Source organism: Gavia stellata, chromosome 3, assembly GCF_030936135.1.
Source record: "Gavia stellata isolate bGavSte3 chromosome 3, bGavSte3.hap2, whole genome shotgun sequence".
Classification (NCBI taxonomy): Eukaryota; Metazoa; Chordata; class Aves; order Gaviiformes; family Gaviidae; genus Gavia; species Gavia stellata.
Genome location: NC_082596.1, coordinates 94,755,848 through 95,280,946, shown reverse-complemented (window position 1 = coordinate 95,280,946; position 525,099 = coordinate 94,755,848). Strand labels below are relative to the sequence as shown.

The window sequence follows — 525,099 nt, the reverse complement described above, 5'->3', positions numbered from 1 at the left end:
CCAGAGGAATGGGAAGTAGTGGAGATCACCTGTTAGGCAGAGATGGATGAGGAAAACAGCAAAAATTCAGCTGACCTCATTAACTGAACTCCTGCAAAGCACAATCAAGGAAAAGGCTGGAGTTTCATGAACTCTTTCAGCTGGTGGTGTCTCAGCTCCCTTTTTTCCAGATACCTGGATCATCCCTGCCTCCACGTTGTCCCCTCCCTTGTGTTGGCACAAAAAAATTCTGTGCAGCCCTGCAGTGAAACAGATCAGGAACCGACACAAGCTAAGACTAACCCAGCCCAAAAAATAGTTGGCTCTAACTCAGGTCAGTTCCCCAGCCACAAGCAAAGGGAGGGGTAGCACAGGGACAGGACCAAATGATAAGTGGAAGGAAGGACTACTTCTTCTGGTGGCAGCGACAGCTTCTGCCTGCTCAAGTTGTGCATGCATCTACAGCCTAAGAGCAGAGGCTCTTGGGGTCAATGCTCAAGCCTGAATCAGCTACCAATGATGTTGGCGCAGTGTTGGATTGCTCTTCCTATACCCCGTGTTCAAGTGTCTCCAAAAGGTACCTAATTTGAACAGCTCTGGGCAAAACAGAAGACCAGAAGTCAGAAAACAGGAATTCCCCAAATGTCTTCATTAGCATCATGCTGTCAGCACCTAGCTTCTGACAGGGAAGGCAGAAGATAGTCCCACAGGGATAGTTCTGACCACGTGTGGAAACCTTGGGCTCTTGCTAACTTGCTTTCCAGTGTAGTCTAAATAGAATGGGTTTCTGAAGCCTTTATATGCTGAAATAATATTCAAGCATTATCTGAAAGTATTATTATTTGTTGTAAATACTTCTGATGCCTCCAAAATGCATGTCTCGCCGTTACAGTCCTGTGATGGTGAAGTATGAGATTTTGGACAAGCTGCCAGGTATTGGGGCAGTAAGGCCATATTCCTGAGAAAGCTATATTGACAAAACAAGTCAAAGCAAAGAAAAATGCTAACTGATGTTATATCCAGCCCTACTAAAGAGGAAGATAAGAAGGAATATAACTCTACTTATAGAAACCCACTGTGAGATGAAAAGTGGATTTATTTAAAAAAAAATATAAAAAGCACGGTAAAGAAATGCCTCTTCACAAGGCACAGAAAAATCTAACTATGATCTCAAAGCAAACTTTACAAAAATTCTTGATGCAACAAGAGTTCATGATATGTTAGGGAAGTTTGAAAGTGAAAGAGAAGGAAGAAAAGGCTTTCCATCTGCAAAAATGCTAATGACTATACCTACCAAACCATAGATAACAGGAATTATGAAAAAATCCAGAACGAAACTTGTAATTTTGGTAGCACAGTGTACTTTGTGCAACTCTGTACCTTTCTAAAAGAAAGGGCTGTTGGTTTTCTGGTTAATAAATAATAAATCTAACCATTTTGCCAAAGCCTGTAAATAAAGAGTCGGTTCCAAAAGTCAGCACATTATGAGAAACAGCCTCAGTGCATAGACTCTTTAGGCAACCACTCAAAAAAGTAAATACAGCATGCGATTTATCTGATCTGGATGAATGTGGAAAAGAAATCTAACAAACCTGGATTGAATTAAGACATTCCACTAGTATAACTTTCCTCCAACAAGCCCATGAGTTAAAGAAGGATAAAGGAGACCTTGTGTACTCAGAGATGAAAATCTTCTAGTTACAGAAGAGACAGCGCCCTAATAAAGTAGTCCTGCTCCTGTCTCCCTGTCTCCTCTAATAGGAGGTAATTTTGAGCTGGATTGATATAAGCTGAGCACTGTGGAGCCTGTCTTGTAGGCCCTGACCCAGGGCAGGAGACAGTCCCCCGGCCACTCAGCCATCGCTGCTCTTCCTCGCTCTCGGCCACCCGCCTAACCTCATCCCCAGCCCGGGCTGCCGCCGTGTAGCTGTGCGCTCAGCAACCGTTCCTGTGCCACTCAGGGAAACCTACGGGTCTGAACCAAAGACCCAAGCTCTTCCTACCCCGTGCATGGAGAGAAACAGGCACCCAAGATTACGAGCTGGCCCTCCACCCTCAAAAAAACCCCCAAAATGAGCAGGAAGCTTCAGAGAGGTCCTTACTCCAGCGCTTCACAGCAGGTTACTTACGGAGCAGAAGTTGAAATCTTCTCTCCTTGTTTGCCCACAGCAAGGGATATTAGAGGCCTGGGTTGAAATTTGTCTTCCGCCCACTTTGGAAAATGGGTTTGAACATATATCTCTGTCCTAGGAGAGTGCGTGGGCTGCGGGCCCCCTCCGATGGAGCGGTTCCACTGCCAGCCAGACCACCGTCAGAGCGACTCCTCAGCAAATGATTTCAAGTGATCAATCCAGAGACCTGGATTGCAGCCCTTGCGCCAGTGAAGAACACTGGAGAGAAACCCAGAAGATGAGATTGAAACAGATTCCTATCAGAATGCCCTGGGACTGCCTCTCACCCAAAATTTCCCTAAATAACTTGTTCTTTAAAAAGAAAACCTTGAAGGTAAAAATACAGAACAACGACCAAAACATGTGTTACCAGTATTATGTACCTGATCTTAATAACCGTTTGAAGACGGTTCTTCTCCTGCAGTTAAGAGCGTGTGACATTCATGGATAGCTGTCCCACAGACTTCTGCGTGCTCCAGAGGCCAGGAGCCGAGGCGAAGCAAACCCCTCTGGGTGCAGGGTCTCTTCACAAACAGTCATTTAGGCTTCATTAGTACAAGGGGATTGTTTGGTCTTTTGGAAGGCAATCGGTTCAGTTATACAAAGGCTGAAGGAACTTTAAAGATCTGACTAGTAGACTTGAGAGGGTTAGATGGCTTGAGAGCAGCTTTATTTTAGGTTGCTTTGTGTTTTAAACAGCACTTGATCAAGATGAACGAGGTTTCAATTGATTGCTGTGTGAGGACACAGTGCAGGAGGCTACTATGGACGTTAACGCTTTATGTAAAGTCGGACTGAATTGACGAAAGGGATCGGAACTGGCCATAGAGGAAGAGACCCCCTGTCTCTTCTTCCTCCTGGGGAAACCCCTTGCACTGGGCCACGGTCTCAGAGGTTGTGAACTGCGAGGTGTGCTGTAATCCCACAAAAGGAAAGGCAGAAAGTTGCAACAGAAGGACCAACAGTCTCGCAAGCAGCCGATTCCCTAATCCTGCAATACACAGACACTTACTTAAAGTCGCCTTGTGATAACTAGCCTGCATAAGGTCAAGTGTCTGTTTCTGTTGTTCCATGATAGGGGTGTAGCACCCTTCCGCCTCCTCAAGCAGATAGTCAGACTTGACGTTCCTCGCTAAAATCCTCCCTAAAGCAGAACTATGCTGACATACAGAATTTATAATGCATGCATGGTTTTTGTTGCATTTTCCTAAGTGTCATTTGCTGCAAATCAAAATTGTGTGTTTACCAACGTATGTAGGTAGAGAAGTATAGAAATGGAAGACATTAACAAGTTTAGAGATATATACAGGAGGTTTTTTAACATAAATACATGACTACATGCAAAGAATTGAGATTCTTACGGACTATCAACAGACTGTGATGACCTTGCCAACAGTTAAAAAAATAATAAATCATTAACCCTGAAAAATAAACTCATAGGAACCAAGCAATCATTTCTCCACCACAAAGTTCTTTTGATAACTAGGATTAATGGATGCTACACAGGTCTAATGAGGAGATGCTACCGAAAGATGTTGTGTTACTGCATGCCCTCGCTCTCGTTAGGTGGTCTACTGCTTTCCCTGAAACCACTGAAATAGGAGGGATGGCTCGTCAGTAAAAAAGGTTGTGCCCATGTCTAATGCTTTTTTTACGGCAAAGTGACATTTCAAGGTTGATGCCTTTTAAAAATTAAGGGATGATAGTCCTGTAAATGTTTCCAGAAACAGTAACCAGTAACTAGACCACATGCTGCTCATAGGAGTCATGTCACTCCTAAATTCTCAGATAGCCTTCTTAGTAGAAATTACAGAATAAGGAAGTCAGTTTAGTTTGTTTAGTTTCATTTCTCTGTTTTTTAAAATTTGGTCTCCATCCTAGAAAATATCATTATAATCCCTGTAAATTATATAAGTGTAAATGTGTTTAATAAATTTGCCCAGGTTTTAGGCATTTACTTCAGAAGGGTTCATTTTTTTTTAGTTGGTTAGTTGGATGTTTGGTTTTAACTCTGAGTTCCAACTAAGAGGAAAAATGGTCTAATGACATAAACGGTGTTCAAAGGTTGTGGAATCCTATTAGATTATTTCCAGTCATGTCCCAAAGACCTAGCTGCCTGCACAAAAGCAGAATCTGCTATTACTTTACTGCAGCTCCATCATGCTTATTCTCAAATTGCTCTCCAGAAGGGTTGCCTATACATCATTCTCTGGGAGGGCAGGCATGCCTATACCTAAGGTTGTCCATCATTTCTCATTCTGAGACCCAGTTTTTCAATCATCTGTTGCCTTCTAAAAGCTAAATCATTTGGTCTGAAAATTCACAAAGATGATGGCCTCAGCCTGACATTTTTGGCCAGAACTATTAAACTACTTGAGAAACAAGGCAAAGGAACACCAGCTGTCTTTAAAAAAACTGGCAGGCTTTTCTTTGCAGCAAAGCCTTGCAATGTGGTCAAGGATAGCTCCAATACAATTTTTCTGAAAAGGAATTTTTTCTGAAAAGGAATTTTTTCTGAAAAGTGAAGCATACTAAACAGCACAGCTTGCAATTGTTTAGCAGAGGTTCACTAATGCTTAGTAGCTGCTTCAGAAGATGTCGTCCTAAGATGGCAATCATGGGTGGAGGGAACAAGGCAAAAAGTAGGATCACAACCCAGACTGGGAAATGAGCAGACTTTGGCTTTTTCAGGTATCTGCCTGGAAGAATCCCATCGGAGATTGTCCTGGAGAGGAGGACACCAGAAGATCTGTTGCTTTTCAGATATGACCTCCTCCACACTAAAGACTGGTCCATCCCAATGAGCTGGAAATCAAGCAAAAGCAGCAAGAGGCTGGCATAGATGAACAAGGAGCTCCTGACAAAACTCAGATGTAAGAAGGAAGCATGTGAGAAGTAGAAGCAGGGACAAGTGACTCAGCAAGAATATGGAGATGCTGTCCAAGCATGCAAGGCTGGGGTTAGGAAAGCCAAAGCCCGCCTGAAGTTGAATCTGGAGAGGGATGTGAAAGGCAAGAAGAGCTTCTCTAGGTACATCAACAGCAAAAGGAAGATGAGGGAAAATGTGTGCCTCCTGCTGAAGGGGGAAAGGGACTTGGTGACAAAGGAGATGAAAAAGGCTGAGGTACTGAATGCCTTCCTTGCCTCAGTCTTTACTGGTAAGATTTGCCTTCAGGAACCTCAGGTTCCCGAGAGACCAGTGGGAAGGTCTAGAGAAAGGAGGATTTACTTAAGATAGAGGAGGATCAAGCTGGGGAACATTTAAACAAACTGGACGTACACAAGTCCATGGGACCTGACGGGATGTACCCACGAGTGCTGAGGGAGCTGGCCAACGTCAGTGTGAGGCCACTCTTGATAATCTGTGAAAGGTCATGGCAACTGGGAGAGGTTCCTGATGACTAGAAGAAAGCAAACGTCAATCCCGTCTTCAAGAAGGGCAAGAAGGAGAATTGGGGAACTACAGATGTGTCAGCCTCACCTCAGTCCCTAAGAAGGTGATGGAACAAATTATCCTGGAAACCATTTCCAAGCACATGAAGGACAGGAAGGTGATTGGGAGTAGTCAGCTTGGATTTATGGAGACAAAGATATACTTGACCAACCTGATAGCCTTCTACAGTGAGATTGACTGGTTCAGCGGAGGAGGGGAGAGCAGTGGATGATGTTTATCTTGACTTCAGTAAGGCTTTTGGCAGTGTCTCCTGTAACATCCTCATAGGCAAATGGATAAAGTGTGGGCTATGTTAAGTGGACAGTGAAGTGGATTGAAAACTGGCTGAACTGTGAGGCCCAGAGGGTTCTCAGCAGCAGCACAAAGTCCAGCTGGAGGCCAGTCATTAGTGGTGTCGGGTAGGGGTCAATACTGGGGCCCACAGTGTTTAACATCTTCTTTAATGACCTGGATGATGGGATGTCACACTTTCAGTGACAGCAGGAAGCACGTGTCCCACCACTCTCAGTACCCCCTCCAGATGCCCGTTTGCTCTCATGAAAGTTGTGTTCCAGATACGTGATCACGAGCACATAATCCCATCCCTCCCTTCTCAACTCTTCCTTGGATGCTTGCGAAGTCAAGCTCCAAAATTTAAGAAATTGAGTTTTTAAAGGTTAATAATTAGGAAAGTGGGGTTTTGTACAATCTCAATTCTGCCCCTTGCATGTATGCATAAGGATGCAGTCTTCTGTTACCCAAACATTATTTCTGCACAGTTCTTTATTCAGTATGAAGGATGGGCAGGTCTCATGTAGTAAGTAGCTACTCAGTATTTCCTGTCCTCATAATTCTTCCATATGTAGGGCTATACATTTATTTACTGTCCATTACTATTCAAAGCTTTCTTAGAGACAGGTTTTTAACTCAGGAACTTTTTTGCTTCTTCATTTCTACATCATCCAGAATCTTCTTCATGGGAGAAGTCACATTAGAATCCAGGTCTCCGGGGCAGCTTTTAACCATTTTAACATCAAGGCAAAGCTTAATCCCTGTTGTTGCTTCCACTGCCTGCAACGAAAGTCAGAATCCCAAAGAAAGCAATCCTTATTACAGAGGTCCATCCGTTTTCAGAACAAACGCAGCCTTTTCCCTAAATGACACTGTGGGGGTAAAATTGCATATCATCATACGAATGAAGACCATACTCACAAGGATAGTAGTATAGTACCATAGTACCATACTCACAAGGAAAGAGAAATCACAGCTGCACATCAGTCTTAGTTGTAGTATCTCCTAAGCTTTGAGTTCTGCAGGGTATTTTCTCTGCAGTAGATACCTGGACGATGACATCCCAGTAGGCAGCAATTTGGTTTTTATAGACCAACAGAGGCTCTTGGGCCTGCAATTAGCTTCCTTTACATAGCTCCCTGTACCCTTCTTATGCATGTTTTACTTTCCACTTTCTTTAGGTTCCTTCCATTAGCTTTAGCAAGTGAATTACATGTTTAACAGGTCCCGCTGCAAACTGAAATCTCTGCCACAGAATTGTGTTTAAAGAAAAGAAAATGCACCTCATCTCCCACAGGGTTTTCTGCACAAGTCAGTTTATGGACAGCAAAGTTGCTTTCCAGATGAACCCCATGCTTTTCTTCGAAGTTTCTCCACCAGCCCCACCGCAGTCACAGCCCAACTCCACTTCCAGAAGACAGGAACATGGGACCTTCCCATTCAGACGATATGGGCCGCGTCTCCTGGCCATCCCATTCGGCTGGTGCGCAGTTCTGGGACTAGCTTTTTTACATCTGGTTACAGGGAAACGCTACCTGGCGGAGTTTCTTCTTCTGCTGGGGTAAGGATTTATTTTCTATTCTTTTTCTTAAGTAAAAATAAATGTTGTCTTTCCGGGTTTATCGCAGTTGAGTTAAAGTGTCCTTCTGAGCGTAACAGGGTTTTGCTTGTTTCTTGAAAACTTTTAACCTTTCTTACACATTCAGCCAGACCCTTTTCCTTCACAATGAAAAACAACACACAAAGAAACAATATAGGATTTAACTGTTAATAGATTAGCTTTCCTTTATTTCAACCACTTGACTTATGCCCTTTACAGGGTAACGAGCTGCTAGAAACTTAGAGAATGAAAGAACCGATAGATGAAAGTGAATTCTGAAGTGTACCGTGCCTTAGCCTGGGCACTGCCTCTTTTGCTCCCTCTGTTTGACTGTGGTTTATTTCTACTCTGGGGATCCTGGCTATTTCTACTATACCTACATGGCTCTTTTTATACTTTAGACTTTCTCTTTTCTTTCTCTTTAAAGGTCTGCTCTAAGGTCGCTATTTTTGCTGTTGTCACTTTGCTATGATTGTACCTTGTTTCTTTATTGCTTTTCTTTCCTTATGATGTAACATCATGGCCCATGTTTCTTCTCTTCATCTTGCAGGATCCTTGATGATTTCCTTCCCCCCCCCCCCCCCTTTTTTTTTTATACCGGTGTCTCTATCCACATTGTTACCCAGATGCCTTTTTTCCTCTCCTGTCTTTCCTGAAGAGCCCCCATTACTCCTTTCACAGCTGCCCACGGTTACCATTCTTTCCTGTTATTTCTATTCCCTTTCCTCTAGGATATGCAACAGCAACGTAGTGTTACCATTTCCACACATGGAAAAAAATGTTTTGAACTCTAAGCAAGCTTACTGCCCGCACATTTCTTTATATCTGGACTTTTCCCTCCCCTTTCACGTGCTGTCCTCAGTCCTCAGCTTCTGCCCTGCTTTGGCCCTCAGATGTGTCCCAGTAACCGTCTCCTCGGAGCCGAGGCAGCGAGTCCCGGCGTAGGACGGCCTCGCATGATGGGTGGTTAGCTGAAGATGGCAGAGACCATGGCAGAGGAAAACCATAAAAGACGCTCCAGAAGAAGACTGAAGATGATCTCTGCAGTAGGGAGAGATTTGTGTTTCTCCCCTGCTTCTGCTGAGGATACGCCTCACCCGGCCAGCGAGGTGCTGCCATACCTGCCGTGGCCAAGGTACGCGGAGAACAGCTCTCAGCTGCTTCGCGCCGTGCACGGGCACGAAGTTGGACATTGCTGGCTGACTCCTTGAGGGTGGTCCGCAGTAGCAGAACTGCAGATTTAGATAAAATTTTGAACAATGCTAAGGTTCTGCAGAAGAATATGAAATTTTTCAACCAAGCCCCCCTCCTGCCTGGGCTGGAAGGACCGTAACGAAGCCTTGGAAAGGCTTTTGGACTTGGAAAGGTCCTGGATGCCCAGCGGAAGCTTGCATCAGCCCTAAAAGAAGTCTTCCTCATCTATTAAAAAACCTTCAGTATCCCTGGGTAGGCTGCTGCAGGGTTTCCGCACTTCAACATCTATCGATCCCCAATTATCTAGATTAAATCTAATATTGCTTAAAAAGTCCATTACCTTCCCTACAGAGGAAGAGCAATCTCTTTGTGACCTTTTGTGTATCGGATCACCATGCCATGCCCTCCTCCCCTGCTTTTCACCCCACCAAAAAAAAAGCCAACCTTTCTAGTAGGACACATTTTTCTGACCAGGTTTTATTCTTCTTGTTTTCCTCTGGATTCTCTCCAGGCTGCATCTTCCCTAACGTGTCCCAGAATTGTACGCAGTAGCTTAATCAAGGCCTCTCCAGTGCCAAACGGAGCAGAATTTCCTCCTTTGATGGAAAACGTGCCCGGAATGGAAGATGCCCTCATTTTACGTGCAACAGCATCACGCCGTAGGCATCCGCTCTGTTTGAGCTGGGGTCAGGCTGGGGGGAACTATCAGCGGGGTTGCAGACTTGACGGAGCGACTCGTTCGTGTACCTGGTAGCGTTGGAAGGGGGGAACATTACCGAGGGAAAGGACCTTCATCCGCCCGACTCAGCAGCGTCAGCCTGGACGCGCAGCCTGCGGCACGACTGCCGGAGCACCCGTGGCGGGGCGTGAGGGAGGGGAAACGCAACACGGGGAACCCGGGCATGGCTTGGGGGTGCTGGGCAGGGTGGGTTTAGTAAGTTAAGGGGGCCTTTAAGTTTAGGGGGTATTTAATGAGCGAAGATGGTGCCCAGAAAGTGGAAACAGCTGGCGGACGTGGTCCCACTGTTTTACTTCTTGGAGGCAATCCCGATCGTTCGGGGATGCTTTGGTGGGCGCTGTCTTTTGGTGGAAAGAACCAAGCGAAAGGCTCAGCCAGGCTGCTTTCACCATCTGGAAGCGCGAAGACGACGGAAGGCGCTTCTCCAGCTGCCGCAGCCTGAAACCCCGCCTCGGGCCGCCTGCAGACCGCTCCCCTGAAACCTCCACCTGCGCAAGCCGCCGCCTTTCCGGGCAAGCCAGGCCGAGAACCGGGGTGACCCCTTCCGAGCGGCAGCGGGGCCGGCGGGAACCCGGCCCGGCGGAACGGGGCGGCCAGCCGCGCGCCGCACGCACCTCCCAGCCCCTCCGGAGCGGCGGCGGCGGCGCGGCTTCCTCAGGCCGGGCGGGCGGGCGGGCGGGCGCCTTCCCGGGGCTGCAAACCGGCACCCCCCGCCCCGGGCCGGCCCGCGGGCAGGCGGCGGGCCCTGGCCGGCCGCGCCGAGGGGCGGGGCGGGGCGGGGCCGGGGTGGCCCCTCCGGCGGGCACGTTGCGGCAGGCGCCGCCGCAGCTGTCACTGTCAGGGAGCCGGCGAACCGGGATCCCGGCTCCTCGGAGGGGGAATCCCCCAGCCTCGCCCCCGCAGCCAATCGGCGGGCGGCATGCAAATGACGGCCGCGCCGGGCCAGTGGGAAGGGAGAGGGGCGGGGAGGCGGCGCCCCGTTGGACGGCGGGCAGGGCGGCGGGGGCCAATGAGGCGGCGAGGCGGGCGGGGCGCGCCCCGGGGGCGGGGCCATGCAAATTTGGTTTGAAAAGAGGGCGGGAAATCCGAGTTTCGCGGGAGGCCCTTGGCGCGTAACCCGTCTCCTTTCCCTTCATTCATTGTCAGCAGCCGCCGCTTCCTGGAGCCATTTTCCAGCCGGCCCCACACAGCGGGAGCGGCCCCGCTCCATCCGCCGCATCTGCCCGCCCCGCCGCCTCCGTCCCCCCCCGGCGCCCCGCATCCTGCAGCCGGGGCCCCCCCGGCACCCGCAGCCCCCAGTATTTTGCGCGGGGCCTCGGCATCGAGGAGGAAAGGAGCTGGGAAGGCCGGGGGGGGAGGGACGGGGGGAGGAGGAGGAGGAGACGCGGCTGCGGGGACAGACCCGGAGGGAAGGATGAGAAGGGGACTCCAGCCGCCGGCCCCGGCAGCGCCGCCGCCCGCGCCGTCCACGGACTCCAGAGCAGCCCCCGCCGGCTTCCCGGCCCGCTTTGCCGCCGGCACCTTCATCCAGATCCGCAGCACCGGCGCGGCGGCGGGGGCGCCCTGTGTTGTCGCCGCCGCCGCCGCTTCCCAGGCTCCCGGTGCCTTTGCCCCGGCGGCGGATGGGGGCCAGCCCGCTGGCAGCTCGCTGTACTGCACCCCCCACGGACCCGCCGGCAGGACGGCGCTGCTGCAGCCCGCTCTCGGCGGAGGCGGAGGCCGCCCCCCGGTAATTTTTTTTTTCCCCCGTCCCCGCGGGAGGGTGAAGGGGACGGTGGGGGGTCAGCGCCAGGCAGGCCCTCTCCCCGCCGCCGTCCGGGGGCGGGCGGGGGGGGGGGGGACGGGCAGGAAAGGCGGAGGCAGCGCTTTGTTGCAATAAACTTTCCTGCCTCCTTCCCACCCCCCGCTGCCGGGTCTTATTTAAAAGGAAAAAAAAAAAAAAAGGAAAAAAAAAAAAAAACCCAAAACCACGGGGGGGGGTGGAAAATCCCCCGCCACGTCCCGCCGCACGGACGCAAAGAGCGAGCAGCCGGCGGCGGGGAAGGGCCCCGCTCCCCCCCGGGGCGGGGGGCCGGGCCGGGCCGTGCCCCGCCGGTGTCTCCGCTTCACCCCCGGAGCCGCCGGTGACGTCTGGCACACGTGCGCGGAGGCCGCGGCTGTGACTGGGAGCCGGGGCGGGCGGGGAGGGGGACGCCGCTTCCTCCTCCTCCTCCTCCTCCTCCTCCTCCCTCTGGCCTGGGACAGCCCGACCGCCGGCCGGTCGCCCCCGGCCCCCGCCGCTCTCGGAAATGCCCCTGCAGCAGGTCAGTGACTCGCGGGGTGCTGGCGCGCACCGACACCCCCCTCCCTCCCGCCTTTAAAATATCCACCCCCCTTAACATTTCCGCCTGCCCCCCCAAAATATCCTTGCCCCCCCCCCCCCCCCCCCCCCGTGGGTTTTTCTTTGTCCTCGCTGTTTTCGGGTGCGTGTTTGGCCCTCGTGGGCTCCACCGAGTGGGGGAGCGGGGGAGGGCGCGGGGCATCCCTGTCCGGGGGGGGGGGGGGGGGGGTCGTGGAAGCCGGCGGGGCTCACCTCCGGTGAGCCCCGCCGGCTTCCACGACCCCCCCCCCCCCCCCCCCCCGGTGGCGTGGGATGGCTTAAACCCCCACCGCTTCCCCCCCCCGCCCCGGCGCACCCCTGCACGGGCAAAAGGGGTTTTAACCGCCCCCCCCCCCCCCACCCCGCATCCAGCCGGGGCTGGCCCAGGTAAGGGATGCTGCTGTTAATCCTGAACTAAGTTTTGCAAGAGCTCGGGAGCAGCTGGGAGACAGTGGGGATGGCAGGAGCTGCTTTTCACGTGGGGTTTTTGCAGGTGTGGAAGTTTCAAGGCTGGTTAAATCCCATCCAAAGCTTCCCCCACCCCCCACCCCTAAATAAGCCTCTTCACTGTAAAAGAGATTTTTCAGTGCCCCTGGTCTTCAGCATATCCTAACGGCGATCGGTGTCAAGCAGGCTGGTTCAAGCTGCTTTGTAAATATTTGGTTGTCCCTATGCGAAGGTTTGCCTCCTAGAAGGTGGTGGGAAGCGGATACAAAGAGGAGCGTACCTAACGGGATGATTCTGGGAGAATCATCGTACAGGTGGGAGGGATGTCGGTGTAATAGGGGACTCCTAAAATTTCTCCTTAATGGGTGCTACAAGACCATTAAATATGAATTTAGTGCGTTTTTTTTTTTTCTTGGTATAGTGTTCACCTCTCTAATGGGGAAAAACCCCCGGCCATGGAACTCTAGGAAGGCTTCTTCCCCCCTAAAGGTTTGGAAGCAGGAAGGCAATTTAGTCTCCGCCTGCAAAAAAAGTCCCCACGCAAGTTGTGGGTTTGTTGTACACTCTCAGCCCCCACGTTTACTTTGGGGAGAGAGGTGGGATGGGGGAGGAAGAGAGCGGTCAGGCCGACGGTATCTATCGGCTTGGGCGGGCACCCTCCCAGGGCGATAAGCCATCCGTGGCATGTGCCAGGGAAGGGGCTGCGCATCCCGCTCTGCCCTGACGGCCGTCCTCACGTGCGTGCCCCTCTTGGAGCCGCGCCGGTTTGCTGCAGGCCCGGCTTTCGGGATGTCAGGCCCGGTGCTCTGCCTTGTCTTTCTGCTCCGCAAACCGCTTGGCGGGGAGACGATCCAGCCCTTTTCGCGGTTCTCCGGCTCCCGCCTCGTTTTCCCCAAAACTCGCGGAGGATTTTCGGGGACTGGGAGGTGAGGGTGTTTTCCCAGTTGGCTCCCAGCTGAGCTGTTTTGCGAAACTGGTATCGGAGACTGGTAAGAGGGGCGAGAAAATGCTGGCTAGTTGAGGCAGTGAGCTCCGGCGAGCAGCACCGATACAAATTTAGCGCTTGATTAGTTGAGTTGCAAGTAGTGCATGGAGACCGAGACACCCCCAGCTGAAAACAAGGCCCTGCTATGCAAAAGACTGCAGGGATAAGTCTAAAATTTGGCCGGCACACCTGCACTGGTTAGGGTTATGAAAATACTCTATCTTTGCAGATGTAACTGCCCTGGCAAGCCACCCATCGCTTCCAAATATAAACGATGGTATGACTGGAAAAGAGTCAGTAGAAGCAGTATAGTTCAGGCTGTTCAGGGAGGTGTTTGACTATACCAGCAAATGAAAAAGTTTCTTTTGCCGAAGAAAGCTGCTTCCCCCCGGGAATTCGTTGGTTACTTTATCTAGGGTTGTGTCAGCGTAACCGTGCTGGAAAAGCCTTGGAAGGTGGCCTAGTCCGGAACAAGAGGCAGCTCGAACCCCGGAGAGATGGGAGTTTGCGCACTCCTCCGTCTCCTGAGCAGGTCTCTCGATACTGGCCAAAACCCCTTCCTCGCCCTGTCGCGACGGCTCCTGCGGCTGCGGGCTGCTAACAGGGCTCGCGTGAGCTCCGGGAGGCTGTGACCCGGGCTGCCCGCCCTGTCAACTTGAGGAGCTCTTTCACCATTCCTCTGGAGTTAATAGAAAGCCTTAGCGGGCAGATCCGAACCCCTGCCATGGCTTAAGCGCCCGCGGTAATGAAGAATTAACCCTTGCCAAAGCAACCATCAGCATGCGCTCCTGGGGAAAGCCTGAGCCTCCGGAGATGGGGTCAGTGCCGCTGCAAGGGACGGGTGGTCCCGTGTCTTCTCCGGTGGGCTGGTGCCGCTTCCCTTCTTCCCTCCTGGAAGCTCAGGCTTCCCAGGATGGAAAATGAACCCTGACCAAAGTAAATAAAGGTTTTCCGCCAGGCAGGCAGGTTGAACCAGCTAATGGAAGGCCCGGTAAGTCCTAGGGACCACCAAGGGAAGGCGGTGGCCGGGGAGAAGGCACAGGGGTGGTGACACTGTGCCGTTTTGGTGGCAGCGAGCTTGCGAATCATCTCGGCTCATGAAAACGTGGGAGAAATTAGTGGTTGGCGGGGTACCCCGAAAGCATTCTCGCTGGTGTTGGCTTCTCGCTTGGTGTGAGAAAGTCACTACCCTTTGCAAATCCCAGTACTTCAAAAGGGGGCTGCTGTAAGAACAAGCTGCTCAAAATGTTTCTAATTCAAACAGTGGAGAATTTCTTACTGTCTTTGGGTTATAAAGATAAGCCTTTAAGAAGAGGGCCATTTTCTTAGCCATGAGAAAATGCTTAAATGGAGACACCACCCACATGTTAAGTCCTTTTTAAAAGGGGCTAAATCCTCTTAACAAGAATATCTTTAGAGAACTCCTGTGGCCTTTAGATGACATGAGCTGCGGAGAGGCCGGTTCGGCATACTTCAGAAGGGGGTGGGAGGATTTCCATTGCCAAACTGAATGCTTAGCACCTCTCTCATTTTTCTGGTAGTTTAGAAAGCACCTCTTCCTCCCTCCTTCTCAGCAAGGCGCAGCTGGAAGGGGGGGGGAAAAATGGGGTAAGGCCCAGTCTTTCTCCTAGGTGTTAGGTAAAGGAGCAGGCCAAACAGGACACAAATACTGAGCAAGGGTTTAAGGTGTGGGAGAAGAACCTGTAAGTCGCATAAAAGAAGTGGGTAGTTAGAAGCTTTTCTTTATTTTGCAGCAATAGAGTTTTGTCTGTGGAGAAGACATAGGCGTTTTCATATTCGGAGCTGTCTTCGTATTTCTTTGCCTCATAGTTTGCGTTAATGGGAGTGAATGCTAGCGTGCGTCTGGGGTCTTTGCTTTTTGAAGAGCGTTTAAGGGAGTTTCTTTGGTTTAAGCCCACCTCTTCCAGCGACAGACCGCTGCTGAGCCCAAGGAGGTGGTAGCACATGTCCTTTGGCACAGCTGTCTGAGGAGAGTTCGAGGAGGTGTAAATCCGGATTGCCCTAACCGTGCCAACAAGCATCTAGCGGAAAGCAGGCACCCTAATAAAAACGTACGGGAGTAGCCCGTAGCTTGCTGGGGGTGGCTTTGCTGTCCTCGCGCAGAGTCCAGCTGTGCTGGCGTGGCTCCGTCTGCACCAGAGCTACTGACGTTCGATAGGTTTCTTTCCCCACGATGATAAGGGCTTCTGGCAGCTTTCCATGAGCAGCTGAGCCACTCAAAGGCTTTGCTGTTGCTGGAAGGAGTAGGCTTGCTTCTCCCTCACCGTCTCCTCTGTAGCACCTCCTTCACCCTACCCCTGGCCTGGCGGTGCTCTGCCCCACCTCTGCGCTTCGGGAGCATCCAGCTGTGCCGGTGGGTTGGTTTTCCGCTGCTGTAACAAGGTAAAATAGTTGGGTCTGATGAGCAGTTGGGTCTGATGAGCAGTTGGGTCAGGCAGGTGTTGGGCGTCCGAGGCCCAAGATGGGATGAGTGAGATGAAGGAAGGAGATGGGAGCTTTCCCCTGCAGTGGTGTTGAGGTGTGGAATCGGCTCACCGAGCCTCCATTTTCAGACGTTAGTCTTGCCTGTTCTCACCATGAAGGTACCTGCCTTGTGCCACCGGCCTGCTTGCCAAAGGCTGGATATGGGTCACGTTAGGGACAGTTTATTCTTCTGTAGAGGCTGCTTCAGCTGATCGAGCAATTAAAGGCATTTGCTTTCCCCACATTTTATCCCAGGTACGTTGGTGCTGCTCTATTGATTTTTACAGTCTGCTCATTTGTGAGTATGTGCAAGCATTTAAAAGAAAAATATCTTTAAACTTAGGAACCTCTGTATTTTGCAAGATGAAAGGTTCTCCTACTACTTCTCTGACTATGACTGGCAAACGTTTGAGGAAGGAACACGAGAAGAGGGCTTGCGCAGGACAGCCCTTCCACTTGCTTCAAGAGAGCGCTTCCTTGGTCAGGGGTTACAAGGAGTTTTACAGCTACCAACGGCCTGTGATTTTTGTCTAATCCGTCTTTGAATCTAGTTGTGGCTCTGACCTTGCGTAGCAACAAGTTATCTTGTATGGAAGAAAAAATAATTTTGTTTCTGCCTTTTTTTTGCCTTTTTGAACTTGCTGCCTATAGTGTCATTGGGTGATCCTAGATACTGCGGTAGCGGAAATGATTTCCTCATATGTTTCTCAGCATGGTTTTTGACACATTATCTTCTGTCCTCGGTTGTCTTCTCCAAGCTGAAGAGCGATAGACCATTTAATTTCTCCTGAAATGAAAGCCATTAGTATTAAAATAGAAGTGTCCTTTTATAAAAGAATCACAGGCTTCTTGAAAACAAACATGTCTATTAGTTGTGAGTTTTTACTTGCCGAGCTTTTGGGGATCGGTGGCTTCAAAAGATGTTTTGAAGAACGTGGCGGACCCACTTTGCAGGCCGAGCAGCAGCCGCAGACCCTCTCAGAGCCAGCTTCTTTCACAAGGTCTCAACCTGGCCCTGGGTGGGAAGCAGGAGGTGTGGAGCGGAGGGGCCGAGGGTGCCCGACGACTTGGGAAGGGCTCCTTACAAAGCCTGGGTTGCACAAAGGCAAATGAAGTAGCGCCGTTCCTCTTGGGACCCCCCCCTCCCGTGCGGGGCCCGTAGGTCTGGCGTGGCTGCGGGAGGGGAGTTCAGCCCACCCCTCCTGTCCGGAGTGTCGAGAGGGGACTGGGGTGAGAAATAAAAGATGTGAGCTTTTCGTTGTGACGTCAAGTGTGACACCTTTCCCACCTTCCGGCTTCGCTTCCGAAGGTGCGTGCTGGGCTGATGGCCGTGGCTCTGGTGGCGGGGTCGGTGCCAGTGCGGAGGGGCGAGAGGGCGGCTCAGGCTTTAATCCTGGCTCGTGGAGGAGCTGCCCGCTAAGGATGGCTTGGAGACCTTGACTTCGGTTCAGCCGGGCTTCTTGCACCAACGGCGGTAACGTAGATCCAGCCGTGCCCAGAGCAGGCTTCAGCAGATGGAAAGCTCTTCTTAGTGTAACTAAATCCCTGGGTTTTACCGTTTCTGCAAAAAATCTCGCTTACAGCTGGCGGCATTGAGCGTGTATGTATGGTGGCAACTCTCCTCCTTGCAAATGACTAAGTTGGACTTCAGGCTTTTGTTTTGGCTGGCAGAGCTAATCACTTCCTGCATTGTTTTTCGAGATAATCACTTCCTGCGTTATTTTTCGAGAGCAGAATGGTGTTCGCTGCTGCGGAGGGGAGAAACTCCCTCCACGTGTCCGGGGCAGCGAGGCTGCCTGTGCCTCCAGGACGGGGCTGTTGCAGTGCTTGGGGTGCTGCCGAAGAAGGATTTGGACTCTGTTTCAATTCCAGTTCTGTCTTCTGTTTGAAGACAGACTTGGCAGAATTGCCCAATTTATCACATCTTTAAAAGGGAACTATTTCACTTCTGTTTTCCTCAAGTAAGTTGGTCCAAAACCACACTTGGAAGTGCTATCCCTGGCATGGGTGTCTCCTGAAGTACGATGCTGTCTGCTTGGATGGTGCTGCTATTTGCTGGATCCCGTAGCGTTCCAAACGCCTTGTGGGCTCATCGTGAGCTGTGGTAAATATTTCTGTCTGCAAGCCCTGTACAGGGAGAAGACAAGAGTTTGACTAGACGTTGATGACACCGGAGCGTGCTGAAAATGGCCTCTGCTATGGGGTAGGAGCATTCTACTTCATGCGTTTTAGCCTTCCGTTTAGACATACGTGAATACACCACAAATGTGTTGGTCGTTGTTTGCAAACGGAACTTGCCTCAGGTTAATGGCATGTGTTGGGTCTCTCCTGTCCTACTTATGAACGTGAACGGTTGTTGACCTGTTGTAGTGTGAAGACTTAACGCTCTAGCTCTGTTGCCACTGCACGTGCATGCCCTGCAGCTTTCGGGTTTTGTGCCAAAGACTTTCTCCTCTTTACAATGCTGTTCTGGTTTTGTTTCGGGTTTTTTTTGGTTGTTGTACAGCTGTTGGTTCAAAGGTTGTTGCACATTGCATAACTTTCTGCTAGAAAGCGGGGTGGGGGAAGAAACTCATTGGCAAACTTCCTTCCGTGTTAATGAAGGTGACATTAAAAGTCTCTGGTTTAGGGCTCAATGGTGGCTGTCACCATGCAGTGCAAGAGTCGAGTTCTTGTATATCGTGTCAGGCTTATTGACCCACTGTACTAGTTCTTTCTAAATATGACTTTCTCTTAATTTTGGTTCTACCCGCTAGTTACAAAATCATACTAAAATTGTAGTGCAGTAACAGATAGAACTTTTTTTCTGCAAGTCACTGAATCTGCACTGTAGGATTTCATGATTTTTTTACACATTTCAAAGTACAGATGTAATTTTAGTGAAACACTTCTCCGTAGAGCGAGTGTACTATGCTCTCTATAAAACTTAGCTTTCAAATTTGCCTTGCCTGTTGTTCAGCAGCAAACTGGCGCGTAGACTTGCGTCCCTCCTACCTAGACTCCCATTTAAGAGGTGTCATCTGGCAAACTTCAGGTCTGGAAGTCAAAAAAGTAACCTCTTGGCCCGGCATTCATATTGGTGCGGTCCGTTGATGTTGACAGTAGGCTTCTGGCTTTTTGGGTGCTTCACACCACAGTGTAAGCAGATAAGTATGTAAAAATATAAAATGATGTGCAGAAAGGGTCTCATCTTGTACCATACATGGAATGGCGGTTCCCGGGTATCGGGTTGTCTACGGTGTGCTGGAAAAGACATGCTTTAAGGAGCAGGTCTGAAGGGTTTGCTGCGTTCTCTGACTGCTTCTGTAATGGAAACTGGGTTCTCCTTCACCCTCTGCTTGGGCTTTTTTGACGTCTGCTGGTTTTAAGGTCATTTTTCCAACCAGAGACGCTAGAAATGGAATTATATGGAATTACAATGTCTTGAGTGGTGCTAGTAACTTAATAGTGCCTTCAGTACTTGCTTTCTTGTGCTGCGAACTCTGGAATTAAATGGCAATTACCATGTATATATGCTGGTGTTATTTTGCCTTGCCAGCGTCGTGTTTTTAGACAGCGTTGGTCCCACACATTGACAGTCAGTTTTTTGTCCCCGTACAGTAAGCTAGTTCACACTTTGTCTAATGTCTTCGCATAGCGGGAATTGATGTTGGTTACAGCTCTCACAGAAGGCTTTTGTGTGGCGATATCTGAAAGCTGTCTTGTTGGAGCTTTTTATCAAGGCTATTGCAGTGAGGCCATTATCCCCGCTCATGGCGAACGTAGATATTTGTAGAAATTTTTATAATATTGCTTAGTAAGTGGCACGCTGGTAAAGAGCGACAATGCTGGAGTGGTACAGAAATAATACCCGAGGTGGCAGCCGTGCCGCGGCGGGGTCTTATCTGTCCTCGCAGACCGGAGACGGGGTGGGAAGGGAACCCCGCGCGGGGCAGACGGAGGGTGGTGATCAGGGCTATCGCAAGCACGAATAATCCTGGCCGTCGGCTCAGCAGAATAAAGTTTTATTTTTCATGGTAAGGCTTTTATCGAGCGGCTCCAAGTAACCCAGATCCAAATTGCTGTATAATTGTTCTGCACCTCATTGGGTTTTTTTGATGGCTGCGCAGTATCTGTAGCCTAAAAATGCCTCTTGGGAGTTATGTAAAACTGCGAGTCGGGTGAGAGGAAGCCGAAACGTCACAACTCTTGTAGTACTCTTTTTAAGCGCAAACCTCTTGAGCTGGTAGAAAAGCAACTTACTACTTGAGGTGGGGGCAGGGAGGGCTTTAAAAATTATAATAGCATTTTCACCGGCTGCTTTGTCTTGACAGTGGGTATTTCACTGCGTTTATTCTTTTTTTTTTTTCCCCCTCAGGAACTGGGGGTTAGAAAAAGCTCTTTTTGTAAAAGACAACGTCCTGAAAGCATAAGCAAGTTGCTCATTTTCTTTCTCTGGTTCTTAATCACAAGAGCTGCTGTGATGATTTTTCCCACCTCAAATTAGCAGTTTATTTATAACATGCTAATGTTCTGTATGCCCGTCGGTATTACTGTTCTGTCGTGCTAAGCTGAGAATTGTTCTCTCGAAAGCTGACACGTCGAAGATGACATAAATGAACATGGGAAACTGCGTATGATAGAGAAAAATTCAGGTGGCTGTTGGTATGACTTTGGTTCACGCTTCTAGCTATAAAGTCACTTCGATTTCCTTTCTGATTTCACTGGCTAGTCACATTTTTGTTGCTTATTTGTTACTTTAAAAAAAAAAAAGCCAACTGTTGCCTTTTGGCATCCTCGCTACCCTTTCATTCCTGTTGGCAGACTTCTCTGTGATAGTCTTCTGTGCGTTGCCACCAGCTGCCGCCTTGGATTGCGGGCAGGGGAGCGAGGAGCTTCGGGGGGTATTCCCCCTTCTCGGGACCTTCGCAACAACCGTGAGCCTTGCGAGGGTCCTGCCCGAAGGCTCTTCCAGATCTAGAGGTCAGCAGCATCCCTCCCATTGGTCTTCAGCTGCTCTACGGAAAGGCCGGGGAGCATTCCCAGTCCAGATTGTGCAAAACGAAGTGTCTTGCGCACGGAGAAGGAAATGGCGAAATAAAAACGCATCCTGTAGGTCGCTGCACTTGGGGCAGCGTGCTTTGTAGGTGTTTGAGAAAGGTGGTAAAGAAAAGTGCAAAGTCATTTGGAGACCTCCAACGTGGTTGGCCCGTGACCCCTTCTCTGAGGATGCTGTTGCTGGCCTTGGGGCGCCGAGGTCCTTCCCTTTTCTCGTCTTGGTAACATCATGCTTCTGCGGAATACGTGGGAAGTGAATGCAACAGTAGTGAACAGGTTGCGTGCTCTTGGCTAGATATTAAGCTTAGGTACAGCCTTCTGTGGACAGAAGTAAGTTAATACTTACAAAGCTTTTTTTGTCGTTTTCTTTAGTGGGGAGCGGGGTGAAAACCCACTTTGCTGTGAAGGGGAATGTGTCAGGAATTCCAGAGACTGACGTATTTAATCAAAAAAAAAAAGAGAGAGAAAAGAAAAGCCAGCTCGTAGGCAGGCAAATTCCCCTTATTCAGAGAAAGCCATATGTTCAGGATACTATCCTTAGTGTGATTTATTTGCTTCAGAATTAGGAAGGAGGTTTGCTAGGAAAAGTACGATGCATTCAATTCTCTCACCCTCTTAAAGAATTTTACAAGGGTGACTACCGTCTCCCTCTCTCCTTCTTTCCCAGTCGTGGAGAATAATCAATTTAGCAATAAGTCACAGCAAGCAAAAATGTGGTTGTTCTCATCTGCAATGCAGAGACTAAGATGGTCTCTTTCTTTACGGCCAAAATCAGGTGTTTCTGCCTCAAAGTGAATCAGGAGTTATTGAATCATTCTGTGTTTTGGAAGAAAGGATCTGAATTTCAGCCTTTTTGTTTTCCCCTGCAGATTTGCCTCGTTTTTTGTTTTCCTGCCTACCCTCTCGCTCTTTCAATGGCCTTAATGCCATTTTGAACACATTCCCCTACGCCCTCCAAGGAGGGAAGCAGCACCAGCTGTACCAGGCAGGCGTTCTAGCTGTTGCCAGTACTTCAAGTGAAGTGGAGAAATGTGGCTTTCCCAGCCGTTTGAAGAGCTCGGTTGCCTGAGCGTGTGAAGAGCAGCCCCCAAACTCTGCTCAACTGGCAACAGAGAAGGGAGGAATCTCCTTAAGACCTTGCAGGGAGAAAACTCTAGGCATCTGTGAGCTGCTGTAGTACATCTAGCTAAAAATATCAGATACTTTGGCTTGCCTATTGACTTGTTCGATGGCAATGCCTTGTTAAAATGGAAAAAGCCCCCATGTCTGGAATGGTTTTAAGCGTCTTGAACTTTGCATAATAGTGCAATGACACAAGAGGAACGGCATCAAGATTCCAGCAAATGTACTTGCCCACCAGGACAGCCCTGGCTCTTTTCACTGGTCGTGCAAGCGTGGCATGCCTGGAAGATTAGGGACAGCTTGCCTGCCAGTCACTGTAGTGGTCCGTGAGGGCTTGCTTTCCTCCTGGAAAACCACTGTCAGATATTTTGTCTAGCTTCAGCCCAGACCCTTTGGTTAATGTTGCGCAAATCGTACAGAAATGTATCGTTCCTTCTGCTGCAAAGTAATGCTGGACACCTTCTACACGTATGTCGCCTCTCCCTGAATGCCAGAGATGATGCTTTTTGTCGTCTTTGTTGCTCTGCCTCTTGTTTGAGTGCCGTGGCATGACTGCATGGGCCGTGGGGCGTGAGCCCTGGCACGCAGCAGGCGCGATGGTCTTACCAGCTAGAACCTTCAATTAAGAGTATCTTGAATTAAGAGTGTGGGAAGGTACACGGTCCGCTCTTCTCCGAGCAAAAATGTGGCGTATAACTTCGATGTATTCGCCTGAATGGAGGCAGGCATGCAGGTCAGGCCTGATGCAGCAGCACGCTTACATGGGGGAGATCTTTATGCACGTGTCTCTGCAGTCCATCTGTTCGTGCATCTGCACCCTGCGCATGTAAGACTGGAATTTTTTGGATAGTAACATGGATCAGGGCCACGACTAGTTGCTTCCTTGTTCTTGTGTGTAACTGCACAGAGTGAAGCACTTCAGCTTTCACTTAGCTTCCTATTGCTTTCAGAGGCGGAGTTGAAACTTTGAATTTCTTAGGTCCGCTTTGACTACCACCACATGGTTGTGGTGTCCTGATACGATTTTTCTCTTCAGAAAAATGCTCCAAAACCCAGCATGCGTCACCGTCCACTTTGCAATGCGCTGATTCTTTTTTCAAGACAAATTTAGGACCTCCTCTTCATGTGAGGAGCTGCATTTACCAGCAGATGCTTGGAGTACCTGTGAATTTGTGGAGATTGTGGCTTCTTCAGACTTGCTTTCTGAGGGGACGAGTTGCTAGACCTGCTACCGGATCAGCCACCTGCATCCAGCATCTTGGCTATGGCTGAGATTGGACTATTGGTCTCGGTGACGTGAGCTTCAAGTTGCAAAAGAACTGATGAAGGCTTCTAGTTGCCAGAAAGACGGGACGTATACAGCCTTGGGGCTTGTGAGGGCTGAGCAGGAGCCCTCCTCGGGAGCAGTGGAATGAGGTCTGCGCTGGCGATCCTGAGGAGCTGGGCTTCGGAACCTCCGGTTTAACTAGCTCCTTGCATCTCCCCGACACGGTGGAATCGCGTCAGTCCCTTCACTAAGCGTTTGTATCCAGACTACCAATTTCAACAAAGGGATATTTTTTTAATTTTTTATTTTTAAGTTCGGTATTAAGATCTTTAAGAAGGCAGGCCAGCGAGGTGATTTGGGCAAGAACCTTTTCCAGTCGCAATATGGAATTTTTTCACCTTAACAGGCGAAGGCGGCCGTTTGAGCACACGCCAGTACGCCTTTCCAGAGCCGCGATACGGCTGAACCACAGTGGAAATCTGGAACCATAACGACACTGCTTATAGGAAGTTTAACTCCCTGCGTTTAACCACAAATGTGGTTAATTTTAGGAGAGGCAATAACAGAGAGGAAGAAAGGTGGTAGTATTTGATTAGCCTTGCTCTCCCTGTTTTCTGCAGTCTGTCTGATGGAGGCAGCGCCAGCTGTGAGAGCAGAGCGGTAATATTGCTGACTGGTTCTGGTTTCTTCCTCATTACACTTTGAAGATGCTCTTTTGGGATAGATATAACCAGACTTGCTTTCAGCATATTAAATTCAGTAGTCACGTGCTATTATTCAACAGTTGTGCTGCTTAGTAAACTATTCACTATAACTGAAGACAGTAACATATAGAAGAGGATTAAATACCATGTCAGGTTCCTTTGGATGGTCACCAGCTTCATGCAGGGACTGAAGCACGAAGTAATCCAGTCATGACAGGTATCGGCAGTGGGTGAGCGAGGGACGAAGGTCTTCCTGTTGCTCCTCACCATCGTGCCCCAAACCGATGTTTTAGCTCTGTTTGGTTCAGCAGCATGGGAATGGTGGTTTGTCTTGGAAACCAAAATATCATCCTGCTTCCTATCTTCACGTTCTTGGAAATGAAATGTAATCCTCTCATAGGGTAATCTTAATTGCCTGCTGGGGTAGGAAGGAAAAGATGAATTTGGGATGGGCTCTGTGCTACAAGGAGCGCTTCTTGTGATGGAGGGGATTTCCTGGAACCATCCTGGGAGACACTTTGGGGATGTGGTTGCACAGTTGGCTTAAGGTGATCCAAGTTGGTGCCACCACAAACGGGGTCATGCTGCCCGTGGTCCCCGTGTTGGTGCCCGGGCTCCTACCACCCTGTGCTCGGCCAGACCGGGGACCCGCTCCAGCGGAAAGCTAACGCTGGGCGAGCGACTCGTTTTCAGCCCGGCTGGGGCGAAGGTGGCCGGCGGGGGCTGCCCCCTTGGCAATGGGGTGCCGAGGTGCACCCTCGGCTGCAAATGCCCCGCAGTCTCCCCACACGTGGGACGCCTGGCTTGGTGCGGCAGCAGACCGAGAGCCTTGCTCCTCGCGCGACCTTAGCATCTCCTAGAAGCGGGTGGAGTTGCGCGTAATGAAAACCGAACAGATGGCTCTGTAAAGAAATAGGCAGCTTTTGTGCTGTTAGTGCTTAGGTTACCGAGCGCGTACAGCTGCCGGTGCCTTACCGGCAGTGCCCAAGGGCTGGAGGGAACTCACATGCTCTCCCCACCTCTGGCTTCCAGCTCCGAAAGGCTTGGGGGCAGTTTAGGGGTTTTATGTGCACACGGAGGGGAAAACATGGCTGAAAACGTTCTCAATTCGCAGAGGAAATCCACAGTTGCTTAAACTGAGAATCTGTGTTTTCTCAGCGCTGTGTTTGTGCCGAGCCTCCTACGCTCGGCTTCCAGTCCCTGACCAAGGCTCCCAGGCTACGTGTCATTTAATTACAGTCTGACGGCTGGCATTGAAGTAGGTGAAGATATAAATGTAATTTGTGCCTAGAAGTTATGTGTGTAGAGTGAGCTTGTAATACCGGAGGCCTTCTCCGAAATCATCGCCATCAGGAAATACCTCCTGAGGAAAGACTGGCTGCGCTGCTTTGACAGGTACAGTCGCTCTGAGCAGGGCTTTAACGTGACGTGTTAAAAACGTGTTCAAAAATTTAACGCACTCAAAAAACGTGTGGACGTGGCACTGCGGGACGTGGCTTAGTGGGCATGGTGGTGTTGGGTTGATGGTTGCACTTGATGATCTTATGGGTCTTTTCCAACCTTAGTGATTCTGTGACTGAGTTTTAACAGATGAAAATAAAGGTGTCGCGGTCTTGTGCGAGATGTTACAGAATCTCTGGAGAGAGCAATTGGGATGGCTTTTACTGCCGATAGCTGCAGCCACAGCCGAGGGGCTTATCTTGCGTGGGTTATGGACGTGGGAAGGCTCCTAGGGCTTCTGGTCAGAGGAGGGGTAATGAATGCTGGTCATACGGAAAGTTCATCAAGGAGGGTTGAGTTTCATGGCTGCGCTCACAGCAAAGTCTCCTTTCCGCCCCTCCAGTGGAGAGGTGAAGCCAGCCCGCGTGGCGGCGAGAGCACCCGGGGCCCTGCTCATTCCACGCCGCTGCAGATTTCGGCTCTTGTGACCAAAATACGACGCTGAATTTCGGGTTCAGCTTAAAAAGAGGTATATCGTTGTGGTTGTAAAGGAAACCTCCATGTACAAACTCAACTAGTGCGGTACTAAGTAACTAACTCTGGGGACAGCCTGTAACTAATAGGGCTGCAAAGTAAGAGTTATCATTTTAATCTGTTGCCTGATTTTGAACACAACTATTTCCTTATTGATTACTTCAGCAAAAAACGTCGGATGTGTTTATCTCACAATCCTTCCACACATTGCCCGCTGCCAGAAGCCTCAGCTCTCCCCACAGCAGCTGCCAAAATTTCCATCTTTCTCCCGATACTTTCTTTAGCACCGTTGTGCATTGAAACATTTGCAGGACAGTAAAATGTGAAAGCTCTGTAGCATTCCTATTTATTTTGGAATTCAATTTTTTACATAAGGAATGCTGTAACTCTGCCATATTTACTTTCTTGTATTTAATTCAATAAAACATATTTACCTGAAGCGGACACAAAATTTCCAGTTTGCTGTGGAAAGCATAAGGCCACGCTGCAGAACTTGTTCCAAGTTAGCGGAGAGCGTGTGAGGGCTTCTTGCCAGCGCAAAGCGTGGGAGGGAGGTCGGGAGTAAGAAGAGTCTCACTGCTATCATCAACAGGCGCCTGTTGAAAGGGTAGAAGTTATGGATGTCAAGGCAAGATGACAGGTTTCTGGGTTTTTTGAGTTTTATACTTCCAAGACAAACCAATGACTGGCAAAGCAGGTTTCTTCCAAGACTGTCTTTAAAGTGCCTTTGCTTCACCTTGGGTAAGAACCCGCAACCTCAGACAGTGTAATGTAGTTGAGTTCTCGTGGGTCATGTGGCTTTACAGTTTGATATAGTTCGGAATTAGGGTTGGGAAAACAATTAGTGTAGAAAATAAGGATTTTCTTGAGAATCTACCACACTCTAGGCTTTTTAGCAACCTAGGAAGCCTACGGGCTGGTGGGGCTTCCTCTTGGCTGCCCTGAGTTGTCTTATCCTTCCTTCTGCAGCTAAGAGAATAAGGCTGTCCTTCTTCCTCCCCGCATACCGTTGTGAAAGGCCATCATACACAGGCTATTTTTGATCCTATTCCTGTCCCTAATTATATGTAGCTTTTATAAATCTGCCTGGGTGGAAAGATCCCATGTACTTTGGAAGGGCTCATTTGATCTGAATATGAGGATGTCTCATGTCCAGTTGTGAACCTTGCTATTTTAGTTTGCCCTACCTACAGCTTTTACTAAAACAAGAGGAAAAGGGTGACAAGGAGAGACTGAAAAGCGTGTGTGTGAGGGGATGATGACTCATAAGTGGGACTGCGTTTGAAAATGGAAAGGATCAAGGTGTACTGATCGTAAGAGAGAAAGTTACGGGTTTTGTGAGAAGGCATGATTAAATCTTGTGGTCATGTATCTTCTAAACAGATTAAGGTGCATTTGTGGAAGAACCCATGAGCCTGAATTGAGTAGATAATTTTGGAGAGAAGAAATCTATTTAAAGAAAGGAATTTTTAGTGCAGCCTTTAATTGGTGATATTTTAGTGCTAGATTCCACTGGAAGACTTCTCCAGGCTTCTGGAAAATCCCATTTAGCTGTCCATTGCCTACGGGATGGTTCCAATAACTGCACGGTTATACAGCAAGGCAGGTAGCAGAACAGGAAAGAGGGGAAAGGCAGCCGTGCCAGAAGCCAAATGGGCTTTCCCTGAACTTTAGGCTGTAATGAATAGAAATTCAAGCTCATGAATAGACACCTGAGTTTCTGCTTTCATCCTAGGTGTCGTCTCTTTTACCTCTCTGCTAATGTTCTGCTCTTCCAGTCTTGTTCTGGCAGCCGTAAAACTTCCCTAAAACTTGGGATTTAGTCTTGAAATAACCCTTTCTGCAGAGTTTAAGTAGTGTGCAATTATAAGGATGGAGTTCTTCTGTATACAGCACTGCAAAAAGTACTTGTGGTGTTTCCTAAAACGTTTACCAGCCGTATCTTCTTCCCACCTTCATCCTTCTCCTTTTCCTGCCTTTTCTCCCCCCAACCAAAAGCTAAAAGATAACAAAGATGTAGTTGTCCGACATGTGAATGAGGCTGGCAGAAAAGACGTTTAATTTTGTAAAGCATTTTGATTAAAAAAAAAAAAATTGGCTAAGTGACAGGAAGAGGGTCCTTTTGGTTGGTTCCAGGGAGTATGTGCAGTAATCCCAGCACTATGGAGCGCTTTCATCATTGTCCCAGAAGTAAACAAAAAAACTGTTACTGATAGTAATTGCTAGCGGAATAGTAAGCGATAATGGAACTCTCACAACTTGCTCTGTAGGCACGTTCAAACACACTGCGTCTTTAATACAGCCAAAGGCCAAGTTGTATGCCAGAGAACAGGGAACGCGAGCTATGCCTTATGAAAGAGGGCCTGTATCCTGGAAAGCGGCACTTCTGCGAAGCCTGTAGTGGCCAAGCAACCACACACCAGCTTCCAGCCCGACGCCAAGGAGCAATGGCACTGAGGCTTGCATCCTGGCATGGACAAAAAAAGGAATGGGAGAGGGGATCCTTTTGCCTCGGTGAACAGTTTTGGTGCAGCTGATACTTAAAATAACATAGACAATTCAGTGCTTGTAAAGGGAAAATGTTGAAAATGGAAAATGACGTTAAATAGGGCAGCAAAAATTATTCGAGGTCTGAAGGAAATGCCCCACAGCGCAACTTCCTTAAACAATATTTTGCTTATGAAATGAATATTAAGGGATGACTTGACTGACGTACAAGATACAGAATTTGGGGGGGGTGGTTGATATAGCTGGTGGTTGCGCTGCCGTCCAGAGGGACCTTGGTGGGCAGGAGGAATGGGCTGACAGGAACCTCATGGAGTTCAGCAAAGGGAAGTGTGAAGCCCTGCACCTGGGGAGGAATAAATCCAGGCACCAGGATGGGCTGGGGCCAACCTGCTGGAAAGTAGCTCTGCAGAAGAAGCCCTGGGGGTCCTGGTGGACATCAAGTTGACCGTGAGTCAGCAACACACTCATGGCGAAGACCACCGATGTCCTCCTGGGCTGCATTAGGCATTGCATTACCAGCAGGTCAAAGGAGATGATCCTTCCCCTCTGCTCAGCCCCGGTGAGATGCATCTGGCGTGTTGGGTCCAGTTCTGGGCTCCCCCGTACAAGAGAGACACGGACGTAGCAGGTCCAGTGAAGGGCCATGAAGGTGGTTAAGGCCTCGGAGCATCTGATACACAAGGAGAGGCTGAGAGAGCTGGGGCTGTTGAGCCTGGAGGAGAGAAGGTGTATAAACACCTGATGGGAGGGCGTGAAGAAGATGGAGCCAGGCTCTTCTCGGTGGTGGCCAGTGACAGGACAAAAGGCAATGGGCACAAATTGAAAGGCAAGAAATCCCATTTAAGCATAAGATTTTACAGGGGGATGATCAAACGCTGGAATAGGTCTCTCAGGTTGTGGAGTCTCCATCATTGGAGATATTAAAAACCCAACTGGACACAGCCCTGAGCATCCTGCTCTAGTTGCCCCCGCTTTGAGCAGTGAGGGGTGGACTAGATGATCTCCAGAGGTCCTTTCCCACCTCAGCCACTCTGTGAGATGATTCTGGTGTTAAAGGATTTCTTAAATTGTTGAATTTGAGCACATCAAGAACTTACTACTGAAAGCTGAAGCAATGCAAACTCAAAGTGGAAATTAGACTTTTTTTTCCTTTTATGTGGGGGGGGGAATAATCATGAGATATACATTCAATTTTTGACAGAATGAATGTTTTGCTCTGTAATTTCTCTGCAGAGTTATGCTGTGTAATTTCAGCTCTGAACAGCCTTGAAGTTAGCAAGTCCATCTGCCTGCTTTCTGGTGGGTGGGAGCAACCGTGTTATGGTCCTTCCTGACAGCTCCTTGCTCGCTTAACCTTCCCATAACAGAGATTCTGAAATTGCACGGCAATGTCTTCTGATCCTTGGCTACAAGATAATTTAATGTTACTAGTTACATAACAACTAGGGGAAATGCAGTGGTCTGTGATATGTAGGAGGTCAAATTAGCAAGTCGGATTCTTTTCTTTGATCAAAGGCTGGGTTAGAGAGAAAATGTGAATTTATTGCATTTCAAAATGTGGGACTCAAAAAGGTAGTATTCATTTTTCTGGAGAAGTCATCTCAAGGTATTTAGGGAATACATAGTAAATAAGACAAAGTGGAATGGACAGATTGTGTCTGAAGTGGGTCAATTTGGACATAGAGTCAAGTCCTTGCTTGACTCTATGACCTGAGATGTTCTGCTTCACCAGAGCCAAAAGGGATACTTTTTTGGAATACACTTCATAATATGAGAAAGAACAGCAACTTTCTCTTCTTTTCCCCTAGAAATTTAGTCTCTGTGATGACACATCTGTTTTGGATATTGTCTTGTAAATTAGGCTATCACATCAGCTTTTTAGATTGCCCCATCCATGCCATGACAGAATTTACCTAGATGTGAAAAAGAAAACTATTTAGTCTACCAAGGCTTGTTCACTTTTTTCATGAACCTTTGTTTGTTGTCTTGTTTTGTTTTCATTCCCTCTCTGTCACTGGGAATAAGTAAATCTTGCCGTTTGAACCAAATAATTTATCTTCATTTTGCCAGCGCTCCCAGGTTGTTCTGCTCCTTGGTGTGGCTGATGGAGTGATAAAATACTGCCGAGGGAGGGTGTGCATCACAGTGAAAGCTCGGTGGATTAGTTGTTCTTTGTGACATTACAGAGAATTTAAAACATTAAGAACATGGCTATCTTTGTGCCGTTTCAGCCGCGTAAGCTGTCTGCTGCCAAACCCGCTGGTGAAATAAGAGTATATGCAATAGCTGCCTACCTTGACGTGGGGAGGGAGGAAATCATCGGTCCTTAGAGTTCAGCAGCCCAGGCTAGGTGAAAGTCGAATTCAGTTTGTGGTCAAAGAAATGTGCTGTGAAGAAACCTTCTGATGGCAGTACCGGCTCCTGAGCCAGGGTGAAGGGGGCTGTCAGCCACACCCGGGCTCTCTAGGTTCCTGCTGCCCGTGATGCTCTACCTCTTTCTCTTCTTACATGCTTTTATCTGTTTCTGTGACTTGTGCTGATTTGGAGCCTCCTTTCCGACTGCTTCTAGGAATAGTTGCTTTTGGATATGTAAACCGTTTCCTGTTTCTTGGGCACTTGTTATTTATTTTTGTTACTCTGAGGTTTGGTATGTGGAGGAGGTTATTGTGTTAACTTCTTCAAGGTTACTTAAGGGTTGGGGTTTTTTATGCGATACTAGTAATTTCATTTTCAAAACTGTATCTAATTAACTTCTTGCGAATGATAAATTGATCTCTCCATGCAAAGTCGGCATTATAGTTACTTGTAGGTGCAAATATAACTTCTCTGGGTTAATTGGTTGGGACTTCCTTGAAGTAAACTAAAAAAACCCCCAGTTTACATAACTTACAGAAGTGTCCTGCCTTAAGGTAAATGCTGAGGACCCTATGTTATTTCTCATTGCCTGGCTCGGTAAGTGCAAAGCGTTGCATCTCATCTGGGTCTGGTTGTCTCCTGAAAGTTTTTTGTCAACTTTCACAATCTCCTTTGGAATCCATCTAATATTTTTATCACTGTGAATGGATTCAAAGTACATTTATTACTTTGGGGGGATCCGACTGTAAGTTTTTTGTCAACTTTCACAATCTCCTTTGGAATCCATCTAATATTTTTATCACTGTGAATGGATTCAAAGTACATTTATTACTTTGGGGGAATCCGACTGTATGTTTTTATACTTGTATAGAACTCGGTTAAGGAAGTACTTCAAAATAAAAGGTTTTACTACTTTAGATCTGACTTCTCATAACTAATTGCATTAGTTGAACGAGTAGTTAGATGGAACAACCATCACGCCTCAGGCAGTGAATTAAAAATACGGAGTCAAGATTGGTGTTGACCTTTTTAAGAAAGGATTCTCCTCCTTTGGGGGCGTGAATATCCAACACTAACATTCATGTGCACCTGAGTATTTAAAACTTAACTGCCTTTGAGTTTGTAGCTCTATGCTGTAGTTTCTGAAGTGTTTGCATGTGGCTCCTCTTTGTCATTAATTTTTGAAAGAACGTGCGAGTTGGTTCCCTGTGAATCGCCTGTCGGTAGGTAAAGCGATGCCGTCCCTTGGCACCGCGCTGGTGTAACTCGGTACGGGTATTTTGCGTGGAGCGCGGGAAGGTTTGGGGTGCCGGGGTGGGAAATCTCGAACCGCAGACCTGTGCAGACAAGAAAACTTGCACTCCAGAAACTTCATTGGTGTAATTCCACAGAAGCCGTCCTGTCTTGTAGGTGTCCTGCATCCAAGGAAAACAAAGCTCGAGATGCTGTGGCTTAGGCTGGCGATTTAGCGAGAAAACTTTGTGATGCAAGCCCAGTCTTGTATCATTGCGGTGCACCTACACCGGGATAGCACTGGCGTGGCTTTGCGAGTGCTCCTCCTTCTCCTCCCTTTTCACTTTGTACATATCAAATCTTATTAATTCCATCTTCCTAGAGAGTTTTACGACTACATCCTACACGTTCTGTAAGTAAGGAGTAACTCTCCTCCCGATTCCTGTGTTGATCTATATGGCCACTATACTGCTACTTTAGCCTTTAACCTCTGTATCTGATACTTTATGGCATTTACTGGAATTTCCTCCAAGGAAGTTCATCCTATCCTATTCTCCAGCTCCCTTAATGTCCTTCCTCCCCTCTCCCAGGGCTCTTTTGTTTAGTAGACAATTTGGCAGACAACTGACAGTGTTTCAAAGTTTGTCTTTTTTAAGTAGCTGTGCTAATTTCCACACATAGAGTGGAAGCCGCTCAGTGGAACTAATCCAGTTGCAATCTTATTTTGAAGTTAATGACTTTTAAAGGAGTACTTTTAAAAATAATCCTTCAACACAGAAGACAAAATAATCTCTAGGATATATGATTCTGTGATATTTTGAGACTGACTGCTTTGCGATGGTTTTTCTTTAGGACCAACCTCAAAATGATAGGGAAGATTTATTTCCCTGGGTCCAGTTCAGTTTTAGCCTCACCAGTCAGGAGGCTGAAAGTCTCCGGAAGGGCTGAAGCATCGCAGGAAGCTCTGCCGCCACGCAGAGAGGCGGCACGCTATCGCGCACCGTCTGAATTGAAACTATCGTGTTCTTATTTGGCTGGCTTCGGTCTCGGTGGGTACCGTTAGTAGTGGACCTGTGTGGGTGTAATTGTTAGATGTATATGTGGTACAAAGAAATTGCACCAAGAAGTCTCTGACGCGGCCAGTCTGTCGTCGCGTCCTGCCCCCCCCCCCCTTGCCATCAGTTTGAAAGTTCCGCGTCAGGCCCGTTTTATGACAGTCTTGTTTGGTTTTTTTTTTCAAAGGATGTCTGTGGTGAGAAATTACTGATGTGAACTGCAACTGAAAACCCCCGAGCTTTGCTCTGGAGGCAGCAGCCTTGCTGAAGCGGTATCTTTGGGCACGGGGGTAGGCGACGGCCGGCAGCTTTGCCATCGGTTTGTAGGACCAGGCTGGTGCTAAAGCCCGCTGGTGGCCCTGGCCATGCTCGCTGGGGAGGGAAACTGTCCTGCTGCACCCAGCCACCCCAAAAACCTGCAGTCAGGATTCCCCCCCCAGATGCTGGTTGGTCTGTCTGTGCGTCTGCGTGCGAGTCTTGGCTGTTTGTCAGTGTGGTGCCTGGAAGTTGTGTCTCCAGAGCTTCCACCTTGCTCCTGGCAGCTCGGCCCCCCGCAGCCGTCAGGATGAGGGAGTAGCTGTTACGTGGAGCCGTTTCCAGGACTGCTCAGAGACACGCGTGCTCCTCACCTTGGGCGGTTCAGCAGTTGAGACGAAAACTGGGTGCAGTTTCCTGAAAATAACTTTTCGTATTTCAACATGAAGCGGTAGCTGGAGCCTTCAGGCTTAGTACAGTGCAAAGCCATTGCGTCCAGCAAGAAGTAATTGTTTCATATTTGGTGGAAAAAATTGCAATAGAAAGATCTCAGATGATTCATTTCCTATGCAGCATAGGTGTAATTCTGTTGGTTTGAGGCCCGAAACGTGGCTTACTCTTTGGTTTATTTCTTGCACAACCGTTGTAATGTCCTTCCCCTTCTAGCGCAAAGAAAACACGACGTACTGCACCAGTGCAGGAGAAGGAGATAAGCCGTGCGTTTTAGCAGCGGCCGCTCTACTGAGCGCGAGCCTGATGGGGCGTAGGCTGATCCCACGGCATCCGAGTGGACCGATGAGCAGAAAATGGGTTGTCCGCTCACCCCACTGCCCGAGTTACGCTGGCGGTGGTGACTGAGATACTCTGACCTCCTGGTAGGTCAGCCCTCCACGAGATACCAGGATGAACATCAAAGGGAATTAATACCTTGAGATAATAATCCTCCTTCAGAAAAAATGACCTGCTGTAGGTCTAGGAAGAAACCACCGCTTTTCATGGCTACGTTTCGCTGCTTTCTTGGGTTTGGTTCAGGTCATAGCGTTTCATCTAAAAGCGGTTGCAACTGTTCTTCTCTTCAGACAGGACCGAGATGCTGAGCGTATCTGAAAGCTAATGTATTCCTTTCAGTGGGCGTTAAAAATGGCATGGTGTGGTGTTCTGCAGTAACGACTGGGAGGCACTCATGACACATGTGTTACTTCTTACTTACTGGCCTATTCAACTTGAGAAGGGAAAGCCATCGCTAGGTTCCTCCGGCTTGGCTCAAGAACCTGCTGCTGAAACTTGGCCACCCACATTTTAACTTTTTTGAGCTAAATATAAGTCTTACGGTTTGATATTTAAGCGCTCACGGTTCACGGCTTCCTTGACACACCCGATACTTCTGAGGGAATTGTGAAAATGGAAAATCGATGCAAATAGGATGGGCCTTGAAAGAAATTTCACCAGAGTAACACTGTCAGCCTTCAGCTCTCAGGGTCAAATGCCCTGAGGTCAAATGAGGAGGGGCTGCAGATGATCAGGACATAGTTTAATTTGATAATTGTGAGGTGCCTCTTACTGAATGATAAACCTGATTAAGACATACAAAGGGGATTTTCTTTTAATATCCTTCTACATTAAAAACAAGCTATTCGACTGTAGCTGAATGAATCATTTCAATATAGGAGCTAGAGAAGAATTTCCCTCACTCAAAACTGATAAGCTGATACCTGATAAGCTGAAAAATAAGCTGATAGTTTAGGACACACAAATTGGTATCGTGGAAAGGATTTTTTGTCTCCTTTTGACTACAGTTGCCATTTTCTGAGAAGAAAATTTGGGGCTTTTGTGTTGGAGTAGGTTGGCCAGGATGATTTCTCTAAGCTCTGTTTTCATATGCTTTAAAATGCTTCTTTAAATGTTACTTTAAATACCGGCTGCTTGTCACTCAACTAATAATCCTGACTAACGAGTAGTGATATTTCAGACTCCTGTTCTTCTCTTTGTTCGTTCTACAATTTATTCAATTTTCAAGGCACTGGTTTTTGTGTATCTTTTAATATGCTTTTATCTCAGTCTAATGAACGAGCTATGTGTAAAACTTAATTTTGAGGTCGTGTTTTCGTTCAAGTGCCATATCTGGTCTTGTTCCTCTGTAGGGTAGTAGGGGAATGCATACTTTTGACAGAGAAATAATGTTTTTGGGAAGAGTTGAGAGTTGACTTTTAGAAACCCCCCTTTGAAGAACATACTTCGTTTATTGTCTTTTACATGCAAATAGTTTAATTCCCAGCTATTTCTTCATCTTCCTGTTCTTTTCTTAAAACCCCTTGTTATGGTTTTATACTGTCAGAATTAACTATTTAAAACCAAGGGTAGCGTGGTACAAATTACTGGTGTCTGTGTGTAGACCACTGGGATAAATATTTCTCCCTGGAAAACTGAAATCTCTCTCCCTTCCAGCAGTTTGGGCTGCAAATTTAGCTCCTCATTGCTCAACAGAAATAGGTACGAAATGAGGAGTTGTCCCGAGGAGTCCGAAGGCAGCAACTCTGATAGTCCTCTTGCATCTTTTTGCTCGTGAGCTGACGGGCAGAGCTCAGCCCCATCCCTGCCGAGAGCGCCTCTGCTTTCCTCTCCCCGGTTTTTGGTCTCTCCTGGTGCTAGTAGCGTTTGCCGTGCCCGCAGCTGGGTACAGCCCTCTCGGGGCTCTCCACGTACCCGAGTTCGTTCATTTGAGCACGTCCCAAAGGCGCAGCCTCTTCTTCATTCAGCGGAGACATTTCCCTAGCATATGAATATTTCTGTGCATTCACCCCAAGGTGTCTTTTTTTTTCTTCGCTTCTTTTGTATTCCTCCCTCGTCAAGCTCCAGCTTAATTTACCCCTTCATGTACGGTGTTTGCTTTCTTCTCTGCAGCTCCTGACCTCCAGAACAGCTTTCTAGAGTTCCTGCCTCAGAACCTCGGCTTTTAAATTGTATTTTTAAGCGACTGCTTAATTTTGAAAACATGGAGGAAAGCCCATGGAGAGTGTGTGGGGATTGTTAAAAGCATCTGTGCTACGGCTTCCTCGCTGCGGTCAAAATTTATCTGTGCTCTCTGGATAGGCTCGCATCCCCTCCCCAGAAATATCAGTGTTGTGGCGACATACAGAAAAGCTGCTGTTTTATCTGCCCCTAGCAATTGTAATATCTTCAAGAGACTACGCCAGGCTCAGTCATCTGCCCTCGCTTAACTCGCCCAACTTTGTCCTCGCTCCAAGACACCGACGCGGAGCACTGAGACGCATGTCTCTGGCTTGCTGCTTGGTTCACCGTCCGTTATCGCTTAATACGCGCAATTTATTCCTTGCTATGCTTGGTCATCTACAATCTCCCGATTTTCCCTGCTCAGTCAACCCTAAACGGGAGTTGCTTTCCAACTCCTCGCGCCGTTTTTTTTGGCGTAAGTTATTTAATCTTCTGTCCCTGTATCAGCAGACTTTGTCCCGGTTTACCGTCGCTCTCGTTCCAAGTTCAACTTTTGTCCCTTTGTATTTAAATCAGACGGCTGCTGCTCTGACACCCCCTGAACGCCCGCTCGGGGAGTGGGGGGCTTAGATGCGTCTCATCCCGGACGGGACCTCCCGGGAGATGGCACGTGCATAGCCAGGGCAGGCCTAAGAGCCGTGGCGCTTGCAGTTGGAATTTGGCTGTTAATGTTTGTATTAAAAATGTACCAGCTGTGCTTTTCCAAGTGTTCTTACATTTGGGATTTTGAGGGAACAGAAAGGCACGTGCCGGACTCGGATCATCCTTCTGCCAAACTTTTCGTGCCTGCTAAAGCACAATGGGTGCAGCAGTATTTCAGACAAAGGGTTTTCAGAAGGTGGCACAGGTAATGGAATTTTTCTTAGTTCTGTCTCTTGCAAACGGTGCAACCGTCTTGTGTCCAGTAATAAAGCTGAGGGAGACATGTAGCAGGAAAAATTTCAAAAGCACGTAGTTTGGCAAAGCTATGCTCCGTGGTTTTATCATTGGAAAGAATTAGAAGACATTTTCCTGCTTCTGCCCTCAAAGTTAGAAATAGAAGCCTCATAGAAGGCAAGGCTTTGGTTTGACACGGCGCAATCTTCAAAAACCGAGGCTGGCTGTCCCCCACCGTGGCGCTTCCCTCTCCGCTATTGACAAAACCCCATGCGGGCTGTTGCCTAATGCGTGCCACTCTGCTGCCTGGTATGCTCGTACGAGGTAACGCTCCGACTTTTTTTTTCCTTCTCTCTTTAATTGGTGCCAGCTTCTTTCCCCAAGAACCGAAGTTGGTTGCTACGTGACACAAAAGCGAAGCCACTCGAATGCCAAGCTGATGCCCCAAGGGGGATGGAGGGTGTCCCGCTGCTGCTGCTTGCGACCCCTCAGTGCAGATAACTCGCCTAGCAAGGACTAACCCGGCAGAGAACGCCTCGCTTCTGTCTTGGAGGACAGGTTTCTGCTGGTTGTGACCCCTTGAGCCAGCTCCCTGCGGGGTCAGGCGCTGCCCGCACCTGGAGAGCCGGGGTAGCTCGGGGATGGAGGGAGGATGCGGGAGAAGAGGTGGTGGCAGCAGCTGTGGGGTAGCTGTGTGGTCACAAGAGCCCATTAAGAGGGATGGGCTTAATTTCCTGATTGTACCTTTTCCACCCCTTTTTTCAATTCATGATAAACTACGTTTACTCCTTTCCTAGTCTTCTCTGAGCATTCCTGCCTCCAACTTCTTCTTAAAAGTTAATACCTGAGACTGAGCGTTGTAAAGTGAATTTTATCAGGTCCTGCCTACTTGAAAATACTTAGCTTATCCTAGTAGGTTCTATTTTCCTATAGACACAAGTGTTCTTATGAAGACATTCTTGTGGGTTTGCCTCTGATGTTAATTGTGGTAGCTACCTGGCTTTTGTGTTTTTTGTTTTGTGTTTGTTTTTTTTTTTTAAAAAGGGCTTGAAGCTAAAAGAGCATAACTACATAGGAGTCGAGGTGCCCCCTGTTTTTAGCGGTCTGCACTGCATGGTGGGTCTATAGTTGTATCTAGATCAGCAGTTGCTTGTAGTATTGAAAGAGAAAATGAACTCAAAAGAGTTGGTGCCAAACATTTTAGGTCTCCACCAAGGGGTTAGGGAGGTGTCTGGTCCGGATCAATAGGATGCTTTCCTGTTACTTTTATGGCTCTTGCTGGAGGTATGGATTTGTGGCTTCACTGTCTCATTGCCCCACGTGCTTTAGGATCCTTTCACGATCCCCCTGAGGAACCTGACTTCCAGTTATTGCGCTCAAGTTTCATGTCACAGAGTTCTTAGTCCCTACGCTTCCTATCTTTCCCTATTGTTGGGACGCTTAGTGCTGGTGTCCTTTGGCTTGCTAGTTCTTAGCAGGTCCCACGTACCGTGTCAGAGATTCTGCATGCTATGCTTGATCAAACAATGTAAGTGAAGACAATACAAAATTCGTACAAATACTGCAAATAATTAATATAGTCCTGTAGCAGAAATAAGTTATGCAAATCAAGATTTTTTTTGAAAAGGGTTACCGATTCTGCTTATTGCTGAACGCAGATCTTGAGACATCTCAATGGAAGTCTGATATCAGAAAGCACTATGAACAATGTTGGAGTTGGGAGAGAGAAACTGAGTCAGCCAGGATGTCTAGTGCAAAGAAAAAGGCACTAGAAAATCTTTGGTCTGTAAGTTGGGGAAGAAGAAATTGAGAGAATATGCCACTTCAATCCTGCATCTTGTTATGAAGTTTGTAAAACAGGAAGGGGAAGAAGGCACTTGCTGAGTGACGTGTAACATCTGGCCAGAAATTAAACATCCCCCGGGGTTTGCTGAAATCGCCTCTCGGTAACTTCACCAAGCTCTTTTAAACTCTTCTAAAATATTTTGCCCTGTATCTTTCAGGTTTTCTGTATGCTTCGTGCCCTACAAAATAACTATCCCGTAGCGCTGTCTCTGCCGTGTGGTATTTTTGCAGAAGCCGATCGCTAGTCCGGCGCTGCCCGTAGCTACAGTGTGCTGGCGAGAGCGGGTTGTTTGTAACAGCCCGACGCACTCGGACGGGCTTGGGCTGCTGCGCGCAGTTGAAAGGTGCTGTTTGTCTTCTCTCGCTACCAAACCTGATTATTTGAAGTTCACAGGAGAAAGTTGTAAGTGTTTAACCACAAAAGCAGGGGCGAAATACCGTTGGGTCGTGTCTTGCAAACAAGTTGAGACAAAAAGTGTTGATGTGTAGTCCAAACCGGAGTTTCTCCTCTGATGGAGAGAGCCGCTACAAATCTCTGGATTTTAAGTCTTTAGCATTTCCCCTCCTTCTCACACCTGGTTTTGAGATTCTCTTTTATCTTTAATTGTATCCCTTTGGCCTAGTCTTCCCACGCCCTGGATTGTTCCCTTTTCACCCCTCGTTCCTTTGCTCTTGCAGTGCTCAGGGTGGAAAAACACTTACTTAAAAAAAGTGTGAAATGTATTTCTCCCTCTGGAATAGCTGTAATCGTAATTTAATCCAATTACATTGGCTAAACATATTAGCTGGACGCTTTTGTTAACAGCCGACCTTTTTAAAATCTGTGTCCTCGGATGGCGGAGCCGATGCCTCGGGGAGCGGAGCAGAGGTGTTGTGTGCCGTGAGAAGCTGCCACCCATGGGCTGCCCGGTGCCGGTTAGAAGGATGCAGCTAGTTCGGTTTTGCTCTGTTGCCAAGGAATTAGCGCCTTGCCCCTTCGCACAAAATATAGAGAAGAGTGGCTTGAGCACTCTGCACATGCTGTTACACCGAGGGCTTGCACGCGTTTCATGTGCTTTAACTCGCCTTTTAATAAGTTTGAGGTTTGCAAACGGAGTCCAGTACAAAGATGTTAGCGAGCTATCAATAAATAACGCATATAAATTAATTTATTTAGAGCCTCTCTTGGTCACAGACCCTAAGTAAAACACACAAGCTAAATCCACAATATGGAAATATCTGTCTACAACTCCATAGCGGAACGTTTTATTTTATCTTGGCTCACTGAGGAGCAGAATATGATCCAACCCTTTGGGGCAAGTCTAAAGAGCAAGCAAATAAAATACTCTGAATTATTCTACCTAATTGAATAAACGACGTTCTTCAGAAACAGTTATTTGGCTAAACTTCATTAGATGTAAAACTTCTTATTCTTCTTTTTCCTGTGTCTTCCCAGGTAATGTCCTTCCTATTGTTAGGATAACAAGTATCCCCAGGTTTAGTTTCGGTAACCTGAGTAGCACGGCAGGGTATAGAATTGTTTCCAAAGATAGTAGATTGTGTTTCTGTCTAGGAACAAAATTCATATCGGTGGGGGTTTTGGTTGCAGTTTGTGTGTTGCACAGTTTAACAGTGTCATTCATGATTTCTATTATTCAAGGTGTACACAGCTTTCCATTGAGCTGAATGCAACATTTAGCTGATTTTCAGGCATCATCTTTCTGATACTACTTTTGCTCCACCTTGCTTTTATGTAGGCAGCTTTAGTGCAAACGTGCTAGTTAATGTGAAATAAATGTAGTGGTTGTGCTTTCAATGAGGACAAAAGTTCTTGACAAGCAGAGGAGAACAGTTGTCCAATGCTGCTCTTGATGTCACATCTCGTATGTCGTTGATGGAAAGCTTACAGTAGTGGAAGTTACTCGTCCTCTCAAAGCCATCCTTTCAAGTTACATTTTTCCTTCCCCTTGCACTTATACTACCTGTGCACAGACTTCAATGGATGTAAGGAGTTTTTCATAAGAAATGTAGATTTGTGGGTGCATACCTGTGTGCTTGAGCGTTTGTCTTTGGTTTTCTTAACTGAAATGTTCTCAACTCAAGTGGAGGTAGACATTTTTCGTATGTATTTGAAAAGGTCCAGACTGGACTGAAGTGGGTCATACAACTGTCACTCAGCTTTTCAAATTAAAAAAATTGCTAAATTTCCCAAACAAAACCATCAACCTAACCTCTGAGAGTGAAACGTTGAAGCCCACCTTTGGATTCCCATAAATATTCAGATTCCCTTGTGATGGATACGGGGTATGAACCTGTACTGACACAGAACCTTGCTGCGAAAAGTTCACTGCTGTCTGCCTTGCCTGTAACCCCAATATTGTGTTTGATAAAGCGAAATACACTTCTTAACAACCCATCAATTAAAAAAAAAATACTGTTTTTTTTTTAACAGGCAAAACGAAGGCTGGAGCTAGGAGAAAGTGGCCACCAGTATCTGGCTGAAGGACTAAAGACTCCAAAGGGGAAAGGAAGAGCTGCGACAAGAAGTCCAGATAGTCCAAAAAGTAAGGGAACTGGTAACACGCTGTATGGCACAGTTTTTCATTTTACTAGCTTGAGATCAGAGTGAACCAGCACGACAGGCTGCGTTACCTAGCTGGAGACGCGTGTTTATTACTGTCCTCGCCCGGATGTGCGTGCAACATCCTCGCCCCCGCAGCCAGCAGCACGCAACGGGTTTGCGGCGCGCGTCGATCGGTGGGCGCAGAGCCGCTGAGAGGCCGCGGAGGCTCCTGGCTGCCAGGTCTGTCCCTCCGCCCGCCGGGCAGCCTGCGGCCTCGCCGGCCAGGGCCGCCTCTTCAGCCAAGGACACGAAGGGGGGATGTTTAGGAGAGGTAGATGCTGAGGAATGAAGATACTGCGACGGGCTCAAACGCACAGTTATTAGGCAGGGCTAATGGGGCCAGCCGCATCCTTCCTCGCTGGAGTTACAGCAGCTGATGGGCCGGGCTTCTTCCCCCAGGCAGGGATTTGCAAAGGGCGGTAGCTGTGCCCCGGCAGCGTTGCTTTTTGTGAGCTGCCTTCTCTCCCTGCGGTACGACTAGATTATTACTGCCGCTGCGGAGTTGCTGCAAGTATTCATTTTTGCCCGTCTGCGTTGCCTCGGGCGGTGGGTTTCTTGCAACGGGCGCTGGGGGTATAGCCTTGCCATCTTGTCTGGGGGATTTCACAGGAGAGTTAGGCTTGCAGAGGGAGGGGAATGGGGAAAGAGGAGGACTGGGGCAGCAGTGGTAGTGATGGGAGAGAGCAAGAGGTGCGGAGGGGTACTTGTCCCTCCTCACCAGTCCAAGTCTTGTTTCTGCTGAGGCAGATGGGAAAAGTGAAATTAGCTGAAGATACGAACTTAATGCGGACAAGTTAAACAAGCACAGTTGTTTTCGTTAAACTAAACTTCATTAAGCTAAATGAAGTCCGTTTTAAATCGAAGTGCGTTCTCACAGGCATTAAGTACCATAGGATGCTGCTGCAGTGTTGCTAAGACCGTACAGAGAACCTCCTTGCATGACCAGGAGCACGTCCCCTTTTAGCTGGGGGTCAAGTAGCCTCTTGCCCTTCTCAGTCTGATCCTCTTATTCTTTTCCAAACTCCAAATTAAAACAAACAAACAAAAATCACCCTGGTCTAAATTCAGAAGGTCGCCTAATTGATAGGAATTTCCCTCCATTTCCCCATGCAGACAAGCCCTGAAGCTACCAAAGAATCAGATACAGCAGGTTCTCTTTGCAAACGGGCAATGAATTGGTTTTCACTGAAAAGCCATCATATCCTTCAAAATGTTTCAGGGTAGCCTAAAGGTTCGCTTTCGGGTAGGATTTCAGTTTCGACTGACTTCTGCAACCAAGTGGGGGACCTGAACCTTAAGCACATGAAAATGACCACCAGATCAGCCCAAGATCCATCCTGCATAATACTTGAAGCGAATGAAAGGTTTGAGATGTACCAGCCCAGCAGACTTCTAATCATGGCTGGCTCATTTCCCTTGACACAAAGTCCTCAAACATTTAGAATTAGAAATTATTCTGATCTCCGTATTTAAACTCGTAAAAGCTCATCTATTGCTACATTTGTGCGTGAAAACAGCGAGTTGTCTAGTAAGATCCAAGCCGTTTGCTGACTTCTCATTTAAAAGAAGTGGATACTCTTGTCCAGTTTGAGCATTGTTTGGTTATGGAGAAACGATGATTACAAATTGTGTCTTGAGTCAATCTCCTCTAATTCACTTGAGTTTTCTGTACGCCGTGCCGTGGAGTCTGGCGCTGATGGAATCTGTCATTGTGTTCACCCACTGAAGTACACCTAAGTCCTGCTTAATTGCATGTGAAACACTTATCTTACAAGAGGGGAAAATCAAACCCTGATGAAAGCTGGCTATCAGCCTGATGAAGGAGAGTCATAGGGGAATTTTTGGTATTGCTGCCAGGATAAATAGATACTAAAAATACTCTTAAGAATTCACATAGTGAAAACCTAAGTAGAATATTGCTATATGTATCCATCAGACTAATGGAAATATTTGCATTTAAAAAAATGTATGTATTTGCTCATGTACCTGTGACTTTTGGAAAAGTACATCTTGAAATACAAATAAATACCCAGTGGTAAGTTGTGTCTTAATGCAGAGGTTTGAGAGATTTCTTTAGTAAAAATGAAAGAAATATCTGTAATATGTATCCTTTCATTTCTGGATGCTGCTTTCGGAACCAAAATGAGAAAACTGATTTATCTGTTTTGGTTTTTTTCTCTTCTTGCCAAGCTCCAAAATCTCCTTCAGAAAAGACTCGGTATGATACATCACTTGGCCTTCTAACAAAGAAGTTCATTCAGTTGCTGAGCCAATCTCCTGATGGGGTCTTAGATTTGAACAGAGCTGCAGAGGTCCTCAAGGTGCAAAAAAGGAGGATTTACGATATCACCAATGTATTGGAAGGCATCCATCTCATTAAGAAAAAATCCAAAAACAACATTCAATGGATGTGAGTATTCATTATCCTTTTCCGTTCCTGCTGGCTGATTTCACTGTCACAGAGCGGCAGTATTTTTCTTCTCCCACCTTCCATTCTCACACTTTGCTCCAAGCAATCATCCAAAACGCCTTCTATCAGGATAAAGCTTTCTTTTTCTGTTAGACAGGTTTTCAGTGTATAAATAGCATTTGTCAGGGAAACTAGAAACCAGCATTTTGTCTGAATACTGGATTAAGTCATTTGCTTTTGCAAGCAGAGTAGGTTCTAGGTACACATCTCTACCTACTGCCATTCTCGGCCTTTTTCAGGGTGTGGTTAGAGGAGAGGCGAGTTAGGAGCAAGATTTTGGAAGAGCTTAGAAATATTCGGCTTTTCCATCTTGATGGTAGTTCCAAAATGTGTTGGCGTGATAAAAAGATGCTTTTTCTGGGAAGCGTAGTTGATGTTGACTCCCCATGGGCAGGTTTCGGGAGAAGGAGCCGAGGACTTGATCTGCACTGTAAAAGGCTGTCTCTTCCCTTTGCCGTAGCACAGGGTCAGGTTTTACAAATGCTGAAAGGGCGTCTTCCCCCTCTGTATCCGTAGGGGCTGCAGTCTGTCGGAGGACGGTGGCATGCTGGCACAGCGTCAGGGTCTCACGAAGGAGGTGACCGAACTGACTCAGGAAGAGAAGAAACTGGATGAGCTGATCCAAAGCTGCACCCTGGACCTCAAGCTGCTAACAGAGGACTCGGAGAATCAGAGATATCCTTTTTCTCGAAACCTCAGAGGTGGTCAGTCTCCTTGCTGTGCTCTGTAACACAAAGAGGATTCGTCTAAGTAATGTGACATGAAGCATCAGAAATTTCCAGAAGTTGGATAATGGGTTTTAATGTAGTTCTAGATAAAAGTTACTTAAGCCACTTGCACCTGTAATCCTTCTGGAATGTAAAAAAAAACAAAGGAGAAGGTGGTGTATGAAAGAGCCCATTTACATCCATGGTCACATAGAGCAGAACCAAGAATTTAGCTGATTAATGAGTGACAACATCCAAACCCTGTGCTCTTTCGATTCTTTTGAGCCCAGAGCAAAACCCCATTTTTATGTGTGCAGAAATTATAAAGGCATGCAAAGTCTTTGCTAAGGTAATGAAGACTTGTGTGTGTGTGTACTCCTTAATATTTTTTTATTTTTACATTAAATTGCCACGTATATAAATTCCAGACACAGAGAAGAAAATAAAGTTGGGAGTCAGTTTAGTCTGAAACTTACAACAAATTTTTAGATTCCTCTGGTTAGAGAATCTGTAGTGGAATATCATAGATAAAGGTTTTATGAGCTCTCAAAATGTCTATTTCAGACTTAATTATTTAATGGAATAGCAATGTTCAGTTGCGTAAGGTTCATAAGGTTTCTGGTGTTTTGGCTGCTAATACCCCTTGTGAGTAACCAATTCTCATTTTCACTAGACTTCCCACCTGCTGGCAACAGAAGAGAGCATTTTATTAAATGCTGATGTGAAAACTTTTATTACTTCTAATAGTCAGTAGTTTTTAAAGAGCATCTAATAAGGTGGACTTATTCTCTGTTTTGAAGGATAGGAAATAACTACAGGAGCATCAGTAAAAAGTAATGTGAATGATGTAAATATTGTCTTTTGGTTGTGCTTGCATCTCAAAATGCATATGAAAGCAAGACCACCGAGTGGCGTAGGGAGTAGGGTCAGCACTGCCTTCATCCATGAAGAGATTTAAGCAAAGCAAAACCGAGCATTACACTTCTCTGTTTTTCTAGCGCTGTTTGTGGTGGTAGAGCTCCCTGCTCTGCAGTTGATGGCTCTCTTGGGGATGGGCGAGGAGGGATCAGCATTAGCAGCGTCTTGGCCTCGTGCTTTTGGATGTAGGAGGGCGTATTCCCCAAATCCTTCTGTGACTAAGGTTACTGATAATACTAGTGGTTATTGAGGAAGGAATGTGGATGTGTGACACCTGGGGACGAATCTGAGTGCATCCCAGTACGGTCTTTCACTCGCCTCACTGAGGTCTGACGTGAGGTGACCTGCTGAAGACTCAGGGAGCTGGGAAGCCTCTTCCTTTGCTCCATCTCTGAAGGCGAAGTTTCTGCTTTTGAAAATGTTTTTCTTTTCCCTTGTGATTAGGTAGTGCCAAAACAGCGTTTGTGCCCTGGCTGTGTGCTTCCTCCTCCTCAGTAGAATCAGACAGTAACTGATCGCTACCTTGAGTGTTTTGGGATATGCCCAGCTTTGAGCTACAGCAATGAAGATTGTCGTTCTATTTGAAAAACATGCAACCCTTTCCGTTGTTCATACAGTGGCAGCCACTGTTGCTGTAATTTGTACTCTGCCTTTGCAAACCGTATTAAACCTTACTAAAGGAGTGGTAGAAGCCTCGATAAAAGCCATTTGCCTGAGAGCTGACCTGTCGTTTTGCCCCCTGACCTGTTGCGTTGCATTTGGTCCAAGTCAGGTGTGAGAGGCTTGCCAATGGGATGCCCATCTACAAGAAGGGCCGGAAGGAGGATCCGGGGAGCTACAGGCCTGTCAGCCTGACCTCGGTGCCGGGGAAGGTTATGGAGAGGTTCATCTTGAGGGCGCTCACAGGGTGCGTGCAGGACAACCCAGGGATCAGGCCCAGCCAGCACGGGTTCATGAAAGGCAGGTCCTGCTTGACCAACCTGATCTCCTTCTATGACCAGGTGACCCGCCTGGTGGATGAGGGGAAGGCTGTGGGTGTTGTCTACCTGGACTTCAGCAAAGCCTTTGACACTGTCTGCCACAGTATTCTCCTGGAGAAGCTGGTGGCCCGTGGTTTAGACAGGTACACTCTTCGCTGGGTAAAAAACTGGCTGGATGGCCGAGCCCAGAGAGTTGTGGTGAATGGGGTGAAATCCAGCTGGCGGCCGGTCACAAGCGGAGTCCCCCAGGGCTCAGTTTTGGGGCCGGTCTTGTTTAATATATTTATCAATCATCTGGACAAGGAGATCGAGTGCCCCCTCAGCAAGTTTGCAGACGACACCAAGTTGGGCGGGAGTGTCGATCTGCTGGAGGGCAGGAAGGCTCTGCAGAGGGATCTGGACAGGCTGGATGGATGGGCCGAGGCCAATTGTATGAGGTTCAACAAGGCCAAGTGCTGGGTCCTGCACTTGGGTCACAACAACCCCAGGCAACGCTGCAGGCTTGGGGATGAGTGGCTGGAAAGCTGCCCCGCAGAAAAGGACCTGGGGGTGTTGGTCGACAGCCGGCTGAAGATGAGCCAGCAGTGTGCCCAGGTGGCCAAGAAGGCCAACGGCATCCTGGCCTGTATCAGAAACAGTGTGGGCAGCAGGAGTAGGGAGGTGATCGTGCCCCTGTACTCGGCACTGGTGAGGCCGCACCTCGAATACTGTGTTCAGTTTTGGGCCCCTCACTACAAGAAGGACATTGAGGTGCTGGAGCGTGTCCAGGGAAGGGCGACGAAGCTGGTGAGGGGTCTGGAGCTCAAGTCTGATGAGGAGCGGCTGAGGGAGCTGGGGTTGTTCAGTCTGGAGAAGAGGAGGCTGAGGGGAGACCTCATCGCTCTCTACAACTACCTCAAAGGAGGTTGTGGTGAGGTGGGTGGTGGTCTCTTCTCCCAAGTGACTAGCGACAGGATAAGAAGAAACGGCCTCAAGTTGTGCCAGGGGAGGTTCAGGCTGGATATTAGGAAAAAATTCTTTCCTGAGAGAGTGGTGAGACACTGGAAGAGGCTGCCCAGAGAGGTGGGGGAGTCACCGTCACTGGAGGTGTTCAAGGAACGTGTGGACGTGGCACTGCGGGACATGGTTTAATGGGCATGGTAGGGTTGGGTTGATGGTTGGGCTTGATGATCTTACAGGTCTTTTCCAACCTTAGTGATTCTGTGAGATGTATTGGTGTTTTGAGCTTGGGCAGTTTGTCTTACTGTATGGTAACAGCAGACATTTACCAAAATGGTTCACATTTACACCCCCCGAAGGTATAATAATAAATTAGGCTCTTTATTTCTATGGCATAAATACTGTTGTAGATACCTCACGGATGACGAAACCAAAGAGCTGGAAGTGCTTGCCTGTGATCACGGCTGTTTCACAGTTTGCGACCAAAAGCTCTGTGACACCTTGGTTACACAGGTCAGGAAGTGAGGCAGCACCGTGCCAAAACCCACCAAAACGCTCACGTTGGTTTGGACAAATTCATGTTGAACAGCAGAATGTTCACGTTTATTCTGTGCTTATGCGGAAATCAACTTTCTGCACTGTCAAGGTGTTAAAAGTAGTTGTTTAAGTAGTTTTTTGAAATAATTTCATAGAATATAAATGAATAAATAAATATCTGAATATATAAATGTTTACCGAAAAAGCCTCAAATGAAAATTGACATTATCACTTTATCGATGACTTCAAAAATATATTGTGTATGCGCATCTGTAAATTCCTTTACATTTTTTCTGTGATTTCCAGTTCTCTGCCATTTCATAGCAGGTGTGTAAAAAAAAAAAAAAAAAAAAAAAAAAAAAAAAAAGAGAGAGAGAGAAAAAAAAATTGTGCTTCGCACAGTCTGCGAGTAATTGCGGGTTGTTGAGCTTTAGCTTATGTAGCTTTACGCGTGTAAAGGAGAAGAGAGAGGGCTCGGCACGAAGAGTCCCCTTTGTCACTTGGTAGTGGCCCCAGCTGTTAGATCAAAGGGAAATTCTCACACTGTTTCACTGCAATCACAACCAGTGTAGAGAACAGAAAACTTAGGGCTGAAAGCAACATAGCCATGAGAAAATGGAAAAATGATTGAAAGAATTATGCCTCTTCTAATAGTCTGAATGCATTATAAACTGGGTTGGAAAATTCCTTAACAGTGATTACATTAGCTTATGTGACGTATCAAGATATTCGAAAAATTAGTGGCCTTAAAGACCAAACTGTTATAGTTGTGAAAGCTCCTCCAGAAACAAGACTTGAAGTGCCTGACCCAGTGGAGGTAAGGAGAACCTGGCTTTTCCTGCCAGGTTATAGATCATTTTCCTATAGATGGAGCAAGTGTGTTGAGTCTTACTGTGGTAACTGATGCCCAGGTTGGATTATAACTGGCATACAGTCCTATATTTCTCTCTCTTATAAACTTTGGAAGTGTTTTTTTTAAAAACAGGAAGGGGAATCTTTAAAAAGTGTTTTACACAAAGCAATCATTATTTGTTCCTTTTCTCAATTCCACTGTTCCTTCAGAGTAATCCACGCTATTTACAGGTTATTCTCTTTTGCCATACTTTATGTACAGAGCAGCTCTTCCTTGACAGTTGAAATTTCCTGTTTGTAACCATGTAAAACCTTTCTCTTAGGAGATTCAGCTTTTCTTTTTTTTTAGCTTTGTGTAGTTTTCGTTATAAAATTCATGGCTAACTCAATGCCTTAAGCATCTTGATGACTCATATTATTGATATCCTAATTTATTGAGACATATGTTTTCATGTAGGATTTTCTTTTCTGAAGTGTTAGTTATTGTAGAAACGTGTGTTTTACTCCTAGAATCCATTGTTTCCCTTCCTTCTTCCATCATCATCTTTGCTTCGTTGACACTGATTTTACACGTCTGTGTAAAACGTTGTACATTCTGCTAGCGCACTTTTTGTTTGCTATCGTGAAGTCTGTAGGGGATGGAGATTTCCTTTCCTATTGTATTATAAGTATGTCTGTTTCTGAAGCTGTCTGTGTTCATCCCAAGTGGCAAGCGGCAGGAAAAGAGGAAATGGCCACAAGTTGCGCCAAGGGAGGTTTAGACTGGATATTAGGAAAAATGTCTTTGCTGAGAGAGCGGTGAAGCACTGGCAGAGGCTGCCCAGGGAGGTGGTGGAGTCACCATCCCTGGAGGTGTTCAAGGAACGTGTGGACGTGGCACTGTGGGACATAGTTTAGTGGGCATGGTGGGGTTGGGTTGATGGTTGGACTTGATGATCTTACAGGTCTTTTCCAACCTTAGTGATTCTGTGATCTGTGTCCCTCTTCTGTTGCCCCTTGCTACTCAAGCCACAGTCTCTCTCTCTCTGAGTGCCAGCTTTTGTATGTGTGATGTCTGGCTCTCGTTCTTTCATCCTCATTCTGTTTCTTTTCCTTACCTTAGGTAGACGTCTAGGGTAGCTTAGCTGCTTCTCCCTTCCCTTAGCTGATGTCACAGTTGCAGAGAAAAATGCTTCAGGTGGCTTTTCTTTGAAGATACCCTCAGGGAGTAGCTTTACTTTTCTTCATTCCTCTCATGGTTTATGAACCACATGGTTCAGCTGCTCCTGGGATTTTATCTCTTGGTGGCAAAAGTGCGCTGCTTTACAATTCCCGGTTGTTATGACAGACCCGAGTACGTTGTGCAAAGGTGAATAATTTGCACGAGCCACTGCTTTAGAGATTCAAAAATGTACGTAATTTCTTCTCTCAGGGAGCAGTTAGACATAGGGCTAAACCCCAGAAAGCCCTGTGCTGCATTCATACCTCTGTGTTACTCCTGCATCCCTACCGCCGGGCTGGTTCCACCACACCCGGGGCCGGCTGCTGCCGGGCGGGCAGGACCAGACTCTGGATTCCCTGTTGCTTCTTTCCCTAAGATTATTCTCTACTTGCTTAGTCCTGTTATGGTGTCCATCCTTTTTTGCCCTGCCGTTGTCCTTCATTTCCCCTTTGAACCTAGGTGCAGGTTTCAGAAGAATAAATCATTTCGCTGCAGTGAGGAAGGGATGTCTTTTACCCGTATCCATAAATATATACTGTTATCGTTGCTTGCTTTCCTGTTTCTTTCCCCTAGGCATTACGCTTTGATTTTTGAATTCAGTGAAAACAGGCGGGTAGAGGGAGACGCACACAATCATTAAAAGTAGCGCCTAGACCTCCCTTATCCCCTATACCCAACTTACTCATTTAACTTTCTGCTTCAGGCAGTAGAAGTCCTATTTCTTTCTCTCATTTGCAGTTACATCTCAGTGTCTTTTTTTGCATACCTCAGTCACTCAACAGTACCTTCCCCAACTCCTGCTCTTCCCATCTCCTTTTTTCTAATTATCTATAGTGTTGCCCTAAGTACTCTTAACTGTTTTCTTTGCCCGCGGGTATCCCTGTTCAGTTGTTGCTCTCTGTATTTGTAAATGCTGTCTCCTATGCTGCGTAACTGTCAGAACGCAAATAACACGAGGAACTTTTTGTCGAAGGGCACAATAAAATGTATTTGAAAGAAGTCTGCAAAGAGGTATATAATGCCCGTACTCCTGCTTTTTGAAACTATTAATGTAATACAGCCGGAGCGGGTTTATTTTTAACTGGAGTCGTTCATGATTTTCTTTCATAACACCACGAGAAACTTTGCAGATTTTCTGTCTGTCTATATGTGTCATCTTCTTGTATTGCATCAGTGTGTGAAAGTTAAGAAAAGGTAATTTCTTGAGATGAATTAGGAGTTCTTGTTATTCAGAAACACCATCAAAAGTAGAGGTGCTGCCTTGAGGGGGCAGAAAGACTTATATAAACAAGTTTGGGTGAAGAAGATGACATCTTTTTTCTTCTTCTGTTATTTGGAAAAACTTCCCTGATAAACAGGGGAACTTACATACAGCTATTTGAGTTCAGTGGGAATTAGTGCTGAAGGTTTTTGGGTGAGCGAGAAGGATGTTTTGGCATTCTTATAAAGCAGAAACCTTTACACAAATACATCCAATAATGTTATGAATAGTAACAAAACCTGTGACTTGCATCCCATAGTCCCGTTACATCAGTGCGCTCCAGGTTATTATGGTTGCAAGAAAATGTTAGGAGTTCAATCCTTTATACCTCTCTGGTTATGATACAACACATAAAATGATGGGCTGCTGTGGTGTCTGCGCTACAGATGGGGGAAAACATTTTATGTTCTCTCCAGTCTACAAGAGCCACCAGCCAAGCCTTTCACATCTTCAAAAAAATCCAGGGGGGATTTCAGGTTCTTTTGATTAGTAAACAATGTGTTCCACCACTCGCACCCCAACAAGAATTTACTCGGTGTCGTCAATGTTCTGTCGTGTTCACTGGTGTAACACCTTACTGACGTGTGTTTTGTTAGCAGAGTGCATTGATACATTTATCTAGTACTCAAGGACCTATTGAAGTTTACCTGTGCCCAGAGGAGAACGATGCCCTCAGTCCAATGAAAGCCTATAGTCAGGACCACAACGGAAATATTTCCAAAACCATTTCCAAAGGTAAAAATATTTCTTTGTGATACTAACGGCCTTCCTTTGTGCTCTTATTGAAGATTTCATTTTAAACTTCAGATATCCAGCTCTGATTTTTTGGCTTTATTTTTCTAGGAAGCGAAAAGCTAAGGTATCTATTTTCCACTGTGCCTGTCTGATTGATATAGGGGGAAATATGTTTAAACAACTGATGCAGAAGAGAAATAAGTTTCATATTTGCATATCAGATGGAACTATGGGAACTAAGTTTGTGCAATATTGAAGAAACAAACAGTTTTATTCCTTTTGCATTTTCAAGATGGGAGCAGCAAAGATTCGCCTCAACGCCAGAGGCAGAAATCCCTGTGTATGGGTACAGGCAGCTACGCAGTGTCACTGATGACGTCTGTTGCCCAGACAGTTTTCACTTTCGCCATGAGTTCCGCCAAAAAATGGGCATCTCTCACTACACTTGATTTGTTTTTTTTTTTTCCCCAGTAGTTGTTTAAGCCTTGTAAAATAATTTTTTAGTAGAAAAAGTCAGTGGTGATAGCAACATGCGTATTTTTGAGCAGCCCTTTGTAACATATCAAAAACAAGCTAGAAATTATATGGAGGCCATTTTTTGTTGAAATGATCCTTTATGAAGGGCCCTTTACGCAGTGGTTACTTTGTTTGATCAGTGTGTACTATTTCTAATGAGATTAAACATGTCATCTTTATTTTTTTCTCTCCCTCCCCTTCTAGAAGTGGCTTCTGCTAACTCAGGACAAGGTGACTGCTCAGTAAATATGGCAACAATCTCTCCGTTGGCTTCTCCAGCCAACCTTCTCCAGCAGACCGAGGACCAAATTCCCTCAAACTTTGAAGGACCGTTTGTGAATTTGCTGCCTCCTCTGCTTCAGGAAGATTATTTGCTGAGCCTTGGGGATGAAGAAGGCATCAGTGACCTCTTTGATGCTTACGATTTAGAGAAGCTTCCTTCATTGGTGGATGAATTTATATACAGCTGATTGTCTTAAATGCTGTCCATATCTAAATCGTGGTTTTAACGGAATGAACAAACCTGCCATCATTCCGAGTTGTCCCTTACTTACTATAAAATAGCATTATTAAATAAACTAGGCTCTCGAACAGTGCTGATCTTTTAATTAAATACTCCCTAAAATACTATAAAGAACAAGTGAAGGCTTTTACAGCAAGGCCTTCTCCTTGCCCCCGAGCTCCAGCGCCTTCTGAGTCAGCAAGCGCAAGCAGGCGACCGTAAATGTTTTGTCTTCACACTCCCCCAGTCTCTGCTTGCCGTGACAAGGGGGCTTACGGAGAAGGGCTCAATGAACTGGTTTAGTCCTAAATAACAATTTTATAATAGTATTTCAGGTCGTGCCTTCTGCAGAGAATGCATGTCTCTTGAGTGTCACAACATGGATTGTACCTGCAGTGAACGTAAATATGAAGTAATGCAAAAGCGTGAAATGGGATTCTTCAGCTACTTGTGGGAATGTTTAAATTGCTGTCATAATGCTCATTTTGAGCTGTGTATATGTCTCATTATGAGGTCAAATACTTATGTCCTTAAAAGCTTTTAATAAAAAAATACACTGTAAATGTAGTGTATATTGCAGATATTGAAAAGTATAAAGTTCTGCCACTTCTCGTAGTAATCACAGATTTTTAAAAATGCTTGTGTGTGTGTGTGAAAGTAGATTTTGTTGGTTGTTTTTTTTAAACTAGAACGAAGATGCACAGTTCAATTTTACTGCCCCCGGTGTGCATTAGAACTGGTACATAAATTTTTGTGGTACTAAGTGGGGCTTTGTGTTAAGTGCCTACTAGAGATGCACTGTGGGTTTTTCCCTCTATGGAAAACACTTATGCCAAGCTTTGTTTGTTCAATAGATCATATTTATCTCAGTGGGTTAGCTTCCTCTGCTTACAGCTTTTTATAATTCTCTTCGCCAGCAAAATGGAACTAATTTTTTTCCAAAGTATGTAACTGTAAGTACCACATCAACTGAATTGCATTTATTTTTTGAAGATCTTTGGTAGTATAGTATAGTACCAATATTTATTTTTTGAACGTGAGAGGAATTCTAAGAAGTCTTAAATAATTTTTTTTTTTTGCGTGTAAAATACGTTGCCATGTTCTGGGCTAAATTAATGTAATGTTGATTAGATGATGCCCATATAATCCTTTTGTTTGCATTACTGTTCTGCTTATCTGACACACTCAGAAAATTAGTACTATTTGTACTGTAGTAGAATATTATGTATGCAGGTTTTCTGGTACCATTGAGTTGCTGCTATGAAAGCTCACACATGAAAAGGCAAGAAGTCCCAGTACTAGTAAGAAAACTGTATGACTGTGTGAGTTTTGGAATATAACAAATGTATAAAGGGCAACACATAAAGAACTGTTAAACAGTGTTAAGTGTGTGTTTATATGTACAAATGTGTGCATAGATCATTCAGCAGTTGTATTTAAGTTGATATATGTTCTCAACTCACACTTTAGTTATCTAGCAGTTTTGTACAATAGAATTAATTTGTAAACACTGCCAGAATATTTTCTAGCTGGTTTGTAATTTTTTAAGAGTTTTTTTAGATGTGGATCTGTAAATAAAATTGTAGTATTTAAAGTTTTTGTCTTGTGGAAGAGGAAAGTTAAAAGTTGTGTGAGCATGAAGATTTGCGAGACAAAGGGGCACTTCTGCGGGGGAAGAGAAAATGAAGACTTAACGCAGACCATCTTTTTTTGTACAAATTAAACCCTTGCCCCAATGTGCGTGGGCAAAATACTAATCTAATTTAGCTTTGCATTGTATGCTAGTTTAAAAAAAAACCCTCTGTAAAATACTGTAAAAAAACCCAAAACAACCAAAAATCAACAAAAAAAAAAGCTTTTATGGTGAGTTTTGTAAATAGATTTATTAAAGGATGACCTGTTCTCTAGCTGTGATCTTACCACTTCAAATGGATGTAATTTGAATAAATTTTGTATGGTAATGAATCAATAAAAAGGATTTTTTAAAGAGTTTAGATTTGTATACAGCTATTTATTCTTACTCTTGGTGCCTATCATGCTGCTTCTTGGAACCTAGCTGTTACTATTTTCATTATTAGTGCTCACGCTCATTTGACACCAGATATGTTTCAGTCCCTTTTTTTTTTATTACGCTATCAAGAAGTTCAGCATTTTTTTTAAGCCAGAGTGAAACAAGAATAAAAGACACATGTAAAGAGACATAGTAGGAGATCCAGAGGTTGGGATAACACGGGTTTATTTTTATTTATCCTCCCACATGAATTACGAACAGACTTCTTGCAAACTTCATAGAAATTGGGTTATTCTAGGATTAAATGACATGAAAGCAATTGTTGAGGATCTCTTTAACCTTCCTACTGATAATTCTCCAGAAGTCTCCTAACAGTAGCCTTGAAAAGGAGGTCTGGTTACTTGAGTCGTCTCCAGCAGTCTCTTGCACCAGACATGCATTTACAAACTTGTACTCCCTTTCTGGTCTTGGTGCTGCCACCCTTCTAGGTGCATGGCCATCAATTAGTGAAAGAAAAAAAAAAACTATCAGGATAATAAAATCTTAGTAATATGGTTGTTTGCTTAAATGTTACGCTTCTGAGCAAGTTGTATGTGTCTTGCATCTTCTGGGCACACAAGGAGAAGGCTACTATTTCAGCTCTTTATGCATCTGTCCCTACTCTGACTTCTGCACCCAGCAGTACCGAAAGGAAGGTTAGAGAAGATCCTCTGTTCTTCTACATTTCCAAGAAATAGTAATGGAGGGCTAGAGGACTGTGCTCTCCCTTTGAAGCAGAGATGGCAATAAATGTCCTCTTTCTGTCCTGTCATAGCTCCCCAGCCTGTTTGCAGTTTCTCCGTTCCACGGCTGCCATGAGCAGTTTTTTATTTGCCCCTAGAATCTGCTACTGATTGCCACTTCTGTCATTTTCTCTCCGCTTTCTGTATCTGCTTTGTAAACTTGGGATGTGCTGAGTTGCAGCAGGAAAAAAACAGCCCATTAAAATACTTAGTTCTGCTCCCCTGAGCTAGCGCAGTGTACCTCAACATTATTCAGCGTACAAATATTAGTTTCAGGGAGGCTTTATTGGGGCCCGTATGTGCTGTATTCCTTGGCTGCCAACAGATGGAAACAAATTCTGAGAAATCTGGCAAAACTGGCCTGAATGATAGGCAACTACATGCTCCTTTACACATAGGAGAGGAGTTTAAAAAAAAGGAAAAAAAAAGGGGGGGGTGTGTTCCTGCCCTTGAACCTACAGTGAGAACTCGTCCACCTACAAATGACAGACACCATCACTTTCTATTCTTTTTTGACTTATACCTGAAAGAGTCAGTTACACCACTGTCTTGATGCAGACATGGACATTTTTGTTGTAGAAGGAAAGTATGAAAGATATGTAAGGTACTTTTTCTGGCATGAGACATTGCTACATGTTCAGAAACACCAAATTTAGCAGTATACGCCGATTTTTTTTCTGTGTGTCATGCAGTTAATGCACAATGCCATTGGTGTTCCTGGAGCCAACAATTCTCAAGGCTAAGTGAACCAAGAGCTGCTATAGCAAAGTCATGGAGTGGTAGTAACTAAAGCATAAACAAATGGAATTCATCTCCCCTTTTTCCTTTTCTTGCTGAGGCAAAATCTGCCTGGATATTGCTCTACAGCTGAGCAAAGATCAACAGAATGCTTTGCCTTTGTTCCATTCAGAAGTTTCTTTACCCACTTTTTTCTTTCTAAAACTTGACAGGGAGAAAGTGGCATATCTAACAGAAAAAAACGGGTTGCTATGAATTCTGAAGGGCGCTGAATGTTGTTGACAAACGACCAGCCAAACCCTCCTAAATTGCAGGAATAGATGAAGGAATCCAGTTTCTTCTATCTTGGAATTAGGACTCTCCTAAGAGGAATCTTAGGACTCCCCATTTTTTTCCTGCATGCCTTCCCAGTTACTTTTCCACCCAGAACTGCATGTTAGTTATCAGAGAATAAGGTTGTCATGTAAAAATTGAGCCCTCACTTCCCTGGCTGTTTCCCTTCCCTAAGGATGTTAGTTGAGATGCTCTAAACCAACTAAGGATGTTCTCTTCTTCTAACCATGAGCTAAAACTGAGGTTCATATTTTATTTTCCTAGTATTTTTTGTATTTTCCAACTACCTACTTCTGCAAAACCTGGAATGACTTAAGACAGTGTCTTTGAGTCTACCACTCCTCTTCAGCAGGAAGTATGGTATGCCGGCAACTTGGAAAGGATGTATTCTAAAGCTCTTCTTTGGACATTCAAGGAACTGGAGCATGTATATTGCCTGTCTATAGAAGGCCAGTACTGGAACTTGTATTGCCAGCCGCTGTCTCTTAAAGAGCAGTTTTCCCAGGTGAGTATAGATAAGCTTTCTTCCTGCGGTTGAGAGATGGTAGGGAATCATCTGCTTCCCTTGCTACCTGCTGCACTACCAGCAGTCTGTGTGCAGCTTGATTTGTTACGAATATGCTACAAAGCAATTCAGATTTGTGAGCTTCAAAAGCACTTAAAGGGTGTCTTCCACGTTGTGGCTACATCCTAGGACTGAATAGGACTGTACTGGTACAAGGGCTGCTTGATATTATGAATTCTTGGCAGCGGGACAAAGCGAGGACTCTGCCGGATCATGCTGAAACTGATCAGCACGGCCTATTTATGTCACTAGGTATGGGACTCACGGGTTATTCCTGCCTGGGAGCTGCTCTTGGAGCTCCCTGCCTCCCTTTAACGAGTGGTGTTCTGTCAGTCTTGGCCATCTGGAGTTTTTTGGATATGTCTAGCAGGCTATCTGTGCTTTGCTTTTTTGAGTCAACCATAAAACAGCACTGATGTCTGCCCAGTTTTGTTTAACCAGAGCGGTAACACTTGGCTAGTCGAGATAACTGTGGGGTAGTGCAGTGCAGTGCTCCCAGAACAGAGAAGTTTAATTCAAGGACTGCATGTGAAATACTTAGAAAACTGAATACAGGAAACTGAAAGGAAGAAGGAAGAGAATCGCTAACCTTATCCGGAAGCAGTTAAAATACTGATTGCTAATATGTATCTCGTTACTGACATACTAAGGACTACTTACACTGTACTATGAAGGATGTCTAAAATAGATCAATGCGACTACTGATTTTAAGATGTTTTCCTCCATTTTCTTCTGGGCTAAAAATGCTGCAAAAGTAACGAATTACACATCACTCACTCTCACTGAGAGTACCTCTGGAAAGTACTTGTGTGCTTAAACAAAGACCAATCACAAAGGCAAATGTATCTTAAGCTGTAACGACGACTCTGTCATGAGGCCAGGGTGATATTAATAGTGCTCAGTCCTGCGTAGAATGATTTGTTCTTAAAGATTGATTTAAATTAAGTGCTTGTTACTTTCTGTCCCAGTTTTTCCTCTTCAAATCTGTTACTTTGTTCTCATTGCTATCCCTTTTTTTGCCTGTGAACACTGTCAGGTAAGTGTGACATAAAGTAAGACCCAGTTTTTAAGAAAAAGGAGAGGGAGGGGAAGTGATATCCCAGGTAGAAGTTGCCAAGTTTTATCTGCTAGAAGACCAATAGGCCTAGTATGGAATACGCTCAAGGCGTTCATTCACTTTCCCTCCAGTTTGAGGGAGACTATAATCTGCTATCTGGAGAATAAAATAATGATGCCAAAGGCTCCTTCTAAAGAGAGAAACTTCATGTTTGAAATGCAATTACAAGAAATGGTGATTTTTACACCCCAAAGCAGGCTACCCCAAAATAAAATAAATATGTTAAAGATGCAGTATCAATAGCCTTTTTAGGTTAACTGTGTATATTAAAAAAAAAGCAATAGTATTATGCTTGCCCTCTGTAACATGCTGATCAAGAAGGAAACTATGTTTAACAATCCGTCTGCTTAGAGGCCTAGCTTTTCCCATCCACACCCAGACTAATGTCTTCCTAAGTATTATTCAGAAAAGTTGCTGCTAGCCCTATATTGGTGGGAAACAATGCCAGAAACTTTAGCGATCTAATATTAAATATTTTGACCGACATCTTCCAAACTGACTGAACAGAAAAGCTGCTACTAGCATTGTATTTTCAGGAAATGAATGATTAAAAAACATTCAAAGTGTTGTGGGCATGGCAGGCATAAATAGCCCATCATTACGTGGACCAGAAACTTCAGAATCCAAGTGTTTTAACTGGATACGTATTGCTGGACCTAGTTTTCGATCAAAACAGAGGTGAGTCTCCAAGGATTCGGAGAAACGAAGCGCGGAGGACGCGTGGCCTTGGCGCTCGGCAGATGCCCCGGCGCCGGTTATTTGCGCTGCAAATCCAGCCACGGCGCAGCGCTGGAGGAAATCCCTTTTCCAGCTCTGGAGGAAATCCCATTTCCAACTCCACGACTTCACCTGCAGCCTGCCCAGATCCGACGTTCCCAGCACGACAAGGGCAGCAGCCTGGCAGCTCGGCGCCGCGCCGATCCCAGCTCCCGGGGCCTCAGGGCCGCGCTTCCGGAGCGCGGCCTCCGGACGCGACCCGAGCGCTGCAGCCGGAGCAGCGGGGCCCTTCCCAGGGGCGCTGACGGACCGGCGGGCCGCCCTCTTGTTTCTGAGGGCGGCGAGGACGGGGAGCCCGCGGCTCTCTTCAACCGCCGCCGGCCGAAGAGACGACCCCGGCCGGCCTCCCTCACGGCGCCAGGCCGCGGCCGCCCCGGCCCGTTACGGCTTCCAGGGGATGAGGGCAGGGCCGCGCCCCGCTGCCCCCCATCTTTTCCCGGAGCGGAGCGAGCGAGGCCGCTCCCCGTTTCTCCCCACCTCCCCGCTGAGGGCCGGGGCAGCCCGGCGCCGCGGCCGCGGGAGCAGCCGTTAGGGCTCCTACGGCCCTAGCGCCCGCCGCCCCCCGCCCCGCTCCGGCCAGGCCTCAGCTCTGCTCTTCCCCCACGTACGGCACTCCACCGCCGAGAGGAGCGGGAGCGCCGGCCCGGCTGACAAACACCTCGGCGTTCTCGCAGCGGGACCGGCAGGCCCGCGGTGCCGCCCCGCCCCGCCCCGCCCCGCCGGGCGGCGCCGCCACGCTCTCTCTCGCGAGGCTGCGCCGCAGAGCGCGGCGGACCATTTTGGCCGCTGCCGGCCGCCGTCCTGGCGCTGCTGCGCGCGCGGGGATTGAGGCGGGGCGCGGCGGCGGCGATGGCGGAGCCCAGCTGAGGCCGTGCGGGGCCTGGCGGAGGTGAGCGCCGGGGCTCGCCGTTGAGGTCCCGTTCCACCCCCCCCGCCCCCTTCGCCTGCCCGGTTGTGGGGGTGACGGCCGAGTGCCCCCTGCCCGGCTCTGCCGGTGTCCCGCCTGCGCGGTGCTCCCGTCCCCTGCGGGGCCTCCCCTGGGCTGCGCGTTAAAGGCGGGAGGGGGGGTGGCCCCTTCGGCGGGAGCCTCCAGAGGTTGTGGCGGCCGGGTGGCTGCCCGGGGGTCGGGTGCCGTCAGCGGGATGTAAGGCCGGTGTGGGGCGGGGGCCGAGCCCAGGCGGGCTCCGGGGCGGCCGTGCTCCAGGCCGAGTCAGGCGGCGGCCCGGCTGCGCGCCAGGCTGCTGCTCGCCCGCGGGCACGGAGCAAGCTTGCCCTGGGGCCCTGAGGTGAGCCAGGCTGGGCCGTGGGTCTCTCTCATTTTGTGTTAACGCTGCGGTTTTCTTCTGCTCTGTGTAAGCCTGGCGATAAAAGCCCGGGGCTTTACCGGAGACACCTGTTGGTAAATAGAGGAAAGAGCAGTCCCTCTTCCACCTGGGTGGAAGTTTTCTCTGTGGAAAGAAGTATTCTCTTGGTATGAGCAAGGACATCAAGGAGGGGTGGTCGAAATAGACTGGGGCAAGGGAGGTTTTCTTTGTGTCAAGACGTTAAAGACACTTTCATTGCTTTTTATTTACTAACATTGTTTTTTTTAAGGAGAAACATAAAGTTCTATAGGTACAACTTGACAGTATAAGAAGAATACGTTAACTTTTAATTTTATTATTGCCTCTCATTTCAGTCAATCTGTTAGAATAGCTGCAGGAATCTATGTTTATTTATTTGCTTGTGAAGAAGAGATTTCATGGGTGCATGTGGAACTAGTGCAGATATCAAGTAATCTCTTCTAAAAAAACTTTACTGTGTTTGTAAAGAAACAAAAAAGTTGTGAATGTCTTTAGCTAACATTTACTGTTAATCTCTTTCCCTTCTTTCATTCAAAATTTTAAACTCCTGACTGAAGACAGAAATCTGGAGGAGGTCTGAAAGAACTTAAATACATCAGACTTTGACAAAGACGACTCTATAAAAGAAGGACAAAAAGATTAGTGCCTCTACTTAGGGAAGGACAGGGAAGATGTGGCTACTGTTCCACCTTGTCAGCTAGTCAGCACGTGTACCCAGTCTTAACGAGGTCAAACTGAGCAAGAAACACCTTTCTGCAAAGGAGGGATGAATGCATGTTAGACAATAAGGTGAACTCATGGTTCTCTGTCCACTAGTTCTGCTTGTTCCTGCCATGTCTTTTTTCTTTTTTTCCCCAGGATTATTATCCAAGAGGATTTAGACCTTGCTTAGAAAGGTATGACTTTAATTTTGGCTATATTCTTTCTTTTGTGGGCCACTGAAATAAACTAAGCTTATTTGTTTTGCCAGCTGCTCCATTATATCAGGTATTTTTCTGGAAGAGAGAAAAAACAGCAAATCAAAACCTTTTTTTCCTTCCCTGTATTGAGTTGATAACTTTACCTATTTGTACATACTGTTAATGGTATAAAGTAGTGTAAGAGATGTCGTCTCCCCCCTCCCAATATTCTTTATTACTAGACTTTTCACAGCTTTTTATTTTTGTTCATCCTTTGTGGCATTTTCAGAGATCCTGGGATTTTTGATCTAGAAGAATGCTAAATGCTTATATATCTTTGTCAGATGCATCCTCTTGGTGACATCATTATATTCCTTTTTAAGTTAAATGTTATAAAAGTTATATGAAGTTTTGTTTGGAAGTATATTTTGCAAGATTGACTGAAGAACTCACACTGGGGAAAATGCACAGGTGTTTAACTTATGTTCTTGAGTAATTCAATTGAGTACAAAATACTTTCAGGTGTTGCCAGTAGCCTGAAATTTATGTTCCCGAAAACTGGTTGTAAAGAAATTAAAGCCTTGTTTCTTTTGTTCTTCACTGTCAGTTAGGAAAGTGCTGTGTTTTCCCTGTAAACTCTGTGAAATGCCCTTGTGTGATTTCCTTAGTAAACTGTTGGGACATGTACAAAATCAAGTTTCCAATGGTAAATCAGACATTATTCTGATTAAGAATTACACACAGCACAGTGTGAGGCGTGTAATTACTGCATAGCTTTTTTTTATAGGCTCCTTTACTAAATAACTTTTTTTCCTTTCCTGAAAACTGATCTGGATCTTGAGATCTGCTGGGAGCTATATATGCATATACATTTACTTTCTTGTGGAAAATATAAATAGATTTTAATGATTTTCTAGTGTATTATATGAGCCAGATAATACTTAGCTATTTTATGTTAGCTAGGTGTAGTTGTTTAACATCTTTTAAGAGGAATTTTTATTTTGCTATCCTAATGAATGAAGTAATTCAAATGAAAGTCTTGTGGGATCAGGAATTCTAGGAATGGTTTGGTTTCTTTTCAAAAGGACTATGAAGTCATATTGAAATACTGTGCACCTGTTATCAGCACACAAATAAGAGCCAGAACAACCTCTGAAGGAGGCACTTGAACGCTGTATCTTTCATTCTTCTGTGATATGGGTGGAAGCGTATCTATCACATACCATGAACTCATTATTCCATTATGAAGCCTGACATGGTTAAGAATACTTGTGTCTTGGATATGTCATGTCAGAGGAGCTGCAGGGTTTTTGAATTAGAAGATGACGAAGTGCAGATTATTAAAAAAAAAAAAATTCTATATGGTTTGTGGCTTTCTCCCTGCCTGTGTTTGAGATATCAGGGGAAGAGGGCATCAGGAAATATCTCTGGATAGTTGATTGTTTCCATGTGCTCACCTTCCCTCATATGTATGATATATCGCAGGTTTATGTAGAAATACATCTGACTTTTTTATGAGAACATATGCAGTAGATTCTAGACCTTGGCTTTGTATTCAAATACTTGCTAATATCAGTCTTCTCTAATGCTTCTTGAAGATGCCTGCTGCCTGTGAATCAGTGCTTGAAGATATTGAAGATATTGTGTCAGCAGAAGATTTGAAGCCCCATGATCGGCAGTTTGTAAGAAAGAATGTTTTTCCAAAAGTGCGAAAGCGCAATTCACAAAAAAATACTCAGGTAGACGATGATCCCCCAAGTGACAGGTAAATTATTCCATCAACCCTGTCTTGTTGCTTTGCTCATATCTTGTGGGGATAATAGAAATAAGGTGGAAGTTATCAATATCTCATAATGTAAAATTTGAATACAAGATAAAAATGAATAAAATAGTGTTTATAAAATGTAGTGATAATGAATAATTAATCCTGAGCAAATTTCTTGTCCTAGACAAACTTTCTGTAGAAATCAGTTATGACTGAGTGTCGTGTTAAAGGGCAAGGCAATTTGGCAGAAAATAAACCCCCTTGCGTTCCAGCTTGTCCTCAGATATCAGAGGGGCTGGGGGCGGCTAGGCTTAGATTCTGAGTGATGCCCAATTTTTCTGTGTTACAAGTCCGGTCGCGTTCAATGTATTGAACTCTCACGATTACGGATACACTCGTAACACCATCAGGATGTTACAAGCCCGGTCGCGTTCAATGTATTGAACTCTCACGATTACGGATACACTCGTAACACTGCACACTTTCAGTCTAGTCGCGTTCCATGAACTAGCACGGCCACACTTAAGGGATTTGGTGGCGTTCAATGAGAACTCTCACGGCTAGATTAGTGAATAGTGCAGTTTATTGAAGCAACAGATACACAAGTTCTTTTGGATTGCTGGTGATAAAATTACTGCTTGCAAAGCATGTGCAGATACCAAGAATGTGAGTAATATAGCCTGGCTACAAACGCGTTAAGTTATAAAGCAACTCTATAGAGATTTCTAGGTTTCCCGGGGAAGCACTTGGTATAACCAAGTGTTCGGATCTTACCCAAAGGCGTCCCTGTGGGGGGGAAGAGAGGCTCAGCCCGTCGACTGATCCCAGGTGTCAAAGGTGGTCTGCAATGGTATCTTCCCTGGCATCCTTCCTCTCCTAAGCCATTTTTATATTATTTGTCCTTACAGGTGGAGCTTGAGTGACTCTAGTCATACATACCTCTATTGTAATGGGTGTAAAAGTTTCTCGTTTACTTTTAAAGGTATAGACTAAGAAAAATTCAGAGCGCAAGCTCAGTGAGGGGTGGTCGCACCTTGGAGGTGGGTAGCTTTGGGATGGAGGTGTGTTTTCTGGTATTATAATGAGATTATAATGAGCAAAGTTCACCCAAAGGATAGTATTTTGTCAAAAAATGACAGACTGTTGGCTCAGGGTGGTAAATATGCAGCTCAGGGTAGTAAATATGCAGCTTGTCAGTTCCATAGTACCTTCCAGTTCCCGTCTTATCACAGAGCCTGGCCGCAGTGTCTTCACTCCGCTCCACCCTCCGTGTAGTTTCTCTTAGAGTCAGCGCACCAAGCTCCCCTGGTGTTGCCAACATCTAAGGTTGCCTAGGGAACTTCTGTGGGATGGATTCCTTGCATATTCGCCACACTCCACCCCGAAGACCTCTTCAACGCTGTACCTTCAATATAAATTTAATTCCTAAATTACCTCCAGCAATTATTCCACACTGAGACATTGATTAATGGAGTAATCAGACTGGAAAAATGGTTCCTGTTACTTAAGCTTTTATGTGTAAAACAGTTCTGAAAAATTGTCTGCTTCACCTTAGTTACCTAAATAGAAGCTGAGCTCTTCAAAATGCAGTCCTGGAGTAGCCTTTTGACATCTGGAATGAGAAATAAGAATACTATTCTGAGAACACGAAATATTTGATGCTGGAAGGGATCTCTGGAGGTCATCTTCTCCAAACCTCTTGCTGAAGCACGGCCACCTACATCCAGTTGGCCAGGACTGTGCCTAGATAGCTTTTTAATATCTCTAAAGAGGGAGATTCCACCACCTCACTGGGCAACCTGTGCCAGTGCTCAGTCACCCTCACAGTCAAAAAGTGTTTCCTGATGTTCAGAGGGACCCTCCTGTGTTTCAGTTTGTGCCCGTTGCCTCTTGGCCTGTCACTGGGCACTGCTGAAAAGAGCCTATGTCTGTCCTCTTTGGACCCTCCTTTCAGGTATGTAATATACATTGGTGAGCTTCCCCCGAGCCTTTCTCATGCAGGCTGAACAGTGCCAGCTCTCTCAGCCTCTCCTCTTAGGAGAGGTGCTCCAGTCCCTTAACCATCTTCATGGCCCTTTGTTGGACTGTCTCCAGTATGTCCATCTCTCTCTTGTGGGTGCATCCCATCAGGGCCCAGTGACTTACTTCAGCAAACTGGACATAGGTATTCCCTGACCTGACCCCCTTCCACCAAGGGTACATCTTCCTTGCCTCAGTCTTTCCACCTGGTTTCTGGAACCTGGGATTTCCAAAGGCTGTACTTTTTGTTTGTACATCCTGCAAGTGATATAGTGAGACTTCTTTTGAACTTACTGTTTTATTTCAGTGGAAATAGTATGCAATAACTATGGAACGTATCTTTGTGTTTTTCCTTCTTGTGATTCCCATAAGAGCAGAATCAACTTTCTGCTGCAGTGGAATTGATCAAAGTATAAATGAACTCAGTTATTGATTCTAGTTTCTACTGCATTTCTGAGATCTCGGTTTTGGTTGGTGCCACCCCCTGTTTTCCCCCCAGCCTTAATGTCAAGCTGGTGGATGAAATTTCCCTGCATTATAAAGATGGAAATAAAGTATGTCTGGAACGTGCAGGAAATTCAATTTTGTTTTCTCATTAGTGTTCAAAAGAGATTTTATAAGCATAACAATCCACCTTTATGTGAAGCCCCATTCTGCCAGGAGTGTGTGTACAGCTGAACTGGTGGCCTATAGATACTTGACACTAGCACTCCATTCTCCTAAGTATTCAGGAGAATACTATATGTTATTCAACAGGCTGTATTTTAGTGTTTTTGACCCAAGAATGCACATTGAATGTATGTTGTTTAGACAGTAGGAACACTAAATACATTGTACATGTGCAACACGTGTTGCACATGTCTAACGATCATTAATATGCCATCAACAAATTTTTGTTTTTAGCTAGGGGAAGTATCTTTAAAAAAAGAAGCGTGGGGGAGAAAAAAATAAAGATGTGGGCAGGGCAAAGGATCGTGTTGCAGGATGTCTGTTGTTCCTGTACTGGCATCTTTAGCTCATTGGCACCGTTATCGCAGGAGTTTCAGTGAGAGCTTCTTGCAGAATTTTTTGTTCGTTCTTAAACCATTGTCTGTGCCAACTCCATGGTGCACATCTGCCATGCTGCTTCTGTAGCCCAGAAAGGTTGGGATATGAGCTTTCAGATGTTAGTGTGGCTGGTGGCAGGCTTAAGAATTTATAAAGATGCCTTGTATGGAGGGAACTACAGTCGATGGGTGCCATAATATCAAAAGGCTGCAGTATAGCTTTAACTGTTTGCTGGTGGCCTACTTTCAGTGCAGTCACTTGAAGGTCCCTTGTTAAATGATAATATTCAGAAAGTTAGTTGTTTGTTTTGTTTTTTAAAATACAACTGCAGCGTACTGAATCTCTTCTTATCCTACAGCTCTTGTACATTCTCCATTCTAAAACTCTTTTCTTGCCAGTTGTGGTGGATTGACCCTGGCCAACAACTGAGCAGCCACCCAGCCACTTGCTCACCCCTCCTCTCAGTAGGCTGAGGGAGCTACCTGGAAGAGCAAAAGTGAGAAAACTTGTGGGTTGAGGTAAAGGCAGTTTAAGTGAAGGAAAGAGTAAGGAAAAACTTCTAGTGATGCAAAAGCAATTGCTCACCACCTCCCACAAGCAGACTGATGCCCAATCAGTCTCAGGACAATGGTTAGTTTGGGAAGACCAAACCACCAGTCTTTATTGCTGAGCATGATGTCATCTGGTATGGATTATCCTTTTGGTCAATTTGGGTCAGCTATTCTGTCCGTGTTCCCTCCCAGCCTCTTGTCCATCTTCAGCCTGCTTGTGGTGGGGTGGAGCACGGTGGGAAGCAGAAGGTTTTGATGCTGTGCAAGCACTGTTCAACGATAGCTAAAACACAGTTGTGTTATCAACACTGTTTCAGTCATAAATACAAAACACAGCATCATATGGGTTGCTGTGGAGAAAGTTAACTCTATCCCAGCCAGATCTATTACCCACTACACTAAAATCACATAATTATAACGTTTTTCCCTACCTGTTTCGGAGTTGTTACTGTTTGTGTTGCTTATTTTATATTTGAAGAATTACAATTAATTGAGTCTGTTCAGTGGGCTTGAAGGGGAAGCTTGTTCATCTTTTAACCTCTTCATTAATTTTTATTTAACAGCATTATTCCTGGTGCTCAGAAAATCTGGATTCGTACATGGGGATGTTCTCACAATAATTCAGATGGTGAATATATGGCTGGACAGCTGGCTGCATATGGATATAAAATTACAGGTAACAATATTGGACAAGTCGCATAATTCAGTTTTTTTGGGGTGAATGTTCAGAGCTGTCAAGCTGTTGTTGAATGTTTTTAGTCTTAATTACACTTTTTTAAAACCCCCCTTTGATCTCTTTCTGATTTGAAGGTGAGGAGGTAAAGTGTTTTCCTGGCATTAAGGAGAATGATTACAAGATGAGTGCTTTCAGAATGGTTAGGTTTTCCTGACAGGGCAGCCATCTGATAGATGTCATGCAGTGCCTTTTGTGGGTATTTTGCTTGCTAAACTTAATTGAAAAGTTTTCGTAAGAGTGGAAGGGAAAGATACTAATTCTTGGGCAGAATCTAGCTGGTTGTCTGATTGTAACTGGTGGAACCCAAGTGAGAGAGAGAGAGGAAGGAAAAGTGTTGTCACTTAGTGATGAGTGTGTTTGCTGCTGGAGCAGAGGTGAACTACTCCGTGTGAATGTTCCTTTGTTTTGGGAGGGATGATCAGTATGATGGAGGTGGGATGATATAGGATTGTATCTTGTACATTTGAAAGGGCTGAAGGTGGTATTTTTCCTTTCCTTCCAAATGCTTTAAAACACGCCCTGTCATCTTGTTCCACCTCCCCAACCCTAAACAAAAACCTCAAACCTGTGGTTGTGCTGGCCACGTTTCATCTCCTTAATGAAAAATGTGTTGAAAGAAGAGCTTGTAGAAAGCTGAAAACACAGATTGATGTTGTGTTTCAATGGAGAACTATTATCTGAATGATTACGTGTAACTTAGGATTAGTCAAAATAAAAATTTAAATTTTATTAATTCAAGTTTTAGTCTGTCTCACATTTAAACTTGCATCCTGCTTGTACTGAAAGACTGCAAGGTTGTGTTTCCTGACATTTTGCTAGAAGTATTTTATTCCTGATTTCACAAAATGCTTGTTTCTCTTCTTGAATGTCTCATGATGTCATTAAACAGTTGCAGCTCATTTTCCTTTTTCGCAGTTGATCTTTCTGTATTTATCTAAGTAGAAACTAGATACTGAATTATTCAAGTGCTGAAGTATTTTAGGGAGCCCAGGTTATTCTTTACCAAGTAGCGCAACTCTGGAGTGGGTATGCTCTTTTCACAGACAAGTGGAGTGCTGGTCCAAAAAGCCTTATTTGTGACAGCTGTTTTTGTAAGACTACAAAGGACTGATCAGTTTTGCCTTGTTACGGCTTTCTTAAATTTAACTTCTTTTTATCTTAATTTCTCTAATGCATAGTGTTCCAGAAGCTACTTTGGGCTTGTCAAGATTTGGACAGCTGTCCTGTGCTTTTTGGAACTTTATTGGGAGACATGTAGGAAAGATGGAGTGCAGCGAAGGAAGGAACTACCTAAAATTTTTGATACCTTCTCTTTTTAGAAAAATTAAGTGTTCATAACTTGAGACTAGAAATAAGTCTACATCTAGAATCTGAGAACTAAAAACTGAATAAAAATTGCCGTAGCTGGGACGGGAATTACCTACAGAGGAATTTTGGGAACTGTGTATGAAATTGATTGCTGGTTTCTGGTCATTATTAAATCGATGTCTTGATTTAGTTTGTGTGTGTGTATATGCATATATTAAATCAAACAAACAAAAACACCCCAATGCTGGGGTGGTAGGCAGAAATTACCCAGTGTGGTTTCTTCTTTGTGAAAGTAGGTAACTTCTTTTTAAGCTGATACATTTAAGGACCTCTGGAAATCTCATTTTTGTTCAACAGAACAAACATATTGGCTACAAATTCTGGCTAAAGTAAATTTTTACAAATCCATCTATTGAATGTTCTTCTCTATAGGCTGATAATGAAGCTGGAACTGAGTGCAAGTATGATAGCTGTACGTGAGAATATGAGGTGGTGAAGAGGGCAACTGCCTTTCTGCTCAATATAGTGATGTTTCTGGCCACAAGTGCATATGAAAGTGCTCTATTCCTGCTTGGATTGCTGATAATGTCTCTCAGGGTTTCACACGGGGACTGATCTATGTAATGGACTTGGAAGACAGGATGTAATGTACCTTCAGCAAGTTTGTGGACTATGCCAAACTGGGGGAAGTGGTTGATAGGCTAGAAACCAGTGCTGTGGTTCAGAGGGACCTTAAAAGACTAGAAAAAGGGCTAACGGAAACCATATGACAAAGGCAAATGCAAAATCCTAGCATTGGCATAGCCCCAGCTAGTGGTAAAGGTGGGGGTGGGCAGCCTGACTAGAAAGCAACTTTGCAGAAAAAGATTTTGGGATTCAGGTAGACAAGAATTGAACATGAGTCAGCAATGTACTCTTGTAGCAAAAAAAAAAAAGGCAAACTGCATCCTGGGCTGTGCTAGCAAAAGTGTAGCCAGCAGGTCTGGGAAAGTGATCGTTCAGCTCTAGTGGTACTTGTGAGACAGCGTTTGGAGTGCTGTGTCCAGTGAGCCAGCTTGCGCCCAGTTTTGGGCTCCCCAAAACGAGAGAGGTTGATGTAGTGGAGCGAGTCCAACGGAGGGCCACCAAGATGGTTTGGGAGCACGCGATGTATGAGGAGAGACTGGGAAGACTGGGTTTCTTCATCCTTAAGAAGAGAAAGCTCATGGAAGATCCTAGTTGCAGATAGCAATACTCAGTAGGAAGGTACAGAGAAAATTGAGTCAATCGCTTGTCAAAGGTGTGCAGTGAAACAAAAGACAACAGAGTCTTGCTCTTGACAAAGTGTCAGTTAAGATTTTTAGCATCCAGTGCATAACTTATTGCTCATGCTTTCCACCTTTCCATAGAGGAAATGCCAATATAGAAAGTTTCCCAACATTTCTCGAGTATCTCTCGTCAATCCCTTTTTAAGAAAACATGTTATTTTTTTTACAGTAAGTCATCTGGGAAATTCAGACAGAATGTCAAGAAGGGATTTAATCTCTTTTGTACTATACAGTGAAGTAGTTACTCAGTAATAGTAAGTATTGCTTACATAATCCAAATTTCAAACATTTCTTGAAATTAACATTGTTTGCACTATTGTTTGCAAGAGCTATATTCTAAATCAATGCCTCTCTCTGTTGCTAGAATTTGTTAGTTTAATGTAAAACTGTTATAAACTTGAGGAAAAGATAGAAATATTCACTAAGGTGAAAGATTGTCTGTTGTCACAGCATCTTGGACAGCTATTACCGAAATAAAAGTATTTTGATTAGCCTGTTTCCTATATGTTCCTAAGCTTTTGAGTCAACAACACTTATTGAAGAGATGCTGGAATGAAGTTCTGGTTCTAATAAATAAAATGTGACCTTTACTTGCAGTTACTGCTTCATTACAAGGGAAATGGTCAAGCACTGTTTCTAGTGTCTTCTATCTAGTTGCAAGATTGAAGAAAAAAAGAAGGTAGAAAAGATGCATCGGATAGACTTTTATTGCTAACTAGAAGTTGTAACAATGCAACCTGCCTTGTAAGTTGACTTAGCTGAAAGTGAACATAGGTCTAATGTCTTCTAATTATAGAAATAAATTTTTATGACTTGTTGCAAAAATCTTATTCTAATATTATTCCTCATCCCTGTTTATTGCACGGATTTTCTACCCTGTTCTTGATTTGAACTCTGTTCAAGAGATGCGGAAGTCTTCTTTCTTCTCTTTTTTTCCTTGCCTTTCACCTGCTTGAAAAATGTTGTTTCTGTACAAGAACCCTTTGTTGCTTTCAAGAGTGGCTATATCCAAAGGTGAAAACTGAGGGCTGTGCTACAGTTTTTCACAGCAAAGACTACCTCTGTTTGGGGGGAGAGAGCAGTGTGAATCGGCAATATACAGATCGTGCGGTAACGGCAATGGGGATTAAAAGTCAGGAACTGCATCAGCTTAAAAAAGGCAAAGGGAAACCAGCAGAAGAGCTGAACCTATTTTTGTATCTGCTTTTACAGTGTGAAGGTAGGCAGTGTTCTAAACAAATCTTGCATACCATCCTGTGGGAACACAAAGCTCCTTTGTTAGTCTGAGCCATGCAGAAATGTGTGGACCAGCTGCTATCAGCGTAGGGCTGTACCATGGTACTTGTTCATGTTCTGAAAACAATATAGCTGATGGTGGCTTTACTGGTTCTAAAACTGGATTTAGTTTCTTGGCAGCATGACTCGCTGTATAGTTTAGATATGCCTGCAGACCTGCTAGAGTGCTCCCTTTCAGATACACCCTGGAGGAAGAAACTCATGGTACAGACAAGTAATGCCTCCTGTGAAAAAGAGGAAGCAGGTGAGCTGGGAGCTCTCAAATACCGTGAGCCAGATGTTTGTTTGGGAAGGGAATTCAGTATGTGTGCCACTTAACAGTACGTTCTCTCCAAAAAATGGAACCAAACATGTATAGTCAGGCATAGAAGGAATTGACTTGTGAAGTGGGTAGTCATATCAGCTTTTATTGGCATCTGTAGGTTTCTGGTTCTGTGGAATGAATGGGTTTTGGCCCAACCTTCTTGAATGTATTTTGATGGATCAAGCAGTTAAGTATGCTTGTTTTTTTTGTGATAACTGCTAATTTGGCTTGAGGCTGTTCATGTCATTTCTTCAGTCATTGTAAAACGTGCTGGGGAGGTGAAGACATCGCTAATGACTGTTCGTTCTTGCGGCATTTGTAACTTTTCCTTTTATGAAGAGGAAGCAAAACCTGTTATTAAACATTCAGCAAAGCTAAACCAGTAACAGCTTATCTGCACTATGCTTTTTTTTTCTTTAGAAATAAATGTTAGCATGGAACTTTCTCTTCCTATAGCATGAGATTCCAGAAGCAAAAAGGGGTGGAGTTGTTTTGTTGCTAATTCAGTGGGCTTAGCTTTGATTTAGCCCGTAGAAACTAGGTTATATTATAGACCCTTAGCTTTACTTGTGCAATTTTAGACTAGTCTTTGTTCAAGCATCCTTTTTACTGTCTTGCACCATTTTTCTGCAACTTTGTTGGATGGAAAGATGCTGTATTTTTCATGGGTTCCTTCCTGTGCCTCTTAAAGAGCTCACTCTGTTACTGTGATTATAGTATTTGTTGGCAGGACTTCTATCAGTGAGATTTGCCAATTCCTATTGAAGCTTAATGTTTATAGTCCATGTTATATGTCTTACAACTCTGAAATGCACTGTGCAGAGAATTTATGTATTTCTCTAAAGCAAATCTCAAATAATATTCTGAAATACTGTTAAAGTTCTCTGTTCTTTAATGCCTCTTCTACTTGTTGATTTTCTAAACACTTGTCAGTTTTGCGTACTGGTGGATATAGCTGAGATATCCTTAAGACTTTCCATCTGCTCAAACAGCAAATTTGAGTAGAAGACAGAAGGAAAAAGACAAGGAAGAGCAAATGCTCTGATCTGCTTAAGACCTCATGTTGAAAGGAAGACGATGTAAAAGGAAACATACTTAGTCTGCTGTTGAAAAAGCAGATGAGGTGCTACAAACTAATGTAGACTTTGATGTTCAAAGGCATTGCCTAGTGTTCATTGGTGCATAAACCATGCTTTCTTAGACTTTGGCCATCCCCATACAGCAAAGCGTGCTGCAGCATCCATTTTATTCATCCAAGTGGAAAATAAAGAAGATGACTAAGAGTGTACAGGTATTGACTCATGGTTTGTGAATCACAATTCAGAATCTGGTGTTTTAAGTGTTGTTTAAAAGAACTTTTCTACTGCACAATAAAATTTCAATAATTTTAGATTTTTATTTTGTTGTCCTAAAGTAGAGGTCTCTTAAACAGTTTACTGTATTCTATACATTTGTTAACTTAAATAAGCTCTCTGCAGCCTGTGTAGTGGTTGATGAAGTGTTTTGACTAAGGTTTCTGCTGGTTTCTGGTGTATGCTTTTAGTTGCCCAGAATTAGTAGTTGATCTTTCCATTTTTTTCTCTTTCCACCCTGCTGATAATGCTTCTCTGTTGCTTCGTAAGTATCATGCAAAACAAACGGTAGTGATTACCATGTAATTTTGGGGTGCTATGACCCATCTGCAGTGAGGTATTTGTAGTGTTCTTTTTTAAGCTAAAAGACAAATCTCTAGCCTTATCAGTCAGAGAATCCAAGTTTAGTCTTTGCTTTTGGTTGTGATTGCAGTGCCAATTTAGAAAAAAAGATACTTTACAGCCTTTTTTGGGGGGGGAGGGCGGGGAGGTTTAAATACACAAAATAACCCAAACTACTTTTCTGGTGATGAGAGGTGTTTCTGTTTTCTCTGACAACACTGCAGTCATGAAACTGGCGTTCGCTGTGAACCAGCTGAGCAATGGAGAAAAGTGAACTGAGGTATAAATGCTGTGCTGTTTTGTACCCTTGCTGAAGAATTCCCCCATTGCCTATCACTTGCAGAATCACAGTCCTGTATGATTTTTGCATTGCTTGATAACCTTACACACCTGCATAACTACTACTGCAACAGATTTAATTTTCAGATTCAAACTGATTGATAATCTGGACATAAAGCTTTTGGTTGTTTATACTGAGAGAGGCAGTAAAGTAACTATTTTTGTACTTGCTGTTAAAGTGAGGTAATTGTCTTAACAGTTCCAGTGATACGGTCTCCTGCTTTCAGAAGGTCTAAGTTGCTGCTTGTCACAAGTTTGCTTTGTGTTTTGGTTCTTGGTGCTCTGGCCTGAAAACCCTGCTGTGTCATGTGCAGTTAGTATGTGAATGCTTGGGATGTGGGTGTGGTGGGTTTTGTTATGTTTAGTTATGTTTAGTTCTTTTACTGCTGCTGAAATAATTGTTACAGTCGGACATACCAAGAACCATCTTCCAAGGAGCTATAAGAGCTCTTGTCATTTGCTTAGAATCTGAAACTTTTGTGGTGAGATGGTTAAGAGGATGAGGAGAGGGGGTGAAATGGTACATAAAAGAAAAATGAAAGGTGATATTCATGGTATGGATCAGATGGTATTGCATGAACGTAGATGATCAAGATTTAGAATCAGAGAATCATTTAGGTTGGAAAAGACCTTTAAGATGATCAAATCCAACTGTAAACCTAACACTGCCAAGTCCACCACTAAGCCATGTCCCTAAGCGCCTTATCCACACATCTTTTAAATACCTCCAGGGATGGTGACTCAACCACCTCCCTGGGCAGCCTGTTCCAGTGTTTGACAACCCTTTCCGTGAAGAAATTTTTCCTAATATCCAGTCTAAACCTCCCCTGGCGCAACTTGAGGCCATTCCCTCTAGTCCTGTCGCTAGTCACTTGGGAGAAGAGACAACACCCACCTCTCTGCAACCTCCTTTGAGGTAGTTGTAGAGAGTGATAAGGTCTCCCCTCAGTCTCCTCTTCTCCAGACTGAACAACCCCAGTTCTATCAATCACTTCCCTACTCCTGCTGGCCACACTCTTTCGGATAGAGGCCAGGATGGCGTTGGCCTTCTTGGCCACCTGGGCACACTGCTGGCTCATATTCAGCTGGCTGTCGATTAACACCCCCAGGTCCTTTTCCACTGGGCAGCTTTCTGGCCACTCAAGCAGATCAACACTCTTCTCCAAGCCTGTAGCGTTGCTTGGGGTTGTTGTGATCCAAGTGCAGGACCCGGCACTTGGCCTTGTTGAACCTCATACAGTTGGCCTTGGCTCATTGATCCAGCCTGTCCAGATCCCTCCAGCAGATCAACACTCCCGCCCAGCTTGGTGTCGTCTGCAAACTTGCTGAGGGTGCACTCGATCCCCTTGCCCAGATCATTGTTAAAGATATTAAACAGAACTGGCCCCAATATTGAGCCCTGAGGAACACCACTTGTGACCGGCCGCCAACTGGATTTAACTCCATTCACTACAACCCTTTGGGCCCGGCCATCCTGACAGTTTTTTACCCAGCAAAGCGTACGCACGTCCAAGCCATGAGCAGCCAGTTTCTCCAGGAGAATGCTGCGGAAACAGTGTCAAAGGCTTTACTAAAGTCTAGGTAGACTATATCCACAGCCTTTCCCTCATCCACTAAGCGGGTCACCTTGTTGTAGAAGAAGGTCAGGTTAGTCAGGCAGGACCTGCCTTTCAGAAGCCCACGTTGATTGGGCCTGATCGTCTGGTTGTTCTGTACATACCGCGTGATGGCACTCAAGACTATCTGCTCCATAACCTTACCTGGCACCGAGGTCAGGCTGTCAGTCCTGTAGTTCCCCGGATCCTCCTTCTGGCCCTTCTTGAAGATGGGCGTCACATATGCTAACCTCCAGTCTGCTGGGACCTCCCAGCTTAGCCAGGACTGCTGGTAGATGATGGAAAGTGGCTTGGTGAGCACTTCCGCCAGCTCCTTCAGTAACCTTGGGTGGATCCCATCTGGTCCCATAGACTTGTGGGTGTCTAAGTGGTGTAGCAGGTTGCTAACCATTTCCCCTTGGATTGTGGGGACTTTATGGTGTTCCCCATCTTCCAGCTCAGGGAGTTGCGTACTTAGAGAATAACTGGTCTTACTGTTAAAAACTGAGGCAAGGAAGGCATAAAGTACCTCAGCCTTTTCCTCATCCTTTGTCACTATGTTTCCCACTGCATCCAGTAAAGGATGAAGGGTCTCCTTAGCCCTCCTTTTGTTGCTAATGTATTTATGGAAACATTTTTTGTTGTCTTTTATGGCAGTAGCCACGTTAAGTTCTAGTTGGGCTTTGGCTTTTCTAATTTCCTCCCTGCATAACCTCACGACATCCTTGTAGTCCTGAGTTGCCTGCCTCTTCTTCCAAAGGTCATAAACTCTTTTTTTTTTTTTTTTTCCCCTGAGTTCCAGCCAAAACTCTCTGTTCAGCCAGGCTGGTCGTTTTCCCTCCTGGCTCGTCTTCGGGCACATGGCAGCGGCTTGCTCCTGCTCCTTTAAGGTTTCCTTCTTGAAGAATGTCCAGCCTTCCTGGACTCCTTTGCCTTTCAGGACTGCCTCCCAGGGGACTCGTCCATCAGGCTCCTAAACAGGCTGAAGTCAGCCCTCTGGAACTCCAAGGTAGCAGTTCTGCTGAACCCCCTCCTTACTTCTCCGAGAATCAAAAACTGTATCATTTCATGATCACTGTGCCCAAGACGGCCTCCCACCGTTGCATCCCCCACAAGTCCTTCTCTGTTCACAAACAACAGGTCCAACAGGCGCCTTTTCTAGTTGGCTCCCTCACCGGCTGTGTCAGGAAGTTATCTGGACTGCTTCCTCTCTGCTGTATTTCCAGCAGACATCTGGTCAGTTGAAGTCCCCCAGGAGAACAAGGGCTAGTGATTGTGAGACTTCTCCCAGCTGCTTATAGAATATTTTGTCTGCCTCTTCATCCTGGTTGGGTGGTCTATAACAGCCTCCCACTGTGATATCTGCCTTGTTGGCCTTCCCCCTGACTCTCTCCCACAGACACTCAACCCTATCATCACTGTTGTTAACCTCTGGACAATCAAAACACTCCCTGACATAGAGGGCTACCCCACCGCCTTTCCCTCATTGCCTGTCCCTTCTGAAGAGTTTGTAGCCATTCAGTGCAGCGCTCCAGTTGTGTGAGTTGTCCCACCATGTTTCCATGATGGCCACTATGTCATAGTTTTACTGCTGGACAATGGCTTCCAGCTCCTCCTGCTTGTTGCCCATGCTGCATGCGTTGATGGAGATGCACTTTAGTTGGGCTGTTGATCCTGCCGCCTTTTTGGGAGGAGAAGTCCTAATTCCTAGATGAGGGACCTCAGGTGTTCCCTGGTTTCTAGCATATCAGCAACCCCTATGTCTTTGCTGCTGTGTGGGTCCCCATCCTGTACCTCCTCTGAGACAGTGGTCCAAAGGTCCTTGCCAGTGCACTGCCCCTCAAACACTGGCGTGCCACCCCCAGGCTTATCTTCAGCGAGCCTTGTTGTATCCCTTTCCCCCTTCAAACCTAGTTTAAAGCTCTTTCAGTAAGCCCTGCTAACTCCTGTGCCAGGAAAGCACTTCTTTGGTTCACGGTTCTTTGGGAGGAATACAGGTATTCCCAGTGCAGGCTGGAGTGTCTTGTAAGGCAATGAGTGGGATGATGGGTCTGGATATTGTTGGGGTGCTTTCTTGCAGTGTTGAGTTAATACAACATCATGCCGTGACTCATCTGCAGCAGTGCATGTTCCCCAGGTCTCTGTAAACCAACGTATAATTGTGGTTTTGGCAGCTGTGTATTACGGCATTACTGCTCCTGTGTTCCCTGTAAAACTTCCTAGCACGTGTGGCGAGAGTTCTATTACTTATCACCTCTGACTTCTAGCACAGTGCAAGATACACGACCGCTTTGCGGTGAGTTTTTCCTACCTCAGCTTCCTCAGCATCAACTTCTTGCCTCCCATTAGGCAACTTTCTGTTAAGTGGAGTATCTAGCTTTGAGGATGTTCTGTCCTGTAATGGAGACAACTCCTCGAATTCTCAAACTGGGGAATGTTTCCCCTGTTTATGGGGGAGCTAGGAAGAACTACTAGTGTGTGTTTTCCCCTCGTAACAGCTTCCTATATCACTGCCGTTAGAACTTGATCTGACAAGTGTGTACTGTTTTCTTTATCCTGCTTAAAATCACCTGTTTTACAGTCCATCTAAATTGATTTGATTTCTTTGTTCTCTTTTAGTGTTTTTCTTTCACAGTCACAGAACTGGCAACTGAAAGTTGGGAGCAGGCCTGAGAGCCTAAATAAATCCTACATGCACAGCATCTTCAGAGACACCTGTGGAGAGATTACATAGGTAAATTTAAGCATGCGTATGTGTTTAGGGTTAATTCTAGTGGCAAAGCAACTGGCTGCATGCTCTAGTGGTTGTGCAATAGGGTTTCGTTCTGGCAATGCTGAACTTTGTGTAATCCAGACGAATGAGTTTGAAAAGGATTGAACCATGAAAGGTAAATTTCAACTTCTGGTAACATGCATCCTCATATCCGGAATGTCTCCCTGTAGTAGATGGTTAAGCAATCAGTAAAGGAAGCATGAGTAGCAGTGATGAAGTCAGTTCAACATAGACATACAGGTGATGTGGAGCTTTGCAGGGTACTCTACTGAGACATTATTTTCATGTATCTCATGGTTCTTTGTGCTGCAAGTAATAATTTATGGAAAGTTTATAAAAGCTAGTGGGAGAACAGACCAGATCTTTGTAACCTGAAGATATTTTTGACCATATACTCTCAGAGGTAGGAGCAAGATCATACTTTGATCAGAGCATTTTCAGGAGCACCTGGGAAAGACTTGCTTGTTAGCCTGGGTGATTGGGAGTGGTGGAGGAGGGTTAATGTTTACTGCAGGCTTTCGCTATGATTTGGTTGCAATTTCATTTGCTAGGAAAGCTGAAACTTAGCTGTGAGTTCCTTGGTTTTTGAGAAATTGCTGATTAGGACGAAGTTCCCTAAACTTGCCGTGGTCAGCCTTTGCTGTGCAACTTTGCATTAAGATCCTTTTAATATATTTTGGGAATGCTTTTTTGACAGTCGCAGTGTGGGTGCCTGTGCACGTGTGAGCTGCTCTTGCTTTATGTTACCTTACTGAGGCAAGGCAAGCCTAAGTGAGCTAGTGTCTGGCTTGTTGCTGACAAGAATTTGGAATGTAGCACAACTGATCTTGAACTGTGCTGTGCCTCCAAATACAGAGCGTTAGCCTCTGTCATCCTCTCTCTGTCAGGCCTGAGGGTGTGTTAAGAGACAAGACCGCCCCGTGATTATGGAGGCTGGCTGGACACAGTAGAAATTCACTGAAGAGATAAGAGGCACAAATTGGTTTTGGTGTTTTTCCTCATTGATTGGAGCAAATAAAGTACTTGTTTTTTTTTTTTTTTTTCCCTGCGTAACAGAGCTGAGTGTAATTTCTGTTTCCTCCTTCATGGCCAACATGGGTTATGTTCATATAAGCCTGATGTGTGTTTCTGTGGCTCCCAGGTGTGAAAACAGGTCCTGTCACTGAGCAAAGAAGTAAAACCGCATGTAGGTATCTTTCATCTCTCCCAGAGTCTCGTCCCATCCTTGGAGTGTATTGGTTGCTGTCTTAGATCGTCCGTGCTTTTCATTTATGCCTTTCTCCTCTTTTTTTTATGACAGATCATTGCGTCCTCCCCAGGGCTGGGTGGCACGAGCCAGTTCAGAGCTCCCCTTCTGATTTCTTTCTGTCGGAACGCTTTACAGTGACGGCAGCCGCACACACAAAAACGCCGGGGTCGGGCGATGTACGCAGTAGTTCAGCCTCGGCGCTCTTCCCGCTGCCGGCGCCCCTCGGCGCTCTTCCCGCTGCCGGCGCCCCTCGGCCGCAGCCGCGGTGAAGCCCTGGGCTGCGGCCGGCGCTGTCTCGGTAGCGCCAGCAGGTGGCAGCATCGGCTCAGCAGCGCCGCCCGGGGCTGCTGCTGGCGGTCCCGAGGGCGCCGCCCCGCGGCCCCGCTGAGCCCCCGCGCTGATGGCGTCCGGGGCGCTGGGTTCCTCCTCAGGTTTGACGTGCAGCCGTGGGCATGCAATTAAATCGGCTTTAATGTAAATTATTTGCTGTCATTTTGGTCTTGTGTCCGTTTAGTTGGCAGCTTTGCTATGGAGTATTAGGAGGGTCAATGTTTCGTACTTCTGTTTTGCCTCAGAGTTGCCACTTTTTAAGCTTAAGTTAGGTTTTGTGTTGGACTCATTAGTTCCCCTTCCAAAGAGTCTGCGTTACAGGTTTGGGATTCATCAAGTATAATTGCTAAATTCACCTTTTTGAGGAACTGTTCCATTTGGAGGCCCCTTTCTGCTCCATGTTTGTTGGTCTGGGGAGGTTGGTTTAATTTATGTAAAGACTTCTGTTTGAAACGTGAATTGAGGACTTTGCTTGTAACGATCAACGCGACCCCCTGCTTATTTTCATTAAGGGAAGATTTTAATTTTTTGTTTTAGTAATAATCTTATGTACACTGTCTTAGAGTGTGTATTACACTAAGACACTGAAACTTTTAGGCACTGCTGAACAAATGCTCTCTGTTGAAATGCGGGACTACAGCATAAGTAAAACCATGAGTTTGGCTAAGAGTGTAAAGGCAGATAGCATTCAGGTTGGATGTTATTAGTTAATTACATTACAGCTTATTAAAGCTAGCATTTCAGATAGATAGGTGATAACTATTGTCATCAGTGCAGTGCTCTCCTAAGTTTCCAAAATTAGGTGTTTCATTTGTTCAAGCAAACTCTAAGCAATGTACAGGATCTGACTTCACGTGTTTTTTGAGGGGAAAGTGCCACTTTCTGTGAATTAATATCCTAAGTTGAATGTGGTTGAAGCATAGCGACATACTTAGCTTGTGAATTTTGTATGGTTAACTTGGGGTTTGCGCAAATACTTTTTTTTTGTTTGCCATTGGTGAGCACCTATCATTTTCCTGAGCTTATCTTCAGGAACTTCTGGGTTGTATAAATTTTTCATTTTTTTTTCAGCTAAATATTTTTTTAAATTCACTTTTATAAAATCTTTTCTTGTCAGTGATGTTTAAAATAGTGGAGATGAGCAAGTTGTCAAAGGGCAGTCTGTCCCTTGTACGTTTTGGGAGCAGTAGAGCTGTGTCTGAGTTTGCAGGGCAGGAGCTCAGTGTTAGTGGAATAGCATTGTGCCGCAGTCTGAAGCAAAGCTGGCGCACACTCCCATGCTATTTGTATCGTCCTGGTGGCTAATATGGAATAACCATTGGATCTTCGGTCCTTCTGCTCTTATCTGTGGCATTGCTACATTCAAAAGCCTACTTTGAAATTAAGCAAGTTAGGCACATGCTCTTAATGTTTCACAGAAACTGAGGAATTATTTGGTCTCAGCAACGCTCTAGACAGAGATACCTTTCACCATAAGGGAAGTAATAAGCTGCTCTGCGTCTCAGAGGTGCAGAGAAATGGCTTTACTGCATTATAAAACTGTGTTTTAGAATGTTTCATATTGTTGTAACCTATTTTGGCAGTTCTGAGGAAATTTCAACCTCGTCCTAGCCAGTTGCTGTGATTTTTGTGCTCACTTCAAGCACTTGTGGAAAGTAGGATAGACGCTGTGACCAAGCAGCCTAGCACCCATGGGGTCCTTAAGCTGACTTAGCTGGTGCAGTCTTTACAAGTCATGCTTAGCTGGGGTACGATGTGTCTGCAGAAATACAGATCCCTGAAGCTTGTGTGCACTTCTGTGAACCTTGTAGCATTTGTGTGCTACCAGTTGGAGTTAACACGTTAAGTGTCAGGGCTGAGGAACAGACTTCATCTGTTGAAGCAGAAGACATTAGCATTTGTCTTGTGTGTCAAATCCCTGGCTTTGGAATTTGCTTACAGAAAGAAACTCAGCAGAAAAGCAGAAACTTTGTCTTGGATGACTATAAATAGCCTTTGAGTTAATCGTGCCAAAACTGAATTGCTGTTGATTGGTACAAGACGCTGGTGTATAGAGAAGTGAGTTTTTTGGCTTGCAATTTAATAGAAGACAGATCACTTGGCTGCTGATTTTATTAGGCATTTTGGACCCTCAGCTTTTGTTGGCCAGGCTTTAAGGGTAAAAGTGTGCTTGTTTGTAATTGATTCCCTAAGTGACAGTTGACTTTTGAAATTCTGTTGTTTGTTTATGGGTTGGCATTTTTCTGTTTGTCTTTATCATGCTTTGAAAAATTCACTTACCATTGGTAAATGTTAATCTTCCTTTGTGAATGTAAAGATGTAGACTGTCAGGTGATGGTAAATTTCAGCATCCAGTCTTTGTTTAACTAGAAGTTTGAGTCTTACGATTGGTAGTGATGAAAGGAGAATATCAACTGAATATGCTTTAGGAGTCTACTAAGTAGAAAACAAAAAATTAAGAAATTTAAGTCTGAGACAGTCATGTTGATGTATTCTCAACGGTTCCAAATATTCTTTGTAACATCATAGTATAATTGGAAAAACCCTAACAGAATTTTTTGTTAAAGCAGAAAAATGTCATTGTTTTTTTTTTTAAACAAAACAGAAAAATGCAAACCAAAACAAAAAACCCTGAACCCGGGAAACTTTTGGGAGGCAAGAGGAGTTTCTCCACAAACTATTTTTCTGTGACAATTGTTTTTTTGTTTTTTTTTTTTTTTTTTAAAAAAGGCTTGTTGGAAAACTAATGTTTTTTCTGAATTGTTTTTGGGTCTATCCACGATTTTCCAAATACAAACACAGCGGAGCAGGCAAACCACCATTTTCTTCTGTAGGTGGCTGGCAGATCATTTACAGCTGTAGCTTTTCGGTGGTGTCGGTGGTTCCTCACTTACTGAGGCAGAAATACTTTAAATGGAGGGGACTGTGAGCTTCGCCTCTGCTCTTCAGTGAGCTGGGGAGAAATTCTCATGGTTTAACAGTGCTTTGGTGTGATGCTGCTCACCTCCTGACAGGCAGTCAGGCACTGGGTATGGGGAGAGGAGTTCATTTCTGGGGTGTAAACTGATGCAGAGGAAGACTGGGAGAGGAATTTTAAGATTGTTTTCCCTGACCACTTGTAGGAACTAGGTTGTAAGTCTTCTCCTTAGACCGCTGCAGTCTGTCATAGATCATAGGCCAAAAGGCACCTGCCTGGTTGAGCTTTCCTCCCCAGGGCTGGGCTGTTCACTGACATTTGTTTTAGCTGGTTGTCGAAAGCCTCCAATGATGGAGAATTCGTAACCCCTTTTGGGTGATTAACTACCTTTCTGGTTGACAAGTGTTTCCGAATGTGTAACCTAAATCTTTTAGCATGGTTCAAGCCTATAGCTGCTTGTGTTTTCTTTATTGGGTATGGAAAACATCTGATTCTTCTCTTCTTCATAGCAACCTTTAACATATTGGAATGCTGTTACCACTTCTCCCCATAGGCGTCTTGTGTCTAGGCTAAATAGACCTAATTCCTAAAAGCTGCTCTCATAGGTCATGTCCTCTAGATCTCTGACCTTTTGTGTTCCTCTCCTCTGGACATTATCCGGTTTATTTGCATCAATCTTCAAGTGCATTAGCCTGTTTATCTAGCATGTACAATTCTGATAAATGAGGGCTCTGGAGCACAAGCCTTATGCGGAGTGACTGAGGGAGCTGGGGTTGTTCAGTCTGGAGAAGAGGAGGCTGAGGGGAGACCTCATCGCTCTCCACAACTACCTGAAAGGGGGTTGTGGTGAGGTGGGTGTTGGTCTCTTCTCCCAAGTGACAAGCGACAGGACAAGAGGGAATGGCCTCAAGTTGCACCAGGGGAGGTTTAGGCTGGATATTAGGAAAAATCTCTTTCCTGAGAGAGTGGTGAAGTATTGGAACACACTGCCCAGGGAGGTGGTGGGGTCATCATCCCTGGAGGTAGGTGTTCAAGGAACGTGTGGACGTGGCACTGTGGGACATGGTTTAGTGGGCATGGTGGTGTTGGTTGATGGTTGGGCTTGATGATCTTACAGGTCTTTTCCAACCTTAATGATTTTGTGATTCTGTACTAGGTGGGTTTTTGATGCTTTATTCAAAATATGGTTTATGAAGCCTTCAAACTTAGGTCCTAGGACAGCTGAAATCTAGATCAAAGTCTGTTAGAGAATAACTCTGTCATAATTGACGTATTTTTTTAAAGTAAAATGGGAAATACTGAAATACACTTAACGTAGAAAAATATTTATGGGAGATGGTTTTAGAATAAAACTGTTTAAGATGGGAAAGTTGAAGTCTTGTATACTATCCTGAACAGAATACCTTGCTTCTCTGCATCCATTTTTAATGTATCTGAACTCAATGCTACTAATTCATAGAGCTTCACAGTTTTTAAGGATTTGCTTTTGTGGCTCATTTAGGGACACTGCTGTTGTTCACGATGGCAGTGTTCTAGCTTCTTTTAATAATATAAACTCTGAATTACTAAGCCAAAGATTGACATCACACTTCTGTTGTTTGCCTTTATTTTTTTTCTGCTGTAATTTCAAGAACACTCTGGCACCATTTGTTTTATTTTTCAGCCACTTTAGTCTAAAATCAGATTAGTTCCTTGGTTTGATTTACTGCGAAGTTGGACAAATCTGTGGAAGTATCTATGCATATGTATTAAGACATTGCAAAAGGAAAAGGGCAGAGCATTAATAGGACTGAGTGCTCAAGAGATGGCTCATCTTTCATTTCGCACTAGGGCTTACTTACGCTGAGTTAAAGTATGTGCTTGTGAAACTAGAGCTTTAGACTTGGAACACTTCAGTGTTTTGTGCAGTGATTGATTTCTGCAGGTATTTTGTGCAACTTGATCTGGTAAAGAATCCTTTTCTTTTCTCCTCAGTATGTTAGAAAACTTAAATTTATTGGTGTGTCTAACTTCAGCTGTTTCAACAGTTTTAGAGTCGTGACAAGCAGAGAAATCTTGGCCATTTAAATTTGGTGAAGAAAAAACTTCAGAGAAACATTAGATCAAAATTTAGTTTTGGTATCAGACTTGCAGTAAGAGTTATGCAGGGCTCCATTATAATAGGAGTTCTGTATTGCTTACTTACCTTCCCCAGACCACTTTTAGAAAGCTTTTTTTCAGAAGTAATAAGCTATCAAAGAAAGGTGTTTTAAACACCATCTCCCCCTCTTTTAAGAGGCCAGAGTTTAGGTCAACAGGAAGAGAATTGTAGCAGTTGGTGTAGGTTCAACCTGTGAAGTTTCAACTTTAGGTTATAGCAGTTGGATGGGTCACTTCACTGGATTCTTTGAATTTACTTACATCAGTAAGGACTTTACAAACTATTTAATGTGTCAGTATCGCAGTAACTGCTGTACTGTAAGTCACTGCTAGATGGCACTGTTTAACTGTGCTTTCACCAAAATTATTATTGAAACCTATTTTTGAGAACAGTTTAAATTAACATTTAGGTTAAAAATGGCATTTTATTGAATTTTATTTTCAATTTAGTCACTTAATTGATCCCACTACAAGTGATCTCTTGGCTCAGGGACTTATTTTGCATTGTTTGAAAGGACTCAAAGGTTCAGAGGCAGCCCTAGCAAGCGAGGTAAAATTTTCCTGCGTTTCCCACACAATTATTAATAATGCAGGAGTGTTGCATACATTAGGCTTGTGTAAATATCCTAGAAGATTATTCAGAAAAAATGAGATCCATTGTCAGGTTGAATATGGTCACAAAGGAAATGAAACAGTGATTAGTATGAAAGTCTTTTTGAGACTAGAGGGATTTATATGATTTTTCTTAATTGAACTTCGTCCATGTATGTTCATGCTAGTTACACGAACACTGTATTCTCAGAATCTTAGCTAGGAGAGCTTGACATTGTTTTAACTTTTTTCTCTCTGTAAAATTGTGTTTTTGGCTTCAGAGTGACTGTGCCGTATTACTGTAAGCTTAGTAGTTGTTCATTCATGGAGAAGATCATCTCCAAATGAAGCTGATGGGTGTGGTAGTAAGGCACTTGCAGTGTGATGCAGCTGGGGTTTTCTGTGGCCAGTCAGGATGGTGTGAGGTTTTTTCATACTGATCAGCCTTAGCAAGTGGTTCTCACAGCACGGGAAGTACTATATGCTAAGCAGTCCATTTCCCTTACTGTAATGGTTAAAAATGCTTTAGAAATATTGACAAGGCAGATTTTCATGGTTCTCAGGTTTGTACATCAGCAAAGTTTGAAGATGTGGATTCTTCCAACAAAAGAAGAAAGCTTGCTGCAGCTTGTGCTATGTGTCATTAAAAAACCCCAAATTCCAAAGGGTCTGTGAAGTTCAAAAATGGCATTTGTTACCAGACTGCATGTTTTCTGTGTGCATGTGTGATTTTTTTTTTTTGCATCGTTAAGTGTATTTTAATTGTTTTTTTGGGAAGGGGGAACAGATGTAGTTGCTGAATGCTGTAGTTGTCTCTTATTGTAATGGTTATGTGGATTTATTTAATCATTAGGGTATATTCCTTATTTACTTCCTGAGATCTTGCGGGTTACTGTCTTTGTTCACACCTGTACTAGCGTATCAGTGACTATTTGCATTGTGTGTATACAACATTTCTAGTTTGACTCACATTCCTGGCACAATTTGAATTCACGTGATGAATTTGTACTTGGTGTTCCAGGTGTGCTACCTAGCACACACTAAAGAGAAAATGGAAGATTTGGCATAACACTTGATCCTTTTAAAAAACGAACAAATGAAAAATACTAGCAGATATTGGCACAGGGACTTTTCTTCTAGGAAGATTCTGAGGAAATATTGAGCAGTTACTTTTGCTTTCTTTAGCTGCAAAACTTTATTAAAACCAATTTTTTCACTGCGTTTTTGGGGAAACCTCATTCGTATTGAAGAAGTGTTCTTATAAAGACTGTATACCAGAAGGCAAGAGGAGGTGGTTCCTAGCCATATATAATTTTCCAGACATTGAAATCATGGCGATCTGAATTAGGTTGTTACGTGAGGCTGGATGGCAAAAGTAAGATGTTTGTATCTGGGAACAATGAAAAAGCTAAGATCTGTTGTCTTAGGTGAAAGTTTCCTCAGTTTAGAAAAAATGCATAACTGTAGTGTATATGCCCATAGCTGCTGATCCCTGATCATGACGCAGCAATTCTAAAGTAGTTAAGTTCCAGTTTAAAATGTGAAAGAACTAGTTTAATACAACTTTTTCTTATTTTGCAGGTTTTCACAGCTTTTGGTTTGAAGCAGTAGGGCAGCTTCTAGGATGAATTAGTAACATGTAGTTGGTTCAAGTTGAGATCTTTCCTGCTGTATCTCAATTAATTTGGTTCTGCAAGAAAATCGTTTAATAATGAAAATAATGTTCTTGCATGAACTGATTTATAGGTACTTATTCCTTCGGGACAACAACCTGTTGAAGGACCATTATTATTTTTTTTTTTTCTAGAGACCTGTGCCCAAATTGTGATTCAGGAAGGTATTTGTAATTTAAGGTGTCTGCCTTTCTCATCCTTACTGTTTATGGACACTCAAAGAAAATACAAACTGGAAGCATTTTTCTAAGCTTCAGTAAAAAAAATATTGAAAACTCATGTGGACTAAGGTTGAGTTTGTTGTTTTTGTGAGATCCAAGACACAGAAATGCCTGTTAATCGGCAGCTCGACCCTGTAAAACTTCATTTTAAGCCTTCATAGATGTATTTTTTCCTTTTCATTAATACAGTCTAGCTTTTTGTAAAAGCAATTCCATTCCCGTTAACACCTCCTTCAGGTACCAGGAACTAAATCAAGAATACACTTCGATGTATATAGAAAGTGTGGAACTAGTTAACATCTTGCTAACATCAAGGAGTGTGTGACTTAGAAACAAACTGTGTGGTATTTGATACCAAGTTGTACCCAATTATGTTAGACACATCTCAGTATTGAAAACACATGTGCCATCTATGTTGCAAAGCATATTCTCAATAAACTGATTCCTAAAATGGAAGATTTAAAGCCTGATGAATGAGGGGGATTTAAGATGTGTTTTAGATATCTGAGTAGCTCCATTTTTCTATATGCTAAAACGTAATTTTTTAATCTCTACTGGGTCTACTGATTTTTGGCATCACTTTCTCTAGCATTGTTTCACAAATGTTTTCATAGTTGTCCCTTGAAAATAGAATAGTGTCTTTCAAAGTGTCATTCTGGAATAAACAATGAAGAGACTTTCTTGGCAAAAAAAAAACCCCAATCAAACAACTGTTAAAATGGGACTTTCCGTCCTTGTTTAAAGATATGTTTCAGCTGCTACATCAAATCGACGATAAGCAAAGGACTACCTAGGGAATACTGAAATACCTATTAAAATAGGTGTTCAAAAAGTGGTTTTACCATACATGTTTAGATATCTAGTTTAGATTCCTAAGTTAAGTCTAATTAGCTAAGTGAAAAGTGTTGCTTTCCTGAAGCACACCCTGGAGGTAAGGAGTTCAGTAGTGTTGGCTTTTTTCCTTTGATTATACAGGGAGTTCTGCTCCTAACTCAGGCCCCTGAGAGAGATGCATAGTCATTGTATGAATACCTTCATTCTTTCCACCCTAGTTATTAACGCAGTAAGACCATGTCTTTTTTAACCTTATCTTCCCTCAAATTGCATAAATCCCTTCAATGTTTAGTCAGCCTTACAGTTCTTCAGGGTTTTTGTGTGTATAGGGAAGCATGTGAAGTGCGTTAATAAGTGACAATGGAAAGTCACGTGGTCAGGCTAACAATATAATTTGAAGTTCAGTTGAACTTTCAAGTTTTGTATTTCTTGTTAGTTGAGATTGTATTTGTTGGGAGGGCTCAGGATTTTATTTCAAGTTCAGTGCTTCTACAATGTACTTAGCTAACCATGAATTAGTTGATAAAAATGGTCCTTGTTCCAGTTCTGTTTTAGCAAATGTAATTGCTATGCCTTTCTGACACGCCTTGTGTGATAATTTTATCTTTGGATCCATAGAGCACCATTAAAGCAGAGAAGCAGGTACACGGTTCTTTGGCACATGATATAAAATTTGTTGCTTCAGAGCTGTCCATGCTTCTGATAATAGATAGTAACTACTTACTGGACTGTCTTGCCAGCTGCTCTTAAAATAATGTCTTTATCTGGAAAGATACAGATTTGGTCCAGTTCTGTAATAATATTTATACACTGAGTGGTATCCTATATTGTAAAAAAACAAACCAAACCAAACAAACCCCACAAAACAAAAATCAAACCAAAAAACCGAGCAGCCAAAAAAACCCCACCAAAAGTTGCAAGAAATGCTTGGCGGGTGGACACCAATCTCATTTCCTGTGATGCTGTGTGATGGAGCTGTGAACATGTTTGTTTGCTAAACCAGTGCTCTGTTTCGCTGAATGCAATCCAGGATGTTAAAAGTCACGAACGCTTTCTTTTTGTGTCTTGTGAAAAGAATATTCCTATTAAAATTTTTCCCTAATAGGATGAATTTTAAATATTCTTAATGATGTCCCCGTAGGTTAGGAGGTACATTGATAGGATGGTTTAGTACTGTAAATGAATACAAAAAGATAAATGTGCTGTTTTGTAACAAAAGTTCAATGCTACATGTGTTAATAACCATTATATTTAAATTTTCTTACTGTTTTGCAATGGGTGTTTCTCAATAGGAACCAAAATGATTTAAAATAGAAGTGCATGATAAGATCATACGTTACTAGGAGAAAGATGCAAGTCAAATACACTTAGATATGTTTTTAGCTTTGCAGTAGACAAACTAACATTGTAAGTATCAGAGCTGGTTTACTTAAAATGAAGTATAATGGTACAGTGCCACACATAAGAAAAACAAGATAGTGTACCCAAGGAAGCAAAATGCTCCTTTACTTCTGTTTACACTTGCAAAGACTTGTTTCTCTGTGTGCTGAAAACTTCACAGGCATCTAAAGATGAATGGCTATTGTAGGAGAAGCTTAAACTCAGGTGTCATTTATCATTACTTATAATGTTTGAATTGATAATTCTAAAGCAGCAGCTGTTACCAAGGTGCCATCCAATATTGTTTGGCTATCATGTGCAATTCAAACTTGTACCACGTATGCACAGGAGGCTCATTAAATATAATAAATGTAATATTTTTTATATTTGTCCTTGGCTAGAATGTGCATCAGTTTGATCTGATCTCACTGGCCAGAAAAGGGGTGAAAGAGGTCTAAGGGTGTCTGCTCTGGCTGGTTTTCAAGAGAGAAGGGATGAGGCCACACTTGAAATTTCCTTTCATGGGGCATCAGCATGAGTGCAGGGAAACAGGTGGTTTCTGAAACATGGAGAGAGAATGTTTTTGGAGGTATCATTGTCTTTATGCTCCCTGTGGGAAAGTTTAGTGCCTCAATGGGAATAATAATGCAATAAGAAGATTCTGTTCTTGCTACCAGGAATAGAATAGTTCTTCACTTTATTCCCTGTCTCTTTCAAATCTTAAGAAGAAAAAGGACCTATTTGTCCTGAGTTAAAAGACGGGTATCACTGTTTTCTTGGAATGTATTTAATGCAACTATCGGTTGTGCTTGAGGAACAAAATTCAGTCACTGCTGAAGAGTGTGGTTTGAATGTTCCATGTTGGGGTTCTTGAGTATTTCCCTATCCAAATCACTTGCTGTGGTTGCCATAAAGCTCAAGCTTTTGCTTGCAGTCAGCCTGGTGGTCACATCATTATCTCATTCAGCAGCAGGAATGAGGTACTAGGAATGAGGCTAGTAGGCGGACTGTGCGTGTTGTGCGGTGTTACAGACAGCTAATGCTGTCTGCTTCGTAAGAATAACTGAAGCACTTTTTGCATTGTAAAATGTCAGGTTATTTCTGGGCTCCAGTCTAGTATGTATTGACTGCAAATGTGTGGTCGAAAGTGTAATATAAAAATGTTAAGTTAAAAAAGCCCTAACCACAGAGAAGTTCATGTTTACCCTAAAACTGAGACTGAATCAGTATCTTATCAGGTAATCTGGGCTGAGGCTGGCTTGACTTTGTTTACACTGTTCTCAGATGTATCACGTATGAAAGGCACTCAGTTTCTGAAGTGACCAGAGACAAACATCTAATAGGCAATGAGCTTAGCTTAACTTTTTTCATTACTTTGATATCTAAATGTGAGATTATTTTGAAGAAGTGTTTTGGTACCTTTCTTAGTATCTAACCCTAGGTAGTGAATTCGTTAGTGGGCTGCCTTGAAAAATCTGTTGGTAGGATGAGAAGGTAGAAGTTGTTCAGAAAGGGACATCATTGGTGGTTTACGTGAGGGGCAGTTCTGTTTTCTTCAGACTCGAGTAAAGGTGGTCGAAGTACTTAGGTTGCAGTGATGTTTCTGTATGGGAGCTGTTCAGAATAGATAGCCCATTGTGAACTTTTTAATACAGATTTTAATTAGCGTGCTACTCCTACCACCTGCTGAAAGTAGAGTTGAAATGTCCTCTGACCTGAAATGAATGCACATGTTCGGTATTAATAGTGCATGTCTGGATCCAGACAGCAATCTTTCATTTTGACATGCACATCGTCAAAGTAAATTAATGTTTAAAATCTGCATGCTTGAAGTTCAGCCAGAGTGTGCATCCATAATTATCTCCAGACTAGTTTAAATAGAAATGCATAGTGCTTATTTTATTATTTACAGTATGCACAGGTAAAATTTGCGATATTAGTGGATAAGTTAATTATGTAGACTTGTTTTCCTCCTACTTGTGAACAGTATTTATTAAAAGCCTTTAAAACATTTCAGTTACGGGGTTCAGATTCTGCATGGTTCAATGTGCACTGTGTTTTTTCACGTACCCTGAACAATTGATTTCAATTTTGTATTTTCTAGTTGAGTATATACATGCAGTTAGTCTTAGAAATTACTATTTTGTTACAGGAAGGCCTAAGTCATTGTAAATTTTGTGGTCAGCCAAAAGACTGCTCTTCTATCTCAGAAGAAGTGTTTTCCAGTGAACAGCACCATGACCTTTCAGGGATTTGATTCTGACCACAATACCCCCTCCCTTAATTTAAGCTATGTATTCTTAAGGCTCCCAGAAGATAATTAGTCTAAATACTGCCATTCAGCCCGACCCTCTTCACACTATAGCAAAATGATTTAAACTTGTATCTTTAAAATGGAGCATAGTCCTAAAGACAGCTGCAGCTCTAACAGCACAAACATTTTCATACTCGTTTGATTGTAAGTCAAGTAAAGTTCAAGCATTGAAGTACTGCTCAGTCAGGACAAAGAGCTTTAAAATGTTGCAATACTGAGGTTCATACATGCGTCTGCAGTAATGACAATTATTGGCAAGAAAGCTAAGTGATAAATACTTTTGGTACACTGCTGTGTCGATTACTTTTTGTAGTAACAGGATAATGGAAAATCTTCCCAGTGCTTCTTTTCTTTTTATTTGTTAAACAATTAATAAATAACCCTGATGCTTAAAGCAGGTTATGTTCACTGATTATAAGACTGAAAAGCCTACTGGTACATCATCTAGCTTATTTCTCATGTTGAGACTACGATGAACCTAGGCCCAAAGCTGTTACCTGTAGAGCTGTGTTCAGCTCTAAGTAGTTCAGATGAGCGGACAGTGTTTTTAAATCTGAAACTTATCGAGGACATAAATTTGTAAAAATCAAACAGACAAAAAACCACCACCCCATCCCTGCAAAAACCACCCCAATCTGTATAGAATTGTAAATGAGTGTAAAAATGTTTGTGTTGGTGTAACTGCATGTGGATTCTGTTTGAATCTGAAAGAGGGGTCATCCTGATACTGGTTTTTTTTGGTAAGTGTCATCTTAATAGATTCACCGAAGAAATGTAAACACTGATAACCTGCAATAAGTGAGCTCTGAATGGGGAATTTTGCTGCTGACCAGTGAAGAATCTTTTTTTTTTCTTTTGAATTCATGATTGATGACTGCTGGCTAAACAAAGAATGAGCAAATAGATTTTCTCGTACTACTTAATCTTTCCTTCATTAGGTAACTTTCTAGCTTGAATGCAAGTTTTACTGTCTAATCGTAGAATTTCTTGACTATGGAGATTTATTATTAAATGATCTGTTCCAGTCTTTTACTGTGTCCTATCTATAGTGTTTTGGGGATTCATCTGATACCTTCTTTCCAGAAGGATTCAGCCGTGGCGAATCTTACAGCGCTTTCTTGTTTTGTGGTTGATTGTGACTCTGTTTTTAACCTATCTGCAGGGGAGAAAGAGGTTCCTCACTTTTTCTCTTGTCTTACCTGCCTCTAGAAAGAAATAAATACTGCTTTGTCTCCCTGATTTTACAGCAGGGGATGCGTATGTGTGATTGCAGAGCCAAGTATTTTTCGAGTAATGTCCTTTTCATTGTATTATGGTTTGAAGTACTTCTTTTTTAACTATGTAATTTTTAGGTCTTCAGGTGACAAGCTAGCTGCATTTCTAATCTGCTGACCCTCTTGGTTGTCAGGAGTTTCTTACGATCTTTTTTGCTATGTTATTTGTGCAAGTAAAATAAAAAAACCAGACAGGGATCAGGCTTTTTGTATGAGTACTTCCATTATGCTGTCTCATGTTCTTCTGTCTGTAGCTACATCTTAAGTTATCAGACAGTCTTTTTCTATGGGATTTTTGTTGTAACAAAAAAATACCAGAATCACAGTATGAAAATGTGACTCAAGGGAGGAGAACACTGCATGTATCTGGAGTAATAGTACTCAAGGTTTTAACTATTTCTCATCTCAGGTAATTCAAGTCTTCAGCTTAATTTGGCATAAATCAGCAGAAATTACTGTTTCTAAACCACCTTTTGTGCCTACTTCTCCTCTGCCCCCCCAACCCCCAGTGTAAAACAAACATCACAATTAAACAGAAATTTTTCTTCTGTGTGACAACTTCAATGAAGAGAAAAATATTTAAGGTGTGAAGTGTTATACAGAATGTTTTATGACTCTTAAATTCAGTACAGCTATCTTCTGTGCAGCTTTTCCTTCCTGTTCCTTTTAAGCATCAGATAGTGATCATCACAAATATGTCACTATCAGTGTCTGCCTACAGAGTGGATTTCTGTGTGCAATAATAACTCGGGGTTCTCTTCAGCAAATGTTACTGGGCCTTTTGCTCTGGTCTGACAGGCCTGACCTACATTTCAGAAAGCCCTCTGGGTCTGTCTGGTTCGTTACCCTCTACTTGCAGATGCTTCTTCATAGATGGTGAGTTGAGATGCTTTTGCCAACCTAGAGGTTTTTTTGCAACACTTTGATATAGTGGTTTTGCAAATTCACGCTCTCCAGTAGTGAGAGCCTGACTTGCTTAATAGAATTTATGTGGAGCTTAGGTTTAAGCATCTTCCTGTCTTGTCGGTATTGCTATTGGAAGCATTTTGGTTTTTGTGTTGCTGAGCTTCAGTTTGCTCTGGGTCGTTAGATGACAATAAATGTATTTTTACATATGAAATGTCCAGTCTCTATTCTGAATTCTGCTCGAGAATCTGTTTTCAGTAAACTGTTTGAAGTGGTTTTGAATATAATTTAAAGGTATTTCACAAACCAGTGGGGGTGTATTTTTAATAGAAAATGAGACCGCCCCATATTTTCTCCTTTAGTAGTAGGAGGCTCGTTGCTGTAACTGGCAAAACTTTCAAAGGTAGTTATGATCTTTAAATTAATCAATACTGCTTGTGTTTGAAATGCTAATCCAACAGACTGTATGGTTTGTACAATTATTAATACTCTTTGTCTGTGTTGCTTAGTAGTTAAGAGGTTAAGCAGTTCACAGGGGGGGGAACGGGGGGACCAAAAGCAGTTTGCATTTTGTCAATTTTCAACTTCAGATATCAGTAAATCATTGCAGCAGCCTTCCTTATCAGTTGTTTGCACAAAAAAAAGTGGAAGGGGGGAGTGGAGAAAACCTGTTCGAGTTGTGTCTGAGGGGACCATCTGCTGTGGTTCCCAGTGTTGTCAGTGTGATAAGGGATAAGCTGTGTAAACAGAGGTACCACAAAAAAAGGCAGGCCCTGTTCAGGGAGGCATATACGATTTGGATTTGGGTTGATAACGGCCTTAGAAAGTCAGAGGACTTAAAGTAAAAGTCTGTCAAGCAGGGGAGCGATGTATTTAATCTGAAACTCCAGATGTAGCTTATTAGCATGAGTTTGCCTTTGGACTAACTTCTGTAGCTTGCTTCTGATTTATTGGAATTTCTACAAACAGAAAATATGCATGAGTTGCAGTGGATTTATGTAATACTGACACTTTTTTCATGTTTTAGAAACCCTCACTAGCTGTTTCGATTAGTGCTTAATCAGCAAAATTAGATAAAGATTTGAAGAATGACTGGCGTTGATATTAAATGTTTGATTTTTGGGAGGAAATAGCCAGGTGGTCACTTGGCAGAGTAAGTGGGCCCATATGAACAGAAATGGGCAGAGAAAATTGGTGACTATTCCCCTGGCCACAGGTGTCCCTAGCAGATCTTGATTTGACACATCTATCTCAGTGCTTTGGAAGAATGTGAAAGGGAACAGACTGCCTCTGGAAGTAGGGAGGGGGTTCCGGGGCCGCTGGTTAGGCACACATTGGGTGCTCATTACAGCAGGGTGGGGTGCGGGTGTGTCTTGCTGGCTGCCAGTCCACCAGCAGTATTGCTAGAGCATGCTGCGTGCACGAAGGAAGCTTTGATCTGTTTGGTCCAAGACATCTGTTACTAAAGCCCCTATAAGCAGCTAATTCCAGTTTAAATTTCTGTATTGGGGTCACTGATGTGTCTGGTTTTATGGTGACTGAAGTACTGGAAGATGGGGAGGAGGGTTGCATTAAAAATAAAGTTCAACTTTTCACCAGACAGTTTCTGGCTACTTACGATAATGGTTTAGGGGGAAATATATGCACAACTCAGAATTTTTTTTAGTTAATGTTGTGACACTTTTACTACTAAGATTCCTGCAGCCATCTATAACAGTTAGTAGGGGTGAACTCTTCGGGAAGATAGCGCGTAGAATAACATTCTGAGGGGAAAAAGAGTGTGACAAGCTGCCTGCCACTCATCCAGGACTGTCTCCCCTTCCATCACACAAACTCTCCTCTCCATCGACAAAATGATGATTTCTTTCAGTCAGTGATGATGTGTGAAACTGAAGAGGTGCCAATACCTTCACCTAGCTAACTGCTGGAATGGGATGTGCCACGTTTGGGAGACGTAGCGAGGGTGGATGTTGGCCAGCGGGTACGTGGTATTACTCCTTTGGGGAGGAATAGTTGCTCTGAACTGTTACCCTCTGTGAGGCGGTCAGTGTCTGGAGTTTGGGGTGCAGAAGTTTGGAACGGGCTGGAAGCCGGGATCTGTGTGTGGGAAGAGAAAGTGGAGGTAGGGGCTCTCAAGCCATTATGGAAAAGAAGGGAAATGTCAAATAAAAAAAAGTTTGAACATGGCTGACCTATAGCTCAGTTTACTTTCTGGTGACTATATAAGATGTGACTATTGCTTATTAGTGAGCCAGTAACAGTATAAATGTAATATTTTCCTAACTTTGGGATCTGGCAGCAGGTTTATAATAGCCCTGTTGAAGACATATGTGCTGCCTTCTCTGATGAATGCTCACAGACCTTTCTGTGCTGCGCTTGACTGATGTCCTTGCTGCACGTGTGAGTAAATATTGTCAGTATATGATAAGATTTGCATGTAACTCTTTGTGGTGCACAGTGACAGGACAAGAGGCAATGGGCACAAGTTGAAATACAAGAAATTCCATTTAAATGCAAGAAAAGATTTTTTTTTTATAGTGAGGTTGATCAAGTGCTGTAACATGTCTGTTGAGGTGTGAAGTCTCCATCCTTGAAGACATTCAAAACCCAACTGGCCACAGGCCCAAGCAACCTGCTCTGGTTGCCTCTGCTTTGAGGATGGGGGTTGGACTAGACGATCTCCACAGGTCCCATCCCACCTGAGCTGCTCTGTGATTCTATAAAACTGTAAGCTTCGGAAGCTATTCTCGATAAGGTGGAAGATGTTGGGGAGGGGGAAAAAAAGACTTTTTTCTTATTATATGAAGTCAGCTGAGTCGCTGGCTGTTATTCTTCTGGGTAGCTTCTTGCCAAAATTGTCTTTGGTGTTTCTGTCTACGTTGTTTTTCTGCCCTCTGGTTACTAGGGTTTGACAAGGTGTCTTTACTTCTCTTGTGGAGGAGGGGGGAAGGTTTTCTTGCACTTGTGGGAAGTGGGGGAAGGCAGAGGAGAATTTCACATCACTTGCCTTTGTCCAGTGGAAAGTGTTTTCTAACTCATTTTTAGTTAGTTCTTCAAAGGTGAGTTCTGTACTAACCTAGTGCTACTGTCTTTATCACTTTTTTAAATGAAACTGGCCAAGTTGCAGTAAGAGTAAGGGGAAATGTAATTCTGTTACCGTTTCCTATAATGAAAACTATGATCAAAACTTTAAAAATGAGATACCGGTTGGAAGAGCTGCTTCAGTTTTCGGGCTCAGATATTGATTATGTGTGAAATATTATTGATGGATGCGAAAGAACTCAAAGCGAGCATAAAATGCTTCTTCAAAATAAACTTGCAAGACTTTCTCTCTATTATACCAATTGATGTTTCTTTTACACTGTTTTCAGTTTGTGAAGATTTTTTCCTCTTTTCCTGAAAGCCTTTTTCCTTCTCGGTACGGGGATCTTTACTTTTTATTGTCAGGGCTTAGTTATGCTTTTATCGATTCTCATCTTGGTGGAACATTATACTTTGCAGGAAGAGTTTCATATGTAAGGTTCTCAACACAGGACTTTGACTGAAATTAATGGGATGCTTGCTGGCTGGTAGAAGTTGCTGGCTTTTCTTGGATGTTGCAAGAAGATAAAAAGAGCTTCTCTTTGTTGTAGAGGATGTGTAGGAAATAGCTCACTGCTGGTCTTATACCTGTAAAAAGAGTAAGGTTAGATCAGATGCAGCAAATGTGACCCAGAGAATCTAAGCAGGTATCTCTTTGTCATCTGAACAAGAAGAATTATGTGGATGTATTTCTACATTTTGCTTAAAATGCTGATTTAGCATATTTTCTTCCTTGTCAGCAAACATCTGGTAGGCTACAAATAACCCACCCTCCGTAGGATATAAAAAATACAAATGCTTTAAATTATTGAGATTGTGCTTAAGTACATGTAAATACTTATGAATAAATTGGTGATTTAATTAACGATGTTTCAATAATTTGTAAACAATTAGATTGAGTGATAGAAAGCATTTGCAAGCTGAATTAACTGTGGAGTTATTTTACAGGTTATGCCTGTGTCATCTCCTGCATGTGTTTCTTAACGCTTTCTTTTGCTATAATTTCATCTTCACTTAGTATTTCCTTGTTATTTACTTGAAATTCCATGCATTACAAAACAATGGATTCTGTTTCATATAGATATGAGAACAATATTTCAAATCTGCCCTTCTCCCCGCTCTGCTATATTAAAACATTAAGTGCTGGAGGGAAATATTGTGGGTCAGATGCAGATTTTTTTTAATCTGATCTGCTATGGACTCTTAAGCTTTTGTAGTGGGTTTGAAAGTCTGTTTACCTGCAATAGCATATGTTAGATGCTTGTTTCTTCTTGAACACATCTGTCCTGATTATGTTGTATTCTTTCTATGTTTTGAAACAAAATATTGGAAGCTAACGCATTAGCCAAAACTTGCACTCAAACTTTTGTCTGCTTTTTCTCACTCGAAGCAATGAAGTTAACCTTTCGAGGTGTTATTTAAGGTGTTGGAGGCCTTTAAATAGTTTCAATGTTGAGTTCAGCTTTCTGTTTGCTCGTTGCCAGAGTTTCTGCAGTTGTTCTGAGATTCGCTGCTTCAACTATTAAAACAAAATCTGAAGATTGTGGTTTTTCTTTTACAGTTGATTACTTTCTATTGAAAGTAACTTCCAAATGAATGGTATCTGTCAACCTACTGTGTATCTGGAATATTCTGAAAATGTAAGTTGTCTTAAAGATGAATCATGTGTGTGGGGAAAGACAACGTGTCCTTGTCTGACCTGACCGGTGGGAGAGGGGTATGAATAGAGGGGAATGCGGTCTGATGGAGAAGAAATCTTTAGGATGGCTCCTTTTTTTAATATTCTTTGCCCTTTTGTTTGTGCTGACTTTAAAAATTGGTGTTTGAAAGATATCACAAAATGTTATTCATTGGCTTCTTTAGTAATACAGACTAAAGAAGCCTTTCTAGATAGAAAGAACAATTCTAAGAGCGTAATGATTATCAAACTGAAAAGTCCTCCTATCTTGAATTTTGATCTGTTTCCCAGTTGGTTTAGGTTACTCAATTACTGTATGCAGACACAAGTAGCATACTGAGAGCTTTGGCAATAGTGGAACAGAAGTGATCAATGAGTGAGAACGTGCAGTCATAGACTTCCCTTCACCGCTCTTCCAAATGACGGCCTTCTGATTTCTGCTGGTGGTGGCTTGAAAGGAGGAGGCGATTGGCACACAGATCCTTTCTTTGTGGTAGCACAGCTCCGGTTTTCAGGACAAATGCACAGAGCGGTGTGGACTGCTGGAGCCCGGGAGTTATGCGGACTAGTTGCGTGTTGCTGCGGTGCAGCAGCAGCGTCGGGGGCCAGGCGGCTCGCAGCCACCCCGCAGTGCTGGGGCTGGGCACCGGCGACGGGGAGATTGCTTGGGTGTTAGCTGGTGCTGCGCTTCACAGCACCCTGGCCTTACGGGCAACCTGTTGGTGTGTAGCAGCCCCCGAGAAGCTAGGAAGCAGTGCTTATTTTTAAACATTGGCCCTGTAACTTCAGCCTTCTTAGAAGACCAAATATCTGGCAGATCTATTTTTGTTCTAGAATATAGGTCTCTGCTTCTGTGTTCTGTGAGGTGGATAGATCGACAGGGCACAAAGTCCCATGACCTTGATTAAAACACACAGAAGCAGTTTTGCTATTCCTTTTAAGGCTCAAAGTAGCTTTTCCCATTTGCTTGTTTAACTTATAAAATATAGAAGAGCTTTGGAATGCATTGCTGGAGTATCTGGAAAACCGTTTGTCTAATCTTTGTCTTAATTAAATAGCAGTACAGAGAATGTGATTAATCCTTTATCCACAGTCTACCACAATGGGCGGTTTCAGAGAACAAAATTTTGCCATGTTTGACTAGAAATTTCATTTTCTGTGTCAAAAAAAAATGGGGAAGGAGGATTCTTCTTTTTAAATATTTCCTGTTTCTGCAGGAATGGGAGGGTGAGTTTGGTAACCGTTGCTCATAGTTGAAAACAGAGGGCAGCTCTAGACTGGTTGTCAGTTTGAGCAGACTATTTGCGGGAGCCTTCCGTGGGAGATAGCAGGGGCAGTGGCATGTATCTGAATCGGGGAATAGGAGGAAGGAGGGGGGAAGAAGGTGACAGTGAGTAGGGAATGGAAGAGCATTGCCTTTAAGGGGGGCGGTACAGGCTGCTTTCACCTGACAAAAGCTGCTGGATGGGAGAAGGAAGGAGGAACAGCACACTTGGGGTGGGAGGGAGGTCTAAGAGAATTGCACAACATGGATCTTGTCTTTTTTTTGCTGCCACAGTTGAACCACTTCTTTCAGGTACATATGATTTAACGGAAAGGTAAAGTAATGTTGTTATATGAATATACTTACCCATTTGAAGCCAAAAGAAAGTACTTTCTCATTTTGTAGACTGTTAAAGGTGTATACACTATTTATAGTTGGTGATACATACTGAACAGCTGTAGTTTTGTCATCTGAGGAGAGAGCTTCTGCTGGAATAGATACTTCAGGTAATTGTGCTACCATGGTGCAGGATCTGGTGTCAGTTTTATGTAACTTGGAGTGCCGCAGTGCTGCCAGCATCACCAGCTCTTGCACCAGCACAGTTCTGCTGGTGCACAAGAACTTCACCTAAACTGTGAGCTGCTGTTTCAGAATGTACTACTTTTTAAAAAGTGTGGCATAAATAATTTGTTCACGTTTTGAATGATACAGGATTTTAGCAGTAATGACAGCATTGTGGTCTAGATCCTTCATTTCATGCCATATGTCACACTTGTAATTTAATTCTGAAAAGTGCCTGCATAATGATTAAAAGTGCTTTAAGTATTTGACAGCACATCATCAGTGGGGGAGAAGTCAGTTACTGTCTGTGTGAATCCCTTTCTAGCCCTTTTGACTAGATTATTCAGCACCTTGTTTTAAAGACAGATGACATGCAAGTGTCTTCTGAAAGTCAATTGTATAACTTGAAATTAGAAAGCAGTATGTAAGTATTAACAATAGTACCAGACAGAATATTGTAATGCATGATACAGCGTAAAAGCCTTGTGCCTTCTGCATGCTCACCTTACCGCAGGGCCTTTGCAGTATCGCAACTCCATGTTTAATATCCATCAGACACATCCAGTCTCGCCATCTCTAATCCCTGTAGCCTTAGCTGAGCTCCTCAGGCCAATGCTCAAAAAGCTCAGTGAGGTTTTTGAACATTCACTTGGACTATTCCAAGCTTACCAGCCATGCTGGGAGGGCAGAGGTGGTGAATGGAGTCAAATCCAGTTGGCGGCCGGTCACTAGCGGAGTCCCCCACGGCTCAGTTTTGGGACCGGTCTTGTTTAATATCTTTATCGATGATCTGGATGAGGGGATTGAGTCCCCCCTCAGCAAGTTTGCAGACGACACCAAGTTGGGAGGGAGTGTCGATCTGCTGGAGGGTAGGAAGGCTCTGCAGAGGGATCTGGACAGGCTGGATGGATGGGCCGAGGCCAATTGTATGAGGTTCAACAAGGCCAAGTGCCGGGTCCTGCACTTGGGTCACAACAACCCCAGGCAACGCTGCAGGCTTGGGGATGAGTGGCTGGAAAGCTGTCCTGCAGAAAAGGACCTGGGGGTGTTGGTCGACAGCCGGCTGAAGATGAGCCGGCAGTGTGCCCAGGTGGCCAAGAAGGCCAATGGCATCCTGGTCTGTATCAGAAAGAGTGTGGGCAGCAGGAGCAGGGAGGTGATCGTGCCCCTGTACTCGGCACTGGTGAGGCCGCACCTCGAATGCTGTGTTCAGTTTTGGGCCCCTCACTGCAAGAAGGACATTGAGGTGCTGGAGCGTGTCCAGAGAAGGGCGACGAAGCTGGTGAAGGGTCTGGAGCACAAGTCTTGTGAGGAGTGGCTGAGGGAGCTGGGGTTGTTCAGTCTGGAGCAGAGGAGGCTGAGGGGAGACCTCATCGCTCTCTACAACTACCTGAAAGGGGGTTGTGGTGAGGTGGGTGTTGGTCTCTTCTCCCAAGTGACGAGTGACAGGATAAGAAGAAACGGCCTCAAGTTGTGCCAGGGGAGGTTTAGGCTGGATATTAGGAAAAATGTCTTTCCTGAGAGAGTGGTGAAGTATTGGAAGAGGCTGCCCAGGGAGGTGGTGGAGTCACCATCACTGGAGGTGTTCAAGGAGCGTGTGGACGTGGCACTGTGGGACATGATTTAGTGGGCATGGTGGGGTTGGGTTGATGGTTGGGCTTGATGGTCTTACAGGTCTTTTCCAACCTTAGTGATTCTGTGATTTCTGTAAATGTGGTCTTCCTTCTTTTGTCTCTCTGAATGCTAACTAAAAGGGAGGAGGGGAGAAAAAAATCTTGCAGTGATCTAATAGTGGGATTTCATTTGATCATGAAGCTGTGGATTGCGTAGAGCTAAGCTTGCAGGGACCTATTTAAGCATTTTTTCTCAAAGATAAGGTGTACACACATCTTGCACACTTTTGTTTCTAACTCTTGAAGACCTTTGCCTCAAGTTTTTTTTCTGAATAGTATGAGTTCAGATTTAAAACAAACAAACAAGAAAAATCCAAACAGAAAACCCACCCAAACACCCACTGTTACTGGAAACTGTGCTGGTAGAGAAGGCTGGGATTTGAGATCTTCCTGGAACTGGCAGTTTTAGCAGGAGCTAAGTACTGTTGCTTAGGAGGGGAGACTTGTTTTGGAGTTTGTACTTGTGTCTTATATATAATATATGACAAGAGTTTTCCAAAATTGCACAATTTTTATCAATTATGCACCAAACCTTAGATTATGCCACGGGATTTGCTTCTTTCCAGTTAATGCCTTAGGCAGCTTAGTGGGGAGTCTTTCTTTAGCAATGCCATGCAAAGGAATAAATGGATTTTTTTTATAGATGTATAATAAATTAACTTCCTTATTTGAAAACTACTGTTACTTGAATAACAAAGCAGTACTATTTTGGAGAGTTTGTTTTTATCGCATGTTGTTTGAACTTTGCTTTTGAATAGCTAAATAATGAATGGCTCTAAAAATCAGATGACTATTGCTATGAAAATTTCAGTCTTGTAGTTTCCAGTTCTGAAAGCATTTGCTATTTGAGTTGTGTACATTTTGAACACATTTTCTAAGGATTAATCAAATAAAATGTAATACACTATTGAAAATCTGGTTTGCTAATGCACTAACAATTCAGGAAAAAATCGTATCTCTAGTTTTTTGGTTGTGTCAAACTACCAAAGTTATTAATGACTGAAGAAATTCTGCCTATCCCCTGAATTTTTAAAGCAAGTGTTTATTGGGTTTTTTGAGATGTACACATCTTTGGGTTTTTCTATGGCTAGATGGGTTTTCTGTGTTTATGTTGAGTAAAAGGACAGAGGTTTTAATTGCTGAATAGCCAATATCCTCAGTAATTCTGAATGTCAACTGCTTACCTTACAAATCTTACTGTGTGATGCTGTCTGTCAAGAGGTTGGTGCAAAACGATTTATATTGCTGTATTAAATCATTTCAATTCTAGAATAATTCATTTTGTGTAACTTTAAAAAAAATTCCACTCTTTATGCTATTGTAAGTGGATGCTTCTTTGTTTGCTATTATTCAGCAAATTTTTGTTATTAAACAGAACTCTTGTTTATCTGCAGGAGTTCTCCTGCAAGGTATCCTGAGCACAAGAGAGTTTCACTTGATTTGTTTTCTTCTGGATTAATGAGCCCTTAGGTAACAGGGTAAAATATGTCTTCTCTTCGTAGTTATGGCATCCAAATATAAAGTAGTAATAACAAGAGAATTGTTGGCCCCCCTGCCTGCCATCTGTGATAGCCAGCTGCTGGATCGCAGGGCTTGGTATCGGAGGAAAGGCAAGCGTCTGACTTGTTTTGAGATGAAAAGCTGGCGTTGGGAACTCTGCTCTCCAGGAGCACGCGGCCTGCCTCGGTGTACTTCCGTGGGGCAGGTATCGTCTAATTTAACGTACAGGAGGTGAGGAGTGAAATACGTGGCGTTTGCACTGACCTGCAGAGGAGGGGTAGGCTGCCCAAGGAGGGGACGCTGGGAGGGAATAGCACTTTCCATCTCTATCCCCTTGGTTCTAGGCTTCAGAAGCAGGTAAGTGGCTGTCACTCGTGCACATGTAAAGGCTTTTCCACGGGTGTTTGTAGAACTCATGGGTGGCGTGCGGAGACCAGCACTGGAATTCTCGCTTCTTTGGGCAAGGTGGTCCAACGTTGGTCTTCAGGACCGTCCACCTGCCCTGCCGCCTTGCCGGAGCGGAGCTGCTCTGTTCCTGCCAGAGCTCTCTGCTGTGTCGGTGTGTGACCAGCGAGTAAGAGCACTGAAACAGTCATCCACCAAAGGTGGCTTCGAAGTCATCATCTTACTTCTCGCCGTGTGGAGTAAAAAGAAAGGAGATAGCGGGGGGGGGGGGGGGGGGGAATCACATGTGATCCATTGGCTTTTTGTGAAGATTGGGATCTCCTGCTGAGGTGCAGTAATAAATAGTTGGAGGCAGTAATATCTCAATTTACTCTAGATAAATTCTCAAGAGAGTTGAAAGTCTAGGTGTTGGGTGTTTTTTTTTTTTAAACAACTGTTATTGTTGATGGATGGTTTCCTTAGTACATTCAGACAGAAGTTGCATAGGCAACGTGTCGGGGCTTGCTTCAAAGACAGTTATGGGATTGTTGGGGAGGCATAGAGAGAGGAGAGGCAGGAGGAGCGCGCTGAAGAGGAGCGTTCGCTTCATGCTGATCAAGAGTCTGAGAATGCTTAGTTTTGTGTGGAATGTGTTTGTTTTGAAAGACGGTGAAAGAAAAAGAGCAAAGCCTTCTCTTTAAAAATAATAATAAAAAAATCAGGTTTATCAGTATGGTGTGTAGTCACTTGCATTTATAATTTGATGGTATTTTGTTGTTTTGTTAGTGCATGTGGCTTGCTCATGGTGAGAAATGACAAAGTCTTTTGTGGCACTTTTGTGGTCCTATGAATGCTCCCTTTTTTAATTTAAAGGGGTCCCTATTATTAAAGTGGTCGTATGAGCAGTTTTCTGAGTTACTGGACAGACACAGCTAATGAAGGGAGCTGTGAAAATGAAGCGGTTTGCCTTAGAGAATGATCACTGAGAGAATGCTCAAAAATGAGGGTTTCACCTCATATTATGACTTGTTCTACAATTGTGTTGCTACTGTTGCGGCAGGCAACTAAGGTAAAACCACAGAAAGCTAACGTGTAAAATACAACGCTTTTGTATGTGCTGTAAACTCTGAAATTCATTGTTGAGAAGAAGTTAAAGCTCTTCATAATGTTGAATGTTTGCAAGTTCTACGCAAACATCTGTTTTATACTGTACTACTTTTTCTTTCTTTATTCAACACTTGGGCGTTGGACTACAATTTTTGGCTTTTGTATTCCTAAAGCAAATAACCGTGTCTGAAATACAGTAGACTTGTATTGCCACTGCCCGATCCCAAAGCCTGCTAGAGAAGGAGATTTGCAGATCTCTCTCACTGCATTCTTTGTACCTGTACCTATACCTCTTTGAATGAAAATACTATTAAGTAAAATTTAAGGTAGTGAATCTGCTAAGTGTAGTCTGTGGTATCGAAGTGATTTCAAACTGACGCGTTGTCTAGTGTAGAGAAACGGGACTGTGCTATGTAGCACGAAACCCTTAATGTCGTGTGTAGCTTCTAAACTTATTTTTAAAAATAAGTTGTTAATGGCAAACAAGACTGTTGATACTTTTTGGTGCGCCAAAAGCTTAAGGAATGAAAGATGGTGACAAAGCCTGGGTAGGTTCTCTTCCTAGAACTGCTCAGGTGAAGGGAGGAGGAATCGGAGGCTTTTCCATGCGTACTTCTGAGTGGCTGCCTTTGGCTTCCATCCAAAATACAGATTTACATAAATCACAGATGAAAAGGTAGTATTAATCACTTGGTAAACAAAAATAGTTAGCAATGATTCTTAATGCTTGAAAATGTGAAAATTAAGAATCTGCAAAAGTCTGTGTTAAAGTTGCGCAGCTATTTAAGTGTGTAAAGAAGTACATTTTGTGGTTAGCAAAGAAGAATTTTGGTATAGAGGTTATAACTTCCTTTGAGATTGAAGTTTAAAGCAGGCTATTGTCTTACTACAGTCAGAAGTTAGAGTTAAAAGTTTGATTTTAAGTTGTGCTTCTCCACTACAGTAAAAGAGAAAGCAAGTAGCTTTACGTAACTGTGCTTAACCTTGAATCCCTGCTGTCTTACCTTTCAAACCAAGCTGATGCTCAAAGCTGCTTCAAAGCAGCAGAGCTATCCTAAAGATAACATTAAATGTTTGCAAGCATTGAAGCGGTAACATGTTTCATGGCTAGTGTTGTTGGAAGACTGTAATGGTTAAGATTTTGCTACTGTTTCTGTGGTGGCATAAACTTCAGCATGTTACTTTATACTATTTTGTCAGAAGCTACTGTTAACAATTAAAGTTGTTTAAAGAAAAACTATTTAATTTTTAGCATTTTTTGTTCTGATTGAAATGTTCCGTTACCTCAAATGATACAGCTTGGTTGGAAGAGAAATGCAGGCTTTGGTCAAAGGAGGAAAATATCCGTTCTTCTTCAATGAAGTGTTAATTCAAGTTTTTAATGTGCTTTGGGGCATTTTTCAGCTTTATCAAGCTGCTAGTCCCAAATCAATAGAAATTAAGATTGGAGTGGGAGATAGTGAGGTGCATAGTTCCAGTTAGGAATGATGTAAAAAAATTAATTTTTACTTCAAAATAAAATAGTAACTTGAAACATTTCCACTGACATTTAGTGAGAATTTTTAAAACATTTTGTATTGATTATAACATAAAAGGGGGGAAACAGTTCTATTTAGAAACCATTGAAAGTATAGTTCGTAGCACTGCAAGGATCTTTTTCACTTCTTTGTGAAGTCATATTGAATGAAATTCTAAGTGTTTCAGTTGCTGTATTTTTTTTCAAATGGAAGACAGATTTTCTGTTGAGCTTCAGTATTGATGTGTTTGAAATATGTTAGTACTGAATTTGAAACAATTTGAAACTTAGGTAGATTTTTTTTTAAGTAAAGGGAAATTAAACTTACGGTACCATGAGGTAAACAATTTGCTAGTGCAGACCTGATAGAAATTAATTTGAATGGCTTATCCTGCCAGCTGGTCGACGAGGTGGTTCTTGTACTCAAAGGTCTAGACTTCTGTGCTTTAATGACTCACTGTTGGAAACTGAGCTATAGCAACGTGCCTGCGCGGTTGCCTGCAGCAAACGTATTTAAAACACCGGCTTGAGCTGTAGTGGCACACCAGCTAGGGAACGCGTCCGCGCTGCCTGTTGACGTACGGCTTTATGGCCAATCATCTACTTTTGTCTATCAGTTGTTCTTTGTAAATAGCATTGAAGGTGAGATGATGGCACCTTGAGGAGTACATCGGTTATCGTGGGAGAGGGCGTATAGTGAGTTTGAAAAGTTTCAAGTGCGGGTTTGAGATTGCCTTTTGACATTAAGTTGCAACAGATGTTGGATTTATTCCAAATCCGTAATAAGAGGTGGGGGTTATAGTTTCCACTTGGCAAGTTACCAGCCTAAAGAAAAAGGCTTCTATTCATGCTGTTATAATGGAAACTATTCTCTTTACCTTTGTCTTCCACAAATGCAGCTCTTTTAGCGGATAAAAATATCTCCTCATATTCATAGATTTCAGTCTCCTGGTTATTCATAGCTATACTGATTTCTTGCAGTTTCAGAGGTCTTGGGCAATACAGGCAGATTTATACAACAGTGAGAAAGCCTCCTTTGAGGCTTGGCTGATTTTTTTTTTTTCTTGTGAAGTAAAAGGAGCTGAAGTGAAGAGAAACCTGGTAGTGGACTTAGCGAGTCATTTGTCCTTTAAGCAGGAGTATAAACTTCATCTTGCAGCATCACCTGCTATACTTGGCCACAGGACGGCAGCTCTCATGCCTGCGTTACGACTTCGGGGCTGCTTGGTTTGTGCGGTGAGGCCAGGTTACTGGAATGTTAAGAAGAGCAAGATACGCTATTCTTTCTGGCAACTTCATTGACAGCAATAGTTTTTAATTCTGTCTGTCTATTTTTATTTTTCAGAGGCAAGCCCTCCGAGGGCTAAACTAGGCTTGCTTGGTGTGCCAGGATTTTTGTGAGGATGTTGTTGCCTCCTCAGTAGGTAATGTAGCAGTGGCTGATGGAGATGTAGATCTTGTATTATGATGCGAATAGCAGGCAGAGATGTAGATGTTCTTCAAGCATGTTTTCCTTTATACATCTCCTGCCTTTCTCAAGCCAGAAAAGTATTCAGATATTCAGTGAGGTGTAGGTGGCTCTAAGGGTATATTGAAAATTTTTGTTTATTTTGGATGGCACTATTTAGCTTTTCTATTGAGACGTGACCAAATTTTATCTGACTGGTGTGAAGGCTGGTAGGGTATTGATCTCTGGGCCTATTGGGTATCAAAAGTAAAGAATAAAGGAAGTTCAAAACTTTGTTAGTAAATGACTTAAACTTACTTTGAGTGGAGGTTGGGACTCAATGCTGTCTAAGCTTTGTACTCCTCAGTAGGAGAAATGGAAAAAAAAACCAACCAAACCAAACCCAAAAAATCCAATCAACAAAACAGAAAAACAAACCCCAAACACAAAATATTCAAGCATACATCAAGTGTGTTCATGATAAAGTAAGGAAAACTTTACTGGTATTCTTTCTTAGTTGATACTAAATAGTAGGTATGCAGACAAACAAAGGTATGTGCATATAGCATCCTGAAAACAAATTAAATTTGCTCATTTCTGTTTTGGAACAGCATGCGTTAGCAGGAAGGAGATCATTAAAGATGAGATACAGTTCTGAATTATAGCCTTCTAACAATAGCAGTTAAGCAAAATTCAGTGAAGAACGACACAGAAAGCAGAAGAGCCTTTGAACCATTAGTTGCAGGACAGTTAAGTATCAGGTTTTATTTCAGGCTTTGCAAAAGTGCACTGGACTGTAGAGGCTGATATTGGCCTCAGCACTGAAACTTCACAGTGCTGTAGTTGATACTAGTTTTCGTGATCTTTACACTGGTGACTAAAAGTAGGTCATCGTTTTAAAAACAACGATACACTTGCAGCCTACGTTATTTATAACTGCATCATGCTGCCTGCATCACACATCTTGGCAAAACGGTAGTCAGTAATGACAGGTATCTCATGTCATGGAAGAAGACAAATGTGAAGTGAATTTGAAATGTGTAAGAAACCCTTCATAGAAAATGCGTGACTTCAGTATTAATCTGTAAAAACTGGTCTAAATGATTCATATACAAATCTTTTGGATTTTTATGTTTTCATCACTTCACAAATTTTAAGCTTTATTCAGTCTGGTTTGTTCTAATAGATGTTAAACATAGATGCTCTCACTTTCTGACTTTCTAATAACACTGGAAGGCAATTGCATTATTCCTCTCAAGCAGGAGATGAAAATAGGGCACAGCAAGTTTAAGGAAAGAATTAGTAAAATCAAAGTCTGTAATTCAAACTCTATTTTTTTTCCCCCTACTGAAAGCTAGTTAAAAGAAGTCCACCACGATTGAAGTCCACCATTTCTTAGTCACAGGGTGATTATTCCTCTTTTGGTAAGAATATGTTACTGTGTGTTGAGTTGCACCAAACACTTCTGCTTCAGTATAGTTCTGTCCTTCTTTTCCAATATTGACTGAACAAGTCTCAGTTATAAATTTGTAATTGCTTAAAAAAGAAACAGTTTTTTTATGTTTGTTAACATATGGGGACTCTGATACTAAATGACTAATGAAAAATTATAAACAGATTTAATTTATCTAAAAAATCATGGCATTTGAGAAAATTATTCATTCTCTGATATTTGGGTAACTGCAATGCTACCTGATGCCACAGTAAGCCTACTAATTGGATGCTTACATGGAATTTTAGTAATACTTTTTTTTTTCTTGCACTGTCTTCTCCTGATGTACTTCTTGCACTGTGTACTCAAGTTGCATTGCTTACAAGGACTTTAGGAGGTGATGTTACATGTGCTTCATTTTGAGAAAAATGATGTATTCCATGAAAACAGTCTAACAAACCTCTCAATTCCAGCATCAGTATGCTCTCATGGAGGAAGCATCCCTTCTGAGTGTTTCAGTTTGACCCAGCCCATGCAAACTTCCGTTCATATGCAAACAATCTGTGTGTTATATAAATATGACCTCCTTTATTGTTGTTTGATGTTTCTCAAAGCATTTTTTAAGAATTTGCCTAATCGCTTGACTCACTCAGTATTTTGTATTGTCAGGAGTGCAGATGATATGAAAAATATTACAATGTGCAGAGAACACAGAAAGGTAGTGTGACAGGCAGTGTTCCCAGGTTAAAATCTTTCATAGATATTTGCATGCGTTTTGAATATTGAATATTCCCAGGTTAAAATCTTTCACAGGTATTTGCATGGATTTTGCATAGTGGAGCATTCATGTGCTTATTAGCCCCACACTATACTTGCAGTTAAGAAATTTGCATATGATTTGCTTTCTGTTCAGTGGAATAAGCTTTACACAGAATTCAGTGTATTAACTCCTTTTATGCATGACCTATTACTGGGTGAAAGGCACTCGAAAAAAAACCTGGTCCTACTTAGCATTTTGTAACAAACGCAAGATTTAAAAGGGGAACACGAGTATGAAGTGTTTCTGTCAATAGGACCTTTTCAGTAACACAGGCATGTGCTGGGTGGCATGTTTCCAGTTTTAATGTCATTTGTACCCTACAAAGGACTTAAATTTGAAGCTTATTCTTCATAGCAGATGCAGAAAAAGAGGTATAGGGGATAGACTGTTTTGTTGTGGGTTTTGTGGCTCCCCCCCCCCCCCCCTTTGGTTCTTTCATTCGTTGCAGAAGCACTGATTTGTTGCCGCTTTCCTGCTTGATAGCATGAGCTGTCGATTTGTTGTGTCCTGACAGTAAATTGCCATTTGTGTTCAGAGTATTTCCTAGTATATTAATTTTGCCTTCTTTCTGAAGCATAATCAATACTCATTGTTCTTTCAGATCTGCAGGCTGGAATTGAGATTACTCAAATCCTTGAAAAGTTAACAAAATCATACACTTTTTCAAAGACTAGAGGAAAAGAATTGTACTCAAAGCCTGACTGTCAGTAGCCACTAACAAATTTTACTGTGAGGTGCTCTGTAGTTCCACAGCACGTGTGTAGAAATCCCACCTCCATGTGTCAAAGTAATCCAACCATGTGTGTATGACTGGTTACCTTTTTGAACTGGAATTGCTTTCAGTAAATTTTAAGTTGTGGCAACTTTATTATTTTGGTAATTCCAAGTATGCTTGCTAAACAGTAACTAATTTGCCTATTAGCATATTCATGTATGACAATCAACTTTTTTTTAACATTTTCATAGGTCCTAATGCCCTCACCTGCATCTTCTTGGCACTGGAAAGTAATTTCCACTACTTTGGCTGCTTGTCTTTTTACCATGATCAGAGCGGGTCAACGCAAGGGTGCTATGCAAAGATAAAATTGATTGTAATTTCAGAAAGCAGAAATTGCAATACCCCCCTGCCCTGAATTATTTATGAAATAAAATTGGCACCCTGCTAGTTTTATGCCGCCACTGAGTATCAAATGTCTCTTCAGCACTGCCTAATAGATTTCTTAATCTGTAAAATAGGAGAGTAAAAAACTGATCTAAGGTAGAAGTATTCAGTGGTCTAAGAAATGCAGAACATCTGATTTGCACTCCAAGATGTGTTTGAATATGGATAGCAGCAGACCAGTGCTAAGGAAAAAGCACCTGCAGACCTTCCTCCTTCATCCTTGACTTGGAGATGGTCCCAGCTGTGTCACTTGTTGTTGTTGCATTTCGGTCCCTAAATACCGCGTAGTGCAGGCTGCGACGCCGGCGTGAGCAGCCGCCGTTGTGTTCCCTGGCGTGCCTCAGCTGGGCCAGCGCAGATGTGCTGCGCGGAGCAGTTTGTACTGAAATAGCTTATCTTTTTGCCTGGTGCATTGTTTTTTTTTTTTTTTTAATCCCAGGTCAGTTATTTGGCTAATTCTGTAGCCTCAAACAGTTGTATCGTTCCAGTGAGAGGATCGTATGAGAAAGAGAGGAAAGCTGCTAAAGCTTGGACTGCCGCTAAAGGGAAGCTTTGTAAAGCTGTGCTGTAAGTCTGTTCCCTGTGTTAATTAGCTAGAACTTGTGTCTGTGTGCCAGAACTGGCCTGCGGCTGCACTACCAGGACAGGACTGAAGAACTTCTGTAATGAATGAAATTGCTGGTTTTTCAGGATGATTTACGGCTGTTGGTGATGGCTTCACGTTTCTGTAGCTTAACACATTGCACTAGGCAGAACAATAAGCTGTGTTTGTAAGCCTGAGTTTTGCCTGCGGTTTGCATATTTTGTCTTTGAAAGCATACTTGGAGTTCACAAGACTAAGTTCAAAGAAAGTACCTTCTATTTTTTCACAGGCTGATCTTGAAATATTATGAATTTATTTTCCCTATTTAGGTGATTAACAGGAAAAAATAACTTTCATTGCATTGGTTGATGTCAACGCTGTATGAACATCAGAAATTCAAAGCAGATCTGATTATGCAGGGGGAAGTATATGATGTAGTCTGTTGGTGTACCTTGAAGGGAAAATGCGTTTTGAAACTTAATACAAAACAGATAAATATGCATTATCTCCACAAAATACTCTTTAACTTCTGTATCTAAAAGTCATTGTTAATGATTTCAGAATTAAGTTTTGTATCTGTAGTTAAAATGCTTTGGGAATAAATCTGAAATTTAACTGCTGAGATTTAAGAATTACTTTTGTACAGATTGACAGTCATTTTTAGTGATTGGGTAGCAGTGTTTCTGGTCACATGAAGACAGTATGTATAAAAGACGTTACTTGAAAGGGATATTTGAAAATGTTTCATTGTCTTAATTGTACTAAAAATAATAGTAACAGTGAATGAGAAAGCTGACCAAAAAATCATCAAAGCCTTTTTTTGTTCCGTTTCTACTGATTTCCTCAACTGACTGCTGTTAGTAACTGTGGCCAGGCTGCTTTGCTTTCTGTTCTGTGAGCACGGGAGAAGTGCTGTACCCCAAAGAGCTGGATTCTACGCATCTGGTGGAATTACCTGTTTAGTTTGGAACAGTTACATTTGCACAGTATCTTTAAATAAAGACAGATTGAATGGTGTCAGAGAAGGCAAAATTTGACAACAGTAGGATTAGCATAAACACAAAACTCTCTCTTATACTGTCGGTATTCTTTGGGATAGACCTTGGTTTAAATTTCTTCTCCTCAGATGCCTGTACACTTTGTGTTTTAAAGCCTCAGGACATCACAGCTGTATTCAGGTAGTGTTTTGGGGCTGGTTCATGCTTCCTTATGTATGTTGTCGTCTTGGCATTCTTGAATTCATTCTACAGTGGTGCAAAGCGTCAACCGAAAATGATGGATAAGGACCCAGTTCCAGTCTTCCCCATACACTTTCTTGTCTGAATACTGTCCTAGGAATTAAAAATTGTTGTCTCACCTTTTAGAAAATGTGGAAGGCTTTCTTTTTTTATCCTCTTGCACTGTGTAAAATTTTAAATCTGCTGGAAGAGAAGCTGAGCAGGGTTTTTGAGATAATCACATAGGTGACTTCATCTTCACTGCATAGACCAAACATGTATTGTTTATTTTAGTATTACAGCTCATCTCTCTTGCAGAGTGAAAAAGATACAAATAATCATCTCCCGTTTCCTGCTGTGGCTGAACATGGCTTTGAGCATTACAAACACCTCAGTCTACTTAAGAGTATCTGGTTTTTGGCTGCCAGCTCTGGCGCAAGAGCAGGGACAACTTAAGTTGCGTTTGTAGCTGGTTTTGTTTTAAAATATTGGGTTGTCTGGGATCTGTTTTACAAACAACTTGGACATCCAGACTGTGGGAAGAGGGGTAACAGTGCCCTTGAAGGCTGTCTCAGTATAAGTTATCTGTGTGAGTCAGAGCCCTATGATTGAGATTACTTTTTTCCGTGGTGTTTAGGATCTGCTCCTTGAGACTATGTAGCTGTTCCATTTTTCATTATAGGTATGTGATTGCAACTATCTTTTAATCAGTACTATAGCTTTTAAGGCTTGTTTTAGATTGTAGAGATGTAACTGAGAGCATTATTTAAGTATTGCTTTAACCAGTCATGCTTATAACCCTCTAATGTGTAGGTAATGACCTTCATTTCAAAATGGATAGCTGCTTATGTAGATTTTAAGGTATGGTTGAGGTTAGCACAACTTCATCTATGGTCAAATGAGTTTCTGCAACTTCAGTGTTTTACTGTTGGCTAATGCTGTAGTTGCACGTTGATGTTCTGATGGTAGCAGGGTATGTACTTGTGTCTCTCCCTCCTTTTCTGCTTGAGTTTATCATCTTGTTGTTTGGGCCACCTCATCTCTTTCTACATCTGCTTTCTAACTGGGATCTGCGACATGGTGTTCATGGAAAATTGAATGTCTCTAACAGCCTAAGCCAATCTCAGTTTGGCAAACAGTTGTCCCACATTCCCCCAGCTGCAAGCTACCTGCCTGCACTACTGCACTGATCCCTGAGCCTGCCCAGTTTACCAAGTGGCATTATGATCACCTGGGGCAGGAATGGTGGTTGTTGCTAGGAAGGAGGGCTTGCCTCGGGTGGAAAAGGATAGGGTTAGGGAATACTCAGACAAACTGGAAATAATCTATGGGCCCTGATGGGATGCACCCACGAGCGCTGAGGGAGCTGGCTGATGTCATTGTCGGGCCACTCTCAATCATCTTCAAAAGACTGTGGCAATTGGGAGAGGGCCTGTTGACTGGAGGAAAGCAAATGTCACGCCAACCTTCAAGATGGGCTAGAAGGAGGACCCGGGGAACTACAGGCCAGTCAGCCTCACCTTGATCCATGGGAAGGTGGTGGAGCAGCTAATCCTGGAAACCATTTTCAGGCACATGAAGGACAAAAAGGTGACTGGGAGTAGTCAGCATGGCTTCACCAAGGGAAAAGTCATACTTGAGCAACCTGATAACTTTCTGCAATTAAATGACTGGCTTGATACATGAGGGGAGAGCAGTTGATATCGTCTGCCTGGACTTCAGTAAGGCTTTCGACACTCCTCATAGAGAAGCTGATGAAGTATGGGCTAAATATGCAGACGGTGAAGTGGTTTTAAAACTGGCAGAATGGCTGTGCAGAGGACCTTGGGGTCCTTTGCTGCAGTGCACCCTTGCAGCAAAGAAGGCTAATGGTATCCTGGGCTGCATTAGACAAAGTGTTGTCAGCAGGTTGAGGGAGGTGAACCTTCCCCTCTGCTCAGCACTGGTGATGCCACACCTGGAGTACTGTGTCCAGTTCTGGGCTCCCCAGTGCAAGAGAGACATGGGCATACTGGAGAGAGTCTAATGGAGGACCACAAAGATGGTTAAGGGACTGGAGCATCTCTCCTATGAGGAGAGGCTGAGAGAGCTGGCACTGTTCAGCCTGGAGAAGAGAAGGCTCGGCGGAATCTCATCAGTGTGTATTAAATACCTGAAGGGAGGGAGCAAAGAGGATGGAGCCAGGTTCTTTTCAGTGGTGCCTGGTGACAGGACCAGGGGCAACGGGCACAAACTGGAACAAGGGAGGGTCCCTCTGACCATCAGGGAACACTTACTGTGAGCATGACCGAGCGCTGGCACAGGTTGCCAGGGGGGTTGTGGAGTCTCCATCCCTGGCTGTATTCAAAAGCCGTCTGGAGACGGTCCTGGGCAGCTGGCTCTAGGTGGCCCTGCCTGAGCGAGGGGGTTGGACCAGATGACCTCCAAAGGTCCCTGCCAACCTCAACCCTCTGATTTTTAGCCACGGGGGGGAAGCTCTTGTGCTGCTGCTTCTATCCATTGCTTCATAACATGAAATTCAGATTGGAGGATGTGTTTATGTTGTATCAAAGTAACCACCTTAAACCAGTCCAAGTATTGGGTGGTAAAGGAGCTCCCAGTGAGTTCTCCGATGGTGTGGCTAGCCTTTTCAAGCATCTGAAGTAGTTGGTTTAATGGTAGTTCAGAGGCCTGTACAGCCCTGTATTTATAGTCTTACCTAAAGTAATACAAGATCTGGTCAGGTTCATTGCGAGCTCTGGTCATACTTGTCGTGAAAGCAATTTTCTCTGAATCTTTTAGCAGTGTATTATAATAAAGTGAAAACAGTTCTGCAAAACACGTTGAAAATGTCCTGCAGCAGATACGTTCTACAGCAGAAGTTAAATATTATTTGTTTCAGCAAAACTTCCCATTTTACCTTTTCCTTTCAAGTCTTAGCACTGATCAGTATTTTTTGTTAGGTTCCCCCATTACTGCAAACTTACTTTTGGTTCTCTTCTGTATTGATGTTTTAAGTATGGTTTAAAAACCTACATGTTTTCATCAGCTGATTTGAAGCATGCATTTTGCAGTCCCTGTGCTATTTTGGAGCTGTTTGCGCTACAGCAGCACTTAGCAGCCAGTGACAATCTTTTGGTTTCCTATACTGATCAGTTTTTCCCTGATGTACAGCTCTTTAAGCCCTTAGATGTTCTCACTGTGGCGGAACGCTGTCATGTCTGGGTAAAATGGTGATGTTTCTAACGGGGTGCACGTGGAAGCATTTGTGTATTTTTCCCGCAAAAAACTTAGTCAGCAGGGAGGCTCTTATCCAACGACCAAGTGTTTTGATGTCTTGTCGGTGTGCTAGGCCTATCCTGGGATCTTTGAGTGTCTAAACCAGGAATGCGCTATCTGTTTATGATTTCTGTGGGACGGAAAAAAAGAAGATTGATGAAGAATATTTATCTAGCAAAAGGCAACTTGAGTTTTAGTATTCAATGCAGTTTTGGTCTGAATCTAAGAGTTTACCTTTTCTCAGTTTGCTGTAGAGTTGGTATGCACTTACGTGACACAAACTCGGTATACGTGACTTAGAAATCTTTTCATTTCAACCCAAGGATATGGTTCTTGTCTTAACATCCATCAGCGCTCCTGTGTGTTGGGGGCAGAAAGGCAAGTACTTGTTTTGGGATTCAAGAACCTGTTTATGTTGTCAGAAGCAATATCCAGTTGAATTGTAATGTGTTACACGGCCTATGGGTTCTTGACTTCCATGACATAATATTCCATGATGTATTATAACCTGATGTAATGTCAGATATTTGGGGGCCAGGAGACAGATTATCTGGAGCAAATACCAACCTGTTCTTGACATTTGTGAGCTGGTTTGTTAATCAACTGAACTGCATACTCATAGCTCAGCGAATCTCTAGCATATTAAATACTCATTTCAAATGACAGAAAAGCAGTGAGAATAGGAGTAAGGTTTTAACATCATGTCTGAGACAATTTATTGTCTTCAGGTAATAGTAGCTAAATACTGGTTTTAATCTAATCGTATTCTGTACATTTTTAAAGGCTGCTGTATCTTTTTAGGATGCTTTCTGACTTGGTGAATGATCTCACTTGTGTTCACCCCCACCAGATTGAACTACTACTTTTGCGAGGAGTCTTGGTGGCTCTTCCTATTTTTATTTTGGTTCCAAGGTGGTTAATCATCTTTGAAGTGCTAACAGTAGATTTGGAAAATACACCCCATAGAAGTCTTTATAATCTGTACAACATTTATGGGTAAGGCTGATATTGTTTTACTAGATAATCAAGTGTAGTTGAAGAAATAGATGTGCTTTTGGATACACAGATGTGAGCTCTGAAAAAGAAAGAGCTGACCTCAAAGGTAAATACAGGTTGAGAACTGCTGCTCAGTCACCTATCCCTGAAGAAAAAGGACAGCTGGTACTTACGGTGTGGACAGTGCTAAGGATGCTAAAATGGTTATCTTTGGGGGAAGGAGAGAAACTTTAGCTTGTTTCTCATAGATGATGATTTGATGTTCTCGTATGGAGTGAAAGGCACGGTGGCTGACTTTTCTGTGGGGTGTGTGGTGGCTGATCTGGCTTCCAGAGCTGAGGAGTTGTCTCACCTGCGTGATTACAAGGTATAGTGGGGTGGTTTGGCTTTTCTGGGATGTGCAAGGATACTCTGTTAGGTAGGCATGGCTGGCTCTGTTTTAAATGTCTGCAAATATTGCTGGATGCTAGGTAGCTCAGGGTGCTGACAAAATAAAGTTTTAGGGCTTTTTGGAAGAGTCTGCCAGTCCGTAGGGTTGCTAAGAGTCCTTAGTTCTTGAAGATTTGTCAGAAACCTGCTTCCTGCAAATTCTGTACTACTTTTGAGTCTGTTTTTAGTAATCTATATCTTGCCATTCCTCCATGTAATATTCCCCCTAATAAGGTACTTTTTATATTTGTGAAACGCATATGCTTTATATGAGTTTGTGTTTACTCAATTTCTTGAGAGGTCTGGGGGGCAAAGAATTAGTTTCCCATTTGCTTGCAGATCTTTCTGTACCTCTTACTGTACCCTCAACGGCAGGACTGTTTTTGCAAATGCAGGTCTGTTTATTCCTTAGGTCAAATTCACTGCCGGTCTTGTATAATTTAAACACTACCACTTTCAATTTTTCATCATTAGTTCTTAACCACTGCGAGAATGCATTTCTTGCAAGACTCCTCTAGCCGCTCATGTATTTGTAGTGTAGCTCTGCAAAGCATTGATGGTAGCGCTTTGTGTTGTGAGGCTGGGAACAGAAACTTGACACTGCATGTTTGGATTCACTTTGAGCAAAACCAGTGTATCGAAAAATAGAAGATGCATGTATTTGCAGTCTTTTTACACGATTATTTAATGCGTCGGAAAAGAATATAAAACAAGCTGAAGACGCCACTCTGGCTGATGACGGTCTCTGCTGTGGCAATAAAAGGATAAAAAATAAGGAAGGATTTAAGGACTTCCTCTAGAATTTTTCTTTTAAATGCAGAGGCAGTTTCTTTGAGGGGAATTAAAAAAAAACAACAAACCCAAAAAAACCCCCCAAAAACCCAAACCAAAACAATCTTACAGCTCATATTGGAATTTACCTCTAGACTGACATATGTTGATTATTTGTACTTATATTAATTAAATATTTTTTCCACATATGGGCAATAAATATCAAATAATTGCTGGCTAGCATTACTTCTGCTAGTGAAATGCCTTTAATATTTTCATGCATGGTAAAAAGACTTTGGATGTGCAGTTACCAAATAAATAGGGAAACAAAAGCAACTGGAAGACTTCAGTACCATATTATTTGCAGTGTATTATTAAAATAAAGTAGGAAACATTCATGAATATTGACTTTTTAAAGGAATGATACACACTGGTTTTGCACCTGCTTGAAAGAAGCATAATAATTTTTCCTGTTTGAGGTAGTCATACTAATAGAGTATATCAAATTTGCTTCTCTAGTACAATAGAGACCACTTAAATGCCTATGTTCAAACTGAAATCTTCCTGTGAAACCGAGGGTGTGAGGTACAGAATATCTGTATTTGACAGAGATCTTACGGGTTTCAGTTTCCTAACAAATGCTCAGCTCTTCATACTTTGCGGAAGACTCTCCTGTGTGTCAGTGGAAGGGGAATGTTATGCTTGACTTTTACTTGCTTTAGTAAATGGATTTAATCGCTTAAATTCTACCACTTAACTATCTATTTCACTAATCATGTGTTTCAAATGGATCGCTCAGTTAGCAGACCTGTTTGTATATTCTAGTGGCACCTTTTCTACTCATTAATTTTGTACAGGTTTTATTTTGGATAGAAATATGTTGAAAGAAGTGTACCCTTCTGTAGTTTTATTATGTGCTTCCTAAACATGGTCTTAAGCTGAGTTGTCTTCCTTCCTAATCTCAAACAGGGGCCCTGTGAAAATTCAGAAGCTGCCGGTGTCATCTCTGATGTATTTTTGACACACAGCTACTGCCCAAACTTAATTTAAATCTGCAGCCTGAGTGTAACTATGAAAGACCTGTACCTTTTTACTAAAAATGCCTTAACTTTTTTTGGATAGTTAAAGCCTTGCAAGAATTTCTTGACATTATGGCCTGCCTGAAAGAACAGAGGCCTTCAATAAACTTCCTCAAACAGCTAAATCTTTTGATTAGCCATTAAGTGTCTGGAAATAATGTTTGAAAATGCAGCAGAAGCACATCTGTAGCAACTACTGATAGGACCCCCAAAAATGTGCTATGTCAGAAAGTGAAAGTGAGTCAGCTCTTTATTTTATGACACCGAGTAAGGCTCTCCCTTTAATGTTAATTTTTATTTTTAAGGAAAAAAGTTAAGTATCTATTATACTGTAAAAAGAGAGTGGGGAACAGAAAGAGAGACAGTCACTCAAGGGTCACTCAAGGGTCACTCAAGGGTCTAATAATTTATTTGTCATAAGTGCTGAATACTGCTTTTGAAAGTAAGCGTAACGCTGGATCTCAAGTTCCTCAGCAAAAATTGAGTATCTTACAAGAATCTTGATTCTGTTAGGAGCTGCAAACATTGGATTTTAAGTTGTTTTTTTACAGTGTTCAAAAAACTGGCTTCTTCAATCTATCTGCTGTAGAATGATCTTGTTTCTACTTTAGAACATGGGCTGACTTGTGAGTAATTAATGTGCTTTCGGGCAGGACATTTTTCAGGAAATTATGCCTGTTACCTTGAGTGTTTGCTTTGGTCTGAGGATTTAATTGTGCTTGATGTGTGTAAGTAATCACATTTGTTGGGGAGTTTGGACTGTGTGTGCAGTTCAAAATCAAATACAGCAGCTGTAGCAATTATTTTGATGGTCCTGCACTGATTGTGAATTTAAGGATGATACAGAATGTGACAAAGATACATGGCTCAGCATGAGGAATACCAATAAAATTCAGTTCACTTTAAACCGAAACATAGCAAATCACAGCATTTGTAGTGCTATCAAAATTGACCTGCTGTAGACCATTCCCTGTTTGTAAGAAAGGTAAAAGAAAAAGCCTATTTGGTTTGGACCCAGCTGGGGCAAAAGCAGCATTTTCAATTGTTTGGGGTTTTTTCCTCGCAGGTAAAGTGGATGTTAAGGCAACATCGTTGTTCAGAAAACAGCACTATGAGGTGATTCTGAAATAAGGGTTTACACGGGACTGGCAGCTGCAGTGCAAAATGGGGGCTTGCTTTCACTGTCCAGACAGGGCTCCCCAGCCTCCCTGTCGGCGGCCAGGCTGTGTGGATGGTCCCAGGCTCTGCCTTTACCTCCTGTCTCGGGATACGGGCTGGGCAGAGAGCCAGCGGGATGGAGGGGCCAGAAGCACTGAAGTCACCCCATCCGGGGCAATCTCAGAGCTGCAAACGTTTGGGGCTTATCTCAGGGCTTCCAAGATCTAAGTCTCGGACACAGAGCTTGGGCTAGAAGTTCTCCAAGTCTGCTGACGCTCTGGGGGCTGGAAGTGGGTTTTCTTGCCGAGAGGTGCGGGGAGCACTGGCAGGGTTGGGTTCCTGTGGGGTTGTGGACCCTGAAAGCACTTGGGTTGCAGGCGAGGGACCTGAGAAAGGAGCTTCGGAGTGGCAAGTACAGGAGCCTCTGCGGTGAAGTGGATGCTTTCTCAGTTTTACAGCTAGTGAGCTTTGGCAAAATCTATCTGTTCAAAGCCACTTCCAACATTGTGTGTTAAGTGCCAGGTGATTAATGGAAAATACATTGCATGTGTTTGCAAGGCCCAGTGATGATTAATAGCTACTAAAAGCCTGTAACAAAGTGCTGTGGTGACTATTTTATGAATACACTATTAACATAAGTTTGAATACAGATCTTCTGTGTTTTTTTCTTTTTGGTGGAAACTAGGGAATTTCAAACAAACTTTACTCTTTTTTGGTGATAAAAGGTCTGTTATCTTTAACAAGAAACACTGACAGATTTTATCCAGGATGTAACAAATGCTGTGCCTTTCAAACAGGAAAGAGTACTGTTGGAAATTGTCCACTGTGATTTTTATTTCCTGAATTTTCTCTGCCAGTCTGTATACTGCTTTTTTTCCCTCTCCATTTTACAGTTGCCTCTTCCCCAGTACTGATAAACGTATATACCCTCTCTCCCCATCATGGCATCAGTTTTAAGTGTGGAGGTCAGTGCTTACACTGTTTGTTCAGTTTGTGAAATAAATTATCCAAAGCGACTCTAAACATCTATTGATGGAAGACTGTGGTTAACATTTTAAAGTACCATCAGCCACTTCTTTCTGTGTGGGTATTAGTCACTTGTCCATACACTGCACTTAGCTCACTCTGGCATCTGCGATTCCTCAGCCGGGAGAGGAGGAGCGTTCTCTTAACTGTCTCTATCTGAAGGCATCACAGCGTTTCCCAGAGTACTTGCTGCCAGATGAAATGCTATGGTAGTTGTAAAGGTTTTTCACATAACGGTATTTTTATGAATCTGAGTTAAATCAAAATAAAGGATGTTGTGAGGTTTCTCATCTCTGGTGTTTGGAAGGCGTTTAATTTTAAATTTTGTTTACATCAAAGATGTACTTTTTTAATTCGCTGCACTTACCTTTTAAAAGAAAGTAACACCACAGCCATTTTTCACACAGTTAGAAGGGAGTGGCTGCTGGATATTTGAAGTACTTGCAACTTTGCAGTAATTTATTTTCAGTAAGAGAAGGGCCATTGGAGCAGTAGGCAGGTGCCATATATATTGCCTTACGTACTAAACATTAAAAAGGAACTTAGCTGCATAGAGCTTATGTATATATGAAGCTTAACTTCAATCCACATTGCAGCCTTGGTGGCTAAATACCTATGTTGGCAGAGCTTTAAAGAGATGCTAGCAGCGAGCTGGTGTGACTTGAGGAAGCAGACAGGTGAAAATGTGAACTTAACATTATTGTCCTATGGTGACTTTGTTTTCCTCGTTTTATAAGTAGAACAGTAGTAAACACTTTCATCTGAGTTTAATTTTAGTTGAAAGAGCTTAGAGCAGGACCTTGACTTAAATGCAAGTGGTTAAGCGCTATGTGGTGGTTAACTTTAGCGTGGAGGAACCTGAAATGGTAGATGAGACGCTTTCAAAGATGAAACGATCTGCTCTGCCTGCTTTTGCAGGAGAACTTGATGGTTCCACGTTGTTTGTAACTGGGACTCTCCGATGCGCGATCCGTGCTGTGCTGATAGGCTGAATTCCCAGCTGTATTTCAATTTAGAAAGATCCTGACTGCTAAACTATGCTGATGACCCTAAAGCTGAGTCAATACCTGTATTTCTCTATCTTGCTGGACATGTCCTGACAAGGTGTCACTCACAGATGATTTTTTTTTTTCTCCTTACTTAGAGAGGTCTGTTAATCCACTTGTAGGTTGTACTGTTTTCTTAGGGTTATTGTTTCAAGGCTGGTTGAAATAAATAAAGACTAGTTACAAACCAATACCGTGTAACTTCATGAATTGAAGGCAGATAGTCTAGGCTTTCCATGTAGTCACGGACCTCCTGGTGTCCTCTGTTGCCACTGTACCGCTTCCCTTTATATCTAGCAATGTTTTATTCATTTCGATTAGGCCTTGCTTATCTGAAATCTTGAAAAGACAGAAGGTGTGGAAACAGAAACAGCTTATGTCTTCTACTGGAAGTGGTCATTAATCTTTAGCAAAGGGTGGTTAGGACCATAGGCGTTTTTAACTTCATATATTAAAAGTATAAAAAAAAAGTTGTTTGCTTTTGGTTTTTGGCTTTTTTTTTTCTTTTTTGGTTTAAGGTTTACCACTAGGGTTCACCAAAAGCTTTCTAAAAATTAATGTCCGTATCAAGCAGTTGAGTGGGTAATGTGCCAGTGGGGTGGGTTGTGCGACACGTAGGAACTTGATATGCTATTTTTAAAATTCATCTTTGAAAGCAAAGAAAAAGTAAATTAGAGAACATGTGCTAAATGAAAACAGCTGTAAAGACAGTGAAGTCATAAGATACAAACATACAAAGGAAGATAGTGATCATGAGAGATAACAGATTAAACTTCAGCCATCAACATGGTAAAAGAGGAATTTGCATAAAGATCCCTCTCACAATAGAAAATGTAAAATAAATTGTGGATAACTACAGGCCTTGAAGTCTTAAAATCAGAAAGTGAAGTATCTTCAATCTGTTGAAAGGAGAAAGGTGAAAATGGCTTCTGAAGTATCTTGGCTATTTTGAGCTGTGTGGTGAAATGTAGGTTTTCTGTTGTTACTCCTTACCTCGCCTTCAAAGTGGGAAAGACAAAGGTAAACCCAGCCAAAAGACAGGCACTCCCAGTGTGGAGCCTACGGCAGGGGAGGAGGAGACAACCCAAAAAACTTTGACTCCTTATGTCATTGTCCTAGGGAGCTCTTCCAGCAGACAGATCTCCTGCCTTTTCCTTGGAGGGAGTGGAGAACTGGCAGACAGTACTGTGCGCTCTGAAAGTGTGGCTCACTCTGCTGTGATACATCAACGTCGCTTCTTGTGACAGTGCTTGAAATCTTGAGATGCTGCTTCCAAATAAGATGAGAAAATGGATCCTCACGCACCCCCACCTTCTCTTATTTGTTGAAATGATCTTCTTTTTATTTTTGGGAGCTGCTGCTCCATCAAATAATACATGCATGCTGCCTCAAACTAGTGTTTGACTGGTTTGTGCTTGATGGAATTGGACCACTCTGTGGCCATAAAAGCCGCAATTTGCTGTGCAAAACTGGCATACTTGAACTTTTGGCACCTGTAAATGCTGTTGAAAGTTTCCAAATAGGCTAGTCTTATTGTATGCAACCTTGTTAGTATTGGAAGAATATCTTCTGTTTGGGTTTTTTGTACAAATGACAGGAACCTAACAAAACTGGCTTTCTCACAAGAATATTAATTAACCCCCGAACCAAGACTGGGAAGAGACAGGATAAGAGGAATCATGTCGGACGCTGTAGTGGCTAGCTCTGTATTGGTACAGAAAAACTCAACCTCTTTAAGGGACTGCTTTGAGTGACCGGTGTCTTGTTTTACTTCTGCCCTCACCTGTTCATTTAGTTAGATGCTGTTAGATACTTCTGTTGCACGGGCGAGTAAAGTGTTGGAGAAACAGTCTGAGTGGCTAGCGAGACTGTAGAGGGGCACGTAACTGCTGTAGCAGCTGCCTGAGCTGGTGTGTCTGTTCGGTATGAGTCCAGGCATGGGGAAAGGGCAGGCGGGGCTGGGATGCATGTTCGCACATCTGCCTGCGCTCGGTCTTTGTTTTTCTTTCCCAGTGCATCTTTGCTCTTCTCTTCTCCCGTGAACAGACTTCCTTACTATTCTGGATAAACGAGTGGAGAAGTAGAACTGCTACTTTGTCCTATGGGTTTGTAGACAAAGCATAATTGAAACCTGTTGGTGGGATTTTGTGAAGAAGCTTGCACTGCCGATCGCTGCACTGCATCTATCGGTTGTGTGTGTAAAGAATGAACTTTAATTTCTGCAGTGCTCAGCCTGGAGCTTTCACAAGCACTAAATTCTGCTGATAATCTGAACTGGGGATGATGGCTGGGAATTAACCACAGCAAAGGCTTATCTGGCTGCTGGGTATGGTACCTTAAGCCTGTATCTCCTGCTTTTCAGAAAACTGATAAAGTAGCAAATAGATGAGGTGTGAAGGTAGTTCTGAGAAAGTCAATAAATAGCCGGAAGCTACAATTTAATAAGTGTTTAGACATATCTGGCTCAAATAGCTTATATATTTTAACTCTTTTAAAAATGATAGATGGAACCTAAATCCGTATTCCCTGTGGCATTAGGTATCAGGAGAAATAAGTAGAAGCAAGGCGTTTGAAATCAATAAATTGCTTCTAGGTACAACTTAATGCAGACAGAATTTAGAGAAAAAAAGATTGTGAAACAGATACAGGAATAAATTTAGCTTTAATTTGCAGACTATAGCAAAACCCTAATCCTGGCTCTTGTGAAAACGAATGGAGATTAGGAAGTTATGGAAGTGAGGAAGTTCAGTGCCATGGGCCGACTTGTACAGAATAGGTACACTGAAAAAGTAAGAAATCTGTCAAGTAAAGCTGCTCACCAGATTAACATTATGCATTTATGGTATCATTTAAGGCATTTAATTACTGAAGATCTGTTTTATATGACACTTGAAATGAAGCAAAGATGCTTCCTCATTTGCTTGGGAATTCTGCTGTACTTGAGAATCTTCTGCTTCACTGCTTTGAGCTTCCTTTTGCTGGACATACTTGTGGCTTGCAGGGGCTGGAAGTGTGAGAGGCTTCACCAAGTAGGTAATACAAGTAATGCCATTGCATTTTATAGAGGTTTCTGTCTTCTGTGCCTAGCCCAGTGGGTTGTCACCTGGGTGGGTGATAGGACTGAAGCAACCCTCAGTTTGTATTTTCTTCTTTCTCCCCCCCAGACATAGTGAGGGAGAGCCGTTAGCATTTCATTAGCTCTGCAGATTTCATTAGCTCTGCATTTGTTTAAGTGAGGCTTGTCAGAGTGTTACACCTAAGGGAGATTAAAATGATCTTCCTGGGGCAGGTTCCAGTCAATCTTTCTTGATTTTTTTTTTGGAATATTTATTACTGTTTACAGCAGATTCGGATGGAATCATATGACGTGTACAGAAAACCATAAAATTTTCATTTTTCATTCACCTGTGGCTTTACTGTCAGCATATAAAATTAGATGCTTATTCCCAACTACAGTGTTTTTGTGTACCTTAAAAAACATCACAGTATGTGATATTTCCAAATAAATAGTTTGGACAACATTTCTGACTTGCATTTGTGTCTTGCAGGTCTCAACATCATCAGTTTCACTTAAATTTTACCAGTTGTTTAGAAACTCTGATCTCGAAAACACAGTAAAAGTGATTAAGAGGATTTGATTAAGTAAGCTTTCTTCTGAGACTATAGATAAAGCAAGTGGAGATTTCTAAAGCGTTGTAGTAAAACTGAGAAGGCAGTTGTTTTTCAGTGAGCCCCGTGAAAGCTAGATATTCTTCTGGAGCTTACACATCAGCTGTCATCCTTCTCAAGGCAGTAGTTAGAATTCAGCAGATGCTCTAAGACAGTCAGTAACACATCTGGAAGAGTTGGACTTGAGCACTCGTGGGGAATTAGTAGAACTATTGTAATCTGGTGGTGGTTTGGGTTTTTGAGGTTTTTTGTTTGGTTGGGTTTTTTTACCTTATCCCATAGAAAATATTCAATTTAATCTGCTGTTCGGTGTTTTCTGTTGACTTGCTATGCTACCCAGATTCCTGAAGGGCTGGTTTTTGGGGGTGCTTTAAAAGTTGTTGTCAAAAAGTTATTGGATATCACTGATTTGGCCTGCAAATGACGTGGACTGAAATAACTTGTGCTTATGAATCTAGGCAATGGCTTTCTGTTTAGGAACAGGCCTGAAGTCAGGGACAACTTGGCTAAGATCTTGGCTTATTTGCATAGACATCCTGTGTGGCTTGATTAGGTTATAGAAACTCTGAAACTACTTGTCTACATTTATAAGATGAAAAGAAATTGGTGTAGGGCTGGGTGCATATTTAATATGTGGGTGTTGAAGGTAAATCAGTTAATATTTGCGATGTGTTTTGAAACTTCAGTTGCACGGTATTGTGCAAGACTTCTTTTGTTGATGGTTGACTTCGGACTGTTAGTGACTAAGATAGAAGCAATCAGTCTGTGTTTGCTAATTTGAATAACTTGTGTTTTGCGTATGAAGCTGTATGTAGGGAGTACAAAGAGACAAAAAAGCACTGAATCATACTGCGTGTGCTATTTCTGGAAGATCAAGCAGGCTTAAGACTTAGAGGAGGACAAGTTTCTGGGATATTGCCAAATTCGGTCGACAAAACAAGTTCTACCCACGTTAATCATCAGAATGAGTCGTTGGAGTTATTTGTATGTTGCTGTAGTGTAGCCTGGCTAAAACAGGCTCCTTGACCTTGTTTCTAATGCCGTGGGACTTTCCCTGCAAGACTGATAAATCGCTCATTAGTACTCTTCATATTAAAATTATAAACACTGATCATTAAGTCTTCAGTGAAGTGAAAGGAGCAGTTGACTCTCGGACTGCATCGAGATTACGCTTGTGCTCAAGAGCAGGGTGGAATGCCCACCTCAGAGCACCGTGCTGTGGCATCTGCATCTGCTGCTGCCCAGGATCGTTTGGGTGCCTTAATATTAGGTGGTACTGTGCTGAACAGACCTTGGCTACCCTTAGGCTTTTTGCCAACACACCTCTTGGCCAGCAATGAGATTTCTCCTCTCTTGTTTTAAGGTCTGGTTTTGTTCAAGGAATAGTTGTGTGATCCACTTTTCTCAAAGTAGTGAAGTCTTTATTTTGAAGGAATGAGCTAAAATTCAGGCTGCCTTTTCCACCTTTGGCATATAACACCATGTGCAGAGAGACCTTTGACTATTTGTATCAACAAAGAGCCATGAGAAAAAGGTAGCCCATAAGCTGATGTCGTGTTGGAAGAAGCTTTGCTTAGAACGTGGTCACGGATCTATACTTGCAAATGGGGTACCTTTCCTTTAAGATGTCTATCTGGGAGCTGTTTGACAAGACAAATAGAATGTAGAGTAAAATCCAGCACAAATTCAAATGTTTATGGCGCACAGCACTGTACCTGGAATTGAAGACAGACGTAACTGAACTATGTATTTTGTTCTGATCAACAAAGATAACAAGCAGATAAGATGTGGAAATGATCAGTCCCTTTCTTGATTGGAAGAAGTATGAGATGTTCAGTGGCTGCAGGTGTGGTGGTAGTGGTGGGCTTGGGAAAGTTAACACTCAAATAGGGAAAAAATTGAAAGGAAATTATTGAAATGCCTTATGGGTACTGCATTTTTAGAATGTAATTACCTGCTGCTCTTCAAAAAAGGAACACTTCTAGGTTTAGCCTTTTTAAACCTAAACTTCAATTATCCTTAGATGCCTTAGCGCATGGAAAATTTAGTGACTTAGAGAAGGTGAACAACATGGCAAAGTAACGGTCAATTCCAGTTGTCTGTGCTGGGTAAACAGGCAGAAAAATCAGCTGGACATTGCAGAAGGAGTTGAAATGAAAGTTATAATCTAATTGGACTCTTGACGTTGTTACAGGGTAAATCTTTTAAAGTATGCTTAATTCTCCTGCTCACGACTTTGTGCAGCTTAGGTGTCGCTAAGGGTGGACGGGCTGAAGCTTTCCTACCCAGCTCTGTGTCTCTGGGGGCTGCAGTGCAGACCCTGGGCTGCTCCAAGCAGGAGTACACCTGGAGTAGCCTGTAAGTCTGACATAAGTCTGTAGAAAGTGGGAGAAAAAGGTTGCTTACTCCAAGGATCATCTAGGACCCAGGCTGCAGCCTGTGCTGTGGCTAGAGCAGAGATGGAAGGTATTCATAGAGAATGGATTACTCCCTTCAAAATCCCAATGCAAATAAGAGTATGTGCTACTGATGGTCACAGAGTAGAAGGGGAATGTAAAGTTTATCATAGTTGATGTTTTGAAGCAAAATTTGGTTTTTTCATGTGCCTTTTCTGTGCTATGTCCTGTGTTCAGTACACCTGTGCCAGGCCTGAAGGATTCTGTTAATGTGCATGCTCTGAAATACAGTTTATATTGTCTACACCATTTATAAATACATTAATGTTAGTTCAAGCATTCAGCTACTGTATTTTTTCAAGTTCTAGTTAAAAGATATCTTCCAAGTAACCTCAAAGTTGCCCTTCAGTGACAGCAGCAGACTCCGTGGGATGTTCTGCTGGCCTTGGCTGACTCCAGCCACAACCGCACTGTATTTTAGAGTTTCTTGTTTGGAGGGAGCGATAAGGCAAGGTTCCTGGCCACGAACAGATTGAACAGGACACCAGCTCGTAGTTCAGTAGTTTGTCCCAGGAGCTGCACGCTACCACCTAAACAGCTGAAAGGAGAGAGGTGTGTTAGAGTACGCTTCTTATTTGGGAATGGGCTTTCAGAGGTGACTGGAAATAGGACAGTACGTTTTTAGAAACGTCACAGACAGACCTGGAAGTACGCGTGAGTAAATAAAATGGAGTTATTTGCCTATCATACTGAAATGAAGAGAGGCAGGGATTTAACAGGTAGTATTTTGAATCCAGTACATAGTTTATTATTGGGTTTTATTTTTTTCCCCCTCCCCTTAGCTGAACTAGCTAGATCTTATGTGTTCAAACATGCCCAGTTCCTACTCATTTGATGTCTTCAGTGGACAGTACCTGTGCACCTCTGTTTCGGTGCTGGACAGAGAGAAATGTCCTTTGACAGCGGACACAGCATCCTGATCTGGAAGGCTCTATAAAACTTGTCTGTAGCCCAGCAGTAGCTGCTGTTGAGATGTCTACCCCCTCAAGGATGAATATACTAAAAATACTCAATTTCTTAAAAACAGGGGAAGACATAAAAACTCCTTGTGCAATTAGCTCAGCAATGGAAATGTTAATGGAGAATAAAATAGCAATTTTGTATATTTGCAGTTCAAATTAGGGAAAGAGGCATGATGGGAGAATTATTTTTTTAATGAAGACCTGTCCGCATTACCTGATTTGATAAGCAGTCTGTCTTTCCTTGTGGGGCTTTAAATAACATATTCGCAGGGTGAACCAAGTTGTTGTATTTTCATTAATTGTGCATGAAGTAATTTGTTATGACCAGAGTATCTCAGAAATTCCATGAGAAAACAGAAATCATGTTGCAATCAAGTTGACCCTTTTATATTTTACATCCTAAGACTGCTGATAAGAGACGAGTGGGACTGTTTTGAAAGACATTTGCAATCTGTAAAGTTAATACTTTCAGCATGCATTTGAGTGTTTTGTGTCATTGGTAAATGCACGGTGGGTCTTGGGAGGTGGGAACTGATAATGTGGCTCTGAGGTTTCAAACAAATGCCATCTGGAAGTTCATGATAACTTGTGGTTTTGATTTGTAGTTGCTGTTGAGGGAGCAGACAAAGGGAAGGTGCTTGTTTGTTCGGAATCTTTTCTGTAAGACATGTTATATGAAAGTTGATAATTAACTACATTTGATACCAAATATTGAGAACTACTAAATGATAACTAAGTATTTTGTGTGCCAAGGAAAGGTCTGGAAAGCAAAAAGCACAAAGAAAAGCTTTCTCTTGTTGTTCTTAACCTTAGTGTGTATTTTTCTTCTGCCAGGCAAAGCCTATTGTCTAGAAACAAATAACTGAACTTAATGTCCCCAGAGGAAGATGTACCTTCCTTCTGCACTGATGACTCACGGCATTTCTGAACTACTATTTATGAAAGAGGTTCTTTCCCAATACTTGCTGAGGTCCCTCAATGCTCAGGGGCCCAAGAAATCATTAAATTAACCAGCACCTAATTTCAGTAACCCAGGGCTAAGAGTGGGTTTCTGTGACACAGGGATGGTGAAAGAAAATAAGAGGTTTGGTAACTTTGTTCCAGTCAGGATGCTGGGTGACTTCTGTAACTGGCTGCGAGATGTCCTCATGCTTAGATTTTTGTGTCTTTTGGGGGGAGATGATTCACGTGGAGTCTAGTTGTGAGCACATGCTCCAGATACATAACTTGGGTGTTACTGGGTCTGGCTCCGGAGCATAAAATGCCAAGCAGGGGATCGAGGGAAGGGGGGAAGAGCTGTTTTGGAAGTGAGAACGCAAGGGACAAAGCGTTAATGGGGAGGCCTATAAGTGGGAACAGAGGCTAGAATACAGCACATGAAAACAGAGAAACTGGAGGTATATCTGTTGTGCAAGAGAGAAGTAAAGGAAAATCAAAAGGGGTGAGAAGGAAGACTCGCGGAGAACTTAAGAGCAGGATGAGAAGAGCTGGAGGAGAAGGCCGTGGGAGAGCCTTCTCTGATTATAGAGAAAGATCTTCCTTCAGATTGAAGTTACACCGGTTGATGTACAGGATTTAAAAGGATGTCATACAGATTGAGTCACGTTTTTTGAGCAAGCAGCACTGAGCAAATCTGGTAGCGGTCTCAGCGCAGAGAGGAGTGATGTGCTGAAGAAAGTAAAGAAGGGCCATTCTTTTAGGGCTTCACTATCTGTGTTTCTTCTGCTTTAGTACTTTGTGTGTGTTTTGATTTTTCAAGGAGATGTGGTTTGGGGGGGGGGACTGGAAGAAAACAAAGTTTTGGAAAAAGAATTGAAAGAAAAAGACTTAAGTTAAAACACCAGGGCAAATCCAAGTCAATTGTTTAATTTTCAACTGATAGTATTACTACAGTCTTCTGCTGATTTATGATTTCTAAAATGATAACAAACCCAAAAATGCTAGTTAGAAAAGAATTGTAAATATTGTTTTCCTCTGTAGGTATACTGATGTTTCAGACTCTTGCCATTTTATCCTCTTAGTATTGCATAATGCAGCCAATTCATGTTTTCCAGAGCTTCCCAATTAAGTTAAGTGTTCAGAAGTTTCCATGACCTTTAGGTTTCTTTGTACTCTATGTTGTTTTGCAGAGAGTATGATAGACTTTGTGGTTTACTTCCAGTGTAGCCTTTCTTTTATGGAAAAGATGTCACAATGCAAAAAGGCCATGGTTTTGAGTTGTGTTTTTGAGCATTTAGTACAATGCTGATTTGACATAACTTTTTTCTAAAAATGTCTGAACATACAGGAAACTGTTTAAGTAGCTTGTCAAAAAATGGTCAGCATCAAAATATCAGCATTCAGAAGGTATTATTAGGCTGAATATATGGAAAAAAACAAGTTGAAGAAAGAACCACCCCTTGGAGAAGTTTGTTGCAGGATATAGAAAAGGGCACCTATATCTCATATTCACTGCCGTAATTGATGTTCACTGTGCTTATGGTTCTTGCTTCAGTTTTGCCTGTCACAGTATGTATGGCTTGCTGGAAAACCTTCTGTAAAGGTTAGATTGTCCTCTTCAGTCAGATCTGTGAGAGTACCCAAACACAAACCTCTGTTCTTGACTGAAACTTTGGAGGTTTCTCCAAAACCTCATGGTCTAATGGAGGTTTCTGAGGACGATGGGCATCAACCTGCTGAATGAATGAATCCCAGCTTCACTCTGACCTTACAAGGTGGAGGCTGGAGCTGGAAAAGGTGGCAGCTGGAGACCTTCCAAGGAAGGGTGCGTGGGCTGCCTTTAGTAGGCACAGCGCTAGATTCGTATGCTGTTTACCATCCAGACAGCTGCCTTCTGGGGTATAAACAGAGAAACCTCAGGTCCATCTGCCCGTGTAGGCATGTCTTTAGAAGCCCGAGCTTACTTGTCAGAGCTATTCTATTCTTCCTTTGTGCACACACTGAACACTAGCAACTACTCATGTCAGAACACTGATGAATATATATAGGTGTATATATACATATAACCAGTCCCTCCAATACCCCTGCCCCAAATAAAGGACCTTTACCCCCAGTGCTGCTTAATATTTAGTAATTATGAAGCCTCAAGATCTTGTTTGTACATGCCGACGTTGATCTGGTGTTTTGGCCCATGTTCGTTTCGGCATGTCCATCAAGGCCTTGTGTTCAGTGTCAGTGCATCAAAAGTTCTGAAAGCAAAACGTGACCACTGACAGGTTGCCCCCACAATGTTGTGAACGTGCGTATTTTCCTGCAACCTGATACAAAAATGCCCTGTTGGTAAATAATATTTTTTGAAACTGATGTTTGCTTAAGAAAATACAGTAGATCATGGTGAATCTACACCAATGTGTGTAATTCTGTTACATACGAACAGTGCAGTAAAGAGCTAAGAAAATTCAGCTATCATTTTGAAGAGTTGGAGTATGAACTCTTACTAATGAATACATATAACTTCTAAGTGTGTGTGTACTTATGTATATACGTAATCAAAACTTGGATGTAAATATAGCTGTGTGAAAGAGAATAAGAGTTAATAAGAAAAAAGATTAAAAAATAAATACAGAAATAGAACAACTAAAAATGATAAAATAATACTGTTGCTGTAAGGCGAGGACAAGCCCCTGCTATGCTTCTGTTTTTCTTAACTGATTTTTAGATATATACATTAATGAGACTTCTTTTCCCAAAACTGCTCAGCAGATTCTTTTCTGCAGAAGCCTTTATTCTGCACCCTCTGTTCTGCAGAGGGTGAAACCTGTGAAGGAATGAATTTGAATGTATTTGGGAGATGGTTTTTTTATGTGTAAAATATGTGCAATTGTTGCAGTTGTCCCTCAGACTCCCAGTCAAGGAGCTAATACATTAATAGCCTGGTATCTAAATTGCTGTATGAAATGATTCCTGTTGGGTTAGTGTGTAAGGTCTTTCTAAACTTAAATGTGTTAATTTTTCCAATGCTGTTCTAAAGAAAGGAATTTTATTTTAGTTTTAGGGGACAAGTATTGTCACAGGGAGGCTATCTCTTCCTTTACATGTGGAGACCATGGTAGAAGGAGGCACTGAAATGAAGCCCAGAACTGGTGTTCTCTGCATTAAGGCATCTCTCCTCTGAATAAGATATCTCTTGAAAATTGTTGTGCTCTGCAGTAATCACAGAATCACTAAGGTTGGAAAAGACCTGTAAGACCATCAAGTCCAACCATCAACCCAACCCCACCATGCCCATTAAACCGTGTCCCACAGTGCCACGTCCACACGTTCCTTGAACACCTCCAGTGATGGTGACTCCACCACCTCCCTGGGCAGCCTGTTCCAGTGCTTCACCACTCTCTCAGCAAAGAAACTTTTCCTAATATCCAGCCTAAACCTCCCCTGGTGCAACTTGAGGCCATTCCCTCTTGTCCTGTCGCTTGTCACTTGGGAGAAGAGACCAACACCCACCTCACCACAACCCCCTTTCAGGTAGTTGTAGAGAGCGATGAGGTCTCCCCTCAGCCTCCTCTTCTCCAGGCTAAACAACCCCAGCTCCCTCAGCCGCTCCTCATCAGACTTGTGCTCCAGACCCCTCACCAGCTTCGTCGCCCTTCTCTGGACACGCTCCAGCACCTCAATGTCCTTCTTGGAGTGAGGGGCCCAAAACTGAACACAGCATTCGAGGTGCGGCCTCACCAGTGCCGAGTACAGGGGCACGATCACCTCCCTGCTCCTGCTGCCCACACCATTTCTGATACAGGCCAGGATGGCGTTGGCCTTCTTGGCCACCTGGGCACACTGCTGGCTCATCTTCAGCCGGCTGTCGACCAACACCCCCAGGTCCTTTTCTGCAGGGGAGCTTTCCAGCCACTCGTCCCCAAGCCTGTAGCATTGCCTGGGGTTGTTGTGACCCAAGTGCAGGACCCGGCACTTGGCCTTGTTGAACCTCATACAATTGGCCTCGGCCCATCGATCCAGCCTGTCCAGATCCCTCTGCAGAGCCTTCCTGCCCTCCAGCAGATCAAACGCTCCTGTCCAACTTGGTGTCGTCTGCAGACTTGCTGAGGGGGGACTCAATCCCCTCATCCAGATCTTCGATAAAGATATCAAACAAGACCGGCCCCAAAACTGAGCCCTGGGGGACTCCGCTAGTGACCAGCCGCCAACTCGATATCTCTCCATTCACCACGACTCTCTGGGCTCGGCCGTCCAGCCAGTTTTTTACCCAGCGAAGAGTGCACCTGCCTGAGCCAGGAGCCGCCAGCTTCTCCAGGAGAATACTGTGGGAGACGGTGTCAAAGGCTTTGCTGAAGTCCAGGCAGACAACATCAACAGCCTTTCCCTTATCCCCTAGGCGGGTCACCTGGTCATAGAAGGAGATCAGGCTGGTGAAGCAGGACCTGCCTTTCATGAACCCGTGCTGGCTGGGCCTGATCCCTGGGTTGTCCTGCACGTGCCCTGTGAGCGCCCTCAAGATGAACCTCTCCATAATCTTTCCCAGCACCGAGGTCAGGCTGACAGCCCTGTAGTTCCCCAGATAGATGGGCGTCACGTTGGCAATCCTCCAGTCATCCGGGACCTCCCCTGTTAACCAGGACTGTTGATAAATGATGGAGAGCGGCTTGGCAAGCTCCTCCGCCAGCTCCCTCAGCACCCTTGGGTGGATGCCATCAGGCCCCATAGACTTGTGAGTGTCCAGGTGGCATAGCAGGTCGTTAACTGCTTCCTCCTGGATCATGGGGAGCCTATTTTGCTCTCCATCCCTGTCATCCAGCTCAGGGAGCTGAATACCCTGAGGATACCTGGTCTGGCTGTTAAAGACTGAGGCAAAGAAGGCATTAAGTACCTCATCCTTCGTGACAATGTTCCCTCCCGCATCCAGTAAAGGATGGAGATTCTTCTTGGCTCTCTTTTTGTTGTTAATGTATTTATAGAAGCATTTTTTGTTATCCCTTACAACTGTGGCCAGGTTGAGCTCTAGCTGGGCTTTTGCCTTTCCAAATCCCTCTCTGCATGAGACCTAACGAGATCCTTGTACTCTTCTTCAGTTGCCTGCCCCTTCTTCTAAAGGTGATAAACTCTTCTTTTTTCCCTGAGTCCCAGCAAAAGCTCCTTGTTCAGCCAGGCCGGTCGTCTTCCCCACCGGCTCTTCTTACAGCACATGGGGACTGCCTGCTCCTGCACCTTTAATATTTCCTTCTTGAAGAACGTCCAGCCTTCCTGGGCCCCTTTGCCCTTCAGGACCGTCTCCCAAGGGACCCTCTCAACCAGTGTCCTGAACAGGGCAAAGTCTGCCCTCCAGAATTCCATTGTAGTGGTTTTGCAGACCCCCCTCCTTACTTGGCCAAGAATTGAGGACTCTATCATTTCATGGTCGCTAAGCCCAAGATGTCCTCCGACCTTCACTTCTCCCACCAGACCCTCTCTGTTTGTGAACAGCAGGACTGCTACTGAAACTCTTTATCTGTTAAAGCTATTCCCAGCCTCCTGTCTGACTTGCAGTGTTGGCCTCGTGTTATTTAGCCCCCCACGATTCTCACATGGGTGTGTTAGGGGTGGGGAGCTGAATTTATAAACATGTTATGCTGCTGAAAAAAGTAAGAAATACAAACATTTGGCAGGTTATTGAAAAACTGTTGTGAAAATGTGTTTTCATACTTGGTGAATTTGACAAGGCCAAGAGTTCACCCTTTTTCTGATTTTGCTTTCACCTTTGCTTTTCTGTACATCGTTCCTAATCAATTTATTACCTATAGTTATCTTTCTAACAGTAATAGTCTGTTCATTAGTCTGAAAACGTCGTTTTCATTCAGCCTGGGTTGGAGGAGAGATTGGAGGAGAGATTCTTTGGCTCGTTCCGTTTTTGTTTTGACTTCTGTATAGACTAAAATTGAACTTGGTCCTTTTTCCCAACCTGTCGAGACAGGGTCAGATCTTGGTACATTCGCTTTATGTTTAAAATAGCTAAAGGTCTGAATGTTATTTTTGATGACTCCTTTGTAGCCTTTCCCTGTCATAGGAGAGGCCAGTGTTTGATCCAAGTTAATGGTGTAATCTCTGTCAACAAAGATCAGAAAGCTTCTGAATGTTTTCTCTCATTTAACATAAGTATGTCCTTTGGTTGCTATTTTATGTTACTTTCATTTTACCTGTTTCCTAGGTTAAGTGACTCATAGTTAATTGTAAAGGATCATTTCTTTGGAGAAAATGGCAGTAAGTCAGAAGGAAAGATTTTTCACTTTTAGCATTTGGAGTCATGTGTATGGGGGAAAAGGATATTCATGTCTGCGTGGATACATTCATGATGAGTGCATATGTAAACATGCTTAAACCTTTGCAAGCTTTCTTCTGCTTTAGCAGGATGTCAATTCAAATAAGGCATTCTAAAAATGACGTTTTGGTTCTATTCATTGTTCATTGGCTTATGTTATTTAAAGATACCTCAGTCAATACTTCTTTATAGTACATCCTGATTATTGTAGCAAGAGAGATGCAAATTTTCTTACCCAACCTGATACAAGCCATTCTGATGAATGCTAGAGCACTTGAATATTTGAGGTGGATTATCTTCATTCTTTTATTTGAAAAAAGAAGCTCTAACTTCACAAGAAAAATAACTATGCTAGTTATTCTGTACTATAGGTCATGTTTCTGCAGATAATTCTGGGATTCAGTTCTGTTAATGCATTTAGATATCAATAGTTTTTGAACATACAGAAAGGTTTGGTTCTTGAAGAAAATTACATGCTTGCTTGAATGGAGGCAGATATTTGTTGCATGAGTATCTTTTGTCTGAAAATTGCTGAACTATAATTATACCATAACTAAGTTATAATCTAAACTAGAAATATGTGTGTTTCTGTCCAAATTAGCTACATTGACTTTTCTCTTTAGTAGAGATTCATGTTTTATAAATTCTGATTTGTCTCTTTTGTAGTTCTAATTCACTGTGGAGCTGAAGCAGGGATTTTGTTTTGTTAGTGAAACCTGCTTTTGTTGACCACTTAAATTAAAAAGCACCTTTATGCATTTTGGTGATCTTTTTGCCTTTGTATAGGCCAGATCTTGCCGGGGAGTGTGCATTTTTGGGAGTAGCGACCATTTTTCTTAACTTTGTTTTCCATGATGTGCAACCTAGTGGCATCTCATCTAGTAAATGAGATAACTGTTCATTCTTCCTTTGCAAAAAAAAAAGTACAACGGAAATGCACGTCTGTTTGTTGGTTTTTTTGGTGTGTTTTTCTAAAACACAAAACAACAAACAAACAAACAACCTCTTCCAAGAATGTAATTGTTTTAAATGTTGAATGTAAAGTCATTTTGCAAATAGTCCACTTACTGATAATGGCAATGTTTGCTTTTTTTTATATGATATAAAGTAGGAGTTGACAGGTTGGGTAATTCTTAACACAGATTTCTATCTTTCTGTCTTCTAGACAACTCTGCTGAAGCAGATTTATGGTTGCTGAACAGTTGTACAGTAAAAAATCCCGCTGAGGACCACTTCAGAAACTCAATCAAGTAAGTTGTTTCCATAAAAGTATACTTACTTGTCAATGAATATTGCATGTTTTCATTTTAAAAGCTTCATATTTTCAATCACGAAGTAATTTTATGTTTTAGAGCAAGAAGTGTGCTGAGTTTAAGCGTTACAGTGGTGAATTCTCTAGAATGGATTTGCAACGTGCAGTGTATTCTTTTTTTAATTAGCTGTAACTTGCAAGTGATTATCAACACACTTATTTAGGAGAACTGCTGACCTATTTAGATAGGGGCTTCTGTATCACTTTTCAATACAATGTTGTAATATTCTTCTAAAGAGTTGAATATTTGTGTTTTCAAAAGTGTGAATTGTTAGGCTGTTTCTTTTTTCTTCTGCTTAAATATTACATAATCAGGACCTTCTAATTAAAAGGGTATCAGGTACATACTTAAAACTATTTCACTATGCATTTTCTTGAAAGGTAATATAATAGATGTCTATAATAGTCTTGTGAAGAATGTGTTTTATTTCTCTGTAACATTTTGATGTTGAAAAATACGACATGGTAGTGACTTCTGCCGCTGACTTCTGCAGAAGTATAGTTGTGATGAGAGTGACTGGAAAACGTGTAGACTTACAGCTATGCAGAGGTACACATTGCCTAGTATAAATAAATATTGTGGTATGTTGTAGATTTTACCTTTAGTAAACAAGTGTGGCTATTTATGCAGTCATTTGCTTAGTGTGGTGCACTGCGGATGGACTGTTTGTTGAAATCCATTTTGGTTAGAAAAACGTAGTTCTTGGTAAGCAGTTGGCATGCTTAGGAAGGTAGAGAGGAGAGGGAAGCTGGATATAAACTATCTGCTTGCAGTGCTGGAGTTACCGACAGCGGCCCGGGGCCCTAATCTGGAACAGAAACCCTTTGCTGCAGAAGGTGGCACAGCAGGAGCTTCTTCCACCCCTCCGAGGGCTTTGCTTCTGACTGCTGGTGTTGCGCTTGGTGTTGAGACTGGCTTTTTGGCTGCTTTTTTACTGTTGTCAAAAAAAAAAAAAAGCTATTCCCAGAATACTTCCAGTTAGTGTGTGTTGGCCAACAGAACCTGATGACAAGATCTTTTCCAGTTCAGTTGTGGCCATCTTTCTATTTTACTAATCCTATGCCAGAATTGATGTGGTATGGTGTGTGTCCTTTAACCAGCAGAACAGAGTTGGTTAAGAAAGAGGGTCTAACTAAAAGCAAATGACCAAAAATATTTCTTTGAACTTCATGTTTCTTTTGCTGCTCTATTAATGAGCCTGATGTTATTTGTAGCCTGGGTTTATTTCTCTCTTTCCTTACTTCTCCCTATACTCTTTCTGTTCTGACATGCGGATACTCTGGTTGGTCTCCATTTCTTCTCTTTGCCGAGAGTCACTCCTTTCCTGTAGCATGCATCATTTGTTCTCTACTCCCAGATCCTGGCAGTTCCTAATTATGGAGAAGGACAATGTTTGTTGTTGTTTCTGACCATTTTTTACAATGTTCATTAGACATGGGGGAGAGCACTGGAACGTGAGACTTGGAACTGAAAGATTGAACATCTTCCATCTCGGAAAAGAGCAACTACTACTGTATTTGGGTTTTACAACAGTGAGGAAAGCTTGTATCTCTAAAGAACACCACTTCTCCCACATACATCTTAATTTGTTACAGCAACAAACCCGATGTATGAAGTTTGGGTGATACAAAACTAACTGCCATTATATCCTAGCCTGTTGGTAGCTGTGGAGATCTTTGGTTTTTTGTCAGTTGAATAAGAAATGAAACATTTAGTTTGTGGATTGTCAAAGCAAATATACTTTGAGTAGAAAAGTTAATACTCAGCACAGTAAGATTCTTCTTTCAAATTAAAAAAATTCCAGGCTGGAAGTGTTATCTAGCATTATGAATGTCATGTTGGAGAAGTATTTCATTTTTGTTTATTCTCTGCCCTCTGCAGTGGTTTCTGCGACATAACTTTCCTTGCATGTATGACTTTAAAATGCACTGATTCAAACCAGTAGTAGTGTGTTCACGCTGGTGGTTGAAGAACGACTGTCTGAGAAGCTGATCCCTCACTAATACCGTGTGCCAAAGGGTGTTGCAGCACCCAGCAAGTCCTGTACGTTCAACCTTTTTTGATCTGATGTTCCTTTAAAAACGAAACCACTCCCAAACTCTCTGAACCTCTACACTGGATGTGCAGATGCGTATATAGCTGATACAAGCCAACTGACAGTATAATCTCTGTGCCTTTTTGTATCGCTCTTAATAGTAGTCTGCTGCTTTTCAGTGTCAATAAAGTTGAAGCTGCTGAGCTGGGGCGATGATATCGAGGGCAAAGAGTTGCTTAAAGACCATTAGCTTATGGACAGGAATTGAGAGGTTTTCCTGTGCAGATTTTATTCTCAGTTGGTTAATCATAAAATAAGATTAAAGGTAGAGGTAGGCAATAGTAATAAAGAATTCCCAGTGTAATTAAGTAGGTGGAGTTTAAAAAAATAGTAATTAGTCTCCTTCAAAAAAAAGAAGGTTAATTAAAGGAAAAGTAGGAAATAAAGAGGATACACTAAAGCAGATAGTCTTCATAAACTTGCTTGATGGAAGTTAAGATGACTGTGTAAAGCAAACAGCTAGGCAAGGAAAAAGAATCCCTTGAGCAAATCAAAAGAAGCAAAAGAAGGAAGAAACTAACATTAAGAAGTGAAGCAAAGAACACTACAGGGCAGCAGTCCCCATTTGGTATAAGGGGGCTCAGTTATGTTGCGGTAACTCTGTTCTTCTGTTTCAATACTTTGCTAAGTATCACAGAATATACATTATCCCCAGCCCCAGCATCCCGGGATTCACAAGTGCATGTAACCCCGTGGCTGACAGCACTTGCGAGGAAAAGATTTGCCAGTAGCTGCCTGTGGCAGGATCATATCTTAGGACAGGAGGAGCAGGAGGTGGTCTGTTGTTTAAATGGCTCCAATTTGCAGCTGTTATGAAATGAGAACATGTGCTTCTTGGAGGGGGGAAGCAACAGCATGGAGTACAGGGGGAAGCGGGAGAGGAGGGCACAGGAGCTACTGTGGGTGTATGGTGTTCCTTGTGCAGTGGATAAGCAGCCACTTATCGCCTGGTATATGTAGAGAGGAATGAATTGTGTCCCTTTGTCTATCCCTATGATGTAACAGCGTAGCATAGCTGGAACTACCTTGTGCAGTGGATAAGCAGCCACTTATTGCGTGGTGTATGTAGAGAGGAATGAATTATGTCCTTTTGTCTATCCCTATGATGTAACAGTGTAGTATAGCTGGAGCTACCTGCACAGAGTCACGGAATGGCTGAGGTTTTCGGGGACCTCTGGAGATGCTCGTTCAACCCTGCTCAGGGCAGGGAGCTGGAGCAGGTGGCAGAGGACTGCGTGGGGGCCCGTTCTGAGTGTCTTCAAGAGACTCCACAAATGTTCTGGGCAACCTGTTGCAGTGTTTGGCCATCCTTACATTAAAAAAAGGGTTGTCTTAGGTTTAAACTTCATATCTTGTATTTCAGTTTGTTTGTTTACCTTTTGTCAGGCCGCTGGGCACCACTGTGGAGCGTCGGGCTCTGTCAACCCCTCTCTCTCCCATCCCCGTCCCCATCAGGTGTTTATGCACATCGATGGGCTTCCCCAGCCCCTTCTCCTCTCCAGGCTGAACAGTCCCAGCTCTCTCAGCCTCTGCTTGTACGTCAGATGCTCCAAACCTTTGATTACCTTGGTGGCCCTTCCCTGGACCCCTTCTAGTTTGTCCCTGTCTCACCTCTACTGGGGAGCCCAGAACTGCACCCAGTGCTCCAGATGTGGCTCTCGCCAGGGCTGAGCAGAGGGGAAGGATCACCTCCCTCCATCTGCTAGTGATGCAATGCCTGATGCAGCCCGGGAGGTTGTTGGTGGTCTTTGCCGCAAGGGCTCATCGCTGGCTCGTGGTCCTGGTGTCCCCCAGGACCCCCAGGGCCTTTCCTGCCATGCTGCTTTCCAGCTGGCCAGCCCCAGCCTGGCCTGCTGCATGGGGCTGGTCCTCCCCAGGGGCAGGACTTGGCACTAGCCATTTCTTGAACTTCACGAGGCTTACACATTACATTAGTTTAAGAAAAACTCATTTTCATTAAAATAAACGCTGTAAAGAAAATAATTCATTTGGGTTAACTCAGTGTTCATTGCGAGTGATCTACTTGTCCTTGTAAAGATGCGACTGTTCTTGGGTAGGCTTTTAGAAATACGTTCCTGCAATGAATTTCTCTTCTGAAAGAAAAAGAAGCGCTTTTGTTCTGTCAAGGGCTTGTCTTTCAGTTGGTGAGGGATATACCTATTGTGCTTTAGTAAAGTAGTTGCTGAGCATTCCTGGGAATTGGCAGCTTTTGGAAAGATCCAGGAGTGTTGAATCCCTCTAATCAGTTTTTTCTAGCGGTATTAAACTCTTGCTAAAGTGGTGGGTTCCCTTGGCAGGGAAAGCATGCCATGGAAAATACCTCTCTACGCTGGCCTGTTTTTACAGTCTTAAGTACCTGTGAATGGCTGCGATCCCAGATAGGGTGTTAGTTTATTCGTCCTGGATCTTGTGCTTCTTAATTGGCCTGTGTACACTGATTTAAGCAGAGGCATTTTTCAATTTGAAGTTAGAGTTCAGAAAACCCTGACAAACCTAAACCACAGCCATTAGTATCTTTGCTATACTATTTATACAGAAAGTGCCCACAAAACCACATTGTTCAAGGTCTCGTGTTGAACAGAACGACTGTGATGTTTTTAAAGCCTGTAATGACACATACCTCAAATACAGTTTTGTGGAATCAAGTGCCTTGAGGGGGGCTGGATTCGAGGACCTTCACCTTACCTGGTGGGAGTTTTTGTCTGCTCCACAACTGGTTCTGTCAGTGCTCGTTTTTTTTATCTGATAGCTCAGTTAATCAGAAGTTAAAGGTATTTTATGGAATGGGATATGTTTTTCCTTTCACATTATTTCTTTTAATAGTGGCAGATTTTTTCTTTCTCCAGTTACCAGTCTAATTGAATATAGCAAGATTCCTTTGGGGAATGCATTCCTGCACCAAAGGCAGCAAAGTGCTTGGGATACTTCCTTGAGGGAGTTTGCCCTTGTAGGACAGCTGTGCCTTGAAAACTCCTCACCCTGCCCTGTGAGCAGAGCTGGCTTTACCCTTGAGATGGGCAGAGCTAGGGTATGACTCTGTTTTGAAGTCCTGTAGGATAGTATGTAATAACATTAAATTGACTTAAAAAACATCTTAAATATTTGCTTATAACATTTTGTGAAGTTGACTTTATTTTGCCTTAGAATTTAGAATGAAATAATTTTTAAAGGTAGCCTACAATCTCTATTTAAAAGGCAATCGCATCTTGGTTTTTGCTGATAATGTTTCAAAATGCTATCTTTGCTCTGGATCTGGTCATCTGTCAGTGTGACCAACTTATATAAAGTTAAGTGCATATGTATATAGGTGTTTTATAAACAGTGTAAATAATAAAGAACAAGGAAGATATCATTAGTATCCTTCCAGAGAGATGTCACTGTATTTATTTGTGGGGATGTTGGGTAGTTCTGTGATGGTTTGTTTCAGTGTCTCTCCTCAGTCTGTTTTTATTTTTTTTTTCCCCAGTGGCAGAAGGTTGTCAGCTAACATTTTTCTGCTATCTTTTATTTTATTCAAAAGTAGCTTTCTTAAAACTTAGCTGTTAGCAGTAGCAAGAAAAAGCATTTAGTAAGTAAGTTGCTAACCTTAACTTCTGTAAACCACAGTAAATCTGTTAAGGCTGTTTTGATGAAGAGAATTAAGCATAAGAGCATGTTCTATAGGAGCTCGCTTCCTTTAAAATAAAGTTACTTTGCTCTTTGGTCTCATGTTTCATTGATTTCTGTGTGCTCTGATACTCCTTCTTGACTGTTACACCTCAGACACGTAATCCACTTTTCCTAATGACCTCTGAAAGTTCAGAGGCTGTTGTGTGTTTCTAGCTGGCTGTCTTCCCCCTCTCCTGAGTGCTGTTTTAAGTCACTCGTGTGTTCAGGGACTCTGGCTTTTCCTGAGCGGTTCTCTTGCAGGTTCCAGCGTTATGGATAGGATTCTGGGGTCTCTCATATCGAAATACCCAGAATGATGTCATTTGAGAAGTAGGATGTGGTTATGCTGTTGACGTGTTCATGGCTTGTCTTGTGGTATGGTGTAAGTTTGACCGCTACCATCATCTTTGTTACTATATATAATTAATACATAACACTAACACATATTCTCTTACGTATATGTTGCTGCATTCACTTTAAGGCACGCTCCAGTGTGTATTCGACCCTTTTCCTTCTGATAGCTATGAGTTGTGACGGAAATGTGAGGGCTTTTAGCACTGAAGTAGCACTGTGTGGCTTCCACTTCTGTCCTCCTTCAGTTTTTGCCAATTCATGAATAAACGCTATGTGTGGGATCTCACTTTTATGCTAGAAGGAGCATCAAAACCTGCAGGATTTGTTGGAATGGTAGTTTAACAGACTTTGATCTTAGACCATGCAAATTGTTTAAGGCTCTCGGGTCCAAGTGGACTAAGTTGAAGAGTAAAAGGCATGACTGCTTCGGGATGCTACAGAATTTCTGTTCACCGAATGTAATTGTGTTGATGTTAAGTACAGAAGGAGGTTATTCTTTAAGAAATACAAAAGCTTGTTCAGAGATAAGAACAACTTCTGCTGCTTGCTGTCTTTGCAACTGACAGTAACCCTGGAAGAAGGTTTTTTGTTTCTTTGTTAATGTTAGCGAACGTAATTTATATGATGCATTTTGCAAATTGAGCAAAACCAAAAATTGTGCAATGAATCAGAGCAGTGTTACCACTTTCTTTAAAACATCGTTAAGCCTTTTGCTTTTACTAATACATTTCCAGTGTAAAAGTAGACCGTGATTTACACTTGTTTATACTGTTCATACAGTAAGGTTTAAGCTGTGAAGTACCTCCGGAAGCTGAAACATAAGTATTTCAAAGCTCTTGATTTTATAGCTTCTGTTAGCGTAGGAAGATCACTTTCACTGTGTTTGAGATGAGCGTCATAGCCTTGCTGTTTATTGCATTTTACAGAAATAGTATGTTGCCGTGATTTTCAGAGTTTGTGTCGGAGTACGCAAGGTAACAGGGCAGGACTGAGAACTGTAGCTAGGAGTACTGCTATTTTCCACTGCTCTTGTGTTGAAGAAATCCAGGGAAGAGCTGGATTCTCTGAAGTAAAAATGCCTGCGTAACAAGGTTCATTGGGTGGGAGGAAACTTGGCACTTGAGTTTCTTAAGAGCAGTTGCCAATAATGCTCCTTCTTGCTCAGACCCTCTACATTAGTCCAGATAACATTGACAAAAATCTTATCATTTTGCCACGATGAAAGGCTCACATGCTCACAGATGGAGGAAACACTTGTATTCAAGATATACGCTATATTCACTGTGCAAGAGAAACACCTTCCCCAGATAACAGGAGTTAACGTAGTTCTGAATGGAGGCTGTAAATCTATTAACCAGCATTTTAAATCGCAGTTCTTTTCTAAGAACAACCGGGGAGGCTTAGATGACTGTTGCACTCTGGCTTCATCAAAGCCTCTTTTGGGATGGATTTATGCAAAATGCTTACATTTTTACAGTCATGGGAGATCTGTAAAGATCTCAGCAGTCACACCCCATTAACCAAAACTAGTTTTAAAGTTAGTTTTGTAGTGTAACATAGCTTATTCTGTTTAATAAAGGAATAAATATTTTTTTTCTTTAGAAACCACTCTAATCTTTGATATAAAGAGTACAAATTAACTAGTTGAAAACACTTAATACTGGTGTTTGGTGGATGATTTTTTTTGAGGTTCAGCAATTTCTGGCCAAAATTTCCTAGAAGGGTTTTCTACTTCAGCATTTGAGATTTCGTTTTTCGTATAGCTAAGCTCATGTGTATTACAAAACACTTCAGTGAATTTTATTTTTCTGTTCATTTTACTAGTTAACGTTTCTCAGCTTGAGCAATACCAGTTCCACTGTTATATAGTTGGTTAAGCTTTACCATGGAGCATAGCGTTGTGCTCTCTGGCTTCCAAATGCTGCAGAAGGATTTTACGTGCTTAGAAGAAAAACTTTATTGAACTGGAAGTCTTCATTTAAAAACTTACCAATCTGGTAAGTTTGTTTTTCTTTTTAAACTTACTGAATATTGTCATCCATGCTTTTATTGTCTTAGGTTGAGGGAAGTCATAGCTGTTGGTGAAGGATTGTGTGATTTAAACGATGTTTGTTTGTGGAAGGTTTTTTGCTGCTTTTGAGAGCATTCCTTTTCTTGCACCCATCTCCACTGTAAAAGAGAATGTTAAAAGCTGCTTGACATGTTATAAAATGCAGAGAAAAAGCAGACTGTATAGAACTGAGTGTTTTCCACTGTATAGCGTTTAGAAGATAAAAGGATTATGGACTGCTTGTGATTCCATGTGTTACATGGCCACATTTTGCAGAGATTTTCAAAAGCCTAGGTTATAAACTTGCGTGCACTTTAGTTTAATATTTAATAAGATAAAAAGAAAAAAAGGTCCAGGAACAGGGCCTGTTAAAATCAACCTTTAAACACTATTCTGGAAATCTTTTTGATTTTGATATGAACACATTTGGGACTGCTTTAACTACTCCATGATACTGATGCTTTGAGAGGTTAGATAGCACAGTGGTTTTAGTTCTACAGTGCTTATTAAGCCTCGGATGCTTTAGGGGGCTAATTAGCTTTTAGCTGCTCTTCAAGCCTTGAGCCAGGTCATTAGCGACTGATGTATATTTGATTGCCATTTTAAAGAAGAAAATATTACCAGGACATGAGAGGCCAACTCTGTTTCATGACTTCGTATATTTATATTTGAACTTTTTGATTGGGCTGTAGTTACAGGTTCCCAGCTGTGTAGGCTCCTGGAGCACTGGTGTGTTACAAACAGTGTTTACAGACATTGAAAATCAGTTAAGTTCATTGCTAAACATACAAGTTATACTTTTCTTTGCAAACAAATGCAAATTTATTACACTCAGTGATACAGGTAAACAAGGAGGGCTTCTAATTTGGAAAGTACAGCTCCCCTGGTAGTTTATAGAGTAACACTTCCGCCTTTCTCCTCATCAACCAAAATGGGGATACAGCTATACTCGGTCTTTTTTCAGCATTTTAGAACGAGAACTTGCATGCACGTATAACCATCTGAAACCTGTTTTAAGAAAATGAGCAACGCTAAAAAAGGGATCTAATTCTCTTTAGACTGCACTGCTGCTGTTATCTTCAGTTGAAAGACAAAACAGTTGTTCTTCCCTCTCCTCTCAGACTTGGTCAAATTGCATAATTTTAGGAAACCTCTCCAACCAAACATGTAATAAAATTAGCAAAAGTTAAATGTCGGGTTTTCTTGGTGTTTCTCATGCTGTTCTGCCATATGCTTGCTTCGGGGATGTGATGTTCCTGTTGGGCTCTTAGTGCTGGCTGCCCCCTCTTTGCCCAGACCAGGGTCAGATGCAAGAGAAATCACAGAATCACTAAGGTTGGAAAAGACCTGTAAGATCATCAAGTCCAACCATCAACCCAACCCCACCATGCCCATTAAACCATGTCCCACAGTGCCATGTCCACACGTTCCTGGAACACCTCCAGTGATGGTGACTCTACCACCTCCCTGGGCAGCCTCTGCCAATGCTTCACCACTCTCTCAGGAAAGAAATTTTTCCAGCCTGAACGTCCTCTGGTGCAACTTGAGGCCATTTCCTCTTGTCCTGTCGCTAGTCACTTGGGAGAAGAGACCAACACCCACCTCTCTGCAACCTCCTTTCAGGTAGTTGTAGAGTGTGATAAGGTCTCCCCTCAGCCTCCTCTTCTCCAGACTGAACAACCCCAGCTCCCTCAGCCGCTCCTCATCAGACTTGTGCTCCAGACCCCTCACCAGCTTTGTTGCCCTTCTCTGGACACGCTCCAGCACCTCAATGTCCTTCTTGGAGTGAATGACCTTCTTGTAGAAAATGATCAGGAAGATGAAGGCACTCTTTTGGGTTAGAAGTTTCAGGTTTGTTTTGTTATTTAATCAAAGGCTTTAAAGAAGAGGATGGGAGAAATTTGGACAAAGCTATGGTTAGTCTCTCATTATGGGCATTTGCATGAAAAGCGTGTTAAAACCTATTTTAAAATGTCTCTCCTGTTTTAGCAGGACGAAGGCAATGATTTCTCTTCGCCAAAGGAGGCCTCATTCTGAACAGACTAGTGCTAAATTTCTAACGTGTTGGTTAAAGTTCCGCCCTCGATTAAACTCACACTTCAGATTAGCACGTTAACCTCTAGTTTGTTCTTACCAGTCAGAGCATTTTCGGTTTGTTTGCGGTTCGAAAAATAGGCTACTAAATAAAGATTTAAAAAACTAGTTTGGGTTATGGTGAGGAAAAGAATAAAATGCACCTCGGCCTGTATGAATGTGAGGATGTGAATGGTGGAGTGGATTTAGAGTATTAACAGTTTGTAATTCAGCGTGGCTGCAGGTGGAAAAGGCTGCGACTGAATTTGCTGAAGCGAAGAGCTGAGGACGATGCGTTAAGAGCTGGTGGCTCACGTGGTGGTGGGGTAGCGGAGGACTACTGGAAATGGAAGCAGCCTGAGCTCTTGTAGCATGCTTTTTTGACTTGAAACGGAAGGCTTGGCCTACTTTCTTTTCCTTGGAAAAATACCTGTGACTTATCCAAGCAGACTGTGACCAGTAGTGGACTATTTTAGCCAAAATTTCTGGGTTGCGATTAATTTCTTGCTGCCTCTGCCCCTGGACGTTCATCTCCCTTCTGTTGGCGGATGTCTTTTTTCTTTCTCATGGGAGGTAACTGAATTAATTGCTCCAGCGCTAAAAAGTACGTGAGAGACTAAGACATTTTAGATTTGCCACAAATATGTAATAGCTTAACTGAGAGAAGACATAATGTTAATTGAGGTCCATGGAATCGGTGTGGGACAGAATCAGGACAGAGCTCTGATTGGTTTGGTTTGGTTTGCCTGCATACAGAAAGCACAGTCGTAAGAGGTGAAGGCGGCTTTGGCATGCTTTGGGGTTTTTTTCTTGCTTTTCTGAGCGTGTATCTAGTAGATCAGAATATTTTCAACAAGCTGCTGAAGAAGAGAACAGCAAATTGATTCTGCTTCCCTTTTAAAAGGCCTTGCTGGAACCAAAATTCCTGATTTTTTTACTTCTCAATGGGACAGGTGGTGTGCTAAGTTGAAAACAAAACTTTCCACACTAAGTGATCACTGCTGTTTTAGAAGTTTCATTAGGAAAGTTCTAGTAGGAAGTGGGGATTGAGAGTTCTCTCTAAGATGGGGGAAACCAGAGATATTTTGCCCACATGTATATAAAAAAAAAGTATGTGATGAATATTGGAGTGATAAAAGGGTATGGTTCAGTAATATGAAGAGGAGCACTTCTCAGCTGGTTTTAAGATGGGTTATATGAGCTTTAAAGAATCAGTGTTTTGCATATTACATGACCCCCTAGGTTAACAGGCAGTTTGTTTTACCGTTTCAGGGCAGATGAATTGAACAGAAAAGGTTAATGCCTTGAGTGCTGGAAGCAGGTGGTTGATAGCTTTGAATAGTTATCTGATTAACTGCATGTTGGCTGTGGTCCTCGCAGGCCTGACTTTTCCTAGGGAGGGAGCGTAGGAAAGCATGCAGAAACTTGCTGTAGCAGGATTAATGCGGAAGTCAACATGAGCTAAACTTGTCCTTACTGACAAGTGTGGTTTTTATTTGTTTTTGGTTCAAAAGACCATCTACTAATACTTAACGTGTGTTTGTCCTAAACCGGAGAACGCTTGCTTGTCTGGGTGAGCTTGAGTGGAAAAAGCATCCTCTCTCATACTTCTGAAAGGGTGGTTAGACGCCAGCTCAGGAAGGGCAAAAATAATGCTGGGGATTTTTCTGTTTCAGCTGTATTCAACAAAGCTCTCGCTTTTTACACTGCGTTTTGTTGTAATTTGTGTCTCTTTGTCTAATGCACATCTGTAAAGACTATGATGGTATACTGCGATTTTATTTTGGTATATTTAGTCAAGGCAAGTTGGGATATTGCCAACGCAATGCAGCAGTTCACATTTGGCATTAAATACATCAGTTGCTATCTCGACCCTCGGTGCACCATTCTTGTGAGGGACGTGAACATGGACAACTATTTCTTTTGAATTAACTTTTCAGCCCACATTTCCTCTTAGTTGTAAACTTTTTTAACCTCCATGAAGAAACAGCAGAAGCACAGACCAACAGCAAGAAACAGTTGACCACAGAATTGTTTCACTCCAAGTATGTGTTTGAATTTGAAACTTTCCTAAGAGATAATGTTTGATAACTGCTTTTAACAGGATAAAGAATCAACTTTTTTCATGTATTGGTCTTACAGCTCACAGCCCAATGGAAACTGATCCTCGTTAGTGCCTCCAGCTACCAAATAACACAAATACTAACCAACAAACTGTATACACATTTGCTCCAAGTAGGAAAAAGTCTATTGTTTTTCTTGAGTGTATTGTAGTTTATTAGCACGATCTCCAGGGAAATTTAGTAGTGAAGATGCAGAGGCTCATTTTTTACAAAAGGACAATGTTAAAGAAAATTGTCTAAAATATAGCAAAACTCATTGTAAAAGCAATTTGTGAATACCTCTTATCTTAGTGGGTAGCATGGATTTTTCTCATAAAAAAACCTAATACGCCTGCAGTTTTTATTTTGTCTTTCCCTGTGCTTATTTTATGAAAACAATACCCTTAAAGTAGCCCATTTCTGTAGTAGACTTCTAGTTTCTATGCATTTACCTTATATCAATTGTCAAATAAGAAATTTTTCTCTGTGGAGCTGTCGATTGATACTTGTAACTCCAAAAAATGAAGGAGAGTCAGAAATGTTATTTAGAGTCAGAAAGGATGCAACCATGGGTGTATCCTAAGTACAATGAAAACTTCTTTCACATCATTTCAGAAGATAAATAACATGTTTAACTTGAATCCGGAATCCAGGTTGTGTAACGTCTTATACAAGGAAAGCAGCAGAGAATGGTGTTTTTACTTCAGATTGTCCTTCGAGTCAGATGCTGCCACTTTGAGATTTAATATCTGGATTGAAATTATTCTTTCGGAGATTTCTTCTTTTTGTGTTTTATTTCTTGCTATTAGTAGGAGGTCTCTTGTTTAGCCGGTAACGGACACATTTGCTAGCTTAGTTGTACCAACTGTGTTGAACTGAACCAGCAAAGACATTTTGTACAGGAAGCTCTTTCAAGACAAAGACCATAAAATCTAAGGATTTGTGAAATGCAAATTGAAATTGCTGAACTTTTAAAAGAGAAGTGGAAGCTATGGTTATTCTGTTTCTATATGTATGAGAGTTACCTGGCTTCTTTCAGTCCTGTTGCATGTAATTGCATTTGTGGCCTGTGGATTTGACTGTGTGCATGCATGTAACACACCTATACTCAAACATTCTAGAAAACAGGTTAAGTATGTGCTTTTGCACAGGCTTTGTTTTGACCTTCCCTCTATGGTTCAGCAGAGTTGCTTCTGATTTAGTCCTGAAGTAATATAAATCCAACATACGGTAAACCTGGGGCTTTGGAATGTGATAACTTTGTAGGATTCACTATGTATTGGGATGCTGAAATTTATCTTTTGAAACGTGGCTAAATGCAGTCTCAGTTTGGATGGCATAAAATGATGTGGGCTGAGGTGGATGGAGGGGCTGAGGGGAAAAATCAACATCATTTCTAAATGGCTTTGCAATGGGAAAAGAATTTCTAGTATTTACTGTGGAACTACTGTGCAGTTGTGAAGGTAGCAGCTTCCCAACATAACTCAGATACAGATCTCTGAGGACGGAGAGGACTAGAAGATGACACTGCTAGTGGTCCTGGCCTATTGTAGACATTAAGAAAGAAACCTCCAAATTGGTCTGTCTTTTCTCCAATGATGTTAATGTGTCTCATTTCTTTTATAATGTAGAAATTGAAATGACAGCTCAATTCTTACTGGCTTTATTCCTTTGTTCTACTAACTGACGTGCTTATGAGGAAGGGAATTATTTGCTTCATATTTGAAATACATTGGTTTTCAGTGTTAATGGCATCATATGAATTAAATACAGTGTTAAAATAGCTCTTGAGCAACATGTTTTTTAAGTCAACAGTTCATAGTTTTTACAGCAAGTAGTGCATGCTCTTCAGTTTGTGGTTTCCATTTCTGTTTCACAGAAGATACCAGTTCAGCATGTTTGTTGCAAAATTTTTAAGTTAAGCTCTTGTGAAATGCTACTCAACACTTTATGATTATTGGAGGAAGGACATTTAATTAAAATAAGCCAGGTAGTGTGCACTCTGTCATTCTTTATTGATGCCGTGGTTGAGATGCAGCGTGCCTTGTTTGAATTTCTTCTAACTATTGCTCAGAAACCACATGCTAAGATGACATTGTCATATTCCAAGAAAATTATCAGGGAGTATGTTTTAATTGAGGAGATGGGCTGTAACTGACTTTCTCTATCACCCTCAGTTATATCACTTACATAATGAGGTTTCCGGCTGGAATCCATTGCTTGGTGCACTATTTCCACGTGAAGAGAGGAAAAGCGATCGAGTTGCCCCCTTTCTCTTCTCTTTCCCCTGTTCCCTGCTGGAAGTGTCCTGGTGACACAGCTGCTGCCAGCTGCCCCCGCTGCCAGCCATGTGGCCTTCTGTCCTTGCTCGGTGGCTTTGGGAGCAAATGGCGGGTGGCAGGGTAGAGGGTGCAGCTTTATTTTGTCTTCTCAAAACGTGCTTCAGGTAGCTTTAGTTGTGGCTGATGCTATGTGTCCCTTTCCTGTCTTTATGTTCCCCGATACAGACAAGTTGTTGAAGTAATGCAGCTTTGGTGCTCTTCTGTTAACCTTTGCCGCCTGTCCTGAGGATTGGGGGTATCCAGATGTTTCAAATAGAATTAGGAAATCATTACAGCAGTGTGTGAGGGTTTTGTTTACTTCTCCAGTGCTGATTTGTAATGCTTTTCTCTGTATTTTTCCTTGGTTTCTAATTCTAATACGTTTACAATAGGGAGTTAGACAACCCTTTTCAATGTGACAATTCTTTTCCTACTTTGCCTGACTTGAATGATAATGAGAAGCTTCTAGTACATTTTAATGAGGTTACCTTTGTCTCAGCATTGAGACCTGAAGTTGCACAATAGGATGTTTTGTTACTGACCCACAGTAAATTTGCAAATTTGTTTTGTTTTTTTTTTTCTTTGGTTGGCCTTATTTTTTTAATAAGGAAACTTACCTTTGTAATGATGTGGACACACTGAGCATTGACCCAGCTGTCCTTATTCAACTGCACAGGGACTCATTTTCCATTTTCTCTGCGAGAATAGGCAGCGCTTACTTGTTTTTCCTTTTAAAAACCCTGTTCGTTCACTTTGCACTGTGGGAATATGTGTGCTGCCTTTAGATGTTAAAACGCTCAACTTATCCATGGACTGGAACCTGTATGTGTAAGAATTGTAGACTTATGCTTACAGAAGGAAAAATATATGTTGATATGTGAATGCACACGGAAGAGGGGCATGGCTAGTCAATATTGCAAGCCACTCTGTTAGAGTTGTGGCACGTTTCTCTCGCTGTTTGCTTGTAAGAGATAGGAGAGATTGCTTCTGAATTGGAATGTGAAACCCAAGTTGAGGATATTTGTGGAACCTCTCATTACATGAGTAATTCCACTTCATCTTTGGCTAATACACTGGACCCTCCACAGGAATTAATGATGCAGTATTGTAGCAATAGTGCAGCAACACTTAATGAAAGACCTTATGGGGAAAGTGATTATATTTTGAAAAAACTCAGTTACATAGCTGCATACTCACAAGCAATAAGACGTCTCCATGTGTTGTGTCCAGCAAGCAGGTGTCGTGACATATGTGTTGCAGTGGTAGTATTCATGGGATGACAAGAAGAACATGTCCTTCATTCTTAGGTCAGCTTTTGATGTGCCTTTTGTATTCTGTACAGTACCTACCAGGTTAGGAGCTTTGGTTTTTCTCTTTCCTGTGCCAAGCGTACAAGTGTTAGGGTTTGCCCAGTCTACTTCTGTCTACTTATCTGGTGTCTCTTAAAGCTTCACCGATTCTCACCATCTTCTGCCATCATCTGTTTGGGGCTTGATTTGTTTTGTTTCAGTTGAGTGTAGACTGTACTGTATTCTAGGCTGCCACTTGTTTTCCTAAGGTGGTGTCCTGAGAAGCTGCTTACAGAGGTGCTGTAGTCTGGATCACCCGCTAATCCATGTGCTGTCAACATGTGCATTTTTGTGTCCCTCCATATGCTGTCCCTTCTGATGCTTCCGCACCTGTGCAGCCCCGTTCCTTCGCTAATCATACCAGTCCTAACATTCTTACTACAAAGCTCAACAACAGACTGCAATGAAAAGGTACTTGGCTAAGAATGGGTGTGTTTTAACACTATTAATTGAGTTTTCCATTATCACATTTGAAACTTGTGTGTTTAATTCTTTTAAATATGCATTTTGTGAAATAAATAGACGTTTTGTATAACATAGGCTGCTGCTGAGGTGGAAAAAATTCACCAAACAGAAATCAATTAATTCACTGCAGTTACCTAGTCAGGACCCTTGTTATTTGTGCAATATATCAGTTTTTGAAATCTGCTGTGATTGATGCAATTGAGGCGAGATAAGAGAGTTTTCTTGCAGCTGAGTTGGAACTGATGGAAGGCATGTCTCCTGCAAATCACCCTGCTCCGATCAGAGCTCTGCACATCGCTTGCAACTTTTTGAAGAGTCAGTAGGTTACATTCTGTCTTCCCTGTCATCCTGCTTACCTTTAATGACAGGCTATGCTACTGCTGTGAGATGAATTTCAGAATAACAATCTGGTATTTTTTCATTCTTTTCCAAAATGTCAACAAGCAAAACTTGTTATTTTTGTTTGGGAGTAATGAGTAATGCCTTCAATCAAATTGTGTTAGGTTTGCCTCTGAGGCATGTGTTGTTAAATTTCATTTTCCATCTTCTCCATGTAACACTTAAAAACCCAGGGAAAAGAAGGAAATTTCAGCTTTATTTTTGTTGCAATTAAGGAGTTTAGTTGTCTGTTTTTACTTGAAATATTGCGTCTGCTGAAGACTGCCATAGCCTCAACATGAAAGGTACCTCTGGGACTTCTTTGAGGGTCCTGTGCTGATCTGGGGTCACTAGGTCCTGTCTCCTCTCCTGTTTAGGCATGGTTTTAAGCATCTATCCTAACTATTTTCCTCAGCTCTGGTTCAGATCAACATCAACAGAGCTATTTTCCAGGGTGTCCCTACAGGTGGGGGGAAAAAGAAGTATTACTAAGTGGAGTTGGTGAACATCAGTTACAGCAGCGGTGAAGATGAGCGTGCTTGTGTTTGTACATTACAGTACCTGCTCAAGAACTCTGAGACAGCTATGGAAATAAAGCAGCTATCTTCAGTTAAAACAGCTCTCCGTGCCCACGGATGAACAGCTCCACTTCTGCTCCTGGACCTCTGATGAGCTGTTGTACAAGGCCATGCTCTCTGTCATCCTGTGTAACCCGTCCTTGTGATTGAAAGGAGAGCTGAGAACGTATGAGGTTCAGACAGCTGTACTTAGATGCTACGCATGATTAAATACCCTGACATAATTTCTAATACCTTGTTTCCTAGGATTCCCAAGGCTTTACAAGATGAATACCTGGGTATTAGGAAGACTTACGTTAAATCTGGATTGTAGGGAATTTATATCATAGATGGAAACCAAGAGAATACTCAAAAATAGCATAGGGTCATTGCTGTGTGTAAACGAAGTGCTTTAATTGAATTCTTGAAACTGTTTAAATGTTTCTTTAAAATTAACTTAAAACAAACATGGTTGTTTATAGTTTTTGATAGTTGGTATAACTATGTTAAATTATTTTGTTTATAGATATTAGCATCCGTGCAGGTTGATAAGTTAAATAAGTACAACTGGAATATACAAGTTGGGATCTTTATCAGTCATTCCTAAGGTCTCTTGTCTGTTTTCCTTATCTGAGTGAGTTCTGTTCCTAGCAGTCCCCCATAGCCACGCAACAGCGAACACAAATAGTCCCTCTTCATCATGATCTACATCAGCCACCTATAGTACAATTCTAGGTAATACTGGACTTTCTGGGTTAGCCAAATTCCTTGTTGCTGTTGCATGTGTAGAAAATGATAGATCTTCATGTAGTTCGAGCAGCCTCGTTTATTCACTGCTTTACTCTGCACATAATTACGGGCTGGTTGTGATGATCTGTGCATTTGTAATGTCCATAGCTGTCTGCAGAGACATAGAGCATTTAGCAGTTGAGGGGGGGGGGGAAAACAACCAAAAAAACCAAACAACAAACCAACCACTCCTTCTTCTGGAACTGTAATATGGCAATCAAAATAAATGCTGCTACATCAAGTACTGGAGCTTTGTATATTACTTAAAATGTTATATATGTATATGAGATATATTAAGGTTCCTGATTATGAGCTAGCTTTATACCACTTGAGGATGTTGTTAAATGTCTCTCTGAGAGCAAAATTTTACTTTGTTTGTCAAAAGTGGTATCATCGGGAAGGATTAAGGAATTAAATTCTTAAGCGAAGTGGTTGTGCCTGTCCCCCGATCCTCCTTCCCGATGGATATGGAGCGAGCTTTATTCTGGGGGAGTTATGCGATTGTATCTTTGACTGTAGCCAGCATGAAACATAATGTATTATCTTGAACGTAGTCTTCCCCTACTGTAATGAGTCATTAGTGAAGAGACAATTAAAGTACCTTCCCGGTGTGCCTTCCAGACTTACCTCGGTTTTTAAGGCCACCAGGTACTGGGGTGATAAGAGCCACAGCAGTAAGAAACATGGGTAGCTTTGTCAGTGGTTACGATTATCACTTTGTTATGGCAATTTCCAGAGGAAGTCATGCGTGAGTCATAAATTACAGGTTAGTTTAATACTCAAAATATTTTCCCATAAACATATGCACAGTTTCTGTCATTAGGGGTTACTACGTTCGGAGACATCATAAAATTTGCATCCTTACTTAAATCTCAATAGAGAATATATGCAAAATATGGAGGGGAGGGAATACTGATAAGGTGTATACAAAGTCCACTGGAAAGTACTACAACCATGCCCTAATGCTGAATCGAAGTTGTTACTCTGTGTTGATCTAATCTTTGATATTACTAATGTTTGAAAACCACTAATGAAACTTCTTGGCATTGAAGTGCCTCCATCCTCTTTGCTCGCTTATGAAAAGGAATCCCGGATAGCTTACAGATGTTTTGTAGTAAAACCTGGAAGGAGGACATTGAAAAATTCCTATTCAGTCATTTCTAGAGGGGCCTGCTAAGTTTGATACAAGCTTAGTTCCTGGTGTAAAGTGATCTCAGGGCGTAAATCGCTGATGTATTTAATGACTTCATTTCCAGAGTTTGGAACTTCACTCTGATCTCAAGGTAAAATTTTCTCAGAAGGAGCACACTCAACAAACCGGCTGCTCCTTAACTCATAAGTTCCCGTGGCTGTTAGTCATTCAGAAACACTGGCAAAACTGATCTCAAACTGTCTTGTCAGATTAGAAGCAGAAATTATTTCTGGTTTGTGGAAGGGGAAGCAAGCACCCTGGTTTATCAGTGTTTAGCTCGTGCCAAGGGGATAGATGTCAAGTGATCCCGGGAACAGATTTGTGTGGGAAATGTCAGGTCTCTGTCTGCAATGTTCTGCACTGATGTGGGGTTATTTTATGTAAAAAGCAACTATGGAACATGTATTTTAAAAGAAATACTAAGGACGTTGCGATAGTACCCTCTGTGGCACTAATTATTTAGGAAAGTATTAGGTTTTCTTTCAGAGCTCACATCGTTCGCTCCCCCTTGTTAGAGGTTGCACAATTTTTTACCGAATTTTTCATGTGCGGTGGGCTTGGAGGACAGACTTTTGCTTTACACGGAATATGGTAAATCTGTAAACCTCTATGCAGTTCTTTGAGGATCAATTTCTTCATTCAAACATGATGGATATCAAAGTAAGAACTGATTCCTACTCTTGATGTATTGGTAAAAGATATTTTTTATTTAAGTGCGTGATCATAAATGTTTCTAACTGGGAGCAGGTGATTTGTCCTGTAACTGTTCCCATAAAATGTGTTCAGAGGCAATTTTTTATCAGTAAATGATCTCTAGCTAAATACTTAACAGATTTAAAAAAAACCAAGTGTGGACAAACATTTTAATAAAAATGTTTCTTTTCTATTTGTATTTCGTGCCTTCTGCTATGTCATAGGAGAGCTATTTAAACAATATAAAAGCCAGCATGTAAAAATACAGAAAAACAGGAGAGTGAATTTGAAATAGGAATGTTAATGGATGCTTTGTTAGATACAGAATGACTGAGGGGGAGAGAAAAAACCCAAACCGAAGTAACTGTGGTTTATTCTGAAGTGTTTTACTGTAACAGCGCCATTTTGCCTGGAGTCTGTTGAACTGATGGCTTCAGTCAAATTACCTTAGTCCCTAGCACATCAAAAACATCTCTGATGGCTTAAGATGTCACTGCTTCTATGCTAGATGTTATTGCACCTACAGCAGAATTAGCAGAAGAAAAATCTGTATTAAATTTTCTTAAAGTTTTCTTTAGTTCCTTCAAGTGATTCTTCAGTCTTCCACAAAACCCAATAAAGTAAAGGGAACGGGAAGTTTGTAGGGTGAAGTACTAAGGTAATTTTGTAGGCTTCATAACTTGAGTTCTGCCTGTTTTATAACTTCAAAGGTAATGTTTTGGTCAGTAAACATCTCTGCCCAGCCTTCACACGACGTCGGTGACAGTTCCTTTCTCTCGTGGCTGCAGGTTTGCAACTATAAAGAGAATTACTGAATTGGCAAAATTAAGCACTCCAAAGTGAAGGTCAAAATGAAGAACAGCCTCTTTCTTTGGCTTATGACAATCCTTATTAAAAGACTACATGCTGGTGTTTGCAGAAGGGTACTGCCGTATTCAGTGCTGTGACACAATTTCCATTGCACGTTCTGAGGTGCTATTTACTGCTATCTAATACTTCAAAACCTGCAAACTCTTCTCGGAGGGCAGGATTTTTAATTTCCTTATGGCTTTTCTGTGCTTCCCATCACTTTAATGTGCAAGTGCTTTACGCAAATGTTTTAACTTCTTTTCACAATATTCTTTGTGGTCAGAGCTTCATGGTATTCCTTTTTTCTTCATGTATGGAGACTTAGCGAGTGGGAACAGGTTCAAATGTATCCCTGAGCTTGGTCATCCAACATGTGGCTCCCAAAGGTTTGAAGCTTCTGAACCTTCAGCTGTAGCTGTGACCTTCCATACCCAGTACCTGTTGGTGGTAGCTGCTTCTGCAAGTCAGACAGGCACCACCAATGTAGGGTGTTTCCAAAGAAATACAGGTACAATTTAGAAGCATGAATGAATTCTGGAGCAGAAACATCCTTCAAAAGTGAGTTGTAGGTGGGTTTGTGGTTTTGGGGTTTGTTGTTGTTGGGGATTTTTTTTGAGGGTAGTCAGGTATCTTCACTAGGAGACTATGTTTTCTCTTTCTGGAGTCCACTAAATCGTGTAATATCCAGCTTTTTCCATGACTGTTGGAAAGGTTGGAGAAATGACGGTTGCCCTCCTTACACGAACAGGGGAAAGCCATCCCATCCAACACTGGATGAGACGGGCGTCCTGGGGAAATGTGTGAGCCCGTATAATTGTGCTAGAAGTGCACTGAGAACAGATGGAGGAGGAGGTACTGACGTGTAGGGGCAACCTCACCTCTGGCATTTTTACATTTTGAGTGTTTGCCTTCACAACCTAAACAATATGTTCTGACCACAGTTTTGTGTGCATCGTTTTCTAGGTTAGAAAACAAACCAGCAGCAATTTGTTACATGACACCGCACTGTGCATCACCGTAACCTCTTTCCCAGGCTGCTAAGCCAGGTGCTATTTCCCCCGAAGCCCTTCTCTGGTTCACCTCTACTCTGCATTTATGTTGTGCAATTCATCTGTTGCTTGAACAGTCTTGATCCACCGAAAGCAGAGGAAGCAGAGGCTCCCTGCTCTCTCTTTGGGTAGTTGGGATGGAACGTGTGGACGTGGCACTGTGGGACATGGTTTAGTGGGCATGGTGGGGTTGGGGTGATGGTTGGACTTGATGGTCTTACAGGTCTTTTCCAACCTTATGATTCTGTGCTCAGTGCAGTCAGGCTCTGAAGGACGTGGTAAAAATCAGTGCCTTCTGCCGAGCTAATGCACCTGCAGCTTTTCAGAGGCCTGTAAGTTGGCCAGATCTGAGCCTTTTTTCATTGTGTTGGGAGAAAGCACATCTGTCATGAAAACCTATTCTGTTTTCTATCTTGAAATTTGGCTATTAAAAAAAGTCATCCTAACTTTTTAAAAATCTTTGGCAAAACGCTGCGTATCATTGTACTGGATCTCCAGTCTTACTGTTGGAAGAGAGATTGGTTTCTGGAGAGTTAAGATTCCATGCCGAAGTTTCCAGAACTAATTAGATACTTTGGAAATTTCAGCTTGCTGGACGGGGAGGGGTTTTGAGCTGAAAAAGAAGGTGTTGGCCAACTGTTAGAATAGACTTTTTGCAAGCAATCCAAGAAGTGCAGCAGCTGAGTAGTACCTGACTTTAGTTTGGCAATCCTAAAATTCTTTTCAAATGACAACTAATAAAACAATTGTATTTTCTACAAGGAAAAACGTTGAAGTACATAGCACTGCGTGTTGAGTGATTTTGATACAGGAAAACAAAACAAAACTAGTCTTAAATGATTCAGGCTCAGAAAAAATGACCTTGAAGGGGTAAATGACAGAAATCTTCCGTGACTGGTTTGCTGATGGTTGGTGTAGGCTTATGTAGCGCGGTGAGCTCCGAGCTCATTTAGGCGGATTGCAGGAGGTGTGCCCGGGAGCGAGAAGCGGTTGGGTATGAAGCCTGTGTTGCTCTGCCCGGTACCGGCTTTCAGTGCAGGTAAGGCCAAGAGGTGCGGAGATGTCGGAGTCCCTCTGGCCACCTCTCCTGCCCCTGGCCTCGGCCCCAGCGAGCTGCCAACCCTGCTGCTGGGCAGCTGGTGGAGGGAGGTAATCAGGGTTGTAGGTTTTCCTGCAGATGGAGGTAGTTACCAGATACGCTTTGTTTACCAAATGTTAATGGTTTCTTAAGGAAATAACTCTGTGCCTTCTGGAGCAGAGTTTCATAACTGAGTGGAATAGTTAAAGCTCAACAGATTGTGTTTTTAACTGCTGTCTCAGTTACGACTAATTAATAGGCCAGCCGGCTCACATTGCTTAGGAACAGCTACAGCCACAGTGACTTGAAGTGCACCTGCAGAGCTATTTTTCGTGGTCCTTGTAGATTATAGAATGGTTAAAGAAAGCATGATGAGTTCTAGTTTTACCCTGGCTGTTTTAAACCAGTATGTTATTTTAAGGTTGAAATGGAGAAACGCTTCCAATGTCATTGCTGCCACTTTGCAAACGGAACTGACAGGTACGGCTCAGGTTTTCATCAGAAAAATTAACTACTACTTGATGCACTTATCTCAGTAGTTTTAAGGACAACATTTAATATGTTTTGGTCTTTTTCTGCTTCAGTTGCACGTCGGTGTGGAAGGCTCACTGAGCTCGAACAAAGAAAGAAAATCTGTATCACCTTTCACGAGTTAAAGTTTAAACAGTGAGGGCTAACTATCTACAGAGCAGGAGAAAAAAAGGAGTTTTCTTAGCTTTGCACCTGTCAAGTGCTGCAAATAATTGCCGTTCTAAAGCAAAAACCCAAAACACAAGCTGTACAGCAGCTGCCAAGCCCAGCGTGTCGGGTATGTGCAGGTACCCGGGCCGAGCGGGTTGAGGAAGACGGAGCTTTTGCTGTGCAAAGTTGCGATGTGTTTCGTCATGTGGAAACCACAGGATACAGGTGTGGTGTTTGCACTGGAGGGAATAGCCGAAGCAGTCACGAGGGGGGTTTGCGCTCAGGCGGGAGGTAGCGAAAGCCTTGCTGTAACTTGAGTTGAATATGGCTCAAAGGGTTTTTCCAACCGTCTCAGCTGGTCTTGTAACAGGCAGTCAGTCTCTCCCGGCACGGACCCTCCCTCAGTTATGTCTCCAGGTCAGAGGTGTAGGCTCCCTCCACAGTAATGAGCCATGTTAGGAAAATTATACCTGTTTTCTCTACTCTCATGTAACAGGAATGAGCGAACAATGCAGTAACATTTTTTTGTAGACATGAGTTGGCCCCCTTGTTTTGCTGAAATTAATAAGCCACGTGGTGCTTCATATTACTAGAAATCCATTATTGAGCACTTCAGAATTGAACAGAAAGATATGCGGATGCTGGAATTTGAATGCTGCTCATGGTTTAGCTCAGCCCTAATTGATAAGGTTTTTAAGGAAAGAAAGTTTTTTGTGATTTCCAGAAGTTTCTGTGTCAGCTGGAGAACCGAAAATTGCAGTAACCCATTAGTATTGAAAGAAAATCGAAAACTTAAAATGATAGGACTGGTAGTAATTTTACATCTGGTGGGACTGAGCTGAATTACCCTCAGAAGTCCTTGGTTAAGGCATGTGTTTGCAGCAGCTTAAGCTTTATCCTGATAATTCATTTTGATATTAAGCTTCTTGTGTAACTCATTTTATATTTCCTTGGTCAATACAGTTAATTTTAGGATGCTTGTATTTTTCATTATTTAAAGTAACACAAAAGTGAAATTGTCTAATAGATCTGTTGTACTTGCTCGTAGTAAACTGCACCAAGGTTTAGTATGGAAGGAAGCTGTTAGTCCCCCTGCCTCCACTACGGCTTGCTTCTTTCTATGGAAAATTACACTATTTTGGTAAGTAATGAAACAGGATCTGTTCAGGTGGTCTGAGAACACCTGGACCCGTAAAGTGGAGTGGCCCAATAGCTATTGGTTCTCCATGTGGAGTTTCTTACTCTGTATCTTGGAAAGCCTGGCTTCCAGGATGGACAAAAAGAGGAAAATGTGGGTTTTGGCTGTTGAGACAGGACATGAGGAAAAGGGCAGCTGTGCTCTCTAAAGGATTTTTATCTGTAAATGACCCAAGTATAGGTGATTTGGGAACAAGGCGAATGTTCAAGACTGTGAAATCACCAGAATTCTACCTAGGTGCCTGGCTGTGGGTTTGTCTGGTAAGCTTCCTGGGGCGTCTTCCTTGGAGTAGTTTGTCTTTTGAAGCTAGCTTAAGTTTTAAAAATGAGGATACTGATAGAATTACGTGAGACCTTGAGAAAGAAATCTGTACTTATATACTTCATTGCATTTTGTATAATCGGTGTCTAACAAATATTAATGAAATCAGAATAAAGGAATTAGGAGAACAAAGGTCCCAGAGGAAGTCAGTGGCAGAGCTAGGAGATTGACCTCGCAAGTAGAGTCCCACTGCAATGCTTAATCCAGCAGCATTAAGGGGTTTTTTTAACTCTTCTGTATGCCAGAGCTTGCAGCTGAATTCAGTCATGTTTTTAAGACTCTGAATTGTCTTGTTCTTATTTTAAAAGAAAAAACAAAAGCATGGGAGAAATTTGTCTTTGCTAACCTGTGTTGAAGGATCTTGTATTTGCTTCTTGCTAAGAAAAAGCCACTGTCTTTTTACTGCGGGTTGCTTGGCTAGTATTCCTTATCATGTTAACCTTATGCATCTTGTTGAACTGGTAGTTAAACTGGTACACAAGCTGTATGCAGACATATCTACAAGAGCAAAGAAACTTGTGCTGTTGCTGGTCTGTGCAATCGCGTGCCCCTGTGGCTGCTGGCTCTTACCTCCTCTGTTTCTTCTTGCTGGTTTAAGTCAGTTTGCTGTCTTTTCTTCACACAGTGATCCCTATAAGATGGGATGCTGTCTTTCAGTACATTCATGCAACTCAGGGACAGTAGAGTCCCGCTCTGCGTTGCTGCTGTTGCTCGGTGTCTCAATGCAGTAAAGTGAAGTGTGAAGCCACATCACTCTTAATCTCCTTATCATCCTTGGTTGACTTTTGTTATTGTTATGTTAGAGCACTGAAGCATGGGTCAAAATTGTACCCCTTCTCCATAGATTTAGTATTTCAGTGTTAAGCAGTTTATCTAGGTCTATGACCATACTTTCAGTTAGAGATGGGTGAAGCTTTTTTTCTCCTCGGTCCTTATTGTAGTACCACATGGTGCGTGAGCACTATTCCTGTGTTACGGTAGTAACAGGGCAGCCTTGCCTGTATACTGACACTCTCACTGCACCAACCCGCAATTTTTGGTTATACAGATAATAAATATCAGTTGTAATTATTACTTTGGAATTTATCATATTGAACACTTCATGTCTGTCTGTTTGCTACTTGTTTTTTACACAGAGAATTTAACATAATACTCAGCTAGTCTTAGTCTTTCATACTTGTAACAGTGTAGAACCTTCCACCTCTGTGTGCTTAGGCAAAGATATACTACATACTGTAAATCTTCGTTTGCTAGTTTTTTGATTAATAGTGACAGCCCTGTCACTCTTAAGTGTTTCTTTGAAGGTGCATAGTCATAATGCATGTATCAGTGGGGCTTCTTGGGTGTTGATGCTACTCAACATTTTTTCATTGATGTGGATGATGGGATGAGGAACATTCTTATCAGGTTTGCAGATGACACCAAAGAGAGGAGAGTGTTTGATGGCACAGCAGCCTGTGATTAGGTGGGACCTCAGCAAGCTGGAAGAATGGGCCAACAGAACCTCATGAGGTTCAGTGAAGACACGTCTACCTTGAATAGAACAGCTCCATCTAACAGTGTGGGCTGGGAACTGATTGTCCAGGAAGCAGCTTTGTATGTTGGATTTCATTTGTTTGTGGGTTTTTTTTAAAGAAAATAAACCTGGTGGACACCAGGTTGAGTCAGCAGTGTGCCCTTGCAACAATAAAGGCCAGTGGCTCGGCTACGCTAACAAGAGCGTAGCCAGCAAACTGGTGGAAGTGATTATTCTTGCTTACCTTTTGGGAGAGTGGAGCTGGAAAACTGTGCCCAGTTTTGGACTCCTGAAGAGAAAATGGATATTAACAAGCTGGAGGGAATCTATCAAATGGCTGCTGGGATGACTGGGAGGCTGGAGGTGAGATCTCATTGCTGTCTTCAACTGCCTGATTTGTAGCTGCAGAGAAAATAGAACCCAAATTTTCTCAGAGGAGCGCAGTGATAGGACAGGAGGCAGTGCTCTGTTAGCAAGACCTTGGTGTAGTAATGGGAACAACGGGAGTCATGATTTTATTCTAATTCTGACCGGTTAGAAAGAAAAAACTGTTCATGGCGAGAGGGGATAAGTAGCAGAAACAGGTTGCCCGGAGAGGCTGGTATCTGACTTTGGGGAGTCTCCATCCTCGGATATGCTCAAAACTCAACTGGACAACTTTGGGTTTCATTATTGAACTTTGGAGTTAGCCCAGCTTTGAGCAGGGGTTGGAACTAGATGGGAAGTTAAGGGGGACTCTGGAGATCCTGTCTGACTGGAGTTTTTCTATGGTTCTGTATAGCTACCTTGTTGATGAAAGGTTTTTGAAGGCATCTTTTCATATGACTGTATTAACCTGTCTTATGCCAAGGCGTATAGAACAAAAACTTGTTTTTTGAAGCCAGGAGACTGTGCCAGCCCAGCGCTGGAGTGTGTGTATGTGTATGTCATTTCAAGCGATTTTTTTGGAGCAGAGCTTAGTTGACTGTGAACAGGAGAGGAGTTTTTTGTTTTCTTTCGGCTTCTCTAATGTCAACGAGCAGAGCCAGCAAGAGCTGGTTTGGAAAACAATGCTCTTACAAATAGAAATGCTCTCAGTGACAAACTACTTGTTTGCTCACACAGCTAGTCTGGAGCACTGCTGTTCCCTTGTTTGGTTTTTTCCAAAAGTCCAGATATTTGTAAATGCTGTCTTTTCCTTTTCTTAAGAAAAGAGGTAGCACGATAGAAGCGTATGCACTTCAAATGCTCTCATTATTGAGTAAGGCCAGAGTGCCTTGTTTATAATGTTGGCTAGGAGGCATGATGATAAAATTGAGAAAAGTTAAACAAACAAACAAAAAAGGATCAGTAAACAAGATAACTGTTGACTGTTTACAGACATTTTCTTCCTAAAAGTACAATCTCTAAAATGAGCTTACTTAATCCTTCAAGCGGGAATTTCAGAGAATAATTTGTCAATTCGCTCTTCTGAGATTTTTGCATCCTCAAGGTTTAAGTGCTTTCCATCCCAGTTTCAGGAAGAGACAGCAGTAGCTCTAACGGAGGCAGCTGAACTAGATGATCACTGTAGGTCCTTTCCAGCTGAACTATTCTAAAACACTCAATACATCTTTAACCCTTTTAGCCCTTTAGAAGCTTGCTTCTGCCTCTATGCCTAGAGAATTTGTTTCCTTAAATGTTAACAGGTATGAAAGCTCTTAGTGCAGGAAGGTGGTGGGTTTTATGATATCCATTCCGTTCTCTTTTCTGAGTCAAGGATTGTGCCATCCTTTCTTTCGGCATTGTCTCAAGGGAAGCTCCTGTGTGTCTGGAATATAATCAGCTATTGGTATTGAGTCCTTTGTTGTAGACTGATGTCAAAGTAGGGGCTTGCTCAAGAACAACTTTGATTTTTTTATGTCTGTTCCTGCTCCATTTTTTGGTACTTAAAAATAAGGCTTAAAAGGAAAAAAAATGGTGTGTATTTGTGTATCCAGCCCTCCAGGACAGGTGGCTGATCTGATCTGACAGGCACTTGATGATTGAAACACCGTGAGTGACTGACAAGCTTGACCTGAGGCTGAAAACTGAAAGCTGGCCTCCCACCTCTGTTTCCTTGTGAGCACCATCAGAGTGCAGCTGTGCCCCAGACAGCACTTTGGAGCCAGCACGTATGTAATTAGCTATACGTATGCCCATCCGAGAGGTGCAGGGCCACGAGTCACTCGGCAAGGGGAGAGAACATCTGAGACAGTCCCTTGCTTTTTTTTCCTGTCTGGACTAAGTATTGTTGGAGGTACCACCATATTTCTCACTTATTTCCCCTCTATTTTTGTGCATGAAAATGCTTTGCTATAATGGCTCTGAGCATTTGTACAACCTATTAAAGCATGTCTACAGAATACAGTTAAAAAATGACTCTTCAAAATAAAATAAAGCTATTTGTGTGCACCTGAAGCTACAATTTAGGCAAGCAGTTTTAAGCCCTGTGTCTTGTAAGCAAGTGTCCTCCTGTTTTTTGTCGAACTAGTGCATGCTGAGCCTTACAGCTGCCAGTGATAAAAGGCAACGTTGGGCTGAATCTGCACAGGTGTGCAAACACAATGTTTGCTTACTCTGTTTGCTGCAATCTGAATCCTTCACTCCTCCAAGTATTTGTTTTCCCTGGAAAACTACATTGTAGTGTAACGTGTGTAACACCATGTTAAATATCGTGTAATAGGTAGGCTGGCTGATGACTGTGAGAAAGAGAGGTGGGTTTTTTTGGCCAGGAGGACTAACTAGCTAAAAAACTGCAAGACCACCCCACCTCCATATAGAACTGACAAAACCTATGTTGAATAAACGCTAGTGCGTATGCTGTTTCCACCGGAATTTTGTGTTGCTATCATTACCTTGACTAGTGGCCTTGGGGAAAAATGACCCTTGCTACGGCTTAAGAAATGCAAGAATTGCGTCGTTGAATTGCGTCGTTGAGGTTGGATAAGTGCTACCGGCTGGCCCTGGCCAGTGTGTACGTACGTACATTGTGGTTAAGCGTTACTGTTAGCTTCACAGAGGTGGTGCTGTTCTGTTTTTCATCAAGTATGTGAAAGCAGCGAAATTAGAATGAGCCAGTTACTACTGGTAGGCGTGAGCATCTGTCTGTCTCCTTCCTCCTACTACCTCAGCGTTACAAGGGTGGGCCCTGACATGTCACGAAGGCGGTGCGTCCTCAAAGCACCTTCCTTTCGTCGGTCTTGGGTCCTCCTTGCCTGACTCTTAGACTGAGGGTTGTGGGGGAAAGACTAGGTCTTCTCCAGGGTCATAGTTAGGACTGCAGAAATACGGCCTTTTTGTTCCCACAGTCCTCTTCCAACCCTTGTTTTGTAGACTCTATTATACAATTTCTCCCAGTCACCAGAAAGTTACTGTGTAAGTAGCAATCCTAGATGTACCCATGCAACATGGAGATACTAAGCTCTTGACAACAAAAAACAACTGGGTGTTCACTGGTTTGGTTTTTTCTTTTTTTCTTCTTGAAGAAAGATAAGTGCTATTTGAGTTGCAATAAGTACAATCTTTTTTGGACTTGGCTTGTGTATCTGATCAGAGGAGTGTGGCAGTGTCTTAATGTAACAAACATTTTATAATGTTCAATTTTATTATATTGCACCGTTAAAAATGCTGTAGCATGGGTCTGGATACCGAAACTAGGATACAAATTTCTTATTAAAATAACAATTGACGTGTATATAAGTATTTTGTCTGGAACAGGTGAGGAATTGAAGAATATAATCTGTTTTACTACAGTGATTCATTATTTCAACAGTACTCTTCATACATTTCTATTTATTAAATATCAAGTAGATTATCCTGAGCTGATGCCTCTTCTGTTGAGATAGGTAGCTACTACAGTAAGAGGAATGGAAATTAATAGTATCACAAGAGGAAAGCAGCAGATAAAAGACATCAAAACCAATGCAAAATGCTGGTATCAGTGTTCTTTTTCTGATGCCATGTAATTTTACATATTCTTGGTGCTTCTGCATGTGAAACAAGTTTTGTCTGGTCTCAGATTAATACATTTATTTTAGGAAAAAAAACCAACAAAACCTTAATGTATTTTTCGGGGTGTAAAAAGACTTCAAGCTTCTGCCTCTGGTTTTCTGTCCTTTAGCCCTTTCTGCTAGGTAGTAAACTTTTTAGTTCATGGCCTTTTCACTTCTGCAAGTGGTGATGCCTTTTATTTAAAAATAAATAAATAAGGAAAAAAAAAAATCAAGAAAACAAAGCCCCAGACTAGACAGTACCTTGTAACTGAGGGTGGAGATTATTTTTAGGCATATCTGACTTTTGTCACATCAGTTCAGCAGTGTCATATCACTAAAAATATTACAAGCATGCTGTTAACCTTTGCAAAATAGATCCAAAACGCTATTTTGGATTTCAAAATAATATTAATAATAATAAAGCCAGCATGAGACTGGAAGATGTTTTTCCCGAGTCCCTGTCTGAGAACTCCTGGAGGGAGAAGGGGGGGGACGTGGAAGTGTTGCTGTGCCTGGGGTTGCCTCTGCGCTGTCCCCGTCCCCCTGGAATGACCTGGTGGGGAGTATTACAGTATGCATTTCAGGTGCAGGTCTACTGGAATTAAACTACCAGTGAGAAATGCATTGAAGTAATGGAGTATTTAGTGCTTCTTTTTCTTGTTAGTTCTCTCTTTCTGTTTATTAAGACTAGCATAATTGTAATGACTGAATGTTTTTCTGCACTTCAGGTGAACCAAGTGATCTTCCTTTAAGGTGCACAGCAAAGTGTGTAAGCCAAAAAATCCCTTTCCGATTTAAGATTAAAAGTAGCTGATCACAGTTGCTTTGAATGCAGACAGATGGGACAACGAGCAAGTAAAAGTAATTAGAAAAATACTGCATTTTAACATATGAGGCATAAGGTTGCACGTTGTAGCTTTTCTCTAGAACCACTGCTTCCCAGGTTTCTCGTCCGAAACGGCAAGTGTTGGATTTCCCCCCCAGAGCCCGATATCGGCTCCTGCTGTCAAGTCAGCCTGAGCAGCGGACGGGGAGCGGGCAGCCGGGCTCCTGCGGGCTGGGGCCCTGGCTCAGGGAGCAGCTCTCGGAGCTTCCCGGGTTAGTTGCTGTTGTTACATAAAAAAAAAAGTAACTGAAAGACGGTCTGACTAGCAATGGTTCCATGTCCGTTTGTCATAAAATGTTTGAGCCATCTGTTGCTAGAAAAACTACCCCAGTCTACCACCTGGTGTTTTACTGAGCCCAGGGATTTATTCCAGATAAGCACTGGTTTACTTAATAAATATTGAAAGGGAAAAAATGGAGAACGAGGGGAAGAAGATGCGATAGTTTTTCTCTGGTTTATTGAGTGCTGAATAATACCATTTGGATCATTGTCTCCTTCCGTGGTTCATATGTCACTAAACCCCATTTTCTTTCCATTTTGAAAACGGAGGATGAAGAGTCACATTAACCGCTACAACGCTACACGGGGATTGGTATAAAGTTCTGAGCAGCGTGTGATTTAATTTGGAGTTGTGGATGGCCACCTGCTGTACTTTTGTTCTTGTGGCAATCTGGCAAGTGGCTGGGCTGTTCTGGTGGGCTTCTGTCGGGTGCGTTAGGAACCGTCCGGGAGCGCTGCAGGCTGCCTGGGCTGGCACAGGCTGGCGGAGAGCTCCTCCAGTGCAAAAAAACCCCAAACTCCTAAGGTGGTTTGGGTTTTTTTCAGGGATTCACTGCCTTACTGTCACACACAGGTAGATTATAACTCCATCATAGGCTAACTTACTTCCTTTTGCTAATCTTTGAACTAAAAAGGCCCGCACTACTCTCGGGTAAGGGAATTCCCAGGGAATGGCCAGCACCAGCCACTTGTGCCCTCTGGAAGGGTATCGCTGGGGGCCTGGGGAGGTGCAGGGGTGGTCGGCTTCTGTTTCCAGGTGTTGGGAGTGGGCTCAGCTCAGGGCAAGGCATGTCTCTTGACATGGGGTATGGTTTGGTGTTTTTGGTTGGTGGGTTTTTTTTGTTTGTTTGTTTTTTTGGGATTGTTGGGGTTTTTTTGATATTTTTATGATATGTCCTTCAGAGAAAGCAGGTAACACTGGGTTCTCCATCAAGTCATTTGGATAAAAAAACCCCCAGCCTAGATCTGGCAGCTGGAGTGTGCCGTTGTAACCCTCAGCTTCCTCCTCCTTTATTCTTCCACAGGCAAGTTTTGGTGTCCCCAGTAATGTGGGAAATGAATATGGGAATTATTTAAAAGTTAATAGGTTTGTCATTTTCTTTACCATTACATTCTGTTTTTTTCTTCTAATTGGATTGGGTTTTTTGAGGCTGAGTTCTGCTTAGAAAGCCAAAGGATGAGTGGGAAGAAGCACCTGATTGTGTGATTTGCTGAAAACTTTATCATAAAGCACTAGATGTAGAATAGGTTTTTTGTAGTGTGTTATGTTTAAATTTATATAAGAATGGGGAAAGCGTTTACTGCAAAATAAGCACCGAAGGAAAAGGATACACACCTGAAATCCTCCCATTGCAGTAAATAACAATCAGCTTCAACCTAATGTTTTGGTTTTGAAATGCATTGGCAGTATTTTTTAGCTTGTATTCAGATCCTGATAATTTGAAATGAGTCGTCTTCATGTAGTTGTCTTTTAGGCTACAGAAACAATGTGTTTTTTGGCTATGGAGGCTAATATTTTCCTAGGAAATGCAGTCAGAAACAATGGGGAAGACAGTACAATACGTACTACTACTGCCGTTTGAAAACTTATTCGTGCTTGCCTGTTGTAATTTTTAAAAGTGCATTATTGATAGGTTCCTGTAATTTTAAAAGCAGCAGCAAACTAGTGTTTTGTGGTGGTTTTTTTTTTTTGGTAGGAGTTCTTGCTTACAGGGGCTAAAATTAGATACTTTTAAAAAAAAATTAAAATCATGTGTTGAGCAACTATCAAAAATGCATTCCTGTGTCAGCTTGTTAACTGACAAATGCTGGCCCCTGTATTCTTGTTTCCAACATTATTTGACACATCCTGGAATCTGCTTAACTTGAGTTGGTTCTGTCTGCACCGAACTGGTAGGCACTTAAGTAGCTTTCAGCTCTAGTGTGGATATGGATTGTATAAACAAATAATGTTTTAGGCTTGCATAGGATGTCAAGGCGTTTCATAAATTGCCCGTTAGAAGATTGGAAGTATCACATTTGTTGGTTAGATCAGATTTTGCCCCTTGCCTGTGTTCCTGCCGTGTACCCCGTTTCCCACCTTTGGGAAGCAGTGGGTGAAATAAGTGGCAGTGAGAATGGGCTTTTGACACTTGAGTGCCGGCGGCGTTACGGCTATTTCTGCGGTAGAAATACTCTACCTTGAATTATAACAGCTCATCGGCTACTAACTAAATCACTCTGTAGGGCCGTCTTCTGTAACACAAGGCGGTGTAGCCAGCGGTACCTCAGCTTGTTTCAAAAGGAGTTGACTTACCAACTGGAAGTGGTCAGCTGCAGCAAAATCCTGCCCTGCTTCTCAAGGTAATTTAGCGTATGTGGAGCTTATTGATGGTATGGCCAGGCTGCTTCCAGTACCTGCTGTACCCCTTCAAAGCTAGGTCACCTTCCTTTTTATAACCGGTCTGAGAGCGTGGCTGCTGCAGCCCCCGTGTTTTGAAGAATGATGAGTTTCACACTAGGAACTTGAGTGCACTAAAAGCAGCTGAATATTGTTGTGGAGATAAATCCTAACTGAACCCCGTTTCTCACAGCTTGAACTCATCAGTTTTCCTTAAAATGAAAACAGAACATGTTCAAACAAGAAAAAAGTGTTTGTGGTAGTAGGTTTGGTTTGTAAACCATGAGTATGGTTAGGTGCAGTAGAAGCATAGTATGGGTAAGATACTAAAATTCTAAGACATAGGCAGCTAACATTTCTGTTGGCAGAAAAATTGATAATTTTCTTAAACTACTCGTTGAAAAAAAAGGCCTTTGTACTAAGGATTATTTAAGTTGGAGAAATCTGTCAAATGCCCTTGAAGTGCCCTGGGGTGGATATGGAATAATGTGCTTTACTTTGACTACAAGTACTTGATAACACAAAACTTACTAGCAATTTGATAACACAGACCTATGCCTCGGTTCTCTAGTGCTGAACTGTAACTCTAGTTCAAAAATATCTAGGTGATTACTTTGAGGAAAAAGAAGTAATTGGGGAAACTCTTCCTTTTGACTGATACTGACATCTTGGAAATGCTTGAGTGAAGTTAAATCCACACTGCAGTTAAATCCACCGTCTTCACTGGAGCAGTGTATGTGTGAAGTCTTTGTTTGATACCTGCTCAGCGTTTTTCAGGGCAATTCACCATTGAGAGTCCATGGTCAATTTATCTCAACCACCCTGGGAAGAGTACAAGCAATGCGGCTGGGCTCAGCTAAACTGTTTTGACCTGTAAACATTGTTAATAAGCTTCATGGAGTTGTTGCCATGCGTGGACTTGGGAAGGAGAGCGTGCCCATCTCTTTTCTGGGTGCCTCTCTCGGTTTTTCCCCAGGTAGTTGGGAGTTTTCCGTCTCGGACCTATTGAGCTTGGGTCTGGCCTTGGGGGTATGAGTTTGCCAGCTGGCTGGAGCTGGACAATTAACAACTCCTCCTTCGCGCTCTGAAGCGTTTTTGGTATTTTCTCTGGAAAAGAGAATGTCTCTGACACTTTGTTATTTCCTAAAAGGTTTCTTTGATTTGACCTTGTAAAGTTAAATCAGTCATGGGAGGCAGGTAAAATGAAGTCCAAGTTATTTAAACCCAAACTTACTCCCTCTTAAATGCAAAGCGTTTCGTTCACCCCCCACACCGTATCGGAACTGGCGTATTGAGGGAGATTGGTTTACTCATCACTTCGAGTGTTTGCCAGTCGTCTTTCTGAGACGGAGGCTTTGTGCAACGCTCGGGCAGTGAAAGTCTGAATGTGGTTCGTTTTGTGTTAGGCAGCTTTTTGGCTCCGGTGGCTCCAATGTTGTAACACACTTAAAGGGAAAGCTTTGTCCACTGAACTGGAAAAAGTTGTAGCCAGCCTGTCTCTTGTTTCCCGCCATGTGAGGCCGCCTAGATTTTGACAACAGGATGATGGTCTGGATTTTGGAACAGGTTTTGGTTTTACTGCTTGAGTGACTTTGAACAAGTCACTCTTTACTTTTTGGGGTCATAAAATTGCGATAAAGAAGGATATCCACCTTGTGGGTATGAGGTTAGAGAAATGGTTCTTGGGCAAAAGAAAGGATTTGTGATCCTTGGATGAAAGCTGATATGTAAAATGCAAAGTAGCATTATTCTGAGCCTTTTTTTTTTTTACAAGATTATTCTAGCATGCAATGGGATAGTCAGCTCCAGCATATCATGACATGCTGAAACATCTGTCTGCTATGTATGCTTACCAAGCTAGCTTCCATGCGTGCGTGGTGATATTGAAGTAGAGCCTTCTGGTAGGGGTCTTAGTGAGCCAGAAGGGTATCGGGTTATTCCCAGATATCGTGACTTGTCAAGGGATGTTTCAAGAGATGTTTTTTATTTGTTTTTAACAAGGAATGTACTAACTCTAATTGTGCAGCACTTAACTCTCTTACAAACAGTGAAATTCATTAAACTTAACAGCATGCTGTAGGTAGTTGAGAAGATAGTTATAGCCACTTGCTTGGGAACAGCGCAAATAGCCTTCAGAAGGGTGGGCTTTTCAGGCACTGACTTGATTATATTTCCACTTGCCTCTGGCAGAGTTTCTAGCAGATTTATCTTTTTTTATTATCATGCCAGAAAACAGCCTTTGAAATATGCAATTTTATGTTAGCTTAGCAGTTTCCCCATCTGTCCCACTGTTTGAATTTGAATTCATTAACTCTTCCAAAATAAAAAGTTCATAGCCTCTGTTAGTATGCCTGTATTCTCTAATGCTGAACTATCAAACTGGGCAGAGAAAGTCAAGATTACTAGTTTGTTTTTTTATATCAAGATTATCTATGTGTATTCTCTGTGTGTAGATAAGCCTGGTGAAAGTTGCAGCTACAATGATGACTCTGCATCAAAACTTTGACTACGAACAATTATACCAATTTTAAATTGTTAGGATTACTGTGCTTTTTTCCTCACTAAGAGTAATAACACTTAGCAGATTGCAGACTTCGTCTGAAGCTCTAGCTAGAACTTGTGGATAAGAAGGCCAAATCCTTTTTGAACTGATTTTAAGATTTCAGCTGGGCTGGCACTGCAGTGTGTAAATGCAAATGCATCCCGAAGATGACCCACGTGTACGTAGCTGGAGATGCGAGCTGACTATTGATCTGTTGGTCACCCTTCCATTTTGCAAGCCAGAATTGCTTATGGTCAAGAAATGCATTCTTTCCTGTTCCACCTATGCCCTCCCTCCCTCTCCTCGTGTAGTTTGCTCGGTGGGTCTTCTCCTATTTACTTGCTCAGCTGACCTCCGGGAAATGAAGACAGAAGATCATGCTTTATGGAAGTAATCTAAAAGACCTCTTTTTCTGCCATCTGCTTGCTCCTTAATGATAACCCACAAACTGTAGAAATGCAGCTCTCTAGAGGCCAGCTTTTCAAATCTGCAAGATGACATTTAAGCACTTACAGATTCCCGATTAGGCACAGGTTTTCATGATGGTGGGGAGTAACCATGCTCTTCACCTGAATTTTTTTTGCTATGGGTCTGTTTTCAGGCAACACAAATAATGAACATGATCCATTTGAAACCAGTCACTGCTGGGTATGACTCTCAGCAGCTGGCCCCACTGCAAATTTCAGTTTTGCATATGCAGTGGTGTGTTGACTTAATACAATGGGGATCATAGCTTCTCTTGTTTTTAATTGCCTACCTACTACAAATTATAATTATCAATTTTGGTGACTTTAGAGTGGGAGCAGGCAAATGCATGACAGAGAGAGGTTAGCAACTGGATAAAAATTCTGCATTTCTCTAAGTTAAAAACAAACAAAAGCCTGTCTGCTGATGGGGTCAAAGGGAAATAACTCCGGCCACCCTTTCTTTGAGTTTCGACAACTTACTGTTCCCCCTTCGGCAGAATTCCTCATTAGGCATCTGTTCATAGTCTCTACTTGTTTGTATTTTGCTCTGGGCCTCATGGTTTTCTTGGAGCGGAGTGCCGACAGCAATAGCTCAGGGGCTGGGCAGGGCCGGCTCTGGTGCAGAAAGGCAACCCCCAGCACAAAGCGCACCAAGAGATTTTGTTGTCTTGTTATCGGACACGGGACTAAATATATTTTTTCTGTTGAACAGCAGAAAGCACTTACACTGCACTGTTCTTTTGGTTGGCAAAAGATAGCCCAGGTAGAGAAAGTCAGAAAGCTGGAGTGAAGGAAAAGAAGTAGTAAGGCGGGAGGATCTGGGCTTTTAGGCAGTGTGCTCTATGGGAAAGAGTCATGAATTGCAGGAATGAAGGACACGCTGCTTTTGGTTGCCTTGCTGTACGTGCGGCATTAGAATAGGAATAGCATTGGGCAGTGCCTTTGTATTTATTCAGTAGTCAGAGGAAAAATACATTTAGAGAAACTGATAACTTGCACAGTGTGCTTATACTTTGAGAGAAACAAATACGTAGTAATTTAATTGTTCTGTAAGATACTGTTTGCAATCATTGCAGGCCTTAATATTCTTTTTCTAGCAGCACTGCTTTTATGTAGCAAACAAAATTTCTGTAAAATATTAGTGCCTTAACCAATACATGAGAAGTCCTACCCTGTTAACCTTAGTTCATGAGAATTGTCTCTTATCACATGCTTTTGTTCTTTTTCTTAGTTTGATACATAACTTGGAAAAACGCTATCTGTTGATTGAAGTTACTTGCAGTATTAAAACAGTGCTAAGTAATTGCTGACAGATCCAGACCAGATAACCACTTAGTGCAAACACAAGCATCCTAAATGAAAATGTTTTAAATCAAGCTGAGGGCATGTAATACACAATTCTGAAATAGCATGGACATGGTCTTAAAAATCTTTTTGATGGCAATTGCAATTCTGCATACTGTAATCTTAAAAAATGTGAAGTCTTCTATACTGGTTGAACTGTGAAATTTAGAGCACTTATTACTCTGAGTCGCATGTATGTGTTCTGAGAACTATGTCAGGTTTGGGGGCTTATTTACATACGGTTATCACCCAGCAGTCTAAATGAATGCGTGAGATAGAGCCTGGCTTTGTTGCTTTGCACTGAGGATCACTGCCCTGCTCTCCAGGAAATGTTGTTATGCAACTTCTTGCATTTTTAACTTATTTTACGTTACTAAGTGCCACAGTGATAATAAATCAACAATAATCCATTGCATACCTATGCTGAGTTTTGTAGTGTTTTAATATATGTCTGTAGATAGTTTTGTGTACCGCTGTTGAAATACGATGAGTTGTTTCCTCCAATATTTCACCTGAGATGGAGAAGACACGTGATCTTTCTGCTTGTGTGTTTTTAAGACAGCATAGCAACTGCTTGTTCTGGCTTTTGGTGTTAAGCTGAAAGTTTATGATGATACTCTGTATGGGGGGAAAATAGCTTCAAGTCCTTTTGGGAGAGCGTTTAGGAAGTCGGTGTGTACAGCATTGTAGTTGAGATGTCTTGAGTCATCCCAGATAGTCAGCCTGGCGGGAATGGGTCCCAGTGGCACTTGTGAAACTTGAAGGCAGGATGGCAGCTCTCGTAGGCATTGGCAAATCACTAACCGTTTCCTCTAATCTCTTACCCCCCCCACACCTTGCCTTCCTGGCCGTCCTTCTTTACATCCCTTCTGCTCTACCCGTTCCCGTATCACCTGCTGCTTCCGCCTCATACTGGCTCTCCCCCATGCCCTCTCTTTTCCCTTTCTTGGCCTGGCACACCTGAGGGCTGGTGGTGGCTGGCAGGCCAACCTCCTGTCGACATACTCTTAGATGTATTTATTATTATTTTTTTGAAATTATGCTCCCTTCCTCATCCACCTCCAAAAAAAACCATCTCGGGAACATACAACGCACAAGAAGCTTGGTCTGAATGGACAACCCAGAGGACTGAAGTTCCCTTGTTAAGTATCTTCCTCTTTGTACCTGGCGCGCTAACAGCAAAGGTAGGTTCGATGAGCCTCCTGGCTCTGCAAAGCGATTCAGAATTAAAACTGTAAAATGGTGAACTTGCAGCAAAAGTGTCTGAACTAGTCTTTACAGCGTTCTTTGGAAGTGTTCGTGCAGTCTCCGCTGCTGGGAATGGGGATCAAAGAGAAACGACAACCCAGAATGAGTGACTTGAAGTGCTAAAGTCTTTTTAAATATGCATTTTTCATGAAAAATGGTTGAATGAGAGGTCCCCTCTGAGTTTAAGCTTTCATTTCATAAATGAAGTAGACTTTTACTAATAGTTACATCATCTTTATTGAAGTCAGCATAACAAATACCTTTATGAGTAAAAATGAGAATGCTTGAGATGGTCTTTCATCCAACTACCAGCAGGTATTTCTGTGTGCTGCAATGATGTGTTTTGTTTGTTTTATATCTGTAATCCTTGATTAATTTAGAGCAGCAACTTCTTTGGATGGAAGATGGGGGTGTTTTTGTGCCTTCCCCCTTTTCTTCCTTCAGTGTAGAAGTGGGTGAAATGTTTCAAGGGTTGGAATGGATATCGTATGTGTTAACAGAGAACGCTGTTAACTTAAGTAGATTAAAGGATCCACAGTAAAGACTTTTGGTATAATAATTCTACCTTCACTGCCCCTTCACCCCGCTTTAGTCTCTGTCTAGACATATGCCGCCGTAAGAAGTGGATAATAAGTAACCAGATAGGTATGATGAGATTTAGTATTTCAAAAAGCACTTGAAAATTTAAGTGTAAGATACTACAGATTACCTAAACATACTCTGTTGCTGCTGGAAAAGGAGTGTTTTAATGGTTTTACTATTTGGTTGACTGCTCCCCCCTCCTCTCCAGTTCTAGGATGTTGGGGGTATAAAATACACAGTTACGGAAGGTGATTGGGAGCTATGCTAGCTTTATCCCTGTAGACAGATAGATTCTGTACACAGAATTGCAAAGGCCTTCATTTGTATTGCTTGCTTACTGAGGGTTTTTTGTTTGTCTGTCCTTTCTGAAGCTACTGATGAGTATTGAAGACCCTGATTTAAGGGGAAGGGGAATATGTGAGAAGAAACACAAGTCAAATAAAGTAGGTGCCGTTAATTAGTAGAAGAAGAGTTCAAGGTCTAATAAGATAATAAATCAGATCATAGCATACTCAACATAGGAACGTACTAAACATGCAAATGTAAACTGACATGACCTCTTACTTTGTTTCACCAGTTGAGATTGATCTCAGAATTTTTTCCCTGAGGCTTACTAATGTATATATGTGTGTATAATATATAATGTATGCTGTTAAGAGAGGCTATCTGAGGGATAACTCTTCGTTTCATTTTCACATGACACTTCACAAAGTACTCTTCTACTCATGTATCAAGTTTACTCTTGGTTTATCTGTAGTCATAGAATCATGGGACGGTTTGGGTTGGAAGGGACCTTGAAGATCATCTAGTTCCAACCCCCCTGCCATGGGCAGGGACACCTTCCACTAGACCAGGTTGCTCAAAGCCCCGTCCAAGCTGGCCTCGAACACTCCCAGGGAGGGGGCATCCACAACTTCTCTGGGCAACGAGTCTAAGAAAAGGGTTCCCAGCTCACACTAGGTTTCACATGTAAACACTTCCAGGTCTGTGCTGGTACACAGCATTCCAGAAGCTGTCCACCCTGCGGCCAAGGTAGGGGATTGCCTCCCTCCACGTTACTATTGTAAATTGCCAAACCGTTTAACACGGACGGATCCACCTTGTTGTGAAGTAAAAAAATTCTGAGCTGGCTTACGTGAATTCTTCAGCTGAGACCTCGAAAGCAAATTGACATAAATTTAGTTTCTACAACATGCTAGTGTATCGCAGGTCTTAGGGAAAAACCACAAATGCTGAAAATTTGCATTCGGAATAATAAAACAATTGACCGTTGGTTGTTTAAAAGGTCTTTCTGACAAACTAGAAATTCTTATTTCAATTCTGCTCTATGTCTTGCAGTATTGCTCAGGTAGCATAATGTACTTTTTCAAAATTAGATAATGTGTTTGTGTGAAGAAGTTACTTTCCCCCCCTCACTTTCACTGTTAACACTTATGAAAATACCTGTGCAAATAGAAAGTGCTGCAAAAGGAAGATTTCCAGTATCTGCTACTTCTATAACTGAAATTTTACATATGCCATGAATTCTTCTTCAGAGTGATAGTATCTCCATGCTTCCTTAGATTTCTCAGAGCTCAGTTTAATTCTTACTTAGTGAGCAACACCTGTTAGCGAATATCTGTTGTTTTGGTACTTAGGAGCTTTTGTTTTGAGAATGATGTCTTCTAATAGCAGAGTTCAAGATTAAATGTTGACCTTCATAACCACAGTTCAAAATCATCTGATGTCCGTCATGAGTCTTTAGCTTATTCAGCACATTCAATTTATTGTAAATACTGCTTTGGTAGAAATGAGGCCAGATTTTCCAGAGGCTCACATGCAGAAGAGTTATGTTTCTGTGTTTTATGTGAACTGGCTTTCCAGCTTTAACATCTCCTGCTTGAGATAGGTTCACTCTATCAGAAATTTTTGTGGAAGTAACGGTGTCTGAAATCCTGCATCGATAAGCCCAGGTTTCTGAGAGGACTAGTGTGAGCTAATAATGTTCAGAAAGGTGATGGTTGGTAATTGCCCTCCTCCGTTGAGTCTTTAGAAATACTGAATCATAAATGTTTTGTGGGCCATTCGAATACATTAAATTGTTAATTGAAACTGTCATTTCGGATACTAGAAGTAACAAAAAGCACAACTTTTTCTATTGGGGCTTACTGCCTGTGATAATCTCAAGTTTTGTGCATTTTTTTTTTTTAAAGCAGGTCATTGGAAACTTTGCTGCTTCTAGTTGCTGCAGGTGGTGCTTAAAAATTCGTGATACCATACAGTGGTGTCTGTTTCTTGTGAAATGGTATAGTGTCCTCGGAATATTTTTGAAGCAGTGCTTGGAAGGAGCTGGGAATATTTAGCCAGAAATCTTCTCAGGCACAGACTTTTTAAGGCAAAAATCAGATTTTTCTTGCAAAGCAAATGACTTGTTAAATAGCTGGAAAACAGCAACTGAACTATCAGTCTGTAATTCCATTAGTTTTGTTCTTTACCAAGAACGCTTTTTTTTTTAAACCTTGGACAAACAGTAGTTTCCCCGAGTCACTCAGTGCAAGTGTTACGGCTACAGAAGAGAGAGGGTTTTTCTTCTGTCTTCAAGTAAAGCCATGATCTGTGATGATTTTATGAGATTTCTTAAATTCAGACCATACGATCTTATTTTGACGTAGTTCTTTTACTGAATTTGGTCAGACCCTGTCTATTTTCATGCTGTTGCAGCAAACGGTGGTGATTTTCAGTGCAAGCGGGAAGCTCTCCTTCCCTCCCGCTATCAGTGGCGAGGCGTCCTTGCCGAGAGTAACTTCTACTTCACTCTTCCAGGAAGCCTGCTTGTAAACAGAGATGTATCTTACTCCCCCTCCATTGATTAGCTTTTACTGGGAATGCAAACAAACTGGTTTTGCTATTTTTATACGCGACAGATGGGCAACTTCTGCTGGAGCGAGATTGATTTGACAAATGGCAGTTCAGGGTAACAAGGTGCCTTCCTACGCAACTATTTGTCCCTCTGACCTGTTGGGACTGTTCGTCTGGTTTCCGAACTGAACAGTGTTTTTCGGGAAAACTTTAAACATCACGTTTAAGTGCATCTATATTTTTACCGTAAACATTGTTCTACCCCAAACGAGATGATATTTATTTTTGAACTGACTGTGTCGGGTAAAGAGGAAATCAAAAACTGATTTCAAACTGATAGTTTGATAAGGATTAGTGACTGTATATAGCTGATTCTCCGCAGTGGGGATTATCTCAGCGGATAATGTGTTTACGATTCAGAAAGAACTAAAGAAACAGGCAAAATTATCTGAGAAGAAAAATTGAGACTAAGCTGAGGCTTGTGTGGGAACAGTTCCTTAGCTAGTCCACAATTCTGTAATTGAGAAGGATGGGGAATGTGGAATAAAGGTCTAATTAGGTGATGTTAAGGCACCTTTTGTTAGATATATGTAGGAAATGGGGGAAGAAAGTGGAAAATAGTACAAAATGAGGGTTACATAATCTAGATACTTGGCAAAGAGAAGCTAATGTTATTGAGGGAATATCTATGATGGGGAGCCCTAAGAATAAGGGGAAGGCTATGTACATTAGAACTAAAAAGAGAGATCCTACCAATTTTGCAGTGGCATTAAGGATTTACTAAGGATATTTATATGCTTTGTACAAATACATATAGGATATAATAAATATACATGCTTAGTATATCCTATACGTATTTGTACAAAGCATATAAATCTGCTAGCTTTTTAAAATGCAATAGGCTGTGGTAATAACTGATAGATGTTAAATTTTAACAAATCTTGGAATGCTGCTTAAACTCCATCAGACCAGGAGAATGCTAATATTGGGTTAATACTAAAAGAAACAATAACAACAACAAAGTGTGATGCTCCAGCCTGTTGACTGAATCAGAAACTCCTTTTGTCCTAGAGAGAACTGTATGTTAGGCAGAAGATAGGAGAGCGTAATTTATAGTCCATAGAGGGAACTGTTGTTGATAGTCACGGAAAAAGCATCCGGTGTTTCTTGGGCTTGTCCAGAACTGCCAGTCTGGTATTTATGCTCTTTCTGAAATATTGGCCCATGGTTGTGTGGCAGGTGAAGTGCTGCATTTCTAGGAGGAAGGATACGTATAGCTGGGGAGTCCTGAGAGCAACAGGAAGGAGAATGTAGGCTTCCAAACAGCTCCAGAGCGCTTTCTGTGGTACGATTAGGAATTGAAGCGTGTGTTGTATGGATTAGATAAAATGTGGAAGAAGATGGCTGAATAGATACCAGCTATAGTCCGTAGCCTCAATGTTGGTTTCTCTAAATTAATGCTATATGACTTCCTTTTGTAGTAACATACAGCAAATACTGTTGTGGGGAAACTGTTGGCATCCTGAACAGTTTCTTTTCAAGTTATGTATCCCTTTTATTATGTCCAGCTTTGCAGAAAGAAAATTCATAATAAAATCAAAATATTTTTGGTTATATTGGTCAATATTAAATCCAATAAATGTGTTGCAAATTATCTAATATCGGGATGTGGAATACCAATAGGGAATAGTTTGTAACATATTAGTTAAACTGTGTAGTAAGTTCAAAATGTGGAGAGTATTGTTGCCCATTTTGATGTCAAGGTCAAATACACACGGTTTAGAATACAGAACATGAAATGAAGGAGTTGGATCTTTAAAATTTATAACTTTTGAGAGTTATGTGCAAACTCTCAAATTATTCATGTACTCTTAGAGCTTGAGCTGTGCTATTGAATATTATAACTCATTGTGAACACCATACATGCTCTGGTTTTGTGCTTTAAAATTGATAAAGCTAATGTATGAATAGTAAAATATTTATCTGCTTCTGGGTTACTTTTTAAAGCAAAAGTTGTTAGAGGCACAGTTTGAGATAAGTTTGCTGCAGCAAATAATTCTTTTCTATTTTTGTGTTTTCTAATTTTGTATCTGTATTATTGACACTGTGATTTTCTGATAGGAAAGATATTTCAAACTGGGTGGAAACACAGTTTATTCATCTCAGTGTGATTTTTAGATACAATTATTTCCATAGAGAGGGAAATAATTTAGAAAATAAGTATAACGGTACAATATCTGTTTAAGCTAACCTTGCTTTACACGTAGGGTCTTGTCTGAGCCTGCCTAATTCCCAGCAGAGGGAAGATGCTCTTGCATATAACATCTGATAGCTTTTTCAGAAAGTGGCGAATACTGGCAGAAATTGTAGAGTAAGTGGGTATTCCGTAAATTGATATATATTGTGAACGGAGGCGGAAAGTAAGGGTAACTTTTGGTACGCTCATGGGAGTAGGGAGGGAGAATGTAGCTTTAACAACATTTTAAGGAGAGTGCATTGGGAGTGAAGGCTCCCAACTCTTCTGAAGGTCATCAGAGTAGATCTGGCCTTCACTTGACCCATGATCAGGGTGCAGAACAGGGTAAGAGCTTTAATTTAAAAAAAAAAAAGGGCAAGTGAGTAGTGCAGCACTGTTTAGCTCTCTGGAAAGGGATTATTAAAACCGGGTTAGTAACCAAAGATGTTTGCCTCTTAGTGTTTTATACTGTTAAATCTAAGATGCCTTAAAAAAAATATTCCATCAGGTTGAGCTGCTGGTAACAGCGATGCAGAACTTACCTTTTTACTTGTGTAATTTTGTAGTATATTTTGAAATAAGTATGCACGTAACATATTTAAGTACATGCTTACTGTCCCTTACTGAAGAATTTCACCTGCCCTCTGCTGATATAGGCAGGTCTATATCCTACAGATACAGAGTTTTCTATCATCTTAAATAAGGTTAACACAGGCTTTGCTCCCCTGCGTGCTAGAGAAACCTGGGGCGTGTTGTCTGATAGCAAGAGAGGTGGAAAGTCAATGAACGGGGCTCAGACTTTGAAAGGAGCTTCAGGGAGCGGGGTGCTCCATTTCCCAGTTGGAGCTTTATTTAAGAGAAAAGTTCTGACTCCCTCTGGCACCTGTTTAAAAACAAACTTCTTTGTTTCCCCTGCTTGATGGCGGGGGAAGATCTTCCTCTGTGTAACCTGTTCAGAATAAAGGCTCAATCACTGTAAGAATTGCCTAGTTAACACTTTGAATCTTTGCGTATAGGCTATGGTAGGAAAAAATCATGATGTTTATTAATGAAGTAGTATTTCAAAGAAAACGTATCATATGCTTAGTGCAATCAGAGTCTGAAAAGCGTACTCGAGTTGCTATGGAAATTTGGAAGAAAAACAGGAGAACTCTTCCAGAGCGGATTTCAGAGGGCTAAGTTGTGCAGTTAGCACTTCTCCCATCCTCTCAAATCCTGCAGTGTTTGAGAACTGTGGAACAGAATTTCTTTGAAACTCCTGGTAGGAGCAGATGGATTTCTTTTCCGAAGTTTCGTAACAGGATGATAATTTCCACTGAGATTCAGTAGAGTTCTGAGCTGCATTAAGTGGGCTTAATGCAGAGCATTGCATTATTTAGTATCGTTTCCTGGTGTGAGGGGTCTTGAAGTCTGCGGAGATGTATATTATATTAAAAATAGAAACAAATTAAAAATATGAAGTGTTGCATAGGAAATGCTGTTTGAGCAGTTAATATTGTTTAGAGGTATTTAAAGGTTGATGATATTATTATTAACTGTTTATATGTTACAGAGAAACTTGAATTTTACAACTTTTGCGTGAATTTACTATGTGTCTGAAGTCCAGGGAGAGAGCTTTAACACTGAGAGCATTAATAAGGGCACGAATCTGTCGTACAAAGAAAGTTGGGGAGCTCCAGGAATGTGCAGCCAGAGGCTGCCTCCTTTTGCTGTACGGACCTGTGGGTGATCGCCCGTCAGAAACGGGACTGAGAAAAAGGTTAGAGATGGTTACAGAAAATTTATCTGTAAAGCACCTAGCTCATTTTGCATAGGACTTGCAAAATAATGTTTAAAAACTATTCATTACTTTCATGATAGATTATTATATCCGAAATAGCATACTGCAGTGAGGCCTTTCTCCTGATGTTCCTAATAACTGGGATGGGAGCGAAACCTGTGAAAACCTGGTAAAATGTTATGTGTGGTTTACTGTGCTCAAATAGTTACTGCTGCTGATTATATGCTGCAAACTTAGTACTGTGTGGTATTAGAGCCTGCTTGTTCTTCAAAAATAGGATATTCCTTCTGTGTATATGTACCGGTAAAGAGGTGCTATGAAGATGGTGGAATTAATCTATGAAGATGGTGGAATTAATCTGTGAGAATTAAAGTTTATGGGAAATTTGGAAGGAAAAAGAGAAAGGAAATAGAGCTTTGGGAGTAAAGTTGTCGTCATGTGCATACATTGATGTTCAAGCCACATTGGATTGCTGCTTGTTAGAAATGTTTAGTGTTAAGACAGAGGAGCTAATGTTTATTGTTTGCATCCTTTAAATTGTTCTGATATTTCAGATATGCGTGTGACCTAAAACTTTCATGAGCCTGTGCATTTATTATTATCCCTATGAAATGCCTGGCAGCGTATTAAACTTGTAGAATATTAACTATTGTGAAGACTACTAGAATGATATCTTAGTTATTTTAGGAAACATTCTTAGGCAAGCTACTATGCTTAGAGAAATTACCCCTTTCAGCTCTGACAGAAGTTACAATTTTTAGCTCTTTAAATAATACATTTTGAACTAGATTTGGATGACTAAACTGGTATTAATTTCTCAGAGCTATTTCTAGGGCTTGTCTCGTTCTCGTCCTTCTCAGCACCGCCGCACAAATGTTTTCCCAACCAGACACATCAAAAAGCCTAAACCAGAATGGAAGCAAGTGTGCTGCATAAATTCTTAGTGACGAGCAGATGTAGCTACTCTGATCAGTCCCGCTTCACAGTGGGAGTGCACTAAAGCCATCTTGCACTGCTTGATGCACTTTTGAGCCTCCTCCTTTCTAATAGCATCTTCTCCTTCCCGTGCTTAAGCATCAGTGACAACAGCTGAGTGGAGAATTTTTCCAGCAGCATAGAGGCAATAGCAAAGTGCAGTCGTCGTTCAAGTCACTCGGGACCTTCATTTTTGTTTTATTTTTGGTGATGTGATTAAAAATGCCTGAGTAGAAAAAGACAAAATTGTATTTCTTCTCTTCAGAAGTAGGATTAGCTTCTTAAATAATCGTCATACACTTTTGAATCTGTACGTGTAGCCACAGACTCAAAGCTTCAATCTCTTAAGAAAATAAAATAATAATATCTCTTCAGTTTGTGTCGTAGCGTGTGGTGCAAAGCTCTTCTAAAGCATCAAGTTAAAGCACTGTAGGAGTCTGTTGCTTTAAGGAACTGTGAATTTGTGTGAGTGTAGAAGCACTAAGATGTTCTACCACCACAGAAACCAAATTTTTTTGTCCAACAAATGCGTATGTCAAATTGTAGTCCATGGAGAATTGTTTGGATCTTTACTGTTCTTTTAACTGTGGTATAAAACAATGAGAAATTAAAGATATTGATGAAGAGCTAGTTAACATAGATTCATAATCCATTGAGATAAGGCTGTTGGCTAGGTAGCCTGTTGCAAAGACTGTGAGATGTATGGTGGGGACCAAGAAACATGAACCAACACTCGTGAGTCGCTCTCAGTTGTGACTAAGGCAAACGTGACCAGGAGATTGAGGAAAGGCACTTATTCCGCTATACTTGGTGGGGCTTCACCTGGATTACTGTGTTTTGGGTGTGTTGGAGGCAGTTGAGAGATGCAAGGAGACTGGAGCAGGTCCATTGGAGGACTACTACAATGGTCAGGCTGTCATGAGTCCAGCAAATAGGAGGTTAGTGGATAATCTAATAGTAGTTTGTACTTGAAAGGCAACTGCAAATATTATGGAACCAAGCTCTTCTTGATCAGACCAGAAGACGTAACAAGCAACAGCAAGTTTTCTGGCCTTGGCTGGGTAACGATGTTGTCAGTAGTCCACTTGTGAGCGGGAGGTTAGGCTAGATGACCTCTAGAAGTCCTTTCCAACCTATGTTTCCTTGATTATATAAAAATGAGGTTAAAAAGAGAGGGTAAGAGAACAGTGTAGTGTAGTCTGTTACTTCTATTGCTATTCAGATACTGTCATCATGAATAGGAATTAAATAAAACAGTCCTTATCTCTTTAGCTTAGGAGGAGCTTATTGGGCTTTACTAGAGGAGTTTAATGAATTAAAACAAAAAGAGAGTTAAAGGTTAATAAAAATGTGATACAGTGCAATTTGAACAGGATGAAGGTTCTAGTATTTAGGAGCTAAACCTCCTTTTTTGTTGCTGCTCTGTTCTTTGCCACTTGTTTCTGTTTCATCACGCCATGCTATAGTCCTTACCTATTGCAGAATTCTGGGCAAAAACGAGGCACAGTGTGGCCGCTCACATAGCGTTCCATAAGGGAAAAATTACAGGCAGCTTACTGTTCTGAAAAACTGAATTTTATTCCCTTTTCTTTGTTGGATAGCTTCTGACAATCTGCTATGCACATGCGATGAAAACTTATCTTTAGTGGCTCTCGAAGATTTCTGCTTTTTGCTTTCATGTGGTAGTTGTAGCTACCTAATTTTGAGTAACAAAAAGCCTTGATGGTCAGAATTTTGGCTGCCTTTCAGGTCTTTGGCTTTTCTTCCTCAGCTGCCCTGATGGTGTCCAAGAGAAACGGAGTTGGTTCTTAGCTCCTTTGTTATCCTCGACTTCTTTTTATCAGAATGTCCCGTGTCAGACACAGCATAGAAACCTTCAGGGGTTTTCTTCTGATGACTCAGCAGAACAATATTGTGGGTACCACATACTGCTCTGTGTGTTTAGTCCGTGTAAATTCTACCACCTTTTTTTTTTTGGATCTTCACCTTCCTTACCTTATGGAAAAAATTTCCTGGTGTGTTATGCTTACCAAAAAAAAAAGAAATAAAGAAGAAAAGTACTCACAATAGCTTCTAGAACAGTAACCTCTCATGATGATCCTTTTTTAATTTTGTAGGTAGTCTGTTTCTGCAAAGCATACTACACCTTTGGGGGAAGAAAATCAGATTATTTAATTTTCATTCAACACTAATTTCATTTTTTAGCCATTGTATCAACAAGGTTTTATGTTACAGCTGTTGGCCATGCACGCATGTAACTTGAAGCCTGCCTGGACTTTGAACCTGAGAGGAAGTGTAGTATTTCACAAACTAATTAGAATAATAGTATGCCCTAAACTGCACTTCTTTTATGCTTGAAGAGATCAATAGAACTAAGAGTGGGAAGACTGGGAAGGCAAAGTAGAATAAATGGTCAGTGAACAAAACATAAAGGAGAGAGATGCCACAAATACTACAATAGAATATTAGAGTTCCTAGAGGAATATGTGTAGAAAGAACAGAGGAATAGAGTGAGTGTCAAGCGGGTTATATAAAAGTTCACTGTAATGATTTTGATTTCCATTTCTTTAATCTGTCGTAAGTTTAATGTCTCTTTCCAAGTGAATTTATAGGAGATATCCTTTCACTGGTTTTGAGACAAGTATATTAAACAGTCCATGTATATATACAAAACTAAATTCAGAATAGGATTAAATTTTCAAGTTTGAAAGGGGAGAATGAAGTCTTTTTTTTTTTTTTTGAAGTAGTAGAAAGAATGCAAAAATGCTTGCACTTGAAGGAGGAAGGCAGTGCTAGAAGGCAAAGAGAAGGGACAAAATTGATGCTGTAAGTTTGGAACTATTTTGGCTGCTTCTGAAAACTCTCTCACTGCTGTGATTTCCTTAGATCCTTGCTGAAGAAAGGCTAGTGTGAAAGTGGAGATGTAGAAAGATAGTGAAATATTTAGAACCTTACTACAACCTGTGATGTACGTAGTAAAGGACATAAAGCTTCAAGGATATGCAGAAACTGGCAATCCTTTTTTTAAAGGTAATTCCAGCTTTTGCCACCTGCAGCACTTCCCTGGTGGCGTGGCTACCAGCAGCCGCTGCTTTTGCAAGGCTGAATCAGCAGAACTTCAATGTATCTGGTACTCCTTGCCTCCAAGAAGTTCAGAGTTGAACTTACTCGTGCTGTCAGCAGAAAGCCAAAGATCAGAAGTGAAAGGAGGGGGGAAGAAAAGGCACCCAGTGCTGGGGATGGCCGAAGTGGTGTGAGGTTTGCTGGTATACACTTTGAGCCTCGTGTATGTAGTTTAAAGTAGTAGTAATAGCAAAAGAATTAATAATTTCTCTTTTCTTCAATCCCACAAATAGATAAACAAAATATTAATTATGGAAAACATTGTCATCTTGGGTATTATTTTTGTGATACACTTCAACTTGCAGGTATTACCAGAAGACCAATCAGCGTGGTGAGCTCAACCGTAAATCTGCGTTGGTCACAAATGGAGATGTACTCTAGCTTACGAGTGTCTTAATAGATGCTTGGTGTTTAGTATTTGCCTTGAACAGAGTTCAGGGAACGAGATGGGTTTTTTGCAGATGTTACTGAAGTATGTTAAAGGTTTTGAATGGAGAATCAGTACTAAAGGGCCCACTACAGGAAGACACCTTTATCTAAGACAGTATTAGGCATTTGCCTAATTGTGGCCTTAAGTAACTTAACTTCAGTGGGTAGGTAAGAATCTAGAGACTTGTGAATATTTAATTTGAAGAATGGAGTATGTTTACTTTTAATAGTTGTCTACATGCATTGATCAAGATAGCCTAGAAAAATTTCAGTCAGCAGTGATATTTTTTTGTTTCATTGTTTCCTGGGAGGAGTATAGGGACACTGCCTGGTTATGTAGGGATGGGGTCAGGAGGTCCAAGGCGTGCCTGGAGCTGAACTTGGCAAGGGACGCAGAAAATGATAATAAGGGCTTCTACAGGTATGTCAGCCGGAAAAGGAAGGTCAAAGAAAGCGTACCTCCCTGATGAACATGTCTGGCAAACTGCTAACAATGGACGGAGAAGGCTGAGGTACTCAACAGCTTTTGCCTCAGTCTTCACTGACAACCTCTCTTCTCACACCTCATGAGTGGATGGACTGCAAGACAAGGACTGGGGGAGCAAAGTCTTTCCCACTGTAAGAGAAGATCAGGTTCGAGACCGCCTGAGGAACCTCAACATACATAAGTCTATGGGACCTGACAAGATGCATCCCAGAGTCCTGAGGGAATGGGCTGATGTAGTTGCCGAGCCACTCTCCATGCTGTTTGAAAAGTCATGGCAGTCAGGTGAAGTCCCTGGTGACTGGAAAAAGGGAAACATTGCACCCATTTTTAAAAAGGGTAGAAAGGAGGACCCTGGGAACTACTGACCTGTCAGCCTCACATCTGTGCCTGGGAAGATCATGGAACAGATCCTCCTAGAAGCTATGCTAACCACGCATGGAGGAAAGGGAGGTGATTTGACACAGCCAGCATGGCTTCACCAAGGGCAAGTCCTGCATGACCAATGTAGTGGCCTTTTATGATGGAGTGACTACATCAGTGGACAAGGGAAGAGCTACAGATGTCATCTGTCTGGACTTCTGTAAGTCCTTTGACACGGTCCCCCACAACATCCTTCTCTCTAAATTGGAGAGATATGGATTTGATGGATGGACTGAGGAGTTGGTTGGATGGTCACATCCAGAGGGTAGTGGTCAACGGCTCAATGTCTGGATGGAGATCAGTGACCAGTGGTGTCCCTCAGGGGTCCAATTTGGGACCAGTAATGTTTGAGATCTTCATCAATGCAATGGACAGTGGGATTGAGTGCACCCTCAGCAAGTTTGCAGATGACACCAAGCTGAGTGGTGTGGTTGACACACCTGAGTGATGGGGTGCCATCCAGAGGGACCTGGACAAGCTTGAGAAGTGGGTCCATGTGAACCTCATGAGGTTTAGCAAGGCCAAGTGCAAGGTCCTGCACCTGGATCGGGGCAACCCCGGTATCAATACAGGTTGGGGATGAAGGGATTGAGAACAGCCCTGCCGAGAAGGACTTGGGGGTACTGGTGGATGACAAACGGGACATGAGCCAGCAGTGTGCGCTCACAGCCCAGAAAGCCAACCGTATCCTGGGCTGCATCAAAAGCAGTGTGGCCAGCAGGTCGAAGGAGGTGATCCTCCCCTTCTACTCTGCTCTGGTGAGACCCCGTGTGCAGTCCTGTGTCCAGCTCTGGGGTCCTCAGCAGAGGGAAGACATGGGCATGTTGGAGCGGATCCAGAGGAGGCCACAAAAATGATCAGAGGGCTGGAACTCCTCTTCTATGAGGAAAGGCTGAGAGAGTTGGGGTTGTTCAGCTTGGAGAAGAGAAGGCTCTGGGGAGACCTTATTGCGGCCTTTCAGTACTTAAAGGGGGCTTATAGGAAAGATGGGGAGAGACTTTTTAATAGGGCCTGTTGCTATAGAACAAGGGGTAATGGTTTTAAACTAAAGGAGGGTACATTCAGACTAGATGTAAGGGAGAAATTTTTTACAGTGAGGGTGGTGAAACACTGGCACAGGTTGCCCAGAGAGGTGGTAGATGCCCCATCCCTGGAAACATTCCAGGTCAGGTTGGATGGGGCCCTGAGCGACCTGATCTAGTTGAAGATGTCCCTGCTCACTGCAGGGGGGTTGGACTAGATGACCTTTAAAGGCCCCTTCCAACCCAAACTATTGATGCTGTGATTGTCAGAAAACAGTGAAGGAGCTCAGGAACATAGCAGTGCATCGTACTGGTAATGTGCTTAAAACCAAAACTCATAAACCCCAAAGTTTGTAGAGTGGCAAAGGCCATTTTATCCGAAGAAGAATGGTAGGAGCCTAAACAGTTGCAAAATATTGCAGGAATAAATTATTTCTCAACGTTTTAACAAATATCTTCTACAAACCATAAATGTCACTTGTGTTAGCTGGTGAAGGTTTGATGGAGTCTAGTCCTGGCCGACTGTACTGTTCACTTGAGTAGAGGTGGAGGGAGGTTTGAACTGGCGAGTGGGTGTGTTGGCGCTTGGTCTGATACCCCCTTTGCAGATCGCCAGGTCCCAGGCTGTTTAACAGTCTTAAGAGGACAAACTCTGTTGCTAACAGAGGGATGTAGCAAAATCTATATGCCTTACTTTGTGTTTATATCACTGATACTACCCGTGGGGGAGCATCCCAAGCTTCTAACTTGATGCATAGGAAACTCTTTTCCTGGGCTCCTTCATACTAGGCGGAGAGAAAATCTTTTGCAGAATGAGCTGAAGCACCTTAGTTTTCCTTCCACTCAGAAATATTCTTTGGAAGGATGTTTCTCTTGACTACAGAGGTAATTGTTTTTCTTTCCCTGAATATCTTTAATTAACCTGCCATTCCTAGGCATAACTTCCCATGTAGTTAGTGTACTCTATCCATTACAAAGCCCACTGGTCGGGGAGAATCTCTTGTTAGGTTGTTTTCGTACACTGAAGGGAAAAAAAAAAAAAGTGATAGAAATAGGAACAAATTTTGGAGCTAGCACCTACATCAGAGAGCTTTCTAGATGAAATCTCTTGAACTTGGTCTCTTAAGGCACTAGACTGTGCACTCCAAATAAAGTAAGAAAGTTTGATTCAAGTGAGATTAGGATGAAAAACACAACGCCCAAAGCCTCTATCCCATTCCTGCTTAAAAAAATTCAAACCTATTCTTCCCCAGGTCAGCAAGCAGGTCTAGAATTGAGTTAGGGGAAAAGCTTGCCCAAGAGTGCTTATCGTTTGGATGGAAGGGTTTTAATTTCAATAGCAGTAGCCCAAAAGCTGTGGCATCTGATCAGGAGTTTATGTCCTGGTTAAGAATACAGAGTCAGGAGCAGGGCAAACTCCTCCTGGTTTGAAATTTTCTACTCAATTTCTAGTATTTTCTGTTGTATGGCGAGGTCCCTCAATTTTTTAAAGAAACAGAAGAAAACGCCAAAACTTCTTAGCAATAATGAGAAAAAATATGAAAAATATATGCTTTTTAGCAAACAGGTAAAAATTGTTCACCACCAGCCAAGATGAATTTTTCTGAGGAGCAGATTGTCATTAATTACACTTGCCTTTTTAAAACCATTTTGTTGTTGTAAGGCTGATTAGCTTTCACTTACAGGTTTTGCAGATTTGCTTCACAGTTATGGTATATCGATTGTGAAACTGATTTTTGTGAACATCTGGCGGGTCAGCAGCTGGTCTGTAACCATTCTTGCCTAGCCTGCCCAAAGGCCATCCTGGTAGATCTCTGTTCTCGGGGAAGGAGCTTCCCTCTGATGTTGGTCACTTCAGCCTTGCTTGGGGCTGCAAAAACTACCAGCCAGGACCAAGGTGAGATTTGGGATTTATTCCTTCACCCCATCCTCTTCCTGAATACATCCTAGTCTAGTTTGATAAAATCTTTGTAGTGTTACTTCAAAAGCCTTTGCAGGAAGAAAAGACCATCATCACCACTAAAGTACTGTATTTGAGTAATGACTGCCCAAGAATAACTGTTGCATCTTTAATTGCTGCCTGTAAAATTACATTTACAGAAAATTTGAGTGAAACTCAGGCACAGATCTGATTAAGTCTAGAGTTCAAAATGAGATTGCCTTTTGCAGACAAACCTGCAGTCGCTTCACTTGCATGCCAAGTAGCTGGATGAAAACAAGTTTCCATTCAAACCAAGATATTAGAGCTAATGCAATAAGCTGTGTTGGGAAAATTCCCCGTAGTTTGGAAGCAGCTGCTAACCCATCATTTTGGAGTGTGATGGATGCCAGTGTCTGCCATAAAAGCCTGGATGGATCTGTTGTACTTATGAAAAGCAGAAGTTTGAGTAGTGCATTCAGATGCATTTCTTTTGAGAGCGAGAAAGATGCGCGAAGTGTAACGCCTGTTCATGCAGCTACTGCGAATATCCAAGCGTAGACAAAATACACTTTTTCTTCCTCAGGTATGTCCTTTCAGAAACTTAGGGAATAATTTGATATGTAGCATGTGAGTCTTGGGGTTCTTCTCAGAGCTGACATTTCACCTCCTCTGAAAGGCTCTGTCGGAGGAACATATTTTTATGCTTTTATTTACTTATTTTTCCTTGGACCTCATCTTTACAACCTCAGTTTGGAGTCTGATGGAGCCAGCATTTATGTCTCTTTGAAGTATTTGCAGAAAAGACATGCTTGCTTTTGTCAGGAGGAGAATGTGCAACTTATTTTTCCCCTGGAGTATTTACATGTTACCTGATGGTTTTTGCCAAAGGACACAAGTTCAGAAGATGCCGCATGGAAATTAAGGGCTGCTTTGCTAGAGGTTGGTCCTCAAAGAGCAGTGTAGTAAACTCTGATAATTAGCATAAAGATCCTCAAATGAACTTTACATCTTCACATGCCTCGCAAGGAAAATAGGGTAATTCTTTGGGGGCTGTGGAAGTGCACAAGGAAGCTGACAGGCCTAAGTAGACTCGAGTGGTTCTGCTCTGATTAATATTGTTGACAAGCTCTCCTCAGGTTTTCCGCATGCCATTGACTACGGGGCTGTCCCCAACCTCGAAAGCACAGCACCTATGAGTTTCTTACATCCTTTTGCCTTTTTATTCACCCATCCTGCTCAGCATATTGCGACCTCAGAGGTTTCACGAGACTTGTCAAGCTCACCATAGATGAAACAAGGAGTTCCCACGTCCTTCTCTTTTTCCGTTTCCTTCCCAACAGCTTTCCCTTGACCTCTGATTTGGCCCTTCTGCAGCCCTTCTCCCATGAACTAACTTAATGGAATAAAATGGTAAACCCCCCCCGAAATTCGGCTCGAATAGGTTTCTCCCATAGCAGTGAGTTAAACGGGGCCCTGGCAGGGTCCGCTGAGCTGCCAAGCTTGAAGCAGAGGAGGAGTGATCCCAGATGGCCAGAAATGAGAACGAGGAGGGGTTGGAGTTGGAGAAAGGTAGGAGCAGCAATAGCAGACGGGGAGGATGGGAAGCAAGCCGTTGGGTTGTAATGAGACATTAGATTGGCTCAAAGCCTGTAAAGCCACAGTTTAAGTTGCCATTTGTAATTTTTCAAACAGAAAATAGCTGTGTGATTTTATGGATTTTTCAGGAACGTATTCCAGATGCTATACAGGCACCATCTTTTTATTCCAGGGATGTTGCGCTCTCTTTAAAACTTGTGGCTTCCTACTGATTAATTCAGCAGATGAGACAGTTGGAAGATCTTTCACACATTTGAATCTTTTAGCCAAATAGCTTTTCTTTTTCCCCAGAGACATCACAACATCATTTCTACAGCCTGGGACGTAGTATCCCCCCAATTTTACTTTTTATAACCTCTGGCAGCCTGATCTCATCATATATCCAGCTCATACGGTATTCAGCTAGAGCTGCCTTAGAAGAACTTTTTCATGTATACTACCATTTCTTCGAGCATTTCTAGACACAAACCTCCCGTTGATTTATGGCTTCGCACCTTTCTAAAATACCTGATAAGGGGTGTTGTGGATTTTGTGTAGTAGAAGGCTATGAGAATGGCATGAATAGATTACAGCGGTGTGTTGCACAAGTTGATTTAACTCTACACTTCTTAATGTGAAAGTCGCCAGGTTTATGCTGGTACAACAGCGGGGAGGGGAGTACCGGGTTTGGTAAAATAGCTCACTGATGTCAAAACTTACTTGGGAGTGTGGGCAGTTGTCATCTACCTAGTAGGATTCAGGTTGAAATTCTTCCATTTTAATTTCGGATAACAAAGATCCTTCCTGTTGTACTTCAGCATTAGAAATAGTTCCTCTTATTATTTTATGAATGTTTCCCAACTACTGTCAATGCAAAGCTTAAAAGGCTCACTGTAAAGCACTTTCCCCCCTAATTTATTGCTTTTGCTGAAATTTCTGTTCTTGCTTCCTTTACTTGTATTTGACTGCTACTTAGTCCTTCTGCTGTAGGCAGCCCCCTGCTCATTGTTTAAACACTTCATTATTTACTTCCACCAAAAATGGATTTCAGAGGGAAAAACTGGGGGTTTGTAGGTAGAGTACTTGATTTCACATACCTCATTCTAGAGCAACGCTTTATAAATTGCATGTTTCATGCTGACCAGCCTGTAGTTTGCCAGCTTAGCTCCCGGCAGATCAGAGTGCTTTGGATTTCAGATGCCTGCCGTGCCTTCCTGTGGAGCTGGGATACCTCAGTGAGTAGCAATGGTGGCTCCCCAAAAGCTAGGAGTCATTCACTGAAGGGTTCGCAGCTTATAAAAGTCCAGCGGGCAGCTCCGCTTAGGGAAAGAAGGTGAGCAGTGATGATCTGGCTTCTCTTGCCTCTCTAGCAAAGAGCAAGTCAGCAATTACTTTTGATGTCACAGATTGTCTTCCATTGAATTTAGCCCATCTTCTCTGCTTTCACTTTTTTCTTTCTTTTTATTTTATGTTTTCCTTAGATTTGAACCTCAGGGAAAGGTCCCTAACTTTTTTCCTGTGATGATTCCACCTGAGTAGCTGTGAGAGTTGTGAAGAAGTGGTACAGCTTCCTGCACCGGCTGCCACGGTACCCAGCAGTGCTGCTGGACACACAGTGCTGCTGTAGCAAACGCTTACGGGGGGGCTTTTTTGGAGAGTGGGGGACATCTCTTTATCTCTGTCCTGTTACTGACCACATTTTCTTGGAGCTCCAAAAAGAAGAGGAACCATGCAACAACACGTTACGTGAAATTGTGAGCAGAATATTCCAGTTTGGGCAGGTTCCTAACAACCTCAATAGAAGTGCACATAAGCAAGGCAGAAGTTTCTCCCCGTCCTGGTTACGTTCCCAAATTTGCTTTGTAAAAAGCAGAACACAGTGAACATATTTCATGAGGTCCGATAGAACAATTACAGTTGCAATGGCTCTATCTGTGCGGTGGAGTTGCAATGGAGTATAATCTGCGATCTCACTACGGATCGTGTGTGAGTCCTCTACTCTACGCAGTACTTTTTTCATGCTTTTTGCGCTTGCTTTTTGTTCCCCACCCATTACTTGGGAAGTAGCTCGAATAATTCTTTTCTTTAAAAAAACAATTGCTCTAATTAAATTTCTGTTCAGATGTATATCTTGCAAGTAGTTTTTAGAAGAGTGTATTTCTAGAAAATGTTTCCTGAGTCAATTAAATTGAAAGTTCGAGGTAAGGTTCATGTAATTGAAAAATATAAAGGGTGTCTAAAAGGGAAGATGTCTTTATTCATGCCACCTACTAGATTCCATGAGGTATTATTCTCATTACTATTCACGCTTTTGAAGGATAAAGGTTTTTCTAATACAGTTGCTGTGCGAACTGGATATCTGAAGAATAATTTTTGTAGGCTTTTGTTAATATGAGGAGGGCTCATTAAACAGCATTAAAAGGAGGTGACAGTATAGTGCTGGAATGCGTATGTTGAGAAGTGGTTTCTTGAAAATGAGGCCAAAATTTTCATAATTTCCTTACAATGGTTTTTCCTTTATGGTGGGTTTCATGGACTGTACAGTGTATTATGGATGTAATGAAAATTGACTATGATAGAAAATTAGGTTCTGACACTTCCACTTAGTCGCATTTTAAAGCAAAAAAATTCAGTGTACAAAATTCTTCATTCTGCAGAGACCTGTACAACTTTTAAAAAAGTTAAATGAAGGCAATGCTTATTATGAAGAATATTCAGTTTAACTTTTTTCCCCCTAGCTCCAGTTATAGTCCCAGAAGATAGGGCAAAATGTTACAGCTGTGAAATAACATTAAAACGCCATTTAATGTGTCAAGGGAAACGTTGTTTGTTTTTTTTTTCTCAGACAAAAAGACTTGAATAAAAGCTTTTTCTTCCGTAGGGCTCACAGGTTTTCAAGTCGATGGAGACGGCTGTGGCTAGCAGCAGATTATGCCAGATGTGGAGTTGCCTAGGGAGGTGTGCTTTGTTTGCTGGAGACAGGTCTTACTGTCTTGCCTCCAGGCATTAGGTTGAGTCTGTTAGACTATATAAGTAATGATTTTTATCCTTTAAGTTAGGGGAGTGTCACGTGGTGCTAGGTGACATTTTTAGGTAATGCATGTAATAGGATTTTTTTTTTTTTTTACTATGTTGAAGTAGGTGACCTCTACTGAAGTTTTGCAAAACTTAAGTATTTACCACTGAAAGAAAAGAAGGATTGCAGATTTCGGAGACGTGTTGCTAGGTTCCCTGCCTAAGAAATATACTAAATTAGCATTTCATCTAAGTTCTTTGTCCACAGAAATATTATGAAGGAAGAGATGAAAGGATTTGCATTTGTATTATACACCTTAGCATGCAAGTAGAGGACCAATAAGGCTCTGTATGATGAATGTCTGAAGATTTCCTGAAAGTCTCACTAAAACAAAATTGAGTATTTTATAGAGATTTGCTGTATTTATATTAGATAGTAGGTAATAGGCGTAATAGATCTTCCTGTTATTTCACACTTGTCTGTGTATAGGATATTTAATTTTTTCCTTCGAAATACCTCATTTTAGTGCAGCAGCCAACACAGGCTATTTGGCAAGATGGCCTGGGATCTCCTTTAATACTACAATTTGTGTCGTCTTGTGAGATTTCATTTCAGCTATAATTTGTAAATAAATTTGTCCATATTATGAGTATGAAGGCAAAATCGTGAGTAGTGGAACTGTGTGTGGTACCAGTCTGTTTTTGGTGTTTTTTTTCCTTCATTAAATTTGCATTTGCTGGAGATCTCCAGATACTCAGTGTAGCATCCTTGTTGCACTTGTTGAACATCACTTTCTCTAGCGCATTCAGCTCGGAGACAGCTCAAGCAAGCTGGAGAATATGAAATGGTCGAAGCAGTTTTGTATTTTGGATAAGATAAATTTTCTGAAGAATGTTAAAACATGTCGTAGCCTGTTCCAACGTAACTGTAAACACTTCATGAATCCATATATTGCTGGAGAAAATATGGATTTACAAGGTTGCAGTTTGACAGAAGTCTGCCAGGAGGTTGTGATACAGCATGCAACTGTGAAAGATAGTTCTCAGAGCAACCCATAATATGTCAGACCTAGCAAATCTGCTAAAATTATTCAGTGCTTCTCTTCTTTACTGTTTTGCATGTTATAATGCAGTAGTCATGTTGGGTTAATGTGTTAATGGATGATCTTCAAAGTTTGATGAACATAAACAGGTTTTGCATCTTGCTGTTTTGTATGCAGCCGATAGTTTTGTTCAGGGCTTCCTGTAGTTTCAAGATTCAGCGATGGCGTGATATTCAGTGTTGAATTCAAAGTGAGTCAAAAATATTACTAATGAAATGAACAGCATTAACCACTTAATCTTAGTGTTTTGGTTTCCTACTTGGTGCTAAGGTAGCATCAAAGCTAAGGAATTACGTAAGTTAGTATTCAGACAAACATTTCACTGCCAAAGGCAAGCAGTTAAAGCTTGAAAATGCTCAATATATTTTTAAGTAAACATTTACTCAAACATTTTTAAGTAAATGCACCTTTAAAAGTAAATAAACATTTTTAAGTAGACTGATGTAATTGGTCATTTCTGACTGGTACTACCTAAATGCTTAACGTTCTGAGCTAGCGGTTCCTATCTGCATAGGCTGTCCCTTCCATTCTGCGTCACTTTTCTGGAATTGCGCTTATTATCTCCGTCCCATCTTTCTTGACCAGATTCTCTGCTATCGTTGTGGCAAACAAAGGCGAACTGAACTTGATTAGGGCTTTCAACGTTGTACTTTTGTCCAAGATACGCAGTGGTACCAGTCTCTGTAGATACTCCCCAAACCGAGCCACGTGTGCTGTAGCCTGATAGCTTCCCATGGGGTTCTTTGGTGTGGTGGTTGGTTTTGGTTTCTGAGGTTCAAACATGTACAAGTTGCTTCTGATTTGGGAATGTTTTCATTGTGGTTGCTGTCCTGTGTCACGTGCACAATATGGCTACTTTGAAGTTGAAAGTGATCAATTTTGAAAATACTAACAGGCTGTCCGTCCCTCCGTCCTTCTTTAGGAAAGCCCAAGAATGGAAGAAGAAAGTGGTTCTAGCAGGCTGCGTGCCGCAAGCCCAACCTCGTCAGGACTACCTGAAAGGCCTCAGTATTATTGGGGTATGTATCTTTATCAGTTAGAAACCAAAGGTTTTCATAAATGTTTGCAACAGGTTGATGTCAGTACATAGACCTTGTTGCCTTTTTCTTGGAAAAAGCAGCGGAGAAGCTCGGTACCCCCCGTTAGTCTTCTTGCATGATGCAGCGCTTAAACCTTCTTTCACCCGGGGTGATTGGGTTTGGTTGTGGCATGAGGGGAGAAGGAAAGGGATACTGTTGGTGGAACTGAGTTCCAGTGCTCTTTGTAGCCTGAAAATATCCTTCACCCAGGATGATGAAGATATCCATTACCATATTCTTTAAAATATCACAGTTTATTTGCTTTAAGACAAAGCAATACACCCTGCGTTAAAATCAGTGGAAGGAGTGTGAAGAACTAGGCTGAGGGTTTGGGGATTGGTTTTTTACTTCACACTATTAATCAGAATGACAAAGAGCAATGATTATTTTGTTTAAATCTGAGGCATTCTGAAGAGTTTAATCCATCGGTGACTGAGTTGTTAAACAGTGACCAAGCTTTACCTTGAAGAGGTAACCAGAGAGCTTTTGGCTTCATTCAGTTAGTAAAGTGCCTTCAGTATCCTTTGGGATGAAGTACTACTTGTATAATTGAATCAGCTCTGTAAAATAGTCATGAAAATCTGGGAGTCAAAGCACAAGCTAAGAAAGATTCTTCATTGTTCAAGCCTTTAAATTAAAACTGAATGAATTTGTAAAAGGCATGTTTGAATTGAAGCACCGTCATTGGATTCAGTGCGTGAGAATTACAGTGAAGCTGTCCTGTATTACACTAAGTCAGAGCAGATGGCTGTGCAGCATCGTTTCCACATTAAAAATGTAGAGAGGTCAACGTGTTTCCACTTCAGGGTCATGAATTCAGGTTGAAACTAAGATTTTATAGGAATAACAACAACAAAAATATTCCAAAGTTTTCACTTTTGTTAGAAGATCATACAAGATGCAGTTGTTCAAAGTAATTTAGAAGTAAAATAATAGTTTCTTTGGAATTAGGAAGAAGATGGCTTCATTAACTAATTTATTGGAATTCTTTATAAAGATAGACTTTGTGCTATTTGAATTTTAATTAACTACTGCTGTCACTCAGAATGTTTTATCTCCCAATTTTTTTCCCAGCTGCCATTCTCAGCTATGTTAATGCCTATGAATTAAGTCAGTGCCCAGAAATGATACTCAGGGGCTGTAAAATGCCACGCTATTCTGTACAGATGATATTGCATTGATAGTTACAGTTTAAAGGAAGAAACAAACTCTGCAGTCTTATGTTACACAAATATATGCAAGAGAACTGTGGTGCTCTGTCATCTCTAAGACTCCAACTAATTGAGTGCAACTTACTCTGTGCAGCAGGATAGGAAAAAACAAAAAATAAACGGTGAATGGGTTTTCTCTTGGCTCTGAGGCAACATAGTTATGTGATCTGTAATTGGTTGTTATAGTGTATGTAACCATATCTACACATAGGAAGGCAGAGGAAAAGAAATGAGTGAGTCACTCTCCTTTGACCAAGACTGTAATTTGATGTTTCAGTTTTGGTGAATTTAGCTTAGGAAACTTGGGGGACCTGAAGTTTGAGGGTGTTTTTAATCATTATTTTTTTTCTTTCCTTTTTTTTTGGTAGAAAAAACATTCCTTTTTAGATAACATGTAACTTCTGAAACTTAGCCTTTTCATCTTCATTTTGGTACCTAGAACCTAGTGTTTAGTGAAAAATATTTGTAGTTTTGTATTTATTACAGAAAGATTTCTGTAAGGAGGCTGTTAATGCAGTGTTCCCAAGTACTTCTGAATTGGACCTGAGAGTACTGAAATGTGATCTTTGCAATAAGGACACTGTCTTCTAACTGTCATAGCAGTGGTAAAATTTACTGTGCTTTAAGTAATAGATGCTTCAGCTTGGAAGGGTCTTAAACTTTAGGCGTAACTATTAACAGATTCAAAGCTAAGAGCAGATATTGTCCATGTTTTCAGTTTATATATTTAAGATTTTCTTCTCATTTTACAAAGAGCGTGTGTGAGGGGAGGACTGTATTTAAAGTGTAAGAGTTGTTACTTTACTATTGCAAAATATTTTTGAAAGGCAGTTTTGACAGAATTGAGAATTAGGAAGTGTTCTATTGGCAGTAGGATATTGATTCTGTTTTAAAATTTTAAGAGTTGAGTACAGTTTTGAAAGCCTGCCTTTACCACCAGGTTGGTCTCATCTTCAACTTGGCTGAGAGATATAGTTGATTTATTGTTGTTTATGTAAGCCCTGCTATTTTTTTAAATTTTTTTTTAAAGAATGTGGTTATTTACCAGCAATTATAACTCCCTTGGGGCGGCTTTCTGAAGGCAGAGTGTGTCAGAGGGCTCTTCTGCTCGTCTTGTTATAATGGAGGAGGAAGTTGTGATGTAACTACCAGAGAAATTCGAGTAACTCGGGGCTGGTTTTGATCTGCACTTGAGAAATACACGGCTGAACTTCCACTGTTTGCTTATTACTTGATTTGGGCAGAAGGGAAGGAAGGGCAACTTCATATCCCTGTTACCATTTGTGATATTACTGTGCTTTTGTGTTTCTTGAAAGTCATTGCTACTTCTTAAAAATAACGTGGGTTGGGGCGTCGCCATAGGCTGTATGTCAGGCAAACTGTAACATAACATGGCAAAGATCTGTTCTGAGGAGGGGGGAAGCTGTAGGTAGTAATAAACCTGGCAAGTGTGAAGTGTACACGAAACGCCTAATGGTGCATTAGATGGGTTCACAGCCATTTACACCCAGGTGGTTTCCAAAACTTACTCCTCTATGTTTGGAGTAGGGTACCCACTTCAAACTCAAGTGCACATAGGGTATTGCAAAGAGAAATACCAGCTCTCGTAGTTAAGAGTTGTCCCTCACTTTGCATTGTCAGTTGCTAAAAAGAAGGGTATGTGACTTTGTCTATGCTGATTATTTTAAGGGATTATAGGGGAAGGGAAGGGAGGGACAAGGAGGAGTGAAAGATTTAGCAGACGGGTTGTGTTCTGGGACGCGTGAATGGATGTAGGTAGTTATAGTGTTTCCTCACCTCCTGAGCTGCATACAAGGGCACACAAAACCCTTGTTCCCAGAGATAAGTTGAACCATTGTAATGGGATGTTTTGTTTCTTCAACACTTGTCTGGAGTTTTAAGGTATTTGGTGTCCAAATGATGCTACGTGTTGGAACCCCTGACCAGTTTGCTGAAGGTTCATAGGTCTTAAGATGCTTCACAAGCCCCGTGTATCTGTACTTTGAAATCATCAGGCTTGCTGGACATACTGGAAGCATGGGTCCTAATGCATGTATGTATCCCGTTAAAGGCATACAATAACTCCGCACATCAGTGACTCTCCTCAGTTCCTGAGTGAGAATATCAACCCCAGTTCTCCTTCCTTTGCCATATTTCCCAATGTAACATCTAGCATCAAAGACCAGTTGTCTGCCGTCTCTTCTGCTGTACGCCCGTTTCCCAAGGGAAGAATTTCAGCCCGTTCTTTCATCTGCACAATCCAGTGTCGCCAAGGCTGTAATCCCCCCGCTGCTGCTACGCTCCGAGGCAGGAGGTGCAGGTCCTGTGCATGGTGGAGTTACTGCAGGCTCTTTGGCCAAGTTAAGCCTGAAGCCACTGCTTTAAGGAGAAACATATGGCCATGCAAACCTCTCTGCAGGGGCTCCCCGCATTCCCCTGACCTCCAAAGAACCCTTTTCTGTGGCTGTTTGTATTGGGTTTGCGTGGCAGCGCTTTGGTAGCAGGGGGGGCTACAGGGGTGGCTTCTGTGAGAAGCTGCTAGAAGCTTCTCCTATGTCTGATAGAGCCAATGCCAGCAGACTTCAAGACGGATCTGCCACTGGCTAAGGCTGAGCTAATCGGCAACAGTGGTAGCGCCTCTGTGATAACATGTTTAAGAAGGGGGGAAAAACCGGGAAGCGGCAGCCGGAGAAGAGAGGAGTGAGAATATGTAAGAGAAACAACTCTGCAGACACCAAGGTCAGTGAAGAAGGAGGGGGAGGAGAGGCTCCAGGCGCCGGAGCAGAGATTCCCCTGCAGCCCGTGGTGCAGACCATGGTGAAGCAGGTTGTCCCCCTGCAGCCCATGGAGGTCCACGGTGGAGCAGATATCCACCTGCAGCCCATGGAGGACCCCACGCTGGAGCAGGTGGATGCCCGAAGGAGGCTGTGTTCCTGTGGGAAGCCCATGCTGGAGCAGGCTCCTGGCAAGACCTGTGGAGCCGTGGAGAGAGGAGCCCATGCTGGAGCAGGTTTGCTGGCAGGACTTGCGATCCCGCGGGGGACCCACACTGGAGCAGTCTGTTCCTGAAGGACTGCACCCCATGGAACGGACCCATGCTGGAGCAGTTCGTGAAGAACTGCAGCCTGTGGGAAGAACCCACGTTGGAGAAGTTCGTGGAGAACTGTCTCCTGTGGGAGGGACCCCACGCTGGAGCAGGGGAAGAGTGTGAGGAGGAAGCAGCGGCAGAAACAATGTGTGATGAACTGACCGCAACCCCCATTCCCCGTCCCCCTGCACCGCTCGGGGGGGAGGAAGTAGGAAAAATCGGGAGTGAAGTTGAGCCCGGGAAGAAGGGAGGGGTGGGGGGAAGGTGTTGTTTTTTTAAGATTTGGTTGTACTTCTCATTATCCTACTCTGATTTTGATTGGTAATAAATTAAACTAATTTCCCCAAGTCAAGTCTATTTTGCCCATGATGGTAGTTGGTGAGTGATCTCCCTATGTCCTTATCTTGACCTATGAGCCTTTTCCTCATATTTTCTCTCTCCTGTCCAGCTGAGGAAGGGGAGTGAGTGAGCAGCTGTGTGGTGATTAGTCCAGCTGGGCTTAAACCACGACACTGTTCTACTCTATAAGGTAAGCTTTAGGTAATTTTTTTAACACCCGGTTTGAAACTGTGGCGTGTGATTTGTGGAAGTGCTGAACACTCCCAGTAGCAGCAGGTATCACTAGAAGCACTGCTATAAAATAGATGGTTTGGTGTAAGAAATGCTAAGTACGTCTGTAATTGGTGTACACTTTTAAATTTAATGTACCTTAGTTCTCTGTTTGTAAAGCTCTTCAGTGAGCAGAGCTTTAACAGTGCCGTTGTGAAAAAAATTCAGTGTAATCACAGAATCACTAAGGTTGGAAAAGACCTGTAAGATCATCAAGTCCAACCGCCAACTAACACCACCATGCTCACTAAACCATGTCCCACAATGCCGCGTCCACATGTTCCTTGAACACCTCAATCTTACCAAGATGCCAAATGCCTGTATGTCCCTACCACTGTGGTGTCCTAAATGAGAATGATACGTTGTATGATATTTCTGGTGTCCGGTTCATACAAGTTTCAATGATGTTTGCAAAACAGAAATAATGATACTTCCCTATTTTGCAGTGTTTGTGAGGTCAGGCTGCACGGAGGGTTGCAAGCCTCTCTGTTTGCTGCCCTTGAACCGGCTCCTTGCATAAACGCAAATATCCAACGTGTACTTCAGGAAAGACAAATTTGATGGAATTTTATTTTGAATGATTTGAATTAGCAGAACTTCTTGGAAGAAGGTGTGCTGAAAGCCTGGGAACAGGTGCCCACTGTTCTTCTGTAACTTAGGACCAGGAATGGTTTCATGCAAAATTCAAGCTCGGTCAGTTCCTCTCAGCTGGTCGGCTTTGGCTTTTGAATTGCCACACTGATACTCAGATATGACACTTGAACTTGGAAAGGCAGGAAAGAATTGCGATTGAGCACCTGCTTTTAAACTGAAAATTGGACGTGCAAATAGAAACTGTTCATTTCCACAGAAGTTATGTACTGTCCTATGAATCAAAAGGTGTAGGAATTAATTTAAATAAGAATTATACTTCAGCTACATCGGTGTTCAGCAATGAAAATCACTTGTTCACGTGCTTTTCTGGGGTGGTCTCCTTCCCTTTAAAGTTAGTGTAGAGCTTGCTCTCAGAATACCTTCCTAAACCAGAATATTGCCCGTTACGATGGTCAGTGTTGTCAGCAAAGGTTTTAAACACAGATGTTACCCTCCTGAAGCCAAAGTGGCTAGTCACATGCCTTTTGAAGTTATGTATTAAGGCCTGGATTTATGCTGCCTGAGTGCTGTAATTTGAGAGTCTGTTTTGCTCAGCTCCCTTTATGGTCAACGAAGATAATTATCTCTAAGATCATTTAGGTTTTTAGAAGATCTGAAGTGACTTTTGAAGCCGTGTATTTCCCTTTTACTGGCTTTAGAGAGGGAATAGGCTGAGTAGGCTTTTAACATCCAACATCTGACAGAGCTGCCTGAACAAGGTGAGAAGAAACAGAGTTGGTGAACTGGAGTTAACATCTTTAGGATTATGAACAGTGGGTTGTCATTACCTAAGATCATTTTATCTATGTAGTAACCGATTTGTTTCTTGTCTATGTGAATGAAAGCCAAAGATGCGTAGGCTTTTCCCTACATGTGAACAAAAGATTGTTCTACTTCAAGTAGTTACGTGTGTATGTCTATATGTGTGCTCGCTCCCAGGGTGTTCATAAGCAGCTGAGTGCTGCTGATGTTTGCTTCAGCAGTAGCCTCATGCTGTGCAAGCAAGCTGCTGCCCCTTCCTACGTTGTGGGTACCCTGTCCTCCGCTTCTCTCATCCGTTGGCTAAGGTGGGTTTTTTTGTTCTGCAGTGTTTTTTTCAATAAACATTTCTAGTCTTCAGTATTTCTGGTCTTTGTCCCTCCTTCACTGGCTTCAAAATTTTATTTTTTAGTAGCCACTTTCTGATACTTGATGGGCTCACACATTGCTTGTGTTACCTGCAAGGAGTTTCTCTCTCCGGGAAACGCGGTTGCCGTGCCAAGGGAAGGGCGGTCGGGGCAGGCTCCGGCAGTAATTTCTTGAGAGAGTTGTCACTGTCCTGTCAACATCAGAGAAGCTTTAACCTTCAGACCTTCTGTGGTGGAAGGACATTTCCTTCCATGCTGAAAGGAGGCAGGCTGCAGGGAGCATCTGCGTTCTTGGGGAGGGTGCCCCGGAAGGCTGGCTGTGAGGAGGACCTAGCTGCCATTTTTAACCAAATCTCGCATGAGGTTTTGTCTTCCCGGATGACCATGTGGGGTCTTTGCAGAGGTGGTTACTCGGTCAGTAGCTGTCAGAGCTGAGGCTCCTCAGAGGGTGAAACCACAAACTTCTTGGCCAAAAGACAGTCTCTGGCGGCAAGTCTCAGAGATCTTATGCTTTGGTTCGTTTTTATTTGCTGCTGATTCTACCAGGTTAATCGCAGTCCTCCAGCAGAAACAGCAGTCGTCAGCCAGGGGATGTGGGTCCTTTGTGACCACTTCCGAGGAATGGCATGTCAGATGCAGGAATTATTCTGCGATCTTGTGATTTGGAGACAACAAAGAGTGTGATGTGTTCTGCACTCACACATGTTGAGGTAGCACTGCACTAAGAATCAAAAGATAATTTGAGGGAAGCTGCTGATTTGAATGTCAAGATGCTTCCCAGCTCCTACAGAGATTTTCTCATTGCCTGGTAGGCACTCTCTTCTGAGACAGAGGAAGTTCAGGTCACAATATAAGGAGATATTGTCTGAAGGAATTGAAATGCTCTCTTTGTAGGATTTAATCCTCTTCAAATGGGACCAGAAGAGCCGTTACCTAACAGGCAGTGGTGTAACTCCAGAAAGCACAAGCGCTGCGACAGTCGGCAAAGGGCAGCGTGCCGCTGGTGTAAATACGCTTCCTGCAGCTGAGTCCAGCTGAAATCATCCCTGGGCTGTAATAAGAGGAGAGAAAATTAATACCTTTGCTTTTATCATATAGGCTGCCAGGAAGCCTTACGTGTTCCCACCTTTTTTGCAATACATTCCTCAGCTGTTTCAGTGGTGCAGCTTGAACCACACAGCTTTGCTGTGATGCCTTAGATACCCGTGTAGCGGACTCCATTAAAAGGCAGTCTGTGTCCTCCAGAAGATACTGGACGTTCACGAATTGCTTGGTTTTGCAACCACCTTCCGTTTTCTTATCATGGCTGCAGCCACGGAGAAGCATGCAGAGGCTTCTCTCTCAGAAAAGACCATTAAGACATTGGATATCCTCACTAAAAAGAGCGAACTATTTGCTTTTATGAAGTTTAGCACTTCTTACCCGGCTTTGGTTGTAAGGGACATCTGAAGACCGTCTCTCCTGTTTTGTGTTGGTCCTGTCACTTCAGAAAGAGGTTGGTCCAAATATCTTTACCCACAAAATGCTCTTGCCTGTATTTTCAGTGGATGCATTAAGCTGAAAGTATATTTATTTCACTGTAAGTCTTGTATGAGGTTTTGTCTTCCCAGATGACAGTGCAGGGTCTTTGCAGAGGTCTTGGTGCTTCCCTGAAGAGAATGTCAGAAAGTTTATCTTACTTTCATGATAGGTTCATGGGTGCACTTTTCTAGATAGTTTTCTTTGGTCTGGGGCTCCCTGACTTCTACAGAGTACAAAATCTCAGGGTAAATGTGCAACCTCTCCCTTAACTGCCCCTTCAGAGTATTCAGTTTATAGGAGCTGTCTTAGGGATTATGTTTTTTCCAGAGTCCATCTCCTGCAAAACAGTTTCAGGATGTTAATACTGGTTCTGAGACAACTTGGATCATGTCTGAGAGCTTGGAAGGATTTGCGCGAGCATCCTCAACATGCACGTCTGCCTGCACTCACGGATCACCTGCTGTGAGGCTGCAGACGGAGCACGTTACAAGCATCTCTTTGGGCTGTTGACACCTAGCAGTCATCTGTCGAATGGGAATGTGACAGTACGAAGGGAACTGGGGGGCTTTCTTTGATGACAGATGGACCATTTGTGCATTTCTATACTCCTCTTGCTAATTACTGGTGCTTAGTTGGGGAGCTCAGGGCTTCTGTCTCTCAGCGGAGCGTTGGGGTGTCCCGCGAGGCGCGTGGTTTGAAATGCGACTGGCTCACAAGGGCGTGTTCAGGAGTGACCTGCAGTTTCAGCCCCAGCATGGGTTGCCTCATATCTTCCTTGTGTGTATAGGGGCTGGACACATACGGTTGCTGTACTTACGCCTAGCTCTGATCCCACCGGGAAGGCTCCAAGATTTTTTCCTGGTCTTTGTTTCAGCTCAGGCTTCGTGCTTTGGTACAACTCTCTTCCTTTTCCTTGCTTTTTCATCAGCCAGTTTCCTGCTTTGGCTACTCCTTCATCCCATGCTCTTGTCCTGTATCCATCTCAGTCCGGATTTCTGCATCAGCCCTGATTTGTGGTGGTTGGGGGTTTTTTTTATGTGTAGTCCTGCTCAGCTGCCTGCTCCAGTCTGCCGTTAGCTTTTGTTCTATCCAAGTCCTAATGGAGAACTATTTGTAATAGACAAAAAGTCCTCCGTGTACATGCTTATACTAGGAACAAGATCTCACAAGATCTGTGGAGTCAAGTACAGTGCAGGAACTCCATCCAGCAGTCATGTACCCGCTGTCAGTCCTGAAGGTTTGGCTGATTGAGACTCGTTGCAAAGAAGCGTGGAGGAATGGTGTCTTTGCCCTTCATACGCCGCTAAGAACTTTCAAGTCTCTGTGCTTCATGGGCTTCCTGATGCCTGTTGGAGACGTTATTGGGTCTGTGCTCAAGAAGGTTTATAGATGTCTTTGATACCGCTCCGGAACAGAATTATCTGTAAGGTCAGTGAGATGTGGGGAAAGGAATCCTGCAGGCCTTTGTATAGCCAGGAAAATTTCATTACCGTGACTTTGTGATTTTTTTTTTCCTTTTTTTTTTTCTTCCCCTTTTTTTCAAACAATCCTCTAAACCCTTCCCTCATCTCACTGCAGATTCACCTCGGTTTTACTAAAGTACTTTTATCTTCATAAATGCAGACTGGAAACATTCCATATTTTCTTCAGCACTTGGGGCTTTAGCCAACCAATTTCCAATAATTTCAAATGAAAAATACTTAATGTGGGAAATAAGACATGAGGCAGAATAAACATCTATTTCTAGTCGCAGATCTCATTATCTCTCAGACCTATAATTTTAATTACTTACATGAACTGTCTTCTTGACATAGTCAGAATAATTTAATTTATCCAATAAAATGAAAATACAATATACTAGTTGGGGTTTCTTTCTGTATCTTTATTTAACAGGGGGTTTGGAGCGATGCAAAAATTCCCCAGATGTACAATACAGAAAGTAATCATAGGTGGTTTAAGTTATGAACCAACCAGGTTTCTCTTGTTTTAAAATGATTATGAACTTAAACAGTTTAGTATTGAAATATGCAGTAATAATATTTAGGCGATGTATTTGGCACAGACTGTGTTCTCTGTATTTATAGTGGTAAATGTGTACACTTATGTTTTCAAGTTGCATTTTTTATTTATTTAAAAAAAAATTAAGTAGAAAATCTATATGTAAGTATCTTGGGTCATAATTTTTTAACTTGTATCTAAAAGGGGTATGTACACAAGTATGTAAATACGCATGTGTTCCACACAACTGCTTACGTGTGCTTTCTTTACAGGTAGATTGCTAAATATTGACGTGTGTCTATAATACGAATGCTTGTAATCCGGAAAAGGATTTAAATATATAGCTTTTAATAGGATTATTAAAATGCCAATTTTAGTGATACTTTAAATAACTTAATTTCTAGAATTCAGAACCAAGTTACTGTATTCAGAAATAAATCTGAAGTGGCAGAGATTTGTGTTTGGAAAAGGCTGTATTTCAAAAGGTTTAAAAAAAAAAAAAAAGAAAGAAAAAGCCCCAGTTTTACATGGACTTGATCCAACACCCAGTCAAGGAGAGGAACAGACTCCCGCTGACTTTACTTGGGAACTCTAGATCAGACACCAACTACGGATGAGCTTTTTTTTTGGCTGCTATTAGCCCGATGGGAAAACGAACGTGAAATAGGGATGATTGTGCAGACGTGTTTACGGGAAATGACAAACTCGGTGGTTTGAGGGCACAGGGACGTAATGGCTTTGATGCAAGGGCTGCAAGTTCCAGGCCCCTTGTTGCAGTCCACGTTCTGCTCCTGAAGCCTCTGCAACTTGTGCTTTCCTGCTTGCGTGTGAACAAATCCGAAAAGAGACTCCAAGGTGAAGTGACTGCAAAAATCATACTAAATCGAATTCGTATTAGAGAAGCAGTGTTTAAAAGGGCATATTGCAGGGGAATTATAAGCTAATTTAAATGTGCAAAGTAGGCTTTCCTGCATTGTGTGCAAACATATATGCGCGTATGTAGTAGACATTACATAGAATAGGCAGTTTGGATGAAAGTTGGAAGAATCTCAACTTCAAGAATTGAGTGTTTAATTTTGCAGTGTTAATGCTGATTCCTTCCACCTTATAATCTCTACAGTATATTGGCCATTAATTTTAAATAAGACTAATATATCTAATAGGAAATAATTGAACTATTTATCACATTACGGGTGAATTTTGGCAAGTGTAACACTAAAACATAAATTTGTTGTCTTCACTGGTGATGCTGTGTCATGGTCATTATATATTACTCTGTTAAGGCCTGAACTCTTTTCTAGGGTCTCCTTTTCTAGCCATTTGGTGTTTTTTTGCCAAACTTATAGGAACTTGCTGTTTTTGAGGACAAAATTTGGTTTAAGTTAGGTGGTGAGTTTTGAAGTTACTTTTGGCAGATGAACCAAGATGCACAAAAAAAAAAAACTGGCTCAAAACATAGCCCCAAACTCTTCACTCCCCTTAATCCAGAAGAACGCACTTGTGAAAGAAAAGTTTATATAAAATATGTCCAGTTGTTGACTACTTAGATATTGACCTTCTGACTTTTTTTAGGTTCAGCAGATAGATCGTGTAGTAGAAGTTGTGGAGGAAACTATTAAAGGTAAGCCTCACACCTGAAATCACTGCATCCAGGCTGAAGGATGTAAGCGTTAGCTAGCAGAAGCGCTGCTGTTGTGTTCTCTATCAACCTAATGCTTGCTTTCTCCTCTAGCTCGATGTTTGGGTAGTGCTATGCTTCACCGTGTACGCTGTGTGTAAGTGGTAATTTCAGAGATGTTTTCTGGCCTGTTGGACTCACAGGTAAACGGTCTGGGGGAGACTTCAAGAAATCATTTAAGTTGCATCAACGTAGGTGGGTGTAGAGCATCGTTTAAAGTTTCTGCGCCAGCTTAATTCAGTGCTATAGCTCTGCTTTCTTATGTTTAGTCCTCTGGTGTTTTCTTCTTTTCAGATGCTTTGGCTCACTTCCCCGAGTTTTCCTCAGCAGGACAGATAAATTATCTGCTGCTTTAATGTTCTTTGGTAACTGTTCCTTGTTCTTTCTGGCTGTGTTCATGTGTGTGAACACGCAGTACTTTGCAGTGAAGGGGGGAAAAGACAGTATTGTTTCTGCAGCCTGACTAGTAAACATTTGCTATTAAATAAATAGATTTGTCTGGGTCTTTCTGGGTTACCTAAGTTTGTCGCCATTACTTATCAGGCCATAAAAATTACTGTTCCATGAAGCTTTAAATTACAAGGTTTAGTTTAATTGGCTGTACTTTCAATATAAACAAGCATCTAGTCCACAAGATGTTGCCTGTAACTTTAATGCTGGAGTATGATGTTTTTGAAGTACAGCACGAAAATGTAGAAACAGTGCAAAATTCTTAAAAAAAAAAAAAAAAAAGCAAGCTTCTGTCAAGGAATTGTGTAGTGTGGTTTAAGGCTTCTAGAGTTTGCGGTTTGAAGGCCTTAAGATTTGATGTTGCTTTGCATGCTTTCAGAAATGAAACCTGTAGTCTTACGTACTCCCAACCAAAACTTTTCCCAGTTTGTCCTTACCTTACGGCATCTATTTTTTGGGGGTACAACGTACTGTACCATACAAAGAAGAAATGTATTCAGTGTATTCATATTTGTTATTAAATAAGCCAAACTGTTTTCCCAGAAAACATCATGGTGTTTATGACAACGTGTTGGAGATGGAATGCTTCATGATTTTTACAACAGCACAGTATTTCAGATCCCTATCTCATTTTCCTGAATTTTATTTATTCTTAAGGGAGTAAGATGATAACCTGGGTCAGCATGCCCTCCCTTTACAAAAATGGGCTTTGTAATATTTATATGGACTCCAGACATTACTGCTTTTTCAATAACGTAGTTACTCAGGTTATTGTGACTGAATATTATATGACTAGAAAGAAGACAAACAGTCTAGTAGCAGTTGTTAATGATCAATTCAATGAAAAGCATGATTTTAAGATTGCATTTTATATATTGATACAATTCTGGAAGATAATGTTCATAGACATGTTAAGGAACATTTAAACTAAGAAGTGTGAATTTTGGGAAAGATTTTGTTTCCTTTCCAGCTTACTGTAAGTTGTTTGAACAAAAAGGAGTAAGTGGGCTGCTGAATTCCATACATAGTGGCAGTTCCTGCAGGGATTTCTCAAAAGGTAATGGAACACAGGATTCCTGAAATTTTATTGGAAAAAATGAACAAAAATGGCTCCCCAGTGCAAGTGAGACATGGACATACCGGGGAGAGTCCAATGAAAGGCCACGAAGGTGGTTAAGAGACTGAGACTGGAGCATGTCTCCTGTGAGGAGAGGCTGAGGGAGCTGGGGCTGCTCAGCCTGGCCAAGAGAGGGCTCGGGGGAAGCTCATCCCTCTGTATAAATACCTGAAGGGAGGGGGCAAAGAGGACGGAGCCAGGCTCTTCTCAGCCAGGGTCCAGTGACAGGATCGGAGGCAACGGGCACAAACTGGAACAAGGGAGCGTCCCTCTGACCATCAGGGAACACATTTTCCCTGTGAGCGTGACCGAGCGCTGGCACAGGTTGCCAGGGAGGTTGTGGAGTTGCCATCCCTGGAGATACTCAAAAGCCGTCTGGACACGGTCCTGGGCAGCTGGCTCTAGGTGGCCCTGCTTGAGCGAGGGGGTTGGAGAAGATGACCTCCAAAGGTCCCTGCCAACCTCAACCCTTCTGTGAAAATAGAAATTCAATGGAAAGAGAATTGACAAATTGGCAGGGGTCATAGCGTATGATAATGGCTTAGTTTTGCAAAAGGCAACCATAAAAATAGGCGGTTTTACTTACATTTCTTTTCATTAAATTTGTTTGAAGATAATGCATTAATGTATCTATTTGGGAATCATCTACGAGTGGAGAGGAATGTGAAGCTCTTTTTCACTGTGTTTTATGAAAGAGTTTGACTATGAACTTTCATTATCCAAGTGAAGTAAAACACTGTAGATAACAGGACTGTTGGTTAAGAATATTTAATGCTGTAAAATAGGTACATGGTAGAACCTTAAATTCATGTATGTAAAACCAAATGAAATGAAACCCTTTGTCTTCACAAGTCTGCATCATTAGTAAGAACTTCTGAAGCTGCAGATGGGGGTTCAGGAGACAGAGGTGGTGTGGGAGAGGGGATTAAACACAAATTCTGAATTCAGAGCCGGCTGGTATTAGTTAAGTTTTAAGTTGGATATCTGTCATAGTTGTATGATACAATTTTCTTTGCCTTGTTTTTTTAAAAGAAAACCAAAAGGTTGCATGGGTGGTATACTCTTGTAGTGTGGCTGTGTATGTATTGAACAATTAAAAAAATATTATATATTGGAAGTTTTAAAAAATGTTTCGACTGAATATTTAAATTTGAGTAAGTTTAAACTGCGTAGCGTCTGCAGTCGGTAGGGCAGCTGTCTCTGTGGATTGGTCCAGAGTTTCTGTCCAGATTCCAAGGTGGTTATCCTAGTTTCCAGTTTTAAGTCTAAAAGTTTAGCTTTCCTTGGGTTCCTCTTTTTTAAGGTGTACCTTAGATTATTCTTGGATGTTTGAATTTTATAGTGCGCAGTTTACAAAAAGGGAAACTTTATAAAAAGAATTTGCCTCCTCCCATTTTTATTTTTTTTTTCTAATAGTCGTCTTTCTAGTTTTCCAGGAAAATGGCTCCTCTGTTGGATTTGGTTGGAAGCTTACTGTACTCCCAAAGAAAATGACTTTCTTGGAATTTTTTAGAACTCTATGAAATACGAAGCGTTTTCTTCTAGCTTTATTTCTCAGTCTTAAGGGCATTATCAGGAAACCCTTTTCAGAACAGTGTCATTCTGCCAGTTCAAGAGATGGTTTCAAGAAGTAGATCTTTATGGTGGTCTTTACCTCATCTGTCTGAAAACAGTGTGATTGCCAGTTCCCAACTCTCCATTGAGATAATTCTCATAAACACTTTTTATGTGACTTTATCTTTTTATCCTACTTCATCGGAAAACGGAAAAGAAGGGTGCTCGTGTTTATTATCGCACTAACAGCCAAAAGAGATACAGCATTTTCAAGAGACGTTGTGATGTCTCATTTTTATATCACCCTGACTTTCATCACTTTGAAATTTCCTAATTATCAGGTAAATTAGCAGGTAAACTGTCATCCCCAGAAGCGATCTGTAATAGCTGTGCAGTATTTGTACGCAGGTCATGTCTGATTAATATTTACACTGTGTCCCAAGATGTATTTTAACTAGAGGCATCTTCAGGCACTTTTACTATGATATTGTAATTTATAATCTGAAACCTCTATACTGCCTGCTAGGAGCTAGACAAATTAATTCGATCTCAGCCTCAGAATTAGGTTTCTCAAAGTGACAGCCACAATCGTGTAGCCAGAATATGTCAGTCTTCCTGATAGACAGAAGAGTTTCATCATGCAAGGCTCTGATTTAACAGTTTAGTAAACCTTGCTTCAGCTGCACACTACCCAAATTATAAGACTGGATTACAGCAGTTTTTACGTGATTGGGGCACCCCTTTGCACTCATGCGCTAGTTTCCTGGTGTGATGACATAGGATGTTAGGGAAGTATTGCTAAGGAGTTGCAGTGTCTGTGAGCTTGGAGAAAACAGGGTTATGACTGATGTATGTTACAGAATCACTAAGGTTGGAAAAGACCTGTAAGATCATCAATGATGTTCCATCATTAAGTAAAATTTCTGTACAGAATTTAAAAGCTGTTTGGGCTGTATAGCATGTTCTAATAAGAAGATTTGTCTTTGAGAATCGCAGAATGTCTTTAAGGTGATTGCTCAAGTCAGCATGTTACGAACCACTTTAAAAGCTGTCTTTAAAGAAAACATACAGTGTGTGTGTGTACAAACTTGGATACAAACAGTTTACAGTAGGCAAGATAATGCATTTATTCTGTAATTTAAAGGAGAAATTTTAGCTGCTTAATATAGAAATGCTTCTTTTCTTGGTTTTGAATTTAGATCTTGAGATTTGGGTCTCTCCCCCCCCTTTCTAGACGTGCTAGCTCTGAAATCCCGTGTTATTAAAGCTTCCTGGGGGTGGGAGGTGTGGAACCAGAGTATTTGTGTACAGTCTGCTTTTAGCTTAGGCCTTAGGGAGGTGAGGGACACAGGTTGAATTGAGTTTAGGCCATATTGTCTCTGTCTAATGCTTTCACAAAACCTAGTTTTACAATGGGTCGTTAGACTTGATTGTAAAAAACAAGCAAAGGAAATTACTTCAGGGCTGAGCCTTTTATACTTCACATAACCTTTCTTGATTTCAGTCACGTTGACCTGTCTGGTGAAGTTGCCCATCCAATCCCAGTTTACACATTAACCAGTATTTACTAACTGTGAAATTGTCCTCATGTGGTTAGTAATTATGGATTGTTGATACTGCAGTGTTGGTCTGTATGAAAATGAGCAGATAAATGGTACCTATATTATATATATATAGGCTAAAGTGTAGAATTTATGCTGGATTGCCTACCTTAGAGTGAGAGTGTGTGTATATATGTATGTATATGAATGCCAGCGTATTAAATAGTATTTGTATGTGCTGTTTGATTTCATTATAATCGGCTGATAACGGTAGAAAAAAATTCTATCTTTTCAATTTCTGTGATTGTGGGAAGAGTAGCCTTGACTTAAGAAGCTGATGACAAGCCAAATGAAGAATAAAAATTGGAGGAGTCGGGCGTTCTGTTTTGAGGAAAAGTATCATCTGGCTCCCAGACAGCAAACTGACTGTTTGTGCCGAAGTGCAGCTTGAGGAGGGTCAGAGGGAGGCTAGTGGCCTCGCTGAGTCCCTGTTCCTGCGTCCTTTGAAAGGACTTAGGAAGGGGGGACGGTTTTGGATGGGTTATTTTATTTATTTCCCTATGTGGTGGGGTGACCTTGGCTGGCTGCCAGACTCCCACCCAGCCGCTCTCTTGCTCCCCCTCCTCAACAGGACAGGGGAGAAAAGAAGATGGAATAGCTCGTGGGTCACGATAAGGACAGGGAGATCACTTACCGGTTGCCGTCACGGACAAAACAGACTCGACTTGGGGAAAATTAATTTAATTTATTGCCAATTAAAAATAGCGTAGGATGGTGAGAAACAAAGAGAAAACTAAAATTACGTTCCCCCCACCCACTTCTTCCCAGGGGACGGGGAATGGGGGTTGCGGTCAGCCCGTAACAGCTCCTCTCTGCCGCTCCTGCCTCCCCATGCTGTTCCCTTGCTCCAGCCTGCCGCCTTCCCACGGGCTGCAGTCTGCCAAGAACTGCTCCAGCGTGGATCCTCTCCATGGGCCGCAGTCCTTCACGAAGACACGGTCTGCTCCGGCACGGGTCCCCCATGGGCTACGTGCAGTTACTGCCAGAAACCCTGCTCCCGCGTGGGCTGCAGCTTCCTCGGGGTGTACCCGCCTGCTCTGGCGTGGTTCTCCGCAGGCTGCAGGGCGACGACCTGCTTCACCGTGGTCTTCTCCAGCGGCATCTCTGCTGGGGCACCTGGAGGACCTCTTCCCCCTCCTCCTTCTCTCACCTGGGTGCTTTTCATACTTTTTTCCTCACTGCCAGGCAGCCTTTTGCCCTTCCCTGAGCCTGCCACGGGCAGCTGAGGGTCTCAGCCTTTCCCTGCGGTGGGTCCATTGGAGCCGGCCGTGTCCCGCACGGAACAGCCCCGGCCGCTCCTCACAGGGGCTGCCCTGCAGTCCCCCGCTGCCAGCACCTCACCACAGACACCCCGTGGACACTACGACGTCCCTAACGCTATTTCTAGGCAGTAGGATTGCCTTTTAAACTGAGATTATTGAGAAGTAAAGGTACTGCCGGCAAAAGTTGTGCGAGCGGCTATCTGTATTTGACAGACTGAAAAAGGGGGGGGGGGGTGAAATCGGGTTTTCAGTTGGCAATGTACAGAACTACAGCTTGTCACCAACTTGGTGAAATGACCGTGGTTAAAAGCTTCACCATCACCCATTTGGATGTATTAATCGTTGAGGTTAACAGCATCATGCGGTAAATGTCACCCCCTGCCCCTTTCTTGTGTCCCTGGATTGGGAATTTTGGAGCTATTCCTGTTTAAACAAAAATAATTCTAGATTTTTGTTGTCATCTAAGAAAATGACTTTATGTGTGGAGGGAGTGTCGTTACCCAAAGCAGGAGCATTTTATTTTTCTTCTGTTAATTTGAGAACTACTTTGACAAGAAGCACTGACTTACGAAGGACCTGACTTGAAGGTATCCCGCCTTACCGTTTTTCAATGAAGGGGTTGTCCTTCAGCCGAACGCTTCACCGACAGCACCGGCTTGCATTTTGATTGCCGTTTCTCACTGCTTAGGAAAAGTGTGACGTACTGAAGGAATTGGTTCAAAATAGTAATGCCGTTAATCTGTGCCAGTATCAATTCTGGGAGTTCAGCTTTGTAGACTGTAATTTAAAGAAAACAGTAGAGCACGATGACAGATACACAGTAATTATGGAGAAACTACTTCTGCAAAGACAGATCTTAATTTCTTTTGTAAAACAGCAATAACTGTGTGGCTCAACATAAAAATCTTACCTGCTGGGGCAAGCAATTTGCATTGCCGTCAGTTGGTTTCTGTTCTTACAGCAAAGTTTATTGCTGTTTTTGCTGTGCCTGCTCAAATGCTTTTGGGCATGCGGTGACTATTAGGTGTGTGAGATGATCCAGGAATTTAGGTGGGTTTTGTAATTATTTTTCTCAATGTAGTTATTTCATTGATTTGGTTTAGAAAACTGTTAGGGCTGACTATCCCTGTTACGACTGTCGTTGTTCTGACATTATTTTGTCAGAAGTTCACAGAAACTCAATGCGAGATAAATAGTGCTGCGGAAGAAGATAACAAGGGATGGGGGGGAAACAGATTGAAAATCTTAGTAGCAAAATTGTGATTGCTCATTGTTAAATGAGCCTGTAACGTGGACGGAAAAGATGCCTTTTCTTCCAGACCCATGTGTGCACTTTTCCACACCTTCAATGAATGACCGTCTTGGAGCATCCCTATTCTTCTGTCCTATTCACATCGGTTAGACTCAGCTGGGTTTAGCTCTGTTAGAGAATCCTCAAGGCTGGTAAATGCAGAGAGTACTTTGTTCAAACCAGTGCCATTTAGTTACCCATCGGAGGAATACAGATAGGTGGCAAAGGAGTAAAGATGAAAGCAAAAGCTTCCTTTTGCATACAGCGATGGGTTCAGCTCAGCGCTTCACCCTAAATTTGTTCTGTTCACCCTGCACACCCCAAAACATTAGGCAGGTTACTTGTTCTGCCGCAGCTGGCTCTGACAGTCTGCCCTGCAGCATTTCCCTTCCTCAGAACACAGCCTGTTCCATCTGATTCCAAACTTCTTTTCCTTGAACGTTTCCATCCAAAATCTCCTGAGGTTTTGAGCAGCATCCTTGATCCTAATCAAATGCATTTCTTCACAGAGTTGAGGGCAGAGTCAGGGGAACTCCGCCTGTAGTCAATTCTTAGTATTGTCCTTCTGAGCTGTCGGATTGTAGCCAGCATTCTGAGTTCACAGCAGATTTAATGTTTAGTCCCTTTTTCAGAAAGACAATAACATCACATGATCTCAAAATACGTAGGGTGAAGCTATTGGATCCTAAAAAAAAATAAATAGTGCCTTAATAGGGCATTTCAAGTGCTTTTGTCGTGAGAGAGGAAAGTACTGTGGATAGTCAAAAATGTTCTTCAATACTTACACATACATTCTTAATTTAATTCTATGACATTTTTATGTGAACAGTAACTCCTTGTTAATAATTCCCTCCTTTTCTGGTTTACTTGTTGCACTCTACTGTTTTAATGCTTACAGATATTGTTATGATTGAAGGATACATTGGAGAAATACCAAGAATAAAGAGGTATTGTATGTTTAATGGAGAGAAAGTGATGTACGAATTTTAGTAATGTGGGCCACCTGCCGAGCTTTTTTCTGAAGCTTGTGAACTGCTTCACTGTATTTAATAACTTATTTTTGAAATTACATCAAATGAGTTTTAAAAAGCCCCTGTCTTCACCTGCGTGACAGTCATAGTCTGGAGTCTTCTGAAATGGAATTGTTGGATGCTAATTCCAAGTGCAAGGCTTAGTAGAAGTATATATCCCAAGCTAGTAACATACGTTCTGTATGCTTAGTGATATCTGCACCTTTCTCTGAAGCTTTTTTGAGTTCGTATAGGGTGGAAGGCAATCTCTTTATGAAGGAGTACTAAATTGCCGAGGATGGATCAAACATACCACCTGCTATCAGCAGCCTGATGGGACTGGTTGCCTGGCCCAGGGCGTGCTTTTCCCTGTGACGCTGCGACACGCAGGGAAAGATCAGTAATCCTGCCAGGATTAGTCTGAATTCTGCCCTCTCTTGCAGTGCACCGAGTTGCTGCCTACACCAGTTGAAGAAGGAGTTTGACTATTACACAACATCCCCACCTTTGCTGATCTAGAGGAGGAATAATTTCTATTAGTTGCCTGGCCAGGAGCAGGGCACATATCTTCCAGTTAAGTTTGGCTTTTCTTTGCTCCCTGTATTTCCTTGAGCCAGGAAATCCCACAGATGACACTCAGGGATGCCTTCGCTACGTAGCTAACGTGCTGCTGGCCAGCTGGGCTTGGTTTGGGTGGGACTTCACACAGCAAAGCCCTAAGCTGATTAGTGTCCTTGTTTCCCCACTTGTGCGGGTCTGGCAGCATGTGATGGCTCTGGGGAGCTCGGGGATTCCTTTGCAATCAGTCATGTCTGCTGTGGGACAGCTTCTTTGTGCTGCAGGGCAGGGAGAAAAGCGGGGAGAGGAGCTGGGAGTCTGTCCTTCCTCACGCGGGCTGCTTCCATCAGAGGCAGACCAGGGCTCGGCTCTACGCCTGCCCGCCCCCTGCGAGCTCACCAAGTCTGGGTTTAAAGCACCTCCAAACTGAAGAGGTTCGGGTTCAAATAAGAGCAACAGTCCAGGTTGGCTGTGCAGTGTGTTAGGCAATTTGTGGTGCATCCTTGTATTTCAGATGCTATTTTTTCTGTTAGTCCTGCCAGAAGATCCAAAATAACTTGTATAGAAGGTTGGTTTCACCCAGTAGTTACAGCGCTAGAAGAACATAACTCTGGAAATAAACCCAGTGTTAAAGTTTTGCAGTAGCTCCTGATTTGCCTCTTCTGCTTTTACACATATTTTTTGATTTGATCTTCTTAGGCTCTCTTTTCTCTTTAATATTCTTGACTGTTTTTGTTACTTTCACTTAAGTTTTCTAGTTCCTTTCACCTTTTATATTTACTTGATCCTCCTTTCAGTCTTTATCACTGCTTTTGGTGGTTCTTAACACTTCTTCCTTTTGGTTTTCTTTGGGGAAATTTGGTACTTTGTTTTCCCTTCACATGGCTTTGCCTTCCTTAGCTACACTGCTCCCATGTGCCATTTTTTCCAGTGTTAGCCGTAAGGAAAGGAAACTCTGTATTCATTAAGAAGCGAATAATAGTAGAAGGAAATGTGTGCAAGAGTACATGAAATAGTGCTTAATCTTTTTCCCTGAAGATGCTGGAGAAGATCAAACAGGTTGGTGAGAGACAGCTGGGAAGTACAGAGCGGTACCCTGGCAGCCTTGTCGTGAGGAAAAAAGTGTCTTTCAGGAAATGGTGAATAACCTCTAAGTATGATGATGTAGCTGGGAAAGGGAAAGAATGGGTCACAGAACAAGCTGAAAACAATAGAAATGGTTGCTGCCAAGGCTGGGGTTTCCTGCATCTTTGAGGATTTTCTTTAAACTCCTGTTCCTGAGCTGCTTGAGATATCTGCGCTGAACTTCGAAGCTAACAGCTAAGGAATACTGCTGGGTGTCTGGCTGGGAGCTGGGTTTCAGTGCACGCCGCGTAGCTCCCGTGGGTTGTGCAGGGATGGGGAGGGACCCTCAGCAGATGCCCTCTTCCATCTTTCAAGCAGCCCTTGTTTCCCAGCAGCTCCTGAGGGGTACCAGCCTGTGGACTCGAGCGAAGCTGACTCTTTCTGAAATACAGTAGGTCTATTAATATCTGATAAATATTTGCAACGCCGACAGGCAGTTGTTAAAGTTAACTAAAGATGACTAAGCCAGGCCGCTTCCCCCTCACTTGCCCTTGTAGCAAACGAGCAAAATACCAGTCCAGTTTGGATCTGTTTGCTCTAATATCGTTAACATGCTTTTGTGGGTCTAGGTCACAGGGGTCTGACAATAGCCTGAGGTTCACAGCACATTTAATGTCGCTATAATCATATGGCAAAGAAATTCCATTACCTGTTCCCTTCATATGTTTGTATTTCAAGATCAGCCGTTCTCTGTCACACTCCTGAAGCACATGCGTCTATGATTAAAGGTGTATGTACATGCCATTAATATTACTTTTTTTGTACCCTTTTTAACAAAAGAAAATGAAGGCCTTGACAACATTTTCATTCTGCACACTGGTTTATCAAACTGACACATTTAAAAGCCCTTTTTTAGACTAACGATAGGATTTAATGTCCTGATTAATTCATTCCAACCTCATCCTCTCTGCGAACAATGCCGAGTAATACGCATTGCGTCTACTGACTTGTCTGTAAAGATGAGTTTAATTTTAAACAGTCAGCTCTGAAAACTAGAGAGCGCTGATTCATTTTGAATTGTTCTAGCTTGATTTCATTTACACTTGCTGTGAGTGATTCTGCTCTATAAGCTTCCTCACTGGACTTGGTTAGTACTACTGTTGTATTGTAATCCGCATTAATTATCTGTTGATTAATGAAAAACTGCTCTGAAGCATGACCTAAACAGCTAATTTCATCTGCTGGTAGGCTACGTGGAAGTAAAAAAGTTATCTTTATAGCAGGAGAGGTTTAAAGGACGAGTGTTCAGGCTCTCAGATAGAACCTGACTAGATCTGTTTGTCATTAAGCTGGGTTTCAAAGCTTGCATCTTCCAGTAAGCCATCAAAAAAGGAGTGGTTTTTGTTTGATATCTGAGATAGAGCACTCATCATTCTGGAAGTAGAACTCAGTTTTCAAAAATGCTTTTGTGCCAAACTTAAAGAAAAGAAAGAAAATAAACAAACACAAAAGGACTTCTTTTAAGTTTGGGACACCTGTTTTGCTTAGTTAAGTTGTTACCCAACCTGTAAAGTCAGAGAGGAGGGAACTTAATCAGATAACATGCTTTAGAAGTAAAACTTGATTGCAGTGTTTTGCCCCGTTCTGAGCTTTGAATGGAGATCATAAATGAGATTTAAAATTACTGCTTTTTCTATTGTGCTCGATGTTGGTGTGGGCTTAATAATGCTGGTGAGACAGTTAAAAAAACCACGTTGCTTAGTCTTTTCCTTATTGAAGATGACAAAATATTTATTTTTAAGTTTTGTTGAAATAAGTATGGGGGGAAAAAAAGATCTACAGCATGTGAAAAAGTATGATTCAGTGTTTATCAAGTTATGTTTTATTAATAGCAACAATGCTGTAAACAGATGCTTTAGTCATTACTTAAAATGAAGCAAAATAGTCCTTGTATGGAGTAGGGGAAAAAGGATTTAAGGTCACGGATACTGTAACTGAGGTTTTTTTCTTTTTTCTTCCTTTTTTTTTTTTTTAATCGAATTATTGAGTGTGCCTGCAGCAGAAATCACTGTAGTTGGATCTGCATGTGCTGCTTGCTTTCTGGAAGCATTAAACTCTCTGCTACAACTCATTTCCCAGGACTGCTTTTTTTTTGTTTTAAATCCTCTGGTGTCTGGAGTGAAAAGTACAGGGATGTTGTCATTCCTGAGTGCTACACAGGTTTGACAAGCCCCTTATTAACTTGAACTTTAGTGTCATTCAGTAGGAATACGGGAAAAACTGTGGCCGTGCCTCATGTGAGAAGTAGCTGCCACGTTTGATTGCCAGGCTGTAGATGTCCTGAGCTCGGGCGCGGGGTTGGGGGGGTGTTCGCGGTCAGTGGGTCCCCTGGGAGGTGGTCGCAGCGCTGGGGTTCCTCTCCTGAGTTAGGAAAGTCTCTGAAGGTAAGAGCGGACGGGTCTTATGCTCCCTGGGAGTCACCTTCTCCATGCGAGTGTCCTCAGGTTTGTTTCTTTCTCACGTATGTGGGGGCCTTCCTGAAAGACAAATATCTGTAAGAAGGTAGAAGTAGTACTTTTGGTTAACAAGATTTTTTTAGACTACCATAGCGTTTAATTTTTTTTCCCTTTTGCCTAAGAAACCATGGATTACAAAGCTGTGCCTCCTGCACAGGTCTGTCCTTATCTCCATTTCCCTCCTTCCTTACTTCTTTTTAGTCCTCTGACAAATTACAAAACTTGTGACAAATCTGTTTGAAGTCTATAGCATACTCTCTTTCCAGAAGTGCCATGAAAAAGTTCGATTAACGCTCCCGGTATGAGAAGGGGAGAGCACGAGCTAAGCTCTCGCTCGAGAGCAGTAGTTCACGGGGCTGCTCGTTGCGAGGGTACGCGTTCGGAGGAGATGGAGCTTCACTGATTCTGTGCTCCGAGATGTTACTGGGCGGGGGGGAAAGTTGTTCTTGGGGTTTGTTGCTTTTGCTTTGTTTTTCAAACTTCAGAACAGTGGTTTGATCCCAGTTCTAAATGTACGAATTTTAAATTCTGGGTAGCTTGTTATGTTGTTAAGCCTGATTGTTTTAAGAATACTCTAAGTCATTCCCCTATACTTTCAGCCATAAATCCAAATACACTTTTAATACGGTAATGCAATTGAATATTTTAAAAAAGGGTAAACTGGTTTATTCCAAATAAACCACAGTATTTGGATATATGAAAAGGGATGTTCTCTGCTTCTAGTTTAATTTTTATGCCTACCGTAATGCAATCACTTTTGTTATACAGGTAAATAAAATGGTGCCATGCTTGCGACTCCTTAATGAAGCATTAGATTAGAAAATAATGTATTGTGAGACAAAGACATTGCTGTTATTGTCATGAAAAGGTAGCAGTGAATAATTTAGCAAATGTTAATAGCACAAGTACCGTATTACTAAATTCACAGCAGGATGTAATGAAATTTTTGTCAAATGCAACTGCAGAAGTACTGCCTTTTAATTCTTGTTGATGTTATGATGTCTTCTTCTAGTATTAACCATCATGGTATCAGGCTAGTCCTGCTCGCTTCTTCATTAGATCACATTTTTGACTGAGAATTTTCATGTATCTTAACAAACCCAAGAAAGGTGATATGCCAGAAGTAGTTGCTTATTTCCAGGCTGTTGTTGCCGTATCACAGAAATAAATTCAGAGCATGAATGCTACATAATTCACAAATTAATTAATGACTCTTCAAAACAGGTAGTGGAGAAAGACTTTAACTGGTGGATGAATTAGTTTTGTAAATAGCTGTTGGTAGTTATAAGGTAGGCTGTTGTAAGTTAGGACATTTGGTTGAACGTGGTTTTTCATTGATCTGAATTGGTTACCTACTTTGCTGTGCTAGGTGTGGCGCAGGTAGTACTTCACAGGTTCATGCTTTCCTTTCACCCCCTCCCCTTTTCCTTTTTAGGGTAGGGTGGTTTTTTCTTTTCTGAAATATTTGACAGATAGTTGCTGTAGCTTTATGTACTATCGAAGAGTTTTACAACTTCAGCAGATACATGCTTTCTCTCCTTCCTCCACTCCAAGTCGTGCTTGCTTTCCACCTCTTTTCAGGTATCTAGCATTAGCTTTCCCTTATCTGCCTATTCTAGGGTTCGTGGAATAAATGATACGTGTCTTATGGTTGTAACTTGGGCACGCTTTACACCACCTGTTGCAATAATATACACTTAATTGTTTTTATTCTTCATTGTTAGATCTTGCTTCTGAATATTAGCGAATGCTGCTGTTCGTGCTCCTTAAACATAGGACTGGACATGGTATGACTGCTGTACTGTTGTAGGCAGTTGGTGATGGCATTTGTATTTTACTCTCTGGATGTCACTGGCTTCAGGAAGGTTGTGAGGCAGTTTTCTGATCTGCAGTCTCCTTGGTGTGGGAGGAACACGCGTGAATCTTGGTAGTCATTTTAGCCGTGAATATGTTACCAGGGTATGCTTCACAGCAGTTTCCCTCAGACTTAGTCAGGTAACGTTGACTGAAATGTGTTGGTTCTCCATACAGTAAGCTAAAAAATATTTAGTTGTTTATTGCCTACTAATTTAGGTTTGAATGAAATTTTTGGGAAAAATATTTTAATCCTGCCATACAACTTATTTAAATATTGCTATGTTGCTGTTTGCTTGAGAATCTGAAAATGAAACTGCTTAGATCATTTTAATGGAATAAACCAGAAGATGCAAGTGTGAAAAGATAATTGGATGAAATAATTTGTTCATTTTAACACCATCTATTTTACCTGTCAGTGTCTCTTTTTAAATGCTCCAGCGGGTGGGAATACATTATTATATCTCATTCTCCTTTGCAATCTTTGAAGTGTAAACAGTGCTCCTGAAGAAGAGCAAATCAAAACAAATATGATGGGTCTTGTGCTTTGTATTGACTGTGTTTTTGTGCTTCATTTGAAGGTCATTCTGTGAGACTGCTGGGTCAGAAAAAGGATAATGGAAAACGTTTGGGGGGAGCACGACTGGATTTGCCAAAGATTAGGAAGAATCCACTGATAGAAATAATTTCCATCAATACAGGGTAAGAATCTTCCAAACTTATAAAACATTCAGTACTGCCAAGGAATTCAGTTTATCTCTTTCTACAGACATGGTGCATTACTTCTAAGTTACGCAGAAGGAGGCAGGATGACCACTTGTAAATAGGAGAAGATTTTAAATGGCATTCTTTCTGGAAATTAAATCCCTGCTTATTTGGGTACAAGACTTCTGCTGCTCCAGGGCTGCATACAGTCATGTAGTCCTTTTTGTAAGTTCATCTAACTCTTTCTCAAAAGAAAACGTTCTAAAAAAATTGGAGAAGAAAAAAGCATTTGGAGGTTTTTTTCCTGCGCTCTTTTGATTTCTAAGGAGGCAGTTCCGGAATATCGTTAGTAACTCATTAAGATCTGTAAATGCATTAAGATCTGTAAACACCTGATTGTCAGCCCAGATGTATTAATGGCTAAATTAGATACAGTTATTTGCTTCTTGCCCCTCTAATATGTTTGTAGAGAGTTATCATGCTTATACTTCAGCCTTTTCTTTGTTTGACGAAGCTATCCCCTGCCTATCAAGCAACTCTGGGTGCCCATTTCTCCATAGGACTACAAGCATTTCTCTGTTCTGTATTTCTGCTTTGAGGAATTCTATTTTAATTTACCTTCCCTTGATGCTTTCCTTTTCTCAGCTCCCCTTGGTCATCTCCCATTTGGTCAGTTCCCTAAAAAAACCCAAACAAACCAAAAAAATGCACACAAGTCCTCTTCTGATTTTCCCATCTTCTCCAACTTATGTAATAATTTCCCAGGAGGTAAAATATAAAATACATTGCCCCAGGCATCCCAGGTAGGTGTGAACTTACTGCCTAGAGGAAAAAAAAAGGTGGTAAATCTTAGCTCTCTTCTGTTTTGAGTTTAGTCTAGCACTTTCATAAACATTTCATAAGAGTTTTGCTCCTATCCTCTTTCTCTCTTACTTCCTTGTCTTTAAGTAATCTTACCTTCATAGTTTGCTGTAAAACCTGGTGTGCTATTTAGGTCAGAATACCAGTTCAAGGCTTAGTGTGGTTACTTTTTCTTTGACTTACGGTAAACATATGGGTGACATTTTGTCATGATGCTGAATTACAATACCTTTTTAAACTGCAGTTTCATGCATTGATTGTTTTTCAAGTCTGGATATGAGCTCTTCTGGTGAAGTTACTTTAAGTAATCTAAATTTTTTCCCTTACTGTGTTTGCTGTCGACATCTCGTTTGTGCCCATGTGATCAAAATCCTTTTCATGATTAAAAATAAGCAAATTATTCTTTTACATTTGGTTGTGTCTAAGTGTCAGATGGTGTAAATTTTTCTTTTCCATTAATATTTATCACAATCTAATGTAATAATACCTTTCTAGTTGTAGGATGCAAACTGATTGAGCCGTGGTCTTGTTTACACGTCTTTTGATTTGTAGTAATGCATTTAAGATGTTAAAATGTATTACTGTTTCCAATACCAGGTTATTGCTAGCCTAATTGTAGAGGTTAATGCAAGCAGGGTACTGTAGGGTATATACTCTTGGCATTAGGTGCCTGATGAGAGTAACAACCCATTGAAAAATATTTTTTGTTATGTATTTTGAACAGATGTGTCTTCATACTGGGTTTTAGAAAAATTATTTCCCAAGTTGGTCAAACTGCATACAATTAACATCTCCCTAAGGTGGTACCTTTGGAAAACCTTTTATTTAGAACCTGATAGTTGACAAAAACTAATTACTTTGCTGTTCTCAGGTCAACAGAATATGTGTTTTATACCATAGGATAAATCTAAAAAATGCTAGAAACCACAAAAATAGATTTATTTCATGGAGAATAAAGTCAAGTGTGAATTGATAAGACCAGAGTATTCTAAAAGCCTCAAACAAACAAGTCAGTTGTATAAGGCATCTAAATTAATTAATGACCCATTCAATTTATATCACATGCTCAAGGAATCCTGTCTCTCTTGAAATACAGGTTATTGTGTTTTCCTGTCTTTCTCTTCCCCCTCCCCAACCTCTCCACCTGTGTATTGCAGGTGATTTCTTTGGTTACTGCTCTGGGTTTGAAAATTAAGGCGTAGCTTTAGAAAGGCAGCAGTGCTCAGCAGTTTCTGAAAATAGGAAAATATAATCGGTGAAGAACAAGACGCAGTACATGTTACTTACTGTGACTTGACTGCATTCATTTTATCGGCTTTGCCTTAGTCTGGCTGTGGCAATTTTGAGTACCAACACCACATTTGATCTGAGCTGTTTACTCTGTGTAAAGACTGGAGAATACTTTGAAGATTAGTTTTTGGTACGGTGCTCTTTATTGAGAGCTGAATTTGGATCAGACTAGAAGGTCTTAAAATAATAAGAAATACTTAGTTAAAAATAGGGATTTCCACTTTGGAAGTATATTTTCTGATGCTGTTGAGTGATAGTGTCCAGGAGCAGCATGAGCAGGGCTGCTCCTCGAGGGAGGACAAGAAGGGACCCGAGGGTGCTACCCGCAGAGGCGGTGCCCGCACCAACGGGACGCCCTGTGCCACGGGGGCTGAGCACTGCGGGCAGAGCTGGGGGCTCGTGGTAGGACCCATCAGCAGTCCCAGACATGGCAAATGATCAACCAGGGCCTGGGTCTGTCCGGGGGCTCCAGTCAGGATCAAAAGCAAACGAGCTGGAGGCAGGACCGGGGAGAAGGCTACATGTAACACAGGTCTGAGCTCCGTCCTGGGGATGAGCACAGGACCAGAGGCAGGCATGGTGTTTCAGCTCAAGCCAGGACTTGGGGACACAAGCCTGAGCTTAACTGGGGCTCCTGGCCCAGGGTGGGGCTGGTGGAGACGGTGGCTGAGGCTGCTCAGGTCAGCTGGAGCGTGCTGGTGCCTGTGGGGCTGTGGCATGTGGTGGTGTGTTACCATTTACGTGTGAGGGCTTCGTGAGCTCTCGGCCTTTTCTGTACTTCTGGGGGGGAAGAAAAGGCTGGAGTCTTCGATGGCTCATGCTGACCCCTTTCCCTCTCCGCTGGTACAAATACCTTTACGTACGTGGATGCCTGCCACCTGGAACTTTCTTCTGAGAATTCAGTAGGACCAGTTTATTTTTGGGAGTCTTCAAACATGTTGGTTATTAAGATCTCTCTCATTCTCGTACAACTGTGTCTGAGAATGTGGGTGCAGTTGAAATGCAACACTGTAGAGTAAGAGTTGTTTCTTAACTCAAGACGGTGTCAAATTCTCTTCAGTAATTTTGACTTGGGGCTGCTTGTTACTGATTCCTTCTCTCAAACATGGAGGAGAAAAAAATTTCCTGTCCTGAAGGGTTCTGTCCTTGTATAACTGTGAACTTTTTCCTTACTTGCCCATGCACAAACACATGCCCACATGCAGATGTCTCTCTGTCTTCGTTTTCCCCAGGCTGCTGCTGTACATGAGCCTCCTCAGCTGTTCCTTTGCATGACTCAAGTCTGTCCTGTCAAGGGACAAACATATTATGTCTCCACTATAGTATGCAGTCTGTAAAATAATAATAATTTAAACCGAACCAAAATGAAACCCCCTTAGGTATGGAATATCTGTGGAGATAAGTGCTGCTTCTGTCCGTTGTGAGCCAGCTCAAAGTTTTCACACAGTGGCACGTTCGTCCCTGAAAAGGTGTTGCTGTGCCCTTAGAGGGACCTGGATCATGGCTTTTTGTCGGAAGTAGTGGGCAGGTTTTTTCTACTGTTAATTTTGGTTGCTCTGAGGTTTGCTGTTTTCTCATTTAGAAATCCAAGCTATCTTTATCTGTTTAATTTACCATGGCAGTTAGCGGTTTCTGTCAACAGACTGCGACTCTAGAGAAAACCTTCCCTCCCAGGAGCAACGTGTTTCAGAGTTTCCAAGTATGTTCGCAGAGACTATGGTGAGTACCAGAATAGGGGCACAAGAGACTTATCAGACAAGTCTGATACACAAAGATACGTTAGTGAATCTTAATTTTTCCGTGTGCCAGATACATAAGGAATCCTTACCAACCCAGTATCCCATACAATTGACTGCCATTTTTCTGTAATTCTTCCCTAAGGAGTAAGTGACCCTTTCTTCTTGTATTGTTTGTTTTCTCTGTTAACACTTAGAAAACATTTTTCAATATTTTTCAAATCAATTAATCAGGTTTTTTTCTATAGAACAGGCGGTTAATAAAAATCAGTGATTCCAGCAGAGCTTGGATAGTTGTCATAGTATCTAGTAAGTTCTGCAGGGGTATTAGTGGATCTGAACCTAGAAACAGTGATTTGTTCTTGTCTTCCAAAATAATTTTCTGCTTTGAATTAAGGGCATTTGATTCAATCTCTTTCACTTTTATTTATGTCCTAAGCATGTATTGTACAGGTCATCTTACTGGAACGAGCAAGGTGATTGTAGTAGAATAGCGTGTTAAATGCTGTTTGGAGAAAAGACGTGAAGTTGTTCACTAATCTCCTAATGTGATTATTCCATCTCTTAGTTTGAAGTAAGAGAAATGTTCTCAAATCCATTCTGCATTACAGCTTCGTTTTGGTCTCGGGAAAAATCTTTTCTCCTCATGACCTAATCTTCATTAGTGCCAGTCTCATAACCTATGTAGCCACTTAGACAGCTCTCTTTAATGGGATCAAGACTTGGTCTTCCACCTTTTAATTAAGTAATTCTGTATCCTGATCTCTTTACTTTGTAGCTTGGACTATTACTTATTGGCATATCTGTGTTGTTGGCGTGGCCTGAACTCCCTTATATCCAAGTTGCTATCGCTCACATACATTTAAAATACGATTTTATTTGAGCTTTGCCTGGATGCCTTGGGAAGCAGGAGAGGAGCGTCGCGTGAGCTGAATATGAGCCCGCACTAGACCTTACTGTGTTGGGTGGGTTTGGACATAGGTTCTCTGAAGTGCTTTCTGTGCTGCTGATGTGGCTGGCTAGAGAAGAAATCTAAACACATGTGACAGAGGGGATTTAAAACCAAAAGGAACATAGCAGTGTGCGTGCATGCATTAGACTGTCTTGAGAGGTAAGATCTGGTGCAACTCGTGTTAAATTTGCAGTATGAACATACCCAAGTCTCTGTCCAAGTTTTCCTATTGTTCTCCCTCATCTGAAGACACTGCACGAATCCCATATAGTCTCATTCTCTTGTTACTTTTGTAGATTCCCCTATTAAGCTACTCAGAGGACAGGGAGATGTTTAAGATTCAGCCCAGCAAACTGAGCGTCTGGGCTTGAGTCTAATTCTGAGGGTGTATAGAAGCACAGTGGTAGCGAGAGGGCTGTGTAGTTCAGTGGAAGCACTGGCTGCTTCTCAATCTGCACATCTGTGTATGTTTTCTTTTGGGAGAAGGGCTTTTAAAAGCATTATTAAAATGAAAAGTAAATTAACATTACCCATCCAACCAAGCCCGATTAGATTATTCCTGTAGTGCTAGAGCATCTTACAGAAGATCAGCTTGTTACTTTATCTCAGAAAGATTTTCAGATCTACTTTTGAGTCATAAACGCTGATTAAGGCATAACACTTCAAACTTAGTATTCTCAGTGTTGAGGAATTGGAAGCTTTCTTCTCGCGGGACACTTGTTGCTAGCAAACTTTGTGTTGAGAGTGAACATACGTAGTAGTGCTTAGGACTTTCTTTAGAAGTCCTTGATGCTTCTTGCTAATTTTGTAGGGTTTTTTTAGGCCATGCTTTGAAGTTCTGTAGTGGTGGTTGTTCAGAATGTTACTAAGCTGCTGATGGATCTGAATCTAGCAGAACAGTTACAAAAAAGTAGTTCTACGTACAGTACTTGGTTTGTTTTATGAGTCAAGTAACCAAAAATTAATCATAAAAAAAAAGTTATGATTGTAACTTCCATGTTCCCAGGAAGGAATCTTTCCCTGGTTATGAATTGTGAGAGGTTAAAATTCTATTCTTTCATCTTTTTCTGTTGTAAGCAGCTTTTTCAGTTTTATGATGAATTGGAGAGTATGAGGATTGAATTTTCTCCAAGAGTTGCATTTTAATTTTATATGAGGTCACATAATATTCTTTCTATATATTGTATTTCAGCATCTGTTTAGAATCAAGTCTATAAAATACCCTGGAGTTGTATGTTCATGAAAGTGTAGGTAATTCTGTTTGTTTTGGTTTTTTTAAGTTGTATGCATGGATTCATTTTGCTGTAGGTAGTCTTCATTGAATCAGCACGTATTTCGGGCTGCTTTCAGTGTTAAAAGCAGATCATATTCTGTCTCTGTGATTGCTGCACTTGGTTGAGATGTCTCATGAAGAAGAAATATCAGTGGCTTTCCCCATATGGCAGTACAGATGGAGGCAGCGGCATCGTCTCAGAAATGAGGGGTTTACAAACCGAAAGATCAGGAGGAGAAGCACGTGGCTCTATTTGCCTCCTCTGATGGAGGGGTAGCTACTGCTTTGGGATCGTTTGATGCCAGTACACTGGCAGATGGGTAGAGTCCAGTTAGAACAGTATTTACTCCTTTGCCAGCATAAGATACTCCAGTGAGAGATACTGAGGTCCTTGGGAGCTCTTGAGGAGGCTGCAGTTTTTATCAGCGAAGCATTCGTCTCGTTATTAATCTGCCAGTACTGCAGCAAGTCAAGCGTTGGTCAGGAGCAGGAGCAGGGACCCCGGAGCACGTGGCGTAGGGCTGGACCCTGTTGAACACAGAGTTGGGAGACTAGTCTGGTGAAGTTTAGGGTCTGTCTTTTTTTGGGTTTGTGGAGTTTGTTTGTTTTGGTTTGGGGGGTTTTGTTTGGTTTGGTTTGGGTTTTTTGTTGGTTTTGTTTTGAGGCTTAGGGCTGTGGCTCAGGTTACACAACTCTTCTCAGCCTTGGAAGCTAGAGTAAGTGCCTGGCCTTCCTGAAATGGTCTGGGTTGGTTTTTGGGGGGGTTTTGATTCATGTTATGTCCATAAGGGTTGTTTTACCTGGTTGGCTCTTGTCCAGCTGTATCACTGAGATGCTGAGTGGCTGCCCTACAGCAGCTTGGGCTCATAGTGCTGATCCCGAAATATTCCGCTCCTGCCGTACCATTTCAGAGCGTTTCTTCTCCAGAAGTCAGGTCTGCTCTTCCCCTCCTTTCCACTTCCATATGAAGACCCGCATACCGCAGAGCGACTGCAGATCCACGCTGTTATTTGGCACTGTGGAGCTCACGGTAAGAAATATAGTTGGACTAGATGGTCTTAAAGGTCTTTTCCAACCTAAATGATTCTATGATTCTATGAAAGGCAATGTGATCATAAACAAGGTGGATGTGGATTATAAAGCAGCACCCTGTGCTAATTAACTGCATATTTACCGTGGTCCAGCCTGTCTGAAGAGTGATCGTCTCTTATTTAAAATGGTTGTTTAGCAAAGTAGTATAGAGATGAACTAGGATGCACTAATATTTTTCTAATTACGGTAGCGAATTACTATTTGGTAAGACCTTAAAAAGAGGCCCTAATTGTGCCTGTTAAATCCCTGAGCTCTTGCAGTGGCCTGTGTTGCCTGTCCAGAGTTTTGGTGAATTGAACTGGCTGAGCTCGGTCGACTTCTACCTTCTTGTGGCATTCAGCAAACATCATCTACATCTCTGGGCCCGCCTTTGAGAATGCTTTGTATATGCACATCATCTCTGACTCCTTTATAACTGGGATGAGTTTTCTGGAGGCACCGTCTTGAAACCATACCAAAATATCTTCGTTTGCTTAGAAGAGGATATCGTGGCTTAAGTCTGAGAGCTTGTGAAGCCATTGCCCTCCTGTGCTGAAATTAGCGGGATATCTCAGTAATAATCTCATCAGTTCAGCAGAACAACCACTATTTCTTGGGTTTCTGTGTTTACTGATGTGAACCTCAAATCTCTTCCCTCATATAATGTTATCTCTAGATAAAAACGTATAGAGAGATGGAAAACGGAAATCTTTCTGGTATGGGAAAAATTGGATTACCTACTGTTTGACAGTGATAGACTTGGTTTTTTGACAACGGCTTATATACTTTTGTCTATCCATCTATGCTACAATGTTTTCAACATTTCTATCTTTTCCTGAAATACTGCTGTCCCCATCTTGAACGAATAGTGAGTCTGAATTACAAATCTGTTCACATTTTGTAAAAATCATTGACTGAATACTTATAAGGATGAATTCCATGCCTTCAATTGACTTGATTTAGTTTGTTCATGAATAACATACAGATTTTCTATATTTTAATGTCCAACTTTTCAAGATACTCATGTAAGTGACACTGTAGTTGAAAGAAGATCTTGATTTTAGAATATGACACCAATATACATTTTGATTTGCATTCAGTATTATGCTTGGAGAGGCAAAATAGTATTTGTGCTGATTATTATAATATAGTTACTGTATAATTACATATTATATTACCACATACTATATTTACTTGAATTCAAGGTAAATGCTTAGAGCGAGTTGCTCAGGAAGTATACAATTACTTTGGCCCTACCTTAGCTTATAATATTTAAATGGACACTTTTCATAACTATTTAGCTCAAAAACATCTGTGACATGCCAGAGCCTATCCGTGTCAGTTACCCTCAGAAAACAGACAAGGTAGAAAGTTGGGCAAGACAGTGTATGTGTTTTCAAAAGCAAAGCTCTGCATTAGGCTTTTTTGTTCACATTTTAATCAATATTTGCGTGTACATATATTTAGATTCTAGCTATATTATATACTAAGCGTGTATTTCAACCATGCATGTAGCAGATACCAACCTGTTCTGCTTTGGCACACTTCAGAAAATAATTTACCTAATAAATTGGTAGATGGCACAGTTGTGTGTATCTATATGGAAGGCATTTTAATTTTAATCATAAAATCTGAAAAGCTGTTATTCCAAGGCTTGCAGAAACCACGCTGCTGTAATAGAGGGAACAGGAAAAACAGTTGTTTACAACAGAAAGTTTTAACAGTCTACTTTTTTGCCTAAGGTCTCTTTCCACTGCAACTTACTGTAACTCACATCCAAGGTCATTATTTCCTAATTAGATATTTAAATAGCATATTCATGACAGTCCCTGAAAGATTGCTTTTTTTCAGTTATCACTAATTTCTTGCAATTATAACAATTCACATGTGAAGAATGGAATATAAAATTATTTCTAACTGTCTGCTGCAAAATCTCCAGTGGTAACAATTTCACTGAGAACACGAGAAAAGTGTATTGTTTATCATAAAGAGATGATACATCGGTGTGGCTCACGCTCTCATCTTACCGGCTGTTGTGCTTGTAGTCATTTCTGTTCTGTGTCAGTCTGTCTGTCCTGTTCTGTGTCCCCATTGCTGAGAACGTGCTTGCTCACCTATGCTTCCTCATGCAGAGTAAGTGGGAAGTACTGCATTTTCCTAGTTAGCTTCCTTGAGCAGCCTATGTAGGAAGGTAATTTAAGAAAGCAGAAAAGAAAGTAGTTGGATTGGGGCCAGGAAAGATCTGTTTCCTCCCTCCCGAGTAGCTTGGTATCTGTCTTCCCCCAAACATCCAAGGTTGCTACAGCTGATTCTGTAGGGTAGACCTGTACTTCCTTCAGTGCCAAAAAACCCCAGTCCCTAGTGAATGGGAATTGCTCGCTGAATTCCGCAGCCGAGGGCAGGAGGAGTTACCCCTTTGGTTACGTTGGTGGAGGTGGCTATGGTCCTCTTCGTTCCTCAGTAGTATTAGGCCTGGTCAACCTCATTGAGCTATCTGGAGTTTAGTAGAATAAATTCCTTTCTGCTGCTGGGAAGGTGGAAGCTGTTGATGTCTTCAGTTTCTCTTACTGTTGCACAGGGTGGCTCTGCCATGTGTGCTGATCTGTATTATACAAGCTCGCTTTGACGAGTAGTGAACGTGATATAGATGTTTTGCAGATTCTTCTAGAGTAATTGTTTGCTACCGTGCTAACTTGAAAGGAAGATAACCTTGAATTCGAGATGATCCCTCACAAAAAGAAATACGTTTATACACAAAAAGTTTATTACATACCTGTATTCAGTATATAATTAGGGTATAAACTTTTCACTAAGTATTTGCCTGAAAGAAGGCAATTTTTTCTCTTACGCTTTATGACTGTTGTCTTTCAGCTTTTCACGTCTTCATGATTTCTGCCACTGTTACTCTCTTTACGATACTAATTCTTATCTTTTTTAGAGTCTTCACCACTTGAACTCACTTTTTTGAGCTTCAACTCTATCCGTGGGATTTTAAGTACAGAACTTGTGAAACCCTTTAGCTACAACATCTGAATTTCTCTGATGTCATGCTGTCTTAATTTAATGACAAAGTAATCCCGAACTGGGCTTCTTTACTTTCCCTATAGGGATTAGAGCATGATCCCCTGCCAAGAGTCATTCTGAGAGGAAAAAATAATTTAAAAAGTTCAAAGGGTCTTTAAAGGACTTTTTCACTAGTACACCAGATACCTGTGGTTGTGACATCGTTTGTGGTACGACTTGAAGACTAGTATTCATTTCTCGGGTTGTATTTTTCATTGCTGTCGTTAAATGCTGTTTCAATGGATCTGGGACAAGTGTGTTTTTAATGAACAGCATACGTTGCGTCCTATTCCAAGAAATGTTCAGCCAGTCCTTCATTAAGTTTACTGACATATGACACTTAAGAATTATTCCAGTAAATAGTCATTTCTTTGGCATTATTCTACTATTCAAAATAACATACAATGGCAATTCCATACTATCTGCTAATACTGCCAACTGTACTGTAACACATATTTTTCATTCCCCTGTTCTTACGATGATGGATTTTGTGCCTCTTTCTCCAATAGCGCAATTTGCTGACATGTCAGAGTAAATTGGCGTCTAATCTGCATCATCCGCTTGGCTCTTTACATAGTCCAATCATATGCTGTTCACACACAGTGAGGTTTTTCAGTGGAGTCAGGAGGTGCACGCTGGTGAAGTTCTTTGCCATAGGCAAAAATCATTATGACGCATTATTTGTACACACCAAGCACTACTGGCCTTGAATTCTTGCTGTGCAATGTTTTGTGCTCATGCTATTTCTTGAGCTCTCAGTTTTTGAGAAATGCTGTTTAAATACACACAAAGTCTACAACTATTTTTTCTGGTTCATGAAAGCTTCCTCTTTTGAGTCTGCTGAATGACTTCTGCATCGAGTTAGAAGAAAATAGTTTGTTTTGATTGTTTCCATTTTTGCACATTTGCCTCCCTTAGGTTATTTCCTCCCAGCCTCCCAAACTGTAACTTCTTCTGCAAATAGTGCCATCACGAGTTTAAAGTTCCCATCAAGCCTTCTCCTTATACATTTTGGTACATTGTCTTTTGCTCTTGTACCTCTCATCTTCAAAAACTTTGTTATTTCACAGTTCACTTCGAAGATTCAGGAAGACTCATAAAAGTTGCCAGAAATCACTCTGCAATTCTCTAAACTCCAGTACACCACGCAACTTGCAAGTCAGTGAGAAAAACAGCAGTAATCACATGCTCCAACTGCGTCATCTTATTAAAACTTTGGGCAGCTTCAGGCATATTTGTGCTCCGTCGTCATTAGGTGGCTTCCCGCACTGCCCAGTTCTGTTAGCCTGTTAACCCAAGAGGAGGATCACCGGAATTTAACACAATCCTCAATTTTTCAAGTTGAGCTATGCGGGGAGGAGGTTGTGGGGGGAGAAACAAGCTAGATTTCATTTTGTGTAGCCACGATACGTAGTTTCCTGCAGTTTCAGATGATTCCTTTCAATGCTGCATTCCCGATTATTTTGAAGATTGATTCAGATTAGCAGGAGTTGATTCCAGGTTGGCGCACGGTATCGTAAGGCGACTTCCTGCCTGCCTTTTGGCAGATGCTTACACACAGAAGTGGTTTTGGATCGCACAAGCAGCTACGTGTTCTAGTCTGCTTGAATAAGAAGAGATCATTTTGAAGTTGTTTGCAATTTTATATATCCGTAATTGTGACATCAATATGCTTTCTGAGGTTGGAGATAAATTCCTCCTTGTTGAGAAGAGCGTTCATTTGCATCCCTTCTCTTAACGCCCACATACGTATTTCCTAAGGGAAATCTGGACAGAATCCTGAGAAACATTTTATTCATTTCTCAGATTACAGTAAATACTGAGAAGTAACCTCATGTGTCATACTTATAATTGATATTTTGTTGCCTTTAGTCCCAGCTTTTCACATAAAAAACCCCAAAACTAGAAAAACAAGACAAGCACTAGAGAAGCCATTGTTTTGAAAAAATAACCATCTTGCTGAATGTTAGTGTGAGAGATGTCTATGCTTTTATATACTCATAATTCTGGGGGGTTTAATGGCCTATTTCAAAGTGTTAGACAACTTAAGTGTTTAAGATTAAGTGCCCATGTCTTTATTGCTCATCAGCAGAATCGGATAACTTTTAGTTGCCTAATAATATCACCTCTTTTGCTAGTGTTGGTATGACTTCTTAAATGTGAATAAAAATGAAAACAATTTGTCAAAGGGTCTGACTGAAGTGTCTTTTGTGCTCTTTTAGGTCAAGGTGGAATTTTCTTTGGAGACTTGGCAGGGGAATGTGATAAGGGATGTGTAAAAAGTAGTATTAGAATTGGGAAACATCTTGTGCTGGAATTTGTTCTTAGACTTGACCTAGAGATAATTTTAATGGAAAAATAGTTTTCCCTCAGTAAGATAGGTGGGCTCCAAAAAATTTATATTTTGCATTATCTAACAAGGTACATGATGGCATGTTTTTATGGTATTCTCATTGACTTGTGTGAATTCATAAGATGTAAAAAATAGAGAGGAATAGGGCATTTGAACTGTGATCATCAGTATGTGACATAAGAGCAAAATCACTGGAGTAAAGGTACTTTAAAAAAGCCCCAAACAAGTAATAACTAAAAAGTTGAATATTAAAATTGTGCTTGGCAGATAATATAGGTGGCACAAAATCCAATCTAACATGTTCCAAGATTATTGATATTATTTCAAGTGTTTTGTATGTGATAGTATCTTTCTTCATATGGCCTCTTTACGTGGGGAAGAAAAAGCTCTGATTTTTATGCTGAAGTTCAAATAAGCTGGGAGATTTTAACCTGTTAGCTTACAAGGTCCTTATTTTTAAGATAATTCACGTGATCTCTGTTATAATTGCCCTGTATATTCCTTTACCTTTTTGTATAGCAAACACATGTTGAAATTTGGATTTTGGGGGTGAGTTGAAAATTGAAAAAATTTGTGTTAGTGTTATTGAAAAGTCTCACAATTTGCATATTTTTCTGCATTATTATTCTTGACTGTCATTCTTGAAATGTGATGTAACTTTAGAAAAAATCAGATTCCTAATGGTAAAACCAAATTACACTGAGTTAAGTAATAGTTTTATTTGCACTTCAAATAGTCTAATAAAATGTAAAATGCTTCGAGCAGATTTCTGTGCTCCTCCTCCTTTTACTTTTGCTCCAAGATGCATGTTAGAAGAGTTAGTATTTATACCAAGAATAAATAAGTTTAAAAGAGGCACTTGAAGGGTCCCCTACCCTCAATTGTGGAATTTAGGCAGTAACGATGTAAATTTTTGTGGACATACAACTTTTTCTCCAGCAGAGTGGCTTAATAAAAAGCTGTTGAAATATTTGCTTTAAATTTTCTTTTGACTAGTTGTTTTAGCTTTTCCATTGCACCAAGACTAACCTTATCCAGTAAATCAAATGTGTGTTTTACTAAGTATCTGCTAGTAAAAATGAGATTGAACTCCTGAGTTTCTGGTCCCTTCAGGATCGACATATTTCTCTGCAAGTCGCTGCTTTAGGAACGGAGGGTACTCTGTAGATCCCCCAAAATGCTGAGGTGTTTCTGCAGCCCTGTGCTGCAGAGCACCGTGCGGTACTACTTTACTAAATAGGGAGAGGAAAAAAAAAGCATGACAAAGAAAAGGTAATTCCTTCCTCCATCAGCTGGATACCAATTATGATGGCATGGAGAACCACATTGTCCATTTCAGGGGTTTATCTGAAAGCTGGTTTCTTTTTGAGTAGAAGCTCCACCCCAACCGATTCATAGCTGTATTTGGGATTATGTGAACTTGATTAATTCACTGACTAGAGAAGATCTTTCACATGGTCCCTCCCTCTTTACAGAAATCACCCATTAGCTCCCTTATTCGAGTTGTCATCCTTGTTTTTCTTAAGTCCAGACTCAATTGAGAAGAAGAAAAAACAAGTGGTAAAGTAAGATCTTAGATCCATATTTAGACTGTAACAAAAAATAGTTGTATAATTTTTTTAGTGTGCTAGTACCTGTTACGTTCTGTTGAGGAGTGTGGATTGAGGCTTGTACAAATTTTCTGTGTTCCCTTCTGCTCTGATGGGTAGTAATAGTGTAAGATGTACAGAAGGCTTCAGTCAGATGAGCACCGAGTACTATGTCTAGAAAATAAGATCAGAGATTTCTCTGTATCCCTATGAAGCGTGTCAGCAGCCTATAGAACTCCCAAAAGTAACAGCTGCCATCGGTATCTCAAGTAGTGTTCCTGAAGTGTTTTGTCAGTCTTGTGGAGCTCCTGACTCGTCATTGCATAAAAAGTCTTTACAAACATGAAAGGTCTATGTGGATTGAGCCTAAATATGACAGTTATAGGCAACAGTATAGTGTTATCATCATGTCAAGGAGGCAGGTCCTTAGGCCTCCATTTAATCTGTTCTTTTTCCTTTGGCTTTATTTCCACCTTGCAGGGACTCCTCTTGTTGTTGTGTATAGCAAGAATGTGAATCCAGATGAAATACCCCGGACAGCATGTGCTTACGTGATGAAAAGTGGAACTGTGTGTGTGATTCCTGTTAACTTCCTTTCTTGCAGACACAGCTGCATGTCTGAAAGCTGGTGCTTTCCTGTTTGCACATCATTGCCAAGGAGCCGAGAAACCAGGCCGTCCTGTTGGTGGGATTGTGTCCGTGTTCCTTAAAACAGGATTTACCCTTACAAACGGGGTTTTGTTGACTGACTTTTTTGAGGTAGAGAGAAATTTTCTCTGCTGTTGCTATATTTGGTTTTGTTTTCAGGAAAAAGAATGGTTATCCTTGGAGGGGTGGTGATAAGAAGCGAAAATTCAATTTTTTCATTTTTACCTCCTTTGGTCATGACTAGTTACAATGATTTATTATTCTCTTCAGAATTGCTGTTGGTTGCCCCTTTTTATGGAGATTTTCAGTCCATACAGCAGGAATGGTTGGGGACTTTAAGTTTTTACTTTGTGTCTTGAATACACTGAATGAAGTCAAGGAAGATACCTGAAAGAATGCTTTGTGCTAGCAGGAATATGGTTAACAGCTTTGCTCCTGAAACCTAAAATCACCCAGTCATGATCATATGGAGTGTGTCCAGAGAAGGGCGAGGAAGCTGGTGAGGGGTCTGGAGCACAGGTCTTGTGAGGAGCGGCTGAGGGAGCTGGGGTTGTTCAGTCTGGAGCAGAGGAGGCTGAGGGGAGACCTCATCGCTCTCTACAACTACCTGAAAGGGGGTTGTGGTGAGGTGGGTGTTGGTCTCTTCTCCCAAGTGACAAGCAACAGGACAAGAGGAAATGGGCTCAAGTTGCACCAGGGGAGGTTCAGGCTGGATATTAGGAAAACTTTCTTCACTGAAAGGGTTGTCAGACACTGGAAGAGGCTGCCCAGGGAGGTGGTGGAGTCACCACCCCTGGAGGTATTTAAAAGACGTGTGGATGAGGCGCTTAGGGACATTGTTTAGTGGTGGACTTGACAGTGTTGGGTTGATGGTTGGACTTGATGATCTTAAAGGTCTTTTCCAACCTAAGTGATTCTATGATTCTATATGTACTTAGGTAAAGCACAAAACTCGTTGAGATTAGCCTAAAATATGAAACACTATTGCATACATCTCGTTACCTTCTGTTTAAAATGTGCAAAACACATTTTTAAGGCTTGTTTTCGCAAATAAAAGTACATGGTAAACAGGAGCCAGCGACGTGCCTTTGCGGGAAGGGCGACCAACAGCCTCCTGGGCTGCACTCAGCAGTGTCTCCAGCAGATGAAGGGAGGTGATCCATCCTTCGCCCTGGTGAGATGCCTGGAGTGCTGCGTCCAGGTCTGGGCTCCCCAGTGCAAGAGGGGCATAGAGACACTGGAGCAGGTCCAGTGAAGGGCCTTGAAGGTGCTTAGTGACTTGCAGCATCTGACGTACGAGGAGAGACTGAGAGCCAGGACTTCAGCCCAGGGAAGAGCAGGCTCAGGGGATTGTCTCAATGCCTAGAAGTATCTAGGGTGTGGGGGGGGGTAGAGTAAAGAGGACGTCGCCAGGCTCTTCTCCGTGGTGCCCAAGGACAGAACAAGAGGTAATGGGCACAAATTGTAATACAAGAAATTTTATTTAAACGTAAGAAAAAACTTTTTTACGATAGAGGTGATTGAATGCTGGGCCATGTTGCCCGGACAGGGTGTGGAGTCTCCATCAAAAGCTGTCTGGACGTGGCACTGAGCAACCTGCTTTAGTTGCCTCTGCTTTGAGTAGTGAGGGCTTGGAGTAGACCATCTCTAGAGGTCCCTTCCCACCTCAGCCGCTCTGTGGTGCTGTGATATTTAAAACAATATAAACAGCAACAGAAAAACCCACAAGGGTGTAGAGACGAACACAAAGGGTGTTGGTGCAGTTGCTTAATACTGGTGGAGACCTTTGCTCCAGAGGTAAGTGTTGTGGTTTCACACTTTAAAAAGTAATACCCGAAACGAAGGGTTCCCCATCCCATGCAGAACGCATCCCCATTTCCTGACTTAAAAGCATTTCCTGTGCAATCCTGTAGGCCTTTTCAGCCTCAGGAAAGAGGAACTCTGTTTCCAAATTCCTTGCCTGCTAGGCAGAGTGAAATATTCCCACTGGAAATCTACACCCCAAGCTTCTGTCTCTGTAACTTGGCATGTTGGATTTCATCAGCTTGATTTACAAGAAGACTTCAATGCTTTTTGGGTGTTTTTTTTTTTTTAAATTTATTTTTCTGAATTCCTCCTGCAAAACATATGCTTTTTATTTTTCCTAAAGTAACCACGTAGAATTTTGTTTTTAGGGTTTATCTTCAAGACATTGCATGACAAGTAGGGTTTTAGCTTTTTTTTTAAGGAATTTTGTTGATATGTGTGTGGACTTTGTGAAAAGGAGCTATTTAAGCAAAGGTCAAGTACAAAATTGTCACTCGTCACATGCTTATCTAGCTTATTTTTAAACGAATACACAAGTGTCTAACTATCACATGGTCTTTCTTGCATTGCAGACTGGTGCCAGACTTGGTGTCTTTTCTGTTTTTAAGAGACAAATGTCTAGTGGTTTTTGTTTTCAGTGAGTATGTTTGTGAGTCATGTATATCATATAATGTTGCTTTGCTTCTAAAGTTTAATAATTTTGCAGAAGGTAGATGGAGTCTCCACATTTTAACCTGGTATTAGGCTGAAAACTGCAGCTGGGGAATGTTTACTGAAGGGTTTGTTTAGTTATTCACATTCCTGTGTTCCAGCAGTTTTAGATGGTTTGTTAAAGAGCTTAAAGAAGAACTCCCTTTACTACTGGTGTAGAGGGTTTTTTCTGCAAGTTAAGTTTTTTGATTGTGCTTGATTTTATTTTCCCTCTCCAAAACTATACATCAGTTACTTTTCTAAATAGCAGGTATGGGTAAAATAGTATAGTGATTTAATATAACCAGCCAAATACATATTGAAACTTTTCTCTTTTGTTTTAGGAATAATCCTTTACTAAAGTAAAATGTAATAACTTTTGAGGTTTTGTTTTTACCACTTAAATGAGGAATAGTCTAAATGAAACTTTCAAGTAATAGAGGGAAAATGTTATTGCAGGTTAAAACTATTTATATAAGTATCAACACCCTTAGGAAAGTTCAGCTGTATAGTTCAGCACTGTTTAATGAATTAACTTACGATTCTGTGATTCACAATAGTACAGCGACATCTGTTCACCAAGCACACTATAAACATTTAAATAACCTTTGAATTCTGACTGAGGGGTTAGTAGTGATGTCTCCACTAGGCTTATCCATTTTGCTTGAAGAGAAGGCATAAGCTACTGTTGTGCTTGTTGGCTTGTATCTGCAGCTTGTAGGGAAGTAGTAGGTTTGCAAGGGAGTCTTGTATCCGCAGCTGATCTTCAGAAGTGTTTCGTTGGACGTGTTTAAATCCTAATCTCGCAATTGTTTGTGGAAACAGGCCATGTACTCCAAATTTAGAAATATGTGTATGTGAAAGCACCGAAGTACTATAGAACTTATGATATTGTATAGACCTGTTTAGTTCCCATCCTTGTTTGTATAGGTTCCCTTCTCATAGAAATGTTCCCGTTATGCACTAGGTATACATCCCTTGCATCCGTACCGAAAGCCAAGCTAGTGCAGACACTTCATAACCAGCTAATACCTAACATACAGATTCTTTGCGATTCAGACAGCTGCTGAAGTTATTGCAGAGACTATAATGGGAATTTTAATCATTAAACTTAAACTAGGTCCTATTCCTGTATTACCAGTTCATTCCAGCAGCTTATGTATTTTCCAGCTGTTGCTTCTTTGAGTGGAAGTACAGCATGGAGGCATAGTTTGTAGTGTTAAAGTCAAATATGGGAGTGAAGTCGTGCCTCTTAATAAAATAGCAGTCAGCTAATAAGAACAGAAAGTCTGTGAGATGCTATAAAAATATTGTGAAAAATGGAAGTAGGTGTGAAGTGATGGTACTTGCTGTGAGGTATTTTTTAGATGCTATGTTTCTGTCATGGCACAAGGGACAGCCTGAAGGATTGTCTTTTACTATGGTATCTTCATTCTTCTTTCACAGTATCTCCTCTTCTGAACATGATAGCTGGGGGTCAGGTTTCATTTTCTTGTTCTTTGTTCTCTAAATACAGTTAGTTTAAACACAACTTGTATCTAAACTGTCTTAGGTATCAAAAATGCCATCTATTGGGGGGGCAGAATGACTGGATGAGATAAGCATATGAGGATACAATGAATGCAGGTAAAATAAGCACATTTTAAGTCGGACTTTTTCTTAGGACTTGTGGCTGAAAATTTTTGTTTGAACATACATTGTTCAAAAACATTTCAAAAATGTTTGTGGTTGGAAAAATGCCCTCAACCTGCCAACTGAATTTCAAATTCTACGAAATTAAGGATAGTCGTGCTGCGAAATGGTGCGTAGGCTGCAGCGTTCTCTGGTACGTTGTATGAAAACAGTGCTGAAACACAACCAACCAAAGCAGATCTGTGTGTTTGCTGTATGTTTGTATAAGGGGAAATGCATCTTTATGAGAGAATAAGACTTGCTCTGTCTGACAACTATTAAAATACTGGGAATGAGATTTTTTTCAGTGCTAACCGTTTTTGTTTCGTTAGCTATATTTCAGATTTCCTGGGTGTTTGTGTTTATTACAAAGCCATTTTCCTTTTAGGATATTCGGCTGCATAGGTTGGTCCAGTTTATACCTTCTGCAAAATGAGAAAGAATAAGACTTGGTATTCTTTATGATTTTAGTAAAAATTATTTAATACATAATGCTTACAAGGCTTAGATGGGAAGATATTCTTGGCAAAGCAATGGGTACTTGATCTATGTATATTCTTTTAAATAGCACTTACTGCTAATTAATGTCTCATAAAGGTAATATTGCTATACCTAACTCCACTTAGAACTCTGGTATCTGCTGTCCTCCTACTCTTCTTTCTTTAGGAGTATCTGGGGTTTATCTTAGGTATATGTTGAATATTTTATGAATATTGTTGAATAATTTTCTTATGCAGTCAAGATGTGGATAAAAGTAGTGGTCCCTTTTGAAATGAAATTGTGACAGTAATACCATAAATACTCAGTAAATACAGTGGCTTTTTTATGTTAGTCTGGATCAGCTGAATGGGTTTATTTTCCAAAGGGAATAATGCTCTTCTGAAAAGTGAATCATAGACACTTATCTCTGTTGAGTCTAGTGAGACTAGAAACTTGGATTCTATAGTTTGTATAAACTGCTTTAGACGTGAGCACACATAACGGCTTATTGCACATCTGTTCATTGAGGGACTTCTCTTTCTTGTTTATACAGTGCATTCAGGTTTCCCCCCCCAATCAGTATCTTTTACGTGAGATGCAGGTGTGTTTGCAGAAGAGAGTTTAGGATTCTTAAGTGAATTCAAGTGAAGTGAATTCACAAGTTTAAATGTGGCCAGATATAACTCATAACAAAACTGACAAATTTCACCTTTTTTGGTATGACTTGTTCAAGGTTTGGGTTGTTTTGAACATTTCAAAGGACTATGGAGGAGCACAAATATATTCCACTCAGGGGACTAAATTATGGGCTTTGCACAGTTACTATCTCCATATAAAGCTTTAAGGCATATTGATTAATGTTGCACAAAGGTGAAGGGTGGCAGGGAACAAAGTGTGATTTTTAACTGGCAGTTCACAACTCCATGGACACGGAAGAATGTGCGTACGCCCACTTTCTCAATGTCCAGTGTATGGATCCAGTGCCCCTTCTCAGTTCTTTGTCCTGTAGAGGAACACGATGAAAGTGGAAACCTAATTTGCACAGAACTGCTATCTCTTTTGTCATCTCTACAGTCAGAGTGTTCTAACTTATTTTTTTCTTTCTGTGAGCTCTTGGCTGGCTGTAGCTCCAATAGCATCCTTGGGAATATTTTGTTCATGACTGGCTACTGGCTATCTGCTCCAAAAACTCTGCCATACTTGTTCTCTGTTAGTGTTAGCCCTCAAAGTCCTGTGGTGTACTTCTGGACAGCATGTGAGTATCACGTTAGTATCACACTTTAAATGTAGTTGATAACAGATGGAATGAAAATTATTAAGTGTTGATACTGTTTGTGGTATCTTTCGTTTAATGTTCTTCTCTGGTTTTCCTTGTACAGGCCAGACTTGGTCCTTCTCTGCACTGATTTCTCGTCTTGCTTTTCTTACCCCTGTAGTTGAATCTAAGCTTCCCATGGTGTTGGAAGCATGCTGTGCTTCTCGTGTGTGTGTGTCTGTCTTACACATATGTCTGCGGACACTCATCCGTGTAGACATGCTTATTCAAGGAGCAGAGCAAGTCTTTGGGCTCTAGAAAGGAATAGTGGTGGTGTTGGGATCCAGCATCTCAAAGAGATGGGATCAGCTGTGGTGCAGCCTGTTCCAGTACTTGACCACTGTCATGGTAAAATAGTTTCTTCAGTCTAATTGCCGTTTCCATTTCTAATTGCAACTTGTGTCCGTTGCTTCTAATCCTATGACCTTGAACATCCAAGAACAGCCTGGCGGTGTCTTGACTGTCTGCTCCCATCAGCTGTTTGTACGCAGCAGTAAGATCTCCTCATCCTGACAGTGAGTAAGCCAGTTCTCTCAACCTCTCCTTGTGTGCCATGAGCCTGAGTCCCCTAATCATCTTGGTGGCCCTCCTGTCTACTTGTTTGTTACTTTATGTCAACATCTGCCTTGTTCCAGGGAGCTCAAAACTGGACACAGCACTACAGCTGCAGTCTCACAAGTGCCAAAGAGAGGGCACTAATAAATTCCATCTGTTGGTTTCATTCTTGAGAGTACTTTCCAGTTGCACAGTACGGTGCGTTTGAGCTTCTTAACAAGAAAGGGCGTACTGCTGACTCATGTTCAGTTTGTTGCCCACCTGGACCCCAAAGTCCTTATCCGCAAAGCTGCTTTCTATCCCGTCAGTTCCCTCCCCACCTCCACTTTTGCCTGGGGTTACTCTCTCCTAGATGTGGGGCTTCTTACTTGCTGTTGCTGAACTTCATGAGGTTCCTATTAGCCTGTTTCTCCAGGCTGTTGATATCCCCCTGAATAGCATCCCTGCCCTTCAACATGTAAACTGCTCCCCCCTCTCCAGCTTGGGATTTGCTGTAGATGCATTACATCCCTTCACCCATGTCGTTAATAAAGTCATGAAATAATAGTTGGCCCCAGCATCAGTCCCTGAGGAACGCAATGCTAACCAGACACCAGTTAGACTTTGCACTGCTGACCACAACCCAGCAGTCCAGCCAGTTTTTAACCCACCTCGTTGTCCGCTTACTCAGTCTGTGTCACAGAAATTTGGCTTCAACGATTCTGTGGGAGACTGTGGTGAAGGTCTGTCTGAAATCAAGGTATATGACATCCCCAGCCCTCCCCTTCCCACAGGGTCAGTCACCTCTTTGTAGAAGGCATGGTCAGGTCACGTCTTTCGCTTCAGACAACTCAGCCTTACAAGGAAAATGTCATTTTAACCCATGTGTATAAAAGCAAACAAGTATCTTGCAGTATGATGTCATCAACCTTATCTGTGAAAGTGTTTCTGCAGGGAAGTTGTTGGGTGGCGCTTACTGAATGAAATGGTAACGATCGTTGCTGTGTTGGCTTGTTGGGTCAGTTGAAGAGCCCCTCTGCAGCCAGTGCAAAACCCCCATCATCCAAAAGGTTGGGTCTTTTTAAGAACTTCGTTGAAGTTGAAAAACCGTTTCAAGGCAGCCATTGCGAAGATAGTGTTGTAGCCAGATGTTCCTGGGGAAGTATGAAGAAAACTTCCATTTAAGTGTTGGCTAAGGCCTGTAAACAATTGAATTGCTGAGCTACTTTGTGTTTTGTCTGTCCATTCCTTTTTATTGTTAAGTCTTGCTTTTGATGACTAGAGCTGCCTCTTGTGTATTTTCCAGCCTGTAATGTCTAGAAGGCTGTTTAGATCCTGAATCCCCAAGGGTTTCTGTGGCCTGTTTTTAATGCTCTGATTTGTGCATTAAGTGCTTTAGTCATGGTCGTTCTGATTTTCTCTTAAATGACTGACCATAAGTATCTGAGTTGCAATGGAGGTGACCAAAAAAAAAAAAAGACGACAAAAGCTAGCAAGTCATGGTTTCTGTCAGAGATGGCAGCAGTTGAACTGGAAAAGTTTCAGACTCACCACAGACTTGAGTGATTAAAGAGGAAATCAAAGCATATAAACACCGGCCAACTAGCTTGGAAGAAAGTCAGCCCATTCCAGTCACTGGGACATGAGGACACTGCGGGAGAGTTACAAGCACAATGGTCACTGGATGCAAGACAACAGGAAGAAGTGAAGAAAATGGCAGGAAAAAAAGTAAAATAGAAGAAAAGAGCTGAGGAATCGTTAGGAGGGGAGAATTTTGGAGAAGTAAAGTAGATGGAGAAGTTGAGGATCATTAGTTTATTAACAAAAGGCTACTGTTCCCGTTTTTCTGCACTGTCACTGTGCTTTTAAACAATAACATTATAAAATAATGAAAAGAAAATAATTTATAAATGTTTGCCTAATTATTCAAATTAGTTTCTCTAATTATTTAGAAGTAAGTACCTTAACTTGCATTTTCTTAAGAGGTACATGGGCAGTAAGGAGGATATGTCCATGAAGATAATCTGACTGACTCAGCTCTATAACTGTGTAAAAGGGATTAATTTGCTGTGGAAAGTGCCCTTGGAGACTCTTAAAGGCAGACATAAGGCCCCTGGTTTTAATTTCTATTTTTAAAAGAAATCAGTCATTGGATTCTTATAACTGTGTAAATCAGTCCCTTAAATTGCTTGGAAAATCTCAGACAGATTTAGGGTTGGTCAATTATGTTGAAATGTGTGGTCTTCTCTCATTTGAAGTTGACAAAGTAGTACGTAGTGAAGAGTATGTAACTTGAAGCATGTATGTCTCTCTTTACTGCTGCGCATACCCTTTTTTTTTCAGCAAGACTAACCAGTTTATCACAAGACAGAGATGACATTCAAGAGCGACCACATAGTATTAATTGTAGGTAATGCTTAGGTCCTTGTCCACATTGGACCTTTTAACGTTGCTGCTGCTGCCACAACCAGTAGGACATTTTGGGGCAGAACGCTTTGTGTAGACACAATCATTTGGAAGGGATTCTTTCTAGATTATAAATGGCGAGTTTGTTTTTATTATGCACTTATTTCCATTATTTTACCCAGACAATTCAGATCCACTTTCCCACAGACATCTTACAAATACTTTTTTGGAAATTGGTCTGATGGCAATCTCAGATAAATTCTAAATTAAGCCTGGTAGTTTCAGTGCTGCTGAAATGTAACTTTTTTTTTCCCCCCAGGATGTTTTGACCAGTACAAAAACAATGCCTTTTATCCCAAGAATCTGTGTGGTACCTGCTGTATGTTACAGAATTAACTGCAGCCTAATGTTTCCTGTGAGATTTCTCCACTCTAAAAGGGTCTGTCCCAAAAGCCATTCAGGAAGTAAAAACAATAGCTCTTATCACAGGCAGCGGTCTACTTTTCAACCCTGTTTTCTGTGTGGGTGATTCAGGAGCTGTTAGTGTTGTGAAGATGCATGGTAAATGAAGTGGATTGCTTATAGAAAGACACTTGACTCCCCTAACCCTTCTCCTTCCGCTCCTGGAGGTCTGCTGAGATGCTTCATTCCTGAAACACAACTTTAAATGGACTCGTCGTCTCCCCCCCCACTACGTAGAAATCACAGTTTTAATTTAATCCTTAGTATTTTGTTAAAAAACTTCGAAAGCTGAATTTTTTAAAGCTTATGAAATTGTACATTACTTACGCAATTAGGGTTTTGCAGCACATTCTGGATAGGTTACGCTAAGTCATCTGCCCCTAGCAGAGTTTTTAAATAACATTATACTATTTGATGCTTTAAATACTAAGGCATTTGTCAAGTCACAGCTCTCTAAAACTTTCTAAAGTAAAGCAACCTCCAAGAATCCTGTTCTCAGAGGTCGTTTTCGAATCACTGCCATTCATTAGGAGGGATCTGCGAATAATAGTTGCTTATGCATGCTGAAATAGCGATGCTGGCATGTTCTGCCACCGTGTCTCTGGGGCTAGCTGTGAGCAGATTTCTAAAAAAGTATCTTTTCTAGCTAAGGTTTTTCTGTCATAACTCTTTATTTCTACCACCTTCATTACTGCTATTTGACTGAGACCAGGAGTCATCATCTTCCAAATATTGTTGCTCTTTGTGAAGTGTTGAAAGAATTGATTAATTGTAGTTACGATGCCGTGGTGTTTTCTGCTCTGTGCAGCCACGCAACCTAATTTATCTACCTGTGCTATTCCAGCTGACTCACTTTCTTGATATTAATGACTGTTACAGTCTGCCCCCAGAGTTGTGGTCTGCGTAGCCAAGCAGCTGTTTGGAAGCGCTTCTAAAATAATTTATGTTTCTGTGAATCATAGAGCTTTAGTTTGAGTTGCAGAGAAAAACTGATTGCGGTTTCCAGGAAGCACCTATCAATGCATCATTTTGGGTCAGGGTGGGGAACGCAGATCTACGCAGCTTAGCCATGGAAATGTTTTACCTTGTAATATCAATTTAGAATGCCTGAATAAATTAATTCTAATAATTGCAGAAGTATGTGGGCAGAATAATTAATCAAGTTCTTTAGACAAACACTAAAAAGTGCCATTGATGCACTTGGTTTTGCTGATGTTACATCATTGGCCTTAAAGTGAGCAAGTTGAATGTATGATGATATAACTACCTAGCTGTGACCTTTGAATTACCTGCACTTGACTATAGGAATTCAGTTTCACAAAATGCAAATATTTAAAGTACAAAATTAAATCATATTGTAGCTTATCATACTCACTGAGCTGCCTTCTCTCCAGATTCCTTTTGATTAGTAACTAGTGAGACGTTATACCAAATAAAACACTGGCTTCAAAGGGCTTTGGAAGAACAAAATTATAATGCGCTGTGTTCCCATTTTGCTGAGCGTGAAATGCATTGCAGAATTAAAAAATAGCGTCCCGTCGTTGCATCCTACTTTGAGAAAAATGTGTGCAGTCCCATACACTGTATGGTGTTTCTTGATAGGTCGTCCTATTTTCTGCTAAACCTTCTTTGAGAGGCTTTTTCCTTTTACGCTAGCATTGCAGTTTCTAAAATAGTTGGCTGCAAAGATGAATTTAGAGAAGTACTTTTTTTATCATATAGAAAATGTTGTAACATCGAGTGCATCTACGTAGCACGCTGTGGCTGGTGGCCAAGCTCAGTCTGAATAAGCTGGGATACTAGAAACAGCATTTCTGTAATAATGTGGCTTGCTGCTTAGACTAATTAGCCTTGATGAGAAGTAGCTTGCCACTGTTGCAAAAGTATTTTAAATCCTGACTCTTCTAAAAGTGAAAACAGCCTCCCATGCCCCAAATTTTTACAGGAAATTATCTTCCCTGTCGTAGTGAGTTGAAGAGCTTTATTGTAAAATGTGCAAACTTCAAGCAAAAGGAGAGTTTCCTGAAAACAAGTCAGACACATTAGGCGCATTTTCTTTTCTGTAAACTACTTTTTTTTCCTGGTGCATTGCAGTTTAGTTTGACAGGATTTAGAGATTTTGGAAGTACGAAGTAGCATTTACAGAGGTAAAACGCTAAGAAATATTGAAGGCGTTTAACCCTGAAGTATGATATTTAACTATAAATATAATATAAATGCTGTTGTTAGGCCTACAGAACTTTGTATCCTAAGCAGAAAAATATCTGTAGAATTCTACTAGCTCTTGTTTAGTAAGTTGTAACTAGTATCCATCTCCTTTTCATTGCTGGGGGTATGTATTTCTGGTAATTTTTTTGCTCAGTCAAGCCTGCAAAGGGAGTTTTCTCTTTACTTACACTGGACAGCATTTTTATCAAAATTACATTTGATAAAAGCTCTAAAAGTATCTTACAAAAGCCGAAGTCTCTTCTGCAAACCGTAGTTTGAAACGGGCAAATCGCGCTCCCCTTTCAGGAAAACGACAGTTTGCTAATACAGAGTATCCTTGGGCTGGAATTACGGAGGCGTTGTAAGGCAGCCCAATGGCCGGTGCCGAGGGATGGGGTGGGTGACCGCGGCGAGCAGCCTCTCTGTCCTGGTGCTGTGGGATGTTCCAGGGATGGTAGGGACACTGAACTACGGGCAGAATTTTGTCTTTTTTTTTTAATAGGGCAAACTTCATGAAATCCTGAATTTGCATAACTGGTCAGATCTCATAAGGGCAGATATTAGTGTGTAGACTGAATTATGAGTAAAGGTGTTTTCCTTTATTTCTGCAAATTTCTAATTTGGGAGAAGACCACTTTAGGACAGGGTTTTGGTTGGGTGTGTGTTTGTTTGTTTGCTTAGTGGGTTTTTTTGGGTTTTTTTTGCTAGCTCATTAGGTTGATACCAAGCAAGAATTTACTGGATTATTCAGGAAATTAAGGGGGCAATACCACCCCTCTTCCCCCAGATGAACCACCTGCAGAGCAGCAGGGATCTTCTGTCATAGCTCTTCAGCTCTCCCATCTTGCTCGCAGGTGTCTGGTCTTGGTCAATCCCATTAAACGTGAGTGATGAGTGCACTAATGGCACGTCGTAGCCTGTAACTGAGCTGTTTCCTGATCCTTGAAGGAAAGATGTTTTATACTTTTCATATCTGAGGGTGGAATCCTGTCTTTGGTAAACTTAGTGGCACAAGTCCCATTAAGAGGAACCAGGATTGTGCTCCTCGTGTCTGTACTCTCATTCTCATCTGCTGCTGAAACCCACTGATTAGTCCCACTGAAGGAAAGTCTTTATTTGTCTACTCTGTCGTAAGTATTCTTACTCATAATTAGTTCCATATGTAAGGGGTAGCCTTTCATGTTAAGTGTGTGTTTTATAAGGAATATTACTGTTTTGAAAATGAAGAGTCTGCTTAATCTAATGCACCACGTGAGCACATACTAGCTGAACAATGTGAAGACCACTGTTTCGTATGTCTACAACAAAATGTCAGGCACTTGACCAAAATGTTGATGACGTTCAGTTTGGTAACGTGTTCAAAAAGGTTTTAATTAGCCACATGGTAGTAATTTATCTATGGATAATATTTTACCGTGCTGTGAAATAGCTCTGTGTATTGGGCACATAGCTGAATAAAGGTTAATAATTCAAAGCAAAAGGTTAATAATTCAAAGTACCTTAATCAGTTTAGTATGTTGGAAAAACAAAACTTAGTGTTTTTTGTTCTGGAATCACTACAAAATTTATCCAAAACATGTTGGTAATTACAAACACAATGACCATTAATAATTCTTTCTATAAATGTCTGTGATTTCTTTGTGCAAAAAAGCTTTGACCTGTATTATTACAAACTAACGTTTACAAACCAACTTCAAATGCTTCAAGAAGGCTTACTGTTTAACACAAAGCAAAATACTCTTTTGCAGCTGCTAGCATGCTGGCTTTTTAGTCCCATATATTTGAGCTTTAACTGTGAGAAAGGCTGATTTTGAAGGAGAGCTTTACCTCCTGGGCTGGTTTTAGACAGTCCATGTGCAGGTGAATGCCACTTAGTAAGAGGCAATGCTCGAATTCTCAGTTCCCAGCAGCCTTTTTCCACTTGATGGTCTGTGGTCGGAGTATGTGGCAGCATGGACCTATGAATAATTTGTTATGCTGGAAACTTGGAGTAGAGACTGACCTACTAGGGGAAAAAAGCCCTATAGATACTTTATATACTTAGGGCTTGGTTTAAATTTATATTTTCGAGAACAGATAGTTTGCAAAACTGTGAAAAGTGGTTAGTTCAGCATTTTTAAAAGTATTTGAAATCTGCATCCTTTTGTTGGTCAGCTGTAGCCCAAAAGATTATTTTTCCCCAAGTTGGGATTAACCGATATGGTACAAATAGGATTTAAGAGTTTTGTCTTTTTTTTTGGTCTGCTTTCTAAAACTGATCCTTTTCTGAGTTACATCAAAGCCTGTTTGGTTTTGTTATATAATCTCTTTTAAGTACCACCCCTAAATTATTTAGGCATTCCACAATATTTTTATTTTATAGTAGGAATAAGTTAATTGGTGCGGCAAAACTTGAAAAAAAAAAAAGGCTGCCTCCAAATCCCAACTTTCAGCTCCTACCCCAAAATAAATCAACAAGCCCCCACCCCCCCAAAAGTTGTACTTAAAGACGACAGCAATAAAGCTCTTAGAAACAATCCCGCATAATACTGTGACTACTTGGAGAATAACTTCCCCTTCTTTCTTCCTACTTCTTGCTGTGCATTTCCATTCTCTTTGGGACCAAGTTTATTGCAGTACTAGAGAAAAACTGGTGTTACCATATTTTTTCAGGTAGCCCAGGACATGTTGTAAAGGAATTTGCCCAGAAAGCAACTCTGAAGATGCAGGAGAAATTGGTTTACTAGAAACTGGGCCTTGTTGGGAAAGGAACGTCGATTGAAGATATGAAACTTATCCTCTAGGTTCGGAGAGTAATAATTTCAGTATTTACTACTGTTGCTTAGTACTTAGTACTCTTACTATTTAGTACTCTTGCCTTAGAGCTTTTCAAATACTTTCAATTTTCAAATACCCAAATACAGAGCAAAATATATAGTGAGAAATATTTATCATTTATGCATAAAATGTAAGGAGAAGAGAGGAAGAAGTAACATGCTGTTCTTTATAAATATACTATACATGGAATTCTGTGATAAGGAAACAGAAGAGTTCTGTGTAAATAACATAAATGATCCTTTTTACTGTACATCAATACTAGTTTAGGGTTTGGTTCTATTTAGATCTATTACACAGGAATAAATTTATAAGTTTGTTTTAAATAACTTCCTAAAATTATAGTTTTTATCAATCTTATAATGAAATGACACATATTGAAGGTCTGCAAAAAGCATTGTTGTCATGCAAGGTTACAGTTCAAGTTGACAAAAAATTGATAATAAGCTTTTAATTGAAACAAACTTTGACACCAAATTTGTAATAAGTCAGACTTTGCAAATTGAAGTAGATGATAAAAGTTGGCGGTCTTATTTTTCTTCCTTCCCAATTCCTAGCTTAAATTTGAGTTGAATAAATTTACTTCATCCCAAGAAATAAAATGTTGAAGCATCCCTTTGTTAGTTATGGCTGATAATTCTCCTTCGTGGGTGAAAGGGCCGGTGTTAAAGTAGCCTTGGGCTTATGGGGCAGGATTGTTGCAAGTTAAATCTCTTCTTGATGACCTGAGAAAATTGACAAAATAGCTGGTAATGTCATTTCTTTGGAGAAAACAAAGATAGGTGCAAATACCAATGTAAACCACACCTTTGTGTGTTGGTTGTAGAAGAGCAGACATGTCCACTATGAAACTAATTTAATGTTTCCTTGAAATGAAAGCAAAATTGAAAGAAAAAATAACTTCAGAAGGAAAAAAACCCAAACAAACAAACAAAAACCACCCCACACACCCTCAGAACCAAACCAAAATCTGTGGGTCAGCCTATAGATGACAAGTAATTACTTTACTCTCTCTCCTCTTCTCTTTACTCTCTTCTCACGGACATGGCTATCCAAATGCTGGAGGATTTCCACCTGCAGCGCTGGAAGAGTTGTGAGGAGCGCTGCCTTGTAACGCTCCTGCTGGGTCCCTCAGCAGGGACCAACATCGTGCGTTAGTGACCTTACGAGCTGGCTTAGACCGCGTTGCCTGAGGTGCCCTTGTTCACGTTAGCTATGTAGTGAAGGCATCTCTGAGCGTCATCTGTGGGATTTCCTGGCTCAAGGAAATACAGGGAGCAAAGAAAAGCCAAACTTAACTGGAAGATACATGCCCTGCTCCTGGCCAGGCAACTAATAGAAATGATTCCTCCTCTAGATCAGCGGTCACAAGTGGAGTCCCCCGGGGGTCAGTTTTGGGACTGGTCTTGTTTAATATATTTATCGATGATCAAGATGAGGGAATTGAGTGCTCCCTCAGTAAGTTTGCAGACGACACCAAGTTGGGCGGGAGTGTTGATCTGCTGGAGGGTAGGAAGGCTCTGCAGAGGGATCTGGGAATCCATCTGGATGGATGGGCTGAGGCCAATTGTATGAGGTTCAACAAGGCCAAGTGTCGGGTCCTGGACTTGGGTCGCAACAACCCCAGGCAACGCTACAGGCTTGGGGATGAGTGGCTGGAAAGCTGCCCCGCAGAAAAGGACCTGGGGGTGTTGGTGGACAACCAGCTGAATATGAGCCAGCAGTGTCCGGAGGAGGGTGACAAAGCTGGTGAGGGGTCTGGAGCACAAGTCTTGTGAGGAGCGGCTGAGGGAGCTGGGGTTGTTCAGTCTGGAGAAGAGGAGGCTGAGGGGAGACCTCATCGCTCTCTACAACTACCTGAGAGGGGGTTGTGGTGAGGTGGGTGTTGGTCTCTTCTCCCAAGTGACTAGTGACAGGACAAGAGGAAATGACCTCAAGTTGCACCAGGGGAGGTTCAGGCTGGGTATTAGGAAAAATGTCTTTCCTGAGAGAGTGGTGAAGCACTGGAACAGGCTGCCCAGGGAGGTGGTGGAGTCACCATCCCTGGAGGTGTTCCAGGAACGTGTGGACGTGGCATTGTGGGACATGGTTTAGTGGGCATGGTGGTGTTGGGTTGGTGGTTGGACCTGGTGATCTTACAGGTCTTTTCCAACCTTAGTGATTCTGTGATTCTGCAAAGAGAAATACTTATAATGGGGGTTTTTTGGTTTTGTGGGGTTTTTTTAGAGGTTGATATGCTTTAACGTATAAAAAGCTGTAGGGCAATACCAGCTTTAAAAAGGGGGGAAGGGGAAGAAAAGTTCAACAAACTCCTTCTAATGTTCTGCTTATTACATTCATGGCACTACCAGGATCCAAAGGCTAATCCAAGAAAAATATGCATCTAGTGGTAGTTTTTGTTTGGTGGTTTGCTGTTTCCATCCTTTTACTTTGAATTAGTCTGCCTTTACTACAGTGTCAGGTAAATTAAAAGCATTCATATTGTTCCTTCAATTTCTTATGGGAGTTTTTCATTAGCTCCCCAGTCTTTTGCCAAGCTGTCTTTCTAGTTGGTGATTGTGTCTTCATGATGCTATTTGTTTATTTGTACAAGCCAAATGAAAGAAGGAAAAATTACCTCAAATGTGTTTTCAAGAATACACGCTATTTTTAAAAATCTACATTTAGTCTTTCAGGACTCTTTTCCTTGAATTCCTTGTTCAGGTTTGATTTTTTTTTTTTTTTATGTAATAGCGGGATTGGAAACCTGGAGATTCATCTTTAGTAATGAACAATTATTAACCCTATTACAGCTTTCTAAAAATATGTGTATTCCCACTCTTGGATTTTGCACGTGGTTTCCACTGATTGTTTTTTCAACCTTTCATATAGATGTGAAAGATACTTTAAGAAGGTAGGAGGACAAAACACTTTTCAAACTACTTTATGGATTTTTAAAACAGAATACTGCTATTTTCTCATCATAACAGCTCATTTTTCCAGAAGTGCTTAATAAATATAGCTGTGCATATAGAGGCTTTCTTGGCTAGAAACTGAGTATTTTCGTTTTCTAAACAGGTGTCTCAATGCATGTACCTACTGCAAAACTAAGCATGCCAGAGGAGATCTAGCAAGTTACCCAATTGAAGAACTAGTGGACAGAGCCAAACAGTCTTTTCAAGGTAAGGAGTTTTATCCCTACAATAAGAGCCTCTGAAGTGTAACAGGTCTTATTTTCACCCCTAATGGTGGTGATACAATATGGCTCTATTACAGTATTGATGTTCTTAAGTCGTAACTGTGTCTGGTGGTGCCTTGGCGGTAGAAAGCCGTTCTTTCATTCTGTTGTGCGCCGCTACTTAGAAAATGTACTCCTACCGTAAGGAGTATTTCGTTTTGATTTTAGGCTTGCTCAAAGGAAGTTCCGTGCAAGCATTTTTTCGTGTTGATGGGGAAACTCTAATATTTGGTCATTTTTCTCTCTCTGGTTTCTTAAAGGAGAAGGCAGTAACTTTTTTTCACTCAGCAATAAAAGTAAATTTCATGAACCTCCCTAGGATTCTTAAAACCCTGGTTAAGGATACGTTGCTTTATCTGGTAATAGATTTCCTGGAGGAGTTCTGGGATGTTTCTGAGAGCCATACAAAGCTTGTCAGCTTTTAAGTTCAAGTAGGGTACTTGTAATGTCACATGGATCCAATCAAACATCAAAAGTTTTTCCTGCAGTATGGTACTCTGTGCTAGTATCTGCCTAAAACTCTTGTACATCTGGTAGTTATGATACCTTTATTGTACCTTAATATTTATTCTTTATATCTAAGTTTTGCCTGCGTTTCAATAATAATGCCAGTATTCATTTCTGATGCAATCTCTGTGAAGGTACAGGTGTTGTTTCATGTTTTTGTGTGCCATGTTGGAGGATTAAACATGTATTAAAAAAATACTGAGGTAATTCAAGTGTAGCATCTCTGTCCATCTTTGTATCGAATACTTTGAGTCAAAAGTAGAGCAATAAATACAACATGTGATGTCACATTCTCTGTGCATGTACAAACAATACGTGCGTTGAGTTTCACTTGTGGCTCTGAGTATTGCAAGTGTTCTAATAAGAAGTAGGTCTCCAATGATTCAATATGTTTTTAAATCCATCCTTATTTAGGGATCCATAATGAACCTTATTTAGGTCAGCGATCAACTCCTGGCTCTTCTTACCAGTAGTATGCAAGGAAGAGTCCTATTCCTAGTCAAAGCCCACGTTCACAAATTCCAAGTTCTACATCATCCACACAGAAAATTCTCGCTTAAGATTGTAAATACCTTTTTCTTTTGCTTTGGTTAAAAGCCAAGCTCCCCTCTTTTCTTCCATGAAGCTTATCTGTAATTGCCACAAAATTTCTCCTGTTGCTTAGGTTTGTATAATTAACGCGGTTGTTGCTGTGAATTGGCTTGTCTGTTGTGATAGACAGGAATCCTGTCATGTCTCAGGTTTCTTGTTTTAGTAGGACATGTTTCTAAAACCTGTGTGCATATTATAAGATGGCCAGTAAGTGAAATACAAGCTGTATAAATACACTGCTTGCTTTGGTGGAGAAGCAGTTCAGGAAACGTGTTTCAGAAAGCCTCAAGTTTTCAGTAGGACAAGGCAGGTGATATTGAAATCGGTAAGTAGCCACTGGGTAGGAGAAAAGCTGCCATTTGGTGGATATGGTTATTATTATGCAGTAATTACCAGACACAAGTAAATGCCTGGTGATAACAAGACGCGTAGGCAGAAAAGGAACACTACGTTCTTTTCCTTTCATCCAGGTGTAACTCTGAAGTACTTTTGTATTATGAGTAGCACAAGAAGAGTGTTATTCTGATAGCACTGCATAGCTGTTGAAATGTTCTAAACAAACTTTGAACAATTCAGCAAGGGAGTATGACAAAGATAAGATATGGGTAATACAGTTAGGATTATGGTCTTACTTAGGTTAACTATTTAAATTTTAATTAGATTTATTGTATGTATGGAAAGAAAAAAAAAGTCAGACTTGTCTGTCCTGTTACAGTTGTAGTTACATGCCATAGTCAGCATTAAATGAACATAAAGATGTATTTGCTTAATATAAGAAGAAAGAAAACTCGAGTTTTGTTTGTCTTTTGCAGACAATAAATGTGAAATTTTGGATAGTATTTTGAACTTCAAGTATTGTACATTTGAATTGAAAATTCAGTAATTCAATTCATCTGTTGTACTGTGGCCTTTATTATAAATATTGACTCTTTCAAAATAACTTGATTTCTAGTGGAAAAACTTGCCCTTAAGCTATTGTTTTGAAATTTCTTGGAGAAATGCTATGACGTGTTTCACAGCAGGCTTCTCCAGGGAGTTCTATTCTTATTTGGCCTTACACTAGTACCTTTGTTAGAGGACATAAGGAAAGAAGCAAGTACTGAGTTATAAAACGACAGGCTTTGCCTCCAGCTTTCCCGTACTTAGAAACAGGCCTGCAATAGTCAGATACTTAGTTTGCAGCGTATGGAGAATTTATTACTGCCAGCTTGCTGCAGCTGGGCTGCAGAAACTTCATCAATCCAGTGAAAGACTTAAGCAGTTCCAAGTTCTGTTCAAGTTCTTGCTGAGGTACTGAGCCACAATCTCTTCAACAATCACTTCTGTTTTCTCAGAAGACGTGTTGCTGAAGCTCTAGTGAAAAATACAGAGAGAGGTACAGATGTGCGATGAAAAGTTTTTCCACTTTGGAATTATTGTTGGGAGAACTGAGGTGTCTTGGGAGAACAGCAGCAAAACAGTATGTGATGATTTTGTGTGACTGTACGATTGAGTCATGTAAGAAAAGAGAGACGGATGTCATTGGCAGTGTTTTGTATGTATATATTCTTACGGTACGCAACTTGATAAGGCCCCAAAGGTGGGATGTTTCACCTGTGGAACACACTGAAAATGGATTAGAAGAGCTGTATTTAAGGATGTTCTGTTAAATCTCAGCACAAAAAAGCTCTCTAAAACGCTTTATTCAGGTGATCATACTTTGATAAGATTGCAGTTGACATCTTAGAAACAGTATTTCTAGCAGCAGTATGTTTTCAGGACAGGCTTCAGTGTTGCGATCAGATACTCCCAGTTTTTCTTCAATCGCTTCTGTACTGCAGCCTCTGGGTACGATGTCTCTACGCAGGAAGTATTTCCACGCTGTAGTATGTGCTGCACTACTTGACTGCAAGCTGAGTATTTCCAAGCTGCAAGTCAGGGGACCAGTCTTGGACTGCTGATAATACGGTACATAAGAGTATGGTATCTGTGTGACAGCAGCTGTAAGGTGGTGCCCAACAGTCACCATTCTCTCTGATGTTTGTCTCCAAGATGACTTCAGAAGATTTTTGAAACTCTTAGGCTTTTTAGTCCAAATTTAGCTCTGTGGCTTTATTTAGCTGCTGTTTTTTGAGAGTTTTGCGTACTTCGTGTAGGTAAGTAGGTATTTGTTTCAATGTGGTTTGGGGTCCAAACCTTCATCTTTTTGGTCAGTTTTGTAAAAATAAGATTTAATACTCTGCTGAGTGGTAACTAGATGACAGCAGATGACAAAGCTGGAATAATTTACATGCATGTTCAGATTATTTGTATAAGCATAAGCTTGATTTAAATCAACTGATGAAAAAGAGATGGCTGAAGTCAGCATGACTGAACAGATAACAGCCTCTATCTTGTACTTTTCCAACCTCTGAAATAAAGTTTTTCTTTTTTTCTTTCTGTATTTTATTTTAATATCTTAAATTGAATATAATGTGCACAGAAACTAAGTGTGTTGCAGATTTTTGGTACCTGCTGCATACTTTCATAATGCATTGGACTAAGTGTTAAGGTATACAGAAATCGAGTTTGGTTTTATGGCTTTGTATGGGTTTGTCTCCTGTCTGACCTCCTTACTAATTTCGAAGTCACGACTGACATCAACTTCGGTCATTCACAAAATTTCTTTAACAAAATAATCTATCTGAGGTTGGAAGTAGACTACTGAGTTTTTTGCTTTTTTAACTTTAATGTTTTTTCTGTAAATTTCAACTTCTAGTAAGTAATTGTATGTTTTGGGTTTTTTTACATGGACAGCCTTGTCAAATCACACTATGTAGCAGATTTCTAAGACAGGTAGAAAAAGAAAAAGCATTGCGAAATACAGCGAAGTGGTCTTTGAGTAGAGAACAAATGTCTACTGTAAGGTTGCTTCTGCAAAGAGGTTTTCTACAGCTGATAGTACAGCACTTTCTTTGTGTCATCAATGTAGTAGTTTTTTTTTTTTTTTTAAAATTTGCTATGTCATGTTCAATGCTGTATTTTAGGGAATTGCGTTTGCAGTTATGAGAGAGCTCTTTCTTTCCTTCCCAAAGCTACTTGATGTATAGCAATGTGTTTTTTGCTTAGTATGTGAAGTGGAAGGCTGGAGTAGCTGTGTTCCAAGGAGAGGCAAAAGTTAAACCAGCCTGAGCTTTGAATGTTGCGTGGAGTGGTATCCTGGGATAGCTTTGGCTAAATTGCAAGACGTCAGATTGATAATTTATTTTTTTCCAATGGGATTTTAGTGACCATAAAAAGATATATAACTGATAATGCTACTTGGTGATTTGTAAACCCTACATATTGCGAGAGACTTCCTGGGCAAAGACAGTATTTTATATTGCCAACAATTTTTGCTGGTTCAGCAAACTAAGTTAAAAATATAAATAGTTCTATGGAATTGGCTGTTTCATTCTAGTTTAGAATGAAAATCTTTTGCATGTACCAGTACAAAATTACACTTCTTTAGCATTGCATGTCTGTTGCAGATGGCAGGGAATATACTACTATTAAATTATACACTGTATAATTACTATTATATTAGCTTATTTTATGGTAGCAACCAGGGAGCTCAAATGAAAGTCAAGTCCTGTTGGGAAACATTGTTCTCGTGTCCTCCAGCTATGTGGAACAATTGCTTCTGGATGAATAATTGCAGTGGCAAAATATCATTTATTTTGATTCCATTATTTGCACGACGGTTCACTGGCATGGATGGTGTTGAACTCTGAATAACGCTTCTGTTTAGGAAATCTTGGACAAAATGTAGCGTTACAAAGCAGAGGAGCTATCAAAATGAAGATTCTGAGTCTTGACTTTCATTAGTCGTCTTTAGCAATTATCCCTACTCTTGTAGATTTTTGAAGTGTTGAGAGTTTAAAGGAGATTAATGTTAAATATTTCTCTCTCTACAAGTATTACTGTAAACAGATGTTTATGCATAACGATAAGGATTGATTTTATTTAATGTGACTGATTTTCAGAGCTTTTCAGATCTCTGTGAGCTTTGCTAAGGATCTTTTGGTTTTAGTCATTCTGATGAGGTGCTGTCAAGACATTCTGCTTTATTAATTGGTCACGGTTTTCTTCCTGCACAACCACCAGTAAGCTCTCTGTATGTTTTCAGAGCAGCTGCCATTCATGAAAGAATAAATATTAAGTGTCGGCAGTGGTTTTAGTTTCCCTTTAATTGGCTTAAGCAGTACCACATTAGGATGCTTAGCCTATGTCTTCTTGGTAGTGGGTTTGGTCTTTGAACACGCTGCGAGGGACTGGGTGCCCAGTCACCCCGATGGAGACCTGGGCTGGGTACTCAGGGTCCTTCTAGGGACAGAACTAAGACGGTAGAGAGGGCAGTTGTTGTATGTGGCGATCTCACCTTGACGCGAGATAAACACTTAGAGCCTGGACACAGACCCAGGAGTGAATAAGCTGTCTTAGTGGTTTCAGCATGGCCTTTGTTAATGATCCTAAGCGTGCCCCAGGAAAGCTTTCTTAACTAATCTTAATTCCTCGCTCAATATTCTGTCAGTGTTCTGTCAAATGAGTGTATGTATCTATTATACCCACACCAGTGTTTTTCTTCTGTAGCCGAGTACCATTATCAGAAGTCAAGCATTTTCTCATGCTGCTTTGTCCTTAATTTTATTCAGCAGTTTCTGCAACAGTCCTGAAAGAAAGCTAAGTCTTCTTCCATACTAGCCGTGTGGTGAAAAGACTTTGTTGAGAAACCTGTTGGATAACAAATTCAATACAAAAAAAGTGCACTGGTGATACCCATTGATATCTGGGAACTGAGTTTCCATTGTTCATGGGAAACTCAAATCTTGACAATGTGCAAACTGATACTTGATGTGGATTTTGTGGCTCTCAATTTCTGTTGGAGTTACACTTGAAAATGCTGGGAGACTCCTTGAAATTGAGTCTGCGCTGTACGGTTCAAATGTGTAGTCAAAGACTGTGACTCTGTTGTAAGGATGGATTGGGATGTGCTTTGTGTGGGAGAGAAAAACTCATCGTTACATGTATGTTGTTAAATACCAAGAAGAACTAAATTATATCATGTTAATGGCAGACAACTAATCAATTAGTTGAATTAGATGGACATGTCTTTTGGAAGTGTTTTTTTGTTGGGGTTTTTTAAATTCATTTGTCTTCTGGAAAGACTGGGAAATCTGCTTCATATAGAACCGAAATGTGTTTGCTTGGTTGTTCTCAGAGTAAAAAGGTTTGTTTCATTTTGGATTGAATTAAATATTTAAATCAACTTGAATGTTTTGTTTGGTTTTCAGAGTACCCCTTGGCTTTCAAAATATAGGTCAACTCTGAAACAAAACATTTGTGAATGGGGGGATTTTTTTTTTTAAAGGGAGTGGTTTACTGTGGAAAATGTTTACACTGAAAGATTTCACCTTAATTCCATGTGAAATATTTCACCATTTTGAAATTTTGTTAAAATTTTAAAACTTTTTCTTTCCTTTTGAAAGTTCGGTGATTTCAATACAGAAATGATGCTTGTTTTCCAAAAGCTGTAAGCTAAACTTGAGCAAGCATCTGCTTCTGTTCAGCAAAAACAGCTTTAGAAAAGCAAAATTTTAATATTATTTACCAGTCATTGCCCAAGGCATCATAACAAAAAGTTGCCTGTAGAATTAAGAAAATTAAGCTCAAGGCACTTTTTCATGCTGTGTCCTTTATAGCAAAAAGGAAACAACGATAAAGGCAGGTTTTACCTGCAAATACAGACCATATCTTATTCTTTTTTTGCTGCTTTAGCTACAGTAAAGCAAGCTTGAGAGTGAAAAAGCAAATGTTAGAACACTTTAAACACCTCTAAAAGGGGTTGCAAGAGCCAAACAAAATTTTTTTGTAAGGTGAATGTAATGAAGAAACATGAAACTTGGGTGCTGGTTGGCTGTTTCTTGAGTTCTCCCATACTTAAGTCACACTATGCATTACCCCATAAAAACCTCAGAAGGAAAAAACCCCATACTTAATATCGGATATAAAATGATACGTTGAAGGTATAGCATATATTGGCTTTTACTTGCATCAAGAATGACCTTGTACAAGTATGAAGTCCATGCTCATTATAGTTGGTTTTAAACTGGCTTATGGAATGCTGTTCTATCGGAATAGACAAATTCTCAAAATGCTGAATTTTTGACAGGAATATATTGTATTCAACAACAAAGTTTTGTAGGAGCAGCTGAATGCGTTCCATCTAGCATTGTATAATGTAATGCTTGAATCTTCTTTTCCAAAATGCTTTTACCTCTGTATTTTCTGATTTATAGAATCAAAATTTTCTGATGCATCGATTATAACACATGTAAGACAGGAAGATTTAATAAGGAAGTCTTTTCTAACAAACACTCTTTACCCTTAAAAAACTAAACCCAACCCCCATACCATTTTGCAAATCCCTTCCAATTGAATTTCTTGGGAGAGCAGATTTTTCCATATCACAGATAATCTTGGTTCATACCCAGCTTTGCTATGCATAGTGTTTCTTTATGTTGTTTGGGGTTTTTTTTCCCTTATTTTAGGGGGAAGGAGGAGAATGGTGACAGTGTTTTTCTAAGATGAACCTCTTCTATCAGCCTTTTTACTGACTTCAAGGAACAGTAGGCTTTATTCTCATATTGTTCCTGAAGTATAATTTGAAGTTGCATTCCAGGGAGCTTGGGCTGCTCTATTTGAGACACTTTGATAAACAACTTCTCTTTGTTCTTCTGTGCATTTTGGCTATAGCTGAAGAGCTAAGTTTTGGTTGTTGTTATTAAGTTTATTAAAATTCTTTCTGTATTGTCTTTTGTGTCTTATGAATGTTTTAAGTTTTTCCTGCTGATTTTGCTAATGCACAGAATACTTAGGCCAAGATAAATATTTTGGTACCAGCCTGTCATTTCTTAGAGTTATATGAGATAGCGTAGTGAATTAGTTTTTCATGGCCCCATGTAATCTTTTCTAATGATCCTGAGAGAAAAAGGTATAATTACATTCCATCAGTACTGATTAGAAGCAATGTCTTCAGGTAAGTACAAACTGCTGTGTAACAGATATTTAAACACACATAACCAACATCATATAGCAAAGAGTTATTTAGAAGGATAGAAAGATGTCTTTTCAGTAGTAAATTACAATATTGTAGACTTCCAAGCTTCATTTGAGTAAGAAAATTAGATGTTTAGTGAGCTTTCCTCTTGGCTCAGAGATTCCCTATCGTGTTTTTGGTATGTGTTTCTTTTATACAGTCAAGTTTACCAGTATGTTACAGTTGTTTCTGTTGTCATCAGCATGTCTTGTTGCATGAACGGTTCCTTTGCATTATTTTTAATTTTACTCCAGAAATGCAGTGGCAATTACATTGAATTATTGGTGTCTAGGTTTTTTCCTCATTGCACTCTCCAACTTCCTGAAGAGGGGAAGCAGAGAGGGAGGTGCTGGTCTCTTCTCCCTGGGATCCAGCGCCAGAACGTGGGAATGGCTCAAAACTGCATCCCTCAGGGGAGGTTTGGACTTGACATAAGACACATTTCTTTACCGAGAGGGTGCTCAAACCCTGGCAGCTTCTACAAAATCCTTCCTGGAGAGGTGGTCAATGCCCCATGCCAGTCAGTGTTGAAGAGGCATTTGGACAATGTCCTTAATAACACGCTTTAACTTTTGGTCAGCCCTGAAGTGGTCAGGCAGTTGGACTTTATCATTGTTGGACGTCCCTTCCAACTCAATTCCTTCTGTTCCGTTCCATTCCATTCTTCTTGCTCCCTCCCTCTTCCCCTAGCAGTACATGCGAAGGGAATCTCTGATGACATTTCTTCCCAGGCCTGCACTAGCGGAAGGGATTGAATGGATAGTCATGTCCCAGCCCTGGCATTGGCTCTGTCACATTGTGGGAAGGGGGCATGTACCTTCTGATGGGGTGAGAGCTGTGGATTGTCTAGAGATAATTTGACCACCTGAACAAATTTGCAAAAAGCATATGGGAACTGTGGTTTTTGAGTCTTCTGTGTTCATCCAGTTTAGCTGGGTTTCCACAGGATGGTGAAAAACCACATCTCTGACACTGGTGAGGCTCAAGCCCTCAGTCTGAAGCAGGACATGCTCTGAAACTAAATGGTTGCAAATGTTTTTGATGTGAGCAATACCTGTTCATTTCCCCATGGATCTTTTTTTTCCTCCTCGTACTCATTTTTAGAAATGTCTGAGCTGTTTCCCTTGGAAAAACATGCTGAAACAAGGGAGCCAGAGAACAACAGTACTCCACCACAGCGAAGGTCCACCTGGCCCAATACTCTGTCTCCAAAGTGGCCAACCATAAATGTCTAAAGGAGAGTGTACGAGCTGTGCAGGTCTACTTCTGCCGGGGTCCTGGGGGTGCTCATAGGCCTCGATGGCTGGGACCGGCCTCCCCTGGGACCCCCACGCCCACCGTCTCCTGCCAAGGGCCCAGGGGACGTGGTGTCTCAGCTCAGCCTGGGGCCTTCAGTCCCTGCCTGAGGGCTGTCGTCGGTGTGTCCGTCTCTGCCCCTCTCTCCTGCATGGGCCTGGGACCTGCACTGCAGAGAGCTGCTCTCCTGGGTGGAGCCCTAGGGCATAGCTTGTCATGCAGAACCATACGCATAACATAGCGTAACTATTCTATTCTATTTCTTGCGCTCATGATGACTGACTAACAATGAGACTGTCATTTGCCTGAAATGCCAGGGGGTTTTCAGCTCCAAAAACACTTTTGAGGACACAAATCAGAAAGGTTACAAGTGGAAGCAGGATTTTATTTTTACTTTTACATTATTTTATGTTATTTTTCTGAATCCGTTTCAGAGCCGATGCTCAGAAGCATTAACACAACACGTGTAGCCAGGAGCAGGCTGATGCATTCTTCAGTTTAGCTTGAAAAAACATCCCTTGCATTCTGACAAAGGCAAGTCACCGACCTGTGGAACGTAGGAGCAGGAATACAGGCCAAGCAGTCCCTGATTCCTGAAGAGTGAGAACTTGAAGAATGAGGATCAGGACCAGCCACACACAAAAAAGAAGAGGAGGTGTGTGGTACCGTGGGGTATTTTCCCAAGTAGGACACATATCGATGAGAAGCATCCTTTTTGCCTTCCAAAACTTGCTCTGCTGTGCTTCTTGGCCAGCGATGCATGAAAAGTGCTCTCGTGCCTGCCCCGCGCTTGGATTGCATGCAGGGAGAGCTGAAAAGTGGCAGCTCCTGATGGTGCAGTGAGCCTGGAGCCCTTGCACGCACAGCCGGTTTTGCACAAGCAAGAACCCCTGGAGAAACAGAGCCAAGGGAAGAACAGAGCTCACTCCCGCTGCAAACGGGCAATGGGCAAGAGAGCCCAAAGGAGCCAAGGCACAAGTAGCGCCTTGGAGGTGCAAGAGCAGCAGGCAAGAACCTCGCCAAATGGCGCAGAGGAGCCCTGACAAGGGGCTGTGCTCCATGCTACAGAGGACAAGAAGCAACCCCCGGGGGCCACCCCGGGGATCTAGAAAGCTTCCTCCCCCTGGATGCGGGGAACGAGGGCCACCTTCGTGGAGCAGGAGCAGCAGGCACCTGGCCAAAATGGCCCAAAGGAGCCCTGGCAGGTGGCTGTGCTCAGTGCTGCAGAGGAAGGCAAAAAAACCCTGGGACACTGGCTAGCCCACCTTGGGGGAAAAAAGCCTTCCTCCCCCCAGCTGCAGGGCACGAGAGGCCATCTTCGTGGTGCATGAGCAGCAGGCAGTGACCCAGCCAAAAGGGACCAGAGGAGCCCTGACAAGTGGCCATGCTCAATGCTGCAGAGGAAGGCAAAAAACCCCCGGGGACCAGTGCCAATCTGCCCCGGGGGAAAATTCCTTCCTGACCCCAGCACTGGCGATCGGCTATTCCCTGAGCATGTGAGCAAGACCTGCCTCCTCCTCCCACAGGCTGGTCACCCCGCCCAGGTGATGCCCAAGCCCTATTCTCCCTCAACCTGGAGCCACCTCTGGGGCTTCCCAGAGTGGCCAAAAGCCCCTGGCCTGATCGACCTTGGGGGCAAGAATCCTTCCTGTGCCTGGCAGGACACCAGTGGGTGCTCCAAAGCACTGGGACCCCTGGCAACATCTCTGCATCCCATTTCTTACGGCTGCTGCCACTGGCTCCACAGGGGATGAGGATGGCAAGCTCTGCAGTGCTCCTCAAGAAGGCATTCCCTTGGTCTGGCCACTGCTCTCCAGCTGAAAAGGCCAGATGGCCTCAGGCACCTCCAGTTGTTGCTGGTTCTTCTCTCCAGCAGCCTTGTCCAGCCTCCGGTCTTCTTCCCTCAACCCCTCCAAGTAATTCCACTGGCTCCTCAAGGACTTCCTCTTGGATGTCTGTGGGCTGCCCCCAGGCCAGCTCTGGCAGCAGGACACGGGAGGATGCTCCCTTTTATCCTGCCTCAGGGTGTTGTGACTGCTGGGTGGTGGCACTGTGCCATGGGGGTGACCATGCCCCCCATGTGCAGCCCCACCTGCTGCAGCCCTGCCCGCTGCCCCTCCGCCCGGCTTCCTGAGGAGGGGACATGGAGAGGGAGATTCTGGGCTCTTCTCCCTGGGATCCGCTGCCAGGATGCATGGGAATGGCTCAAAGCTGCGTCCCTCAGGGGAGGCTCAGACTTGACATGAGGAAACATTTCTTTACCAAGAGGGTGCTCAAACCCTGGCACAGGCTTCCTAGAGAGGTGGTCAATGCCCCATGCTGGTCAGTGCTGAAGAGGCGTTTGGACAATGACCTTAATAACATGCTTTAACTTTTGGACAGCCCTGAAGTGGTTGGGTAGTTGGACTCAATGATCATTGTAGGTCCCATCCAAGTCAACTCTCTAGCTTACTGCATTCTGAACTTATGCATTAGAAGACCTGAGCAGAGATCTGTGCTAGTTCCTTTTACATGTGGGAAAACATTCATCTTACTGAATAGTTACAGCAGTTTTTAGGCAAGTTTGGTTTGAGACAGAAAGTCATATATATTCCATTGGATGATTGAGCTGAGATGTTTCTTCTGGTCTGACCAAAGCTGTTCCTCCTCCTGTCCCCTCCAGAATTTCTCAAAACTGCATTATGGCAGTGAGTTTCCCCCCATTTCAGACATATTTTCACAATAACGCATCTTTCATTTACACCTTTTTTAAAGTTTCTCTTTTGTATTTGCTCATTAGTCCTGAAAGGTGACAGTATATTCACATTCCTGTTTGCTATACGGTGATTGAGTTTCCAGTTCCATGTATTCCTGCACCTAGCCTTAGTGAAGAGATAACTTCCCCCATTCTTTTCATTATTCATTATTAGTGTTAAAATGTATCTACACGTTTCTGATGCCACCTCTTTATTTTATTAAAAATAATTGCTTTTATAAAAAATCATTGTTTCTCTGCTTGTTTTTACTTTGTTTTGCACGGTTTTACTTGGTTTTTTGCAGATAGAGTTGAAGTCTCCTTCTGAGATGGCCAGATGTGAGCTGACTTGGATCTAAAAACCATGTAGCCATTTGTGTGCGTTTGTAGTGTATTATATACGTAGTCAGTCCACTGCTGTCAGAACGCTTCAAACCTATTGCACATGCTAGGTGATAGACTCATGCGGAATAAATTTGGTGTTTTCAAGATCTGTTGCCAAAGGCTGATCACTCTGCGGTGCACTTGCGGTATGTTTGATGTTGTCATCGAAATATTAAACATACTGATCATCTTTGTGCCCTGTGGCCACAAAGGATTCTGGGATTCACAACATGCCACTGTTTTTCACAGAAACGCGAAGAATCTGCAGAAGGCTCAGATTTAGTATAAAATGTTAGTATTTTCATTAAGGGTGTGGATCATGGCATCTTCTAATATTATAGTTGCCAAGAACTTTCAGTAATATAACCTTGCTTCCATTTCCTTATAACTCTGTCAAGCTTTAATTGATACTTCTCGTTAAAATCGTCTGAACTATTTGTAAGAATTACATTAGGGAAAAGATGTTATTCTAGACAAGTTTAGAGACAGGAAAATCTTTACTTACTGAAAAGTTACGGAGGCCTTCATGCCTAAGGGTGGTAGATACTTTGTCTCAGGTCACCGTTTTTTTGTTCATTTTATGCTTGGTTCAAATGGGTTTTGTGGAGACTCCGTAGATTTTGGCTGTTCGATTCTGTAGGCATGCTCCATACCTTAGGCTGATTTCATGCATTATGGTTTTTTTCCTTATTGCCAGGTCTGCTGCCATACTAGGCATCAGAAATGAGGAAGGGGAACTTCTTTCTCTGTTGCTCCGTGTGTTAATGCCTTCTTCGGGTGTTGATAGAGGTTTTAGTCCAGTCAATCTATTTAATTGTCCATGTTGCAGCCTCATGTAAAAAAATAGGCTGTAACAGTTAATTTGTCAAAAAATCATGTCCATGCCACATTTAGGACACAAATGACTCGCACTAGGTTTTGCAAGCATGGAGTGTAGCGTGCAAAACTGTAGCTGGGCCCTTCCCTTGCAAGGAAAACCACTTAGGCACTGTTTGCCGTTTGTGTAATTGGGATTCTACTGTTTAAGAACTGTTTTTTTACTACTGTTACTACTGTTTTTTTAGAAAAAAATAAGAGAGGTAGCCCCAAAGAGTTTATAATGTTGTTATGTAAACAATTGAAGTGAAATACAGTAGAATAATACATGATTGCATTCAGGATAATAAGCGGTTGGTCACCGTATTTACTACCAAGATGTCGTCCCATGTCTGGTATGGGGGAAGGATTGTTATTCAGGAAAGATTGGAAGAAAGACAATGCAGTAACAAGGAATGGTCATTCATTTGGGGAGGAGCTATTGCCCTAAAATTTGCAAAAATTCATGTTGCCTTAAAGATTTTTCTCAGGAGTCAAGGTCTGTATGTGCTGCCTTATGTTTCTGAAAATAGTAATTTCTTCTCTATGGGGATTATTATAATAAGTTTGAATAGTTTTAAATGGATTCCTTGGATGCTTTGGAATGTTGTTCATGTCATATCTGTCTGTTCCAAAATCTAAAGCCCATTAATGCTGTAATATGAAATAAAATGCATATTTTCTGAAAATCCAGCCAATTGTCAGTTTAGGATGCTGTCTTCTCCGTATGCTGTTGTTGGAGGTACTTAAGCATTGTCCAGAGGATAACTTGCCAGGTGTACTGACACAGTTGCCAAAATTTCTCATAGCATGACCAGATTACCTTTTTGTCTCCATCAAGCCTAGTCTAGTGCTGCTGCTTTTTTATAATGTGTTTCTGACTGTGCATGGGTTGCTGTAGCTTACAGTATTGGAAAGAAGAATATAAAATGTATGTGGTTGCTTATTTTGCATGCCTGACTAAGGCTCCTACAGACAACAAGGCTCTGCTAATCTCTTAGCTTTGGCAGTTTAAAGAACCAAAGAAGTCTGTTTAACAAAGTTTGTATTTTTTTTTCTTTAACAGAAAAAAAAGCAAGTTTTGGTCACATTTGCTTTGTATAATTCAGTCTTCTCATTCCTTTTTATTTTCCTACTCAAATATACATTTGCTTTGTATAATTCAGTCTTCTCATTCCTTTTTATTTTCCTACTCAAATATTTGCATTTGTGCTGTTTAAATCCTTGAATGACAACCAATCTGTTTCATTTTGCATTTTCATGAAAAAAGGTGCATTTTATTTTTGTTTTAAATAAAAGTTTAATACAAAAGAGCCAAAGCAGAGATGTATGCAATTAAAAATGCTACTTGATCTCCAGCCTTAGGCTATAGTTTCAGCTGTACTTTAAGCAAACACTGCAACTAAAAGGAGCATTTCTTTGACATCTGCCCCCCCCTTTTTTTTTGTTGTTTTTTTCCATCCTTTCCTCAGGCCACCTGCTTTCTGGCTGGGAGTGAATTCCTTGTATGAAGCAGGCTGGGGAACTGATCTGGGGTAAAACTGAATGTCAGTCATTCTCCCCACTTCTCTCCCTCCTGCCCCCCAACCAAAACCAGTCCCCCCCCCATTTTAACTTGGGTTGGTTCTCCAGTCTGGTTTACTTCAGGACCACAGAAACACTTGTAGCGTAGGGAATAAGCAGCTGAGGACAATGGAAGATGGGATTGATTCTCATCAGCAGCGTTGGCTTATGCTGCTGAGAAGTGTGAGAGAAACTGGACCGAGAGAATGATCGGATCTTGCTTTCTGGGAAAGGGTGCGGAGTTGTGCGTGTATCCTCTTGTCAGTCTTACATTCCTGCACATAGCTTTGTGATTAGAGATGGTGAAATCTGTCAATCTAGTTTCCATGAAATTCTGGTTTTTCAGAATATAATTTAGCTGTGTTTTAAAATGAAATGTCCTGCAAAAGAGAAAGCTGGAAGGAGACTATTCATGTGTTTTTAGAAACTGTAAAGGGTGACAGTAATAAGTGATGGAATTTGAATCTTCCAAGGTACTGACATTATCGAGGTACCACAATTCTGCAGTGTCCCGGTGGTACCAGACCTCTAGAGCAAGGGACTGGAGGGAAAACTAGATGTAGCGATCTGCCCAAGCTCTTCTCATGGCTGAGCCGCTGTTCCCTATGCAAGCTTATCTAGCTCGTGGGATAAGAAATGGCCCTACAAAACTTCCCTGATACTTACTGGACACACCGGGGTGTCTTCTCTCATCTTCCGAGGGCATGAGATACCTCTTCCAGCTTAACTCTTTCCTTCAACAGCTTGCCAGGAGATCCACAGATTTCCATGAGCCCCATGTGGACTGTGACACTGGTGTCTTCTGGCGTTTTAGTGAGGAGACAAGAGAAGGGCTGAGCCCTAAGGAGCGGGGGAAGCAGAGTTCATCTCCAACTTTTCCGAACTCTAAAGCAGAGATTTTCTGATACTGTGGGAAGGGGAGAAGAGAGAGTTACAACACACGTAGTAGGATGAGATTGGATTGCTCAAGGCAGAGGAAGGCAGGGCACAAGACTACTGTTCAGGGGTAGTTTAATCATTTGGATATTATTTTATATTGCATATATTAGAGTTACAGTGATACCATGATAGTAGTTGGTTGTTGATTAATGGCTTGATGGCTCTGAGGAATATTGACATGATTCCTATTGTATTCTTAAAATGTTTGCTAAAGATAGAGTGCTCTTACGTGGTCCCAGACAGTGAATGGGACTGGAGTTTGGGAACCTCCAGATTCCAGAATGGTAAGGCTTCAAAGTTGCCCAAGCTGGTCTCAAAAGCTAGATGTTCTTGAGGCAGATGTCTCCTCGTGGAAGCAGCAGCTGGGCAGCATGAAGAGCTGCTTAGCGTAGGAGATTCGTTGGGAGAAACTCTTCATGGCAAGATGTCCCAAAATAGCTGATCTGGAATCCTTGTTCAAGATTGTCAGCTATCAGGTTGTAGAAAGAACCGAGAGGTACATACAGCCCGGCTACAGGTCCGGGCTTACGGGCTCTGACAGTGGGGCTTCTCAAGGCTGATGTTCTCAAAGAGGCTTGGCTGCAGCGAGCCAACTTCCCGGTGGCTTTGGGCTATGTATTTTACTTGACCTAGTCTAAAACTCTCTAACACTATTTTTCACTGTGCTTGCTTAACGTTACAAAAATATGTATCTTTTAAAAGCCAAAGTAATTTATGGACATTTTAAAACAATTTGCTGTTTTCTTCATCAGTTAGCGAATTAGATGTCGGTCTGCTAAGCAATGTGATCTCATAAGCCTTTGAAAATTATATCAAGTGCTTTTTAAATGTCAAAATAATTTGCATTTATCTATATATTTTGTTCATCCTTCTTGAAACAGGCTTCCTCAGAAATACAAAGTTTCTTCTTCCAGTCTGTATTTTCACTACGTTATTAGGAAGACTTAAAAATCACACTGTTTCAGTGTTTTTATCCAACAAGGAATTGTTGAAGCTGCTGCTAAATTTTCAAGGAAGAGAACTGCTGATCTCTAATTGTTTAAAAAATAAAAGGAACTTTCGGTTCCTGGTCGGTGCCTGTAAATGCTGTGGTGGTAGAATACTGGAAAAAAAATAGAAGTTCAAATGCAAGTCACCTGTGTCTTTCTGAAAAACTTACTTGAAACACAAAGGCATGATGTCCACCTTCTCTGGGCAAAGGAAAGCTGGTACACCTCGGGTATACCGTACACCTCGGGTATACCGTAGCAAGCCAGTAAAGACCAGGCGCGGGTTGTTCTGGCAGCGGTAGGAATACACACTTTAGCTGTGGTTGTCGTCTTGCTGTTTGATGCTGTTAGTAATTTTACCATTATAAACAGTACCTTAAAGTTACTTTTGAATCATGTTATTAAATATTGCATTGTAAGAATGTAAATTGTTAGAGGACATGTAATTACTATCCATAGCTGTATCTTTTTAGAACAAAAGGTAGGCGCTAAGGTTGCTGTTGCATTAAAAATTTCGCAAATGCAAACTGGTGGGTAGTTACCATGGTTCTATTTGAACTCGCCCTATTGCCAGTGTATTTCCCTTGTAGGTTTTGCTTTGAGCTTGGGCTCGGATCAGTAGAGTTTTTACTTCTTTTAAAGTGTTGTCAGCCGGTTTTCTGTCACTTTCACTTTTGCTGTGAATTGTAATGCCTTGAAAATGTAATTCACTGTTTAGACCTGCTGAGAAAGGACTAAAAAGCATGTACTATATATGTTTGGCAGTGAAATAGATGAAGATTCCTCCTGCTTTTTAACAGAATGTTTGGCTGGCTTAGGGCTTCCTCAGAAGAGCTATTTGATCTGATGTTTGCTTTAAAATGTTTTTTTCATCAGCTTGTTTATTTTATACCAAAGTAGTGTCTGTTATATTCTTTCCATGCTTATTCAGTGGAACAGCAGCAGAGGAAGGCTGGATAGCATTGCTTGTTTGTTAATTTTATTAATATATTTATTAATATATTTATCTCTTTGTTAAGTTTGCATTATTTGAAACGGAGTGTAAAACATGAGGTTTAGTAATGCCACAGCCAGTAGTTGAAGTCTTTACCAGACAGACAAAGTTGGTTTTGTGTGAATTTAGTGTTGAATTTAAAAGCAGTTCAAATTAAAGTGTGTCTTTTTAATTGATCTTACTTTCAGAAAAAAAAATTCATATCTTTAGTTTTGTTTGAAAATACAAGTTTGGTTTTATGTGGCTTTTTAGCCACAGGGGTATTGGAGTTTTTTCACCATTTTTTTCACTCCTTGTAAATATTTGTTCAGCTATGGGAACTTGCTGTGTTTCTTTGTTGGTAATACTTGTTTTGCTCATGTATTTACTGCTGGTTTTGTAAAACCTGGGCTAGAAATACTTTCAAAATATTTTAAGAGTATAATCACAGTCAACCTTGCACATCATGCAGCAATCAGCTACTTGGAGCTTTCCATTGCTCCTGTGAAAATATCACGAGCAATTCCTACTATAAAACAGATATGGTGAGCAGAATCCAAATTGTTAATTTAACAAATCAGATGCACTGTGTTGCACCAGCCTCCTACCAAGTATCATTATTATGTCCAAAGGAAGGTTATCAGAATGCAGCGATGATTTGGTTTATCATTTGGTCCTCCTGGATAGTTTGGCCTTCTGGAGGAGCAAGCGTTAGTTATTCTGTGCCCCTGAAACATCCGACTCGCAGGACTACTCAAAGTGACATCTTCTGCGACCTTTTCTTTCTTTGCTGCGGGGATGTGAAGGAGAGCACTGCTTTCTTGGAAAGTAAGCGTTGTAACAGAACTAGAATCTCTCAGCGTGAAGTTTGCCTGCTACCTTTCTGCGTTTCTCTGTATGGGCTAAGTGAGTCCTGTCATGCATGTCCCACTACCCCTTCCACTGCAAGGTGACCGGTGTGCCAACTGCTTCTTAAAATGAAGAGTAATGTTAGATATCTCATCCCATACAAGGTTTCAAGGCATGAAGTGAAACTAGCAAAGGCTGCGTTTGGAACAAATTAGAATGGGATTCTTCATCTCATAATGTGGTTAAAGCCGAGAAACACCCTAGCATGGGACATAGCGAAAGTTTACGCATTTGGAAGAGATAGGAGACGCGTGGAAGAAGAGTCCCTTTTCTTTAAATAGAAACAAGTCTTATAGGGTGTGTTGCAATTTGCTGAATACTCCGCAAATACTTTGTGCTGCCTGTATTTATACTCTCCATTAAGCATCCTTTGGGAGAGGACACTAGGCTAAACTGACTAGTGGTCTTACTCATTGCTATTCTTAAGCTGTATTTCAGCAAATACCTGTTTTCCCCCATGTTACTTTAGATAAAGTGTGCATTATCCTTTTAGTATTGCTCTCTACCACCTTTTGTAATGAGGGCTTACCTTCTGTAGGTTGGGATTTGCGGTGTTGATGCTCCTGTTGTTATGTTGTGCAGTACCATTGTGACTGAAGTCCATATAGTCTCTGTATCTAATGCTACTATAAGATTGAAAATTTTAAAATTCATTTAGTAGGAAACTAAGGGCTGATCTGATCAAGTCTGAGTTACCTTTCTTCCAAAGTCCTTTAATAGTGCTAAGTGATTAAATGAAAAAGGTACAGTTTACAGCAGCAATAGACTTCAACATCAAACAACTCAACTCACAGTATATGTCAAGTGTAAACACTCTGTAAGTTATAAAAAGAAATTGTCTAATCTTTCATGCTGTATTCACTGAAGTCATAGTGAGAGCAAAACTCTGGGTGGTGACAAGCCCAGTTGTGACAGTGAGAAAATGCTGAAAGAATACTGAATGTATCTTATGAAAAAATAAAATTACAGTCTTGGTCCCAGAGATTTGATTGATATCTCTCATGGTCAGCTGTTGCCCCTTCTGTTTTTACCTTCCCTCGAGCGTTTCCTACTGCGGTAAGACAATAGTCAATACAAGTTAAAGTATTTTGAAGTCAGCTTTAGACGTAATGCTACAGTGATTGTGACTGCTTGTGTAATAACAGGTCAGGACTAGGGAGAAGAAAGCATTACTTTCATGCTGCCCTGGCATTATTCATAGCATTTAATCCAAAGTCAGACTGGTCAGCCCACACTTTTTTTTAAACAAAATGTGTTATGTAGCTTTTAGCAGCCTTCTGAGGGAGGCTGGTTATATTGTGTGGACGCATTAGTGGGCGTTTTCATCGCACAAGGCATAGCTGCAGTCTTTCTTGTCTTAAAACCCTCTCGTATGAACAAGCGTCTAATGTTCAAAGATTTGATCTTGTTATTTAAGTGTTAGGGAACTGATAATTTAGGTATAATTTGCACCTGTGCATTTTAGAGACCTCTGTGACCTAAATCCAAAGCAAATAGATCTTAAAATGCATGTTGTAAGAGTTTTGTACAACTTGCTCAGTTCAGATGTAGAGAGATGGCTTTTATACACAGCTCGGTTGTGTGTGGAAATAGATTAGGAGTAACCACATTGAACGATGCAGAAAAAATTGTTTCTGCAATACCGCCCCATGCAAATAAGAGCTGTGATTTGTACAGATATGTGGGACTCCTGATGTGCGCACCAGGGTGGCTTGATAGCTTAAATATGTCTCTTTTAATGCTGTGTACATTGTGTTAAAATACTGAAATCTGAAATTCAAATACTGCATGTAAGCTAGGTCTAAGAGCTGTCAGCGAGGGTTTAGGATGCTCCAGAACCTTTAAGATGATACCTGGTTTACCTGTGAAAGACCAGTTGTTTCTGCTTTAATATAGGGTAACTGTATTTGTGACCTGTTCATGGTTTATTTTCATGTACGGGCCCAACGCCCCAAGAAAAAAGGAAAAATAACACTCTTGTTCCTGGTTTATTTGTAAACCAGGTCAGATACCCTTGATTAGCTCTCAGCTGGAGCATAATTTAAATCCTGACAGATTGAACCTAAACAGCAGGCTTTTTTCAGATCAGCCAAAAGATAGGGAGAGCAAAATAAAAGCTATTTCCAGTTCACAAGCAGTACAACAGTGCTGAATAAATCTGCAACTGTTAATGAATAGCTATTTCAAATATTTACAGGAGGCAAAAGAAAGGAGGATTGGCATCCAAGGCAGCTGTGCCCAGGGAGAGCTATTAAAAATAAACATGATAAATGATGTTCAAGTGCTCGTATAGCTGTCAAATATCAGAAGTACTCAAAAGTGGAAAGTGTTTATACTCCGTGGCCATGCTGCTAGGCATTCTGGACAGGCATATTTTTTCTCAATTTTTTCACAAAGCTAACATTTAGCAGATGAAAAGGGGAGAGAGGATCTAATGTAAAATATTCAAGAACCTTGAACTTTTTGCTACATTAAAATACACAAATGCGTATTTGCTTTGTAGGTGAAAATCAGTGTGTTTTAGACATTCAATTATTTCCACACTGAACTGATTTCTTTAGTCTTGATTTCTAATGAAAAATATGTGATGAGAGTTTATGCTTGTAACTTTTTTATGACTCTCTCAGCCTTCTGTATGAGTGGGTGATAGTGATGAAGGTGGATGATTGTTGCATTGATTTTGTACAAATCTTGAAAAATTGTATATACATAGTAAGTTATGAACTTCATGTGCTTCTGTACACATAGATTTTTTTTTCGGGTTGTCTAGAAAGTATTTTTCTATCAGATTTCAGTTTTGAGTTTAATGTATGTCAGTTGACTGCAACTGTTTTAGCAGAGACACTTTATTTTTGTACTTCATTGTGAAGCTAGTTTTTCAGAAGCTGTCATGCTGGTGAAATCCCTAACCCCACCCCCCAAAAAAAAGAAAAAAAAAAAACAAACCCAACAAACCACAAAAACCAAAATATGCCTTATATACTGGAGATACACCGAGTGCAAAGGACATGAGAAAAATGTCATTACTTATATGATGCTATAGTAGAAATTGTGTGTCTGTCCTGTATGGATAGCGTGTTCTTCCCTCTTCCATTTTTTTTTCTCTTTCAAAAAATATTAGAAAAAATGATGCTAAAATACTAATCCATCTTATCTTAAATTGAGTTCAGGTCCTGTGTTTGAGGGGTGAGCAAATGTGGAGTACGTGTAACGAGCGTATGTTCACTGCAACGCTGCAGGAGACCCACGTGTTACAGTTCCGTGGATTGCTCTTTTGCTTGCGCATAAACTCCCGTCCTTTAGCACTGCAATTCACTGTGAAATGGATATGAGCTCAGCTGTCTGAATCCGTCACGGGAGAACAGCCTAAATAGCGTCAGTTTTATATTTGGGGTCTTGAGCTTTTGAAGCAATTTTTAAAATGAAGTGCATGCTGATGTCGCAATGAAGAGGAAGAAGGAATCGGAAAGCATCTCCTCCTTAACCTGTACACAGCTTCATTGTTACGGAAATGGTTTAGTGGTTTCCTCAGAAAGTAAGTTTTAGCAAAACCTGCCAGATCCACTTCTTATCGAATTGTGGTGAGGCACAAAGCGCAGTCATGATGGAAAAGATGGGACCTCCCTGAGCCTGAAGATAGTCTGAGCCTCAAGATCTGAAAGCTTGCCTCTTTTTTCCAGTTCAATCTTTCCATGTAATGGCAGATGTTACCTTTCAGTATACCATTGCGTAACAGTGCAGTTTCCTGAAACAATCAAAGGAGACAGCAAATTCTATACCGGTTTCCTTAATATGGAGGCTTTGTATGTCACTGGGCATTGATTTGGAAGTTAACATGATGTTAGATATTGAAATGATAGTAGCTGCCATGACCCAACATGCTTTCAGTCATCTTTAGATAAGCATGCCTGTTCCCTGATTGCCGAAATGCATCTCACGATAGTTACACCACTTCTATTGTGTCAGGATTACAGTGCTGTGCTGCATAGCGTGCAACACCTGAGCGGCTTTAAGAAACAAATGTGTACTCTTGTGTGTGTCTAAAGTGAAATTTTATAGTTGTGCCATGTAAACCGGACCTCAGAAATCTGTGAGACCTTTTTTGTAAATTTTAGAGGTGAAACCTGAGTTGACTGTGCCACCCTGGAAAAGTCCATGTGGTTGGAGTAAGAGCTGCTTCTCCTCTACCTAATTACTACTGCCCAGCTAGGAGCAGGAGGGGCATTTGGTTTGGATTTTCCTCCTTCTGGGAGCAGAAGGCGGCATTCCCTTTTCACTAGGTTTTTTTGAAGGCTTGCTCTGCAGTTAGCTCACCAGAATCTAGACTGCTTAACCTTCGGTATGTGGTAAAATCCCCACAAGTTTCCAAATTATTTAAGGAAAGGAATAGGTAATGGCGAAGGAAAGGAAGCTGTTTGGAAGGCTTGACAGATACGTGTATATCAAAAGAAAATTTGCTATGTATAGATAAAACATACATGATTTTTCATCTGTATGAATACTCTGCAGAACAGGAAAATCCAGTTTCTCCAGCCGCCTTTTTTTTTTTTCCCAAAACCCTTTTCAGTTGCACAGTAGGAATCCTACTCATTACAGAGGAGGCCTTTTCATTGGTTTTGGATAAACAATAAGCTGACATACTTTCCGAACAAGAATTGAACGTTAGTAGTAACACTTTTTAAAAGATTTAATTTTTAACCTGCGGAGTCTTATTGGAAGAAATAAGATAAAGCAGCATTCGTTTAACAGAGATCTATCTAACGCAAGTAGTATGTAACGCTCTTCAAATAGTGCTTCTTGTGAATAAAGCTTACCTTTACGTATTTGAACTAAAATTTGTGTGGTCTGCATTATTCACACAAGCTAATGTTACATTATGATGTGATTCTTCTTCAGCTGTGCTGAGTACTGTTATTTAAACACTGATGACATGAACAGAATTTTGTGTAGAACACTTTATTATAGCAAAGCTTAATAAGTAGAGCTTCTGGTTGGAGGATGTGAAAGAGAAAGGGTTAAGGGGAGAGTTCAAGAAAGTTCAACGTGCATTACCAGGAGAGAAGACACTCTTGCTCAGAAACTCTGGGTTTTTAAAAGAGCTTCTGCTTAATCTATGGAGGTATATTTCATGTTCTCTGAAAACACCTGTACTTGTGGACTACTTTAGTTGATTACTGAAAATAAATACATTTTCTGCTAAACCTTGCAAACGTCAAGTGCATTCAACTACTGGAAGGATGTAGCAGACTTATCTTTTATTCTTCCTTCAGTGCTTTCCAGTTTCTGCAAGTTGAGTAGATTGTTCTGCCTTCCATACAGGGAGAAACTTCTTAACCATTCTTGGGTGCAGAAAGGAGAGAGATTCAAATGGCATATCCAGACAGAATTTACTCATGACATCCGAAGAGTGATTTCTTCGGGCGTGTCTGCTGCAGCACCCCGCTGCCATGCCCCATACTGAAGGCAGCATATGGCATTGAGGCTGCTCTGTCACATCTGCCGGGGGCAGGCTGCGTCCCTCTAAGCCGACTTCAGTAAAATTACCTAGAGCGCTTTTACAAAAGTCATTCTTGTCGACCTGCCCCAGATCCTCTGCTGACTGCGAAGAGGGGAAGGATACTCTCCGTTATTTTACCCTTCCCCAGGACTGTTTCTTTTTTCTTCTTTGTAAATATGCTAGTACCTGCATCTGCTCGTCTTGTTCCCAGGCTGCAGCAATGAGACAGAGTAGTAGTGTTGCAGAAAACCCTTAGTATCCTGAGCAGAAGCAGCGAAGCCAATAAAACCAGCATTGATTTCTGTGCTGCTGCTCTTCCAGAAGTCTGTGAGGAGTGGTAGTGGGATGGACCTGAAGATGCAGGGAGATGAAACTTCAGCTACTCAACTTCCACTGTTAGGCGGAAAGTTCTTTGCAAACATAAGGATAGACATTTTCTTTGAGGTTTAATCAACCAGATATCAGTGTTTGCTTACCTGTGAGAGTTTGAACAAGGAGGAGTAAGCAAATGGATTTTTTTTTAATGCTTTGTTAGAGCACAATATTAAGTTGTTTTTTGAAGATGGATAAGTAAAACATAATTTATATCTTGTATATTAGGTACAGTGTTTGGTCCTTTAAATATTCCAAGCAGTCAAGTTGTCATAAAAGAAGGAACATTTTTACACTTCTAGTATTCTGTGGCAAAAAGCATCTCCACAGCAAATAATAAAATGAAAGTTCTGTAAGATTTGGAAGTCGTTTTCATGCTTGGTTATTATAAACTGCAGTATCCTTAATTGTAACTTAATTTTGAAAGTATCTGAGCATAGAGTAGGTATTGTAATGTTAAAATTTCTGCGACATGGATAATTTTACAGGTTACAGGAATTTTATTTAGATATGATAAAGTTAGAGCTGTGAAGCTTACCCTTTCTTTTTCAGCCCCTTCCCTCCTTTATAGAGAGCTGCGATTCTTGCTTTAGAAAGAGTTGTGCTCGATTCTTAAATGTATTTTAATGTATTTCTTGGTGTTTAATTATTTTCATTTGCATATTGGGCTTGCACAGTCTCCTTAATTGTTTCATTTCTCCAGCTGTTCCTAAATAGCCATTGTGCTGATCAAGCACTTACTTCAGTATGTCCTTGATAAAATTAATGAAAGCATCTGTAGAAGCAGCGACAGCAGCTGCAGTGCCTTATGGAAGCCAACTTCTGCTTAACGTTCTGATAAAAGAAATAGTTCTGTACTTGTGCTGGAAGCCAACGCTGGCGGGCTTTACTTCTAGCATAAAAAGAGTTGCACCTGCCACGGCGAGACCGAGCACTGAGGCTGGCTGATTACATCTTCTTGTTAGTGTCATTGTTACTGCTAAAATGGGAGTGATGTCATCCTTATCAAACCCTACTGGCACCCTACAGAGTGACAAAGAATTTGCCCGCTGCTGTTTATCAGCGTGGGCCTTGTTTTAGAAGTGACGAGAGTGCGGAATTTTCACAGTTGAATGCTGTACGACTGCAGAGGTGTATGAAAACGAAATGGATTGATACTTGTAATCAGTGTGCATAGTGATGGTTAAGGTGTAATGAAACATAAGTGCACATTTAGGGTAATTAGACTGCTACCAGGTGGGGCCCTGGGGCTTTGCATGTACAGAAGCCTCTTGAGGTGGCGGATATGCAGGAAGAAGTACTGCGGCACCATCTGCTTTCTTCTCATTTCCTCGTGAATTCTTCTGTCCCCCAAGCCTGGACCGCACAGACTTCGAACAGCACTTGGGCTGTTCAGTATCTCCTCTCCTTCTAGGTGGGTATAGCCCCAAACACTGGAGTGGATGTGATGCAAAACGGCAGCTCTTGTGAGTAGGATATATTGGTACACCCTTCTAGAGCTCTCTCAGACATACGATGCATACTTCTTCTCTTGAATCTTCTCTCAAAATGGCTTGTAGTGAAATCTGCTCTTGCCATATTTTAAGGCAATAACTAATATTCTAAGGTTTTCTGCATGTATTGGTTGTATACGCTTAGATGTCTACGTCTTAAATGGGTAATGAAAAGTATTACTTCAATGTGTATGTCTTAAATGGGTAATGAAAAATATTAAGAATTCCTCCAGACAGGCATCTGTATTTTCTGCTTACTTCAGTGGAAATCTGTAAGCCTTAGGCTGCCTGCGTTTCTTCTGAGTAATGGGAATAAATGGTTGGTAGTTGAAAACACCACAAGTATCTTTTGCTCCTTGAAATCACTGTGCAAACTAAAAAACTGAGAACTGCATATTGTCATTCATTTGCGGTCATTACTGTGGGAAATGGGAATGTATATTTTAAAAGGGAACAGGAGCCTGGTACCTCCAGAGGTGGTATTCACACAAGCACACGTCTCAAATGCGATGGATATGCTCCATGTGCAGTTTGGTTGCACATCTCATGTAGTGTAGGTTTAATGTATCTCAGATGCCTTGTATTCATCTGCGCTTGTTGATAGCTGATCTGTGTGTGTGCATTTAGTTGTCCGGGAGTATGCTACAAAAAGCAGTGTTTTCAAGGCAGTTTCTGGACTGATGACCGTAGTCAGATTGTATTATTGTGAAATGTTTTCTAATTTATATAGCTTTTCTGTTATAATGCGTCTTTTATACATCTTTGACATTTTTATTCATCTCAGTTTTTCCCTGCTGAATGTAGGTCATTACATAATCTGCACTGTTTGTTCCCTAATAAAAAAAGAACATTGCTGAATCTGACTTTTTTATTTTTTTTTAATAGTGTGTGCCAGGGTCAGGCTCCTACTTGATGTAACTGCAGGGAAGTCAGTGGAGTAATACCTTGGATAAATTTCACCCAACTTTTACTAAAGCATCCAAGTTTTAACTGAAGCCTGCCCTGTTACAGTATTAAAAAAAAAATTGATGTGAGATCTGTCTAGGTATAAAACCAATTTTTTATGTCTGAGGTGGCTCCTGGTAGCTATTTAGCGTAAGTTACCAAACAAACCCAGATTTTGGAAGTTAATGCTGGTTTACGGAAGCTAATACTGATTTACAGAGGTAAACACAAAAACCCATCACGTTTTAAACTGATTACTTCAGTGGGAGAAATGATGGAAATTTTAAAAATAGATGGGTGTGCAAGTAGGATGACAACCTGTGCTGCATATATGGAGAACATAAAAGTTTAATCACTGTAAACTTTGAATAAAAAAATATTTATGGATGGCAAAGCCATTCAATTTTCCAAATTTATTTTTATGGCTTGACAAAAGGCAGTCAGTTCTGAACATTGTTAAGACCTTTATGTCACTTCTGGGAACGCTTGCAGAATGAAAGCATGAATGATCCAATTTTTAGAATTCATTTGGTGACAGTCCTTTATCAGAGGAATGCATCAACATCTCCTGGCCTGGTGGATAAATTACCTCTGCAGCCAGTGACCTGAGAAGCTGTAGAACTCTTGGACGTGCTGCTCTTAATATACTTGAAATAGTTCTTTTGATTAGAATCCTGGAGTATTGTGTTTATCCCATTGATCTTACTAAGGTGGAACGTTTCGTAACACTCAAGGAAAGCAATGAAAGTTTGATGGTTTTTTGTCTTACGGCCACATACATTTGTTTTTCTCTCTGTTCAGGGTGTGGGGTCCAAGATGATTCTCATGATCATGTTTCTTTCTGTGACAGCACCCAAAAGACTGATACCCTCTTTCTATGAATTAGTCTTTTAAATGGGCGTTGGAGCTGGTGATACTGTAACGTAGGAGTGCGTACCGCGTATGCTTACGAGAACTCTGGAGTCCATTTACCAACTTAGTTACCTACGTTGTTACGCTCGTGATGATCGCAACTTCAGGGACTGAGAACAGTGATGGCGTTTTAACTGTCCCCATAAATTACCCTTAGAATAGTAAATTTTAATGCCTGATTGGACTTAGTGTTCAGTTAGCTTCTCCTCCTTCTTCCTGACTGTTTCATACCCAGAGGGAAAGGCCAAGGGCATTCTGTTTAGGAACTTCAGTGTAGAAGAAGTTTGATTTGGGGGGTGGACGCTGAGATTGCATTTTTTTTAATCAGTAATTGAAATGTAAAAGGTTGGGGGGGGTTGGTAGAAAGCTTTACTAGTGAAGGTTTACTACTGGGCAAGAAATATCTGAAGTGTTTCTGCCCTAAGTCACGGGAAGTTCAGTTCTGTTCTACCAGTTTTAGCCAGAGGGGGGGAAAATAGCAGCACGTTTGTCTTAGACGAGACCTTAGTTTGCAAGATTTTAATACGTATTTTGTTTGTCTTCTAAACAGGGTGTCTGCCTCTACCTCGATCCTCTCTGACATACTTGCCTAGATAGACATGTGCCTCTCTCGAGAAAAAGAGCTTATTTTGTCCTTGCAGGCATAAGCCTCTGGTACTGTTTCTGTTGGCCTCCTCTTTGCTTGTGATACGAGGTGGCAACTGTCAGTAGCAATGGCGTTGCCAAGTTAAACGGAAGCAACAGCGCTCAGACTCCCGGGATCGCTCTTCCCCTTCTCCGTCCTCCAAAATATACACGCTCCGTTTTTAAAGATCAAGATGAATCCTTTAATTCTGTAACAGCTGATGAAAGAGCCAACAAAAACAAACAAACAAACAGAAACAAAAGCATAGCTTCAAAAGGCAGCTGATTCTGGGCAAACTTCTAGTTTGAACTGTAGTGGCTTTCACTCAAATCATTTGTATTCTTAGGACAAAACCAGCTGTTGTTTTAAAAACTTTCAACATGAGAAATTTAACTTGTGCACAGCAAAAGAAAGGAGACTTCTTTTTGCCAAGAATCTGTAGGTCATCGCAAGTGAAATAGCCGTTACCGTGCAACTTCTCTGTGTGAGTAATGGCTTGATTGCTCTAAATACTTGGTGGCACTAGTAAAATAAGTTATAACTTACTTATATTTGTCTGATAATACATTTACGTTTTTCTGTCTTCAGTAGAATAATTAGATGAATAGTGCAGATAAAGCCCATGAAAAGATCTGACAATAAGAAGTGAAACCATTGTCGTCCGCTTTAGAAGAGAAGGAAGGGCTGCAGAGGGATGGTAAATCTGAAACGTAGGGCTCTCTTGAGTTCGGAGTGAGATACAAAGCCATGAGGAACTGTTGTGGTATGTTGTTCTTTCAGCCTGCTGTTAGGAGCATAGTCTTCAGCGAAAGGTGAGAGGTTATGATGCAATTGCCAAATTAGTGGGAGGCAAGATGGGTGGGGGAACAGGGGAGGGAATGGTCAATGCCAAGTGCATCATGAAGACAGAATATGCTGAATCGCCTGAGCCCTTGAACAGTACGTGAACTTGTACTCACTGTTTTTATTTTGGAATTCTCTACTGAGGAGTTTGATATTTTGGCAGGAAAGAAGGGCGGATCTTATTTATGTCTGTTTTCTGGATCTTGGCAATATGAGAAGTGCTTAGTTCACAGCAGAACAGTGATCTTTTAATTGAGAATTACTGTGTTTATATTGATTTGCATTTGTTACGTATATGTCTGTAACAGGATAGGTAAAAACTCTGTGCCTGAATAGACATAGAGTCTGATTCTCTCTTCTCCCTATACCTTTTTGAATAAGTGCTTCCAAATTCTTCTGCTGGTTTTCTGTTTTGTTGATATCCTGAAGTTGACACCTGTCATGATGTCAAAGCTGACTCCTGTACTTTAGATCAACAGTTAATTTTAAAAAATGATACTAGCAATCAATTTTAATAGTAGATTTTAATCCACAACTCTCAAATGATAACACTTAAAGGTGTGTGTGACTCATAGCATGCCAGAATTGCTTGTGGATTAGACTAGATTAATTTGTTAATTCTGAACATGCTCTATGTGAAAGTAACGTAATTAGTCGAGATGGATTAGTTAATATATGAAGTATGGAGGATGAGGAATTCTAAACCAGAAGAGGGCAGCAATGCTATAAAAAAATCATTTTGGCTCAATTATCTTCCTTTTTCTGTTTTGCCAGTAAGTCACATGCATGTGCCTTGCTAATTTCTTGGACAGACTTTAAGATAAGTAGCATGAAAAAAGTCTGTTAATACCATTGCAGTGGTTATTATTTCAGTTATATGTCTTTGAACAGCTTCTTCCTGCCAAAAGGTATTAACTTGAAGAAGTACATGTAGAGGACCTGCTGACTTTTTTTCTTTAACATCTATTTCTAGTATGAAAATTGATTTTATGATGTTGTGGTGATTTCTGGTTTTACTGTGTCTGTCCTTAGATGATTCAGAATAAAATCTTCCATTTCTTAGTTGTCACAATCATACTCAGTTTAGGGAATAGAGTATCAAGCTGGGTACTTTTTGATTTATATGTTGTAAGCAGTGAGTTATGCTGGCCAAATACATTGTGGTGTAGTTTACTGTCATCAGAATGTGACTGTAGAAACACTAGTGTATTGCACAAACATATATAAAGCAGTATTAAATACTGTGCGTAAACTGGAGTGGGGACCATATTAAATGTGAGGTAGTCCCTAGATATGCAGGACTAAAGTTTAGGTGATTCTTTCTGATGCTGCATCAGTTGTAGGAAAAAAGCGGTGTCGTCTTTTTTGGAATATGTTCTAAGAGGTAGCGTAAGGGGAGAGGAGTAGTTTCAATGCATTTTCCATAGGTACAGGAAAGTAGGTCTGTTGAGGAAGGTGATGTCCCACATATTCTTATTATAGAACAGAGCTACTCCTCGGCACTTTAAAGTGCTGATACAGTTCTGTAAGTGAGGGGGAAGAGGAGATAGACAAACAAGTCTGCATTGCTTATTTTGGTGCTGAGAGAACATCTGAAGAATAACTGCAGCTATTTTTATGGCATTAGCAATGCGTGGGTGCTGAGAGTTGTGGAAATGTAAGGTTTGAACCTTTTTTTTTTTCCCAGTGCTGATTCAGACAGGAAAGAAATAGCCAAAAGCTGTTCAAGGGTCCGTGCTGTTCTGTAGTCTCAGAGAATAAACCCAAATGTTCACATGCTGCAAAAAACTGGAATACACAGAGGGTGTTGCTTCACCATCTGGGGAAAAATTAGCATTTCATTTGTATTAGCTGCTTCTGCTCAGGTTTTAGACGCTGACTCACTGTCTGAACACACTAGCAGGCTTCTCCTAATATGTTAATTTTAAACTAGGCTGTGGGCTGATTAGTATCCTTAATAGTTTCCTGAATGTGGCGCACAAAGCATGCTAACATGCCATTGTTCGATAGCACCGTACATCCAGGTCGCTATTGGGTATGCCCACTGCAAAAAGAAGTATAAACTTAAGGCTTCTATTGTTTGGGGACGTGTAATTATCTGTGCTTCTTCCTGGCTAGACGCGTCTTAGTCCTGTGTCAATCTTGACTAAGACATGACTAAGGGGAAATTTAGGAATCAAAAAATCTTTGAAGATGTTAAGATGACGGCATTGTTTAAGAGTACCTGAGCTGTGTCACATATGTCACAGCCGTTTTTATGATTACTTACGGGGAATTTCTGGTTCCAGATTTCCGGTGTGGACAAGGCTGTAGAAGGCAGAAATATGCGCTGGTATGGCACAAAGGCTTCTCCCAGCGGGCAGCCCCCCGAACCCAGCTACCCCCTAAAGATGAAATCATTTCATATTAACCATAACGTATGCACAGCAAGGCAAACTCGGCACTAACACAAGGAACTATTGAGTGGCTGAAGTCTCATATATTACTACATGCCAGAGGCATGAATTCTTTTAAAAAGACATATCCGTAAGTATGTCTTGCAGCTTTTAATTAAATCCTGCAAAATCCCAGCAAGACTTAAATAAATGTTTCTACTGTTCTCTGAATCTTGCTTTTCCACTGAAAATAGTGTTTTGGTTTTTTTATTCTGAACACAGAGGTGCAAGTTGGAATTCTTGCCATTAAATGAGGCTGGAAGTGCAAGATAATGTTGGTAGGCTTCATCTGATTCTGTGGGCTTTGGTTTTAAAGATGCATTTATTTGACTTCAGATGTGTAATGGAGCAGCTTTGGCTTGACCTGCGTGTCTGTATCTTGCAGAGTTTTTTAAGCTTTTCAGCAAACTGACAGAAAGTGGCCCAAGAAAACAGGATTTCAAACACCTTGGAAGTTGTTATCCATAGTTTCATTTTTTAAAATGAGGTAGTTTGTTCCAAGAAAGAAGAAAATTGCTTCCTAGCTTCCCTTAGTATACCATGCACTTAGGTTACCTACCCAAGATGTGCAGGAATTAAGAACCAGAGTCCAGTCTCCGTTGACTATAAAGGGACATAATCTCCACATTTAGACACCTAAATGACATACTCAAAATCAATGGGAATATATCTGTTTTCCCCAAAGTAGTCAGAAAATTCCCTAGCCTAGTTTGTAGGTGAAAGTATACATAATACTACTTTTGTAGCATCCTGCCAAAATTCAAATACCACCTGAGCTGATGTCGTGTTTTCTTACGTGGAAGCTGGGAGAATTTTATTTCCTAGGATCACAGAAGAGTTGGGGCTGGAAGGCACCTCTGGAGGTCCTCTGGTCGCACCCCTCTGCTCAGGCAGGGCCAGATTAGTGAAGGTCTTTCTGTGAAGGGATTTTTTTCATCGTTCGTTGGTCTAATCTAGCAGGTGTCCTAGCTTTTTACCTGCAGCGCAGGCTGCAAAGCATGTGAAGTTTTGCAGTCATATGAGGTACCTGGCAGGATATACCTCCCCATACCCCCGTACAATTTCCTGCTAGAAATGTGTAAATTACAGTTAATTTGATATTATGAAGTGGGAGGAGTTTCTCTGTATTGTATTAAGATAACAGTGTTAAGAGCATATGTTACTACTATGTCAAGGCATAAATGTAAACCAAATGTAGATAAACTGATCTCTAGAAACTTCCTTTTTCTAGTTGGGTTACTGAATGCAATATTTAGGTTTAATTGCAAGATTACTTTTGGATTTCTTTTCAAAATTTCTAAGTCTTCTGTTCATCGTTTCCATAAGAAATATTGCTGGACATTGTGACCATCTTTTCCTGTTCTCGCTGTAGCGATGGATAAATTTCAGTTTATAATTTAAAGGACTCTGTGGCAGATGTAATCTGGTCTTAGTTTGATTAGGCTGTGCCCTGTCAGCTGCTTTTGGCTACTTAGGCATTCACAATTGTTCATGTAATTGTTATGACCGTGCTGCATCTAATATATATAAGTGCAGAATCTTATATTCAATACTTCAAATAGTTGGCTTGTTAATTTTGTACTATTACCGATGACACTGTTTGGGCTAAGGTATGTTCTTGAACTAGGTAGGTGTCATATTTTTAACACCGCGTTGTAAAAGCTGTCTCTCCTTGTGTTCTGAGTGGTTTTGTAGAGGGTTCGATTAATAGCATTCTTTTATCAGTAAAAGTCTTTTTGTGTGCTTAAGTGAGGTTTATTTACTCTTTAGTTTGTCCACAGTGTTCTTGTGCTTCCACATGTTTTTCATGTCTGTCTTTGTGTAGGTGCATTTTTTTTTTTTTTCTTCTTCTCTGGAATATCAATTATGGAATGATTTACGTGTGTCTTCTGGATCGGGGACTAACTGAAATGGGTACATTTTAGAATGAACATAGCTGAGAAGTTGGTCAAATGCACTGCAGGGTGGGCTGTGTTTAGCGTCTCTGTCTTTACCACTTTGCTGAACTGACATGTGGTGCCCAGCCGCCGGGCGTAAGCGGTTCTTGCTCCCTCTTCTTTCGTAAAACTCATAGTTAGTTCTGAGGGTGGAGGGCATCTTAAGGAGCTTCATTATTAGGGTGTTTTTTGCTTTAAAATCAGGAGCTTTTTATTGTTGTTAAGCTCTGATGATAGAAGTGTGTGATACTGGATCACACTTACCATCCCTGGAGGTGTTCAAGGAACGTGTGGACGTGGCACTGTGGGACATGGTTTAGTGGGCATGGTGGGGTTGGGTTGGGTTGGTGGTTGGACTTGATGGTCTTACAGGTCTTTTCCAACCTTAGTGATTCTGTGATCAATCAACCTTGGGTTCTCTTTCTTAATCTGGAGAAACTTGCTCTGTGATTCCCCTGTGTCAAAACAGAGGGCTTTATTCAGTTACCTGCACAAGAAGTAAGCTCATGGACTTTCAAGGCAAACAAAAATCACAGAATCACTAAGGTTGGAAAAGACCTGTAAGATCATCAAGTCCAACCATCAAGCCAACACCACCATGCCCACTAAACCATGTCCCGCCAGTGCCACGTCCACACGTTCCTTGTTCATGTTCAGAGCTATACATGAAACCAGTTCAGTTCCTTAAATGACATACATGAAAACATCACCCCCTGGAGCTGTGTAAAAGTAGCACCTGTGGCCATAATGTCTGTTTTGGTTTCTTTGTTTGTTTTTTTTTCCCCTGCCCTCTCCTTCCTAGGCCTGTGTATTGCCTTAGTCCTGCACCTTGTAGTGTTTAGGTCTGGTCATTCATTTCCCTATTTTTTCCTTTCCTGCATGTTTCTGTTTTACCTGTGAAAGGGGGAAAAAAGAGTGTCAGCTGTGCACATGAAGGACTCTTGATCATGGCTCTCTGGAAAATGTTCGGAAGTATTATTGGCTCTAAAATAGCACTACCAGGAATGCTTCATGTGAAAAGAAATGTTGGGGCGGACAGTGCATTAAAGGGGCACCAAAGTGAAGACAACGTAACGATGATTAAATGGATGGCTTTGAACGAGGAATGGTGGCATCTCCAGCCCTCTGACTCTTGCATCTGTTGTATTATTCTTTTTCCTTGAGGACTTCCTCTGAAAATTGTGCTCTCTGTGCACTTTGGGTGTGGTAAAGCCAAAAACCTTGTGTGCTTTTTAAGATAGAGCCGAAGGAAATACATGAGCACCAGCGGCTGGCTTTTCCTTCCCGTCCCGCTCCCCCCGAGGAAGTAGTTCTCTGAGCGTTTCGGAGGGGCCACGGCGGGCTGGTCATTCCTACGTGCCGATGGCTAGTGAAGAGCGTCGGAGCTGCCCCAGCCAGCGTGTGGGGCGGAGGGAGCCCTCCGGTGCGAGGGGGTTATGCCCCATCTCAAATCTGGTGGCAGGAACCGGTGAAGCCGACCGGCCTCCCCTTCGGCTGGGCGTCGCAGGCCGCTTCCCCAGCGGGCCTGTCGCACCCGGCGAGCCGAGGGCGGCGTGGCGGGTGCTGTCTGCACGGCCTGCCCGGCGCCGAGGGGCAGAGCTGGGGCGAGGGTGGGAGGCCATGCTGCCGGCGGCCTGCTGCCTGTGGTCCGGCGCGGTGCCGGGCACTGCCCCGCGGCGCGGGCAGGGCTGGCGGCTGCAGGTGCAGGGCTGTGTCAGCCTTTTGTCCCGCACCTGCTGCACATCAGGTAAGTATAAACAGCTGTCGGACATAAACCGGGATTATCCGGTAGGTGGGCCTGGCCCTGGCCCAAATACGTGCTTTTTCTCCCCCCCCTCCTTGTGCAGCGTGGCTTTATTGCCTGTTCCGAAGCAGAGTTCACGGTGCGCGATGCCTGCCGGGGCTGGAAATGTTCACGCTAACACGTGCGACAGGCCTTAAAGCCGGAGCCCTCGCGTTTTGCGGGGTTGCTAGGCATTGCGCTTGCTCTGAGGTAGCTGGAAGTTGCACCACATTGAAGTTTTCAGATAAGCAGACAGCCCGTTGTTTAACTTGGGAAACATTAACTTCTTTGTGTGGCTTGCGGCAGTGTGGCAATAAGTTGAAGGGTAAAGAGAATAGAATAGAAAGTAATACTGCTTTATTGTTTTTATAAAGGACTATGATCGCTGCGTTATCAATTCTGAATTACGGAAAGAGACTTTCTTGCTGTTACCTTCGTTTATGAAACAGCAGTCCATTAACAATAAACATTTACAGTGGAAAATTTAAGATACAAATATATCCCTGCGCTATGTGTACTAAGCATAGGAAATACCACTGTAGGTCAGTACCGTGGCATAGTAAATGTTTACTTTTAAAGGGCACCCTCTTTTTACAACTTTTTTTTTTTTAAGACATAGTTGTGTACAAAGCGTTTATATAGCAATAGTACTGTTTAGGGAAGAGTCAAGTGAAGGGAGCAGGTAAACCACAGGAGAACTCATTATGCTTCAGCTTTCTAATTTTCATTTCTTTATCATTGGGACTCTGTAGGTTTTTGCGCATCATTGATATGGTAAAGGAGCTATAACTGTAATTAGCTACAGTGAGAATAAATATAAGTCAAAACAAACTGTCTCTTTCTTCAGCTTCCTTGAACTCCTGAGAGCGCTGTAAACGGAGAATTTTAAAGCACCCAGCAGCGAATGGCCTGGATCATTAAACCTGTGTGGTGTCTTTGTTACGATCGCCTTCAGAACATGCATAAAATCTGAGGGAGACTGTGATTCTGGGTAGAGTAAATGCTGGTGGAAGAGGCAAGTAAAGAACCTAGACAAATCAGAACAGTAATCTGGAAAATCCAACAGCTATCCTGGATTTTGAAACAGAAGTTCTTGAAATGAGAGTATGGAGCTATCAAAGTGTTGTCATTGCTGAAATATGGGTGGAACTTACTGAAAATTGGATTTGGTCTCACTACATCCATTTCATAGCCTACCAGGCTGGAAGAGAGGGCTGTAGTTACTCTCAAAGTTGATAGTCTTATTTGTAGGCCTACAGAAAAGAGATCTGAACAATCAGTGTACAGTAAAAATGTTTTAGGATGTTTGAGAGATTCAAATAAATGCAAGAAACAGCTGCTCTTACATTGATTTTTACTCTAGGAAACAGTCATGATGGAGAGAGTCCCCAGAGGACCTGGGAAAAAAGCAGAAAGGGAAGAATAAGGAGTTAAACTTTCCTTTTGGGGTTATTTTTGTCAGTCTAAGTAGAAAAGGAAGGAGGACTGGTTCAAGTTAAGAATCGAGTTTTATTAGCATAAAGGCAGGTACGTCCCCAGATAGGAGGGGGGCGGGGGGGGAAGTAGGGTTTTTTATGCAAAGAAGCTACATGTACACAGGCACAGAAAATGTCTCATTTACAAAAAGTAAAAATTAAGCCAATTTTAAGGTAGTTAAAAGTTGTTTCATATGAAAATCATTAAGCAGTTTAAAAAAGCAAAACAAAACCCACTGATCTGATATTCATGAGAGGTATCGGAATAGCAGTCGGAGACTGGTCTCTCCTTCAGCGTGGATTCAGTGTGAGAAGAGGCGGACTGCTTCTGGCCAGATCGTACCCTTCTCTCTTCACCTGCAAAGGCCGCCTGGGAGTAGGGAGAGGATGCTACGGTCTCCTGCCCTGTTCAGTTCTTAGTGCCTCGGCTGGAACTACTGGCCCAGTGCTAGATCATTAAATCATAAATCAGCCGGTTTAGATGCCTTTAACACTAACTGAGGATTTGGTCTCAGTTAGTGCCTTATTGAGAAGTCCTCAAGTTCCAGTATTCAGAAGCAAATGAAACTCTCTTAAAAGGTGGTAATGATGTATAGTGCTCCCCTGTAAACTTTCAGTCCTGTCTGCGTAGAAGAAAAACACATTGATAAGTGAAGCTAGTGAGAAAATTCAACCACTTAGTTAGGAGTTTGTTTCAGATGTTCTGCTTAAGGGATATCTGTTTTACTCAACACCTTTTGAATGATCCTGTTGTCGCTGGGTTTCCATTTGCAGTGAAGGACCTTCATTTTCCTTAGACTCGTTTATGAAGAAATATGCTTTGGCTCTGCAGGGTTTGTTGGTTCGTCAAGATGAACCGAAACAAGATGTTCTGTAACAATGGATGTTTCACACGTTCAGAGTATTCTAACAAGCAAATGTTGTCTGGCAATATAAGGTAGCAGAAACATCTACAATAAAGGTAATGACGTTTTATTACATCTCATTCTATATACGTTGATGGCCTTAAAGATTGAAAACTAAAATGAATTCTAGGCAACTTGCTGTGCCACATGAATTGTCAAGGTTTATTGTGACCAGGATAGTGATTTGTTCATCGTTGTTTGTGATCTGTTGTGTCCTGTTGCTTTAAAAAAATGTACATTGAAATGTGGAAGTGTAATATATTCAAGCACTTGCAGGTGCAATAAATACATGTGACGCCACAACCAAGTAACTTGTATATTTGAGAGGAAGACAGTTGCTTTCAAATACAGTAGTAAGACTGATTACGGTGCCATGTGCTTACTTGAATTGTTTCTTTTCAAGCATCTGCTCCCTTACTGAAAATGTATTTTTGAACACCTGCAGAGCACAACCATTTCCCACTTCCTTCCCTTATAATGGGGTTGTATTTGCTAATGGTTCAGAATCCAGCGCACCCCCAGGGAGAAGGGGAAGGCACGCTTTGTTTTTCATCACTGTGCGCTCTGCTGTGTCAAGGAGCATACTGTGATAATCTCCCTGTGCAAATGCTAAAACTCATTGTGAGGTGTTTGTTGGGGGTAGCTGCAGGACTTAGCATCTAAAACAATCCATTTGTAGGTGCAAATTTATTTTATCCAAACTTTAAAATGTATTAAGCGACCCAAGGATCATGCACGCTGTCTGACGTAAAACACGGGGGATTGTTCGAATGTATACTGAAGTTCCATTGTATCCGTATGTCCGAAAAGCTGAAGAAATAAATAAGCCCCCTGGTAGAAAGGAAGGGAAATGATCCATAGCTGAATTCTGGAACTGCTGGAGAATATATGGGAAATCAACTCTTTTTTCTTTTTGTCTTAGCCAGCAGCCATGTAAATAGGTTTTACTGCTCATAATGTAAGTTATGAGTAACTCTGGTGTAGGTCAGGTGGCAAAAAATACACTTCTTTGGTTTATAGCGTGACGGTATTTAAATTGCTGCGGTTCGGGGTGCTGCAAAGTTATTAGCAAGCTTTTTGATGGTTTGTTGTTGTTTTGTTTTGTTGTTGTTTCATTGTGTTTTGTTTTCTTCTCCAGGCAGCTTTTTTTTGCTGTCCTTGAACCTTGGGTTTAAGAATATGGTTTCACTGGAAGTTGTGTGGGTTTTTTTCCCCCAGTATTGGCAAGCTTTCCCTGACGGTTTATGATTTGCTACCATTGCAGGTGGTACGATACCGCCCTTTTTATTCTAGTGGCATTGGTATGCCAGCGGGAAGCTTCTTTACCATACAGCTTTTCATAGTGACTGACGAATGTAGTGAAAGCAATTGTGGTTTGCAGAAACATTTTTCTTAGTACCTCTTTAGCAAAAGACGTCGCCGCTTACCTTGCTTAAAAAGTCTTAGCAATTAAATGGAAGTATTTAGATTTTATACAATGAGCTTCACATTAAAAATATTTTGGAAGCATTAGATGTAAAACAATCACTACCCAATCTTTTTTTTCCCCAAGTTTTCATATGAGAAGGTATTTATTAATACCATTTACCTGCAACTGGTGCTTTTGGACAAGAGAATATGGAAACTATAGAATAAAGCAGAGTGTATAGGACTTATATCCATCGTCTGTTTTCTATCATAGAGTAGACTTTGTAATGGCTAATAGTTTTTCACTGTACTATTTTGAATCTCCAGAGACAGTCTGTCTTACCTGCCTTTTAGTTTTAAAGGTTTTGTTGTGTCCTTTGGACTGATGCTGTAAGTCCTTGTCAGTCCCCTGTTTATGCTGTTAAAAACAAACAAAAAAACCTGTACATCTTTGGCTGCACCGAAGAACCCAAACCTGTTGATACAAACATAGAAATGTAATTTTGACAGAAACAGCAAGAAAAAGCTTCAGTATAAACCACTCATTACTGTTGAAGACTTCAGTCCTGCATGATGCGCTTAAGTGTGTCTGACACCAGTGTACTTATTAGAGTAAATCATAGTTTTGTTGTTCTTGCCTTGAAATATTTAATTGCAGTTAATATAAGACCTTATAAGCATAAGAGAAGCACAGTATATGTAATATATAGTTCTTTCCCTTTTCCCATGTTATAAACTTCATATAATTAATATGTTCGGCTTTAATATTAAATATATTGATGTAACATTTCTGTTTCCATAAGAAGGGGTTGATACACAGCAATTTTCGTGGTGGTTCTTCATCAATTTATTAGCTTTACACCTGTGAATAGCCTAGAACTTCACTGTAGTATAGGCAGATACAGGATTCTGACTGTCCTGTTGCAGATGAAGCTAAATTGAATTAACTTATGTTTGCCGTGGACTGACTTCTCACAAACGAAAATTACAGCTGATGAGGTAACTCTGATATTTGTCTGAGTCCTGGCAGAACACATACACTTTTGATTGCATTTACATACATACTGCACAGATAAATGAATTTCTTTGCTTTTTTTTTTGATTCCTTGTGCATTTTGATTAGTATAATTTCTACAGAAAGTTCCATTAGTGTAATTTCTATAGAAAGTATGTATTGATAATTTGTAAACTTTTAGAATTGCAAATACTAATGGCATTTAGTACCTTTCCAATTAACATCAAGAATTTTCCAAAAAGCTTTATAAGATGTAGCCTTCCCTACTTGTTCAAAATAGTAAAATCTTGATTTTGGGCAAGTAACTACAGTTTGGATAAGAATATACGGAACTGGGGATAGCAGCATTTTTTTTTTTTTTAATGCTGAAACATGGCTCTATGGCTGCTTTTTGCAGGAGTGTTTATTTTCATATGTCCCAGATTCTGCTTGGTAGGCAACAATTTCCTAAGCCCACCTCTTTCATTCCTTGTTTTTGTGCAGCCTTCCAGGACTTTCTGCAGCTGTGCATAATGCATGGTAGTTGTACTGCTGTCCGGTTTACTGGTTTTGCACTTCAAACTGCAATTTCCACAAGCTTTTCCCATTCTAAATTCTCCTTTTTGGGCAAATTTTCTTCTTTTTCTGAGTAGCAGGAGGGTTTCTGCTGGAGTGCTGTGAGTCTGCTTGAGGATTCCCTGGCTCAGAAGTAGGTCTCCTGCCCCTTCTCAATTCTAGAGCATTTCCTTTTTCAAGTTTCAAGAAAATAATCAAGAGCTCATGCGATTGCGCTGCCGGCTGTAGAGCGCTCTGAGCAATTTTGTAGGCTTCTCCTTCAAGTATAAAGGACTTCTTGAAATTACTTCTCTTTCTGCAGTTTTCTGTTTCCACCTATGTAAAATGTCTTACCTGGATCTGATAATTATTCACCCTGCTAGAATTAACAATGCTTGAGGGGTAAGTATAAAAGGTTTCTTCATACACATCTTCTGAGCTGTTAGATTTTCTGAAATAAGTATTTCTATAATTCTGCCATATTTTTATGTCAAGTATGTCAGACTTCAGTCTCATGCAGTAAGAACCTTCCTTAAGACTGGATATTGTCATGCTGCTTTTCATACTGTTTCTATTGCTTCTGTTGCACAGAATTCCTTTAATCAGAGTTTAGCTATCAAACCCAATATGCTCTTGCCATGTTGGTTCAGCAGTTTCAAAGGACTCTGTAAAAAAAATAAAACCCTAATGAGGCCAGTATATCGATTGTATAGGGGATTCCCCTCTGAACCTGACCATACGTCCTCAGCCGTGCGGACCTGTATTCCCTCCATCGGAAAGGAAGAGTGGAAAACCAATGAAACTGGATGTTCTTGTCCATATTCACCTTCATCTGAGCTTTAAGTTAGCAGTTCGTTTCTTAGTTTGGATAGGCGAAGAAAAATAGGTGCAGTCGGATCCGTAATTGAACTGACATTTTTAGTTACTCTCAGGCCTCCATTACTTGCTTATACCATTTATGTGCCTTCAGTATAAAGAAATTAGCCTAGCTGTGTCTAGTAACAAGCGAATACTTTAGATTGTGGCCTGCAAAGGCGTTTAGATGCCTGTTTACATGCAACTGCTTTTTAATTTCACTGACGATCGGGTGATGGAATACCTTTATAGATCAGTCATTGCGCAGGATTGACAGGCTCTTTTAATAGTCCCACCACAAAAATCTTTTTCCGTATGGAAGAAAAATACTATGCTAAGATTAATTCTTGTCAAAATACAGTTTCCAAAGACATTTACTACTAGTGTAGCATTGGGAGTTCTAATGGCCATATATTTCAAATAGGGAGACTTCATTCGATATCGAGTCATTAACCATGCCCCGGTTTACTTCACTTGGATTTTTATTTGCTGGAGCTTGGAACAGGGAGAAAACAGTTACGATAGAAATGTTTCATTTGCCTTTTTTTATAACAAGAAACTCTTGCATATCTATCTGTATTCTAGTATTAGGAAAATAAATTTTTGCAAATGTAAGAGTTAATTTAATTTCTCAATTTTTTTTTCTGGGAGGAAGAGTATTTTGTGAGGTGCTGTAAATACTTAACAGGCAATAGTGGAGTTGACATAACAATTTTTGAAAAGTGGTTTCTGTTTGGTCATTTTTACTCTCCCAATCTATTCCCCATTTACTTCAGTGCCTTCAGATGCCGAAACAGTAATTGGATTTCTAGCTATTTCTTCGTGTGCAGATGTTACATAGACTTACACGCTCTGTGGTTTGCGCTCTCAGTTCACTGTAGGCATATAAGGATTCAGGACGAGTGTTTTTAGAGTTGACTTCTTGCTGTAAAATTCTGAAGATCACCTCATTTGGGTAAACACCTTCAGGGAAAGTCTTGGCTTTTGTTAAAAGATTGAAACGTTGCCCGTCACACCCAAGCCTGCGCACTTTGTTGAAAATGTGTATTCTGACTTGTATTTCTGATGGGCTATTTTGAAGGTTGAGGTGTGCTTTCCAGAAGTGACCGCTGACGTTCCGGGCTTCTGCTCAGCAGAGTGTTCTTGCTTTAGAAGACCGTGGCCGGTTTCTTACTAAGATTTAACAGTAGTATTCACGTGCTGCTGAGAAATTACTGGGCTGTATTCTGCTTTTCAGCTTAGAAAAATGATCTTCAGGAGAAATCTGTTTTCTCTGTAGACCATATAGTCTTACTTAAAAATATATAGGAGTGTGTGTGTGTGTGTGTGTGTTAGGTTTTTTCCCTGACTGAAATGGACATTTGATCCCAGAAGATGATTTTCCTGTAATTAATTACCAAAGACAAACTATTACAATAGAAGCTATTCTGAAATCTTAATTGTAGTGTTGGTTATATTCAATTTACAGGCTTCTGGACACGACAAAATGAAGTCTGTAGGTTTTTTAGACACTGAAAATTAGATGTGTAATTAGTCTATTAGTGTCATTATTAAAAGTGTTTCCTTTTCCTTACTGATCAATGCTAAAAGCAGAAATTTCTGCTTTCAAATGTAATTATAACATTTGCAATCCAGCATTTTTAATGTTAATTTGTCACTTGGTGCCACTGGAAAGAAACAGTTTTCATTGGAGATTATTTTCTGGACTGGAAAGTTGTGTGGCTTTGTGCTTTATTATTTTTATAGGGTGGAGAAGTTTTCCTGGTCTCTTTCTGAAAGAGAACAAAAAAAAAAAAAAAGAAAAGATCAAAGTGAAATGCTCTGACATTTTTCCTGAGAAAAGACCACCCTACAGTTTGATAGGTTTTATGTTTTTCTCTTGCTTGATGATTGATGCTTCTCTGGGACACTGACGCATGTCTCGGGAGTGAACAAGTGAGGGGAGGATGGTGCTAATATTACATATCATTTGAAAGGACATTGTGTAGTCATTTCAACGCGTTTTATTTTTGTGTCCATTGTTTACCGTATTTTTCTGAAGCTTGGAAAGCTCTCATGTTCCACTGGGTGAATATTTTCCCTGCATGTTTCTTGTTGAGTTGAAACAACTTGTCTAGTTAGTTCCTCATCTATCATTCTAAAATACTTCTTTTTTGCTACAGCAGCGGTTTCTGCTCCCTACAGCCATGTAGGCCTCCGAGGGATCGTTTAACATATCTGAAGTGACTCTTCAGTGCTAAAAGCTATTTGCATGTGTTAAGAAAAGCGAATTATTTTAGTATAACAAAATTAAGGAAAATAAGGTATTGGATAAAAGTTTCAGAACCATCTGTAATGCCTTACCAACTTACACCATTAATAATTAAACAGTGCGTAAGTGCTAGAGAGCCTCTCAAAACGTTACCCTGTGTCCTTCGAAACTTTGGCTTTATTCCTCTAAACTTCAAAAAGCACCAGAAGTTGCTGGGAATACTCATTGTATGAAAAATAGCGATGAAAAAATGACCATTACAAGGACAAGAACCATACACAGTCAAGAGAAACATGAAGTGTAGGAAATTTGATAGACATAGGCACGATTCAGTGATTTTATTTGTTGTAGGAGCAGGTTTTCAATACTGGTTGAGATTTCCATTTTGCATTACAGGTGCGTGTGCGTCTGTATATTGGATCAGCAAACATGTTGACATCCTTTAGAAATCTGAGAGCTGCTGTGGGCTCAGTCGGTCTTTTGCAGGCTGTTTCCTCCACATCTCTCCTTCTAACTACATTATAAAAAATGTACATTTTGTTGTAGATCTGTGAGGTTTTCTTCTCTTATGTAAGTGTCCATACTCCCCAACTTATGGGAGTACCAGCAATTCAGATTTGTAAATCCCAGTAATGCAAATTCATTGGAAGGCAACTATGGTAACATTAAGGAAAGACATTGTTTTAGAGAGTATTAACGTTTGCGATATGGACATCTGAAGAGGGTTTCTGTAGTTCTGCTAATCCCCTATCTCAGAAAACTGATGGCTTTTCATGGATACGGCTGAAGGATGAAACGGCTGGCCAAAAGAGGCAGAGAAATGGCAAAGAAGGCTTGGCGGGGCGGGGGGGAAGGAGAGCTGTGTTGGACAGCTTTAGGTAGGAGAACCTGAGTGAAAGGAGGAGGAGATGAAAAGGACGGAAACATAAAAGTGTTTTCCTTTAGAACAAGGCAAGAAGAATCTGCTTACTACAATGCCTTCTAACTAAGCAGAAAAGGACACCACCAGAGGGAGATGCAGGGTAAAAGTAAGGTCTCTTCTTCAAGTGAGAGGTAAATTGAAAACATTAATTAAAAGGAAGGGGGGAAGGGAGACTCTTTGCTCAGAACTAGGTTAAAATTTATCAGGGAGGAACCAACAAGTTATTCAGTGGCAACTTCATTAATAAAGAATTTTATTATTCTTGGGAAGTTAGTGTCTTTCGATTGCGTTTATTGATGATTATTCCCAAGTCTCCGGGGAAATTGATTTGATTAGCATCACTTTCCTTTACAGAATATATCATTTCATAGGACTAAGTATTGTGAATTTATAGCTCTGTTGAGGAGCTCCACTACTCCACAAATCAGCTAAACCATTTCTGCACTGGGTATTGACCTGAAGGGAAAAGATAGGCTTTGATTCATAAGTCAGCAAAATTTAATAGACACCTTATATTATTCAGGCCAGAAATGGTTTCAGAATATATGCGTTTTTCCAGTTGCGCTGAGATAGATGTAATACATTTTGGATGTCGAGAATACCAACAAATGCCTTTGCCTTTGATATTCTTGGTATTTTACTGTCTTGTTCTTCAGTACCATTTTTAATTTTCATCAATATTGGTGAATTTTCATAAATAAGCATTTATTTGAGATTTGTTGACTTTTTCTTGAGTTTTTGGCTTCTTCGAAGACAGGTGCATCGTCTTCAGCATAGCACTACGCACCTAGGTGCTTTCCGTCCCCAGATTCACCACTGAATCTGTTTTTTCTAACTTCTTATAAAAGGGAGAACTCACACTTCATGATCTAGAACATAATGTTTGTAAATTCTTTGGACTGGCAGGATTGTGTAAGGGTGCAGTCATGGTATATGCTCAATTATGATGGCTATGTCCTTCTGATAGCAATAACGTCCAACTATTTTCCTCTAACTTGGCATAAAATGAACCGCAGCTTAGTGTCTAAGCATTACTTTTTCTGTAAGTCGTTGTCTACAGGCACCACTTGTTTTAGGAAGCGATTACTGAACACCACTTCTTTAGCTGGCCTATGCTGCCAGCTATAAGGATGCGAAACTTTGTGCCCCCACTGTCAGTCTTCATCTCCCTCAAAGCGGAAGATTTCTACCAGCAAGAGAACAAACCTACTTTTCCGTTTAATGCAAGTCAGTCATTTGGGAGCTTTGTTTGGGTTGTCTGATAGTTTTTGTAAATAATATAATGGCTTGATTCTCTCAAATGATGTTCATATATGTCACTTGCAAGGACGGAAAAGTTAATAAATATTTAGGCAATGTAACTTTTTAAAAAAAAAACACATAATTTGATCACTTCTGGCACTGAAAACTGTTAACTGTTTTACAAATACCTTGAAAAGGAAATAACGTGTAAGTGATATTCTTTGATATTAAAAACTTGTGTATCTTTTGAATGTCAATATGTTGGTAGTTGTAGCCAGATACTTACTTATCATCAGCTTGCAGGAAACTCATCCCAAATGAATGTAGCTGGATAGTTTTGTTGGACCAGATTGTTAGGTTTAGATAAGAGAGAAAGCAAGACTCTTCATCCAAAAAAGAAGACATTAAGCAGAAAAAAATATTAACAAGGTAATGAAATAAGGAGTTGTATCTGTTGTAAAATTAATGAGTTTTCTGGATTTTCTTGTCAGCAATGCAAATTAAGCCACTGCTATCTAATATTGTAATCTGTTCTTGAAAGCAGTAATTTCCTAGTTCATGGACTTCTTTAAATATTTTGAATTAATTGCAGTGAAGATGATAAAGAGCAGTTGCCCTTGTAAGTAGGAGCATCTCTATAGATCTTAATTTTTATGATCTGCTTGATGGGTCTGAACAACTGGAGAACATTTTTACTCTCCAGGGTCAACAGTAAATTCAGGTTTAGTACTCTGAGCCACTCATAACCATTGTTACTTTGTGACTTTTGCATTCCTCCTACTCTGTCTCCTCTCAGATTTTCTGCATGTTCAGAGTTGTTATTTTTTATCCTCCTTCTTCCAAAGAGTAATATGATTCCCTCCCTTTCTCCCTTCTCCCTTTTGTGACCAACAACCCATCAATACGTGCTTGTGATTAAAACTGTGAAGAACAAACGTTTCTAATCATTCCATATTGCTCTGTATTGTATTAGAATCTACTGCTGCTTCTGGTTGAACTGAAATTTGGAAAGGGCTTTGAAGTGCCATCTTGATGATCGTCTTGGGCCCTGTCACGCACTCATCTGAGTCCCTGCAACTGCTATCTATTAAGGATATGTATCGTCATACATACATGTACATGCATATATGTTGTATATAGAGGTGTATGTGTAAGGGGACTAGGAATCATGTTCAAACTATGTTTAGTAGGATTTTTTGTTTTGTTTTGCGTCCTTGACCCAAGAGTGATTATAAACCTTATTTAGATGAGCCACGTAGTTTCCAAGACTCTGGTTTGCATACTGTACAGAAAATACATTAGGTGTAATCATCTCTGTAAGTGAGCTTTTCTTAGAAGCAGGTATGTATGTGTCCATAGAGAGAGCGGGGAAGAGTAAAGTAAATTTTGTGAAATTTTGTGAATTTTTGAGAAAATGAAAGGTACTGAGATTTAGAAGTGTATCTAAATTTTGTAATGAATTATAGTTTAAAGGATTTAGATCTTGACAGTTGGGTTGCGAAGACCTGAGTTTGGCAATGCTTAGGTATCAGTTTGATCTGTAACTGTTTTTTTTTAACACAACTCAGTTACTTGTTTATAGAACATACATGTTTTGAGTTTTAAAAATGAGAGAAGGAGCCTATTCTGATATTGTAGGCAAGCAGGAATCAAAATAGTAAAAAAATAAATTGACATATGATAGAACAATTTGTTATCCTAAAATTCATATGCTTTAAAATTCATGTTTTGGTTTATTTAAAAACCAAGTATATAAGGTTACTATAAAAATTAGGACTGCAATTACAGTGTTTTACTATGGTATGTATGTTTTTATCAGTATTTTCACAGAATTATGAGGTGCTGGATTTGAGTCATTTTCAGAACAGTTAATGTATATACGTGTCACACAAACATATATAAAAGTAATGTTAGCATTGGTTTCTTCAGTGAATTCCAGTATTTGTGTCTTCATAGAGTTAAGCCTTATCTAGATTTACATTTCCATTTAGAATTAAGAATTGTTTTCATACATGTTCTGGGTTTTTTTTTGTCTTCTACCATGGGCATGATGTTTTCTACAAAAGAACCATTTTTTTTTACCGAAGCAAATACTCATTTGTTATTTACTGATAAACCACCACTCTCTTTTATGTTGAAGTGGAAAAGTACATTCTGATGTTATGTACCAGAGGTGTATTTCAAAAAACTTTAAAGGTGTAATTTTGGGGTGAAAACATACAGATATTTTTAATATTTGTGCTTTTATATTTAGGTGCTTCAGATATTATAAGGGGTCAAAATAGTGACTGTGGTAGTATAAATATAAACTTGTATTTTTGTCCTGTATATGTGTGTATATTGTATATTAGTATCAAACACGGGCACACAGAGCAGGCAGCATACATTGCTAAGCTCATTGTGAATCTTTACTTTTGGGAATTTTGTAAATAGCATCCAACTGCTTTTCCAGAAAGCCACGGCTGTATGTAGTGCAAATTTGTGACCAAAGTGCTAGAATGTGCTTTGTTGACGGCTCTGCTAATGCAGTTGTCTCAGCGTGTGTTGGTTGAGGCTGTACGTCGGGCAGCCTGCAAAGCATTTGCTGTGGTTTTAGTGTTACGGGATGTCTAGTGTTTTTAAAAATTGGGTCATTTAATTACGCACCCTTTTAAGGCCCAACTGAAAGCCTTGGGCCGAGCTTTGTCTTCCCAGCTTTGTCGTTGTGGCTCTGAAGAGGCTGGGGAGGAAGGCTGTATGGCTTGCAAAGAAGCGATTCAGAAAAAAGAAAAGGTTCTGTATGCGTCTCCTCTACAGCTCACAGGCAAGTGTCTGTTGGGGGCCCGTGCACATACAAGGTTAGGAACATGCTCTGTATTAAGGCTGTTGTACAAGCTTGCTACATCTTTAATAAGAGTATCGTGAAATTTGCCTTCACGTTCCTTTCTGATTCATTTAGCTGAAGAGCAGAAGAAAAGTATGTGGCTCCACCGACGGTTTCTCTACCATTGTTTACTGCGTATTATATAGTGTAATCCGTCAGCCAACTTTAATTTCACAAGCTATTCATTGTGTTTAAACAGTGCGTTTCTTATATTAAATATTTATGGAAGTCTTTGGGAAGAATACATTAAGATGGCAGATGGAGGTCGTTTCAAGCATTTTCTTGATTGAAGGCTGGGGACCCCTGTGAATTTGAAGTCTGCTTTCAAGGAAAGTTCACAATGTCTGATTATAACCCAGGCAGGCAAGAATTCCACCAATTCCCTGCCCTGTGATTTCAAAAAGCAATGGCTGCCTACAATCTTCATGCTTCAGCACCTTTCATTTTGAAATCATTTGCAAGTGCACTGAAGAATGGTGAACAAAAGCATTTACAGTTGTATTGCTTATTAATAATTCAACAGACCTGCAACTTTTGCACATTAAGATTACTTTACTCATTGATTTTTAACTACTAAAGCTAAGTGGAAAACCTGGCTTTTGATGACAGCCCAATTGAGATGTGTAGGTTCAGAGTCACTCCTGTAACGGGGGATTTTTGCCAGCCAGGTGTAAAAGGAGGCAGGCGGGAGGGACGTCGTTGTGTCGGGCAGGCGAGGGGATCCCGGCCCGCGCCGGAGGGGGCTGGCTGGGCTAGCTGACCTTCCTGCCTCGCATCGCCCTTTCTGCGAGAGGAGCCACGAGCATCTCTGCTGAGGTGCAGAGACTGATTTGCAAACGCATTCCATTTTTAATACTTGTGAATTTCACTAGTTTATCAAGTACCGTAGCTGATTCTAATTCATATGACTTGATGTCAAAATAACATTCGTATACATTTTTTCCTTGTTTTTATGTTGTCTTTGATCCTGAGCTACTTCCAGCGATGACTGCAAAACCAGAACCTAGCTTTTTCCTTGCTGGAAGCTTGTACTCCAACCCCTTTTCCTTTACTCTCATATAAACATTTTCAATACCTATATACATCAAAAAATAAATCTAAGATGATGTGCTTTGCACAAATAAAAACATAATACAAGAAATGCAGTCTTTTCCACAGACTTCAGATGACTGAAGGAATATTTGGCATTCTCTGTTTTTGAGAACAACTTTAAATTTTCATAAAATATTTACACTGTTAAAATGATAGAGAAACGTTTAGGAACGCATGCAACAAGATAGTATCTGATGATCAATTTTTAATCTCTTCGTTCTGTTCATTAATGCATAAACATATGCAAATGTGATATGAAATTGATGGTATCTGAAATAATAAGGTGGAAGAGAAATTACAGAAGTACTGGTGTATTGAGAGACAGACAAAGCCCACTAGGATATATTAATCACGTTTTAAAAAAACCCCAAAAACCAACAACCAAAAAAAGGTCATTAGAGAAGGCATTGTTTTAATCAAGCTTTGTGGAAGTAGCGTGCCATTCAGGAAAGTTTCTTTGGGAAAAATACAGTAAGTAATGTGTTACCATCTAGAGGAACCTGCCTTTTGCTTATGTTCTTTGCTAGAATAACTGTAGTGTTTTCCCATTGCAAAGTGTGTTTATTTTTGTCATTTGGACTTTTTGACGTTCTCCACTTAAGCTGTATTTATGCTTTTGCTATTCATAGATTCTGAAAAGTTCAAGTATGAAAAAATGAGTTTTGTCATTACTCATTACCTTATAAAAATGTATACACTGTGTAATAGTTATTACATATAGGGAGTATTGTACCCATCGCTTCATAGGTCTATAAAAAGATAAAGTTCTTGCTGCAAAGAGTCTGTTGTCAGAGCAAAAAGCATGCAACCACAGCAAAAATAACTCTGCCCAAATTGCCTCAAAATGCAAGGAAATGCATCAACCCTTCTGGGTCTTATGTAGACAAATTAGATATTCTTATTACTTCTGCAACTATAAATTTGGTTTCATTTTTTTTAATTCTTCTGTCATTCTCTGTCCATGTGAATCACCGTAACAGCTGTCTGCTCTGTGCAGGTTGGGGGGCTTCATCGTATCTCTTGACCTTAACTAGTACTGATGCCAAAGAGGACACGCTTATGATGGAGGCTGGTATTGATAAGAAGGCAGTTTTGGAGTCACTTTTACTCCCTCAGAAGTTCTTATGTCTTAAGATTTGATTCAAATGTAGAAATCTCATACATTTCTCTGATATGTATATACTAGATTTACAGTTTTTCCTATCAACCATTTTTTCAGTTATGTGCATATTGCTTTTTTTGTTTGCTTGTTTTTGCCTTTTTGGGTTTTTTTGACTTGTGGTTTTTCTTTGAATTTCTTTTAAATGGTATTGGGTGTTTTGAAACTTCCTGAACATATGGATAATAAAGTTAGGTCTCAATTCAAACCTCAGAAAATAATTTCCATAGGAAATTGAGGGAGAAATTCCTTATGCATGAAATTTCTGCTGTAATTCTAGCATTGTTTGGCCATGTTGCTATAATATATTCACTGTAAAAACTAGAAGCTGTGTAAATAAGTGAGTGGCAGTTGCCCCAGGCAGAATTTTTTACTGATGCAATGAGATAAAAGTAATTAAGAAACATGTAGACTGATGGGTAATTAAATCCATGGGAAGCATTTTGTAACTAATTACTACGTTCTAATCACAGATTGCTTTCTATTTGTCAAGGTAAGTGTATATAATTACACAGTTCCCATTTTCTTTCATCTAAAATCATCCCAGTTGGATGAGTATTTTTGAAGCAAGCCCAGACCTCTTAGTTTTTGGCAGTTCTTTTTTCCTTGGAATAATCCAAACAAAGTGGTGGTCATCTTATTGCCTGAATCCAGGTGGCACAGCTGTCTGCACTTACCATTGATGCTCTCTGCCCTGCTTGCAGCATGTCGTGCTCTGTGACACGTTATTCTCGTTGGTTTTGCGTATTCATACTCTTTAGATGCCTAATGACATTCTGATACATGTCACTAGACTGAATTCAAACACCAACATTTAAGCATCTTAATTGCACGTCTTTGTATGCCTCAGCTTTTCAAGTGCAAATATTTTAATACTTGAAATAGAAAGATTTCCTTCTGTTAGGACGAGTGATATAGTTTAGATAAGGCTTTGTTAGTATGTGCTTAGATAGAGCTCGCCTACTCCATTTAGTTTTTTCCTAATGTGACACTTTAGTTTGACTTTAAGTTGGTTTGTGTTTTCGGCTTGACAAGGTGTTTGAGGAAACTCTAGCTTTATATCTATACTTGATTTTGCCTTAGGATACAGGATTCCCCGGTATGTCTTATCTAAGCCCCGATTTTCCCTGAATCAAGACAAAAGCATGGAATAGCTAGGATATGAAAACTGTAGCCATCTTTGGAATTGCTGTTCAGTACACTGTCTTTTATTATAAAATCATGGATTCGTCTGTAAGCAGTTAACTCAGCATTTTCTCCTGCCTTGTTTGCACCTTGACAAGTGACCGAAGTAGGTAACGTGAGTGAGTATTGCTCTATCGTGCCAGGGAACCGCCATGAATACGCAGTAAGCTTTTCCCCAGTGATGGTCAGTACCGGATGCTTTGGGAAGAGTGAAAGAAGGGAGGCAGCTCAAGGTGAGGCTTAGCTTAAGCCTTGCGTAGCCTCCCGGCTTCCGTAGCCCTCCCATGCCAGAGGTTGCAGCCTGAAATTCATGTTTCATACCCTCTTCTTCCATAACTTTGCCTGCAGACTCTTACAGCTCCAATCTCCGCAGCAGCCTGTAGCAGTGAGTTTCGTAGTTTCTGAAATCAATAATCATGTACTGTGTGAAAACTTTTCTTTTTACTTAAGGCTTCTGCCCGAGAGCCTCGCTGCTTGAATTATGTTTTGGATTCCTGAATAGTGAAAATAAGTGCATAGTCATTTTCCTGATCTTCTTTTCCCACAAGTTCACTATTTTGTAGATCTTTGTTGTATTCTCCTTCATCTCTGTTCTTCTCAAACTGAGATGTGGATTATTTAGTCTATTTTCTTGTGTCAACTTTCTTACAGTCTTGTTTATGATAACTTTTATGAAAGAATGTCATGATGGAATTCAGAATTTTGGAATACCAAGGATGTGTGAAGAGACATAGCATTGGCTTCCCCTTAGTTCTGTAGTCTTTCTTTATTCAGTGTTAACAATCTGCCAACTTTTTTTGATTGGTGCTAATTAGTCAGGTAATGCTTTCAAAAAATCTCTAGAGAAAAATTTATCTCCCTTACCCAGGCTGTAAGTACATAATCTTGAGCCCATCCTTTTGAAGGCTTTAGTTATTTTTTTTTTTAATTATGTGTTATTTTGTGTTTATCTGCATAGGGTTTCATCGTCTGTATTATTGTCACCTCTTAATTCAGTATAGTTTCTGCAACTTGTTACAGTGAATTTAGTTTTGACTTACTATGGATAATTTTATGTCATCACAAATTTTTCTTGTGTTCCTATTCCACACTTCTTTCAGATTGTTTGTCTGTTGAATACACCAATCCTAGTACGAATCTGGTAACTTCTCTATACTGTAAAAACTGGCAAATTATTCCTAACGGCTGCCTTCTATCTGTAGCAAGACAATCCACCACAGAGGCATCAGTCCCTCTTGTCCTATGAGATGCTACTTGCTCTAAAAGTTACTGGTGAAGGATGTTTGAGAACTGTTTGGAAATCCATATGCACGGTTTTGTCTATATGTTGACTGAATTTTGAAAAAAAGTGTAAAAATGTGTGAATTCACATAGGCATAAGGAGATGTAATTACCATTGACGTAAAAACAAGTTGTCCTAAATGCGGCAGGGAGTTTCATTAAGAATGTAGATATTACGGTACCAGAATAAAATCTAAGACTCACCTACGTCCAACATGCAATTTTGGGCTCAAAGGTATTTAATCTCTTACGTTTTAAATTCTTCATAGTATTTTCACTACTTAATTTTAAATACTTAGTTTAAATACTTAATACATGCATTCTTTATGCAGAATGCTTTTGCAGCATATCAATTATTAAAACAAACCACACTGAAACTCGGTAGGGCTTGTGCTCTTACATCAGAAATGGAGAAGTTAAATATCATTCACATCCTTTGGCATAGTCCAGGTCTGATTTGATTTGCACCATCCTAGGTTTGAACTTGGAATTGTAGCTATTGCAGAACTTTTCCCAGATCCTCTTTATCAACTTTGTATGTATAATGAAAACCATTTTGCAGTACTTGTGACAGCTGAAATTTTGGACCCTGTAAGTGGAACAGAGTAGCTACTTCGGTTGTTGAACAGCTACTGACCTGGTCTAGGAAAATTTGAAGTTGATTTAAGGGTAAAGAAGCTCCAAAATGAAGAGGCAAAATGTGGAGTTTTACTTTCAAAGCTAACAGAAGCTCACAGTGAGCTCAAGGAGGCAGCTTCAGCCTCCTCCCGCTCCTGACCCTTTGTACTGGCTCCTATACTGCCCTCTCCCCTAAGAGGGTGCACTGTATGGCTGCTCGGTGACCGTCTGGAGAGCTAGTCCGTGTTAGAAGTAGCTTTACAAGGGAGGGGTTAGGTTTAGTCATTGTTAATCAATGAGTTTCTTTATCCTTTTCACTGCAGAATGGAAGGGAAGAGAAATAAGTGGTTGAAGAATCGCAGAATCACTAAGGTTGGAAAAGACCTGTAAGACCATCAAGTCCAACCATCAACCCAACACCACCATGCTCACTAAACCATGTCCCACAAGAGTTGTGACTATTTAAGATGCCATCCTTTTTTGGTTTGTTTTTGTCATTATTTTTTTTTTCTTTTCCCTGAATACATCTTTTGGTTCTTTATAAGGGTGCTTATCTGCAGCAGTTTACATTGGTCAGTGTCAGGGCAGTCCGCTGCCCCATGCTCTTCCTTCCAACTACCTTTTCTGATTCCATTGCTACTTGAGCAGCCAAACAGAATGCCACTTCAGAATGCTGTTTTTCAACATAAACTAATAATTAAGGAAGAAGGAGAGAAAAAAAAAAGCTTGACTCCTCAGCTTGCTGTTTGGTTTTGTACAAAGGTAAGGTAGAGGACATATGCAGCAGATACAAGAGTGGGACCATTGTAGATCCAATATAGATCCTGTTAAGCTTCTTGTAGGACGGGACCCTTAGAAGCAAAACAAGGGCTTGGAAGAAGCAGAGCAGACTTGGCAATGGAAGTAGACTTGATTGTCAGGCTTTGTCTGCAAAGGAGTGTTGGTGGTTGATGAAGAGGTGTCTACCGAGACCTGCTGTTAGGCTGAAGCAGTACTGAAAGTTGCGTATCGTAATTTTAGTCTATAAAGGTGGCTTAGAAGGAAGGGGTGAAGGAGAAATCTCTCATGAAATAACTACTCCAGATGAATGCGTCTGTTGAGAGCTATCATGTATATGCTTTTCATTACCAATATCCAAACTGATGACTTAAGAGTGCGATTTTTAGAAAAGATGCATTGGGTTGATGTTTATAGAGTACCTGGCACTATGTCGACTCATATTCATTCCTACTATGTTAGAACCAATTGTGGTAAGAAGAGAACTTACCTACTGACTTTTTGGTTATAGGAACAGAAACCGGATGAAGTGCACTCTTTCAAAAAACATTTTATTTTATCGTTTCTAAAATGCATTCGTTATTTTAAATAAAAAGTGTATCTCCAATGGGTGACATAGCCATGGAGTGTTTGCAATTTAGAAGAGAGCTAATTAAGCTTTTCATAGCATAAGATGAATGTTATTTATTTACTGAGATCATTCAGGCATCAACAATGATGTTAATGTTACAGAGCGTGAGTGACGCTTTCTAAAGAACCATTTTTAGAGAAATTAAGTACGACCACACTACAGGCACAGCTGTGCTTGTAGCTCATGTAAGCGTACACAACCTAGCTTGAAATAAGCCACCTTTTTTATTAGAAGTACTATAACTTCAGGTCACCAGAACAGTTGTCAAGGTTCTCTAACAGGTTTCTGCTGAGTTCTGTGCCTTTAGTATTCTCCTCCTATAAGTGCGTGCCTGGGATAGCTGCTTCAAGCTGGCTTATGTGGACATGTCCAAGCTAAAGCAGCAATGCACTACATATACAGTAGTTTGTATTATTTCTTTAAATTAACACTTCGTTTAGAACCTGGTACAGGCAGCAAACTGGTGATATATAAGCCGTCAGAAATATTTCAGGTTTTTAGTCGCCTCTAAATTGGATTCTGTTCAAGTTACTACCGAGTCTGAGATGAAATGCATTATTGCCATTACATGGAGTCATCCAGTCCCTCACATTTCATAAATCTGACTGCAAGAAATTCATCCAGTGGTTACAGCTATAGTGAAGTTGTTTCTATTTTCTCCCACTGACTTAATGCTAATTTCCTCATCCTGACTCTTGTGAAATTATGTGGAAATAACTGCTTTAATATACGTTACGAAATTGGAACATACATTTTAAGTAATGACATTGGAATGCTTTGGATTAGAAACTAGTGAGTGGCCTTTGCTCTTCAGAAGATCAGATGCTTAAGTAAATTACCATTTTCCTATGGAATAGAGAGGCAGGGATTAACACTTTGAGATGGACTCTACAATCTCCACAGAATGTCAGTAGAGTTCTTTTAGGCGTAGAAATAGTCTCAACCATTCTTTCAGTGTATTTTTTTTCCTGGATAGTCAAGTTCAATCCTTATAACTTATGCAAAATTACTCTCCTGTAGTAAGATTTCTCTGGAAACTTTGTGCTTTGTTTTATTTTTATAATACCTGTCTCTTGAAATGCCAATGCACTTGTATTTGTTAGAATATATATTAGGAAATACGTCTTTTGAACAAAAACATGTTAAATTTTGCTTCTCTTTGCAGTTTAAGGTGGGCTAAATACCAAGATGCTTGTGTTAGTTCTTTTTCGGACAGGTATTTCGGTGGTCCTGTATGTTCCTGTTCTTCCTATAAAATAATATAAACTGCGAAAAATTCTTTACTGGCAGCCTGCACCTTGGCTAATTGGCGCTGAGGATGTCACTAGTCAGGTCTGCGCGACCTCCCGCTGCTGGTTTCCCAAGTTACAAATCAGAATTAGCTGCTGACAGCCAGCCAAATAACTTCAGTAAATAATTGGGACAATGGGCACTGGAAGGCACCAAGTCGGTGAAGTCAGTCAGTGGTTTATAGACACTGAAGCATTTCTGAGGATCTCTTAAGCTGAGCCACATGGTGCTCAGCTAGGAAGTTGATTGATGGTTTTATAAAGAAAAAAATGTTTATGAAAGAATGCTTTTCTTACAGATTATCCTGCATTAATATATATCTGATGTGCCTGGCAATGTTTCAGCAACTGGATGTTTGCCAAGACTTGACACTCCTGCAAGACACAATACAGTTTGTGTCTAGCAGCACAGAGCTCTTTGTTTTATGATCCTGCTTTTAATGAGGCAGACACTTTCATATGAATTCTCCTTCTCTAAATCGATAACACTTTTACGTTCTGATCGTTACATGTTAAATTGTTTATCCACGCTAAAGTGGAGTCCGTTTTTGCAAGTTTTTTTCCTTTTTATCCTGAATTTCAGGCTATCATATCATTCTGTTTCAGTGATTGGAATAAACACAAAAGGTACCAGAAGCTGTAATGCGAAGTTGAGGAAGAATTACAGACTCCATACAAGATGTACTACCCAGGTTGCCTGGTCATATATCTGGAAAATAAGCTCAGAGGTGTTTAAATACCTTTGCAACGTAAAGATCAGTGCTCTAGGATATCAGTGGGAGTGGGGAGCCTGAATCCATTTGTAGATCTGTCTGTAATCATTTCAGAGTACTCGAGAAAAGTTTGATATTAAATGTCCTTATTGGACATATTTACAAGTGAATTTCATGGGTTCTTCGGTGTAATTTGTGCTGTTGATTCCGTGTATTTTGTGTGCTGTTCTGTAGAGGAAAAAAAGGCATTAGTGTGCAGTGGGGAGAGTTATTCAATCCTTCCTCTCGATCTGGGAGAGCAGCAAAACTTAGGCATTCTCAAGCTTCGGCACAGAAATTGCCCAGGCTATGATTCCCTTATGTTAAATTTATAATTAAGGGCTGGAACAAATAAATTATTATACTTTGGACTTTGACTTACGTCCAGCCTCCCTAACGTCACTAGTGAATGATATTTTTTTTTAAGCCAAAAAGTCCTCATATGATTCAAAATGATTGAAAAGATTTATGCGATTTCTTTTATGAGAGAGGCTTTAACAAATCATCATTGAGGCTGAATTATTTCTCATTACTAGCGGAGGGTGGTTCATTTAAATTGGGTTTAAGGTCATTGACAGGGCAGGTTGAAGGGGAGGAAAGAGAGGAGATACGCATTGTGGTTAAATGTGTTGGAACAGACCTGCAAAATAGAATGGAGACTCTCAGATAGTCTCAATATTTGTTCTCTCATGCATAGAAACGTACACAGAGAGAATATGCAGGAAAACGATTGCTCCAGTGGCTTGCATTCAAGCATGTGGTATGATGAATTGCTTGGAGCCCTAGTGATAAAGAATATTAACAACCTGAAGACAGAGAATCATTTAACTGCCCCATACTATTGATTACTGTCACATACTATTCTTTAGGTACAAGGAGAGGTAGACTAAAGGAGTTGGACAAATAACTGTAATTACAAGTCGCAAATTCTTGTGAGTCTGTACTTTTACTTATGCAATGCTTGCGGTATTTATTTGAAGACCAACTTTTTCACGATGGGATAAAGCCTGCTTTTGTAAAGTTTGATGCCCTGTGATGCTGATACTCTTCTCCACCAGTATGAACCCCACTTCCTTGCTCATGGAGCCTGTGACATCCCCGCTGCGGAGGGGTTGTATCCAGCCTGGTGGCTGCAGCCAAATAAACTGAGCGGTGGCAGAGTCCTGCCTGCCTTCCCTGGAGTGGGACACCCGTTTGGGCCACGCTTCTCCAGCTGGTTACTAGTGTTCATCAAACTTGGGGGAACGTAATGGCGTTGAGATTTCTAGTTTTCTGTCAGATTTGATAGAAATTGGCCACTGAGTTCAAAAGTTACTGGGATAGAATGACACATGCATGGCATGATCATGCAAGCCTTGTTTTCTTAGTTACCCTGATTAAAGATACATTTCTTAAATGCAAGCTTAAGGAATGTGAGTCCACACTGGAGACTTGAATAAGAGGATTCAGTTAACAGTACTGGGATCTAGTAACTCAGCTCTTAGTAAATGCAAAACATAAGTTGTTTTAAAAAATAGAAGCTCAAATTTGTCCATTCTTCTGTTTTCCTAGAGACCAATGTGGATTTAAACTAATATTTCGTAAGTAAGAGTGGCATCAAAACCCTTGTTGGAATAGTAACTCTAAACCTAAATAAATGAGGGCAAACTTCACTGTAATCCCAAGATGACTCGATATTTTGTTCAGTCGGAGGAAAGGAATGTATTACTTTTGAAAATTTTCTTTTAAGAGGTTTCAGTTTATTTTTCTGTGCCAATCTGTAGTTAATACTGTGTGGTGTTATTTAACACAGTCAGTTTTGCTCATTTCTCTGATTTCTGTTTGCGTTCATGTGTTCACTCTCATTCTTAAAAGGCTTCTTTCCCATGGCTGAGCCTCCAACAGTATCTGAGCTGAGATACTGCAGGTATGTCTAGAGCTTCTCTGTAGGTTTCAGGGAAGTGTTTCCATCCTGTGCGTCATTTTTGGGTTTATGCTTACAGTTTCAGTGCATTCTGTGATCCTTATTTCGAATTTATGGCATCCTTTTCATTTTCCTTTGAGGCAAGACGTTGAAATAGGTCATGGCTTTCTGTATTTTACTAGAGGGTGGAGATAGGAAAGAGGAAATACTAGAAAGCAATCTTTCTGAAAATATGGTAAACTCAAAAGGCCGCTTTATTCCCATCGCTATTAACCAACTGTTTCCCTTCCTAGAAAAAAAATGAAAAGGTGTTTAACATGTTCTAAGTTGCAGCCAAATTGTTGGTATTGTTGTGTAGGGACAAAAAGATGTGTTAGGCTATGACTTAAGAGTTACTATAGACCTTTATTAGATTATTTGGAAATTACAGCACGTGACTCAGGGCTTAAGCTCATGTTGTTAAAAAGGAATTACTGGCAGTCAAAACATGCTGTGTAAGAAATGACATTCCTCCTATTTCTAAAACAGGGCAAGACCAAAGCTTTCGTTAGGTTTCTTCTTGTTTCTAGTATTGATAAAGCTTGTTTCCATACGTAGAAGTGACAAATGGCATATGTATATGCACGACGTTTCCTCTGCAGCAGTGCAGAGTATTTGATAGTATGTATTTTTATTTTTTTTAGTCATGCTTTGGATTATATATTTGATGACTTCCTAATGCATTGCATATATTTTATTTCTCTATCCAACTTAGTGATAATGCATTTTGGCATTTTTAGTAAAACTGCCCTGCAAAATATCCCATCTATCATTATCAGAAAATACAAACACATGCAAAAAAGTACGCCTTTATTGGATCATATTTCTTTCAGAAAAACAAGGAACAGTTTTGAATAGCATTTGTGTTTGATTTGTGATTCCTCTATAAAGTTTTGGTTGGAATTCATCTTCAGGACTCGTAGGGTCCTGAAAGAAAATGATTCTTTAAGTTCCTCTGAAGATAGTTCATTTGTGGAATTCAGAAGCCACATATTGGTCGTAGATTTTGATGACTTCATAGCGGTGTTACTATTAAGTGGATTAGCCATTGATATGCTGTGCTAATATTACTGTAAGTGTTGAAAGGCTGAATATTTTCATACAGCTTCTTAAGCATGCCTATGGTTAAGAAGCTGTATTAAAATAGTAGTGACAACAAAAGAAAAACCTCACTCAGTACTTCTGACTCTTTGGCCTGAAACTTATTTACAATGAATGGTGTTCCTAGTATCACCACCAGTGGCAGCTTCTTTAATCAATTTGAACAAGATCGTATCATGTAAATAGCAGTTAGCAGTAAGAATTCACAAGGTTTTTGTGTTCCTTTAGAAAAGACATACCTGGCTGGTATGCTATTCAAAGGATTTGGTTTTTTATGCCTGACTTGGGAAGATTTTATGTAAGACTGACTGAACTGTTGCTGCCTGGAAGGATTTTTCTCCAAACTGATTTTCCTGTGCCCCTTGAAACATCTGGTAAGCAGCGGTCATTGGCAAGAGTAGCATACCGGACAAATTGCAGCACTCGCCCTAACTGCCGTGGTGGTTTGCGTGTTCCTGTCCCCATGACGTGTTCCTTAGCACATCTGCACACACCACGGTCAGGCTTTGGCACCCGGCCTTCCCTCCGTGCTCTTCTTCTTTCTAACATCTAATGCACGTTCTCTCCTTGATCACCTATAAAGTGGTGCTTCGACATGCCCGTGGTGGGTTAGATGAGTCTTCTAAAACCGAACTCTGTGGAATGATGAGAAGTACTGCTGATGGAAAAGCCACCTTGAGAAACAAAAGAACAAGTAGTAACAGCACTGCTCCTCAACCATTAAAACCGCCGTGCAGAGGAGTAGTGTTTGAAAGGCTGTTACCTGCTTTGAAGGGAAACGTGATCTCCTAGTATTAGGATAACTCATTAAAGAAGTCTTTACGGCAAGTGTATTGGTTTTTATCATGATTTCCCTAATGATGGCTTTCTAGCAGTTAATGCAGCTGAGCAGCTGTTGTAAGATTTGTGAAGTTCAATACCTTCATATATAATTTTTTTCCTCAAATTACATCACTGGGTTGTGTCTTTCAGAGCTAAATATAGGGTGTAGAGGTGTTGGCAATAGGTATAAGGAACACATTACAGAAAATTGTAAATGAAGACAAAGGTAAACTTGTGGAACACATGTAGACTTTTACCAAGTGTTTAAAGAATGACTATTTAACAAATAGGGATATTATTAGATTATTTCAATAATTTTTTAAAAGTTTTTTTTCCTAGTGTAATCGGCTCGGTGTTTTTTTAATAGATGGAACGATAAACTTTTTCTGAGTGACTAGGCTGTTGTTTGGATTCTAGTCTTGAAAAGATTCAGTAATTGCACTTAGGATATTCTTTTGATAAAGATTCCCGAATAGAAGCTCATCTCTCTTAACTTTGATTTAATTCGTGTTACTATATTGACATACAATAAGTTCATCAGAAGGTAAATTATTGTTTAGAATGAGACCTTAATAGGCATTAATCTGTATGACAAAAATACATTAATATCCTTCAAAACCCTTGAATGATTTCACTTTGACCTCCCTGTGGACATCTCCAACAGATTTTAATTGCCTTCTGATTATGATTGATTTTGGTGGCGTATCACTGAATACTTTAAATAAATTTAGATTAAGGTGATTACGCACCAAAAAGGCTGTGGGTACTCAGTGAGAATTCAGTAGATACATGATTACATGATTTAGAATCAGGGAAACTACATTACTAGGGCTATACAAGCGTTCTCCTTTTTGGGCAAGTTGACCCATTTAGAGTTGCAGAGAAAATACCATGCCTTTGAGAAAATATTTTAAGTAATAGTGAATGTTAGAGGAGGGTTTTGACAGAAATCAGGGGATTATGATGTTATTTCTATCTGTAGACTATCTAATTGTTAATCTATGTTTTCCTGATTATTGTTTTTCTCTTAAAAAAAAAAAAAAAAGAGGCACCACCTCTAGTTTTGCTGTTACTTATTGACTTGCTATTGAACTGCTTTAGCTTATAGTCAGGTGCAGCAACAAGTTGACATGCTTGAAGACAGAGGCTGTATTATTCTTCATGAATGAATGGTGTTATTTATGCTATCATGAGGAGGTAACTTTAGATAAGGTTTATCATCCTCAGAAACCAGATTTACACATTACCCCTCTATTGCTGGCTTATGGAATTGGGGACCTCTAAGTGCGTTCTGTGTTTAGCCGACCGCCTTGCCCTTGCGCATGCTGACTGTTTTCCCTGCTTTCTTTTATTCTATGATACAGCAGTTTGCCAGATTCTTGAGCTACTTTCTCACTTTATACAAAGAATAATTGTAATTAAAATCAGTCTTTTCCTTAGAATTCAGTCCTTTAAGGTAAAATGACTGTGATATATAGAAGAATTGCCGAAAAAGAAAGCAAACCAAACCGTTTTTATTAATGCATTTCTGTATTGCCATTTGAGGTTTACATTATTATATCTTGGCTCATGACTTAGTGTGAAACAAAGCACTTGACGCTTCTATATTTGTCACTTATGGTGGTACTTTCTTCTTAATTCTGGGTTTTTTTTTGTGATTGGAACATGTAACATTGGAAAAGACGTTGCCCCTAATCCTGGGATAGGTAGCAGAGCAGAGATTATTTACTCATTCTTGTTAGCTTTTCAGTCAAAGAGAGACATAAGCTATCTTCTTTCTTGTATTACATTTTAAAATGTCAACAATTTACTGTAACCCAAATTATTTCTAACTAATTTTCAGGTAATTTTTAAAATGCCATCTGTAAATACCCAAAATGTGGTTTCTTTCTACTCTTGCTGTTCATCTATTGAAGAAAAAAAAAAAAGGTAGTCAAAAACATTGAATGAAATAGGACGATAGGATTCAGCTCTGGAAAATGCAAGAAATTCGGACAGGAGAATGCTTTCTGGAGGATGAATTTCCATGTCAAATATCTAACACACCCTGGTAGCTTGTGTGCAAGCTGCTGCTGTGGAATTTGTAAGCTATTCTCTGTCTGAACTCAGATTCGGAGTGTTATTTAGCTTGGCTACAAACATTTTTAATGATTGAAACTTGGTATGCCATGTTACTTCCCAAGAATTAATCAGTTTCCATGAAAACATGTTGTTTAAATTAATCCAAACTCATTAGCACTACAGAGATGGATACTCAGTAAAAAGCCTCCATTAATTAGCACTGCATCCTGTAATATGCCTGCAGCTCATGACCACCGTTTCCTTGAATTTGTGCAGTGTGTGACCCTTTGCATCTGATACTTCATCTACAGCAGACCGATAGCCTATGTTTTGGTTTTAAAACACCGAGCGTATGTTATAATGAGTGGCACGTTACCCTTTTTTTCCCAATGAATTCCTAAGTCATAAACAAGATTTCTCGTACGCGTCATTTTGAATTCAGACTTCGAAGCAGATTTCTCATTTGTGTGTTGACAATAGGCACAGAAGTAGTAAGTTTTAGTTCTTCAGTTTTTAAGTTTATGGAAATTTTGCACTTTCTCTTTTCAGTAGCCAGAGAGTATTTCTGCAGGGTGCTAGACTGACCTTTCTCGTGGAGGGTCGAGTACTCTCTTTCTGCTTATAGTACAAGAACAACATGAGCATATCAGTAGTTCACAAAGTGTATTTGTGAGGTGTAGCACCGAGAATAATAATTCCACGCTTCAGGGACCCGCATATCTGTATGCTGTATACAGGGCTGCGGAACAACTCTAAACTCACGCCTGTCCGTGTTTTCTGAAATAGCTTTCCTTTGTGCTTAAGTCCCTTTTTCAAAATCTGTTCCCTGGGGTCACCCAGTCTTTTGTGCTTTATTTTCTTGATACACATACCATTGCCCGTCATTGAACTTGCTTCTTGAATCATGTTCTTGGTTCGGCAAAGAACTAATTCACATCAGCTAATTCTGTCCCTGATCATTAATGCACGTGAGACTTTTATTCTGTTAACTTAGGCAGTAGATGTCCACCATCTCTGAAAACCAACTTCATTCTTGTAGGATGTCTGTATATGCATTGGCAAATTTCAGTTTTCTCTTTTTCCACCTGGCAAGTGTAATGACTTAAGTGGATTTTTTTTTTTTTTCTTTTCCATTTGTGCAAGAGCTAACCTTCAAAAACAGGCCATTGCGTAGGTAACACACATGCCTGGAAATAGGAGGGTCATAGGCAGGTGGCCAGCAGAAAAAGCACGGACTTCTCTCTTGAAGAACAGCTTCCTCATCCCTCAACCTGAGAAACAGGACCAACTCATGAAATTCAACTATGGTTTTTTTCCCTCCAGTTTTTTCTAAATGCTTTCCTCCCCTTTCTCTTCAAACTGGCTACAAATCCCAATTTATCATCATGATGTATGGTATCATTAATCCTCCCTGAAAGCAAGATGCAGAACGCTGCAGTGTTGGCACTGAGCAAGCTTCTGCGGCGGGACTGTCTTGATGCCCTTTTGAGTCTCGCTTATTCTAGCTGAATGAAACTGGACTCAAGGTAAGTTCAGCTATCATGCTGTTTGCAGCAGCAAGTGACCTATTATACCGGTCCCTTTTCTCCCTCCCTTCCTCTCCCCTTTGCTAACACACTAGAACTACCAAACGAGCAAGACGGGGCTGCTAGTTGATGCTCTAGCAGTAAGCTATTAGGAACAGAGGTCCCTGCAGGGGTAGAATGACCTCTTTTATAAGCAAGGACAAGGGTTTGCTTTGTGCGAGAGAGAAACCTCTTATGCTCTCGTCGGTATTTAATGATCAGTTGGCCCTATCTGCTGCACGCTTTTTATTGGGAACTCTCTGTTTCTAACTTTTTTTTTTTTATTATTAATACCATAGAAAGAAGGAATAGTTTTAACGAAACCTTTATTAATGTCACAAGCTTTCTTATTCCTTATTTCAAAATATTCCTCATATCAAAATACTTTGCTTATCAATATAGTCACAGAAGTGAGCGGAAGAAACAATATTTGATATAAATTGTAAAATTGCTAAACCCTGCAACAGTCCCAGGTGGTAAACTTCCTCTAAAGGCCTTAATGGGGAAGCATTTGCTGCAAAAGGAGCAGTTCTGGTTTTGAGACTTGTATGCCATGAATTTAGATAAAGAAGCAAATTCAGTGGACCCATGTTCTAAACAGTTTGATTAGTTTCGTCTTTCAGATGCATAACTTTTCAAAAGGAAAACCTTGAATAAATCCGTTTGTAGCTTCCACTTTCATAACCACAGATGATAAAATGGAAAGCCACCGTTAGTCATATGGCTATTTGATTCTTCTATCAGACTTCACATCTAAATAGAAAGCGAATGGTGGAGTATCCTTACGTTAAATTAGCTCGATGTTACTAGAGAGTCAATAGGTAGCTGGGCCAGAACTCTTCATTTCAGTGTGTGGTTGTTTTGGCAAAATCTCCAGAGTAACCCTAAAAATAATGTGAAAGGTGATAGTAGAAGTGTGTGCTTGTGTTTTGTTGGAGTTTTTGTTTTTTAGTTTTGTGCAAAACCAGAATGTTTTGTTATTGTAACTTAAAAGTGATTAAGAGAAGTTATTATTGAGCAGTCCTAATGCTTGTTATTTTTTTTACTGTGGTCCAGCTCTGATTTGACTTTGTAAGGTACATAAAATAACACAAGAAATATGAATGCACTCTGAGGGGAAAAAGTATAAAATGTAAAATTTTTAAAATATATTAACACATTTTCGTTGAAATAGAATCAAGCTGTTTCTTGAGCTCTTTTGCATTGAGCTTCATAAGCTGTTCCCTGAGCTCTTTTGCATCGAAGTTCATTTAAGCTCTGATTACAACTTATTGTATAAGTAAGTGAGATAGTAGGTTTTACTTTATTGGAAAGATAATTTAATCTAGCCAAAATTCAAGCGATGTTTCATACTTTTGAAAAAGCAATTGCCAGAAGAGATAAGGGGGTCCAAGGCACGGTTAATTTTTCTGTTTTGGAGTTTGCAAATATAGCCCAAACTTTTTTTCCATTAGTTTGCAGATCAGGAATTTGTTGTAAGTACCTACTGGTCTAACTCTAACCACCTAAGTCTAACCAGTCTAACTGGGTCTAAGTAAGACCCACTAAGTTTGTGGTAAACGATCCTTTAAATCAAGTTCCTGTTATGGCTTTATATAGTTTGAGAATTTCATACCGTGAATATACAAGAATGTATAGCATGTATATAAATACATGAGAACTTAATCATCTGCGTGTGCAAACATTTACTTAAAGTAAGCGTTTTGGCAAGGAGAAAGAAAAAATAACCCTGAATTTTGTTACTAAGTGTAGTAGACAACACTGCCAAACAGAATCTTCCAAAGTGATATTGTTGAGTGTTCTGTTTTTAAAATAATACATTATCCTACGTAGGTGGAATGATCTGAGTCAGTGTAACTCGCTCTGTATGTCACATCGTATTAGTTCCCAGACACGTTTGATCTCAAAAATATGTAGACCATAAAAGTTAGTGTGTTCATTTCCTAAGCACTCTAATGTAGGTGACATCCTGTGGGTAGTAGAAACCACAACTGCTTTAAGGACTTGTACCGAACTAAGCACTTGCAAAACATAGCTGTAGTTTTTGGAACTGCAGACCGCCATCCAGAAGTAATAGAAATAATCCTGCAATGAGCAGCATCCAAGTGTGCTGAGAGTGCTGGCTGATGTCATTATGAGGCTGGTCTCTCTCGTCTTTCAAGGGGCATGACAATCAGGGGAGATTCTTGATGACTGGGAAAAGGGAACTATCACCCTGCCCTTCAGGAAGGGCAAGAAGAGGGGGTTTAGGGAACTGCAGGGCAGCCGAACCTCACTCTCCATGGGGCAAGCCCTCCTGGAAGCCACTTCTAGGCACGTGAAGGACAAGAGGGTTTGTGGGAGCAGCTAGCATAGATTTACCAGCGGCAAAACACGTGAGTGGCCCAAGTGATGTTTCTGACAGGATGTCTGCCTTTGTGGAGGAGAGGAAAGCCATGGAGTTTTGGTGGGTTGGGGTGGGTTGGTTTGGGGTTTTTTGGGGGGTGGAGTGGAGAGAGTTGTTTGGGTGGATTTTTTTTTTTTGTTTTCGGGGTTTGGGGTGGAGGGGTTTTTTTTTGTTTTGGGGTTTTCTGTTTATTTTTCATTTTTTTGATTTGGTTTTGGGGTTTTCTTGTTTTATTTATTTTACCTTGGATTTAGCTAGGTCTTCAGCATAGTCTCCCATAATATTCTTAGACTGGGGAGATATGGACTGGGTAAGTGGATGGTAAAGTGGCTGAGAGAATTGGCTGGGCCGCCAGGCTCACAGGGTGCTGATCTATGGTATAAAGTGTAGCTGGCCGTTACTAATGGTGTTTGGCAGGGACTGAATACTGCGACCAGTATTTCATGTCTTTACTAACAACATGGACAGCGAGGTAGAGTGCATTTTGAGCAATCTGGGAGATGATACCAAATTGGGGGAATAGTCGACTGGTTGGAGGGTGGGGCTAATATTGCAAGGGACCTCAGCCGTCTGGAGACATGGACTGCCAGTAACTTCATGAAGTTCAACAAAGGCAAGTAAAATATCCTGAATCCCAGACAAAATAACACCGTGCTGCGGTACGGATGTGAAGAGCTGACCGGCTGGCTGGAAAGCAGCTTTGCGGACTTTGGAGTTCCCCTGGGCAAGCTGATGAAGGTGAGTCAGCAGCGGAACCCCTCCGCAGCTATCGGCTGTGTGCTAGACACCGGTATCAGCTGCGGGCCCAGGGGAGTGACTAGTGCCTTGCTTGTCTTTGGCAGTTACGAGACCTCATAGAGAGAGTGCTCTGTCCAATTTTGGGCACCCCAGGACAAGGCTTACGGATGTACTGGAGCAATTCAGCGGAGGGCCACTGAAATGATTAGGATGATGGAGCACCTGGCATAAGAGAAACGGGTTTGTTGAGGTTTTGAAGAGAAAACTAGGAGGAGATCTTATTGCTGTCTACAACCGTCTAATGGGAGGGTATAGGGAAGACAGAGCTGGACTGTCTTGTAGTCAGATGGGTCTTGGCGAAATAGGATGAGAGCAAGCAGGACAAGTTGGAACACGGGAAATTGCAATTAGTTGCAAGGAAAAATACTTTACCCTGAGGGTGGTCAAATATTAGAACGGATTACCCAAAGTGGCTGTGGTATTTCTGTCCTTGGAAATATTCAAAACACAGCAGCACAACGGCCTGAGCAATCTTGTCTAATTGGACCCAATTTGAGCAAGAGATTGGATTAGATGGCCTCCAGAGAGCCCTTGCAACCTAAGCTATCCTGTGATGCCCCAAAAAGAAATTTTCACCGTGTGTACAGAATTGTCTTTACCTTTTGGCTTTCCTGATGACCACATAAAATGGAATTTGTTTAGGCTTTTAAATTAAATCGCTGTGTGTAGCAGGTCTTTATGTAATACTCGTCAACACTTCAAAGCAATTTATGCTATTAAAGAGATATTTAAAAAACTATTGATTAGGAGTCTAACAGTGAAAATTCAGAGAAACATTTTTCTGGTCCTCGTTTTGAAGTGCACTAATGCTGAACAGATTTTTCTGGCCACTCAACCAGCCATTGCTTCTTCCTGTGTTGTGAAGGGTTGGTTAAGCCAGTCATCCTTTTGCTAGGCTTTCTCTTTTAACGGGAGTTTTGGGGGTCTAGTACTTTCTCCAAGTGTTGCATTCCAGTAGGTCAGCCAACTTTCTTGATGCCATTCAGACCTTGTTCTGCTATTCATGGCAAGCATTAAGCAAACAGGAGTGGACAATCATCTTTCACTTCCTTAAGACTGTCCAGAAGGATAAAAAAAAATAGATCTTTTGAAAAGAGGAAATATGTTTGGGCATAATAAAGATCCTCTAGAATGTCAGGCTATGAGACATTTATGTAGAGCTTTGTCCCTCAAAGTAAAAATGAGACTGTGATGGGACCCATTTGTCTGTGGTATATCGTGAGCAGAGATGTAGTATATCATCAGCAGAGCTGCAGTACTGCATTCGTCTGAATGATACTTTGCTGAATCGTAAGCTGACCCTCGCTTTCCAAAGTACAGAAGAAAACATTGATCCTTTAGATGAAGCCTGACAGCTGGCCTCTTTCACCAGCTCTGTACCTAGACCTCTCTTTTATCTTCAGTCTACTTCTTTCATCATCTGCTTGCCAGATAGCCCGCAGGTTCGAACGCTCACTGTTAGGTGTGAGTTACTTTTTGAGTCCGGGATAGGGTGCGTTTGTACAGGACTGTGCGTACCTCTCCTCTAGAGGCCTTTTGTATATACAGATCAAATAGGGATTTCTTGGTGAACTGGAAACTGATCCTTCCAAACCTCCATTAGCACCAGTGAGTTGCTCCCAGTTTGATTTACTCTTTCAGGAAGTCCCTGCAATGGGATCTTTCAGTGGTGATCTGTGTGGTTGAACTGCCTGTTTAAGAGGAGGTCTGGGCTCTTACGTGGTGAATCAACACTTGCAGAGTACTTCAGAAGTAGAGGGGGAATTTGATTCCTCCAAATCTCAGTTCCTGTTTAAACTTGCCTCATACTCGGGTTGATGCAGCGATATGGTATGTACACAGATGTCTTCACAGTTTCTTAGTTAAGGCACTGATTCAGCAAAGTAATCTAGCACATGCACTGCATCAAGTATGTAAATAGTGCCTGTAAAATCCGTGCTGAATAACTAAGGGGAAACTCAAATAATTGAAGAGGAAATAAATTTACGTAGGGTAAGCTCATTCTGAACAATGAGCACGTTTAAAGTGAATTTGATTTTTCCAAGCCTTTCTCTCTGCCTTTGGCTACGATTTTTTTGTTTTAATTCTACGGGTGTGACGGGGAATGGCAGGGTCAGATTGATTGTCCTCAAGTCTGCAGGCAATTTTTGACAAACATTGAAGTCAGACCTCCCCTTGGCAGATGGTCTTTCAGGTTTCTGTGGTGCAGTGGGAGAGGTATTGCTGTGGTCTGTACAGCACTGCAGGCTGCTGTAAGAATTCACCGCTGGAGAAGGAATAGCGAGGAGGTCAGGCAGTTATTGATAAGCGTATGTGGGCTATGGAGAAGGTCAGCGTTGGGGGTCTCCCACCGAGGCAGCCTGCGGAGAATTGTGCTGCTGGAGAAGCCACTCCTGTTCACGTTAGAAAATCTTCCAGGAAAGAGAAGAACGAGAAGAAGGGAAGGAGAGGAAAAAAATGAGGGGATTTTGTGATTGAATTTAATTTGTACAAAGTACAGCAGGTTAACAAATAGAATTTCAGTGGGATTAGTGTCTGATATTTTGACATCTTCAGATGTTTTTGTAGATTGAAGTAAATTAATTTTTCAGATGGAGTAGATTTCCCTTCAATTTAAAAGATGGGTGCTACCGCTGAAAACAGTGTTTACAATAGTGGCATGAAAACAAAGCGAAATAAAAAATGCTAGAAATATTTTTATTAAAGAAATGAATCATTTCAAGTGGTCTCTAAAACAGAAATGCATATACCTCGTAAAAGTGACAACTCTAGGATTTCTTGTCGTCTTTACGACAAAGATTGTTTGGACTACCCCACAAAAATGAAGTTAAAACCCGTGTCAGCTGATCTGCAATGAGTATTCTTTATATTGAGACGTTGGAGAAGGAGTGGGCTCCTTCGTTTACTTGGACCTTTTTCTTTTTCCAACATTTTTCATTCTCAGTCATCTCCAATTACAGCAGAGCCGAGATCAGAAGCCAGCTGTTGAGGTTACTCTTTTGTGCTGGGTAGTGATGGCAGAGTGAGAAATAAACTACGAGCTGTGACCAAAGGCAGACTTGTAATTACTTGAATATAACGATAATTGGCCTTAATACTGTAACAAATGCTCTGAGTTTACACATCCAGACTGCAGTTTGGATCAATTTTCTCGTTTACAAAATCAGCTTGCTTTTATTAGCACCAAAATTACCCAGTAACAGAATGGTGAATGATCTAGTGAGGTTCACTGCAAAAGAAAGGAAAAAACCCCTGTACATGATTAAACAGTGGATTCACGTAGGTTCCTACACAGGGCTGGAGTTTGGAGGGCAAGGGGCTTGAGTGAAAATAGGAAGCGTTGCTTCACTTTATTAATACCGTTTGGGAGGTCTGGTGCTTTCTCCTCTTACCCAGTGTAAGTTTAGACTCCGAAACTCAGGATGCAAAGGGCAAGAATAAACAGCCTGACAACAGTTGACATCAAACCTCTATCACACGCAGTTGTGTACAAAGTTGATTTACTGTGCTTGTGAATAGTTAGCACTCACAGCAGCTTTCAGTATTTGAAGATGCATTTTGTCTGCCTGAAACTGGGACATGAACTTTCTGCTAAAATACAGGTGTCCCTCCCTGTCCCCCCCCATATTAAGACTACATCCTTGGCTCTCTCAGCATGAATTATTCCTCTTGCTTGTTGTTCAACACCCTGATCGGAGAGCAGATGAGACAGTTATTCCTGTTGTTGCTGATTTACTATTACAGCTTCATCCTTTTCATGTGATTCAATTTGAAGTTTCAGCCCACCGGGAGCTAATGGTCCCCACCTATGCAGCTTTAAAAGCTCACTGGTGTTTTCCACAGGAATGTTATTTCCATTCCTAGTCAGTGATTTATTTTTTTTCCTCAATGTTCATCTGGTAACTGTGAGGCAGTATTCCATTAACCGTTTTCATGAAAAAAAAAAAACACCACCAAAAAAACCCACCCAAAAACCAAACCAACCCCATGCAACTATTTAGATTGAAAGCTTAAAAATGAGAATTACTCTGTTTCAGTAGAAACTCAGCAAGTAAATTACTCTGGCTTGCAGTGTTCTAATGGCTCTTGGAGACTGATACAAAAAACCCAACAGGACACCAGCCATCATTTAGATCCTTTATGTTTCTCTTGTTTTTAAAATGTAACATACGTAATTCACTTCCTTTTTCCGTATTTCAGGAAGATGTAGGGCAGGCGGCAAACCTTAGAATATGTTTCATAGTGTGGTACTACTGCCTGTGGTGAGATGAATTCAGAAAACACGAGCAACCGCGGTGGAATCCAAGGTGTGATTGTACACCGCTAGCTAATTCTGCATACCTCATCGGGCACGGGGGGCTTGGTTTGCGTGTGACTACGAAGTCGTGACGCAGGCTGCTTAACCGAAGAGCAGTACTTCGGGAATACTTTCAACCAAGCTTCTTAAAAGAACAGAATTGTACATCTCTCTCGCTAAGTTATTCTTGAAGCGAAACTTAAGAAGTGATGAGTTTCTTGGTTTACCTTTAATTTTTAAGTATTCTTAGTTCTAAATAATAAATGACCTTGGAAACCTTTCTGAACAAACAGAATTAACTTTGGTGCTCAGCATAGCCTGTTGTCTGCCTTTATTGTTACAGCATGAGTTTGAGTGGCAGTCTTGAGTTTACATTTCTGTAAAATTTCTAGTTTTCTATTTTTGTTACTTTTTGTGTGATTAAAGTCTGCGTGCATGTTTGTTTTCCTCATCTTAAGTATATATATTTGTAATAGAAGAATTTACATTTTGTGATTCAATCTCTGCTGGTCCAAAGAGAGCTTTGATGAGTTATGCACCTTCTAGTGTTCGGATGTTTTATTTACTGGTTCATCATCAGTATTGGAAATTCAGCTCTTCACGGAGTTAGTGGTATCTTATCTCACTGGGAATCCCAGGAGTCTTCCTCCCAGCCACCCTGTTTTCGATGGCTTATTTCTTGCTTTGGGTGGTGAGGAAGGGGGCGAGGGATGGCATTGCAGAAAGAGTGGAGGGTGGGCAGGCCGATAGAAGTGGCTGCGTGAAACCTCATTGCTTTCAACTGTTGTTGAAGGGTGGTGCAATCTTTCCCGTCTTTGAGCCGGAGGATATTATTACCAAATGTCAGTGTCCAAGATCACTACTCTTTACGATGCAAATCAAATATACTACTTCCTAAGGCCCTGATTGATGGAAAATAAAGTATTAGCTGCCAGGAAACGGGTTTTCCAACACTGTCGCTCAGTCATGCAGTGGTCACTAACCTTTTCAATACAACCTTAATATTGCATTGCTGATTGTATCATTTAAAGAATACAAGTTTTTAATAGTTATTCCACTGTGCTTTAGACCTGTTTTTGCTTATTGGAAGCTTACCAGTTAATAACTACTAGTAACAACCATTAAGGCAAACTCTTTGCTTGGGTAACGTCGCTTGTGGTGTTTGATGAATTAGGCTCAAAAAATAGAGCAGAGTACTAGACTTGACTGACTTGCTGTAGAGGCAGTACAGAATTAGTCATTGGCTGTGAACGTTAATCACTCCACAGCAATGATAATTTACAGCATTGTTGTAGCACTCTTGTGCTCATAAAATGAACTTAATAACCCACTGCTACCCATGGGATAAGCCTTCCTCCTCCTTCCCTCCCCCTTGCAGTTGAATACCCAGTCTGTCTGCATAATAGCCTTGTGAAATACTGCATTAAAAAGAGTGAGCAGCTGTATGATAAAATAAACAGCTCTCAACCAGATTTGTTAATTATCTCTTTCTTTTATTCACAGAGGGTGTTTGTGAGATATGGCTGACCAGTGAAGACACAGGCGCTTATGGCAGAGACATTGGCACAGACCTCCCTACGCTTCTGTGGAAGCTGGTTGAAGCTATTCCGGAGGGAGCTATGCTGAGGCTTGGCATGACAAACCCTCCCTATATTTTAGAGCATCTGGAGGTAAGGAAGAAAAGAGAATCATTTATATGCTGGCATAGACGTTCATTGAGTGAGTCAGCGTGGAACCTTGCGTATAGTGCGTTTCATTTTAAGCGGTAGCTTAAAAAAAATTACGGACTTCAAGTAAATTTATAGAATTAGACTAACAGCGTTAAGCCATTTGCCTGACACAGCAAGTTATCGAGATAATAAGATACTCAAATCATTTTGGAATGATCGTATTACTGAGGTCTCTGACCCGTGGAGCTTTATTATAGCGATGTTGCATTTGTGTGTATGTCTAGTGTTTTCAAGAATTAAAGGAAATGTCATTAGCTGGCCATGGACTATGGGATTGAATTTGTCTTCCTGCTACACCTCAGACAAATATTTCCAGAAACACTATATGCTGGTCTCACTCAACAACGTATTCATTTTCCTATGTCAAATGCTATTCTGAGAGTGTGTAGACTTCCATGATAAGAAATGGAAATTCTAAGTGTATATCGGTGTTAAAAAAAAAAAAGTAAGAAAGTAGTTCAATGAGATTAGAAGCAACAAAGGGTACGACAGTGTGAATTTGAAAGAATATCGTATGTATGCAGAACAGGAAGTGAGAGTTGTGTCTCAAAGATGGGTTGGTTTGGTTGGATTCTGTCAGCAAATGAATTTACTGGAATTCATAGGAACTGTTTATAACAAGAACCTAACTTTAAAGAGGAGGAAAAAGCAGGGAAGGATATAGTGTATTTTGTAACCATGTGCATCAGCAATATCCAGATAAACAGCTGGTGCCCATGCCGCTTTCCCAAAGATACTATAGAATTGATAGTTGGGCTTATGTTTTCTTAAGATGTCAAGGACAGTATTTTCTCACCAGAGTGCCATAACTGCACCTTTCCCTGGTGAAGCCCATGGGCTGAGGAATCTCATGTTGATAGGAATAAGCAGTTTCTCACTTCACCAAGTACAAGCTGCAGAAAATTGCAAGAAATTTCTCAGGCTGTTGTTTTATTCTTTGGTTTAACATACGCTTCACTAAGACAGAGTCTTAACAACTCACTGAATAGAAATCTTTAGGAAGTGGATTGGTTGTGTTTTGTAGAGCTTTGCATTCTGTCTCGAGCTCTCATATCTGTCACAAGTTTTTCCTCTTCTTTTATTTTAACGTTTTTTCAGCATCTTGCACAAAAGCAAATCAAGTTTTTAGCAGTTTTCACAGTTAGGGTCTTTGCTTTCATTTTTAACTCACGTTATTAAAAGGGTTTTGGCATTGACTGCCGCTTTCATCACTGCTGCTCATCTTAGGAGTATTCTCGGAAGCTTTTTTTTTTACAAAAAAAAAAAAACCCACCCAACAGTCAGTTGCTGGAAATAAGAAACTGCTCTGCCCACAGCTAAGGGGCACTGTAGTAATCTTAACTCGTTATAATCTGAGCGAGGTGGTTTGGTTTGTGCTCTCCAATCTTCCTGTTTCTAGATTTTCTAGAAAGTGCCGTAGGTAGGGCTCTCTTTGACCTGACTCATATTCAGGAAAATACTCTAATCTCTTTGAAAATGGATCTTTAAGTTTGATGGCAGAGCGAGAGGAATTCATGAGAGCCTGTTGAAAATGCGTATCTTGAACGTTGCCGTGCAGAGCGTGTGTCACGTGTGCACCAGCCTTTTCGTACGCTACCAACATCTGCTGTAGCTTGTCCTTTTCAGTGCCTCCTACCTTTTCCAGTTTATATGGTGCTTTTTAAAGATTATTTAATCGCATTTCCGTGTTTCGTGTATGACCAAGAATTTCTGAGCTTGTAATTTGGTGCAATAATTCCGATGATTTCTCCAACTTTTTACATTCTGCATTTTTGTCTAGTCCCCTCTTCCAAGCTTACTGGACTTTGTATCTGAAAGATCACTAGGGAACGTTGGCAGTCTCCTGTATACATTTTCACGAGACAAAATAAACTTTTTAGGGGGAATGTGCTCTTAACTTTCTGGTTGAGGGAAGGGTAAAACTGTGATTTGTTTAAAAAACAAAATAAATGAAATGAGAAGTTGACTAACCGTCATGTCAGTTGATGAGGATAAAATGCAGATGTAGTTCTGTTATCTCCTAAGAAAGGTATGAAGCTGTGTTATTGGTTGCAAACATCTTTCATTAATTGTTTTAAAAGGTGCTGCATTTTATTAATTGATTTTGTTACAAGTCATGTGGCTGACTAGGATGATGTTTGGCTTTCTGTGAAAAAATTTTACATGGGAAAATGTACTAATCGTGTGTCACTTTTTATATCTAATGAAAAGGAAAAAGTTGTTCCAATAGTGTATCTTTGCTGAAAATTTCTGATTTTTAAAAATCGCACACAACCCTACTTATGGAACTGCTAGGAGAGGGTTTCTTTCACTTTAGTAATGAACACATGTCTGGTAAGTGGCATAGAGCAACAGCAGTCATGTAAAAGCATAAATTAATTTTAAGATCTGGACAGAGCTTCCCTAGAGAATCAGCCTAAAAGCAATGATTTCGATAAAGCAATGATTTTGATTCATTTACGGTTTTTGCCATATTTATTGGAGCTTACCTGCAGTTGAAGGCTTGGCCAGTTTTATGTCTGTCTTATTCTTGTAACCTCCAAAGCTAATAACAGAGTTTATATAAATACATTTGTTTTCTCCAGGAGCACTTGGTTGTAAGTTAAATGTTTTAAAAATACCAGTTTTCCATTATGCACATTTTTTAAGTGCTGATTTGTAGTATTGCACGAACTTCTCTATCATTAGAACTGGTTTTGTACTTAAATATGAGTTTTTAAAACATTTCACAAATACCTGTTTTCCTTCAAATAGCCATGTATTTTAATCTCTGATCATCCAAAGCATCAGATCACTGGCTTGATTGTGTGCTTGGAATTTGCAGGTTTCTTTTGCTCTTTTCTGGAGTTTCTGTACCTTTCAATTGTCAGAATGGGAGGAGGTTGAAAAAAAAAAAAAGGACAGCGATGTGCAGATTAATACCGTGAGTTGTAGATGGCGCAGCTGCAGTAGAAGCAAAGAATTCTTCAGACCGCAAGGACAATGCCAATGTCCTCAATGAATGAGGAAAAAATGGCACCTATAGATAATATGACCGAATAAAGGACTAAAAATTTAAAAATGTGTCACTTTGTATACAGTTGAAGCCTACGTTGCACGTTCTGTTCTAGCAGCGTGTGGAGTCATCCGCACCGGGGAGTTATCTTGAGTATCGGTTTTGCTCCCCTGGCCCCACACCTCAGTCCTTTGACATGTGCCCAGTTTACGTTGTTTGTGTGCTCAGGTGGGTCTTGAGGATGTAGCTAGACATGAGGTACTTCAGTTATATACTCATTCGGTGGTTCTCAGCAAAATAGATTGTATCCACCGACTAAAATAATAACGGCTTTTTCGTACTACATGTATTTTCTGTATATAGAAAAGCTTTCTCCTTCATTAAAAGATACTTAGCCCACTTTTTGATAAGCTGCTTGGTAAACTGCTTATAAACTGAAATTTATTTGCAAGAGCCAAAAAGTGATTACAGGTTCTTATTTTTTTCCTCAAAAAAAAAAAAAAATTCATAAACATAGTCTTGAGATATTGTCTGCTTAGAAAGTGTAGAGCGGATGGGATTATGGCCAGAGATCTGTTCAAGCTGTCGGCAACGTTGCCTTTGTACTGCGCGCCCAGGTCTGTGGCTGGGCTTTGGCCCCGCGAGGCTTTTGACTCATTAATGTAGTGCCCACGCTCACAAGTTCCCTGGAAATAAAAACGGAGGAACGGAAAATGCCACTCATCTCGGGAGGGTTTCATCTGCCTCTGTATCTGGGAATCGGTCTCGCGGAATCCACTAAGAAGTGCCAGCCACGAGCTTTGCTGTTGGGCTGGCGCTGGAGGCTGGCACAAGGGGAGGAAGAGGAGGAGGAGAGCTTCCCTTGGGTGAGGAGGGGCAGGACTAGAGCAGAGGAGTGGGCGAAGGAAAGCTGCGGGTGCTTCTAGCTGGCCCTGAGGCTATCGTGCTGGGAGGCTTGGTGGAGTTGTGGGCCTGGGTCGGCGGTTGTTCCCACTCAGGTTTGTTGTAGCTAGGGAGTCAGTTTAAGTTTTCGCATGATTTAAAATACCGAGCGTACCCCGTGCCTTCGGATACTAGTCAGGTAAATGCTGTTCTGTCCTTAACGATGTCTGTCATTTCAGGGGAGGCTGTTAATCTCATGAAAATCTTCATTATACATGTGTGGTACAGCCTGACAGTGTAGTACTTTGGGGTTTTTATTCAGTGAATATGGTGGTAATAGTGCCTTATATACTTACAGATGCATGTAGCATGAACAGGTTTTGGATGAGAAGTAACCATATGTTTTCAAATTATAAATTCTGCATTCAGTTGGGCCTGCTCCTGTGTAAAGAAGGAATTATTTGGAACCATGCAGCATTTTATAGTCATGCAAAATATTAAACACTTTTTGATATGCTGCACACTGAGCTAAGTCATTAGAAAAAGAGCCTTTATCACAGTTATTCAGGGTATAATCTAAAATACTAAATATTTTTATCTGTCGTTTTCTTCAGCTGCAGATGATGTCGGCGCTTATGTTAGCGAGTAGTGTGGAGCAATAAGAGCGGATCAGGAAATGGCAGAATTTGGTAGTGAAGCCACTTTATCTACATCACCTGCATTTTGCAGTCTTCACTTAAAAATAAATCTAATCCCCTTAACCAAACTTTCCCCCTACCCATGGTCCAAAGCTCTTCCAAAGGCAGATCGTTGGTTTGAATCCCTCTGTTCCCACCGAGGGCTTGGAGCACGTTCGCTGTGAACCCGGAGTATGGCCACTGCTCTGATGTCCTTGGAAGTGGATTTAGTTTGCCCACCCCAAAGTCACCCTGCAGACTGAACAAACCCCTGGTTGAGAAGGAAGCGTGGGAAATCGCACTTCACAATTTCACGGCTGCTTTCAACCAGCGCGTTAATGTGGACACAGCCAGTGCTAGCATGACTTCGCCTGCGTGAGGTTTGTTGGTGTGGTAGAGAGGGTTGTTTGTGTTTAAAAAAACCGAAGGACCTGAGATCCCGACATCGTTTCTCTTGATCGTGGTACTAAGACAGAGAAAGAAGTTGGAGTTTGCAGTTTAGCTGCAGAAGGCATCCTCAGTTTTCCTCTCAGAGACAATCTGGCCAACCAGTGGAGATAGTACTGCGTTTTCCAAAGTGCTTTCTCACAGTCTTAGCGGTCTGTTTGAATGTATACATCATGCAGCATATAGCTTGCTTATTTGAAGTTTGGTCTCAGACCGAGATTTTGAGATACGTGCCCTTGTCCAGTGTCTGTCCTCTCTTAATAGATCAATGCCACATGGCATTGAGGAAAGCTTGGGATTTTATCTACATGGCAGAAAATTTTAGTAAATAGCCATGAACTTTGGTCAGGGAAAAATGTTTTAGCTCAGAATTCTTTTTATTTTATCAAATGTTAAAGGTGAAGGAAAAGGTTAATATTAGGATTCATTTTATAGTCCTAGCAAAACCTGGAGTGAATGCACCTGTGTACGGTTACCTTGTGTACTCTTACCCATCTGTATTTGCACAGAGCTCCTGTTCGAATTACACAGACCGCCAGATGGCAAAGATGTTATCCTCCTAAAGTAACAACATGTACCAAAAGTGACATAAGGTATACTTCAGAAGTAACCTCCAGGCATTTATTCTGCAATCATATTACGGAGTTATTAGCTAGTGCTCTAGTGAGACAGTGTTTTACATTCACTTGCAGGGACTGATAGGGAGGGAAAAATCCATTAAAATAGTAATAGTAGATAAATGGTGAATGGGAGTTAGTCCACAAAGTCAAAAATGAGGCCAGCTGTATAGTAGGTTGAAATGAATTAATGTTAGCGGCATAGTGTTAGAGACTAATTTTTGCCTTGAATGTATTTCACTTTTCCTTAGCTTTTAACTTCATTTTCTTGTTCAGTATCTGGGGCTCTGTCCAGATCGGAAGGGGATGCAGATCATCCAGACTGAAAGGGCAGGGGCTCGCATCTCAGCCGTAGCTTACCTCCCTTGCAGATTGAACACAAGCTGTACTTCCAGAGTTGTCTGGGGTTTTAGTGGGGCACTTTCCGTGAGTGATGGGACGCTTCCAAATCTGTATAAAGGAGGCAGTTCACACCTGCCATTCCTGTAAGTGCTTAATTTCACATGACTAGATGAGTAGTCGTCTTTGTCACCTGTCAAAATGAGTCTGTCTCAAACCATACCATATGCCATCTGTGGGCTTTATCTCCGTTATTAATTCAGGACATTTGAATGATAGGCCAACCATTGAGATGGAGTCTGCATGGCGGCAGTGTCTTTAAATGCGTAAGGTGTGCCAAGCGTACCACGAGGCGCAGTAGTAGTTCTTTGCTCTTTTGCTTTGATTTTTTTGTGTCAGCTCTGTGTTCATGTTCCTTAACCTCATCGATGCTGATACCCTACAGATAGCTTCCTCAAACGTGCCCTGACACAGCACGTAGATACGTATTACAGTAAAATTACTAATTCACTTTTCTTTTTTCCGTAGGGTTCTTTTCTCCTCTGAGTGCACCAAACGTTTTTGAGCGTTGCGCATAAGCTCAAGTTTTGAATAAGCTAGGGTGTAAGCTGATTTGAAATGCGTTTAAAAAGGGAATAATATGCACACATTCTTCAACGGCAAATAAAAGGGCAGCATGATTTCAGGAATTAAAAGGCCTTTAAGGCATGTATTTGCTTTGTTTCTAGTATTATTTTTGTCATTTTCGTAGACTGCTACATTTGAAAGCGCCAATTAAAATCTGTTGATTTGACCAGAAAAAATGAAAACTGTGGCATACATTTAAATAAATGAATAGCTAAGCCCCTGACCTCTTATTGCTGTGCGTTTTGTAGTGTTTTGTAGTCGGTGGACCATGCAACTTTCCCTTGCTGTAATTACATAGTTGTCTCTATGCAAACTGTGTTTGTCTTGCTAGCAGTAAAATTGAAAGAAATCTCAGATACGAAGGGGAGGAGGAGAAGGGCGGTTACATCTGGGCTTCTGAAAGTGGAAAAAAAAAAAAAGGGGTGGGTGGGAAAGGGATGCTTACTGTTTCCTTTGGTGTTGTGTTAAATGCTTATTTGTCCTATGGAGGCTGTGTGTGCATCTTTGCTTACTCTTTGTATTCCAGCTTTTTAATTTTTTTTTTTTTAATACTAAAATCCTCTGTCTCTCCTGTTCCTCCTCTTAAAGTGTTCTCTGTCTTTGGGGTTTCCAAATACAGCACATTTCCTTGAAAGTACTCCTTAAGACATAGTGTCATGGGAACTTCTTCAGTGGTGAACTCACACCAAAGTGAATGTATATTTGGGTATTACGGGGTTAGGAAAGGGATGAATCTCTGCTGTGCTTTGAGATACATTTTGTCACACCACTTTCTCTAATCTAGAGTTTTAAGATCTCAGACTCAGCAGGTCCTATTGTCCATATATACTTGGTGACATGTTTGCTTCCAGCTGGTGGAATATGATTTGGCTTAATAAATGTCAAAATAAGAACCCATCTTACTCTTCTTGAAAGTTTTATGTTGTATTTGTGAATCTTGGGCATTCTCAAAAACCTTAACAATGTTACTGTATTGGGAATTTGATGAACAGTAAAGGTTTGCTTCCAGATAATGTAGAACGGAGTATTTGTGGTGCCAGGAATGAAGCTCCTGTTCTTTGTAACAGTAGTAGAAAAAATGCTTCGAGAAACACAGAGGAAGGACTGCTTTTATTTATGCAAGATTCAGTTCTCCATCAAGACAGAATATTTTATGCATGCACCTAGTGCTCTGCTGTATTTAATAATCTGTGCATAAAAATCGGTGTTGCAAAAAAGGGTTTACATTAAGCAGCGCGTTGCTTGACCAGTTAAAGCTCTGCTTGATTATGATTTGCTCGTATGAACGTTTCTCTTGCTTGTTTGGTATCACAAGAATGAAGAGTATTTAAATGCACGCTCAATCCTGTGTTGAGTGCCAGGTTGTCTGTCAGTTACTTATCGTCCCGGCAGACCTTTGGAGCTGTGGCTTGCTTTGTTGGTGGATTACTAGCAGAAAATAAAAATCACCGTTAATAGAGTGGTGTGCTCAAAGAATGGGTAGTACATATATGGGAAACTGCATTTTTGCTAAATAAAGTGGGAATTTTAGCCATGTGCTTCAAGGCATTGGCGTAGAAGCTATTGTCAAATACGTAGCTTGCGTAACAAACTGTGCCATCTTCTTTTAATATTTCTGCCTTGATTGAAAAACAAGTAAGATCTCACTTTCCTAGTTATTTATATTATAATAAGTAAAGTTCTACCAGCTACTCCCCATGCTGTTCCGAAAGCTTCTCTTTAGTTTAGATGCATAAACCCTTTTGTTTTCTTTGATAGATGAGCTGTCACATTCACTGTGCTTTGCACCGTCATCTACATAATCTGCAGTAAGACTGCTTGCTTCATTAAGCTTTGGCATTTGTTTAAAAAAAGTTTAATTTTTTTTTGAGATTATTATTCTTTAAAAATGAGAAAAAGGAAATATAATGGGTTCTAGAAACTTTAATAAAACTGAAGAATAATATTGGCTTTGCGTTTCTGTACCATTGTGAATTGAGGAAAAGACATAAGATCTCTTCTACTCAGTCTTTGAATTCAGTTAGTTTAGTTATGTTAAATGTGCAAGAGTTGCTGAAGAATGTCAATTCTATGATATCAATCTTGTCATTATGGTTTTGAATATTTTTATTCTGTTTTGCTCTGAAATCTAGCTGAGCGAATTGGATATCTACAAAAGAAAGTAAGTCATAGCGTTTGCCTGAAGGTTTAGGTTTCGATTAAAACCTTCCACTATTTTCCTTCCACTGTAACCTGCTAAAGCAGATGCTATTTTAGGTATTGCACTTGCTTGTTTGAAATAGAGGGAAGCAACAGGGAGGCTTCCTGGCACTGCTCCGTCTCGGTGCAGCTGAACTCCGGTGGGGTGTGCCATTCATTCTCTGACTTCCTTCTGAGCAGAAACCATCAGTTCTTTTCTATCACACGGGATTCTCATTTTTGAGGTGGTGAACAAATGCATAGTATGGATGAAGCTAGCAATCCTTTTCACTCATCCAGGTTTCTGAAGATAAAAAGGTAGTGGGACAGTCCTACTTGCCTGTTGTAAGTGTGTGCCTCTCTATGCTTTAATTCATTTTCAAGGTTTTATTAGCGTAAAGTATGATTGAGGCAGAGAGTTATTTAAAGTAGCAGTGTGCTGTTGCAATAAATCACCTTTTTAGGGAACTTCCCAATGTGTGTTTCTAATACGTACTGTAAAGAGGAGTGTTAGTTTACTTCTGGAAAAAAAGTGTTGCATTTGAGGAGTGCTTAATGATGAGAAATTAGAGAGCACCATGGAGAAAATGAAAAAGTGTGTATTTTCTTGCACATCAGAATTAATCATTTTGCAAGGAATTAGCATTAGCTATTTTGTTGGTTGGCATTAAGTCATTAAGCCATCACTCTAGCCATTAATTAAATGCACATTTTACCTTAAAGTGAATCTGTGTATTGAAACTGGACGAACAGCACTCTGAAGCTCCACAAAGTCTCTTTAGGATAGTAACGATGGCTGCAGCAGCAACAGTCTTCATCTTTGAAAGCACTGAACCATTTCCCGCGTGTTTCCAACCACACAACTTCCATCAGTCCGTGTGGGAGCTGAAGGTGCGCAATACCGTGAGGAAGTTGGCGTGGTACTATTGATGCTGAACGTGGCACTGATTCAGCTGTGCTTCGGTGACACGCTTGCAGAGACTCGGATGTTGTGCTTGGGCTCACGGCTCCGTACAGACTGAGCATTTTACCCCACGTAAGGGCGATCCCACTTCAATATTGGAAGCAGGTTGCGATAGGGATACAGTTTTCTTATCGTAAAGTGTTACGGCAACCCAGGTATCTGCACTGGGAATGACTGTTTTTATCAGATAAACGCAAAAAATGGTACTCTGCAAAGAGGCTCTTTCTCTTCTTGGGTGTACCATATATATCCAGGTTAAGAGTGCTGTCTTGGAGAGAAACATTCGTACTTGTTAACTGGGTAGGAGAGTTCTTGCTACTTCTGTGTTTAAAAGTAAAAATCAGGTAGCTAGCTTTTGGTGCTGCGTGTTTCCTTGTTTGTGCGCTGACTCATGGGAAGAGATGCAGCAAACCTCAACTGAAGCTTTGAACTGTGAAATAAGGTGGTGTATTGTGGTGTTATCGGAGTGCCACTTTTTTTGCAAGACCTCGTGTTAGCCTGTCCTCATTTTTAAGAAAAGAAGATGTGGCAAGTTTTTGAAGGCACGTAGCTGGTTTTGGTATGGTTTCGTTTGGTTTTTAAGAGATTAGGCTTAATAGCCTCGTAGCCACGTGGGAGAAGAAATTGCTTGGCTAGGTAGGGTTGTCTGTTGCGTGAGGTTGGCAGCGGCAGCGAGATCCCCCACCTAGGAGAGCAGCTGGGAACAGCTAGGGCCGAGCATGTGGCTCTCCCGGCTAGTTTTCCGATCAGCAAAGCACGGCCTGCAGTCTGGTTTATATCCGCTTCCAAGGGTGGCCTGAGCTAATACCAGGTTTTCATTTGGTAATGGAGAAGGCATTTTTGCCATATGACAAAACAGATTTTGGCCCTCTGTCTGGCCACCCTAAGATGTGATTTTAAGGTTCAGGTTACATTGGTCAGTATTGTGTGGGCTTCTAACTGCTCCGGTGTGACCTCCCTTTATCCTAATGATAGGATAAAGACCTGGGCAGAGTCATGTCATATTACGTGGGGTAGGGGTTGCCCAACATACGGCTTCACTGCATCTCCCCCGCTTCATATACAGATGAGGGGGAGGCACTGCCTTCCAACCAGCATCCTTGGGGAGGTTTGCGATTGTACATCCTACACGTTCTTAGATTTACAGCCCTATTACTCACGCAGAGCGGGAAGCGGGAGTAAAGTTCCCTGTTTGTTAGTTTTAACAAAACTGTTACGGGCTTTCCAGACTCGATTGTACTGTGTCATCGTTGCCGTGCCTGCATCACTAGATCACGTCTGTTCCTGACCTGCACTGCAGCAGACGAATTTATAAAACGGACCGCAGCCACTTGATTTTTATCCAGATCGTGCTGGTGGTGGCACCACTGGGCTTCTGGAAGACGGACAGCCCTCGTGACATATCCCAACCTAACATCTGCCGAGAGGGGAAGAAGTTTTGAGGGAGGGCCATTTTGTCATGCTTCCATATGGATGAGGGTTTCTTTGGGCTTCACTGCTGGCAGAGGACAAAATCCTTTTGCTAGAAAGCAAGTTGTTCAGCTCATTGTGACTCAAACATGAGGCAGAATTCAAAAACGGGATTTTTGCTTGCTTTAGGTTAGGGGAAGGAGTCACTGTCGGAACAGCTTGCTGGTACTGACATAAAGATGCACACATGTTGATGTTTATTGTCTCTGTGATTCTCTATGGTTGCGCGTGGTGTCCTTACAAACAGAAGGATTGATTTTCTGGTTAGGTGGTTGAATTTGTGTATTGTAATTGCTAGGATAAAAGATACTGACTAGATAAAAATCCTTCTGGCAGTATGCCTTGTGTTCTGATGTACTCCAGCTGCAAAGAACTGGAAAAATTTATTGCCTATGTGATCAGTATCCTAAAGGATATTTCACATACATTGTCAGATTCCAAATGCCGACAACTTTTTATTTTTGGTAAAGTCAGCTTGAAACAAATTGTACTCCTCTTTGACCTTTTCGTTCCTACATGAAACATCATTTTCATGTGGTGCTTCCCTTCGTTCATAGGCGTATTACTAGATTCCAGGGGACAGGGGGAAAAGGCGATCAGCTGTTTCAGTCATGATTAAAGACAGAAATTTTCTTTCACAGTCGTATAATTTCAAAAAGTTGTTCCTTTATTGTTTCCAGATGGAAATAAAATTCTATATTGCATTTTTCGTTCTAACTGAAATATGTAATTATATCTAGTAATGCCAGCACTTTGTGTTAAAAAAAATAAAATAAAAATACATACATATTTATAAAAACCAACAGGAAACAGATGTTAAGCTTAGAATGTGGAGACACTGTAAAGTACAATTATGCATTAGCCCGTGATGTTCTTCAAGTTCTCTCTGGGATATTAACTAATAGTTTTATTAAGTGATGAAATCTCATATTCGGTGTGCAATCTGCATTGTGGGAAAATCTGTCAGCATTGACTAAGTGTGACTGTTCAGTGCATAGCTGTGATTTAATCAAACCTGTGTGGTAAAGTGCTTCAGTGTAGTTTTAGGTGTAGGGAGGGTAAGAGGTGAGGCTGGAACAATCTTAACCTTAAAGCTGTGGGTTAGAATGTGGGGTTTATATCTGAACAGTTACAAAGTTTGGAAGATTGATTTATCCAGATTTCTGATATAGTCACGCAAAACTTTTTAGTTCATTATTCTGTTTCCTTCTGAACTGCTCACTCTGAGTTTCTGGTTATAGAAGGTAAATTTAAGAACACCAGTGGTACTTAAAAGTGAATGGCAAAGGAACAGGGGGTCATCAGGTATTTCTGTCTTGTGTTTGGTTTGTGTTAATAATTTGTGTTCTGCTAAATTCACCAAGTTAACGGTTATGATCCTGAAGTACTTGGTGGGAAATCAGTTTACCAGTGGGGCCGTTGGTTCAGACGTATGGCTGAGAAGAGGCGAATATACTCAATAGGACTTCAATGCTCAAAGCACATGGAGCGTATTTCGTGTAGCTTTGGGTATAGAAAGTAAGCAAAGAAAGGACTTCACAGCAGAAAGATTTGTTTGCAACCTCCTCTTCTCTAGAAGGAGCTTTGAGTGTCCAGGCCGTAGCTGAAAGCTGTGACCACCGCAGCTAGGCTGTGTTAGGGTTTCCAGCTACATACCGGCTGTGTTGTACGTGCATTTCCGATACGTATGACAAGCAATTTACTTTCTAAAGGATGCAAGTTCTTGGATATTGAAGGACTGCTGTGCATCTTTCTACCACAAAATGATGCGGTGGAATAGTCAATACAGTTTTTGAGTTGGCATTCGTGGCTCTTGCTGCATACAGGGACCTGTAGTGACAGTTGAAAAGTTCAGTTAATTAATGCCAGACATTTTGTGTCCTATTAGTAGAGAACTAAGGGAAATGACTTTCAATGACACCAGTTGTGTTCTTAATCCTGAAAGATACTGACAGCGGTGATTGCAGAAGCCGTATGATTTCTTTTTTTTTAAATGGGGGATAACTAGAAGCAGCGGTTCTGACTAGCGTCTTGTTTGACTATGGCTGCTGAACGCCGTCGGCTTAGCTCCTCCGACAGAAAGTGTGGTTGAAAGCTCCCTCTTGGCCACATCCGCTGAAGGAGATCAAATGGGAGATCAGCGGGATTCCGCACGTTACTGTAAGAGAAGCAACTGCTAGTGGGTTTGGGGTTGGTTGGATGGTCTTCTGAGATCCTCTAGATAGGAAAACACTTTTTAGATTTTTAGGAATGGGTTTTCACTTTTCATACTTCGCAGCAAGATTTTCATTTTTTAAGGCAAAGAAGAGAGGAAGACAAATGAAACCAACATTTTCGCGTAACTAGAGAATTTCCTCACTTGTGACTTTAAAAACCAAAACTTTGTGGTAAAACAAGGTAGTTCCTTATTCTTTACTATGTACGGTGTCTTTAACACAGGTAAATACAAGGTAGTTACGCTTTTTTTTTATTAGTTCCTGCTGGCCTGCAATGTGTGGCTAGTTTTGTACACAATTTAAAAGTAGCTACTATCATGGAAGGAATGAATCCCTATTTTAAGGTTAAAAAGCAACCCTTAGAAAGCGTACTTGTTGTTTACTATGAATGCAAAGGGGAAAGAAGAAAATCTTAAATTTTTAAACGTAATATTCCCTGTATGTCTGGGATAGAAATCTGGGGTTTTGCTATCAAATGATTCTCAGCCTTACAAAAGCTGGAATAAAATAACACTTTTGTAGCTAGAAATTCTAATAAATAGTTGATTACCTTCAAAAGGAATTCACAAAGGGATCCCGTATTGAAGAGACTGTTATTCAGAAGATGCCAAATTTGAGTGGAGTGAGAAAGAATTAATTTTTTTTCTATGTTGTAGGGTGAGTTATTTTTAAGAACTTGACAGATTCAGAAACGTGTTACAAAAACTTGACTTTTATTGGTTTCTGGTATCATAAATCTGTTTTTGAAGACTGAACGAAGCGCTTTGAACTAAGAGATAAGCAGAATAATAGGCTTGTGGTACATAGCCTAGGTTCCAGCCCTTTTGCCATTTGTTGTATTTTAGAAACATAATTTATTACTGAGAAGCAAAAAAAAAAATCACAGATGACTATTAGGATGCTTCGTATAAACTATGTTTACAGTATTTTCTAAAGCTTAAAAAAGTAGGAAAGTTTTCCTCATTTTGTTACTTTATTTTACAGAACTTGCTCTATGCTGTTTCATTCTGAAAATATATTCTAGCGGAACACCTGAAATTATTAAGGGCATGGGCAAATGGTTCCATCTGAAACGGACACATAAAATTTGTATGGGTGCATGGTGGCCTTTTCTTTACTCTTTCATTCCTGAAGCCAGCTACCTCCGGCTTCCGCTGAGAGCCAGCTTCACTGCACACAGCCTTTCTGTGCATCAAATTGGATGCCCTCTTTATCAGTGTAGTTATTACTGTAACGTGTGGTTTACAGACCTGAGATAGAGTAGATATTCCACTGAATAATGTAACCGCTTCTCTTAGAGGTGTAACCGCATCCCTTATGTAATAGGATCTTAGAGACTTTCAAAACTGCTTTCACAGAATCACTAAGGTTGGAACAGACCTGTAAGATCATCAAGTCCAACCAGAAGTGATTTGAGAGATCTCAGGTTTTGTACGCATATGTTTGTCAGATGAAAGTTGCGTGTTGAGCGAGCGTTTTTTCTTCTTGCTCTAAAAATCGGTGCTTTTAAAAGGTGGGTACCTGAAAGTTAAAAGGCACAAGGGTGTTTACCTTCTCTTTGAACAATCTAGGCCAACCTTGTAGAAATACAGAGAGAAAATCTAGCTGCCTGACTAATATTGCTGATTAATGTTCTGGAAAGAATTTGTAAACAGTTGCAACTTAACAACTAAATTTGGCAGCAGTATGTGTTGTCAGACAGAGTATCTGTGCTGTCAAAGAACAGAGGAGAAATGGTCTGAGCAAGCCCGCCTGGAGCGCGCAGAATGCACGTGGCAGAAGCGCAGAATGCACGTGGCAGAAGCGCAGGCAGCGCGGCGCTCGGTCCCAGGCCGTGTCCTGTGTGCTCACTGCACGGGGAGAAAGGGGAAACCTTATGTGAAAACTTGGTTGTGTGTGTAATATGGTTCTTTGTCCAAGTTCACTTATTTTTTGCAGGGTAAAGATGAACAAGCCATATTGTACCATATCGCACACGATCTAGATGCTGTTTTGTCGCAACTTTTAAATATTTAAGCTTTCGTGCTAGACCGTATGTCCTTAATTGTGTAAATAATACAAATGAAAGAAATGTGACCGCCATAGTCTATTCGTCATCTCATGTTCCATCACCCTGCCAAGCCTCAATCAGGGGTTTGGTTTGGCTTTGATTTGGGGGTTTGTTTGCATATTGCTATTACGTTGACTTCGTTTTCTTTCTGACCTTTTGTATCTGTACAAAATGTATAACATCCTCTGCCTCTTTTCAAGCTGTCACTGTTTTTACCTGCACCCTGATTAATTCTATCCATTTTATAGCCAAACACTTTTAATTCCTGGAGTCTTTATCTCTGAAAAAACACGGGTAACATATTTCGGAGCCGTATTGGAGCAGGTTTGCAAATGGCCAGCTATACCTTAGGTAGCAAATGGCCAACTTTAAGGATACTCCAATTAGAGACATTCTCATATTGGTATCTGAGAACTTATTTGACTCTGACAAGAAAGCAGCTAGCCCTTGCCGTCTTCTGAAATTGAAATCAGCCACTGTCTGAAAGCACCAACTTTCACAATACTTTGCCTCTTAAATTTTCTCTTAATTGAATAACCAGTACTATGTAGGGAATGTCATCCCTGTCTCAAAGGAAATGCAGTGCTGTAGCTTGCTTCCTATTTTCTTTAAAAACAAAATTGCTTCCAAATATTTTTCACCTGTCCCTACTGTTTCAAACTGGGCCACTGCAATTCAGTATTATTTGGGTTTCAGAAGTATTACTAGTGATGCTTACCCCATATATTAATTCAAAGGACTTTGTGTATTGTTTTCGTAATTCTTGAGCAATGCTTTTTTCTTTTTTAATAACTCTTAGGAAATGGCGAAGATTCTCAATCATCCAAGAGTATATGCTTTTCTGCACATACCGGTCCAGTCAGCCTCTGACAGTGTGCTCATGGACATGAAAAGAGAATACTGCGTGGCAGACTTCAAACAAGTAGTGGATTTCCTTAAAGAAAAGTAAGTCTACTCATATTTGAGAAAATAAGTGTTGGTTTTTTGCAATGTCAAGAACATGTGGCTGAAAACACATTTACTTGCAACTTCATAATTAAGGTATGAAAAAGAATGAGCTTTTTTTCAAAGTCTTTGAGTTTTCGGTAAGCCCCTTGATGTGGTTTGCCCCTTTGCTTGAGCTTTTATAAGCATCTTAAATCTCTGCATGACATGCTTTTAATTTGTCAGTATATTCCTAATCTTTTTCAAATAATATATTCTTAAATTATTTTTTACGCTTAACCTACTATATGCAGACTGCTTGAAGTTAAAGTTATTGAAGTCATCTTTAATGTGGCTTTTGAGCATTGTGTACTTTGTGTACTGGAGATGATCCAGCTCCAGCAAATGTGAATGGGTTGGGTTTGTTGGGGTTTTTTTTTTTCCCCAAGAAGTATTTTATGTCCTATAGCTGATGTACATTTACATCAATATAGTAATACTCTAATCTTGCTTATGGGACTGATGATTTCTAGGATAATTTCAAAATTATTTCCCTTAACAACAGAGCTAATTGTGAGGACAAGAGAGAGCGTATCGTAATGTGTTTACTTATGCTGACCGGAAGATGAAGGTTACATTTGCCTGCAAAGCTTTTGTAATTACAAGTAATAATTTAATATCCAAAGAAGTCTTTTCTTAGCTTTTAAAATTTAATAGTGATATATTTTCATGCATATTTCTGCACCAATTTTCCTAAAAATAGGTGTCTGGAGAATTATTTCTGTCACCTTGTTTGGCTACTTTCTCTCTTTATCTGCTTTTTTTGTTGTTTGTGTGCTTGTTTTAATGCATTAAACATTTTGACACATAAATTGCATTAAAATAGTTGTACATAAAAGAATCAAATTTTCGTAACCAATTTTTCATGATCATTGACAAATCCAGCAGTCTAGCTATGTAAAGCACATCATGCAAGAGCTGCATGGGAGTTACAATATGTAAGAAAGAAAAGCCAACTGTGACACAATAGAATCTATTTTGCAAACTGTGTGTGTAGTTTATAGGACCTTCCCATGCATCTAGGACAACTGGTGGAAATGGAGCCGCTTGTCTTCATACAGGTTGATTGGGCGTTAATTTCCCAGCCTAAACAATGCGCTTGAGTTCTTGGCGCTTAATTCTCATGTGACTATGGGTCCGTGTTAGTTTTTAATGAACAGATATATTGTATTCCCACGTATCTTAAGTGGGAGCTGTGTCAGTTTTTGTCTTAGTTGACATGAAGCTGATTCATTATTCTCTTCAGTAGTTTTAGCATTGGCAGCTATTATCGTAACGGCAGCTGGATTTTCGATAACCTACTATAGCTGGCACATGTTGGGGCATATGGGAGTTTATTAAATCTTTCAGCTCTTGCACACAGAAAAGAGTGAATTACTTAATATCCAAATTTAAAACAGCTGTTTATTGAGTATACAGTAATCTATGACATACGTCTTTTTCCACAGGCTTTTTTGTAGTGAACTTAACAAGGAAGGAATAATTGGTTTGATGTCTTAATTTTAAATAATAATAAACTTTATTTATCCTGCTTATTAAGAAACTACCAAATTATCTAGTAGTTCCTGTTAGAAAACAGTCTCTAAATATTAAGATGGAAAATTCTTTCTGCCATGTGGCAGCAGGATGAGGGGGCTATGCAAAGCAGAGAAAATGTTGTGGATATCTGAACATGTGCACATCTGTAAAACTAATATATATTTTTTCTTTCTTTTGCCCTTAAGAGGGTAGTGTCTTCATTTGTAGGCTCTCCTCTTATGGCAGCAGCCAGCTATTACATTCCCATATAGTTATTCCCATAAAGATCTCAGCACAAAGTTTGCCAGGACTTAACATTGCTGCAGACAACTCCAGAGCCTAGAGCCAGAAGAGCTAAAATTAAATATGTGTTTGAACTACTTTAATAGCCAAAAGGGATTATTTCCATCTTCCATTTATCAAAAAGGAAAAATAAAACAAAAGTAGAAACCCCTATATCTCCTTTCTCTATTCCTAGGGCCATAAAGTCATCTAGAAGCTTCCTACGCAAAAAGTACAGGGTCTCATCAGTAGATTCCAAATGGCGTCTTCGTCTCTAAAACATGACATCTGCTCTGATAGTATCTTCACCTAGAACTCTTTTAAACCAATAATTGTATAGGCTGACCGGCTGCAGAAGTCAAGCCACACATCAAGGAATTATATGGTTATCAGTTAAGTGCTTAATAACTTGAGTTCAAACATCTAAGCAAAGAGGAATGAAGTACAGCACGTATAAAATGAAGGGGAAAAGGAAAAGAATGTGCCACGTCGTCTTTTTCATTTTGGAACCTCAAAGATACCAAGTGACTCCTCACCCTCTCTTTTCTCAATCAGGCCAACAAAACACTCTGGGGCTTTTTTCCCCCAGAAGAAGGAGCAAATGCCTTCCCTTCCTCTGGAGAGCCAGGAGTGATTGCAGAGGTATCTCCTGCAGAGAGTGGGCATTTATTCATACCCTGCTGAGCACGGAACGCCTTACAGAGAAGCTAGAGTTGGCCAAAGCAATTACCTTTTGTGTTGAAACTCACTTTTTAAGAGAATGGAGCATTCTAGACCCTCTGAGACTGTGAAGTTAGACATGTCACTTTTTTCTTCTCTTTGAGGACCCTTTCTTCAGGCAGGAACCCAAGAAATTAACTTTAAAAATTAATATCATGTTCTAGTGCAGTCTTTCTGCGATGCAACACTTTGGTTTCTAGAGCCACTCTCTCCAGCCAGTTGCCAACATTTTTGGTTTATTATGAAGATCAGTAGCAAAATGTATAGAATATAAAGCCAGAAACACAAATCCATTAGACTGAAAAACTGAACTACCGGAGTCTTGTTTTATACTTTTTTAGAAATTCCTTCTCTGATATTTCACACTTTGCACTGACATTTCAGTAAATTCAAGTATTCAGAAAAATGCTGTTGTGCAGTTGATAGGTCAGTAGCTGATCTACAGATATAATATGTGTGTGTATATAGATATTTACTGAGGATTTATTTGTAAACTACTCCAGAGAGCAGCAGCATAATGAACTGAGGATGTGCCGATTGATTTAGAAGGTGATCCTGTACAACGTGTACATAGGCTGCAGGGACTAGGGACCAGTGCCCTGGTTCGTAGTCTGTAGGGACTAATACAGCAGTGCGGAGGGACTATTCTCAAGGCTGATTCTTGGATGAGATATTAATTTCAATGTGTTTGCAACTAAATACAGGAGCTTTAGAAATTGCTGCTTAGTAAATTTAATCCAGAGCCCAATTTAGTCTTATACCAGAAAGTGTTTTAATTGTGGGGTCATTATATCAAAATGCAAGTTGTTTTTCAAGTGATCTCAACTCTAAAGATTGAGCATAGATTATATTTCTGAAAGGTGATGTTTGTAGTTGCAAAAAGAGCAAGGCTGCTTTAATTATCTCCAAGTTTTGCAGCTTAATCGCCTGAAATTTACTTTTGCTGGTAAAAGCAAACAATTGGAATATATTTTAGTTAAAGAAACCTAAGATCTGAATGTCATATTCTGTAATTGCTTGAATAATCAGCAATGTGAATATATACCCATTAAAAAAATCCTTGGACTGGTAATGTGTTTTCCAAATTTCTTGTTTGTTATTGTTGACCGCACTGCATTCTCTTACCTTTCTGGTTTGTGAAGCGATTATGACGTTCATCAAAGTTTTATTAGTCTTTCCCTATTACTACCACTTGATAAGATAAAAGAATTGTAAAACCAAAATCTAGACGAATAAAAAAAGTCGAGAGATTTAGAGCTAGGCTGAAATACTCTACCTGTCTGTTTTGGGAAGTAGCATAATGCTGAGGAGAAGCTGGATTTGCCTCACCGTTTGGTTTTGTTCGTGTTCTGAGGTAGAGGCGTAGCATTAATTGTGGGTGGCTGCTGCTCTTCGCTTGAGATTGTCTCATAATTCACACTGGAAACATCGGAGCTTTCCAATATCATCTGAGAGCCAGCAAGCTTGGGCTGCCAGAGGGGAGAGCCGCAGCTCCGTCAGGCGGAAAGTTCTGTTCTTTTCTGCACTATTTCTCTGTTCTGCATTAAATCAGACCTACCTAGGAAGCCTGTCCTACCCTCCCTTGCTTTTCATGGTAATTGAGTACTGCTTTTTCGGCATATGTAGACACATAATTACATGCAGTTGGGAAAAGAAAGGGAAGGACCGAAAGTGAGTGAGTGCAGTGGGAAATAAATCGCAAGCTTGGAAGGAGATTAATCACTCGGGTGTAAAGGCAAATCTTAGTTGCCCAGCAGTTACAGACAAGTGCTGAACGTCTGAAGAAAGCGGAGATGATGTCCAAATTGCGAGAAGGTGTTATATAGTCCTTTGGGACAGCTGGCTTCGGGGAGGCTCCCTTCTTCCCTGTGGCTTTACAGGGAGTTAAGCCAACAAATGGTAGCTCCAGCAGCTTCCTAGGCCACCTCTTAATTCTGTTTTTAAGGATTTGGGGGGATTCAGCAGTGACTGTCTCATGTTTCTTTTGATCTGCCCTGACTTTGGTCTCTTTTGTTGCGGTGGCAGCCAGACAGGCTGCTTCAGGGTAAAACGGCACGGCTGGGAGCAAAGAGGGCTCAGCTGCCGTCTCCTCCCAGTCACGCTGTACAGCCACGTTAGTCTTAGCTTTTACAGCAACAGTTGAGTGTCTGAATGAACCTGTTCATAGTCCGCTTTCTCAACGTCGTTTTGTCCACTGTGTTTCGGTATGGCTGCTCTTGCCTCTCTGAGCAATTGCGCAAGCAGGAATCTGTTTCCCAGGTTCTGGTCTTCTGTTGTGACCTTGTCTTTATTCTGGGCATCGTAACGCATACCATAAAAGCTTCTGTGGGCAATCAGCTGTTTATCACGGTCTCTGTCTGTGTTTCTTGTGCAAGTGAGTATCTTGCCATCCAGAAGTCTTCTGCTGGAACATTTTCTCTATTTTCTAACAGCTAATTTTTGACTGGAGTAATGAACAGGGAAGAAATATCTTCCCCAAAGCTTGCCTCTAAGTACTGTTATTTGGGTGGTCAAGAAAATTCTGAACACTGTAAATAATTCGTAACTGTAAATAATTTTCTTCTGAAAGATGTCCATATAGTAAGCTTCTGAATATTATTAAGTCCACATTGCATTGAAAGACAAATGGCTAAATGAGTCATCATCGATTTTGCAGCTATTCCAGACTATTTCAGTTACTCCAGTTTTGAAACTATCCCAGGCCTTGTGGCAGTAGTATTGCCTTTATCATGTTGTCGTGCCCGTTACTGAAACTAGAATTTGAAGGCAACAAATAGAATAATTTTAAACTAACCATTTACTATCTTTACGTACATTTTTGTACTCACTTTCACAGTGCAGGTGATTATGACGTAGACTATAACAGCTCCCTCGCTTTTTTTCCCAACATGAATGTGTTTCATTTTCTTTCTGAAAATGCACTTTTGTTTCTCAGGGAGAGACATCGTCGAGCTCGTTTTGCAGATGTGCAAATCGTGGCCCTAACAAACCGTGACAAGTCTTTCAGATTTAGGCTTTTTTTTTTTAATGGGTTTTAGTCCATCTGTTCTGTCAGTCTAACTACTGCAGATGCAAATGTCATCTGTTTAAAATCCTTATGACGTTTTCTGCTAAGAAATTGCTGAGTGTATTTGGTACTTATCTGTAATTTTATACCTCAGTCTCTAGACTCTTCTCTTTACTCTGTCTTTTGTCTGCACTTGGTGTCTGAACTAATCACTTTACCAAATGTGTCTCTCTTTTTTTGTGTGTTTTAAATGAATTGGGTCTTTGTAAAAAGTATTGAATTAGCACCAAAAACTAAAACGTGGGGGGTTTTCACCAAACAGACACAGCACAAAAATAGATTGAAGTTTGTGTCTAGACTTCACCCTAGTGATCAGTGGTGTCGTCTTTGATGGACTACAAGCTCCTTTTGCCACAGGATTAGTTGTCTTCAGGTGTCGTGAAATTTAAATTCGGCCTTACGTAAAGCAGTTGCTAAATTTACACATCTTCCTGCCTTGCATTTGATTCACGAGGTCATGTAAAGGGATACAAGTAAGTGAGAGGTTTCAAAGGTGTTGAACACTTGCAGATCCATTAATTTCATTAGGATATTTTGAATATTTAGTGTTCAACTACCTGAATTTTAAAAGTATGTGTTTCTTTGGTACTGACTGGGGAGAGACAAATATTAGGCATTCCAGGATAGCTTTTTTTTTTTACTGTAACATTACGCCAACCAAGCTAAATGTTGTTTTAGGAGGGCAGTCTTTCCATCTTGGCTTGTACAGCCCTTTTCTCAGCAAATGCTACTGTACCCTTATTTTCTAACAAGAAAATATACTGCAGAGATTTTCTGGAGGGGGAATGGAAGGAGGGAAGGAAGGTCGCTTACAAATATCTGCATCTTTTTAACCTTCTGTCTTCACTGTTCTACAGATTGTTGAAATAGATTTCAGTTAGTTCATGGGGAGACCTCTTACTGCCATGGTTCGCATAATTAGAGCCGTTGCCACTTTATAAATTACTAGTCATCATTTTATAGCGTAGTCTTTCACGCCAAATGCATCAAGGTTATTAGGGTTTGCTGGGCTGTAGGCTCTTGGTTATTCTGTTGCTTGTACGTCAGGATGGCGGCTGCCAAAAGTGCGTGCTTTTTTCTACTTTTGGTGGTCCCATGTCTTGTAAAGTGCAACTGCTGAACTCTTTCTGTAACAGTGCTGGGGCAAAACTTCATTTGCTGGACAGTGAACTAAAAACTGCAGCTGAATTTGGGGTAATGTGGAAATTGCATTAGACTCGTGGTTGTTACTTGTAGAACTTTATTATAGGCACTTCAGAAAAAAACTGTTAATAGTGAATTAGCAGTGAGTCATCTGTATGAACGATGTGAATGTTTATCAAGTTCACTTTACAGCCCTCACTTTGTTTTATGTCTGTATAGATAAGGAAATTATTAAAGTCTCTGGCTGTGTGGCTGTAAAAACCCAGCCACATCTATGGTAATTCTAACTTGACAGAAGTCTTCTGAGAACACCCAGAGTGTAGCAAAAGTTGTAATGACAGTGATCTCTAGAAGTTCAAGTTTTCTTTGTTTGGAATCCTAAAGAGCAACAAAAAGCATTTACCTTGAAATAGTGTGATGTTTTCATACTGGGAACACCATTTTGTGTCTTACTACACAAGGCGTTATTTACTCTAAAGAGTATACAAATAATAGTGTAACAGATTCTCTGAAGTTTGGAGGATGTTTTCGTAAAACCACTGTGACTTACATTTTTATTCAGTCATGTACCCACAAGAAGAGTTTGGAGTAAAGCCTGTGTAGTGTTTTTATGCTAGATTCTGTGCTTAATAACTGTAATTAATATAAAAGACAAGGTTTTATTCCCATAAGTTATTCTTTTTTGAAACAAATATTTGATGTTTCACTGCTATGCTCATTCTTGCTTACCTCTTCCTTCCAAATATTTCTTCCAACAAAATGAATTCTGTTTTAAATGAGATTGTAGAATACATGGGCCTAGGACTGTTCCGTAAGGAATGTGATTAAGAGTCAGCTTGGAGGACTATAAGACAGGTTGTAGTATGGTTATAACTAATTTGGGGTAGTACAAAAATGAGAAATACAGAACTGGGTTGAAAAAAAGTCTCTTGGATGTGTGCGGTAGAATAATGAGAAAAGCCCACGGGGGTATCTCTTTGACCGTTCGCAGTGCTCATTTTTCAGAAGCTGTCTTTGTTCAAGGGGATCGTACCTTGTGTGAGCAAGAGACTTGAAGTTTCAATGCATGACATGGTAGCAGTAGCCTTTGCAATAAAGGGGTATTTGTTTCTCCATATGCATATCGTATAGCTACAGTATGTCACCCAAGTTCACGGTAGGAGTATGGCTGCAGTCCCCATTTTCCTGTGGCCTGCGCTGTTACTGGTACATCTGTCAGGCTGTTGTTCACGTGCTGATCACACTTCGCCTAAGGATGTACGCGTGCAAATACTGAAGTCCAAATTGAATCGTGTAACGTGATGTTAACATAAAGTCATTCTGAAGTTACAGGCTACTTTGAAGATTAGGTGGCACTAAATGTAACTTCAGCCTATTTATTTTTGGGGAAGGTACTGTTTAGGAAACGATGATTTCAAAATTTCTATATGCTCCATAATTTTTTAGATGAAGTATCTTCACCTTCTGGAGCAATTGAGTTCAGCATACTGTCCTGTTCAAGCAGGTTGTGCACGCTGTTCCTGTTTTACAGAATTTTCTTCTAAATAATACACATATTTTTCTAGAGATTGAGAATCATTATGAGAGGGAGGTTTTTTTCTGGCTCTCCTGCCACTGTTCCACTCCCATAGGTATGCGTAGAACCTGGCGGGTGAAGCCTGGGAAATGAGTGCCCAGGCTGAGCACAGCTCGCTGGGTGCCGGCTGGCCAGGCACGCGGGGCATTCGCACTTCGGGTGCTTTGAGGTTCCAGCGCTGTGATGTTCTGCTTCGGCCAAAGGCTTGAGGAATGATTTCGGGAGTGGTTGCTGGAAAGAGAAGATATGCCCCCTTATTAACTGTAAAAATTATTTCCTCTTATTATTATACTTGTCATAGAAGGTGGCTTACTTTTTTTTACTAGATACAGTTAGTAAAGTTGTTTGGGGCGATACTTTCTGTACGTAGTTATGGTTAGGCTTTCCTTTTTCTGGGCAGTCTTATCTGCAGTTTTCTTCTGCAAAACCCTAACGGGAGTATTGTCAGATGATAGAGTAGGAATTAGTAATGTGCAGCCAATTCCCACTTTCTTAAGTGTAGCAAGATGGGATCTTTTTTCTTTTTCCTTCTCCCCCTGAGGGCATATGAATGTGGGTTTTTTGAAAGTAATGCTATAAAATCTGTAGTAAGGTTAAAAGAAAGCAATTGTAAGCATCATGCAGTATTAGAAATCAGTCGTCTTAAAACATTTAGTATTAATGACTTTTAAAAGCTTGGTTTTACTTGCTGAGATACTATATTACTTTAGTATTTTAAAACAAAATAACTTAAATCACTTTGATTTTTTCTGTACAAATATTGTCACTGTGTTTCAACGTCTAGGTCAGAACTTAGAATGGAATTGGGGAGGGAGTCTAATTTGTTTTTAAAACAATAGTAACAACGTTAATTCATATTTATTTGCTTAATAACAGATTGGTTTGACATGTAATTCTCAGCTTTAATTTGCATATCCAAACACATGTTAAGATGCTTAAGTATTTATTGTGTTAGCGTATTAGTACACATACAAATCCAAGATTCATGATGTGTACACCTTATAGTGCTCAGTTGTGAAAATTCTGATGATGGTATTAAATTTTCAGATTTGATACTTTTAAAAAAATTAAGATTTGTTCATTTACATGTGTGCATTTTTTTGATTTTCAGCATGGTACTAGGTAAGAAATGAATTTTGTAAGCCATATTGTTTTGATCATCTAGAACAATATGGCACAACAGAATTTTTGATGAAGGTGGTAGTTGGCCAGCTGATAAGCGCTGATTGACGTTACATTTATGTAAGGTTTTAGGGAAAATATCATGGAAAGAATGATTGAAGAAGTAAAAAAATGCAATACCTCTGTAGCTAATCAGTACCTTCACTGGTTATGTTCTTTAACCCTAAAATGCTTAAATGAAGAAAACTAGTAAGTGGAATAGGGAAAAGTTGTTAAACCTCTTTAAAAGTGTAGCTATACAATTAAAACACGATCACATGCCAGAGACACGATAATTCTGCTACCCAGAAGTTTTCTGTACACGTTCATTTGGGAACTATGATACAGATTACTTTGGGGAAGCTCAATTTTGTCCTCATGTGCATCTTATATTGGTCTGTAAATTGCACTCATGAGTTGATGCTTCACCTCTTTATAAGGAGAGTGAAATTTATAATTGTAAACGTCTTTTTTTATTAGATTGCAAAGTGATCGCAAACCCGACATTTTAACAGGTTTGTGCATGAGAGTGGTGGCTATAGCAGATGAAAGTTTATTTTCCACAACTGAATCGCTTGTCTCTTGCACTTGCAATTTTTTCTCTTTGTATTTTGCTTCTCATTGTCATATAGAACTCTAATTTTGTTTCGGAGGAGAAATTGACACAATACAGCTGTTAAATTACTTTGTAACAGGAAGACTATATTGCAAATTTGGTCATGTGTAAAGGCACAAGAAGCAATGTAAATTCTTCTCAATTCACTTAGCAGAAAATTGTGATTCAGATGCAAGTTCAAGCTGGAAAATAAGATACTGTGTCCAAACACCTTACGCACAGGAGAATATAAAGCCAGAGTGTCTCCATTTCTTCTTAAATCTGGAGAAAATATTTATTGGGAAAACCCAAAGGTCATAGAAATTAATTCTGTTCCGGCTTGCTGTGTCAGCTGCCTCCCTGCTTGGCCTTCAAATGAGCCGTGGCCCGTAGCAGGAGGGACGACTTCGGAGGTCGGAAAGTGATTCCATACAGACTCGCAGTCAGCTCTGGGGTAATAACTTTTGGACGTTACTAACCCCAACAGATTTGAATCAGTCTCTTACAAAAAGCTTTGTATTAAAAAGAAAACACTGCTCTCTCTGAACTATTTATCTCCATTGAAGGATTTTTGTTGAGTCAAATTTCAGCGTAAGCATTTGACAGCCTTCAGCTTACTTACAGAAGGGGTCAACACCGCACCTGAAAAATGGGTCGTGTGGTCATTTGTAGCTCTACTGCTGTATATGTGTGAGTGTGTATGTCCCACAGTAACTAGTCACAGCTATTTTTTAAGCTCTTTTTTAGCTGGTGAGAGGAAAGAGATCAGCTGTCTGTCAGGAACTGGTCATTTCTGAGAGTTTGCAGACAGACAGACAGATGGATTACGGGTTCAGGTTTGAGCAAAAGACTGGCATGATTTCTCTGCAATAGTGGGATGGCCATTCCTACACCGTTGACTTAAGTTTTGGGGAGTACTTGACTCACGTACTCAATCCTAAAAATTACTAAGGCAGCCAGCTGAACTCTGAACTGTGCCCAGCAAACTATTCTGTCATTTTTTTTGTCATTTATTGTGGACCCACGTCCTTGGGAATCACAGAATCACTAAGGTTGGAAAAGACCTGTAAGATCATCAAGTCCAACCATCAGCTAACCCCACCATGCCCCACAATGCCTCGTCCACACATTCCTTGAACCCCTCCAGTGATGGTGACTCCACCACTTCCCTGGGCAGCCTCTTCCAGTGTTTCACCAATTCAGCAAGATTTCCATTAATTTGGAAATGGAGGAGAATAAAACGTGTGCTTTGCTTAGTTGTGTTAATTTCAGTCTGTAATTGTGCATTGACTGTAAAATCCTAACAGCTGGGGGAAAACGTAGCTGTGGAGATTCCTCTTTTTTAATGGTATGATACTTTAAAATGTTTATTGTTTCAAAATCAGAGAACGCGAATAGCATTTCTGTGAAATCTCCTCTTAATCTTTGCATCCTTCCTGCTTCCTTACCTACCTGATATCTTCCTTTAAATAGTTCTTGTAGTGCTAGGCTGTAACCGCTGCGTAGGGTAATGTATTTTACAGTCAGCCAAGAATGATGGCTTGGGAGTTTTGCCACAATGTTGTATCAGCTACTGGGGTCTGCATATGAATTTGAGTCTGAAGCTTAATTTCACCGTAGTTTATTATCACAGAATCACAGAATGATGGGGGTTGGAAGGGACCTCTGGAGACCATCTAGTCCAACCCCCGCCAGAGCAGGGTCACCTAGAGCAGATTGCACAGGAACGCGTCCAGGACGAGTTTTGAATATCTCTCGAGAAGGAGACTCCACAACCTCTCTGGGCAGCTTGTTCCAGTGCTCTGCCATCCTCAAAGTAGAGAAGTTCCTCCTCATGTTTAGATGGAACTTCCTATGACCAAGTTTGTGCCCGTTACCTCTCATCCTGTCACTGGGCACCCCTGAAAAAAGACTGGCCCCATCCTCCTGGCACCCACCCCTTAAGTATTTAGAAGCATTAATAAGATCCCCCCTCAGTCTTCTCTTCTCCAGACTAAGACGACCCAAGTCCCTCAGCCTTTCCTCCTACGAAAGATGTTCCAGTCCCCTAAGCATCTTCGTAGCATCTTCTGTTGATCATATATGAACTTATGTGATCTTATATGATCTTACGTGATAATTAGAACAGATGTGAGACTAGGTGAGAGTACACAGGCAAAGGAAAATTGGGATTGAAATACTCCAAAGTGGCAAATGCAGATTTTTTTTTTTTTGTGGCTGCATTTAGTAAGCACAATAGATATGGCTTAATTTTGTGTCAGTGTATAAAATGAACACGGCGGGTGCAGCAGTGCATTGCAATTCAAATGCTGTGGGAGAGGAGTTTTCTTTAACCGGTATAGTTATCAGCAGAAATATGTTTAAAATCATTTGTAAATGAAACCCTGTAGGGTAAGGAACTAATCTAAATTTTGGGCATGGGTTTGTGACTTCTATCAGCATTGTACTTGGGTGCATGCAATGTTACAGATTCGCTTAATTTTAGTGAAACATCCGAACACTTGACTGTGGTCACAAGTTAGGAATTTAAACCCAGCAGTAATATTAACTGTGCCTCAAGTTCTTCTAAGACTAGGAGAAGGGGAACACATTTTGGAAATCTGATCCTCCATGCAGAAGCTCTTACAACAAAACTTTAAAAGCTGGCTTGAAATGTTGAAGTATATTTAAATCACTAAAATAGATGTTACCTAAAATGATTTTCTATATCTTTCAAACAAGAGGAGACATTTTCTAACCCTAATTTGCAGAGCACTGTTTTATAGTGCAGAGTATTGACAACCTCATGAAATTGAAGCCAAATATCTTTGAGTCATTCCACTTCCTAATCAGTGTTGTTCACACATGCCGTAGAAGAAGGAAACAAAGTTTAAAATATTTGGCTTTTTAATTTTCTTTCTTTATATGCTTTCTTTATACATTTTAAGAGGTGTACCCATGCATACAGCTATCATCTTCCCTTCGTTTTTACATTAGCGCCTGCACAACTCTATGTACGTACCTGGGAGACTGTTGGGAGTCAAGGATTGTATCTCACACAGTGGAAGGTAATTTTAACCTTGTATTCTCGCAAGGCTGCATGCCTGCGATCCCTGGACAGTTACCATTAATTAGAAATTAGCAGGGAGCAATTGTGCTTCCCCCAGAGTATCATTTTTAGCACAAATTTAAGATGAAAGAAAATGAGAAGCTGTTACTGCCACTTGTTTGGATTATTTCCTTACCTCCTTATGATGGTAAATGATCATCAAATACTTGTTAAACTCTTGAACAAAACTATTATGAGATTTGTTGGCATTTTTTGAATGTTAAATACTTTGAAGCCTTTTCATGAGATTTAACTATTTTCATATCTTTATAGGTGACTTTGTATTAATGACTCTCAGCATGTTATCATCTAAACAGAATACAGGTTAAACTTCACTATTTAATTTTTCGTATTTATTGCCTTCGTAATAAGAAGGACAGTTCTAAATCTGAATACAAGCTAATTTAGAAACAGGATTGTTCCTCCATTCAGTACGTGACTAATTCGGCCCATCTGCTATAAAAATGGTAACCCGTCATACCTACCAGTGTTCTATCAACTTTTCTGTAAGAGTCAGTTTTTAACTTGAAGCAGGGAGACTATATATCAATAATAAGATGTCAAAAAAATTGGAGCTACGGGCATAAAAACAATTCATACAAATTGAAACAGTTCCCAAACTATGCGTCCACAATAAAAATAAATATAGATATATAGAAAATGTTGCATGTAGTGAAGAGAAGTTTATGTGTGTGGCTTAATTCAAAATCCAGTGGATGCAGTAAACAAAAGTTATAATGAATGATGTAATTTTACCGTTAGTAACTGAATTTTTGTTCGTTTGCCTTTCCAGATCACTCTAGATTTATGACATAGCATATGTCCTTTCTGCAGAAAAAAAAGTCCTTATTGCCACTTATCATAACCTACTTTGCACTTTGGTGAACAGAATACTTAGTGCTTTGCCAGAGTATTTCAGAGTGCTGTACAAAGAGAATGTCTGAGTTGTCTTCAAAAATGTTAAAATTTGATACAAGGTGGGACATGATTGTATTAAGATTTACATTCCTGATTGGTTTGTGTCTTAAATATTCTATGGAGTTATGTGGTAATGAGTCATAACATGATTTTCTGCTGTTGGCTACCTAAGATTACTTAGTCGTACTTTCTACAAAATGCAAAATTATTTGAGGTATTTTGAGGGCTTTCATCATTACGAGAATAGCAGAAGCTGAAGTCTGTCTTTTAACATATGTTTTCACAAAATACAGCTTTTACTTGACAGTGTTAAAGTGAAGTAGGGTAATTATCACATTAAGTGAGATAATATTTTCATGTTTTCATTAATAATGCAAATAAACATTTTTTTCCCAAGGAAGATATTCAGCTAATTCTTCAGAACAAAAAATTGTTTCATTGATTGAACTAAATGTGCATTCAGACTATGTTTATGCAACAATAGTGGCTGGAGAGTTTTTACTCTTTTTTGTAATGTAGCATCTGTAGGGGATATGCTCCAAGCCTCCTATCCCCTGCATAGAGTTTGCACAGCAATTAATTGTTCTTTCAGTTTGACTTCTGGTTAAATTAGAGCATCCTGCTTTCACTTGTTACCTCTGTCACAAAAACTTGTTTCACATTCACTTTAAATCCTCTTCTAATACTTCTGATTAGTTCTTTTTATTAGTTCACCCTTTCATTTTTAAAGTTCTAGCCTGAGGTTCGTCTTCTGACATGACGAGTTTTTTTTTCCGTGAAACAAGAATGTAAGTTCTGACTTGGTATACATTTGACTTTTCCTATTTGCCTCAAAGTGCTTTTTTTCATTTTCTGGTGGACATTCCTTTATAAATAAATAAACTGCCTTTACTTTCTGAGAAAAAAACACATTGCATCTAAAGATCCCATCTTTCTGATGATTGAGCCCTAAGCCAGAAACTCACAGTGGCATCTTCAGAGTATTTACTTCCTAAATTCAGTGTATTTTTTGTCAAAGAAATCGCTCATAGTGCAAGTTCTCAACTACTCCAGCAGCACCTGCATTGGCTCCACAGAAAGCCAACCTGAGGGCTTTGATGAGGTGCAACCCCAAGGTGCAAGAGTCTATGTTCTCCTTATGCAGCTTTCTGCCAAGTTCCTGAGACTTGAAGGTGGCCCAGAGGATGGTTTTGCAATGGGAAATGGTATCTTGGCGAGTTTGATAGATGCTTATAGCCCACGGCTGTACTGAGATCCCATTGTTGGACACTAAGTGCTGCTATAGGTAATGCAAAATTACCATTTTCACCAAACCAAGTTTGTTCTGGAATTATTAGCCGTGATTCTGGTGCATAGGATTTTCACATCTTGCACCTGTCTACCCACCTGTCCACAAGTACAGTGGGTTTTAGGCCTTTCAGTATCTTTTGGGAGTTCACTGCCACCCTTGTCGGTGAAGATAGCTTATTTTTTAGCTGGCAGGAAAACGGGGATTTGTGCTCTGATGGTTGATTCTCCTTTTGTTGTTGTTTTCCGGAAAGGCAAGGTAGCATTTCTGAAGTCCTTTTCCAAGGTGACTTCCAACTTTCAGTTACTTTAGGGAAGTCAATGTGCCTTGCGTTTTTGCTTAAACCTCCTGCTTTCCTTTACAGACGCTTGTGTTGTATCCTGCCTGCATTTTACCTTCTGCATGTTAGGGGACAGCCCCGAAGAGCAATCCCTGAACTCCTCCTATCCAGTGATAAAGAGGGCAGAGAGGTTAGCAGACTCCTCAGTAGATCCACAGTAGATGAAAGGAGTATTACAAAGTCGTGAATAGGGATCACCCGCTTCTTTAACAGCTCCTTCAGTTAGGCCTTACGCAACTGTGCTCTGCATCATACTTTCGTATTTTTTATATGCAAAGTGGACACTTGAAGCTTCACGTACATCTTTGCTAAGTGCCACTCTATCGAGGAGGCTGCCTAGGAGAAAGCTTCATTTGCCGTAGCTCTCCTTCAGTCTTGGTTCGTTTAGAGACTCGATGTGCCTTTCTTCAGACTTGCCATATTCTTGGATTATCTACAGGGACTGCAGGCAGTCCAGCTGAAGAAGAGAGATTATTTACTTATCCATAACTGGTTTTACTTTGAGATGTGCTAGCTACACATTTAACCCTTCAATTTAGCTGTGTTTCTCAAGAGTTACGTCTATCTGTGGTTTCTGTCTTTGAGGGGAACCGAGTCACCCCTGTTACTACATGGACAACTGGCCGAAAGTGGTGGGCCTGAAGGATGTTCCTTTGGGTACTGCTGTCATAATAAACAACACGGCTGAGAGTGCTTGCATGTACCACTGTGTGATTACACGTGGATAACTCATCTTCTCTGAAGTGGTGTATAGGTAGATAACTGGTCTTTGTCTTCACCCTAGAACATGGCTGCTTTGTTATTTTTTGTTAACACCAATTCAAATGCCTAAGAGATGGTTTTTTTTTTTTTGTTTTGAATATTCAGCTTTCCCCTAAAGGGTGAAATAGTAACTTTTAAGCCTGTTTTTAGGCTGAGAACTGAGCTAACTTAAGTCTCCTAGAAATTGAGAACTGTAAAATGAAATAAATATTTTTTGAAATGGTGTTCTTTTCTGCTAAGGTAAAACCCTATAAAAACCTTTAGTGAGATGCTTAACTACTCTGTCTTCTACTCAGCTGTAAACCCAACTTACTGAAATCCCTGGGATTTCAGTAGTGGCACTGAAACTGGGGGAAGGGAGGTGTTGTGAGTTATGAAGGCTTACAATAAGTCACGGAGGATGAAGCATTTTCCATTAATGGACTCGAAAATTACATCAATAAATAATTTCTAAAGATACTCATTTTTTTCTGCCTACTTAAAATGTGTCTGTACCTCCCATCCACACAAAATAGGCATTTTTGGAATGCTGGTACATAGATGCAGCTTTGCATTAGTTGCTCAATATTCTCTACATAATAAATGAGCTTGAATTGTCTGAGATACAGCTTGTTTCATCCTCAAGGATCCTAATTTGCCTTTTAACCTGCTTTTATACCCTATCTTCTGTGTTTCTCAGAGTTGAAAAGCCAGTGTCCATGTTAGGCTCACCCAGTTATACCCAGACACTTGATGTCAGCTTGGGAATTTACAGTGTTTGTGCCAACGTTGTGAATAGTCCAGCTTTCTGCCGAAGAATTCTTCGTGTCTCATGTTGGTATTGCAGAGCCAAAAGGGTACTGTCGTGCCTGGCAGGCATTTGGCAGGTTTTCCAGGTTTCTTAGCTGATGCCCAAAGGCCAGCGTGGAACATTACGTGATTTGATAAAACTGATTTCAGAGATCAGTCCGAATGCAAACACTGCTGTTTTCACTGCATTGATTTGATTCCATTTTTGTATTCTACTCCCTCTGTATCATAGTATGCATATTTTATAAAATTATTCATTACATTTAAGTAGACTTTAACAAGGAGAGTTCATGGTAACTATTAAATTAAAACTTGTCTTCAGCTTGCAAAATTGAGTATGCATAACCACCTCATTCCATTAATTTCAAACATTTGTCAGGTCTTTCAGTATTGATTCAGTTTAATTCTGTAGCTTAAGCCTGCTCCAGTAGTAACGAGTGAGAAGTTTGTCAGCATCTGGTTTGGGGAGGTTTTTTCCCCCTGCAAATTGTAATATGATTTTCTGATGAGAATGTTGAGAACCTCAAAAATGGCATTTGTTTCATCTCTGTCAGTCTCACTATCAAGGTACTCTCTCTTTGTTTCTATAATTGTCCCCGTAGTAATAAAAGTTTTACATTTTTTCCTTTATCAGATATTTTTGTCTGAGGACATCACTGATGTCCTTTTATAATGGTGTTTTTAGAGGTTTTCAATTCTGTTCCATCTCTTGTATAAAATTCCCTGAGTATTGCTTTTTGGACTTTTACCAACTCTTTGGGGATTTCCTAAAGTTTATCATTTTCCTCAACAGAAGACTGATGCCAGTTCTTGAGTGGTTGCCTTGCTCCATGCTGATTCTCATTGCCTTTTCAGCAGTAATCATCCTGCCTCATCGTCTAATTGTGGGAGCCTCAGAGGCTCTGTGACTTCGTGTGTCAGGTCTTTCTGTCTTACCATTTCAAGATACAAGAAAATCTGTTTCCCTTAATCTTCAGCTATTACTTCGGTGCTTTGAATCAAGTTGGTAAACCCAGTTGGTAGTGATCCTATCTCTTACCTAATTACGTATATTCATATATGAGAAAATATGTTATTCTCCTCAGCTTCATCTTTATTCATATTCCACTGCTATTAAATTTAGCTGAAACCTTATTCCCTAAATATAATTTTCATACATCACCTAGTCCAATTTTAATGGTTTAGTGTTGCCAAAGAGCTTTGTTGCCGTAATTGGAATGCTGTCATATCTTTGAATTCTTCATAAACCATATTTTTAATTTTGTCTTTGATCTTTCTTCAGTGATAATGGTATATTGTTGATTTTGTGCTAATTCTCTTTTCACCTTCGGTTGTAGATTTGTTCACTGGTAGGTCAAATCAGGTCACTGCTCACAACGTCAAATTTCCTTAGTTATTCTCCACAGTATGAGTTTGCTAACTTTAAAAGGTTCATTTTCTGCCTATTTTACTTCTTTAAAATGTGGTAACACATTCACACTGTGTCTGCTCCCCTGAGTAACAGCGGACATCTGACGCATAGCAGCCCAAAATGTTTCAGGTGCCACATTCCAGTCTTCTGCTGGAATAGCTGTGGTGGTTTGATTTATCTTTTCCAAACTCCTGAATTTGATTTGGACTTCACGAATAGTTTTGCTTTTTGTGGGATACAAGATAGTAAGCTGATATCTCTCCTGATACTGACGGGCAGTATTCCTCTTGAGTTTGTCTGAAACATTTTGGATAGTCCTGTTTAGGGAGTCTACCATTGGGCAGCAAAGCTACTGCTGGAATGACTTCGAGAGCTGTGGCTGCGGACAACCTGTCAAAGTCAGAGTCCTTCAGAAAAAGGCACCTGAGCTTATACATGTTCAGCAATCCTTCATTTTATGTAAAGTTTTTGACCGTGACAAAATACACTGGTGTCCTGATAACGACATGTAAACCATGCTAACTGGAATTTTTAAGGCATCGGCAACTTAGTGACACACTTAGAGTGAAATAGTTCACTGAGGTGAACAGAGAGAAATAGGTAAGAGCATCCCTGAGGCAACAGCGTCTATTGAATTTGTATTGTTTTAAGTTTGTCATTGACAAACTAACAGTCTACATTTAAAATACCATCTTTTCTCTTCCTGATTTTGCTCATGATGTCCTGTACGTGTACTTCAGTGTGCATGTTTGCATCTGAACATTCTTCTTCAAAACTTTTCAAGGAATGCATGTATTCATTACTTCCATTGACCCCAAAGTACTAAACCAATTTTGTCTTTTACAAAGAAATGTTCTTAAATTGCTGACAATTCTAGATGAAGGAAACTGTTTCCAAAGCGTTAAGAACAAAAAGTGCGTGAGAACCTGGTTAGTTGAGGCCATCTTTCTGAAAGGTGAACTGGGAGGTTTTAGAGCTGTTTTCCTGGGGATTTTGCTTTTTCTGCCCAGTGTCCTCAACTGCATAGCAGAGTAAGCCCCTTCCTCCATTTGCAGGTGAAGCCACAATATTTTGCTCTGAATTATGTTTTATTAACTGATACATAAATTAACGTTTTATTGTTACGGGCCGATCCTGTGTATTTAAGGGAGTCTTTTATATTCTGAACTCACCTGCTGTTTGGGTGTACCTCAGAACAAAAGAGGTACTTCTCACGGTCATTCTGCTACCTTCCAGTTAGCTGAGGGAACTGTGCTTGCCCATAAAGATTGATACTGTTTCTGCTGTGCTTTCTTTAAAATCAGGTTGCTATCAGAACATACCATGAATGAGATAAGATGAGACTGATCTACAGACAGTATTTACTGTGTGCTATCACTCCAGTGATGCCCATTAACAGAATCACAGAATCACTAAGGTTGGAAAAGACCTGTAAGATCATCAAGTCCAACCATCAACCCAACACCACCATGCCCACTAAACCATGTCCCACAGTGCCACGTCCACATGTTCCTTGAACACCTCCAGTGATAACTTAACAGTCATGCCCAGCTATTTCTGTATATCGTTCCAATTACTTTGTTACACAAATGAATAATTCTTTAGACACACTTTCTTTGGACAATTTGCTTCATAATTTCTTTAAACTAACTCCTGCAAGTTAAACTCTCTGTTTCCCAGCGATCCAAGTTATATTGCATTGTGTTGATTGGGAACATAATTTACATTATCTTATCACACTTTCGTTAGTAAAGCACACTGGATTTCTTTGAAGTTAAGCTCATGGGTTCTGACTTAATAAGGAAATAGCGTTGCTTGGGAGTCTGAAATGTTACCTCTGAAAATTTAATTCTGAAGCGCTATAGGGTGGTGTTTCAAGCACATCACAGTGCTTGTGTCACACTTTGTTCTGAAGTTTTAAGACCGTATTGTCACATTTGCCAGTGTAGCATGGAGTAAAACAGAAAAACTTTGACATTACATGATAGGAGCTTTGAATCTTTGAGGGGTGGGGAGGGTGTATATGTGGAATTTTAAGCCAAATATTACACTTACTCTTAGAACTGAGAAATTTATTATTATTATTCACATTGACTTTTTATGCTGCTCACAGAAGCAGTAGTTCCCTATACAACCTTTTTGCATATGGTCATGTACAAATATTGCTCCTTAAAGAAAAAAAGAAAAGTTAGAGCAGTGATAGTAAAAGTTTTTGATCTACCAGATCATCCTTTTATAAAGCCATAAATCTCAAGCCTATCTGGAAACATTGTCCAGTCCCCTACATCTTCTGTGCAGCCGTTAGTCCTGAAAGCTACCTGGGGCACAGGTATTAAGTCTGCAGTTACGAACATCTCCGAATAAGGATGCAGAATTATAGCTATCGTAACTTCACTATCCAAAATGCTGTTCTGTTTTGATACTTTTCTATTCTGTTCTTAACTTCAAAATCCATCCTCTTGAGTATCAAATTAACTTTGTACACCATTAGTCCTTGGTTCCATATTCAGACATTCAAAGCCTGTTGTTTTCAGAGGTAGCGATGTCCTACACTTGAAAACGGAAAGCATCTCTCAAAATTAGACCGTGACGGATACTGCACATTTAAGAATGTATAGCAGTGTACAGCAAAAACTGTCTGGTGGAAAACTGCAGCGCTTTTTAGTTACAGTAAGAGTACATGAATTGTGTTTTAAACATCTCTGGCTAGCATTCAGGAAAACTGCTTACGGCTGCTAAAACCGTGCCCCAGCCGACCTGCCTGCCGCTCGCTCTCTCTTGAATCTGTGGTTCTGATATTTAATTACAACCACACCTTTTGTAAGTATTGTGTCAATACGGATGTAGCATATAAGCTGCTGTGTTTCGGATGATCAGCTGGTGTGGTCCAAGTTGTGTTTCATTAGGTACTTTGAAAATGGAGCGGAGATGATGTTAAATTTAGTGCACATCATGCACGTGTTGTTAACTGCTGTTTCCTTCACAACCTTGATCCTTCCCATGTAGATGTTTGCAACTGGAAAACTTTTCACGTGGTGATTTCTCGCAAAGGAATAGAACCAAAAAAAATCCACCCAAATTGTTTGTGTAGCTTGTGATGTGAGAGAATTATGTTTCTTTAAAATCTGTCAGCTGTTTTAGGGTAACTCTTTCGAGCTGAGCATGTTTTCCTCAAAATCTGCTTTGCTTCAGTGTCTCTTTTGCCAGGAGCCTTTCTCCTCTCTTTCTCTCTGCTGCAGAAGTTCTTAACATGAATGATCTTAATTTGAACCAAAACCTTGGAATAAACCATCTGGCCCAATGGCAATTTTAGTTCTCCATTTTCTTCCTTGATCCATTCTTGGTTCTGCTTCAGATAGAAATCTGAAATTCTCTGTTCAAGTCTTGCAGCTTGTCATACTGTCACGCCTTTGACAACCTCTTCTGTTCCCCGCACCGCACATTGCCGGCTTTGGCCTGTCTTTGAAAGATGCTTGGCTATCTTTTTGTTGCCAGTTCTAGCTTATTTATCTTCTAAAACTTCACCTATCCAGTGTGTTTCTGCGAAAAGTTACTTACTTCCATCAGATTCATTCCTTAAGGGGAAACAATTTAATAAGGAGAGGGCTGTTGCTCCCCAACTATTGAATATCCAACTGAAGCCAGCTGCACAGTCCTTGACTTTTTGAGACAGCGTGACTTTTTGAGCAGCTGAGACTGCTCAGGTTTATTTTTGAGATGACATATCCATCAATTGGTCTCTTTTAATGACAGTTATGTTTTTCAGAATTCCTATTCAGTAATCATAGAATCATTTAGGTTGGAAAAGACCCATAAGATCATCAAGTCCAACCGTAAACCTAACACTGTCAAGTCCACCGCTAAACCATGGTCCTAAGTGCCTCATCCACACGTCTTTGAAATACCTCCAGGGACGGTGACTCCACCACCTCCCTGGGCAGCCTGTGGCTCAGAAAGAGACGGAGGCTGATAGCGATTTGAAGAAGGTGTAGGTACGCCGGTAATCCCAGGCTGCTCATATGAAGCAGGTAGAGCGGGACTCAGAGCAGTGTTTGTATCTCTGTAGAGGAAAGAATTTGTTTTCTCCATCTTTTATTTGGCAGTTTCTGTTTTCCGTAGCAGGGCAGAGCAGTAGTATGAGTCCTCTTTTCCTGAACTTTGGCAAGGGATTTTTACCAGTTTGTTGTTCCTGTTGCAAACTCCGCTCTCAAAGTAAATTTCAGAAAGCGGCTGTCCTAAAGGTAGTGTATTTTAATGACTTTTTGGGGTAACATTTCTCTCGGTGTGGAATGTTTACCAATGCTGTACTTGCATTTTCTTACAAATAAACAACTGTCATTGCCATTTCTCTCTTGGCCCTTACCTTGTGTAAGGTCCATTACCTTTTGCTGCCTGCTTACTGGAAAACAAATGAACCCAAACCTGAAAGAAAAATTTAAAAAGCAGACCATTTATCTACATTCTAGAAATACTGTAAGAGATTTTTATCTCATTGTGCCTGTATTGTTAAATGCTGTCAACACCCCTCTCACAAAGGATATGTTACAATGGGAAATGTTACTGTGAAGACTAACAGAGATTATCAGCGGTATGACAGATCTGTCACACAAAGGAAATTAAGGACTCTTCAGTCTGGAAAAGTGCTAATTGAGAGGGACTAGAACAGAGGTCAATAAAATCATGAAGAGTACTGAGAAGGTGAACAGCGTTGTTACTGGTCTCTGCCAGAGTAACAATTAGGGGATGTCAAATGCAATTAGCAAGTGGCAGGCTCAGAAGAGAGATTGGTTGGGTTTTTTTTCTTTCAAGTGATTACGATATGCAGGGCTTTAGATTCAAGGGGAGACTGGACAAGTTAATGGAGGAGAAGTCCATCAGAGGCTACTGGTTCCAAAAACACCTCTCTGACAAAACGCGGTTGTTGGAAGGAGGAAGGGATTCTGGCGGATTCTACGTCTTAAACGCTTCCCTGGGCTTCTGCTGCTGGCCACTGCTAGCAGCGGGCTACTGGCTTAGGTGGACCGTTGGTCCGATCTGTCTTATCTTCAAAGTCCCTGAAACATTACAGGGCTGTGGATTATAGAGGGGCAAAACCACAAGTTCAGAAAGATTTTTATTTTTTTTTAATTAGCATTTGTTAATAGAGCACTGCTTGCAATTTTTTCATTTGGTTTCATCATGCCCAAAAGGCACGTTCATCGTTTTGGTTTCTGTGCCTGATTTCTGTGTCAGAGTGACGAGCTAAACGACTGTCACCGAAACAGCCACGGATGGGTCCTCAGAGCCCACGCCATTTAGTATTGGTGATAAGCGTTGTGTCAGGATGAGAAAAAGGATATAATGTTCTCAGCTACTCATGGCTGAGATCCTATTATTTCTGACCATGCCTGACAGCTCTAATGTTAAACAGCGAAGGGTCATAGAAAATTAGTGTAATTTCAATGGCTGCTTTAGTGCAGCAAACATTAAGTCAGTTCCCAAGAACAGTTCCCTGGTGCAACCCGTAATAAATTCAAACTTTATTTTTAGTGATGACCTTTAGTAATGCGAGCCTTGATCCATTGAGATGCTGTTCACTTTTGATGCATCTCCAAATCCCTTTTTTATGCATTTTAAATCAACACATGCTTATTCTGAATTTATGCGTGTGGATAGACAGAGAGATGTAATTTAAACACATCTGTTCAAATATGCATTTCAGATCAACTTGGTGCCGGTTCTCATAATACGGCTGAGTTTTTGACGGGTATTATATCCCTAAAGTACACAGCAGATGGTATTTATTAGAGATTGAATGGAAATGAAGTTTAAGGATGTTGAGCTTTTTGTCTTAAGTCGCTCATTTTTTAATCATAAAACAATCATGATCTGAAGTTATAAATCTGTACAATGTTTCATATTTATGGGGAGGGTAGAACACCTTATTTTTGCATAAAGTTAGTCCAAGCCTTAACTGTTTGGCTTTTTAAAGAAAATTGATAATGGGAAGTATTAAAATGTTTCTTGTGAAACATTTGGGCTGCATCTAGTAGGAACTCTAGCAACCTTCACTATAATTATTTAAAGAGAGTAAAACTGTGTGCGTACTCTTTCATCCTCAGGCAGTGAGCCATGCTAATTACGAAATAAACCTTTTACCTAGGTTGCTATTCCCCGACAACAAGGACGGACCCAGTCCTTACTCGCACCGAGTCCTCCATACCTATACCTTCTCAAGCTGAGTTCTGGAAATCAGGTCTCGTAGCCGCCGCCGGGTGCCGTTCAGCCCAGCTGCTGAAAGGCTCTTCTGGGGGGCTTGGGGAAGAACAGTCATCAAAAATACCCATTCTCACTCTCAGTGAAACTCCGAGAGCTGTTAGATTGTGCCTCTTGGTCACAGCTACTCTTCTACAGCCGTTGTAAGGTGACTTGCATCAAAAGCACTCCAAAATTCAAAGCCAACCTCTTAAGCTGCGCTTGCAAATTAGTTGGGTGTTGCTGCAGATCACAAAGCTCACGTGTAACGTGTTCCCCGTGGAATCGGCACCACGAACGGCCTTCAGTGCTCTGTAACGTGTGGAATGCAAAAAGCAGAATGCACGCGGTGACTCTGTAGCGGTCAGGCTAGGCTTAATATGTAGTTTCTGCTACCCTTGAAAGCTGAAGTGTTTCGCTATCAATCACCTCCAAATTAAATGGTAGGGTTTATGGTCTTGCCAATTATTCTGCCATGTGCGTATGTGCATACACCCTTCTTCAGGGAAATCTGTGAGGATACTCTGAAGAAGTACTCCGGGGTTTCTCTGGGGTGGTGTCTGGGTTTTGTTTGTCTGTTTTGTTATTTTTCTTTAAAAAAAACACGTAAACAATGCAGCATTATAACTTCTTTGTCTGGTTTGTTGTGTCTGAGGCATCAGTCTCAGAGAGATAGGATCCAAGCTGAGAAAACAATTTAAAAATAAAAGTCTTAAAATGATGCCTTTTACACACATGAACAAAATGAGACTTAAACGTCTGCTGGTATTCAGTGTTTCAGTAGTCAAGTGAAAGTAAACAAGTGAGTTGACTTATAAATGAAGCCGTTATAGACTTTTATAAACAATAACAACATAAAGTTATCTTCACTTTAATGCAGGCAAACCGCGAGGTGAAGGAGAACTGATTCGTGAGACAACCTGGAGTTGTGTTAGGCAGTAACAGAGAACATTTTAAAGTATTTGAAATAATATAATTGCTTTGCAGTGAGAACATGTCCATGAATAAAAGATGTTAGCAGGTGTCCTGCCGGGGTGGAATCTCATGCTATTGTACTTAGCAGAAATATATACGCTCTAAACAGGTCTAAATTTGGTGAAAGTCATCAAATGAGAAGGTCTGAATAACTAATATGTGACACAGTTTAAAAATAATTAAGCTTAAGCATGATAGTTTATTAAATAAACTTTTTTCTTTGACTGAATATAAGCAGCTTTCTTTTTTAGAGAGTGAGGCCACAGCTTTCACCCATTTCTCTCAGTAGGTGATTGTAGCTGACACTATTGCATGTAGTATACATTTAGGTTTTTTCCAATACAGTTTATTACACATTTAATAGAAATTCAATCCAAATGCAGTAAATTCATCTTTTCAATTGGCTCGATCTGATGGACAGTTCGATAGAAGCAAACATAAGGTCACTCAGACTTAAACAAAGCTTGAAGTCAGAGATACTAATAGTAACTATAAAAGAGTGGAAATGAATACTGCTTTTACATTATTTATTTTATTGAGGTCTGACTCCCTGGCCATGTTCACTCCAGTATCTTGCCATCTTTCTGTTCTTTTAGGCCGTCTGGCAGTCTGTGAAATGTCTGTCCTGTCTTGCCACTTATACTTTTATTGCTAAATTTTACAGTAATATTTTAAATATCTTTCTTGAAAAGTCATGATTGGCTCTTCCCTACTTATCCTACATTCAGCTGCAAAATCTCGCACTGTTTTCCTGATAATATCCATGATGTCATTATGTGTCTAGAGCAACTGAACACTGGAGAAGGAAATGGCAGCATTAAATAGCATTTCATGTAAGAACTAATAACACGAGTTCTGTGGTGAACTTGATAGTACTGCTTGTTTTCTTACGTCATTTTCTTAAATACTAATGTTCATGATATATCTAGCTGCATTTGGGTAAGCAGTCCTACCAAATGATAGTTTATATCTAGCCGTAAGGCTCGGTCTGTTATCATTTAAAAGGCTTCACACAGAAATGTTGATGAAATGTCTGTTGCCGTTGAACCGAGGTACTTTCCGGTTTCACTCCATGTGTAAATCAGTTGAGCAACTGATATGAGGGTTTAAAAGAGCTCTTTTTTCTGCCATAGAGGTTTTGAACATGGACATCCCGGACTACTTTTAAACGCATATGGAAAAGATTACTAAGAAAAACATTGTCAGTGGATATCCATTTATTAGAAGTCTGTACATCCATTGGATAATTTAGGGTAAACCATAATTTGAAAAAGATGGAAAACCCCCTGCTTCAGAAATTATGTTCAGGTTTACTCCCCTAACGCCAGACACTTAAATTAGGAGTATATTGTGCTGTGCTCCATTCATAGTCCATAGAGAGAGAGAGGAGTGCAGGAGGGTTTCCGATGAGAAGTAGGCTGAATCCCTTTCTGAAAGCGCAGGGATCTTCCCGTGGCATCACTCTCAGGTTAATCTCCATATAGTCAAGAGAGAGGCAGGGTGAGGTTTCGTGTTGTTGCTAGCCTTCGAAAGAGGCAGTGCTTCCAGCTGAGCAGTCTGTTTCTCTTGTGCTAGCTCCAGCTCGTGTGACTCCTCAGAGTGGAAGTCAGAAATCCCACAAGACTCGGCTTTGTAGAGAAAAAAGGAAGAGGTGGGGAAAGGGCTTCTGGAGGGCTGTGTGTGGTCATGGGGAGGGTGCAAGCGTGTCCTTCAGCTCCAACGCAGAATGGCACGTTGAGATGCCTGTTAGGTTCTATAAATAAGCTTGAAAGACCAGCTCTTAGATACCTTCAAATTTTTTCATCTGTTAACTTCATTTCATCTCCAGGTTCCCTAAACGGGCATATGCTGCAGAAAGGTTCTAAAATATAAAATAACGTATGAGGCTGAAATAACATTTCAGAGAACACTGCTTTTATTTTCATACAAATTCCACTTTTTTCCCCCCAATATTTTTTTCAATGTGAATTTCGGATTTATGAATAAAGAAGTTGCTAGGTCATCACTTTTTTTTGTTTTGACCTGAGGGGAGACCTTCTCGCTCTCCACAACTACCTGAAAGGGGGTTGTGGTGAGGTGGCTGTTGGTCTCTTCTCCCAAGTGACAAGTGATAGAACGAGAGGAAATGGCCTCAAGTTGCACCAGGGGAGGTTCAGGCTGGATATTAGGAAAAATTTCTTCACTGAGAGAGTGGTGAAGCACTGGAAGAGGCTGCCCAGGGAGGTGGTGGAGTCACCCTCCCTTGAGGTGTTCAAGGAACGTGTGGACATGGCATTGCGGGACATGGTTTAGTGGGCATGGTGGAGTTGGGTTGGTGGTTGGACTTGATGATCTTACAGGTCTTTTCCAACCTTAGTGATTCTGTGATTCTGTGACCTTAATTACTCTGTATTTCCCAGGCAGTTCTTGTACCCTTCTGGAAGAATATACAGTGTTTTAAATTTATTCATAGAGCTATTTATTCTAATCCAGTATGTTGTTATACTGGGAGGTGCGGAGGTGGGGAATCTTGGTTAAAAGTGAGTTGGTGGCTTTAAGTCATTGCTGGATTTAAATGTTAATTGCTGAAAGGGAAGTGGGAAGAATATGTGATCAGGCAGAAGATTTTCAGGTGGTCACATGAGTAGGTGAAGGTGGTGATGGAATTGCATTTTAGCTCCTTTACGTAATTTGTTCCCGGAGCATGGATTTGGTTTGTAATGGTTATTGCTAAAGGAAACGTTTGCTGTAACTAAAGCCACATGAAATGATCCACGTAACACCTGAATCCTAGCAAGTTTCACACTTCTGCTGCTGGTTTGCTTAGACATCTTGCTCTGTGAAAATAGGGGTTTTTTTACTGTTTTATTTTTGGCAGCTTTACACTTCTATCTCTTTCCTAAATCAAATGACCAGGGATTTTGCATTTCACTCCCAACTTACCTTCCATCAAGAATCACAGAGTCACTAAGGTTGGAAAAGGCCTGTAAGATCATCAAGTCCAACCACCAACCCAGCTCCACCATGCCCACTAAACCATGTCCCGCAGTGCCACGTCCACACGTTCCTTGAACACCTCCAGGGATGGTGACTCCACCACCTCCCTGGGCAGCCTGTTCCAGTGTCTCGCCACTCTCTCAGTGAAGAAATTTTTCCTAATATCCAGCCTAAACCTCCCTGGCGCAACTTGAGGCTGTTTCTCGAGTTCTCGAACTTCCCTCTGTTGGCAAATTGGTCTGTGGTAACTGTCACCTCAGCCTGATTTATTCTGCCGGGCTTGTTTAGAGCAAACTCAGATACCTGTGAGCTGTGAGGAGGCAATTCTCAGGGCCGCACGTTCTTTACTTACCCACGACTTCACTGACAGGCATCAGCCACTCCTTTGGGAGGTAGAACACTTTTTTTCTCTGACCCAAGAGGCTGCCTTGTTTCCTCTTCAGGTAGAGCGTAAGATGTTGCATTTCTTCTGTGTCCTCTCAAATGCATTTGTTCCTCCTTTCTGTAAGGTTTTGGATATCTGTTCTCTCAGCACTTGTTCATGATCATTTCTAGGTGTGCTGGTCCTTACAGCATCACACTAAAATGGACACTTCTTTACTGTAAGATGAAGTAGTTGCTTCTTTTTGGATGGTCAGAACTGCCCAAGGTGATGGGGATTGTATTGCTGGTCTGGTTCAGGATGACAGAGCATAAATCTGCTTGAGTAGGTGGACGGCATTTGTCTACGTAGAGGGACATAAAGGCTGAGGAACCCTAAGTATTAGGGCTGTATTGTCTTATACATGGCACTGATTATTCCTCAAATTCATCTTTTTCTGAAATGCCACAATTTTATTGTAAAATGTTCCAACTGAGAGTCGACTTGGGACTGTTTTTTCTTGGTTTCTGAAGTTGAGTGAATGGAGACGATAGTATGTCTTCAGAGAAGAAATCTTGCAAGATTTATGATTGCCAGATAAAATGATTGCACAAAATCTTTCTAGGCGTTTGTCAGGATTATGAGGGTTTAAAATGGCTGGCAAAGTTTTAAGTCATTTTATGCTCAGAAGTATTGAACCAGACTGACCACCACCATTAGCTAGGCTAGAAGGAGCGTCCGGACTTCTGTGTGTTTGAAGCAACTTTCTGCTTTTTTAAAATCGTTTTATCTTTCATAAGGACCACCGTGTATTCTTGGTTCACTGAACAATGTGTTGTGGAGCTTCTCTACTGACCGTAGAAAACATTTGCTGCAACTGAATTTTTAGACTTGCTGTAAATGCATTTATGTAATAAATGTTACAAAATGCTTACTGGGGATGTTCAGCAGTTTTTTCTTTGTTTACTTCAGAATAGATAAACTGCATTTCATTTCAAAAAACAGTTTAATATTGGCTGATGCACAAGAAATTGGTTCTTGTGTAATTTTGCATCATATTTCATAGCTGGGACGATTTTTAAACATCATCTGTATCTATGCAGTAAGGAATTTTGTGCTGCTTTCTTTCAGAGTGTCAGAGCAAAGGTCACTTTAATTTTCAAGTGTATATGTGTTTTATATTTTTCTGCAATTGCATCTTTTTTTCCCTCTTTTTTCATTAAGAAGTGATGTTTTGCATATGGAACTAATTGTATTTATTTTTGTTCGTCAATGCTTTGAGAAAGGCTAAGAGCTTGACTTTTGTCAGTAACTGTTTTTTATTCTGAGTGGAATCTCATGCTTTTCTCCCCTTTTAAAACTATTTTTTAAACAATATAATCAACAGTGGTATAAAAATGCACTATGCAATGTCATATTTTAGGCAGTCAAGCTGGATTGAACTGTAATTAATTGCTGTTGCTGAATACACTGTGCTCCTTATTATTCTCTTTTCATACCCTAGCTTTTCTTTGTGTGTAATAATTCCATCCAGGAAGAAATCTAATTACTAAGATAATTAACACCTTATCACCAAATGGAGTTCAGACATTTGTAGAGTTTATGAATTTTTAAAATATGTCATTTCCTTTTAACTGAATGACAACTGGTGTTATGGAGCAAAAGAGCATATTTTATTGTATCTAGCTTGATTGGACCTTATAATTCATGTTGCTATAGAAACAACCAAACCTTTATAAAGGATGGTGTTACTACCACCGTTGGTAATAAATGCTTTGACTGTTGCCAATAGTGTCATTAAAATGGTTAAAATAACTTCATTATAATGGTTTTGTCAAACATAATGAATGTTCTGTTCATGTTCTGAGAAATGGCAGCTGCTGTTATATGATACTGATTTATAAAGTAATGTACTTTTTCTTCCATAAGCTTACTGTTACCACACAAGTTACTTGTGATGTGAACAAAATCATGTTGCAGATACAGTGCTCCTCCATTCACTCAGTCCTTAAAGCTAACGAATTTTATTGTTACTTGATATCAGGCGGAACTTCTATCTTGCAGTTTGTCAGTCTTAAGAAGGCAATGGTAATTGAGGCTTTTTAGCCAACAGCTCTGGGGATTTTTGCTGTTCTGTGCAATATTCAGCTGGCGTTTCCCACTTACGATTATTGGACCAAGTCCTTGGAAATGTTCAGTTTTATACTGGTTTCGATTTGGCATTCAAATGCTATGTTTTAACTTCATCTCAAATGATGGAGTCTGAATTCATGAACTCAAAAAGGAATTGAAAGAATTTGGTTTCTTTTGTGGGGATTTTTCATAAGGAAAAGGTAAAAGAAGATTCTGATAGTAAAATGTCTAATAAATTCCTGTGCAGCTAACTATATATGCAGACACAGGTAAAAAGGAGGCCAAGACATTTGCTTTAATATAAGCTCATTGCCAATACTTAAATAAAAAATTGATTTCTTTTAAGTTTAAAAAAAAAGTCACAAAAGATACTTACTACCATATACACTTTGTATGAAGGTCTCTGTGGTGAATACAAGCTATGCACGCTCTAGTATTGCACCTAATCAAATCACTAAGAACAATATTCTCTGCTTCCCCTTTCTTGGGTCTTTTGCCGACAGATTCTCCTGTTCCCGTAGAGCTCGTTGTGGCAGAAAGTTTTTCTCTCAGCTATTCAAACTCGAGTTTCTTCACCCACTGTAACCACAGCATTATTTTCTCTGTGGTGATGTACTGTCTAAAAAGAAATTATAGTTCTCTTTGGCCATTCAAATGCTTTATAAATGTCATTTGGTTTACACGCATTCGTATTTACAGTCCTGCTGTCTCTTGTCGTGATGAGGGGAGGAGAAGCCTTCCAGCCATTTCTTGAGGTTGGAGACCCCTTCTTAAGCGCAGTGTGAGCTTTGCTTGGAGCAGTGGTCTTTATGCCATTCACCCCTCAAAGAATCTGTCTCAGCTCTTCCCTTGCCTGCAGCCTACTTAAGAACTGTAGAGTTATTTAGGTTGGAAGGGACCTCTGGAAGTCGTCTATTCCCCCCATTTGAAACAGGCCAGCTTCAAGTCAGATACCACCAATACCTTTATAGGGTTCTTACTTTTCCTCATAAATCATATTTTCTCCCATTCGTCAGTGTTACTGATAGTGTAGAATCAACTCGGCTATAGAAATAGTCTCGTCTGTGTCAGTAGGGAGCACTGAGCGCTTCTGAGCACTATCCATTTCTGCCTCTCTGCAGAAGAGGTTTATCATCATTCCCACTTCACACAAGCAGGCTGAATACAAAACAGTGCTGTGCTTTCCCAGTTTCTCACAGGGCAGTAGTCGTCCAGCTGGCCAGTGTCAGATTTAGAAAACGGAGTTGATATCTCCTGGGTCCCACAGAGTGCTCTGTAAATACCATGCAGTAATCTCTTCGTTGTAGGACTCATTTTTCTGGGCCGTGTCACAGAACGACGGAAGGGTTGAGGTTGGAAGGGATCTCTGGAAGTCATTTTGTCCAACCCCCCCTTGCTCAAGCAGGGCCACCTAGAGCCAATTGCCGAGGACTGTGTCCAGACGGCTTTTGAATATCTCCAAGGAGGCAGACTCCACAACCTCCCTGGGCAACGTGTGCCAGTGCTCAGTCACCCTCAGTAAAAAAGCGTTTCCTGATGAGGAGCACACCACCTGAGCCCCCATGCCCTTAACTACTACCCCCCAGAGCTCTGTAGTCATTTTTAATACTGTCCAGGTTTCCACCCGCAGTATCATTTGTGCCCACATGAAATAACAGCAGGGAGTAGTAGTCAGAGCGCCAGATGAGCCCCACAACATCCTGGATCCTGGCCCCTGGCAGACAGCAAACCTCTCTAGATGGTTGGTCCGGTCGGCAGACGGGTGCCCGTGTCCCCCACGGCAGGGAGTCACCCGTTACGATGACTCGCCGCTTCTTCCTGGTAGTCTTGCGTGGTTTAGGGATTGGGTGGACCAGATACTTTGCTTGCCGGCACATCTGGCTCCTCTTCGACTTTGAGGGTGATGAACCTATTTTGCAGTTGTAAGCCCTTAGGTGGGGCAAGATCCTTCCTCTTAGTGTCAGAAGTCATAAGCTTCCATCCTTCCCCTTCTCCAGAGGTTTCACTTCCCTTGGTAGCGGGGGTTGACACTACCTGCTTCTCTGTTGCACGTGGGGGCTGAGGCTCGTCAAGCTGTTGAGTTGCAGAGAAGACCCTGTCGATCTCTCTTTCATCTCTGATGCTGTGCAGCCTGCCCGCTTCCTCCTGTAACTCCTCCAAGACGGCACAGCTCCTGCGGGAGAGAGGGCCATCTCTCCTGGCATCAGAGAGAGCCCCCAGGCACTCCCTACACCCTGGGACTTGGGGGGCTGCATCCACCCTCTGAAGCTCCGTCTGGGTGCAAGCCTCAACCCTAGCAGGGACGGCTACTCCAGCATCTACTAGGGAAAACGCTCGGAGACGAGTTACCACCGTGTCCAAGACTGTTCTCTGGCACAATTTCAACTGAGGGCTCCTTACTTCACCCCCTTCTTGCGCCCCGCTGCGCCAACTGCTGCGTCTGTTGGCTGCCTCCGTTAGCTGCGCTCTCCTAAGCTGCTGTGTGTACGGGTTCTGCATATTCAGTCCAAGGGGAACAGTTAGGAAGCGTTGACCTTGCGAAGTAACAAGAGAGCTCAGTGCCTGTGCATTTGTAAACTTAAGAATTTTGTTCTCCTTTTAAAGCAAGGCATAGACTGATTTTTATGGAGTACTAAATTAATTTCTAACTCGTGACTAAGAGATGTCTTGCTGGCTCCAAAGCCAATTTTGTTAAACATTGCTAGGTTATATGGCATGCCAGTCCCCTCGTTTGGATATCCTGTTCTACTTTGATGGCAGCATTATAATACATTAAATAGTTTACAAATTCTGGAGGCTAAATCTCAGAATTTATAAATTTGGTGGATTAAGCAATCAGAATTCAAGAAATGTACAAGCTCCGCTGATTACCTGTAATTTCAAATGAAGGAAGAGTTGGTCCAGATGTTTCCACTCTGCTGTCACAATCCTAATCCAATATTTGCTGCAGTACCTTTCTTCTATTCTGTGTGCTCTCAGCTGAGAGCATTTTTCATTACCAAATGCATTTTTCATTACCAAGCAATGGTCTTAAAATCTCTTTCTTTTTTTTTTTTCCCAAAGATCATTTTAGGTCTCAATTTCTGTAGATAAAGTTGAAGAGTTATAAGTCTATGTACGCTAGCTTTTAAGGGAGCAACACTTTTACATGTCCTTAGTTCAGCGTTCCTTTCTACTTTCTTTACAGAGTGCCTGGAATAACAATTGCTACAGACATCATCTGTGGTTTTCCAGGAGAGACAGATGAAGATTTTCAAGAAACAATGAAACTTGTAGAACAGTACAGGTTTCCAAGCTTGTTTATTAATCAATTTTACCCGCGCCCAGGAACCCCGGCTGCAAAAATGCATCAAGTTCCAGCTGCAGTGGTAAGATCCATCTTCTTGTACCACTGTACACAGTGTGCTCAGATGTCTTTAAATACATAAAGCATGTACCTGAAAATGCAGATTTTCTACAGAGCTATGCTACAATTCAGTTAAAGGTTTTTTTCAGTCTGGTAAGTGAGATGATTGCTGAATTGCCTTTAGAGGTTAGCTAGATCACTGAATGCATTTTCATACGTAAATGACTGTTCAGATTGTTAGGAAGGGTAAAATAGTGGTTATACTGAAGTCACGTCTTCTTTCTCTCAAGTTTTGGCTGAATGAACACCAAGACCGGTAGCTGATTGATTGCGCATGTTCATTTTTTGCCATTTTAAGACTTTTGTGACTCCAGCGATCTGAAACTTATTGTGAATAATTATGAAAAGTATTAATAATAGAGCAATGATAATCTTTGATTTATTTGTCAAATATCAAATTTGCAGGCAACTTCTTCGCGAGACTCTCCTTATACACTGCTTATAAACTCTGCTTCCTTCAGCCTGCATATTAAAGGCCATTGATGAAGTTGGCATTTAATCTTTCAGTTTTCAGGTGTTTTCTTTCTTTCTTCCTATTTCTGACTGAGAAATGTAACCCTTCCTGACTACCAACCTTCTCATCTCAAATTTCCATGAGGAAACCAGCCTGTTTTGATATAGAAGGTAGATGGCTATTGACTGTACTTTGATTGATATAAATAGCTATTTATAAGTAATAATAACAGCAATCGCATCTGAAGGTATGGTTTGATTTATTTTTTAAAAAATGAATTTGCAATTTTTGTAATCTGAATCTCAAAACAAGAAAGTGTACAGGACTGATGCCTGATTCAACTCATTATTGTCTCATTATTATGGGCATAAATAACATTTATATTTCCCTTCAGTGTAAGAATGAAAGTCAGCCAGCAATGTAAATTAGTTTAAATAAAAAAATGTTTCTTTCAATTTATGTATCCTGGTACCCTAACACGAAGTCAAAACTACATATCTGTACTTGTATCCCTTCACTTACACATCTGAAAGCTAAACAAAGTATTTCTGCTTACTCTCAGTATATACCACAAATTCCATAGGATGTGTCAGCTGCTGAAGGCATAAAATGAGATTATATTTGGCTTCTTCAGTTTATTGTTTAGAGAAGTACAGCTTGAGCAAGGACTGCTCATTTATTATAGGCGATCTCATAATGGGAAATACTGAGTTTTCAAATATAAATAGCTGCTGTTGGAATAGTCTACTTAGTGTAACCAGCTCACACTGTTGAATTACTTTTACTAGTTTTGAATGCTTTTTACAAACTTCCGTAAATGAAAAAAGTACAGGAATGTAATTTTTGGAAGTTAGGAAACTTAAAAATCAAAACATTGCTTTATGCTTCCGTTTTGCATTTTTCATCCACAAGTTTGTAAGCTATTTTCATAGGAGGTGCAAAGAGCTTAGGTTAATTTACCCTCTTCTGTTTAACTGCATGCCATGGGAAGACAATATGTGAAGAGCTAAATTATTAAAAGAACATTAGCTGTTCTGTGGTTAGGAGTGTTCCTTGGAAAATGGTAATGTCGTTTTAACCCAGTTTTACATTCTTTCTTCTTATTTGTAGCACTAGTAGTTACTGCTTTCGGTGAATTAGAACCTTCAAAGAAGATGGGGCCTCTAATCCAGCGCTGATGAAAATCTGTAATTAATAGATTTTGTTTCTCCCTCTTTTCCTGTAGCCCTTCAAAAATCCTGTGTTATGAGAGCCTTTGTTCTTTTATCTCTTTGTAGAAATGGAGAGTAGTCAAACAGAGCAGGAAGAGCTTGTGCTAATCTCTTGTTTTATATCCACGTTACTTCTAGACAGAAGCTGGTGGGTTTTCCTGCCTTACCAAGAATGGACAGGCATTTCATTTGTCATTCCTTGCCTAAAGTAACTTATCTGTTTCTCTTCTAGGAGAAGGGAGTAGCACATTACCATCCATGTTATGCACTCTTACCCCTTCATCCTTTAATAAAATATTATTTGTGTCATCTTACTGTTAATGAATGTATTTTATTGCATTTGCATAGGGGTAGAAATAGCACGTAAAGTGACGTACAGGTGTCGCGGGCAAGCGTCTGAGTGTACAGGTGGTACGTTGTGTTACCAGCCTGAACTTCTGAGCTAGTGCTGGTACAGGACGTTCGGAACATTGCCCTCTGCGGTGGATCTGTTGGTAGGATCTCTTTCTAGGAAAAGAATCTTGGCTGTGTTATTTAACTACAAATGCTGAACCAGTGAGCAAGTTATTTGACAATTGTTATTCTTGTCTTTTTTTTCTCAAGACTAGGTGTATTTGCTATGTTATTTCAGCTTTGCAATACTTCTGCAGTGGACAGATCTATCGCTATTTACAAACTGCTCCACTTCAGTGAGTTCCACTTCTCCAACTCTGGTTCAAGACAGCTTCAGGGATTCTGCCCAAGTATCACAGCTGCAATAGTAACGTATTTGCCTTGTCAGTTCCTTTTAAGTTAGCTCTTTTTAGGAAGACCTTATGACTTTTAGGGACGGTCTGTGGAGTATTAAGCGTAGTAACATTTAGTGCCTTCAGATTTTTAGTGGATAGTTTTGATGGAAGTCGTAAATGTAATTGCCTTTTTGGAGAAAACCCTCATTGGAGTTTATCTTAATAGAAAAAAAAATCAGTAGGTCAATGTGGAATCTTCCCTTCACATAGATAATTTATCTTGGAAAGCCTTACAGGCAGTGATATTTTTCGAAAAGGGCAGATGACACTAATCCAGATGGACAGTTCTGCCACCATAAATTCAGAAAAGACAGTTAAGGCTGCAGGCCTTTCTTGTTCCTCCTGGAGAAAAAACGTCCATGGAGAATCAGACATCTGTCTAAATGGTCTCATCATTTCATAACCATCAATTAGATTGTGCTTACCATAAATGCTGTCTCCAGTTTAGAGAAAAGTTAGAGCACAGTTAAGCAAAACTAGGCATGATACATTTTTGATGTTTTTATAAGCAATTGCAGTGATGCTGAGTCATGTACATGAAAAACGAGTCAAGTTGTTGTTCAGAAATTAAATGCTACCCCAAAATTCTCTTTTTCTTAGCTTTTACCCCCATTTTGTCCACCTACTGCTAAATACGTTGTTTCGGAGATGAGTCTGGATGCTCCTTATCTCCCGTGGGCTGGCTGTAGAAAATTCTCACTCTGAAGTGTGTTAACTATGAAATGCTATTTTGTAGGTTGTTGTTATTATTACTATTTTGGATCTTGATTTCTCCATTTCCCTATTGCGCTCGATTGTAAAAGTGATAGTGTTGATTGTAGCGTAACTCAAATTACAGATTCTAGTCAGATAAATAGTTTAATAAGCAATGTAAGAGAACATGATTTAGACGTGTCTGGTAGGGATTTTGTATTTAGCTGCATTGCAAAAGATCAGAATGCTTTAATTCTAAGTGTAAAAATTACTCTCTCTAAAATTAAGGATCTGTAACACCTTATGTTCTTGATAATTTTAATTTCTCTGTCCTTTATTTTTTCAAGGTAGCTATTACTTGTCTGGGGACTTGCGAGGAGATTTCTCTCCCCGTCCTTGAGATTTGGTCCATCACAATTTCTGAAAGCGTTAGGGGCTATCATCATTTCAGGATCAGCTTGATTTCCGTTACATGGAAAGAAGCTGAGGAAACAGGCATTTTGGAAATAGGGATCATAGTAAGGTACAAGTAGGTTCATCTCTGCTGAGAATAGGAGATGGCAGCTGTTTTGAGAGCAGTAATGGGACTGCAGCTTCATGATTACGCTGCCCTCAACTGCAGTGTGGATTCCAATCTTTCTATATGTATTTTCAATAGTGTAAGCAATTCAGTTTCGATTATTGGTGTAATTATTAGATTTAAAAAAAAAAATTGATGGCTAGATAAAAGACTATATATTCACTTTCTCTTACAATCTCTTTCCTTCTCTCTTTCTGTATATCATCAAATAATTACTTTGCTCCCAGTTAGAAAATTTTATGTTAGTCAACTACTGAACCTTTCCTTTAATTCCTCTGAAGAGTGGCTCCTTAAATTTTTCTCTATTAGTTGTATTAAACACTGTGCTTACTACGCTGAGGTGAATAACAAAGTTATAAACTTCATAACTGAGCTGCTATTTGATCTCAAAAATAATTTGCTTCAGAAATAGCGGTAGGTACTGTTGCTTCAGAATATAGAGGTAGGTTATTTTCTCTTATGGTATATAGCAGGGAGTGAAGTTTTTCAGTACATGAAGGGAATGGTGGGCATGCCATGTCTGTGGTGGACAAAGATGTGAGACCTTGTCTCACATCTGAAAGTGTCTACCCAGTCTCCGAAAGCTCAGTTTTCAGCAGCCTTCATCCCAAGCAGTACTTGCCCTAGGCTAGCAGTTGCCTTTGGTTCAAGGACGGCCAGGCTATGTTCTGTTTCCCCTCTGTAGGAACGGGCCATGTCCATCCAACCACGCTGCAGGTGGTTTGCCCCTCTGCCATCCATCCACCCCCAAATATTGTGCCCAGGCAAAACTCCTCCTGAATCTAAAATCTCATCCATCTATATACTGGGCATTTTATCTGTTAAATGCTCTCATCATTACTAATTAAAAAAAAATAAATCTATGATCAGACATTGTATCCCCCTCCATTTAATCAAACCATCACTTAGATCTGTCACTATATTTACCAAGTGTGGGAGGAGCACATAATGCACTAAGAGATTTTTTTCTATAAGAATAGCATAATGCCATATGCACCTTCTCAGTGTTGTCTGTTGTATTTGACCACTTGCGTGGGAGCAAACCAACCATCTTGTATTTTATGCCTTTGTTCTATGACGGCTACTTATTCTTCTTAGACTGCATTGCTTTTGCTTCCCTCTAAGAGGTCTCCAGGAAGTTTCCTGACACCCTTTCATGACTGTGTGGCTGCAGATCCCCCATATCTCTCTTCACCGATTAAAGTTCTGCCAGGCACTAGAGGTAGGTATTCTTGGGTACCAGCAGATGCAGTATGATGTTTAATTCCTCTTTTGCTGGATGGATATAGGTTTTGTAGTTCCGAATCTCCACGCACAAACAGCTGAATATTCTGTGGTAGTTCATGGGCTCTTAGCTGTTCAAAATAAATAATTGTCGATGTGTCACCAAACTGTCCCTGGCTGATTGAGAAATAACCACATTCCTGCATCAGGCAATATTAGCTGTCCTTTCCTTCAGCACTTTTTTAACTCCGAGCAGCAGGACAGCACCTGGAATAGCATTGCTTGTGCAAGGGACACCTTTTGCTCCTTTTACAACTCTAAAGGAAAGGGAACACAGTTGAACCATCAAAGACAAGGCTAGTAAGCTCCCCGTTGGGCAGGCAGTAAGGAGAGATGACAGTTGAGGGTTACTCTTGCCTTTGAGCATGTGCTTCAGGCGGTAGTGGGTAGCGATGTGGCACAGTGTGCCTAAGGAGAAGCCACGGTCAGAGCTAGGGCAGGGAAAGAATTCATCTGCATTCTGGGATGGATTTAGAAATAACTTCATAGAGTTTCATGTACTCTGTGATCTGCAAGAGAGCCAATTGCACTGTTAAGCACTTGCAGGTGAGAAAGTGCAACTTTGGATGGTGTTGATTAGTTAAGGTGATTTAAATGCCCAGAAAGGAAGGGACCATCTCCCTTGTTTCGAATACTCAGAGGCATAGCAGAATCACTAATACTTCTTGCCTTAGCTTAATGGTGGCCAGTCCAAAGATCGTACGTTAGGAATATGTAGGGATATTCTTCTTCTAAAATTAAGGAAGAGAGCTAGGGGGATCAGGAGGTGGGAGAAAAGGAAAGAAAAAGGAAAGAAAAGGGAGCAGGAAAAGGAACGATGCCACTTATTCAACAGTACTGCTGCTCTGGTCTACCATCTCTACCTTTGAGCTCCCTTCCTAAGTGCTGTGACTAAATGGCATTACACGCCCTGGGAATTAGCCGCAGCTGTGATAACTGCTTCTGGTGTATCAAAGATGCTTGGCCCCTGACAACCCCCCCAACACATGCAATAATGCATGGTGTAACATGCAGAATGTACTTTGAGTGTAAGGGAAGCCAAGACTCATTAACGTCTGACTTTGACTGCTGAACCTCTGTATGACACTTTGGTTTTTCAGCAGTACGCTTTTATTTACTGCTTGCTATTCTGCCAGAATGAAGACCTGGGTGAAGACTTCTATGGCAAGTTTGGGACCAGAGAGTTAAAAATGTGAAGGCTGGAGGGGGAGGCAGAGCATGAAGGAAAAATCAATATATAGTCCTTCATATTTGTCATTGAACTATCGAAGTATTCCAAGTTAACATTTTCCAGCCAGTTTTGTACCTGCTCTCTAGTAGTTTTATTTACACCACGTTTCCTTACGTTTTTATGAGAACAACATGTGAGGTACTGCAGAAAGCCTTACGAGCCATCAAGATATCTATGATTTCTCTTATCTGCAAGCCCAGCTATTCTCTGACGGGCTTCATTGTGATTGATATAGCTGTTGGTTAGTGGCAAATCAGTGTTGGCTCTTTGTGTTACTTTCTGGATTCTTACAAATAGTTTTGCATATTTTCCTCCCTATTTTTCTAGGAATTCTGTAAACTGACTGACCTATGAAAGCCTGGTTCCTCCTTTTCCCCTGTTTTAAAGATGATCAAAACACTTGACTTCTTTTATGCTGTATCTTTAAATCTATCACAGTGCTCACCATTCGGCGTGCAGCCAGAACTGTGGGTTTGTGCGGTGAATTCAAAAGAAGGTAATTACCTGTGAATAGGTCTTTTGTGGATAGACGAAGGTACTAAATAGAATTTTACAAAAGTTTAAAGACAGTTTTATTTTAGAGCTAGATTCAGCTCAAGTTCAAACCACTTTATGTTATTTGACCAGGCGCTGAAATGAAAATCTCTTTTTGTTGTTGTGCAAGACGGTTGAGCCGGTAGGTTTGGAAATAGGTTGTACCCTTTTGGAAAGCTATAAAAGATCTGCTGATGGAGCTGCTGAAAATTCAGTTTACAGCTGAATCTGGGGAATGAGTTAAATTTCACAGTCACAGCTGAGCTGTGCAGAGTCAGACCCCTGAGAAAGGACAGGAATATTTTGACTCTAGCCTGGAGCCCTGGCTCTTAAAACTTGCGCTGGTGTACTTCAGGCACCTGGTAGAATAGAAGTCTTACGCTTTCAAGGAGCACGACTGTCTTGCTTGAGAAAGCAAGCCAAAATTCAAAGCTAGACTGGAAATACACTTGGGAAACCAAGTTGGTGTTCTACTTTTTTGAATTTTGCTTTCTTTTTACAGCAGAAACTGATTGGAATGAGAATTACCAACAGCTTCCTCATAAACCTTATAGAAATTCCTCAAAAACCTTATACAAACCTTATACAAAATTTGAGCATCTTAACGTAAGTGTGCAGCTGCAGGTTCAATCTAGGCCATGTTGTTAAGAAAAAGAATTAACGGGCACTGGAAAATAAAATGTGGAGAATATACATGTGGAAGAAGAGGCAGAGTTCTTTCTCAACTTCACTGTCAAGCCAGAAATAGTTACAGAATTTGCAAGGATTCTGAAACCACCACCACCGTTGTATAATTCTGTGGGTTGATACTTGCAGCCATGTACAGTCCACATATTGACTGTCCAATATAAAAAAATTACTTTTAGGAAAGTGGAGTCCTGTAAAGATTTGTAGCAGCCATGAGGATTCATTACCCATCCTCCTTACCCATGAGTCCCTCTGGAAACCCTGATGGAATTCTGAGATTTTAGTTGCAAGGAAGCTGAAATAGCATCAGGAGATTTGTAGACCACATACTCCTGTGCTGAATAGAAGGGAAGGAAGGTACTCTCTACAGATAAGGTGGAATAGTCTTTGATTGTAAAAATGGTTGTAAAAATTTTTACCTCCAGTATAAATGTATATGTGATCAGCATCTCAGGTGAATTTCTCCTTTCACTATAAATCTTTTCCTCAGAAAAATTCAAAAGTCAAAAAACGGAGATGTAATTTAGTGAAACAAGTTTAGTGGTGTCATGGAGTTTTTTTCTTTTTTTGTAGGCTTTTATGGTTTAGCACCCATTGCAATTGCTTATAAAAATGCAGAGGAGTGTATCATTTTTCTGTGTTTCCTACCTAAATGTAGTTCACTGAAATTTTCAAGATTACAACATTGTTCTTGAAAAGAAATTTATATAAGATGGCATCAGGATAAATTCAATGCATAAATTTATTTTACTTCTGTTACATTAAAATTGCACTACAAACTGCATGAATACGCACATACATAGACTATATTGGAAGCCTCTGCCATGAATTACAAAGATTGACTCAGTAAGACAGATGTCAGGAGGGCAATAAAATGTGAAAACTGTGCGTCTCTCTCCTTTACCAGGGGTTATGAATTATGTACTCTGATGTGGGGCTTCGGGTTAGAATGTTACAGGAAGCTTAAGGACTGTTTTGTAAGTTCCCTCTTCCCTGATAGGGAATTGAAGTGAGGCAGAGAGCGAAACAAAAATTTCTTCAAACGCCTTTTACTCGTTAAGCTGTTGTTCTTAGTAGAACCAGGCCATCATTGTTAAAAGCAGGTAACTGTTTGCCAAGCACATTCGTTTAGTCACTGGCGTTCACTCGCGTGCTCAGCCGCGGTTGCCGCTGGCGCAGCAGCTAGGAGGGCAGCCCCAGCGGCGTGCTCAGGCGCGGAGGGTCAGCCCGTGGCTTTGGGGCGGCTACTTGGAAGGCCCCTCAGAGTGAGCTCTGTTCCTTTAGGTATCTTATGAGGAGCGGCTGAGGGAGCTGGGGTTGTTCAGCCTGGAGAAGAGGAGGCTGAGGGGAGACCTCATCGCTCTCTACAACTACCTGAAAGGGGGTTGTGGTGAGGTGGGTGTTGGTCTCTTCTCCCAAGTGACGAGTGACAGGACAAGAGGAAATGGCCTCAAGTTGCGCCAGGGGAGGTTTAGGCTGGATATGAGGAAAAATTTCTTTCCTGAGAGAGTGATGAGACACTGGAAGAGGCTGCCCAGGGAGGTGGTGGAGTCACCATCACTGGAGGTGTTCAAGGAACGTATGGACGTCGCACTGTGGGACATGGTTTAGTGGGCATGGTGGGGTTGGGTTGATGGTTGGACCTGATGATCTTACAGGTCTTTTCCAACCTTAGTGATTCTGTGATTCTGTAAAATGTCATCCTGCAGTCTTCATCTGCACATAGGAGTCATCGCCCTCTTGGATGTGGTCCAAGTCTCTTTGTCTGTTGTTGGTCATCATGGCCGTGGGCAGACTGGACAGACAGGCTGTTGTTCTGAGTTCGTTAGTTATTGCAGATGCAGCATGTCTTCAGTGCTTGTTAGTCCTTGGAAATTTTTCATGTGCTAAATTTTCAGCAGGTAATGTTACTGTCTTTGACCTGCTGTTTTCTGTTACAACCCCGTCCAAATTCATAGATGCCTATAGAAGCCATTCACACAAGCTCATACAGAAGGGACCTCTATGGCAAGTGGATGATACGTTCATGTATTCTTTGTCCTCTGTCCTCTTCGTTGGCTCATAATGAAGTGGAATAACCATGGAAGAAGTTTTAAGTGTGTGTTTTTGTAACTTTTACTTGAATTACAGTTAGGTAACTTCTGTAGTACTGGAAATTTTTCTCTTTTTTAATTCAGAATTGTAATACACTTTATGAATGCGTCTGCTCAGAGCTGGAAACAGTGCCAGCAGTTGTAGGCATAAGGGAGTATTGCCCATAACTTAATCCCTGAAATTGGATGTATGCAGCAGAACAGAAAAATCTATTAGTTTCAAAAAAAACCCTCTTGGCTTTGGCAATTCCGGACCTCCTCAAATGAGAACGTAGTTTAGATTTAATAGTATGTGACTTAACAGAGATAGCAAATTAAGAACCTATCCAGGTCTGATATTATGTTAGTGAAATCGTTTAAGCTTTACTGCTTTACTGTCTTTGTTGCCTAGCATAAATAGGGTCTGGTTGAGTGTATTAGTTTCGTGGCTATCTGTAACTGTTATTTTAGACTCCAGGAACAAAATTTGCCAGTGCTGTAAGTCCGGTTTAAAATTTATTTCTTTTCTAAAAAACACTACAGACTTATCAATATAATTTTCTTTTTAATCCTGCAGTTTGCATTTAAGGTTTTTTTTAATGTGCATTTGATTTCATTAATTTTTTTGTATCATGGAGTTGACTAAGCTTGTCCATCATTTGCAAATCATGTGACATTTATGATGGCCCATAAAATGTGCTTTGGAAGAAAAGGACACTGAAATATCCTGAGGTGGGTTCTTGGTGACCCTTTCTTGAACTTCATCTGTCTTTGATAATCCAAGCACACTCCTTCAAAGCCATCACAGTCAATCAGGTCACTGAGTGCTTTGGAACTCGTATCTTCCGCTGCTTTCATTGCTGCGCCCGCACCTCCGGTCATTGGGCTAAAAATCCACGTGGAACTTGGAATTGCTGAAAACCTGGAAGGAGAGTGGAGGACTGAATAGTAGATTAAGGTAAAACAGTGAGGGCAATTTTTGTGTGTCTGGTGAATGTGTGCGTTGTGGTTACACGAGTGGTCTCTCCCCACAGCAAGCGCTTGAGCACAGTTTGCCGCTCACCGTTTGTACCACGCTCTACCTGGAGCGCTTCTCTTCTGCTCTTCTTGTTCTCTCCGGGATGCTGGAAAACCCGGTGCTTTCAAGGCTGCTGTTGTGCAGTACAGCACACAGATACCTCGCCGGATTGTAGAAAGGGAAAGAGTGCCGTGTAGACAAGTCAGTCCTGAGTGTGTGTATATATATGTATGTAAGCCCATATACGTCCTGGGCTGAACATATATATAAAAATTACATTTCATTACTAAAATGTAGTTTGCAGTTCATTCTGGTTTATATTATTGCATAACTGGGCACAATAACTATATATACTCAAAATCAGTCTGCCCCTCATGACCAATCACTTTTTTTCTGATTTAGTGTCAATCTAATGTGAAATATGGCTGATAGCCCCGGCCAAGTTTCTCTTGGATAGTTTTGTTCTACAAAATCTGTTTGAGCTAAACCATCTTCCTAATCAGTTACAGTGGCATCCTTAGAAAATACCCGCCTCATATAGATTATGAAATTTCAGTATGAATTTCAGAGATAAAAATGCACCAACAGTGAGACAGAGCATTTGTGAACTATACCCAATTAAAGGCCCCTCAAGCTGAACAAGCATTGAAGGCCTTTTTTGAAATTAAGGCTTTCTTTGTGAAAGACTTCAGAGTAAAGTTTGCATAATTTGTTCTCTCTCTGCTAAGGGGGAGATTTTATTATGAAAAAAGACAGAAATAACAAACGTTAATCCTAAACTAAAGAACTCAAATGTACCAGAAGGAACAGAATTCAGTAATATTTGTAAAATACCTGAGTTTGAAGAGTCTGTATTGCATAGCTGAAATTATATGGGAGGTAAGAAGGAAGAAATTGCAATACCCATGGTTTAATTGAAAATGTGTCCTTCAAGAAATTATTTTCAGATAGGTTGACAGATGATCTTATGAAGATCCTGTGCTGTTTTTGGAAAATGTTTGTATTTTTCCATAAATAAGAATCTCTACTTAAAATGCAAAATAGACTAAACAGTGACTATTTGTGTTGCCATAATCCTGAACACGGGATCACTTTAATGTTTGCAACCGTTTTCTAGAGTAATGTGATTAGTAAAGGTGCGTAAAGTTTTATATATTTTCCTCTTTTAGACAAAAAACATGTTGCACGGGCTCATAAAACTTTGTTCTAAATTTTTTAGAAAGAATCCCTGAGTATACAAAAGACTAAAGAATATACAAAGTACAAATTATGAATGTATAGTTCTGTTGTTAATTGGAGTTGGAAAAGATGTCCACCATTCTGGAACGTTGAGGTAAACTGCTGAATATAACACATTGTACACCAAGTGACTTTTTTCGTGTATGGATCAAAAATTATTAGAAAGCAATTTCTTAAACCAAGCTAAATAATGAAATGCACATTTCTATATATATACTGTATATATTCTATATATATTGATATAACTATCAATAGTTAAAGTAGAACAGGGAGGCTGTTTTAACACAGTAATTCAGGTAGGTTAGGTCAAAAAGACTAGCTACTCCCCAAAGGATTTTGCATGCTTCGTTATTGGTGTGATCAGAAGGACAGGAATGATATCAGTCGAAATGAGTAAGCGATAGGAAGCAGAAAACTTGTCAAGCCTCTATTGCCACTTCTGCCCTTTCAGACCTTACAGGGCGTGGACGCAAGAGCGTGATGAACACCAGTTAACGATTTTATCAAGAAATCTGTCTGGGGCTCAATATTTTTTTCAGGATCATTTTGAAGAGGGTGATGCGCTGAATAACTGAAGGTCAAAGAGAACGGTTCACTGGTTTCTAATCACTTTTTTAAAAACTGTTTTGCAGAACAAAAAGCAATCTGTAAACTTTGATAACGTGGCAGTTTCGGTGGCTTGGCTCATATCTGGATTGTGGTCATAGGTACAGAGATTTAAGGCTTTATGGATTGAATCTCCAAGCAAGGGTTTTAAATGTACCTTGGCTGGAGTAGTTGCTATGTCTCTCTCTGGTGTTTTGCTGAGAAACTCTTTGGAGATGAAAGTTAGGCCAGCCGGTGTCTTTAGGTAGGGTGCTCCCAACTCCATTCGCTTTTCTAGAAGTTTGGAGTTTGGAACTACCCAAAGCCTTTGCAGTTTTGAGGTCACAGATGTAACGTGGAGGAAAAGAAAGACACAGCTTCGTTATTGCTCAGAAGATGCATGTTACTGAAGTTAGAGAATGCCATAACGCAAAATGCGTTAGATGTGCTCTTTCAGAAAAGACAGCTCCAATCTCTTGGTTTTGCTCTTGCAAGCGTCTCTTACACTGGAGCCTCCGTGCTTTTGGTAATACTGGGGAAGGAAGCTGTGAAAATACTTGCAAAGCAGCTTCATTCTCCTCCCGAAGTCTGTCGAAGTTATAGTTAAATTTTACCTTGGCTCACAAAGTTTAATGTGGTTTTAACTCTAAATTACGTAATCCATTAGATACTGCACAAGCCAGTAATGTGGTTTTCCAGACTTGCTTGGAAGAAAAACAATGTGGCTATGGGTTGTTAGCATGCTCGAGTGTGTGAGATGCTGTATAAGCTCTGAATTAAATAAGGTTCCTGCAGCAAAATAAAACTGTATTTTAATTCTGATCAGCAGTCAGTAAAAGAGAAATGGGGGAGAAGATGGTAGGTGAGGGAAGAGAACTGAAATAAAGACATTCGTCTGATTGCCTTGACACATGTTACTACTCACTGTGATCATGAAGGAAAAGAAGAATATTTGAACGGAAACAGATATGGGTCCCTGTTACTGAAGGCAACCCACCATCCTGGAGGGGGTTTAAATGATGGAAGCAGAAAACCAAAAGCAGGAGAACTTTGCTGATGATATATTGAAGCTGACACCTTGAATAGAACTGGTGGACTCTGTAGATCTGTCGCGATATTAGGCTGGAATTATTAAGAACCTTGAAGGTGCAAATAGGCTTTTTAAAAGTGAAAGTCGAGTCTAAAGGAAACCAGTGATACCTTCATATTGGGGAGTAATTTTGTCCCTTTTATTCCTAGATGAAAAACTGAGAATATTCCATATAAGCTGCTTCTAATTAATCTGTAATAAAAAAACCTCAGCAATATTGTAATTCTCTTTCACAATAAACATCGTAGACCTACGATACCATGCTTGAAAGGAAAACAGACACGTTTTAGGCCATGTTAATATCATCTGAAAGACAGGTAATTATCACCTGAGTATGAAAAGAGGATCACCAGAGAAGTGCAATATACATGTATGAGCCTACGATGTTTAGTATTTGGTATAGTTACTTCATTTTTAAACTCACTTTGCTAAAGTATTTTCTGTTTATAAAAATGTATTGTTAGGATACCGTTACCTTTACCCTATTGTCACACCATTATTTGTGGGGAAAAAAAAAATAAGTTAATCTTTATTTTTCTGAAGTAGTCAACACAAAATTCTATGCAGGTTAACTTGTGCAGAAAGTATTTTAAACAGTTTTAGAGATTCATCCTGTACAGGTTGGTTTTTTGTTCTGTTGTTTTTTCACATTCTACCTATTTGTTCTTTAAGTGATATTTCCTGATCAAAAGCAGGATAATAATCCACAGTGAGTTCCACTTAAAGCATTAGAAAATGTTTCATTATTGCTAAAGTCAATGCACAAGAAAAAAAGAGTAAAAACATCAAGGTCACTAACTCTTGGCTTTGTTGGTTTATAATTCCGGATGTGCTGTAAAGGGATCCTTTATTGTTACTATACTTTAAGCATATAATATGCGTCTCAGGTGACCAGTGTCCCTTTAAAAAAATCTCAATAGTTAAAAATAAGACCTCTAAAATCTGAGGCCCAGAAAATGAGAGACAAAGAAAGGAAATATTTAGAGCAAAGTATGTGTTACTTGCATGTACGCTTACCGGGGGGGGGGGAATAATGAAATTATGGTAATGCGTTGTTTCCGTGCTACTTAGGTTGTCTATGTATGTTGTCATAAGAAGCATCATTAGTTGATGTTTCTGGTTCTTATTTTTATAACTGTGTGTTGAACACTACCTGTCTTTTGCGAAGTACTTAATTCCTTACGTGTATTTTAGTAACAAGCTTGAAATAATTCGCTTACAAAAGCATTGCTTTACTTCGGGAAACCTTTCCATCCTGGCATACTTATGTGTACATGTCTATATGATTTTACAGTATTTAACTCAGTCCTGCAGCAGCACTTCAATCCCTTCTTCACACTTTTCCAGCTAAAGATAGAAATAAATGTGTCTCCATTGTATCTCTCATATAATGTGGCATTTTTAAAACTTATTGAAGCAGAAAAGTGAAAAATCGTTTATACAGTCATATGCATATATTTTTAGTGGCCCACATTAGCATAGTGTCTGAGTTTATCTCTTTATCTAGCTCATCTCCCTGAATTTGTTTTCTTTAAGTGCTACAAACTAAGGACTATGGGTTTAAAATTTAAATCAGAGCATGACTGAGTCGTCAGCATTTTGTAACCTAACAAAATCTCTGCCCCTGTAAAGCGCACGTGTGTGCACACACGCATCCATCCATACGTCTATTAGGGAACCTTCTGTCCAGAGTCTTGCTTTTGTAAATGTAGGAGGATCTTGCTGGGCTCCCACAGACTCCAGCACGTGAACAGTTGGAGGCAGCACCCTGCACGCGGGGAAAGCCCTTCCTTCCCTATTAATAGGGTACTGCTCTGCAGTTCCCCAGATGGCCTGCTATGAATGCTTTCAGAAATCCCCAATTCATACACCACTGCTTGCTTCAATGCACGGGTAGGAATTTGTGCACAGTTCTCAGACTGAGGCTTTGCTGGTCTCGTTAGTCATATGATATTTATCTCAAGTGATACAGGGCTCTGAGTGTCCTGTTGGCAAACCAATACTGGAAAAGTTTGTGGCGGAGTCGTGCATCTCTGGCTTATTATGTGTCAAATGCTCTTGCGCCAAAATTATGTACAGCCAGACTGAGTAAGAATATTGCAAGTAACCCACTGCCAAGAGTAACTTGATTTAAGGAAGCGTTCTGTGATCACTGACCATAGGCTGTATCAATATATGGCAAACCTGAGAGAAGTACGGAAAGAAGCTATGAGTTTGATGCTGCTATCAGAACTCCTAATAGGTCCTTTCGTTTTTCAGAAATAACCTGTGCTAATTTGTATGGTGACTTTGGGAAGACTTTTGAATTTTTTCAGAAAGATAACAAGTTTAAATATATCCTATGCAGATCACAGACTCACTACGGTTGGAAAAGACCTGTAAGACCATCAAGTCCAACCATCAACCCAACCCCACCATATCCACTAAACCATGTCCCGTAGTGCCACGTCCGCACATTCCTTGAACACCTCATCTGTGAGGATGTTTGAAAGCAATACTGCTGCTGTACGTGGATCAGTACATTTGCCGAAGTTCAGAAGGGGGTTTGAGTGTCTTTTTACAATGTGATTTTGACAGCATTATCAGTACAGAACAAAGGAGTGGGGAATCAGAACACTAAAGGGAAAGAGCAGGAAGACAGGGGAAAGAAAAATATTTTTATATTGGTCAAGAGAGTACTTGAAAGGGATGTTGAGCTAAGCTGAGGAAGGAGAAATAGGAGTATGAAGCTGCGTCAAGGAAAGAAATTCTACAGAGATGCATGTAAATAGGCAGTTTAGGGGCTGCAGTAGTCCACTGGAGGCAATAAAGGAGAAGGAGCTTTTGGGCTCCTTATTTTCCTCTGTCGCGTGTAGACGTGGAGAGGTCTTCTTTACTCTGTGCTTTACCCTGCTCACAGGTGAGCTGGGAACCATGCCTTTTCTTCATGTAAACAAGTTATTATTAATAAGCTGTGGCTAATGCCTGCGCTAGGAGTCGAAGGGGTTACCATTATAGCAGCATGAATTCCCTGTCCTTTTCTTAGTCTCTGTGTTTTGAAATGGTTTCTATTTCTGGTTTTTAGAGATCTGAGTTAAGCTGAACTCGGTGTTCTAGAAAGACACAAATTTTATCACTAAGCAACCTTAACTCTGGGCTTAAGACATTTTTGTGTCTGTGTATTCAGAGTTCCTACAAAGTAGTCAAATGCTGTTTAAATTTCAATCAGCTAAGCATACGGGGCATCCTGGGAATTTTGGGGCAGCATTTTTTCCCGTGCATCTCCAGAAGTTCCATTTCATGTTCCTCTGTGTCATGAATTCCCAGCATTTCCCCAGTCAGGACCATTTTGGTTTTGTACAAAAAGCAAAACTTCTACCTTTTGTGGAAAGGTAGGAAAGAAACCATAATTTCCTATAATAAAAAGTGGAAGACTATGTCAATGTATTGTGTAAGGGAAGCAATCTCCATTCTTCATCCTGTCTAGCTGAGTCTGTAAATAGCATTTTGGCCAGAGTCCGCGGGTGAAGGATAGGAGGGTTTCTGTCATATAATTTCATTGAGTGTTATTAAAGCTATTGCAAAAAAAAAAAAAAAAAAACCAAAAAAAAAAACAAAAGCACTTTGTGTGCATTCAAAATGGATTCAAGAGAAATAGTCTTCGGTTAGAAAAAGCAGGAATTAGACCTTTTCTTGGATTTTCTGCGTTTTTTTTTCCTAGAAAGTTTAGTGGAGGTCTCCAGATTCCAAACTAAAATGCTTTTGTCTACTTCTTGTATGATTCTACACTGAATTAGTTTTTTAAGCAACCTTTTTAATAACCATTTTGATATCTCTCCTCAATTTATTATCACCTTTCTCCAAATCCTTTTTATAGCATTTTAAGCACTTTCACTGTGTATAACTCTACTACCAGGAAAGAAGTCATTGTAGGATGGTGATGGAATTTGGGTTGTGCTACCTGATGCTTTCATTTGAGTGGGGTTTTTCCCCCTGGAAATAAAAGAGCTATTAACGGGCGTTAGAGTGTGAAGGTTCCTCTGCTAAGGGAGATCTTTTCTTTAGCAGAGACATCTTTGATTGCTGAGAAAGTCTGCACTAACAGAAATGTCTTTTTTAATACCACTTTTGTTAGTTTCAAAGCCCCTTAGTAAACTCAGAGAAACAAGTCCTGTTAAGTATTACTTATGGTAAAGGAGTAGAATTGTCTATGACAGAAGTAACCTTCTCATACTGAAAACAAAATTTACCGTTCTTATTTGAAGAGGGACAGTGAGTAAAAAATTATTTCCTTGGCTCATTAGCGGTCATAACTAAAACATAGGTAGGGACCTCACAGAAGTAGTAATACTAATTTGATACCTCTAATAAGTCAGAAATACCCAGCTGTCATAACTTTATACTAGTAACTGAAGTTACAGCTTTTATGACTAAGTTGCTGCATCTGAACATTTCACTGAAAATCAGAACACTGTACAGAAAGGAAATGCATAGTTCCTTTTGCGTAATCAAAAATTACTAAATTGTCCTATAGCTTCCAGAAGTTAAACTAAATTCTTCAGCCATGCGGCTCTCTATTTCGTTCCCAGCCTGCTGGAAACATGAACAGATCCTACCAGTTTAGTTGGAAGACTGCTTTCACAGAACCGATGGCTAAAAAAAGACAACGGTACATACTACAAGCGAGGAGTTCTTGTAGTTGTCTCCCCGTGACAGTTTCCAACATGCAATGCTCTGCCTTCCCGAGCTATGAGAGAAGTCAGCGTTGATTCTGACGTCACAGAACTTTGAACTTCTTTGTGACTCATGCCTGCATTAAAGATGAAGGGGGTTTTTCTCCTCTCCGTGCCCCCCCTCCATAGGATGCAGCTGAGAGATTCTATTTAACATCTGCTGAAAGCACTGGAAGCTCTTTCATTGATTTCAGTAGAAGCTGGATTAAGCAGGTTTTGTCTTTGAACTTTGCTCTTAACAGGAGTTTTCTTCCCTTTGCCTTGGCATTAAATGGCATACCACCTATTAATTTTCCACAATCAAGGCAATGAAAGTATTAGCATCAAAAGAAATCGAAAAATAATAAATGATTCTTCTTTAAACTGACTTCCTTTAAACGTAATCTGCTCTAAAGCAAGACTGCATGTACATGCTAGAATAGTAGACAAGTCTTTGCAAGGTTAGAGCCTAATCTTCACGTTTTGTTATCTGTATTCTGAGACATTATTTGTGATTTATTGTGCAGGAATTAAAACAAATCTGAATTGTTTACACATTCCACTGATGTTCCATAGACTGGTGTGTATTGTTTATTAAGGATATGTTCTTAACATTGTTAATATATATGTTAATTATTTCCTGTGGTATTTAATATCCTTCATCTGCATACACTGCTCTTCGTACCTACAGTTCCATTAACAAAGCGGGGAGAGAATGTGTTTGTACCTGCATACAGCTTTTTATATCAGTAGTCTCTTTCTTTTTCCTTTAACTTTTCTAATACGGTTTGTTAATATTACTTTTCAGAAAAAACAGAGAACAAAGGATCTGTCCCAGCTGTTTCATTCATACAATCCATATGATCATAAGGTAAGAAAAAATATACTACCTACATTTGTTGTTAAGAATAATTCCAAACATTCGTGATAACTATATTTCATGTTTAATGCAAAAATGAGAGGTAATTATAAAATGGAAAGTGCTAGGGTGTTCATGTTGCTTAAATTATGCTATCATATAAATGTTTCCTTGTTTCTTCAAGCCAGGCTTCAAAAGCTGCATTTTCTGATTTGTGAAACCAATGACTCGCGTTAACCTCCTAGAAGTATCATTTATAGACTGACACTAAATCCTGCAAAGTGACCGTGTGTGGTATCGCATTCCCCTCTTTTTGTCTCTCTGTTTAGGAACTGTGTTACCCTTGAGTATGTTGCTCAGCCTGTTGTGTCAATTAGGCCCTGAGATCCATGATGCTAATGAATTATCTATTGATTCTGGAAGCAGCATTGGAAGAGGCTGCTTTGCTAACAGCCTGATGGTTGTCTGGGGGAAGAAGAAATAATACACATCAGCGCTATAACTTGATCCTTATTTGTAAACTCTGGGAACCCTGCTAAAAAAATTCTTGTTTATTATATCCCATACTATAGGGTAAGAAAAGAAGATCACTTCCCTAAAGACATTGCAATGTGCAATACAAAATTAAAAGCCTTTACAAGAAGATTTTGGAGAGCCAGGAGACAGAGATCACAGCATTTCTGTGCTATAACTATTTGTCATGGGGTTTTTGAGGACATTATGCAAAAGAGAGCATTAAGCAGCAGATTGAAGGAGAGTTAAGTAGGTTTGTAAATATTTTCGGGGAGTTCCTGTTTTGGATGCGTCTGTGGCGAGTGCACTAAATCCTTTAACAATTTGTCAGCAGTACGAGATGACTGTCTTTGCTGCTTCTGTTTTGCAAAGTGTGTGTGATTTTGCAAGTATCCGTTTCAGAAAAAGAAGGTTTGAAACATTTGTTTGTTTAGACATTTCAAAGGAAAGTTCTGAACTCTACCCCTTCTTTTCCTGAGCATGCACCAAGTTGGAAAAATCAGCTAGGTTTTCTATTTGGGGGAGGAAGGTGGCAGAAGGGTGTATGTGTGTACCCCTACCTCTATGTATGAACACGTGTGTGTGTGTGTAACTACACATATGTCTATGAGAAAGAAAAACATGGTGTAAATATTAATGGATTAAATTTATCATGTAGTTGTTTGCTATGAGAGTACCATAGTTACCAGCAACTTGAAAATTTACAGTTTAAAAAACCATTGTCGAACAGTAGGTATATTCTGTCATTTTAATAATTGTAATTTTAATAATTATATCATTTCAAGTTAAATCCGTCACTTAGAAGTATTTTTTTATGGATAGACTTGCATTATATACAAGAATTAGTAAAGCAGATATTAAGGGCCTGTGAAAACTGAGAAACATGAAGAATAAAGGAAATTAGTGTGACAAGATTTTGAATGGGATCATCGCTTTCTTCAGTTGAAGCATTTTAAGGTAAATGTAATAGTAAGGCAGTTAAGGTCTAATAAGGAGAGGCAACTGATGAACCAGAAGCTTTGATATTCCTCTCCGTGTCTAAATTCTCCTGTGCAAACACTTTTTATTCATAGTACAAGGAAATTCCATTATTCTTTTATTAGCACTTTTAATAGAGCTTGGCCATTTGTAACTCCTGCTGCCTTCCTGCTCATATCCTTTATGGCATTATATCAAAGTATACTGAAATGATTTTGGCTTCAGTTGTGAAGACTTGTGCACTCTTTACAAATTAGTCATCAGGCAATGTGGAATTGAATATAAATGCTTAGATATATTCCCTTTTGATCTTTGTTTTAGGACCTTTAATAAATTATTAAAAGTAGCACAGTTGTTTGAGAAGTGATTTTTGAAGCTCCACTCTTTTGCTGCTTCCAAGCACATTCTGCCTATATATCTGAGAGTAAAAGGTGGGGAAAAAAGGACAAACGAAAGTTTCTTTAAAAGATGATCTTTCCTTATTTGCCATTTGACCGCGAAGGTTTTCCTTCTGCTAACTACTTCCTATTTGTAGCGGCTGCAACAAATTCACTGCAGATTTCTTGCTCTGTGCTTTTAATTTCCGCCTCAGCTGCCAATTTCACAATTGTTGCAATCCAGGGAGGGCTTTTAATTTTTATATTAAATCTAACAGTAATCAACGTTAGTTGAAGATACAGTTATTTCGAGTGGAGGCCTGTATCAGTTTTACTCTAGTTCTGTTTTGTTTGATTTACAAGGCAGAAGGGTTGGGTTGGGGGGGGGGGGGTGTGTCTTTGCTATTTTGTAGATTATTTTCAGTAAGCATAAAAAAGGAGATTTTATGATGGCTTTGTGAACATGTTGGTTATGCAGGATCATGGCACGAATGACTTGAATTACCGTCTTCCAAGATTCTTAGTTGGTTGATTAAAAGGTTTTTCTTTGAGAATGTTTCTAAAGTAGAAAAGAGGTAACTTTAAAGGATAAGTTGGAGCTTGATAGTAGTAGTAAAAACAGATGTAAAAAGGAAGCTCATGAACTACAGTGGCTGGAACAGGACTGTCTAGAGAGACTTGATAGTACTTCATCCTTTTGTGATGGGAAAGCGCGTAGAAAAGAAAAAAATTAGTCAGAAAATGTTCATTCTTCTAAGCTTGTGCTTCATGCTCTAAACCAGAAAGCGATGTTTTGATGGAGTAACTACACTAACCTTACTAACCTTATTACTATTTATGCTTGGTCAGGAGACCAATAGCTATTAGAAATAGTAGCTATTCCTGGAAATTTTACCTTAATATATATATTTGCCTATCCTAGTGCAAGTTACTGCATCCTGAAGGACATTTTAAATGTTTGTGGTTCTGCATTCCCAGGTGAAAAACCAGCTCTTTTATGGAGGGGGAAAGCAAGGATTTCCTTTTCCTTCCGCTTCCAGGTGTGGAGTCTCATCTTCCATCTCGTGAGGCCTTCATTCAGCAGCAGAGGGGGCAGAGCTTTTCAATTCTTCTCTGCAGAAGGGGTGGAAAAGTGGGAGGTACTCTGCCTCAGCTGATGGCAGGGGAGGAGTACTTAAGCTCCTGTATTCTTTAGTGCCTAAATACTTATCGTTTACCATCTAGTTGCCTTTCTCATTGTTCAGATGAAACCATAAAACACTGAATCTCAAAAATGGCCCTTTGGTTGTATACTTATCCTGTCTGGGAGGATTTGATCCTGTTTTCTTTGTCCTAGTGTCGCCGTAATGCTTACGGAGCCTTCCACTACAGAACCTGTGCGCCTTTCCGATACTGTGCCGCTGACAAAGCTCATTGTAGCATCAGTCTTGAATGCCTGGCAAAGATACTGACTTCTTGATGTCGGACACATACAAAAAGCTCGCTTCTCTCAGATGTTATTGTTAAAAGCAATAAATATCTTCTAAAAGTCATTCTTTCCAAAACTAAATAATTATTTAGGAGATGCTGAGCTATATCTTGATTATGAAAAGCTGTTCCAGGTGGGGGTTTGATTGCCATTTGTTCAAACTTACTTCAGTTAGCATGTGTAAAAATACACAGAACTCTATTGTAGATGAAGCCATTCCTTGCTCTGAAATACTTGCTTTTTCCTGTGTTTATGTAGAGTAGGAGTATGTATAGTCTGGCTTTCCTGAGAGTCAAGTTCTGACTGCTGGGTAACTTCTCTCTAGTTAGCCATAGAAGAGCTCTTCCAATTATATGTACAGTTTTATCTTTTTCTGGGACCATCAGAAAAATAAGAGAACAATGGCATCCCCATAAAGCTGTACCAACAACAGTTTTAGTGATTTAAAATTCAAAAGAAGATAGTTGAGGAGTGCTCTTTTTACCCTTAGCTATAATCTGGCCAGTTTTCTACTAGCTCATTTAATGAAAGATTATGTTTGCACACAAGTAATTTCTGCTGAATCTTTTTTGCGTGTACACTGTGAGGTTTCACATTGCACACAGCAAGGATTTTATTCTCTCTGCAGCGGATGTTTAACTCCCTCGGTACCTTTCTCCCAAATGATGTTCACCCTTTAAAACTTGTGACCCAGTTTGTTGGAAGCTATTAAGACGGCTGTGATAGCAGGGTTACCTGGTCAAAACAACAGGTTTGGGATGCTGAATAGGAGCTTCGGGATGCACTGTGCAGCACGTGTCCGCCTGCAGCAGCACAGAGCCCTGGGTCCTTGCCTTCTTTTTGTCAGATGAGTTAAGTATCCAGTCTACGCCTGGAGCAGTTGTTTAAAACTATAGTCCTCAATTTATGCTCTGCCAAAGAATGTTTTTACATATAGTAAACACAGTATAGCAGAACTACTCTTCATTTTGCTGCTCTGCCTTCTTGAGAGGATAGCCAGAAAGAGAGACCTTGGGGCATGTCAATACGTGCCTCTGGCTGCATTGTGCTGTTCCGGTGAGAAATCCTCTGAGAGTTGTGCTTAAAACCCAGCTCTGGATTTGTTTCTGCCTTCTGCAACCTGAATCTCTTGCTCAAGAATAGGGCATCACCTATGAAAAAATAAGGTCGTGTCTTACAGTGTTAATGGATTATTTTAGCATATACTGTGCCCGACCAAGTGAGAAATAAAGTCCGTGTTCATGTGATCTGAAAAGTTTTCTGAGAGATTTTTTTTCCAAGCAGAAAGTGCTCAGGGTTAAAAAAATAAATTACTATTTCAAAATGTGCTCTAATTGATGCAATACTACTAAAATAATTGTAAAAGCTTTAAGCCTCATGCTTTAAAACGTTCCTTGTTAATGTGTTCTAGAAATGTTAAAACACTCAAAAAACTAAAATCCCATTGACAATGCCTGTTTGATTGGCAAGTTATACGGACCATTGTATGAAGTTACACAATTAAGTGACAAAAAGCTTTCTTTTCTTCTTTTCTTTTTTTTCTTTTTTTTTTTTCTTTTTTTGCTAGCTCTTAGCCTGGTAAGCAATTTTGGGAGGCAGGGGGGTGATGTGATGTCCTATATTCCCTTGGCTTTGATAAAGGTGGATGTGTGCATAACTGACTCAAGGAAGATTAATAACAAGATTATACACGGCTATCCTTAAAGTTAAGGTGCTAATGGCTGCTGTCGCTTACAGGCTTACCATGATCATAGAATCACAGAATAATTTAGGTTGGAAAATAATTGTTATCAACCAATTATTTCAATAGTGCACACACTCTCGCTCCAATTGTTAACAGAAAATAAATCACCTAACGTCAGCATCCTTAAACTGTGGTTGTAGGGCACCTCGTTCTTCTGCTGGGTTCTGTAGCTCCTCTGGAGAGCTTGAGGCATTTGTACGTCAGAAAAATTAAAAAATGATACTATCACACATTGAAAGAGGCTGTTAGTAATGAGGGGGTGAAACTCTGTTTCCGTAATGAAACGGACAGGTAGGATCTCTTTTGGCACTGCCTGTGGAGGCTTACCTGTATGGTCTAAGTGGTTTTCATTGACAGTAACACAAAATACTGATCATAGCAATGCCCAAGGCTGTGGCATTGTCTGGAAATCGTCATGAGCACCTGGGTGAAACATGAAGTATCCAAAAGCAGGAAGAAATTCCCAGGCAAGGGGTGAGTGTTTGGAGTCAGTTGGTTTCTGGTAGCAAAACCCGTCAAGTCCCGCACTCCTGGCCCCTGTGCTGTAGCTGGTGGCCTCTGGGGACCGCAGGCTGTGGCAGGGCCATGGGGGTGCGGTGGTGGCACCGAGAACCAGCGAAGCTGTCTTCACCGTGGTGAGGATTGCTTAGTCAAACAGCAGAAACGGGGGGAGGTGGGAGGTTAAGCGCTTCTGCTGGGACCAGTCTTCCTACCAGGGAGCTGCTTCCTTTCATTTTTCTCCCATGTTCAGGGAAGCTGGACCTTCTGTGCATCCTTCACAAATAAGCAAAATAGAACGAGAGAAATTCTGATGTCTGCTGAAAGAAGCAACTCTAAAATGCCTGATGTTGGCTAAGTTTCTAATGGCAGGCATCGCCATACTGCTCTGTTTATTAGATCCTGAAAACTTGGGTTTTGAAGGTGTGTCTGCACTGTGGTATGATGTGATGACGTGAGTGGACATGTAAATTGAGATGTTGGACATTTGTAGAGTTGAAAGTGTTGCTATGAGAGGAGCTTCTTGAAAGAAGCTAGTGAAAGACTAAAACATAGTTGCAGCATTAAACATACCTGGCAAGTGAGATTTACATCTTTCAGCAATCTATGCTTGTACCTTTTTAGTATTTTCTGACCTCCCAGACTTTGCCATCTTCTACTTCTGTGTTTGTGGCTGGCCATCTTTCATAGCCACTGGCGTTAGGCAGTGGTTTGGTTTACATACGAGGCATGGCAGCTAGCATGTTTAAGTAAACCAGGCTTGGATGCTTTTTGGAGTCTGGAAATGGGAGATTTCAGAACTGCTGAAAACCACAAGCAATTATTGTTATTTTTCCTAAGGACAGTAAAGTTTCTCAGGTATTAACTGTGTTTTGTAAGATGTGCATGTACGGTGGAAGTGCCATGAATGTGTAGGTTTTACTTTTGAGCCAGAAAAAAAGAAGCTAGTTTTGAGATACTGTCTCAGCGTTGAGGTTTTATGGGTAATGACTTGGGATTATTATATGATTCTGGAAAATAACAGAAATCCTTTTAACCTGCTTTCCATTTATTCCAGGAACAGCATTGTACTAAATCATAAGGCGACCGTGAGGTTGCAATGCCTGTGATACAAGCCGTAGTCTGAATTTCCTAAAGCAGGTGCTTTGAGTTGTTCTTCTGTAAGATGAAACAGATTTCTAGGTTATTGCTGAAAAGAGACAGAGCCTTTTGCTATCTCCTGCCTCAAAATAGATTTCAGGTTTAATTTAATAGCTCAGATGTCAGATATGACCGCGTTTTATGGCAGTATTCTTATTGTAACCTACATCCATCCTTCTCTTTTCCCTTCCCTCGTGTTCAGAACTGCTTTTTGGAGGAGGTTACATAAAGCTGTTTTGTGCTTTTGATATGATGTGAGGCTTCAAAGAAAACTACTGAAAGAGAAAAGCAATTTCTATTTGGAAGAGCCGTGTAGTGGCCTTGTGCTAATGGCACACTTGAACATTACTTGATGATAGTGAAGAAAATCTAATGGCCTGAAAAGCTCCTGCTTTTTCTTGACTTAACACTTAGCTACATTGAGGTTTATGCCATCTGTAACACAGAGCGAGCTAATATATAGGCAGTTTAGAAATGGCTGTTCAAATACCAGGAATTGTTTCAGGGTTTTGTAGAGAATAGGAAGAGAAACAAGGAAAGCAACGCAACAAAAGGGCTTACTTCTCTGTTGAATACGCTGTATAGAAAAAGGCGTGTCTGCTCTGTCTTAATTCTGTAGCTGAAATGTTGGGATAAAAGACTTGCAATCTTATTTGAAGTGTATATTGTATCCAGAAAATGAAAAAAACAAAAAACCTGATTCCTGAATTTATTGTTGTAAAACCAATGGTTGGGTTTTTTTGTTCTTGTTTTACGCAGAACCTAAAATATATACAAACAGGTAGTGTATGTATGCTTAATACTTTGGTTAAAACTGTACTCAATGCTAGTAACTTTCTGTAAATGGATATTTAAAGCATCTAACCTTGTCTGATGCTAACTGAATTGTTTGGGGTCGTTACCTCAATTGCCAACCAGAAGGGAGGCTTTTCCTGTTTTAGGTTAAACAGGTATTTTTTCTATCTTTTTAAAATGATCTTTCTAAAAAACAATTAACAATAGTCTGTCAAATCACATTTGCATCTGTACACAAAGGTAATGCTATGTGATGATGAATGGGCTTAGAAGTTGAACGAGGTTTCACAGTTACCGATGTATTATTGAAATATCTTCATTAATGATCTTGAGAAATAAGCTGATGTAATCCACAGATACCCCTCCCTCCCATGTAAAAACATCTATACATTTTTCAGTTAAATAATCATGAAAATAGCGGCCATTTACTTCACAGTCTTTCTCCTTGGTACAGCATGCCAATGCTAGCTGGTATAGCAGATTGCCTCAAGTAAGTATTTTCTACCTCCAAAAATATATTGAAATGTAAAATGAGAGACAAGTTTTATGGTGACATTAAATATCTGTCATACGAATTCAAGTAAAACGAATTGTTTGAGGCACGTTAGTCCTCTTGTTATTTTCCAGAGAAAGGCATTACCTCTTGCTGCATGCCTTGTATCGCTTACGTACCTTGTCCATCGTTACTGTGGTACTGACACAAAAGTATGAAAACGAAAGGTATTTTAGGTTTTCTAAAATTAGTTGCTGGAAAACCTTGACGTCACAGAAAGTAAAGAGGCCTGACCTCATCAGAATTTCTTTTAAGCTCTCTTTAATCTTGCGTTGGCAATGTGATGGAGTGTATAACATAGTTCTGTGGTCGTTTCAAGTTCAGATCCAGTTCAGGTATCTTTCCTTCTCCCATTCCCTAACATCTCATTTGACCTCTATCTCTCAGGACGAGAGGAAATGGCCTCAAGCTGCGCCGGGGAGGTTTAGACTGGATATTAGGAAAAATTTCTTTACTGAGAGAGTGGTGAGACACTGGAATAAGCTGCCCAGGGAGGTGGTGGAGTCACCATCCCTGGAGGTGTTCAAGGAACGTGTGGATGCGGCGTTGTGGGACATGGTTTAATGGGCATGGTGGGGTTGGGTTGATGGTGGGACTTGATGATCTTGCAGGTCTTTTCCAACCTTAGTGATTCTGTGATTCTCTGTGGCTGTGCAGTTTGTAGTGGATTGGGTTTCCCAGTCATTTTTCACCTTCTCACATTTTTTTCCCCTCCCTCTTTCTTTGTTCTATTGCCATTTCTCCCCCTCAAAAAAAGTTTATTTCTTCTCTGTGTAGTCTACCTTCTCTTTTCTGTTTCTTCCTATCTAGCTATTCTTTGTTGAATGTCTTGTTCAGGTGTTGTATTCAGTTACTTTAATTCACTTGCCCTTCCGTTGTTCTTGGTTTTTTTCCTGTATGTCTTTATGGAGCCCCTTAGTTCTACAGCTGTACTTTGTTGTGGCGTTGAAGTGTCTGTGGGAACAAGGTTGCTGTGGGAGGGGAAGGCCTCAGTGCAGCAGGTCAGCCATGCGTGAGCACAATGTCCTGGGAACCCACCCGCAGGGGTGGTAGTAGAGTTCTTCACTATTCAAGAATTTAAACTTTTCTATTGACCTAAGTGTTCCTATGATCAAGCTCTTGAGCTTGCTTGCTTTTAACAAATGATGTATCCAGAGACCCAAGTTTTGGGAACTTTGCTAATGGATATGATAATGAACTTTACGTTCTGTTCCCTGTCTTCTCCCTTGAGAACAATAGTTAGGTTTGCTCGTAAAATTGCTACAGTCCTTCTGTATACTTGAATTAATTTGACATGTTATTTAAAGTTCTAGATGTTAACCAAGTTGGCATCAATGCTTTTACTACCAGAAGATTTTGTGTAACCTTCTGGTATCCAAAGTCTTGGATAAGGTTTTGGCTTTCTTGCATGGAGTGAACATACTCCATTTACTACTTCTTCCTTATTCCTGCTTAAAAGCTTGTTTTAATGACCCTTTCATATAAAGCTGTGAAGCAGGTGTGTATTTTCTGCCTTTGTGTCTGATAATAAGAGTATGGAAATGTTGATCTCCTTATCCTCTCTTAATAAGCTCTTGCGTAGCTTTATGTATACGCGCGCACACACACACAAAAACTCATCATCAACAAAAACTTTGATTTGAGTTTGTTTCTGGATGATAATTGGAATCAATCAGGTGTATTTCAAGTAAGTCAGGGAAGGATGTGATCACATTTTTCCCATTTCGTAGTAAGTCAGCACTGGCTACGATTCCATCTTCTGCTGTCATTTAAACTCTTGGATCTAGAAACACTCCTTTAATTTTTATTTTCTTATAATTTCCTCTCTGTACTATATCCCACTTAAAAGGGCGAAGAAAGGTTAGCTATCATACAGTTGAAAAGACAAGTCTGAGTAAAGTGACCGTGTAAAACTACTGAAATTTGGGGTGCTTACAAACGCGCTCTCAACAGTCTTGTGCTCAGTCTGCCTGTGTCTGAGGGAAGGGCTTATGGTCGTAGGGGAGAGAGGGTGTTTGTATTCAGATGTAACTAGAAAAACAGCCTATGTTTTTTACCGATTGCTCATCCTTTTTGAGAATTGTGGGATGAGCACTGAAGGATGTCAGTGCTCTGGTGATTTGGTATGCATGCTTACAGTAAAACTAGCGACATTCGGTTAAATTACCCAGATACTAACATATACTCTACTCGTGAGAATTAGGGTAGGCTTGAAAGACATCCAAATCTAGTTCAAGGGTGGAGGCTCAGAGTCAGTAGACTTTGAGTTCACTCTGCAGTGTAGACATGCCATGGAGGTTTAGGTCCCAGTTCAGGGCAGAAGAAAGCATCTAAAACACATGATTCGATTTCAGCTGTACTTGAGCTTTAGTGTATTGGAAGGAAGGAGTGGTGCTGTCAGTAGGAAGAGAGGTACAAACCTGGATTTTCTTATAAATGCACGTTAATAAACATATTTCATTCCTTAAATAGGACATGTTCTTCGTATTATTTTTCCTTTGTATCCTGGTGTTTTATGAATATGAAATAATTTTCATCCGAAAAACTGTATCCATCCAAAAATGGATAAAATAAACTATCCATCCTTCCATGCATTTTTTTGAGGGAAAGGCTCCAGCATGAGAGGCTTGTATGGCTTCGTTTCAAATTTTGGTGAGATTCCAACATCAAAAAAAAAAAATCATCTTTCCAAGAAGCTGTAGCTTCTTCCTGTAATTCTAGAGACTGCCTCTATTTGATTTGCAGTATCTGAAGTATAAGAGGCCTGTGGGGCCAATGGCGAATTCAAGGGTTGGTATCTCATGATCCATCAGGATAAAAACGGGGGGTTGTATCTCCTTAAAGGAACAGGAGCATTACCCTTTCTCTGTGATAAATGTGACATTTTCTAATACCACTGACAGCAACTAAGAGGTTGATCTTTGAAGATGACATTTTAGTTCATACGAATGCTGCTTTGGGTCATGTTTAATTTTGCTTTCACCCTTCCCTCATACAATCGGGGTAGCCATACCTACTCATCTAGCCTTATAGAAACAAAGATAGGTATGCAAATAATTGACAAAGGTCTTTAAAACACAGCACAAGATTTTTTTTCCAAAATACATTTCTGTGAAATTTGATCTATGTAGCACACATAAGAAAGGTCTTGTGATAAAACCCTTCAGTTTGCAAATACAAGCAGTTGTGCTGACAAATCCTTTATTTCATACTGTCATGCTTTTTCCAGGAGAAAATACTTATGTCTTCTTACTACTGCTCATTTTCGCATCTCCTTTAATATTGCTAGCGTCATTTATGAGGCATGTGTATGGCAAGTTATGCTCCTTCATCCCTTTTATTTTTACAAGCTTATTTTTTATATAAAAGGCCCACTTGGTACAAAACCTTAGACATAAGCCATCACTGGTTTACGTTGCAAACCCCAACCTTGTTTTCCATAGAACATTTGCAGAAAATGTGTAATATGAAGCTAAAAATATGAACCGTGTGTAAGTCCTGTGCGGGAACAGACATTAAATACCAATTCACGTGTCAGACAGACAGTGGCAGCTGCTTTGTTAATGTATGGCACAATCCCATATTAAATCAAACGGCAAGTGCACAGTTTGACAGATACCGTCATCAGTGCAAACATTATTAAACTCGTTAAAGAGCTTGCTTTTCATTTTTTATTTAAAGTACATATATTTGGCTTGCAGAGCCTTTCTCAGTCAGAGCAGCAAGTACTTCTCCGGGTTTTTTACCTAACAAAGCCCGATGTGTTTCTGGCCGTTCCTCGGGGGCAATGCCGCGATGTTTAGGGCTTCCCCTGCACATCGGGTGTTAGGGTCTGTGACCAGAAATTCCATCTGAGAGCACGTCGCTCTGGATAGCACTCAGTGGTCTTTTCATTTTGATTGATGGCTCTGGTTTTGCACCATCTGGCTTCTGATAGGCTGCATTAATCATATTCTGGACTAAGGAAATTTAGACGGGATTTTTTAATACGTCCATGTACGGGGAAGAGAAAAGTGCATGTCTATATGTGTTTGTGTATTTCATTCCTATAGGTTCCAGTCATACAAAAGAGAGCAACAGTACTGTCATACAGTTTGTGTTGGGATAAATAGGTCTCTAAATAAATCTCTACTTACGAATGCCCATATTTCGATTTTACTCCTGCTGTTTTAACTTTATTTTATTTTGCTTTCCATCATCTGTTTATAGTGGCTGCCTTATGTTGACATTGTTTTCTGTTAGGAACAATGGACTTGTCTAAAGTATTTGAGTTGCAGCTCAACTATTTTAAGTAAATCTTAAAATTTCTCTTGCTGCTGCTTTGGTGATATGCTGAAGTTCCTTGCTTCTTTGTAATCACAGCTTGAGATAATGGTTTCTGAAACAGAACGTCATCAGGTTTTAAATTCTATACATGTAGAACATCTTAAAGTTGTTGTATTTAAATTCACATCTTGGGGAAAATTAGAGAATCTTAATTATACATACAATATACAAAAGTCTGTAATTGGCCAGATTGAGGGCTTCTGATAGAGTCTGACAATAGCATATTTAAGGTATTGTATTGTTGGATTAGCAAAATTAGTAGTCTCCCAAAATGTACATAGGAATTAATCAGCCAACATGCGGTTGTTAAGTGTTCCAGATTTTATTTGGATTTCTAATTTACAAGAAGGCAGTTATCTATACTTCTCATTAGGTTGCTTTCATTCTGTGATATTTTACAATATGACTTAAGGGAAAAATTTGTCCTCTGGTATACTCTGTCGCATTGAAACCATGAGAAGGATGTTAGGTTACAGAAGCTACTTAATCTCCACCTTTTACATTTTCAAAGACCATGGGGTAAGAAGCTGCCCTGGATTCCCTTCCGCCTGGACTGCTATGGATATAACGCTCCATGAAATGGTGGGCAGCCAGCAATACTTCATAATCTTAATAAGAAATCCAGTAAGTGCATTTGTTATATCCCAAGCCCAGCATTTACTGGTCACACTGGGTGCACTTTCTTAGGTGTTCCTTACCAATCAAATGGTGTGGAAGTATCACAGCCACCAATTTTTCATTGACAGCTATAAATTGCCTTATTGTTGGGATGTTTTCGTGGGTTTGTGTTTCTTGTTTTGTTTTTACTTTTGCCTCATTTTCTCTCGCTTTTCCTCAATATTCTCGTTAGTAGAGTGTGCAGGTGCTTTGGAATCTCTTTTTTTAATTTATTATTCCCTCTGCTTTGCTTGTGAAAATACCTTAAGAATGAGGTACACAAGAATTCCATGTATAACGTAGGAAGGTGGAGCAACGTTCATCCATAACCCCACCAGCTAAAGCAAACCTTCCTGTTCTAATTTGATTTCTGCCATGCTTGATGATCTCTCTCTGTAGAGTAGATGAGGTTTTTTCGAGACATCTGGCATGAGTTCTTCATAATTTAAAGCTGTACTTATGGTTCAAAACTAATGTCATGTTAGAAAGTTGTTTGGCATACTACAGCAAGAAACAGTTCTTGAAGAAGATTATAGAAAATTCAATCACTATATTTAATGAAGATAAAAAGCTCCGTAAGGTCTAGCACAGTACAGGTGCTGAGAGCACCCTGTCTCACGTTTGCCCCAGTTTTCTGCAAAACTCTTGCTTTTTCTGTTGTCTTCCCCTAGCGCGTTCATGTTTTCTTGTACATTTATTTTAAAGGCAAGGCTTGTTTGTTTGTTTACCATCACACAGCTTTTTAAAATAGACATCTGTGGTTGAGAGAATCATAATTCACCAATAATCTCTGTTAAGAGGCTGAAAATTAGGAGAAACAAAATCTGCTTAATCTTTATTACAAAAGCACCGTCTTCATTTGTGTGCCAAGGAGGATTTTAAAAAAATCTTCATGGCCATACTAGTGATCAGACTCTGCCCAGTGTTGGATTACAGTGCTCTAGTAGATCAACAACTGATCTTGAGTAATTTTGCCTTGCGCCTCCCAGATATAGAATTCCCACCTTATTTTGCCTGAATCATTGTAATTACAGATTACCTCAGAGACATTATGGAAGTTAAAAAATTAAAGTCTTGCCAACAGGCACAATCAGTATCGTCTCCTAAGCTCCCTGTTGGCTGTTCATAAAAGCCTGGATCCTCAAGCTCGGAAGAAGCCTTCAGTATGCATACCGCTTCCTGGTGTTCTCATTATCCAGCTTCCGACTTGGAATAGCAGAAACACCGTACAGGCTTGTGGAAGCTGGAGCAGCCCAACACCTTGTTGGTAGCAAAGGTCTGCGGTGAAAACGACAGTTATTTACAGTAGCGTTCTGCAAAGGAGCCTCTGAATATCATGAGATATGACCAAGATGTATTCACTCTGGTATTGCACTTCAAAACATGGAGAAAAAGGTAAAATACATTTGCGAGTGTCTTCCTGAGAACTGAAAAATCACTGATATTGTCATTTAAACATTGGGATGTAGTCCCAAAGGTGAGTTCAGGGCCTGCAGGACGATTAATAGAAATCCCTAAGAAGTGAAACATTTATACCGTGGATCTCCTTTCACCTCTTCCCAAAGTTGTACGTGCCAGCTTAGAAAAATCGCCCACAACAACTTGTCATCGGTAGATACAGACTGCCGGTGTTTTCATCTGACGACTTCCAGTGAGCAGCTCAATATGAAGAAATGCTGTATTACCATGTTTTCTGAAATGCGAGGCCTGCCTACACGTTTCAGCTGAACAGCTCCGGTCACTCCTATCTTGGTCCATGCAGGTTTAATGACTTTGCTTCTTGAAGTCAATGCCAGGCAACTAATTCTGTAGAAACACGCCCCGCATTGCTGTAGTGATGCTGCGTGTTATCTTATCTCATGGCCACTGTGGTTTTTGTTTCTGTTTCAATATGGGGAACAGAGGGAGTTGAGTTTTGGGTTGTGTTTTTGGGTTGAGTTTGTGTTACTTTCTTTTTTAGTCTTACTGTCACTCCGTATGTTGAAAGAAGTGTAAGGAGTAAATACTTTTAAATTTGTTAAGGTTTACCAGCTTCTATATGCATATTCCATTCTTTATGAAGCTTTCCAAGAACAAATCAGCAAATGGGATGACTAAACCTTTTAACGGACTCCCTTCCAGGGCTATTTAATATACGGTCATCTGGTTTTGCTGTTGTACTGATCATTAGTAACATTGTATTGAAGGATAACATCAACTTCTTGTAGGATGTTTGGGTTTTGAAAACAGATACCATGGGTAGTTATTTTTAAAAATTCTGCTTGTTTGTATTTAAAAACCCACAGGGTTTGATATGAATAATAATTTGGGAGAGTACACGTGAAGATTTTTAAAATTCTTTCAAAGGATTCTTCTGTGAGACTGCATACAGGTTTTTGGTGCATTTAAACTCCTTTATAAATCCTGTCTTTGAGTAATTCCTTTTCTTGTGATGCATGTATTTTTAAGGGGAGGGGTGGCTCTTTATCGATTGTATTCTGTGGGTATGTAGCATACATTTCTCTGTTAATGGTTGGCAAGTGTGTACACTGTGCAAGCTCTGTGTGTCTGATAAGAAATTGGCCCTTTACATCAAAACATTTCGTGGAAGTAGGAAAAGTGAAAGTACTTACTGTAAAACCTGTGTAATGCCTCGTATCTAAATCAAAGTAATACAATTATTCATATTGGAAATAGGATAATGTTATTGCCAAGAAAGCTATTTTGTCTTTAGTGGTAGATAATATGCCATTATATCACCTGCATATACGTCATTTCTGTTGAGAATGCTCTCAAAATTATCTTTAGAAAGAGATCTGCTGTGCTTTGGTGTATTTTTTTCCTTCCCTACAGCTTACCGTGGTACTGAGAACATAATTCCACAAAAAGAAAAACCTAGAGCCAATGAGGAGAGAAAGTTAATTACCGATGAATAGCTCTGTGTGCGTGTATTGTGGTGGCGGTTGTGATTTTTGAGGAACAGTCTCCTCTTTTTCAGAATCTTGGCAAAATCCCGGGTCCACTGAAATATATGAAATAAGGTATCAGCCTATTTTCTCCTGGAAAGTAAGGTAGCTTTTGACTTCTAAGCTGAAGCCTATAAATTATCCAGAATTAAAAATCACTAGCAGCTCATTTGTGGGGAAAAAGGAATTTGCATTCCATAGGAAAAATATCAGGCATGTGGGGATGTACGAATGTATGGAGAAGACGTGGCTGACGCGTAGTTGTGTGTCTAAGGCAAATACCAGTCAGAAGTCATTGTTCTGTATTTCCTCAGCAGTGAACAACAAAGTGACAACTGCTGTGGTACTGAGGCACCATCTGTCTTGTGAACCCTGCCATTCTGTTCTTGCCTGAATATGATAAATTTTACCTTATTTCTCCAAGAAAATACAAATAATACTTAATCTGCAGTTCAAAAGCTGGATAAATTCCAAGTGAGGCTCTGTTAGTAGTGATATCCCTTGTCTCTGGGGGTGTAAATTTGGGCTTACACCTAAGTGTGTGTATATAAATATTGCAGATTTATTGCTGCGTGTGCTGTGCCGTGCCACAAATACAAGTCTATATACAAACATGCTATATAACAACAAGTCTTTTTAACAAGCACAGTCATTTGTATCCACAATAAAGTAAATATTTTTAACTCGCATATCTACAACTGAAGACTTTAAAGGTATCCTAGTGATCAGGGGCTTGCGGAGGGATCAAGGCGGACTTTTATTTCGTTGAGTAATTTGAACTCCTCTTTGCTGGTGGTGGGTTGTGGACAGTGTCTGGAGGTATTTTTGATTTTCATTTCAGCATGGTGAGATTTGAAATTACTGGATAATTTTTCAAATGCAACCTTCCTGTTTTCTTCCACGTAAACAAAATACATGTAGGGTAGATTGCTCTTCTCCAGGATGCCCGGTGAAGTAGTATTTTTTCTGGCTGTCTTGCCACTGCTTTTTCCACTTCCGAGCATTTTCCTCATCTTTCGTTTTGTTAGTGTTTAACTGTACTCGCTCAGCCCCTGAATTACTATGCTGCACCACTTTCACAGGGTAATACATCGGACAGCAGCAGAAGTACCTGGAAGCCAGCTGGCTCTGGGCACCGCTTTGTCTTACGGAGAGCCGAATGAATAGGCATTTAAAAATTGTGACCCAAAATCTGCACGTCTCTGCAGAAACTTGAAGCACCTGCTTCACTTTTTAATTTTAGCATTTTTGTAAAATCTATAGTCATAGTCTTTCTGTCAGAGATACAGGATCTCCAGCATTTATTAAAGATCGCATTGTGCCTTGAGAAAAGGTGACCTCATGTAAAAGACCTAATTATTTTTAAACGCTTTATTTTAAGAGAGTGATACCCGCACTGAAACTGTTTGCAGTGAGTATGCATAATGGCAAGCGGCATGTGAAGCCGTGAATCCCCATTATGTGGTGCTTGGTTTTATGTACCAAGTGACAGCAAACTCTATCTAAGAAGTGAACACAAGCTATCTTACGAGATTCGATACCCTATATGTAAAGCAAAGAAAGCTTTTGTAATGGCACAAATGCACAAGATGGGGCATCATTACCTTCATTACCTTTTTCAGTCAGTTAGAATTTTTTGCTGAAAAATTTGTGAATACTTCTTTCATCTTGACAGTGTCTGTTTAATATAATTAGGTATTTTTTTTACACAAGTGAAAGAAGTCCTTTATTGTTCCTGAAAATTAAAAAAAAAAAATTGTAAGAATTTCACAGAGGAGTTGCTGGGGGAGCAGATTGTTTTGAAGGACGGGAGGTACGTTCTCAGAGGGGATTTTCTTGCTCTGCCTGCTCAGTTGTGTATTTACAGTAGGTGCTGTTCCCAGTGGAGCAGGGAGGGTGAGAGAGAGGTAGAGCTGGTAGGACCTCCATAAAAAGGGCCGATGACAATTGGCTGAATAAAATAGCCACTTTAATAAGACGGAGTAAAAAGAGGGGTAGAGATAGTGAGTAAATCTTATGTCCCTTCAGATGCTGAGAACCCCGCGTTCATGCAGCATCGGACAGAGCCGGGATGGCTTTTCCCACAGCATGCTGCGCACATCCCGACCATGGAAAGGTTCCCTCTGCGGTCCATACAGGAACAAAAATCGCTCCTTTAATACGCTTAGATCTCCTGGTTTAAAAAAAACACAGAAGGGTCTTGCCACCGTTTACTGCTTTTCCTTTAAAGTATTCTACAGAGTAGAACTTGTGCCTATATATGTTAGATGCCGTCTCTGCTCTCAGTGAAATATTCCCGGTACGGGAACCCTAGAAAAAGTGCTAATGATGAAAGGAGCAGCATTGCAAATGGGGTCAGTTAAAAAAAAAAAAAAAAGAAAAAAAGAGTAAAAAACCCACAAAACCGTTGTAGTCAATAATAAACACATATGACACTTTTTTTAATGTCTGGCCTCTCTCCTGAAAAAGTGGTGTGAATGGGGAGATGCCCTTGTAAATGGTGCGACTCATATAAACGTTGTTTATGAATACCAAGGTGAATGTGCCTTCAGATATACCTCAAGAGACTTATATATGAGAAAACCAGCAAGTGAAGGAACAAATGCTTGAAAAAACAGTCCTACCAGACTCAATGTCTGCTTCACTTGGAGGAAAGGCATAAATATTGTTTGCCACATAACACTGAAAAATGTGTGATGAATGTAGCAACTGGAAAACCTTCATTGTTCCTTCAGCTAAAACAAACAGAATGTGTAATTAGTTGGCTGCTTCTGCCTAATCCTAAATCCCAAGAAGATTACATTCCATTTGAATCATCATCTCTCTACCTGTTTTTTACAGGCATATGTCAGTTGTTCCAAATCATCTCCGTGTTTGCATGCACCAAACCTCTGCAAAGCAATAGGAACAGTTAACGCTGCCCTGACGTGCTGCGTTTAGATAGTTAAAGGGGGTTTCCTGCTGCGCTTGTGTTTCATCGACATAAAGCCATACCAGTGATTTCCAGCTGTCTATAGTATTTTTGTCACAGCCTTCAAGTTTGTTTGTACACTTGGTTTTGTAGATGAATCTCAGTACTAATTTTGGCTTGTGGTGGTTTTTTATTCCTGTTTGATCAGGCAGTTAATCCTTTGTAGTTTCTATGTCCTGAAGTAAAATCCACTTCCAGTTAACTGCAGTACCCAAGGTAAAATTGTTTCGGTTTTATGTTTGCAAGGTGAAATTAAATACAAAGTCTTTTTGTGGATGCACAGTAAATTATTGATTTTATTTCTGCGTTAGAATGAGAGAAAGATTGCATTAGCACTAATGTAATGTGAAATCTTGTTTTAAGTGGAGGGACACTTGAACGAGAAAAATCTTTGAAGACGTTGCTTGGGGGTTTTGTCTTTTTGGATAAAAACTTCCATGAAAGTCCGTTTTCCTCTTCTGCACCATCTTGTCCAAGTTTAACTGTTGTATATTTTACTAAGCAGTCAGACCTGTGCTGCATCAGAAGAGCCCGGAGTGGTTCACTGGCCTGTCATAAACCTCTTGCAGAGAACGTAAGAACACAGCACGGCCCCGACTGTTTTCACAAACGCAGTGTCATGGAAGAGGAAGTTTGTTGAAGTCATGTATCAGATGTCAAATACGCAGGTCAAAGCAATAGTTCTGAGTTTGGTCGCAGTTGTCTGAAAACCTCAGTTGTAGATCACTGTAGAGGACTCATGCAGTAGGCCCACAATTCCCACAGATTTCTACAGGAAGAAAATCTTGGATGGAGAACATGGGAAAGTCCATCAAAGCCAGTGAAGTTTGTATCTGCAGAACCGGTGTTAAATAAGCCTCATCCTGGTCAGGCCATGTGCCTTGTGCTGTTCTGGAAAGCTCTCTGGATAACGATGACTTCAAAGCTTGTAGAAACGGTCTGTGTGCGGAGATAATGTCTTTTATTAGGCAAATTGCTGATGTTAGAAAAACCAGACGAACTCTCAAGCTGTTGAAGGCTCCTCTGTTTCTCCCAACTGTATCAGCTAATCTCATTTTATTTAACAAAAAATAAACATAGTTTACCCTATGAACTTTGCTTTTCTTGTATCCTTAGACCATTGTGGCTACACCACCGCTATTTTAAAAACAACAGAAGAATAGGGTATTGCTACCCATTTGATTTACTTGGATATTCTGAGCCAACTTGGATTTCCTGAGCTATGCTGCAGCTTAAGTTGACAAATCTGTGTTTCAGAGGAACAAGGAGGATTCTCTGATTCCTACCTTGCTGCTTTCTTATGAAGTACCAAAGTACAGCGTAGACAATCATCTTCAGAGGGGTTTTTTGTAGCTTTTTTTCTTCCCTTTTCTTTTTGTAGTAGTGAAAGGAAGAACTACTGCACTGGTGGCTGACGAGGAGGAAGAGGGTGATGCGTAAGTTGTGCACGGCTGAGGTTGGACAGTGGGTCAGACAGTTAAAAAGAAGGTGGTATAACTGCAGGAAAATATTTAGAAGCAAGTGGAAACAGAAACACTATCCAAAGAAAGCACGTTAATTTGGTATTTTCTCAGAGGAATATTTGTATTCTATTTATTTGATTAGTATTGTGATTTGTAGACGTAATTGGCACTATTTTCCGGAATAGAAGCAACTCTGTCTCTTGTCGTACATAGTATCTCTACAATCAAGTACAATTAAGCTGGTCTCAGATTTGCGTATTAGGAAGTTGCACGAGCTTATTGAAGCCAACAAAAAGAGGTCTCTCTTGCTAGGCTGGAGCATGATTTGAGCCAGTCTGCCTGCTTGAGTACATTAATGTTTTGCATATGGTTCTGAGAGATACGTGCAGCTGGGTGGCGTAGTTCTGAATTACTGGAATGATTCATGGCACTGGTTTCCATGCAGTCACCTTTTCCTTCTTTAAGAAATTAATACAGCCTCAACTCAGTAGAAATCCAGGCTTTCTTTGCACTGCAGCAAAAGTATTGTTTGTTCTTTATAGCGAAGATCAAAGGATATATAATTTTTTTAAATAGCAGCAGGAACCACAGATCATAACTCATTGAAATTACTTCTCCCCCTTTTTAATCTTAGAACTATACTATTGTGGAGTATTTATTGTTTTATTGTGGAATATAGATGTCACTGACTGCAGTTGTGTTGATTCAGTATGGCCTTTTGTATATGGTTTTCAGAACTACAAATGATTGCATTTAATTAAAACCCACACGTTAGACCAGATGCTCCCTTAAATGGAAAAACTCATACTATGGGCAAGGAAGCCTCCCCGTGTTTCTGTATGGGGAATTTTCCTCCTAGGAAAATGCTTGAAATGAGAAGGGGGGGTATAAATACACAGGTGGTATTCCGAAAGCTAGGAAGTACCTAAAAAAAGCTTGCTTTGGTTTTAGCAGCCTCCTTCCAGACCTCTGTAAAAATGTCTGCTTCCCCCACGGAGCGGGTTTTACTGTGCCGAGGGAAAATCCCGACTGTTGTGCTGGCAGCTTGGTGTCTTGTTGTCTCTTGAAGAAATAGGTGCAGGTAATTAGAATATAACGTGATGGGAGATACACACGGGTCGTGAAGTGCAGGACTCAGTTACACGGGAACAAAGTCAGCAGTCGGCTTCCATAGTTCCCCGTTCTTTTTTGTCACCGTATCCTGCCCTTGCCGGCTTCAGTCTTGGGCATTAGTAAAAAGAAGTATGAACGAGGGAGCAAAATTAAAAACTTTTCCCTGTAGCTCAACTTTGTCTTTTATCAGCCGAGGGGAGCTGGAGGACTGAGCTCTTGTTACCGTGCTCGTGGGACTGCTCACGCGTTGGTGCCCGGAGGGTCTGGAGAGACGTGTGTTTTCCAGGCAGTCAGCACCCTGCAGTGCTGCTCTTCGCTTTAGCTGCTCTGGTTATGCTCCGTGTTTGTCACGCCCGTACGCCTACTGCAGCCGATCATCTCTCTCCCCTTCACCGTGCCCGTTGAAGCACATGTTTTGTAAATCCCTGTGGGCCATCGAATTCCTGTGTTACAGGTAAGGAAGGAAAAAATTAAACTCTCCTTTATTTAAATTTAGGGTAAATTTCCTGCTTTGAATTACTTTTCCGAATACTCTCTTGTCAACTTTTTACTCCTCCCATACTTCATGGTTTCTCATCTGACCTCTTTATCTTCTGCCTTTTGTGCTAAAAAAGACATTTATTCTGTCCAACCCCCCCTATTTTATTTTCAGAAGTTACACTTAAGGAAGGAATAAGAAAAACGCTTTTCCTCCCCCAGGTTATTCCCATGCTTTAGTGCCAATAATACCCTCCTACACTCCTGTTTTATGTGAAATTATCATGTTGGCGTTGGGTCAAAGAAGATAGAAACTCTCAAAAGGGGGGGTGGGTGGCAGGGAATGCAGTTTCTAGTCTTCCCTCCCCCCCAGTTTGGAAATGATACTAGCGTGCGCGTTGGGGGATGTGTCCAGGGCTGGAAAACAGGTCTGTTATTTAAATCATATTGAAAAATATGGAAACAACTTGGCTTGATTTACCTCTTCTTTTTCTTGGAGTAGAAACCATATGTTTTATCTTCAGTGTGTTCTCTCATACTTGCCAACTTCTGTGAAGGTGAACGTTTAGGGTGATTACTTAGGACATTCAGTGCTTGGGTTTCAGAAGAGACTTTTAAGCAGATCACATGAGAAATGTTAAAAAAGGGTTGGAGGAGGGACTTGGCCTTGAACGTGTGCAATAGATATATACTCCTTTCCCCCTTGTTTCCACAAATAATACGCAGGAGAAGTGTGATACTGCTAGCGTAGCTCCGTTTCGTGTGTCCTGCGCTCCTGGCAGGAGAGCAACGAGAGCGAGAGTCCCACGATTTGTCTGCTGGAGGCTGACAGTCTTTCCTTAAGATTCCCATCTCTTTCATCTACCTCTCCTCAAAAACTTCCTCTTACCCTCTTAGAGTGGAGGATAAGAGAGGAGAGGAGGAAGAAAGGAGTGGGATGGACACACTGAGGAAGTGGAAAGAAAGAGCCAGAGTACTGAGCAAAATTCTGCGTCAGAAGATTGCGTTCAAAAAAGTACCGCTGGGCTTCAGGTTGGCAAATCCTCGCTGGGCTGAAACTCAGGAGTCTGCAATCTTACTTGTGTCCCCAGCACCGCTCCGCGTAGAGACTTGAGTGGATTTCTTGCCATTCTTGCACCTTTGTTTCCCATACTAACAGTCTGTATTTGTTGCTGTCCGTATCCCTCAAAAAAGGAAAGGAGACCTTACTTTGTATCCACCCAGTTCTTGCAAGGCACAAGAAGGAAGCAAACGCGACCTCAGCTGCTCAGCCCTGTTAACTTGGTCAGTTATTTCGACTAACAGTAAAAAAATGAGGTAAATTCCATAGAATTGTTGGGATTTGCAAGTACCTTTGGATCCAGGTGTTTCCAGGGCATTGTGCGTTTGTTTAAAATAATAGGAGTAATACCCTCCACCGTGGGATTTTGAATGAAAGTGGTTATTAATGGTGTGGTGGTATGATGACATTAATCTCCTTCAAATCACATTTCTTAAAAGTTAGCTATATTGGCTTAGCGCTCAGACTACCATTGGTTACCCAGTGCTGTTCTGCTGCCCAAGATGACATGAACCATCAGAGCGGAGTCGGATTGACACGTTTTGTATCTTAAGGTCTTGCCCCGACTGCAAAAAGTTATCGTCCTGAGGTCTTAGCTCGGTTCAGCCATGTTCTTTGTGAATAGGTGTCAACATGCAGAACGCTATAGCAGTAGATAATATCAAATGGAAGGGACTGGAACAATCATATCATAATAATCATTTTTGTAAATAAAAAGGGTTGATAGAATTGGTGAGAGAGGTGGTACTGGAGCAGTCAAAGTCAGGCTTCTGACGCTGCAGTTAGGTTCAGAACAAGAAAGTCATTTTGATAAGACAGTCAACTCTCACCTCATTTTTATCATATACTTTCAGGTATTTGATAGTCAGCAGTGCTGGACTGCTATAAAACAAGTCAAGGAACTGTTGAAGCTGTTGTGGCGAACGCAGTATAACCCTAATGCCTAGCACAGCTGTGTTTCCAGCTGCATGATATCATGATTTTTTCTGAGGTGAAGAATGCTCTTGGGTTTTTATTTGCAACATCAACAGGGGCGGTTGTTTCATAGGTGAAATTTGTAAGTCTGTATAACATGCCTTTTTACTATCATTGTCTTTTCATTGTTATTTTTGTTGTCTGTATAATACGGGGCTGACGGGACAGACGGCAGGAACTCTCAATTAGCCTTGAGGTCAGGCATCTTGAGTAAAAATCTTGACACATTCCTCTGTCATTTCACCCCAATCTTAAAAGGGCAGTTCATTTCTCATCTGTATTTAATACCATGTTTCTTCTAGGGGACACGTAAAGATAATCTTATTTTACAGCACTATCGAATTGGGTTTATGATCAGGATTGGTGCCAATGCTCTTGCAAGACCTATTTCTTTGGGGTGCAGAGTATCATTTTATTCAGCTGTGTGCTTGAAAGTTAGTTTTGTTGCTGTATTAAACCAGTGTTAACTAGCCTTTCTACTGCTGTATGATGGACAAAGCTTCGTTCCGAGAAAATCTTAAAATGGTAGATGTGGCTAATGGAGAGCCGAAGGCCTGTGTTTTGTTTGCAAAACAAGTGCAAAATAGTTTTTCTCAGCTCTCCGGTCATAGAATCACTTGGGTTGGTATGGTATGTCTCAACCTGTTTGGGCTTCTTCATCTAAGCTTCTGCTTACCCACCTGGTGGGAGAGGTAGCTTTGGACTTTGTTTCGGATGTCAGTGCCTGTCTTTCCCCATTACCACCATCCTCACAGCATAAGCAGCAGTTCTATGCTCATGGCAATCTATTGTCATGATTTTTGGCAAACCTAGAACATAGCAACACAGGGTTTTTAAAAAGGTCTGAGATCTGAGAAAATAATGATCTCTCGTTTGACTTCATTGTTGTGATTTTGTTCTATCCTTTGAAAGAAGTAGTGTTTCTAAAATACATCAGAAAGCAGCACGTATCTGTGAACATCGCTGTACAGCTTTGTATCTCTCCGTAGTTCATTATTGCCATACTCACACATGGAGAAAGTGCAGCACAGGAGTTTGAAATGATGTCCTGAAGGGGACAGTCCTAAAGGGGTTGCTCTGACACATGAAGACTGTCGTGGGTAAAAAGCCTCCGACACAGCGGGATTTAAAGGAACTCCGCTGGGGGGATGAATCCTTGTTTTGTATATAGGAATATGATCTAACCACATCTTCCAGAGGTTTTTTCCTATTATGCTAGTTCTTTGCAATCTAGTGTTAATGGCTGAAATACTACATTTTTTTACCCCTGCGTGCTCTCTCACTTGTTAGGAATTGGCACCTGGTTTTGTATTTTTAATAAAGGGTAAAAAGAATTAGTATCCTCTCAGGAAGTACGTGACCAAACAGTGTTCCAAAATACTCATTTTATGAGAGTTACAGGAAGCATTTGAAATGTCCTATATGGAATTGGTTTGCTGTGATCCGAAGTCTACAAGGACCAGGACATTGCTAGTACTGTTATTTTCAGAAAAGCATTCTCATATTTTTAAGAAGAAATGTTCAACTAATTTATTCTTCTTATATAAGGTCATCTAGACAGGTCTGTTAAATTTAATGGCTGTTTCATGATTAAGGGAGAGTAAGACGCTCTTAATTGAGGAACAGATAAAAAGCAAGCTAATTAACTCCAAATACATTTCTTTAGCAGCAGCCAAACAGCCATTTCTAAGATGAACTTGGGTTACTCATCTTTTGAGCTTTTAATCATATTTTTAGATTGCATTTTTTACACCATCTGTACTACAAAAATGACTGTAATTTCTGTCACAGTTGGAAGCATCAGTTAATAAATGTTTTCTATTTTGATCTAGGGAGGTGTTTGAATTGAGGGGGGAAAATATTCTTAAACTAATTGGGTTAATTTACAGTGGATTGAGAGAGAGTGCAGTGGGAATGGCTTACTCCTATCCCTACCTGGTTTTCTTCTAGCTATCATCTTACTCTCTTTTCTTTAAATACTGCCCCAAATGAAGCCCTACCTCCAGCCCTCTGACGTTCTGTAAATTGCTGCATGTATTGGGAAACCCCTGGTAGTGCATCCATGCTCCGGCACTCTGTTTACAAGATATTTAGCAGTTCGAACCATGTACTAGAGCTTGGGATCAAGCAGGATCAGAGCCACTAATGCAATAGCATTAGGCGCTGATGTGTTGACTACTGCCTAGAGAGTATACATTACTTGCTCATTGGGGTAGGGAATGAAAATAATACAGTAAGTTGTGTTATGGCTACTGCTAGGCTGCAAAACTCCCTGTTCAAAGATTGCTTTTGGTGAGAAAAGTCTTTTCCTGTGCGAATGTATGGACTAGAATAAAAACAGTGCAGTCCACATGCAAAACATGTGCAACGTATAGAGAATTTTACGTGTGAATTTAATTTAATTTCTGTGACGGACATAGGGAATACGGGTTCCCAACAGGTAGGTAGTATTAAGATCACTTAAGCATATTAATGTTTCGCTCTCCTAATTTATTGATTCATAAAACGTTGGTAGCAAACATCGGTTTTCATTGTATAGATACCACTTCATGCTTTTGCATCTTGTCGTTTTATTTGCTTGTATGTATTTCATATTTCTGCTTTCTGCACAGTTTAAAGGGAAGCTGTTTGTTTCAGTGTAATCTTACTGTTATTCTGAAGAACTGAGATTTTTTTCCTGTGATGTCTGAAATACCTTGCAGTGGAGACAGTGGATTTTCTTTGTTTAATAAGAGGTTCACCCTTCCACAAGATTTTTTTTTTTTTTTTTTTTGAGGGTTTTTTCTTTGTCCAAGTTATTAGCATGTTCGCAGTTTACAATCAGGTTAGCTAGGGGATACTGGCAATTACCCTGATACCTTGCCAGACCTTTACTGATGTTGGATAAAGCAGTGAATGTAGTGATGTTAAAATAGAAAATGAGATTGAAACTAAAGTAAAAATAATTTGCCAGCATCTCCCAGTGGATTTTATAGTAGATGGTAAGGTTTGTAGAAAAAAGGGAGAAGAGAGAAAAGAAACATCTTGAAGTTGTTTGCAATGGTAAATTTTACCTTTGGGGTTGGTTTGGTGTTTTTTTTACAGTGCTGGCCAAAGGACTCTTTCCTGTAACGGTAATTATCTTAAAATATAGATAATTTTGAAAATTATCAGAGAGACTTATTACATTCTTAATGTGTATCTATATATATATTTTACTCTTGCTTGAATGACAAACTGCTCTACTCCTTGGAGCAGAAGTGATAAGGTTTTATTAATCAAGGTCCTCTGCCAAAGCCTATTTTTCATCTTCATAAATAAAAGAATTTGGTGGCCATTAGGTAACTCAGCTACTGTGAAACGGTTCAATTATATTTCATAATGATAATTTTAGTCATATGTGTTGCTCAGAACAATGTATCTGTTTTCATTTACTTTTAATCCTGCAGAATATTTAAGCGTCGTCTTAAACCTGTGCGAGACAGCATCCGAAGCCCACTGTAAGGATTCTTGATAACAGTCAGACCCTTAGGAAAGAGTATTTTTTCATATTTGGATCTCCTCTGTACCACACGCATAGAGACTTGACTCTTAAACACTTCTGCTCACGTGACTACGAAGAGGTGCCTTGCAGGTCGTTGGCAGTCCATAGGCACTGCTTGGAAATGCTAGCTTAAACGCAAAAGAAAGTAGAAGAGTTGTGGCATCTGTAATGTGAATTTTAAGGCCCTAAAAAATATTTACGTTCCTTCATCCTTTCTGAACTCTAGTGAAGATGAGGCATTTAAGTAGCACTTAAGCATGTAAATATCCTTGGGAATAGATTCCCGAGTCTGTGTTTTGGTGTTGCCGAACCCTTAGTTGATGTTGATGCTGGGATTTGATAAAGATACATAAATAAAATATACTGCATACTTCTATCCATTTCCTATAACAGCTTTTCATTTTTAAGACTGCTTCTTGATTCTTCTGAGCAATCATACTGTTGACTGTTTTCTTTATCAAGTTGAGCTCCCTAGCTCTGTCCGAGAAAACAGTTCCAGGAATGCAGCATCTGCTTCGGCTACATCGACAGCCTCGATTTTCTTGTTGCTACTAAAATGACAATTATCAAGGTTCCATATACTAATTTTAGCCATTAAAATTGTTTTGCTTTAACGGCAATGGCATGTTTTGTTTCCTCAGCTATAAGCATGCTTTTATGGATCATTTCCTATCGTTCCGTGGTGAAATAGTGTCAAGTCAGAGCACTGAGGTGGAATCTAGAGTATTTGCCGATGAAGTTCCAGAATGGCCAGCACGGCTGCTGCGCCGCAAAAGAGTCTGCTGACTTAACGGCATTCATTTTAATTGCATAAAAGTGAGAGATGTTAATTAATGCAGTGTTAATGGCAAGAAATCAAGCCTGCAAAAGACGACATTCCAGAAGTATAGATTTTGTTGCCGTATTAAGGAGGCTGTATTACATATCTTCTAATACGCATGATAGAAATCACATCAGCAACAGTTTTGAAAGATGTCATGTTAAGAAGAACAATGGTAATTTTTCCTGTGATAGGTCTGCGTACGTACCGTGCGAACACCAGAACGTCATAGAGAACAGTGACCACAGGAATATTTTTGCAGATTTACAAGCTGGACAAAAGAAGGCATCATCATTGCAGCTACGTCTCTGAAGCTTCTCGGTGTTCGGAAATGATGATTTGGATTCTCTTTAGTCTTTCCATTTTTCTTTCACTTGTTGTGTAAATTGCAAAAGTGAATTTCAGTTGTGGGAGGTTAGTTTGAAGACCAGTCCTCACTTTGAGGTTCTTTTACGTTTGTTAACACATTCAACTTGTAAAATAAACCAGTAAGGCAGAATCTGTACAATGCCAATCGGTGTAAAACTGTGACTGCATTAGGCATGCAGAGAGGTAACTTTTGGTTCCTGAGCTACTTACTTTGCAGCGGGTGCACCATTCCCCAAACCTACTCAGAGTGAGTGTGTTTCTCTAATGAACACTGAAGGGGGTTGTAGGGGCCAGGTAGTACATTTGGGGGGGTTCATAAATCTCGCAAGTTTTCAGAGTGCCTTTCTGTGCCACCAGATTTATGTCATTTTGAGAGATACAAGTTAATCCTTAAAAAGCCATATTTAGCAGTAAAGCTGCAGGTTTTGAGTAAGTACGATGAAGTTAAATCTTTTTAGGAATACCATAGATATTAAATCGGGGCATTAATCACGAGCTTACAGGTAAGTCACAGCAGTTACATACTTGTTAACTCCGCTTTCCTGAAGATTAAAAAAAACCACCACCCTTTAGAACTCTGCAGTTGACAGCATAAATTTCTATTGAAGGAATGCAGTGACATTTGTTGGAAGTGTCACGTTCTCCATCCTTCATAGTTCTAAAAAAAAAAAAAAATGCTGTATCTCCATATCCTCACATCTCAGTTATTGATTTGTCAGTGACACAATCAGCACAGTGATGTCTTGGCACCTTTTCTCCCCTCCATTTTGTATATGGCTGTTTTAAAAATTATTTTTAAGTACTATTGAACACCTTGTACAGTGTGGGTTTAATGTAATCTTTACTGCTGATGGCTTTTTGTTTGGTTGGTTTTTTCGGAGTGGATTTTTTTTTCCAAGCATGTTTCAGGCCAGTGCTTCTGTCGCTTAAAGGATGAGCATGTGACTGACAGGATACTGTTTGGGAAGTGATGTGCAGTCTCAGAGTAATATGACATTTTATGAGCAGCTTGACTGTTTTCATTACTTGGATTTATACTTTTATTTCTGTGTGCTGAGGAATAAGTGAGCAAGGCAGCTGTGGGAAATAGAAAAGCTGTCAGGATGAAGTTGATAGGACAGCCTTGAAATTATGCCATCGTGTCTAATAAGACATTATGGCTGTTATCTTTAAACCCTTTAAATACAAAATCTGATAGAGCAGCTTGGATCATTGTTTCAAGCTAAGTGATTCAGTAGGGTTTGTAATAGGTTCGTCTGAAATATTCAGGAGAACTTGAAACAAAATTTTAAGAATCTTGTTACTAAACTGCCCATCCTGGCTGTTCTTGTTATTTCCTAATGAGAGCTATTTCATTACTAGTGGCAGTGGGAGATAGGACTTCTAAGGTTGGGGTTTTTTGTCTGTTTTTTAACCTCAGCAGCAATTTAATGGCAGCTCAAGGTTTTAATGTAAATATTTTGAGGCAGACCGTTGCGCTTCTAGTTATGAACCATGCTCTCTTTCACTTGCAGGCTTAAATACTCCGTTTCTGTTGCTTTACTCTTACAAGCTTCATTTGTCGTGGCAGCACAGTAGTTCTCATTCTTCCATGTCTAAGAATTGAAGCACCCATGTGCCTTTCAGCCATTGCTGGCTCTGATTCCCCTCCCTGGTTGGGTAAGGGACACTTCTGTGTGAAAACGTCAAAGGCTCAGATGCCAGAGGTTTGGAGTCTTGGTTCCTCTAGCAAACTGACAGCTTGGTAGTTGGGCGCCTTTCCCTCATGGAGCACTTTTCATTATCTCTCACATGAAACTAGGAATGATCATAAAATACACTGTTTCTCACTGGAAGTGCACTATGATCTGATAAGGAAATTTCCCTCCAGAGCCTAAAGCTGTCCATGAAGGCTTCGCTTGGCTGCAGTTGGTGAAACTCCATGGGGTCTGTTGAGTGAAAGCACCTTTGGACACGCCAACCAAAGGCCTCGGTTCAAAGACGTATCCCCAAATCACAGAATCACTAAGGTTGGAAAAGACCTGTAAGATCATCAAGTCCAACCATCAACCAACAAACACTACCATGCCCATTAAGTATCCCAGTGCTTTATTATAGATAACTCTATAATTGCACCTCTGAAACACTCAGTGCATGTTTCAGAGTGGTTTTCCGACAGCTAGGGAAAAATTAGATTGTTATTAGGTGGCTACAACTTTGAAAGACTTGTGTGATTTCCGCAAGGAGGTAAATGGTGATATAAATTAAATTAAACACATGCATAAGCAATTAAATCTTAATAAGCAGTTCATGGTGATTTATCTTACTGTGAATGGAGGCAAATGCACAACTGCATTGACATAGCATTAAGGAGTTTGGGCAAGAAAAGCTATGCTTGTAGAAGAAATACAGTGTTTGAGACACCAAGTGCACTCTTTTTTTGTAAATTAGGAATTACTATGGTAATAGTAACATTGGTACGAATTGCAGTGCTTTATCAGCAGCAAATATCTTCTGACTAGTAAGAACCAAACTTAAAATAAATACTATCATTTCAATTGCAGCAAGACTAATCAGTGACTGTTAACCTGGTAGGAGGATAAATGTGATGTCCTTACTAACACAGATAGTATACAAATCTCTTCCAGCGCTTTCAAAACTGTGATGACATTTTCGGTGCAAGCATGCACAAGCAGACGTTTTAGCAGAATACAGTGGGTTATACTTAATAAAAATTAAAAATAAAAAGCACAGCCTTGTACTTAACAAAAAGTAATGTTTTCTGTACTTTTAATTAAAAAAAAAAAAATGAAACCCATAAAAAACCAGAAATCTATTAACAAAAAAATCAACTACCAATACAGTATCCCATGGAAGAAGTGAACCCTCTTTGTCTATAATTTACGGAGAAAGACATCTTGTGAAGAACGTTTTTTCAGTCTTCCTTGTCCATCAAGGCAAACACTGAAGTAATTGGGTAGTGCTCTTTTCCTCCAAAATCAACAGTAGTAGTAAGGAGGCCCCAAAAACTGTTGTGGCCAGGCTCGTATGAAACCTTTTTCCTTTCCAAAAACTAGATGGGTTGGTGGGACAAGGACTGCTAAGGGGCCCTTGGCCGTTGCAGTAGTGCAGAAGTCCGCTAGCAACAAGGAGAGCGACAAAGGTGAAACTTGCATGATAAATCAGTCTTAATTTGTAAGTAGATGGTTCACATTATACTCGCTTCCATCCGTTCACCAGCTAACGTATCACCCAGTTTTCTCAAAGCTTTACTCCCTAGCAGTTTGGTCCTCTCCTCTGCGGCGCTGTGGAATACAGTATTCTGGCAAAAGATACCAGATGCAGCAAGCAGGATAAGCAAGCAAAATTGTTTGCGTTGTGGTGGCTGACAGTAGCTCTAGATCTAGCAGGCAACTGTGGGAGGATATTTTTGTTTGCTTGCTATGGTTAACTATCCTACCTTATCATACAGCTGTACCAGGTGCTTATAGTACAAAATTGGGTGAGTACTCCCTCTGAGTGAGAATGAAATGAATTAAAATGAAATTTTAATTGCTCATAAGCTGTTTTTATCACGGAGATAGAGCCATTCCAGATTTATTCAGAGAGATCAAAGAGCAGTGTAAACCTCTTAGCAAGATACATCTCCCATTCTCATCTAAGTCTATTGTGAGACACTTCAGGTGCCAGCATAGCTAATGTCTCACTGGATGTGAAAAAAAGCATCATGATCCTAGGAAAAATGATTTATGTAAAGTTGGCAGGCTAATCAAAGGATAGCAACAAGTAATTACAATAACAGTAGTTACAAATCTGGTGAAAGAGAAATGCTTAAAGTTAAGGGTCATGCCAGCATGTGTGTAGTATTGATAGGGGTCATAATTGGCCAAGCATTCATATCCTGTACGTGTGATGTGATGACATTTCTCTGTTCAGACCCTTGTATATCACAAACAAATTTTGAATGTGGTATCTGATCACGTCAAGAGATTTCTTAGGCTTTGGAGGACAGAACCCTATTATTTCAGTCAAGACTGGAAGGGAAAAGGTAGAACGTATTGAAGTAGTGATACCTAATTAGCAGATAAACATCTCACCTCTGTAGTTGTCTGAGGAGGAAAGACCTGACTGATAGCAGCTATTAACACCTTCATGACTTAAAGATGAGTGCTTGGAAAGCTTGTCTTTTTCCCCGATGTGTTATTTGGTCCACTTTCACCCAGATTGTGCCTTCTTTACATCTTCTAGTAGAGTAACTCCCACAGCTCAGTCGCGTTAATTATTTCAGTATTTTTGTAATGGTGGTTCCCTGGCCGAGAAGGAACAAAAGAGTGACTTTGGGAGAAAGAAGAAAACAAAATTATTTGGATGGGGGTGTACAAAAAGCTCTTGCAATGGCAGAGCTTTTGGCAGAGAATGGATGAAAAGATATCAGCGTGTGAAGCAGATTACACGTGATCTCTGGTAAGGAGGAGTAACAGAAATAGTATCCTAAAATGGAGGCCTGGGAACGTTACCAAGAGAGCTTGTAGGAAAAATACCAAATATAAGGAACTTCTCGTATGTACAATGAATTTGGCCAAGAGAAACGTGCCTTTTCTCTTTCTCTTCCTCAGTACATCTATACAAACATCATACATAAACACCACCATACGTTTCTTACTAAAACTATGTCACCAATCCTCTGTCATGCCTTAAATTAATTGCTCAGAAATACTCAGATTGCACAGCTTTGGCCACTTCTTAGTAAAATTCGTTTCTTCAGGGCTGGGCAATAGTTTAATCTAACAAGCACATGGACATTGTAAAGGTTCCAAATGCCAGACTCTTTGTGTAAGTAGTATACAAGCCTAGGCAAAGTGACAAATGGCTGCCTGCATTTCACAGCTTCATTTTCTTTCACACGCTTGGGTGAAGAATCGCATTATTGAACTCAGAGTTTCTTCTGCATATTCATTGTTCTTCTCATGAAGTACGTCCTTATCTCATCCGATTTTAACCAGATGCTTTCGTCTTTATTTGATCCTGCACTTAGATTAGACACCTTTGCCAAGAAAGTATGACCTTCCTCTCCCTTGCCTAAGCTTCATTTCTTTCTTTTAGTTCTCATGCATTCTTTCTAAGTCTCTTGGGCCCCTTGAGGTATAGGATCCAGCTGTAGCACGTAGGCTTTTTTCTGCTTTTAAGTGTAGTCCAATACCCCAGACTTCCTCCTCTTCAGGCAAGCTTGGCTGGCCGGCTCTTCCAACTTCCCACTGTTTCACCAAGCTTCCACTTGAATGGGTGGCCTTCAGGGTTTAGTGAGTCTCCGTTCTATGGGAGATGTGTAAAAAGAGCCCTGAGAGGACATGCCTGACTCAGGTGTTCACTGATACAGCAAGTTCATCTCCTCTGCTGGGTTCTGTACGTTGTACAAAGACTGATTCCCTGAATCGGCAAGACCAAGTTCATGGTTGCCTGACAACCTTTAATTGTACTCCCTTGTACATTTGAATTACGATGCCATCTTTGGATTACGTGATGACATGGTATCATATGTGCTGCATAGGATGCACAGCACTCATTGAACGAGGAACTGGTCCGTTACTTTTTTATCACCCTTGTTCAGCCTGTGGTCTCCTTACAGAAAATAGAAGTGAGTCACAGTGGCATTTGGCAGGGAACCAGTCATTCAGAAAGGAGAGAATTTTATTCTGCTGAGTAGGCAGAAAATGAGATGGTTGTTAGTCATCTGTTACACCTCAGTGATACCTAAATAAGGTCTTTAATACTTACTAAATAAAAATCTTCATGACACTCAGCACCATTTTCCTCTGCTGCTGTCTTTACTTAGGGAAGGGAAAGTTCAGCAGAAAATCCTAAATCCCTCTGTCGTTTTGATTCAATCCCAAAGTATTGTTCATGATGTGGAGTAGGTAACTTCTGAATACTCGATTTTGTCTCCCTGGTATAGTTAAGCAATGTTAGGTAACTAAGCAGTCTCTATCAATGTTGCATTTCCGGGGGAAGCTGTGTGGGGTGACTGCTGCGTGTTTTAAGAAGTGAGGTGATAAAAGTGGCATTTCCCTGAACTTGTTTATATCCAGCTACTCTTTGTCTAAAATAATCATTAAAGAAGCTTTTGGTATTTTTTTAAGAATATTTGCTACTTAAGAAAGCTCCAAAATGTTTCTCAGATCTTAAGTTTGAATGCAGTATATAAATCTTTCGTATTGGTGTTGGGCTATTGAAGTAGAATATTAGATCTCTGAGGAGGTAATGGAGCCCTGTTGTTTATCTCATCATCTGTTGTATATACACTCCCTGAAGTATATGTGAAGGTTGTAGTTTTTTTACTTTCAGCTATTTTAAAAAAGTACAGGAGAGACATTAAAAATGGTTGACCATTTTGCAAAATGACGCTAAAACATTTCAGTTGCGAGCCATTACTGAGAGGGAGATACGGGAATGGGTATGTCCCATATAGAAAGGAGACCCTGTTCTTCAATAATTTGTATGCAAGGACGTAGCCTTGGCTAGAATATTCATCAGAATTTCTCCATCCCTGGAAATTTTGAACTGAAGTGATGAAAGAAACATCTCTAGAAAATTATTATTCTTGTGTTGACAACATCTCAAGATGTTCCTGACAAATGAAGTGCAAAATTTCTTTTCAAATACTGTTCTGTTCAGAGTGCTCTGAAATATTTTATTTCCCTTACGATAGTGGCTTAAATCAAGTGCTGAAATTTGAAAATTCTGGCAAGCTTCTTCGGCAACGAGTGGATAACAAGTTTTTTGGGGGAGAACTGTGACTACTAGTTGTGGAGCATCAGTCATTATTAATACATTTTGGAAAACTTTGCCAGTGAATTTATGATATTGTGCTTGTGCTGTCAAGTAGTTTTAATGTTTATTGCCAACATATTTAGCAGTCGGAAAGCTAGGAGTCTGTCCCTTCTGACACCATTCAAGATTGAATTCTTGTGTATTTTGATTTTATCAATTTCCAACTTCCTAGATGTAGGCAAGTATTTATTTATCTGGTATGAACTCTAATTAAAGCCAAAACATTAATGATGATGTTGTACAGATAGAGCTGTTTCTTGTGAGTGTGCTGCTGGGCGGTTGTAACATGGAAGAGAAATATTAAATAGTTGTATTCACCTGGTCCCGTGAAACTTCCCACAAGGATTCAATGTGTTCCAAGTTTGGCAAAAATATCCCTGAATTCATTAAAGTGAATGCGGTCTGTCTTGTTTCTCGTCCTGAGATCCTAATGCAGTATGACAGTGTAGGGTTAAATGTTTGATATGCTTCTTTAGAGGACAGCTTATTTTTAGGGAGTGGTAACATTGGTTTGCACAGCATGTTTTTCGTTTTCTCTTAAAATACGTGAAGAGCCTTTGAGATCAAACTCACAAGATTAAATAAGTAGTATTATTAAAATTAGCATGTTAAACCAGAAGGAAACCGTCTTTAAAATTCTCTATCACAAGAGAAAATCCAAACATGAGTAAACATTTTGTATATCAAATGCTGTACACAAAGGCCAGTCCAGGTATTTAACGAGACGATCCTTGCCTCTTGGGTATTTATTTGCAGGAGCGTAGGCAATCCTGTCAGATTTAGAAAAATCAATTTTTTCACCTCTAAAATTACCCGTGATGCTCATTATGTTTTTAAGTGTTCTGTAAATCTGGGGCTCACAATTTTTCTGTCATTGGGACTGCAGAGGGACAGTTTCACTGGGTGTTTTCCCACAGCTTCCCTGCATGTGGAATCTCATTAAATAACTACTTAGAAAGGATGGACTGGACCCAACGGGCATGGGTTAACAAGTTGTTGTTTATGGAAAGTAATCCAGCAGCGGGGCTGTCTTGTGAATCTGCTCGTGTGCCAATAAAAGGGGCCAATTTCCAGAGCACCCTGAGTGTAGAGATGCTCAACTGACACAGTGATGTATGCAGTTGGGGCTGTACGCAAATTTAAAAACGGGTACAGAAGTTAAAAAGCTACTTTTGTAAATCTGATTAAAGGCAGAAGAAGGAGAAGACGTTTTCATATAGGTTTGCTGGATTTTATCTGAAGTTTTTGTTTTGTTTTGCAGTGGCAGTGCAAGAATGTAACATCAAATGATTACACATTGATTAGAAACATTGATTGGTTCGGTCTGCAGAGCATATGACCTGCACATGAATCCTCTTAAAAGCTGATGACTGGGTAAAGGGGTTTGGGGTTTTTTTTTAAGGAAGAAAAAAAAAAAAAAGAGCAGGTGGGTTATTTCTTCTGCATTCACAGAGAGGTTCCTTTTTCTTGGTTTCACACAACCACACTCTATTCAGTGAAGTAATTGCTGTCCCCTTATCTCACACCCCAAGCTGAGTTCAGCATCTGGAAAAGCTTAAAAACTCAATGCATCAAATTATCCTGCTCAAACTGTTGTTTATTGCAGGCCATTTTGTCCTGTCATTTCCATGACAGAATGTCAAAGCTTTTCTTTCTCTTGCCTTCAGCTCCCAGCATCTGCAGGGATCTGATATGCTACCTCTGCATTACACAGCGGGGAACCGTCAGACAGTCGTGATTACGGCAGCAAGCCAGGCAACTGCAGGCGTTGGTAACTTCTGGTGCTGCGTTCCAGCGGTGCCTTCTGTCGGAGATCACCCTTCCCTCTTCTCGGTCCCTCTGCCATTTTGCTGGGTGTCCTAAACCTTCCGTCTTCCCATCTCATGGGCTGTTCTTCCCCATCTTTTCTCTTTTACTAAAATGTTCCAAAGTGTGATGGCGTGAAACTTTCTGGCTTTGCCAAGCGTGTACCAGTATTGCTTCCTCTCTCCCCACTTACAGGTTTACACAGTGGTTTCCCCTAGATGGCATAAACTTTTTTTGGACCTGTTAACAAAGCTACAGGGAGCCTTTTGGAGCGAAAAGAGCTCAGTTCTAAAGTGTTCAGTTTTATTGTATCGTCCTGTTCTACCTTTTTCATTTTTTTCAGTGATACTAATTGGAATGTCCATTCAGTCATCAGGTCTTCAAGCTGAGACCCAGTAGTGGGAATCCACAGTTTTGCGGTTTCTCTGTTGTTCTAGCTTTAACCCAATGAAAAATGCTATGGGTGTATGCATTTAAAAAAAATGCTTTAATTTACATTTGTACAGAATTGATCTTATATGCCCATGTCCAGCATTAGTAGTAGAGCCCTCTCTGTGTATAGGTCTTCTGCTATGAAAATGTCCTTGAAATACAAAGACACAGATGCCTTCAAGCATCTTCTAAGATCATAGGTTTGTCACTAGATCATCTGCTTCAGCCATTCCGACTCACTCAGACGCTGGCTCAGCCTCCCTCCACCGGCCGCGCAGGGAGCTGACATCCTGAATGTTGGCACTTCAAAGCACTGCTTATGCCTGCAGTGAGTGTTCAACTGCTCCGCATCCCTGCCCAACAACTTATCGGTGGTTTTTGCTTGTGAAATACTGTAAGATGTTGAGTCTCAGAAAGGCACTTAACGGGTGACTTGTTTATCTTCTCTAGACTGCAGTAATCTGTGGCTTGAGGGGTTTGCCACATTATTCTTGGTTATGCAAATAGGGAGAGCATGGCTGAATTTGAAGTTTCCATATACTACTCAGACTAATATGACCACATTGTATGTGGGTAAGTATAAACGGAATTTGAAGGGAACCTGTGCTTGGTAGCAAGTGTTCCAGACAATTCCTTTGCATAAAAATAACTAAGAACCGATAATAATGAGTTTATTCTTCAGCATAGATTGATTTAGAAATGTGTCATGTCATTCTTACTAAGGTTCTTAAAGGGTCTCTTCCTAAGAGTGATATCTGTAACACACCCTACTGTACTGCAGTTATCTACTTAGAATAGTAAAGTCAAATTATATTTGGAAACTAGAATCTAAAGAATTACCTTAGAATTTCTCTGACAGTATACAGTATGACTGTAGGGCCTGATCCGGGAAGATACTGAGCTTATGTGCTCAGCACACAAAAAAAAAGTTTCTGTTTCGTTATGGATCTTGATTTGCTGCACAACTTCCAGTTGGAGATCCGAGCTCAGAGTTTAACATCAGAGGTTCTCTTACGAAATTCTGAGAGGTTATTCCACCTGTATAGCAGTTTCAGAGGTAACAAAGATACACTTCTTTCTGTGTTTGCCATTTGTACAACTTCTTAGACATCACCGGTATGGGAAATGCACTACAGAAAATAATTCAACAAATGTAATGTTTTGTTTATTAATCCTAGGGCTCCACAAAATTAAATAATTGGATGTGAGAACACAGAGGAAGATTACATTTCACAGTTAAATGTAATTTGGCACTCTAAAAAAGCAGCTAAGTAAATTTGGCATATACTAATAATTCTTTTTTCTTTCTACATTCATTAAAATTAAACTTTGCCTCCCTATAGTGTGAAAATTTGGGGGGTATCAAATACCACCAGACAAAAAAGTGTATGTGATTAGCATGTTACCTTTTGATATTCAGAAGTATTTGATATTCTGAATAAGGATTTCATTGTTTGCGTCTCTCTTGAGTCGGGAATGCTGAGCTAGAAATTGTTTCTGCCAAGCTTTGTATGGTAAGATTTGCTCTTGCTGCTTTTTATCTATTAAGGATCTTTAGCAAGGAAGCCAATTCCAAAATTTAGTCAAAACGTAGCACACTAGCAACACAAAAAAACTTTCCAGCATATAAACCAAGCAAAAATAAACAATGTAATTCATCATGTAAAGAACAGCAGGAGCATAGGTGTCCCATACCACATGCTCTCCTCCTTTAGCTGAAGGGGTTCATGTAAGGAGTGAGAATTCCACCTGAAGTCTACTTTGTCACTGATCGTTGCCTGATGTGTGAGCAGAGCAGCCAACACATCAGGCTCTGTGTTTATGAACGACCTGTATTCTTGCAGATGTTCCATTTGCTACATCTAACTCATTAGTTGTGCTTAAATTGTTGCGTGGAGAAGAAATATTTGAGGGGAGAAGTCCACTAACATGTGCGTGCAGGTTTTTTTGTAAAAATCCACTGTGTTGGAAGAGGGAACTGGTATTTTACTCTTCAGTCTAATGAAGCAACTCCATTCTTGTGTTCAGGTGACTGAATGTGCGTAGCGTGCAGGAGGGGGAGTAGGGCCCTGGGTAACGTTCAGCTCGCAAAAACCCGACGCGCCTGTTTTCCTCTTTTGCAGCTTTCTACTACAAGGTGATCCTTAAAGGATAATGTGCTTTTTGTGGCTTTTTGTTTGTTTTCTTCAGGTTGTTGGGGTTTTTTTGCTCACCGGAGGTTGCATATGGTATGTGAATTACCTTGAAGAGAGAATGGTCTTCCAGGACCATATCGTAAATAAATGGAGATGACGAAGAATTACAGGGGTGGGATTTAGAGTGCGTGTCTGTGCGTGCGTATTTGTACTTACATACAAGGCAGAGCAAGTTCAGATTATGGCCAATCAGTTGTACACACACATACATACGTGCCTTAACTCAGAGAAGAAGGTAGCTGAAAACAAAAAGATTTTACATTTATTATACAAAAATGGTTATGTATAAATCTGGCCTTTAAAAAATACAAATCTGACACTACCTTCTATGTATCTTAATTAGATCATGTAATATATCACCTGGAAGAATTTTTTGGACTTGAATAACTCTCCAAGGACTGCATTTGTTGTTGTTATATAGCGAAAGGTGCATTTAGAGGGAGAAAAAGTCTTAACTGTAGGGTTAAAGGAAAGAATCTTTTCATTTAAAAGCAAAAGCAAATATGAAACACCCTTTTCGCTAGTTGAACACATAAATGCAAGTATCTACCCTGCCTACAAAGCTTCCAATAAGAGAGACAGGAATTGTTTGCACATACTAATTTACGATTATCCTTTTCATGAAGTACTTTTGATGGGGGGTTGCTTCACTCTTTGTTTTATCAGATGGTTTCAGGTCCTGGCAGTCATGCTTTTGGTTAGTTAGGTTACAATCAAAATAGGTAGTAGGTGTTTTCTACTGAATGATGAAGGGCAACCCAGTGATCGTTAAGAAAACTCTGTGGTGTATTGAGCACTGCTGAAAGGTAGCATGATAAATAGCATCTGGCTGACAAGAGAAACCTCAAATTATTGTATGCGGTTTATGCCAGTATGTCAGTTTTCCACATACTGAATGATAATTTAGAAAGGGAAGAGAGCAATTCACATATATACATAAAATCTGAATCTAATCCAGGATATCACATTACTCTGCACAGCCACATGCTATGTATGTAAACTATTAGTAGTAAGTAATTTCCATCAATATTATCTGTGAAGAATCCAGTTGCCTTGCAGACTCTAGCAAATTGAATTGTAGTGAGGATGACTGTACGTCTTCGTTGAAAGTATCTATTAGTTTTAATTGAAAATACCTACTCTAGCATTCTGAATACGCTCGGCATGGTTTTCTAATAAACAAATTCTGTTCGTTTCAGTTGCTCTATTTCTGAAATCTGAGCCTGAGGAGGTTTGTCGGTCACAGACCTTAATTCTTTGGGAGAATGACAGGGGTTCATCAAACTTTGATCTCCAAGGTTTCAAGCAGTTTGAAACCAGCTGCTGCTGGGTTCCGTGAAGGGCAGAGGGGCTGGATCAATCCAACAAAATACATGTTGACTTGGAAGAGAGGTTATCAGCTCTGCTTAGGTTTTTAAGGTTAAAGATGAGGGTGAACTGTGAGCATAAACTGACAGGGACGTGTCTTGGTTAGACACAAACTGAATTGAAATGTGTAGGTATGGAGCAAGAAATATAAAAAGATTTATGTTGGGCTTCTTGTTACAGCTAAATGATCTTTGCGTTCAGATAGTCTCCCTGAAGTTATAGGTAGGCTTGATCATTAAGAAACGCAATTAAGAGAGAAACGCAGCACTTGTACGTACATTTTTTGTTGTTGTTACCGTGTCTCTTTTTCTACTTCAAAGCGGGGGTTTTTCCAGTGCCTTCGAAGTAAATGGATTTTTTAGTACAATTTCAGCTGCATATCAGATATTCTAAAAAAGTTTTTAGTCATCATAGTTTGAGATTAAATAGACTAAAAGGACTGATACTAAAAGATAGGAAAGAACTGTCTTCAGAAGGCTTGTTTGGACACAGGTTTTGGGTAGCGAGACTCAGAAATAGTTCAGTATTTCAGGATGGCAAAAAACTGTATGGTTCTGTTAGGTACGTTCGCCACAGAGCACATGTCCGTGGATGCAGAGATTGCCTGTGCTTAACATACCTGTGGAGTCAAAAGCTTGGGAGGCTCTATCTGGGCTTGCTTTCCTAAATCTTAGAGATTTGTTCTCGGCCTATTTCTCAGCTTTTCTATCTGTAAAGTGAGAAAAATGGCAACATGGTATTGATACTTGCTGGTGCTAACGCCTTTTTAGATATTTGAATTGCAAGCAGGCAGAATTTCCAAAATATTCCTTTGTTTATTTGTAATCTGGGCTAGAGGACAGTTTGTGAATGCAGAGTTGGCAAGGGTGAATACAGCCAGTTGTGGCTTAAATAACTTTCCAAGAGTGACTGCAGTCTTTTGCCAACTAAAGATTACTGTTAGCTACTCCCTAAACTATACAAATACATATCTTGGGGATACAGCTAGGCTGTCAGCTGGGACAGAATACTTTGTGTTGAAGGCGACTCTTGGAAATTTTTCTAATACCGTTTCAGTGAATCCAAAGTGCAATTCTAGCTGCTAGAGAACGTGAACCTTTCATTGTCTGAGTGCTGGCTAATGTCAGAGAGGAAAATAATACTAGACTGGATCTTCCCTTTACCCCCAAAACCCAGAAAGTTGACTTTTGCAGCTGTAGATGAGCGAATTAGCATTAGAAATGCCAGAATATGTATTTCTTCCACTACTTCTGTTATTATGATCTAAGCAGCTGAATGAATATATGATCTAAAAGTTGGAACAGTTTGGTTGATTGACATCTTATAAAGCTCCTGTCATCCAACAGTATATTCGTAGCACATCAGAGAATATGAACCAGTACTGCCTGAAAAACTGTATGTGTAATGCAAACTCAGAACAAGGCTCATTTATGATTATTTCTTTGAAAGATGCGGTTAAAAGAGAAGCATTGATATTAAAGGATCGATCATTAAAGATAAGCACATGCCACTGACTTTCCGTCTCATTGCTGCTTTATACTTAACCAAACTTCCTTCTATATTTAAGCTGAAAAAGATATTGCTTATTATTTTTACATAAGAGCATAGGGTTTTTGACATTTTCCACTCCCCATAAATTGTGAAGCTAAGCAAGAGGTCAAAATGTGTTGGGATTAAGCATCCATTTCTCACCCGAACGAACTTCTGAGAAATGTGCTAGGTGTACTTGATTATTTTAATACAAACTCTTGAAGTTAAGGGTGATAAAAATTAGTGCTATGTAAAAAAAGTCTTGGCCAGTTCTCTTTCGGACAGAATTCCGAGGCGTTTTTTGATCGCTGGTACTTAAGTGGTGCCAGACGCCGTACAGATTAGATAACAAAGTGGTATTTTCTGCAAAATTTACTTCATTATTACACAAACTCAAATGGGGATGAAAACAATTGCATCTAGTGTTCCTTCAGTGTGAGAAAGAAAAGTTACTGTGATTTTTTTAAAAAAATAAACCGAAAACAAGACAAGCAGACCACTAATACAAGCGGAAAGAATGGTAGATAGGCTTCAGGTACTGAGCAACACAGTTGAAGTTGATGGCACTGAAGAGAGAAAGAAAAAAAGGTTCTCCTTTAAAATACGACCATCCAATTTTGTGACTTTCAAGATGAAATTGGACATTCGTTCTCAGGGGCGTCGTTACCACCTGCCATTCACAGGCGTGACGTGCTGCAGCAGAAACCAGAGTAGCAGTGATTTTAAGAAAAATTTTAAATGCATGCTGAGGACTTTTCTTTTTAAAATCTCATTCCTATTCAAACTAAACAATCCTAAAATGAAGCTACAGAAGGAAAAGAATTCTTTTTATATGGTGTGTGTCATGCAATAATGAAGGCTCGCGTGACACAGAATTTTTTTCTCATCTTTTTGCTTGGTCTGGGTTGAACTGACCCATACGCTGAAGTTCCTTGACGGGTGGTTTTGCCCCGCTGTATCTTCCAAAGGTGCTGTGCAGCCTCATTACTTCTTGTTAGTCTTTTTTCCTTGTCTTTGTCAGGCTTGTGTCTCTCTTTGCTTGTCATCTCCAGATTTCCAATGTTAATTGTTCTTCTCAGAAATCCAAAATCTTTCTTTAATTGTACGTCTGGAAGGGAAAGCGTTAGCCCAGGTCCAGTGACCACAAAGCAGAGCATTGCTGACATCTGATTGTCCATTTTTCTGTGCATTTTGTTCTTTTCAGTACAGGCAAAATAAGCCTTAGAAAATTACAGACATTTCTAGTTTAGTGTAGGTTTAATTTAGTAAAACTTCCAGAGGAGGAGGTGGGGGGGTGAGATAGTGTTAGTAGTTTTCATTTTGAGAGTAAGAAAATACAACTATTTTTTCCAGGGCCCTGAAGGAATGTTTAGGCTCAAGGGCTCAGTGCCATACTTGTGATACAAATGCTATGCGTATTTGTTCCGAAATAATGTAGGCCTGTGTTATTTTCCACTACTGTATCGTGTTACAGATTCATGTCCAGTGTTCTCTTCTCCCAACCATCTTTTTCAGCATCATTGCTTTCCAAGTTTCCCAGAGAGCATCTGTGTTTCGGATTACATTTTTCCAAATAGATTAGTTGACGATTTCAGAATGGGGATCTTGTTTTTCTGTACAGAGTTCAATTTGTTTTCTCTTAGTAGTGTTTGCATATCCCCTCCATTTTAATTTCTTCCATGAATTTCAATACTATATTACTTACTCCCTTTTCCAGATCATGTATGAATATATTAAGTAAAGACGGACACATAACTGATAGCTGAAGTTTTCCATCTGACGCTTCCAACAAACCTGAGATATAGCAGCTTGTCTCTTATAAACAATTCTCCTTCCATTACCAGGGCATGCCAATATTCTTGTCCCAAAAAGATATATACAAAATCTTATTCAAGGATAATTCATGCAATACTGTATAAAGTGCTTTACCAACAAGTATTTCTTGTACTTAGGACTTTTCTCTTACCCCCTAATTTTTGATGGCTATTAAAAAAAAAAACCAACCACCAAATAAACCTACCGTACCACGTCCCACTCCTTAGTCTAAAGAAAACAATTGGCTATTAAGCTTTCTTTTTCTAATTGAGCGCGCTCATTTTTGTAAGGCATGCGTTCCCATAACCTGAACTCCACCGAGTCGTGTGGTTAGTGTTAAGCGGCCGCTTGTGATGATCAACTTCCACCTGAAGGTCTGCATTAGTGACGAGGGATAGACAATCTCTTGAGGACTGCTGAACTGGGTTCTCCATGACCTTTAGATCTTTCTTCAGCTATTGTAAGAGAAAAGTTTGGTTTAGAGGAAGGTGGTTGGTAGGAGCAGCTTGCTTTTCTTTTGAAAATTACTACCAAGCTTTCTCCTCTCTTCCAAGATGTTTTAGGATCTGGTAATTTTTTTTAGGTGGATTATTAGGTAGAAAAGCAAATAGTATTAATTTTTTAATCTGCCAAGCACTCCGTGATTGTGACTGTATATTTGATTGTGACTTTTTCATATGTTGTAATTTTTCAATTACTTGTTGCAGGACAGTTACCTATATAGAGTCTCCATTATTCCTAGCAGTTCAGTCTTTTTTTAATTTTTCTCAGTTGTTTTTAGATGTCTAGCTGAGGAGGATTTCAGTATCACCTGAGCATTGAGATGCTAGCAAAATGTTCAGCTGCTTTTGATCCCTGTACTCCGGAGGTAGTATCTATTAATAAGAACTGATGGACACAATACTTAAAATGAATTTATTTTGCTGTCCTTTAAACAGAAGCGAAGTTCCAAACAGATGTCTCCTGAATTCATTCTTGTCACACATCATGACTTTTTAGTAGAGAAGTTTTTTTCATTCTTTTTTTTTCCAGCAATTATATATCCCCTTTGAGTCTGCAGTGGAGGTTGGCGAAGGCAAGTATGTTTATATTACATTATCTACCGAGAGCATAATCTCTCTGTGTGCTCGGTGGTCTCATTGCTTTTGAGCACATGCTTCAAGAAGACTGCCTTTTCTAATACTGGTCCATTCTTCTGTGCAACTGTGAAGGGTATCTGAAACAGCACATGCTCTGTTTGCAGTTGTACGAATTTCATTTTGCGTACCCAATTTACCTAGCGAGTTTCTTAATACTGCTGCTCGGATAAAAATAGCAATACCAGATTGTAGCAAAGTCAGTGAGGGATGCCTTATCGTCAGTCTGTCCAGCAAAGTCCAGGGCTAATTCATGAGTTCTGAACTGTGCCCTTGGCCAATGACTCGTTTTTGTTCTGTTACTCTGAAGAGTCAAATTTACACCTACAGATTTTACTATCTTAAAAAATCTGTAGCAGGCTTGCTGACTACAGCTTAAGTCTTCATAGTGAATAGTTATGCATAATCTTTTTAAATTACCAAAATTATTAATTACTTTGAAAGATTTCTTCTAGGAAAAAGTAGATAGCTTCTATGCCATATGACTGTACTTGCAATAATCAGCTCCCACAGGTCAATTAAATGCTTCGGGGTTTAGTCAGCAAGCAGACACCCATCACTGCTGCGTGTGCTTAGAAGGAATGGAAGTTAGTGCTTAATTATTCCATTTAAGACTGGATGGAAAAGGGGTCATTACGGGTTTAAAGCTTTACTTTCGATTTGTAAGGCTTGGAATTATACTTACAAAGACAAGAGCTTTTCTCTTTGCATAAATTAATTTAAAATCAGACTTTTGAGTGCTCTTCAGAAAGTAAATGGGATTCTGATTAATTTTAGTTCTGCAATTGCAGGACTTAGTAATGAACTAAATGTAGACTGAAATCATGAGGAAGTTGAAGAGATCTTTTGAAATATGTGTGAAAATGTCAGATGGATCTGCTGAACATGTGTTTCTTTCATACGATGCAACCAAATGTTTAGGTTTCCAGCCTATATAATAAATTGTGTGCGGTGCCTCCCTTAGCCTTCTGTGGCATGTGTTCAAGGTGTGAAACCCATTATTCTAAAAGCTTTAAGTTGTCAGTGTAATTCTAGGAAAGCAGGGAAATACGTGGTATTACATTTTGTAAAGAAGCAATCTGTCTACTTTTGAGTGTTCCGTTTTTGTGTCTGATTTATTTCCATTGCATCCATATGTACAGCTTATGTGCGGCTCTGGGACACTTGTACTGAGAAATCCTGCGTTCTTCAAATCAAATAATTGTATAGAATGTCCTTCCGTTTTTAAATAGGTTCCTTCTGGGTAAACTCATGATCATGAAGGTTTGTTGTGTAATCCGAACGTCAGGTGTATGCAGTGTAAAAATACTGAAAGACACAACAGTCTTCCTGCTCTAATCTCAGTATTTCCTAGTGAGAATTTTGTACGCACTATCCATTGTCCCTTGTGTTATCGTACACCTTCTTTACAACAAATACGATCTTCAACGAAAATAGTTCTCGGACGGTTGCTGATTTTTTCATCAGTCTTTTATAAAATTTAAATCAGTTTAAATTGTGGGGTTTTGCAATGTATTTACTGAAAATCTCTTCAGGATATATTGAAGTTCTGAATATTGAGTCTGTCTTTCTATCTGTTTTTCTTTTCAAATTGTTTATTTAAACTGATCATTTATTTTTAACCGCCTCAAGCAAATGCACAAGAAATAGAAATCAGTTTCAAAACAACGAGAGGAGTGAAAACAAGTAGGTGCTGCTTTGATCTTGATTCAGACTGGTTTTGTGAAAACACTGGCTGTTGTTACTTGAGGTATCTTATCCTGTCTTATCCTAAATGATATCCTAAAAAATATTATTGAAACTTAAATGGCTAGCGTGAACTCAGTTTTACTGTGTGGTCTATCATTTCAGTAACACACACAAGAACAATAATATAGTACTTTAGGGATTTCATTTAACAGTGAACTCAGAGATAATTAGTGACTTTTAGTCTAGATCTTGCAGTCAGAAATGCAGTACGTAACCAGGAGCTGTCAAGGGCCACGTAGCGTCAGCTGGTCAACTGCATACTTGCGGTCTCCAGATTACGCTCAGGACTGGCTTTTTTTGTCTATAATTTACGCTGCTGCTCTTATATATAAAACTGCCCTGGATGGATGAGCTGTGGCAACATTTCGGAACGCTTTGCCCAAGGAGGAGACGCGGTGGTTTGTGAAAACAGCAACCTGTGGAAGGAGGGCTAGAGTCAAGGGGACTAAATCAACTAAACGGAAGTCTACGAAGATCAGAGACCTGTTATTTCTCTTCTAAAATATAGTACCGTGGGATTAAAACCAGAAAGTACCTTATATTCAACAAAGCTAAAAGGATTATCTGTGTTACGGACACAAAGCAAAAAAAAAAGGCGGCTCCATGATACATGACTGGATTTGGTTTTCTTGAATCAGACCACCCAACCGCAGTGTTCTCCTGCAATAGTATCTTGTATACAAAGCATACATGTTTACTGTTGACCTCTCACTGACTTTAGATAATGTTTCTGGACACATGCATGGTATATCGTAACCCAGTTGCCAATATGAACACTTAAAGATATTTTCTCGAATAATATTGTTGTGGCCACCCGGTGAGCAGCCAACTCTTATCTGTAAAGCCAGTTCGAAGAGCAATGGCAGCTCTGCTGTAGATATTAGCTGACACCTTTAAACTAAATCTTTTGCTTCATTGATCATCAGTCTCTGTGTTAAACAAGCCAAAAAACAAGCAGATAAAGGAGAGATGGGAGATTACTGTAAAAACTGCAACGATAAAAGGATTTGCCAGTTCAGAGTCATCTGCCATTTGCCGAGGATTCAGCATAACCACAAACTGACGTTTGCTTTACCATCATTTCTCTTTATTTTCAACCAATGTCCTGTGCACCATTCCATGCATAGCAGAATAATCATTTTCTTTCTAATGCCGAAGGCAGCTGCTGTGTCCTGAGTAAGACGATTACATTTACAATGGCAAGACAAGTATCTAAACACATTAAATTAATCTCCCAGTCCTCCCATAATTGAAGAACCTGGTTGCTGAAATTTTGCTGCCTCCTGGAGAATTTCAAAACCGTGGAAGGGCTGGAGACGGACTCTGATGGCCTCGCGGTTGTATCATTATCCTTCATGCAAGTCACAGGGTAAGAGAGGGCTCAGGTGGCAGGGACAGAAAAAAATCCTTATTATTCTGTCTGCCAATCTCATTCACACTGGCCTCCTCCTAAGAAGACAGTGCAGCATTTGATACTGAAACAGAAACTGTATTTTAAAACATTTCCTTAGCTGTTTTCTTCCTACTTTACAAGCAGAATGTATTACTAACTTTACAGGCAAACGGGTAAATTTCCCAGTACAGGCAAAAGCATTGTATAAATATAAGCCCTCCTGACAGATGTTCATAAATAATTAGGTCTTTGTGCTTCTGAACTACTTTGCTTTTTTTCATCTTCTACCCCATTTTTTAGGCAGTGTATTATAGTATAAAGATGAAGGCAACTGTGGTCTGCATATATCCAAATGGCCGGTGTATTTTAAGTCTATCTGTAGGAATAGGAAGAGTACCGCTGCCCCAGGCTGTGATTTTTCCTTCTCCATGCTAAAACCTCAGCAAGGTGTTTATTCAGATGTTCCTGCTGACTTGTAAATGTCTTACTCTGCAGACACCAGAGAACAAAGAAAGAAAATCTATGAAACAAGTAGCCCAAGGACAACTATGTGTTTTTTCCATGATGCCTTAGAGAATTCGACTGTATTCTGGCAATTATTTTTTTTCAATGCAGATTTTTCAAAGAATCATTAAATGTTGTTGTGCTAAAATGCATCAAAGCTGTTAAACAATTTAAAGTGAAAAGAAGTAGCAGTTTTTCACAGTTCCCTGACTTCATTATCTTTGGATTTTCTATCTATGCCTACCATGAGATTTCTTTAATAGCTTCTTCAAAGATCTGTGTTTTAGGAAAAATATATGTTCCCTTCACAGTGTGCCGTATTTTCGATATTGCTGCTAAAAATATAGTAGTACTTATGAAGTTGTAGAAGAACAAAACAGTTAAAATGAATCAAGAACAGGTGTATTCTAATGCTAAAATAAAAAATATATCCACATAAGACTGACTAATATTTTTGCTAGTGTAGAAACTAGCAAAATAATGAACACCCAAACACAAGAAGAAAGGCTATAAAATGGAAAAGCACTCTGCTTGAATAACAGAGTGCCCCTATTTTACAGATGGGAAAACTGGGGCGCGTAGAGAACTTAATTGATTTCCCCAGTGTCACCCTATAAATCATTGATGTGACAAGGCCTAAAGCCGATTCTCTCTGAGAGCTGTGCAGCTAACTCTTTGCCTGACTCTCTTCAATAAACAGATTCTGAAAGCATGTTCTCTTCCATGCAATAATTTATACTTGATGCATGAGAAGCCTGAAGTATGAGCAGATAATGCTATTTGATCTGTATTTTGCAAAAAGCCCTTCCAGATACTCTGTTCTACTTGATCCGCTTCTTTCATAAACAGATTTTGTGTTGCCGCCTTCTTTCCGTGTTCAATCTCCTTTCTCTTTGTGTAACTGAAATGGCATATCCTCTCTCCCAGGTTCTGCATTTATTTCACGCTCTCTTGAGTTTGGATCACATAACTCATCTCAACCTCTCTGAGAGGCTAACCTCTTCTTCACTGAAGCTGGGTCATGAATAATTTCCTAGAAAGTGAGGCATTACCTCTTCTTCAACCCTGGAGCAGAGGGAATATCAGCTGTGAGCAATTATTACCGGTACCAACCATCTAAAAAGGTAAACCTGTGAGTCCTAAAGGCCCCTTCTTAGCAATGGACTCTTCATATGACAGAGGAATTACTACGTGACTTACCAGGCCCCCTCACCTTCCTTGCCTCTGTATTAAGTCCTTGTTTTCTTTTAATCAGTCTCATTCGTCGGTGCCGTTTGTAAATGCTGGACTTCAGCAGTCAGTGTCAGGCTCCTGTTGTGTGAGGATTGCTAGGTACTAGCAGTCGGGAGACTTTCTATCTCTTGCCTTGCCATCTGGCCTTGATAAAAGGACTGAGTTCTTGGTTTGGGAGCATTTTCACTGCCTTTAGAAGGACTTTCGGGTCACTTGTGCCTCATACTCTGGCTTATCTCACTGTACTGTAGCTTGAAGGAATTTGGAGACATGTTTGACAAATTTATTAAATGGTCAGAATTTTTATGACAAAAGTTAAAAGATGTATTTTCTGAGTGCTTCAAATACCAATGTGACCAGTTATCTCATACTACCTGAAGAAATTCTGTCCTTGATTATATGTAACAAATGAAAGGGCAGATATTTCCTTTATCAGAAGCACTCTTCAGAGATGAAGTTTAACAATATTCCTCTAAAAATACAGCAGAAGCTCTACTCTCTCTGCTGGCGTTCAAGCGTAATGGCATATAGCAAAATCCACTATATAAAATGGCAGGGGTTTTGTTGCAAACATGTCTGTAAGCTGTTTTAATCTCTGATCTTGAAAAACAACAAAAAAAAAGCAATATAAGGATATGCCCATCTTCATGTTGAATTAATGATGAAGCTGCTGATAATCACAGTTAAAGTGTTGGTTTGAAGGTTGGGTGGAGTTTCTGTTTGTTCGGACAAAAATTGTTATTCCATGAGTGCTTTAGGCAAGGAGACTCTTTTCATTTAATGATAGGTTTTGAACCAAGTATGTTAGGAGTTGGGAGGTATCTGTTTTATTATTTATACTCATCTAGAATTCTAAGGCTGTGCTGGAAATGTAGGCTTCCCGAGCCATAATCTATTTTCATACTGATGCTTTTTCTAACGCTTGTGATAGGCGTGCTTGTTAATGATAACACACGCAAGTAGTAGATATTCATGTACTATGCCTACGTCGTTTAAATAACAATGCAACAAACAGGAGAGCTAGGGAAAAAGATGACCCTGCCCTAATTGCATAAAACAGATCAAAGTTGCAAAAAGTGATCCTGTAGCATGTGGCAGCGGGCAACATCTGCTGAGTTCAAGGGATTGGTGCAATGGCTTCTGAAGCGTGGCATGGTTTCTTCTCACCACCTCGCCACAGAAATGCTGTCCCCTGCTATAACAGCCTCTCGCTGCCGGCTCCCAGTCTGGCTCACCGAAACCAGTCTGGAATCAGCACAGCCTCCTTTCCTCTCCCATCAGGTGAGGAACGTCCCTGAGCCTGCCCCAAGTTGGTAGAAACTGTGAAAATGTGCGTGGTCAATCACGTTGCTTCTGAGAGTATTCTGAAATTTAAGATCTGACCTTTGGTATCCGAAGCAGTAGATGTACCGTATCCCTAACAACGTGGGAACGTGTTGCTGCTGCACCTGAAGCTGGCAGCGTTCCGTGATCTGCTGAACTAACTGGTGGCAGTGATGAGGGTGGTGAGATTTGCCCTTTAATTCCACAAAACTGGTGCGAAGCCTTCGTGTTGCTAAGTATCGCCATTTTCTGGTTCCAGCCACTCATCAAATCACTAGCGTAGGATGTTTGTAATTGAGCTGTGTTCTAAAATCTTGACATTCAGCTCTGACAATATCAACTTTGTCCAAGCATAAATAAGAAGAGATGATGTCTTTCACTTTTTTGTAGTCTTTAATGAAGAATAGAGACTCTTTAGAAAAAAAAAAAAAAGGTAGTAAGAAGCAATTACATTGGTCTGTTCCTTTTGTTTCAAAGTTCTGCAATTACAAATATTTAAACAAAATTTCCTGTAATTCTCAATTAAATTTGTGCCCAGTTTTCCATCACTGATCATCTTCATTGTAATCCCTGTCAAGTTTCTAGAGCTTGAGAAACCTGATTGTCCCTGAGGTGTTGGTATCATTTTTACTGTAATAGCTAGGAGAGACAGAAGGACTACAGTGCAAACACATGGAGAGTCAGCTGGATGCAGGAGATACTGGCTAAAATTTTATGTTAGTAGAATTGATCAAAATTATTAGTTTATGTGAAGATACGACATTTTTAACCTGGTAAATTGTGGTGCCATTTCTACCACGTCCTTGAGGAGAAAGGAGGAGTCCTAAAATTTTTTAGCCGGGAGCCGCCTTATTTTCAGACAGTAAGCCTGATTCCCATCTCTTTAGTATGCTACAATAAAACTCTAGACCCCATGCTGGCTTTCTTGGCCATTTTTTTTGCTTGTGCAATAAGAAGCATGCATCAGCCCAGACCTGTTCACCAGTACGGCTGATGAACCCAGCTATAGCTATTATGCTAAACAACTTTGTCTTCATAATTGCATGAAAGAGTGTAAAATCTAAATATCATTCTTTTCTCCTGTCTTACAGACCTGTTTTGTGTGATCGCCTCACAGAAACTAGTTTGTGCTCCTCTTGCTGCTTCTGACATAAAGAGATAAAACGCAAACGATGAGAGGCTGATTCTGATCCAGGGTTCTCTTTGGAGAATTCGTAGTTAAAGGGGAGGAGTGACTAAGGTGACCTAGGACTGGCTCATTCTGCGCCCCATCTCAATTGTTTAAAAGGCAATTTAGGGTTAATTACTAGCATTTTGCTGTTTGTGTTGTTGCCTTTACTGGTGTACAGTAGAGAGGTTAGAGGGGTGTAAAAGGGGCATAGATTTTGCAAGTGGAAAACAGTAAGCTTCATTTTTTTCATGGGGACATCACTTTCTCTCCTCCATGCTTGGAGCATCTCGACATGGATGAAACAAAAGCAATGGTTTGTGCTTCCTCTTGCACATATGAGGCGTGTGCACGGAGTCCATTCAGGAGCAGAGCAATTTTTGGGGAAAATAAGAAGAACAATTGTCTCAAGCCAGGTGTGGTAGAAAAGTAAGATAAAATTACACGTTGGGCAATTCAGTAAGAGGTAGGCAGAAGGAAGAAAGGAGCTAGGAGAAATCTTGCTGTGCTTGAGTTTTTAGCCTAAACTTGCTGAAGAGCTTTTCTCGGGAGTGGGAGTATTGTTTAGTCTTACTCAGCTTTTTCATTCAGGTCAGGTGTGGGGAAAGAGTACTCTGAAAGGAGGAAATGCAGACAAGGAAAAAGGGCAGGGTAGGAAAATAAAGTGCTGCATACTACCGACCTTCTGATACAAGCCAAGATTGAATGGAGGCAACAGCAATAACAAATGTACGGATTTTTCTCACAAGTGTTTCCACATAATTTTGGTGTGTTCATATGTCTGCCTTTTGAGAACATTAGAATAGGGGATTGACAGCAGTTATGGGAATACAACAGTGATTTCTGCCTAGTGTGCCCCATTCATTAATACATTTATTTTAAGGAATGGTGATTTGTTTCCTATGCCGCTGATTTTCATCGCGTTTTGACTGTGATTAATTGCAGGTTACATACAAAAGGGAAAGACCATAAATAGAAATTTGAAATAATGTCTTTTCTTTGGAGAATTGTTGTATTTACATGGCACATTCTATTTGTATGTGCAGGCTTTTGTCACAGAGGCATAAGAAGGTCCTCTGTTCTTGAGGTCCCGGCTCACGGCTGTCAACCTCCTTTGAGGATGGTCGGCAAAGACTGTAAAGACAGGCAGAGCCACTCCTTCCTTGACTATTCAAGACTGTGGAGCAATGTGTAAAACCCCCTCTGAATCCCCATTTTCATGTACTCTGAAGACACTTAAATCTAGTCTCTAATCGTTCTTCTTGCCATACCCACACAGAAGGTTAAAAGATCTGTCACACAATTGCTGAAGAATCTTTTTTTTTTTCCCATTACTCTTTTGTTAACAAAGACTTCGTACCATAAGAAGTTTCAGGCCTGTCTAGCTACTGTTTTGTTTAGTGTATGTAGCCAAATCATTCTGTTGGGTTTATTGATAACATAACCAATAGACTTGGTTTGGAATTCGAAACCTGCTAGGTGAGAACATAGTAGTCAGATCAGTGATGTGACATGCACAGAACTGCAGCCAAAATATTGACATCAGGTGTCATTTTTTATGAAAAGCTAGTTTTTTGGAAGGGTTTATAATATGGTCTTAACACCTGCATTAGGGATGATAGCGTGTTTCTTGTTGATCCATCTCAATAATTAATTTCACTTGCAATTAAATTGTATAGCCTGTTTCACTTTTTGTCATGTTAAAATTCGACTACAGCACAGCATGTTGCTGCTTAGGTTGAAAGATTATAGAAACCCCTCGTGTCTTCCAATTTTTAAGTATTTCTTATTGTCTAGGCTAAGTAAGGACTTTTTTAAAGAGAAGGTTGCACACGGTGGTGTAGGTGTTGAAGAGAATGTACAAAGTAGTGAGGCCTTTAATTTAACGTATTTGTTTCTGATGTCATGCTAAAGGTAGTGTGCTGAGGCGTATGTAACAGCACGCAACTGAGATTTCAGTGGTAACTTTATGCATAGCCCTGAGGATTGAGTAGGTTATAAAAGACGTTAGAAAGAAAAACTTAGTCCATCGTCATTTTTTTCTTTTTCTTCTAGAACTGAAGTGATTTATCTTACAATTTTCTTGACCTGATCTCTGTTAACTTCCTTTAATGGATAATAAAGAATTGGTCAGAATGATTATCCTACTATGCTAATGAAGAGGTGCTTCTTTTGGTTACCTTCTTCATATGCGAATAATTGGCATACTGTTTAAAAACTGTAAAACGCATCACGACTAGTTTGACAGGAGTGACTATTAAATTCTAAACAACATGAAGTCACACTACATTTATCACACTTTAATGAATCATTCACTTTGGTCCCTCTGTAAGCCCTTGATGTTATTTGTCATTCAGCACTGTGCCTCTAGAAGTGTCAGCAGTTCTAGGGTCTTACCTTGCCTTAGATTGAAGAAAACCCCTGAAGTGTGTAATGGTTGATCATATATTGGCTACCTTCAAAATAAAATAATATCTTTATCCTATTCTCATTAACATTATCAGCTTCTGATGCTGTTCAGATGCTTTTGTTCGTAGCCTGTGATTCACGTATGCAAAAGGAGTTTTATTAGTCTTTTGAAAAGAAAGCTGATACATATTTATACCCTTTTTTTAACTCTTTGAGTTAGTACCACCATTTTGTATTCTAAGTTAATTAACTTGCAATAATGTTACATTACGTATCTTGTGTGTTGTTAAATGTATTAATACCGCTTTTAGTGGATTTGGGAGAAGAGTTGGGTTTGGGTTTGCGTTCGGGGTCATTCTGGACCTTTGGTTTTTCTGTTTTATCCCACCTGCTCTTCCTTTGTTCTCGGATGAGGTAAACAGAGAACATTGGCTTTAGTTGTAGCATGAGCAGAAAAATTATATTGATATTTTGGAGAGAAGCCCAACTTTTTGGAGCAGTCTTTTTGGTGTATTTGATTAAAAGATACCAGGCTATAGATGTATTCCAAGAGCATCCAGTCTTACTGTGGGGATTCCGGTATCGTGTCAGGGAAGATGCTATTGACTGTTGATTTGTGTCGAGGCTATCTTCACTTTGTCATCTGTGTTCTTGCATCCAGTATTTTCACCTACTCCCAACTTTTTCCTGCTCTCTCCTGCCTGTGAGCAAGCAACGTGCAGTTCTGCCTGCGATTTATTGAAGTTACGCTTATGTTAGGGCTTTTTATTATTCCTGGCAATTCTCTCCAACAGCTGGTGATGCTGAATCTGTGCTGAACACAGTATTAAATCGGTCTGTGCTACATCAGCACCCTTCTGACAGAGCCACTGGTGAGCACTTTTCTTTCCGTAGTGTAGACAAGACTTTAGTCTGAGAAAACAGATTGGTATTGCAAGTTCCTAAAGTAATTTCAGGAGAAGTTATTCGATGGGGTATTTGCCAAGATGATTTATAAATTCTCATATAACTGATACTTCTCTGGGCTTCTGCAGCTGTTAAGAGATCACTGAAACAGGAATTGCATATTGTTGCCTTAGCAACTGCCACTTCATATTGTGCTTAAATCACTTGGAAATATGCAGTGTATCCTAAGGAATTGCTTCCAACAGAACCAGCCAGTCTTAAATAATTGTAAATAATTTCACTGAAGAAGCTGAAAGGATGGCCTTTCCTAACAAAGACCATCATATTTTTAAGCTTGGTAGCCTCACTTCACCACAGGCTTAGCTTGTTAAAAAAAAAACAACAAACAAAGTAAAATTTAAAGACCCCAAATACTTGTTTAGTCATGCCACCAGAATCCATGTGATTGCCAAACTGGCTGGAAGTTGCAAATATTTTTAACAGATTCCTCTAAACTCCGTCTTCCCATTCTAGAAGATGGTGTATTTTCCTATACTTATATTTTAAATGTCAAGTTTCCTTAAGGAAAAAACTAGACTGTCTGTCCAGTTTTTTGGTTGGTTTGTGAACTGTTATGGGTATGAAAGGAAGACCTTAAAATTACTTTACCTACTCAGATGTTTCTCGTTCCTATTTTGAACTGATCTTTTCATTTAGACTTTTTCTGTAGATATTTGCCACAGTTTTATGGGGTTTGGTAGATCATCCGAAAAAAGAGGGGAGAGACTTTTGCCCGTATTCCATGAAGGCAGTTGCGTGAGTGCTCATAGCTCCATGATTGTCTCAAAGAGCAGTTCTGCACAGAGTACTTTACACTGCTATAGCAACTTCCCCAGCTTTGTGGTCACTACTCTGTGAGCTGTGTAACAATCGGAATTGGATTTTGCACGTGTGGAGACAGAGTTTGGGAGAGCACAAGGAAACAGCCAGAGTCCCTTAGCAACATTGTGCTGGATCCAGAATAAAACCCGATTCTGTCGCCTCATCCTTTTACTGCTGAAGCCCAGGTTTACAACAGAAAGATTCAAACGAGAGAGACTGTTTTAAGAGGTAATATATAAATATATCTTTCCCATTTCAGAAAACTTGCTTTCCTTTTATAATATTGTACACAGCTAATAAAATTTAGTAAGGTAATACGGCAGAGTTGTCAACATGCTACTTTTATTACCCCTTTTCTAGGCAATGCGAAGGAGAGACAAGCAAAATGCAAACTTACAGAATTTAAAAGGAATCAGTATTTCGAGGACCAGTTGTCATTTTTAGGTCACCGCTCACATCTCTGAATATAATTTTCATCCGAGCTGCGTGGCAGGGTTTGTATGTGCTGGAAGAAGCTACATTTTCACAGCAGGAGAGCAAATCAAAATGAAGCAGTCGGATGCAGGTGCACAGTAATAGAAAGGATCTATTTACCCTGAAGCGTGAGCAATGGGCCACGAAAGCAGAAACAGTCTACTTCCATCTCTCGCCTCCTCCTCTCCCTATCTTTTCCCTCCCCCATAACTATGCCAACAAATTCATAAGGGGACCAAAGAAAAGGTGTTCACTTGGTTTTAATGAGCTGCATTGCCTGCTGCTGAAGGTCTGAGGCACTTCTCCTTATGCTGATCGTGTTCTATTAGAGCTGGCGCTCTTTAATTTATACCTAATCCTTCCTTCCTGCTTGCACAGCCTCAAGCCATCCTGGAAAATGCTTGACAGAGTTTGTCCTGTGGGCATCTGTTGCCTGTGTCCATTCTGGATTCTTGAATGGCACTGTGGAAAAAGCGGTATGTCTGAAGCACGTGTGCCTAAAACAAAAAAAAAAAAAAAGAAAAAGGAAAAAGCAGTTTGCTGAGATATTATTTTATAAATCATACATTTTATGAAATCCTTTTAAAATAAAATTCCTGCAGCTTTGTTTAAAGATGGCAGTTTAATAACGGTGGTTTGACAAAGCCAGCTGTATTGGTTGACAGTGAAATGAGACACCTTGATGAACGTTGGCTGCTTTTCCCCTGGAATTCCGGAGTTCTCTAGTTAAGAGCTAAGTACTTTCCTACCTGCGAAGACGACCACCCAGTGCTGTTTCCGAGGCTGCAAAACACCTGAGCACTGTAAGTAAGGGGAAAACACTGACTCATAGCAAGTGTGAAATGCTAAAATTTAGCCGCACTGGACGTAAGTACAAAACAGTCCGATACGGATAGTGGGGCCAGGAATATCCACTGTCTTGTAACAGATTTATTTGTAGTTCATACATAGCTCTGGGATCTATGTAAGAGATTGCGAATTTTGTTTTCCTTGCTAATTAGTGGCATTGTAGGACTGAGGCAGCATCGTCTAGGTTGGGGAGGAAGAAGCAGGAATACGTGAAATCCGTGTGGTGAATTCCACCACTTACTCTGAGCCACTGGAGCGGTCAGGTTCTCTCTTTCTTTCCTCGGGTGTAAAATGGGCCAGACACGTGTTGTAAAGATTAATCTGATTGATGCTTGTAAGATGGAAAAGATACAGGACTCTAAATATTAATGTCACTCTGTTGCTGCATTTCTGTACAGGGTTATGCACTCAACGTAAGCTAATAAAAAAGAGGCACCTATCTGTCTGGAATTGGACAGCAGTGGTAGCTGTCTATGCTGTATGCTAGAAAAGTATTTTTATCCTGGCGTAAAAATTGCCATGTTCAGGAGCTGAACAATTTCAGTGCTACTGCTTTCCAATCTCCACATTTAAAGTCCTAACGACTTCATAGAAGACCTCTGAGACAAGTCCGTTCTTTGTCTCCAGTAGTACTGTCAGAACGGGAGAGACGTATACACCCGGAACGTTGGAGGAGCAGTGCTGAAGAGCAGAACAAAAGCAGTACAAAGGACGGTTTGGAAAGAGATGTGTTCTGGTTATCATCAAAATGGGACCATGTCATAAGTTTCTACAAACTTTGTCTTTTTTACAGGGCGGTTGTGCACACCTAGGCTTGTCTGTCCAGAGGGAAAAACACCTACAGTGTATAAATAGAAGGCTTAGAGAATGCTTAATTATAATTTTTGAGAAATTTGGCTTCTAATTACAGGAGGGATTAATGTGATTCATAAAAAATAGGTCCCGCAGTTCTTCTCTGCTTTGTAGGGAAGGACACATCATCTGCATAATTATTAAAATTTATTTTAAATAATTCACAGAATCACAGAATCACTAAGGTTGGAAAAGACCTGTAAGATCATCAAGTCCAACCAAAAAAAAAAAAAAACAAAAAAAAACCAACCAACCAAAACCCAACCCACCCAACACCACACAGCACCGTGCCCTTCAAGCCACATCCCACAATGCCACATCCACATGCTCCTTGAATACCTCCAGGGAGGGTGACTCTACCACCTCCCTGGGCAGCCTGTTCCAATGTTTCACTACTCTTTCAGTAAAGAACTTTTTCCTAATATCCAGCCTGAACCTCCCCTGGCGCAACTTGAGGCCATTTTCTCTAGTCCTGTCACTCGTCACCTGGGAGAAGAGACCAACACCCACCTCACCACAACCCCCTTTCAGGTAGTTGTAGAGAGCGATGAGGTCTCCCCTCAGCCTCCTCTTCTCCAGACTGAACAACCCCAGCTCCCTCAGCCGCTCCTCACAAGACTTGTGCTCCAGACCCCTCACCAGCTTCGTCGCCCTTCTCTGGACACGCTCCAGCACTTCAATGTCCTTCTTGGAGTGAGGGGCCCAAAACTGAACACAGCATTCAAGGTGCGGCCTCACCAGCACTGAGTACAGGGGCACGATCACTTCCCTGCTCCTGCTGCCCACACTGTTTCTGATACAGGCCAGGATGGCGTTGGCCTTCTTGGCCACCTGGGCACACTGCTGGCTCATCTTCAGCCGGTTGTCGATCAACACCCCCAGGTCCTTTTCTGCGGGGGAACTTTCCAGCCACTCGTCCCCAAGCCTGTAGCGTTGCCTGGGGTTGTTGTGGCCGAAGTGTAGAACCCGGCACTTGGCCTTATTGAACTTCATCCGGTTGGCCTCAGCCCATCGATCCAGCCTGTCCAGATCCCTCTGCAGAGCCTTCCTACCCTCCAGCAGATCAACACTCTCTCCCAACTTGGTGTCGTCTGCAAACTTGCTGAGGGGGCACTCGATCTCCTTATCCAGATGATTGATAAATATATTAAACAAGACCGGTCCCAAAACTGAGCCCTGGGGGACTCCGCTTGTGACCGGCTGCCAGCTGGATTTCACCCCATTCACCACAACTCTCTGGGCTCGGCCATCCAGCCAGTTTTTTACCCAGCGAAGAGTGTACCTGTCTAAACCACGAGCCGCCAGCTTCTCCAGGAGAATACTGTGGGGAACAGTGTCAAAGGCTTTGCTGAAGTCCAGGTAGACAACATCAACAGCCTTCCCCTCATCCACTAGGCGGGTCACCTGGTCATAGAAGGAGATCAGGTTGGTCAAGCAGGACCTGCCTTTCATGAACCCGTGCTGGCTGGGCCTGATCCCTGGGTTATCCTGCACGTGTCCCGTGAGCGCCCTCAAGATGAGCCTCTCCATAACCTTCCCTGGCACCGAGGTCAGGCTGACAGGCCTGTAGTTCCCCGGATCCTCCTTCCGACCCTTCTTGTAGATGGGCGTCACGTTGGCAAGCCTCCAGTCGTCCGGGACCTCCCCTGTTAACCAGGACTGTTGATAAATGATGGAGAGCGGCTTGGCAAGCTCCTCCGCCAGCTCCCTCAGCACCCTTGGGTGGATGCCATCAGGCCCCATAGACTTGTGAGTGTCCAGGTGGCATAGCAGGTCGTTAACTGCTTCCTCCTGGATCATGGGGAGCCTATTTTGCTCTCCATCCCTGTCATCCAGCTCAGGGAGATGGATACCCTGAGGATACCTGGTGTGGCTGTTAAAGACTGAGGCAAAGAAGGCATTAAGTACCTCAGCCTTTTCCTCATCCTTCGTGACAATGTTCCCTTCCGCATCCAGTAGAGGATGGAGATCCTCCTTGGCTCTCTTTTTGTTGTTAATGTATTTATAGAAGCTTTTTTTGTTGTCCCTCACGACCGTGGCCAGCCTGAGCTCTAGCTGGGCTTTTGCCTTCCTAATTCCCTCTCTGCATGACCTAACGAGGTCCTTGTATTCTTCTTCACTTGCCTGCCCTTTCTTCCAGAGGTGGTAAGTTCTCTTTTTTTCCCCGAGCCTCAGCAAAAGCTCCCTGTTCAGCCAGGCTGGTCAAATTAGACGACAACTGAAAAATGGGGAGAGAAGTACGCCAAAATTGATGAAGAATGAACACCTTCTAAACTACTTTTTCTTAAACTTTGGTATACTTAGTAAAGGTCAAAATATGCTTGTTTACCAAAAATATTCTGTGCCTCAGAATAATCTGCTAAAACATACACCCATAAATTGTGACAGTGTGTACGTTTTATTGCCTGCTTTATGATGTATTTAAATAACAAATAAAGGAAAGCAGCTTTTTGTGTGGCTTCCAAGCCTTGTACTAAGTACGCTCCACAATGTTGGGCGTCAGAATCCGAGCCAGCCTCCTTCAACACAAATGGAGAGATGCTCATCGATTCCACTGTGAATTGAACACACCCTGAGAGGAGTCTCTAAATCAGTGGAGATGGCTGGATGTGCAGTGTGCCGCCTTCTAGGGTAAAAGTATAGAAATACAGTGCTTATTAATATTTTTTTTTTTTTAGCCAAACACAGACTCTTAAAAACAAAACTAGCAAAATTCAGATAAAAGAACAATAAGGAAACGGTGAGAAAGATCATGTGCCACGTGCTCTGGCTGTAATAAGTAATGAATCAAACTGGAACAATTACAGCTCTCATTAACTAAAAAAAAAATAAATATTAGGAGCATATATTATCTGAGTATAATTACAGCAGGCCGTTGTTGATGTTACATAGCAATATTCTATCAAAGTATGTAAACAAGTCCTGTCTTTTGCACCCATACTAGTGTAGAATTTAAAAATCAGTCTTCTGCTTTATGTGATTCAGTCAGTTTTGGTTGAAAAAAAAAGCGTAATTTGACTGCAGCCAAGAAGGATGTTTGATGTTTCTTACTGTTCGTTCATTTTAGAAAATCCACCAGCTGAAAAAACTGCTTTTTATGGTATTCGGTAAAGGAAACACTGAGTTACAGAATTATCATGTGAGAATTTCCTGTAGGATAAATGAAAATTAAATAAAAGTTCAGAAGTGATTTGATTACTAATTCTGAGATTTACGAACTGCCTGGCAACTGTTGCAGTGTAGGAAGTGATGGGACCAGCAGTGTTTGTTGCGTTATTTTTGGTGAAAATAAATTCTCCTTGTGTAAATTGTGTGACCAGTTCGTCTTGGGATGGGGGAGGTTGCCAGGCAAGTTTTTTGCTATCATTCATTATTTTCATCCTATCCTCCATAAAGAAGAAAAATCCTGGTTCCAAACTGAGATGCCAGGGCTGAGTTTCCTCAGTTCCAGATGCTTTGTCAGAATTGTAGTTCCCTCAGAGCTGGAACTCATGCATACCTGTGGAAGCAGATGAAAGAATAGGAATAAAAATAAGATATGGAATTACTTCTGCTGGTACATGCCTGAAAAAAATCATCAAAGGTTATTATGATTATGACTGTTATTAGATATCGTGTCTGGTTTCTGCATATTTAAATTCTTTCTGAGAGAGGTGAAACAGGCACTTAGAGATCCCAGGGGAATAATTGCAGAAATGATGACATATTCCACTTCTTGAACAAATTTCAATACCAAAGCTGCATTCTGCGTACTTACATTTCTTCTTAATTATACTTGGATGCAGGATAGATAGTCATTTTCTGTCTTACAAATGCGTGTAGCCAATTAGTCTTGTAGATCATGAATACCCAATGGCCTAACTCATTAAATGGAATTTTCCTTTCCTGTTGTTAGGGCAAAAGAGTCTGCAAATAGCTGAATACAGTCTTTCTCTGTGAAGCTCAGCCTTGGCCAAGGCTACAAATCCAGTAACTTGAGGCAGTGAACAATTACTGGGTTTACTTCTGCTCCTTACAGTATGCCATCTTAGTCTTGGGAGTGTGTGTGTGTACGTATTGTAAATTGGGATAGGCAGTTCAGCTCCTCTGCTCTTCTGGTACTCAATTTTAATGCCACAGTTTTGACACTATGTGACGAATTTAGTCTTGGGATTTCCTCCTATTCCCGAGACGTTCTGAGCCCAGCAGCTCTGTCTGGCCCCCGGAGACATGGACACCTGAGCTCTTCTTGCTCGTGGAAGCAAAGATATGAAAAGCTGGCAATACGTTTTTGAAGAAACCACTGTTTATATCAAATGATCAAACACAGATATTGTTTTCTTCTTCCCTCTGATTTTTTTTTCCTGTTATTGTTATTTTTTTGTATATCATGCTTGCCGTTCTGTCATCTGAGAGCATGAAGGTAACGCATGTAGCTTAGACCACCTCGCAGGCAGGATTCGTAGCGACGATGAAGGCAGAACGTTATGACCAGAGAGAACCGGGGAACAAGACGACAATTGAGAAATGAGTTACAGCCCCGGGTTTGCTAAGTTATGGTATTGGTAAATAATAAATACGGTGGGAGGACATGACTTGGTGATTGGCCTTGGTGCTTTTCAGTGAAACCATGTTTCCCCAAGGGTGAGTGTTGGTTATCTAACGTTTCGTCCTCCTCTTTTTCATAATATTGCATGCCATCTGAGACTTTGGTACTGTAGAGCTACAGCAGATACTGGCTTGTGATTTTAAAAGCTATGGTCTTAAATATTATAGAAACAGCAAAACGTGTCCATTCGGGGGAAATGTTGCCTGTAATCTTATTACTGCATAGTCATCTCCTTCTTGACATGTATTTGTGAAACTCCTTTGGGGATTTGAATTGAATAACTGTTTTCTTGAAAGAAAAAAAATTTCCCTTTACTGTTTAGGGGAATGGTAAACTGTTACTCTGGATGTAGATTACTAAAATTTGAGTATGTTGTATCTGTTGTTATTCGTAATTGCAGACTTCCCAGAGAAACAACTCTTAAACATCTCTTAAAAGTATGCAAACATATACATCTTTTCTACTATCAGGATTCTGTTACTGGGTCTGTAACTCGGGGCTTGTGCCCCATCTGCTGTGTACCCCACAGTTGTGGTCCTGGGGAATTAACTGCCTTTGGGGAGATGAGCTGGGTGCTCGCTGTCTCCCCTGCTCTCCAGGGTTTACTTTGGGAATACTCCACGTATGTGCACAGGGAAGGGAGGGCAAGAGTTATTCCATGAAGTCTTTCTGTTTGGCGAGTGGAGAATTATATATGTATCTCGTGTGTGTATATATATGCATATATAGAGTATATATATACACACTGTATTGTAGATGTGATATTGCTGTTCTTATTTCTTCATGTTCTTTTTTCTGCTATTGACTCTTAGAGAAAATCCTAATCTTCTCCTTTACTGCTTGTACCTTAAAGAATCAAAACATTATTAGCTGATCTGCACCTTCTTGCTGCTTCACATGGACCTTATGATGGAGGCTTTAAAACTCCTACGTAACAGTTGCCCCTAGGATGTGGTAGAAGTCTTTCAGGGAGGGGGCCGGGTCTTGAAGGCAGCTTTGCTCCCAGATATTAAAAGTCTGGAGTAAAATGTGAAACCGTTTTTGATTCTCAAAATAGTGGCAGCAATAAAAGCAGTGAGTAAATTTAACTCGCTAGACAGTTGTAATTTGCAGAATGCATTTGTCAAATAGTTTGGAAAGAATCCAGGGCACATTTAGATGAAAAAAAATAGAGATGGGCTCAGACTAAAAATGTGAGCTAAATGTCCTCCAAGGTTTGCAGAAATTAGTCTGTAAACTTTATTACACAATTCAGTAATGGACAAAATCAAAAGGTGCCGTGCGGGGCATTTTGAACTTTGGGGCAAGTCAGATTTTGTTTCATATCTACTTGGCAACTAAATGCGACTGGTTTGTCTTGGGGTCTTCCATTTACCTACTTGTAAAACCGGTGCTTCCTTTAAATTGTGTTAGTGCGTTTGGAAGTTGGGAGATGTGACTGATACACTGGGCTTTTAGCACCGTGTTTATTTGGCCTTTAATATCGCTGCGTCTGTGAGTTGTTAAAAACTCTTCTTCACCGAGTCTTTGTAAGATGCAGTGTTGACTCCACTGTCGTGGAAATCAATGCGATCTCGTGAGTACAGCTCAGTTCAGTCACCAAGACGGGAAAAAGAGATGCCCTATCATTGTAAATAACAAGGGTGGCATTTAAAAAAAGGAAGGCAAATAAGATGAGCTTGATGGCATCGGTAAGTCACGCAGTGGGCTGTAGTTCCCTGCTTCTCTCAGAGGCTGTTTTATTTGTCATAGGGCTGTTGGGGCGGGAGGTGTGAGCCTTTTTGTGATTGATTGCAGAATTTTATGCTGAAGGGGAGTTTTTTTCATTAGTTGGATGAAGCCGTAACGGACTCTGTGCACATCTAACTTTATTATTTGTTATTGTGTTAATAAGTAAAAATCAGTTTATATTTCTGAACTGGATTTTCATCTTAAGCCATTACAGAACCGCAGTTTTCGCCCTCAGTTCTGACTTTTAAGCCTGTAAGTTTTAGACAGTTTGAACGAGGGCATTCTCTGCCCCGCTTTCTTGCTGCCACAGAATTTCCTCGGAGGATTTGATTATTTCTGCTAAGAGCGTCTGTTTGTAATTGCAGTTCTTTTCTGAGTGTAATTCATTATTTTTGTTTTCTGAGTGATCTCTCTTGCCTTCTATTTTCCAGGTTGGTGAGAGGCAGAGGGTTCTGGTAACAGAAGAGTCCTTTGATGCCAATTACTATGTTGCTCACAATCCTTTCTATGAGCAGGTACGGTTAAATGAACAAAATAACATCTTTTTGTTTTAGCTTTGCTTTCTGATAATCTTAGCAACACAGTGTGCCACAGTGCAAAAACCAAAGAAATAAGAACGTTTTCCAGGAAAGGTGTGACCATCAAGTCTTGTTTATGAGAAATTTTGTTTCTGTGTTGTAATACAATTTACCTGAAATTATGTTAAGAAATACACAGTGGCTCTTTGAGTATACAACATGAGGAGGATACGTGCTATATATCCAAATAATGTTGAATGGTTTAAGCAGCTATTAATTATTGCAGTAATTTTAATTTCTGTGTCTCCAAAGCATTGTTTTCTGAATAGTTGAATCTTGATAACTTCCATACATCTTTCAGAAAATCCTTTCAGGCAATGCACTTTGCAAAAAAATAATTTGAAACAATAGGAAGGGTGAGAAACTTCTTTAGATTGCTCTTCAGCCTCATATATGTTGTATTTCCTTCTACGTACTTTCTATAAATGAATTCTTCCCACACGGAAACGTTATCTTTGAGCTAGGAAGGAAGTGCAGCATCTATTTCACAAAATTATTATTTTTGCTCAAAAGCAGATGGCTTGCTGAAAACCTGTAAAACTGGCTTTTCTGAGTCATCGTGATTTCATTCTGGTTTTGCCTTTGCCTTGTTCTCCGTCTTGTTGCACTGAGCTGTCTACAGTTTGTTTTCGCTACCTTTCGTTATTCACTTCTCTGAACCTGGAGAGGCTGTTGGTGATGGCTGTGCTTATATAGTCCCCCATAGTGCTTTCTTCTGGTTCTGGGTTATGTTACAGCCTTTATTTATTTAATTTTGCTTAGTGGTAAGTAACATTACTGCTCTTGAAATATTTGTTTCTATTATGTATATGGTTAACTAACTATTTTTTCCTCAGTTTCTTTTTTTTTTTAATAAATATCTTTTTTTTTGTTTTGTTACATCTCTAACCTCTGTCTAAGTCTTACATATCGCTGTTCCTTGCTTTTATAGCTTATCGGTCAGATTTGCGTTTTCCATATAGATATTAGAAAGATATTGCTTGAGGCTTTTTAGTGTTCAATGCTTGTTTTATGAAAGTCTCATTAATTAAAGGAGAAGCAGTATGTGCTAAAAAAAAGGGTTGATGTTTTATGGGGTGTTTGTACAGCATTTAATACAGCTCCTGGTTGGGACTAGTAAAGAATACACGAAATACAAATAATACCATAGGGCATAATTTTAAATTTTATTATGGAAGAAATACCTTCCATTATTGAAATTTGTCTTTTCCCTAAAATCTTATGTGCAGCATGTTTGACAAGGGTAATATCCTACTGTTCGCCCAGGTAAGCACAAGCCTTGGTGCTAGTGACTAATTTTAATAGCAGTGAATTTAATGATAGTAAATTGAAAACCACTCTTGAGTCACTAAATATCGTACTATACTTTGGAAGCTGAAGCTCAGAGTCCTGGTGTAGTCTTCTGTTAACTCAAATAGTTATCAAACCCATTCTCTCTTCACTAAGCTCAGCTATATTAAGCGAGTTTGCTATTAGAGGCACATCGATAGAGCTACACTGACAGCCTTCCCGGTGGAACTGCCGCGGATGTTTGTGGAGGCTTTGGTGATGTGGTTTAAGACAGTTCATTGAAGAAAGTCGTCTGAACCGACCAAAGGGTGTTTTGCCAGAACAACAGTCAAGATGAGGGTTTCTGCTGGTATAACTGTTTCTTAGAAATATGGCTGGGGATTTTTTCCTGACAAATACTTATATCAGAAAAATGTATGAGCGTACGCCAAGCCTGGCCGCTTGGTTGTTTGCGGTACCTCCCAGATATTTTAATTTAACTTCTTTCTTTTTCCAAAGTAGTGGTCACATACACGTCTGTCCCTGAGGATTTATATTTAGTGTCTGCCATTTCGCATATGGAGATACCAAGATTTACAGAGGTCAGAGGCCCAGTGATACTTAGTTACCTACTTTTCACAGAATCACAGAATCACTAAGGTTGGAAAAGACCTGTAAGATCATCAAGTCCAACCATCAACCCAACCCCACCATGCCCACTAAACCATGTCCCACAGTGCCACACGTTCCTTGAACACCTCCAGGGATGGTGACTCCACCACCTCCCTGGGCAGCCTGTTCCAATGTCTGACAACCCTTTTGGTGAAGAAATTTTTCCTAATATCCAGCCTGAACCTCCCCTGGTGCAACTTGAGGCTGTTTCCTCTTGTCCTGTCGCTGGTCACTTGGGAGAAGAGACCAACACCAACCTCACCGCAACCCCCTTTCAGGTAGTTGTAGAGAGTGATGAGGTCTCCCCTCAGCCTCCTCTTCTCCAGGCTGAACAACCCCAGCTCCCTCAGCCGCTCCTGAGATGAATTCTGTGGGAAGAACTGTGATCTAGTCACATTGTAATACCGTCTCAGCATTAGGATCTTGGCTTTGTGTTTCCCACTTAGTTCCAATTCGTCTCAGCTTGCCCATCTCTGAAGGGCAAAGGTGCCTGCTTTTCTTGGAAGGTGCTTAGGAAGCTCAGCAGAATCCTAGGATCTGGAAACTCCTACAGTCATGAATGCCTTGAGCCTTCAGGGAAAAAAGGAAACTACGGGTGACGATTTCCTCCAAGTGGGACGACCAGCACTTGTGATAGGTGAAAACGGAGACGCACTGTTTGGCAACAGAATGCTCTCTAAATGTGGTTGCCACAGAGTTTTTCTCTGAAAGTCCTCCGCACATGTTGTCTAAAAATCAAGGCATTTTAAGGCGTTTCAGTTTCAGCATCCAAAAATCAAGATATACGTATGTGCTCATCACCTTTGAAAAGCTTGCATTTGCGTGTGGATGAGCTTCAAGTAAATGTGATTAAATAAGTCCCTGTGATTCAGTTTATCAGTGTTTAATTGGGAAATGACTCTGCTTTTCTTTTTAACTGCTTCTCCTTTTTTAGAGCCTTTTTATGCCATTTGTTCTTCCAGCAAAAAATGTTGCTCCTGTACGTGGAGCTCTTTCTTTTGTAACGTGCGTGATCTAGGAACATCTGTCATGTGGTGTCTTTTTTGTGAAGTTCTTACGGCATTGTCTGATATCATGGTTGCGCAAATTCAGGAAAGGGTGGCATTAGTTGCTGACCCAAGAAACCCACTCATCCATTTTTACAGGCATTCATTGTCAATCCTGCGTCTCAGCTGCAAAGGACCTGCGCAATCAAAGTAAGGGCTTGCGCAAACAGAAACAAGGGCATCATTTCTGTCCTGAAGCGTTTACAGACTCAAACCCTTTTTTTTTTTTTAAGTCATATCATGGGATAGATATGAAAATAGGAAGCTTTACAGTAGTCTATTAGAACTGTGTAGCGCAAGGGCCCTTGGGATCTGTTTGGGTCTGGATTCAAATGTTGCAACTCAAGCCCAACTTTCTCATCAATCAAAAAATTGACGGAATCAGTTGGAACTGAAAAGAGCTGAGCTAACACTGCAAAGCTCTTGAGGAATGCAAGCTGGAAATGTTACTGGTCAAGTGTGTCGGGGCTATGATGTATGCTGGTGACTAAAATTTTAAAGTTTTAGGATTTATTCTGGTGTTTATCAAAAATCTGTTTTCTGGGTGGAAGCTGGAGATACTGATATCCTTGGCGGTATTTACTAATGATGTCTTTATCTTTGTTTGAAAGGTTCTTGTGCCAAAGGATCCTCTGTTAATGGGTAAGATGGTAGAAGTGAGTATTTATGAAGCTGGGAAACATTTTATGAAGGGGCAACCAGTGTCAGATGCCAGAGTTTACACTGCATCCATCACCAGACCGTTAGCAAAAGGAGAAGTTTCTGGTTTAACAGAGGTGAGTAAAAGGCATTTTCTGCTTTACTACGCTGGTGAAACAGCAGCTGTTCAAGCATAATGATTCCATGCTATCTGTTATCATTTTATAGTTCCTCTTTTATGTATGCGTGAAGCTTTAATCTTTCATGACAGATTGAAATCTGAATTTAAAAGATGTTTTTGCTGATGCCCATAGCTTTACTTTGCTGACTGTAGAGGCGATAATATGCTTGTTTCTTGTTCCAGGGTGCAAGATGAGGAAAGAATCTGTTTATTTTGCTTTACAAAGCTGTTTTAAAAAATGTGTATTGATTATATGTCTGTTAAAACAGGTCAAAATTGGGTTCAGAGATTCAAAATTAATTGATGGGTAGAGGTACGGAATATTTGCAATATATTTTGGAAAAAGGTCAACATCTGATCTAGTCATGTAAAGAAAATGAAACTCTCTTAAAAAGAGATCTGATCCTTATTTTACACCTCAGTAGATATGGCTGTTAGCCAGGTATTCTCATACATTTCATGGAGCTCTAGTTGTAAAAACTGATGGAGTGTGAAATGAAAATGTGTATCACATTTCTAAGCATCATTTGATGTCCTTTCTCCAGCACTGTTGTTAGGATCTCCAAAAATATGTAGCCATAGTTTAGCACATGGAAGAAGGATAACTGGCAGTTTATCAGCCACCTTGCTGCTTTTACAGTAAATTGTTGACAAGTATTAAAGCATATATGCATCCTTGTTAAAGTTCTAAGTAGTCATATTTAAAAGAAGTAATCAATGCATGCCTTATGTGACTAGCGTTGAGCTAAGCTACTTGGTCTCTTGAATAAACCTGGCTATGGAAACGTAGAGCAACAATAATGCACCTACTGTGGAGTGTTTGGCAGGTCATGAAACTTCAGCACAAACGCATTGCTAAACTCTCCTTTGAATACTGTCTGTGGTATGTGTATATTGGCCTGATAAGGGTCTATGAGAGGAAAAAACAGCCAAACCCCTCAAATTGTCTGATTGGACTATGTAGCTATTTAAACGCATCTGATTTTTTTGTTGGAACATTTTTTTAATAATCTGCTGGAACAGAACCAAGCCTGTCATTAAAGTGAGTACGTGCTGCCAGAAGCTTGTAGCATGGGAACAAGCAAGCAGGCTGTTGACTGAAATTTTGTATGTTAAAAATGAGAGATAAAATTATTAAAACAGAGCATACTGATAATTTCTATAAGAACTCATTGAGATGTACAGATCTGCTCCTGCCTTTTGAGTAGATACGAACAAGTACCTGGAACGCCCAAGTAAATGGCTACAGCAAGCAAATGATAAGGCAAATTGTTTTTCATTACTTTTGTGGCTGCCAGTGCTCCTTCAAGGGAGTATCTTACTTATGTTTGGTCCACTGGACGTGTTAGGAACTTTCGCTTTCTGGAAAAAAACTAGAATCTCAATGCTTCAGTAGATGGGACATCTTTTGTACAGGGAAGCTATCGCCGAAAGCTTTTAATCACGCTTGGCCAACGTGTAATATGTAGAACGTGAACTGAAATTGTTAGTGGGAAGTTCCTCCTGAAAAATCATGTGTAAGTGGCAAATCAGGAATTCTCTTTAGGTTCCCAGGAAAAAAAGTCAGTTTGTCACAAAAGTCAGCGTTGGTTTTTGGCTGGGTGAAGGACACCCTTTGTGTTGTTTGGTTGGACTGCTGGGAAACGTTTCCTGCTAGATGCGTTTGAGACATGTCATTCTAATCAAAGATGCTTATGGGCAAGATAAAAGGGACAACGTATGGCATATGACCTTTTATATAGCTTGTTACGTGCCCAGGTGGCAGGTTGAGGAAAGAAGGAGACAACTCAGAACCCCCTCAAAAGTAGCCAAAGATCTTGGATCTTCAACATGATCCCAAGGGTCTCCACCAGGTTTTCAAAAGGGTAGCATGCAGAACTAAAACCTCGGATGACTTTTATGTTAAGACAAAATATGAAACTGTATCATGGAGAGAAGGAAGAGTTACCTAAAATAGGTTATAAAAGCAAAAAATGAAAACGAATGTGGCCCTTTCACTTTCTCCTTCCCACTTTGCACACAAATGAGCAAGAATTGGGGCCTGCTTTCCATTCCCAGGCTGGAAAGGATGGGTGGCCGGCTGCCAGGTGACTCTTTAAAGCCCAGGCACGTTTCTGCCGCTCAGCACGGCTGTCCTCTGGGCAGAAGCTCGCTCAGGCACCGACCGGCATCCGGTAGCTCAGTGAGATTCTAGCGGACCTCGAGTCTCACCCTGTCAGTGGCATGGCTTCCTCTCAACTCCTTTATGTTTGCTGGTCCATGAAGAGATCCAGTTCGAAGAAGCACGCAAATTTAAATGTAGCTCGAGGCAATCTAAATCAGAAGACTGTGATAATGGGCTGTACTGCAGTAAAACATTTATATGCCTCAGTCCATTCCCATCCAACAAAGCGCTTGGCTCTTTCCTAATGGCGGTGTCAATTACTGGGGCTGCTGTGCACACCTTACAGTTGAGCATGTTGCTCAAGTACTGTGGTGAAGAGGGGTGGATTGTTGAGTCAGGGCTGTAACGGGGTCGTAGACAGTCTGCAGCGGTTATAAAGATGCTATTTTTGTAGTGTATCCTAGGCATCACTCGCTATAATGAACAGTATTTTCGCTAGCTTGCATAGGACACAATAAAAGATGTTTCAAAATACATCACAGCTGTACTTCTCTCTAACGAGGAATGTTCAGAGAGAAAGTGAAAGCTTTCAAAACTGTACAGTTTTTAAGGAAATTAATCATATGGCTAAAAAAATAAAGTTATAAAATTTTAGCGCACTGTAATGTGAGGATGTCAAAGTAAGCCACAAACCCACCCTAAGAAAGAAGAAACTTCTATAAGTGCTGTGATGAGGAATACCTCCAAAGGATCAGAGCTTACCTGCAATTGTGTTCTCTCTTTCTCATCTGCTACATGTCCCTCAATATTTTTTTCTGACAAGTTCTGAGGGAGCACCACAAGCAGCATGGTGTGTTTGAAGGAACAATTGTGGACCTTTTTTTTTTTACCCTTTTGACCCCATGGCTGGGGTGACAAATTGGTCTAAGGAAATACAAGAAGTAGGTCACCAACTGGAATCAACAGATTTGACTGGAAAAGAGCGAATGCAAAATGTCACACAAGGGACAATTTACAGACTCCATAAAATATTCACGCATTGTATGTCTGTGCCAAATAAGAAGCAGACAAATATTGATAGAATTCAGTCAGGATATTTCTAGCATATCTTTTTATCATGCTTTTTCAATATATGAAAAACACACCTAATACGTATATCCATTAATGCATTAATGATGTGGAATTTCTTAGCAGTTAATATTCTCTAAGGAAAAAAGGGGGACTAAGTAGATGGGCTTAGAATAAGGTCTTGGCATTGAATAACATTAGGCTCTGTGACAGAAGTTGGGACAGGAAGGACAGAGGAGTGTTGGAGTCAGCGGCTCAGGTTAAAAAGCTGTCAAAGCTATCAGACTTACTGATTGTCATGGATGTATTAAGCATTAAAATGCATGTGTATTTGCCAAGATTTTTTTTTTTTTAATTCAGCATGAATTTTTTACAAAAGCCACTCAAAAGTGAATGATGTCTCCCAGTTGCGCAATTTTACAAGAGGGCTATTTTGGGGGGCAAAAACATTTGGAAATTTCAATTAACTCAGAAATTTGAATCTACTATAGATTTATTTTGGTTTAAAATGTGCAGTTGCTGATTCAGTAATAGAACAATGTTTAGAAGATGTATAACCGAGGATATATAGGTGAAAGTTGAACTCGATAAAGCATGAACACATGTGTAAAGGCATTTTTGGATTCGGTTCTAGCGAATCTAACATAGGATATATGTGGAAAGGGCATTAAAAAGTATTGACGGTGACATTAAAAATGATCATTCAGACAAAACAGGCATATCCTGAGTTACTAACTGCAATTACAGATAACAGTGAATGAATATTTCAAAGCTTTGATCAAGAATTAGTTCTACTAAGTTTCAAGGGAAAAAAACGAGATGTAAATGTGGTAGAAGTGATATCCTCCATTGAGGTAGACTTGGAGTTGACAAAGCATTAAGGATGTACTTCAGCATTTTGAGATTCGGTAAAGCAATTCAGCATGTCCGCTGTGTTCTTAAGCGCTCTGGTAAACTAGTCTGTGAGATTTTGGGGTTGGGGTTTGCAATGCACATAGTACTGAGTACATTGTCACTGGATAGGAAATATTTTTGAAAAGTCAGCAGTGTGTGTCAGTGGTCTGAATGTCATTTAATTTTAAAATAACATTTTAATATTTTTATTAATTTCATTGGGCCATCTTTAGGGATCTTGACAGTTTCTCAGCAGCATAAAGTAAAATACCTAATAAATATAACCTGTTTACAGACAAATGCTTGCCCAAACCTAATCATTGGGGGGGGTGGGTTGGGGGGGTGGTGAGAATCTGCAACAATATGATCTCTTGTTAGAAACGGAAATCGAGTATGTTGTGCTTCTGTACTCCAAAAATAATTCTAGTTATTTACGTATGTTCTGTGACTAGAGGGAAAAAACATATTGCAAGATGAGAAATAGATGAAGAAGAGACCAAAGGACTGAGGGATAAAAATAAAAGGCTGGCTACCTGCCAGAATTGTAATGCATTGCCAAAATCAAAGCCCTGTAAGCCTGAGGGCCTTTGGTGGGAAATTTTAATCAGATGGCAAATTAAGGTGAGAAAAAAATAATTTTAAGAGGCTATTCAATTAGGTAGTCATGATTATTTTATATTCATAATTCCTGTTTCTGTAACGCATCTGTGACTGACTTTTTTTTCAAACAAATATAGGTACATCTTTCTCTCAGTTACCTGTTTTCCATTGTTGTAGGTGATAACATTCTCCATGTCTAACACTTCCCTGCGAAGGACTCCTGTCGGCAGTCCCCATTTGCAGGGTCTCCTTTTCTGAGTCTGGGGTCTTGATGCACATCTCTATGGTTCCCAGGCCATGGGAAGATCTGGAGTTGGCCCATTAAGCTAATAGTTATTCCAGTCGTTGGGATCTTCGGAGGAAATGAGGAGTGAGCCACTGATTTTCAGTTCGCAAGGAATTGCTTGGTCAGTCTGCTTGTTCCTTTTGCTCTCCATCCTGCCTTCATTTTTTGCAGTAGGTTATTGTAGCGTTGTATTTCTGGATACTAGTGAAGAAGCTTTATGCTCCTGGTTTCCCAGTTAGCCACAAGTATTTTCGAGTTACCTTAGCAAAAGATGACCTCTAAACATTACCCGGACTTTATTCTGATGTTAGGAAGCAGGAAAGATGCATATATCAAACACTTCTTTATAGCCTGCCAGAAAGAAGAATCAACAAAGCATAGCTTAAAGGGAACTCTCTGATCTTGGGTAGAAAGGATGCTTCACTTGCAGGCAAAATAAAATGGAGGAGGGGGAAGAAAGTATCTTCTGCTGGAACGAAAATGAAAGAAGTCATGGCAGAATTGAGCTCTCCATATTGGAAACTTCCTTCAAGGATTTGGAAAGAAATGTGGAAGATGTGCATAAAACTGAAGTAATTATTAAGCACAGTTTTTACATACACTGGCATTTCAAAGTGGTGGAAAACTTGGTACCTGAACAGGAGCTAGAGATTAGAGATTTAAGGAAAAAAGAGAATGAGGAAGCAAATTTTGGATCAAAAAATGGCATAGAGGTGCGAGGAGAGGAATCTTTCATAAAATTACAGAAGCAGAAGACGTAGAAAGTATGAGAAATGCTAATGAAAGATCAGCATTTCCAAAGAAGATAAAGTAAAATAAAATACACCTTTTACCTCTCTTGGAAAGCTACTTTGCAAAGGGATCTTTGCATCACGATGTCCAAGAAGGGGCAGTTTGCGAAATATGTGGGGACGTTTCTATTTAAGATAAATATACTGACAAAAAAGGAACATTTTCTATGTAAAATAGTTTTCAGGTAATACTTGGTGAAAATATGGTGCAATATTTGGTGCTCTTGCATTCTTAGGAACCTACCTTTTGTTAGCTCAGTTGCTCTCTCCCTCTTTCTCTGAAGCAACTGATTGTAGCGCGAGGCATACAAATAGTTTAGTGCTTTTGTATGTATTAATCTTTTTTATTTAATGTGTTACTCGCATTCCCTGCTGGTTGTAAATAGAGGTCATGTAAGACGGTGTTAAATCTTTCTTAATTAATCTTTTCTTCGTACGTTTTCTTCAGTTATTTCGCTAAGGTCACTGTAAAATTAACATAAGAAAAGAGAAATTTCCTTTCTAAGAGTGGAGCTCAGTGCCATCTATGGATATGTTTAAAAGGGACCTTAAAAAGCCTCATTTCTCCCTGAAAAAATGACAAACATTTGTAATGTGCTGTTCGTTAGATGCTGATTTTCATGATCTACACATTGTCTGTGCACCATGTTGGCTTTGTTTGTTTGGGGATTTGAGTTGATTTGATTTTTTCTTCTACTTGAAAGCCCAACATTTCTCATCTTAGAATCGGAAATTCAGGATGGATGCTTTCTTACAGGCAGAATAGATTTTTCTTGCTGGGTTCAGATAAGCGCTGGATCGGGTTGCCTGTAGTGCTTGAGGAATTTTAATCATTGCTGATCTTCAGGAACACTCTTAGCAAATATCTGTGAGAAACACTTGAGATGTAGGCCAGCTGCCTTGGGTCATGGGTATGGGCTAGGTGACTGCTTAAGTTTGTTTCTGGCCTGATCTTCTGTAATTCTGTGAACATTTTAATTTAGCCAACAATTACTTGATGACTAGCAAACTGGAATAGAAGGTAGTTATTAGTTCCTTGATCCAAAACATTTCTCTGCACTGCATAGAGGGTTAAAATACATAGCGGTGTTATAAGGCAGTAAACCCAAGAGCCAACATAAGACCTTCACCAAGCCGTTTTATCCTGAGGTCTTTAATTTAATGGGCATGTTGTCTTTCTGCCCATCCCTCGGCAGGGCTGGATTTCAACTACAGTGATCAAAGCTCAGCTGATACAACACATATTATGTAGCCCCTTTTCAAACAAATGCTCTTTTAAGTCCATTTCAGGTGAAAAGATCTGAACTTTAGTTTATTTACTTTTCATTTCCTCAACAGGCAGTGTTATTTGGCTGAATGTCACTGTCTAATCACTTTAAATTACATAATTATGTTAATCCTGTGCAGTGCGTGCAATAAATGGAAATAGTAATGACTGGGATGATTCAACTGTAAGTCATTTTCTGGAGAATGGGGGAAGGTTAAAGAGAAATATTCTACCCCTTCTGCCTCCAGAAGTAAAACTCCACGTGCTAAAATAGTTCTGCCGTTTTTGTGTATTATTTCTAGCACTTGACCTGCTGATGCTGCGCTGCAGGATGAGTGGGAGGGTTCTGCTTTCCCTTGGCATAGGGGCAAATTGGAAGTGTGTAGCCGTGGTAATTTCAACGACTTGACACTCCCTGTAATATTTAGGAGTTCCCTTTAAGATATTTTTTCTTTTCAATCAGAGCTTTAACAAGTGGACTCTTTGGAAACTGTCGAAAGGCATTTGTTTTTAGTAATGCTCTATTATTTAATGTACCAGGTTATAAATTCACTAAGTTTTAATTGGCTTTCAAGAAAAAAAAATGCAGCAGCCACAACTTTTCTCAATTTTTCTGTTGTTTTGGAGGTCATCTAATTCCAAGTCATTGTGCCACCAAAGTCATTATAGGTTTGACTTTTATACCTCTCCAGTAGAGTTTAATACAAAGGTAGATGAAGGATATTCAGCCCATGTATACGTTGTATCTTTGCTTGTAGTATTTAGCCATCCCTTTTCTTTTCATTACTACCTTTAGATCACCAAAAAACTCATGCAGGCAGCGTTACTCTCTCCATTCCCTCCCTCTCTCTCCTTTCCCTGCAAGCACACAGTCAGAGGCATGAGATATTTATGTCTTGGATGGATGATCTTTCTACGTGTTCCTCATCTGTCGAAGCTGTAATCATAGTAGTCTTTCTACATGAATATTTAAATGGAACAGCATGAAAAAGGCACGTGGAGCTCACGAGAGGAAATAGAGGTTTAGAAGGGTGATATAGCTTTCCCCATCACCAAATGAAAGGTGAGTAGGAGATTTGATTTTACACGTACAAGGTATTGGAATGTTGAACTTCTGCCTCTTAGAAGTATATTTGTTGCCAAAGCCATTGAAGTAAGGGGCTTCATTAGCTTTGAGATTGTTTTGAAGGCAAATAAAAATTACAGTCATGAGAATGAAGGTGGCTTTTTAACTTAAAACTGTTTAAAAAGTGTATCTCATTTCAAAGAAATTAGCAAAACATGTTCAAGGCAAATTAGGGTGTTCTGTATCCTTTAATATTAATACGTGTTCAAAAAATTTTATTAGATTCTCAGTCGATTAATGGTTTTGTAATAGCCTAAAATCATCCTTTGTGTTCTTGTTGATTCTCTTTATGATAATGAGAATTTACTAAGATATATATAAATTTTGCAAATAACATTTTTTTATTCTGACAAAACTATTAGAACAGTGTTGAACTGATCCAGCAATATTAGGATTAATTGTGAGTCATAGTAGAATACCGAGATCCATTCATAATTATAGTTTCCCACTTAGACTTTGATGATATTTGTATATAGTGATTTAGGTTTGTGTTTTTAATATACTTGTCAGTATAGAGACTTTTTTGTGGTGTCAAGGGTAGTAAGATGAAGGGGAAAAGACTTTTCAGTAGGAGAAAGAAATTAATTTTTAAGCTTTTATCAGTATTAAATTATATTTTGTGTATGGGGATGTCTGCATATAAAAATTCAAAACCAAATTTACAGTGGCTATATCTTTAACTGAAATTAAATTACACTTGAGTCATAAGGATAAGGTTCTACTTGGTGGCTACATTGGAGAAAATATATCTTAAATTACCCAAATGCCGTACTTCAGCGAAGCGGGTGTGAAATTCAGAGCCTTAAATTTAGTCCACCAAGGATATACTCCTAACTACACTAGACTATCCAAAGAACTTACTGTGACCCTGTTGAATATAAGAGAATGACTGTATCCTTTAAAAGACAGCCCGCAGAAAGCTGTAGTATCTAAGCAAGCTTAGTAAAGTTGTGCTTCTTCAAAGGCTGCATACAGTAACTTTGTGTTTTTACAGGCTGTATCCCACACCAAGTTTAACACTCACTCTAGATCCTTTGTCGTGTAATCAGTTCAAAGTCTTGCTCATGCCATTAGCCATTAAAGCATGTTGTTGCAGATTTACTGGACCAAACAACAACAGAAATAAACCCTTGCCCTCCTGCTACAATCTCTCCCCCAATCTAAGATTTTTTTTTTTAAAGGACTCCTCTCAAACTACAAGAGGAATACTCGCTTTCAAAGTTTGCGTTCTCCATCTAAGAAACTTGGCTCGTTGCCTATTACATTGAAGGTTTTCATGAGACCTGACTCTTGAATTTATTTAACTTTACGTCCAGTTCTTATTTGTAACAAGTTCCAAAGCAAGCTGTTCTTGTGGGCTTTATCAAATACCATTAGGTAAAAGAAACATTTAGAAAAGTAACTAGTCATTTAAGCACTTCATTAAAGCTGTTCAAAGACAGCTTTACCTGTGGTTAGTGTACAGTAAACCAGTCTTGATAACCTTCCTCTGACTACTTCCCATTGTGTATTTAAATGACTTGAAGGATTCCCCCACCTCTAATTTATTATTTTGGATGTTAGAACCCTGCTTAAAGATGAAGAAAGATTTTCTACTGACTTACTCCAATGCCTAGCTAAGTCCCTATACTGGCTAAAATCCAGACAGTATGACGGGATTTGATGTAATTGTCTGATCCTGCATTGGGAAGGAGGAATATTGCACTGATGATCTAGCCAGTATAGCATGAGAGGTTGTGGTAGGGGTGTGATATGGTTAGTGTAGATAGCCCAAATCTCGTATACGTTCCTACTAAAGTAAAATCAGCACTCCATCTCTTTGCATGGTCCTTTCGGTATTATGCCTTTCTTGTTCATCAGAACGGATTCCAAAGCGTGTTCATAATTTTCACTGGGAGTTTGCTCTAAGCAGATTCGCAGGTTTGCATCAGAAACAGTTCATGTTTTGAGGTTTCGAAAGAATCAGAGGGCTTCAAGCACAGTTTTCCTGTGTTTGAAGCTCAAGCCCACAGGATGTTAAAATTTCAGCATATTTACTTTCATTTCTTTTACTGGAGTCAGGACCACAACCCAGGTTTGGTGTAATAATAAAATTATTATCTTGGGAAATCCAGGACATATTTCTTCCATCCTAGATAATATAAAAACCTGAGACATTGGAATTATGGTGAGGAAGATACATGTACTTCAGTGGTGCTTCAGCTTTTAATTGTCAAGGTCACAAGCACTGGCATGGAGTTCTTTTCAATTACGATACACTGGTGTAAAGTTGAAAATAAAGTTGAACTACATGGTGATCTAAGCCATCAAGGTATGCAAGAAATAATATGGATTTTTCTCATGTAGTCTTTATGGTAGAGAAGGGCCGACAAATCGCCTGTAGAATAAAAACTTGAATTTAAAAAATATTTCAGTGATAAGCATTTCTTAAAAAGAAATGTGCATTTTTAGTTATTCTTGGTGATGACAATCACACAGAATAATTAAGGGCCTGAAGGCAGACCACATTTGACCTATGTAGCTCATCATTTCATAAGAAAATAGTTATTTCCCAGCTTCTGGCTCAACATAAGTCCACAAACACTGTAATGAATGTTGACGCTGCTGTGCTATCAATGTCTTCTTTATGACACTTTTCCTTTTGCCTTGTTACCTGGCCTTACCAGTACAAACACTGTTTTGTGGGACTCGGCCTCTGAAGAAGCCCTCTCCATGGAGGCATGAGCATGTTGCCATTATGCTAGTGCAGGAATGGCCAGCCTCTGGCGTGGGGCAACCTGCAGCCACCAGAAGAGTTCACCTGCCTCACTAGGTACTATCCGATACCCTCTTTTCCAACGGCTACCAGGTGAGGGTCATACGTGTCGGATCATATGTGATGTGTGGAGAAGGAGAGCTAGTAGCTGTTAATCACAGGATGGATTTATGTCTGGTTGTGTGATTGGCAAGGCATGGTAGTGCCTGGAGTAGGCTCATGTGGCCCATCAAAAGGCATTGACCACCCAACATGAGACGGATGTGTGATTGATAAATGGCGAAAGGAATGAAACATGGCTGGCTGGAGAGCCAGGTGTCAAATGCAGAATAAAAAGCAAAAGCCCCATGGAAATTAATATTCTTTTTCTTTAGTCTCAGTATAACCATGAGGTCCTTGAAACAATATTATATGAGAAAATTATTCACTAAATGTCTTAACTTCCAAATTGATGGATTCCTCTTCATAGCTGTATATATGCTGAGGCAGAACTTTAACAAATGCTCCATTTTGGTTTGGGGTGGCTTGGAAATTTTTGTGAAAATAGTTTTGATGGAACAAAGACGTGTAGGCGGTACATTTAAGCTTTTTTTGTCATAACATCACATAGCTACAAAAACTACCTATGCATAATATCGACCAGATGGATTTCTGGTCCTCGAGAAAGGGTCCTGTTATCAGGACTAGAGGATTTTTTTTTTTTAAATCTCATCCTTGTTTTGACATAACTTCATATGTGATTCTAAGTCATTTCAGTCAGTCTGACTGTGCTTTATCTTATCCGTATGGAATCTATTTTGCAATTCTCACATACAAAATCTCTGATAAGTGCAGATAACATAATTTTCATACCAAAAGGATGGCTGTCAATATCCATTTCTGACACAGATAGTTTTTTCTAAATACAAGAACTTTAATTTGGTAAAGTAATGGAAGTAGTGCTTAGAATGACAGGAATTCTTTTCCTCTTTCAACTATCAACGTGTATCTCTGTCCAAAGAAACATTAGTTCATTATTTTTTCAGTGAGGAGTGCTTAAGGTTCTGTGGCATAATCAGATTTTGTCACAGAACCACAGGGGAAAGCCAGATGTGTATCTCTTAATAGCTGGAAAGGAATGAATTAGAGCTATGCTTGGGAGAGTATCTTGTGCGGTAAAAAAACTGTTGTAGTGCTGTTAAGCTTTAGCATGGAGACATGAAGCATTTTGAAATCCAGCCCCATCCATTTGGTAAAGACTAGGTTAAGTCCCACAGTTGTCATCCTGTGGGCTTCCGTATCTCACCCCTGTAGGCACCTTGTATGTGTTTGCCATTTTCAGGTTGTCTTCTGTTTTTTATTTGTGGTTATCTCAGATTTTCTTAATTTCTTTTCCTGAAAGCAGTGTGTTTTAGTATTACTGGATTTTAGGAGAGATTTTATGGGTTTCAGAGAAGTAGAGGTGAGTGAAATTCCTTTCAAAGACTCTGAATCTGTCCTAAGAACCTCACCTTTTCCTCACTTACAAGGAAATGGCCTGCAACTGGTGATTCGGCGTTTGATAGAAACGCATTACCATTTTAATTTAGGCCTAACGTGGCAAATCTGAAAAGTAGAAGAAATACCGTTGTAGCAGTTTACTATGTCAAATCATTCTCATACCCTACACTGCTATACAGTGGTAGCATCCGATCAGGTAGGTCCCTCGGCTGTGAAAAGGTGGGGAGAAGTGGGAACTGTAGACTCTTCGTCCTTAGGAGCAAGCTAGGTTGTTGAAACAGTCTTCCCCCTGCTAAGCAGTACCACCTCCCTCCCTTTCATATTTAGTTTTTATCCAGTTTTCATCTGGTCTTCCATTTAGTTTTGAAGCACCGTGAAGCAGAGACAGTCTTTGCATGAGAAAGCTGCATTCACAGAGTTAGAGAACAAACCAGTGAGGAGTTCAACTAACAAAGCCTGATCTCCCATGCCTTGGGTCACAGAATCACTAAGGTTGGAAAAGACCTGTAAGATCAAGTCCAACCACCAACACAACCCCACCATGCCCACTAAACCGTGTCCCGCAGTGCCACGTCCACACATTCCTTGAACACCTCCAGTGACGGTGACTCCACCACCTCCCTGGGCAGCCTCTTCCAGTGCTTCACCACTCTCTCAGGAAAGACATTTTTCCTAATATCCAGCCTGAACCTCCTCTGGTGCAACTTGAGGCGCAACCACGAGGGTCCTCTGGTTCCTTCCGTGTTTCTACAGCGAAACCCACAGCTTCCTCTCCACATCTTCCCTGTCTGCTCTGACTTCCCTGTGGACAAAAATGTCTTCTAGGTGGTTTGTGTCACTATTGCATGTGATCTGGAGTTTTAGGAGTACAGATTGGTCAGCGGGGTGATGGCAAAAAACAGATTGTTGAGGCTGGGCTTTGGCCTTTCCCTCGACGGGAGCACTGATTCAGATCTCTCTTTTTTTTTTTTTTCCTACCAGCCCTTGACATTCATGAAACTTATTGGGTTGCGCTTCTGTTCTTGAAGTCAGTGAGTAGGCTCAAAAGTTACTAGGATGGGCTGAGATAATGGAATGGAATCGAGGACACTGCTTGCTCAGCAGTCAATACTTGTATTCACCTAGAGACAAAAGCAACAACAAAACAGTAAAGCAAAGTGTATTAAAATATTATGGGTTGTCTTCGACAGACCAGTGTCCTTTTCTAAATAAAGAAAAGTGTAATGCTGCAGTGACACTGAAAACCAATAATACGTGATAACGCGAAGAAATTAATGATACTTCTCACGTACATATGTGCACAAATTATTTGGAGTGTAAAGTGAAGTACTCTGAACTAAGAAAACTCTACAGTTTCAGTTCCTCTTTTCCATGTAAATGCCAACCATATGATGTTTCAGCCTTCAATTATGTGCTTATGCACTATTTTCACACACGCGCACGCGCAGGTTTCTTTCCTTCTGTGCACAGAGCTGAGACTATTCATTTAATAAGCTATTCTTAGATAGTTTTCCTCTTCATTGTTCATTGTGTAATAGCAGTGTTATTTGCTACATGCTGTTTAAACCTCACTTTCAAGGGAGTTAGTAATTTCTTTCTAACCTTCCCTGCGACCGCCATAGCTAAATTTCTGAGTGCTTCAGGAGCAGTAATAAGTTTATTTTTACATTATCCTCCTGAAATGCAGCTTTCGTCTTCCCATTTCATGGATGGAGGTGAGGCAGTTGTTCAAAGTGTCCGCTAGAAGGTTAGTGTAGTGAACAAATTTGATGGTGGTCAGTTTAAAATACTTGGAACTAGATATTTACAAATTATTTAAATTTTGTAGCACGTGTTCAAGCAAATTGCAGCGGTGACTGTTCAGCATTTAAGAGAACCTAACTCCAGGGTATGAAGTCTCAGAGAAAAAGAGGAAATTAGTACTTGTTACTTCATGGTTAATTCCAGAGGAACTGATTTTCCCCTCATGAGCTAATCCTAGGAATTATCAGATATAACCTGATAGAGCCCACCATGTAAAACCTGTGTGGGAGAAGACTGAGGTCCAGTAGATTCACTGGAAGCTCTCAGCCAGTATTTGAGCATGATAGGGCGCGAGTTCGTGCTTATGCACTTCAGTCCTTTACAGATAGGGAAGTTGGTTGTCTAGTCAGACCACCCCCTGAACGATACAAACGCTCTCCTGAGGGTAGATATTCGTTACAGCCTGTAGATTGGATACTTACTGTTCTTTGATGTCTTAGACAGAGTGCCAAGGTGCTATCATGATTATCTAGCATAAAATAGACAGCAAGCCAAGAAAGGTTTTTCTCATATAATCTTTATTGTGGAGAAGGGCTGACGAATCCTTTGTGGAGACTTGGGGATACAGAGATTGTGTTAGAGCAGTTCGGCTAGCTGATCGCAGAAAGTAACCATTGTTTGATGTTTCCATGAGAGAGTCCTCCATTAACTGCAGTTGAACTTGACTGAGTGTGAAATTAAAAAGGAGACTTGGATTTCAAGACACTCCCTCAGGTGCTCAAAAGTATGCTAACTGGCACGGTGGGAGACCTCCTAAAACAGCTAAGGGTATTTAAAGGAAAGAGGCCATGACAATATGAAAAGAAAACCTTTGTATTATCACTGAACCCGCAAAGTTGGTCAAGATCGGTCACACTTTATTAACTGTTAAATGTCAGGCTTGCATGAAATGCTCCTTTTTGCCAAGGTCTGATTCCCGCTGTGCTTGGTGAGCATCTACAGTCCCAGGAACTGGAAGTGTTTAATACCGGACAGAAAAGTCTGTGAAAATGCATGTAAGAGAAATTGTCAGGAGACTACACATTAGGGCATTGCCTAGCTTTAAGAAAATGTATTTAAAACTAAAACTTGACAGAGAGAAAAGGTTTTAGAGGCTATGTTGGCTTCTGGTGACAACTGGAATCTAAGACAGGAATTGTAGAGACCTGATTGCTGGCTTGCATTACGGCACTGGAGACGCTTTAATCTTCTTTCTTTGTTTCTCTACCTGTAAAGCGAGGGAGGCATATAGATCCCACAGCTGCCTACTGGTATGGAATTTGAAACTCCGGAAACTAGTATCCTTCCTAAATATTAATAATGCTCCTTTCATACCGTGTTTATTATCTGTGAGGTTGGAGTGTAAGAAGGGCTGTATCCTTTGTCTCTGTGATTGTCTTATAATACAATGTTGAAGTCTCCGTGGAACATTCCATTTCTAATGCTCCATTCTGTAGGAATAAATGAAAACACCATAAATTCAGGATTACGACATACTCTAGGATTAAGGGGAAGGCTTTAGCCAAGAATATGTACATGTATCAGTTTATTCTACTTCGCTCCATGTGAAAGATCTTTAAAAGCTTTTCCTGATTTTGAGAGAGAATGTCCCTTGAGGTATTTCTTGGATATTTATCACAGTGTTCTTTGCAAATAACAATGGTCAGAAAGGCTTTTAGTATTTTATGCTTTCTACCATTTGGGAGTATAGAATTCCTCTTAAAGATAGTGTTTTAATATATACTCAGAGAGTTGACTTCTAAGTAAAAGCAGTATTACTCATTTCACTGTTGATATGTGAATATCATTCAGTTATATTGGTGGTTCTTGTGGCATGAATATATATTTTCACATCTAGCTATTCATTTTACCGGGGTTCGCTTTCTGATGGAAACCTTTCGTGTCTTTGCCTGTAGCTACCATTGACCTCCATATAATTGTCATTGTTATTTCACGATGTAAAAGGAAAGCAAAAAGGTGATGGTCTCTGAAGGCTTGTGCTATAAAAAAGCATATCGTATTTCATTTAATAATCTCATTTTTAGAAGTCTTTGAGCATTCACATACTGCTAGCTCTTCGTCACTCTTTCATCACCAACAAAATAAACTGGGAAAGTTGTTGTGTTATAAACACAACCTTAAAATATTTCTTTAAAAACAAAAAAATCTCTTTAATCCTTTAAAGAAGGAGCAAGCTGGAGTGCTGTGGAATGATATCTACGAAGACAGGCCATGGTATGCACACTGAAAAATGGTATCTAGTGTTATTACAAGTTAATGTATATCCTGTAATTCAGTGTAATGTATTTGCAAAGCCATGAAGCCTGTGCTGGTGATCTCTAGGAAACGGATTTGTCTGTTAGCCAACTAATTACCAGATAAGTGCCCAGAGCAAGCACCTGCCATCTCTTTCATAAAACTGTGCTACGCACAGGGAAATAAATAGTGACAGATCCCCATCCTGAATTTGTCCACGTTGTGCTGTGAGGTTCATTCTTCATTTCACGTTGTTACTTGGACAACTGCGATTTTTGAATCACAAACTTTTTCCGCTTAAAAGATCTCTCCGTTCTCTTGTGGTTGCAAGTGCCAAGTGGAATGCCGGCTTGCGTGTCACTTGTTTCCGGCATAGTGGTTGACACCCCCCACACCTTATTTTAAAAAAAAAAAAAAAAAAAAAAAAGGGGGGGAGCTCAGAATCCAGACATCACACTGACTATTTTTCAAAATGCTGCTTCTGACCTTGAATGACAGGTTATTTTGACAACGCATCATTTGTATAGTGGGAGGATAGTAAGTCGCTAAGTTTAAGAGCAGCATAAAATACAAATATGTAAAGAAAGAGTCAACTCCTGGCTGGAAGCATTTATAGGTAAATGTAAAGAAGCAAGCTGAAACAAGTGAGTATAATGGAAAGCAACACAAGACTGTTTTAAACATTTTGGAGGTGTTTTTGGCTTCTGTTTTCTTGACTGTTTGTTTCTCTTCTTTTTATTTCTTTCGTTAGTTGATCTTCCTGGTTGTTTCCCTCCTCCTCAAAGTGTACATCAAAAAGGAAGTCATTTAATAAGCCCCAGTTACTCAGCCTTCTGTCTGGCTTTTAACTGCGTTATGAATTTTGAGGGCTCATTCAGGGAATAATCCTTAAAGATTCTTTGGGGGAGGAAAAAGAAGTAGGTAGGCAAGGGCCTACCCTTAGGTAAGGGTAGAGAGATGAAGAGAGCAGAGAGATGTCTGCCAAGAAAAATACCAATGGAGACTTACAGTAATGGTGGGAAGTTCAAGTACAGTAACTTACAGAGGGAGAATTGATTTCTTTTATACTCTTACATGGGAATATTAAAGTTTGAATTTAATGTTCATTCAGGAGGATGTTCCAGAGATGGGTCTGCATGACAGAAAGTCATGATATGGCACGTCACTCCAAATTTGTGTTCCTGTTGGCATCTCTGCTTTTGTTTATTGGGAGAGACCATATGGTCCGATGATGCGGGAGAGAAATGGGGAGAAGTAGAAGGAAAACAGGACAGACAGGAGGAGATTGTGGTAGTAATCGAGGTGAGAGGTAGTTGAGTAATGGAGAAGTGTTCTTTCTACACTGACCAAAGGAATCAGACAGATCATGCAAGTGTTACTGGGAAAGAAAAAAGATTTTGCTGATCTGCTATGCAGGGCAGGGGTAGCCCCTAGTTAAATTTGATGTCCATGTTCTGGAAGAAACGGTCTGATTTGATGCAGCTGAGCTTAAGGTCAATCAATCTCTATATCCTCCCATTGTTAAATGTATTTTATCTTTGTATTTGACCATGGATCAGCTGTGAGGAGTATTGCTTACCTGACTTGATTGGGTCATGTGTAGTGATCTTGATGTACGTTAGGAGTTGGTAAGTGGAAGGAGTTCTGCGTGGGGTCACAGAGGTGGTCAGGGGCTGGAGCACTTGGCTTGTGAGGAGAGGCTGAGGGACGGGGCTTCTTCAGGCCTGGAGAAGGGCTGGCTTCGGGACACCCTGACAGAAGCCCCCCAGTACCTGTGGGAAGGTTACTGAGAAGACCCGAGCTGAGTGCTTCACAGTGATGCACATGGGAGGAGGAGAGGCAGTGGGCATCAGTTGAAATGAGAGGTTCAGAGCGGGTGTGAAGAGAAACATTTTCCCCAAGACGATGGTCGGGCAGTGGAACAAAGGCCCAGAGAGGCTGTGCAGTCTCCATCCTCGGAGGTTTTCAAAACCCAACTAATTAAACCTCTGAGCAAACTGGGCCATAGCTGACCCTTTTTTTAAGCGGGAGGATGGACCAGATGCAGTCTGAATTATCCTAGGATCCTATGGCAGGCAGTAAGACAGTTTTAGTGCCTACAGCTATTTGCAAGATGCTTTGATTAGTTTCTTTTCTTGCTATAAGTTCAGTGGTAACGATTTGGGGTTAACAGATTGAGAATCCTAATTATTGCTGAGACTCTGACCATTTACTGAGAAATTAATAATAAATCTGGTTTTATCCTTCAGCTCAGTTCTTTCCCCTTGCTTAGCTACTAAAGCACACAGTCGTACATCACACACATACATAAACACATATGTATATATGCACACAAAAAGAAGAAACAATATCAAATTCCTTTGCAAAAGTGCCTGGCTGCTTTATTATTTTTTTTTTTCAAGATTTCCCATTTCTTCAAATGGGTAAGTAAACTCCATGTGTACTTGGAATCAGTGAATTCCTAGGAATGGTGTACAGCTGATGACATCTGACACAAGCATGCTGGAAAACAGCATTTTCTCTTCACAACATATCCCTGTGCATTCATTGGAATACATGGTGGCAGGGATGCTTCTTATGGGAATATCATGTTAATTCCATTAGAAGAAAATATTTTCTATGCCATTTATTTTCTACTTTAAGATTCCACATTTGGAGAAGGCTGGTAGAATTTCCTAAGTAATAAATCAAAGGAGCTCTCTTAATACCTATAGAACTAAACGTGTCTTCCGGAACTATTCAATAAAATTTAATTTACATATTTTTTGGATGTGTAACCTAAGTGACCTTCAGTAACTGTTTGGTTTTTAAATTGGAAAAATGCCTCCAAAGTGTAATAGCCCAGAGTTTCAAGGAGCACAGCAGGATATGTAATGCATATTTTAACATGTTTTCTTTTAATTTGTCACACAGACTTGTTGTGCATGATTATATGAAAGTCTGGATTTTTAAAGCCAGTAGTACAAGTGTGTAAGATGTACTTGGTTGGGCTAAAAAATTCAGAAGTCTAATTTATCTTGAGATATGCTCAGTCAAGTAGTTTTTCACAGCAGTTAGCTAACACTTCAAGCTCTAACAGTGCCCCTGAGCCATAAAAGAAATTTGCATGTAAGAAATGTTTTGAATCTATTAAAACCTCAGCTCAGAGCTAAAGAGTTGCTCTCATGTCTTTGTTGACTAACATGAAGTGAGATCTTATGAAAAGCTAGGCTGTGATCGACAGATGCCAAAGTTTAGGTTTTGATGTGATTATGTATTTCTTTCATGCACGGCAGTTTCAGTCTGGGACTGGAGCTTCAGAAAGACAGCAGTCCATGGGTCTGTGCAAGAGCACACAAAATATATTACTCCTGGCAGTCGTCAAGGCAGAATTATTCAAAAAATAATCTGAAATGCATTTGATCATACACTAGATGGTTTAATAATTTATATTATACCTTATTAGCAAAGTCTTGTGTTTACTTTGTGGCTGCCAAAACAAGATGAAAGGCTGCCTCCATGGAAATACAAGATGCTTAGCTCAAAGTGTCTGTCTCTGCATTTCAGTTTGATAATTTCCCTTCTTCCCCTCATTTTGATTAATAGAACATAGGTTTAAATCTTGGAGTACCTTTTCCTTCGTTGTGGTCCTTTTCAGTGAGAGCAATGCTCCTTATTAACAACAAGTCTACCAAAGAGTTTACGGCCTATCAAGACTTAAATTAGTATAAACACATATTTCTGGAAACTTCTTTACCTTAGGATTTCTTCCAAGTATTTTTTTGGGTAAAAGAGGCTTTGGGTTTAGTTCTAAATTCCACTGAACTGAATCATTATGCTAATCTTCCCGAGTCTTGCAGCTACAACAGTGTGATTTCTGAGCTCAGCTTAAGAAACTTGCATTCTCACTAGTGATTGTGTATAGTAAATATCAGCAGTTATAGCACACAGAATCACTAAGGTTGGAAAAGACCTGTAAGATCATCAAGTCCAACCACCAACCCAACCCCACCATGCCCACTAAACCATGTCCCACAGTGCCACGTCCACACGTTCCTGGAACACCTCCAGTGACGGTGACTCCACCACCTCCCTGGGCAGCCTCTTCCAGTGTCTCACCACTCTCTCAGGGAAGAAATTTTTCCTAATATCCAGCCTGAACCTCCCCTGGCGCAACTTGAGGCCATTTCCTCTTCAGAATATTACAGAAATGCCTTGAAGATTTCCTTGAAAAGCTAATGCACTGCAAATATTTTATCTAGAGATACAAGTAAGGGCCTTTCCTGTAAAGTGAGAGCACAGGCAGTGGACCAGTGGAACTGCTAGTTCAACAGACGAGATCTCTGCCTCCACCTAGGTTTTTTACACCAAAGGTGCATAAAAGAGCTCTAATAAACTTGGTTTTCTGTGGAGAACTCCCCTCCCCACAAAACAGGAAAGATCTTTTCTGCCAGTGTCTTGGATAGCTCTTCAAGGGCCAAGTGTATGGGAGGATCTCAGAATACAGTACTGCAATATTGCAGACTCTGAAGCTCCTATGACAGCCCAAAGAAGCTCGTGTAATTTGCCTTCTCTACCCTAGAAGGCTTGATTTTAGTTTTAGCTTCTGTAACTTCTTCCTCTCCCCTCCGTCTCTGTGCATGCAATATGCACTACAATATATACTGCACACTTTACCTGAAAACTACTTCCTCAAACAGAGCCTGAAGAAGGACTTTTTGCCCGAATAAAAATATCTATACAGTGCTTTTCAGCAGCACAGCTGGTCATAGGATACTTGATTATATTCTAGCCAGGCACTTCGCTGTTGTCCAGACTGCAGTGAGGGCCGTTCAGCCCTTGGCTCAGGCTTAAGAGAGAGTGCAAGAACGCGGGCGGCTTAGCGCAGCTCTTCCTCTTCCCACCGAGAGTTTTGTGTCGCGTCTTACAGAGCTGCACAACAGACTCCGAGGAAGATGCATCTACCTGCAGGTGTCTCTGAGCGGTTATCCTGGTTTTAAAAGCTGTTAGTACGAGTTCCCGGGGGGGCAAAAGCCTGCCATTTGCTGAAGGAGCCTTTCCGTTGCAGGGAGCCAGGTGAACCCTTTTTGACAAATGCATCTTCTGTGACAGCAGTGACGGAAATTTTCAAGGCAGCCAGCGGTGTTACCCATGCGTCGGTGTTGCACGGCAGAATTTTGGGGCAAACTAGAGAATAGTTCTTAGAAAACATGGATCAGATGAACATATTCATTACTTTTCTTGAAAGAAAATATTTGGCAGGATCATCTGAAGAGATATACAGCATCAAACAGAAACGCAGTAGTGTTTTAAGTGATAAGCTGCAAAGTACATCTTAAAGAAAAGCGTCACTTTAGTTTGCGAATTGTGATCTTTTTGTCCGTATAAGAACAGTTTAATCCATGAGAAAATTTGTAAAGATTTCCGGTTAGCAAGGTAATAGGAGTAGTATTTCATGTATGCAGCTATTGAAAGAAAAAGTTACGGTTTAAGTTGTTTGACATACGATCTGAGATACTGCAAAAATCTGAAAGTTTTGAGCAGTTTAGAAAATGTGACTACCGGTAGATACAAATGCATCAGAGTTCAAAATATAAGATAGGAGGAAAGCAAAAGAATTTTGTGAGACTTGTACCTCCAACCCAGTTAAGTTTCAATATTAGTAAAGTACGGTAAGATAAAATCGCATCTACAGAAAGAAAATAAAAAATGGGTTTAGTGTATCAGTATGATCATCTAATTTATGGCAAATATGATGAAGTAAGGAAGAAAATGGGGCTCACAACTTTAGAGGCTGACTTACTCAGATGAAATAGCGCTGGGACAATGGGCCGTGGGGCCAGTGGCGCTCCCCACCACCAGAACTTTGTAAACCTTGCTAAAATCGCTTTTGCCATTCTGTGTTACTAGCAGTATGCAGCACTACCTAGTAAATATGCATTGCACGTTGCAATAGAGGTTTAAGAAAACAATATGGTAACAAAAAACCCAGTATAGGCTATTCATGGTTTTACGTTGGAAAACAGAAAACCTGTAAAACAGAAATGAAGTGCCAGTGAAATCACTACTGGAAACTACTGCATAGGAGCATGAACGAATGCGTGAAACGCTGGTGTGTTTAACTGTTAGTAAAGGGGGGGAAAAAAGTCCCTCAAAACATTTTAGGAGTTGTAACTTGTGTTTGGGGTGTTTTGCTGGCTATCCCCAGTCTCGCAGAGAGACAGTTAGATAGGAACTGAGGCTGAGCATGAATAGGAGCATCGAGGAGAAAGTTACAAAGTCGTTTATGAGGTACTGGCTCTTCTTCTCTGTTTTCTAAGGGGTAGCATCTAGTCTTGTACAACTACATATTCAGGACTTCACTGATTATCAAGCCATGTAGAAATATTTAATAAGGAGTTGGGAGTCTGATTGTAGTCGGCCAAATTTTAAGTCATGAATTGATGAAAATTAAATATCAGAAGAAATCAGTCTTTGATTGTATTGATATTTTTCCAGCCTTATCCATTCTTTTAAATCACTTTAGCCTTAGCGTTGATGCACCAACGATACATGTAAAAATGGGTCATGACCATAATTATGCACCTTAGATTGGTAGAGATTTGTGAGGCCTGCAAAGAAAAGAAAGGCTTTGTAAATGTCTAGAAAGAATAAACTGCAAATGAATTTTGTTTAATATATAAAAAATCCTTAACGGTGTATGGTTTCCAGTTTATTCTGCAGGCAAAGGTTAATCAGCTTTTTGGGGATAAAATAGCTGTGGCCAGTTACTAAAATTTCAGATGTCTTAGGAATTGATTGTAATGAATAACTTAATATGAAGCGGTTTCGTAGATTTTGATGAAGCTAACGTGTTCTGCGCAATATACACTGAAGTCCTGGAGTAGTGTTGGTGTTGTGCCTTACACTGCGGAGCACTGCCTCCCAATTTGCTTACCTGTTTCCTTTTCCTCTGTTTACCAGCTTGATGGTCTTCTGGGTGCAGTGTATATAGGAAGTCATCCTCATTTCATAGGTCACTTGTTCAGTAACCCTTTGCCTGTGTGAATTGTGATCTAAATCAACAATACCTCAGATGTTAGACTAACACGCCAGGCTGTCATTTGCCCCTTTGATGCTTACTTACCTACGCAGTGGTAATCATTATTTTCCTTCTACAGTTACTATAATGGAGCTGATTCCTGAAATGGAAAACAGGAGGCAGTTACAGACAGTTTGAATTGTGCTGTCAGGCTTTCATGGGAAGGCATCTTTCCTGGAGCTTTGATACCTCTTCGAGTTTGCCCAGAAATACATTTGGTAAAAGAGGGAGTTGGGCATCTGGTCTGTATTTTCAGGTGACCCTGTTTCAGCTGCTTGGAAAGACAAGATTATCCGGATAGGTACTACTTTCTGGGTCCCTGACTTGGTTTGTATGAAATGTGAAGGGAAAAAAAATAAAATGGATTAATCAAAAACCTTTTTTTAACTGGAAAATTTCAAACCACTTACAAATCCAGCTGAGCTCAGTTGAATTCCTAAGAGATTATTGAAATAGAGGGAGGAAAAAAGAAATTATGAACAGAAATATTGAATCTTCTGATGCGAGATTGTTACACCTTTGTTTAATTACACCTTTACCACTTACACTTCTTGTGAATGTCACCAGATTACAGTTTTAATAGATGTTTTTACTTTTGAGCATCTACCATGCTAGCCCGCTGAACGGAAGAAGGTTGCGAGAGAGGAGAGTTTCTTATTCTTTCCACTTCCATTTTCAGCTGAAATAGTGACTCAAGGTCTGTAATTTGCGCTGCAGTTAAAAGGCCTCACGTTCTGGGGGATCTTGGGGCTTGCAGTCAGGTTGGGAATGGGAACGGCAGGCGCAGCAGGGAACTCGGATTCCATATGCTGAATGAGAAGGTGAGTGTTTTAGCACAGCTGCCTCCTGAGGGTCGGGGGAAGGGAAAAGCCCTGTGGGAGGATTTTCAAGCACCACTGAGCTGGCACACCAGGAGACGATGATTGACTGTCGAAGAGCCCTGCTGTGCAAAGGGTTGTTGTGTTGTGGTCCCCTTTATCACCGGTTAGACGTTTCTTTTGAAGAAGCCAAAAATGGGAGAGTAGTGAGATAGCAGCAAAACAAACAAAGAAAAAAATAATCATCAAACAGCTCTCTTCGATGACATTGAGGTCTGGAGATTTGTTTCTGTTGCTAACAGCTTCATTGATTTGCCGGTTAATTCCATTAGAAAGATTGACTTTGTGTGGCATTGGTAAGATTTCTGTGTGAAAAACTGACGACCTGATGAGGATGCAGCGCAGGTTGAATTGTTGGTTGTCTTGAAAAAGGGGTATTAATTTGAACCTCAATATAAAGAGGAGGTTTTATTTGCGTTTGGTATGTACCATCAGAAATCCGTAACGCGGTTTCAAGCTGGATATGTGCCTTTCTTCACAGGAGTTCAGGCACGCACCATGGAACGGCACGAACTGGGAAGCACGCCCTTCCGCTGAGATGCCAGGGAAGGCACCGCTCGGCTCCCGCGTGGCTTTGCAGCTCCCGTGGCGACGGGAGGGAGGTGGACTGAAGATACTGTCTGTCAGCCTGGCTCTGCTGGCACTTCTTGTTATGTTTTACTACGGAGGAATGAAAACAGAACTGTGAACTGAATGAGGCTTTTATGAAAACAATAAAACTGCTGTTTAAAATCTTCAAAGGAAAGACTTTTACCAACAATTCTTTTTTTTTTTAAAAAAAAAAAAAGCTAATAGAAATTGGGCAATAATTTGTACTCACCCTATGCCTTTCCTGTCACTCACAGGAGAGAATGTTAATAAGCTCTTGGGAGACCTGTCTTGCCAAAATTTGAGATCCTCAGTTGGCAGAACAGCTTGTTGCATCTTTCCTCTTCTTTTTTCTAAAATGATGCAATGTTTGCGTTGCTTACCGTTTCCATAACTGCTGTAGCAGGTAAAATTGCATGCAGGAAACTCATGAAGTTTGTAAGAAATCTTTCCTTTGCGTGACGTGGGTAATCTTTTATGGGCAGAACATTTAAAGCTCTCTTAAAGATTTTGCTTAATGCAGTGTGATGGTTTGATATGTGTCTTTCTGCATTAGAATCAAACACTGCTGGGCCATTAAAGTTTGTCATTTGTTGCTATTGATTTTGCTGTCATGTCTGAAAGAATTTTTGGCCTGCCATCTTGCCTCTCTCAACTTCACAGTGAGTTACTAGGCTTTTTTAATACAACGTGAATTATTTTTTTCACAGAAATAGTTTTAAAGGTATTGGGTTTTTATCATTGAATGGGAAGATGGAGTTCTGGTGGTAGAGTTCTGTTAAAAGATGGATTTAATACAGTCTCTATAGATTTAGTATAATGCTTAGAGAACTAAATGTGAATCTCATATTGGCTGTGCATTGGATCATGCTGTGTATACGACAATATTGCTGTGTTAGTGGGGAGGTTACCTTTTGCACACTGCAAATTTCTAATTACTTTCTTCAAGCCGTTTTTGTCACAACAGGATGTTGGCGCATCTTGAGATTGTGCTGGTCAGTCGGGGACTGGACTCTGTGCTCAGTTCTGCCAGCAGCTGTCTGCATGATATTGTTCGTTCGTTTGTTCATGCCTTGTCACCTTTCTGGATCTTCATCCAAACTTCCGCTTGCAAAGGCTGTTTAAAATCTTAAGAGCAGAAACTGAACTCTTTTTTTACTGTGTTTGAGTTGTACCCAGCACAGACGGAGCTGAGCTGCCTACATGGCTGTTGGGGTTTAACCCCGGTAGGCAGCTAATGCGGAGCCACTCACTCACTACCCCCGGTGGGACGGGGCGAGAATCTGAAGGGTAAAAGTGAGGCAACTCGTGGGTTGAGATAAAGACAGTTTAATAGGTAAAGCAAAAGCCACGCACGCAAGCAAGGCAAAACAAGGAATTCATTCACCACTTCCCATGGGCAGGCAGGTGTTCAGCCATCTCCAGGAAAGTGGGGCTCCGTCACGCGTAACGGTGACTTGGGAAGACAAACATCATCACTCCGAATGTCCTGCCCTTCTTCCTCTCTCCCCCCAGCCTTATATGCTGAGCGTGACACCCTATGGTACGGGACATCCCTTTGGTCAGTTGGGGTCAACTGTCCCGGCTGTGTCCTCTCCCAACTTCTTGCACACCCCCAGCCTACTCGCTGGCGGGGCGGTGTGAGAAGCAGAAAAGGCCTTGACGCTGTGCAAGCACTGCTCAGCGACAGCCCAAACAGCCCGTGTTACCAACGCTGGTTTGGTCGCAAATCCAAAACACAGCCCCATACTAGCTGCAATGAAGAAAATGAACTCTATCCCAGCCAAAGCCAGTACAGTGGCTCTACAGTGCAGATGAATAATCCCCTGGGAAGGATGCTTTGTTCTTTATAAACTGAGGATTCCTGGTACTTACAGACAATTAATCAGGAAGTTCCACCATGATGCTTTCAGTACAGCCTGTAAATTATAACAACAAATGTAACTGTCTTCAGGAAATTAGGTGTGTAATGACTTGAATACTGTATTTCGTATTGCAACCACGGAAGGTCACGAGCCAAGACTCAAAATTCATGAGTTTTTTTTAAAAACCTGTGCTCTTGATTTGCTTCTGCTTGTTTCCACCAGGAATATGTAACGGTCGGTAATTGACATTTTTAACAAATCTGAAATAGTCAAAAAAACTGCACTTGACTCTGGGAGCTGAAATCTTCAGGGAAGTACCACATATCACAAGATTCTCAGGAAAACTATGAGTTGACAAAATCATTATCTCTGAGCCGAATTTTTGCATTTGATGGGGATAAACTATGCAGATATGTTCTATGCCTCTAGCACTCTCTCTGTCAGCCACTCTAGCTTATCTAATCGTAGCAATTACAGACTCATTGCATCAGCTGTTACAGAGATTTACAAAGGTTGTGATTTAGATTCTGTGCATCGTTGGCTTCGATGGGACCGGCTTATTTTCTTAGAAATAATGCAATATACAGAAAGAGGGTGAGGAAGACTTTGTAAATGACGTTGCCCACAGATGCAGTATATTCTTAAACTGAGCTTTAATCTGATGAGTAGGAAGTGCTGTTTATCAAGTATTTTATTATCTTCCTATAAGTTTTGAGAGGGCTTTTTGACACTTTGTGCTGTGGAGCAGTAGAGTGTTTGTCATTTGTTTCCGTTTATTTACAACTAAAGCTTTCAAGCCGCTGAGCTGAGCAAGTCAGTTCTGGTCAAACAGCTCATCTGGACCTTCAAGCAAAACCCAAACTCCATGCTGCTTGAGGCTGCTGTTGAAGGCCGCTGGGAAACCTCAGTGAGTGTAGGGTGACCTGTGGAAGTGTACCTACTTCATGGAACGGGTTGACCTGAACACATTTGATCTGTGATTTTTGCTCTCTTTTGGCTCCCTGTATGCTTCTAACTGCCATGCTGGGTGGCGTTTTTAATTTTTACATTACGTTTGAGGCGTGCTTCCACCAAGTAGTCTCTCTTTACAAGCCATTAGGGTGGGTGAGAAATCTACTGCACTCCAGGTTAATGAGGTCATTGCAGGAGAAGTTTCCCCACAGTCAGTTGATCTCACTCTTGCACGTGGCTGAACATGCTCATCGCTAGAGAATGTGTCTGCTAATACGCAATCTGCATTCAATGCCTTTTTTATTAAAGCAAAAAAGAACCTTAATTTCCTTTTGGTACCAAGGAAGCCTCAACTATTTTTCTTAAACATCTGTGGTAGCTCTGAGTTCTCTTTGGCTGTTTTCAGTGAGGAGTCTTGCAAACCACAAGACTTGAATAGCAAAGCCATCTTAAATCTCTTCTGAACAACATTAAGTGCACACTTTTTATGTCCTACTTGTGCATGGTTTTGGATGCTGGAGGACTTTGTTGTTTAATCTTTTCATTGTAGCTTTCTATTAATGGGTGTACTTGTTTAGAAAAAGAATATGAAATAAAAAATGTGGTCTACGTAAAGCTTGTTCTATAAAGCAGGAGAGAGAAAGAAGAAGGCGGTACCTTTTGAGGAGAGTTCATCCACCTCTATCACATGATTGCCTGCACATCTCTGAACATCTGACAGCTTCTGTTAATTTAGTTTCACTCCCCAGTTCACCTTCTCGTATGGAAAGCTGGAGTGATTTTTGAATAACAGCAAGTAATATCTGAAGTGGCAGCAACTGGCGATTCTGACATAGAGCTTGGCTGTGGCCATTACCCAGAATCCTTCCGCTCTTCTTGAGAAGCAATTACGATTTCACAGGTTGGAATTAAAATTCCCTGCGGTATGCAATAGAGTAACTGAAACTGTCAAAGTGATTTCAAGCTGCTAATCTCTTGCTGCTCGAAGAGTGAAAATAGAGCCCCTCTTACCCAGGCACAGATCTGACAACTTAAAAACTCCAGCCTTCCGCTACGCTTAAATACATATGGAAAGTGGCTTGATCTGCTCACAGAGGATGTCTGTAAAGATGTTATGTCTATGAGCATTTGTCTGTTATTAACAAGTCTATCTTTTTTAACTTTAAGATGTGTGTAACTTCAGGGACTAAGACAAATATAAAAGAAGTCTTATGCAAGAGCTCTGAGAATTTGGAGGAACGAGTAGGCATGTGCCTGTTTGTGTGAGTCTTATTAAAATCCTTATTCATGTATTTTTGAACATGTAGTATCTTTTTGCTGGAAAAATTGCTTGCAACTTTCCCGAATTTTATTTTCACATATTTATATCCCACATGTTATTTTTGAGTGCACTGTGTTTGATTGTATAGATGGAAACAATGAGCATTTCGAAATCAAAAACAGGAAAAAATTGAGAGGCTGTAAAGCTAGGGCGCAAAATGAAAAATATTAGTGCGAAAGCTGCAAAAGCAGGTTTGAACTAGGAGACGCAGCCTACGGAGTTAGGGACTGGCTGCAAAACACCATTTGACTTGTTCAGAGGCAGGCTTCATCCGCTAGATAATTAAAATTAGAATGATTGCTGGAAAGTATTTGCACAAATATCCTTAAATGTCTTCTGGTTGCGTATTTCATTCATGCGTGTGCTTAACATTGAAGTGAACGCTTTTTTTCTTTAAATGGAGATGCTTCAGTAGCTGGTGCAGGGGAGACGAATTATGAATAGTCCTATTTTAATTTTAAAGAAGCCCAATACAGAAAAAAATTGTAACAAACAATCACGTCCCTGCACCTGCTGGTATCCCAACGTCTGTTAACTCCCACTTGGGAAGCTGCGGTGATGGATGTGGATCATTTATGCTGTAGATCTCCTTGTGCTATGTTGTGACAAGTTGGGTGTTTGTAAAGTCTTGGAAGTGCCTGTGTTCCAGTCAAAAAGCTAGTCAAGCTGATGGCGGAGAAGATCTTCAGATCTCTTTGTTTCTCTATTCCACACCTCTCTCTTACGCCTTTTCACCATCTGTGCATAGACTTCTCGCCATTCTCTAACTCTCTTCTCATTCAAATCTCCATTATCAATGTCAGGGCTTTAAAGAACAGTGAGATAATGTGTTTAAGTTCCCATGTGATCCTCTCAGGAAGGGAAGGTAAGAAAGAGGAAGGTAAGGATATGTGGTTCATTGGTGAAGGTGTTGCAGTGATCAAAGAGCATGAGAAATTCTTGTGCAGCAATATGAGAGCTACATCATCACCTAAAATAGATCATAAAATCTGTATTCTGCATCCTTGTCTTTCTCCTCCTGTAATCATTAGTTGCTCCCTCTTGTATTATCACTCAGAGTAAACTGCATTTCATATGTACTGCGGGAAAAATCCAGAGTGACTAAATTACATGTACTAGGGCAGATTGAAGTAGAGCAGTAATGTAGACTAAGACGTGCAGGTATACGCGGTCCTAAAAAAACAGCAGCCAGTGCAACGTCATACACCTCTGGTATTCAGAGACGAACTTTTCCATGGAGTCCTAGTTATTAACGTGCGAATTCCAGGTATCGGAATCCCGCCATGTGCAGAGGGCTACCGTTGAACGGGAGAGGAGGGGAAAGGGAGAGGGAAAGGGAGAGGGAAAGGAAAAGGAAAAAAACCCCAACCTTGACTAGTTATGTTTAAGTGCAAGAGGGTGTTATTTAGTAGCTGCATCACCAGAGAAAGGCATTAGCAGTTCAGAAGGAAGTTAAATACTGCACAGTGACATCCCAAATCTCTTCTTTGCACCTTTTGCTTCTTTTTCCTAAATACTTAATCTGCGTTCCAGAGAGACGAAGATTCCCTTGACAAAACCTAACCAGATCAAGAAGGGGAAAGTGTGCTTTTTGATTGTGGTGGTTGAGCACTTTTTTTCACTGTGGGGGAGAGGCAGAGTATGTGAATCCTTTTCCAGGAGTGGAGAAAGACTATTGTTTGTTTTTCTTTTTACAATCTTTATTTTACTGGGAACTATTTAGCAATGATAGCCGTTCTTGAAAAGTGTTGTTAACATGATGTTTTATAGAGCACGATCTGCCGTGGATGGTTTGCTGAACGCCGCTTGTAGGTAATGGAGTGAAATTCCATGCTGGTGACCAGAGTGTGATGCAGATTCGTGCCTACAACTTGCATGCTTTAAATGTCCCGTCTGTCATTGAGTGTGAGAACAGGCTAGTTGTGCTCAACTGAGCATAAAATATTGTGTCTGCTCCCTTCCTGGGTGGTGTTTGTGGGCACTGGTGTACAAATGGTTAGCTGGCAGTGGATTACGGATTACAGAAGAAGCTCGGAGATGATAAAACGCACCAAAAAAAGGTCCGTGATTGTTTGGCACATAGTGTGAGTTGGGGGTCTGAGATGAAATCATGAGACCATGGGAAATTTGACTTTGCATAGTTAGGATCTCATTAGAGTATAATCTGAAGAGTAAAACTGGTTTACGGTGCTTGGAAGGCTTTGCTGCACAGACACCCTTCCCAACTGCTCATAACTCGGGGGGTTACTGTGGTGTGTCAGAGCAGTCTGTTTCACCACGCTGGCTGCCGCACACTAGTGTCACGGTCGGAGAAAAGCCGCCAGCTCACCCAGCCTCTGACCGCGAGTGGGGCACCTACAGTTTTAGTGGAGGAGGGCACTCTAACTAGTTGTCACCTGTCACCCCGTTTCGTCAAAGCATTGCATTTCTTATTGCAGGGTATGGAAAATGGGGAAACTGTGACCAGCAAAGAAACTTGCTCAGCCCAGTGGCATTCAGTAAATAAGACACGCTATTTAATGATTGCAAGCTTCCATTATTTGGGTTTTAAATACCTCCATTCCGTTCCTTCCCTGTGAGCCTACGTTCTCTCTTATTCTTTCTTGCAGCTGCTTCGCCCAAGCTCCCAGCACCTCATTTTGTTTTATGGAAGGTGATGTGTCTTCAGAAGGATAAGTATTGGTCTGAGCAAGGTGGCTGCTTCCCTGAAAACAAGAATGCTGCCTCTCCTGCGGAGCGGATTTGCCAGAGGTATCAGTGCTTGGAGGCTGTTGTGTCGCGGTGTCTCTCCGTTAACTGTGTAGTGTCCGGTTGCCGAAGCCTTTGGGTTATATCAGAAACTCCCATTTGCTAGTAAGCAGTATTAAAAGGCCTCTTCTGTTGCGCTGTATTATTTTTAATCTTGCAAACCCCAGAAATGTAGTAATTTGAAGCAAGAGATAAAATACATCATTGATGTCGGTTGAACGTATTAAATTTGATACCCACTAGTGGCTTTATGAGCCGTAAAAGTCAACATCTAGCAATCGTTAACTACATGATCTCTATACGAGAGATTATAAAGGCCCACGTGTGACATGGTCTGCAGAGTATTAGTATGAGACAGCAGAAGGAAACAAGTGAGCAAGTTACCGAGTCAACCACACAGATAAGCAGTAACAGGGAGAAGGATGTTCCCGCTCAAGGGACAGCTTAATCTCCAAGTATTACTGTAATATTAAGGAAATAAAAAATGACAGAGAGCAGCTTGGTTATGCTGCAGCAGCCTTAATTTGCTTCTGTCCTGCTTGGATTGTTTAGTAGGCAGCAAGGGCAATCTGAATGACAGTCTCCAGCAGAAGGATAAAATGGAGCCTAACAGTGGTTAACGGCTTTGGCTCTGTGAGAAAGAAATTATTTGGTACAAATTCGAACCTCCTGCACTTCCGTATCTCCTCCCCATTCAGCTCGAAAAAGAGAGACCTCCTTGCTTTGGTTTTGTTGTCTTTGTGATTTTTTTTTTTCTGCAAACACATGTTTCCCAAAACCTATTTTATCTGACTCTGAACTAATACTGAACAAAATAATTCACCTATACTTTTATTTTTAAGATGAAGCTTGTTTGTGGTTTGTTGCATCATCTGTGAGACTGAATCAACCGGCACCTTACTTGTAGGGGTACGGGATTAATTTCTGTATTGATTTAAACCTAAACTGGAAGTTTTCAGTTGGCCCGTGGAGCACTACTAAGGGGAACAAGAAAATCAAGCCTAGCTGGCAGTCAATTTGCTATATTTACTGTCTCTGTCTACAGAGTTACCAGGATTGCATACAGAAAATTGTTGAAGCTAACTAATCTAAATCCACTGATAAATTTTCAGTTTCTACCAATTTATAGTGACATTAAAATCAGGCACGCAGGTAATTTCATAGCTTTGCCCCAGTGTACATCTGCTGTAGGATTCCCACTGCAGGACAGTGGTATTACACATTGCTTTCACCACCTCCTCCATGGAGCCTCTGCGACGCAAGAAGAAAAACAAACAATAAACATCAGATAAGAGGAAGTTCCTAAACTTTGTAAAGAAGTGGCTGTCTTGTGCCTCTGTACAAATATTCATGAAAGGTGGTAGTAAATTGTAGTTTCTGAGTTCAGAAGGTTTGTTTGGGAATAGTTATCAGCTGTATTCCAACGTAAAGTCTGCATTTGGGTCAACAGGTTTAAAACAAGAAGTAAAAGCACTATGAAACATAAGAAGTTTTCATGGCACTGTAGAAGGGTGGAGGGACTCCTCCCTTTCCTGGCCTCGTGGCAGCCGCGCTCCGCCACGGCAGAGGTGGGTGACCCTTCGATGCGCTGGGTGTCAAACAGCGGCAGAGCTTCCAGAGCCAGCCTGTTGTCACCTGTGTTTCTTTCCACACTTTCTGAAAGATACTTACTTAGCATGCATCCTGCAGAAGCCTTGTATTCTCTGGTGTCCTTTAATGAGCTCGGAAGCACTTAAGAGTATGTTCTGCAGAAATCCGGGATTACGGTTCCAGCTTTCTGAATCGCAGGGAGAACAAGCTATTGCGGCCTTTCACATCAAAGTTGTTGTCGGAAGAGGGTTCAATAGTATATTTCCTGTTCTTGCTGCATACGCTGCTGCAGAAGTTGAGTCATCAGCATATAAATACTTTCTTGGCCTCAGAAGATCTGATTTTTGTGTTGATTAGCTGCCCATTTCATTTCTCTTTCCACACTTATTGACTCATCTAACTAAGAATAATGGAATTGGGTCGTGGCCAATCGTACTTCATATTGGTGCAAATGTAGGAAAGCTGAGGCAACTCGTAAATACTATCTTATCTGTCAGGAAATCCATGAAACTGAAATTCTAGTGATTCCCTTTCACAGCAGCAGCTTGAGCAAAAGACCTGGAATAGTTTCAGTAATAAAGTCTAGTCCTGTGGACAGTCTTGCTCCATGGAGGGAACATGTTTTATTCTGTTTTCTTGAACTGTTTAACAATCTGGCCTAAACTCACTTGACGGGTAGAATTGACAAGGTCTTCCTTAAAAAAAATGACAGTGTACTAACTAGTCTGATTTTCCAGTTGTCAGGGTTCAGATATCTAGACATGCTAATCATGTTTCAGGCAGTAAAAGCAAGCTGGTGTCATGGCCAAAGACAAGCATAAAACTTTTCTCCTCTTTTCTTAAGCACTTCAGAGTTAGTTGGAAAGCAAATGTTTTGGCCTTATGGAGAAGGAATGCTATAGATGGTTCTTCCCATACCTTTTGATTGTCAATATGGGACAAGCTTTAAATAATACAAAGACCTAAGCAAAGGAAGAATTTTAAATAAACAACCGTATTTGGTCGTGCAGTACGATTTTAAAGTAAGCTACATTTTAAGAGTTATAGCCGTGAAAACTGTAGTGTTTTGCTCACTTTTTTTTTTTTTTAAATCTTATACTTCCTCTCAGTTCTTGGCAGATTAAACATTCTGCTTTCAAAATACAATAGTTGCAGCTCAAATGGTCCTCTTACAAAAACAGATTTTGAGTCACAGTCATTTCTATAGGCTGAAGTTAATTCCCCAGAAAGCAGAATCAATGTGACAGCCTCAGGGGGTGGCTACAGCGGCCCAAAGAGATTTAAACTGAGGCTGCTGCCTTTCTGTCCTACCTCCTTCTATCAACAGCTCTTGCCTGCACCATCAGTAATGCTGGGGGACTGCCTGAGGAGAAGAAGTTCAGGTGGCTCCTCTAACTGAAACCATTTTGGGGTTGGGTCAGTTTGAGCTGGCTCATGTTGTTGAACTGCCTCGCTGGGCTGTTGCATGAGCATCGTTGCAAGGAAAGGGCTGATTTACATTGGCTTGAGCTGCCAGAGAGCCCCACGTTGGGCCAAAGACAAGGATTGCGTGAGTTTTACAGGCTGAACTGCTTCTTGCTGGTACAGCTTTGGAAAGATCCTTCTTCTACCACTTCATTTCAATTACAGAGTTGCAGTAGCATGCTGTGGCCACACAAATATGTGACTGAAATCAGTACTGTTGCGCAAGCACTGTCGAGTGGAGCCGTAAAGTTATTGTTTGAAGACGTCAACACAGCTTCAGAGGTGAGGTATGCTCAGGAAGTGCAGAGCTAAGGTCATGGCCCACAGGACAGCCGGGATGTTGCTGAACTGTAGGGCTTCACAGTACTTGAGTGCTCTCTTCTGATCTGCTCAGGGTTAGTAGATCATAAAGGCCATACGAAGTTACTGTCAAGCCGTCCTTTCCCTTAGGCTAGTAACTCTCCTTTTGATGTCTAGAGGAACATACATAATACGACTTTTCTTTCCTTTTGTTTTTTTTTATGGAAGCACACCGTGCCGGTTGCCTCCCAGGAGGTGCTGTTTATGTGGGTAGAACAGACTTCATGTTTCAGGACTCCCCATCTGTACCCTTTGTTAGCTGTAAAAATCACTTTAAAAACCAACTGGCATGTGAGTGGTTGGTTTTGGTTGGTTGTGGTTTTGGGGATTCTTTTGTTGCATTACTTTCCTTATGCACATGCTGCTAAATTTCTATTTGTTAAGGAAGTATAAAGGAGGAAAAAGTAAGTTCTGCGTCATTTCAGTTTGCCTTTGTGCTTAGATCTGGTCAGAGCCAGCCAAATTCTGGGCAGTCAGCAATGTCAGCAAACATAAAGCAGATAACTAGAAAGGGACTTGGAGCTTTAAAGTCACATTAAGACTTTGTTACAAACTTCTGCTTTGAAGACTTGCAGTATGACACATGCAAAAAAATGTTAACTTCCGTTAAAGGCTCTCATGAGATTTGTTACCAAATGTTAGCAAAAACTCAGCAGGGCATTTCAAGGGGTATGCTCCAAAAGTTTCTATCCTGCATTTGATGAAAGCATCTTTAAAAAACCAATTAGTGTAAAGGAGGAAATGCTGTACTTGCACCGGATTGATATTAAATGCAAATTTGGTTTCTGGGAGCAATTTAGGAAAACAATGACATTTAGTGAGTGCTTAATGGAAATGAGTGAGAATAGAAATGGTCTTTGCTTGGCCTTCTGTCCACAGCTTGCAAAGTGTGTGGAAAGCAAATGACTAGACATTTAAATTGTGAAACACCAGGGAAAAAAGCAGTTTATCATCAGTATCCTTAATAGAGTATTATGGGCATCCTGCTCTTTCTAACACTACGGTTTTTTAAGTCTTTCCCATGGATTAGCTCGCAGTCATTTAAGAGTATGTACAGTGTTTGTATATGTGTTCTGGTATATTTTTGTCTTTCTTCTGTTTATTCTGAAGCCAGTGGCTTGAGAAGGCTTACGTGAGTTTAGGAAGTGGAAAATAAGGTTAAAGAAGCGACACTGTGTCTTGTTCTAAGGCTCTGAAATTCAGTCGTTTGGATTTCTTGAAACAAATGCCCCGGTTGGGGCCAGCGCGGGAGAGAGCTGTCTCCCCTGCCCAGGCCTGCTTGCAAGACAAATGGCTCCATTGTTTCTGTGGTGTGCAAATATCACTGGTCCTGGGAGGTCAGGATTGCACGCACTGAGTGGGTGCTTAAAGAACTTGGATCGAGTACACGTAGAAGATTTTGAAGATAAGGAGTCGGTAATAATAAGACTTGTGTACTCTCTGACCATGTTTTGGTGGTACAGTAAAAACACAGAGCACTGAGCTTGGGTAAACTTACTCACTCTGCTAGTTCAAAATATGTCGAGGAGTTAACTTTCTGCCAGTAGGCTTTATGCCAGATAAGGTATCATTTTTCCCTCCCCAGCCAGCCTAAAAACCTAATGCTGCCATAAGCTTTCTATCGTTTACTTGAGCAAATTCTATAGAAACGCAGTTGCGTACCTATGCCTGACACGATGCACAAGTGTTGTAGGTGACCTGGTGTCATGTGGGTGTGGAAATAGGGAGCTGGGAGATGGCAGACGTCTGAGGCTGGGGTGGGACTGGGTGAAGCCGCGCTGTGAAGGCTTTCCAGGGGACTTCACAACTCTGCAGGAGTTTGGCCCTAGGGTGGGGCTGAAGATAAGCTGTAGAGTGGTGTATAGATTTTTAATTTTTAGTGCTATAAAGATGATGATTTTTATTTCCATTTTAAAAACAGGAGCTGCCTTCAACATAAGGGCTAGTATAGTAGCCAGCAGGCTGATCAGATATTACAGAAGAGCACCACGGTGCCGATGAGCTGTTGATCTTTGGTTTGGTTGTCAGTGGCATTGCTAATGCATTAGGCTGAAGCAGCTCTTCGCGGAAGATCAGTGATCGTGGAGTTTTGGGAAACTCCTGAGTTACTCATGTTCCTAAAAAAAAGAAAAATTAAAATTCTTCCTGATGTACGTTATACCACTGCCTGTTGCTCTGACCACGTACAGGAAATAAAAAGCCTGGTCCTGTTCTTGAATTACACAGACGGCTTCGGCTGTGTAGTGTCCTTCATAATTAGCTGTCACAGAATTGGAGCAGAACCGTGCTAAAATGTTTGGCATCTTAAGATGCCATCTAATTTCATCAGGTTTTGGAAGGACAATTCCCCCCCCTCCCTTAGTCTTAGGAGGAGGGACGTTTCTCTCTGTTGTCCTGCATCTTGTGCAATGTGAATTCCCCCTTCAGTTGTGTCTACTCAAAGTGGCACTTTACCAATATCTGGGACCATTATTGACTTTTATATTGCAGACAATGAAACATCACTCACAAACAGACTTCATTGTTGCGGCAGTTGTTTGGAGTCTACTTAAAATACAGTTGGATGAGTTTTAGTGACTTGTCAATGTCTGCACTTAGTGTGAGACTCTATAGACAGCAGTTGCTGCTGGCGATCGATGTTAGACTGAGATGATCTTGAAGGCAGGACTGAGTGGGCTCATTTAATTCCAGTGTACCAAAGTGATTTAAGGGCCTGCTTCCCTCTTATTTTGAAGTTGGATTTATCTGACTCAAGGATTCCTACATTGACTGCATTCCTGGAGTATGGAGGCAGCACCAGTACTGCATGCAAAGTTAATTTTTTGGAAATAACTAATTTATCCATATTTTTGGATACATCTGGTGATTTCATATTTCTGTTGCCCACTAGACAGTTAGGGCATGTTTTCATAATTTTTCTTTGCAAATATCCATCAGAGTGTAGGATGCTTTCTAAGGCATGTTCAAAACCTTGTACATACTTTATTTCTCCCTCTTATTTTATCACTCCTTTTGTTTTAATTTATAAGGTCGCTGCAGCCAGATGTTTTTCTAAGGTAGGTTTTCTGGCCTTTATTTAAGGGCTCGGAGGTAGGGGAAAAACAATTATGTAAGAGAATGACTTTCATTCCACTAATGTTGATTCACTTGGCTCATAAGAAGAGCTTATTGCTTTGTTTACTTGGAAAGAATGAATATCAACACATAAATAATCAGCTGAGAATTAGATTTCCAGAAGGAAGAATTTTCCTACTCACTTTTCTGTTAATTCAAAGCAACATCTTTTAAAATTGATGTAACTCACAGCCTTATGATGGTCACATTACTTTCCCTTAGGAGTAAACACAGACAAAAGTGTCTGCTTAGTTTCCAAACTAGAGAGCAGTTGTTGCCTCAGGTACTCAAATTTCTCCAGAAAAAAGCCTTCCATAGCTCTTGTAGCTGTACATGCTGAATGTATCGATGTACCTGGGGACTTCTATGCCAACTTTCAAGAAGTACCAGGAACTCTTCTTCAGAAAGACACGGAAAAACAATTTACTGAACAAGCCTCCCAAAAGTGCTTTTTCAGACAGTCTTTCACCTCGCTAAAAGTGCTCAGGCCTGACGTGCTATAGCTGGAAGAAACTAACCATGTCATACAATTTCTGAACTCATTTTTCCCTTCCTTTCACTCTTGGAAAGATATGTAACCTAACAGGACAACGGGGTCAACCCTTTCTTCAGACCCCGTTGCAGTGCAACACTCAAACCTCCTTCTGGAAAATCCTCTCGGGCTAATACATCGCAGTCCCACTTTTCAGAGCTTGCAAAGCCTAATGTATTTAGCTGGTTAACAGCATCCCACGGAATCTCAGGTCCCAGGGACAATTCCTGTCCTTCACAGCTGGTGGGATTTTGTAATACTCAACAGCAGTAAGAGATTTGTCCAAGAGGAAGGCCCGGGCCATTGCTCATGTACGTCATCTACAGCGTTATCTGTTTCAGCAATATGGCTTGATTTTTAAAGCTTGTAATGGAAAGCGTATTACTTTCATTATGCATAAGTCATCAGATGCTGTTATCAAGTGCTTCAGCTGTTCCAGGTTACAAGCACGTTTGTGGGCTATGTACATTTGTTGGCTTATTTCTATATGATGGTTTCATAATGCTGAATATAGATAAAGAAGCAGATTCATTTTCCTCGAACTGCCTGATGTGAGAAAATCATCCTCATAGTTCATGCTGTTATAGAAGGTTGCTGTGACCTGGAGACGTACCGCTTTGCTTATCACGTTCCAAGTTTAAAAGAACGAGCTGTCAGCAACAGAAACTTAACTTTCTGCTTGCTTTTACAGCGTTTTGCAGAATGAAATGCTGATCCACACCAACAGACTTCGGATACTACACAGGAACCCTTTTAAACAAACACAAGTAACCACTCATCATACTGGCTTCCAGGTATTTACAGTAATAGTGCCTAAGTCCCTCCTTCAGACATTGGACTTCTATACCTCATGCGGCAGGAGGTGCCGAGAATTAAGTAACTTAAAGGATAAGAAGTTGGAGACAGAAACTGCAAGCGAGACAAGCTTTAAAAATATACCTGAATGCACTTAGGGTGTTTGGGGGTGAGGTGGAGTTGTTGGCTGTGTAGAATACCTGGTGTGAATTGCTAGTTTTTGAGTCAGCAGAGCATTACCAGCCTTACAGCTGAGGGCTGCATTTTCTACCCAGACTGAGTCAAACGCAAAACCAGCTTTAGTTTTATAATAAGAATTGCATGTGATTATTAATAAATAGAGAACCTTTTGCGTTGTATTTTCAGAATGGGAAAATACTGGTCCTTTCTGGTGGTACTTGTTAACCATCCATAATCTCTTGTTCAGCTGGTTTTTTGGACATAGTTCAGGACAGACATCCTTGGGGATGACTGAGCTAAAGAGAGTTTTTGTAGGTGGACAGTTATCTGAGTTACCAGTAAACCTACTGTTGATGCTAAAATGAAATCACACTGCCAGCACTGTGCTGGAACTCTCCATTTTTAATTACTATTCAATTACAATTTTTTTAAAAAAAAATCTGGCCTTAGACTTCAGCTTGCTCGGTGGGACAGCAGAGGCTGAGGTATATGCAGGGACAATCGCTATGATACTTTTTTTTTCCCCAGTGTTTTGAACTTTGTGTTCATTTGCATCTTTACAAAGCGCCAATACTGCCAAGTCATGAGTGTAACAAATCTGCACCTACTTGCACGTAAGGTGGTCAGAAATCAGGCCCAGGAATACTTACTCCCTGCAGACTGCCAGTAGTCTGGCAAAATATTGAGTGTACACCCTTATCCAGAATCATGTTGGGGCCTCATTCATGTTTAGCTTAATCTACTTTGGAAAAGGAAATGCCTTGTGACATTCTTCAGTGGCCTCTATGGACAAATAAATAAAAGATTTAATGGAGCCTTCACAGTAGGACATTGGCAACTGAGGTGGACCCTGAGGACTGGGTTGTATAAATTAGGCAGAACTTGGGATATTTGCAGAGCTCCATAAGGGGTGAGGAAGAGGTCTTTCATCCACCCAGGTTCCTGGGGCTCTGAGGGGAAAAAACTGCACCACATAGCATTTAGCACGGGGAACAACTGTTTCTCACGGGTGTTTTGAGGCTGTATGTGTGCATCATATAGCCTGGCCTCGTGCCATCAAATACATTCCTCTGAATTGGATGCTATTTGGTAACGCCTTTTAGAGTGTCAGCAGGTAATTAATTATGATAAACGTGCAAATTGTGTATTGTCTCAGTAGGCTGTGTGGAGCCAACAGGGTGCACGTGACTAAAAATATACTGATTAAAGGTCTGCGGTAGTAATGAGCACTGCGGCAGTATGCCGCACCGAGTCACTGAGAGCGGTGCTGTCAATTACCTGTGGATTAAGGACCGATGTGATTTTAACTGGATCCCTTAAGACCTGCATGGAAAGCCCCAAAGGGTTTTGTGGCACTGCCTCTTACAAATGCTTCATGACAGATCTGTTTTCAATTCTTATTCTTTCTCTCTTTTTTATTTTTTTTAGATTTTTTTAAAAGAAAATCAAACTTCAAAATAACAGCCTAACTTATGATTAATATACCTTACAGTACATATCCTATGCCTTTTTTTTTTCTTGCCACATCCATTAGCCTTCACTATGGCTTCTGCACCTGGATGCTGGAGGGAAGGAGAGGGATGGGGGGGACAGATGATGTGTGCCAAAAGAAAAAGTAATTGTGGTGATAAGGAGTTTTAGCAACTTGGAGGAAGAATCCTTTCCCTCACAGTTTTCCACCCTCTTTTGGCTTTCATGTTAGCCTCTCATTGTTATTTGTGTGTTATTTGCGTATTAAGCACATTGTTACATGTAAAGAGGATGGTTCTTCGCGTCAACACATCAAGAACTCGGAACCACTTTGTCAACATACATAAACTATTAGACTATCCACAACTGACGTCTTTGAGGTCATCTTCTGTAGCCAGAATAAATTTGTCTTTAGCAGTGCAGATGGATACTAGGAAAGCCAGCAGATGCATTGTAGCTAATCAGACAGAGGCTCAGCAGGGCAACTAAAATCTCTGCTAGAATTCATATCCCTTCACGGAGTTTAATTAAAGAGCTTTGTGTGCATCCTTTTGTTTTATCTGTTGCCAGTGTTTTGTCTCCTATTGTGGCAGTTCCTTCAAATAACCATCAATCTGCTGTGATAATCTAATGAGGAGAACGAGCAGCACTGTTTAATTATGTAAAAATGATAATGAGTTTTGGCTGCCAAAGAGTTAAGGAGCTGCTGCTGGCCACTGGAGTAGGAAAGAGCTGGTGCCAAAGAGGCCCCTGGAAGTCTGTGGCACTTCAGACTTCATTGCTGAGCAGCGGTAACTGGCTCGAGCGAGCAGCAGGCCAGCGGAGCTTCCTTCGGGGAGAGAGAACTGAATTATGGAGCAGCCTCCTAACAGCAGGAAGCAGAACAGGCACGGGCAGATTTCTCTTTCACACCCCAGCAGAAATACAAGGCAATCAAAAGAAAGATCTCTTGTCCTACACAAGCACAATGCCTTTGGCACTCTACTCCGTTCCTCATCCTCACGGCAGAAGTTGGAGTTTGGGCACAACCGGGTGTCATTTGGTGCCATTTTGCTGCAGGAGGTAGCGGGAGAACTGGGGGGAGTGGGGTTCTGGCTGCTGGGGAGACATGAGCCAAGGTGCAGATAACTCAGGTATGCCTGTGCTCTATCCAAGAGTAGTGTGGATTCAGGTTTATCAAGAGGTAACTCTTCTAAGAGGTAAAAACTTTCCATTTTCAGACCTTGTTGTGTTTTTTTTCTGGTCCTTTTTTTTTTTTTTTAACCAAGAGGTAAGTAAAATCTTGTGCAACCTCTTTATTTTGCATCCAAACTATTTAGTCATTGAAGCTGTTGTTTTCCCTTTTCTGTTTTCTCTAGCTGGGATCAAGCTGAAGTAAGCGTGGGGCGGGGAGCTTGGGAAAACAGGAAGAGCAGAGGAGCAGAAATTGCTGGAAGCCCTGGTTCTTAAAGCAGAGAACCAAGTCCCCAGAATTCGGCTTAACACGCAACTGATGTGACTGACTACCATGTGCATAGCGTCCTGATTAATCACTAATGAACTCCTGAGGTATATAGTGCCCTCAGGGGCTTACAAGCCAGGTCTCCAGGCATAGAGCCGCTTGGCTGGAACGTGTACGATGGAGCTGGCGATAACACCTCCAGAACCAAGGATGTCTGTGAAGGCCACGAGACGTGGCAGGGCCCGCGGTTCCCCGCTCAGTGCGTAGCCTGGCCACACCGCTGTGGGAGAGGAGGCGTGGGAAGGCAAGGGCGTCAGCGCAATTGAGGTAAGCCAGCGCGAAACCCGTGACACAGCCGTGCTGTTAGAGGTCTGATGTGAACAGGACTGGGATGGTACAGCTTCTGACTGACACCGCTGTGCCACTCATACCCAGAAAGTGGAAAAAACTTTGAGGAGCACTCTTGTTTTAACCAGGGTGTGCGTTGGTTGTATGTAAGGAAGACTGGCATGGGAAGGGGCAGTACTGAGTTGATAAGAGATGCAGCTTTGCCTTTACTGCAGCATTCATCCTACAGTACGCTGTGCTGTGTATTGGTATTTCTGTATCGGGAAAGGTGCGCTGGGGTAGATACAGTCTTAAACAGAGGGGCTGAGGTAAGCTTACATTAGGAGCGCTTTACAGGTGTAGGACTACAATCGCATTATACAGGCAAAGCGGTTTTATTGCTACTGACAGTCTTTTAGACCCTGGCCCCTTTGACCAGGTCCTTTGTTTGCACGGGATTCTGCAGATTTCTCATAAGGGCAAGTGAACAGATGTGCCATCTTCCTCCCATCCTTTGCTTGTCTTCCACACCCCTCCTCTACAACTCTGCACTCATACTGTCCATAACAGGGCTGTTGACCTGCTTTCCTTCATGGCCTCTCCATGCGTCAGTGTCTACTCTTATATTCCACGATATTCCCTGCCCTTATACTTCTTTCATCCCTCTGGGCACGGAAGCCAGCCGATGCTGTTCAGCCTGAAAGCCACAGAACTCCTTTGGCACTGGCTCTTTTGTGTTCCAGTGGCCAGCCACAGCAACTCCTGCATGACCAAGGCACATAATCATTTTTACATGAAGAGTGCCATGCACCTTCCTCATTAGGGAAGATGTGAATCGGAATTATTGCCTCCTCTTTTAGCCTCACTCTTTTTGACATCCCCTTCCATTTATAACCCAGTCTCATCAGTTCATTCTGCATGCCATCTATGTAATACGTCCTTTTCTCTCTACCCAGACAACTACAACTTTGCTGTTATAACTTCAGCTCTTGTTATCTTACGGATCAATCAGTGTACTCATCCTGTCACAAGTCTGACAGATGTACCCTACCCATCCCCAGTGCTCCTGCAAAGATAACTTTCCCAACGCTTAAGTTTAACCATGTTGTCTGTTCTTTGTGCTTTCCCGTTGCCTTGCTTGAGAAACTTAAGCTACTTGTTTTTACTTTAAGGCTTATCACGGCCTGTCTTCTCCCTACCTACCCCCACCTCCTTGGTACTGCAGAGTTACCTTCTACCTCTAATAACACACGGTCCTGGACTCCTCTGAGCACTCATTCCATTTTTAAACATGCATCATACTTGGAAGGAGTGTCCTGTGAAGCTCTGCAAAGCAGCTTCTTTTGGCTCTTAGCATCCATTCATAAGACTCTTCCTTTCCACACTGCCTTTTAAAAGCCTTTGCGTATGGCTAATGCGCTGGCTGGCATTCTCTTATTTTACTCCCTTCCCTGGCCATACTGCCCCAACATTTGACACTCAGGTCACAAATGCTTTGGGATTGGGACTGTCACGGTGTTCCACCCGGGTACAGCGCACAGCACAGGGGGAGCGTGGTCTGTGGAAAGGGCTCCTGCACACTTCGGGGATAAATACTTATATAGCAGGAGTGCACCTGTAAAAGCAAGGAGTTAGGTGGTAATGACACAGTAAAATTGTCACCCTCCCCTGGTGAAATAAGCAATCCAGAAGAAAAGCAGAGTGGCTGGTATCTTTACACCCGCCCTCGGCTCATCCACGCTCAGAAGAGATCCCATCTTTTTCTGCTCCTACCTGACACAGCTTATGCTGAAACCTGAGGATGCGAGTTTTAGTAACATCACCTGAAGGACTGCTCTAGCTAGGCTGTGGATTGGGAGAGAGATCTGTGAGCACACAGCACTTCCAAACAGAACCAGTGCAGCTGGCCCCACCGCTACGCTGATGGAAAGGATGCTGTGAGTGCTCCTTCAGCTACTTCAGCGCAGATTCACAGAATCACTAAGGTTGGAAAAGACCTGTAAGATCATCAAGTCCAACTATCAACCAACAAACCCCACCATGCCCATTAAACCATGTCCCACAATGACTTGTCCACATGTTCCTTGAACACCTCCAGTGATGGTGACTCCACCACCTCCCTGGGCAGCCTCTTCCAGTGCTTCACCACTCTCTCAGCAAAGAAATTTTTCCTAATATCCAGCCTGAACCTCCCCTGGCGCAACTTGAGGCCATTTCCTCTTGTCCTGTCGCTAGTCACTTGGGAGAAGAGGCCAACACTCACCTCACCACAACCCCCTTTCAGGGAGCTGTAGAGAGCGATGAGGTCTCCCCTCAGCCTCCTCTGCTCCAGACGGAACAACCCCAGCTCCCTCAGCCCCTCCTCACAAGACTTGTGCTCCAGACCCCTCACCAGCTCCGTCACCCTTCTCTGGACATGCTCCAGCACCTCAGTGTCCTTCTTGGAGTGAGGGGCCCAAAACTGAACACAGCATTCGATAATTAATCAGATTATCTCAAACTACTTCATCGGTGGCTTAAACTGGCTGGGCTGGGTGTGCACCGTTGCAGACTGGGGGGCACGTGCGTACCCACTGGGGTGCCTTTGGAAGAGTAAATCCTGGCAATGGGGTGGTGGCAAACAGCCGTGGGGTGGGAGAGGAGGAGCGGCTGTGATGTCTTCAGCCCTCGCAGCTGTGTGCAGCGTAAGTGTATCCGCAGCACCACTGTACTCACTAGCGCTTCGGAAAGAGCAGTCCTTGCCTTTTGCAGAGACTTGGGAAAATCTTGCCTTCTTTGTGTATGAACTGAAATCCTTCGTTATCCGTGGAGTTTGACTAGTGTCGCGTCGAAATGAACTTCAAAGCAAATTCACATCGAAACTGCTAGAGACTTAATTTTGCTTGGTTTTGATACAGAACATGAAAATCGCCTCAGGCTAGCTGGCAACGCTTGTGACGAGCAAATCTTTTGGTGAAACAAGAGAGGGCTTCCAGTTTCTAATGAAATCCTCCACCCCCAATCCAGTGGGCATTTACATGGTTTTCTTGTGAACATTTCACGCAACTTTGAAAATGAAATGCTTCCTTACAGGAAATGTTTTTTCTCTGTTGTGCGTCTTTTGTGGCCGGCTGCCAAGAGATCCTGATCCGACACCCAGCTGTGCTTCTATGACCAGCTTTTGTGACCGTGGAAAATAATTTTTTTACTTCTGCCTCCTCCGTTTTCTTCTCTGTTAAATATGTATAAACAAGTTAGAAACCAGAGCCTGTATGTTCTTTGCAGCCATACTGGGCAGAAATGTGATAGCAAAAGGTTAGGCTTCTTAGTATCTTAAAAAGCCTCTGAGAAATAAAACAGATAAACTTTTTTTTTTATCTGACAAGAATTATTTTTTATTCTCAAGGTGAGAGCCATGCAACATTTCAGTGTAAGTTAAAACAGTAAGTGACAAAATGCTTTTATATTAAATTTTGCTAAATGGGGGAGGAGATAAATCTCTTGCAAGGGATATGCAAGGAAAATAGTTTCCTTTTCTGGAAAAATGCGTCCTTTTATACCGTCTTAAGGAATTCCGAAGTAACAAGGTTCCAAAAGCAGTCTCTCTCCGCTGCATTTTGACTTAAACAATGAGGTAATGACTGATGTGGTAATTTCATGTGGGCAGATGCGTGAAAACCCAGAAAGACACCCTGCTTTACACTTATGCAACTGTAAATGAGTGCTGCAGTTATAAATATCCAAAAAGAGGGAGGAAGGGGGCGTGGGGAACAGGAGCAGGCCTGGCAAAGACGCTGGGCTTTCTATAGCCAAAGCCCTTCATTTACACTGGGAAAGCAAGGCCAACTCAACAGATAAAAGGATACTAACGTCTAAAAGGAACGCTTCATGGACTACCCTGTTAAAGTGACTGTAGAGCAAGTGACTCCCTGACAGGCGACACGTATACGTGGTGCTCATACCTGGGGCATCCCTGCACTGGGGACACGAGGATTCAGCAGCGGAGGCTTTGGGCGGGTGTTCAGGTAGCTGCCAGCGGGAACCCATTCGGCAGAAACCTGAGGTTTCTTTTGCACTTCCCAAATCAGGGAGTCAGGTAGTGTGGAGAGCAAATGCCCATTTTGCTCTGGGAAACAGATGCAGTCTTGAATGTATGAGAAACACAACACACCATCTTATGAAAACTTTGCCTTTGTTCCTTTATTTTTTAAATCAACATTGTGGCCAGTGCTCTATGTTCAAAAATAACTTGCTTGGGTATGACGGTATCTTTCTTAAGCTAATCACAAGAAAATAGCATTAAAAATAAATATTTTTCCCTTTCATTTGTCATTATTTGGGTTTGGAGTATTTAAGATTCGTGCTTCCAATTTCTTTCTCCTCATCTCTGGCACTAGATTTGATGTATGTTTCTTTTCTTGTTAGTGAAAGCTGAGGCTTTCTCTGACTGTGAAACTGGGTTAAGTATTTCCTGCTTTCCCAATCTATCCCTCCAGTCTGTAAGCTGGCCTGAAACGGTGGTTTGTGGTTCAATTTCAGATTTCTGAAAATAATGGTTAAAAAAAGCTGCCTTCCTTTTTTTTTTTTCCTTAAGTATTACTTTCATATTACTTTCATAACCATTCTTATCCTGCAGTCAGTAAAACTTATCAGATCGCATTGTGAAGATGACTTCCCAATGCTGTAGTGTCCCTTCTGACCGTCGTCCCTTCTGACCGTCACCCCTGCATGTCGTTCAGCTCCCTTGTGAAATGACGGCCTTACGATGGTAATGCCGAGGGTTCCTATAGAACACTGTTTTTCGCCTATTTGCTTCAGTGGTGTGGCACTGAGGAAGTGGTGATGGCTGTACTCCTGGTCGTACGTTTGCCCAGGAGAAGTCCACCTACCTTAGTTAAGGGCGTATTTGATCCTCCAGAGATTCCCTGTTCTTCTGACATCCAAAAGATAGGATTTCATGTTGTAAGAAGGGTGACTCGATGTTGTAGTCGTCTTCTCAAGAGAGCAGAGTAGACCATGATGTGTTCTTCTGAGTCTCAGCGTGGTGTTATCAAGATCCTTCCATTACCTGAGGAAGAAAGGGTAGCCTTACTTCCTCCCCTATTTCCTTAGCTAATAGTTTAGAGAGAAGTAAGAACTTATTCTTACCAGGCTGATGATATTAGCGTCTTCAAAATGAATTTGCACACCCTCCCTCCTCCTGCCCAGGAGGATTAGCGAGTAAGTCCTGCTCGCAGGCACAGCGTCTACCAGAGATGTTGAAAAATTCTGCACCAACAACCAGTTCTTGTTGGTGGACTGTGGAACAGTGGAGTCACCATCCCTGGAGGGGTTCAAGGAACGTATGGACGTGGCACTGTGGGACATGGTTTAGTGGGCATGGTGGGGTTGGGTTGATGGTTGGACTTGATGATCTTACAGGTCTTTTCCAACCTTAGTGATTCTGTGATTCTGTGAACAAATCTGTGAGGGGGGAAGTCCCTCCTGCACTGTGCGGTTTTCTAAACCAAACTAATAAAAAAGCAGTATCAGCCTGAGAACAGCCTGTTTGCTGACCTCTAAGTCAATCAGACTTACAGTTAAAGTAACCTACCAACCCACCACAATAAAAAAACCCAAAACTGTAGTCTATAATTGCTCCTATCTGTTAGGAGTTAACATTTCTTTTTATCCTGTCTTTTCAACTACTGAAACTTGGTTAAAATAAATAGAAGTAGAAAAAAACGGAGTATTTCAGCAAGAGGTCTTTAGAAAATTCAGTAAGTCTTTTTAAAAAAAATTAAAAAAAAAAAAGAGGAGATGCTCTCTGTGCACTGATGTGCTGCACTTTCCATTTGGGAAGGCTGCTATGGCATCCTCAAGAAGCAGTTGAGAAGTGTCACTGATCAGCCTGGTGCCTACTGGCCATTTCTAATGTACTGTATGGTCATCACCTTTGGCCATCGGGACCCATCAGCTGCAAGACTGACAGGCTCTTCACTTGCTCTGTTCAGTTGAAGTGGCTGTTTTAGCATACCTGCATTTGCAACTCCGATCA

At 41.1% G+C, this 525,099-nt stretch overlaps 2 protein-coding genes across 2 annotated transcripts; both read left to right on the top strand.

The window, feature by feature from the left end:
* The first annotated feature begins 10,821 nt into the window (after window positions 1–10,821).
* Window positions 10,822–53,399, top strand: E2F3 (E2F transcription factor 3). The gene is made up of 7 exons (XM_059815479.1): window positions 10,822–11,136; window positions 41,357–41,468; window positions 43,718–43,937; window positions 44,514–44,672; window positions 48,781–48,895; window positions 51,989–52,127; window positions 52,848–53,399. The coding sequence occupies exons 1-7, from the start codon at window positions 10,822–10,824 to the stop codon at window positions 53,111–53,113; spliced, it is 1,326 nt and encodes a 441-aa protein (XP_059671462.1). The 3' UTR covers window positions 53,114–53,399.
* Window positions 53,400–60,324: 6,925 nt separating this feature from the next.
* On the top strand, window positions 60,325–501,080 carry CDKAL1 (CDK5 regulatory subunit associated protein 1 like 1). The gene is made up of 16 exons (XM_059815360.1): window positions 60,325–60,357; window positions 61,670–61,707; window positions 63,309–63,475; window positions 67,656–67,768; window positions 138,959–139,043; window positions 201,431–201,527; window positions 213,347–213,395; window positions 228,312–228,432; window positions 260,715–260,818; window positions 335,281–335,447; window positions 351,769–351,914; window positions 386,478–386,658; window positions 405,662–405,724; window positions 472,038–472,121; window positions 475,783–475,947; window positions 500,819–501,080. The coding sequence occupies exons 3-16, from the start codon at window positions 63,309–63,311 to the stop codon at window positions 501,023–501,025; spliced, it is 1,749 nt and encodes a 582-aa protein (XP_059671343.1). The 5' UTR covers window positions 60,325–60,357; window positions 61,670–61,707; the 3' UTR covers window positions 501,026–501,080.
* The last annotated feature ends 24,019 nt before the right edge of the window (window positions 501,081–525,099 follow it).

Bases quoted from the DNA above. Each gene is read 5' to 3' on its own strand.
- E2F3 (XM_059815479.1), top strand. From the start codon at position 10,822: ATGAGAAGGGGACTCCAGCCGCCGGCCCCGGCAGCGCCGCCGCCCGCG. The intron at 41,469-43,717 runs GTAAGGGAACTG...CTTCTTGCCAAG, and splicing joins AAGTCCAGATAGTCCAAAAA to CTCCAAAATCTCCTTCAGAA. The intron at 52,128-52,847 runs GTAAAAATATTT...CTCCCCTTCTAG, and splicing joins TTCCAAAACCATTTCCAAAG to AAGTGGCTTCTGCTAACTCA.
- CDKAL1 (XM_059815360.1), top strand. From the start codon at position 63,309: ATGCCTGCTGCCTGTGAATCAGTGCTTGAAGATATTGAAGATATTGTG. The intron at 213,396-228,311 runs GTAAGCCTCACA...CTTCATTTGAAG, and splicing joins TGTGGAGGAAACTATTAAAG to GTCATTCTGTGAGACTGCTG. The intron at 475,948-500,818 runs GTGAGTAAAAGG...CTTTCTTCACAG, and splicing joins AAGTTTCTGGTTTAACAGAG to GAGTTCAGGCACGCACCATG.